The 562,590-nt window shown below is 41.8% G+C and overlaps 13 protein-coding genes across 42 annotated transcripts; 5 read left to right on the forward strand and 8 right to left on the reverse strand.

The window, feature by feature from the left end:
* Positions 1 to 74,821: 74,821 nt before the first annotated feature.
* On the forward strand, positions 74,822 to 81,023 carry LOC132074641 (ferritin light chain-like). Its single transcript, XM_059474575.1, has 3 exons — positions 74,822 to 74,989; positions 77,841 to 77,987; positions 79,231 to 81,023. The coding sequence occupies exons 1-3, from the start codon at positions 74,822 to 74,824 to the stop codon at positions 79,732 to 79,734; spliced, it is 819 nt and encodes a 272-aa protein (XP_059330558.1). The 3' UTR covers positions 79,735 to 81,023.
* A 4,020-nt stretch (positions 81,024 to 85,043) lies between these two features.
* Positions 85,044 to 88,584, forward strand: MYOD1 (myogenic differentiation 1). 2 transcript variants are annotated; one of them, XR_009418726.1, is made up of 3 exons: positions 85,044 to 85,717; positions 86,853 to 87,251; positions 87,813 to 87,975. XR_009418726.1 is itself a non-coding variant. In XM_059475377.1 (3 exons), exons 1-3 carry the CDS (start codon positions 85,163 to 85,165, stop codon positions 88,061 to 88,063), a joined length of 885 nt encoding a protein of 294 aa, XP_059331360.1. In that variant the 5' UTR covers positions 85,044 to 85,162; the 3' UTR covers positions 88,064 to 88,584. The 2 variants fall into 2 exon arrangements, 1 of the variants encoding a protein (XP_059331360.1); XM_059475377.1 differs by having other exon boundaries at positions 87,173 to 87,251; positions 87,813 to 88,584.
* A 16,937-nt stretch (positions 88,585 to 105,521) lies between these two features.
* On the forward strand, positions 105,522 to 226,790 carry KCNC1 (potassium voltage-gated channel subfamily C member 1). 5 transcript variants are annotated; one of them, XM_059475342.1, is made up of 4 exons: positions 105,522 to 106,314; positions 189,694 to 190,627; positions 207,009 to 207,197; positions 226,609 to 226,790. In XM_059475342.1, exons 1-4 carry the CDS (start codon positions 105,745 to 105,747, stop codon positions 226,788 to 226,790), a joined length of 1,875 nt encoding a protein of 624 aa, XP_059331325.1. In that variant the 5' UTR covers positions 105,522 to 105,744. The 5 variants fall into 5 exon arrangements, with proteins under 5 accessions (XP_059331325.1, XP_059331321.1, XP_059331323.1 ...); XM_059475338.1 differs by lacking the exon at positions 226,609 to 226,790 and adding an exon at positions 209,130 to 210,310; XM_059475340.1 differs by lacking the exon at positions 226,609 to 226,790 and adding an exon at positions 209,884 to 210,310.
* On the reverse strand, positions 218,070 to 359,595 carry SERGEF (secretion regulating guanine nucleotide exchange factor). 4 transcript variants are annotated; one of them, XM_059475347.1, is made up of 12 exons: positions 359,428 to 359,595; positions 357,829 to 357,967; positions 356,978 to 357,133; positions 355,157 to 355,251; positions 353,957 to 354,017; positions 352,659 to 352,772; positions 352,296 to 352,358; positions 348,915 to 349,073; positions 329,764 to 329,918; positions 281,269 to 281,305; positions 257,891 to 257,944; positions 241,444 to 241,616 (listed from the first exon to the last, which is right to left on the reverse strand). In XM_059475347.1, exons 1-11 carry the CDS (start codon positions 359,449 to 359,451, stop codon positions 257,910 to 257,912), a joined length of 1,038 nt encoding a protein of 345 aa, XP_059331330.1. In that variant the 5' UTR covers positions 359,452 to 359,595; the 3' UTR covers positions 241,444 to 241,616; positions 257,891 to 257,909. The 4 variants fall into 4 exon arrangements, with proteins under 4 accessions (XP_059331326.1, XP_059331330.1, XP_059331329.1 ...); XM_059475343.1 differs by lacking the exons at positions 241,444 to 241,616; positions 257,891 to 257,944 and adding an exon at positions 218,070 to 220,308; XM_059475346.1 differs by lacking the exons at positions 241,444 to 241,616; positions 257,891 to 257,944 and adding an exon at positions 278,758 to 280,164.
* A 2,475-nt stretch (positions 359,596 to 362,070) lies between these two features.
* TPH1 (tryptophan hydroxylase 1) lies at positions 362,071 to 370,599 on the reverse strand. The gene is made up of 10 exons (XM_059474389.1): positions 370,468 to 370,599; positions 369,338 to 369,521; positions 367,899 to 367,999; positions 367,166 to 367,233; positions 365,708 to 365,904; positions 365,103 to 365,238; positions 364,477 to 364,603; positions 363,295 to 363,390; positions 362,755 to 362,888; positions 362,071 to 362,412 (listed from the first exon to the last, which is right to left on the reverse strand). The coding sequence occupies exons 1-10, from the start codon at positions 370,585 to 370,587 to the stop codon at positions 362,238 to 362,240; spliced, it is 1,338 nt and encodes a 445-aa protein (XP_059330372.1). The 5' UTR covers positions 370,588 to 370,599; the 3' UTR covers positions 362,071 to 362,237.
* A 17,500-nt stretch (positions 370,600 to 388,099) lies between these two features.
* Positions 388,100 to 397,917, reverse strand: SAAL1 (serum amyloid A like 1). The gene is made up of 12 exons (XM_059475225.1): positions 397,801 to 397,917; positions 397,420 to 397,533; positions 396,346 to 396,429; positions 394,711 to 394,790; positions 394,274 to 394,333; positions 393,901 to 394,016; positions 392,638 to 392,821; positions 392,301 to 392,383; positions 391,969 to 392,157; positions 390,949 to 391,145; positions 390,340 to 390,432; positions 388,100 to 389,751 (listed from the first exon to the last, which is right to left on the reverse strand). Exons 1-12 carry the CDS (start codon positions 397,915 to 397,917, stop codon positions 389,659 to 389,661), a joined length of 1,410 nt encoding a protein of 469 aa, XP_059331208.1. The 3' UTR covers positions 388,100 to 389,658.
* Positions 397,918 to 398,238: 321 nt separating this feature from the next.
* Positions 398,239 to 399,932, reverse strand: LOC132074748 (serum amyloid A protein-like). Its single transcript, XM_059474738.1, has 4 exons — positions 399,753 to 399,932; positions 399,304 to 399,442; positions 398,860 to 398,998; positions 398,239 to 398,443 (listed from the first exon to the last, which is right to left on the reverse strand). The coding sequence occupies exons 2-4, from the start codon at positions 399,419 to 399,421 to the stop codon at positions 398,302 to 398,304; spliced, it is 399 nt and encodes a 132-aa protein (XP_059330721.1). The 5' UTR covers positions 399,422 to 399,442; positions 399,753 to 399,932; the 3' UTR covers positions 398,239 to 398,301.
* A 2,039-nt stretch (positions 399,933 to 401,971) lies between these two features.
* HPS5 (HPS5 biogenesis of lysosomal organelles complex 2 subunit 2) lies at positions 401,972 to 425,715 on the reverse strand. 3 transcript variants are annotated; one of them, XM_059473839.1, is made up of 23 exons: positions 425,698 to 425,715; positions 424,328 to 424,491; positions 423,829 to 423,939; positions 422,921 to 422,985; positions 422,112 to 422,304; positions 420,444 to 420,581; positions 419,775 to 419,986; positions 419,391 to 419,462; positions 419,055 to 419,143; positions 417,936 to 418,114; positions 417,555 to 417,713; positions 416,316 to 416,475; positions 414,168 to 414,291; positions 412,418 to 412,564; positions 411,835 to 411,909; positions 410,739 to 411,343; positions 409,473 to 409,596; positions 409,136 to 409,291; positions 408,433 to 408,552; positions 408,024 to 408,137; positions 407,623 to 407,729; positions 406,683 to 406,968; positions 401,972 to 406,213 (listed from the first exon to the last, which is right to left on the reverse strand). In XM_059473839.1, exons 2-23 carry the CDS (start codon positions 424,433 to 424,435, stop codon positions 406,153 to 406,155), a joined length of 3,405 nt encoding a protein of 1,134 aa, XP_059329822.1. In that variant the 5' UTR covers positions 424,436 to 424,491; positions 425,698 to 425,715; the 3' UTR covers positions 401,972 to 406,152. The 3 variants fall into 3 exon arrangements, with proteins under 3 accessions (XP_059329822.1, XP_059329821.1, XP_059329824.1); XM_059473838.1 differs by lacking the exon at positions 425,698 to 425,715 and having other exon boundaries at positions 419,775 to 419,990; positions 420,448 to 420,581; positions 424,328 to 424,498; XM_059473841.1 differs by lacking the exons at positions 420,444 to 420,581; positions 422,112 to 422,304; positions 422,921 to 422,985; positions 423,829 to 423,939; positions 425,698 to 425,715 and having other exon boundaries at positions 419,775 to 419,990; positions 424,328 to 424,454.
* Positions 425,716 to 425,946: 231 nt separating this feature from the next.
* GTF2H1 (general transcription factor IIH subunit 1) lies at positions 425,947 to 449,781 on the forward strand. 15 transcript variants are annotated; one of them, XM_059473971.1, is made up of 16 exons: positions 426,607 to 428,901; positions 430,160 to 430,328; positions 431,649 to 432,035; positions 432,139 to 432,331; positions 434,708 to 434,870; positions 436,525 to 436,618; positions 437,146 to 437,295; positions 438,184 to 438,263; positions 439,570 to 439,700; positions 440,709 to 440,796; positions 442,108 to 442,196; positions 443,037 to 443,154; positions 443,917 to 444,007; positions 445,398 to 445,513; positions 446,455 to 446,547; positions 447,114 to 449,781. In XM_059473971.1, exons 3-16 carry the CDS (start codon positions 432,029 to 432,031, stop codon positions 447,198 to 447,200), a joined length of 1,500 nt encoding a protein of 499 aa, XP_059329954.1. In that variant the 5' UTR covers positions 426,607 to 428,901; positions 430,160 to 430,328; positions 431,649 to 432,028; the 3' UTR covers positions 447,201 to 449,781. The 15 variants fall into 15 exon arrangements, with proteins under 15 accessions (XP_059329945.1, XP_059329947.1, XP_059329955.1 ...); XM_059473962.1 differs by lacking the exons at positions 426,607 to 428,901; positions 431,649 to 432,035 and adding an exon at positions 425,947 to 426,391; XM_059473964.1 differs by lacking the exons at positions 426,607 to 428,901; positions 431,649 to 432,035 and adding an exon at positions 426,398 to 426,582.
* A 19,912-nt stretch (positions 449,782 to 469,693) lies between these two features.
* Positions 469,694 to 476,943, forward strand: LOC132074297 (L-lactate dehydrogenase A chain). Of its 2 annotated transcripts, none has more exons than XM_059474001.1 (8): positions 469,694 to 469,792; positions 471,346 to 471,477; positions 472,559 to 472,676; positions 473,371 to 473,544; positions 474,340 to 474,513; positions 475,303 to 475,420; positions 475,829 to 475,952; positions 476,126 to 476,943. In XM_059474001.1, exons 2-8 carry the CDS (start codon positions 471,355 to 471,357, stop codon positions 476,288 to 476,290), a joined length of 996 nt encoding a protein of 331 aa, XP_059329984.1. In that variant the 5' UTR covers positions 469,694 to 469,792; positions 471,346 to 471,354; the 3' UTR covers positions 476,291 to 476,943. The 2 variants fall into 2 exon arrangements, with proteins under 2 accessions (XP_059329984.1, XP_059329985.1); XM_059474002.1 differs by having other exon boundaries at positions 469,768 to 469,792; positions 471,349 to 471,477.
* A 428-nt stretch (positions 476,944 to 477,371) lies between these two features.
* Positions 477,372 to 497,004, reverse strand: TSG101 (tumor susceptibility 101). 2 transcript variants are annotated; one of them, XM_059474268.1, is made up of 10 exons: positions 496,881 to 497,004; positions 493,484 to 493,568; positions 491,011 to 491,076; positions 490,264 to 490,427; positions 488,815 to 488,941; positions 486,026 to 486,092; positions 484,335 to 484,429; positions 479,474 to 479,676; positions 478,293 to 478,532; positions 477,372 to 477,702 (listed from the first exon to the last, which is right to left on the reverse strand). In XM_059474268.1, exons 1-10 carry the CDS (start codon positions 496,920 to 496,922, stop codon positions 477,613 to 477,615), a joined length of 1,179 nt encoding a protein of 392 aa, XP_059330251.1. In that variant the 5' UTR covers positions 496,923 to 497,004; the 3' UTR covers positions 477,372 to 477,612. The 2 variants fall into 2 exon arrangements, with proteins under 2 accessions (XP_059330251.1, XP_059330252.1); XM_059474269.1 differs by having other exon boundaries at positions 484,335 to 484,426; positions 496,881 to 496,992.
* A 170-nt stretch (positions 497,005 to 497,174) lies between these two features.
* On the reverse strand, positions 497,175 to 509,741 carry UEVLD (UEV and lactate/malate dehyrogenase domains). 3 transcript variants are annotated; one of them, XM_059475202.1, is made up of 12 exons: positions 509,683 to 509,741; positions 508,001 to 508,085; positions 507,311 to 507,373; positions 506,440 to 506,603; positions 505,463 to 505,598; positions 504,922 to 505,043; positions 504,188 to 504,293; positions 502,320 to 502,490; positions 501,382 to 501,555; positions 501,011 to 501,095; positions 500,260 to 500,383; positions 497,175 to 498,967 (listed from the first exon to the last, which is right to left on the reverse strand). In XM_059475202.1, exons 1-12 carry the CDS (start codon positions 509,722 to 509,724, stop codon positions 498,803 to 498,805), a joined length of 1,437 nt encoding a protein of 478 aa, XP_059331185.1. In that variant the 5' UTR covers positions 509,725 to 509,741; the 3' UTR covers positions 497,175 to 498,802. The 3 variants fall into 3 exon arrangements, with proteins under 3 accessions (XP_059331185.1, XP_059331184.1, XP_059331186.1); XM_059475201.1 differs by having other exon boundaries at positions 506,440 to 506,606; positions 509,683 to 509,724; XM_059475203.1 differs by lacking the exons at positions 507,311 to 507,373; positions 508,001 to 508,085; positions 509,683 to 509,741 and having other exon boundaries at positions 506,433 to 506,604.
* Positions 509,742 to 515,815: 6,074 nt separating this feature from the next.
* SPTY2D1 (SPT2 chromatin protein domain containing 1) lies at positions 515,816 to 533,471 on the reverse strand. Of its 2 annotated transcripts, XM_059475444.1 has the most exons (6): positions 533,344 to 533,471; positions 524,334 to 524,448; positions 521,257 to 522,852; positions 520,314 to 520,470; positions 520,109 to 520,186; positions 515,816 to 519,136 (listed from the first exon to the last, which is right to left on the reverse strand). In XM_059475444.1, the coding sequence occupies exons 1-6, from the start codon at positions 533,401 to 533,403 to the stop codon at positions 519,040 to 519,042; spliced, it is 2,103 nt and encodes a 700-aa protein (XP_059331427.1). In that variant the 5' UTR covers positions 533,404 to 533,471; the 3' UTR covers positions 515,816 to 519,039. The 2 variants fall into 2 exon arrangements, with proteins under 2 accessions (XP_059331427.1, XP_059331426.1); XM_059475443.1 differs by lacking the exon at positions 533,344 to 533,471 and having other exon boundaries at positions 524,334 to 524,769.
* Positions 533,472 to 562,590: the final 29,119 nt, after the last annotated feature.

The following is a 562,590-nucleotide window of genomic DNA, read 5'->3' on the forward strand; positions in this document are numbered from 1 at the left end:
AGAGTTCAGGGATGGAAATGATTAGTGAGTGACTGGAGAGTTCAGGGGTGGAAATGATTTGTGAGTGACTGGAGAGTTCAGGGGTGGAAATGATTTGTGAGTGACTGGAGAGTTCCCTGTTCTCAGCACTCTCCTTCATGGGATGTAATTTGGGGTTGTGAAAATGGGGCTGAGGCTCCTGCAGTGACTTTGCCCAGAGTGAGTGATGGCAGCATCCAGGGGAAATCAACAGCAGCATCATGTGGTCTCATTCTTTTATTATTTGTCTGTTCTCCTCAATCTCCCTGGTCCTGCAGCAAGAGAGGAGTAGGTTTCCTTGCAGTGGACTCAAGCCATGGCAGGTGCTGAGGTTCTGAAGGCATAGCTCACTTCTGTACTGCCATAGCTCACACGGGTGGTGAGGGGGGAAAAAGGGGAGCTGAAATAATGTTCTTGAATTGCCTTTCCTGGGAGGGTGCACAGGGCAGCACTGGTTTCAGGGAGAACTTTGGCCCTTCCCCACCTCAGTATCAGCCTGGTGAGGGATCTGCAGCAGACCTTGAGGTGGGCTTGTTGCAGGTCCAGCCAGTGGGGCAGGGAGGAGACACCCATGCTGAACAAGGCATTGAACATTGGCCAGCCTCCCCTCCCTCAGCTGTAAGGCTGGACCAGCCCTTCCCCAGGCCATGGACCATGAAACACGAGCTCTCCTTGCCCTGGGGAAGGTGTCTGGTTACTTTTCCAGAGGATGACATGGACTGATGTTGCACTTTGCCAGATGGATGGGGCCGAGCTGACACCCCCTCACCCCTGCTAATGCTTAATGCCTCTTGACTAAGGGGAGTCACTTCTGAACTGCAGGAGATGTATGGCTGTAGGCTGAAACCAATGGATTTATTTCCAATTTATCCTGTGAGCATGGAGGCACTCCAGATTGTGTTTTCTGGTAGTAGGCAAAAGAAACCTCATTTATTTTCTCTTTCTGTTTTTCAAAACACTTTTGCATGATCCTTTAGGTATTTAAAGCAATCCTTAATTTAAAAAAATATGTTCAATTTCTTTATAAATATTATTGCATTGTTAAGGACATCAGAGAGCAACAGGCCTAAAATCTCAGTAGTGGAAAAATTAATGTACACTTGTGAAAATTAATGGTAATAATATGGTGAAGTGGGATAGCTTCACCTTAAGTTTGTCTTTTAAAGGGCTTCTCAAATTTTCATAAATTATGCTCAAACAACAGACACAGCAGTTTGAATTCAATATGAAAACTGAAACTGGATTTCAAACTGAATCTCGCTCAGATTTCTTTTTAATCTTCTCCCATAACTGACTTTCCACTTGAGGAAGGAAGTGGATGTTTCTTCATCTGTTTTCATTTTGGTTTGGCTTGGGATTTTTTTTTTAATACTAACTAAAATGATGGACCTGTAAAACTGATCTCAACTCAAGACCTGGAAATTATGAGGCTTTGAGTAAATCACTGCTAAGTTTAGGTCACCTTTTTGTTTAGAAGTTTGTTTCTCTGTGTTTTGTGGTGTGTTTTGGTTTGGGGTTGGTTTTTGCTGGCATAGTGAGCAATTGTTGAGGTGAAATGTTAATTGTATTGCATTAGAAGGCAATTTCTTCAGCAGGGAGTTCAGAGCCAAAAGAAAGGGCTCTGAGGAGTTCAGGGCCTGTGGAGGGGGAGCGACTGGAGGCAGTGTGGAGCCTGCCCTGGATGCCCTGTTTGCGTGAGTGTGGTAGGGTAGGTGAGTGTAAGGATGGAGCCGATGCACGTGTCATTCCAGCATGTTTTTCATCCCATTTATAGCTTTTTAGATAGCTAAGTTGCTGTGTTAGAGAGAAAAGTAAATCCTTGCTGACATAAAATTAACTCTTAACAGTGAGGCTGAAAGAGAAACTGTTATCCTTTATTCAGTGAGTGTTGACAACCTCAAGACTTTGAAATGCAAGTTCATCATTGCCCACAGCAGAGAGGAGAGTATAAATTAGACTAATCAAACCTGTTCTGTTGAAAAATGAGCAATTGAAGGCTTTTAATCCAAAAGAGCTCAGGTAAAATCAAAGCCTAACTCAAAATAAATAAATATTTATATAAAATAAAAAGGCTGTTGGAACCATTGCCTTTCAATAGGGAAAAAGGCTTCACTTGCACATCCCTAGTAAATATTCCTAATCAAATACAAGTTGGCTATGGTTTCTCTTCTAATGCCAGCATGACCTTGCATTGTTTTTTGTGGTAGGAAAGCCTGACATTTGGTGACTTCTCCCCTTTTCTCACACTTATCTTCTGCCTTGTGCCATGTGGCTGCAGCGTGAGCAACCTGTGAGTTTCTGTGACTATCCTGGTTATGCAGACTGTGTTCTACACTGCTTGTGAAGACTGCCTGCCTTTAATAACACTGAAATTTCTGTGCGGCTTATGGGAAATTATAACATTTGTTGCCACGGTGGTGTTTTTTGCATGAACTGACACTTTGCATGCTCTTGGCTTGATGTGCTGGGATGAACTGATAAAGTTAAGGTGAAGGACAAGGAGTAATGATTTTAAACTGAAATAGAGGAGACTCAGACTGGATTTAAGGAAGACATTTTTTACAGTGATGAAACACTGGAACAGATTTCCCAGAGAGGTGGTAGATGCCTCACCCCTGGAAACATTCAAGGTCAGGTGGGATGGGGCTCTGAGCAACCTGATCTAGTTGAGAATGTCCCTGCTTATTGCAGTGGGATTGGGCTAGATGACCTTTATAGTCCCTTCCACCCAAAATGACTCCATGGGATAGCAGGTCCAGCACATGGACGAGAAGAATTTCTTTCACATGCTTCATGAAATCTTCAAACACTTCTATTTCTAGGTGTTAATGAGAGAACAAACAATGGTATGAACCCAGAAACAGTTCCTTGCAGCTGCCATATTTGTTAGATCCTTGAAAATCCCCTTGGTACTTGGATATGACATGCTCCATGCAGTGCTACTTCAGGCAGTGCTATGGACCAAGGCATTTCTTACAGTCTGAGCAAAAAAGAAACCTGGCATGAGGAGCTGATGACTGAGAGGTGAAGTCTTTTCTCTGAAGCAAGGCTGCACAGTGAACCCTGGTGTGTAAGAATGGGGCTGGAAACAATTCATGGCAACCTTCACCCCGTGAAGGAAAGATGGGAAACAAGAATGAGAAGTTGCTGGGTTTTTCTTTATTTAATTAAAACTTCAGGTGATTAAACTCTTATTACATTAGCCCTTCTGAAGAGATCTCAGACAAAGATCATTGTATCAGATTAAGCAGTCCAAGGAGCAGTTAACAGACAACATGGTGAAAATGTTTGGGTTTGTGTTTTGTTAAGGTTTTTAACTAAAATGTAGATCTGGGCCTGGTTTATAGTGCTTATAGTGACAAGCCCCTAGAGGCTTTCTTATTATGGAGTTGGCATAGTGAATTATTTCTACCTCTGTTAATTATTTCTACCTATGATCCAGTTACAAGGATATTATGAAAGAAAATACAAGTAGAATGCCAGGGTGTAGCCTGCAGGAAATGGTTAAGGAACCCCTAACTCTAAAAGGAGATTGTGCTTCCCTGTGCATTCTTGAAAAGCAGAAACTGTCATAAATAAAAAATAAAAAGCCCCAGGAAAAGCACAATCTAAAAGTATGACTGTAAGATTTAGTTACCAACAGTTGCTCTTTTAAGAGATGTGTGGAGTTGAAGCATTTGCTTGCCCAGACAAGTAAAGTGCTGGGGATCTGCTTGTGTTAGATGGTTTGACTCCTTGCCTCTAGTACCATTATTTATAGTGTGGCACAAGCAAAGCGACCTATTCCAACAGGCACCAAATAGGTGGGTAATATTTTTACACTCTGATGTTTCAGTAGCAAGTAACCAAAGAGGACTCGCATTAGTCATGGTCATTAAAAAAAAATAAAATAATGATCCTTCAACTCTTTCCTCTACTTCATCACTTATATAAGCAACACATTTTTGTGATTAGAGCTATAGTTTTTTTCCCCTTCTAAAGATGTCACATAACTTTCAAAGACCCCAGTGTTCAGCTTAACAGCTGCTCTTGCTTTTTTAAACCAGGGCTTCTTCATTCATAAATAATGTAAGGGGAGTGTGTCTGTAGAGCATCTGACAAAGTATTCCCCTGACCTCTTACTGCATGGATAGGTGCCACCAGCACTCAGATACACTTTGTTTTATCCTCTTTGAGGAACAGGTTTATATTGTTCCTCCATGAACAATAAACCTCTGGATGGTTTAAATAGCCCACACAGCACCTGGACAGCAGAAGGAGCAGTTCCTGTTGTGCTCCATTTGTCCTTGGGGCTGTGCACTCTGCCTTCCTGCTGGCAGCATTTCTGCATTTCCCTTTGACTCCTGGATATGGTGAGGGGGTAAATGCTGGGCATTAGAGGAATGAGCTGCCTGCAGGTTCAGGCTTTGAGCTCTCACAAGAGAGAAAGGGGAGGAAATGGCAAACAAGACAAAAAGGTTTTAAAAACACAGGGTGCTGTGACACTGCATTAACCTGTCTTTAATTTATGTCAGTCATGATACATGTTGCTGTTTTCATGAGTGGGATAGCAAAAGACCTCAACTCAGGGCACTAATATTTAGAAAAAAATCCTTTTCCATTGGTTATTGCTTTTATTTCTGCCTTTCTGAAATATGTCCAAGAGCGCTACAAGTTTTAAATGGAGATATTTTGGATTTGAGCAGGGCAGGCAGTGTTCTAAGTGTGTGACAACTTTTTTCACATCTTCATTTTAGTATACAAGTGTTTTAGCAACCTGGAGTTACAAAAATGCTTTTGTCCTCTGCCACTGCTTTTGTGAACATGTCTTTTGATGTGTTAGGCATCATTTAAGCTTTTCAGAAGAGGGATAAGCGCCCAGGAAGTGATGTTCCCCACTTCTGAAGTGGCTGTATAATTTTCAGGCCTGCTCTTTCACTAGTTTACAACTCAGGTTCTAAATGGGAGTGATACTCTACTGAGAGATGGGAGTAGCTTTCCCTCTTATGCTGAATTATACCTGAACATATTTGCCAAATTTCTGCCATGGCAATGTCATTGCTTCTTAAAAATGTATCAAAAATTTGCCTAGTCCACTTTTGGGAATTTTTTTTGTTTGTTTCTGGAGTTTTAGTTGGTTTTGTTTGTTTGTGTGTTGTTTGTTTGGTTTTGTTTTGGGGGGGTTTGTTTGGTTTTTTGCTTGCTTGTGTTTGTTCATTTGTATTATTATTTTTAAGATTGGGAATGATGCCATGCAAAGATAAAATCCAGCAAAATGACTTTTGCATCTTATGGCTGCAGCTGCATCTGAAGGAAAATACTCAGCTGGTATCTTGCTGCAGTTTTTCATTTTCCAGTGGATTTCTGGCAACTTACCCCAGTGAAGAGCCTGTCCCTTCCTCCACAGCTCTCCAGTTACATTGACAAAGCATTCTGCATGCAACAGAAAGGTACAGCAAATTATCATTAGTGACATCAGCTGAATACCAGCTCTGAAAGAAAAGGCTTCAGTTATATTTTTATGACTTATTTACAGTGAAAAAGAAATGCAGTTAATCAGGTGTTTTAGTACACCCATTAAGAAAATTAGCCAGCTGGTGTAAAGACTGCTTATGCTGTAATGCAAGGGTTGAGTGTACTAATAACAGTGCTAAAATTTCATATTAAATCAGGAGAAATGATCCAAGAATCTGGAGGAAAGGACTAAAAAAACCCAAAAAACAAATCAAAACCCAACAAACTTACCCAATCTGATTTTGTGCCTGCCTTGGGCTTGAGAAGGTCTCTTGCTAGAGCTTAGGCCATAAGCAGAGTGCAGAGGAGCTTAGGGAAGAGGTGCTCCTCTGGGTTTGCACCAGGGAAAAGGGATCCTTGGGGGTGTCAGGGCCTTGGTCACCTCCTTTTTGGCTGACTGACATCCCACTCTCCAGGCACTGTGGGAATGCTACCGATGAGGGGGTTCAAAATCTCTTGTTTGGGGGCACTTGAGTGGGGATTTGTCACCATTGAGCAAATCACTTTTTCCTTCTTGGTCCTGGTGTGCCTAACCCAGACTTCCCTTGATTGCATTGTCTGTGGCTTTCTTGGGGAAGGGAAAATTGTTAGTGGGGAACTCAGCAGACAAAAGCTGTAAGCATTCCACAGTTCAGGGCTTTTTCACTGTTTATGTGGGGTGATGAATGTAACATGAAGAGCAATTCAGATATTGCTCTTCCATTCCCTGTGTTTTTAGCTGAGTTTGACTTCTCTAGATGGAATCCTGTATGTTTCAGCATTTGGCTAAAGCCAAACCAGTGAGACTCCTTGGCCCTAGTTTTTGTGTTGGAAGGGAAGGGCTGTGTGTTTACAGGCATTTGTGACAGTGCATTTCCTCCTCAGTGTCTTCTCTGCCATGGATAAACCCTCTGTCAGCACTGCCAATTGCACGTTGTTGTTGAGTGGGCTGTTTTTGTGTGCACAACAACAAGTCTGAGGATGCAGGCCTGGAAATTTATGTCTACAGCTCAGCCTTCAAGCAACAGATAAAATTCTGTGGGACTGTTGCAATATATAGCTGTATTTTGTTTCATTTTTGTGATAGCACGTTGTAAGGTAACACAATTTTTACTGGCTTACAACCTGAGAGCAACTTCCACAGTTCAGTTTATGAGCCTCTGGGAGGGTTTTGCAATAGCTTTTTTTTTTTTTAGGTGGGAGGGGGGGGTTTAGGCATTTCAGCTATGATGGGACTGAATTTCATGCTCCTCTGGTATCAGACATGACTACCTAAAATAGTTCCACCCCGCTGTGAGCTGGTTTCCCTTGTGCCACAGTGGACGGCAGCTCGCAGGGAGAAGGGCAGTGCAGGGGCACACCCGAGCTGCTCAGGAAAAACCCACGCTCACAGCCATCTGCAATGAAAGTCAGGGATTGCAGGTGAAATTCAGGGATTTCTCACTAGAAAGATCAGTTGATAATGTTTAATAGCACCTCTGGCAGGGTCTATGACAGAGAAAGCCTCATGCTTTTGGCTAATCTTCTCCAGTCTCAAGCTGCACCAAGGGAGATACAGGCTAGAATTAAGGAGGAAGTATTTTACAGAAAGAGTGGTCAAATACTGGAATCATCCACCCAGGGAGGTGGTGGAGTCACCATCCCTCAATGTGTTTAAAAAAAGACTGGATGTGGCACTTGGTGCCATGATCTAGTTGAGGTATTAGAACATGGGTTGGACTCGATGATCTTAAAGGTCTCTTCCAACCTAGAAATTCTGTGATTCTGATGAGGTATTTCTAGCCAGAGCAGTCTCTGATAAGATTCTGGGTTATCTTTCAGGTTTTTCCTTAAATACTTCACAGTCATCATAGAATGGCTTGTGTTGGAAAGGACTTTGAAGATCACCTTGTTCCAACCCCTAGCCATGGGCAGGGACACCTTTCACCAGGTCAGGTTGCTCAGTGCCCCATCCAAAGTGGCCTTGAACACTGCCAAGTCTTTTGTTACATGAGAGGTGTTTCATCCCTCTGATCACCTTGGTGGCCTCCACTGGACACACTCCAGCAGATCCATGTCCTTCCTGTGCTGGGGACCCCAGAGCTGGATGCAGCACTGCAGGTGGGGTGTCAGGAACAGAGGCACAGAAGGGGTAGAGAGGTAGAATCTCCCCCATGCCCTGCTGGCCATGCTGCTCTGGACACAGCCCAGGACATGTTTGATTTTTGGGCTGTGAGCACACATTGCCAGAGGTTCAAACACGCGTGCTGACAGAACTGTGTACAGCAGGATGTTCCCAGAGCAGGTTGTCAGGTGGAAATAGCTGCCACCCTTTCCTGCACCTCAGCAGAGCCTGGGTAATTTCTGTAGAGGGAAGCTTTGCTTTACTGCTGTGGGTGCTGCTTTAGGGAAAGGTGTCCTGCACATGCTAAGCAGGGGTGGCTGTACCTGCTGTCCTTGCAGGAGAGAGCTGCTCCATTCCTCTGGACAGGCTGTCACCTAGCAAATATGGATCATTGCAGCACTGGGTCCCAGCTGACCATGGTGAAGAGAGCAAGCTGGAGATATGTGGCATTACTTTCCATGAGCAGGGATGGAAGCACAGCATCCTCCAGCTGTGCTAACCTGGATGAACTGAGTTAGAAATGAGGCATGAATGGGGATGTGGGCACAGCCTGGTAGCTTTGACATGCATGTGCAATTCGCAAAATGCATTGACTTTGGAGACATTGAGAGAATGCCACTCTGGCTTTTAGTCTGACTCAAAATTTTACTGCTTTCTTTTCCCCTTCCAGAGTATTCTGTGTGTTGTCAGATACAGATGTGAGAAAGCAGGATGTGGTCTGTGGGGAAGGTGGGGAGCAGAAAAAGGAAACTAAAAGTGAAGTTAGAGACATTTCAGAGCTGAGCAGTACCCAGAATATTGTATTTAAACCCTGAGCAAATAACTGATGAGAAAAAAAAAAGGTATTGGCTTTATTCATCTTAAAGGAGACTAAAATATCTGAGTATTTTTAATGCAGATTTAAAAAAATAATTGCTGAGACTGTGGGACTGCCACTAAATGAACTCCTTAACCCACTGATAATGACACAGCATTTCCAGTAAATTCTGTGGAAGTTGGATAAAGGCAGAGGTTTTGCACCTGGTAGAAGTTACCCAGGCTCAGAGCAGTGTGTGGCCAGCAGCTACAGAGGATCCATCTGTTTCTACTGATTTCAGGATGACCACTCGCCCAGCGTTGCACATGAGCATCATCCCTCTCTGGGCTGGCAGGTCCTCCTCTTCAGTGGGTAATTTTCCTCTAAAACAGACCCAGCCACAGCTTATTGTCAGATGAAGACTGGAAAGGGTGATGAGTGCTGCCCTAATGATGCATTCCAGGTGCACAAGCTGGAGCTGGGATAGCTCCTGACTGAGTGTGCAGGGAGCTCCTGGCAGTGGCAGCCAGTGCTGGGGAGCACCTCGGGATCCCAGAGGTACCAAGGAGTGCCCATGGAAAGATATGGCCATTAAAAGGAAAAGGAATGTAGTTATAAACCTACACTGTGAAAGAAATTATTGTAGAAATATTGTATCTGACTTAATTCTATGTACTTGGATGAAAATGTATTGAAAATATTGTAAATCTCAATAGTAGAGAATCAAGCTGGAAATATGAATGAATATCCTCATTACTGTAGACAGCTACTTTTAATAAATTAAAGTTCCAGGTATGAATTTGCTATAAATTGTTGTTGTACAAATGCACAAAAGGGTTTCATTTGTTTTTAAATGGAACTTACCTAGTTTTCAATCTAATAGGCATGACTTTTGCTTCTCTAGTCTCTCTCAAAGATCAAGGCACCGTTTGCTTGTGGTGGAGAGGTTCCTAAGAAGAGTATTATTGCAGAGGCCTTACAATGCCAGGGTGGTGGCTGCAAATGAAAGACAACTCATTCCTTCCTCTCCCCCATCAAATCCCAGCCAAGACAATGTTCTATGCATAGGTAACTTAAGAGGCATAAACAAATTGCCTGTGCCAGTGCTGATGCCTTAGCTGCTGTGAAATTGAGGGGAAGAACAACTTACTTAAATCCAAATTTGCCCTTGGAGTTGGCCAGAGTCAACTGCTGCATGGTGAAGCGTCAGGGCTTTCACATGGACTTTCCATATGGCACAAGCTGTATTGTGGGTTCCTGCTTTTGCTCAATGAACCTGCCTCTTGCCTCTGGGAGCCTTGCATGAGTCTTTGGTTTAACACAAGGGCTGTGAATGGCTCTTAAAGGAGTTGGGTTTGGGGTATTTAGCTAAACTCCAGTAGAATTGAAATGAGCATTCCAGTGCCAGAGTTGGTCTCTGAAGCACAGTGTGCCTGGCACTGAGAACACCAGCTGGGACACTCCTAACTCTTCACACTGCCCTTTTGACATATCACTTTTTCTGTACCAGTCTTTGAGGATGGAAAAACAAAGCCCTGTTGTGAAGGTGACTGCACAGCCACAGAGAGCAGCGGTTTCAGCATGCTCCTGGCTGCCTCAGCCAAGGGAGAAAACCTTCAAGTAATGTCTGCTGCTGTGGTTGGTGACATTATCAAGTTTCCCAGTGCAAATACCTTTGAGAGGAGCAAGCCTTCAGTTTTTCTTCTTAGAATCATTTAATGAGTCATTATTTACTTTTGTCACATAGCAATACAGGACCTGATTTCTGGGAAAAAAACTGTAGCTCTGCCAAGGTTGTTGCTGAACAGAAGCAGCATATTTACCATAACAAAGTTTAAGCTCATCACATGGGGAAGTTTCCAGATATAACTTTCATTGTGGTTTCATATTTTCCACTACATTCCTGAGGGACAGCAGCTCCTTTCAGATAAGGTCTGCTCAGTGATGAGCTCAAAAGCTGTTTTTACTTGGAAAGGAGAAATCTACCAACAACACAGGAAAAATAGTGTAAAAACTCAGGGTGTGAAGGTGGGAGCAGCTCAGTTTGGGTTATGGCAGCAGGAATTTTAGGATGTATGTGAGGGGAGCCTGTGCATTGTGCCCTCCTGCCACAGGCTGGGACAGGGTGTACCCCCAGTGTGGCCTTGGCTCCAGTTTCACTACAACCCTTCCAGCCAAGTAGTCTCAAAGGTCTGTGCTGCTGTTGTCCTGATGGGGTCTGGAGAGCCCTGAGGGTAAAGAATCACTTTTGCTTCCTTTAATCTTCACTGATCTGTTTCCCCCACAGGGTGGGATTTGTTTGGGGGTTTTTTCTTCTTTTTTTTTCATGCTAAATGACAAAGCACAGGGACTGAGCGAGTTTATAGGGTGTTCTCCAGCTTAACAGGAGTAGGGTGGATCACATTGTGCCCAGTCAAGCCCTGGAGTGATGGGGATCAAATGTTGCTGATGTCTTAGTCACACCATGAAGGAGGAGAGCCTTCAGTCATCCTGAGCAAGAGGAATTTCTAATGCTCACAAGGTGTCCCTGCAAGCCTGCAGTGCCAGAGCTGTAGGAGAAGTAGGCAAAGGAAGAAGTGATTTCTGGTTTTCTCCATGTTAGCCTGGCCAGTTTCCTGCAGTGGTTTAGGGGGAAGAAGGGAGCAGCCTCAGCCACCAGGACAGTACCTGAGGCTTGCTGCTGAGCCCCCTTGGCCAAGCTCTCCTCAGGAGCTGCACATGTACAGACCTGGGGCTCTGCACAGCTCAGTGCCAGCTCCACCTGCTATAAGTACAGGCAGCCCCAGCAAAGCTGCTGGGATTTATGCCAGGCAGGGACTTGGCCCAGGGGCCAGCCTAAAACACGGATACAAGGAAGCCTCTTTGACTTTTATTTTAAAATACTCCAATTTCAGCAGCTCTGCATTCATGTTAGGGTTGCTTCTTTATCTTCCCCTCCTTCCTCTCCTGCTGGTCTTGTACATTTTTGTTTGACCTTTACAATTGTATCAGATGGGATCAAAGCAGAGGTTTTGGGGTTTGGTTTGGTTGATTTTGGTTGGGTTAGGTTTGGCTTGGTTTGGTTTGGTGGGTTTTCTTGGTGTTTGTTCAGGATTTGTTGTTGGTTTTTTTTTTTTTGTCCCTGCCTTTCTTTACCTTTTGAGTGTCTTCTCCAGTGGAAATATAGAAAGTTTTGGCTTGACCATTCAGGTGTGAACTGACAGCAGTCTGTTCTTAGGATGTCTTTGTCTTAATCAAATTACTAATCAATACCTTGCAGCACAAGCCTATGAGAAACTTGCAGCAGCTTTCTTTAAAACAGATCTCTCTGAGCAGTCTGCAATCTTGTCCATGTGCCTCCCCAGTTCTTGGAGTGCTTGGTTGCAAGCTGGGGGTCACCCATGGCATCAGCTCCATCACCTTTGGCCATTAGGGCAGTACAAAACCTTACATTAAAAATACAGAGTAGGAATCACTTTTCACAAAGGGAAACTGCTGATATTTGCAAAGAGAAAAGGGAGGAAGCAACTTTGACTCATGTTATGTCTAAAAGGATGCTTCTCAGCCAAAGACCACAATTCCCAAGTGTCATAATGAAATCTTGACAATTTGCCCAAACCCCATTTTCATTCAGGAAGTTTGTGATTAATAGAATTAAGCTCTAATCGTGCAAAGCATAGGAAGGTATGTAAGAATACCCACCTTTTATGGCATGGCATTTGTTGGCACTCTCAGCTTCATTGTAGCAGACAAGATTAAAGGATCAGTATGCAAGCCAGGTACTGAACTACTGCTGCTGAAGTTGTATTTTGCCAGTATATTGATTACAGAGGGTTTTTAAAGGCTTCAGAGGAATGTCCTGTATCCTTATTTCTATGTTAGCTTGTATATCTTTAATGAAGTGAAGGGTTTATTTTGTAAGGTAAATGTGAGGTGTCCTTTTTGCCAAATCAGTTTGGTCCATTCCTTTGACTGTATCTGTAGGTTTTTTTGTTTGTTTGTTTGTTTGTTTGTTTGTTTCCTTTTTTTCCTATGAAGTTTTCTGTGGAAGAGAAGCAGGTTTTTGACAGTGTTGACACAAGGAGGGAGAGCCATGCTGAGGTCTGGTTTTATACTGAGATGAGCAAACTTCATTCCCCTTTGGAGGATGCTGGCCATACCTGATACTGTCTGCCAGCCAGCCAATTTCTTTTCTGGAAGATGTTCCAGAACAAAGCCCTGAGGTCTGTTCTCCAAATCCCTGCTTAATCACAGAATAGGCTGAGTTGGAAGGGACCCATCAGGACTGAGTCCAAGCCCTGGCCCTGCACAGGACACATCAAGAATTGCACCATGTGCCTGAGGGAATTGTCCAAACACTTTTTAATTCCCCTTGTGTCAGAATATATTGTAATGACTTCAGTTAAACAACAGAGAATTGCATCATTTTTTAAAAATTTGCAATATGAATGTAAGGAATTGAATGTTAAGGTCCCGACTTTCTCTTTTTAGTGTAAGTTTACACTTGGTAGGATGCTTTTCTGCAAGCCTCTCAGTTTGGGTTGGTTCTGTCAGAGCCCCAAGCTGAGGGGAAATGCTTCTGGTGGATTGAGGTAGAGGAAGGTGGGTTGGAGCAGTAAATCCAGGGAAACTGCTCCATCAAGTGTTGAAAGGTAAAACTGGCACTGCAGGATGCTCAAAATACAGGTCAGCCTTGGGCCAGGAGCAAGGTGATCTGCACATATCCAGATCAATACAGATCAAATGTGCAAAATCCCTACTGAGCTTCGTAGGGCCTGATTCCACTCTGAGCTGCACAACTTATTATGGGATGGGCTTCATTTTAATTTGATGTTTACCCCCTTAAAAATACCCACTGCAATAGCCAGTTAATCTGATCTTTTTCTTTTTTTCTTACCCAACAGTCCTAATAAAAGCAAATGTTTTGCATATATGCAAATCAAATGCATGCTTCAAAAGGAAAGCTTTATTTGCTTTCCTTTGAAATGGAGCAAAAATTGTTGAAAGATTGGTAGGGAGAGAAAATGAAGCATTTGTTTTAGCTTGAATTTTTTAGACTGTATTTAATTATTCTGTTGTATATTGAAAGATATGAAGGCTGGTCTGCACATACAAATGTCACCGAAATAATCTTTAGACAGATATTCAGGCTTTCTTGCTTTCACAGTGGAAATTTGAACTCTTCTGACCTGAACCTATAATTTACCTATTCATTTAGGATATCTGCACTGCTCACTGCTTAGAGAAAATTTACCATTTACATGGTAAGTCTGCCATCTACCAATAGACCTTGATTTTTATGCAATTTTTTCCCCAAAATGAGTCCACACTTACACAGCCACTTGAATCAAGTGAGGTAAATTTTACTTAAAGTTCTTGGCTTCTAGGGCTTTCTGTGGAGGGACTGCACTGAAATTTTATTGAAACTTCATAAGAAAAAAAATAAATTAAAATCTTAGTTGAAAAATCCAGCTAGGAAATGAATGAGATTAATGTGGAATAACCTGATTTTCAAGCAAATGCAGTGCTATGAAGAATTGAACTTTATGTGAACAGAGGTAAGAACTTTCAGACGTCAGTTCTTAAAAATTTCATTGATGTTTAGATTTAAAAGCTTTCTGATAAAGATGTTTTTTGTTGAGTTTTTTGGTTTTTTTTGTTTTTTTTTTTGTTTTGGAGGTTTTTTTTGTTTGTTTGTTTGGGGTTTTTTGTTTAGTTTGAGTGACAGAAAATTCTTTCTTCTACTATTTTTGCCTAAACCATTGAGCTTTGGGCTGTTTCTGCCTCTTCCCCAGGGGCTCTCCCAGGATTTGCTTTATCTCATCCTGACTGGTACCTTCAGGAACCCCAGAGCTTTTTAGAGTCATGGACTCATTTAGACTGGAAAAGACCTTAAAGATCATAGAGTCCAACCATAGCTGTTCTGATGTATTTCCTCCATCCCCAAATGCTGAATGAGGCTGGGGGATTGTACAAAAGCTAAAAATTTCCTTGAAAGCCTCCGAAACAGGTGCCTGATAACACAAGCAGGTACAACTCAGGGTGTGCTCCCTCCTCACTCCTGCACCCTGTTAGCCAATATCTATCAATAATATGTTCTATAAAAAATAGAATTTTTATTAAAATATTGTCAAATCCCACCTTTTCTGTAAATGCAAGTTAAAACCATGGTATGAGAGCCACCCAAAATGAGCAGCACTGTGAGTTTCTGTACCTGTGTAAAAAAATTTACATGTTTGCCAGCACCTAAAGGCTTCCCTGAATTTTGAGTTGGTGAGAGAATGATTAGTTTATAGAGAAATAAATAGCAACCAACCCTAACTTGTTTCAGAAAAGGCTTGGAGGGGGAGTTACCAGCTTGGTACCTTTTGCCTTCAGTGGGGTACAAAAAATGTACATTTCATGGCTTCAGGTGCCTCCCTGAATTGTTTGGTTTGTGTTTAGTTTGCCAGCATGGCTGCAAACCAGCCTGAAGGGGAGAGTGGTAATTGCTGGGGGACCTGGCAGCAGAGAGTGGAGAAAAGGATGGTGAGTCAGTGCAGGGTGATACTGTTTTCATCTAAAATCCAAAAAACCCCTCCACTACCATGCAGAGTAACAGGTGTAACCACAAGCTTTCCTAGCTCCCTCCCCCAGCCCAAGCTAATTTAGGTTTCTAAGCCTATGGAATGAGTGCAAAAGTGATGGAGCCAAAATTTATGAAAAAATATCCATGTTAATATAGGCTGTAAAATAAATGCAAGCAAAAGCTGAAGTAAAGCAGCTTTTATTCACATGAAAAAATAAACCTGTTAGCTCTGATAATCAATTAAAATATTATAGAATCAAGCAATCACAGATGTAGAAGCTTATCCTCCTTAAAGTCATTATAAATCACATCCTTTCCTAAATCTCTCTATTCCCTTTTATTGCTTGCATTCTAATCCCTGTCCGGGTATCATTTTCATTGCTAAACACTGTTTGCCAGTCCGTTTATTAAGGTTTGTCCTGATAGTGCCAAAACAAATGCTCCTTTTCAGAGATAAAAGGAAGGCTAATATTAAAACAATAATTTCACCTCTTTGCTGGCAGGGCCTACTTATTGAAGAAATTGGCACATGGAATCTCTGAGGTGACAGGGAATTAGAGTGTCAATAGGAGCCTGCTTTGAAGTTGACCCACACTGTTCTTGGTGGTGCTGGGTAAACCCTGTCTCTTGCAGTAGGATGTGGGGAAAGAACTGTTTGGGCTGGGAAGTAGCTAACAATGAGTGTGTTCTGCACTGGTTTTGGTGAAGAAGCTTTAGTGAAAAAAAAGGATGCAACACACAGGAGACCAAAAAAATACAGGCAGAAAAATTACAGACTTGAGACTGTAGTGACAGGACAAGGGGTAATGACTTCAACTGAAAGAGAGGAGGTTTAGATTAGATATTAGAAAGAAATTCCTTACTGTAGGAGTGGTGAGACACTGGAAGAGGCTGCCCAAGCAGCTGTGGGTGCCCCATCCCTGGAAGTGCCCAAGGTCAGGCTGAATGGGGCTCTGGGCAACCTGCTCCTGTGGAAGGTGTCAGTTCCCACTACAGGGCTTTGGAGCTGCATCACCTTTAAGGTCCCTTCGAAACCAGGCCATGACTGTGAAGAACAGCAGAGAGGCATTAAAGGGCAGCTGAAGGGAATGTGCAACCCTTGGGTTTGTGCAGGAGGGCTTTGGTGACATGAGGGTTACAGCAGTGATGCTGGTAAAGCACTCTGAGCAGTGAGAGGGCAGTAGGGCTGAGAGAGCATTACTTTCCACAGTGAGGAGTGCTCTAAAATATTCCTGTGGAAGCAAACACTTGAGTTACACCCAAAACTGCCACCCAGTTCAATTGAAACCTGGGGGAAGCATGAGCCTTGAGGAGTGCTCTAAAATATTCCTGTGGAAGCAAACACTTGGGTTACACCCAAAACTGCCACCCAGTTCAATTGAAACCTGGGGGAAGCACAAGCCTAACAGCTTAACAACCCTCCTGACTTATGTGCAAAAACTGCTGTGAACAAGAGGCAGAGCTCCTAAAAACATGACTTAAACCCAAGCCTGAGAACAGATGAGATGTAAATGAAATGTGCTCTGTTTTTCTGTGGTTTAGCTGGTGGCAGGCAAACCCAGAGCCAAGGAAAGCTGAAAAGCCACACTAAGGGATAACACTAGGGAGACAGAAGCTGCTGGTAAGGGGGAAGGCATTTAAACCCTGACTACTCAATACCATTTCAGCTTGAAATGCTCAGGTTTCATGAGAGCTTGATGAAACAAAATCTAAAGAACACATCATCCAAATATATACTTTATGTATACAAACATGGATGAAAGGGAACTTGAGGAAATGGCAGCATGTGGTCAGGGGAGGTTCAGGTTGGGTATCAGGAAAGGCTCTTCACTCTGAGGGTGTTTGGGCACTGGAACACTCCCCAGGGCAGTGCTCACAGCACCAGCCTGGCAGAGTTCCAGAAGCATTTGGACAATGCTCTGGGACACATGGGTGTCTTGATCAGGGCCAAAAGTTGGACTTGATGATTCTGGTGGGGCCCTTCCAGCTCAGCAGATTCTGTTTCTATAAATCTGATTGCAACAAGAACAAGATGAGCAATGTTCCCTTTTTTCCTATGGATAAGCCTATTTAAAATAAAAATCAGAAACAGCTCCAGTTCATGGCCAACAGCTGAGAGATCTCTATGGCTGGACATGGATGGGCACCAGAAAAAGTGTCAGTTTCATCTCTAGTTGGCCAAAACATTAGGAATAATAGTACTTCAGATAAAGAAATAGTTCAAGATGAGGTAGCATGGGGGAAAAGTTTAAAGGAAAAGAGAAATATCTTGCAGATAAGAGTAGCCAGGTATCTTCCTATGGAATTGCATTTTGCTTCACATTAAATGGGAAACTGTATGTGCTTTGATGTTCCCAACTTCCTTTAAGGATTAAATGATTGATGGTTCAAGGATTTGCCCCAGTAAAGGTGGCCTCGGTGGTGTTTTGTCAATAGATACAAACTGGTATTGCATTTCCATTACGGGCTGGTATTCTGAACATGGAGAGGTGGGTGTCTGTAGCTCCAAAGAGATTTACAGTAGATCAGAGAAAGAAAGTGTTAAAAGTGGAGTGAAAAGGTTTAGTTTAGTGTTTGCATTAATGTAACTGTATTTATTTTGTTGTCATTTTTTCAGATTTTTCTCTTAAGGATGTCTGTTGGGTTCTATCACTGGGGAATTACCAACTTTGCTGATGGGAAAAAGATCTTTAATTTAGAAGTATATTTTTTTTCTTGTGATAGAAAATGAAATATAAGAAATATATGAAATATATATGGTTTGTATACCTGTTATGTTTGAAATATATGAAATATAAGGTTTGTAAACCTGAGTTCGCAGTATGGAACTTGGAGAAGAATGCAGGATGCTGTCAGTCAGGAGGAATTTCTTCATGGATTGTCTGGCACTGGAATGGGCTCTCCAGGTAGGTGGTGGAATCACCGTCCCTGGAGGTGTTCAGTGCCCCTGGATGGGGCATTAGTGCCATGGTCTAGTTGACAAGGTGGTGATGAGTCAAAGGTTGGACTCAGTGATCTGAGGGGTCTTTTCCAACCTAAGTGGTTCTGTGATCCCTAGGACACCCATCCCAGTGTCCCTAGGCTTTCTTCTGCTTTGTAAAAGTCACCCAGAACTGATGGGACATTCTAAACCCAGTGTAGAGGTAGAGGGATGAGATTTCATGTCTTTTTGAGACATCATCACATTGGTTACACAAAAAATCTAATTTTTAAAGAAATGTGACTGGATGTAAGAATTTTTTTTCAAATTGCTCATCAGATAATTGGTGTGGAGTTACATTTTGTTACTGCTAATGATTAGTGAGGCAAGACCAGAGTTTCCCTGAGATACTGGATGGGTGTTTCTGGCAGTCTTCTTAATGAAACCCTGTTTTTATTAAATCCCTGGTCTCTAAATGTAACAAATTCCTATGTCAAAGTTGATGGGACTCCAACACCTCCTAACTACAGCCTTGCCTCAAGATAGTAAGTGAGCTGTAAATTCTCAGCTTCTTCAGGACTAGGATGAATTGGCTGTAAAGATTCATTTGAAAAGATATTTTAAGTTGCTTCATTTTTAGTTACAATTTTTCCTGCCTATTGAAAGACTCAAGCATCTTGGTGCCCCATTCATTTAATGGATCCATTGGACATTCAGTGATACTGAGAGCTGCTCCCAAGCTGCTTCAAGTGAGTAATTTCAATCTCACAATGCAATGAATCTTTCCTAGAACATATATAGACCACTATAAAGAGGTAAGTGAGCTACCAGTTCTTGTCTTGAAAATATTAACCATGAACTCACTTCACTGAATTTCTGGAGAAAATAGAAATTAAATTTTTAACTTTCTCTTGACCTTAGAATTGTTTTCTGCTTTTAAATGCATCACTCTGCTGAAGAAGGAAGGGTATCTGAGTTGATAACTCAGTTTGAGATCTTCGTGGCAAGGAAGAGTTGGTCTAGTGATGAGCACCACGTGCTCAGCACTGAAAATCTGCTCTGACCTTTTCGTGGCATGCACGCTCTGGACAGAAAGATATTTTGACATTTTTAATGTGATATGAAAGGATATGGATATCCTCTTGTGAAATGCAATGAACTTACGTGTTTTATGTCACTCTGCTTTGAGACAGCTGGAGCTGGAAATGGGCTGTAATTATAAACACCATTAGTCCTTTTTTTTTCCATGTATGAGGAGCACAGCCAGCCTTACTCCTGTGCTTTTGGACCCACAAGGATGAAAATGACAATTCACCTGCTCCACCTGCACTCTGTAGGAGCATTGAAAGGTATGCTCAGGTATACTGAGGCACTGGTGGCTGGGCTTTTGTGGTGTTATGGTTTCTTGGCTGTGCAAAGAAAATGAGTGTTAATTACTGCTTATGCCCTAAGATTTTTGTGAAAGAGATCCTTCAGGTTGTGGGAGGGACGATGGCCAGTGTGGCGGAGCAGCTTCCGGGGCTCCCATCACAGCAGCAGCGCAGGCTGCTGCCTTAACCTGGCCACCATCTGCAAAGCCAGCCCTGGAGAGCACCAAGGAGGGCAGCAGCAGGGTGCTGCAGGCTGGGAGAGCTGCTGGGAGAGCTGGAGAACACCAGGGTGGGCAGCAGGAGGGTGCTGAGCCCTTCCAGCAGGGTTGGAGAGCTGCTGGCAGAACCAGTGGCTGCTGGAGAGTGCTCAGCACAAGTGCACCGTATCCACATGAACCCCCCAGCACAGCAGATACTTAAAGCACTCCCCAAACTCCCCGAAAGAAAGGGAGGGATCACCCAAAGGCAGCTTCTAAAAGCCTTTTGCAGTCATTAGTGCTGTCCCCTGTGCTGCAAGCTGCCTGCAATGAGCATGTCCACATCTCTGCAATGTGCTCACATTTCAAAGGCAGTGCTCCTAACCAGCTGCATCTCAAGAAATCAAGCAATTTTTTAATTTTTGTTCTTTCTTTCTTTTCTTTCTTTCTTTTTTTTTTTTTTTTTTTTGAAGACACCATGCCAAGTCTTTTGAAATGAAAGCTGGGGCAAGCCTAGTGGAGATTAATGTAGGAAAAATGCTGCTGGCTTGATAAGCCCCAGATGTCTGTGAGATTTGTGGAGGTTGCTGACAGCTCGTGATGGTTTGCAGCTTGCAGGGTCCCCCTGCTCCAGGAGCTGAATCCGTGGCTGGAGGTGCAGGGCAGAGTTTGGCCCAGCTTGGGTGAAGGGCTTGAGAGGACCTGCAAGAAAAACTGGTCTGGACCCACTCTGTCAGTACAGAGTTTTCTTAAGTGCTGCACCTATTTATGAAAAAAAAAAAAATAAATTAAATAATGTCAGTATTGGCAACTGTTTCCATAATACTGTAATGGGAAGACATAACTTGGTGAAAATCTGTGGCAGCATAATATGGTGATGGAAACTCAGGTTATTGCACCAGCCTTGGAAACTTGAAAAGGTGACTTATGGTGATGGAATCATTCCTAGTGGGTGGACAGGAGCTGGGCTTCTGTTAACTCTGCATACTTGATAAAAACTATGCAACTTTATTCAGGTAAGACTTTCATTGAGTCCTGTTAGGCGGAACCAGTAACACCAATGAATTGACAGAAAAATTTTTCTTGCTGTTTTTAAAGTCAAGATTGTCCTGTCATCAAACACTGTCACAGAAGGAGTGCAGAGTGTGACAGAAGGTCCCTCTGTTAGGAAATGCTTTGTTTGGTTGCTGGTTGCTTTGTTTTTCAACAGTTACAGCTGATTGCATATATAAAAATACAACACAATTCATAATTTCTTGACACTGAGCACACATATAGACTGCATCATTAATGAGATGCTGCGAGTTAGACTAATTGGGGAACAAAACTCTGTTGTTTTCATGACATCAAGGCCAAATACTTCACTGACTTGTGGGCACTCATGAAGTTATCCCTCACTTGCTGCCAGAGACTCCTCATGCAGAAATCCCCTGGAGTCTCATCCTCTGCCCTGATTCTGGATGCTCAGGTTTATTTCAGACAGATATTAAATTAAATCTGTTGTGAGTTTTAATTTGGAAATGATGCTTTTTTATCACCTTAATATACCTTTATGGGCCCTGATGTTTATATGCAACTTGTTGGTACCAATACTTTCCACATCTGGATAACAGGAAGTGATACAATCCTTGTCCTGAAAGTCTTGGGAAAATGCAGACAATTGCTTTGCCAAAATGTTATGAAAATAATTTGAACCGAAATAGCCTTTGGGGGTTTTTTGAGTTTTTTTATGGTGTTTTTGTTTTGTTGTTTTTTTTTGTTTTGTTCTGGTTTTTCCTCAGAATAACAAGAAAATTTTCTGCAAAATTTTGATAAATGCTAGGCAAGGAAGTAAATCCCTAAATAGCAATATAAATTCAGAATTATCTAGAATAGGAATTTATGCATGTGTTTGTAAAAAAATTAGCAAAGAACCAGGCCTCTGTTGTCATTATTGTAATACTGTATTTTTTTTCCTGCTGACAGCCTCTGTTGCTCACCCAGGCTGGTGCCTTTTGCCTTCTGTCTAATCAACACCTCTTGGTAGAATTTAGAGACATCTGGTATTTAGCATATATATTTTTGTTGGAAAAACTTGTACATTGGTAGCTTACATAAGCTGATTAAGGCAGCTAAGAAATAATTTCCAAAAATGATACGAAAACTTTTATTCCATGTACCCTCAAAAGCAGCAATAATTTTAGGGGAATTTGAAATGAAAATCACAGAACAGTTTGGGTTGGAAGGGAAATTAGAAATCATCTCATGGTGAGGAACACCCTGCACTAGACCCGGCTGCTCAAAGCCCTGTCCAGGCTGGCCTTGAGCACTTCCAGGGATGGAGCATCCACAGCTTCTGGGGCAACTCCTTCCAGTGTCTCACCACCCTCACAGTAAAGAGCTTCTTCGTAAAATCCAGCCTAAATCTGCCCTCTTCCAGTTTAAAACCATCCCCCCTTGTCTTGTCCCTGTTTCCCCATGTAAAAGCTGCTCTCCTTCTTCCACAGGCTCCCTTGAGGCCCTGGAATGCCCAGTGGGGTCTCCCTGGAGCCTTCTCTCCTCCAGGCTGAACAAATCTCAGCCCAGTTTTGTACCAGCAGTGCTCCAACCCTCTGATCATCTCAGTGCTCTCCTCTAGACCCACCTAACAGGCCCAGCTCCTTCTCCAGGTGGGGCTGAATGAGGGCAGAATCCCTTGAGAGGTTGGGAAGCCAGTGAACACTGAGAAAAGAACTCACTGAGCACCTCAGCCCTCTCCATATCTGTTGTCACCAGTTCCCTCTTCTCAAACCCATCCTGCACAGCCTCCTTGGCCTTTCCTCCTGACCTGTGTACTTACAGAATCCATTCCTGTTATTCTTCACATCCCTGGGCAAGTCCTATCCCATCTCTGCCTTAGCTTTTCTGATCTTGTACCTACACATCCAAACTATGGCTTCAGTTACCCAAAATATTTGAGCAGTTGAGGAAGAAAATTGAAAATTCTTTCATTTCAACTACTCTATGAAATAAAAAGTTTCAAGCATTTTCTTTGGAGTAGGTGAACAGGATGGACACTGGCAATTTATATAGAAATATATAAAAATTATATATTCATAAATATATGTCACTTTATATAAATTTATATACATGTGTATATTTTATATACTTATAAAATGTATATAATAGGTTATATCACAATGCATCTATAAATATTATTTATATAATTACATAATAATATAATATAAATATACTAACGTATAATTATACTCATGTTATATAATTATGCCATTTATAGAATAATTTCTATTTTATTATAATTATAAAATTTATACTTTATATGTAATAATTTATATATTTTTGTATAATATTTTTATATATACCTTTATATATATTTATATATAGGAATTTAAAAATTATGTAAATTATATAAATTTGTATAAATGTATAAATAAATATATAAAACACATTTTCTTGAGCCTCTAGATCTTTACAGTATTCTGTGCTCAAAATTTGAGGTGGGAGGGTAGGGGGGATATAAAGTGCCATACATCATGCTCATCTGATATTTTTACTTATGAGCAAAAAAAAGCCTGGTACAACAATAATAAATCCCTGCTGTCACCTAGTGCCACCATCATGTTAACAAAGGGAACTCTGATATCTGCATTTGCAAAGGGTGAACAGAGACAGTGCTCAAGTGAGCCCCAGGAAATTATTGTCAGCTCTTCTGTTTGTGGCTTTTCAGTGCAAAGACATGTCCTGCTCCTGTTCACTTTGTGGCACTTGTGAAAGTGCTCTTGATAAAGCTCACACACCAGGTTACCACTTTAACTCCTGTATCCTTGGGGGGCATTTAGAACAGTATTCAGGACATTATTTTTCTTTACCCAGGGGACTAAACTATTACTTTATCAGCTGTGGGTAGGTGTGTGCCTCTGCAGGGAAATCCATCACTGTAATAATGTAAATTCAGCTCTGGAAATTCTGCAATGCACAGCAGGGTGAAAACATCCCCCCATTTGGAATGGGAATGTGCCTCCCTACCTCCAGGCAAGGTTTCTTTGAGGTAGCTCATCTGTGGTGCCAAGCCAACCTGCAGTGGGGATGATTTCAACATTGTTCGAGGCTTTATTGTGGGAATCTGTGGGATAAGACATAAGCACGCTTCAATGAGGATCTAAAAACCAACATTTCCCACAGACTGCTGTGCTGTAGCTGAACTATGACTTCTGAGTAGTTCTTAGTGCCTTGAATCTTATTTTCATGCTCTTAATGCTTACGCTATTTAAATCCATTCTTTTTGGGGTGGAATGGGTCTGTAATCTGAAAATGTCTTAGCAGAGGAGCTATCTAAATAAAATTGCTTGTGAAGAAAAACTCCTTTGTGGAAATAAGCATATGAAATTCACCATATAAAGGTGGCCATGCTACTTACAATTCCTGCAGGACTGGGTGGGGGAATGTGTATATTTAGGGTTTGTTTTGGTCATTAGAAGAATAAGGAAAAAGTGTAATTTATGCCTGGATAATTAGTGGTGTTTTACCACTGAAATGGACACCACTTGGAGGAATAGTCACAGGTGCCTTTCACACCTGCACAGGGTATGAAATTACAAACAATTAAAACAATTAATGTTTTCTCCTGAAAAAAGCCCATTGTGCTTTAGCAAAAAGTGTGTTGTAGTGCTTGTAACAAATGGGGTAAAATAGAATGTGTGGTAAATGGAAAACGCGCTGTCAAAGACCTTGACACATTTTTTCATTCCCAAAAGCAGATATGGATAACTCTGTGAGCTAGTGTCTCTTGCCAAGATGAATTTATTGCAGTTATTCCATGTGAAAGGCTTTGGCTTTGCAAGAATTGTGACAGGGCACTGTGTGGGATTTTTTGTTCTGCTAGAATCAAAAGTGTGGTGCCATTTGGTCTTTTGGTCAAGAATTGAAAACAAGCAGTATGAGTTAAAAGTCATCTTAAATGTGAACAACTTGACTGTATCTCTACTTATCCTCTGTGTGAAAGGAACTCTAAAAAGTGGGGGTTAACACACAATATTTTATATTAAATATTAGTTCATTGTGTCCTGGCTTTCCTTGTAGGTGTTCACTCTCTATTTCTTCAAAGGGCAGGAAGACTGCAGTGTATCAATCCCTTCATTTTTACACTTTGTGCATTCTATGTATGTCGTCAGACTTGAAGTCATCACATGGAAAAAAATTTTACATGTATCCTGAGAAACAAATACCTAAAAAGAAGACTTGCAGCTGACAGCTCCACAAAGTCATTCCTGAGTGCTTGTGGCAGTATATTAAAATTATTTTTTTAGAAGAGAAATTTAACAGAATTTGTTTAACAGAAATAGGGGGTAAAAGTGCATTTGACGTCCGTTTTTGTGCTCATCTTTGTAGAGAAATGGTGAAAAAGCATTTAAGAAAATGAAAGCTGAAATCCTCTGTATCCCTGGTGCAAAGCAGGAAGAGCCACCAGCACTCCATGGGTGCTTGGTGCCATCCCTCTCCCAGGTCCCTATTTTTGGAAGGCTCTGTAGAAGGTCAGGGGGAAACATAACTCCTGGCTCCTAAGGCAAAAGCAGCCTGGATTATCATCCATGTGAAACCAAAGACGGGCTGCTAGCAGAGAGCAAATAGTTACTCCTGTTAGTATTTCCTAGATGAATGCAAGCAGCTTAAATTTCAGTTGTTCTAAATTAGCTGCTGAATTAAAAAAAAATATTTAGCTCTATTTTGTTTCCCCTTGGTCAATCGTTCATTATTTCCATCTAACACTTGAAACCTAATCACTGTTGCTGAGAAAATATTTCAGGAAACTATCTGGACAGAGAATTTTAATGTAAATATTAAGAGAGAAACTTTTTGCCAGTTTGATAAGAATAAGTCACATATCATACATTCACAATCATATACCTCATTCATTTTTAATGTGCAGTTGCTGCATTTTTATTAGGAAGCCTTAAAGTCTGATACTGATATTTCATGTTTTATTAGTAATAGCAATTGAAGGAAGAAATTGCTGGAAGCTCCAGCTCTCCAACAGGCATGTTTGCATGAGCACAATAGCACCAGGGAAGGGTTTTGGTTGTCATGGCCAAGACTGTAGTTGCCAGCACATCCCTGGTTTGGAACTGTGGCTTTGTCCCTCTTGTGCCAACCAGTGGCTGAGACTTCATTGAGGAAATCTCAGTACACGCTTTCTCAAGAAAAACTGGGCTTGTCTTGTCTCTTAAAAAATCTTTTAAATGCTAACTAAAATAATAATATCTTAAAGTATATTTAGAAGCTGCATTTGAAATTCCAGTCACTCAGAAGGGGAGAAAGCACCAATTTCACCATTCGATGAATGCCATAATCTGATTTATGACTTCTTTTGACACTTGGTCATGTGGCAGGGCAAAGGAGCAGCTGGTAATGCAACCAGTAAAAGTTAAAGAGGAGGAAATGCTATATTACAGAAGCAGAGGGATATTATTAGCTCCTGCACTCTGCTAGAGATGATGTTTGGGATGAGAGAAGCTCTTTACGGGGCCAGACAAATTTTCCTGTGGCTTTCAGGACTCCCAGTGGGAGCTGGTCTGGACCAGACTGTGCCACACAGAAATGAGAGTGCACAGATGCAGAGAGGTGCTGGACATAACTGAGTCCAACGCTGGCACTGTGTTCTTGCTAATAACTGGAATTGAGTGTGCTGGGTAAGAGACAAAAAAGTCAGGAGCTGAGGCATCGTGGGGAATTAAAACTGAAACTTTTTCTGAGTATTGCTTTATCAAACTGGGAAGGACCAAGGTGACCCTTCACTTTGCAGATGTCAAAGGGCAGACACTGACAATAGCACCTGGATTGCCATGTCAGTACCCCATGGAAAATCATGGTTCTTGTCCTTTACAGCTCTCTGTATGGGAAATGTGGGCCAGCCCCTCTCTTACCCTTACCAAGCTCACCCTGACAGCCTCAAGTCTTGCTCAGACATCTCTCCATGAGAAACTGCTCCAGACCTTGATTGCTCTGACACTGCAACCTCCTGCTCCTGTTTTGCCACCCATGTCCTAAGATAAGCCATCAACCCCCTGAGCGGGCTGGCAAAGCATGAGATGCTATAATATGTATGAATTTAAATGTTTATAGGGAGTGAAAAGGCAAGAAAAATTGACATTGGTATAAGGAGTGAAAAGGCAAGAAAAATCGACAATAGTAACATTTGGCTTTAAAAAAAACAGATATAATGAAAACCCCACAGTCTCCCATCCCAATGCTCTTAAACAGAAAGAATGCCTTCACGTAGGAAACTGCAAAAGGAGTATTGAAAAAGGCACAGAAGGAAGAATTCTAACACGGAAAAACGTTCATGTGATAGCAAATTAGGCCAGTTCTTCATCCAGATGGGTTTTTGTGACTCTTCCCTGCATGTATTCCAGATGAAATTCCCCTTTCCTAAATACTGAGTGGAAGCATACTGACCTAAGGATACTGTTGACACTTGTGTAGTGGCTTTTTCTTTTTTATCAGCTAGAAGTACCTGTGAACTGGAAACCTCATAATAAATAATTAATGTAGCTTCTTCTGCCTTTCATCTCTGTGTCTGCCAACCTGGATATATTAAATTTCTTGAGCTTTACTTCCATCTTAGTTTTGATAATCTCATATCTGTTGCCATTATTTATGTTGCCTTGATACATCTCCAAAAATGAGGTCAAGTTCTCATTTAAAGCTGTATCTGGATCATCCTTGGTCTATGTCCTATCTCTATCATATAATATTTCTTTTCCTTTGCCCACTTGCTCTTCTCCTCTTATTTGTACACAACAGTCTTGTTGCTCTTTGTTCTGAATTACAACTCTTCTATTTGTAAAATAGCACCTGTTCAAGTTGTGTTTAAATTATGTTCAAAAATAGAATTTTTTTAGTAGACAGTGGAGTATTTTTCATATACCCTAAACTCTCCTAAATCCGTTTTTACTTTTTAAAATCAAATGTGTATTTCTGCCATCTTAAAAAAAATGAGCTTTTATTTATTTATTTATTTATTTATTTATTTATTTATTTCTATTTTAAAAAATAAGAGAAAAAAAAAATCTAAAAGAAAATAAGAAGAGGAAAGGCAACAGCTTCCAAACTGCAGATTGAAAATTAGCTTGTCCTTAGCAAGTGAGATGGTTTTGGCAGCAATCACACTAAACAGGGATTTTCCAATCTTGGCTGCTAACATGAGATTCCTTGTTTAGGATCACATTGCTTGTAGATTACAGAATTGGCCACAGAACAGACACACTACTCAAATGACAGATTTGTCCAACCTGTGCTGTGTTACAGGAAACGGGGCCATGTTGTGTAAACCAGAGCTAATATTTTCCATCTGTAACCAAGTACAAGACTGATGAAGGACATAAAAAATATTCTGAAATGGAGAGCAACTGGAAGAAGAAATACCTAGTCTTTAAAAATTGCATTTCTGTTTATTCCTTTCTCTTATGATCTTGCAGCCTGAAACTGCAGCATGTGAACACCCATCCCAAGGGCATGGCTCCAAGTTAGAGCCCAGGAGCTGAGCTGCAGGGAGGTGACAGGGCCAGCCCATCAGTGCTCCCAGGCTTTGCCTCATGGGCCCCTCATGCCCTTGGTCCCTGTAAGATGTGCTGCAGTGTCCCTAAGTGCATCAGTGGCAGATGACCTCATGTCTTTGGATAGATGCTGGGTTGTGGGCCATTTAGTGTTCCTTGCTCCTTTTGAATAAAAAGGTAATGGTGCCAATTCGAGATGCTTTTATGATTTGTCCTTAGTAGAGGACAGCTTTCTTGGCAGATGCTCTTGCATTTCCAAAATTGATTTAAAAGGAAGGGGAAGCTCTGAGTTGGGAACAGGGAGCTCTGCTCAACTCATCACGTGTGGACCAAGAGTGTGTGGACAGGAATTCCCATTTTGGGGCATAATTTAGAAGGTGGGGCCAGAGGTGTCAGATGGAGATGCTCACCAGGCTGGGACTGCCAGGGTGCAGAGGTGGTGTACCCAGCAAACCGGGCTTGTGCAGAACAGACAGCCACAAAAGTTTCATGGCTGTGGAGGAGGATTTCTGAAAGGGCAGAATTTGGCTCAAAATGTTTCTCTGAGGTTGTGGTGCCTGCAGCAGTCATTGGTCTGTGTTTTAACCACAGGGTGAAAAGTGCTGCCTGTGTAAAGCAAATACTCCTCTGCCCACTTGTATTCAATAGCCATGACTGTGCAAAGCCCGTGACTGGCTAATTCTGGTGTAGGTTGGTTTGGGGTTTTTAGCATAAAGACTGTCAGTCCTGTAAACCACACTCACTTCCACCCTCATTTCCATCTGCTCAAGGTAGCACACGACTCATCTAGCACTGTGGTGGCATTTCTTTATATTTATTGTACATAGAAAGACAACTTATTTAAGTTCTAAGACTTTTTAAAACAGAAAATACACTTTACTTGAAAGTGTATTTACTATCAAATAGAATGGTTTTCTTATGCTGAGTAACAAACACTTTTAGGAGAAAACAGATTATAGTGATATTACAGCCCCAACCTACAGTGTGTTATATAAGAGAAATATTGGTAACCTCTTAAATGGAAACAGTATTTAGGTCTGTTACTCAAAAAACTCTTTTATCATACTTTTGGTAGTAAATATTTATTAAAATAGTGATAAAAAACATTGGAGAGTACAATTAGAAGGTTTTAAGATGATTGCTGTTCCAAAGTGGGAATCTGTGCTGGTCTTATTGTAAGTTAAGACTTTGAGCAATGCTCTGGGACATATTTTCATGTTTGTAATTATAATTTGAGTGTTGGAATACTAATAACACAAATTAGCTTTAAAGAGAAAGTTTGAGGTCTCTAGTCATAAGTGTGAACACTGGTATTGTTTTAATATAATACCTTCTTTTATGAAGGAATAATCATTGATGTTTGTTATTGCTTTTGTTAAGCCTAGAGTTCAAGTTTTGCTAAGTCTGATTTGAGAAACAGAGAAGCCTCGTTATTAACAGCTCACATTAATTATAGGGAGATGGGACAGCAGAGATGAGCATCATTTCCTATATCTTCAGCCAAGAGTAATTGAAAGAGCAGCACTTTGGTGGTTGCTGTTGGAATTGAAGCACTTGCTTCAGTTAGAAAACAGAGACACAGTAAAACAAATCCTCCCAAAGCAAGAGCTAGTGTTGGAATTGCTAAATGCTGCCTTTAAAAACACTTCTTTAAAAAAGGGTCATGGACAATTGGCTATCTCTGTTCACTGGGTAAGGACCCAGAATGGTGTTTTTCTCTGGCTGCTCCAGATGAAGGCTGGTCCTGAGTCTGCTGCCTTTTGCCAGTCTTGGTCAGTTTCAGGGCAGACACTTGCTGTCCCTTGCACAGGCTGCTCCCCTTGTCTGATGTTCATTTTAAGATTAGCACCAAACCTGGGAAATAGAGGTGTTTCAGAAAAATAGAGGTAGCTGAGCCAGTGTAATGGTACACCTTTAAATACCTGCAGCTACAAGATAAAGACCAGCTTCGGCAGACACATTTCTGTTCATCATTTGCCAGAAAGACCCATGCTGATTGTGACTAGGTTCTGCTGATTGTGGCTTTGTTTATGAGTGGAATTGGGACTAGCTTTAAGGCTGCCAACCAAAGGGTTCAAACATATTTTATTGTGGAGACATTCCCTGCATCTGAGAGCTGACACCAGCAGGACACCTGCTCCTCTTTGGGGCAGGGTTAAATTTCAGTTTTCTTAAACTGAGCTAAACAGTTCTGTAAGGTTTAAATCAGTGGTTAGTGCTGAGATTGATGCCTCAGGTTTTAGATTTTATATTTTTCAGATCTTGTACTGCACTAGTGTGTAGTTGTTCTGAGCTTCACATTAAGGGATAGTAAGCTCTCTTCACAGAGTAGGTAGACAAAAAATTCCTTCTCTATCTGGGGACCAAGGACAAATGATCCAAATTTCAGGCCCCAGAGCATAAACAACATGAACTGAAGAGAGAAAAACAAGGATGGGACTTCATAAGTTAAAGTTATAATTGGACAATTAACTCCAATATGCAAATAGACCAGAATTTACAAAAGTGAGAGACCCCATGACCGGTCATCCATTTTGTGACCATTTTGGTTCATCTTTGGTGTAGCCCTGGCTGGGCTCTTGTGCTGCCCAAGGTGGATCCATTGAGGTCTCCTAATAAATCCCTACTTTATTCTTTAACTCCATCTAGTCTCTGTTGTAGGTCAGCCTTCTCAAGGCATCAAGATGGAGGCTAAAGCTCAGGAAAGCTGAGGCTGCTGCTTTGGTTCTTGGGTCCCTGCACTTCAGACAAAGCTGGATGAGGAAAAGGAGAATGCTTTATCCCATCCAGGGCTGGTCAGGGATGAAGCCATCTTGCTGAACAGAGCCAGCCTTGCAGCTGCCACTGCCAGGACCCCAGCTGGACTCTGTTACTGGTTTGCTAGCTTTGATTGCAGAAGGAGTTACCAGTCTGGATCTAGTGACAGCTAAGGATGAAGGGTAGCCCTGGGACTACAGAATTCCTTCTGTGCTTACAGGTGGGATTAATACCAGATTAAAAATAATGGGATAGGACCAGAGTGAAAAACATATAATTTTTATATATTTTATATATATATATATAAACTGAACAACTAAAAACCTCATTTGTTCAGTTCTTCACATTTTTGGTAAACTGACGTTGCTGCCTGTGTCCAATACATTTAGAAGCTCCTTTTGTGGGTGATGAGTGAATCTCTGTGCATAGTTCTGACCCTTAACATTTCTTTTCAATCATAAATTATTGTTTTTAGAAAAGAGTTTGACAGAAGCTGTGGCTGTATGTTTGAAAAAGCAAGCCAGATGAGGAACAAAAATAATTTGGGTTCAAATTCTTTTAAGTCCATGCTGTGCATTAGCTCTGCTGCTATTCATGGGATCCACTAAAAAACTGCATTATGGTCTTTTGGATTTGTTCAGTTCTTCTTTCATCTTGCAAAAATTTGGAACTTCAGCATAATTAAACCCTGGGGAAATAAGAATTTGGCCTAACTGAAAATATGCTAAGCAGACATGGAAGAAGCTGGTGCATGAACTGTTAATTGCTGCCACATGAGGACACAAACAGGAGGATTATATGGAGTGAAGTGGGACTGTGGTGTTACTGTTTAGGGAAAGCTGTTGTTTTGCAAAACATTTCTCTGGATTAGGGAATAACCTGGGATGCCCTGGAGACATACCTGGGCACCAAGTCAGAGTCATGCACAAGCACATGGCAAAGGACTGACTTGCACTGGGCCCTGGCCATTTGCTTTTCCATTGGCACAGCAAGGAGGGTTGGTCAGCCAGGCAGGCAAAGCAAGGGGCTGCCACCTCCCTGTGGCACTGCCACGGGCTCCCGAGGCAGGGAAAGTCTTTGGGAGGGCCGTAAGGACAGCCAGAGCCAGATGGGATGGCAAGCTGCTGGGAGAACATTAGGGAAGGATGGGGGCAAAGCTGCAGTATTTGTAAATATTATTATCTGCATGGAGTTCAACGTGCCTCGGTGTTGTGAAAAGCTTTGGCAGTGCTTTGCAGTGAGTTACGTCTGCAGTGAAATGTGAGCAGATGAAAACTGGAAGCAATCATGCTAAACACTCCTGAGGCTTTACCCTTCCAAATGTTTATGTTTATGTGGCTCCTGTTTTGATCACCTGCTTGCTGCTGAGTGTTTTCCCTTTCCTCCTTGGATTTTAAGGGAGCAGCAGACTAATAAAGGGCAGGATTTCTCTTCCTCCTCTGTTCTCATATCCTGCTTGGAAGACAAGTGAAATGTCGGGCAAGCAGGTCCCTAAGCTTTTGGGAGATCTAATGAGGGTCTCTGTGTTGTGTGTCCAGTACAAACAACAGCCTGTCAGGCTAGAAACAGGAGTCTTGGTGTTGTTGAAATGTGAGGAAAAAAAAATATTATTTCCTGTCTTCATAAACACCAAACTTGCTCAGCCCTGCACATCATGGTGGCTTATGCTTAGGTCCTTGGTGAGCCTGGGCTTTCCCAGTCCATCCCTCATCCTCCCACACATTTTCTGTGCAGTTAGACAGCCTGGGTCTCTGGGTTAAAACAGAAGATTTTAATGGGATGCCATTCCCCTCCCTGGTACACATCATCCACACTTTCCTCACCACGGGAGACGCTCCTGGAGGCTGATATTTCATGTCACCACTTTGCCATGCCTGTCTATGAAAGGGGAGAATTTTAGTGCTGGCCTCGTTGGGTTGCAAAGCTTTGCAAACACCACAATGAGCAGCCCCGGTAAGTGGAAGATTAATTTCTGTACCACCTGGCAGCAAGCTGTGGATTAGGCTGCTGTCCCTCGTGTGGGTTTCATGTTGGAGGAATGGGGCACTGGAGCACCCAGACAATCAGCCTTTTGTTTAAACAATGAGCTTCTTGGTCTCGTTAGCCAGCGCTATAAAATTTTCATTTTATTCTGGAATGCAGGCTTGTGTGATGTGGAGAATTGCTTCAGCACAGAGAGACTGCAAACCTGTTCAATTAAAGGAAATGCTCAGATCCAGCTGTTGGAGTCCCATGAATGCCAGCACTCCTCACAGAGTAAGAGCAGCGCACTCTGCCCTTGGAACAGATACGACGATCTGTGCCTTAATTCTCCTGGAAAAAAGAGCCTTTGTTGGGAGAGGACGACTGGGGAAAGCAGGAGGAATGCAAAGCGTGTGCAGAAAATGCCCAGTGAGACCAAGATTTCTGCAGATAACAGAGAGGGCTCTATAGCATGAGCCTGGTAACGAGGCACCATCAGAGGCACGTACGGTACAAGCTCCCGTTACAGACATAGAATCATCTTGTAAGCTTTGTAAATGCTTTCCTCTCATGAAAACACATATGTTGTGGGGTAACTTACCCTGTGCTTTCACTTCCAAGGAGCAGGCCAACAAGCACAGCCCTGGTGGGTCACCACACACTGCACTATTTGCTGCCTTAGTTCTGCTGCCAAGTTCCTGCACCCATTTGTAGGTGACAGAGGTGTTGGGGCAGTGTTGGATGGTCACCTAGATATGCCAGATGGTTTTGTACAGGTCTTCTTATAAAAGACCTTTTATATCTTTTATGTATATCTACACATATCAATAGACAAGATTTATACATATTATTATTTATCTAAATATCTAATATTACATATATTTATACATATATATAAAGGGCTGTTGCTGTTTCAGTAGGTGCTGAATACACTTCAGCTACAAATGCACAGCAGCTAACTTAATGCTCATGTCTCAACCAAGAGCTGAGTTCCCAAGACTGAGGCAGGGGAAGGAAGACGTAATGGAATAAACCACAGGAAGAAATTATGGGCTTCACCTGAGTGGCAGAAGCCATCCCCCTACAGGCACCTGGAATCCTCACCCCAGAGCAGGGGCTGGTGACCTCTTGTCTGACTTCAGGAACCATCGTATCTCTGGAAATGCAGTTTTTCCCCCTCCTGCTGTCATTCACCCCTCAATCTCACTTTGTTGACTGTTTAAAAATTGTTACATGGGGGGTTAAAAAGATACTAGGCACAGTTTCAGTTGCAGAGGTGGAAATGGGTTTCTGACTGGCCCTCAATGGCAGGCAGGCTGCTGCTGGCCCCTAGGCTGCACTCGTGCCATTTGTCACACAGGCTAAAACAGAAAAGGTTGCATTTTCATTTACCAGCTGGGCCTGTGAGGTGCACAGGATTGCACTCCGTGCTGAGCTGGATAATAAAGTCTTGATTGTTAATTGGCTGCCACAAATGTCTTCTTTAAGTCAAGTATATGTCCATCTTCCCCCTTATATAGACATATATAAAAATATGTACAGATATGTCAATATATATGTACCTATGTGTGGCTGGGTGTGTGTGTATATAAATACACACACAGATCTATAGATACATCATTTATGTACATGTTAAAAAATATATAAATGCCTGACTTTACTGCCAGGTTGACAAAGGGCTCTGGTGCTTTAAATCAGTGCAGAAGATGAAGCAGCTGTTGGGTCAAATCTTTGCAGCTTTTCTATTGTGTGATTCTTGTTTCAGGCAGCAGCTGAGCCCACAGGCTCTGTGCAAGAGATTTTGCTGAAGAAATCCCCTCTGCACGTGGCCAGCAGCCTGAATCAGCCTTTTCTGGTGGATGGTGAAACAGTGGAAGACCTCTGAAGGGAATTGCTACCATGGGGTTTGTCTGGCTGTGAGGTATGTACAGCACCCCTTGCCCCCGCTTCATCTATTTGTTGTTCAAGTGTATTTTATAGACACATTGCTAGCAACAGATTGAAGGAGCTGCTTTGCAAATCAAAAATAAATAATTCTAACTGTCTGCATGATACAGTTTTCTTTCAATTAAGTTAAAATGCAAGACCAGAGACAGTTGTGGTCCAGCTGATGAGTATATAAATCATGAGTTGGGCTGAAAACAAACACCTGATGCCTCCCTGCACTGTCTCTCTGTGTTTGGGGCAACTGAAAACAGGCTGAACAGTAAAAAACAGCTCAAGAGCCCAAGCTTTACTGATTTTTTGGCTCTACAATGACTAGTGTAGAGGCTTGCAAGATATTTCCTACAGCAGGCTGGGAGACTGACCATCCCTTAGAGTTATAAACCCAGGTTGCTGCAAAGAGAAATGTCTCTATTAATTACCTTGCTTTGGATTTAGGTTTTTTGCAGATGTGCTTCCCTGAGGAGGAGGAGCAGACAGCTTGGCTCCAGGAGCTGCAGTTCTGTCCCAGCCCAGCTGGACATGTTCCTGCACCCTCAGCATCCCTCCTGCTGCTGTGAGGGTGCTTACATGAGAGCAATCTGCCATGGTTGCACCTTCACCTGTGGGGCTGTGGCTCCTGCAGTCACAGAAAGCTGCTCCTAGGTGCAGGGAGATCTTAGGCCACCCTTGAGAGAGCCAGGGCTGTGCTGTGAGGGGGAGTGGGGCACAGAAAACCCTTCCAGCCTTGAGGAACCAGCAGGACTGCAGGCAGAATCCTGCTGCACAGCAGCCAGACTGGCTGGCACCCCAGCAGGGCCCTTCATCCCAGACAGCTGCAGCTGGCCATGACAGCAGCCCTGCTGGGCAGGCTTGGAGCAGGCTGCAGGGCAGCTGTGGGAGAGTGCAGTGGCACCCAGGGGTGCTGCTTTGTGCACGGCACCAACCACACGTGCTGCACGCGTGAGACACAAACCCCTCGTGCATGGCCCAAGTGCACACCTCGCTGGAGACACAAACACACAGCCCTGCACTCCTGAAACACACAGCACCTGCTGCACAGCACTCCACACTGCTCACATGGCAGGCAAAGCAGGGCTGTGCTGCTGACACGGGGTACCAGCCACATCTGCCAGCCTGGGGGGAGGCAGGGTCTGGGTGCTGCTCCTGCTTTGCCTGTTCAGGTCTCCCAGCCTCTTCCTTTCCTGCACTGACAGTCAGCAAAAGCAGAGCTCAGCACATCCCTGCTGGGTAGTACAGCAGGGAAAGCAGCATTCACCATCTCCATTCTTCCCTCTGCCCATCACCTTTATCCAAACACCAACAACATCCATGATATTTGTCCTAGACCATCTCAGCCTTCCCAAAGCACTTGTCCTGTTGACCTTGAGTAATATCAGGATGCATTCAAGTCTTGCTTGAGGCAATGCTGTGCCTGTTGCTACACACTAAGCCATGCACAGTGCTAAAGACACAGCTGGGTAGCTCAGGAGCAGGAGGCTGTTACAAGCTGGAGACTGACACTCATTTCCCCAAATATTTAATAACATTTAATTTCAATGTCCTACCTGAGTCACTTGTTTGAAGCCAAGTAACCAAAACCAACAACAACAAAAAAAGCTTTTGTACCTTAGCATTATGGTATAAAAGCAACCATTCCTCTGCAGTGTGGGCTTCAAGTTGGTTGACTTAATTCACAGCTGTCTGCTCAAAGCTCCATTTTATTTGCCAGGTACATGCACACTTTCCCAAGTAAAACATCCCATCTCAGGAAGGTGGCTAACAACCCACCCTCTGTCCCCTCTCAGAAGAAGCAGATGCCCACTCCAGCACTCTCAGCAAGCATTACCTGCAAGCAGCAAGTCAGAGGTAACCCCCAGACACCTCTCTCTGTGCCTGTGCTGTGGCACAGCAGATGCTCAGCTAGGGAAGGGCCAGCCTGCTCCCCTGTGTAACCCAACTCCCCCTGCCACAGCCTGAGTGCTTCAGCTGTGGGTGAGCCTTAGCAGGAATGCTGCAGGACAGTGCTCCTGCCTGCTGGGCATAGCTTTGGTGGTCACACATCTTCCTTCTCTCTCCTGCATGCCCAGCAGGCACAGACCTGCCTGGCTCACATAACTGCTGTTAATAAACCAAGCCTGGAGCAAGCACTGTATTTTGATTGATCCTGGACACAGTGACTCACCAGGTTAGCTGTGGTGGAAGCCCACACCTTAAAAAACCCCAAAAAACAAAAAAAGAAAAGGATAAAATGCTATTAAGCACAATAAGTTGTTGCATGTTCTAGCTCAGGGTGCAGGCCTGTGCTGGGGCCGAGGAGAGCAGGACCTAATGTTTTTGGAGTTTTTTAAAATTGTTTGTTTATGTATTGAGTCAGAAACAGGTGAGGGCACTCTCCTCCCTCTGGAGTCCCTCCCTGAGTGTCACTCTCTCTCTTCACCAAGAGCCACCCACCAAAATCACTCCCAGGTTGAGGCCACCAGCAGCACATGTCCTTGGAGTTCACTGGGGAAAAAACAACAACTTTGCCTGCAGAGTTTATGAAACTTGGAAGCACTGAACAGCTCAGAATTTGCACAAAAGGAGTGCACATCTTCAGTGAAACCAAAGTATGGAAACTACCTCCACCAATACCCTTCTGAGGTACCAATTTCATGAGTATTAACAACACAGTGGCACTAGGTGGTTTCTCCCAGGCCTTGTCAAAGGGAAAATACACTGGGGATCCTTTGTTATTTCTGAATAAAGATTTTAAATTACACATCCAGCTCCTATTTTAGAAGGGATTTTGGCACCAATGAGAAAGAATGCTGTTGGTGGTAGGGGTGAGGGGGACCTGCTTGCCTTGCTGGTGAAGGGTCACACAATGGGTGACAGGTAACAAAACGTGTGCTGGTGACTCCTCCCGTCCTGAGACTCAGTCAAATCCACTGCAGCCTGCTGGCCATCACAGAAGCCTCACAAGTGTGGACACAAACCTAAATCAGGTATAATCACATCAAACCTAAATCAGGTACAATCACATCAAACAGTAAGTTCTCCCCCCAAAAAATTAAAAACTCAGGTTATTATAGGTACAATCTAGCAGAGCATAACACCAGCTCAGAGTGCCATGAAATCAAAACATCTGCTGAACTGCCATCACAACTTGAGTTTCTATAAAGTACTGAAGTTTGTATCTCTAACCTTGAGTTTAATGCATCTTAAAGGCAAAATTCCATGTTACACCAATATATTCTGACATGTATGAGCTAAGGTATACAATACTTAATATTTAAACCGACTTAGTCACAAGAGCAGAGTTCCAGAAACAGAACAAAAGCGTCTTCCTAGGTTATCTAGGCTATCCCACCATTATTCTGTAGTGAAAAATACATCCACAACTGTGCCCATAGATTTATGTGGCTCCATACCTGATCCATGCTTGACAGCTACATAATGCACTCTGTTGAAGCCCCTTGTGAAGTTTGTAAATAAAGCAATGCTGGACAATCTTACTTCCAGGGACATCTTTTGTATTGTCTAAACTTACTCCTTTTCTTTGGTATTTGTATTTCATTTTTCCTTCTCCTTTGATTGAGGCCAAGCAGATAATTTCCTTCATTGTCCCCTCACCTTGAGTGTCACGTGTTCTAGACCCAGTTGTGGATTTAATCCCACTGATCCAGAGGAAGGAGCAGCCTCCCAGCTCTTATTTTAATGGCCAGAGGAGTCAAGCAGAAAATCCTCCACATGGAGTCAATCACTTTTATGCTGTGACCCAGGAGACATCACTCATGTTGCAACTTGGATGATATTTCTGGAGTGAGCCAAGAATTAATTACTGGAGGCTGGCTCCATGGAAAGCACTGCTGTTTGTCACTGGCTGCCCCCCAGGGCACTGGGGGCTGCATGCAGATGTTGTGGACACAGTCACGTTAGACTGATGGAGTCCAAACTGACAACTGCCTAAAGAACTAAACTGGCCCTTGTGCATCCTGCACGAGAGTGATGGGCATCATCTCAGTGCATGCAGCAGTCAAATAGACCTTTGCACACTTTGAAGGGTAAAAGTTGTGGGGTTTTAGGAAACTAGAAGTTTTTTCTGCTTCTTAACAAGTTTCTGTGATACTTTAACCAGCTGCTTGTCTGTCACAATACAGTCTGGCTGTATTGATCTAATCACCTCAATTAGCACAGGTTTACTCTCATTTCCATGTGGCACACAACCATTTATCCCCAACCTCAAAAGCAGTGGAAGCAAAAAGGAACTGACCCCTTGTAAATCATCCTGAAATGATGAGGCTGTGTGGAAATTATGGCACACATAACCTGCCATTTAATGCACACCTTCATTTTCCAGGGGTTTACAGCAGTTTTGTCAGTCACATTGCAACAGTACCATTTGCTTGGGCCCGCTGTTTGAGACTACCTCTAGTGCAGTCCTCCACACAGGATAGTTACAGCTAATAAAGGTACTTTTTCTAACCTAGCAATAGCTTTGGACCAGCTGCCTTCACCAAAGGAAAGGCCAGAAAGACTTCATTTTCCTTCTTTGTCCCCAGCATGCAGCTACGTAATGTGTTCTGGAAACTTTGAATATTTGAAACAAGAGATAGTCATTTGTCTTTATGGGCTGCATCAAATGGTGGATTTAAAACAGTTGGGAGCATACAGAGCAAGGGTAGGAACGAGGAAACTTGGTTTGCTTCCTTGGTAACAAAATCTACAGCGCAGCAGGAGAACAGAGCATGATAATTAGGGAATTACAGCTGTTAGTCACACAAAATATGCTGCAGTTGCAGATCAGGGACCTGAGGTTGTAGCACAGGAAGGAAAACTGTAATTTAGAGTCTTCAAGGAACTCACTGCATGCATCAGACTTCTTGCTACTTATAGCATCTCTACACCTGTTTTCCAGGGTGGAAATCCCACAGACAAGAGCAGAGATCAGCAACAAGCCACCAAGGAAATGGAGTTTCCCTACAATAGTCAGGACAAGAACTATTTTTAATGAGAAATGGATATTCCATTGACTCTTGTTCATTCTCCCTCCTTCTAAGCAGGACAATCAGATGTGTGAGATGAGGGAGATGACAAACTTGATCCATGGAGTTATTCTGGGAGCTAGCATCTCCCTTAAGATGCACCAGTTGTTACAAGGGATGAAACTGGGCTTGGCTTGGAGACCTCTGTGTATTAACCCAGAGCCTTGTATTAGTTTCCTGCAAGGAAACTAAAAAGCTCCTGAAGGGAACTGAAGAATACAAAAGGAAATATAAGTTTCACTTTGAATGCAGCACCACTTGATTTTTCTAGCCTTCACCCTGAAAATGACAAACTCTAATCAGGTGCTCAAGAACAAGTTCAACAGATACCCACAATGACATCATTAAAGTCACTCTGCCACAAGCTTTTAGAAGGAGAAGACCAGCTGGCATAGTTTAAAGTAAATCTATTTCTTGTGCTTTACTGTAACTTTTGATCCGGTGAAATCCCCCATAAGAAATTCTTCATTGCCACTCCACTCAAGAAGAGAATTTTTATTTGTTTATTTCACCCAATCCCCTCCACCCTTTGTTCCAAACTGTTCTTGTCTGAACTTTTGAGATAATCTTTCTTTCCAAAGCTTTTAGTGTGTGGAAAAGCATCTTTCTTATTTCTCTGTCCTTAAATTAAGTTGCTTCAGAAACAAAGAGCTGACTCTTACAGGTGGGAACTGGAGCATAAGGGAACGAACTGGAGGGAACCTAAACTTGCTGAGGAACAGGAGATACATCCACCACTCCCTGAGGCTGACCAAGAGCTGGCAGCTTCTTTTCTTCAGACCTGCACCTGTGCTGCCCAACCACACAGTTCAGATTCAGAGGCCAATACCAGGAGAGCTGAGGCCATGAGGCTCAAGGCTCTCAGAAGGCACAACAGCTCATTCAATGATAATAGACAAGACTTTCAGCATTTGCTTGCTGTTCCAGCTAGAAGCTTTACATCACATCTAAGCCAAACTCATTCTTTCCATGGAAGAGCAGCTATTAATAACTTCCTACCACCCAGTCCAGCCTGCTGACCAGTGTCCAGGTCTCCCCAGTTCTCCTTGAAGCCTGGCAGCATGCCATGCAGATCAACTAATTCATACTATTTTGGACAGGAAGATATTTCAGTGTCCTAGACCCTCACGCTGTCCTAAGCTAGCCTCTGATTCAGAGGAGTGTTACATGATTCACCCACTGCTCTCCCTCGGGCAAGGGAGGTGTCACAGCCAGAGCTCAGAGGTGAGCACAGCCCCTGGGTCTGGGACAAAACCCTTCCCTTGGTAGGTACTCTAGCAGCTCTCTGGATGTCAAGTTTTCCTGACCTTGTAAGCCCTGAGGAACAGTGGGAAGCACCTAGGGTCAACCAAAGGGATACAACCCTTCTATTCCTGGTGAGCTGCTCACCCTAGAGCTTCTCCTCAGTCAGAGTTAGGTGTCAGATGGTTTATGTATTTGGAGGCTGGGGCAGTCTGCCAAATGCTGGTGGAGCCTTCCTCCATGCCCTGTCTCTGGTCAGCAGCAGACTGGCAAAGGCAAGTTGGCTCCCAATCCCTGCTCAGAAGACAGCCTGTATTCTCCACCTTACTGAGACACAGCACCTCAAAGGAGAGGCATTGCTGCCATTTGGGACAGGATTTCTTTTCATTCAGGAGGAATATTAGCTGAGATGCATCTCAGTCGTGTAGCCTTTTCACCAGAGCCACTTAACCATAATAATGTGACATTTGCCTTTGAAGCCTTCCAGAGGAAGACTGCAATTGGCATTTTAGAGCCCCATGCAGTGACTTGCCCTAGGTGTTCCTCCACCCATTTGCTGGTACTTGTGCAGTCATTCCTCTAGGGGAGACAAGGATTCACCAGGTCTTGGTGCAATGCACCCAGTTCATCCCAGTAAAAGTTTCAAGTCCAGTCCTGATAGTGCCAAGTGCTTGATGCCATTTTTAGAAAGCAGAATAACGAAGTATTTAAGGGCAGATCCTTCCCCAAATAGACAAGAAGAGCCAATCAGCAGCTGTTTCTCTGGAAAGATTTTGCCAGCACTACAAATGCTCCATACAGAAGCAGAAAGGCACCACTTCTGAGCATAAATGCATGTTAGATGACATTGCCACTAAATATACCAGGTGACTGTTAGCACAATTGGTTTGCTTCCAGTCTGGTTCCCCTCTTTGGTGTGGGCAGCAAGGGCATCTTAAATGAAAAAGCCCCAAGATGAAATTAGTTTAGTGACTGAGCGTGAAGGGGGGCAGGGAAGAAGGAAGGAGAACCAATATGAAGTGTAGAAACTAATACAAAAAGCTTCTGGGATATTAATAGTGTGCTGAACTAATAAGATGCAGTCAAAGCTATGAAGTTTCTGCAACACCACAGCAGCTGCTACTGTGAAGTAAGGGACTAGAGTGGATCTGTGTATTTACAGCAGTTATCTGAAAGCCTGGGCATGTAATTCCACTCAGAATCCCCACCAACACAAATACATTAAAAGCAGACTGAAAAAGCTCCTGTAAACCCACTAAGCACAATAGCTAAAGTTTCCACAAGGAATAATTCATAGCATTACAGTTATGCTCACAGAGATGGGCTAAGACCCTCTCTGGACTGAGCAGAGAGCAGGAGCTCTTGCTGAGAACACGATACACTGTGGCAGCTCAAATACCTTCCAACCCTCTTGAGTGCTAAAAACCCCTCTGGGACGGGAATCTGTAACATAAAAAAGTCCCATAGAAGTTAGGCTAGACAGGGACTGCTAAAAAACCTTAGATCCACATTGCTGTTTTGGGTTTTGTTTGATTGCTTGAGGGTTTTTTTGTGGGCTTGGGGTCAGGTTGTTTGGTTGTTGGGTTTGGTCTTTGGGAGTTTTTTACATGCAGCTACAGACAAGGTTGGTTTGTCTATGAAGATATCAGACCAGGCATCCACCTCCTTCAAGTGTTTGAGAACAGGCCTGGTCAAAGATAGATCCTAGGAGTCAGGATTTGGAGCTAGAGCATAGATCCCAGCACACACCACACCAAGTGGGAGCCCCCTACATGATCTGGGAGATGGCAGCAATTTACAGCTCACTGACAGCCCTGTGGTGCCTTCTGTACACACCTCCACAGCCTCTCTGAAGGCTGAAGAAGGCTAAAAGATTGAGAATCCCACAAAGCACAAGAAAGGCAGTGTCTGGTTAATCCTACACAAGAGCTGAGGGAACAACCCAACACCCTGTCCATTCAGCACCTGCCATGCCAGGGGCACACCAGGAAAAACTGCAACCACAGCAGCAGCACAAATGCTGCTCTTGCCCAGAAACACCACAGCTCTGGGTATGGAGCAGAATCCACTATGGAATGAGTGAGTAAGCAGTAACATGAATTTACTATGGATTTGAGAGTAGATTAATGTGGTCCCTACACAACAAGATATTGAGGTCACAAACAGCATCACCACCATCCCCTTGGACTCCTCAAGGTAAGCAGTACCCCAAGAGTATCTAAAGCCCTTGCCTGGTTGACTATTCCAGTGAGAGCTCTCTGAAGGCTGAACAGCAAGCTAATGTTAGATAGCAAGATATTAAGAGAGAAGTAAAAGCCATTTTGTTAAGGAAACTTTAGAGAAGATTGACAGTTTTGAAGACTCATTTTAAGCTTTCATCACTGGCAGGAAAGAGAAGTCAGGTTATTTAACTGCTGTTATGACAATTATCAAATGGAAGAGAGCAGTGACTTGAAGAGAACATTGCAGTTCAACAGCAAAATTCCACTCTGCTTTTCATTAGGTGTGTCCAATTACTTCCAGTAAAAATTAGCTAGACGGTTGAAAGCAGGTTTGCAGAAAATGAGTTTAATGCTCTTATGAAGTGGAAAAAAAGAAAAGAGGGAAAGATTTGTTTCCCATGAAATTGTCATAAAAGTCTAAAGCTATGTTGGAGATCTCTTGGACACTGCAGAACCTTTCAGAATTCCTATCTGCTTCACTGGAAAGATCCAGGATTCCAAGGCAGCACTTGATGTTAACTTTGTGCAACATTTCTAGGAATGAAAAGCAAGAACTTACTAAAGCTCCTAAAGCTGACTTCAAAGTGCACTTTCAGGCTGCTGAGTAACTGCAGATGCATGCAGATGGCTCATAACTATTCTACCAAATTACTCACACAAATTGTTGCTAATAGAGTCACGCAATCAGTATTACAAGCCCTCTCCCCAGTCCCACTGGGCTCAGTGACCATTCATGTTGCAAACTAACATGTCAGCACCTTCAATTAGGCCAGAGGAATAAGTAAGGAACAGAAAATAGGATTGATATCATGCAACTCTACCACTGGTAGTGTGGGTTGCAGTTGTCTCTGAAGGCTTAGGCAATCCTGCTGAGTCAAACAAAATTCTCCAAGGAAAACTCATGGGTTTCTATTCTGCTAACATGCAAAGAGCGCCTCATCCTGTTTGTGATACTCAGCTCCAACAAAAGCAGAGGTACACACATATCCCTATTTGGAATAGGAGACTTCAAAACCAGAACATCCCAAAACCTTGTTGAAAAAATGCTTCAAACATTTCCCATATGTTAAAACTGCTCTAAGGGTTGTTGTCTGTGCTCCCAATTCAACCATTAGCTGCCTGAGCACCATGAGACCAAACACTATGCCCTGGAAGCAGAAGAACTGGGACCTGTTCTTTCATTGTCAGAAAGGGACAGGGAGGGACCTGCATGGAGGGCAAACAAGAGCCCAAAGCACTCCTATCTCCAGTTCCCTTATTGCCTGCATTGTCTCCTTTCTGAGGGGAATTAACTCTGGGGAAGCCTTGGTCCTTTGGAACAGTGCTATGACCCCACACTTTGCCTTTTGAGGGATGGGTGGAACCAGACTGGGCTCCCAGCAGGGCAGGGTGAGCCATGCACACATGACTGAGATAGGAAGAGACACTAATGAAGTGTTCAGGGTTTTCTCAGACCATCCTGTCACTTGGCATAAGAATCACAGAGGAAACAGCTCCTCCTTACCTGAACTGGGCATTGAAAATACTCAAGCTCTGACATTCAATGAGCACACACTTGCTCAAGCTTGCTGGTCATGAATTTAAGCCCTGTATATGATAAACTTCAGTTGTGGAGCCATGAACTAAAGTAAGTGTTGAAAGTACAAGTAAAGTAAAAGATTAAAATGTTCACAAGGAAATGGGCAGAATGACCAGACAGGAGAAATGAGGCAAACAGGTCAGAGAAGTGACATCAGCAGAATTACTTGCAATATTGAGACTTCACATACAAACACTAAAATCAGAAATTTACCCATGCTACAGGAAGATCAGACATCACATTTCTATTTAGTTCCATTTAATCTCACAAATGTCAATTGGAATTGGACTAGATGATCATTATAGGTCCCTCCCAACTTAAACACTCTAATTCTCTTCCACTATGGTGATCTCCAGACAAGGGAATCTGGGCACTGTCATAAGACTGCACAACATCCCAGGATGATTTTCCCCATGTACAGCTCTCTTGTTTTTTGAAATTTTTCATGTCCCACCAACCAGGAGACTTCCAAGCAGGTTACATCAGCCCCATTCTAATAGAAAGTTATTTTATTGCTTTAAGTTCTACACAGTGCAGAACTTGCATGAGCAGAATTGTTAATGGAAAAAAAAAATAACAGATTTTTTTTTATTCTTGGGAATAACAGATTTGAGCATTAAAATTAAAGTTCACACAACAAATGCTGACTAAGAGGCAAAGGTGACAGTGAGATGAAGTTTACTATTCACTCATTTCTGTCCTGTCTCTTGATTCCTGTAGCCTCTTTCATTTGATTGTCTAACAAAGAATCAGAGGAAACAATGAACTTGCAGCCCCTAAAAAGAATTTCCTAGTGAAGAGCAATCTGCTCTTTTGGTGCTCATTTGGTGTTTTTGCTAACTGCTCCCAGGATATGGTGAAATCCTAAACGATACCAACCAAGCTCCACCAGATTTTTGGAAGCCTTAACTCGAGAGACCTTGCAACACCCCCGTGTGGTTAAAAAAAGGATCTTGGCTCATGCCACCCACCAGTGAAACAGACACCCTTAGGCTGGGATGAAGCAGCTGTATGACACCACGCAGCAACACTTCACAGCATTTTAGGGTAGAAAGCAATTAACCTTTGGCTGAATCCCCTTAGCTCCAAGCTACAAAAGGAGTGTTTGTTCTGTTTTCTTCTCTACCCCCCACCTCCCCCAAGGCTGCACGGCTCTGGTGTTCTCATTAGCTCACTGCCCAGGCTGCTCTCTGGACCCTGACATGGAGAACAACAGTTGTCATCAAATTAATAGGCTGTTTATCCAGATATTAATTTTGTTTTTTCTTGCTTCTTCTCCAGAGTAGTGGCCGCTGATTCCAGTAAAATTAGGGTGAGGTTGTAGTTCATTGTTTCTGTTGGGACAGTAAAGATGCTGGAGCTGAGATCTACTTGAGGCCTCAGATGTACTTTGAAGCAAATTAAGGGAATTTGGGCAAGGTTCTCTTTACAGGTATGAAGAGAGTAACTACTTCAGCTGAGAGAAGATATCTTTTAGCTCTCTACTGTTTCTTTCTAGTTTTGATTGAATTTTAATCCTACTTTGAGTATTTACACAGAACCTTTGTCCTCAAGTCCTGCCCCATGACAGAGCTTCCCAGGATGCGAGTCTGACAGTGACATTGTGGAAGCCTGGTAATCCTCCTAAATGTCCCTTAGATTTTTAACTCCTGAATTAGCATCCTATATAGCACAGGCAAAAAATCAATGAATTATAAAATCTGAAGGCAGTTAGGCAAAGGAATATAATCTGTCACCCTGAACACGTATTTCCAACTTCATTTGCTGCTTATCAGCTTCCCTCCATTAGTCTTCCGCACCCTTTTCTAACAAAGCATGTTCCTAAACAGACACAGTTTGCAACTGCACCACTCCAAGCAGTTAGACCATCTGACACCTCCATTTCAGTGCATGCTTCTAAGATCAAGCTTTAGCAGAGATGCTCTGCTCTGAGCCATCAGGAATGGGAAGCTGTGGCTGAGGCTCTGGAGCACTGGGCAAGCACAGCCAGACCAGCAACAGCCTGTGAGCTGCAAGGGGAGGGCACAAAGCCAGCCTGACACAGGGGCAACATAGTTGGAGTTCTGCTAGGCACCCTCAGGAATGGTCTTTCCAAGAAGCAAGCTCCAGGCACGGCCAAGACCTGCCTGGTGACAGGACCTGCAAGTGCACATCCACTCTAAGTGGGCAGGAGGAGCCAGCCCAATGCAGATCCTCAGCCCCAGGCCAAAATCTGTTTTCCTACCTTTTGTTTCCTTCACCTGCATGACATGAAACCTGCATGACATGCAACCAGCCCTTCCCAAACAAATGTTCTCAGCTGAGGTGATGTGAGAGTAGATCAGACTATAACTTGACACCTTCCCACTCCTATCCTGGGTCTGGTGTCATATTCAAACATGAGTGTTACATTCACCTTTTCCAGCCTGAGGTCAACATTTTGCCTTGGTTATCTACAGAAAAGGCTGCTGTAAATGCTCCTTCTGCAGGCAAACAAGAAGTCAGAAAACAAAATGAGTTGAAGCAATGCTTTTCCTAAGGCCTGCCTCACTAGAGCGATGCAGGCAGGCAAGGGGAGCGTGCAATAGCAGATACCCTGCTAGTGGGCTAAAGGGGAAGGAATCCATAAAACCTCCAGGCATTCCAGCAGCCTGGGTACCCAGGATCACTTTCACAGTTTAGGAAACAGTTTCATCTCAACCCCCACAAACTGACCTTGGCAGAACACCGAAAGTTTGTACATAACAGCCATGTTTGTGCCATGAGTAATCCAGTCCTCTAAGCTAATGCTCCATTTTGCTGGTGGAACAAAATATCTTGTTATCATGTGAACTACATCACACTAAAATGATATTTATGAGAATCCCCTAAGTCCACTTAACAAGATCCTTCTACCCATGGATTTTCAACATTTTATGTATCTTCATGTCTTTCCCACATAATTCTTGTTTTAGACATGATCACATTTTTCCAATACACCAGAAGCAAAGCACACATGCTCAGGCTGAAACAACAACCTGTGCTAGACATTAAATGGGGGAGTCTCTTCTTCAGAAATAACCCAACATGAATCTTTTGATTAACCACAGCTCAGTGAAAGAAGAGTTATATACATATTTCAACAACACATATGGTCTTAAAATAATACAGTCATTTTTCTTTTCCATTTGTTGAGTTTATTGCACACATTCAGAGCTAATTCCATCCATTAGCAGTCCAGGTTAGAGACCCACTAACACCTGGACATGAATATGACAGGACACTATTGCCTGCTGCTGGCCAGCAAGGGAAGGAACAGCACACTGGAACAGCAAGGATTGGGAAGTGTTTCTTCCACGCTTGCTCTCTTAACCAGTCAGCTGGGTTAAAACATGAGAATACTGCATTTAGGGGTTTCTAGCTAAATTGCATTTCTGTTTTTCACTGATTTTTTGTTCCAATGTAACTATAGTAGCTAAGGTGGTAGTCACAGCAACTCTTCATAAGAATGAGGCTAAACTTACACAAACTTTAGCAAGTAGAGAGAAAATTCAGGCGTCTCATCCTATAAATGTTCAAAGATGGTACATCAATGCTCTGCACTTCCAACTCTTGAAGAAAAAGCAACTTCAGAAAGTAATGCCAATTACATGAAAATTAGATCAGGTACCTTACCTGTAATCGTCACATTGTGAGCAGTTCAGAAGCCCTCTGAGATACCGCAGGTTCTGGAAATAAGAATTCTTGAACTTGGCCAAAGAAGCTGTAAGTTGAGGGGTGGAAGCAGAGTGAAATATTTCAAAGCTAATGAGGAGTTTGGGCCCAGTGGAAGAGAGATGCCTGCTTTTCTAATGAGTCAAGGTGCCCATTTCTAGTGCAACTAGACCAGGTAACATGAACTGTCCCAATTCACTTACATTCAAAAGTCTGAAGAGAGAGCCTCTAGAGCCAGTGAGAAGCTGGCCTTGCCACAGCTAAATGCTGAAGGAAGCAAAAGCATGAAGGACAGATTTGAATTGCAGCATGTCTTTGAAGTTCTTGGGCCATTTGGCATTAGAGGGATCTGCAGGCAAAAGGAGAAATAATATTTTAAGAAGTGTGTGACAGCCAAGTTCATATAGCTCCTGGCTTTGCAAGTTCTCAGAGAATTAAGCACATTCACATGCATTAAAGGTGGATGTATAAACAGACCATACCTTTGGCTGCATTAATACCATGTTGATTTGTACTGATAACGTTTGCGGGCAACCCTTTTCTCCTGCCTCTTTCATGCAGACACTCCAATATAATGAACTGTCTTAGGCAGCTCATGGGGAGATGTTTCCAACAGTACCTGAGGCTTTCCTTTCCAAAACATCATGAATTCAGAAGAGCAGGACCACCCTGCACAGGCTGAGTGCTCTCCCTCACAAGGTACTTGGGATCCATGGGCACAAAGACAGGAGCTGATGTGGTGATGAGAAAGTTAAAGGGCACTGACATTTTTCCAACATCAGGAACACTGCAGGTAAGGACAGGGTCAGCAGTCTCAGGCAGTGACCCAAAGCCATGGCCAAGTTTCTGTGTGCCCAGTGCAGACAGAGGAGCAGGCTGTGCCCAGAGGGCTGAGCAGCTGCACACACCACTCTGAGCTTCTGCAGCTTTTCAGCTGACATCATGCAACTGCAGCTCTTCAGAATCGAAACAGGACGACTCCCCATGGTTACTCATGTCCAAGTCACTGCAAAGAAAAGAAAATACATGCTCTATTCTAGTTGTCCCTGTGCAAAGAGTGAGCATGGGTGTGGATACAGCACTGAAAACCTGGGGCTGAAGAGCAGCCCATCCACAGGCAGGGCTGTAGTGGGAGTTTACTCCTCTGAAGCAGAAAGGAAAGGCACAGCTCAGAAGTATCCCAAAACAGTGCAGCACGCACTCTGCACTACCTCTGCTCCCTCCACGCACACAGCACACAGGCTTCCCCAGCCCTTCCCCTCCCAGACACAAACCAGCTTTTTGCTGTGTCAAAGAGAAAGAGGGAAGCAAACTAAGAAGAAATGCACTCAGCCCAGTGTTATCTGGCAATGCTGAGTGAGAGAAGGAGTATGAAGCATCCAGTGAAATCCCACTGTGCAATCACTGACTGACAAGCCCCTGGAAGCTCTATAAAGTGTCCTTTCATTCTTGCCTGCCCTTGGATGGGCAGGTGCAGGCAGTAAGGCAGAAGTGTAGAAAGAAACTCTTAGCCCTCCAGACAGTACAGTCTCCAAAGCTGACATTATGGTCAAACAGCACAAGGCATAAGCCAGCCCTTCCCTGTCTGTCATCGTTCCTGCCTTATTGTCCTGGGCTTTGCTTTGTTCCCTGGGAGCAGGCATGCTCCAGTTCTCAGGCACATGCCAGCAAAGGCGCTGGCGTGCTGCCCACCCTAAGTACCGTGTAGGCAGGATGGCGCCTCCGATATTTAAAACAATATTTAATGTTTTACATCACTGCAGGCCTCCAGATTATTTCCTAAATCCATGAAGCAACAGTGGATCAGCATGTGGTGTGTTAATGCTGCACAAGGAAATAATGCATGAGGGGGAGAGATTAGGAGGGAGCACTTGAAATTGCAGTTGGCATTAGCTATAGGGTAACACATAGCATGGGGTGACCTGTTCATCCCAGGCTCCACAGTGCATTTAACAGTGCACTCCAAGAAAGAAATATACATAAGAAAAGACTGGCCTAAAAGCACTTTCACTTTTCTAGTTCTACCCACCGAAACCTTTGAGGAAAAGCTTCTTCAGGAACTGCTTAGGAATTGTTTTCAGAACAGAGGACACAGACCTAAACTGAAAACCTCAAATACAAGCCTGCTTCTCATGTACAAGAAAAAAATCAACATAATGGGCAGGGAATGACACCCTCTGGTTGATGACGTGCTACAGACTTCAGGATTATCCTCACAAAGCATCAGTGGATCATTCTTTCTGCTACTATTGTTAGAAGTCACCTTAAGGACCTGAGCAAACACTGTAGCTTTTAAGTGATTAAGATAGTGGTATAAAATATAAGAGTTAAAAAATGGTATTATAAAGAAAATATGTTACAGTTTTTAATCATGAAGAAGTTGGCTCAAACCAAATGGAGATATCTTGACTCTCTGCCCAGCTCTATTTTCTTGTTCAGTGATCAGCTTTGTTATGAAATTAATTTTGCAGGATTAGGGGTAAGTCCTTTTCCATTGCCTGATATTTGTCACTCATGAGGCGACAGCAAGGATCATAGCTTCATTTCCAAAACAGAAGCCTGACAATATAAGAGGAATTTGTCCAAGATGAATGGTGAGGTTCACTGACCTCAAAGTCAGGTGATACAAGGCTCAAACAAATACTGCAGTTCAAAAAGCCACCATTTGCACACCAACTGCTTAGTAGGCATTGAGAGCTAGACTATCCCACAAAGATGGGGAGCTGACAAAAACAGGGGTTAGCCTCTTTGGCACATGAGCAACCACCTCCAAAATCCAAATGCCTTGGTTCCATTCAGACCTTAATACAAGTTGTTCTTGCCATGGTGACTATCTCCTTTCCACAGAGTCCCTTCAAGAAGACACTGAGGATATAGCAATGGCTATCGGGTTGCAGTCACTGACCAGAAGTGACTGAGCACACCGTGAACATGAGATGCAGCAGGGAGAAACATCCAGTCCTTCCCTGGAGAACAGCAGAGCAGCTTATCTCTGTACCAAAAATCTTGGCTTCTAAGAAAGTCTAAGTGAAAGAAAGCTTAAGATCATTTCATTACTTATCTGCATTTATCCTAAACTCAAGTAATATTGGGACAGGTTTGTCTCAGAGACTCTTCCCAGCTTATTTGGGGGTGTCCATTCTACCCAACACCATTATTCCTTTTCAGTGTAAGAAAACAAGTCACACATGCATGGGAATTCATGTACTGGTCACTATGGTCATTCTTATCAGGTTTTCCACTTCATATCCTTCATTCGGTGGTCAGAGTATTTTTGGATGCAGAAACTTGAATTCAGACCCTCCCTCTGCTCTGCCAGGCTCACAGAAGAGCATCAACAGCTTTGTGACATGAATGCTAACCGTGCTGGACATATGTAAAGAGGTAGGGATGCCCACACTCCCTCCCTCTTGGAGCTCCACATGACTTCTGAATTTTACCTTGTTAATTACAAAGCCAAAAATCCCCAGACAAACAAACAAAAACAAACAAAAAAACAAGACCCCAGATTTCTTGCTGTTAGGAAAAAACCCCAAGAAATTAAAAATACCTGGAATTGAAGCAGTGTATTGGCCTTGTAACACCATGCTTTCTTAAATTCATGCTTTCTTCATTCTCTAAAGATTTCTCTAGTCCCAAATGATTTTTCCTTGACTGCACAACCATCAAGCTGAAGAAAAATAACCAATTATTTGCACACCTCCGGTTTTCAGCAGAAGTCTGCTCAAGGAAATCATCCCCATGTACTTTCCACCACTTTTCCCCTTGGAAGAGGACTGAGTACTGCAGTCACTTTCTCTGCTTAGTTACAGCAAAACATATTTCTGAGATACCTGTGTCCTCCTAAGTGTCATTACCTCACATGCAGAGCAACTGATTTTCTTTTTGCACTAAACTTTCTATTTTACTTAATGGCATTTTCCTGTTATTTCTCTTTGGGACTCCCAACATTTGCTGGCTACAAAAATGCATCTAAAAGCTGTGCTCCAGAGACATACACCTCCCCTGTGACTCCAAGATTATTTCCTCTAAAATTTGATAGGGAGATGTGGACTACTTTGTAGTGTGATCCATTTCAACTGTTCTAGAAGGTAGGTAATCCTATACTGTCTCAGTTTTATAAAAATCCAGGCAATTTGAATTAATAGCATAAAAGTATAGCACTTGCCATAAACACGGAACAGTTGCTTTATTGCACTTGTCAAATGCATTCCTCTCTTTGGTCACAGTTATGGTCGAAGAATTTAACAAAAAATTAACAAGCCCTTCACAATAAAAAGGAACTCAAAAAAAGTCAAAGCTGGAGAAAGCATCACATGCCCTACATATTTGAACTCATGGTTTTTCCAGCCTGGTTCTCACTCTTAGTTCCACAAGTTTCTTGTAAGCACCATCCCTTGTTCAGTACAAATTCAAGTGGAAAGGACAGCAGAGAGGTGTCAGCTCTAGGAAAAGTGAGCGGATGCTGCACACAGGATAAAGATCTGCCCTATTTCTGAAACAGGAACAGAAGCAGACAGCACTGCCCAGGTCATTAACCTAGATGGCTCATCCTGAGCACAGCCATCTGCCCACAGCTTATCCCATATCCCAGGTATCCAGGGGGAGCCACAAGCTGCTGTGCCCACACACAGCAGGGCCAGAGCAGACAAATCCTGCAGCACTGCCGGCCCCACACCCTCACCCTGCTGCCAAGCCTCACCACCAGGAAAACAATTACAAAATGTCTAAAAACTTCTATTTTATAGAAGCAAAGAACAACAGTTAACAGAAAGAAATCTCTAGCACAATATTTAGAAAACAAACCATTTTATTGTTAAAGGGCTACAAGTGAGCTGAGAAATTCATGTCTGCTACAGCAGAACAGCTTGACAGACCCACTATAAAACAAACAATTTACCATTTTGATGTGGCATGGTGGCAGTAGGAAGCATAATTTTATCTGCTTTTTCTGCAGTGCCCTCTGACCCTGTGCATCATAATTTGAGCAGCAGCTGTGTGCTTAGAGCCCCAGCACCCTGCTCGTTCCTGTCTGCGGGCATGGCAATGTCAGCCCCGTGTCACTGCCGGTGATTAGCACAGCCACCGAGGAGGCTGCCACGGGGCAGACCTGGTGCCCCCTGCCCGAGACAGGTGCACAGCCCTGTCACATCCCACACATGTGTGCTTTGGCCTTGTTACCACTGCTGTCATCAAAGCAGACTATTGTCGGCAAGTGCAACATCACACGAGAGACTCCCAGCAGTTAGAATTCAACATCTTAGTGGTACCCCTCAAAGGTGATTTTCTTCCACAAGTGTAGTAGGAACAGTTTAAAGATCAAAAACAGAGCAAAAGGTCCTGAAGGAATCTTTGGCTTTCCTCAAACAGAAAAATAAAGTATCCTCATAAGAAAACCAATTTGAGGTCAGTAATATGTTTTTTTTTTCAAGTCTGTCACAGGCCTAGTAAAGAACTATTCTTGGTATGCAAAGTATAAGATATAATATAGCAACATTGCATGAAGGTTTTGTTGAAAATGAAAAGTTTAAGAACAAAAGTGTCCAATATTCACCAGTCATGGGTGTATTTCAGTAATCCTGCAGGCCCAGGGGTCCACATGAAGTCCTGAACACTGCAGTTACTTGAGAAAGGGAATCTCCATCACATTAGCATTTTGGCCCCAATCCAAGAAAGCACTTAAGCATGTGCTTAACTTTAAGCACATGAGTGCTCCCACCCACATAAAAGGACCACTTATTCACTGAAAATTAAGCATCTGCAGAAATACTTTCCTGTATCAGCTTCTTTGCTGAGTATCTTACAGGATTATACCCTATCAAGTGACTGCCTGGAAAAAGAAAAAAACCACCATCACCACCTAAACAGAAGTCGAGTTGAGGCAGGATTGCCAGGGGCTGCCTGAGCACATGTGGCACTTGGCTTTGGAGCCCCATGTCCTCCCCAGCTCTCACAACAGCTGCACAGCAGCGAGGAGCCTCTCTGGAGGCCAGCACATGTTCAGAGCTGCTGCCTCAGCCTTTGCTTTCTGGTTCTAAAAAAAGTCATGTAAAAGCTGTTGCCCCTGACCAAAAGCTTGCCTGCTTCTCTGAAGGCTGGGATGTAAAAGCACAGACCTGCCACAAGGCACTACAGTGCCTCCATAAGGTGAGAGCTGCTGCCAGTTAACACCAATGAGGGGTTAGAATGAAAAGAGCAATCTACTACAGGCTGGTTGCTTTGTATCAATCCCTAAAGACCTTAAATTATATATAGGAGGTGGTGAGGGGGTAAGGGCAGCTCAGGAATTAATGTATATGGGTAGAGGGTAAAGCAGGAAAACCTAATTCTAAGCAGGCAGTGGAAAATCCCACATGCATTTTTGGAAGGTCATCACCATCACAAATGCTAACTATGGCTCAGGCTCCCACAGCAGAGTAATACTAATCAATCATCCTCATCAGTTAGAAATTATTCACAGGGATAGATTAGATATTAGATATTCCATAAGAAAAGTCCATGCCTAAACACCCTGAAGCCCTTCCAGGATGTGAGCACTTACATCTCCCTCCTGCATGCTGGATCTCCCTCCTTGGGAGAGCAACATGGGTGCTGAAGGCCCAACCCTTTCAGTAGGAGCAATTAGGGAACTGCAGGCTCAGTTTTGTGTTTCACAAAAACCTCTTGCCTTAACGCTACAAATTAACCTTGAGGTTATCATGACCATTAAAGAGTGTGGAATTGAACCCAACCTGAAGTCAGAGCATAAGCAACACTCATCCCAATTTAAGGAAAAGCAAATGTTCCTGATTCTGCACCAAGCTGTGCAACAGGCTGCCCCTGAGCAGAGAATTTGCCATTTGTACAATGTGGCCACCCACCAGGCAGGTTTCCTACCTGCTGCTGCACACCACGGCACACCCTGGCTCAGGATCCAGCCCAGGCACCTGTCAGCCCCGTGATTTGTGACCCATCTGACAGGGGCGGCCGCAGACGCTCTTTACAGCCTGCTGTCACTTCTGCCTGTGTGTGTTCCAGCTGCTGGGGTGGAGAGACTCTCCTTACCAAGTCACATCAAAGGCTGTACCAACACAAACACAGGAGGTTTACAAGTCACTCAGCTGTGTGCTATAACAAAGGTGTGCCTGGGATGCTCCTTAACATTTCTCTTAACATGCCCAAAATTGGCATCAGCTTGTGTGAGGATTGAGATCTGGGAGACAGGAACTACCAGCCACAATGTTGGTGAGTGACTTTAAACAAGGCTTAGGGAGTGGTTTTCAATGCACACACAAGACTGTTCTTACTCAGCTTTCTATAGCAAACCAAATGCAACTGAGGTTTTTTTTGCTACCTAATCTGACACACAGACTACTGGGTATCTGATGCATGAGGTGTGGGATGAAGAGCAGGCTGAAGGGAATACAGCAAAAGCCAAAGTATTGTGCATCACTATTTTCCTGTTGCTCCTAGCTTCCACGTTCCCCAGGGAACATGACAATCATTCCCACATCTGACTATTTCATTTTGAAAGAAATGTAAGCTAGGCTTAACTATTTTCTTTCCATATGTGTCTGGTAGATATATTTATCATCAAGAGATTCTTTTCCTCTTCCCCCCACTTAACAGCTCTTGACTTTGTGTGGCCCCTCCATACCAGCATATTGTTTGTGCTTTTTGCAGGACCCTACTTTAAAGTATGACATGTTTATGTAAGAGGCATTGATGGCTAACACAGGCTTCAGCTCAGTAGGGCATTCGGGATGGTGTCAGCGAGGAATGCTCTCCCCTGATTTATGAGCATGTTATAGTTATTCAGGTGGAGTGGCAGGACCTGGCAGTGAGCACCAGCATATAGATCAAATGTGTTTTAAGTTCATAGATCAGGCTGAGGTGCTGCCAATCGCCACAGGGTTGTGGCAGGGGAAAATAAGCCCTCAGTTTTTAAAAAGAAAGCAGTCTCTGCAGACCAGGAGCTGCCCTCAACCTTAAGCCCTACTAACCAATATCTTAGACTGTTCTTATGAATCCTGTTCTGCAATTTCATGATGGCATATATGCAGATTCAGAGACAGATGCTTATGACAGCCTACAACACTTACTACACCATTCTTTTTGCAAGACAAGTCTGATTCACTTGGCTGTTTCCAGATACTTAAGCACTTGAACAAAGTTCTTCAACTTTCTCCCTTTTAATCTCCTTTATTTATAATAGGTACAGGTTGAAGAGATATTCTTTTGAGGCACATGACTGAAGTGCTCATATTTATAAGCCTATTCAACTCTACACTGTGCCTCCTAAGAAAAACTAGCTTTGGAGCATCACAGGGTTCCCCAGTAGCCAAACCCCATCCTCAGTGTTTGCCAGCATCCTTTCTACTCAAGGTCTTTTAACATCTTCAGCTCTCAATGAAATCAGTTCCCCTCATTTCCTTCACAGTTTGAATAACTTTACTGTTTGCTCACATCTGCAGCTTGCATCTTTAATTAAGACATTCAATTTCATGTTTCCCTTATGTTTTTAAACCTTCCTCTGGTATTATCAATTTGGCAACTCAACTCTGTAAACCTGTTCATACAGAAAAGCCTATGATGAATTAATGTATCTCCCAAGAAGTAAAAGAGGGCAAGTCCTTCCATTTCATAAGGAGGAGGGGAAAAAAGGCAGAAAAACAAGTGCTCTTGAGCATTTTTCAAATACTAAAGAAATTTGGCAGGCTGAGAGAGTTGGGGCTGTTCAGCCTGGAGAAGACAAGGTTCTGAGGACACTTTATAGCATCTTCCAGTACTTAAAGGGGGCTTACAAGACCTCGGAAGGGACTTTTGATCAGGGCATGAGAAGAATGGTATCAAAATGAAAGAAAATAGGTTTTGATTAGATATTAAGAAATTCTTTACTGTGAGAATGATGAGACACTGGTACAGATTGCCCAGAGAAGCATGGATGGCCCATCCATGGAAGTGTTTCAAGGCCAGGTTGGAGATGGGGCTCTGAGCCACCTTGGTCTAGTGGAAGTTGTCCCCCTCTGCTCATGGCAGAGGGGATAGGATGAGATGATCTTTAAGGTCCCTCCAACCCAGGCCTTTCTGTGATTCTAAAACTCTTACTGTTGTTTGAGTGAAACCAGGTAGGATACTACTTCTTCCTAGGAGAAAGGTATTTACTTTACCCATAAGAGTCCATAAAATAATTATGTGAACCTTTGGCTGCTGTTCTCACAATGTCAGTGAAGGTAACTTGGCATACATGATTTTAGGCTCGGGAGTTACTTTTATCAACAGTGAGCATGCAAGTGATATTACACATCACAAGAAAGTATTTCATTGTTTCTGTTGTCTTGACCAATTCAAGAGTCCTATTCTCTTTCCATTAAGGAAGAAAACACACACACATTAGGGTCAATAAACACACTCAGAATTCAGCTCAAATCCCCCAAAACACAGCCAGAAATAGCTCAATGTAATAGCTCCGTACATAGCAGTCATACACACCAATAGCCAGCCCACGGCACATTCAACCATTCCACACAGGCTTCCAGACAAGCACTTCATGTTTACACAAATACAGGATGATTAATTTCCAGACAGGCACCACTCTGGCAACTATAGGGAAATGGCAACATAGTCAAAACCTTAAAGAGGTGAAGTACTTTGAACAGACTCATAATGCAACATCCAGAAGAAGGCCCAAATCTTGGTGCATTGGAACATACCTGATGGTTTTTCTGCAAGATCTTCATCTGCTAGAGATCAGGTTTTGGAAATTATTTTTAACTTCCTTTTCACCAGCTACAAATCCAAAACAATAAATCAAGCTTCCAGAGTCAGTTACATTGTAGGCATGATAAAAAGGCACCAGTTACCATATTTCCTTATATGCAAAGAAACCCAAACCCACCAAAAAAACCCCACCCAAGCCAAACTGCCATTTTGTCCTTCAGAAATGACCTTGTATTGATTGTTTATTACTTCAAGATAACAGCACCTTTTAGAGGCTCATTTCTACTCTGTTAATTATTAATTATAGACTGTGTTAACTGTAAATTATAGACAAATTATCCTCTTTCCTCATCCCTAGAAGAAAAATTTCAAGAGGCAAAGCCTAGAAATACATTAGATTGCAAAGGCTATCCTGCACTGATTGGCATGAGTAGAAGCTTATTCAAGCTTCATTCTGGTTTGTTTGATTTGCTCCAGTTTGAAATGCAAATGAAAAGTCAAGCTTGAGCCCCAGCCATTCAAAATTCTTCTAAATATTATTTACCAACAAAGTGAAATAATAATCAAAGATTAGAAGTTAATGAGTAAGAGTATATTTTCTTGAAAAAATACAGAATTCCAATGTTACTTTCAATTTGAAGCTTTTCAAAACAGCCAGTGTGTTTGGTTACACATTCTTTTTTCCTTGCAAATTTTTTGAAGTAATTATAGAAGTCTGAGCTACTGGAAAGAGTAACATGAACCATTTTAGGTGGCTAAAGAAAATTTTAAAAGAAAAAATAATAAAGAAAGTCCTTAAAACCAGACAAACAATTTACCTGTAATGATGTAATGATGATGCAATGCCATGCAGAGGAGAAAAACTGCTCCCCTTGACCTGCTGCTCCTGCTGCTCACACTTTGCACTGAGGGAAACTGACTGCAAACTATTTATATGGGCAACTCTATTTGTAAAAGCCAGAGAAAATAAAGTCTGTACAAATCATTGTATTTGAATATTAGGCTGCATAACTGGAGAGTACATGTACAATATTGCATGGGTGTTTCCACTTATTTCTTATAATTAATGGGTGTGCAAAATTAATGGGGTTTAAAACTAAATTGTGTGCCCAAACCTGAGGTTCATGGGATCAAACTCACATTTTCCTTTTTAGAAGACATAAGCAGTGATATACAAGTTTTTAATTAATAGCATGAAAGAGAGTACAACAGTCTGTGTGGCACATCAGATAGCAGTCATCATCAAAATGTCTTTGGGCCATCAGGCATTTCTTGGCTAAACATTCCCAGTGCATTAGTCAGGTTACACTGCACCAGCATTTAAAGAGATCTAGAAGCTGAATGATTTGGAGAGACCTGGTGAGCCAGTTACTCCCTCAGGTCTCACAACTCACCTCCAGGTGTTCTGCTCCCATTCACCAGGGTGGGATTGTGTAGTACACAGCCAGGCCATGTAAGACTGGCTGGCAATCCCATTTTGGGTCCAGACTGTGGGAAAGGAAATCAAAGTTTCCTTTTTTGATCTACTGAAATGCTTTTAGCTCATTTCAGGTTTGTCATAACAACAATACACTTATGGAATAATCTAATGCAGGCTTAAACCTCTGTTCAGTACAGACTGCTAAAAATGCCTGTCTCAATTTGATATGCTACACTGACATACTGCACTTTTCTGTATCTGTTTCATTCCCTTATGGTGGATGAAATTCAAAGGTATTACAAAGTAATAGCCAGCCCCAAGTGAGGCAGCTAAACCCACAAATCTAGAAGTACAATGAATATGATGTAGTCAAAGCTAATTAATTGTTCCATATCCATCATCATTCTGACATTACAAAGTTCCTTTCCCTTCCTCTCAAGGGCTTTTCTCCTTCAGTCTACAGCATTTCTGTCTCCTTTCCCCTGACATACAAAGCTCTGAGTTCTCTGACATGAACCTAGGCTTCTTCCCCAGGCTTACTGGCATCATTTCCATGCATGTTTATCTGAATCTGTTGCTGTTTTCTTCCAAAGGATGTGTATCTTGAGTTTATTCCTGGAGACCTGAATTGAACAGAAGTCCTCAGTACCTCCTGGATGTGGCTCCATAGGTGTCTGCTGCTCCTGCTTCACTCTCCAAATCCTGTTCTGAGCAAGACACTGCAAGAGCCTTCTCCCACTGTCTCCTCTCCTCCTGTTTCAGTGGAGGGAGCAGATTTGAGCCTTCCTCAGGGCCCTCTCCTTCCTGAGCAGAGGCCCAGGCACACCCGCAGAGGCACCACACCAGTGGCAGCTGGCACTGTCTGTCTCCCAGCAGCAGGGCATTAATAACCATTAACAAAATGCTGTACAGTTCCAACATGATGTCAGTGGTATTAACCTCTGTCATTCCTGCATCAGCACTTGTGAATGACTGGTTTTCCATTTTTGTTTTAAAACCTACCTCTGAAAAACTCCATAGCAGTAAAACCAACAGTGACTATTTAGAATAGCTGTTATTTTCCAGTTTTGAAAATGAACTCAGTTATCTGTACTGACTATGCTGAACAACAGCTAAATTTCTCATTCATATTTTTTCACCAAGTTTTACAAAAAATAAACCAAAGCAAGGCCTTCACACCCAGCAGACTTGTGAGCATTTTTGAGAGCTATTAAGCATTTGCCACCTATTAGAGAAAGTAGGTGGGAGAGATTTGGGAGTTTTCTGGATCCAGAATGGATTGTTTATGAGCAGATTAATCAGAACTGCTGTATTACAGCAAATCTACTATTTCTTTCAGGAGTACGAGTATCTTTTCTCAGTTCAAACTAGTAACCAAAGCAGAAACAATTCGTCTTAAATTGTATGTTCATAAAGCCTCTACAACCTTACAGTATTTAGGCATGTATTGTTTCTCAGCTCAAAACAAAATAAATGCCAGCACTATAAACAGATGAAATAAAGTCTGTAGGAAGAGAGAGTTGGTATCATTTATTGCAGTAATAAAGACAACTGGAATAAGATACAGTTTTGCATGTATTCAACCACATTTGTATTTTTAGCTCACTAATAAGAACACCCCTGTTGAATTCCCCTGTGATGATTCAGGATCAATATGCCTTAAGATGATTTGAAAGATTGATGGATTTTCAAAACAGTCCTTTTCTTTTTACAGATTAAGAAGGACATATTTCCATTGCTCATATACTTTGCTATTTACTGGCAGACTCCAAGATATGAGACTGCCTAATCCAACCTCAGTTTAAGGGCAGTTACATCCCCCCTTATCTCCCCCAATGCTTTAAAATGTCCATTTTATCACACTGAAATCTTTAGCTCTAGAAAATAGATCCCAGATAAATGTCTGCATGACAAACTACTCTTGTCCATCTCCATCTCTATGCCCATGCCTAAAAGTTATTAATAGGTACAGGGAGTGGATGTGCAAGATCAGGCTGGAATGCTTTGTACTCCCATGGACTGTATCAGTCACACAATGCAGTTGTTTCTCCAACTTGGGTTCAGTGTGTGGGTTTTGATTTTTTTTTTTCTGTTAGCTTTGGGTTTGTTGGGCTGTGGTGTTTGGGGGGTTTTTTGTGTTGTTTCTAAAAGAAAAAAAAAAAGAAAAAAATTGTCTTTACCTCTCAAAAAAACCCCAAGAAGTTCACGTGATGTAGAGTTTCAATTGAAAATTAAAAAAGGTTATGGCAGATTTGTCACTTTTGGTGCCTGTGGGTAGAGCAGCTGGTCCCAGTGGAATAAAGGCAAGGATAAAGTCATCTTCTTCATGAACGACATGGCAACAAGGGATACTGCTACCAAAAGCAAAGCCTGCTCCAAGGCAGCTCCTTACAAACCACCAGGGTGAACATTTCAGGGGGAGGGAGCTGAGAGCACAGCACAGGCACTGCAGTCATGTGGCAGCAGCTGACAGGAGGGAAGGGATGCAGTGTTTGCAGTCCTCCAGCCCTGCTGCAGACCTCCTGAGGAAGTGCATGCTTCAGGTTAAGTCAGGTATTAGAGACACCCTCCAGCAGGCAGTGGCCCAGCCAGCAGCACCTCGGGGAGAGGCAAATCCGCATCCTGTGGAAATGGCAGAAGACTGATTAATTTAATCCCATGCTCTTCCTTAGAAAAGATAGTAAGAGATGGTGAGGAGCAAAATTTGTACCAATATACCAGTTTCTTCTTCCTTCTTTGGCAGAGGAAAGGAGGAGCAGATTCCACCACATGCCCACCCCTCCCCTGATCACAGATTTAGAGAAGGGAGGAGAAGGGCTGTGCTGCAGAGCCTGTGCCTTTGAGGCAGCAGCAGGGCAAGAGTTCAGTTTTACGACTCTTGGCCCCAACACAATTTACCATTTACAAACTAATCCTCCTCTGCTGGAGAGCACAAGGCCTGCTAAAGCTCTCATGTCCACTTCTGTGATTCTCCATTGTCCACAGTGACAGGGAGAAGGCGAAGACCTAATCGGTGTGTAATTCAATCGCTGTCCAGGCTGTGTCACAGCACAATGCTCTGCTTGTAGTGCCACGGGCTGAGGCAGCCAGCTACTGTTATGCCCCACAGCAGGTGTGAAGAATGGCTCTGACTGTGTGCTGCCCCTCTCTCCAGGTCCATTGCTGACACCCTGTTCACTCACCACTTAGAGGCTGTTTTTCCTACTGGCAGCAAGCTCATTGTCGGCTCTCTGGTGAAAGGGCACTCTCAGTATTTTTGACCCTGAACTGGGAATTCCTGCACAGCATAACATGGGCCTCATATAAAGTAAACCTCTTTGCTCTCCAGATCCCCTAAATATGAAGGCCTGCTAACAAGCTCTTTACTTCCTTAGTCTTAATTCAGCAGTTAGTAAATTATGATCTACCACACCCAAATTGTTTCACTCCAATTTTCCTCATCACACAGGACACTGGGCATTACCACACATCCTTTAAGATGGTTTAAATCCTTGGTACCTAATTACATCTTAACCAGCAAAAGACAGATGCTTCAAAAAATTCCTACCTACATGTAGGTTGTTAAAAACCTCTGGAATACCAAATTAAATGTGCTGCCACACTTAAATATAGGGCCACTCTGAAAATGGCATTTGGTTTGGTTTTTAGCAAGAATTCACTTCACCAAGATTTGAAAAGCTGCACTTTCATTCATCTTAAGCTCAAGGAAGCTGAGGAAGAGAAGTGCAGAGGAAGGAGGCAGGGGAGCAGCTGCCAGGTGATCAGGAGTGTGGGTATCAGCCAGCCATGCTATCAGGCAGGTAAGGAGACAGCACAGAACTATTGCTGGTACATCCACAGGAGCATCAGAGGATGTACCAGCAATAGTAGCTCCCCTGGCACAGAGCTACACCACACACTGCTAACAGTTTTGTTTCTTTCCACATGTAACAGTGACTTGTCAAAGGGATGTAAGAACAGAATGAACACAGAAACACCCTACTCCTAACACATCTCTTTCCTTAACAGCTTTGAGAATTTAATTGATGTAGAGTTTCTGGTACTATTTGTCCAGTTTCTTAATTTTCACATAGAAGCAAACCAAATAGCAGGAATACCTGATGGAAGAGGTACGTTGGGACAGAAATTGTACAGGCCTGTACAGCTGCAGATTTTCATCCAAAAGAATAAACAACGAAAGTCAGCTGCATAACCTTACCAACTCACGAAACAAATAAACCAAAATGGAAACAACTTCCCTGCCACCACATAGGTAACTTTAAGTCAATATATTTGACTATCTAAGTCAATATATTTGACTATTTCTGTGCAACTGTACCCATGAATTAATAGTTACCAATCTTACCTAATCCTGTAAAGGGATGAAATACTTTGTCACACTTGCAAATTCTGTGAAGGCAGTGAGCAGATGAAGAAAGATGATCCAGCTTCTTACCACTTGCTACAGAAAAGTTCATAATATTCATTATTCAAAATATGAATTGGACATCTGTATTTACGATGTTTAACAAGTCTTGCTTAGTGTGGAAGCCAAGCTGCTCATTTCACCCATACTCATCTACTGTCATCATCGACGGCTGATTTCCAAACATGGCCAGACACCAGTTTTCATGGCAGGGGTCATGAGACATTCTTGCATCCTGAATCAGGATTCAGCAATGCCATGTGCCAAGCCTTAGAAGCATGCAAAGCATTTACAACCGAGCACCTGCGGAAATCCCATTTCCTGACAAAGAGAGGCCTCTGATATTCATGTTTTCTCCTACTCTTTAGGCTATGCTTTAATGAAATCTGGCCTGCATAATCCTTTTACAGCTGTACAAGGAAGTATCCTTGCTTAGCATTTACCCCTCCTTATGGAGGTTCAGTGGAAACCTGGTTGAGCAATCAATGAAAATGTCTGAATGAAAATGTGGCTGATGGGATATGACAAAAATCACCCACAGGACAGGACACAAAGTGAGCCTATCAGAGGAAGTGGAAGGACTCTGGTAACTTCAATGAATACAGGTAAGAGGATGGGACTTGAGGAGTTACGTTAAACTTGCTGTTAATGCCAACAGTGACATATGCAGACACAACCAGAGAGTGCATGCTCCTGGAAAGGGAGGCCAGGAGCACTGTTGCTAACAGCATGGGAATAATCTGAGAGTGCAGGACTGCATGGGAAACCACTGCTATGTCAGTGACAAGAGTTGAAGGGGAATAAATTGAAGGAATGCTGTAAGGGACTTGAAAAGGGCTGTTTGTGATGCCAGTGAAGGAAATTACTTTGAACAGCTTATCCTGTGAGACTCCCTGCTCTGCAAGGTACTCCCCACTACCTCTTCTGTAGGTCTGGGTTAACCTTACTCAAAGCTGCCCTGATCTCTTCGAAGGTTGTGATTCCTTTACTCCAAAAAACCTGCATCCTTGTCCTGTCCCTGTTACTCTAATCATGCTGCTGCTTTATCTCTGACACAAACTATCTGTGCCCCGTGCTCAAACTCTGACCTCAAACTCCTGGCCATCACATCTCTATATACCCCCAGGTCATCCTCTCTGCCTCTATTTTCTGGCACTGTTCCCTGTAGCTGCTTCACACCCTAGATTATCTCTGCTTTTGTTTCCCTTCCTCTAGCAGTGTGAGTGTGAAGCCCAGGCTCTCACAGGTAGCAGGCCATTAGCCTGTGTGCTGTTCTATGCCCAATCTCACTTTTGCTGGGCCACTACTGGAGCTTTAAACCAGTGACTACAACCAGCCCTGCTGGTCTTTAGTGGTCCCTCAGTCTCTTTTGGGGAACCATAATCCATCATGGTACTGGGCAAGCTCTGTGGATGCAGAGTGACAGCCACTGTTCCCTATTCCCACACAGAAATGCTAGAACAACTTTTGCCTGCTGGGTATAAAACCCAGGTCTCCATGGCACACTCCCCTGTTACTTGCTTGCTGCTGATCAGTCGTTCCTCTGGGTCCTCCAGGGACCTCCCCCTCTTCTTGGCCATGACAGTGTGCATTCAAACAGCTGCTCAGGCTGGATGAAGCACCTGCTCTGGGCAGCAGCAGCTGGAGTTCATTTTGGGTCCAAAGGACCAAGGCCAAGCAGGCTGACTGCATGTGCACTAATCCAGTATCATCACCAACTCCACCAACAACAGGTGCCCTTTGAAGAGGAAGGGAAAAACTATTTGGGGAGGAACCAGAGCTTTATAAAGGACATTATGGGCCAAGTCCTCAGCTGGTACATGCTCAGTTAAAGCATGTACCCTCTTGAAGTTATATGAGTAATGCTCACATACACAACCAGAAGCTTTGGCTCACTCTCAGTGCTGCTTCTCTTCTGTTGTTAGTTTTCCTAAGGATTTTTTACCTCCTCTCCTTGCTCTCCATTGCTCTTCCATCAATACAGAAATTTCCTGTCCCTTGCTTCAGACCAGACAGGTGAAATTCACAAACTACATATCCCGGATTTCACCATCCTCCTGAGCACAGGTAACACAATCTTACCATGTGTCCTTCAGTCCTGCTTGAGTCGTGGGGCTGGGTCCAGATCATGAGCTTGCAGCAACAGCAACAAAGGCAATCCATTCTGGAGCAAATGAAACCAAACCCCATCACGGTCCACTAAGAGAAGACTTTCAGCACAGGCATCCTAAGAATTGTCATGCACTTGCTCAAGCCAGGGGTCCCTGTAGGACAGAGCATAATTTCAATGTAGGATCTCTACAAATTATGCAGGAAGAGAAAACAAACAAACAAACAAACAAACCTGTCAGAAACTATTGGCCAAACTGTCTCCAAGGCAAGTTTTATTCTTACTTCATTTTCATTTTGCTGGAAATTTGTTTACCACCCAATACATATAAATCTCTTTTTAAAGTCCCTCTCAGTGTTCTTATAAACACCTGAACTAATGAAAGTCTCTATGTTTCCTTCTTTTCTGAGTCCTGCTCTTCTGAGCTCCAGAGGCCAGTTCGGTAAATCTGGTCTCAATCATTGCAGTTACTCTTGTGCTTCTTTGGAGAACCTGGAAGCTCTCTGGAGCCTGAGAATGGAGCTGAATTCACAGATATGGCACTGCAGAGCATGGTTAAAAGCACTCTGCTCACACCACACGAGTAAAAGCAGGATTTCCAAATTCTTGTTGATGCACTATCAGAGGAAAACATGACCTTGCTGCAAGTTGCAGTCACAGCCATCATAACTTTGTATTCCAAAATTTATTTTCCTGAGCTATGCATCTTTTAATTCTTGACTTTTCAAGATTCAGATTTAAGCCACTTTTCTCTTGGACCAGGTCTCAGCTGGGTTATATTACAAAGAGAAGCAAAGTGATGAGACACAGTTGGTAGTGAGAACAGCACAGGCAGAAAAAACACTCTCCAATCCATAACAGTCCCTGACATCTCACCCACAAGTACAGACAAGTGTAACCTGCACTGCATTGGCTTGAACATTTAAACAAGTCTCCAAGAATTTCCCCCGATGAACACAACAGTACAGGTCAGACAATTCCTCACCAAGGATGGGACAGACAGAAAACACATGGGAACCTCCAGTGCTGGCAATGTATTCTCAGCTGCTGCAGACTCACACATTCTCTTTAAGGCTTTACCACAGTTCCAAAGTTGGAAAACACCAGAACATGTACAAGCATACACATAAGGCAACCTTGCACACTTGTGCAGCAGTCTGGTCCACGTACATGCCTGAGGGAACCACTCTGCACCCTTATACTGAGCAGTAGAGATACCTACACATTCCTGCCATTCCCAGGCAAAGCAATAAAACACTGTAACATCTGACAGCACAGAGCTCTCCCTATCCCTCTGAATCCTCGCTGCCGCTTGCTGTCACTGCCCACATTTCACGCAGGCCAGCTGCACAGGATTTATTCAACCAGTTTTAGAGTATCAAAGCTAACTTTTTTTTGTCTTTGCCCCAGGCAGGCACTTGGTATGCAGGATTTAAATCAGAGAACAAAATGTTCTGTGAAATTTGTAAATACTCAGCCCAGTAAATTCTAAATTCTTAAAAAAAAAAAAAAAAAGAAACTGGAGTGGTTTAAAAATCAAAAAGTGAAGCATTTCACTGCATCACTGTGGATAATGCCACTGTGTGCTAAAGATCAGAATAATGAACTTACCAAAATTACCAGTTAACGGTGCTGATTGCTTTAAGTGACAGGAGCTGAACATACTCTCAGTTCTACCTTTTAATTCCAGTGAAATCAGGAGAATGTTCAATTCAAAATTCAACAAATGCTCTGCAAAAAGACACTGAAATTGAAAAAAAACCAAATTGTTGATCCTTGCAGATTGGCAGAGAAGACTTTGTCTGGGACATACTGCCCCAAACTTACTACAATCTACGATACTACCTATCATAGTAAGGTTTAAAAATGCATTTAAAGCCATTAAAATGGAATTAGGCAGAAGATGATAGGCAAAGACATACCCCAGGAAAATCACAACACTAAGATAATGAAGATGGTCTAAAAGAGATGCTTTGACCAAAAAGCAGCAATAAAGGGCCATTTGTGACTGAACTAGAAGAGAAATTACTTCATTGGAGTTTAGCATTGCCTTTAAGGTCCATGATGTTTGACTGAAATTATCCACTTCTGCTTTGCCTGATTCACCATCACAGGTTCCATCTTATTTCAAAATTTAAAACAAATATATTGCAATGAATGTTCACATTAAAATTTCAAATCTCTTTTTTCTCAAGTAGTTTCACCAAGACTTTGAAAGGATTCTTTTACAAAAATTATGATTTGTTATTTTTTGGTGATTACAAAAGCCAAAAACATTTAGAATCATTTCCTCTTCACCTACAAACATTTGACACTCCTCTTACCACAACTGTGGCTTTAATTTCTTCTCTCTAAGGCCAAGTAGCAAATGGCATCAGTCAAACCAGTTAACTCCCAGGAGTCCCTATACTTCAGAATAAGGTGCTCCTGGTACTAGCAGGGACCCTATGAACATTGATTATCAGTAGCATACAGCAGCAAGATAATAAATGTTTTCTGGACCTTCATCCCTTGCCCACAGTTTACTTCTTCTTACCCAGATATTCTGAGTATGTACAAAGTGCACCTGCTCATGCCGACCTCAAAGAGGCCTGATGTCCCGTCAAGGGCCACCTGGAGCACTGGGTGCACCTCCTGAAGTTCACACTGCCTGGAAGGCAAAAAAGGCTCTGCCTTTTTCAATGTGTCAAGTCTTATTTTCTCATTTACCCAAGAGTAAGTACAAATTGTAACCCACAGCTGTGGAAAGGAAGTTAGACTAGAAAGGCAAGTACACAAAGTAGACAAATTATGACAGACTTTAGGCAGCTTGCCATTGCACAACTCCCTTATGCAACACATTGCCTGGGGGAAGTCTCATGTTTTCAGAAATTCCTCAGAATCCCCTTAAATATGCTCCAGTGCTGAGGCCCTGTGCCTTCCACCTGCAATTACTGACTGAATTTATGATATGCTATAGACAGATTACATGGATGAGCCTTATGTTTGCTGGCCTATGTTTTTTTATAAATGTGACCTGAAATAACAATTGCAAAATCTCAGAGGCAGAAGAACCCTGCCAATTTATAGAAACTTATTCCTAAGCACAGCTTCTTTAGAAAAACCAAAGGGGTAGTATCAGCCAGTAGCACTTGAGTCCAGTTAAAACTCAAGTGTATTTATGAGAGCAGAAATGGAGATGGAAGAGCCAATGCTGCTGGCCAGGCTGGAGCTTCCTTAGCCAGGCTGCCAGTCCTCTTCAGCCACCAGACTGGGAGCACTGACTGCTCCTGGGCTCCAGCTCTTCCTGCTGCCTCTGCCCAGCCCCAGCCATGGCCTTTCTCAGTGCTGCCAGAGCCTGGGCTCCTACAGACATGGTGAGCTGGTAAGCTGAGTCAGGACATGAAATGATGCTGTGAATACAAGGAGAAAAGGCAATGGTAAACAACTCAGTGTAGGTGACTTATCAACGCACAAAATTGCAGAGAGAGTGGTAAGTGCTTAAGAGAAAATAGGGACACACAGCTTCTAGACAGGAGTTAGCCAGTGGGCACAGCCCAGTTTGACCTGCAGCCCCACACATGTAGGCAGTCACACAAACACAGCCACGTGCAGCTGGGCTTGAGATGCTATGGGAAAGATGAAAGTGGCAAATGCTAACTGGGCTGGGGCACAACAACAGTCACAGCAAGAGTCTGTCAGTGCACTTGAGATGCACTTACGTCTTCTAGGCTTGACTGCAGAGCTACACACAGACCTCAAATCTCCTCTTAGCACAGAATTTTCCCCAGGTCCAGGGAAGGGAGAATGGAGCAAAGGGAGAGGATGAGGCTGTCTGAGCACTGTGGCTGTGCAGCAGTGGGAGAGAGCTCCCAGGCAGAAAGAGAAGAAAGGAGAGGCACCTGGAGACCAGCAGGAGGGTGAGGGCTGGTGGTACTCATGCAGGATGTGCCCTGTACACCAAAGCCCCAGAGCAGCTCCCAAATGAGAAGCAACAGAGGCTGTCCATCTCCAAATTCTGCTCCTGGAAGGGTCCCATGGTAGAAGCAAGCACTAACTACAGATAATATAACTTAAATACTGCAGAGAAAAAAATAGCATGGATTAGAAAACACTCCTATATGTATTCTGTGACACAAGGTTTAAGATAAGCTTTGCTTGCATTTCAGAAACTCTTACAAGCTTGTCTCCTATGTTAGCTTTAGACACAGCAGAGATCTGCCTGTCAGCTGTGGGCACATTCTGTTTGAAGGACAGATTTCAATCACTGAAGTTTCCAAGAATTCTATACATATCACAGTGTTTTATGTTATCCAGCATTTGGAAAGTTCCTCGAGGAAGAACTTAATTGCCGAGGAAGAGAGGCAATGAGCCAACATCTCAATATCTGAGCCATGCAGACTTGTGCCTGGGAAGCCTATGGAAACAAAGTGTCTGAGATAAAAGTGACAACAGAATGAAAAATGTTGCAACTTTATCGAGCTACTGAAGCAAGGTTTGAAAAAACTCAAGGCAAAGACATGGCTGGTTCCAGTGATGAGAACATCCTCAAACACCTCATCTGACTTCAAACACTGCAATAATGGATGTTTGGCAAACACAAAAATCTCAATGACAGGAAGGAATTTTTGGGACTCTAGAAAAGGAAAGCAAATGAAAACTAAGGTTTGGGGTACTTGAGGTGAGTGCCAAAAAAAGGCATTTAAAAATTATTTCCAAAATTTAAAAAGTTAATCCAAGTATTTTTCAAACAGAATTTCATTATGGTACCTCATTTTATTAAACTGAATATATGCAAAATACATGCAGATCTGGCACAGCATAGTAATTTTCAGTACTTATAAACCCAAAATACAGGCTTCTGTCTGTTTTGTTTGACAGCAACAAAAGATTGGCTTCAAAGAGACTAGGCTTTATTTTTGAGCAATCCCTCTCTTGTATCACTAAAACATGCTGATTTCAGAGCACCATAGCAAACTGGTGCTTTCCACTTGGTCAGTGACAAAGAGACAAAAAATATTTTCCAGAATGTCCATGCTGCAGTCTGGTCACAGCACTGTTGCCTCTCCAGGGCCATCTCATGTTTTGCTGATGACCACTTTCAGTAAAAGTCAGTTAAAAGAGGTTATTTTGCTATGCTTACTTAAGTAGTACCAACCCAAATTTCAGGCTTCTTTTTTAGCTTTATGAGTCATACAGTGCAAAAAGGCAACAAAACAACTCAGAAATCTTGCTGGCTCTTCCTCTGTGGATAAATGAAGTAAAAAAGAGAAAAAAGTAGTGAGATGAAGCACCTGTTGAGACTAAAAAAGTGTAAGAAAAATGGTTAAGGGATTTCAAGTCCAATAAAAGCAATTATGAATTCATGGGTGTTCATATGAATCATTCCTAATTTCCTGCCATTAGGTTTCACCTAATTACAAAACAAAATTATGAATGAAGAAGGCCAATTCACAAGCATACATATTGTACATTTATTTGTTTTTTACTTTTTCCTCACACAGCCCTCTGTTTTCATCATGGCTATTGATAGGCACTGAATGAGAGAAAACTCTGGCAGCATTAGACAGATTATTTGCAAAGCACATGAAAAACCCATCACAGCTAGAAAGAAGCAAACAGATGGTAGCTGGAGAGAAGCAACAGCCACAACTCTTACTACCTGTGGTGAAAGAATAAACAGTACCAACTCCAGATCACAAAGTGCAGCCAAAAGAATCTAGCTTTAAATGAGAGATTTAGAGTAGAAAATGGCCAGATACAACTAAATATTTGCAAAGCCCACTGACACAAACAATCATTTCTACTGCACTCTGCCAAAGAATAAATAGGAAAAAGAGTGGGGAGGAGCAGAGAAGGTATAGATTTATGTGTAAGAGAGCTTATATTGATGGAATTTTAATTGTAGTTCTGTATGCCACACTGGGGTGTTTTGGCTTCCCCCTCTGCCATATACTTTCAACACACTTTAAAATATGTTGCACCATATTCATGCCAAATCCTAAAAATGAAAAGATACCTTTCATCAAGGCACGTGCCTGTAATCAACCCTTTGATGATCCTTGTAGGTCCCTTCCAGCTCAGACTATTCTGCGATTGTGAGCTGAAAAGTCATAACTAAGAAACTGAACAAAGTGCCAGCTCCCAGGAATGCTGCATTTCCTGAGGTCACAAGCTTTTGGAGCAGATGATACCTTCCCTAGCCCAGATACAAATAGCATACCTCATGCTATGTAGCAAGAATGCCAATATTACTTTGTCATGGAATTTTTCCATAATACAATTGATAACCATGCAAATGGTGTGTGTTTCCTTTAGTTCTATGAAGCACAAAGCAAAATAAACTGAATGGTGTTCTTATAAAATGAACACATGGAGTATAAAGAATTTTACAGTCAGTTTTCAGATCAGTTCCATGCATCACAGATGGCCTTTAGAACTGCCCTTGTCTCTTAGCTGTCCATCACTGAAATGGGATAACTTAATGTTTTCCAAGGCTCCAAAGCCCATTAACACAGAGACAAACCTCTATGAGATGATATGCTCAGAAATTATCATAATAAATGCCCAATTAACTAAATACAACTACGAACTTTTCCATGGGGACACTGGCTAACTTGCTTGTTATTGTTATTTCACACTTCAAGTTATTTCAAGAAAGGAGGCCATAAAGTAATGATTTAGGTTGAGATGTCAATGCATACACACATAGAGGCACCACACTTGCTCCTCTTCCTCCTCCTCTGAGGGAATCAAGGGATTATTCTGGAATAATAAAACAATACCAACTACTTTACAGGCCAACTAGTTTACAGGCCAAAACAAGGACAGCTGGAATGGAAGGAGCTAAAAGGTAGCTGATAGAGGTATATCCTTCCAGCAAAAGTCCCTAGTGCTACAGTGAAGAAGAGGATGCCTACTAAGAACTTCAGAATAAGGTCATACATTGCTCATTTAATGACTTTGGGTACTTATTTTAGGCTTGCAAACATTACAGTTATTACTCACATGAAATTTTACCCAAATGCTTAAATGCTGTTTGATTTTTAAAGTGAAACTCCTAATTTAACTACAACATGAAGGATCAGAACTAAAAAAAATGGATAATTAGGATAATTACAGCAAACAAAGAGGACTGAATAGCATATGAGATGGAGGCAGTGAACAAGGATTATCTAAGTTTCTCATGAGCAATGTTCTCATATCTCTACATGACTACTGTCAGATGATGCATGCTGGGCTCTAGGCAGTCAGATCCCATAACAATTAAAACAGGCAATGGAAAACGATTCTGCCCTTAGCATCCTGGGCTGGTGGGGGAGTGGTTTGCTACAAAAATATTCCACAAAACAGCACATAACATTGAGCTTACTAAACAAAGTCACTGAAGAGAAAAATATTGATTTTGAAGGGTGTTGAGATTACTCATATTTCCTCTCCACTGGTCAGAATCTATTAAAGGTAAAGAAATGTTCAAGAAATGCCGAGCTCCATCCACGTGGTAAAACAGTTGAAAAAATCAGTAACGTGTATTTGAAGTTACTGTACAAGCTGAGGGTTACTGGTTACTAAAATACTGGAGATAGTTTAACAAGCATAGGTAGGACCAGTTCAGCATCAATATTTTTAGCACTAAACCAAAAAACCTAAAGAATTTACCCTGTAGCCAAGATATACACACACATTGCTAAATGTCCAGGACTTCTCAGAGCTCACTCCCTCCCATAAGGGAGGTGAGAACATGCCTCTGCCTGCATGTTCTCACCAGCCACTCTAGCCTCAGCCCAGCCTGGCCACAATCTCAGATGCTGCTGCTGGAACCAGAGGTACTGGAAAAGGGCTCAGCTCTTACATTAGAAGAGTTTTATCCATGGTTTTTCTACCCCATATAGACAATGGATTAGAGACAGGAAGCAAAGGAGAGCCAGCAGGTTACACTGTCTCTGCACAGCTCTGATGTCAAAGAAAATGAGAGGCAGCAGCTGGGACTTTGCCAAGAACCAAACTGAGGGAGCTACAGCATCCTGATCTGCTGGTGCCCTGACTATGTGTGTGCAACACAGCTCAGCTTCTGTCCCTTGGATATGGGTGTGCAGCACAGCACAGCTTCTGTCCCTCGGACATGCTCTGCACCACAGTACACATAACTGCACATCCAGCTGTTGGCTTGTAGCCTGCCTAGGAGAGGCAAGCAACAAGTATGTGCATTTCCTAAGTTCTGCTTCTGATTGTCTTCCCTGCTTTCTTCTATTATCCTACTTATATAGGAAATACTTTCACTTCAGTTGTGTTGCTCTGTTTGGAAAGAAAATGAAGACATGTCAAACACACAAGTTTATGTTTTCCTTTTATGTTTGTAGGACCATCTTGGGATATCCCAAACCTGTGACACATGTACATATGTAATCATAAACCACTGAAGAGAAAGTACATACTGGAATGTTTTATTAAGAACATTATTAATAAAGAAGACTTTTCCTCAAGTCAATCATAGTCAGATTCAATGCTTTAAAACCACTTCTTCAGCACAATTGTGCGGTACGACTTCAAGCAGAGGCCAAGTTAACACATCTACTTAACTGTTAAGGTAAATCTTTTATGTCAGTGATTCATTATTCACGCTGTTTGCGGGCACCCGCGGGCTCTCCGTGCTGTTCGGAGCTGTCTGCGCTCCCGGCGCGCCTGCCCAGGGCCCTGCACACACGGCAGTCCCCGCCGGCCCCCCCGCATCCGCACACCCACATCCTCTCCTCCTCCTCCTCCTCCTCCCTGGGCGGGCGGGCGGCGGCGCGCAAGGTGTGTCCCAGGTGCCCGGCTATATCAGGCGGCACGGCGGCGGCACAGCGGCGGCCCCATGGCGGCGCCGGCCATGGCCGAGCCGCGCTCCAAGCGGCCGCGGGTGACGCTGCCCGCCTGCCCCGCGCACCGCCCGCTGCCCGGCAGCCGCGTCCGCCACGGCTTCCCGCCCGCCGTGGAGGAGGCGCTCTGCGGCCTCACCGGCGCCCAGCTGGAGCTGCACTACTGCCTGCAGGCGCTGGTAAGGCGGCGGGCCGCGCACGGCCGCGGGAGGGCACGGCGGGCTGCGTGTGCCCCTCTCCCACCGGCCGAGGGGAGAGCAGGTGCCGGAGCCCGGCTGAGGAGGGTTTAGAGGCGGGCAGGGACAGCACAGCGGTGCCTGTGTCCTGACCCAGGGGTTTGGAGGCTCTCCGGGCTGCCCGGCCCGCCGGCGGCAGCGCTCCTGCCGAAGCCGCGCCGCGGCCGCTGCGTCCGCACGGCCACGGAACAACGAGGAGGGTCCGTAACGCGCGGGCTGTGAAACAAACGAGCGCGCTTGTGTTTTGGGTAATTCACAGAGGGCCTTTTGCCCGGGGAAAAGGGACAGAAACCGGGGATGCTAACAGCTTTGGAGTATATTTGAGTGGGTTTTTCCCCAAACTTTTGTGAATAGTTGTGTGTGGTTAACAATAGTCTGTGAACATCGTGGATGGCTTAGGGTTTCTTGCTCCACAGGAATGAACTTTGGACATGAAATCATAAAAGGTATCACTGATACCATGTCAAATTCATGCAAGAATTCTATCTGGCTACATATCAAGTGTTAATGCAAACATATAACTTAACAGAGACATTAAAATTAAAAAGTCAAAATTATCAATGCTGTAACTTCTGATGGCAAGCATCCACGGAGAAGCAACACAAACTATATTCAGTATATCCCCAAGATCTTTCAATTGAGTTTGGTATCAAGTTAAAGTTCAATGAAAATTTAAGTATACAGTAAAACCTGTTAAACCTATGTAAGAAAAAAGTTGTAGTGATTGGCAGCTGGATGGGATGGAGAAAGCTCAGAAATTGACTGTGGACAAATCAAACCTAGAAATGTGAACATCCTAAATAGTGAATTACTGACACAAAAGATTTACCTTAACAGTTAAGCAGATGTGTTAACTTGAGCTTCACTTCAGGTTGTGCTTCACACTTTCACTCAGGAAGTGCTTATAAAACATTCAATCTTGGCTGTGCTGTCAACAGAAACAGGAATGAGTGACTTGAGGAAAAGGTTTCTGCAAATAAAGCAATGAATGTTCTTAATAAAACATTCCAGTATGTGCTTTCTCCTCAATGGTTTATGGTTGCATGCGTCTATATGTGTCACAGGTTTAGGTTATCCCAAGAAGGCCCTGAAAATATAAGAGAAAAACATAAACTTGTGTGTCTAACATGTCTTCATTTTCTTTCTGAACAGAGGTGAAATGCAAGTATTTCCTATTTCAGCAGGGTAGTAGAGGAAAGCAGAGAAGACAATCAGAAGCAGAACTTAGGAAATGCACATACTTGTTGCTTGCCCCTCCGAGGCAGGCTGTAAGCCAACAGCTGAATGTGCAGTTATGTGTGCTGTGGTGCAGAGCATGTCCAAGGGACAGAAGCTGAGCTGTGTTGCACACCCATATCTAAGGGACAGAAGCTATGCTGTGCTGCACACACATGCCCAAGGGACAGAAGCTGTGCTGTGCTGCACACACATGCCCAAGGGACAGAAGCTGTGCTGTGCTGCACACACATAGTCAGGGCACCAGCAGATCAGGATGCTGTAGCTCCCTCAGTTTGGTTCTTGGCATAGTCCCATCTGCTGCCTCTCATTCTCCTCACCAGAGCTGTGCAGAACCAGTGTTCCAACCAGTGTAACCTGCTGGCTCTCCTTTGCTACCTTCCTGCAATACTTCTCTTTACGAGACACCCATACCATGGATAAAATATTCTAAATATAAGAGCTATTAGATCTGTTAGCATGGCTAAATATGGCGGTGGTTTAAGTTGTTACTTTCTCATACAGAACAAGGCCAGCAGATGATTTAGGGTTGTAATATATCTGAAATTAAAGAATGGCCTGGGTTAGAAAGAACCTTAAAGATCATCAGGTTGCAAACCCCCTGCCATGTGCAGGGACACCTTTCCCAAGACCAGCCTGCTCAGGGCCAGCTTCTCTGGGCAACCTGTTCTGGTGTCTCACCATCCTCACAGTAAAGAGTTTTTTCCAAATACCTAATGCAAACCTGCTCTTTCAGTTTTAAGCCATTCCCCCTTGTCCTGTCACTGCATGTTCTTATAAAAATTCCCTCTCCATCTTTCTTGTAGTCTCCCTTCAGGTACCAGAAGGACACAATTAGGTCACCAGAGCTTTCTCTTTTCCAGGCTGAACAAACCCAATTCTCTCAGCCTTTCCTCACAAGAGAGGTGCTCCATCCCTCTGATAACTTTGTTTCCCTCCTCTGGACTCACTCCAACAGATTTATGTTCTTCCTGAGATGCCTTCCCAGGCATGAGTTATATATTGTATTGAAGGTGTATAGTTCAGTAGCAGTATCCATTAGTTTGGAATACCATTGTCCATAATAAAACTGAGAAACAGATCTAAAGTTGTGTTTGTATTTGCCTCATCTTTCTCATACCTTTGAAAGCTAACTTTTGACTGGAATGCAGGCCTGCAGGGATAAATTTTATGTTCCCCATTCTGGCAGTATGTTTAAAAAACAAAATAAAACCCTTCCCCAGAACACAATTACAAAACAGACACATGCTAACCACTCATAAATAAAATATTCTGAAGATCTCTTAACTGCTACTGCAAGAGCAACATCATTACTACAGTTGCCTGACCAATATTAAAGGATAGAAGGAGTTCTAGTAGAAGTATAGATTTTTCATTTCATACTCTAACTACTCACTTCACTTATTTTAGAAGTCAGATCAAGGTCTCCAAAGTGATTGTGCTTTGTAAACAAAATACCTTCCATTGGAAGGATCTCCCAAGTTCTGTTAAAGCCACATTCTGCTGCAGGTGAGTCCCATATCTGGCAGATCTTAACACTCTTGTTTTGTGTCCTTAGGGTGAATATTTTGATCAGTCACATGTGGCTCTACCAAATATTTCAAAGTTCTTCCTGCATCAAGCTCTGGAAGAGAGAGAAGCTGCAGAGGCACTGATGAAGTATCAGCAGGAAAGAGGAGGCCATTACTGCTCTAAAACCATCCAGGTGGGTAGTAGTCAACAAATTTTCAAGCAGTTTTGATCCATTTAACTTAGTGAATTATATTGTTGGTAATTCAGATCTCTGCATTCACCCACTATTAGATTTCCAGTTATAATTTATTTGGCATACTTGTGTACATGGTTTTGTTCTTGATTGTGATGCCTAGAAACTGTCACACATACTGTCCTAACTCTATGGGGTTGCTTTCCAGCCCAAAAGAATATGAACAGTTTTCCCCTTTCCTTTTACTCAGCTGGACACTGCTGTTTCCAGTATGCTGTAATGGATTATGACCCCTTAAATTGTGCTGAAACAGCCCACTTGTCTCCTTCACACTGAACCTAAGTGGAAGCTTAGACATGACTAACACTTAAAAAGAGTGCTAAGGAAGGAGAAACATCCAGCTTGAGGCAGTAATTAATTTCCTAAATTAGAGCTCACAACAGAATTTGAACTGTCGAAGATCTAACTTGGGCTTGCAAGGTTCAAAGGAATAACTCAAATGTTTTCAGGAAAAAAATAACCCACCTCATTTGTTTAAGACCAAGAAGCTGCTTCTCCTCTACCAAATTAGTTAATGCAGAATGCTCCTCTTTTGTCCATCATAGCAGTTAAGCTGTAGAAAGTAAAAGGACTATTGTTAAAATCTTTTTTAACATTCAGTTTGCATCAAGAATGATCTTAGGACTTCCAGTACCTAAAGGGGGGCTACACGAAAGAGGGAGAAGGACTCTCTCAGTGTTAAGAGGAGGGATAACAATTTTTAACTGAAAGAGGGCAGATATTTAGGCTAGATATTAGGAAGTCCCTCTTCACTGTGAGGGTGGTAACACACCAGAAAAATTTGCCCAAAGTAGTAGAGAATGCCCCATTCCTGGGAGTGTTCAAGGCCAGGTTGGATGGGCCTTTGAGCAGCCTGGTCTAGTGGAATATAACAAAGGGTTGGGACAAGATGATTTTAAGGTCCCTTCCAACCCCAAGCATTCTGTGATTGGATTTCCTGGTGTAAGAACCCTCTTCAGGCACAGCTGCTGCTATGTAATTCTGTTCCTTGAAGAAGTGCTTGGATTCTGCCACTTGTGTTTAAAGCCTGCAAAAAACAATAGATGTACCAAAGTGGAAGCAATTGTTGCAAAATCCTAGTACAACTTTTATAGAGCACCAGGTTAAGTTGCAGGAATCCATTGATGAATACAGATACATGAGCTGTTCTTTTGAGTAAATACAATTCTGTCTTTGTTTTCAGAAACCAAACTGTGATTATGCAGTCGGTCTGATGAAAGCCCTGGAACTAGCAATGGTACAATGGAAAACTATGCTACGATATTTTGAAGAGCTTTATGCCCTGAGTGTTGAAAATGCAGACCCTCATAGTGCAAGCACTATCAAGAAACAATTTATTGGGCCCAAAATCCAGAAGATCAAGCTGATGGGAGATCTGCTGACCAATGCTCGCAGGCTTGACTGTTCCCAGGATGGCAGAAATAGTCTTGGGGACTATTTTATGGACCGGCTGCAGAAAGAGTTCAGGACCAGCATAGAGCCAGAGTCCAGTGATCACTGCAGCCCCTGCCCACCTCTCCAGCAGTGCACAGGAGCTGCAGAAGGTCTGAAGCGACCCCAGAGAGAATGTTCCCAGCACAGAAATGGCATAGGGCCAATATATGCAACCATACACTGCACCACCATGCTGCCACAGTGTAATGATGGCACAGCAGCAAAGGTGAAGCAGGGCAGGGAGGGCCTTTAATGCCCAGGCTGCTGCAGCTACAGGGCAGCTCCTCAGACAAACCTGTGCTGAGGGTGGAGATGGGACCAAAACTCTGGAGACACAATGCTCTGTCCCTCCTCCTGCTTTCCACCCCATCCCCTCATCCTGTGCAGAGTCACAGCTCAAAATCTAGCCCGTACCACTATTTGCTTTAAATGATAGCAAGGTCGCCAGCTAGATTGTCACATTTATCTATGCAATTCTTCCTAGAAGCCAAAAGTTCTTAAGATTTTTCTTTCCCTAAATGATTAATAGGATCAGTCAGTGCAAATTATTTTAAGAAGATATATATAAATTTTATTAAAACAAGTAAAAGAGAAATCACTGCACCTTTAGTGCAAGGAAACTTTTACATGGCAGAAAATCCAAATATTTAGTTTTATATTACTGAATATATAAATAGTTACTTTTATATTACTGAATATTTTACTATTCAGTATTTTAAATTACTAACAGGTATGGTAAAATAATGAACTTTTTAAAAAGACTCATTCAAAAACAATGTGTTTTTTGTCTTATTTCTATCATAGTAGCCATTTAAATAAGTAGACTAATGCATTTACTGATCAGCTATTTCTAGTGGTATACTTCAGGATGAAGGATGCAAACATTTCCTCAACAGTGGGAATAAGAAAGTGTGCTGATTTCTTTATAGTTATTGCCTAGTTGGCTTTTCTCATCCTCAGAAAGCAGATGAGAGAGAAATTAGGAGTTCTCATTAGATGGGAACTTTAGAGGTTCTAAGGCATATTTTGCAAGTGTCACCAAAGAGAGTAGCTCCTTGTCCAGACTTAACATAGGATGATTGCTTTAATTATAATACAGAGCCCTATCTTAGGTAGCTCACTAAAGGCATTACTGTGGCACTCCTGCTACTTCTTATATTCCCTATTTGGTCCCAAGTAGGGGCATGAGATCCTAGTGAAAAAACAGCACACTTAACTAGAATTGCATCAGAGAGAATGGCCACTCATTAGTTTTGCCTTTCAATTAGGGCAGTGTTAGCCAGCTTGGTTCAAGTGCAGAGGTGTCCAAATTCCTCTCATTAGTCCCCTACCAGAGTGCCTCATTCTGTCCCCTGGCTCCCAAGGTCACCCAGGAAGAGCAACTGGCTACATCAGCTGCCTGCAGTTAGGGATTTTTTATCATTGTATACATCTTTTATGCAGTTGGGATTTGATTCATTGGAAGATTGCCTCACACTTTTGTATAATACTTTGGCTGATATTCCTGTTTTGCTTGAAAATAAATGCAGTTCCATGTCTGTATCTCCAGTGTTCCTCAATTCACCACCCAGGCATGCTGGTATTCTTCTCCAAGAGATTTTGCATATGTATACAAAACTGGGCCAGTATTTTTCTGCATCTGAGGAAGTTGTGCATGATGGGAGCACAGAATGAAAATAAATGCCAGAAAACTGCATTATTCTAAAGCACTTCATAATGAAACATTTTTAGTAAACTCTGATACAGCTACAGTTAACTAGCAATTTCTGCAAAGCTCACCTTCTGTTGGTGTTGTAACATGGGACAGAAAATTTCAATGCAGATGTTTTCCCAGTCTTTTCTGTGAATGTGGTTCAACTTTGGGGTGGGGATGGGGAACATAAGCACTTTTAAAACAACCTCTGTATTCATTTATAAAAATACTGCCATTTGCCACAGCAATAGCTCAAAGCACTTTTAGAATCATGCTAGATTTGCCTGTGTTGAGATTGCTGCTCTCTAATACAGCAGGAGTCTAAAATATATTTCCATCTGGGCTAGATTCCATCACCCATCCTCATGCTGAGCATACCTTATTCAACAATTAGTTCCAGTGACTGCAACACAACATGAATAAGAGCAATGGAATCCTTCCCCCTCAGTATTAAAATACAGCCCACTAAAGTGTGACCAGAGCAAAGCTACTAACTGAATTCTAAACTAGTGCTGTATAAAACTACTCCATGTACTACTAGTAATGTTTCACCTACTTGTACAACAACCTTCACCTTTTAAAAGGTGATGACCTGAAACATAGTTACAGCTTCCTCGAAGGTTTAGAGCATTTAACAAAGTCCAACATAACAAAGCACCCGACTTTTACATTTTTCAGAGTCAGACTTACTTGCCTCTAATTTTTCCATGAAGTAGTGCCATGTCTGTTTCTCAGACTTCTCATGCTCATCTTCTAACCAAATGTATCCACACACTCTAAGAATTTAAGTCTTTTTCTCTCCCTTTTCCTTTGCCAGAACATGTTCTGAGCCCTCTGCCTCTAAAGACAGTTCTGTTAATTCCAGATAAACTCACAATCAGCTGTTTCCCCAGCCTCTATCCTCTGAAAAAGAAAAGAGAAATCAATCCGTTACTGTAGATAATAAGCTCTTCTTGTCCCCATGATGCTTCTGCTGAGAGGGCACACACACTTGTGAGTATGGTCTCAGATTTAACAATACCTGTCAGGTGTGCATAGGATGAGTCTATCCATGTTTCTCAGTGTAGGAAGTACAATCTGCTTCTGCCTTCCCAGCTTACTTTACAATCACATCCTGAAAAACAATATATCAAAGATGAATGTAGAATATGTTAAGGGCAACAGCTGTTATAGAAACTTTGCAAATTATCTTTTTCTGCTGAATGCTTGTTGAGCCACACTCCCTGCATCTGTACTTCCAAAGCAGTGCCCAAACAATCCAATCACACAACCTGGGACAGCTCTGAATAGCTAGTGTAGCACCAGTACCCTAAATATAGTATCCAAACCGGAAGCTCAGAAGAGACCTATCTTAACTGAAATATGAGTTACAGCCCCAGAGGTTTTCAAAGAGGTTTAACAATAGAATCCTTGTAAAAGCTTGCCATAAGCACCACCTATGGTTGCCTGCTCTCAATGTCCTTAAAAGTTTCCAAGTGGAGATTATTCTGTCCCTCATCGTCTCCACTATGGCCACACAAAACCCAGAAGAGCATTCTCAGGGTTTGTTCTTTGCAAGGACATTTTTTCAGGCCTCATTGTAGATGGCAACATCTTTCTGGACAAACCTGTCTTTGGGAATGAGACTGGAAAGTGTATGTTAGTGGTGGCACCAGCAGGGAATCACAGAATCAGAATTGTTAGGATTGGATGGGACATCTGGAGATCAGCATGTCCAAACCCAAAGAAGTGTCCTCAAGGGCACCACTGGAAGACTGCTGTGTGGAATTTACTCTGTGGTCATAGCCTTCTCCTGACCTTTTCACTTGGAGGAATTAATGCACTTGAGCCCACATTCATGGGCAATTATTGGCAAACTCCCTGTAGTACTTGTCCAAGCCCCACTGTTTGTTACTACTTTGCCCAAGCTAACCCCTACTCACTCATGGCCATGAGTGTCTTTTCCTGGGGTCACATATAAGCTACAAACACACAGAGGCAGAAAAGGCTACAATACTGACTAAATATTAGGTAAAATTACCTTTTTCCAAAAATTAAGCCAATGGTCTGAAGATAGTTTAAGTGTCTTGAGTGGGTTACACTGCCAGCACAAAGCCTTGATATCCCATTTTACATGTTCAGTTGTTACAGCACAAAACTCTTTCTCATTTAAATTTATTTTACGTTATTGTGTACCTTGCACTATTTTGCATACAAATTATTTTACTTTGTTAGCTGTTCAATAAAGATTTAAAATCAACTATCTTTATTCCTTCTGGATCAAAGAACATCTGTAATAACATTGAAGTGTCTCCACAAATTTGCCAGACACAGCTGGGAGATACATTTCTAAATGTGTAGGGATGGTCAGTAGCTGATCTCCTTCCTTGGGACATATTGCTTTTCAGCATTGGGTACACTGAAAGAATGAATTTCTACATATAGTTTTATCTTTAAATAAAACTTATCTTTTAGAGATAGTGACAGAATGCAACTCACAGTTCTCATCTTGGTCTGTACTCAAAGATATTTAGGTAAGTAGAAAATGGGGAGTGCAGATTAGGAATTTTTTGCCAAAAAATTTTACCAAAAAACAAATCGTGTAACAACAAAAGAAGCCATCATCATGGCAGCCCATCTGAGAAGTCACAGGGACTGGGAATTGATCATTGATGGATGTTTTTACCTTTTGCGATTCTGTCAGTCAGCCCCTTGTCCCACTGAAGACAGAGCTTTGCTGCTCATTTTGAACAAGCTGAAATTTCGCCAACATTTATAACTGCAGAACAGAAATTATTTTTAGCTTGTGGGACATTAAATATATGCACTACTCTTTTAATCATAAAGTCAGTGAAATCACACAGCTGAATTGCTGAATTCCACTGAGAAGAACCTAATTTCCCATCTCAAATGATACTCAAAAAAAACCAGAGTAAAAACTCTGGCACCCTTGAGAGATGTGACCAAAACCCATTCTATTTCCCCAAGCTCCAAACTCTCCCACTGCTAGAAATAAATCCTTATCGAGCGAGCCGTCCAACTGCAGCGCAACCGCAGCAAAACGCCGCGGCACGGAGTGCGATCCATCTCTCCCAATGTTTCCGAGTGCAGGTGAACAGAGCTGGAGGAGGAACCCGGAATGGCAGAGTTCGCAGGGATGGATTCCCGAGCGAGGAAGGCTGGCTCCCCGAGGGCACGGGGCGCTTCCCGCTGGGACAGGCCCGCAGCGCCACCGGGTGGCCGCCACCTGCCCGTCCCGCGCTCCGCGGGGTCCCCGCTTCCCCCTGCCCCCACCTCCCGGCTCTCCGCGGTGTCCCCGTGTCCCTCCTCTGCCCCGCACCTCCTGGCTCTCCCTGGTGTCCCCGCTTCTCCGCCGTGCCGCACGGTCCCGGCTGCCCGCGGTGTCCCCTGGAGCCCCCGCAGTAATTACCCTTGTGGCCGCGGAGCCGCGGACAGATCTGTCCAGGGGCTGGGAGCTGTTTCCCTGTGAGGAAGAAACTCACACCGGTGTGTGCGGGGACAGCGGGGCGCGCCGCTGTCCCCCCGGGCGAGAGGCCAGCGGCACCCAGCACCTTCGGGCATCGGGGCGGCCGCTCTCCCTGGCGCGGCGGCAGGGCGGGCTGCTGAGAAAGGAAAAAAAACAAGCGGGGGAAATGTAGCCCTGTGCGCATCCGAGCGCCCGGGCTGCCGCTGCCCCAGCGGGACACCGCGCCCCCCCCCGCCGCCCCGGCCCCCGACCCGCCCGGCCGCGCCCCCCGACCCGCCCCGTCCCGACCCGCCGCGCCGGGGGGCTCGGCCATAAATACGGCCCCGAGTGGCGCTCCCGGACCGGGGCGGCTGCGGAGGGGGTCGGGGCAGCAGCCAGCGCTGGTGGCCTCGCCTGGGACAGGCTGCGAGAGTCTCGGCTCTGCGCACCCGCCCGGCCGCAGAGCAGCCCCGTCGAAGGCCCCTCCGTTCCGAGCCCCTCGCTGTCCCCTCTGGTCTAGCCGCTGTCCCCTCTGCCGCCCCCATGGACTTACTTGGCCCCATGGAGATGACGGAGGGCTCCCTCTGCTCCTTCACAGCCGCCGATGACTTCTATGATGACCCGTGCTTCAACACGTCGGACATGCACTTCTTCGAGGACCTGGACCCGCGGCTGGTGCACGTCGGGGGTCTGCTGAAGCCCGAGGAGCACCCGCACCACCACGGGCACCACCACGGGCACGAGGAGGAGCACGTCCGGGCGCCCAGCGGGCACCACCAGGCCGGCCGCTGCCTGCTGTGGGCCTGCAAGGCGTGCAAGAGGAAGACCACCAACGCCGACCGCCGTAAGGCCGCCACCATGAGGGAGCGCCGGCGGCTCAGCAAGGTCAACGAGGCCTTCGAGACCCTCAAGCGCTGCACCTCCACCAACCCCAACCAGCGCCTGCCCAAGGTGGAGATCCTGCGCAACGCCATCCGCTACATCGAGAGCCTGCAGGCCCTGCTGCGCGAGCAGGAGGACGTTTATTACCCAGTGCTGGAGCACTACAGCGGGGAATCGGACGCCTCCAGCCCCCGCTCCAACTGCTCCGATGGCATGGTGAGTGCCCCAGGGAGGACTCCCTGCCACCAAAGGTGCCCTAGACACTGCTGGTCCAAACCTGAGCAGGGCGAGTCACATTTTCCTGTCCTCTCTATAGCAGCTGCCTTCTGTACCTCCCCAGGCAGAAGACAAAGTCCTTTGTCATGCCTTGAGCACCCGCAGTGAAGGGAGGTGGGGTCCCCACATGGCAGGATCTTTGGGAAAGAAGAAGAATCTCTTATACGCTTTGTTCCCTGGGATAGGAAGTTAGGCAGGTTCCCCGTGTCCTGGAGGAGCCAGGGCAAAGCTGCTGGGGGAGAACTTTGGGAAGCTGCCTGGAATGGAGGCATTGCCTGTGATCCCATAGCTCCTGAGGCATCTCTGTTTCTATCTTCTGCTGTATCATTACCTTTGAATTACCTAAGGACAGCAGAGAGCAAGGGCCCCCTAGGACATGGTAGTTACACGGGAATTGGTAAGAGTCTGGGTTTTGTTTTCTGCCATTCATCATGACAACAGGAGGAGTGTCTAAGCAACAAGAACTGGGTTTTTTGACCCTTCAGAAAAAGATTATCCATCTTTCTTCTCACTCCATCCCCTCCATAGATATTTACAAGCAATAGGAAGGAGAATCCAGGCTTTCAGTCCAGGTTGTACATTAGGGGCATGGGAGAAGAAGGGTGGGTGCCAGAGAGGGTGTCTCATCCCCATGTCTTTTGGCTGGGGCTGTAGGTTCAGCCTCTGGTCTGACTCTGGGCTGGTGGGATGTGGTGACCAGAGTCCAGGACAGCTCTCTGGATAGGCCATGAACTGCCCTTTCAGACCAGAGACTGCTTGTTGTGCTCTGGAGGGATAGTCGTTACTGAGTTCAGTATCTGTGACTGAGATACTTAACAGATTGGAGAGATTTACACAAATGATTCCTCTTCAAGATACAGCCTCTTCTAATACAGGAATTTGATTGTGGGTTAAACTATCGGAAACAAATATATTAGTCAATGTTCTAGAGCATTTTCTATACGAAATGGAAATGGGAAGAGAAATGGAAGGAAATACAAAGGGACAAGGTAGACAGAGGCTTTTAAAGAGGAATTAATGTTTAGAAAAATCTTCAAAAACTAAATTAAAAAGACATAATTCCCCTTTCACACAGGTCTCAGGACACTCAGGTCTCCCTGTTGTAAACTAAAGATACATAAAGGGCTGGTCAGAATGCTGGAAAGCCTCATCTCATCTGTAAAGTTGCAGCATTCTATGCAAGAGTGGTAACTCTCCTGTGGAACAGCTGTGCCACATAAACTATTCTGGGGTGGACTTCCTTCTAGCCACGTTTTTCCTTACTCAAAGAATCTACTACTTGATGGCATTTCAGACAGGACTGGAATGATGGCAACAGACCAGAGCCTGAAATATGAAATTAGATGGTTCCTGGGATTTGGGTAAGAGTCTGACTTGGATTTCTCTCCTTCCCAGATGGAGTACAGCGGGCCTCCCTGCAGCTCTCGCAGAAGGAACAGCTATGACAGCAGCTACTACACAGAGTCCCCAAATGGTGAGTACATGCCCTAACAGCAGTGTGAAACACAGAGGCAGGCAGTGCAGCAGCTTCCCTGTGCCTGCTCTGTGTCCAGCTGGGCTGAGAGAGGAACCTGCCTTTCCAGCCAGCAAGCCACTGCTGCTGGTAGGGGCACTGGATTTCCTCTAGGTGTATTTGCAAATATGGGGATGTGTTATAGCTGTATTTCCCATTTTGCAAATCTAACAGTTGGATAGAAGTATGTTATTGTCTGCAACTAATTTCAGCATTTAACCATATTCTACATGAAGACTTCTTACTCTATCATTAATCCAAAATGGAGTAATTTATGACTGATTTCAAATCCACTCTTCCCTTTCTATGAACTCAGTGAAGCCTTAGATCCTCCCTGTCCCCAGAGCAGCAGACTGTGATTGCACATCTCTTCCATTGTGAAATGACAATCTATTTTCTGGTTATTGGTGTCCTTCACCAATATTAATTTCCTCTGAGTCTTCACATGCCCACAAATGTGCAGTGCCCATTGGTGTTAATTACCCACTGGATAATCTGAGCACCTTTTTGTCTGTTTTTTAGATCCAAAGCATGGGAAGAGTTCTGTTGTTTCCAGTCTCGATTGCCTCTCAAGCATTGTAGAGAGGATTTCCACAGATAATTCCACATGCCCTATACTGCCTCCGGTGGAAACTGTTGCTGAAGGGAGTCCCTGTTCCCCTCCAGAAGGAGTGAGTCTGAATGATGGTGGAGCCCAAATTCCTTCTCCCACCAACTGCACCCCACTCCCCCAGGATAGCAGCAGCAGCAACCCCATCTACCAAGTGCTATAAGGACCCTTCCAGCTGGACTGCACCAAAACCTATTTGCTCCATTTGGCCTCGCTCAAGACCTGCCTTCTAAGGTTGAAAAGACTTCTTAAGACTTGTTCCAATTTTAAAATATCACTGAAAATTCCTTCAACTATCTAACTTTGCAAACCTGTATCACTTCAAAGTACACATAGTTATTTATTGATTGTTAAAGTTATTTAATACGTCTAGAGATAAAGTTGTGTACCATGAAATGGCCAATGTTTAATCTGGGCTGTGGGGAATAGGAAGCTGGCTCTTGAATGTGGAGGAAAATAGAAATCTACAGCAGTAGTGGCATGATAGATCCTTCCTATTACTCCTGTTCTGGCCAAAATAAGGTTGTGGACCATTTTTTATAAAACTTTTGTATAATTGTAAATAAGAGTTGCTTTCCAAAAAAAAAAAAAAAAGAAGAAAAAAAAAAAGAAAAAAAGAGCAAAATAAATAAATTTAAAAAAAATAAAAAAAACAAAAACTTAAAAAGGGGAAAATTTTAAAAATATTTAATATTGCTTGGTTTGTTGTGTCAAACTTTAACTTTATATATTTATACGATGTGGTTGCCAAGAATGTTTTCACCAGTATTCTAAATAAAGACCCTTATTTATAAAATCTGTGGTGTTATCTTAACTTTCGCTAGGGCTTCTAGAATTACTAGGGCATTTAGGAGTGGTATTAGATCTCTGCCTTGGCAGGAAGAAGATACAGGCTCTGATTCAGCAAAGAAATCAAGAACATGTTTCAGTTGCACCACTTTGCATAAATATGCTGCTGTCAAAGGGTCTCCTTTCTTCATATTCTGTTGTGGTCACTGCTAAAGCTAGACCTGAGCATCACAGGTCATTATTAGAGGGATCAATAAATAAGCATGTTTCTCCTCCTCCCCCCAAATTTACAATTACATTGTAGGACTTGATCTTACAAAGATGTGTTGAAATGAAGAATCACAAAAAATGAGACTCTCCAAATCCCAGTGTAGCTACTGAAACTTCATACAAAACTCACAAGAACAGGTATTACATTTTGGGACAAGTGTTTACATTTTTCATTCACGTTCTATTTTTCAAGTGCTTGTACCAAGTTCATGTATTCTCAGGTATTAGAAACTAATTGCAAATGAGTTTTTGTCATGAAGTTCAAGTCACAGATCACAGTTTTCCTCAAGTTCAAGTTGGAATGTAGGCCAAAGATAGGCAGTTTTAATTTGGATTTGAACTTTATGCATCTCTGGCAGCACTGCTTCAGGGATTTGCTTCTTGTTTAGAGCCTCTCTAAAAATAACCAGTGGGCTCTGTTTCATTCAGTATCTATGTGTAACCTTGAAAGCTGGCTGTGCAACTGAAAAATGTTTAGCCCTGAGCTGGTTGTCATTGGAAAGTAACAATCAGGGTGTTTCTGTGCATCTGGACAAGAATAACCAGCAACTACAACCTGTTTCTTATCACATCCCTATGATTTATGGATTTTGTAGAAACATCACAGTAAAATAAAAACAAAAAGCACACCGAAAACCAATCTAGGTATCGTCATCGTCCCTAAATACTTTGATGACAGATTAGTCATTGTGTTCTCTGTTAGGTGACTATTATAGAGGGAGTTTGTGCAGCTCTTACCTTAAGCAGGAAAAAGAAAGAGGGAGCAGCTAATTCCAGGGAATGTGTCCCACTCCTCTAATCATGTATGGCCTTGAAGGTCAGTGTTCTCTGGAGAGGAGAGGAGCAAGCTGCCATGTGTTGAGCAGAGCAATGTAGTTGCTTCTCCTTCTTCCTGGGGCAGTCGTGCTCCAAGCTTGGTGATTTTTCTGAAGCCAGAGGGGCAGGGATGGTAGCAGCCATGGGTATTCCTTCCTCATCCATGAGCTTGGGGTCATGGTGGATGATAAATCAGTGTCAAGGCATGGGACCATTCTGTGGAGCAGCCCAGGCTCCCACAGATCAGAAGAGACTCTGAGGCAGGACTGGCCACTCATCATCTTCATCAAAGTCCAACTTTGACTCCCTGTGGGCAGAAAACACTCCAGCCCATAAAGATTGAGCTTACCCCTTTCATTTTTCCATTAAAGATAAAAATCAAACTAACTTGAGAATGTGCTAATTCATACTATCATTAGTCAGGAGGGTCTCTACTAAGGCTGGAAAAATAGCTCAGGTTAGTTGGAAGCCTGTATGCCTTATAAAAGCTAAGGAGAGACAGTTGCCTCACAAATCAGGACCTCACACATCAACAACATAATTTTCATTGCCTTCAGCAAACTATCAGGCCCACAGTGCAAAAGTTTCAAATAAATGCTTTTGTGAAATACTAAAGATCTTTTAATCCTCATAATTTGAGGCTGGTAAAAGCATCCATTTTACTGCCAATAAATGGCAACCAAAGGTATTTTGGCAGCTCAGGAATGACAGAGGCTCCGGACATGCTGGCAGCACAGAGTTCATGCCTACCATGCATGCACCCCCACTTCTGAGGGACACAATGGGGGGTACCTGGCTGTAGGGCTGACATGGCAGAGCAGACACAGGGCACTTGTGTTCAACAATGTACATGCAGTTCCATGTGAAGTCATGTATATTGCATTTCACTGATTTATTTTAGCACCCGAGTTTCCACATACTGATGTTAATGTTACAACAGAGAACAGGCATTTAGCACATCCCAAAATAGATGGATGGATGATGAGGAAAAAATATTCATAGGTTTCCTATGTAGAGCCCATCTTTCTCCCATTGATGTCAGTGAGAAAAGTTCACTGGAGTAAGGCCAAAGGGCATCAGCACTGATAAATACATGTTTAGGTTACAAATATATCTATTTTTTACTTAGATAAGGAAAATTGTTCTCTTGTGCCAGCTCTTCCTGTTTATTTCTAAGGTAATAAATATATTTAAAACAAAGCCTTGTGCATGAAGAGGACAGCATGTAACTGATAGAAATATATCCCAGTCTATGAGCAAATATTTTGAGGCTAGTAATATTTGCACTCAGAGTTTTAGTTTACTCCTGACACAGCCAAGGAGCATATGCAAGGCCGATCCAACATATACAAACTTTGGGTCTTAAATTGGACTCCTGAAGATGAATTTAGGCATTTTGGGTTGATCCTACAAGACAAAGTGAAGTCTACCTTGGTCTACAGAAACACTCCAGCATGGGCTCCAAACACACACTGATAGTTTGAAAGTTTTTGCCACATAAACTTTCCAGTTCAAAATGATGTTTCCTAAGGAACACTGCCTCCACAAGGAAAGTCATATAGATACAAACTAATAAAGGAAAGTAGCTGTCTTCAAATATAATGATATGTGCACATTTTAGGAATGTTTGATTTGATTTGGTAGCTTAAGAAAGCACTGCATGACAAACTCAGTACCACTGGTTTATCTTACTCAAACCACTGCTATGGAAAAAGTGAAGAGGAATAAATTTATATCTCACTTACATGTAATAAATGCTCCAATTTTAGATTTCATCAGATCATTTGCCAGTATGAGAGTGAAGAGGATCTTTTTCCTACTTTCAATATTCCACAACAAACTGCAACAAAATTGCAAATAACAATGTTAAACACCATGTCCTGCATTATCATAGCAATACTGCTACAGAAGTATTTCACATACCAAACATTCAATTTTAGGTAAAAGATATATGAACTATTCTTGGTATCTGTTTTCCCTTTAAAAAGATTTTATTATCTGAATCCAAATATATTAAAGAAATATTAAATTGGCAGTTACTTCACCCCACATACTGCTCTTCTAAAATGACTTGTCACTTTCAACTCAAGATAAAGATCTTAAAAAACCCCTTGAAAGTGGACAGAAAAGCAGTTTTCATTTTACATCTTACATTTTGCAGAGATATTTAAAAGGTTCAAAATGTGCAAAGAACCAAAACTGCCATCTTCAGAAGAAGTACATCCAAAAGAGACAAGGAAACCTTTGTACCTTATACCTTATGAATTGTAATGAATGAATGAATTAATATTTCATTTTTGTTTAAAAATTTCCTTGAAATCAGTAGGAATATTTCCAGCTTCAGTAGGAATATTTTCAGGCTACTGCACATAATACTGTCTGGGAGAGTGTTTAGGTAGCAGTGCAAAGCCAGGACAAACTCCCTGCTGTGACCCTTTGCTCGTGCTCTGGTCACTGACCCATTTCTTTCACAACGCTCTCAGATGTGCCGATCCCCCTGAGCACAAGCCTCTGAACAAGCTGCCAGGCTTTAGTGCTCACCTGATCTTGAAAGTACCATCCAGAAACTGCCCCCATAATAGTGCTGAAAGCCTGCAACAGTTCCTAAATGAGTGGCTGACACGGAGCCCGTGATAGCAGGAGATGGTATGAAGGTCATTTCACACAACTTGCATGTGGCAATCTTGGCTTCACAGGCAGGAGGTAAAAAGGCCGTGTAGAGTCAGAGTGCAAATCTCTGACAGCATGACCTGGAGATCATCTTGGGAGGCACATCCAAGTACCTCATTAAGCACTATTTACTATCAGCTCACCCTCCCTCAGCCTCTCAAATCACTGGTTTTCTAGTAAAACTGTTGAACAGCCATGACCTCCTCTCCTTGATGGATGCAGCATGCTCCCTTCTCAACAGGCTTGTTGTGCAACTGGGAATGTCATTAGAGTGGAGACCTTTCCATCTTGACATTTCAGGGCTAACAAGGGAGGGGATGGTCCCTAGCATAATACAGAAGAGCTGTCAGATAGGCCTTTCCCTCCCAGGAACCAGCAGCAATTAGGAACACATCTGACAGAGCCACTTGGGTCAGTGTAAGGAATCCAGAAATTTCCCTGTGGACCCAGAAACCTACATTTTACATACACAGCCACTTGTGAATAAAGATTTAACATGGTAAGCTAATGGTGAAAGCTGATCTATCCTGTAACCATGGGGTGATAGAAAACCTCAGGGGTTTCCCAATAATGCAGTCAACACGACACTGAATTCACATTTTCTTACTACAACAGCAATAACTTTTATCATCTACAGGCATCTTAGCAACATCAACAACTGTGCTATTTATGCAATAATGCATAACCTCACATTTATCAATAGCAAGGCAAATGCTGTAACTATTTATTAAAAATTTACTAAAAACTCTAACAGACAATAAGCCACTTAATCACATGACTGAGGGAGGTTGCAATTTTAATTGGGATTTTGGGAGTCAGATTCACTCAGAAGCCTGTGTCTCAGCACAGTTGCCTCCTAGTGGGGCATATCCATTGCAGTCAAAGGGGTCCCCCAATCTCCACAGTTCTCCCTAAACCACCTCAACTGACCTTGAGCCTTTTCTGGTCCAACAGCCACATCTGCTGGGAAAAATATTAATTACATTTCTTCCTGAAATCATTGCTTGGTGAACTCCATGCTCTGTTTTATCATCTTTCCATCATGTCAGGTTTGTTGGTGCAGGAACAGCAAAGATATTCACAGTCTTCAGACAGCATCTAGAGGCACATACATTAAGAGCATCAAGAAAAATATATTGGAAAACCCAATTTCCACCCCACTAAGAACCTTCTACAAAAATAGAGACAAAAAAATGGTAAGATTAGTATGGTTGGTTGCGTTTTGGCTTTTTTATTGCTAGGCAAATTCTGGGGCACCACTCTATTTTTCTTTAGGTGAAAAATAAAGACAAAAGGAGGGAGAAATGGAAGGTCTTTGAATGCATTGTATGGCCTGTGCTGAGAGCAGTGGTCCTGAGGGAGACAGGCTGCTTGCCAAGAAGGCAGGTGGGGAGATGCAGAGGAACTGCAGATGACAGCAGGATCACAATGACATTCTCTGGTGACAAAGTCCCTCAGTAGGGCACAAAGGTGATTTCCCCCACTACTCTGCTCTGGTGAGATCCCACCTGGAGCTGTGCCTCCAGCTCTGGGTCCTCAGCACAGAAGGGATATTGACCTGTTGGGGGGAGTCCAGAGGAGGCCACCAAGATGATCAGAGGGATGGAGCACCTCTCCTATGAGGAAAGGCTGAGAGTTGGGATGGTTTAGCCTGGAAAAGAGAAGGTTTCAGGGTGGCTTTCCAGTACCTGAAGGGAAAATACAAGAAAGATGAAGAGAGCCTATTCAAAAGACCATGTAGTGACAGGACAAAAGGGAATGGCTTCAAACTGAAAGAGAGTAGATTTATATTAGGTATTAGGAAGAAATTCTTTACTGTGAGAGTGGTGAAGCATTGGAACAGGTTGCCCAGAGAAATTGTGGGTGCCCTATTTCTGAAAGTGCTCAAGGCCAGGTTGGGTGGGGCTCTGAGCAGCCTGGTCTAGTGAGAGGTCTTGTTCCAACCCCCTTTCCATAGCAGAGGGGTTAGAACAAGGTGATCTTTATGGCCCTTTCCAACCCCCACCATTCTATGATTCCTTTTATATTTTGGCCACACAACATTCCTTTCTTTCACATCAATGCTCTACTTCTGAATCCTAAACTAAATGAAGCAATACCTTTTTGTTCTGATTTTTTAACTTGTTTTTATGGCACCTGCGAGTTTCCTGAGGCAGGAGCCTAGACAATCCACATTTGAGAGCTGCTGCTTGCTGCAGTGTGAAAGTACATTATTGAACGGACAAGCAGTGTGTAAGCTTTTCTCCGGGCCACCGGAGGGCAGCATTTCCATGAAAAACAGGACTTCGACATCTGTTTTTTTCACTATATACATTACTTTTTCCCCCCGTAAACTCTCACATCTAACTCTTTCTCAGCTCAGGTAGAGAGCATCATTTCACACCACAACAACTGAAATCAATGAACTGAATTCCTGGCCAATGTAAATTCATCAGTCTTGCTGGCAGTTGACACAGTATACTGGGATTATTACAGCAGTACAAGCTCATGGTTTGAGTTTGGATGCTCAAAGATGCATTTTGATGGAAAAAAACCCTTTTGTTTATATGGCAAGGCATCCCTATGTATGGACTAAAGTTCAGGATGAAGAGCATCACAGAGCAAAGCATTTATACAACAGCTTGTAAAAGGAGACCATTCTCCATCCAGGGCACGTAATGCTCTCATTACAGATCTAATGGCATGGAAATACAAATGCATGCAAGGGGGTTCATGTGTCACACGTGTTCCTTTGTATGGGACAGGTCACACTCACATCCCTTTGTTCCCTTTGGAAAGGAAGCGGGTATGTGCTAGGCACTCGTGCTCTAGGCTCTCAAAGGCTGTCCTCTGCAGAACTACACACTTGAAACAGCTTGCAGTTGAAAGCCAGCTGCACAAAATGTAGTCCCAAACATGCCTTTCAAAAGCTTCACAAATGCCAATTACATTAAGCGATAAGAAGAAAAGCAACGAAGTAATGTGCCTAATTAACAAAGCTAGAGATGGAGCCAGCCACTTGGTTTGAAGTACTTCCAAGAGAGATGTTAAATGCAATGGTCAGGGCAACTCTGGAAGAAATAAATTAACATGCTGGGTTAATATTTCAAGCTCTGTGGGAGTAAAAACTGTGTGTGGTAAGAGGAAACAAAGGTAAAAATATCACAGGGTGCTATTCTGTTTGTTTGTTTGCCAAGGACACTTTAGCTTTTGCCATTTATTATTCTTCATGGTACGCTCAAAATTATACAAGAAGACATAAAAGTGTCAGCATTGCGTCACTGGCCTTCCTAAAATTTATCTTTTACCCACCTGTTAAATCTCAGCTCAAGGTCAAGAGAAAAACTATTTTAAGTGAATGCACTATGAGATAGACACATTCATGAAAAATATCTTAGGAGAATTCTTTATCTTTAGTACTATCTGCAATCACAGTTGAAAAGATTCCCCACACTACAGGACAACAGTGGAGTTTTTCTGGTCCTCATAAATAAGAACTGACTGACAGCTGCCCGGTTCCAAATCTTAGATACCTGTGGTTGGGAAAGCTCAGGCCATCACAAACTTTCAAGTTCCAGCAAGTAGTGTGGCTTGAATCCATTCCAGTACTCATCTGTTGGCAGTTGTTTCCATCTGCTCCTTCTTGAACCCTTGCGCTGACTCCCTAGGGAAGAGCAGGAAGATTGTCACGCAATGAACTCGCTTGTTGTGAGCTGGCTGCTCATGTTTTACCCCAATCTGTCATCTCACCTCATCTGCTCTCTGGCCTTTTTTTGCCATGAGAATTCTGAGTTCTGCTCTGCACCTAATAGGGAAAAGAAACCCCAAACCAACCATTCCTCAAATTATTCCTTCTTTTAAGAACAAATAATTATTATGAACAAGAGATACAGAAAAGATTGATCAGATCACTTAGTCCTCACAGCTGAATCACACAGTGATTCCTGCATGTATGTTTTGCAGCTAGAAGTGTCTGACATACCTTCACTTTGTGATGAGGGAAGGCAGATGCCCTTCAAGCACTCCATGACCATTACCTGCAGCCTTTTTTTTTGTTTGGTTCTGTTGTAAAACACAAAACAGAGAAAGAGAAAAAAAATAAAAAAATAACATTTTCTATTTTAGACGTCAGTGTTTCCAGACTTGCAGCTGCGCCTTTAGGAACTTTGGTTGACTGAGCAAATGTCTATGTACATTAAGGCTCCTCTCTTAATTTGTCCCATTACTATTTTATGTACTTGGTAACTTGATATCTACACATTAACATTAATTGGCCAGACTAAGAAAAAGATTTTATTGTTTCTTAACCAAGAGAATTAGTTTCATATTTTCATCTTTGAAAGGTTTAATTTATACTTTGATATATTATCTCTAGCCTGATTTCCAATTGGACCAAATCCCCTCAAATTATCTCTAGCCTGATTTCCAATTGGACCAAATTCCCTCAAATCTCTTGGACATTCAAAACTTTCAGGTGTACCTGAAAATGCAAACTTTTGTTCAGAGACATCTTTTTTTTTTTTTTCAATCCCAAAGTACCTGAAAGTATATCTCTAAATATAAGCAGCATTCTGCAGATGCTATTCAGCCTAGGGTTCAGAGGGGAGAAATACTCAATAAGAGAAGCAATACAACAGAATATGGAAACAAAGTTGAAGAAGATTCCATTAGTAACACAAATGCAATAATCTGAATTTTGCCCTAGCCAGAATTATACATGTTTTTGGGTATATTGGTCAAAATAACTCCTAAGGGCTTTACAAGCATAAACTCAGGAAAATAGAGTAATTTCTCTGACTTGCCGTGTCACCTTTTCTGTGGAGCCCTGTCCTTTGCAGCATGCATCTGTCTGCTTGGATTATGCAGTGATCAAACTGGGCCACACAAGGACAGCATCACTTCAGCACTTCTGCATGGAGACCTTTCTATATAATGAAGGCTTCTGAAGGGGCTTGGCATGATAAAGCAATTAAGAAACACCTTTGCCCACATCCTAAATTACTACCACACAATCAACCATTTCCTCCACTTTTTAACAGGCAGAATAAGCTGAAGAACAGTTTCAGAAGAAACAGTAGAAACCTTTTGTATTTTTTATTACAGTTGGAAAATTTTCAAAGAAAAAAAGGACTTTATTATAGATTTGAGAACTGGACCCTCCTTTTTTCTCACTGCTCCATAGGAAAGCAAATAAATATGCTATTGTAGGCCATCTTAGGATGAGAATCCATCCTAGAAGAACAGAAAGGTCCAAGTTTGCATGAGAATGGAGCATTTCTTAAGGAAGACCCAACTCTGATTTCTTGCAGGCCAACTCTGAATATCTTGTCCCACTGTGATCCTTCTCTGCTTCCTCATTATTTCCCAATTCCTTCTACTTCTGGGCTACCTAGAGGCAAAGACTACAACTGCAAAACCTGGCAGAACCCACAGATGAATCAGACTGAATCAGTAAACAATGACTAAAAGTGCAGCGTCACAGGAACAAGCATATCACTGTGCCTCAAGTTAAATCATTTAAATACAAACCTGCTGCAAATCTTAACAGGAATTCCAGCCACAGTCTGGAGGGCTGGTATAATCCTATTGCACTGGGATTCCTACAGAAGTCTTCCCCAGGTCCTGGAAACCTGGTAGAGCATGTTCCTGCTTCCTGGAGTGCAGACACCATTCATTACAGCGTGTCCCAGAAGGGAAAGGCAGAGGACAAGCTAATAGAGGTGCCATCCCTTCACTATTGCCTTTCTTCTAGCTCTCAACACTTCATTTAACTGGAACAAAAGGCTGCTGTCAATGTTAAGGCATAGGCCCAGGTATGAGACAGGATAAAGAAACCTTCATTTCCAGCAGCTGGTCCAAGATTTGGGACAGAAAGTAGATTTTACTTTCCATTTATTCACATTTGTATTGTATAAATCCTGACTTTTGACCAAAAAAATGCAGCAGATTTCATCCTTAGTGCCAATTATTTAACTAGCATCACTGGAACTATTATACTTTATATCTCTTCATATGCAGCATTCAAATAATTACTTCAATAGGATTAAATGTCATATTTCATGGGACTGGCTGTGTAAATATTTACAAAGCTAGAGAACAGAAAAGACATCTCAGAGTTATTGATTCATGTCAAATATTGAGAAGCTGGGTTAATCAAGGGATTTAAGCAATGCTTTAAACCTTTGAGTCAGCATTGTTGAGATTTATTTAAACCACTCTTACCTTTCAACATCTAAAGTTTTACAAATCGTTTATAACAATAAAGACTTACAGGCCATTTTCTCATCTGTTTGTCTGAGGAAATTTCAGTTACTATTGTAAACTCAATAGGCTGAAGAAGTAATAACAGCTGTGAAAAGTGAAACATTCAACAAAAATAAAGTTCTCATTTCACTAAAAAAAAAAGGTAAGAAATTTTCTAATTATTTTGTGGTGTTAGCCAGCTGATGGGCAAGCACATACATTTTATAAAATGCAGCATATTCCATAGTCCTTGGTCAGAATCAGACCCTAATTTTTTCTAGTTTTTTGGTGGTTAAATGAAAAATATACACTTGCAGTGCTGAGAGCTGCATGCCTTTTTCAAGAAAAGACTAGCACCTCCTGTTCTGTATTCTGTATATAGTAGTTGTGAAATACATATGTCTGTATCTATGTGTTTGTGTCTGTTGCTATGTTCATGCACCTGCAATTTGGCTGAGATCTTAAAAACATGACAGCATTAGTAGAGTTTTGTTTTCAGAAAAGGCTGACTAGGCCAGTCTGACAAAGTCAAGGACCTAGGACCACCAAAACAAATCAGCTGATAAAATAAAGCCAAGTCCCTGGCTTTTGCTGAAACTCTAGCTGTAGTACATGATAGGAATTAAACGGCTCCAACCTATGTGCCCTCTTTTGGCAATGCAGATTCAGAGCCCTCAGGATGACTGAGCTCAGCTCATAGTAATGAGTTTAGATAAGGGTTTTTTTGTTATGTGCTGACAGGAAACTTCCAATTGTAAGCTCAATTTTCCTCATCACCAGCTGTATTTTTGCTGGATCACACCTAGATCAGCATGAAGGAGAGGGACAAATCCATATCCTTCCATAACACAGCATTGTGACAAAGTAGCACATTAGCTGTATGCCTAATTTTGGATGCTTAAAGTAGATTTTGATGTGATTTAGCTCCATGATTTCTTGAGGAATAATTATTTCTGTTTTGGGGAAGATCTCATCAAAGAAAAATTCTGACACTTTTACCACAACTTTGACTCAAGGATGCGCTCCAAAAGAAGCACAGTGCCTCACCCAGGCCAGATTTAAGGAGCTGGGGGTGAGACAGACAACTCAGCAATTTTTTGCAGTGCTTATTGCCCTTTTGCAAGGAAGGTGCAGTATTCTCTTTCCCTACAGGTAAAACAGTTTGGAAATCTCCCTAGTCCTTCAGCAAGCAGCAGAACACCACTTCCACCACCTTGCCTTACTTGTGGGCACCATCTCCATAATTGCATCTGCTCAGTTCCATCTCCCATCAATTTTCAGCAAAACCAAATGGATTCAGGTGGGAGTTTCTCTTAGCTAACAGAGTGGGTAAAGACCAAAGATGATCTCTAATATGTCACAATATTACTTCCATTTTTTCCCAGAGCAGCTTCCATTTATCTCACAGTTTGAGGCATACTTTCTGAAGGGTCCCAAAGGAATTTGCAAATCAAAAAGAACCTTAACTCAGAAATGTCAGCCCAGTAGAAATGGATGAACAAGTCCAACTCATCAGGCAGAGCACAGCAAATGCTTCTCAGCTCAAAGCAAAGCCATGCAACACTTGGAAAACATAGATGGGAATGAAGTACATATTCAAGCAAAACTGAAGTAATTAAGAGAAAAAAAATTCCAGCTATGGAAGTGCAGGAACAAGCATTTAGCTATAATTTTGGCTGCTCTGGTTACTCTCATTAAAAGCATCATGACCTTGTATCAGGCTTTGGGCTACACATCTCTTCAGACATGCAGCCTCTCTATGACTCTCTCAGTCAACACCAAGCACAAACCCACAATTTTTTTCTCCATTCTCATTCTTTCTATGAAAGGCTTTCATCCAATTAATGATAATTCAGAGGGGTAAATCTAGCCTTTCAGAAAAGCAATAACATCTATGCAATTGCAGCTGCTTTATTTTTAAATGATTTTCAAGGACAAAATGAGTACATCGCATGCTGAAGTCCATCACAGCTTTCCATTCGAAGACCTCAAACCAAATGACTTACAAGGGTCAGTGCTAACAGATAGAGCTGTTCACAGCATGATGTAATCTAAAACTGATAAAAAACTGTACTGAAATACTGTTGAGTTGTCATGAATTTAATACAAGAGAACACAGGCTGAATTATAGCATTCAAGCATTGCAAAACTGGTCTTCCAACCCTGGCTGCCTTTTCTTTTGTGGTTATAGCTCTTACAAATAATTCTCTCAGCCTCTTCCAGCTTTAAAACATTTTGAAGGTACTCTCCAGTTATATTCATAGTTGTGCACAAAGTCACAGGTTCTCTCAACATCTCCTTTTCCTCTTCATATTGTTACAATGGGTCATTCTTTTTCTTTGAAAAGAAACTGAGTGATGAAGTCAGAGCTAGGCTTACATTTCAGGAGTGGGAGCTTCTTCAGCAGTCACCATTGTTTGTGTCCTCCCTAGAAACCCCAGTGAAGGAAGAGGCTACAGAGGAGTGCAGAATCAAGTACTCTTGACACACTAGTAAAGCACCAAAGCATTCAGCAAAGCTCCTGATGTGCATTTCTGTGCCTATACAGCCCTGGGATTCGGATCTGTCAATCCAACATCTTCAGTAAGAGGCAAAATATCTTCATACAATAATGAATATAATTAAATAAAATTTTAGAAAAAGGTTAAAATTTCACTTCAAATTAATGAGTTACTAAGTTTAGGAGTGTTAGGGAATATATGCTCAGTCATCTCCCACATTGAGAAGAAAGTTTCTTTGGAGTTAGAAATCACTGCAGTTCTCAGCTAAAGTAGAGAGCAGGGGGATTAACAAAAGAATAGCATGTGAACCTACTAGCTTTTTTTTTTTAGTTTGTAGACAAAATTTCGACTTCTCTCTGAAAGACAATCTACCTTTTCTTGCATATGACTGCCCTGAGGATGCTGAAGTATAGGGCAACAAAGGTGATCCCAGTACACCAGACACAGAGGGGAAAGAAGGACTAATTCTTCCCATGTCATCAGAACAGTGAGGCGACCTAACACCAGTGACAGAATTAGCAAATGGACTCACTCTCTAACTCAGCTGCACAGTAGTTTGAAAACTAAAATATATCTATGGCTAAAAGATATTCTTCCACTATCACCACTAAAACTTTTAGACGGTTAGAAGAACAGCTAGAATTATAGACAGACCAACAGGAGTGCTCAAAGTGCACATATACTCTCCTGACAGTAGGTGTGCCACAAGGGAGACCTTCAGAGTGACTTTTCAAAACTCTACAGCTCATTTTCCTCACTTATGCCAGATTTTGGTCAGCTCCAACTCAGCGTAGATGATCCTCAAAATCTCTCACCAGTTATTAGAATCGGTTAAGGGAAAAAATGTATTTTCTAGATGAATGGATTTTAATGCATTTAAAAATTTTCTGGTAACACCACCTCTGCAGATGCTGTTGCTATACCATAACCCTTATCCAAACAGACTGTGAACTCTTTTGATAACTACCAATTCTGTGCTTCCTACAGAGGTCACCCAGCATTATTAAAGCTGGTTTAGTTCTTTTTAACATGTAAAACTTAGTAAAATTAATTAATAAGTTAACTTGAAATGACAAGTTGTATCACAGAAAAGCTAGATGACTTGGGGACTCTCACATCCACCTTCATATTAAGTCCTCCTTAAAGATATCAAATATAAACCAGATATTTAAGGATTTAAAGATGTCAAACATAAACTAGAATAAAATCCAGTTATAATATTATTTTTTATGGGACTAGGAGGACAGAAGTGCTACTGTCAAGTTTGGGATTAATCATAATTCCATAGGAAGTTTTGTCTGCAAATTAGAACTTGAAAAATTAGATGATTTCATTTGTCTATCATAATCCAAACATTTCTAATTATGAATTTTTTTTTTAAATTAAACTAGAATTTTATATTGCTACATGGCAAGCTTTAAGCAAAACTTTGCTCAGATACAATAGCTACTCGGCTGTCTTAAACCCTCTGTTCCATGCAAACCAACAGCCATCCATGCAGTATTATCAACTGTGTCTAGTTAAACAAATGCAAATCATGCTGCAATCTACCATGCAAAGCAAACTCTTTGTGCCTTAATATGCAGTTATTTTGTGCCATGATCCTTGTTAAATAAGGATCCTTGTTAAAGATATTATTTTTGAATACTTTCCCTCTCAAGCTTCAATATCAACTTCAAACATGATGTTATCTGTCATTTTCCACATGAAAATTGTGTCTAAACTTACATTCCAATTTATATTTCTAAAAGACCTTCTATTTCAGCAGCTATCTTTGTCCAGATCTCACAAGCTCCTGCTTGCCCATCAGCTTCTGATTTGGGGCCCTCTTTCATGTCTTTTGAAACATCCAACTCTTCTGATTCCACCAATGCTGCTTTATCAATTGCAGCTTTAGTAACTTCAAAGAAACCTTGCAGGTCACTTAAGCATGGCCTCCCCACCTGAGTCCATGAAAACTCTCTTTAAACAAGCTTTCTACTTTTAACATGTACTCCCAGATGACTTCTGAGGTCCTGCACCACCCTCCTTCAGCTCCCCAGACAAGAGGGGAAACCCAAGCAAGGGAAGCTGCACCATATCTCTTTCATTCCCACATTTGCCTTAGATTCCAACACTGAAATTCCTAAAGAGGAATCACTCATTGCAGGCAAGGTAACATGGATGGCAGGAGCTAATGAGCTGGGAACGAATCTTTAAAGTTGCGGATGTTACCAGAAGGACCCACAAGCCTAGGATTCACAGGCCCCGAACATCTTTTCTGGGTCACCTGCCCTCCACAGCCTTCATTAACTCTCAGAACCGACCCTACAGCTCTTTCCCATTGGTCCTCAGATGCATTATTATCAAAAATAGGCATTTACTACGATTTAAAAGAATTTTCGCATGCATTATTTTTGTCAGAGTCAACATCCTCTTTTCCTTTCTTAATGCCAGGCTTGGGTTCGCAGCCCTCTTTTCCCTCTGTGTCCTCTGGCTGGCAATTCTCAAGGATTTTAGATAGTGTTTCTGTACTTGTGATTCTCAGATTCTCCCTCTGTCATCAACCTTTCTGCCTCTGTTCAGTCCCAGTGCTGAAGCTGCTGTCTGGCATCTCTTTCTGGAGATTTTTTCATCAGTTTATGCTAGCTGAAGTGCAGAGTTGCCTTGATTTAGCCTCACTTTCCCATTTCTCATTCATAGCTGATACGAGTAACATACTCCCATTCCTGCTGTCTTCCCTCCCTTTTCCCCAGAGTCGCACACAAATAGCACCAGGTCCCAGGCCTTCCTTCTACCCCACCAGCTTAACAAGCAGTCTGTTATCATTTTCACAGACAAATCTGCTGGTTAGACCTCTTTGGAATGTCTCACCATGCTACTGCGGTTTTCTTCTCTGCATCCCAGCCAAGCAATGCTCTTTGCAAGGAAGCTGCAGGTGACCAAACACCTCGTCTCACAAACCTGAGCACACCGACTGCTCCTTGACAGCCTTCCACTTGTTCTTCACCTGCTGCTCCCGCACATCTGAATTTCTCTCATACTTGCAAGTTCAACCTAACTGCGTTCCTCTGGTCTTCCCTCTTCTGTTGAGCATGGTGTTGTCCCTACCACTTGTACACTCCATCAGCATTCCCTAACCATGTACCTTTCCATTGTATGTTTCACCAGCCTCTCCCATTCATCACGACATGACCTCCCATGGTCAATCCACAAAGTCTCAGCTCTCCAAGCTTTCCCATAAGCCCATTCCTCCTGAGACGTTGGCAGCAAATAAAACAAAATACAGAACACATCTACATACCTCTCTTACTTCCTTTCCACACAACCATCTTCTTGCTGTTCTTCAAGCTCCTTGCAAGACAGGAGCTGAGGGATTTCCAAAACTACCCTTGTCATTACTTGTGAAATAATGAGAATAAAAAAAGAAAACACAAACCCAAATTGCAACTTACTACCAACATAGGCGGCCAGAAAAAAACCCCAAGTGAACAATAGGAAAAGATGGAGAAGTGGTGTAGGTGCGTGGAACCGATTAAAAGCACAATCTGATAGGAAGGGTATCCCTACTCGCGAGGCCAGAAATCTACGCCTGGGGAGATGTTGAATTGTGCCCTTCAGCCAGTCGGGTCCAGGCAGGACGAGCACAGCCGTGACTCATGTCACTGGTGCCCCAGAGTGTCACTAGGAGCCGAGCGAGGGGCAGCCCCGGGACCCCCGCCGCTCCCGAAGGGGACCCTCGGTGTGAGCGCCGCGCGGTGCGGGTGGGTGCGCGGGGCGGGAGGGCGCTCTGCCCGCAGCCCGGGTCCCGGAGCGGGCACCCCCGTCCCGGCGGCGGGCGCGGCCCGCGCTAGGACCCGGGCGGGAGCGGCGCCTGCGCGCCGGTGCGGGGCGGCGGGCGGGCTGCACCGAGCGGCTCGGCAGCGGCGGCGGCGGGAGGAGCGGCGGGAGGAGCAGCGGCAGCGCCGCGGGTCCCGCCGCCCGCACGGGCAAGCGCTCGACCCGGGCCGGCCGGGCGCAGGGGCGGAGGCGGCGGGAGCGCGGCGCTGTCCCTTCAGCACCGGCGGCGCCCCCCGCCCGCAGCGCCGGGAGGGGCGCGGGCACAGCCCCGCGTTTCCCGCGGGGGCTGCAGCCAGCACGGGAGCCCCGCAGCCCCGCGCACCTGTGGGCAGCGCCGGTGCCGGGATTTTTCTTCCCACCCCCCCCCCCCCCTTTTCTTTTTTCCTTTTTTTTTTTTTTTTCCCTTGTGCTTTTGGCCACGTCCAACCAGGGAAAGGCCCTCCCCCTCCGGCACCGCAGCGCCCGCTCTCCCGGAGCATGGCCCCCCCTGCCCCTGCCCCTCCGCCGCGGCTGCAGCTGCCGCGGACCCCGAGCGTCTGACTCCAGACGGAGGCGGCGCAGCGCCGGGAGCCACCGCCACCGGCATCGCCTCGGAGCGGCCCCGGGGGAGCGGGGCTGGCCGGGGCCCCTCGCCCCCGCGGGCCCGGAGCGGGGCTCGGCTTAGGCACCGACTGCCGCCGAGCAGCCGTCCCCTGACGGGCTTGCTGCCTGCCGTGCTTGCTTGGATGAGTCTGCGACATGCCTAATAAGAGACGAGATGGGCCAGGGCGACGAGAGCGACCGCATTGTGATCAACGTGGGAGGGACTAGGCACCAGACTTACCGCAGCACCCTGCGCACCCTGCCCGGCACGCGGCTGGCCTGGATCGCTGAGCCCGATGCCCACAGCCACTTTGACTATGACCCCCGCACGGATGAGTTTTTCTTCGACCGGCACCCGGGCGTCTTCGCCCACATCCTGAATTACTACCGCACTGGCAAGCTGCACTGCCCCGCGGACGTGTGCGGGCCCCTGTATGAGGAGGAGCTGGCCTTCTGGGGCATCGATGAGACCGATGTGGAGCCCTGCTGTTGGATGACCTACCGGCAGCACCGCGACGCCGAAGAGGCTCTGGACAGCTTTGGTGGGGCTCCCCTGGATAGCAGTGCTGAGGACGGAGACATAGATGGCACCGGAGACTCTGGTGATGGTGAAGATGAGCTGGAGATGACAAAACGCCTAGCACTTAGTGACTCCCCAGATGGCAGGTCTGGGGGCTTCTGGAGACGGTGGCAGCCCCGCATCTGGGCACTCTTTGAGGATCCCTACTCCTCCAGATATGCAAGGGTAAGCAATGCAATCAGCACCCCCATCAAAACACTCAAACCTCCCTGTGGTCCCACTTCCCCCCAGCATCACCAGGGTTCTGTCAGAGCAGAGCAGCCATCCATGTGTGTGGCCATACAAAAATCACCACGTGGGGTCCATGGGGATGTAACCCACAGTCTCAAGCAGGCCCCAGGCATGGGGAACTAGTAGATACCAAGGCCTGAGCCTATGTACTCAGATGTGGGCCTCCAGAGACCCTATTTTCTAATAGGCTCCTAAAACTCCCGGCCTGGGGCAGGGTCCCGGTCATAGGCCAGAGAGGTCTCCATTACACCAGGAAATTTCCCTCTATGCATAGATTCTTACCGTCAGACATCCCCCAGTAAAGAGAGACACCTTGTCCAGCCCTCTTGCAAGCTAATGGCTCTCTCCCCTTTATGAGATGGGGAAAGGATTATGGGAGCAAGCATTCCCAGTGGTACCAGGGGATTTGGAGAGTTTCAGCCTGGACTGGAAAGGGAGTCAGTGCCTTTCTCTTTTCTCATACAAGTTAAATATTTATGAACATGCTTCTCTGAAAATGGGTAATTCAGCTGCTCACTCTGTCTCTTTTTCCCTTGTGGGAAATGCAAAGTATTAATCAGAGGAAAGGGTTTCATTCATGTAGAAGGGACAGAGTGTTTGACAGGTTTCTTGCCTGCTACTGAAGGACAACTCCTCCCCTCCTGGTGCCTGCGGTTGTTTTGGAAAGGGAATGCACACTGGTGCAGCTCACACATAGGTATGGATAAAAATGGTCTGTAATAGTCATCCAACTGCTTTAAGTAGGCACCTCCTCATGCTATGAGAATAATTACATTAATTAGGGGCTGATTCTGCTCCTGAAATGAAAAGTACTGAAAACATTTGCTTCAGGAACAGCAGCAGGATTAACTCCCAAGATAGTCAATTTGATAACTAGGGAAAGAGATGGAGGATAGTGCCTTCATAAAGAAATTGGTTGGCATAGGCTCTACTCTTAAATGTACCTTTGTTAGAGCTTGATTTTTGCCAGACCTCAGTAAGGATGACTGGTGCTTTGGTGGGGGAGGGTGATCAGTGTTCCTGAGAAGGATCAAAGAAGTGAGATCAGATTAGGGAGAAAATTGGATGGATGGGGGAAAGAGAAGTGGAAATGCAAGGAGCAGGGAGCTGGCTGTGTATGAATGGGTGGCGGAATAGCAGCTGCCGGAGACTTGGTCTGAGCAGAGATCTCCAGCAGGGAGACACCAGGTCTGCAAACTGAATGAATGGGGAAAGCTGGAGCAGAGCCTGGAGTTATATCTTGGTGCATTTCTAAAGATTCTTGTTTGTACACCATTTGGAGACTTCCTCCCTGAACAAAGGAGTTCATATTTTAAATTAATTCCTTTAAACAGCATGGAGGATAAAGGAATAATAGAATATTTACCACAAGATGGAAAGATGATGCTGTTGTATTGCAGCTTTCAAATCTCTGATTTCTGCCAAGGGAACAAGGCTGGAGGGTATCCTTGAAAATGCTTGGTTTCCATTAATCAAGCCCAGTGTTAGCAGGCAATCTGAATGGCAGATCTCTCTGGTACCCAGGAATCTGTTGGTAAAACATATTTCAAGTGAAAGTAATTTGCTTGTTCAAGGTTTTGGGAAATGGTTCAAAAGCCAAATGGATAATGTTGTCCCAAGGAAAAGGATACAGAGCTTAAAACACCCTTTTTCTTGGAGGCATTATGATATTTTAGGAGAAGGACAAGAATTTATAATCAATATTAGGAGTCTTTATGATGCACGGGCTGGAATTCTAGAAGGATATAAATTCTCTGAGGGTATTTTCATTTAGCAATAGGTGTTTTATAAAATGTTTTGGCTTTGTTGGGGGTTTTTTTTGAGTGGATGATGTACCATTTATTCACATTCACTTGTGCATACCTGTTAGAATCCAACTCCTGATTTACCTCTGACTTGTTGGGTTGTAGAGGGTTGTTAAGACTAGATAAATATGAGTGCTCTGAATATTTCATGGGTTAAATATGATTCTTTAACTTGTATCTATGGAGACGTAGGCCACATGCATTAATATTTTGCATGAAGGAAGATGGCTTTCCTCATCAACACATGCACACACTGTCCATTAAGAAGACATTATAGGACACTTAACATTTCCTAATAAAAGCCATAAGTTATGGTTATGGATGTAAAAAGAGATGGGAGTTTGATTTATGTTCCTGTAACCTATCACAGACATTGCAAAAAGACCTGAAGCTCACAATAGCTGATTTATAGTAAAATAATTGATAACATCATTAACAAGTGAATGGTATATTAAGGCAATTATTGGTAGAGTCAGGCAACAAATCCACTGTTACCCCACTTCTAATTGAGTCCACTACTTTTAGTTACAAACTGCAATTTGATTGTGCAAAAATCTAAATTCACAATGCCATTTTGTCAAAAAAAAAAAAACCACCACAAAATTATCTCTTCCTAAAGGGAACTGAGACCTGTACTAAGGGTGGTTATTACAGACCTCTGATGTTTACATATGGCACCAAAATGCATGTCAAAATAACATCTCAATGTAAGCATCAGTTTACATAACCATTATAGTGTTACACTTGGGCAAGTAAAAGGAATACAGTCTCTGAATATTAAGATTAAATGAAAATCTGCGTATCTGTATAAAGCAAGATTCTCTGGGCTGTATCTGGTATCCTAGAGCAGTGAATGTTTAGGAACTGTCTATGAAAAGCTCAGCATTTACTCAAATCCAGCCATTCTTGGAGGATTTTGATGGACACTGCTTGCAAATACAGGTACATTTGACTGTTTTGCTTCACCCCCACCTGACTCATACTAAATTACTTCTGAGCTCCTTGTAGACAGCCAGGGAAGACTGGAAGTGCATTTGTGTACATCAGGCAAAATCAGCTAACTCTGCAAATTTTGTTTATTTCTTACTTTGATTAGGCAAAGCTCCTAGTCACTAATCATTTGTCTTTAGGTGCAACATAGTCAACAGTTGCTTGTTAAAACAATAGTGGCTGATTTTAATTAAAGTTTTTTCTGTGCTAATTTCTTAATAATGTAGTTCTTTCTAAAAAGAGGAAACACTTCAAAATTGCATAATCTTCTATATCTATAATAAGAAAAGACAGTTTGTTTCAAATGATAGACTGCCTTAGACATCTATCTTAGTAAGATAAACAGGTATTACACTTCTCCTTAACCTAAAGAACCCATGTTTGGATATCAGAGGCAAAATCTTGTGCCTTGAGATCTGAACAGAGTAACGAAAGATGATGGGAAAGATCCAGGGATCCAAAATCATCTGTCCAGACAGCTAAATATCACTGAACATATCTAAACTGATGTTTCTTTGAAGCTCATTAGAACTGTCCTTTTTGCATCATCAGACAACTTTGTAAATTAATTTATTCTAAGTAGGCAAAAAGGGGGAAATACAGTCAGCCAGAAAGCTATGCTAAAGCAGCAGAGTGTTACATTGTGGTGGAGTTCCTGCCCTCTGTACTTACTAGACTTCATAGATCACTCAGTACACAAATGTGTGAAAAATATTTTCTTGGCATCCTCTCCCCTTTATATTTATGTCTGGTCATGCTGTTCTTCCACTAGTAAAGCTCCCACTGACTTCCTGGCAAGTTTGGCCTGCAGGTATCTAACATATTTTTTCCCCTTCCTCCTCCTCCTCCTCAGCAGGATAAGGTTGTGTTTGTGTTAATTCACATTCCTTGGGTTAGTGAATTGGTGTTAATTCACATTCCTTGGTCAGTGTTTGAGAACAAGGAGCTTTCAGCTGAGATTGTGCCTACTGCTTACATTCAAATTGGACAGTTAAGCTTTTTTAATGAACTCTCAGGAAAGCTTTTGTAGTCCTTCCAAATAAACCTTTACTGTTTTTTAAATAAAAGCTGGTTGGGGTCCTATGGAAAGTCCTCAACAGCTTGACTTACAATCCTGGCATATGCTGTACCACTTTGATCTGTAAGAGGAAAAGCAAAACTCTCACTCACCCTTCCCTCATGTTTTCCCCTTCACATCCTGCAGAAGAATCTGCTTTCCTCAGTGGGTGACTTTTGAAGGACAAGTTTCTGACACTGAGAAGGAGACAGGAAAAAGGACAGTGGTAAAGAGATGAGAGAAAGGTATTCCCCAGGGATTTCTTCCAGCTTTCTTTTGTACATTCAGGAGCATTTCAGCCTTGCTGTGTTCATTTAAACTGATTTTTCTCTATATAAAGTACAACCCATAGGTATGAAAAGGCTTATGGGATCCTAGTTCCTGAATAACCACACTGTCTTGAGGATTAGAGGCCGGGGTGATTCTGCTTTTCCTTGTCCCTGGCCAGCAAGGCTTAGCTCAGGAATTGAGGCAGATCTCAGGGAGTGGGAACAGATACTCCTCACCCTTCACAAGGGGAGCTTATTGCATAGATGTGTGATGCAGGACATGCTTGGCACAGGAGCACTCCACAGACAGTGGTCTGCAGCCTCCCACCAAGCAGCAGCAGAGGGGATGAGAGCTGCCCTGCTCGCTTCCCTCTACCCTCCTCAGGGACAGCTTCCAAGGGGCCCTGCTGGAGCTGCTCTCCCACCTTGAGCCTTTCTGGAAGGTGTCTCCTGCAGAGCCATATCTAATCCTGCACTGAAGCTGGCTGCAGGAATTCTCACCATATACTGTGACAATTAACGAGACAGCCTAATTTTAACTGCACGCTGCATTACAGCTCTGGAAAAATGGGAATCTTTCCACATCAAATGAGGTTTCCCTTGCACTTGTAGTATAATAGAATTACAGACATCTATTAACTACCGTTCTATCATTCATTATTAATATAGTTCCTAAAATTCCATTTTATTCCTATTTTCTCCCATCAAGGAACATGTTACTGCAAATCCTTATATAACCCACTAGTAAGCATGGTAGTCTTCTCTGCATCCTGACCAAAGAAACCTTGCAATGCCAGCTAGAAAGTGTTCACTGCTCCAAGTCCCATATCCAATCCTCATCAAATTGGTCACGGTGGGAGCAGTAACTCCTGGGAACTGTCCATCCAAATTCAGAAGTAATATGTTTTTAAACTACCACACACACGAAAAAAATTAAAAGTATCAGAACAGCCATGCAGAATCACAGCCTCACCAGTTTGAGCTGCTCAGAAGCACACAGGAAGATATGATATCTGCCCAAAAAATCTTACAATCTCTTTGAAGTCACGATCTCACAGGGAGATGAGAGAGATGATGTTACCCACCTGACAATTCCATGGCTGCCTAGTACAGACTTAGCAGTTTGGATTCAAGGACATTTTTTTAAAATCTATCTTCCTATTTCCAATTTTATTTCTATTATTCCAAAACCTTAAAAAAGAACAGCATCTGTTGCCATTTTAATTCAATTTTTTTAATCTCACTTAATTTTAATGTTTCTAGGTTACAAAATTTACTTCATTTAGCCCAGGCTGTGATTGTATGGATCATACCATCATATGCATACACATATATATGCCTTCCTATTGCTGCCACCTCCTACGATGCTGAGTGGGATTTCCATATGAGGAAGGACTTCAAAATTAAACCACCCCAAAATATTTCTGCAGAAGTAACCGTGGTGCCACTGAAATCAATCTGAATTTAGTGGCTGGTTTCAGAAAGATATTTGGTCCCTTCTCTCTTTAATCCATCCCTACGTACCTTCAGTTATTTTCTTTGCCCTTCTCCTGACATTTGCTATTTTGGTTTTGGTTAGGGCAAAAAAAGCAACAAAATACTGGTAATTCTCTGTTGGTCTATCATGAGACAAAGGAGAAAAAGATCTGTGGATCAATTATAATATTTCTATTTTAGAACTATTCACAGAACTGTGGTGTATTAGACTATACCTAGGAAACCTATTTTTCCATTTTGTTCTTCCCTTCTGCTGTGTGATCTAGCATGTGACAGTCTTATTTGTACAAATGCATAGTGTATATTTACAGTAGTACTTTAGTAAAGTCTATACATACTGCCTTTCTCTTAACATAAGGAGAGATGTTAGCAACAGAGGGCCCAGCCTTACTGTTATTGAAACTCAGCCAAAATTACCACCAACTTCAAGGATAGAAATGAATTTTCCTGCAGTATGGTTCAGGGTAACAAATTAATTGCTGTGTGCTGCTTTTTTTAATAGACACGGTGCCTATTTCCATTCCAAAGCACTGAAGTGCAATAGATCTTAGCAATTTATTAGGAGCATACATATTCAAATACATGTGCTCATAATCTTTTAAAGACATGAGAATCTTTAGCACACTGCATCAAAACAGAGCTCTAATACTGACAAAGCTCATCATGATCTTACTGGCTTTTTCTACTGCAAAGGACTGTAGAATACATCTCCCTTTAAAGCACATGACTTCAATTAATGTTCAACTAAATCATATCTGAGCGCTGTGTTTCGTAATAGAAAGGGCAAGCAGGGGTATTCTGATTGAAAAATTGGGCCCTAACTGATAATCAAGTGCGTAATTCTTTCTCATGCAAATATAGATGGCAAAACTGAGTTTCCATTTTGTATAAGCTTGATTTTATGAGATTTGTGTGCATTCTTGGGGTATAAGACTGATAGAAAAGCCATTTTGAGATCTTTGCAATTGTCTTACAATTAGCCTCTCAGTTACTATATGCTCAATTTGATCTGAGGAAAGAACAGTTTAGAAGGCTGACTTGGCTTTCCCTGCTGAATATTGAATTACATAAATATGTGATTCACTCCAAATGGTACACAGAAGCGGTAGGATCAGATGAAATCAGAGAAATCTATGAATCCATGGAGAACCACCTCCTCCCCCTGGAATATAAACCAAATGCTGTCATTTCTAGAATAATTTTTACATCTCTCTCCTGTGCTCACTAAGTAACCAGATTTTGCTATCTTCACTCCTACTCCTGTAGTGATAGCTTACTCCAGGAATATCCCCATTTCCGTCAGGCTGAGAACAAGGTACCACCCAACACGGGTAAAGGTAAAAGAATCAGGCCCTAATTGATTTTAATTTCTTTCTGATAAGATTTATAAAATGTTACAGAGGCGCTAATAAATCATGCAATAAAAATTATGAATAAATCGTGGGCCAAGGCTTTTTGCAGTGATTGCTTATGATGTAAGACCCTTTAATGACAGTAAGTTAAAATTGCATTGTAATGGCCTTTTGTAAATGCAATAAATCTCAGGTTTCAGTGCGCTGCAGACAGCCAGCAATGTGTGTGCTGCACATGAGCTACCAATACAAGCACACACTGCTGGCACACACTTATGTAATTATGTTGATACTTCAGGAGAAGCAGTAAATCTCAGCACTGCTAGATTGACTTTGAAAAATCTCGGGTCAGGACCACTGAGGTGTTATGACTACAAGAAATAGCTTAAAATGTGAAATAGCTTAAAATGTGAATAGCTTAAAATGTGACTACAAGAAATGGCTTAAAAAGCCATACAATGGCTTTTTTCCTTGGAAACCTGGGAGAGAATGTCCCTTTTAAGAGGCAATAAAATGGATTATTTGCTTTTAAATAGCAAAGGCAAAACCTATTGCTACTGAGTCTTATAATTTTCAGACGCAAATACAAGTTAAGACATGCATTTTCACCTGCACAGCCAAACCAAATTGATCTTCTCTTCCAAATGTTCTTGATCATCTACCCATTCACAAAAATATTAAAGGTACACAGAGATACATCAACAGCTACTTAATAACTACTTGTTTCTGCAGCAGAGTTTCTCTCGCTGCCCACATTTGCCCTCAAAAATCACATTCTTAAATACAAAAAGATCTGGTCAGCTTGGGTTGCTTATCATTTAACGTGCCTAAGAAAATTAGCTGCAGATTTCCCTTGAAAGTTCATTCCAATATCCCTGTTCTATATATCAGCTCAGGCTTCTTGCAGTTTTCAATTGCACCAGATCAATTGACAGGTATAGATGGTGCAGGCCAGTTCTGTGATTTATCCAATTATAAATTAAATCAAAACCTTCAGTCAGAATGCTTCAGACTTGATAACAGACTTCAAAACAAAATGAAGAGGAAGAAATCTCTAAAATGCTGAGCACCTACTTCCTCCAGCAGAAGGGAGGTCATGTCCTAGAGCAGAAAAGGACACAGGCAGGAAGTGAACAGACCATCACTAAAATCCCACCCCACTTTGTAGGACCACAGTCCCAACTACCACTGATTTTAGCGGGATCCAAACAGAGACCCATGCAGATCTATTTCAGGTAAAATTTTTCAGGACAAGGACAATTGTGTAATTGCCACAACACGCAATGCAAAAGGGCTTGCCTTCTCAGCAGCCTTTGATCTCTACTCTAAAAACACCACAACATGATCTCAGCCACATTGTGCTATTCCTGTTTCCTTTTTTAGCATGGATCTCCCCTTCTCATCTAGTGTGGAGTTCTGCAAGAAATCTAGTGACAGTACATCTTAGCACTTCTCGGGAATGTGTCCCGCATAACGCAGAACTGATTTTAACTCAGGGTTTCTCAGTAAAGCACTTGTAAGGACAAACCAAGAGCAACCTGACTGTGGTCTGATAGCTCAACCAATACCCAGACAGAGGCAACTGCTGTGGGGTGATGGCTGGCTTTCAGGTTTTGGGGCAGTAGCAGATCAGCTTAGGTCAGAATTTTGCTAAAGTGATATTGAAATTTAGTGTTCTGTTGTTTAGTGTTCAGCTGATAGGAGTTCACTGTCTATCCTACCAAGAAGTCCCTCAGGTGCTAGGGATTTTATTAAAAGACCTAATGTAAATTTCAAAACTGTGTAGATTACTTAAAATGTTAGTTATGTCTAAGCAGCAGGAAATCAATAGTGCAAAAGTGCATTCACTGGTCTAAAGAAAGCATCTTTTGGAGAACCTGCTCTACTAAGCAAAGAAGCTCAGTTATCACTGTGTCAGTGCCTTGGATTACAGGCAAATAAAAGTTTGAAATTGAAGTAAAAATTTTATAGCATCTTCAACTCCAAAACACAAATTTATCTTCATGTCCATATTACCATCAGCTGTAGGAATGCCTAAAACTGTGCATTTACTGTTCCCAAAGGATATCTTGGTTGGGACAGCAGGGTAAGCCTGGGCTCTTACTGGGTGATTTTTAACATTCATTCAGAATTTTCCCACATGTCCTGAGACAAGTACACAGACCTACACAGTGGAAATGTATAAGACAACAAAAAACAAAACCCTAAAAAAGCCCCCAAACCTGAGCTTTGTACAAATCATTGCAAGCAACTGAATTAATGCAGTTTATAAAGTGAGAATTTGTTAGAAGATCTGACCAAAGCCCCGCTTGCTTGCCTATGTTAGCACTGAAGGATCCTCTCAAGAGGAGCATCTGCAGCATGCCAATAGTGCAAAGGCAGGTCACACACATTTAGCTCAGCAAGTGAACATTTGCAATGGGCACAAGCACACAAACACCACATTTTATTAGCTCAGTATGGCACATCATTTGGGTATGCTTCAGCCCCTCTCATTTTCTTTGAATTTTACTGTGTGTGAAATCATACAAGATGTTTAATCTTACTATGCTGATTTCAAAATAGAAAAACAAGATTTCTAAGGTTATTTGCTTTGCACTTTTTCCTCTCTCCCTTACTGTATGTTTATTTCAGGAGCTAGCACAATAGAGTTATAATTTCTGCGACACCTCTAAATGCTTGTACTATAAAAACAGCAAGTTGACAGCATCTAAGGGAAGGCTTTACACTGTACTCAGATGTAGTGTTTTCCAAACCAACCTGGACTGCAGCAGAAGATTCCCCAAGGCTGTGATCCTTCCAAAGGTGGAGTGTATGCCTGAGCTGTGGTGGCCAGTGCACGGACAGCAGGGCTTCTCCATCACCACCTTCTCCATCCCTCCTGCACCCAGGAAATCTAGCAGTCACTTCCTACATCTTCACTTCTGAGGGCAGACTCATGGAAGGGTACCACCATGTGAGTTCAAGCTTAGAATTCCCAAAACACTAACCATGAATTTGTAATTTTTTTTAATGCATATTAAAATTTCCCAGTGCCTACAGTGTTGTTTCTGCATGTGCCCAAAACTGTCTTAGCACTGTTGGCAACTACCTTATATCAAAGCCTGGTTGATGCCCATAATTTTCCTTCACTAATAGGAAAATCCTTTAAATGAACTTGCCAAATACATAGTGAATATACACTGTTTTAAAAAACATACTTAAACAAAAACATGAGATATTTGTGGTATGAAACAGTTCCCTCGACGCAATAATCTAGTGGCTACTGTATTTTGCTTAGAATATGAAATTTCAAATTTAATATTTTCCTCTCACTGCACAATTTCCAATTTTCATCCATCTCTGCTTGGGAGTCCTCCCCACTTCACAAAGCTGCATAATCCAGGCAGTTAGTGAAGTTAATTCAATTTGCACAGCATGAGGATTTCACAAACCATTATACTGGGAAGATGGCAAAGTAGCATTTCCCAGTGATGTGGAAGAGGCCGTTCCTCTGTGGTAATTCTGGGCTACTGAATTCAGCAAGATCAATAGCACAAAACAGATATACATAGTGGCATTATCAGAGAGTTTAATGTTGGCATATGACAAGACTGGTCCTTTTATTTTCACTCACTTGTTGGAAGCCAGGTCCTGGTATGAAATAACCATATGTTGTCCTCATGCATTGGACTTCAGGATGAGCCATGCATTATGATTTTGGGATCTCTGTGCAGCCCCTATGGAGAAAGAATGTGCAAAATGCACAGAAAAGTAGGAGGTGATATGAGAGTAGATGGTATGCAGAATTGGAGAGGACTTTTTCACCCCAGAGCCTGAGCAATTCTGCCATGCTGCAAAATGAGCTCCAAAGTCAGTGTGAGGACACATCACATGATTTGTTTTGAAAAGACCTACGTTTCCCAGGGCTATCAATCTGTCACCTTTCACTCGTGCCATGGAAATAAAAGCATTCTTAAAATCTCTGAAGGCTGCCTTTTCATCAATATTTTAACATAAGCATTCTTTTAATTTAAATGGAGATTGATCACTTATATTTTATTACTTCTTAATAAAAAACCATGATCATCATTAAAAGAAAGTGACCTCAATGAAATTATTGCCAGGAAAAATCTGACTTGGAAAAGCACTCAAACAAGTCTTTGCTAGATCAGAGCCTTTTACAGCATGTATGTTTAGTTCTGGTTTTAACAATCAACACACAAGTGATCAATGGGCATTCTAGCTATTACATTCACTGCTTTCATGATACACTTAAAACTAGTCCAAAATCTTACTGGAAACTGTAAAGGGTATACTGTTAAATATCCCTCTCTGCTGTAACTCACCCTATATAGGAAGACTTGCCAGGGACGCTAATGAAGCGAAGATGGTTTTGCAGTTTTACCATCTGTTATCAAATATACTCCTGCTATAGCAGAAACACAATTGTATTAGAATTTAGAAGTAACAAAAATTGAAATAAAAATTTTCTTTCATTGTTTAAATAGCTTTGCTGCATAGTACAAAGAACAAAATGTTTGGATGATTAATAAAACATCTCAGGGCTGCTTAAATTAAGAAACAAGATGCAGCAAAAGAATAGTGATGAAGTTGAACATAACCACAACACAACAGAGATATAAATAAGAAACCATGTTATTCCACAGCCTTCAGGTTTAGACTTTAATTCAGGACAACATACCCTATTTTTATATTCTACAGGGAAAAAAAAAAAGTCAACAAAAAAACCCATTTGAAATGTGAATGTCATTGAAAATTTTTTAAATGCTCCATCTACACTAGCTTTGTGATGATTGTAAAGTGCTTAAAAACAGCATCCCCCTAACCCTCTTTCCATCCTAAGTAAGGACCTCCAGGGTAAAAACTCTAAAGAACACTACAGTTTAGCTTCACTTATGTGCGCTGGACTAAAAATGAACACTTAATATTTATGTGAATCATTGTCAGTGTCAAGTGAGATGAAGCTTATAAAAATAGATCCAAATGAGGGAATGAGTTTTAAGACTCAGTGGGTAAATGCCTTTTTACGTACGATATTATTTATAGATATTTTTTAATCTGTTCTGTCATCTTGTCTCTTAAAGTATTAGAAAGTAAGAAAGAAGGAACTATAGCAAATGTACATGAAAGAGAAATATTACTGGGAGCTGTGGCAGAATATGAGCAAAAGCCAGGAAGTTTAAAGCTGTGCTCCTAAGCCCCTTGCTTTCTGTATGAAAACAGTTCCAGCCTATTTTGCAATTAAATATGCACTTTTTAAAACTAACTATGCTGTTGAAATAGGAGGAATGGTATTTTCCAGACTCTCAGGCATCCCTAAGACTTGCTACCACATCTAAAAACAAGTTAATCTCAAGCCTGTTTTGGGCATTGGGCTGAGTCCTGTCTCCATGGTCTCATGAAGCCCTTGACATTCTACATTAATCAAAGTCCTCTCTAGATATAAATGTTGAGCTCACCACAGCCACAACAGAAATTCCAGCATTGGACCTCAGTTTTTGTAGCTCTCTTAGAAGTCAGTGATGAGTGCAGATGGTCCCCAAGTTGATCTCCAAAAATTCTAAGCACCAAAAAACTTAAAATGTTGTTGTGGTAGCTTTTTACATCTATTTATCACATCTGATAAGGAGACTGCTGGTACTAATGCTACTCTGCATCAACAAGGTTCTGTGAGTCTCAACAATTAATAAAAAAACTTTTAAAAACTGTAACAAAAAGGACAATAATAATGAAATTATTATTAGAATTTGAAGCAAGTATTCAATATTGAAGGGCAAAATACTCAAGACAATTAGAATGCAGGTCACCTTGTAAGAAAATTCAGAATGGGAAACATTCCACAAGGCTTCTGCTGGGTTCTTGCAAACAGGGGAATGTTACACTTCACACGTAGGAATCTGGGGAGGTCATACTTACTTTCCTTCTGCTAGCAGGTGGAAAACTCTCCTTTGAAGCAATTGGAGCCATTTCTTCCTTTATACAGACACATTACACAACCTCTATCCAACAGGAAATAAAACTGGGTAAAGCAGGCAGCTGCTCTCTTCCCTGGGTCTACGTGGTTATAGAATCCTGCAGAGGGGGAGTGTGTATCCATAGGCTTTTGCTTTTACCATTCAGGTATCATTTTTGTAAGCACCAAGGTGAAGTGGTTTTTGTATTCTCTTCATCCAGGTAGGATTTCAACTCAGCTGCATGTCTGCTGAGAACAACACACAGAGCTGCTCATTGATTTGAAGGCATTTCTTGCAAATATAAGCTTTTCCTGCTCTTGACTTCAATAGCAAGATCTAATTTAGACCAGTGAGAAATTGCATCTAATATTTTTGTTCTAAATCTATTTTAGAAGTGAGATGTATGTGTTTACAATTAAATTTAAATTGCTGTAAATTTAAGCAGAGGTTTCAGATGTGAATATTAGGAATAATTGAGGGGTTTTTTTATTTCCACAAGGATATCTGAGGATATAGTTCATCCCAGTAGTCAACCAGGTTTTATTTAACAGTATCAGTCTAACAGATGCAATTTCCAATTATGATAACTGTGGGTACATAATTAATTTTAGTAACTGCAAAACTTACAGTAGAAATACTTTTATGTGACATCCCTTGCTCCTCACTTTGACAATTGCAGAAAATAAAAAGTAAAAAGAGAGATTTCTGCTATGAGCTTGTACAACTGTCCAACTGCTTGTACGGCCTGCACAGCAGTTTATTCTAGAGATCTGTAATGTACACAGATGGCAAAAGGCTCACAAATACATCCAGAAATTATGTGTGAAAACTACATTCACAAGTCTTGCTCTGTGTTTGAGAGACCAGAAACTGTATTTTGACAGGAATATCAATAAGGACTTGGATTCAAATGAAAAAAAAATGTTTTCCATTTAGTACTTACACTGCATAGGGTATTAGCTGTAATCAAGAAAAATTTCAGGATGGCATGAAACTCTCAAGCTGCATAATTCCCAATAACACTCAGTGGAGTCCTGCTATTAAAATGCCCACAGGCCACAAAAATGCTTTTAAGCCAACTCAGTTGCCTAAATTACAAATACTAGTTAACAAAATTCACCACAGGCTCACAACTTAGGGTAGAATATATTCTTTTTTAAATACATCTGCCTTCATTAAAATCCTTAGTGGTCACTCATGGTTTTCAATCTCTCATTATGCTGAAGCAGAGACTTTTTTTTTCTTTTTGAACACACAGAAAGACATGAGGCTTAAGTAAAGTCACCATGCTTGCCACCAGCCCCTCTAACATTTATTGCACACAGTTATTTGTCTTTCCAATTCAGCTGCTCGTGAGAGTTGCAAGGAAGGGAAACCATTCATGACTTGATCTTTTTGGTGGTTTACATTTTTGGAAATTTTGTAGATGATATTTAGGAAGCCTTCTCACAATACACAGACATTTTGGCTAAGAAAGAATATTGTATGTACCCCAGTTTCAGATCTAGGGCTAGACAAATAAATGTAGATACATTTTGGCAACAAAATTTTTTTTTCTCCAATTTCTCCCTCTCCTCTCAAATAACACTTTTTCAAAGCTTTATCCTTTTCCCCATAAGAAAAATCCCAATTTCTCTTCTCTCCCCAATATTAATTTCTTTTGCTCCCTCACACTGACTTAATAAAAACATGAAAACAAAAATGGTAGTCAGAAAAAAAAAAAAAAAAAAAAAAAACCAGCAAAATTTAAGAGGGAATACCAGGAGATAAAAAGGAAATAACTTTCTGCACAATATTTTACTAGAAACTGTAGGTAAGAAAAAAACCTTGCTTGTTTGAAATCTGAAGGACAAATATGACAAATCTTGTTGAATGTTTTCAAGGAAAAAAGGATGTCCTTTTTTTTCCAGATTGCTTTTCATCATTTCCATTGAGTTACTTACAAATACACATCCATCTTATTGCAGTCTTTATCTTGATTGAGGCAAGGGTTTTTTGTTTGGTTTGTTCAAAATTAGTTGGGAATATAAACAGCTTTCCATGTAGGTCAGAAAAAAAATCTTCAAATTATTCTCAACCTGGCACTGTGGTTTTTAGCTTTTTCTGGACATGAAAATACTCTCTCTTTTAGAAGCATCAACATGTTCTTGTCCTTCTGATAGTTCCTCTTACACCCAGAGTCTGTAGCACCAATTCTAGGTTTTAAACAGCATTTTAATCACTGTTGAATAGCTGCTCTCCTGCTCACAGAGCATGGGACGCTATGCAGTGGAGGAACTGCAATCACCATCAGACGTGAGAAGGACATTCCTGAAGTGAAACTGCAGAAAATAGTGGTTGCAATGTAAGCAGTGAGAAGGAGAATGCCTGGAGGAGGATACATCTCCCAGAAATAGGAAATGGAAGGATTCTTCAGAGCTAGAAAAAAAAAATCAGTGTAGCGAGAGGGAGGTCTCATCCCTCAAGGTTCACTGGATATTGAGGGACAAATAGAGTTAGGACCCTGGAAAAGGAACACAGGATGACAAATCAGCAGCTTGCTAGGAGAGAGAGAGGCAGTCAAGAGTTTGAAATCTCAGACTGTGGCCACTTAGAGGAATTCCTTTTTCAGCAAGGTGTCAACCTATTCAGAATAGTTCAAGTGAATTAGCAATATGCACACCTTCTGCATGTGCTGCAAGCAAAGAAACAGCCCTCACGAGAGCCCAGGAAAAAGGGGGTTTGCAGTAAGAGATTTTGAGGTCAAAAGAGAAGATTTTGCTGTTGCATGTTTGCCAAATAATAAAAAAAGGATTAGGTTCCACGTGAAAAGCTTTGTGTATTGTGACCAGTGCTAATTCTGGAGAAGCCTTTGCTGTAAGGACACGTGAGGACTTTGGACAGCATGTTCTGATGCACTCATTTTCTTCTGTGAAGGTGAGACACCTTGATGGCTGGCACAAGAACTGGAGAACTGGGCAGGACAAAAAAAAAAGAGAGAAAGAGGCCAACTTCATTTCCTTAAGAGCTCTAGAGTGGATATTTCAGCATTCCAACCTAGCCAAACTACCTTCTCCACTCAGGAGTCCTGAACAAGCATTATGTCCTTCACCACACAGAGACTCTTTTCAGCTGTGATCCAAGACTAAATGGGATTTCAGGAGAAAACAACTGGCTTGAATACATAGGGCACTTGTGGAAGTGAGAGCACACCACAGGCACTTGCTCTGTCAGACTAAAAGATGCTGTGCTGATTCCAGCAGTGGTCCTCATACAGGAATTATTCTGGAGGTGATCCTCATGCACCCCTTTGCCCTTGTTTGATCACATTTTTTTTTTAAAGGGGTCTAGAATATATGAGCAATCTTTAATTGAGAATATTTGCTGTCTAATGAAAAGCTGTGGCTTCTTAATGTATTCTGTTCATTGAGAACTCCAATATGAAAATATGTGTAAGATTCAGGGGCAGATACAGTGATGGGGCTGAAGCAACAAGGAGATACGGTAGCAAAGAAAAGTGTTACAATTTTATTTGGGAAGCCCAGAAATGCACCAGCTCTTGCCACGAGTTCAAATGAGATTTCTGGCAAGCCACAACTTCTTGGTAATGATTTACATCTATAATCAGGATAATAGAACATTATTTATCTAACTCTTCTGGGTATTGTGGAGACTAACAGTTGCACAGTAATTTGGAGATAAATTGGAGACACTAGATGAATTTCCACTCTCATGTTTTCTCTAAGCAGGTGAAGTGAGGACATGACACAGAAGCAACCAAAGTTTTCTCAAAATAAATCAGAGAGATCAGAAGGCAATTTTATCTTTGCTTCATTCTGATTATTCAGCACTCCTCAGTAAGATTGACAGGAAATGAGAAAACAAAGCTTTCATGGATGAGGAAGGTAAAATCTAGTAACACTTAACAAAAACAGTTTAAAATCCACAAAATTATTTCTGCCATTTCAGATGAAAAATTAATGCAAGATGCACCCAGCACATTGTGCCGAACAGACTATCGACAGATCTAATAAATAACTTTTAATCACATAATGAGAAAAGTTAAACATATATCTCCTCATATAAGCCTTTTAAAACAAAACCATGTAAAATTAAACACTAACATGCCATTACCAGACCCCACATTTTAACTGGCCCTGACTTATGGCAATTCCATAAAGTCAGAAAACAGTTTAAGTGAATTAACCCTCTCTCTCCATAATCTGTGTATTCTGATTAAAGGCTCTGAATGGAAGGAGCAAGTTATTCATCATCCCCGAAGTGCAAAAGAATGGACCTTTGATTTTTGTCTTGGCTGTTGTGAGAAAACACATCCTGCCTTCCCAGAGCAGGCAGACTGTATGAGCTGAGAGCTGTCTCTAGCAAGGTGGGTCTCTCCCAAGAGACCAACACTCTATGGAATGAGATGCCAGAGCAGATGCTGTATGTGCTGAAGCCTGACACACACTGGGACACCCTGAGCAATCCCAGGAAGGCACAAAGCAGAGTAGGAGCACTCACCTTTTCCTCAGCTGGGCTGGCTCTGTCTGCAGGATCATCCTTATATTACAAGACCTCTGACACAAAGGCATCAGGCAGATATTGAAGGTGAGCTAATCACTTCCCAGGGAAACATTCAGCCAGAAGGGACAGAGGTATTGCTACAGATCAGAGAGGAGGCAGAGAAGTCAGACAGACATGGCAGAATGACACTGGGACCACATCTGGCAGTGTGTTGAGACAAGGAGTAGCCCAGTTTTTGCCCTGGAGACTCAGGGAGCAAGGCAGATGATAAAACAGTTGCCCAGATGCCAATGTCTCTGAAAATGCCCTGTGACTGGGATGCAGACCAGAGGGTGTATTGCAGACATGTGAGCAGCACAAGACACTCCACTGAAATAATCTGGTAATTCTTGCTATAGGTGAGCAGAAAATGGCTGGATGCCTTGGGCATTGCTTAGGGGCCACTGTGTTCCTCAAAAATACGTACTGCTTTGAAGGATTAATTCTACCTCGTATTTACCATGGATTTATTCCTTACAGCACACAGGGATAGCCCAAATTCACTTATATCATTACCTAAATCAAGGAATCAAGAGCGTCAAATTTGACTTCTTTGTTCATTTTTTTTCCTTGAGTAATTCCTAAAAGGACCAGGAATTACTGCTTTTCCAAATAGAATAACAACAGAAAGCTGCTGGAATTTCAACCAAAAAAACAACCAAAACCAAAAACTCAAACCAACAAAACCATTCCTTTTTTCCTCGGTGTTCACTAGCTATAATTAATGTGAAGTTAATCAAAACTCAAAGCAAGATGATAAAAAAAGGTCAAAAAGCAATTATATTAGAAATATGTCCCCTAGTCAATTGCTTGCTTTTCAGGCTTTAGCTCTGTGGCAATTTCAGTACTTATGCAACCACCATAGAATTTTCTAGGTCTGACTTTTACTTGAGAAGCAGAAACTTCTCACCAACCAACCCCTTCAGGTCCAAGCCCAGGAACTTTTTTGTCATGGGGGTGGGGTGGGGGGGGGAAGGAATGAGCTTCCTTCACACCCTCAGCCCCCTCAGATGCCACCACTGCATCAGAGAAGAAAGTATCACGCACCTTCCTGCTCGCTGCAGATCCAGTCAAGGACCCTGGGAATCAGCCGGGAGCCACCTCCTCGTAGCACACAGCCCTTGCAGGGAGAAACCCTCTGGGGAAATCAGTTCATGGCAGGTTTCATACTGTGCCTGGTTAACAGCATATGTATCCCTGTCCTTTTAGCACAGGTTGGAAGGAACAGTGTTTGCTAAGGCTACATAGCCAAAAAGCACACTTTAAAAATACACGCTGTAGTCAGATGTCTGCTTGTAACATTTATGACTTGGCAGATTGACTCGCACATCAGGCACACATTTGATGGTTAATTCTGAGCCCTAATGCAGCAGAGCAGTCTTCTACCTGGCTGGTGTCTATCCTTTTCAAAAGGCAAAGGAGTGCATAAATTATGTTTAAAAAGAGGTAGGCATTTTCTGCCCACAGAGTGGAGTCACTGTAGGTGGATTATTATCCAGGAATACCAAAGAGGCAAGAAGTCTGTGATTTAACCCATTCTTTGTAATCTCCTTGCCTGCTACTGTTGGTACTGCTGACAGTCTGAAATTATCCATATGATACAATTTTTCAGGAGGTTCTGCAGCACAGCAGCTGCATTTCAGACAGTCAGCAGGAGTTAAAGCCCTAAAGAAAGGATTTTATTCTGAAATAATACCAGCTAAACTCTGCAGCAGCATCCACTTGTCTCTGCTGATGTTGGCAGCTATGAGGTTGCTCCAGTTTACTCCCTCACCAGGCCCTGCACTATGAATGTCATGTCTTAGCAGAAAAGGATGAACTCTATACCACCTTACAGATGACCAGCAGGATTTTGAAACCTATTTCTTCTGCAATATCTTTACTACCGAGAAAACAAAAAGCAATAGTTTTCACAGTGCAAACTGAGACATTTGTACATCAGGATACAGGCATGACCTTTATCTAGCACAAATAAGGCATAGAGATGTTCAGCTGAACACAACCACCTGCATTTACTCCAGCCAAGAACTTGATCTTCAACACTGACCTTAAACCATTGTGAATTGTGATGAAGAAAAATAATCAGCACTGGGGCTGAGCATCCCTAAATTCCAGTGGTATGCCTACAAACTGCTGACAGTAAGCATCTTCAGAAATAGGATCTATAAGAATAGCCAAAAAAGAGGAGGATTTATAAATTTATGAGATGAGTTTTAGATTATCATAGGTATCCCTGCTCTACTTCGACATTTCATATTTGTGCAAAGAGAAAAATATTTTCCTTGTCCATAACAATTTTTAGAAATTAAAAATACTTTACAAAAATTACTTAATCCTTTCAGTATCCTTAGTGAGATATGGAAGCACTCTTTCAATTTTCTCACAAGATGTGTGATCAGAGGCACAAAAAGACACTGCTTATTTGTTAAATTAATCAAAATAAATAATTAATAAAAATGTGAAAGAAGTCCTGGCTCCCCCTGCTTAAAAAAAATTTTCACCAGAGTCACCATTGTCAGTAGATCTAAACAGGTCAAAAGCAATAATACTAAATCCAGGGGTATCTCTGCTGTATTTAGTACCAATGGATGCTGCTCTAAAACCTGTGATTCTCCCTGAGAAGGGTAGCAAAGGCTCAGTATTTTCTGGGCAGATGGGCATCTGTAAAATCATCCTGATCATCTTCCATGCATACCCATCTTTGCTCTCTAGCAGATGTGCAAATATCTTAGACTCACCAAGTGCCACCGGGGTGCAGGCAAGGACATGGACTTGTCCCTGTCCCCTCCTGACCACACACAGGGAGGAGGCCAAGAGCTGCTGGCGAGTGCATCCTACAAGAGAAAGACACCAGGCAAGGTGAGCCAGAGCCACCTCTTGAGAGGAGACATGGGAGAGATTTGCAATGAAAGGAAAAGCTGTGCCGTGTTAGTCAACAGAGCTGTTTGTGCCCAGGGCACAAATGAGAGGAATCCCACAAGAGGAAAGGGGAGTGCAGAAACACTTCTCAACAGCAACATAGCACCTGCCCTTCCCACCTTCCTCCTCACCATCCCCTGCAGATGCTCCCCTCAATGGCTTGACCATACTGGCTTGCAAGGTGCTCAGTTTAAAACTATTGCCAGTAGACTGAAATTCTTATTTCTCCTTTGCACCACAGAGGCACTGGGCACAATTTCCATCATAGTCAGACATCTCCTACCCCATAACAAAGAATGCTAAAACATTCCAGAACTCCTTCACCTTCCTTCAGCAGGCTGTGCATGGGATTGCCCAATGGTCCAATTAAAAGTCCCAAACAGGCAGGATCCCTTTACACTCCCATGTCTGCTTATAGCAATACTTCAGTTCATTAGTTGAGCTCAGCCCCATTACTGGGAGCAGTGAAGTTCAGGCTCCTTGCTAAACAGAAATCTAGACAAGGAGCCTGAACTTTCTGACTACCTTAAACTCCTGAAGCAGCTCTCTTAAATAAAGCATCGCTCAGCTCTTCTCTTGGAGTTCTTGAGTAGTTTTGTATTTTGTTTGATAGTTGACCCTGGTACTTGCTGGTAAAGCGAGATGGAATTCTTCCATGTGATCCTGTCAGGGTTGAAATTTTTAATTTACAACTATATTAACTTTCCACTTAAAAAAAAAAAAGAAAATTAAAAAAATAATTCTATTTAATCAGTCTTTTGTAACACAAATTGCAGGGGATGATTTTAAGATAACACATGAATTAAGGGCATCGTTGGCATAAAACTAAATTCTGTTTCAACACTGCCAAATGGTGCAGTTCCGGAATAGATATAGAGATTTCCAAAAATAACATTTCTACCATGAAAAGTTCCCACAAAATTTCCCAAAATTATTTTGGAGACATACTACTGCCTTTATTACTTTATTTTCCTCAGTGTAGTTTATTATTTTCATGGAGGAGCACTCAGAGGGTGCCATTACAGAACAAAGCCATGCTATGATAGCTCACTTAAGTAGGGAGATTGAGATAGTTTGCAATGATAATTAGTATGCGGAAAATAACCTTAATTTTTATAGATACATACATCCACATACATATTTAAACTCTAAGAAACCATTTTCTTCTTTTCTACAAGTGTGGAATCTAGTTGGAGAGTTGGGAAAAAAATCTTTCTACAGAAAATAGAGGAGATCCTCTCCCAGTATAAATCTCGGGAACCCTAAGTCATTATGTTTTTTAATTTAGAAAAGTCACTGTGATTGTTTAATGAGTTCTTGTACTCTTGTACTCTTCGTTATCACTCAAAATATGAGCCAAAAGCAGTCTGCTTGTTTCTACAGGTGTGACTTATGAATAATTAAATAATTCCTACACATTTGTGAATATTTCCACAGCATTCATGAAACAGTTTCTAACATAATCCAGAGACATCTGCAACAAGGCCTTTGACCTCCTGTATCAGAGTCCACCAATGAACCCAGTTGTCCCTTTGCATATTCCTAAGGTTGTGCCCCTCCCTTAGAAAAGGATAACACAAGTGGAAACAGGAATTTAAATGCTGTCTTTCAATATCTTTAGCTTTTTCTCAGCAGAATATTTTCCTGTCATAAGAAAACAGAAACTGAGGCATTATGTTAACACCCATGCATCCAGTTTTAAATCCCATGCTACTCCAACACATTAAATCAGTTTTCCCAGGGAGAAGGATAGTTTCCCCAAGGATGGCTGTCATCTTGGGCCTCACCAATTTTCAGATCTCTTAGCTCACCTTTTTTTTTTTTTTTTTTACCAATAATGAAATTATTACTTTTTAAAATCATCTTTGTACAAAGTCCAGCCCAAGGAAAAGCTGATTGAGAAGGAACTGATTTAAGAAACTGAACAAGACATAGTCAGAGCTTGCTAAGGCATCTGATGAATTGAGGCACATGCTGCAACATACCAGACATTTGTAGAGGAGAATTAGATGTCACATTGCTCATGTAGTGTCCAAGATGCTGGGACTTTCTCAGGACTTTACAACCCTCATTTTTGCATTCTCTGTTCAGGAAAGCAAGTGAGGGAGCACAGTAAGGTTTTATCTGACTGGAGCAGGACACGTTGGCAACAGCAATACTGGGAGATCCAGCACAGCAGCCTGGATGTTATCCATCTAATTTCAGTATCTAATCTCTCTAGACACTTATAATCTGACACTCAGTGGTGTGCTCCATCTTAGCTGATAGTGAAATCATTTAATACAAGTGGGTAGTGAGGTAGGTGACAAGATGATTGATGGCAATATCTTAATTTAAAGCTATATAGCACCACCAGACAGAGGTCTAGAGCAGCTCAGGAGCTCTGCCTAAATTTGTTGGTATCCATGGAAGTGTATCATGCCAGAGTGTGGCTTATACCATCTACTAAATAATTTTCCTAAAAGGGATGTAAGCTACCTCAAGCCCATTAAGGCAGAGTGTCAGCATCTCACAGGATACTCAGCAGTGAGATTACAGTGAGCTCCATCATTTCTCCCTCCGGGCAGTCTGAATCTTTTCCTCTGCCTTACAGGAAACAGAAGGAATGCTGGCTCCCTGGAGCTACCTGTACTTCCACTGTGACCTCAGGTGCCCCAGCAGCAGAGATGGTGCTGTTTGACAAGCACCAACACTGTCCATGCTTGGGGTTACCACTCTGTCCTGCACATCCTGCAGTGGGAATCTGACCCTTGGAGGCAAATCTGGTGTCCAACATTTGCTGCAAATGGATGAGGGGTCCAGAAGCACCAAGAGCACAGATGAAAATATAGTGATGCTCCTGAACCTAGAAAGTGATTCATATTAAGACACATTATTAAAGCATGGAAAAGCCTTTGCCTCTCTATTTGTTCATAGAACTCCTGCTTGGAGAGCTCAGAGAGCAGACTGGATCCCACAGGGAATCCCTAAAAAGTCCACTCTTGATGAGTCTGCAGTCAAAGCCTAAAGGCAGGCTCATGTAAAGGAAAAATGGGCTGTAGTGAGTTTATGAAGAAGAAATGTCTGATCTTTCCTTTCTTAAGGGCCTTAGGCACATGAGTTTGTCTACTTTTTTCCAGCCCTTAAGCACAGCTGTTTCTAGGGAAAGCAATGGCAGAAGACTCCCTGTCCACCCTTGTATTGCCATGGAGACACAACCTGACTACAATTTCCACAACCACAAATTCCCTCAAATTCAAGGGATTTTTAAGTCTGCAGCCAACCTATTGTTCTGCCTTAAGGAAAAAGATATGGGAAAGGGTGTTGTCACTTCCATCAGCATTCTCATAGAAACTGAGTCCATACAGTCTCAGACTCACTGTTCAGACCTGCACAAGAGCATCTGAATGCATTTTTATCGGGCTCCTGTGGGGCAAAACAATTAAAACACCTTCCCCATAATTCATTAAAGAATACTAGAGGTAGTGGTTAATTCTTACCAAATTCTTCCATGCTTCATTCAAGGTCTACATCGTAGGGCTGTTTCTAACCCAGCAGCAGCACAAAGATGAGCTTTCAGTAAAACCTGCATTGTCCAAGGTGTTCCAATGGCCATAACCAACAGCATTTTCCTGCAAAAAGGCTGAATTTACATTGTTTGCAATGAGACTGTGACATACCAGCATTTTACACCCTTTGAACAGCAGGGATAAGATGAAGAGAATTTTATGGCTAGTGATTGCCTTTCTTAATGAAGGAGCTTTGTCTCTCCCAGTGCCGTGTGTTGTTGCAGTTTCTGTGGTAACGACTGATTGCACAGAGAAAGAAGTCAGTGTAAATTGCTGGCATGTAAACAACAGCTACCTTCGAGTCTGGTTTACATATACACCTTTTCTGACTCAGTTTATGATCCATTTCTACAAGGTAACTGTTAATGCCTACAGTATTTATTATTTCCATTTCGAAGCCATTCAGCAAATGTCCTATGTGACATACCTCACGTGCCATACCTTGCCAATGCTGAAATACAACTTCTAATTTAGAATAAAACCCAGCTGATTTTTGTCTCCATAGAAAAATTAATTCTTTAGAAAAGCAGATGTAAACTCTCTCAATAAAAATGACACAACAGAAAACATAAAAGTACAGAGTATAAAACATATACACATATATACTAGCAAACAGAAGATGACATGATGTGAAAGGTAAGAGCAGGTAAAGCTTTTTTCCATATTGTTTCAATGGAAGAATTTGTTGTGTGTGAATCTCAGAGAATAAAGCATTTCAAGTGACTGCAATGAAGCAACAAAGAAGTCCAGGCTTAATAGTTTTCATTTTAGAAAAACAGTTCATATTCACAGAGTTAAGGTTTCAGTAACCATACGTAAAACCTTTAAAATAACTCAGGAAATGCCTTCAGAAATCAAGACTGCAATGATTGGTGCCATTTCTTTCACTACCCACATCTACTCACACCCTACTTCTCTAGAAACACATTCTCAAAATGGAAGCAGCTTCTTAAGCACCAAGTTGTGTTTCTGGTTTACTGAATTCCCACAGAGTACTGAAGTTTCATTGAGTAGAAACTAAGGCATCCAGACAAATTTGTTTAGTCATGAAAGTAAGAGAAGAATGGAAGACAAACAAGTTGCAAGAATGGAAACTCCTGAACTAGTTTTCCACCAGCTTCTCACCATCCACATATGCTTTATGAAATGTGTGTTGACTAAGACACAGGACTAGCTCCTTAAAAAAAATGGGGCACAGTCATTCATTTCTGTCAATCTAGTTCTGAAGAATGCTCCTTAACACAGACGTTTCAGGCTACCCTAACCACAGCATTCTCAGCTAAATCACTTTCTTACCTGAAGTGCTAAAGTGATGCCAAATATTCCATAGAAATATGTTGACATACACCAATCACCTGGCAGCCCAAATCCTGCTGCAGTCAACAATAGACTTATACTGGCAGAAGCAAGGTGGAGCTATTTCTGGAAGTTGTTTGATGTGATGGTGACATGGCTGAAAATAAACAGCCCCAGCATGATATACTGGGCCGGCAAACCCCAGTTGTTGTAGTGTTAGGTCTGACCATGGCAAAACAGGCTTCACTTGGCTCTGGCACCCAGGAGTCAGGGTAATGGAGGTGTCCAGCTGGTCCTGGAGTGCTCAGACTCAGCAGTGCCACAGCTGGATTTCCAGTGTTGCACTTGTTACAGCACATTCTTTAATATTACATTACTTCAGCTTCTGAGTGGACATTGAGTTGCTTTTCACAGGGGAGTTCTCCTGGGCAGGGCTGCTCTTTGGCTTTTAGCATTTCCTTTCACAACAGGCAAGAGCTATTCCCATCACCTCCTGGCTGTTTGTCGTTGCTCTCCAACATCATATCAAGCTGTCACACCAGGACAGCTACAGAGCTGCAAGCACTTTGAGTCAGCACGGCTTCACAGTGAGGGGGATGGCCCTGGAAAGGCAGGAGCAGCCTCCCCTCCCAGCTCAACAGCTGCTCCAACAGGGACAACCTCAGGTCACCCCCAGCTGCTCTCTCACCAGAGGCTCCAAAGGCTGCCCGGCACAATCGCATGGGCAAGGAGGAAAAAAGCAAAATCCCAAAGGCCACACTAAAGATGTCCCCCATGGATTAGCTCTGTTTTAATCAATCCACATGACACATCTGCCACATGTCAACAGCTTTCATTTCTCCTTGCTGTAGCCTCTCCTTCCTCTCTCAGTAGTTCAGATGGTCAAATCTGGGCCCAATCCACTTTCAGTTTGGGCCGATTCCTCCTCAGGATTTCTGGATAACCCTGTGTTTGAAGGCAACTAGGATCCAATCCATTTCCTTGGAAAAGGACAGTCAGCAAATCCAGAGGCCTGATTCTGAAGGAAGAATTCCATGCTCAATTCAGGCACCCATTTCCATGAAATGTTATCTGGCAGAGGTTGAAAGGCAATGCTTAAGGCACCTGATGGATATTGAGGGATACTTTTTGATTTTCAAATTTAAGTAATAATTATCTCAAGAGGAATTGGTACTATGTTAACAAATCCTATTACAGATTTGTCATTTTGAGAAAGGATCCCCTAGTTAATTTTTAATTGCACAACAACTTTAGTTGACACTTTCTAAACAGAGATCCATTATTTTACAAATGGCCCTCTCCGATTCTACTGAAATTAACAGCTTTTTTAAAAAATAAAATAATTTAATTTGCAGGTTAACTACAGGTTTTCTAAATATTTAGCCAGCATTTCACTACACTAAGAGAAACACTACTACCTGTTTTTATCAAGTTATAAGGAAAATATATCTCATTGCTCGAGTATATAAACCATCACCTACCATTTGCTTTAGGAGAGAAGTATTTTTAAATTAAGATTGGCTAATATTTAACCTAGAATAAAACAGTGATAACATTTATTCTATTTCTCAGACTTAAATAATAAGACCACTAGCCCAAGGCAAGGAAAAGGGAGGAGCAAGGTATGTGCAAAACAATCAGACATTTTATTATACTAATTAATATTTCAAGATGTCATGGGTTTAAACATTTCCCCACATATTTATTACACTGGCCTTGGACATCAGCAAGCATTTCATTATTGACTGCGATGGAAAGAGAACCTCACCTGTATTCTGTCCTCCATACTTAGCCAAACAATTCATCTGGTATTGACAGATGTCTGAGACAGCAGGACTTTTATGCTGCACTGATGCTAAATACAGCAATTGGCAGCCTTGTCTCTGGCCAAGAGAATTTGGGCCATCAGAGACAGTGTTTCTGTAACTACTCCTGACAAGAAGAATTAATTGTTTTATCAATTTTCTTTGGATTTAAAAACCTGTATTAATAATTTGCTTGCTTGCAAACTGAAAGTTAGATTGGTACCAATATTTAATTATGGTCTGGTCAGAATCCCATAGCAGTCTAACTTTTCCTTAAAACATAGACGTTCTTTACAGGTTTTTGGGATTTCTTTCTGAGAACAAAGGATTCAGTGGGGCAGGGCATTACCAGCCAAGGTTTCATGTTTCTGTTTATCTGGGAGGGTTCTGGCTAGAAACAAGCCTTGGATGCCAAGAGATCTATATAAAGAACATGGCCTTAGTGATTAGGTCCTAGGATGTGGCACACAAAACACAAACAAACAAACAAGAGCAAGAAACAAAGATGCAGATTTATGATCCAAACCAAGAAGCCAAGAGTACTTGTGGAGATTCCCGTAGCAAAGGAAGAGGAATGAGTGAGAACACAAAGTACTACAAAAACTGTCAGTTATTTAAGGCAGAACTGGTAAAAATGAATTGGAAAGTTTCCAAAGTGCCTTTTTGCTTTATTATTTATAATGGCAACTGCTTTGTATAAACTACCTTACACAATTGTTTTTTGCCTTCACCCTGATTTATCTTACTTTCCTTGACAGATTCTGCCAGAACTGTTTAATAATAATTTGATGTGCTACATGCAGATTTTCCTGTCTACCCTCAACCCTCACACACAACCCAGCAGTCTCACTGCAAATCACATAGGGATCCACCATGCAGTTTCTCTACATAAAAGATGTTGCTTTGCTTTCAGAGAGAAAAGGTTTGGCTTTTTTGAAAAGTCTTCTTTCAGAGGCACAAGAAATTAGGGGGAAAAAGAAATACATTACCACTATGATGCTTAAAGACTCCTTAGGGATACTCTGCACTCCCCATTCACGTTCTCTGCTTCATCTGCATGCAGAGCTCTGAGACACTAGAAAAAGAGCCAGACAAGGGGAACAGAACTGAGAAGCAGAAAACTGTTAACAAAGAGTTTCTTTCCTTTTGAGCATATTGCCCAATTAATAAAAATCTTTAAAAACATATTTTGCGTGCACTCAATGTTTTCTAAAATGCTCTTCAGTGTTTGAAAAATAATATTAAAAACCAAGGAGCTTGGGAAGAAACATGAAGAGATATAAATTCAATTGAAATATTAGTTCAAATTTGATCTGAAATAAAAAATCAGAAAAGTACATAGAGGAAGATACAAGTGACAGGAGCTGCAGGAGCTGATAGCAATGAATGGTGTGGAACAGCTGAGACTTAAGTCCATTTTAGGGCACCTAGAGCAGGCATGGACATAAACTTTGCTGGACAGGTTGGAGTAAGACGAGACAATCTGCAATCTGCCTGATATAAGAAACAAAACATAACTGAATCTGGTTGAAATTTTGCTGCAGTTGACAGTAAAAGGAAACCAGAAGTTTGTTCTTTTAAATAGGGTGGGAACAGGAGGAGACCTGTCTAAATGTTACATGCAGTGTTTTTGGTTATGTATTCAAGTTCCTCAAGTGTGCTCCTCCAATTAACTGAACTAAATCAGTTGGTCAGGGTCTTAATTTGCCCACAGAATAACATCCTGACATGGCATGTGATTTTTGCACAATTTTTGGGGGTTGGGTTTGTTTCTTTTCAACTACACTGAATTAAGATTTTTTAGAAAGGAAATAAAAGATCTGCCAGATCTCAATGTGGGACTAACTCAAGTAGGACAACAATGGTGCTTTTGTATACACCACCTGTTAACTAAAGTCATTCCCACTTATGGGTAAGAGTTAACAACTCAACTGTGGTGCTTTACCACAAAAATCTTTCTTCCCTGCGTCCCCTCTGTGAAGCCATGGCTTGCAGATACCTGCAAAGTCCCTTGACTAAGAGCTTTAAGTATACTTGAGACTGCAGCACATTTGAAAGGTCATTATTTATCACCATTCATCAAATAGGAAGCAATTAATTTTAATGGAAAAATCAAGCCAATACATCAAGAGGGGCTTTTTTTGACATGCCACAGTTTTATGAACTGCTGGGAGAAAATGAGGTAGCCTGTAGGGAAGCAGGAAACCTTTTATTTACTAGTGAGGAGAATCCTAACGGGCTCTCCTGTTTTGTGGTATGTAAGGTAAAACACAGCCAGATAGTACAGCAACATTTCAAAATCACATAGCTCAAATATTCCCTCACACACACAGTCCGGTCTCCTTCTTTCCAAATATTTGCAGTGAGAGTTCATTTTCCTTCCTGCTTGCCCTCTCACTGAACAAAAATAATGCCAGCAAAAGCCCACTGCACGCAACTGAAATGGAAAAACAGCTAACAAATATAAAGTAGTCGGAATGAACCAGGCTGGTTTAATCTCATTCTGATTTAACAAGGTTATTTTGTTTAACAATTATTCTACATCCTTCAGAAAAAACAAAACAAAACAAAACAAAACAAAACAAAAACAAAAAAAAAAAAAAAAAAAAACCAGAGAGAGAGAGAGAGTGCAACCAAGAAGCGATTAGTTTACACAAATCTCCTTTGAACAACATAAGGAGAAGAGTCTTGTAGTCTTTCCCCTCTCAGGATATTCCTTCCTGGATGAAGTGCTTTCAGAGGGATGCTAACTTGGAACATAGCCACAAAGTCCTCCTGCCTCAGGCCGGGCCCTCAGGCCTCCAAAGTCATCAATGCCTCCAGAGGCAAAGACTCTCCAGGAAGATCGCGTTTGTACCAGCTTCACTTCACACAGCCCCAACAGCTTGCTGTGGGGACAGAGAGGAGGAGAGAGGGAAATCCTTCTGTGTGTAGGGATATCACAGCTGCTGTTGCAGATGTAAAGAGATCCTGGCAGCTCAGGGACTGCCTGATGTGGATGGAGGCACTGAGCATTCAGCACATGCCAAACAAAGGGGATGGACACACACAAGTTCCACAAATGCTGTATCAGAGAGAACTGGAGATACTCCAAACTCTGCTGATACTCCCCCAAGACATAGGGTGAAAAGCTCATTGCTGCAAAATGGAAATCACACTCCTGATTCCTCCTGGCTGAGGAAGGAGGGAAATACTGCACAAAAGGTTTAAAAGCCACAACCATGGCTCAGCAATGGACTACCATGCTCCAGAAGCAGGCACAAGGTGGCCTCCGCAAGGAGGCACAACTATTATTAGCTGTAACAAAAGAAACTCTTCCCTTCTGCATCCTCCAAATTCAGCTTTCTTACCATCTTTGACACTTTAACATGTCTGTCTCCCCAGAACAACAATATTGTTGGGACAGGATGGAAATAACATGATGCTGTATTTTCTAGCCACAAAGATAACAAGGATGCAGAGCTCAGATTAATTCTCGTCAAGATCATCTAACAAAATATAGCAGCAACAAAACATTTTGTAGTCCCTCTGCATGTGTTGCAGAGAACATTTAAATTGAGGGCTGTGCTAACTTGGCTCAGGGTTGACCATTTTGCCACAGAGATCACAGAACAATTTTTTTTTCCTGAACTTGCTTTGTGAAGGTACAAGATCCTGAAAATACTTTAGGGATAATTTTTTGATGCAAAAGAAGAAATCAATTAGGAGTGAGATTTCTCTCAATTTGAATCTGACAGGAAGTGATGTTTTGGGAATGCAAATCTCTCCAGTATTGCATGGATCCTCTGAATTCTTAGAGCAGCTAGGCAGCTTAGACAGGTAGGCAGACACTACTGATGATGGCTGAACCAGCTGGGTATGAACCACAACTGAAAATGCATTTCATAGTGCTTAGAGCAAGCACTATGGTCCCAGCCCTTCTGTAGCAACTGGAATGAGGAGTTAATGGATCCAAGTGTGTTCTCACATCATTATTGCCATGGTCACTGCATTAATTTTAGATTATTGCCTTACTGATTTACAGTGAGTCCCAAGAGATCAAAACCAAACCACTGATCTCCCTTATCCTTCCCTTCTTACATCTTACTGCCAGAGAATCCATAAGTGCTAGTCAGATTTAGCCCTGCCATAATTCTACTTAGTTCTATCTGAAAGCTCTAGTGCAACGTGAAATTTGGTCTTGTTTACGGTATTTAAAGTTCTAAAGAGATTATTCTAAGCTTAGTATATATCACGATGGAAAGAAGCCTGCACGCAAGAGTAGGGATTTCCAGGCCACTTAATGACTTATCTGTAGTCTCTATTTCATTCTAATGAAATAAAGGAAGTACTCTGACCCTGTGAAATGTCTTCAGTACCAGAGAATCCTTATTAAAGACACATAACTGTGATGTTATGAAAAACCCAACCTCAGCCCTGTGTCCCTTATTTTGCATTTCTAAAACTAACTTCAGTTCAATGTAGGCCATAAACTTCACAAAGCATTGAAAGTCCACCAATGTCCATAGGAAGATTAGTGCTAATTGGTAGTGATCTTCAAAATGAAATCAGTTCAGAAATGTTAAAAGAAAATTATAAATCGGTGACTTACCACTAAGTCCTGGGAAATATCATTGCTAAGCAGTTGCACTAATTAGAGAGAGGGGAACAAAAAAATATGACCCCAATCTAGCTAAGGGCTCAAATAACTTAAGCCCATTTGAACTGGGCATCAAAGTTATTCACTCTTCAGAATTAAACATGTAGTTCTTGCTTAGCTGGACTAAGGCTCAGAAATAGGCAACAACATATCTCTCCTTTTCATCTTGAAAACTGCTTTAATTATATGTTGGTGATCCAAGCAAGGCTTAATCCTCAGCTCTTTGAAAACAGCCTGCATTTCTGCAGTTCTCAGTTTTCCCACTTTTAGCCCCAGAGCACAAGACATCATGCCTGGTACTTGCTGGCACATCTGGCTCAGATGCTGAGCATGGCATTGCAGACTCGTGGCATCTGCCCCCTCCCTCCCAAGAGCTGAGACTGATGTATGCTGTCTGTCCCTCACAGACAGTCAAACAAAATTTTCAAGTCTTCCAAGCCACCTCTGGCAGGTAAGTACACATCACCTAGCAAGGGACACCTGCATCCCCCAGCTGGGTCTGCCCAGCTGTGCCCATCCTCAGAGGAATTCAACCCCTTTCCTGTAATTCTTACAACTCACATTTTCTAGAGCTTCTGAAATATATGCCTGAAAGGGCAAGGGTCTAGGATGGGTCCCTTCATCCCATTAAAGAGACAGTGATAGCATTAAAAAAGATTTTTGGATCCCAGTAACAAGGGAAGTTATTAAGCAGTTTTGAAAAGCTGGTCCAGTTTTGGCCAGATACCAGCTTGCATTCCTAAGAGCCCTAAAATTCAAATAAAGGAAACATTCCCTGAAGTGGCATCCTATTCTGCACTCTTGACTTTAAAGGAAGGTATTCAGGATCCTGTAGTTCACTGTATCCCTTTCTCATTTGGCAATTAAGGCAGGATTTCTCCCACTATGTTCATTTTATCAACTATTTTTCCCCTTTCAGAGGGCCTGCAGTGAAAAGCAGGTTTCACTGCAATCAATGCCAGCACTCAATGATTTGAGGCTGGGTCAGCATTTCAAACACCTCTTCTTGGGGCTAATTTCCAAATTAGTGTAAGGAATGTGTAAGGACTGCATGATGTAGCTCCTCTACAGGAATGTGAAAATTCAAGGTCAGTGATAGGCCTGAAACTGTGGGTATACTCTGGTAACTGCTTCATACAGAGTGCACACTTTGTTCCCATCTCTAGCATGGAAATATGGCCAACACCATTTAGCTGCTTATTCTTAAGCACAGGAATATTGGTGTTCGTAGGAGAAGATTTCAATATATTAAAAGACTGTAAAAATCACTGAAATGCAATAACATTGTTGCACATTTATTGCTTCTAACCAACTCTATAAAATGTAAGCTTCGCTTCCCTCCAAGGCTTTTGGGAGAAAGCCGATCCTGACTCCACAAAGTGTTATTTGCAAAATGCTCAAACCTTGCCAAACCATTAGATGTAAACCTTTTTAAAAATAGTGTACAGGATATCATAAACCCTATATAGGCTTTGAATGACTCCACATCTCCATTCGTTCCCTTTGGAGTCATACAAGTGCTATTTAAACATGATACATGTTTTAATACACTATCATTACTTCGTATCTTTAGTCAATTACTTCCCAAGCACAACCAAAGTAATACTTTTTGCTTAGCATTAAAGACTTGGAGACAAGGCTGTTACAAAGGAAGAGGATCTGCCTTAAGAATGGCCCAAGATTTTCTAGATAGCCCCAGAGGAAGGATGAGGTGAGCAGTGGGGTCTGCAAGTCAATTAAACCACTTGAAATCCACAGCATTACATTAATTCTAATGTTAAATTACTGTGCATTAACTGGATTGGCCCACACAATCATTTTGTTCTTATGAGGTATTTTTACTACATCACTTTAATGACAAAAAGAAAGAAAAGTGGGAGAACCTCAAGTCCAAATCATTTAACTTTTAAAGCTTGACATTTAGCTTAAAATACAATTTTGCTTCCAGATTCCACATTTAAAGCTGCAAGGAAGCACACCTACTTTTATCAAGGAATCCAAGAGATTTATGCTTATTTATGCAGAGCCTGAACACATAAAACACAGCTGGCAGGATTTTAATTTCTATCAAATTCAAATCACAAAGAGTCCTTCCAGCCTGATTTAGCATCAGTACCAAGACCTACTTTGAACCCAATCAGGACTACAAAAATCAACAACAGTATCTGGTAGGAAACTTGAAAACCCTGCCATTCAAAAGGTAAGAAAAAACTCAGTCAATTTCAAAAAGATTAGGAGGAATATCTTATCAGTAATGTTTTCTTGACTTTCAGAAGGAACACTCTTCCTGTCTGAAATTCATTCACTTGGCAGACCAGAATTGCCTAGATGCAGTTCTCTACTGCATAAACTTTACATTTTTAGTCTCTTTTAATTACTTTGATTTAGACAAAATGAAGCCACTTAAGACCTGGCAGAAAATTACCCAATTAATATTTCCCTTCTCATCAAGTCAGAAGATTAATTATGCATTCTAATAAAGGCTCAAGGACTTGTTTCCAACAGCTGCTGACCATTTTCATCTTAAACCAAAAATGCCTTTAAACACATGCTTAACTTAATTGCTTAAAACATCCTTCCAGACTAAATGATTCTATTGATTGTCCTAAGAATTCAGGCAGAAGAGATGGCCACAACCTGAGTGCTTAGAACCCAGAAGAAGAAAAAAAAAAAGGTAATAAAACAAAAAAACTTTAAAATATCCAACTGGAAAACTTAATAAATAGGCAATAATTCATATTTTTTGTGTCTTGATACATTATAGTATATAACATGACATCAGCAAATTACCATAATTTGTGTTGCTAGCATGAGTAAAATAAGTTAGCTGCTGGAAAATAGGATAACAACAGACCAGGCAACACCAATAAGTATTGCTAAAGACATGAGATTTGTAAAAGCCTTGAACAAATTAAAATGTAAAGTAATTTTATAGCCATCAGTTGAATGAAACTGAAGCTTCCTTTAATCTTACTGGCAGCTACTTGTCAAACAAAGAGTATATACAGTCTTCCTTCTAATTTGAACAGAATGAGCAGGACAAGCATATGATGTCCTGCTCAGCCAAGAATTCCGGGATTGCATTCCAAGTCCAAAGCTTAAGTACTCTTATATGCTTTTACAAAAGAATGGCTGGCTAAAAATAAATTAATAAACAAACAAACCACAATAGAAACCCCACAACTTCTAGCCAATGTAGTTTTGCATGAACTGTTGGCAGGTAGGCAGCAGCTGTAACCCTGACTGTGACTGCCTTCTGTTCCCATCAAGAGATTGCTTAGAAGTGATCCAAGTCAGAAATATGGGACATTTGCATTTTTGTCCTTTGATTTCCACACTGCAAAACAAGGAAAACTAATTGCTGTAACTTCCCCATTAATAGGGAAGGTAAGGCTTTTAAGCACTTTAAATATTAGACCATTTCTACACATTTAAGCACTGGCAAGATCCATTGAAATAGGGCTGAAACTAACCTGAACCTTGGGATTTTACCACTGCAGTTCCGAGGCATCCCTAGCCAAGTATGGAACACTGCCATGTTATGTACTCTGCCTCCCTCTCCCCTGCCCCCCAAAAGACAGTGAAAACCCTGTGTGATTTTAAGAAAAAAAAATCAAAGCAGAAGCAAGATTACCAAGTGTGTGATTTCACAGAGTAGTTGGTCTCCCTTCAGGAATTGACATGAAGCTTAATAAAACCAAGGACAGTCCTTAAACCAAGCATTGTGACAGCACTGCCAGGCACACGCATTCATGACTGGTATTTTCTGGAAGAACTTTGCACCTTAGTCTGCTGAAGGTATCTGAAAGCAGTCTCTAGGAAGAAAACATACACAGCTAATGCTCAAAAAACCCCGAAGACCAGCAAACAACCAAAAAACCCAACAAAAAATTCCCAGCTAAAGACACGGTCCCCAAAGAAAAACAGGCCAACAACCCCCTTCTCCCCAGCCAGAATCTTCAACCTCTGTTTTTCATGTTTCAAGGTGAGAAATAGTTGGTCATCAGTCAGGGAGAAGGGTCTCAGCAGGAGCCCAGGATTATATAAAATCTGCTTGCTACAAACTCCAGTACAGACAAGAATACCTTGAAAAAGCCAGAGAAAAGCAAAGTGACTAAAATTTGTTTCAGAATCCTGACAATGTAATCAAACAAAAACATTACTCAAGAATTATTTTGTAGTGTCTTGATCTAGCCTTATGCTTTCAGTGTTTGCAATACATTTGTTTTTAATTTGGAAAAATTGGCTTTCCCTCTTCACTCTCCTCCACTGGATTAACTCACTGATGTTCAACATGGCACAGGCTACTCCAAGGCTCTTGGTTTATGCCCCGGTATTTCTATTTGCTGTCAGGTCATTACTTGGTTTTGTTGTGTGTTCTAATACTGCTCATGGGATGCAACCTAAAAGGAAAACAGCAGGAGCCTGAGATATAAGGTGGAAGTTTGCATCAACACTTAAAGGGGAAAAAGCATTATGCACCACTTGTTCTTTAAGGATCATAAAACTTGTGGAAACCATTTTGGTTTATGCTAAGACAATATGCTATACATTGCTCTTAGCAGTAGCTGAAGAGCTGTTCTAATTCTTCAGGAGAGTGTTGCCAAAAAAGAGCTGCAGTTTCTAACTGCTGAAATTCAGTAATGTTCAGCTACAAAGGTTTAACTTAGGACCCATATGAAAAGCAGGCGCGGATCACAATATCAAAATCTCCTTTCTTATGAACCTAAATGAAAAGAATGATAAATCAGACTTGGCACCTCCACATCCATCTTTAACTGGAAAAGTTTTCATGTGAATAAAATTATTCTGTCACATGACTGGATGCAATCTAAACTACTTTCTTGAATTAGAGAAAATAGAATATGTGCAGGAAAGGAAAATCATCTGAATTCACTGCAATGACTAAGTCTGGGCTGAGTTCCAGTCTCATTAAAATCAGAAAACCATGGACCAATCCAATATCTTGGCAGAGACATACGAGCGATAAAAAAGTTCCTCCCTGCTTTCCTCATCTTGACATTCATATGCGAGGGCAAGGACGAGTGCCGGTGTCACCCACATACAAACATTGTGAGTGGCACAGCACAAACAGGTTGGCATAAAGGTTTGAAACTGATGCTCAAAGAAAGCAGCAGGTGGCTCTTTTGCAGGTATGTATAGTTAAAAGAGAGTTTAGCTGGATAGTTTGCAATTTCAGAGGCACACCATCTTACCTCAGTATACAGCTTCAGCCTTTTGGGTATCTGGGAGTTTTGGGGTTGGGTTTTGGGGGTTTTTTGTTTTGTTTTCATTTAGGCAATTAAGCCTCAGTGGGGGAACATGGGCAGAGTGTGACTCAAGGAAAACATGAGTCTATAAGAATGCTTTCTTTGTTTCTCAGCTCTGCTCAGGAAAACACAGCTGCCCACCCTCTGGGCTATTTGCAAAGAGTACTCTCGCAAAGAGGACACTTCCCCTCCACTTGTGTGGTAATAAATGAACTTCAAATTAATGTGATCAGTAGCTACTTTTCCTCCACAAATGCATTGATCTTAAAAGACAATTGCTTCCTCAGTGCCCAGCACTGAGAAAATATATCAGCATAAGAAAGTTGGATGTGCTTTGTGCTGCTCCTCTCTGAGTGGAGATCCCTGTTGAATTAGAGAGAGCAATTTCTGAGAGATCAATGCTACTGCAACTTGTCTGGTTGTGAAGTTGCTATGGAATATCATCGCTTCAAAGAATCTAATACAATTACTCTTACTATCATAATTCACTTTCTTATGACATGGATTTGTAATGCAGAAGAGCTTTGGATAATTGACCTTTAACTAATGTGAAGAAAAAGCTGGTTTGCTTAGTCGTTCTCCTTTCATCTAACATTCAGAGCCATCCTCCAAGTAGAAACAATACTTTTTAAAAAAATAAGATGTCAAAGACAGTTTCTTATACAAGTGAAAAGATCCTTTGAAAGACAATCCTTACAGATGTACCTTGCACAGAGCACTTGCCATTATTATCATCATAAACTTGCAGCTGAAATTAGAAACAATTTTAATATGCAAAAGGAATCCATAGATCAAACACTACAAAGGAGAAGAACATAATGTAGCTTTCAAACAGATGTAGATGGATTTGACAGAGGAGAGGTTAGCTTGGGTTAGAAACACAAACTGAGGGGAAGATCAGGCCACACAACTCATGGGGTTTCTATATTAATTTTTTTACCCGGGCCACCTTTAAGTGATTATTTTCATGCTATTGCTATAAAAAGAGAAGGAATGGGAAGTATTGCTTATATGAACACAATCTTTGCTCAAACTCAAGTATATGCAAAATTATTCAGCTGAAAATCCAAAATTGTTTTCAAACACTTAAATAAGTGATTTGAGCCTGTGAGACTAATAAGAGATATAGCACTAATTTTATTAAAGGGAATATACAATTTGGTTGAAATTCAATGATAGAGTTGAGATTAGAGGAACAACCTCTTTTTGAAACTGGGGAGCTGGTAAAAATCACTGCTTTGTCAACAACATTTGGCTTTACTCTTCCTTAGGGATAGGAGAAATTTCCAAGAGATATGCTCATTCTGCTCTCCAGATCAGATAATTTCTAAGTCATGCTGCAAATTTTACCTTTAAGGTCTGGGGAAAAATATCCCCAATTCTCATTTTCTCCAGTAATGAGAGATCTCTCATAGGAATTGCAAATAGTTGGCCTAAAAGTTCAAAAGCACTAATTTCATTCTGGAATGGAACTTTTACCATGCTTGCAACATCTTGATACCACCACCCCCCAAACAGTCTACATGCTGCCAAGACTTGCCTTTGAGTAATCCTGTGGTTACAATCAGCAGAAGCAGCTTTAGCAGTCAGCAGGTGGGGGCCCATCTTGATTCACATCAATTGCAAAATTTCTCTGTGCAGAAAAGCAAGGACAGGGTCAAAAGCATCAAGGTGAAAAAGAACAGTAAGGTGAGAAGTAGTTACAAAGTTATCCAAGGAAAAAAAACCAGGCCTTTATAGGGGAGATAGATACATTCTCTATTCCTGTAAAATGGCTTAAGTCCTGAATTTACTGCGACACTTTCACAGCTCAACTCCTGTGTTGTTAGCTCCATAAGAATGCTGAAACTGCTAGACTTGGGTGACATTAATGGAACTTCTAACCCAATAAAACACAGCTGTTTCTGAGGATTTTAGAAGGCACCTTTACTGGGAAGCTCTGGAATATATTGCATGCTGTTAAGTTTAACACTGGGTTTTAACTGAATTTCCTTGATGCCAGCTGAGTGAGTCAAATTGATTCTCAATGCCTTGTGCAATCCTCACTTTGAGGTTCAAGCTGGGAACATAAACAGCCAAACACAGCAAAGAGAAAAGCAGGAAAACAGTGTAAAAATAATGGATAACTGCAAATAGAAAGCAACATTAAAATGTTATAGAAATAACTGTACAGGTCTTTTTAATAAAACTTGCTCACTAGTTACCCATCTCTCTGAAGTTTTCAATGGTATCTTTTCTTCAGAGCAGCTGTTCAGACTCTTCCCCTGCACCTCTTTGAGGCTGGTTGTTGGCTGTGGCACCAGGCATGGCAGCAAAGCCGCTCCCCACGTGCCAGCAGCTGTGGGCTGTGTGCTGCCATGGCCGGTCCATCTGCCATCACCGCCCGTGCCAGCACAAAGAGCATCATTATCCTGCACTGAAAGCAGGAGGAAGGAAATACCTCTGGCAGCAAAGCATTCCTGCTTTCAGTGCTCATCTTTGCTTCCTCCTTTTCGTCAGTGCTCAGTTCTCCATCTGCTCTGCAGGGGTGCTATGGCAAATGTTGGGGAAAATGAACACAATGCAACAAAAGAGAAACCAAAGCCAAAAAGGCATTCTTGGGTTGTTTCTGCTCTTGCCCTGAGAGAGGAAGGTGAGTAGATGGATGCATCAGTCTGATGCTTCAGGTCTAAATGAAGATACACTCCAAGAAATGTGGGGAGGGCTTGAGGCATGTCCTACTCTCTCAGAGTCCAAAGAAGAGCAGCTTTACCCAAGCTGGAACAGCAATTTTTCTCTGCCCCAAATTGAGAGAGAGGGCATTAATATGGATTACATGAACTCATGGAACAGCTTAATTAAAGAGAGGCTGCTGTATAACATGGCAAAAAACCCAAGCAGACAGCACAAGCAAGAGTCAAAGAAGCACCAGTAGAATTCCCACCAAGAACTACCATATAAAGCCTAATTAATTTTGAACAGAAGTCCTACACTTCAATTGTTGTTTTTTTGAGAGAAGATTAAAGTATTTCAACTGAATTGAAATTTTCAGGTGTAATACAAGGGGGAATAAAAATCAGATTTTCCAGAATATGCAGATTTCATTAACTGAAATCTATTTCAATGGAAAAATCCTGAGTGTTGCCACCTAGCCTGGAAAGATAGACAGAAACCCTCCGCTGCTGCCATTATCAAGCTCCTGCCAAATACATTTTGTGCACAGGGGTGCAGGAAGAAGGGGTTCCTGTCTAATTCTGCCTTCCACTTCCCAGAGCTGCCTCCTGGGCTCTATAGACAGCCAAACCTTTCTTCCCCTTCCCTGTATCACACCTCAGGACAGGACTGTGGAGCAGGAAGTGAAAAGAATCCGCTAACTCTCAGCTGACAGTCCTAAGCAACAGCATATACCTACTCCTAAAACTGTGAATTCATGTTCTCCCTACCAAAAATACTATTTTTACTCCTCCATTAGTGGAACTAGCATGACTCAACAGACAAATGCATTTGCTTTTTTAAAAAAGGCATGACAAATGTAATTTCACCTTTATGTTGCAGATTGCCCCATTTCATCAAAAACAGCTTTGTTTATAAGTTAAGTAAGATGAAACACCAACATTACCCTTGGAAACCAAGCCTTCTTTACCACTGATGGAGTGAAGCAAATAGGGATTGAGATACAAGCTTGAAAATTCACAAATCACTTCAGCACCAGACAGTTAAGGTATCTAGAGCTGAGGTCAACAGAGCACAGCCAGCTGAATATTGAAAAACTAGAAAGCTATTGCAATTTATAATGATTAAGGATCTGACTCATTGATTCCGGTTCTTCTTTTCTTCTTACTAATGAAAAGGCAGAAGCTGTCTTATGAAAACAAGGATAGGCATGCAAGCCTAATCAAAGAAATGGACCCCTCATTTCTGGTAAATAACAATCCCTCCTTCTCTACGTTGGCTGAAGTGCTGCAAGTTGGCAGTCAGGAAATGAATTCTTTTTGCAGTTACAGCTGGATAAATTCAATGCTTGGGATAAATTGGCCTCAAGCAAACTTATAAAAAAAAAAAAGTACTTCCTTGCTAAGTGATCCCAAGAGACATATGTCTCTATAAAACAGTTAAGGGGAAGCTGCTGACTTGCACTCAGTGGGTTCAACATTTTGAAAATGATTTTGTTTTAAATCTTACAGAACCCCTTACATAACAGACAGCAAGGAGAGATTTTTATTTTTTTTTCAGACACTTGCTATTTGGAAGATTAAGAGATGGAATCAGTGGTACATCACAATGAAACTTTAATTATCGGAAGTTTGGCACCATGATAAATTTCACTGCGTTGCTTTGACAGCGCACTCTGTCTCACAGAGACTGAACTTCACACACAGCCTTTAGCTCATGCCGTTTAGAGTTTGCCTCTCTACATGGTGCTCTGTTTTGGAACTGATGGGAGAGGGAGCAGTCATTTCCTATCCACAGAGCCCTCCTGGTAGCTTTCCCAGGGCAGCTCAGCCCTCCTGCAGCCGCTGGGGAGAGTGACTCTGACTCTGAGGGCTGGTGGCTCTGGGGAGAAGCTCCTGCAGGATGAGGTGAGATGTGCAGCAGGCTATCCTGACAGAGGGATAGCATTCCCTGCACCCTCACTCTCCACTACATGGAAAAGCAGTGGGACAGCAAGTGCAGGAAGCAGCTCCAATAGCTCTGTGCCAGCCCATGGCTCCTTTTTGCCAACTGAATTCCCAGATGGCCATTAGCACCCAGCTATTTGACTTGCATGCTTTCAAAGGCCTCTGGGAGCAGAGTCTGCACGCCTGCCAGATCCCTGTGGGGTAACTGCAGCCATACCATGTTCACTTCAGCTCCTCCAGCAGGTTTGTTCACAAGTGAAGCAAACTTAATTTTCAGTCCTTAATTACAGTGGCTAACCATATGCCACATTTTATTCCAGAGGTGAGAAAATTGACTCCTGCATGTATTTTATACTTGTAGATGTTGTATGTGGGCTTTTATATTTATTAGGGTAGGATTTTCAGCTGAAATCAACCAGAGTGAGTTTAGAGGTGCTCTGATTTAAGGCAAATGAATGCTGGGAGATAGAGGCTCCAGGCTAAAACATGGGATAGAAGAGACAGGCATTCTATTGCCCTCACATGCAGAAGAAAGTGATGTGAAAGCAATTCAGGAGAAAACACTGCTTTAATAGTAGGGGCTAGAGATTAAGTATATTATTAAGTACAAACTCTCTGCATGTTCTTTCAGCACCTACTGTGCTATTCACAGCCACTTTGTTCATTTAGGACAAAGCTCTCCCTGAGGACTTTACCCAAGAGTAACCAGAGTTACTTAGGGCATCCCACAAAGAATAAACCTGAAGAAAGGACATGGATAGGGTTTGATCTGGAAGGAAGGTACAACTCTCTGTACATAAGCAGAGCTGAAGAAATTCATGTACTCTTGGATAGATGGGAGTGAAAAGAAATAACCTGTTATATTAATAAGGAAAGGCAGGTAATCAGAGACTTAGAAAATCACACCCACTCACCTGCAAGGAAGGAAAATTTCATGCTAAAGCAGGAAATACAATTGTTGTTGACCTCCATAAGAGCTGCAAATAGCATAAGTCAAGTGAATTTGATTGTAGCTTCACAATCTATATAAAGAGAAGCCAATTTTTCTTTGACTAACATGCTTATATTTAGGATTCTAAATCTGTATTTGGAAACCTAAGGAACTGACCTGATTTTCTGGAGTGTTCAGCACCCAGTGAATGAGTGGAAACATTTTTAAGTGGCTTCTGCAGGAATTGTTGGATTCAAGAGCTTTGGGTGGGAGAAAGAAATCAAAGTTTCATTCTATTTCTTAACTTTGTGCTTACAAAACTAAGACGTGCATTTTCAGAATTCATCACTCTGCAGCAGTGTCTGGTTTTGCTTTAACTAGTGTACTGCTAGAACTACTAAGTGTGTGGATTTTAAAAAGCTTTCAGACTCTTTCACTATGACTTAAATAAGGATATTTAACACAGAGTAAACATAGACCCACTTTGCTGCCATGCTAGTTTGAAATCTGAATAAAACAATCCCTAGAGCAAAAGCAAAGCTATATAAACAAAATCATGGTAAAGCCATATGGAAGTCAGGAGGAAACTACATTTGGGAATGCTCATATTATGTAAAAGGAAAATTCTTGGTATCTCAGTTGAGGAAAAAGAGGAGTTCTAACAATTTAGTAAACTGTGAGGACCTGCATTTCCCTGAAAATGGCCTTTCCCCAGCAGATACTAAAGTTTGAGGTCACATTGCTGGTGTCTTAAAAGGACACTAATATCAGTCCTCCCTCTCATTCAGAAACTTTTAATATCTTCTGAAGACCACAAGATGGTATAAACCTACTTAGAAAATAGATTGTAAAACCTATGGCCTAGCCAATCCTTACCAAAACACAAGGACAATTCATTAATTACTGCTGCATTATTTCCTCTAATGGCACCATAGCATGAAAATCCCAGCGTTCATGCTACACATTTGCAAGTGCAAACATTTTTAGTGGTACTGCATTTGGAAGTTCTGGAAATTGGGAAAAGAAAAACATATATTTCATTGAGTTCTTGTTTTTATTTCACCATGATCATTTCAAAGTTCTAGTGTAATTCATAGTTTAATATTTTGATTGAATCCCACTAAAAATATTTAAATACAGTAGCATTGAGGTCTACAAATCTCACAGATCTGCCTGATGAGTTGTACATTAAAGCCACTTAAAAGCACACAATAAATTAGGCACCTTTCTGCAGAGATAAGCTTTACAGATTAGTGCACCTTTCCTATTATAAAACACTCATACACACAGGATACCATTACCAGCAGTCAAGAAGCAAAGCTCATTAAATAAAAAGAAAATTGAAGTCTTACTTTTCTCAATGCAGAAATGTAACTATCCAGAAAAAGAAGCATATCAAGACCATTATCTCCAGCACAGAAATGTCTACAGGCCCCAAAAGCAGCATTGAGAGCCCTTTATGGCAGGCTCTGCACAAATACCAGCTAGAGGTGGTCATTACCAGCAGTTATTACATTTGTCAATGGACAGACAAAAGGCAAAAGGTAGAGCAGAACAGAGACACATCAGATGAGACGAGTGAGGAATTAAATAGACCTCGAGGTCACCACTCCTGCAACTTCTAACAGGTCAAATTTAGCCCCCAAATATGCTTGTGTCTTTTCTGTGTTTTTTGAGACTCTCTGTGTATGAAGTGATTTCAACAACTGTAACACAAGTGAGCGAACACAACTGATTTTCCTGCAACAACCCCCATTTTTGAAATCTTATCACCTGTTTCCAAATTTGCTATTAACCATGGATTGCCACTGTGCAAACAACTTTGCAGACTGTTCTATAGTTCACGCTCTCTTCTGTCTGAAAGCTTTCTGTCTCTGGAGCTAAACTTCCAGCTAGATTTTCAAAGCACCACAAGGAATATAATCACTTTGAATTTTTTTCCATGGAAAGCATGTGACTCAAGCTTGCCACCCCTCAAAGAGCTCAGGCCGGGCGTTTCTTCTAATCCTGGCCAATGCTTACTTGTGCAGAGTCTTTGAATAAACTTGTCAAGCCCAAATTTGTACTAGATATATTGTTCATAAAAATGTGCAAAAAAACCCAGACAACCTGTAAAAAATTAGGTGTTTTTTTTCCTTAGAGTTTTAGAAAAAATATATGATTATTATCTCTACAAATCAGTTTATTCATCAAACCATTCATTCAGTTATCCTGGAGAGCTGGGACAAAACCACACATTCTAGGGCAGGTGATGCACCAAAACACATGCACTGGCTAGACAGCACAATTGCCTTGCAATTACAAAGCTGCTCAGGAGTGTGATACTTCCAGTACTAGAGCCTTCAGGCAGTGTAAAGCAGTGACTTAATACAAAAGCTGGCTATTAAAAAACTTAATAGTCTTAAGATGAATGCCAAGTTTCACCATTAGAGTTAAGGTCCCAAATGGGACAGAAGTTTCTTCCCTGGGAACCATTCCACTCATAATTCAGCAGTGGCTGCTGTTTCTGCAGGCAGTAAATATCTCCCCACTGTTGCCTCCTGTCCCTCAGAGCAGAGGAGAGCTCCCCTGCAGCCTCACAGAGAGGCGATTGCCTTGCCCCCCCTAAAACTGGTGCAGAAGTGAGCACCCCTTAGCAGACCAGAGCAGGGGCTGATGCATCTCCAGGTGTCTGAGATGGCTGGTGGAGAGGCTTGGACAGGAAAGGAATAAGAAGGAAGCTTTAACTCCTTCATTTAAAGGCATTTCCTAATGCCAGCCCAAACCACTTCTGTCCCCAGGACTAGCAGGAGATGCTGCAGAAGAAAAGGGGTCTTGTGGATGCCAAGTCACATGCACAAAGCCCCAAGGAAATGCATTATAAGTAGACTGGTGTTTACAGAGATTATGCAGCACTGATTTGTCCTCTAAAATGAGGCAAAACTTTCCATTAAATTATTGACTCATCTAGAAAGCAACCTACTTGAAAGGAAGTAGATTTTGGTGTTCAGAGGTGCAAAAGTTGAATGACAATGCTGCCTAATGGGAGAAACTAATGGATTAGAGTCCATGCAGCAATGCCCAGACTGACCCTCTTTCATTCCATCTCCCACATAAAATATCTACTGAAAGGTACAGAAATAATCACCTTATTCCCAGAAACCCAGTGAAACAATAATGATCTACACTTCAAGTGTCAACTGCCTGCAATTGTCCTTCATATTGTATGTCAGCTATTTCCAAATGGACTTTTGAACTGAAGCCCACAAATCCCAGCACAGAAAGGGGACCAGTCTCTGTGATCTTCAGAGACAAAGCTGCCCATGCCTGGTAAAAAGCCATAGACCTTAACTTCCTCTACACTGCAAAGGGGCACTTTGTGGTACTTAAATTGGCTCAGTAAGTCACAGTGTTTCAGACTGAATCTTTGAGTCAAAGGGAGCTTCTCTCAGGCAAAATTGCTGCAGGACTGCGACCTGCCTGACTGAAGCAACAGCCTCCTTCCCTCTTGATGGCACAGAACTCCAGTGTGAAAACAAAGAGGAAACAGAAAATTATTTCCTCCTAAAGACACTTCAACACCGGGAAAGAGAAGTTGCAAAATAGGCAGCCAGGTTTTGTTTTCTCCTGGGGTGTGCCTGCTCAGCCAGTTCTTTAGGACACAAACAGGGTTGGCAAAGTCTATGGAGGAACAGCTGACAGCAAGGCATTACTCAGGGGAATGCACAGATGTTACAAACACCTACGCTGCATTCCAAAATTAACTTTTTTATTAGCAAACATTTGACAGTCTCAGGTCTGTCTGCCTTAGAACAACAGTCTGCTCTGGAATGCTCATCAGGAAAATGTTACCTATTTGTTCAGGCAATTTGATCTTGGAAGATGCACGCACAATATTTACTGGAACCAATGGGTAGAGGGGAAAAAAAAGTGCTCTATACCATGTACCCAACACCACTAGTTATTTCTTCCCTTGCTTAGAACTGGGTTATTTATTACACACAGTGCTGTGTCCTGGATGGTTCAGGTATAGGGTTGTGGTGGTAAAGCCATTCCTGATGAAATTCTGAAGGCAGCCTTCCTACCACTTTCAGTACTTAAGGCAAGGTTTAGGTTTTCCTAGGCTGATCTTACATATGCCTTGCACTGTCTTCCAGGATATTTGGTCAGACCCTCGTATGATGTAAGTGAACCTGGCAGCACTGCAGGGAAGAGAATGATTTCCTCTTCCACCAGCTGAGAGTCTGGCACATACTTTCCCCTAATTAGTATTCATCCTTAGACCTGTTGAAATTGTGGGAGAGAGTTAGCTGCCCATGGAAATCCTAATTGCTTAGAAGCTCAATATCCCTTGTAGCCTGCAACTCTCACCGAGAGCATCTTAATTATAAAAAAAAAAAGCCTATTATATTAATTTGTCCTCAGTAAGCTGACACTACAGGAGCTAATATTTTACTAACTAAAGAGTTCTGTAAAGATTTAGAATGTTTACTAAAAGCACTGAAACCACATAAAGCAAAACAAAAAAGTCCAATTATTAGAAAGTGACACACCCAGTTCCACAGACATTCTCTCCACAGAGAAATATAGCCTAGTCTTCAAATTGCCTTTCAACTTCTGAGTCACTTGGGCACTTTTAACATTTTAAAACAAGATAAACACACCCACAAAATACTGTAGACTTTCAAAATCACAGGGCAAAACCATTCACAAATGAAGAGGACTTAAACACTCAGGAATTCTTTCTGCTCTCTCCCACCTCCTGCCAACTTTGTTACATAGTATCTGATCTACAAAAATATTCTATATTTTCATTCTTTAGTCCTTAAGTCCTTTACTTTTTGTCCCAACTTCCATTACTTTTAGATCATCGTTTTCCCTGCCTCTCCCTTCTCACTTTCCTTTATTTTCCTTTTTGTTTTTCTTTTGTTTTTGCTCCACCCATGAAAAAAAAAATATTTCGAAGGCCAAGGACAAAGTCAGGCCATGTATAACTTGGGTGACAGCTGGAATTGTTACCAGCTTCATGAAGCCTGCCACTTGATTTTAGACGCTCAGTTATCATTTTTCTCTTTCCTCTCCCTGTCCCAACATTGAGAAAATTGAGTGAGATCGTGATTTCCAACTAGCCTTCCAAAGGAAACCACTGAGGCAATATACAGGATGAAAATTTTAGAAGTGCCACGAAATGAAATGCCAACACAACTCCAGCACAAAGGCACACCTACATATAGTGCAAGAATCTTTATTTTTCAGAAGTGGAGTTGGGAAGGCAACCAGCCTTTCAAAAAGACAGGTGTGCAGCTCAGTTTGAATGAATGTATTGGATACCATTGCAAAATAGCACTGGTTTTCAAACTCCCTGAAAAAAAGTCATTTGCTTTCAGTCAAAGAACACAAGATAATATGCAACACAAATCCCAGTCCCATGCCAAACCTCATGTGTTTCTTTAATCTCAGATACAATCACATAAAGCCATTAAAAAAAAAAGAGAGTGAGAAGCTGTTAAAAAAAATGCACATGCACTGTTAGAAAACACTATGTCTGTGAAAAAAAAAAAGTCAGAAGATAGTAGCTTCCACCAACAATCACCTTCATAAAAATCAAGTTCTTGATTCACACAGGCAAGTTGGAGTGATTTGTGTGAGATTTTCTTCTGTGCATGACAACTAAGCTCTAATGTATATATTTTCTGGGAGAAATAGTTGCTGTACCCTAATTAGAATTTATTTAAGGAATTTTTTCTGGCTATCTCCAAATGCAATGCAATATGTTTTTGCATCGAAAAAATATGTAAGTCCAGTGTTTTTATACTGGTACAGGATGTTGATCTGGTCTAACACCCCTGATCAAGCAGGGTCACCTGGAGCCAGATCCATGGGGACTTTTGAGTATCTCCAAAGTAGAACACTCCACAGCCTCTACCAGTAACCTGATCCTTTGCTCAGGCAAAGTGTTTCCTGTTTGAAAGGAAGCCCTCCTGTGGTTTAGCGTGTGCCCTTTGCCTCTTGTCCTGTCACTGTGCCCCACTGACAAGAGCCTGGCTCCATCTTCTTTGTATGCTCCCTTCAGGTATCCATATTCTTTAACAGCATCCCCCCCTCAGTCCCCTCCTCCCCAGACTAAACAGTCCCAGTTCTCTCTGCCTTTACATGAGAGATTAGCTATTTCCCTAATCACTTTTCAAACTCAGACTTTCCACAATACATTTCTTTTTTCATTTTTTTTTCTGATAAAACAACCAAAAATGCTCACCTGAGCTACCTAAGGATAGCCTTTAATTCAAAATCCCAGCAGTTTATTTCCTCTGAATGATACATAGCCTGCACCACTTCAGGGGTGAGCAAGGAAGAACACAAGTTCTCCAGGAAAGAGTACTTCAAAACAAATAATCATATTTTGCATGTTTGATTTTCCCCCTCACCTCTCCATATTTAAAAGAGAACTTTTAAGCAGAGGGCATATACAATTCATTAAATCTATGTTTTGGATACTTGCAATTAAGCTGCAAGGATACATTTTTTCATCAGAGCAAAATTATTTTAATAGCCATAATCAACACAATCAAATATAATCAGTCTGACAAGATAATAACATTTTAGAATCATTGACAATAATTTTCTGCCTTGCCAGCTCACATCTATATGAAGATGATTACCCCCGGAAAAGATGTGCAACTTCAAAGGTTTCTCCCTCTGTTTCAATACAGTGTTATGTATTTTCATTTTTATTCTTCTGTATCCTCATCTTCCCCTCTCTGACTCTTTTTTTAACTTTTTGAGAGATGTACTTTTGGTCTTTTCCTTTATTCTCTACATTCTCCTCCTCTTTATGTGTGTCTATACCTTTATGCAATGTGATTAGGATAATATGTGAACATTCTTCAACAATCTTAAGCATCATAAACCTCATGAAAAGCAAGGGACACAGATTTGCTTCCTAATGTATTATTTTGGATTTTCTCCCAAATCTGCACACCAGCTTTCCCCATTTATCTTCAACCATGCCCAACATGTGTTGGCCAACTTCTCTGTTTCCATTCTATTCCAAACACCCCTCCCGTGCTATTACTGGGAATCTGTCACAATATGAGAATCATCTCCTACCACCCTTCACCTGTTCAATCTCCCATGAACTCTGCTCCTCTGTCTTGCTGTCATTTTTATGGCACTCTTTCATTCCCTTACTCCTACCCTGTTCTTTAAGGGCCCTTTGTTTTCCACTGGGAAGCAGCAACACTGAATTCAAGCTTACTTTTCTTTCTCAAGTCCCTTATTTTGAGCCTGCTCACACTCTGCAGATTATTGCCTTCTCTGCCTGTGGCTCAGACTTTTTTGCCTGTCCTCAGTTTCTCCTAAGCTTCTTGTCTTTGCTTCTGACATCTAATAAGTCTTTTCTTCTACCTCTGCCTTACTCCTCTCTTCTTTAACTGGAACAGCTTGTCTTTCCCTGGTCAAGAAGCACTCCCCTTTTTCTTCTTCAAATCTTTAAAATTCTCTCAGCTTTTCAGCATAAAGCTGGAGTGTGTTGAATTTAGCAATGCCACAGTCTCTTCAAAAGGAGCTACTTCCCAATGAAATCTGAGCCCAGACATCTCCAAAAGATGTCTCACACTCCAGCAGGGAGAATCCTCTGCATCTAAATACTGGACAGACCTTATGTCCATCCTTAGGTCCTCTTAACATCAGATGCAAAATACATTATTACTACTATAATAAAACATTAATACTACAATTACAGCTTTGATGTTGAGTGCTTTCAGAGGCCAAATATTCCAAGAAGGCACAATTTCTTACTTCCTCCCATTCACAGGGCATTTCCCAAGCTAAGTTTCCATGAGCAGACAGTTTTTCTAAGCAAAAGAACTGAACTCTAAACTTTGTTTCACAGTGTGCTGGGGCCCAAATGTGTGTCCCAAAAATGTGTCTTTACATACTTTCTTTAATGAAATTGATGATTTATGATATCAACAGTTTCCTAAAATAGCTTATAAAATCTTGATTTAATTAGGAGCAAAAAATCATCTTTTTCAGTCATGGCTGAAAAAAAGAAAGACCAAGACTTTACCATACACAAGATGCAAACCTATCCTGAAGGCAAGGATCTATATTTGGTTCTTGAAGTAAATCTAAAGGTTCCAAGGAGGGGAAAATGTATCTGGGTACTCAGTACCCTTCATAACAGAAATTTAAGGAGAAAAAGCCGCTTGCTCTTGTTTAAATAATCATGACTGCTGAAGGAAGTGGAACTAGGTTGATTTGCAAGCTGCAGGAAGCTGGTCTTCTGTATTTTCTGCAGTCTGCAAATAGTTAACAAAACATGTTTGCCTCACCTTTTGAAGAAAACAATTCTATTCAAAACCATGGGATACAGAGCTATGGCAGGGCATGGTTTCGTTCTCAGATAACATCACTGTAGAAAAGGGAAAGGACAGGAAGGAGGCAGGAGTGTTCAAAGCCTGTGCTGAAGACCGGTATAGCTGTTCTTCAAGGAAACACCACCATGTTCATGATTTATCTGGTTGATTTACTTCTCATGGACACATAATTTCATTGAACTGTTAGACTTCTGAAAAAGTGACAGGTCACTATCAGATTCATATTGTCATATCTTTTTTTTTGGTTGTTTTTGAAACACAGAGCTACTAGAAGCAGTGCAAGAAACATAGGCAGTTTTATGAGGTTGTTCATTATTCTTTGTTATAATAACCTTCTTTTCTAATCATTCAATATGCAAAAAAAAAAAAAAAAAAACCAACCTGAAAATGTTTGCAAACACTAACATTAATTGATTATTATTGATTCTCCCCTATCATGAATGGGAATAAAGAGTATGATAGAAACTGTCTGGACATAAAAACTGATGACAGCAGTTATAATTCTTGGTTATAGTTCCCTTTTTGCTAGAAAGATTTTTTTTTTTATGAAATCCTGTTGCCAAGAACAGACCTAAGCTTTCCTGTCAGCTGGTTTTAATTTGCAAGAGTATCTGTACTAAAAGCTCAAAACACTACAAGCTAGAAAGGTCTGGACTGTGATTTTGAGGGGTGTTGATAATGCATCATGAAAGTGCAATAAAAAGCTTCAGAGGTAAAACACTTCTCAGTATGCAAATCCCTTCCATCTGCAGGTCCTTTCCCAAGCTCCTTGCCTGCTTCTTCCTCCTTTGCCATCAGCCCTGATTATGACATGAACCTTTGCCTGTGCCAACATGAATGAGACATTTTATTGCAATTAGCTGCTGCATTTATTACTGACAGCGTCTTCCCCAGACAGATGATCAATGCAGTTATAAGCATAGCAAGACATAGTGAGATATGAACTATATCTAGAGTTTAAAGTCTGCATAGGCCTGTCAAAAGGTAAGAAAAACAGAAGTAGTATGAATCACATTTTACCAGTAAGAATTGAAAATAGACCAAGACTGCCAGAAGGAAGTTTGTTGCAGAGCTATGAAAAAGCCTTTCCATCATCTGAGTCTTGGCCCAGCACTTTGAGTGACTGTGTACTTACTTCATTAGAGGCTTTTGTGGGTGGGAGGATCTTGAAGTGAGGAGGAGGATAGCATGGAAGAGGACATTATGCATTGCTTCTTGGGCTGTGAGCTAAGGTAATTTATAGCTGCATTACCTAATCAGAGTTTTTCGGGATTTTTTTTAAATTTGTTTGGGGTTTATTTTAAGTGACACAAAAAGTAACAAGAAGATAATATAGTACTCAAGGAGACTCAAAGGTACATAGCAGGCAGTCACAGCCCTAAGAGTTCCTTTGAACAGGACAGCATATTAACAGACCAGGTTGTATTCTTTGCAAAATACATATTTCATGTGTAGGAAGCAATGGAGATATAGATTTTTTTAAAGTCACAGGAATGTGGGTCTGTCAGACATTTTGCAGACTGAGGTTAATGTCAATGCAGTAGCACAGACACATTCTAGATATAGTTGCATTTGAAAACTACCTTTCTTTCCAAGGTGTATAGAAGCAGATGTACATCTCTACCTACTATAAGGAAGAAAGATCTTGTGGTTAAACTAGGAGGCCAAGAAAAAAAAAAAAACAACCTGTCTTTAGTTCCTTAATTCATTTCAGTTTATTTACTTACAGCTGTCTTTAGACAGCTGCTGGAAATGGCACTTTCCTTGTGCCTTGGTTTCTTCCTTGAGCCAAGTCATTCGTGGAAAGAAGTCAAGGCATGACTTCAAGTTTGTTTCCTTGTTTAAAGAACTAATTTCTATCATTCTAGGGAGGTTCATGACCAAGGTCATTGCAGCCATTCTGGAGACAAAAACAAGTAATTAACTTATGTCCTCAGCCTGGCCAAATGGCTTGACATAAATAACTTGTTAAAACACAATCTTCCTGTATGAATATCAGCAGTGACATTCATGCAATGACTTAAAAATACTTTCTGAACCAAAAGAATTAAACCTTCCAGCTGAGATGAAGATTATAATCCGAGCTTGAATTCTTAATATTCCTCTAGAACACAAGACATCACCTAAAATTAGAAATCTACATGGTTACCTTCAAACTCATTCTCTGTTGTCACCTTGACTGCCTGGTGTGGCGCCTGGCCCCTAATTAGAAAGGCATTTCAGCAGGGCCAGCACCAGTCCTTGCATTACATGTTCTGAAATGTTTAGCTGAGTGTTAACTAGGTGCTGAAAGCCAGGTGAATTCACAGTACCACTGAAGCTCTTATTAAGCAGCAGTGGCACTTTCTCAAAGCAGGCAGGGAAGTCTGACTGGGAGTAGAGGAAAGGCAATGCTGTGACCGGCACAAAACACCTGAGGGAACCCAAAAAAGCACGGGCATGGAAAGAGGATGACAAATACAGGGCAAGATAGGCTGACCACTGTATCTTTATCAAAAGCCTAAAATTCTGGAATAAAAAGAGGCAGCAGGGAGGAACAATCATTTCTACCCTACTCACTGGAGACCACAAAAATAAGAGAGCTCAACCAAGGTTGAGATTTTACCAGAAGTTTCCATTGAACCAAGTCAGATAGTCAGCCAGTGTAAGTCAACACAATGGGGCTTCACTCACACATGCAAAACTCCCAAATCACCACAAATAATTAACTCCCTTCACACCCTGACCCCAGCTTAGATTATGAACCCCTGAAATCCATTCCAAAATCTTTGCTTTTCCTATTAGTTTCATGACGGTGCACTGGTGTCACTTTAGAGATGCCCCATGTGCTCTGTCAATATTAAAATTGCTTTTCAATAAAGCTTAAAAATTAGGAAAATATAGTATTAAGAATGGTTTTGAACTGAAAAAGAAAACCTACATGAGTAAATGCTGACTTCCATGTATTTGGTTTCATAACAAAAATTTAATTTTCTCTGTAAGTAACACACCTCTCAGTAAAACCTTTAATGTATATTTCAATTTTTGAAAAGCATAAAAAAAAGTTTTCTGAAGTTAAAAAAGAGCATGACAATACAAAGTAAGGTGAACCTGAAATTCTTGCAAGTGCTGTATGCATTCATCCTGTCAGTTAGGTGCCTCATCTTGCTGCATGTAAAATCCAGTCCACAAGTCTTGGTCTTGTAGCACAGCAGTTTTATAAATGGGTTTCTACTTAATGATAATTTTGTTGGAATTGGAAAATTGGAATTGGAAAGGGCTGTGCCCAACACCATTGCTCAATTTCCAGTGAAGCCTCTATGGTTGGCAACAATGTCTTTTATAGGGAAAAAATTAGGTTTGGGTCCTTACTCTTAGTGTGTGTTTATTGTTTTAATACACCAGACTCATTTTTCCATGTAAAAATAGTATCTGTTCTTGCTTGGGATCTGAGAATGGAAAACGATAGCTGAACATTTAAGTGCCTGCACTGCCTGAGCTGACATCACTTTTGGGAAAGCAGCTGAGTGTTCATGTTACCCTGCAAGAGTTTTAGGCAACTGAATATGAAAATCTGCTTCTAAACTGAAACAGATCTGCTAATTTTGTGAGAGGAGTTACTATAAATATTGGAAAGAAGAAGAGTGGAAGTCCAAAATGTGTCCAGTAGAAAAGCAATTGCTCAGTTCTTCTGTCCTTTATCAATCTAAGCAAGCATTTAATACTGAGATGGAATATCAGAGGAGATTAGGCTGAACAGAGATAAACTTGGAGCTAATTAGAAATCATGCTTCACGTTATTCTTCTAGTAACAGCTGTTTTGAAATATTGCTATAGGGATGATCCCACTGCAATGCTGGCTTTTGAAAGGCTTCCAAATCCTGTAAAATGTATTAATCTGTGACATTCATATGAATAGCACAGACAAACAAAAGCAATTACTTTCTTCTCTTTGTTCTGATTTGTTATCTTGGTTTGATGTGGAGAGCCTATGCCAAATATCTATCCCTGATGCTTCTATGATTTGATTTCAGATTTATTTCCTTTAAATTATGTGGTCTATTTTGGGGCTTCAGCTAATGGGAAAACAAAGACAGCTAAACAACTTCACTATGTAGCAAAAAAATATAACTTTCATCCTTCAGTTATCCCTCAGGAACCCTGGATTTAAGGGTCTCTGTCAAACTAGTTGAAATAATAATAAAAAAAAAAGAACAGGGATGGGAATGAAGGAAAAGGGAGGAAAGATGGTTTCTGAAGTACTGCAGAACTGCTACCATAGGCAGTCTGTACAAAAGTCAGAGGGGAAAGGGAAAATGCTGCATATCATAATTGAGATAGATTTGTAGAAATAGGCAGGAGAACGGCAGCAGGGAGCCTGCCTGCAGAATTCCTGAGCCAATCCAGCAGATACCCTGCCTACTTTGTTTTTTCTTTCATTGATTAAATGTAATTAAGAAGAAAGAGGCTCTTCTTTCTGTCCTGAAGGTGCAACACAAACAGGGCTTGGGTGAGGGAGCACGAGGGGGAATGGCACCACAGACAGCTCCTGCTCCTTTGCAGCAGGAGGTTGCTCTCAGACATTTTGAAATCACAGCCAACCTCAGGCTGACCCACAGCACACTGCTACAGCTCTGCTAAAGCATAGAGGGGATGCTTGAAATCCCCAGGAGCCCTGCTAATGTAAATCCTATTCCCTAAGGATATTGGTGAGCTCTGCCTGGCACCCCAGCAGGGCTGGGGAGGAGAGAGAAATGAGGTGTGCCCAGTCCCACTTCACGGGGACAAGGACACGCAGGCTGTCCCAGGTGCTGCTAACCTGGAACTGGATTTGGCTTCCCATACCACAGCAACAAGACCTTTCATCTTTGGGAAGCACCTAGAAAAGCCTGACAAAACCTTCACCAGCCATATTTTGAAATAATAGAAACAAGAACCATTTTCTAGCAAGTAAAAGTGTAAGGAGTTGAGAGGAGAGGACTGTGATAAGGAATGACCTAGAAGTAGTCACAGACAAAGCAAGGTTAGAGTTGGGTCTTGAAAGTCTCAGAGCCCAAAGCTCCTTGCTCTTGCTCCTTATTTTCTTCATCTCTTTAAAGCAACCACATTGACTTGGCTGTAATTTGGATGCTAATTTTTTTCTCTCAACATCCAATTTGTTAAGAAGAAAAGGGAGAGAATGTTTTCTTTAAAAAGCCTTCTGCCTGCATTCTCCTTGAGAAAGCCAACAGGCCTGAGAGATTAGTGCCATCACAGCTACATGGACCAGTACTTCATAAATACAAATAAATCAGTGACCTGAAGCCACACTCACTCAGCACAGTCCCAAGCCTTGCTGCCAGCTTTTTAAAACAGAAAAAGATTTGATCCAAAAGGCCAAATGGCTTTGGATTATACCCTAAGCCTGCAGCATATCTTCTGTCCCTGGCACTTTGAAACAACATGTGAGGGGCAAGGCTTCCAACTGCCCTGGATCAAAACTCAACCAAATGGCAGAAAGGGAAGGGGCAGTCCAGGACCGAAGAATTTGACAGATGCAAGCCTGTTGGGAGTGCTGTTCTCCATGGACACAGCCAAGAAGACAGGAAAAGAGGAGGCAAGAGCAGAGAGGAAGTGGGGTGAGCACACAGGCATTAAAAATAAATGGTTGTGTCACATATTGTGTACAAGGCTTAAAGACTAATGTTTGCAGCTGACAGGGGTTTCAGGGAGGTTTTTTGTTGTGGCTATTTTTTCCCCCTTTTAATGCATACATCACATTACCCCAAAGTGACAACTGCAGTCATCCGTGCTGCCAGAGCGGCAGCCCTGCAGATCCCCCTCTGTGGATTCTGCTTGCCTGGGCACCCTGACGCCTCCTTCGTGACAGCTCTGGAGACCTCGGGACAGGAGCTTCCCCTAATGCATGCACCAGCTCCCAGGAGTGCTGATCCTCAGCTACCAGGCAAATCAAGCCTCCCCCACACCCTCCTTTTTTTTTTTTTTTTTTCCCCAGTATCCACAGCAGGTATCCTTTCATGAGAAATTGGAATCCCATGTTGCTAAGTCACTCAGTCTTTCACTACATGCTGGAGGGGATGTCTGATGTTTCTGTCTGCTGGTGCTATTCCTGGCCCAGTTTTCTCACAGAACCTTTAGAAAATAACATCCAAGAAGTAGCTGTTCATAGTCTGCCACAGAACACACGAGTGGATATACAGGAATAAAATTCATGATTGGATTCTCACATTAGATTCATGTTTTCCATTATTTCACAACACCTGAATGCATCTCTTTGCATTTTGCATAATTAGGCAGGGTCGGATTTTACAAGGAATCTTTAGAAATCACATGCCCCATCCCACTTACCTGTGAAGAGTGCTGGGTTCCTAATCCACTTAGGTTCACTTACAAAAATCCCAGCTAACACCCCCAAGTCTTTTAATCTATTTCTAGGGATTGCCATCACCTGCAAATTTGAACAAACCCAGAATTTTCTGAATGACTCATCCCTATCCTAACAGGGAACAACAGAAACTGAGCTCCCATTGCAGGAGAAAAGCTAAGAGTACCCCCTAGTGTTCTGGGTGCAACCTGAGAGTCTGGCCAGAGTGAAACCAGAGACAAGCTCATTTTAGAATATGCCCTTCAGTCACTTGGCATCCATTGTCTCCCTCTGGAAAAGAACACTTGTTGCAGTGTGATTACCTGAATGAGCCTCCCAACTATCATGTGCCCACAGCTTGGTGTGTCACCACTTCCAAGTAGAGGAATCAATAACCACCCTTATGATTTAAATATGCTCATGTGGATTTACACCAATGAAGCCTTCTTTGCATGGGCAATGGCTTAAGGGTGCTCCCAGTCACCTAAAGCTGCTCAGATGACATGCAAAAGTCATTAGGGTTTGGCTAACTCAACAGCTTTTGATGCTTTATGGATCTCCTATGAGAGTCATGCATCTTAATTAATCTGTCAAGTGCTTCAATATCCACAGAGAGAAGGTGCAGCACAATGCAAGGCAAGGTTATTTATAACACTCCTTCCTTCCTGCACACAAAGCCACATTAACTCACATTAAACCCTTTCTTCATGACAGCAAAGTTAAAAAAATAGTGCAACTTCTGCTAACTGAATCTATTCCAGACACCTTGCTCTGCCAGGTCAGGAGACCAGCAGGTTCTGCCATTAACCTCCTGCTGTGAGAGCTCAGCAAATCCTTTCACTTTTCTGGGCTTCTTTTGCAAGTCATCTCTCTAGAGATGTTTTTCCTGTCAGGGTGTATTACCATGTGCTTTTACTAAGCAGTAGTAATTATTTTGTCAATAACAAAGGAAATCTATTGTTAATCATAACATCAGTCAATATATTTTGTCTTCCTGGCTTTTCCTGGAATAACAACAACTGGAAGGCAAGTTTAATTTAAATCCAGGGAGATGCATGTGGAGTGCAGCACCCAGCAATATGTATGCAGATGATAACATGCTTGAGCAGCCTGGCCAATACAGTACTTGCAGTAGCCCATCCATCAAGGCTTAAGTTATAGCAGATGATGCAAATTTAATGATTAAATATAAAAGCTTAAAATTCCAGCTAGTAGCAGCAGCTTATGGGGGGATAGGGGAGGGCAGTCATGAAAGCCTGTCACCTAAACTTCATCTTACACTGGCAAAGTATCTTCCTGGAGCAAGGCAAGCACATTAATAATGCAGCAGTGCCAGCTGAGGGAAACGGCTGGTTTGTAAAAGCAATTCTGACTGTAAGGGTCCAGGAAATGGAATCTCAACAGGATAAGCCACATTTACAAGCTCCTGCTAAGATGGCTCCTTTAGCAGGCCAGAAAATAAGTTACAAACAGATCACAGTTTGCACTTTGGCAGCACACTTGATACATGCTCAAAGTGCCCAGTCTGGAGGGAAATACACTGTAATTATAGAGACAGTGCAACTTGTCCAGGCCAGGCCACCAAACGCCCCTTGTGGGTCCTCCAGAGCTTTTGGTTCTGGAGGGCATGACTTTTAACACAAAGCTCACACTGGCTTTTATTGCAGACCCTGTAAGATGCAAATTCAGCATGTCCTGTGATTTTTTCTGATTACTGATTTCTGGGATGTTTACTTTTTCGAAGAGATCATTTTGCAATTTTGCTGTGATTTCAGCCGGTGCAAGTAGCTTTGCTATTAAGTTACCTCATTGCTTGTACTTAGACTCTAAGTGCAGCTCTGTGATGTTTAAAACCAGGAACTGAAATGAAACACTGTCTGAAGCAACAGAAGATGAGCTGGAATCTTCTGGTTTTCCCTTTATCCAGGGTTCAGTGTTGCTTCTCACCTGCTTCCTTTTCCTGGTCTGTCACATGAGCTAACAGCAGTTATCCAGCAATCTCAGAAGTAAATTGTAAGGATCAGCTTGTCAACACTCACATAAATCCACAGAAATTGCTTTGAGCATAGGAAGCAATAAAATGCTGAACAGCATCGCTGCTGTGGTACCCAAATGGATCCTTATGCTCTCTTGCCAACCTAAAAAAATGCAGACAAGATCAAAGCTCTGTTGTTTTGTTTGGGGTTTTTTTTATGGGCTGCATAAGGATTGTTGTCACCTAACAATGAAATCTCTTAGAAAAATAAAATATTCCTAAACATCTTGAAATATAACTAACCACTCTACAATGAATAAATGGTCTGCTGTGGGTGCTCCCCATTATAATCAAACACGGGAAACTGAGGAAAGGGAAAATCAGTACATGCTGAGATGTCCTCTCTCCAGAGCTAACCAGGTGGCAATGTTTTCATATTGTATATTTCTCTGGAAAGCTGGATTATTTTTAATTATCCCACATTTTGGTGAGCTTACTCTCCTTTTTAATGGCCTGTTCCCTGCTCTATTACATGTGGTGAGGGTCAGTGGTTTTGTATAGCTGCACACACTGAGCAGCTTTCCAAGGAGTAATGGGAGTGTGCTCCATGTGCCATCAGGTGTACATAGCACACAGCCTGAACGTGTGTCACCACTGAGGGCTACACAACCCTGAGCAAAACACAACCCAGCCATGGCTTGTTCTCCTGTCAGGAAGCTCAACCCACAACAAACATGAGGCTCACATAAAAAGATAATGCACCTTTTCTAGCCACACTGAACACAAACAAGCAAATGGAATGTGTCCCACCCCTTACTTACACTCCAATTCCCTCAAGTATGCCCGCTGCTCCAGAGTACATTCACAGACAGCCCACCCTTCTCTGCTGCTCCTCCACCACACAATGCACAGAAATGCCACTTCAATTCCACACTGAGCCCCTCTGGCTCTTAGTGACCCTCATGCCAAAACTCCACACTGCTGGAAATTCTGCTGTGGCTTAAGGAACATTAAGGAAAGAACATTTTTGTTAAATGGAGTCACACAACAATTTATCAAATGCAGAACTTCTCACATCATTGCATGACATCAATTTTCTGTGACAATATCTGCAAATATGCAGGATGCTGCGGGTTGGTGGATGGTGTCAGGCAGAAGGCATTTGAAATCAGAACTTGTGGATCAGGGATAGATAGCTGAACCTCTCTGTTGAGAGAGGGGGTTCAGGAAGTCTGAAAGCTTCTGAGGGGTTGCTGCATCTGCTGTCAAATATTAATTTTTGTGTATATAATTTCATCAGTTTTGGCCCTGTTTCAGTGACCCCTCCTCTCCACACCATCGCCAATTCCAATTTAACAGGGATTACCAAGGGTACAGCGCACTGGGAAAACACAGGACTTTTCCAGGTAACAACTAGGAGGGATGCCTTAGCTCACACTCGGTGAAAGATCAGTGCAGATGGTTCTGGGGCTTCATTAAAGAAAAGGGATACGTGAGATCATGAAGAGCTATTAAGCTTACATATTTCTCCCATTTTATCAAGATGAGCAGTACACAGGCAAAGCATTAGCTGTGAGGTTTCTGCCTTCTGGTACCTGCTGTCAAATGCCCTAGTTTGGCTGGTATAAAACTAATGCCAGCTGTACCCTAATAAAGAAAAAGGCCTTGGACTTTACATGCATAACCAAAACCCAAATTACACTATAAACCTGCTGTTGTGGCATTTGTTCTCCCGAGGGTATTACAGTTCAGCATAAACTGGAGGACAACAGAGGAAGATACAGATATCTTTGTTGCACAGACCTAAAAAACACATGAAGGCCAGTATTTTGAATATTAAGTCCATAATGCCAACTTGCTACATGAATTGTGAGGTGGGAATTGGCTAGCAAGAACTGTACATGTATCTTTCTTTTAACTGTGCCTCTCTTTCCCCTTGCAAAAAAATGAACAACTGCCAACTCCCCACCTCTCTCCCACCAGGAACTGGCTGCTTTTCTCCATCACTGGCATTATCCAGTCCTGACTGTGCCCAGGAATTTCACTGCCTGTCTCACTGATGGTATTTCTCAGCAGTCCCTCGTACATATGGGACATCATGTTCTGCCCTCAAGAAACCCACAGCATGACAGTCAGGAATCTATTTTAAAAGATTAGGTATTCCCCAACCATGAAGGAACAGTATTTCTGGCTATATGTATTTGAGTGCATATTCCCTGGCAAAATAGGACAGTGGAAAGGGGATGAAACCAGGATTTACTTGATATTCTTGTCCTCAGGCTGGTAAAACAAACTATTTACCAATTACTCTTTAGAAGCAAGTGAATTAACCAAGCTGCTAAGTCTGGGTAGTGGTTTAGACAGATACCTCTGTAATCTTTTGCTGTCCTACCCAAAATTGTGACAAATGGCTTTTACTAGTTCTGTTCTCATAGGATATGAGATTTCCACATCAACAGAAAGATGTGGGGTCTCCAGAGGTCCCTGCTGTATTTACAGATGAAAGAGCTTTGTCTTTATATTGAGTACAGGTTGATGCCAGATGAGCTGCCTGGTGTTTTCACCCATCACCAACATGCCTCCATGACACAAAGATATCTCTCCATCTCTGCAGCAACTCACATTTTTGGGATCACTTCAACAACTGCTTCAAAATGTAGCCAGTTGTTTACAGGTAGAAAGGATAAATTTTCCATGCACTGTAAACTCCACGTCAAACGCATAACAAGAAACTGAGAAAGAAAAAAGCTATGGAATGAGTTTTTATGAGTGAGTCTGGCTCAATAATGAAAGGTTCACAACTGTTCTAATGATTGAAAACAGCTTTGGACAGAACACACAATTCACTGCTCCATGGACACCAGAAAATAAATTTTCTAACCACTGAAACAAGCCACAAATTATCCACCAATTTCAAAAACAGCATGACTGTGGCCTACACTGATATTTTCGCTGAAAGGAGGAAAAATATGACAAGAATAATAGTCTTGCAGCTAAAGCACTGAACTCCAAGGCCTTCTTTGTAGCTCCTGACACTTCAAGGAGCTCCTCATTTTACTCCGGCAAATCACTTCAGAGTAAATTCATCTCCCCTGGAACATGGCTAAAAATACATATATAAATTGCAAAAGTCATTATATACATGGGTTACTTATTATTGCATGTGAATAGGAATAAATTGACCACAAGAAAGCAGTCCTTCAATTGTGTTTGAATGCTTCTAAACACATACTCCTGTGCAATAAGCAGACAAACTCCACACTAGCTTTTTGTTGAGCCACTTTGAAAGGAGCACCTTACTTTTGCCTCAGGTTAAAATACAAAAAAAAAGTGTGCACACTGCTTTGTAAATATAACCCTCTATGACAAAAATCGATTATGAGTATCTTGATGCCCAAGTTAAAAGGACAGCCTGACAAGAAAATTGTATCATCCAGTTTGCTAAATCTCTACCTATTTCCAAAAGTTCTATTCTGCACACCAGAAAAACTTGATATTTTTTTTCTGGAATAGAGCCAATGAGCAGATTTGTAAACACAGCACATAGAGTTTGTCCTTGCTCTCCCACCAGTCTTGCTACTCATTATTAGCTGCTTGGGAATTGGTTTCTTAGGGGGCCGCATTATCTTCTGTTGTGATATTCCTGTTATCTTGCCAATGTCCTTTTTCCCCTTAGTTTGGTCTGAGGTGAACATACTGATTTTAAGCCCCAGCTGAGCTGCGCCCTGAATGCAGCCTTAAACATTAAGTTCTTTCCTGAAATCTGCTAGTATTAGAATCATAATGACAATAAAAACCAAAGCTGTCTTGACCCACTTCATTGGTCCTTATAAATAAGCCACAAGTTGACACATGAAATTGTGAAGCCTGTATCTTTTACCAATCTCACCAGTTCTTTAAATAATGAGTCAGGGAAAAATAAGGCAGCAGGCCCTATTCTTTTTCAGAGTCACGACATCCTTGGAGGTGCAGAAGAGCGCTCTTGTTCCAATTTTAAACCAGCAGGAAATGGACGACAGAACTTGGTTTTCTGAATGACCCTAGACTCAATACATGTCTATCAGGCTAAAGCTACTAAAGACTGACATTTGCCTTTTCTTTACAGTTCCATTAAGCTGTACCATTAATGCAGCAAATGAATAGAGGCATCATAAGCCACAGTGCTCTGATATTTGGAAGTTGCCTGGCTACTGCCCCATTTCTGGTTCTATCTGAACAGAATTTTCAAAGAAACAGACTTAATGAATCATGTTTAGTCATGCCTGAATGCTCACTGACATTGTAGCTTAAAAGCAATACCTGCTCTCAAGGGACGTTTTTGCCATATCTACATTCCACACTACATTCTGGGTTGTGTTTATTTCTTTCCTAGAAGCACATATTCTTCACTAGTGAGCAAATACAATTTCATCTTTGCAGTTCGGTCCTCCCCAACCACAAATGGGGAATTCATGCTAGCCCATCTCTTTTGTAAATCAGTTTGAGATATGCTCATGAGGAAAGCTGTTTAACACAACACTACTAATCTTTACCACTGATTTCTAGGAAAAATGAGCAGAACACCATCTCTTCTTCTCCCCTCCCCAACTACCTGCCATTCCCCTATTTCAATTAGGTCAAAACCCTACAAGGAATTAAGTGCAAAAAGTTATTAGCTGAAACTGAAAGTTCAGTTCTGCAGTTTGACTCAATGCTGTAGAGGTAGGTTCCACTGGACTGGGGTTTGTGTGAGCAGATCAGAACCTCCCTAACAGTGTGTGAGATGAGAGACAAAGTAATAGGACTCTATTTATAGGATTTACTGGTCAGCACTGTGGAACTTTCAAATACAGTGTCTGAAGTTGGGCTTCCATTCAGGAATTCCACTGCCTCACTGCACCCTGCCCCAGGCACAGAACCCAACAGCCAGAGTGGGACCTTCAGTCCATCAGGATAAGGGTTTGGAAGGATCAAACCCAGCAGAGCTGCTCCTGCTGCATATCTGCTGCCAATGTCACTTCACAACTGAAACACTGATTTCTAGGGAAGAGCACCGAACACCAAAACCTAACACTGGTCTACGAATTTTCCAGGAATGCCTTGCTTTCCTCACTAATGTATTGTTTTCCAACCCCTAAGAGTTTGTCTATAATTTCATTGTAGGTTGGTTACATTTGATGTTCTTCTCACACAAATGTACCCTTGACCTGGCCACATTTTTTCTTTAAAACAACAAAGCCCATCATAATGGATGAAAAAAGCCACTCATTCCTGATATCTGGTAGGCAGCCTCACACATCTGACATCCTACAAAGCATTAATATCAAAGTCTGCCAGAAGTATGCCTTGTGCAGCAGGGATTAGACTGAAAATTAATGTGCCACTTACAAATGGTAAAGGCATAAAACTGACCAATGTAATTCCATGGTGCAGGGAACAGCTGGGTCAGCTGAGAGCAGGTGTGTGAAAGGAGAGCCAGACACCCCTCACTGAGGCATCATAGGGGAGGTGGGCTGAGAATCAGCTCCAGGCATTCCAGGGAGCCTGGCAGATGCCATCAGGCACAAACCTGGCTGCAGGGAGTCCCTGTAATCCTCTCTAGGTCTCAGCAGCATGTTCTAGATGATTACATAAAATGGCAATGAAGATTTTATTTTAATGTGCTTTCTCCTTTGACAGTCTCTCATTTCAAGCAAGTTCTATCTAAAATAACTATATTCTTTTCCAAGTGTCACAGAGTACCTGGCCATTTCTGGCCTAACCTTGCTGGTTTCAGGGAGAAAAAACATGACAGATCCTCTTTTAGACTTATCTGAAAGCTCTACAAAGAGCTCTCTCTGAGCAAGGTATATAAAAATATAGATTTCCCCAATTTGTTTTACTGGAAAAATGAAAATAAACCAAGCAAACAAATAAGCTATCCAAAACCAGGCAAAATTATCATGCTAATGAAGTAATACGTATCTAGAAATCTCCATCAGCTGGGGAAGGGAAAACCATGTCTCATGACACCATCACTTTGTGTTCAATGCACAAGACTTGGTATACTATGAGCATACATCATTTGGCAGTTATATGTTCCCAAAGAAAACATGCAAGGACAGGGAAAAATCTCCCTCAGATCCTTATTCTTCCATTTATGATTTGAAGAGACAACAAGGAGCTGAGGACTTAAAAAAACAAAAATTTCAAATCCTAAGTTCAGCTCCCTGCTTTTCCTTTCAGTCTTCCTTCTGCTGCTCCCAGGTAGTATTTAGTTGTTGCCAAGCAGCAGAAAGCTAATTAGCACAATGTCATGTTTCCTTGTTTTCATCTCTTGCTCCTTCCCACTTACATGCACACTGCTCCTCAACATTCCCAAAATAAAGGTAAATTGGCTGCAGGAAACAAGAGAATTGAAAGCATAGTTTTGCACTCAGCCCATGGAAATACTCCCTCCTTTAGAGCAGTTGCCCTTATTAATGCAAATCGCCATAAGCTTTGGTCACAGAGCACATTAACATCTCCAGCCAAGCATCTGGTGGGGCTGTGCTGCTCACCTAACCCCAGACCAGCCAGCTGAAATACAGCAGGTATTCCCACAGGAGATACCCTCACTGCAGTGCTGGTGAAGCTCCTTTTGAGGGAAGTTTAGAGAATTTAGCTTTTGTGCTGCAGTGCACATAGCAAAAAAAGGCTGCCAGAAAAACACAACAGCTTCTGTCAATTCATTTGCTAGGGTGAGAGATGCCTTATTCTAAAGCTATCCACTGTAATCCATTTAGGCACATCACCTTCTGCCCATTTTGTATTTCTTTGCTTCCAAACAATAGTAATCTTTTTCAGAGTGTGGAGAGCAAAAAGATTTTTTCTGCCAAGCTACAGACTCACTTGGCATCAGCACTCTTTTTTTAACCCAGCGATACATGTCCCGAGTAGCATGAGAAGAATTTATTCCCTTTTCAGAAGACTCAAATCTATTTCTGTATTTGAAATAGCAGAAGGTCCTAAAAACAACTCCTGCAACCCTTACACACATGGGCACAGATGAGAAAGGGATCCCAGAACGCGGAAACTGACTGCAAATACAAATCTAATAAAGGTAAGGGGGTAAGACAGTCAAAATAAGGCAGACAAGGAAATGCTAAGCAGAGTCTGATGGCACTGAGACTGAGATCATCTACATACAGCACAAGGAGGGGAGTTTTTCAGCTCTCACAGCCACCATTCATTCATCACCATTAGCTAAAATGCTTGAATTCTCCACCTTTTTTTCCACTCAGCACTTTTGCTAAGCACTAGATGCTTGTAATAAACCAGAGGCTCTACTAGAATTTCTGGTTGCAAGACCAAGGCCTAAAGTCAGCCCAACAGCCATTTGGAACTTAGAAAAATCAACAGTAATGAATTTCACTGTCTCTGGCATGAAAGCAAATTCCAGTGTTGCCTTTCTGAAGGAGATTAGGAGTTGGTCTCCCTTTTTTGAAACTGCTGACATATCACCTTCCCCTACATGGGTTTTTTTGAAAAACACAAAGGCATGTGTTACAAAATAACATCTCTGTGCTTCCCCATTTTGACCCAATTACGTTGTATTTTGGCTCTAGCATTAATGGCCGTGGCATATCCAGGGTTCCTGGCCCATGAGATTAATGAAACCAGGTCATTTTCCAAACATCTCCCAAGGAAAATTCAGCCATGTGGCTACCATGACACCTAAGTGAGAGCTGGGAAGGGAAACACTCCAGTCATGTTGAAAATTTCCATGTTGAAAATATTTAATCCCAGAGAGCCAGACAGAGATCCAAGTCCACTTAGGAGAGCACGACACTCTAATAAACACATTGCATTGTGCTTCTTGCATCCACAAGCCACAGAGTTGCTCTCCATGTTCAGGCAGCTTGACTATCTCAATACAGTTCCCTGTCTGGCAGGGAGAGGAGGGCTGGGTGTGTGCAGTGAATCTGTCACTTGCAGCAGACAAGAACATCTTGTACTTGAGCTCTTGTTGAGTAGGTTAGAAAGGCAGACAAAGCAGCAGACTTATTAGATTTTTTTTTTTAACTGAGGTATTGAGAAATAAAACCCTTATAACATTCTATTAATTGCCTGTGCAAGATATCTCATTGTCTCCATCAATAAGAACAATAACATTTAAGGGTTAATATTGAAAATAAAAACATTACAGTCTAAACTGAACTTTGAAGAGATCCCAGCATTCCCAATCCTTATTTTTTAGGCAATCATCACTAAAACCAAAAGACACATCTGGAAGCTGGAATAGTTGAAACTAAGCAGACAGATTGAACCAATTCAATATTCCCATCTCTGCTAAGCAACAGACTAGAGAGGCAAAAAACTAGTTTGCAACAATCTGAAGGGCACTTTGACCAAGGAGGAAAAGGTCAAGCAAAACTAAGCAGCATGTAAATAGGAATATAATGGAATGAAAGCTTGATGAGGCTAAAAAAAATTGAATTAAATTCTTTCACTCTGAAATTCTCCCTTAAAGGAAGTGAAACAAACCCCTTATAATACCCTGGAAGATTCTTACAGTTGCAGCAGGATGTACAAACACACCTTTTGGAATTTCTCACTTCCAAGATTTTTAAGAATGATGTATCTGATATGCATCTGTAAGAATTCAGCATCTGATATGCTAAAATCCTAGGGGTAAAGCACCACCTAATAACTCTGATTTGCTCATCTTTAATACTAGTATGAGCTCATCTTTAATACTAGTGTGAGTTGTGCATGCATGTGAAGAATTAATAGGATTTTCTGAGCAAGGAGAACGACTGCTAATGGTCATTACACTAGATCAGAGGACGGTAACATCATGCTCTTGAGCAAGCATGTGTTGTTCAGGGAAAATAAGCACCTTTAAAACCCAATGGCTGTCTTAAATCCCATAACATCTGCCTAAGTATCTACGGGGTTTTAAACACAGCTTCTTAACCTTATCAGTCTTACAGCATTGCTGACACCACTACTTAAAATTAACAGACCCGAGAGAACTTTCTATAACTCAGCTTTTCAGACTTTTTACTTGGTTTCAGACTGTAAGCTTTGCGTAACTATGGAAAAATCATGGCTGGAGACACAAGAAATGAATGCAGCAGGCACTGCATATTTCTGAATCTCTACATCTCGCCCCCCTGGCAGTGATGTGCCTGCCGCATGTCTCTGCATGAGTCATCGGTGCAGGGGAAATACCTCCAAATTAGCAGATTAGGAACGCAGATCCTGCAGACTTGGGCACACTGTAACAGCTTTGATCCTTCCAGCTCCAAGCCCTCGATGCCCATGCAGCTCTGATGACCTCAGACTTCGTGGCTCTGGACATGCTCCTGCCAACATCAAGCAGTGTAGGCTCAGCACAATGCCCCAGCTGGACAAAAGGCATTCTCCTTCAAGACTCTACTCTTCTTTGGGCACAAAACCAGTGACAAAGTGGGGAATTCAGATGGGATGAGGGAAACAAAGGCACACGGTGCTGCTGAGCCCACCCAACCCAGCAATGCCTTCAGAACCAGGTCCTGGCCCTCATGCACATCCACACCACGACACAAACCTATTTGAGTGCAAACCTATTACATAACTTACACTGAATTATGCAATGCTTTAGTGCTCATTAACAAGCAGAGGCTACCACAAGTTACTAGCAAAAGCAATCTGAGGAAATGAATAAACATGACCTGTTTTGCCCATGCTTTTAGGCCAAGAAATCATGCATATTACCCTAGGAGCAAAAGTTACTGAGCTCTAAAAGGTAACAGGTTCACTACTAATATTAAAAAAGACAAAACCAGGAATCCTCTTGTTTGCATAAGTTGCAGTTTATCTTATTTGGTAAGACTGTAAGTGTCCTAATTTGGTTTTAAAAGTAAAATCAATTGTAAATTTATTTAGACCAATTTACCTGCCTGCCTGTTGTACATCACTGGGCCTGTATTGATTGTTTGAGATGGAACTCATTCCAAATTGTATTGATTTAATTCATTAGCAAATTTTTAGCAAAGCATATTTTGTTGTTTCAGGGCAGAAGTACATAAAGCTCCATTTAGTGTCTGCAGGACCGAGCAGGGGAGGTATGGGAGGGGGCTAGAATTCCTCAAATAAATGAGATTTACAAGCAGCAATATGAATCATCTGTTTCTGATGAAAGATCCTTTTCTAAACAATAAATAAGAAAAACTGGGAGTGGAAAAAGCCTATATACATTGATAGGGGGGAAAAAATCCAGTTGGTGAAATAAGAATGGGGTGAATAATTCATAAATAGTACAGTGTATTGGTCGTTTTAACAGACATTTTGATTTATGCATTTAAGTGCCTAAAATAGCTCAACAAATTATAAATCATCTTAAAATCAACAGATCATGAGTAGATTTGTCTGGCTTTACAGCAAGGCAGTCGAGCTGCATTTGTTACCGTGGCAACTGAAGGTACCTCAGTTACCATGGCTACAGCTCCTTTAAAATACGGTTGGCAATTCCTCCCTCCCCAACTTTAATGACTATTTTGAAAAGAAATTTAAAAAACAAAAAAGAGAAGTCCTAGTACTCTGTCAGCACTTGCACTGAGACAAAAGGTTTGCAAAATGCAAATTTTGTCAACCCACAACGCCAGGTTAAAGATAAGCTAATTTTGCTGCTGCAAATCTTCACCTCAGTGACACACTGTGTTATGAACAGCTTAGATCTGGAATCCACAATCTTGGATTATGAAGAGCTTGATGATCACATACTCAGCTCAACATTTCACATTAAAACTCAGTTCTGGTGCTCACTGGAAGAAGAGGTGCAGAAATGGACTCCTACCGCATTGCAAATTCTCTGTATATCAAAGTTCCTCACAAACAGGCAGCTGCCTGTATTGCTCAATGAAAGATGGGGAAAAGGGTCAGAAATCCTGGATTCTTGTTTCTGAGGCAGATGAAGTGGCAACATTCACCTCCCCTGACTCCAGTCAGCACCCGAGATGTGCTTCCTATTCTGGAAAGGATGGCTTTATGGAGGAAACCATTTACTGCACTCAAATCAGTGTCCTCTGAATTATCCTGAGGTTAGAGTGGCATTTATGTTGCTAAACTGCAAGTAATCTGTTTAGGGAGCTTGCTTGCACCTAACGCATCAAGACAGGAAAAGGCTTTTCCATCTTTCCAGAAAATTGTGCACCTCAATCTGAAACACAGAAGGAAGGAAGAGGAAGAGGTCACACTGCCTCTTTCACTCCACTGAGGTTTTACTGCAAGTTAAATATAAAAATGCTTCAAGCTCTGATTGATAAATATATTTTTTAAAAATAATCACAAACCTTGATTTGGACATCTTCTGATTCCCAGCTAGCTCTATGTTTTAAAATCACCTTTAACTTTCCCTCCCTAGGAAACAGTTTTTTGTGCTCTCCCAAAACATTCAATTGCACACAGCTGATGTTAGGATCAGGCTTATGGCAGCACACAATTGCCACAAATCACTTAAGAATTAGAAATGGAGCAAGTGAAAATAAGCCCTCAGGGGTGAATGTTATTTTTCATCCTTATTTGCTAACAGAATACCTGCCCTGAACACAAGTCCTGCCTTTCTCTTCTCTTTTCCAACTTCACTCCCAATCTCCTCTCATTTTCCCTTAAATTTTTATGCAGTTTGGTGCCTATTAAATGGATACTTGCTAGGGAAGATTTCCAGAAGTGATTAGTGATTTCTGGCAATTCACTGTTATTGAGTCTCCAAACCAAAATCTCCTGAAGGGCTAAATTTTAATAAGCCATCAGTCCAATCATAGAAAAATATCTGATAAGATTTCCTAATGCTGAGGACCTCAAAGTCTCATGACAAAGTATTGAGGACACTTGAAAGGGCAGTGGAAATGTTTCACCCTTTTCTTAACCCAGAGATGCCATTTCCACGGTCATTGATGTCACAAAGAACAAAACTCTAAGAGCCTACACAGATCTGAGCTCTGTCCCCCCATTCTTTACACCCCCTACACACATTTGCTGAGTGCTGGACTCACTGAGCTGCAAGGTTAAAGGGAAGAATATGGCTCAAGGTGTGAGCTGAAATTTCACAACCAGCCTGCTTTGAACTCTGCAAAGACAAGTTCTGGGGGACCATCTCTTGGCCAACAGACACAGTATCCTAACAACAGCCCAGCACTCCAAATTTCACAGATTATCCACCCCTGGGAAAGTTTAGATATTAAGATACAGATTTTTAATCCTGTCCCCAATTCAAGCTCTCAATACTGGTAGTTGTGTACTCAAAGTTAAAACACTATACTTGAGAAACACAAGCTCTAAACACAATCACTTTGTCTGTGGCACAGAAGTAGTAGCTACTTGTTTTGCCTTACAAAACAGTTGCAGAGATTGATACCTACATTAACATTTCAACAGCAGGTGTAGAGTTCCACACTGTTAGATGCTATAGAGTGCTTTGGATTCTTTGTACTCCAGGTAGATACATAATATTCAAACACAGCTGTTTCAAATGAAAGATATTTCCTTTATGTCTGAGGTTAGAATTCAGAAACTGAGTTGGTTCTCCAACCACACTTAGCATGTGCACTTGAATAAACCTAAGAAATGAAAATACAGCACAGATGATAGAGCCAGAAGACAGTAAACAACAATATATGAGAGGATCTTATCATCCAACAAGACGTTGAATATACTGCAGAACACGAGCTAAAAACTGTTGCATAATATTGCTAGCAAACCTTTTAGAATATTGAACATTCTTTCCATCTTTTGCAGAAAGCAAATTTTCTCTAGGTTTAGGCTATGACTTACCTTGTGATCCTTCTGAATATTTCCATCTTTCTTTTAACCTTGACTGCACAAGAGGTTGGATTTAGAAGTACTTGCTTGTTGCTTATGCGATACACCTCCCAGGAGGATGCAAAGGGCTCCTCCTGGGCCTTTTGCACCCCAGCTGAAAGGGGTTAACAGAGAGATGTACTTGGTGCAGCACCAGATGAGAGAATGGCTCTCACCTGCAAGAGGCTGTAGGGAGCCCCTTTGACAATGCCAAGCAATCAGCTCTGCAGCAACCCCCTGGAAATCTTTCCTCTGCAAGGCCTCCACAGCTGCCAACCCTGAACTGGCTTATGGGAGGGGTGATCACCACCTGTAGCTCAAAGCAGGGTTGGTGTCACAGGTGCTAGATGTGACTCACCAATTTAGCCTTAAAAACATTAAAAAAAGTACAAGGCTTTTTCATTGCTCCATGTCAGGACAGAGTTTTTGCAAGTCTCTAAGCCACTACTGTGGCAAGATTGGGTACAGTAGGAGAAAATATTGTACCATGGAAAGAAAAGATGCTACAACTTTCTCTTTGAAATCAGGATGGTGCTGTCAGCAAGGGGGGTGGCAACGTGTTCTGACTGCCCTGTGTCACCATGGTGGCAGCTCATGCCATGGCAGATGCCCTCATGAGTCTGGGTTGTATGTTATGCTTCCTGTAAATATCACATCTCTACTTGCCCACAAAACAATGGAATCTCACCAATACCAAACTGGGCTATTTTCCATGAGGTGTTAGATAAAGAATAAAAAAAATACTGGGGAAGCAAAGTGTGTGACTGTCTGAACAGGAGACTGGCACCTAGTGGCCACATTATGATTCCAATTGCTTACTGCTGACACACTGGAGAGTGGAGCCACAGAAATACAGGAATAAATATTTTCTTTTTCAGAGAGACAGGAGAACTGATGTTAAAAAAAATACCCTCAATCTTGTTGGTCTGAGTCAAGACAGGCTACACAGAATCCTTTAGGCTGGAAGTGACTTTTAAAGGTGACGTGGTCCAACACCCTGCAGTGTGCAGGGACATCTTCAACTACATCAATAGGTTGCTCAGAGCCCTAACCTTGAATATTTCCAGGGATGGGACATCTACAACCTCTTTGGGCAACCTGCTCTTGTGTTTCACCAGTCTCATAATGAAAAAACTTCCTTATATCTAAGCTTGATTCCCTCATTAAGTTAAAAACCATTAAGTCTCATGTAATTGCAACAGGCCCTGCTCAAACATTCATCCTCATCTTTCTTATATGACAAAGACTATTTTGGAAGTTGCATAAAAGAGCTACCAACACAGTTTTATAAGTTATGCTGTCACTAATTCGGATATCTAAAATGGCTCACAGCCAGTCAAAACCCAGTACTGACAAAGATTGCTGTCAATGGAAATTTTGTATGTTCCCATCCTGTGCATTATCCTTGCACAAATTAAGCTGTGCAGCAGCTTCTGCCTCACTAGGGAATGAAAACATCCTCTGCTTCCAAAATACTGCCTATTTTTAAAATAATTTTGGGGTTTTCTTTTTGATTTGTAACAGTTGCAATTATAAATAAGGTGGGTATACTTTTATATAATTATATAATAATGTTGATATTTGATATTTAGGTTTTGTAGAGCAAAGGCACAAAAAGGTCTCAATATTTACTACCATATTTAGGCCATCTAGGAGCTTAACAGGACTTTTGTGCTACACACTGCCCAAAGGTAGGCAAGAATTATGGCCATAATGCTTTAAAAGCACAAACTGCTAGCTATGGATTAAGCCAAGCAAACAACATGGAAGGGAAAGTGCCCACAACACATTGCTAGTCATATGAAAAAATATGAAGAAATGATGAAATTATCCAAAAGGAAGCAGTCACTGAAATGCCTGAGGTTTAACATCCTTATTTTTAGACATCTTGTTAAGAACTCTGGCTTTTCAGGGAATACATCATCTGTGACATCCATCCACATAACCTGCAGTGAAAACAGGAAATCCTGAGCTCAACATTTACAGGCACTATAGTGATCCCAGGGCTTCCAGTTTTCCAGGGTGAGGAGTTATTTTGAGTGCCTCTGTTCTGAGGTGCTAAACTCAACTATCAGAGGGTAAACACTCAGCTGCTCCCAGAATTTAAATCTCTTTGGAACATATCCCACAGAGTCAGAAACCAAGATTTCAAAATCCATGGTCAAATATGAAGTAAGTTGGTCTGTAGATGAATTCTGTTATAATTATTTTTGCTATAGTATTGCTTTGGGAGAGAAATTGAGTTAAGGCTGCAGACATAAACTGCTCACCTTTGGGGCTTGATGCATTCTGGACCTTCCACTTCATCCTAAGTGGGAGCTGCCAGCATCATCCTACAGCCTGCCACACCCCAGCAGCTCTGTGTGAATGAGTGTGGAAGGTGTGCAGACAGACTTCACACCCTGTCCAAGGTTGGTTTTGTAGCCAGCCCACCCACATGGGAAACTACAAAAGGTTGGACAGGTACTCATTTTAATTTGTCTTGAAGCAGAAGCATTATTGCCTGCACACAAACATGATCTGGAACACACACCAAATACCTTGGCTTAAAAGCCCCAGGGAGGAAAGTTGGCTTTGCATGTTAAGTTAAAGAGTTTTATGTTCAGGGCAAAGCCTCCCTGTGTTTCAGGTGTTTCCTTATGGACTTTTCTACTCAATACTCCCACACACTGGAGGGTTTCCTCTTGCAAAAACAAAGGTAAGTAAGCAGGGTATGCTCTTTCTAAAGGAGCTGGAGACCACCAAGCACCCTCTGCCTCCTTCATACCTCTGACAATTTCATTCCTGGGGGCTGCTGTGAAGCTGAAGTTGGTGAATCAAACCTCACTGAGGGTGGGCTTCAAAAGGCTGCAGAAGTAATGTCTTCAAAAGTAAGTTTGAGAAAGGCTGCAGACATATAAGCATATGAATTAAGCCACCTTTGGGCAAGTCACAGTGTAGAAGCTGTAACAAAAAGGGAAAAAAATAGACCAGCAGCAAGTTAGAGAGGAAGGAAGTGTGATTTTCTCAGGAGATAAATCCAGAACAAAGGTGGTGAGGTGAGATCCTGAAAATCCTAAGCATGACACCACCACCATTCATTGCTACAAAACCCTCCCATTCAGTTTAGAACAGAAACTGTGCAAAGTCCAAAAAATGTTACCAACTGCCTAACAGAAAAAAATTGAAACTCCTTTTATTAATGGGCAATTAAAGTTCTCTGGTTTCTTTTGCCATGTGTTAGTTTATGTTTCATGTATTAAATATTACATTACTTTCTCAGTTTCTTTAATCCTAAAGCTTTTGACAGAACTGATAGCATAAAAGTGTATGCCATCATCTGAAAATGAGATTAATAATTATATTGAATTTATGCAGCAAAAGCATGAGCATATGAAAACAGAAGCCTAGGACTCATGGGGTGTTTGAATGTTTAGTGGTTGTTAGCTTACAAAAGAAGGAAAATGCCTGAAAATTTCTAAATGCTTATTTGTCTGTGATGGATAGGACAAAAATGGAAAAGCTTAAGATGAAGATGATTTAGTTTAGGCATTAGGAAGAAAAAATATAGATAAAAAAAGGTGAAGTACTGGGATAAATTTCCTGCAGAATTTCCATGATATTCACCAGTAGAGATCCTTAACAACTTTCAGGAATATCAAAGACTGTGCTTTGGGACAGGGAAATGACAATATTGAAGGTCCCTATCAAGCACGCATTTCTGCAGTCCCTCAGAGATGCAAGGCTAACTTTCACACTTACAGCTCCTTCTGCTGTGTCTCATATACTAAGCCGCAGGAGTCTTGGGGCCCTTTTGGATCAGGAATCTATACATGTTAAGAATTTCCCACTGTGCCATTGCTGAGCAATATGAAGCATTCCTTGGTCCCACCATACTGTTTCCATTTAGTTCTCACTACCAGACTAGGGAGCAGCAAGGAAGCTTTGCAAAATAAATTCACTTCTCTACTGTGTCAATGTTCCTGTTAATTCACAAGACCTAATCTGTCCTAGATAAACTGGAAGGCTTGCCTGTGACCTAAAAAGAACCATTCCAGCCCTTGCCTGGTGACCACCTGGCAGGCCATGTGGCCCAGAGGAGCGCTGTCCATACCCCACTTCCAGTTCTGATGCAGCCTTGCTTATCCCAGTAACTACCTTGTCAAAGCACATGGCTGCCTGCTAGGACTAACATTTGAGAGATCAGCTTCTAATTTATTTATTGCAATGTCAACACCGAATAACTTAAGCATATTTTCCACAGATGACTGCACATTTTTTTTAACACGCTGTTTCATGTCTGTGTGCCACAAAGCATTCCAAGATTTTTTTGCAAGCTGTCATATATTTTTTGGCACTACATAATCATTTGATCCATGAGCTGCTAGTGGACTTTTTATCCAATTCTAGAGCAAGCTCTGTCTATCCACAAGGCTCCTTCTTCCATTTGTCTCAGCTACAAACCATGAATTTGAGTAATCTTGTGAGTGAACCAGCATGTTTGCTGATGTGAGCTTCTCTATCAATTGTATTATCATCTCACTGAAAGGCAGACTGCTGAGAGGGTCATCTCTGCCTTCAATGAGAACAGCTTGCTGCTAACATCTGATTGTGCCCTCATATACCTACACCACACCCATAAAAAAAAGAACTGGACTTTTTTTCCCATGCAAATCTTTTCCTTTTCATGATCATTGCTCACAGGATCTTGAAACATCTTCCATTAGGATTCTTAGTGAAATATAGCAGAGGTTGCTTTTTGACAGAGTCCTAGCTTTTGCTCACTTCCCCAGCATTATCTGGTTGTTGGCATCATGTGCCCACATTTAATCATCTGATCAATCATACAGATTCAGTAGTACTTTCAAAAATTCAGCAGAATTACCGGCACATTAAAAATGAGTCATTTGTTTGAATCAGGGTCCATATCTCTAAGAAAGCCTGGAAAATTGGTCTTGACATAATAAAATGTTTATAAAGCTAAGTATTGAAGGCAGCTTTCACTTAACCCATACTTTGGCTGAGCTGCAGCAAAAAGATTTGTCTTGTTAAATAACCCAGGGACACATAGGCTGAACTAAATTATTTTTAAATTAAAAGTGGTTAAAGTACTGTTTACAGATTAAAACAAAAACTAGGCAAAGCTTTGAGATTCGAGTCACAGATGGGCAAATGCTGGCATTTTCATGGAAGTGCAGTAGTTTGGAGAGACAAACCTCAATCAGATAAACTACTGTAAAAGAAAGTTGGTAAAGTACTTGAAGAGATACCTTGTAAATAGAAACCCCAGTGCTTTATACAGGTCTAGTACAGGTCTCTGGCTATATTTGAATTACTGATGTTTTGTAGAAAACCAACTCCTCTGTTGCCAGCGCATGTTATTGAAACTCTTCAGAGACTAACTTTTTCCTGCAAGTGTGTAGCAGTGATAGACAATGTGAAAAATTACTAGACTTGTGATTTTTATATTATTCTGCCCATCCACACCCCTCAGCCCTCACCCATTCCCCCAAAACAAACAACGAAACTCCAAAACAAACTAACCCAAACATAGTAGAACTCACTAGAGTCACAATACACTTTTCTGGAAGCTCCATAACAGTAAGACTACCATTGTTTCTCCCTCAGAGACAAAGTTCTGTGGTGAGTTCTGTGTTCTCATCTCCCATTGCTTGGCAAGCCCCAGGTCCTCCTAAGAGAGAAGCAGGAAACCTCCTGCTGCTCAGTGCCCTGCTCATGCAGACTGAGATGACAACTGCTTAGTTCCTCTTCTTTGCTGGTTCAACAGCAAAGAGATGGTGCCACTTATACAGAGAATTTCCTGATGCTTTAACAGATGTAGTTCAATCAAAATGCCACCTTCCTCTGCTTTTCACCCAGAGGGTAGAATTTCCTGAATTTCCCTATAAAAAGATAAGGATTAAGAATCACTTTCAAAAATATTTCTGATAGCAGATGGAAAGGAAAAGGCTGGCAAATCTTCTCTGAGTGTGCTGTGTTTCTTTTCTCCCATTTAGCTTGAGTAGGATTGTTAAATGATTCTGAGCAGTATCAAAGAAGAGCACGTGTCTGCGGCGTGCAGCTGCTACTAACTCGCTCTGAACGTGTGATCCGGAATGAATTATGAATAGCGTGTCGTGTACACCGCTATTTCCTAGAAAACAAACTCTGCAGTCACTGAAACCTGCCTTACAAAGCCCTGCTGCTTGCACTGCCACCACACACTTTCCTTGTTGTCTCTAAGAGTGCTGCCAAGATTCAGCCAAGGCCTCCCTTCCCAAGTCCCCATTCCAGACCTACATCAGTCTGGACAGGGAGCAGATGTAACTTGGCAGAGAGTTCCAAGCCTTAGAGTTCATTATCTCAATTAAATTAAAAATAAAGATAAAAAAGGATGGTGCAAAAGATGCAGACCCACGTGCTTGAATGTGTCAATGGTGGAGGTTGGAAAAGAGCCTCACTCACCTGATTTCTGGTCTGGTACTTTCGTCAGCAGCCTTCACTGCCCATCTGCACTGAAGTCTGGGAATTCCAGGCACCATATCAATGAATTCGAGCATATTACTCAGCATATTTGTGTGGACCCAAGCATAAAAAAGGTTTCTTATCTCCAAGACCAGAACTATGCAAGGTAAAGTGCTGTTTTCGAAAGCTACTCTCAGAAGTAAAGAGCAAAACCTCTGTATTTAATACTGTCTAGTCCAATACTCAGACCTTTTATGTAAGCCTAGCCTCTAAATCCTCAAGTATTAGAAGGTTTATTTGTGTTTTTAAGGCTGTTGAACTTTTGTTTTCTTTCCATGCTGAGTGGAAAGATGCTGGATAATTATTCATGAGTGGCTACGTCTGATTCCATTACCTTGCTCCTTTTACAGCCATGCAAAGTTGATGTGAAACACTACTGTTAAGAATTAATTGGTACTTCACACTCCCACTGCCCTGGCAAAAATGGCTGGGTTAGGCATAAGGCAGGGAGAAGAGGTAGGTAGGTAGGCAGGCAGGCAGATAAGATAGATAGATAGATTTAATCAGAGGCAAGATAAATTGGGTTACAAAATTCTCCACTTAGGGGCATAACACCTTTTAGACTCTTTCAAAATAAACCTATTAAAATACAGCCAGTATTAAGAGAAATTATGCAGGAGTGTAATTTCTTCTGTCTCTAGAATGAAAATATTTTAAACATTTTAATCCAAATCTCCCCTGTTAAATCTCCTCTCTGTCTTTACTTATGGCTTTTGTGGTTTTGGACAATCTGAGATTTTTCTTTGTTGGTATTAGAGCCAGAAAAAAAAAAAAAAAGTGATAGGAGCAGCATTTCTAGTGAAATAGAAATCATTCACATGTCAAATCAAATAAAAGAATTTTGATCACTTCAAACACTTTACCTAAGTATATTCTTTAATTATAGAAATTTTAGATGCCATTATGTAACTCAACAGCATGTGACATCACTTCTTAAAATCCTCACTCTTTTCCCTCAGCCCATCCAGATCCTAGGAGGAAGAGAAACTGCTGTAAAATATAAGATTAAGTACCACTAAATTATGCAAGAGCAATCCATTGGTTTGATTAGTTTTCATACCACTATTAGTGAAATAAAAAGAGATGGACTTATTTTCAAAGACAATAGAACACGTGTGAGTCCCATAGTTTTCACCAGATTTTATCAGCACTGCCCATCTCTGGATTTGACAAGTTATCATATTAGACTCAATGGACCTCTGATCGTAGACCAGGGAGTACTCTTTTTTTTTTTTTCACATCTTTGGAAAAAATTAATGCTGGTCTTCCTAGAAAAGTCCACTCACCGATTTTTGTGCTATTAGATCATGCTTACAGTTTCCTAAATCTCAGATGATTAACAAAGAAAAATATTCCGGAGAAAGAAGGGAAGAGAGCAATACAAACTGGGGATCACAAACATAAATCTGTGCCAGTGATACTTGAAGTAAGCTGATAAATTCCTGTGTTTCAAGAGGCTGCAGGTGATAAATCTATCAGAGATGGATGCCAGTGAACAAATTGTCAGGCCTGACTTTTAGGCATTTCTGAACTTAAACTGGAGAAAAGTTAAATTGGAGAAAAATACTGGGATTCTTCCTGTCAGTACAATTACTCATACATAGTTTAATGAAATCTTGAAAGCAGACTCATGCTTTCAAAGCCACAAAGCCTACAAAAACATGCCCATCCCTGGGAAAAAAGCTGTTAAAACCAGATAGGAGGAAGCAGACACTTCACACTCATTTAGGAGGTGCTTCCTGCTCTGCTGAAGTGGGGACTAAAAGCTCTCAATTACTCTCTGAAGCCAAGGTGTGAGTACACACGGGCTAACAATGAGAGATGATGGGTGTGATGTTCTCTACGATAGCACTGCCAACCTGCACCACTGCAGAAAACTTAATGCCTGGTCAGAATTGGTTATTTGTTCTCTTTAATACAGCAAAACATCAGTTTCAAGATACTTGCTCTGCGAGGTCAGCCTGAAGGTTGTCCTAAGCAGGAAAAACTCACTCAGGAGATATATTTTTATACACCAAGAAGAGGATTGCATTTGGAGTCAGGATAAAGAAAGGGGCCATCTTCATAAGCCCTTAAAATGCAAAATGGTTTTATTGCCCTCTCTCCTCATCCTACCTGCCTTAAGGAAGTGTCAGCACTTCCTTCTGTAGCCTGAATTCTCAGGGCTCTATGATTCCATGAGACAATCTGCCCCAGGCTGGAACACAGCAGACATGCTCAGGCTGCTAGGAACATCTTCCTGACTGCTTGGTGCAAGATGCTTTTCGTTTGTCATTTTACTCACATGTAGACAAGTAATCTCCAAGTGTTATTGATATCGTACACAAAAAGGATTTTTCAGGAAGACTGTTGATATACTAAAGCCACTAATGTTTAGATAAAAGCATATAGAACCTGCACACATTTATATAGGATCACAAAGTACATGGTCAACACCACCAATTGTACAGATGGAGAAACGGTGCATAAAGAAATTTCCCTCTTTAACAGGAGATTCTGACGAAAAATATACCCAAAAATCCTGCTTCTCAAGTTCCCTAATCTTCATATTGTTTATCTGCCAGATATATTAGGCATTGATTTCAGCACATATCAGCACATATAGCAGATCTTCACATAACAGTGCTGTGAGAACCTGAAGATTTTACGGGAAAATATCACTTTATTGTTTAAATCTGCAACAATTGTTCTGATCTCTTTGGCAACAAAGCTGAATTTGAAAAGTAGAAGAGTCTGTTTGCTTCTATATCCTTCCAAGCTTATTTGCTCTTACTGGCCTAACACTGGCATAGGCTGCCCAGAGAGGCTGTGGGATCTCCAGCCTTGGAGAACCTGAAGATTTTACAGGAAAATATCACTTTATTGTTTAAATCTGCAACAATTGTTCTGATCTCTTTGGCAACAAAGCTGAATTTGAAAAGTAGAAGAGTCTGTTTGCTTCTATATCCTTCCAAGCTTATTTGCTCTTACTGGCCTAACACTGGCATAGGCTGCCCAGAGAGGCTGTGGGATCTCCAGCCTTGGAGTAGGTAAGAGCAACCTGGTCCATCTTTGAAATTGTACCAAACAACCTCCAGAGGGCCCTTCCAACCTAAATGACTTGGTGATTTTATTCTCTTCCATTTTCTTTGTATTCTATTAAACGGTTCGCCTCAAAATGTGGCAAATCCATGCTTTTGACTTTGTTTGCTAATATAGAAGGTCAAGTGTAATTCTGCACTAGGTCTACCCAGGAAGGCAGACAGGAGGAACTTCTTGATTGCAGGAGAGCTTTGATAGTTTGAAGCATAGGTTATTTTTAATGGGTCTGTTCTTTTGGCAGCAGTTTTGTTCAGACTATTGCACTGCATTACTGGCAACACCCAGATAGAAGAAACTAGTTCTTTTTAACCTCTGTGTTGACTACATTGTTGAAAAAGGGACACTGTGAGTAACAGGCAACTAAAAGGAACAGGAAACTAATATTTTATTATCACAGTTGCTCATGCTCATAAAGACAGGGAAATACCTTATATGAAATCTCTTGTCAAGGTGCCACACATGACAAACAAGAAGGTTAACAGATGTAGGGAGTGGAGTGGCAAGAGGTATTACCATGACTGTACCACTCCCACACACAAAGAGACTTAGATATGTGCAAATTACTTAATTGATTAAAGGAGGACTGAGCAGGGCAGCTGTGGTTACAAGACGTGTGAATTTTGGCCTGACTGCACTGACTGTACCCCTCAATTATCCTGGAATACAACCAAGAGATCTCCTTTAGGCTGAGGAAATGCTGAGAAAAGCTAAAAAAACTGGCTTTGATCAGCTTGGAGAATAGAATTCTCCAGGGAGATCTTATTGCTGCCAACAAGGTCTCCCCGTCAATATTTAAAGGAAGCTCATAAGAAAGATGCAGATTGACTTTTTTGTAAGTCCTGTTGTAATGTTTTTAACCTAAACAAGGGAAGATTCATACTAGAAGAGATTTTTTTACAATGAAGGTGGTGGAACACAAGGGCAGATTTCCCAGAGAGGTAGTGGATGCTCCATCCCTGGAAACATTCAAGGCCAGATTGTAATAGTAATCCAACATACTTTTAAAAAGTTAACCTAATTCTAGTATAAGTCTTACACCGTAATGAGAATCTCTTCAAGAAAATTGTGTCCGGTGAAAGCCAACAGATGTGTGTGTTCTTTGGGTTCAGCTGACAGGTTTATCTGAAACTTCTTCCTTATTCCCCCTATCCCCCACTCCCAAAAGATCTAGAGAAGGGAACTGAGAACAGAGGCATTTGAGAGCTCTGCTTCATAATGTAACTCTTCTCAACTTGTGTCTGGAGTTTGCCAAGAAAGTATGATGATGCCAAGGACTCTGCTCCTTGCTGTAGAGCCCACCTGAGACTGCCACCAGTATTTACTAGCACCTGAGATCTGAAATATCACAGCTCTCACTAAGCTGAGAGCAGCCACGATACTGCTGAGAGAATTCTGAGAGAAGTACTGCCTGGCAGCTATCCTGGAAGGTGTGCTCTCTCTTTAAGGCAAGGAAGTAACAAAAGACTAAGTTCAGGAAGGTACAATTTCAATATGTCTTTAACCTTAAATCCCACAGACAGTCCTGAGATTTAAGTGCTTGCTTAAATTTACACTCTCCCTAAGGTGCTATCTGTATAAGACTGGATTTTAACATGTACTTATATACTGCTTTCCCTCCCAGGCTGAATGTTAGGCTGTCTTTGCAGGTGAGACTTGGCATCTTAAGCCCACAGGAAGAAAGCTTGGCATAATATTCACATTTAATACAGCTCTTGCCTCTCCCTGATGCTTCAGAATCAAAGCCCCTGTACTTAACCTATGGTTTAACATTTCTCTCATATCTTTCTTTCCACAGTATGTGGCATTTGCCTCCCTGTTCTTCATTCTGGTCTCCATTACCACCTTCTGCCTCGAGACCCACGAGAGATTTAACCCCATTGTGAACAAGACAGAAACTGAATTCATCGGGAATGACACCCAGGTGCGGCACTACAGAGAAGCAGAGACGGAAGCCTTTCTCACCTACATCGAAGGTGTCTGTGTGGTCTGGTTTACATTTGAGTTCTTGATGAGAGTCACTTTCTGCCCAAACAAGGTGGAATTTATCAAAAACTCTTTGAACATCATTGACTTTGTGGCCATACTGCCTTTCTATCTAGAGGTTGGACTCAGTGGCCTGTCTTCCAAAGCTGCTAAGGATGTCCTGGGCTTCCTCCGCGTAGTCCGTTTTGTGCGAATCCTGCGAATTTTCAAGCTGACCCGCCACTTCGTCGGGTTGCGGGTCTTGGGACACACCCTCCGTGCCAGCACAAATGAATTCTTGCTGCTCATCATATTTTTGGCATTGGGCGTCTTAATCTTTGCCACGATGATCTATTATGCCGAGAGAATAGGTGCTAAACCAAATGACCCTAGTGCCAGTGAACACACACACTTTAAAAATATCCCCATCGGCTTTTGGTGGGCTGTTGTCACCATGACGACCCTGGGCTACGGAGACATGTATCCTCAGACTTGGTCAGGCATGCTGGTGGGGGCCCTCTGCGCTCTCGCTGGTGTGCTGACCATTGCCATGCCTGTCCCTGTCATTGTGAACAATTTCGGAATGTATTACTCCTTAGCTATGGCTAAGCAGAAGCTACCAAAGAAAAAAAAGAAGCATATCCCGAGGCCACCCCAGCTGGGATCCCCCAATTATTGTAAATCTGTCGTAAACTCTCCACACCACAGTACTCAGAGCGACACTTGCCCACTGGCCCAAGAAGAAATTTTAGAAATTAACAGAGCAGGTAGGAAACCTCTTAGAGGAATGTCCATCTGACCGTTAACCTCCATCCCGCGTAGTGATTTAAGATTCAGCCAGACTGCTTTCTTAGAGCAATGGGTAGCACATTTATCCATTCTAGTCCCACCATCACACAGTGAATAATATGTGTGAAGTCTAGGTTGCAGGGACAAATGGTACAGTGGAGGCTGATCAGCAAAACTAAGGATGAGAGCACGCTCTAGGAGCCCAAACTTTGGTCCTGGTTAAGGGCATACAAGTCTCAAGATATTTTGGAAAGCTGTTACATCTAGTGGAAGAATTTTGAGAGTTCTACAGCTGTGTTGCTGGACTGTGTAATGCATCTCAGAGGCTCCTGAGAGCTGAATGCTTCATAGAGCAGAGTAGGAGCCAAGTACTCAGCAATTACAGAGCTTTCTGACAAAACAGGGCTGGAATTCGAAACAGCCAGATGCTTTCTCATTTGTTCCCATTTGGGATCTTTCAGCTGTTTTAAATGGCAGATATTGTACATCTCATTACAGAAACTAGGTGCCTAGTAAGTTGAAGGGACAACTATACCATCATGCATATTCATGAGACAATCCAGTCTCTTTCTGATGATTAACTGCAAAGTAGAACAACAGCTCAAATTCTTGACACTAATGCAAAATGACTCACTCTGAGACAAGACTAGATGTAAGGATGTTTATTCCATGGCATGCAAATCAATCTATCCTATAATATTCCACTAGAATTTAGCATTTAGAACTATGACGAGTTTTGAACCACATTTTCTAAAACATACTCCTTTTGCAAGTATGGGTTGGTGAGCTACAGCTCTTTCAACCTTCTAGCAGCAAAGGCCAACTGGAAAAGGTCTGACTGGTCATTACCGACTGGTTTGGCCTAAACAGTGATTGCCTCATTCTTATTTTTAATTGTACTGATTCATGTTAGCAATAGGTGAAACCAGAGCTAAATTAACCATTCTAATTCTACTGGGAGTGGGGAGGGAAATGGAAAGAATACTAGTCACCATGGAATATATTATAATATCCCATGGCTAGTGGTTAATTATGGGAATATCTCAGTTCTATGAGACTCCTATAGCACACAAAATTACGGGGCTCCAATTTGATTTTTTAAACCCCATAATCTACCTCTACCCATGGAATATCACTATCTATTCTATGGAGTAATTTGAAAGTAGATAACCATGTTGAAAACAATGCCAACTTCATTTTTTGGCAGATATTCCAGCCAAGTTGCATAGTAGACATTCTTCAGCCTTTTCAAAATGTCCCCCTGCATTATATTAGAAAGGACAGATCGCCAGCCAAGTGATCTCAACAGATATAGAGTTCAAAACAGGTGTTTTGGAAAAGCTAGCATATACCTATGATGGTCTTGTGTTATCATTTTTTGCTTTGAAGAAAATTCTGATTTGTTACTCATTGTGAGTGAGATATTTTCTCATCATCTCATAGCCATGCATGTTGATGTCATTGTGAGAAGCACAAAGAAAGTGAGACTTTCCTTTGTGTGTGACTTCACCAATGCCAATGCTAATTTTGGAGGGGAAGAGCTGGTGGGAATGTTTCTCTTCTTTCCTATTCTCTTTTCTCTTCCTTTCCTATTTCTTTTCCCTTCTGTGCAAGTATGTAAAATCCATTCAAAAGGTAAATAGCTTTCATTTTGTTTTTGTTAAAGGCTATTTCCATTGCAACAGGCCAATCACAATTCACGTGACTGATAGACTGTACCAATTGTACCCTTGGCGCACACAAGCGATGGTTCTGTCATCCATTCCCCTCAGGTTGCAAATGCTTATCACTGCTCATGTTCAAGCAGCAAACTTCCTCATAAAGCAGATGCTTTTGTGGTATCATGGATCAAGAGGGAAAGAGGGCACAGCAGTATTGTGTGTCTCCTACCATGAGCAATGTGCCAACTGCTCCATGATAGGGTGCAAGAAATGCCAGATTCTGAGGTACTTTAGCAGTCAGCTACAGAGTGAAATCAGCTCAGAAATTCCTGGCATTATAAAGTTCCTTCCATTACCTACCCTGGTCCTCTCTGGGAACTGGAGGACCAGGAACTCTACAAGTTCAGTACAATTCCACCCTGGTATCCTGAGAATATATGTAATTTTGGTTCAATGTGGAACTGTTTCACCACCATCAGTGCTCTAAACTCAGCTGTTACCACAATGTCCATGAAGTATTGATAGTAGCAGCAACTTATCTATTTCTGCAATAATTAAGAGAGACTATTTTTATATACATATACAAGCATATATATATTTTAAGAAGCAACAAAGCACACTTACACTTCAGCTAACAAAATTGTAACACTGTAGCTGGAGTTCTGTTTCTGATAATTATTATGCACCACTAGCAGCAAAAAAATATTGCCTGCATCTTTAAGTTTCCAAATAGGGAAAGATCTATATGTGTGCAGGAGAAAAGCAAAAAATACTAACATCAGGACCAAACTGTTAAGATCTGCATTGCCTCAGATGTTAAGTTTCATTTCTGTAACATGAAGCATTCACAGGAACTGACTTGTTTTTGAAACCATAACCAGCACTATATGAAAACAGGGATTTGCAAGCAGTGAAAATCTTTAGATTGGTTAACATAATCTAGTTGTTTACAACTAGTTATAGTTAATATTATAGCTAATATTGCATTAGGAACACAGAATGGGTGCCTAACTTTTCTAAAATAGTGTCCAAGTTGTCCAGCATATTTCTTGTAATTTTTAACTGTAAAGGTTCAGTGTGACAGTGTCTAGGTCACATAAGATCATGTGATTTTTATCCAATATGTTATTAAAAAACAAAAAGCCTGCTTAGTTGCTCAGGTGTAAAGGACATCACATGAAGTTATTAATTCTATACATTATTGGTAGTGGAGTGATTAGACACATCACCAAACAGGGCTGAGCATGAAGCAGTTCTACACATGAACTCTCTCCCTCATTCTTCGAGTCTGCACTTCACATCTGTTCCTGGTCCATGCCCTCAGGGCCAAGGGGGCTCTGCAGAGAGCTCAGCACAGCTCTGCCCGGTGCTTCCTCCCAGGATAAGGAGCACTTTCTTGGCACAGGCATGCAAACAGCAGAGTTTTGCCCACAGGCTGCACAGCTGCTGCCAAAGCTGCTGTGGTCATTTGCAGCCAAAGCAAAGATGCTTTGAATTTAAAGACTGGCAGGTTTGAATTAAATCTTTTTATTGCCCCCAACACTCTCAGCAGCTCAGTCCTGGGCTAATCTACACCTGGCAGGAGGGTATCTTTAATTAACAGCACTTGATTTTAATCAGTCAGAGTTCAAGAATGTTAGTTTCATTCTACCTTACCTCCCCTTTCTGCAGCAGCTCTTCCTGTTTTCCATCCTGTCTGATCCCACCAGTGGGTGGCTGGGAAAGCAGCAAAAGGGAGGAAAGGCATTTCAGAGTAGAGGATGGCAGAGCTAGAGCTGCAGTCAGACCTTTGCCAGCAGCATTAAGAAAGGAGAAATTTCCTCTATACAAATCATTGTCTGCTTAAAGAGTGCCTGGTGAAACTGGGCCTGATACAGAGCAGCAGATTTCACCTGACCAATTTGACCAAAACTCTTTTACCTGGGAATATCTCAAACTATAGAGAACAGTATCCCTCCTCACTTAACATACACCCACCAAATTCTAACATCTCCATGTCAAAGGATTAATGTTGTCATAATGCAGAGCTGTTTACAGGCCCTGTTCAAGATCAGGGCTTCATTTTGGCATCATTTTATACAGGACAACCACTATACTGCAATCAAATACCCAACAGGCTAAGTGGACAGCAAAGATAAAATTGAAATAATCTCCAATATTTTCAGTTGACACAGGGCTTAATTTAATTGAGGAAGATTACTTGAAAGGTCTGTGGCAAAGTCACTAGTTGAATACAACTAAAAAAGCATCAGTCAACCATAGTCTATGGTTGACAACACTATGCTGGACTGTCTTTTATCTCAAGGCTTGAGTATTCTAAACAGTCAGTATCATAACAGAAGTAAAAAAAAAAAAAAACCAAAACAAAACAAAACAAAACAAAAAAAAAAAAAAAAAAAGAAAAAATAAGAAAAAAAAAAAAAAAAACAACAAAAAAAACCCTCAAAAACCAGAGAAATACGGTTCCAACCACTTAAACATGACTTTTGTCCCAAACCTCACACTGTCCTACAGGTATAATAATTTAATTCAGTACATAGTGAAACATTTTAAGACCTCAAAAATTGCAAAGCAAATATTAAAAGCTCTCAGTTTTGTTTTTAAAGTGTTGCCCAGCTCCTCAGCCCTTCTCTTACATGAGCTGTGTGCTCACCTGCTGGACCAGTTGACTGCATGGTGACATCTCAGAGTTGTCACTGGATGAAGCAGTGAATGTAACTTTCCAATATGTAAAAGAAATTTCGAACAAGAATTCAAGAATTCATAACTTCATTTGATGCCTACAGTACTGTCTGGTGCCAAATAGCAATGGTCTAAAGAATGCATTCATAATACATAAGCCAAGGAGATAGGTTATTTGGGATTTGTTCAGAGATCTACCCCACCCTTTTATTCTTTTCATATATATATTTACAAAACCAGCACAAAAAAGGTTTATATTGACTTAACCATGGCCAAATTAAGAATTTCTCACCTCTCTTATCCACTCTGCATACATCTTCACTTAAGCTATACTCCAAGGATATCCTTGTGCAGGCTCTTTCACAGTGTACTTGTGGCAAAATTCTCTATTCAGTGGACAGCTGTAAAATACACAAAAAATTACTATAACTGAGGCAGCTAAGAGGAGAGGGGTAATATCTGTCATTACTAACACAGACTTCAGCTTCAGAAAAACATTCTGTGGTTCTTTTACTTCTCTGCCCCAAAGTCAATTTTCAATAACCCACTCCTGGACTATCCTGATGTCTGAATAGTTAAAGTAATCCAAGTCTAACACTGACAGAAGGGAGCTACAAAGTTGCACTGACTCCAGTGTACTCCATGGTCAGATGAACTGGAACAAACTGTGATGTTAGGAACCCATTATTTCAATGCAATTTCCTGAGAGAGAGCTGATATCCTTTTAAAGAAATCGTGTGGAATTACCCATTCCAGCTTTATCACTCATGCTTTCTGAAGGAGCTGCTCTTTTCTCAGGGCTTCATTTTTCATCTCTTCTGTCATCATAACCTAAATAACCCTTATTCCTTGTGCAACACACTGCCTCTAACGTCAGAAGTGTGCTGAGCACTGTAATTCTAGTGCCAGTGCTCAGTGGGAGCTGGGAACTCTAGGCAGCTCTTGTCAGAGGCCCATTCTGCTGCCTAACATTTCACTGCAGCTTGTGAACCTCGGTGGCTTTTATGGAGAACAAAGCATTGTTAAAGCTATAGGTATGTAGTTACTGTGGTGGTCCTTCAAACCTCCAGGAAGCAAATTCTCTGATCAAGTGTCTCTGAACACTATAAAAAAAGTCTCATCTAATTTTAGTGTCATAAAACCTTTGCCCCTCTCTGTAAGATGGACAGTAGATGGCAAAGTAATTGCTAAAAGCTTAGGTCTGTTTCAGCTTAAAAAGTTCAGGTGTTTAAAGGTGTTGGACATAAAAAGTACTAAAAAGGCAGTGGAAAAGGTAATAGGGAGGTGTTTTTTCTTTCCTCACTATACTTAGCCTTCCTAGTCTTTAAAATCCAAACCTCCTCACTCCAAAATAGCAAATGAGGTAATGATCACATCTTGATATCACTGATGATGGAGTGTTTGGCATCTAATGGAGAAATTGCTAGCAGCTCAAAACAAAAGGAATAACACTCAGTTCTTCTCATCTAACTTAATTTTAATTTGTCTGTGGCCCCCCTTATATTAGAAGAAGAACCAGGCAGCCTCCAAGAGTAATCCACTCATTTATGACCTGAGCTGTCCTCTGAGGGTGCCTTTCTCCATAAGGGATCACAGGTGACTGCAGCTCTAATTCAATATTGTCAGTTAAGTGCCTACAGTTCTGTGGAAGCACTTTGGATCTATTCCTTGCCCCCTGCCTCGTGTGGCATTCCTGCAACCTCACAGCTGAGGGTCACATGTAAAGCAGAATCTATAACTAATATAATGTAATACCTTGTTGTACAATTATTCATCTGTCACTTCCTGAAGAGATAAAACCAGTGGGTGTCACTTGTACTACTGTTGACTTTAGAATGTGAGTAAAAAATAACATCCTCTATGTCAAGTAATTTAAAAACAAAGAGGAGGAGCTATGTATCCAAGCACAGTGCTTAATGTTTCATGCTTTTTTCTGGCACTAGGTGAGATGTGAAAAAAAACTTATAAAATTAGAAAATCTCACCATACAAACCCTGTAGACCTCAGCCAGGGCTGAGGGTGTTTAGGGAAAGGACTGCACTAAGCTAAAAAACAAATGCAGAACTAAATAATAAATTTTAGGAGTTTTCATGCCTTAATAACCTAATGAGCACAAGGCACTTGGAGTCATGGGAAAACACAGATACAAGCACTTCAGCCAAATAAGGCCAACCTGTGCCAATCCTCCAGCACAAAGCAGATATAAATATGGTAAATCCTATTTCTCAAGCACATGGTTCCCATGCCAGCCAGTGCAGAATGCATTCCTGGAATATGAAAAAGATAATCTTGGCATCTCTTCCTTCTGCTGTACTGAGTATGGTTGGTATTTGCAGGACAGATACAAGAAAAGGCACCTCTGTGCAACAAGTACATTTCTGCTGCAGTACAATTAAACACACCAGATCACTCACCTGTTACTACAAAAGGCCAGGGGCAAGGAGGTATAGGGTATGAGGTCCAAGTTCTGTGCCCAGTCCACTTGCTTGTATCCCTCTTGGACTATACTTGCTGAATATTTTCTCTGAGCCTGTTGTTGACTTGCTTGTCTGTTTATAAGCACAAAGCTGGAATAACAAGCACTCTACCATTCCTGCTGTCATAGTTCTTTGTATCCATTCATCCACATTCCATGTCTCAGAAACCATACTGTATAGATCATCATACTGTATTCCTCAGTCAGAGCAGCAATATAAGGTGGTAACATTACTCACCTGACTGCATTTTCCTGTAACCTGTCAATGATCCCCTGGGTGTTAGTGAGACTCTCAGGTGTTCGGGGTAGGTATAAGTAAACCCACGAGAGGATCAGGATGAAACTAGGAAGGATCTTCCAGAGCTCTTTGCAATGCAGGATTTCCAGAAGCAACTGTTCTCAGCACTGCATTAAGCACATATCCAATAATGCCTGTAAATAGCAAGATGCACTGGATCGACTTTCCTAGAGCTCCTGTACTTCTCTAGCAGTACCAGTAGGTAGGCAGCCAACATACTGTCACCTCACTTCAAGAAGTAGTACCTGTCAAGGGTGATATTCTCTGGGAGTGACGTTACTATGTTGGCCGAGTTAGTACTGGGAGAGACGGTCACCACCGTCACTGGAGTGCCTTTCCTGGGGACACGGCTTCCTGGAGGGACCCTGGTGGTGAGTAAATGTTGAAGAGGTAGGTTGGGTTGGAAGGATTCTGCATAACTCATGTAGCATACTAAATTCTGCTCTCGTGCAGTGTAAAGTCCTTCAGTACTCAGAATTTTCAAAATATGCAGTAATATAAAAACCAGGAAACTATAATAAACATACGTAGATATTGATTTTAATGGCCTTAGAATATTGGGGTAACTAAAATGAAGTTGTTATATAGGAATCTTAATTCTTTTACATGTTCACATTTCTCTCTTTTTTCTCTTTCTCTCTTTCGCTCTGTTTGTTAACATTTACTTGTTATTGCTCTACGTTGCTTGCGACTTGTGTATGTTACAGACTGTCACATTTTATTCTGTGAAGTTTTTCTCCAATTCCCATCAACCTGAGCTCCATGTTGGGCAGCCGAGGAGATTACAAAACAGTTCTTTATTGCAAAAGAACCAGGAATGTCACAGACTATAGGTAACTTCACTGAGGTTGTGACACAAAACCTGATGCGAGGTATTAATGCAAAGAGTAAGTACTTGGTATGAAAATAGAGCTATTTAGTCAAATTACTTTCTTTTTTTCAGATAGTCTGCATGGGAAAAATTAATTTTCATTACTCTCCAGAAGAAAACACTCCCAAACCTACCAATCTAGGATTCTTGTCACTCTCATGTGAAAACCAATGGTGCCTATGTCAACATATCATTGCTCATTTCCAAAGGCTTAAACCCATATTTTCTATGCTGTTCTTCTCTCTGCTAAACTTCCTTTCACACTCTCCAAGTCATCATTTCATCATTTTGTCATCCTTTGTCTGTGGTTTAACATATCTTCTACATAATTATTTTTCTAATGTAATATAGTTATATCCCTTTCACTTTGAGGACCTGATTAAACAACAAGAAAAATGAGTCCCCACCCATGGGATTCACATTTCTTAATCCTGTATGAGGCTCTGTAGCCTGTAAAATTGATTTCTGTAGCCAAAGATTGTCTGGCACAGAAGTATAATTGTTACTTTGCTGAATGATGTCCTGAGCAAAGCATTTTGTTTTACAATCTTCCCCAATTACTCCCATAAACTAGTTTTAAAGAATGGTAAAAAGTAGCTGATAGACATTATGATCGCTTTCCAGAGGGACAGCATGAAGCTTATTGCTTATTCTTAATTGTCAGGAACTCAGAAATCACTATAGTCATGTACCAACTCAAGAAAAGCTTATTTGTCTCAGTGTGAAGTTCCTTTACTACCTGATTTGCTGTTATGCTCTGACTCTCTCTTAATAAGTGAAGAAGCACAGCAGAGTTTCCATGCAGTCCAGCATAAAAGAATACAGTAATTTATACTGATGCAATTGATGAGTGGACAATGAATATTAATGCAGAGTAAACACTATCCAGGCAACTAAAACAGAAACAACTTGCTAACACAAGTGGAATTTGACTTCAAGAGACTCAAGAGAGTTGGGAATTTAACTGTAAGTACTTCCTTTCCATGCAACATCTCAAAGAGAAATCATTGAATAACAATTCTTTAGGTTGAAAATGGTCTTTAAGGTCATCAAGTCCAACCTCCAACCCAGCACTGCAAGTCCACCACTAAACCATGTTCCAAAGTGACACACCCACACAACTTTTAAATAACCCTGGGGATGGCAACCTGACCATTTCCCTGGACAGCCTGTTCTAATGCTGGACAACCCTTTTGGTGAAGAAATGTTTCCTGATATTCAATCTAAACATCTCCAGCTGCAACTTGAGGCTATTTCCTTCTGTCCTATTACTTCTTACTGGGAGAAGATCAACACCCACCTGGCTCCAGCCTCCTTCGAGGCAGTTGCAGAGAGCGGTGAGGTCTCCCCTGAGCCTCCTCTTCTCCAGGCTGAACATCCCCAGCTCCCTCAGCCTCTCCTCACAGGACCTGTGCCCCAGACCCTCCACCAGCCCCATTTCCCTTCTCTGGACTCTCTCCAGCCCCTCAATGTCTTTCCTGCAGTGAGGGGCCCAGAACTGGACACAGGATTCAAGGTGTGGCCTCACCAGCACAGGGGGACAATCCCTGCCTGGTCCTGCTGGCCGCACTATGGCTGATCCAGGCCAGGGTGCCCTTGGCCTTCTTGGCCCCCTGGGCACTGCTGGCTCATGTTCAGCTGCTGTCAGCAGCACCCCCAGGTCGTTTCTGCCCAGCAGGGTCCCAGCCCCTGTGGCCCAGCCTGTGGCCCTGTCTGGGGCTGTTGTGCCCAAGGCCCGGCCCCGGCCCTTGGCCTGGCTGACCCTCACACAGCCGGGCCTCAGCCATCGCTCCGGCCTGCCCAGATCCCTCTGCAGAGCCTTCCTGCCCTGCAGCAGATCAGCACTGCCAGCCAGCCTGGTGTGTCTGCAGCTGGCTGAGGCTGCTCCATCCCCTCATCCACAAAATTGATCAAGATTTTGAACAGGACTGAGCCCAGCGCTGAGCCCTGGGGAGCACCACTGTCACCGGCTGCCAGCTGGATAGAATCCACTCACCTCCAGTCTCTGGGCTCAGCCATCCAGACAGTGTTTTACCCAATGAACAGTGCACTTTTCCAGGCTATGAGCACACAATTTCTGTAGAAGAATGCTGTGGAAAACCTTTCTCTCATCCATTAAGTGGGTCACCTTGTTATAGAAGGAGATCAGGTTGGCCAAGCAGGACCTGGGTTTCCTAAATCTGTGCTGGCTAGGCCTGATCCCCTGGTTGTCCTTCATGAGCCACATGATGGCACTCAGGACAATCTGCTCAGTGACCTTCCCAGGTACCAAGGTCAGGCTGACAGGCCTGAAGTTCCCCAGATCCTCCTTCTGGCCACTCTTGTAACTCAGTGTCACATTTGCCAACCTCCCCAGTGCACCAGTTCTGCTGATAAAGGATGGAAAGTGCCTTGGTAAGCCATTCCATGAGCTCCCTCAGTACCCTTGGGCAGACCCCTCTGGCCTGAAAACTTCTGTCTTCATGCTCACAGACCATTTCCCTTTGGATTTTGGGAGATTAATTCTGCTCCCCATCTCTGTCTTTCAACTCAGGGGACTGAGTACCAGAATAAAACTGGACTGACTATTAAAGACTATGACAAGAAAGTTGTTACATAGTTCAGCCTTTTTGTCACCCTCTGTCATATATCCCTCCTACATCCAATAAAGGATGGAGATTCTACTTAGCTCTCCTTTTGTTGCTAATGTATTTATAGAAAGATTTTTATTATCTTTTATGGCAATAGCCAGATTGAGTTCTAGTTGGCCTTTGGCCCTTTAAATTTTCACCCTGCCTGATCTCATGACATCCCTGTAGTCATCCTGATCTGCCTACCCCCTCTTCCAAAGGTGAAAGTCACCCTGTTTTTTCCTGAGTTTCAGCCAAAGTTCCCTGTTCAGCCAGGCTGGTCTCCTTTCACCAGATCATTCTTTGGCACACAGGGACAGCCTTTTCCTGTGCCTTTAGGATTTCCTTATTGAAAAATGTCCAGCCTTCCTGACTTCTTTACCCTTCAGGATTGCCTCCCAAGGGACTCTGTCAACCAGGCTCCTAATGTCTGCCTCAAGAAGTTCAAGGTAGCAGTTCTCCTGACCCCCCTTTCTTACTCTCTAGGAATCAAAAACTGTATAATTTCATGATTGCTGTGCCCAAGATGCCTCCAACCATAATGCCACCCACAAGCCCTTCTCTGTTCACAAACAACAGGTCCATGAGGTATATTCTCTAGCTGGCTGACTAGGGAAGTAAAATCTGGGGATATAAAGTCAATGGATATTTTCAGATAGCAAGCAGCTCTTAACTCCTCCACAAATGAAAGTAAATATCTTTGAATACTTGAATTCCTACTCCTAATTTAATCATAATCATTGCTTAACACAAGAATTATCAGGCAAAAGTGCTGCTGCAAAACCAGGATGCAAAAAGGAATGTAAAACCCTTGCCTTTTTTTTTTTTTTTAAGAAAAAGACAGCTGGGGAAAATCTGTCCTCCAGCAGCCTCACGGCTGCTCTACTTCCCACTTCCAGATAAGAGCCTTGTAGCTAAGAAAAGCTAGAGCACAGCAATTCTCCACCCTCACCTCAGCTGTGCCACCCCTGCTCCTGTAGCTTTCTGTCACGATCCCAAAAGCCAGGGAAACCCATCTTCTCAAGAAGAATTCCCCATTGCCAGCAGAGTATGACACAGATAATGTTTGCCACAGTAACAACCCTTTTACATCACCAGGAGAGTATGACAGGACTGAAATACAGAAGAGTAATTAATTTGTGGAACACATAACCAATACTTTCTTCAGGGAGCCAGCTGGATTAAAGGTCTCTGCTCTTAGGGAATCTCATGGAGAACCTTCTTCATAAAACTCCTCAGGCAGCTACTGTAAACATTAATGGCACAATTTAGATGAAAATGACCCTTATGTTCTGAGAAAGAACCAAAGGACACTCAGTTGATCAGGAGTGGGACTATCCACAAACAGTAATAAAGGCAAAATCTTCACCTTTCAAGAAACTTACTTTCCTGGCCTTGTTCTCAGCTGCTCCTGCCTGCTTCCTGCCGGTCAAACCCTTCCCTCAAAACAAGCTCTGAAGTCACCCAATGTCTGCTTAGGAAAGCTGTAGGTACTCAAGTTCTGTCCTTATCTCTTTCAATCTTTAAACAAGGCTAGGAGCAACACTTTCTCTGTTCTTCTGGAGGAAATTGTCAGTCACCTCATTTGACAAAAAAACCCCAAAACTATGTCTCCTATTTGCTCTGTTTCTGATCTAGAGCTGAGAAAACCCCATTTTTTTTAGCAGAATGTGGACAAATCTGTCACCGTGCGTGTGTTCAGACATTGACTTGTGGGCGACTATGCTCAGATACCTTGCTATGGATTGTGGGGTTTCTCTCCGCCCTGTTTCAGTCAGAGTGATCCTGTAAACACTGAAAATGTTCCCCTCTGAGAGTACCTTTCAACTCATCCATTCTTTGGAATAAGTGACCACTGCACAGGTCTGTAAACACATGGGAGAGGAGGACATGGGGGTTTGGGGGCACAGCTACAATCCTGAGATGAAGCAGGGAGAATTGCCACCACCCCTGACCCCAACATAACTTCTGACAATACCTACAGGGTAGGCCATGAACTTGTTTCTTGGCAGCTGTTGGAGAATGGCAGTATTTGCTCCAGGGAAGAGGACTGGGGTGACTTTCCCCATGCAGGAACCATTTCAGCACAAGCGCCACATTTCTAAGCATAGATTGAGGTCAATAAACGTATCATACAATTATGTCCACTGATACTCTGAACATAAGGTGCAATTCAAATAGTTGGAGAGTCAGTGTCAGACTCTTGATTATAATCAAAACCAGCAGCACTGGTAAAACCACTGTAACAATTTACAACAATTTGCTGTGGCAAAAGAGATGAGTAATGGAACAGCAGGTACATGGGCAGCTCTCTTGTGCTTCTCCACAATAAGCAGAGTACACTAATACAAAATCCAGCAGTTCTCCTAAGTAGGGATATTTTTCATAATTCTTTCCCCCATTTTGAAATCCAGCATTTGCTTGGAAACACACAATGTACTTTTTTAATGTACTTTTCTTCAAATGCAGAGGGATGAGATAGGAAAAAAAAAAAAAAAAAGTGGAAACCACACAAATGATGTAGTTGTGACACAAATTATTCACCTGGGAAATATGCTGAATATTTTCTTCACCCTCTCAGCCAAATCTCTGCAGGAGAATGTTTTGAGCTGGTGCAGTTTGCTAGGTATTCACAGATAGGACAATTAGGGAGATAAAGTGCCAAGCTGAGAGTCAGAAGATTTTGTTGTAAATAACCTCTTACATAGCAGTAGGCAAGTCACCTCACTGCATGGTAGTTTTACCCATCTGTAAAACAGAGATGATAATATTGACTTCTCTTCATAGAACAGAACCTAAAGAACAAAAATGCTGTATGAGCCTAATTCAGATTCTGCTAGCAGGGATGGAAGGACTCACAAGTTTGTCAGGCCAAAATCAACCCTTAGAAGTTTTAAGCACCTGGAAATAGTTGTCATTAGCATAACTGGACTCAGAGTCACCAGACAGCAATGCTTGCATAGTTTTTCTTTATCTGCAGTTCTCAAACACAGGGTCAGTCTTGGAAAAAGCAAACATGCAAATAGAAATTGAAGAAATCAACCTGAATAATGTAATTTCATTCCATCTTTAGACCTTATTCCTAAAATTGTTCAGCACATCAATCTGCTAGTTAAAACAACGGGAACTTCTAACTGTGGACTGATGGCATCAGTGATGTAACAGACTAATCACACACCTCCAGAAAATTAGGTACTGTAGCCAGTGGTTTGGAACACAACTACTCTACTTAGCACTTACTTACATACACCAGCATAGATGCAGTGTTCTGTGCTGGCAATTTCTCTGCTTCCTAAATATTCACCCAAGTTGTCACTGTGGATTAGCATGGCTATCCAGAATGTGATCCCTAAGGCATGGCCCATGACTGTAATGTTCAAGGGACATTAATAGGATAGTTCAGTAATTTGCCCACATCTCCAGCTACTCTGTTCTCTTCCTCTTGAATGGAAATAAAATAACAAGGTTGTGGAATTTTAACAAGCATAGAGGAAAAATCATCAGAGCTAAGGGACCCTGAAGAGGCTGTAAGAGCAAGTTCCAGCTCAAGCTACTAGAGATTTATAATGCAATTCAAGAAATTAATTTGAAGAAGGTCAATTTTGTTGCCATTCAAGCACAACAGAGCCTGCAAGCTGCTCCCAAAAGAATCAATGGCTGTTACCAGTGAGCAGCCTGACCCACAACCACTCTGCTCAGACTTGTTTTGAGCTCCTGAATGGATCAATTTGCCCTCGATCACCAAGAATTTCATTTGCAAACCTGGGCTCAGGAGCAGCAGTGGGTGTCTCAGAGATTTCAGCGCAGAGCTCTGCTGACTCAGCTGCCTCATTTCAGGATTAGAGCTACCAGCTTGTAGCAGTAGAGGCTTATGAAGCAGCCCAGTTCTTGCTCCTCCCCAGGAGGACTGCAGCTCTCCCCAAACACAGTTAAGTGATTTTTAAATACATGGCTCAGTACCTGCAGTGTCACGGTTTCTATGGCAGCCATGCCAGGTTTTTGTTCAGAGTGGTATTAAATAGCAGTGATTATTATGAACAGAAAGAAATTGCAACACAGTGAAACCTTAAAACTCTAGAATCCTATTGAAATTAGTGTCTACAAGTATTAAAATGCCCCTACAGCTTTTGCCACATTTTTAAATGTGTTGAGAGACCTAATTATTTCATTGCTCACACAACAAAACAAAACATTACTACATCCCTCTCAGGGGAAATAATTGGCTGATTCTACACAAAGAAAAATGGAGGCAGAGGTGAGATGTGCAGCAAAGACAGATTATGTTGTGACAAGCCAGTGACATCTAAATAGAAGAAAAATAAAGAATACAATTACTGGTGCATGATAGGTGCACAGTGCGTGTCATGTACACCTGTGTGTGTGTGTGCGTGTGTGTGTATGTAAAGTAAGAAACATAACTTGAAAATGCTTCTGCCTTCTACCTATCTGTTATCCATCAGATGATCAAAATCATACCTCCAAACCCTACCTAACTGTATTTTTTTTTCTTTGAGGCTTGTTTTATTAGCTGGCTTCAAAACAATTGCAAATTAAATGATGATATTATATAGCATTTAGAACAAGCTAGTACATGAATGTAGAATGGGAACTAAAATTAAGTCTATCCATTGAATTTCTTTCCTTAAAGACTTGCAGGATCACCCATTGCCTTACAGTGTCTAGGTAATAAGCATTGTGCAACCGAGGTGTAGGATGCTGCCAGTACTGCTCAGTTAACATATCTCGGCATTTGTGGAGCTTCAGAAAGCGCATTTTGACTGTTTTTCCTTCCCTTCAACCAAAATACTCATATTGAGCTGTGCCATATTTCGAGTATATTCTCAATACACTAATTTGCACTTTAAAACCCTAAAAAAATCCTACACTAAATAGCACTTTAAATTGTTATATAAATGTAAAACCCAGTCACACAGAGAAAACATATGATTCTCAGTCTATCCTCATGGGAATGTGTGGAGCAAAATGGGCAAATCTGACAACCTATTGCCGCTATTTACAGCCAAGAGTAAATTTTACTCTATCTAGTTTCCAAATTCATGGCCTGCTGTAGTGTTTTGTGTATGTAGTGTCCTCTGCTGGCATTGCAAATACTGTATGTGTTTCAGAGGAGAACATCAGAAAATGGATTGGGTTTTCTTTAAATCCACGTTCTGCTGTCGTATTTCCATAGTAACGTACTCTGTGTGTCTAAAACGTGTACAGCCATTCTGCATGACTGATACTGGAGATGCTATAAAACCATCTGGGTAAATTTTGGGGAGGGGAAGAGCAGGAATTTCCCCCTCAGTAATACTGCACATGGGCGTAAACCAGCACAAACAGAATATACTCAAACAACTCTCAGTCCACTGCCTCTCCAGAGCTCTGAGCGACAGTAGGCTCCATGACAAACAGGTCATCCATGCACCATCCAATGTCATGCAAAAACATACTCTGATTTCTAACACGGTCTTCTGCTCGCAGGACTAGGAACCACTGCACGCCCCCTTCTGAAAGGGCCCCTCAGTGTGGACGTACAGGTGGCTGCTGTCACACCTAATGGGATCATCTTTTGTTTCTCCTCCCACTTAACAGACTTTATTTTATTTTGGTGCAGTGCACATGAACGCAGTGTCTAGGACAGATGTGCTACCTTTTAGAGTGTTGCTATAGAAGTCTTTAGCTGTGAACCCTTAATTTGCACCTGAACTCTAATAAACAGTGCATAGTGTTTCAATAGCCTTCTGCTTATATGTTTGAAGATTCGAAACTGAATGGTGAGGTGGCCAAGGCGGCGCTGGCAAACGAAGACTGTCCCCACATAGACCAGGCTATTACGCCTGATGAGGGCCTGCCCTTTACCCGCTCTGGCACTCGGGAGAGATATGGACCCTGCTTCCTCTTATCAACCGGGGAATATCCCTGCCCGCCTGATGGAGGAATAAGAAAGGGTATGTAGCTGGGGCCCTGTACCACGTAGCTAGCAACCGGTTTAAATAACTAAGAGAAAGTCAGCTTAGCTGTAGCACGCGATAGTGCGCTTGCTGTAGAGATGCACGTTTGGGCTGGAAACCACCACCTGATGTCTGCATTTGGAGTTTCTAACCTATTTCTTTCAGAAAGAAAAGCCTGAGGAGCTGTAACTACCCCATGCAGATATGCTAGGCAGTTGAGTCTTCCACCCCAGCTGGTGCAGGAAGCTTTAGTGGAGGATGCTCTACTATGTCCTTAAATTAGCCCATCCCATAAGGAGAGACCAATTAATGTATCATAGCAATGAAGGTTTGCCACTTGGAAAGCTCACAGAGCTTACCAGACTCTGAGGAGCACAGACTTGGAGGTGGCAGACAGAAGTGATAAAACACAAAAGCAAAACATACTCAAGAAAATAAGAAATTATTATTTAGTGACCTCAACAGAGCACTAAAAGAAATATTTGGATATTCACAGCTGGTTAGTTCACGAAAGAAAGAAAAGCATGGACATCTGTTGGCACAGGTTTCTTAAAATCCTTTCATAAATAAATCATTATTAGTTAGTTTCTCAGACTTCTGACAGGTATGAATCTCTCAGAAGTAGTTTGCTAATGGCCAGAATAATCTATTTAGCAACAGAAGTAAAATCCCATTAAAAAAGCATTCCCTTCTTAAAAGAGACTGTTTTGCTTAAATAATTTAATGTGAGGCAACCATACAAACCCAAAATTAGATCTACATCTATATGCATCAAAGGAATGGGAAAATTGGAAAAGAACTCACTCTCTTCAAATCAGTGTTTACCACTGGTGTACTGTATATAGTATAAGATAGAGTCAATATTTTAAAACTGCAAAGATTGTATGACATAACCATACACTGAGTATGGAATTCCCATGTGCCATGATGGGCAATAGTTATAGTAAATGCCAGTTATAGATAGTGTATGCATTTATAAGTCTAAAGCTTATCATCAACAAAGATATAGTAGGACCACAAGACTTTCATATGAAAGTATATCCTCTAAAATTTACCTTTGTAGCAAAGCGTTTTACTTGATTCTGTATTGGATAAGCATTGGCCGTGTTCATTCAGCCTGGGCGAGTTCAGGTGGTTCCAGTGGATCAGGGGAACACTCCAAATGGCACATCCTTTGGGATGGGGAATGTATGGTTTTCACGATGCACTGCAACCTCCTCTCGTTCCTGAATGAAACAGAGGCTGGTTGGCTAAAGAGTAATATACGTCAGCATATTGTTGGCCTGTTTGAAACATGTTGAGAGCATCTTAATTGTTGTTCCAACAGAATTTCATCCATAGTTTGTGCAACTCTCTGTACACTTGCTGAGCTGTTTACGTGCATGCTTGAAAAATAAGGGGGGAGGGAGGGAGGGAAATTGAATGCATGCAATTTTGTTTTCTTTCTTTTTCTTTTCTTTTTTTTTTAATGCTGAGAACAAAGGAGTAGTATCTCTACAGCAACACATTCAATTCTATGGATTTTGCTGCCTTGTCCCTCTCCTGCCCCACAAAGATACCACAAACCTTAATTTTGCCTGAGGTCACAATGCATGAAGTGGAAGGGAGAGGTATGTGTGAGTGTATGACGGAGACATAGAAAATCCCTCCCACTGACTCTTCTTTTTTTTAGGGTACAACCATGTTGCTGCCTGTAGGATCAATTACATAGCCTGACCATCTTGAGAAATGATGATTTTTTTTTAAAAATGTATATATTTTAAATTTTTTCTGTATTCCAATGGCCTTCTGAGTCATGTTGCAAGCGATACTACTCTCGGCATGTCCGTGCATGCAGATGCTATTGAACTGGCTACGATGTTGACCTCATTCTTAGTCCATTCTGTCATTGATCCAATGCTGTACTTTGCATTTTTCTTTTAAATGAAGGTTACGAAATGTCACGGAGCCTTAACAGCATAGCTGGCATAAGTGGAAAAGCGATAGGATTATCCTCAGTGTCTGCGCCCTACAGCTCTCCTAGCCCAGTGAGACGTTCTTGGTCTCCCATCCCATCTATTTTGTAGCATGGATCAGTAGCAGAGAATGGTCTAAAAAGCTTTACTTTCAATTAGCCTATGCGATGTTGCATATAGTCCAGGTGACTAAGTCTGAAGATGCAATGTCTCACAGTAGCACCCGCTGCAAACGGTGTTACTTCTGATGCTTAGGTGACAACACTCCTAAATAGCACTCAGATGACAATAGGCAGGCATTGGCGTAGCACTGGTGGGCCATACGTGCTGCATGGTATCACTACATAGGATGAAGGGTAGATGCACCAGATGGCTTCCTTCCTGGTGCATCCTGCTAGTATATGCTTATTGTGGCTAATGGTGGATCTACTGGCTCTGTATGGAATGGGTTAGGCGTTTAGTCGATGCTGAAACATGCCAACGATGGAAGATTTTGCTTTTCTCAGGATATTTTTGAGCCATAGGAACCCTGCAGGAGTTTGAGCAAACAAGCACAGTAGGATGAAACTTTGCATGGGCACCTATTTTAAGCTGAAAGCAATACTCAGACACACTGTAGAGAGGTCTCAGTCTGGCTGACTGCATGGAAAAAAAAATCCTGTTGAAGAAGAATATGGCTGCCTCTGCATGTAGCTATCTCACCTTTTCTTCCTTCCTTTAACACTAAGATGCCGAGCTTGATGTGAAAAGCGCAGGGAAGAAGCTCAAGTACTGATTGTATTCTTTACATGCAGATCTTTGCAAAGAAAGTCCAGTCATTGCTAAATATATGCCAACAGAGGCAGTCAGAGTGACCTGACAAGGCAAGATGGAGATGAACATTGATGGCTAATAAACATCTCTGTGGAACTGTGCAGGCATAGAAGACCTTCTCATTTGGACAAAGTTAACTCGCTCCATGCAGGTTTTATGGATGATTCTTCGTGGTTCTGGAGTTGTACTAGAGATGCAGGCTTTTTCTACGGCCAAAATGTAACAAAACTGTAGAAGATCTTTCTTTTTTTTTAATCTATTTTTTTGTTCCAAAGCATGAGTTGCATGAAGACAAAAATGAAAATGAAAAAAAAAAACAAAACAAAAAAAAACCCAACAAAACAACACACACACAAGAAATACTGCAAATGTATGATTAAGGAGAAAAAAGAAAAAAAAAAGCAAAGTTATATATTTTCTTTCAAAGCTCTTTACTTTTACATACATTGTTGTAGCGAAAATGTAAAACATTATAAAACTGTACATTTCTTTGCTATGGATCGCTTCTTTTTGTATACAAGATAAAGAGTAATGGTTTTAAAAAGTGCAATCAGGCAGTCATCGGTCATATTGACCACGCCTTCACAGTTCATCACACCAACATGGAAATCCAGAACTTTTAATCCAACTAGAAGTGTATAAAAATAAGAAAAACTTTTTCCTGTCTGTTTTTGTTGGCATGCTTGTGACACATGGGACCTTCCTTCGGACCTGACAGTAACAGCTGGTTAATTTTCCAGCTCTGGTTATGTTGTATTTTATTGATGTATAGATCCAACGTAAAAACCCTTCATAAATTGTTCATATTAAGTAATCAGTATGAATTTTAAACAAAAGAGGTGTTATTTTAAAACTGGGACTTATAGTACAAAATCAGGAAAATACTCAAGTATAAATGGTCTCAAAGTTTAAGAAACAAGACAACAGCATTGTATGCAATTTAGTACCGAGTAAAATGCATGCACAATGTTATGCAAAACAATTCTAGCATGAAAATAAATTTTGTATCATGGTTTCAGTGCCTGCTGTATAGTGTAAAGGGGAATCCTTTTCTGAAGCAATCAGGGGTTTCCAGAGACTTGCTTCTAAAATCTTGAATAAATACAGTGTTCTCAACAGAAATGTAGGAGAAAAGCTTGGTATTGCTTTGGTTCTACAATGCTAATTTTGGTTAGTAGATAATAAATGAAGCCTGCAAACACTTGATACAACTGATGTCTAAAGAATTCACACCATTAGTAATTTTACAAGGGAAGATTAAAAACCCCTATAATGATCTAGGTATCTTCCTTCCCTCCCCAACAATAATAAATGTTTGTCTTTTTAGCTGATTAAATGAATTCAGTTTTTCTTACTTCTTCGGGCCCCATCCTTCACTTGTTCATCACTGAGCCACACCACTTCACCTGATCCGAAACAGAAAGAAATCCACATGTCCGAGTCACACTTGATTTGCCACACAAAACATGCACCAGTAAGATCTGAGAAACACAATGGGATTACGTTTCATTTTAGATGCTACAAATGACAACTATGGACTGTGTGCCAAGAGCATTGTAGTTGCCTGAGCATTTTTGGTAAAGTACTTCTATAAAGGAAGGATACACAGCTTTATCCTCATGTGAGGAACTTCAAAAAAACTGGCAATCTTCTAGGCAACCTACAGCATCTGCAATTACTGATGGGAATGGAAATGTAAAGGAATAATGTCCCTATAGTCTGGAGGAAGTAGAGATTAAACCCAAAAAAAAAACCCAGAAGAAACACTCATGGCTCTGGTAAGTGCTAAATTATACACAAAAAGCCCCCAACTGCAGCTGGACCTTGTCATCACAAAACTCTACTCCAAAAGAAACACAAGGAAGACCTCAAGCTGTGTTTTAGGGATAGAGGAAAGGCTGTATATAATTAGAGAACTCCTTTGTAGTCCTTGATACAGCATTAAGTACTTGATTTCTGCTTTAGTTTCCCCCAAGAACTATTTTTCTCACACTGTTTCTATGCCATCATTCTCAGAAGATGAAATTTCTTACCTCCAGACGTAAGATCCAGATTCGTCCAGGATTTGCTTAATGAACAACTTTTCCTCTTATAACGTATTAAGAATCCAGAAATAGATTTATCTACTCCATTTTTTATTTAACACTGACTGAAGGGCCCAGTGCTAATTCTCCATCACCATAAGGAATACCAACAATTCAGCCCTGTAAATCCCATGTAGGTCTTCACCTTCCACTGCACTTTGCATCTATCTGAGCCTTAGAGGACAGGTTGGCTACATTTTACATTCCTCACTCTTGTTTTCATTTAGGTTCTCCTCTCAGTCTGATTTGAGGTAACCATGTCTTCTGGATGACTTCTAAAACCCTTCAGAAACAGAACCATCCACTGCCCTTCAAAAGATGCTCTAAAGCTTAAGATCTGTTTGACCCCAGAGTTCCCCTTGCACAACAGCGGCAGCTCTGACAACACAGGGTGAGAGGGAAACAAGAGAAGTGGAAAATCTCACAAGTTAATGCATTGAATCCTAAGGGAAATTTACCACATTGTCCCAGCTGCCTTGCAGTTAAGGAGCTTTTGCTTAGGTACTATGATTAAAACATTAATTCCTTCATGCCTGCCCCCTCTCCCTACAGGAGGTGCATGTCTTTATTAAAGCATTAAATCTATCCATGTGGGTAGATTCTGACTTCAGGCTTCAGTAATGCCACCAGCTACTCCTCAGTTCACACCATTGCAAGTAAGAGCAGAAGTTGGTTTTGCAGCTCAGTTATATTCTGCCTGTTTCCAGCTGTAAAGGAACATCTGTGCTTCCTCCTCTGTAAACTCAGCTTTCAGCAGTGAGTTCCCACCTCTAAGACCCAGTGCTGGCCCTTCATCTGTACCCACTGTCAAGTAATTAGTGGCTTATTAATTGCTAACATTTAAAGCTCAACCACAACTTCTACATATATAGCTTTTCCTCTGACTGCATGAAGGTACTCATTTTTTCTGGACCAACCTCATGTGTCTCCACAATTGAAATTTCAGACGGAAGAAATTTCTGAGAAGAGGTTTCTGCTTTTTCACTCTACCAAAAAAAAAAAAAAAACCCTAGCTAAAACCACTGTGATAACAGTCAAGTGCAGCAGTCATTAATCTGGATAAAGTGATTTTTCATGTAAATTGCCTCCTCTCTCCTTAAACTTTCAGGGCCAAAAAGAAAATACATCACTGAAACAAATGTCTGCTAGGACAAATGAGCCGAGTGAAATACAGAAGAGAGCAAGCAGGGCTAAGGCAAGAGCATTCAAAAAAGAACTGAGCACAAAGCTGCTTACAAAAAAGATATCCTGAAGATATTATCCCGCCAGTTTGCATATCCCTTTCATAATTTCAAAAAAAGGCAGCCTACTTTTCTGCTTTCCATATAAATCCTGGAAGGAACTTTGCCTCTGAGCTCACCACAAACTACCTTCACTTCAGGAAAATATGCTTAAATGATGAAGGTTATTTTTAAGTCACTCACTTACTTGAGTCTGGGCATAAAAGTCCTGTCTGTTCAGGACTCCCAAAGCCTCTGCATTCATCTAGGACTATAAGGGCCCAGTTTTTCTCCTAGGGAAATATAAATGTTCATTTGCAATCAAGAACAATATTTGAATTCAAATTTAACCAAATGTTAAAAAACAGGTCCAGAACTGCATCCCTTGACTTTCGTTATCTGACAAAGCAAACGCTATAACAAGATATCTTCCCTGTCTCAGCCTGGCACAGCCAGGTTTTTCAACTCTCAGCATTCACCTGAACACTTAAAAAACTTCATGCAAGTGCATGGGTCCAAACATCTCCAGACACCAAATATTAAAAGTGTGTGCTCCAAGGCTTCCACCATTTTTCCTGCTGCCCAAGCTAGAGATTCCTTGGGCAGCAAAAGGCAAAATGTTACATTTGTGTTAGCTCAGCTGTCACTCTGAGGTACCTGCAGTGCCTCTGGACTCAGGGCTTAGCAGGGATGACACAGCCTGTGCAGAGGCTGCTGACTGTGAGTCACAGCAGCACAAGAGCACGCAAGGCTTAAGCCCAGGGAAAGCAGCTCAGCAGGGGCCACGCTTTGCTGGGGTGGTGTCAGTGCAAGTGGGTGACTGCAGGAAAGGCAGCAGCTCAGGCGGTGGGAAATGAGAAGGACTCAGGAGGAGTTTGGAAAATGGGTTATGCAAGCAGGAGCAGTGGAAACAGCAATCAGCAGAGAGTGGGAAAGAATGGCCGTGAGATTAACTCAAAATGATCCTCAAGAGCCACTAGCCTACAAGGTAGAGCCTTGGCCTGGGACTCAGGAAATGGGAATTTTATTCTTGACTCCCCTGTGGATATGCTGGGTTACCTTGGTTGGGCCAATTTCATTTTTTGTGCCTCAGCTTCTGTTTCTGTGACATTATGCTCTTTTTAAAGTGTTCTGATGTCAAAGGAGGAAAAGCCATATTTAAGAAGGAATAGTTATTATAATCTACTCAGAATTAAGGCACCAGAGGAGAGAAGTATCTCTTCATTATTTAAAAGATGCCATATTTCCCTGTCTGCAGAAGAACACAATGGCCCTGTAGGAATCCCTTTTCTTTTGTACTTTAAAGCAGAGGATTATTATGGAAAATGATTAAGCACCCACACAGTTAAAATGACAGAGCATTTTCATTACTGATTGGCAACTCCTCTGCTGCCCTAATTTAGGTACCACATGTCTTCATGCATTCAAATCAGTAAAAACAAAACAAAAGCTAAACTCACTTGACATTTGCAGCCAAAAACTAAAGTCATGTCAGAACATAAAAAATCTCCCAATTCCTGGCCTCACTTCTAAATAAAAAAAAAAAAAAAGTAAAAACTCAGTCTGCTAGCAAAGTGTTCACATATACTTAAAAGAACTCTGGTGACCAGGGAGTACTGGAACAATATTGAATTGACATTCTGAAACTCCACTTACAACTCTCAACCCCAAAACCTGAAGACAGAACTGCTCCCAAAGACTGCATAGTATCTGGATAATCAGGTGGTCCACAGGCAAAGCAGCCTGGAAACAGATGAGGAAGTTGGAAATGAACTGAGAGAGAGGCTGACCAACACAGGAATTGGACACTCCACCCATACCAACCTGCAAAGGTACATCTGGAAATGAGACAAAATCCAACACGTCACCAAACAAAAATGCCAGAGAAAATTTTGCAAAATAAATGTCACCCCTGAATTTTCTCCTCTTTCAGCCAGCTTTTATTCAGGCATAACTACTTTGTTGTTCTGGTTTCCAATCAAGCTGAGGAATGTGTTCTCCCAATACTCTAAATTTATGCTTCCTCACTCTCCCACAAGGAAACACGTGGTTCATCCAGTCCATGATTCAAATACAGAGACTATTTTCACTGCTGAATATTTTCAGTCACATACTCTATTTTGATGTTTTACAGAGGCACTGATGAGTAAAAACTGCTGCTGCATTAAAAACAGGTGAATGCTGAGACAACTGACTGATGAACCTGAATGAAATGCACAAATAGCTCAAGACTGTGCCTGACTTCAGTCCTTTAACATCTAAATGGGTTACAAAACAACAAGGGCTCTACACATGCAGTTCCTCCAAATTAGCTTCAAAGGCAGATATGATACAGACCTACATCTTCAGTTATATTCACCCAGTAGAAGACCATTTCCAGAAAAGCAAAGCACTTAAATTCAAGGCTATTATTCTTGCTAACATAGAGCAAAATATGTAAGATCAGCATTTACTGGGAAATAAGAACAGCACAAAAGCTAAAGCAAAAGAACAAAGCACATACTGCCTCTTTTTTGCACATGTATCAAGATATTAATATGTAAAAAGTTAAAAGTGGCCAATTAGTTTTGTGTCAGCTGGAGTTGTCAGCAAATTCCATATAGGTGCCACTTTTCTACTGTGCACATTTTGAACCACAATCAAAACCACACAAAATTATTCTCAACCCCAGGCTGTATCCATTCCAAGCCTTTGGAATTTTCAGCTAGTAGCAAATAGCATAAGCAGGACTCAAATACTGATAAAAAAATTCTGGAGTCCTTTTCTAGAAAATACCTAGCTACAAGAAAAAGCCCAAGACTTACCATGCACCATAAAAATATCAAAATTGCTCAGAGTGACCAAGGTCTGTCATTGTCTTGATCTCTAACATGGAAAAAGGAACTGGAAGTCCCAAAATTACTTAAGTCTTGTTGAAATCAGATCCAGAGTTCATGGAATCAAATGGAAAAAATAGTATTTGGTTAAATGCTGGACTAGATCAGAGGCCTGATCAAAATATTTCTGAGTCTGCAAGGTGAAGATAGATGTTGCTGTTTTTGCTGAGGAGAACTGGAAATTTCAAGATATGCTACGGATGAGAAAACACCCAAACACTGCAGGTCAACAACTCACATTATTATAAGTAAACAGTGGGAGAACAATAACATCAATGAAACAGGATAGCTTGTCTCTCATCTCACTCCCACCACAGCAGCAGGCTGGAATGCTGTTGTATCGTGAGATTATTCAGTGCTCAGGAGCTGTATCTTGGCTCTGTCCTCCCCCTCCTTTCCCCTGTGTTTTAGATGACTGCATCAGGCTCTCTATTGCCATTCATTTAAATATTTTTCCATGGTCACCTTTCTCTTCTACATTCAAACTGATCTCCTTGATCAGTTGTCCATCCTTATTTCTAAGTCTCACGACTCAACACATGCCATAAAAAGCACAATCAAATCACTTTCTCCCACCCTCCCCACAATCTCTCTGTGCTCAAAACATGCAGCTAAGAAAAAGCTCCTGTCACTCATTCAGAAGTGACCTTTGTGGTGATTGCAAGCCTAGTCAGACACCAAAAGGACTGCCCACCTGCAGACAGAGAAGTCAGTGTTGTATAAGGAGCAGTGACTGGGCAAACCATCTTCCATCTTTCAAATGAACACACTTCAAATACAGAGCCTGGCACGCTGAGCACAAATGCATCAAATAACTCAGAATGCCACACCAAGTCAAATAACATCAGTGACCACCAAGTGGCCCAAAAAAATCCGCTGAGAGACAGAAACTTCTGACACAACACACATATCGTCCCACCAACATTCTTTGAACTGGAACAGGAGCATCTTGTGCAGGTGCACATGGAGGTTTCATGAGTACATCTGCAGATCTCCTAGGACTTCAAATAACAGAAAGGCACACAACAGCTTTCTTCTCTTTCTCCCCCTCCACCAAAAGGCCTGAAAATTCTCTGGACTGAAGGTCAGCAGTTCACAACTTGTTCTCTCTCATGAATGTCAGCTCACTGTGGCAGGTTTACTTATCTTCAGAAAACAGGAGGGGAGAGCAGCTGCACAGACACATGGTTAACTTGCTCCAGCGTCTTTCTGTAAATATATATATATATATTATAAACTTTGTCAGTTCATTTCCAATTGAACCTGAATGCAGAATGCTTATGTAACAGGCTTCTTGCTTCATTGACCACAGAAGACCTGTTAAAGAACTCTGAACCAGAGCACACTGGGTCTGCATTTTGCCTTGCAGAGACTGACCTTATCCACGAGGATTATCAACAGGCAACAGTCACAAACTCTTAACATCAGCATGGAAAGTTGTCGTCTTCCACTTGATTAGGAACTTTTCACTGTGTGTTCCCTTCCTCACAGAGAAAGTCATAGCTGATTTTGTACAGTGCTTTATTCTGCAAACAAAGCCACTGACATACAAAACAGGGCATTCACTTCTGAAAGAACGAGCAGCAACTTGGTTTTGACATTCAGCCATGCACCTTCTACAATGAATTCAATTCACTGTCTGTACTACAGCAGGACCTAGAAGCCCTGACTGATGACAAAGCCCTCACTACGTCAAGAAAAGTCATTACTTCCCAAAGTCTTCAAGCTATATAGGCACAACAAAGGAGAGAAAAACGCAGTTCCTGCCTTTCAAAGAGGAAGATCAGACGCAGATATGAAACACCAGATCAGGACCAGGAACAAACTCACATACTCCTTTGCTTCTTCACCACATCACCCCAAATCATTCCTTGCATTCCAAAAGTGGGTTCATGTTACAGGAATGAAAAATTGAAAACAATTTCAAATACCCAATTTACATTTATTTGTTACATAATTTGTTGGACTCCTCTGTAATGAACTGCAGCTACAGCACACACAGTCACATGTCCAGTCCAGTAAACCTCATGTAAGGCACATATTGGCATGATTAATCAAGGAACAGACTTGTTTAGAGGAGATGATTACTGAAGCAAGAGAACACGTTTATTTGGTAGACAGATTTTGCAGAAATCATAAATAGAAACCTCAGACAAGACTGTGAAAGAAAGCATGAGAAACTGTTCAGTGCATATAATAGAGAAGCTTTGGTATCCAGAAAGTGGCATTGAGAACAGTCAATAAATATCAACTTAGATAATTATAAGTGCAAGAGGTCACAGCCTGGAGCAGTATATTGCCATGAAGAGCCACAACTAACACATGGATTTTAAAAAAATCCATTTTACAACAGAAATCTTAATTCTACATATTTTTCAGAGGATCCATTTGATTATTCTTTTGGTATCTGTAATAGTATATTATAAAATAATAAAATCAACTTCATAGTCTGCTCAAGTTTCTTATGTGCTGAATAGAAAAATAAAATACTCTTGAAAGTGAAGCCAAGAACTATAACTGCTGTAAAATCAAGGGTGAAAAAACCCATGCAGCCCATATTATCACCTTAATTCCTTCCCCTTCATATGTAAGCTGATATATCATTAGGTCTTCCTGTCCTATTTCCTAAGAGCCTTTCTCTGAGCACTCTGCAATTCTGTAAGGCTTCTTCCTTGGCAAGCCTGCTTTAAAAATTAAACCACTGTTTAGCAACAGTAGGTCTCATTAAAAGGTGCATTTACTACACAGTAGAATTCTCTATATTTAGAACTTGAAATACGTTAAATACCACAGCAAATGTAAGTGTTGTGGGTGGTAAACATCCAGTTTAATGGCATCCACTGTATTTGTATGGGAAAAAAACAGTTTTATAAATAGCTTCCAAAATTTTGCTACTAACAGGCAAACACATCTCATTTTACACTTGTTCCTTTCTCCTACAAGTGCTAGGCCTATGTTCTCTGTCAAACTCCCACCTGGAACAAGTGCTGTGGGCATGCTGTGAAACAGCAAATCAGTTGGGCTGCAAAACAGAAGTGAGAACCAACCTGAAATTATCAGGAGCATACTGGTCTGCCTTTTAGGCTGGAGAACTTGTAAAATCTTTCTGGTTAGATTTTGATGTCTTCCTACTCCAAGGCAGATGGAAACACAGGAGCTAAACTGGATCAAGCTGTCCTCAGCAGCCACAACTGACTTATGCCCTTTGATAGGAACCTTTTGAATGTTTCTAAGAGCTCTTAGTTTTTCTTCCCTAAGCAGTAGCTTCAGAAACTTCAGATTTGGTTTGCAAGTTAATAACTTACGCAGGTCTGCATCCCTGTAAATCTATAATAAACTGATGTCTGGCAGAGAAAATAATCGATGAAAAATATTGCTCCTTTCAGTTTAATCAAGACAAAGCTAGTTCAAAAGGGCCTCATTTTCCCCTTTTGCCAGCCTTCTAAATTATATTGCTTCTTTTCTTTTAATCCTAATCTTCTGCTTAAAAACTGTGCATGCATCTAGCCACTTTCACTGGCATTTCTCTGTGACACAATTTTCTGAGTTGCTGGGAGGTCACAACCGCAGTAGAAGTTGGCAGGTGAAACATTTCATGATGTAAAGATACAATAACAAAAACCACCTTTGTCAGACTATTTCTTCAGATTGAATTTATACATCAGTAAGCCATTAAGCAGTTAGTTTCTTCCTCAAAGACTTCTCAGAAGAACAAGAAAATGTAAATCTGTCTTCAGTTGTATTGCACCAAGGCAGAATGTCCGTAATTCTGTCTGTGGGCAAGAAAGTCAATTCCTGTGGCAAGAGCCCAGAAAACACTTTTTAAAATATTACAGCTTTTTATGCATAGTCGTTCCTTTGGGATTTAGGAAAAATATCTGCAGTTTCCAACTACTGTTAATCATGGGCAGCTCCCCTGCAGTGCCTCTGAGCTGCACAATCCAAAGGTGTCCATCCACATCCATGATGTTATGATTCCAGGTGCGCTGGGTCTAGGGAGGAGTTTTGACAGAGGGCCATGGAGTGTCCTGCCCCACATCCAATTAAGATCTGTTTTGAACAGCCAAGAGCTTTGACTGGCTTTGGGACATGAACATTTGCTTCTGTGCCATCACCACACATCCCATGTTCATTCCATCCCCAAGAGAAGCACTGGCCACCTGTAAGAGAGGACAGAAAATACAGAATAATCACCACAGTAACACAACAGCTTTGGTTAGCTTTGAGGAGCAGATTTGTCAAGTCATTTTCTGTTTAGGTTTTAAGAAATTCTGCTAAGGTGGGAAAAATATTCTGGTTTTCTTCAAAATGTAAATAAACCCAAATGACTGATTCTGCATCCTGTTCCATATTGTTAGCAACAGAAGAGAGATCAAAATAACAAAGACACTTGAAAATAACTTAGTAAATACATAGTTCAGTATTTATGCAGAGCCCACAGAAATCTCTCTGCATTTTAAGAGCCCTCCCTGAAATGATGTAGAATCTCTTTCAAGTTTCCCCCAGTAAGCAGAATTACGATAAATCAAGAGCAGTGACTTTATTCATTCACAGCACGATCTGCAGGATTGGGGAACACAGAGCCAGAGTTCAGCCACATTGCATTTCATTCCTAGCTTCAAGTTCACATATCACCTCTTTCCTTTAAATACAAGCCTTCAACAGCCTGCCCTGCTCTTAATCATCCCACCTCTTGGGCTTGCTTTGATATAATTTCACTGCTTTTATTATTCTTACTTTTCCTCATTATTATTTATTTTTGTAATATCTATTCTTTCATATCCCAAATAACAATTCATGTATTATTACTACCCCATAGTACTCTTTATTGAAGCACAACATGCAAATTTTGCTCTATAAAAGGCTGGCATAATAAAAAATCCACCAAAACCTCCTTGTTCTGAACTACAAGTGCTATTTCTTCCCTATTTTCTATTCCTTATTTAGCTGCCAGAGACTGTGTCTGTGACTTTCTGTACTAAAAAAAAAAAGCCATCCTGCCATATAATCATGTTTGTGATGCCATTGTTATTTTTGAAAAGCAGCAGGTAATAACAGCAGTAAGTAGCATTCTGGATTCCAAATGATGAGAAGAAAAGTGCCAAAATTCACAAACTCTAATCTCAGGCATGATTTTACTTTTCAAAATTCAGAAACAGATTATTGCAAAGCTAGCAGGGCCATCTTCCCTGCAAATCCTGTAACATTTCACTGTCCTCTGCTCGCTTTATATCATCAGTATATTGATGTTCCCCTCTTCTGCAATGAACTGTAAACATTACTGAGGCCAGATGTAACTAGGCAATGACATTTCATTTTCCTGACAATCTTTAAGGCAATGGAACACAACAAAGCACCACCAGAAAATCACAGCAGGCAAGGCACATCTCACCTGACAAATAAGTTCTGCCTCTCTTATCTCAGAAGGCACCAGATGTTTTCATGGTTGTGCATGTGCAACATTGACAGCACAACCTACACCCCAAATGCACTCACATGTGCTGCCAAAAAGTGGGCAATATATCCCATTTAAAAATCAACAGTGTGTCCTACAGGTTAAGGGAATTTTGCTTTTTGGTAAGGTTCCAAGTTAAAATGTTTCTGTAAATATTAAAACACAGAAAAAAAAGACACCTCAAGCCCATGCTGGAGACACATCTCAGACTAACCATTCAAGGAAGCTGCACCTAAGAAAAGACATCTTTTGGCACAGTTAATATGTGAACCCTGCAGAATGAGCCAAGCTTACAAATGTAATGAAAAGAGAATGCAACAAGCCCTAACTTTAATAAGATCACAGTGATAACTTTTTGTAACTAGACACCAGCAATTACTACAACAATTTACATGCTTCTATGAACACTCACTACATGTGCTTAAAGGGTTTCTTGTTTCTTTTCTCATCCTGTCCCATCAGGACAAGAGACAGGAAACCAGAAATGTTCTGGTCACTTTGTATTACAAACTGCTCAGTGGAACATTGTTATAATAAATAGTTAGAGAAACAGTGCATTAGGACATTAACTTCTCAAATTAATAAACATATCCAGTGAAACATCTTTTGAAAAAACATCATAGAAAAATTTACAAGCTAGGGACCCCCTAGACAAGAACATCTTTCCTAAAACAATGATTGTGGAATCTTTTCTATACAAGCATGTCAAAAGGCCACCAAAATAGATTTTTCTACATGATTCCAATGATTGCTGAGGTCAGGGAAATGGGACAAGAGTGAAAACTGGCAAAAGAAAAATAGAAAGTAAGTAGGATTTATGAATGGTCTTACACAAAAATGCCTTGTACATCCATGGAGAGCTGGCAGAAATCTGAAGAGATGAAAGGGCAGCTGACAGATATGGAATGACAGGCCACAAAAATGTTTCTCATCACCATCAAGTCAGAAACAGGAAAGCCAAAAGGCAAAGAATTTTTGCTGTGCAAATGGAAGGCGTAACTGTACCACATCTGCCTGTAGAATATTCAGTGAAAGGTTTGTACATAGAAATAGCCAGATGCTTGACTTGTGTCAGAGAAAGCAGAACGTGCAGAAAACACACCAAGTCCATCTTTTGGACAGCAGCATATTAACAAAACTTGGAGGTGGGCTGGACAAAATGAGCATGGTCAAAGTGGCCAGGAGGGAACAAGTGAGTGAATCACTGGCACAGATGTGAAAGTCAGTAAAGACTGAAGGTAATGAAGCATCTATTTCAAAAATTACATAAAAGGAGTATCTGCAGAGTTAAAGGCAGACCCTAAGAAGAGCTAATAGCTAGCCTCTGGACAAAGGGCACCATTTAATGGTTTTTTCCTTTTCCCATGTTCTCCTCCCTTTCTTTTTTCCTTTTCTTCCTTTATTTCTGATTGCTTTTATCCCCCAGTTTATTGCTGATAAAAACACAGAACCAGCAGCCCTATATGCCTTCAAAAGAAAATTCTGTTTCGATGTCTGTGCCAGACCTTCCCAGCATGGAAGAGCATTAGAAGGATGTGTATTAGAACATCTACAAATTGCTTCTAACAAAATTTAGACCAAGCACTGTAGCATGTTCTCAAACCAAAGGATTTGTGTTTGGTGAAGTGAGGGAAGATTACTCCATGTTAGTGGTTAAGTGAAACCACATATAATGTTGCATTTACTCTTCTCTTAAAACATGAGTACTCAAAGTACAAACCAAACCCACAGAATTCATATGGCAACACAGCAGAATCCCAAGGGAATTTCAGTTGCATTCACAGTGACTCTAATCAAAGTTCAGAGCCAGGTTAAGCAGGATTTTTCCAAAAACATTAAATATACAAGACAGAGGGACAACAAAATTCTGAGCAAATCTGTTTTGGTCAAACAACACAAGAAGGGGCTACTGCTCTCCTTCTGTCTGCAATAATTATCCAGGCTTTTTCTCAAGATAAGTGAAGTGACAACAACAATCTAGAGCTTCATTAAACTGGAGAAGAGTAAAATAAGTATTTCTAGGTAAAATAAAGCTGCAGAGATATAGTAAGAGAAAATTAGATAAGATAAAATAAGACTGGAGAGAATTCTGGAGAAAGAAGAGAATTAGAGTTGCTCCTTATTGCTGAGTGGAATCCTCAGATGGAAGAATCAATGTTAGCAAATAAGGCACTCTGGGTGAGATTCACTGCACTTAACTTCAGCCACCCAAAAAATCAAGCAACTTAGCTACAGATCAGTATGCTCTGTATTTCTCAAAAGCCAACAGAGATATCTGCATCTCTCCAGCAGAGTGAGAGATCCATCTCATGCAAACACTGGTGTGAAAATCAAATCTGTCTCACTACGGTGATAATAAAGGGAGACCAGGGAAGTCCCAGCCTTGGCATATCTATTTTATGCAGCTGAAGACAGGTCATATTAAATCACATCTTCACAACTGGTCTGAAGGCAAAGCAAGGAAAACTGGAAACAAGGAAGCTGCAAATATCACTGTAGCCTAGCTTCAGGCTACAAACAGTCTGCTTCTAAGCCAGCCTGTGGCATGGAGGCTTATCACTAAAATCTTTAAAAGCTCCTCTTTTCTTATTCTTCTTTCCCATTCCTTCTATCAGCAAATAAACAGAAGGTAGCCTTACAGACAAGCAAAGTATCTTGAAGTCAAGTTATTCAAGAGAGAGCTTCACATTTTAGGGAAATGTTAAAATGTTTTAGTACAGCTCTATTATATTGGCTATGTGCTCTTAGCAAAATTCCACAATACTTCAAATAATTACTTCTTTTTTTACCTTAAATTAGTGCTACTCTACTCTTTTGTTATAGACAAAGTTACAGTAGGTAGGAGACCAAAGCAGATCAAGTCACAACTCTTTAAACAGCATCAGGGCTGGACCACAAACAAAATTCAGGCATCTCAGCCACCTTCCCTTGATAATTTGAAAGCTGTAAAAACCTCTCAAAGAACAATGTAATACTACACAGAAGGAGATTTAGACTTTACTTCTCCCAGAGAGCTGCAAAACACAAATTACTATGTTTTTCTGGTTTTTTCAGGCCATCTGGTTGTTCAGGGTGTCACATAAAATAAAAGGCAATAAGCATCCCTCTAAACTTTTGTATTTTTAATAGCAACAACTCTGCCATTAGTGCAAAAGATCTGCAATTTTAAATTGTAAGAAACAGGCTTGATATAAAATTGCTTTCTGCAGAAAAACATGGAACTGTATTAGTAGTTAAAAGGGAAGTCTAGGCATTGTGCAAAATATCAACAAAGACAAAGCTTGGTAAGTGGAATGTATGATGGCATAATCTCAATACACAGCTGTACCTCCAAAACTAGGAAAGAACCATAAGAATCACATTCATTTTTTATTATGGAGACACATTTTCAAGGAGCAAGCTGTCATGTGCTCCAGGCAGCCCATCCAATTGCTGTTCAACCCACAGAAATGTGTGTCTGGCTTTCAAGGGAGTAATCAGACACATTGCAGTGCTAACACAATATACAGGTAAGAAACACCATACGTGTTTGATATTAAGTACACAGCCGTGGTGCTAAAGGCATGTTGATTTCAAAGTTAGCCTCCAGTCAACAACCTGCCCTCACTTCACCTTTACATCATTAGCAGCTCCCCTCAGGCAGTGGACCTAAACCACTCGAGTCCCCTCAGCAGAGGTTTTACACAAGTGAAAAGGGAGCTGACTTCAGGTCACATGTCTGTGGTTCATCCTGCCACCTGGAAAGAGCCACTTTCAATGTCCTCAAACAATTCATCACAGCAAATGCACAAAGCCTGCACTGTGTGGACATCTCTAAACTAATATGTTATGTGAACTATTATTTTTTCCCAGCAGAAGCCCTGGTTTGTTATAGGACCTTCTCTCCGGCTACATTTCTATCTTGTGCAATACAGCAGGGACTTCAAACTGGGTCACGGCCTCAAGGCCAGCTGTCAGAATATCCAATTACAATCCATAACCACCTACTGAAGAGAGTCAGAAAATCAAATTGAGAATACAATATGCCTAGTGGGAGCTTAGGCATGTGCAGTACTGCAAAATGCAGCAATGAGGCTACACATCTCCTTTGCACTTAAATTTCACTTGGGAAAGTCTAACTTCTAGTTTGTACTTCGATGTCAGTGTCTACCCCACAAACAGCAAACAAAAGAGCAGTACAGAGCACATCTAATCTTTTCTGTTTCATTTCCACAGCATATAAGTAGCCAGGAGTTACAAAATGGGAAGGGAAAGGAATCACGTCTATGATAATTTCCAAGGGAAATGTAGCCCATCTGCCACAGCCTGCGAACTGTCTGTGGAGAAGGAGCCCCACATCCAACAATGCAGAGAAGTGGGGAAAAACACAGTAAGATGTCACTTAGCAAAAAAAGCTGTAGCAGATCCATGCAAGCCTGCTGTGCATTTTCCTGTGCACTGTTTTTAGCATCAGGCAAATAACTGAGCCCACCCCTAGAGGAAGTGCTATCTTGCCAAATTACAATGACAATAGAAATTTTGTTCTGTTCTCGCAGGGCACTTCAAAGCAGGAGCTGAATGGCTCACTGTACAAATTAATATGTATCTATTTGAAAGAATCACTCCACATTACATCAAATAAACAGTTTAGGTTACCACTCAGTCTAGTTTATGATAGAATTTATTTTTTTCTTCTCAGCTATGCACAGTCATTTTGAACCAAAAAAAGAGGAAGAAATTTGCAAAATTATATCCTAGGATTTAAAAAACAACAGACTTGCAACTACAGATTTCTTGGGCAGATGCACCCGTGCAGTTTTGTGGTGAAACTGAAGCCCTGTAGGATGGAGATGGTTGCTTTGCTCTGTGTAGGTAGCAAGGACGGAAATCTACTGCAAGGATTATCTGCTCACATTTCTGTTTCCATGGGGAAACATGAATGGTATTAACTATGCCTAAAGCTCACAGGTGCTGCACGAGGTTTTTGTTTTGGTTTTACTCAAACTTGTCAATTCCTTCCCAACAGGAAAGCATCTCCAACTCAACACAGAACAAAACCTGGGCTCACGACTTTGTGCAAGACTGAACGTTACTGGTCCACTGACAATACATGAGGATTATATCATACACGAAGCAGCTGCAGTGCAGAGAGGATTAAGCATTAAAGATGCTTTTTTCTACACCTGTAGAAGACAAGAAAATCTTTGAATTTTGGTCACTTAAGTACAGGACAAACACCTGACAGAAATTAATTAATGGAGAGATTTGTCCTGAAGCTCTGACCGTGGCACTAGTGTCTGTTCCATCAGGATATCAGACATGGCAGAGAGTGATATTCATTCAGAACTTACATCCCTGCCTCTCACAGTGACAGGCATTCAATGTGTCACAATGCTTAAACTTTGTATGACCAGAACTAGACAATCACAGTCTCACCACAGAGCCAGAGACTGCAGTTTCATGACCCTCTGTACTATGTGAAACAGAACATGCAGAAAATAACTTACACCCAGTGCTTAGTAAGAGGTCCCCCACGCAAGGCAGAATGTCAGAGCTCATGTAGAAGAGCGTGAGTTATCCAAGTGTCCCATGGGACCATGTGGTGCCAGGGCCATTTGTGCCCATGCATTCTGGGCAGTAAAGCATTACCACCTCAAATTTGCACACACTTCAAACTGACCTAAGTGATGACATAAAGAAAAGGAGGGGACAGCTGTGATTCATCTGACCTACAACGTTACCACCAAGACCTAGAACGGAAGGGCATCTTCAGCGCAGGCCTAGGAAAAGTCATAGATGAACACAGAAGCAAGAATCTGAGAATCCCCTCAAATTGCATTCCAGACCTACATGTAGCTTTCACAGCACTAAGCAAATCAAAGAGCAGGAGAAAGGACAGTCAGCAGGATGAGCAGGCACATGCAGGTGAAATGGTGCTTCTTCCTACTTTGCTGGCCGAAGTCTAAAACAAGAGACCCCACTGGGCTCTCAGGAATTCTCTCATCAAGGAAGAACAGCTAGGGTGGAAAAGGATATTTTGGAAATGCTTTGGTGCTTAACATATTTCATACAGCGACCCTTTGTAGAACACTGGTCTATTTATAAGCATGAACTTTAAGGCAACCACACAGACCAGGCTATAGATGACTGTCAGTCCTTGGCAACTTATAGAAAATACTTATGATATAACAAAAACTGAAGAGATGGTCCATATGGTTACATTTACCTACAATTTCCTCTCTTCTGACTGCTATTCTCTTCCCTCTGAAGGGCTGTTTGCACTGAACAAAAGTGAGTGTTCTGGGATTTATCTCTGAAGGTATCTTTTTCTGCAGAACACAATTCTCCAACTCAGAACCAAGAATTTAAATGTGTAAACCTTCCACATGGACATCTTATGTAAAATAGCTTTGTGTTTAAATGGGCTTTAGTTTGAACTTCTCCCTTTCATTGTCCCTTAGCAATTTGCAAGGCTGCATTTTGGTCAAATTTCAAGACACACGATATGAATGTGCATTACTGTTGAGTGAAGTCTAAAAAAACTGCTTGTTGATATTAAACAAGTGAGGGCTTTTTCCCCCCACCATGCTTAACAAGTAATCTGAGATCAATTCCAGCAATCATAAGCTAGTGTTAGAAATGCAAAGAGAGAAATCAAGGAAACAAGTGGTGTTTGAGTTGCTGAGTTTCTGATTGAATTGGTAGATTTTCTCACTGCTACGCAAACATCGGCACAGAACAAAAATAGCTGCAGCTCAGTAGTGCTGATATTAGGATGCCTTATTTTGCAAAGTTTCAAGTTGTGATCTTGGTGTGTCACAATGGCTCAGATGGTGGCACCCCTGCAAGTGTCACAGTGCAGTTGTAACAGTGACAGCACTGTAATACTGCACTGTGAGAGCTTTAAAATACATAGCTCAATAAAAGCTGTAGCATAGCTGTAGTCAGAGAGAGTTCAGGGTGAACTAACCCTCCTTTCTGGGCAGGATTTGTGGATTGCAAGTTTCCTCTGTGCTGCAACTATTGTACTTGAGTTAACCCACTTGTACCTGGTTCAACTGTGCCTACTTGCACTGTACTGTAGTGCAAGCGCAGGTCTAATAAAACTCCTGTGGGTCATGTGCCTTGTCTTGTCTGTCTGTCTGTCTCAGTCTGTGCCTATTGTTACAGGGACTCTTATACTCGCCACTGTGTGGGAGTTTGAATGGGGTAACTCTAGACCTGCTCAGACACAACAAGGGTTGGGTCATTTGAGCACCTAGAAAAGGAGTCAAAAGTGGTAACATTCTCACATTCACACTGATGCCATTTGCAGCCACTGTTGCCCTCTGCCTCATACAATATTGTTCTGTGAACTAACAGGACCCATTTCAAAGAAGAAAACAGACAGCTGACAGAGCTATGACAAATGATGAAACCAAGCAATAAAAAAAACAGAAAAAAAATTCCCATGATTCAGACATCAAACACAAACCATAGAGAGGTTTACATCAAGTGTGTGCACCAAAGGCAAGCCATGCTTTCTCAGAAGAGCTGATGAAACACAATGCTCTTACCCAAGGTTGGCTGTGCATGGCTGAGCTGGTGCTCATTTCCAATGGCAATACTGAAGAAAAACAATTCAAAAAATCACCACAACTAAACCTCATACAAACTGAAAAGTATTAACACCACAAACTGCACCCTCAGTCTCATCCACACGGCTAAGCCATTAGTCTGATTTCTGCCAAGCAGCACCAAGTGGTCCGGCTCTTCCTATTTCTTAAGGGCTAGGAAAAGATCAGGAACTTCAGTCATATCACCGTGTTGAGAAACTTACACAAAGTAATGAGCCAAATAATGTGTACCAGATGGGATGCATGAATTTTCTCCACAGGTAAGCAATAGCTAGGGAGACCAGGACCATAGGAATAACAACTCTATTCTTTTAAATGTATTTTTAAAGCAAGATTTCACTTAGTGTCACATTTCACTAAGAATTCTGGGAAAAGTAAGCAAATGGTCAAAACTGGCTATGAAAGAAAAAGTGGGAGAACTCTATAGCCAGCTATAATTAAAAACAAGTACTATACCATTAAGAATTAAAAATGGTCAGGAAGAGAATCAAAGCAGACAGCCTCAAAAGGAAAGTGCCTATAAGGCAGGATTGGATCTGCTTCTCCAATCATCATTTCAAAATCATACACGACTATTGAGTGAGGTCTGGGGAATTGCTTGTTGATATTAAGCAAAGAAGAGTTCTGCCATCAATACGTGTTAAAACCAAAGGCGAGTTTGCTTAGATGGAAACAGCTTTTGACATCACTTCTGGTGCAGAACAGAGATTCTGGGCAACATGTAAAGCATAGCTTGCAAACTTTTATCTTTTTTTATCTGCATGGACCAATTTTACCCTATTCTCTATTACTTTTATTCACTGAACTATTTCATTACAAACCCATAATTCTTGATGGAGAAAACAAAGCTTAAATTTCAAAACCAAGCTGGCAAAATACGACCACTTCAAGCAACACCCAGGGCTAAACAGATCCCAACCCTGAGTGGCCCAGAGCAGATTATGGGTGTGCATTTTTTACATATTCAGGCCAGGTAGTCAGAAAATAACCTTGCTGTAGCCCAGCTTCTTCATATTTCTACTTTCACCCTCCTCTGTGGGTCAGATATCCACACATTCACCCTTCACATCCTTCTTACCTAATCTTCCCTAGAAGTGCACAAGGCAAGGAGAAAAACATTGGCACAATTTGGGATGCCACTGGGTGGGAAGTGACACCATTTCAGTTGTTCTGATTAGGAAAGGCAAAAAATATCCCTTACACATAATGTTCAAGGTACATTTTGGGGACACCTCACCACTGTGCCTCCATCAGTAGAAGACTCACCTAAATTCTGAAGTGGGGGTAGTTCCTTAAGCAGAGAGAATATATCAAGTCAGTCCTTGGAAGAAAGACGAGCACAAAACAGTGTCCTGAGATGAAAAATTCCTGCAACCAACGCTGTGAGATGTTTGCTGAAAGTTTCTGCTCTGCTACATTTTTTGGGTGCTGGCAAATTAGCTGTACAGAAAACAGCATTCACGCATCAGGTGCAAGGATCCAAGGCTGGAAAGTAAAATCTGTCTTTGGCACCACAACAGGGAGAACAGCTGATGGGCAGAGGGATTCAGAGGCACCATGCCAGCTCCAGAAGGTTGGAGACCAGAATGGACAAGGCAAGCTGGGTCCCTGAGACGCCGCTCAGCACTTTCCCATCTGATCCTCTGCATAACCTCAGGGAGAAGAAGAAACTAGCTGGACTGAAGACAGAAATATCTGACACCACTTTGGAAGGATTATATCTACCAGAGACATGGAATAACAAAGTATTCTTCAAAAGAAAAAAGATAAACAAAACAAATACTTCAATCTCTGAAATAATATTTGACCAAATTAAAAATTCAGGAGCTTTGCTCTCCTCACTTGGAGGAAACAGCAGCACTGGAAATGTGAGGTCTCCATACATTAGCCTAACTGCTCTTTCCTGTGTCCATGCAGAAAGCCAGTTTCTTCCATTTTATATTTGGCACTAGACTAATTACACAGCAGGAGCAGACATAGAAGGCAGCCTAGAAAGAAAGGGAGGCAGAAAAGGATTAGGTAGATTTTAAAGCCACATTTGGCCCTATAACAAATATTTATCATTACTCACAGAGAAAAAGCAATAGCATGATAACCTTTAAAGCAATAGATAATAATACTGAGAAAATAGTGTAAAAGACAAAAATCCAATCAAGCTCAAACTTCTAGTAAAACAGTAAGCTTCAGTACGCAGCAAGAAAAGCAACAGATGACATGCTTGCATGTCCACAGGACTGTGTATATAACATCCAAACAAATGAACATTTTACAAAGTAGTTCTCACTAACCTGCAACAGGAATATGAGAGAAGCTGAATTTATTCTTTACACTGCTGGAAAACAGAACAACCAAATATGAAAACAACAAAGCCAGACAATATTGAGATGTTTTCTTAAATCATTTTGAAATGTTTGTTTCTCTTCTCGTAATAACTTAAGGCCTGCTGAACACCAATCATGAAAATATTCCTTGTACAGTACAGCTAAGAGATCCTTACTTTACAGGCTCACTTACTAATAGAACTGTAGTTCTGTTCATGGGTGAACCAAAATGCAATTCTCATGATTCTGGAAAATGAACTCCATCTCAGTGAGACCCAATAGATGGAAGTTTCTTAAATCTATTCAAGAACAGATGAAGCAAGAATAAGAATTTTAAGCGTTCAATCAACCTAGCAGAAGTGATTCATGTTCCAAATTAATCTAAAGATTTAAAAATGCTTGAATTCTCTGATTTAGACCCTTTTCATTTCTTTTAAATTTTTTTTTCTTGGGGGGAGAGGGAGGAGGCACTAGCAGCATTTTAAAGCTCTCTGTAATAATTACTGACACAAAAAGGTCAAAAATAAAAAAATACTTTAAAATACTACAAAGGATACAAGAACCATCCAGGTCAAATAATTTCAAGATGACCATAGCTAACCATGTGTCTTTTTTTTGGTCCAAAACCAAATATTAAAAAGGATTAGAACATGAGTGGCAATACTACTTAATATTTGTGTTTGCAAAATATTTCTATGTACACATACAGACATGTAGTCTACGTATAACTAGGGATGTTTGCTAAACAGATTTCATGCTTTCAGACCCTGCATAGACAGCAACAACGTGATTTCTGTCATTTGTAGCACAACATGATCTCTGTCTCTGCACACATCCCTCTGCAGATGTTCACTGGTGTTTTGGAGTACCTGAGTTTCTACAAGTGGGATTAATCTTGCCCAAGCCCAAAACATCCATGGTGTATGTACCTGTGCATGCACACAGACATCCTCCACAGAGGAATCGAAATCATCTCACACTCCAGTGACAAACAGGCTGTTTTAGAGTGGAGTTCATCTCACCCAAAGCAAATATTTGAAGTGAAAACCAGCATGCTTTTACCCATCTCTTCCTCTTCACTGCCTACAGATAGCTGACTGGCTCAGGCAGAGTTTCAAGTCAAAGCAAGCAGACCTTGCCCCAGACGCCCAGCCCAACCTGCTCTACAAACTTGCTGCCAGGAGACACTAAACTTTCTGAAAAATTAGATGCTTCCCAGGCAAAATCAGAAACCCACTGACATTTCAAATCTTTAAACAATTTTGAACATACTTATGTAACCTGTCCAAAATGTCATCTATGCACAGAAAACTCTAAATGTTGTCAACCTAACAAAACCTTCTATAGCAAGACGGTGAGCTCTGCATTAGGAGCCCCTTCAGCACCAAGCTGTGCCCTCCTATTTTTACTGCATCTTTGGTATCTTTAGCTCATTCAAATATATACCAAAGGGACTTCCCAAGCTTTTTCAGCTACCTGATGGATTGTTACACATTTCTGCATGAGAATGCCTATTATTATGGAGGAAACACATTACATTGGAGTAATTTCTTAAGAAATGGGAATTATTCTTATTTAAGTAGTAGCTATTGCTTCAAACACTTTAAATTACTGTGTTGAAATATGGTTTGAATACTCTTGGTTGCTCTGATTTTCAACACCTTCTCTCCTAGCCAGCATGTCTTGCTGAAAGGTTGCTCATGGAATTGTTTACTTTGCAGCATGAAAGGTTATCTTTTTCAGAAATTTCTTAGGAAGTCTTTCTAATTAATTAGTCTACAGTTCCCACAGCGCTTTATTGAATTCAATTCTTTTTTTTTAACTAGGTGTTGTGGGTTTTTTGGCTTGGTTGGGGTTTTTTTATTTGTTTTAAAAAGCTCCCAAAGCTCTCTCAGGCTGAAATATTTCTTGCTTTCTCTGCAAGAGATGCTTTTTGGATGCTTTTGCTACTGAGAAATTTTCTTGGCTCTCCAGGGGACAATTAAACAATGACAACATTGTATTCAGCCCAAAGCATAATTCTATTTTTGAAAGTTTCATTTGACTAACATGATACTGACCACAACTTTCCATCCACAAGGCAATGTAATTTAAGTTCAGCCTCATGTCAGTGTGCACTGGCTCAACCCAAGTCCCGGAGGTGCAAAAACTGCTTAGCTGGCAATGTGATTAGGTAACCAGTTCTCCTTCAGCCTGGCTACATGGATGGGTTCAAAGCTGCTTCTCCAACTGGTAATCAGCAAAGGTCTTAACAGGATTTAAGAAGCAAAGGCAAGCCTTGATGGGAAAGGCAAAGGGGACCAATTTCTTATCCTTGAAATGAAAAAAGAAGCCATGAGGAAAAAAGTTTGAGTGCAACTGAAAGCAAAACCCTGAGTCATGACTAATTCCTTCATTTCCAGCTGTTTCCATTACTGACGCTTTGCTCCTTTTAGCCGTGTGACTCCAAACTTTCTCATTACAGAGGAAGAATTGCCCTGCACAAAGCACAACTACAATCCTCCCTCCTGAGCTCTGAAGGGATCTGGTCAGACCTTCCCTCTGACAAATGGCAGAAACCATCACAAGAAGCAGCAGACAGCAGGGGACTTAACCTCTGAGTGCAGCATTACTGGCTAAAGGCTACTCACTGACTCTGCTCTTTCTACATTTCCCCACCTCATTGCAGCTACTTTAGGTTGTTATCTCTTCAGGCCAAGGGTCTACTGCATGGTCTCCTCTCACCTTGAGCCCACAGATGTTCTGTAATGAAAATAAATAATGAAAAAGCTCTAAAAATCTCTATTGTATTTAATCATCCATGGATGATTTAGATTTTAGATTCACAGTGCTCTGTAAATCTGGAACTTGAGAAAAGAAATGAAAATAAAACCCCAAAGTGAAGGTGTTGTTTGGTTCACCTGTGTTTAAAATACACTTGAAAAAATGAACAGTCAAATTTAACATAAGACATTATGCACTTAATTATCCTTTCTCACATGGTGACTGACATGAAATAAACCCATATTACTTTATTCAGTTGTGAAAAGAACTTAAGGAAGGAATCATTAAGGCAAGGGTGACTTATATAGGCCTGCTTTTAAGGAATGATTTCCTTGCAAAATGCTCCTCAGTGCTTTTTTTCCCCATCTATAGTCCAGGGATATCTGACTATCCCAGGGAACATTTTAGAAGTTCACTATTTACAGGAGTAATTCATACAACATCCTTAAATTAATGGCCATTCAGGACAGAGGAAAGAAAATAATACAAAGTGAAAGCAGAACTAGTTAAGCACAGAGAAGCCATGCTAAAAGCCATTTGAGGGCTCCTGAATGCATATGGGATCTGTTGAGACAAAAAGCTATTGCTAGGAGTCAGCGTTGATTTCCACACTTGTGCTGCACACACCCTGAGGATTAAGTGAAGCACGGAATTCCAGAGTGAGGAGAAGAGCAGCATCCTGAGAGCGTGACACTTCTGCCTCTGTGGAGGGTACAGCTCACAGGGCTGTAAAAGGCATCTTCCTCCTTTTTTTATGGAGACATCATCTATGAACTGAGATGCTGTTTAATTCATTTTGGCACTTATTTCTTACCTTCCTCTTTCTGTGTCCAGCACCTCTTTCCCCCTGAAAATATGTCTTTTGTTTGCTCTCCCTGCTGTCCTCATCCATGCAACATTTCTGCAGACCTCTGCATGAAGACAGCATTAGCTGAAAATGCATCAGTGCAACAGAGAATCTGCTTGGTACCTGCTCACCAGGAGCATCTCTTTTAATCTTTCTCTGCCAATAAAGGATTTTAGGGGATTGCAGGTGGTTTACTTTCTGTGCAGGAGGCTAAGAGCCGCACTGTGTAACTATAGCGACAACTACCGTGAAAGCTCTCGATTTTAATTGACACGCCTTGCAACACCCCATGGAAAAATTTATACAATTAGAGAAACAGAAAATTAAACATCCTAAAGGCCAAAGGAAAATATTGTGGTGATCTGCATCTCCATGCATTGCTTAAATACTTCCTCGTGGCAATTTGCTTCTTTTACTGTATAGCGGTAACATTAAAATAGCATTTTAAAATTCGCAGTTTCAACAGTGATTTAAGCCTTCACAATGCCAAAACAGAAGATACACTTGCAATCAGCTCAGGAAACACTATAGCACATTGCTGTATTTGACAAAGATTCATCACTGGGAAACTGACACTACATAAATGAAGAGAAGAATAAGGTGCACACATTTTTACACAGAGTAACAAACATTTGCATAGGGATATACTGAATTATTCATCTCCGACAGACAAGACAAAAGACACATCTTTCTAAAAGGCATTTCTCTATCCAAAGGATATGCATTTTAAAGGATTTTCCTCTGCTCACAGCAGTTGAGAACTGTGTGAAAATGATACTGAGATCCTTTGTCCCAGTCTTAAGAGTTCTGTGACTTGATAGACAAGTTTGACATTCCAAATCCAACAGAACAATTTTAAGCTCACAGCAAAATATGAATATGCTGCAGTCTGAAATTGCCTCAAATATCCTGGAAAGTTACCAAATCACTTATGTCAAGCTTGAAAATGCCACCTCTAAATGTGCTTCCAAGGCCATGATCCACCGTGCTGGAAAATTGATCCTTGCCAATGGCCAACATTTATATCCTTAACCTTTACTACATTGCTTCAGTTTTCTCCAACAGCTTCAACAATATGAATCCAAAACACTTCCAAAGATTTTAACAATTACCACCAGACTGAGAGCTAGACCTGCAAAAACCTTGACGTTATTGACAAAGTGGATTTGCATGGTCACAGGAATTGCCAGTTTTGCAGTCAAGGAATGGGACCAAAACACTTTACCCCAGCTGCCAGGTCTCATTTCCTGCTCTGCTGCCACGATTTATTTCTCTCAAAAAAGCACAATAATCACAACTACTTTTTTATTTTAATCATCATCCAAAATGAAAATATTTAATAGCAAGGTTTAGGGAAAATACTGAGCTGTTAATATAGCTCTACTGAATCTAATACTCTTGCAGTACACAATGCAATCCTGGCAGCCTGGAAAGGATGAAAATGATGTGTTGCTATGGAAACAAGAAGGCACATGTTTAGGTTGCTCATCCCTGAAGAGTTGCCCCACCAGTATCTTAAAGTCTGCTAATAAAATTTTAATCAATTATTAGAATAAAGTGAATTTTACCTCCTGTTGGACACCAGAATCTTGGTTTACATACTGTCATGCTCTTTTAATGTTCCCTGCATCCAGCTATGCTCTACAACATTAAGAATTAATTTATTCACAAACAATGTTAGCATGCACTTTTCTAGTTCAGCTACTTAAAATGGTTATTCCACACAGCAATAGATACCAGCTTCCCAAATTAAAATCCTGTGCATGTAGGAAGTTGCTTTTTAATTTATTAATCAATATGCCCTACCTCCTCCTCCTCCTCCTTCAAAAAAAGCAACCACATCAACTCAATAAATCAGGTCTTTGATTATTACTGGCTTAAGACCATTGACCAGGGATATGCCCATTAAGAATGTGACAATTAGCCCAGTGCCAGTGTTGTCACTCACCAGACACACTAAACATCTGCTGCTTCCTAGAAATTATAGCTTCCATCTAACCATGACATACCTGCAGACAGATCTTTCAAAACATTGGAGCTTACAAAGTAAAAATGCATTTCCAGACAGCCAAACAGAAAACAGGCCAAGTTATTTGCTGGCAAATCTCCACTTATTTCACTATAATCATAGCAGAGCATCTGGCTCCAAACATGCAGCCACTAATTATCTGTACAGTTAACTATGTCAGTACACTTATTTGTTATTATACTGGGAAATCAATAAGCAAGACTTGGTTAATGCTACTATTACTCTATTAAATCATTCTTTACAAATAACTGAGGACAATGTTAAGACTACCAGTATGGTAATAAACAGTTAACAAGCTCTCTATTCTGGATCACAAAACAGCAAAGCAAAGCTGAAAAGACAAGAAATCCATACTGTGAACAAACAGGTGCATTTTTTTCTCTAATGTAGTTGTGGTTTAACTTGGCAGGCATTCCCTCACTGCCCCCCAGTGGGATGGGAAAGAGCACTGAAAACCTGTGTCACGAGATAAAGACAGCTTGATAGGACAAAAAAGGAGGAAAGAATAATAATAATAAAAGAAGAATACACAAAAACAAGTGATGCACAATACAAGTGCTCACCACCCCCCAGCTGATGCCCAGCCAGTCCCCTAAGCAGCAGCAGCTCCCCTCCCAAATTTTTGCTGAGAATGATGCCATATGGTATGAAATATCCTTGTGAGCAGTTTGGGCTGGCTGTCCCTGGCCATGGCCCCTCCCAGCTCCTTATGCCCCCTCTCCCAGCCTACTCAAAAGAACTAAATCCTCAGTGTGTTATCAACATTTTTCTCATCTGAAATCCAAAACACAGCACTTCACCAGCTACTGGAAGAAAATTCACTATCCCAGCTGAAACCATGACAAGAGTCATACATTATAAATTATTATCTTAAAATTTTAATTAATTTCCATTCATGTATACAATATTCCTCTGTTTCAGCATTCCTGGTAGGACTCCAGTGGTTCATTCAGACAAGTCATTCAGGAAGAAAACCAACTCTCAGACCTACCAACCATAAATCTTTACTGCACTGAGATCTTGAATCAGAATATTGGAAGTACCAATGTCAGAAGAGATATGAGTGACAGCAGGAACAATATGTCCTTTAAAGAAGCCAGACTTATCTGGTTTCAGCTTCAGAGATATCAAGTAGGGGTGATTTTCCATACTCTGCTCCCAGAACACACCAGCACTGTCAAGAATATGGCTGTCTGTATCCACTGTTATACTCAGGATTCAAGTGTTCTAAAAAACCCCTGAAACTAATCTCCTGATCAACTGTACAAGATTTTTAAGGTGTTAGTTATTTTTAAACTAAACTTGAAATACACTGATTTCCTCCAATAACACTCCCATTTCCTTTTCCTGGCTTTGTAATTAACATGAAAACATAATAACTGCAGGCACAGCCCTCCCCCAAACCAGGATCCCACTGTGTAAGCATTACGCAGTAGCTATATTTCTTCTTCCCCTAAGGTATCCACTGTGATATTTTAAAAGATTTATTTGCTTACAGCTAAACAGATGATATTTACTCACATTACAAAACTCCTGTCATACAACTCCAGCATTATTTAACCACCTTCTCTTAGGAGACAACCAAGGACAGCAGGTCAGGACAGTGACACGCTGTCTTGGAAAGGCTCACACAAAGTACACGCACATTGTCCCTTCTCCAACCATGCAAAAATAACCTGAACAAAACCATTATCCAGTTTCATCAGCAGTGCAATATACAACCAAATTTCTGAGTATTTTGCTAAATAAGTACGTTCATTTACCCCTTCAGCAATAAAAAGCAGGATCTCAGCAGTACAGCAGTTCCCCTTGGCTCAGAAGGTCAATATGACAGTACTCCATTCCTGTTACTTTTTAAGGGTTTAGCTGCTGCCTGGGCATCTCCACTGGCTACCAAACTATTTCCAAATGTCCTTCCACCCAGGCATCTGTCTCTCCAAAATTTTGGAGACAAACAGCCTATGGGAAAGTGAGAATGACATAGTGACATTTGGAGTACAGTGCCCCCAGCATCCCTTCCTCATGAAAGTTCCTTTTAGTCGTGACACTTGAGCTAATTTATGTCATTTTATTGCCTGAAAGCCAGTGTGGCCTAACCACTTTCCTCTTTTCCATGTCTGTATTTTAAACCCAACTTACTGTTCAGAACTTTGATGGATCCCAGGCAAGAACAGCTTCAGGACATGGAACAATTTAGTCTGAACCTCTGGAGATTGTCTGCTTAACCTCTCTGCTTGAGTGCCTACTACTACAACTACTCCCATGCCTTGAAATTTCTGCACTGCTATCTTAGACTTTGCACCAGGCACAGTACCCAGAGAGACAGCTGGATGCAATTGGGTACTCTGAGGCAGCTTAAGGTTTGCTCATCTCAACCAAATTTCCCATTTTTCCAAACTTGTGGGATCTTGCTTTTCCTCCACTCACACTTCTCTCCAGACAAAAATCCTCATTCTTGCTGAGAAACTCAGTGTTACTCTGCAAAAAATCCTATGCACTAGCCAGCTCCAAAATAGTGTAATTTTCAAAAAGGATTAGATTTTCAGCTCTTTTTTCTTTACTTTAAAAAGCACACATACAGCTACTTTCTGCAGATGGAGTAAAACATACCATGTGAATATGACAGATTGGCTTTCTCATTGGACACTGAAGGGTTGCTATGATTCAGACATTATGCTTTAATATTTAAACTTCCACAAGCTGCAGATATGCTGATATAAGAACAAACGTCAGAAGGCTGACGTTTCTGAGATCCATCTCAGAAAAAGGTCAACTACACACTCTGAAATCAGGTTCTGTTTCTGTCCATTGGAATTTGACAGATTTCAGCCACTTGGGTAAGAAAAGATTGCCAAAGAGGAATCCAGCACCACAGTGCAGCTTTCAAACACTCATGAGGAAAGACTATACTGTCATTTCCTTTGTCCTTACTGGGAGATGTAAGAAATAGCAAATTGCTTTATTTATATACATTGGGCCCCTGGGTTCCTTTGCTTCCAAAGTCCTCTTTTTACACAGATCCACATTTATTTACTGCTTAAATTTTGCAATAATACCATACTTCTTGACTCCTCACCGGAAATTTACTCTGCAGTGTTATTTTTGCCTTCTCTAAAATTTGGCAGACCTGTCAGACTAGGAGATTTCACAAGCTCCCCATAGCTCAGGGCATCAGAACCATGAGGCCTCAATGTGTTTGGGTTTGATTTGGGTTGGGAGTGGTTATTCTTCCTTTTTTTCTTGATGAGAGGACCCTTTATGCTGATTCTAGGCCTAAATACTGCATCCTGAGCAGCACGACAACCGGGGAAAACAAGATCTACAGTGTCAGCCACTTACACGTGTTCTCACGTAGTCACCATCTGTCTGGTAGTCCCAGAAGTCAGCAGCTCCTATCACAAAAAGCACTGTCATATTAAACACCCTGCTGACACAGAGACCACAGAGTGAGGGACTGAGCCTTGCTGGCTGCTGAGCCATCAGGTTATGGCCTCAAAATGTACCAGCACAGAAGCTCTAAATGATAGTCCTTCAAGGTCTTTTCCTCCTCTTCCTTCTCCCAGCTACAGGCTTCGCAATGATGATGAAACTGCTGCAGCTCACATTGTATAAGTTTCCTAAATAACTGCAATTTTACAAACTTGCAAGTCTGCAAACATCTCTTATTGCAAGACATGTTGAGAGGATAAAAAAAACCCACTGAAACAAAGGTTACAGTGCTTGTCAAAATAAGCCATTTGTCCTTCATTCAGTGAAGTGCCTAATGGTTAGGTGAGTTAGAGGACCAGGGAAGCATTTTGAAATGCTGGAAGGATTGTCTCCTGGGCTCCTACAGAGGAGCAATGCAAACTCTGCCATGTGGTAGGATGCAGTTTGCTTTCCATGGCTTAACTGTCCTAAGCACAAGTGAGTGGGGAAGCTCTGACCTTGATATCTCATCCATTTCCAAGGTCTTAAACAATAGACTGAGCCCTTCAAGAACATATTGCTTAAGCCCTGGTACTGAGAGAAAAAAAGTCTTCTTGTCCAACCTATCACTACAGGACCATAATGTGTAGTCCCAGTGAAGGACTTGGGACTGTAAACGGCAGAACACAGTCAGAAAAATTTCTGTCATCTCCAACAGGAAAAGGCACAAGCTCAAAAGAGATAACCTGTTCACTCCTACATATATACACACATACCCAAAACATCTAAGTATAGGTTTAAATCAAAATATGGACATATCAAACCATTACTCCTTGGTACAACATCTTATTTGCCTTAAAAGAAACCAGAAATTCTTCACATCTGTGTTATTTGTGAGATTTTAGGCTTCATCTTATTGTGTCAATTTGTATCCCAGGAACAAGAGATCTTGACAACCTCCAGCTTCATGCTTGGGTTGATCTTGCCAGCAGAGATGATGATGATGTAGCATTTGCATTCTGTAATTCCCTTCAGCAGATAAGTAGATTTCTGTTTTTACAGAAATACACCAATTATTTTAATGCTATGTATACATACACATTTTTTCTAAGTCTGGTTCTGAAACACTTAAATCTACTCATAAACATAGAATGAATTTTTCTCTAGGCATACAGTTCCTTTTCTAGCAACTACTATTTGAAAACTGAATTGTGAAGTGCCCTTCTTCCCTTCTCCCTTTCCAGCCTCACCAAGGGAGCGTGGTAGAGCACTTTGCTCATGGAGGTATCACTGAATATAATTGTTTCAGTAACAAGAAGCTCGTTTCCCAAAAAAAATAGCCCAGCAACAGAAGTGTCGGCATGGAGACACAAGCAGAGAATCCTGGAAAAGCCTCCGAGATTGTTCTGCCAAGTTTCACACTTGGATCACTGAGCTCTCAGCTCCCAAGATGACCATGATAGCAAACACTTCAAGCAGTGCCAACCTGCTGTGACCTAAAGGTCACCTCAGAGCAGTACAAACAGTACTGAAATACTAACAGTATTTCTCTTTTGGTAGTACCAAAAGGGCCCCTGATGGGAATACCAGACACTGTAATGCCCTATGTTCTCAACAACCTTTTGTTCAGTACATTGAACAATGACTGCTGATAATTAGTGATTGAGAACCCACTTCCTTGTTAATACAGCAAGAAAGCCACTGCACTTCACACTGACACAAGGGCTGGGTTGCCAAGGGGCTCAGGGCAGGTGGAGCCCACCAGAGGAATTGTGTCATGTTTCTCCAGAGGCAGCCTTTTGACACGAGATCTGTCACTGCCTGGAGCACTGCCCTGCCCTCCACACATGGCTGCACTCCCCTGAGGTAAATCCAGCCTTGTTCCTGGAACTGCTTTCTGGGCTGCACAAAGCAGCACCATCAGACTGCCAGACCCAAAGGAGATGAGGCCACCGCAGGATAGGCAGACAACCATGGACACTGCAGGATAAGGGGCAGAACAGCAACACACTCAGACCTCCCTGGCTGGAGAGACACACACAGGACTGGCTGTGAGCAAGAAGCAATTCAACACTGTAATATCAGCTCAGAGAAGCAGCAGGAGATGAGCAGCCTTCCTTCACACCGCAGGGGATCAGAGATAATTCTGAAAATGGAGACAGATTCAATTTAATATAGCAAATTAAAGGGAAAAAATTGGGTCAATCTGGTATGCACATGGCATTCTCATTGATGAAACAAGTAGACAACAAGATTTTTACAGAGGTCTCCAGAAATGAGCAGCACCCAGAAGCTCAGCAGATGGCCTTGAAAAAGCGGCCTGTTCATTTCAGAGTCCCACTGGGAGCTGAGCCCTTTCAAAATAACTGGAACAGTCCCTAGATATCAAGCAACCACCAGCAAAGGAGGTGAATTTGCTTTCACAGCATTTCCTCTGGCTCATTCCAAGTTTTCCCTACTCATTTGTGTATTTCCAATTAAAATACCATTCTTATTTTCCTAACTGGTTCCCCAGTTAGCAGCAGGGGAGGAGAAGCATAAAAACAAAAGCTCTCAGTGATACAGCCTCAGAAATGCACCCAAATGTGCAGCTCCAGGGCTCTGACACAGCAGGGCTGAACAAGCTGCTCCTTCCCCTGACATCCCAAGGACAGGGGGGGTACATGGGGCTGTGCATTTGTATTCCCTGCCACCACCTGGGCCTGGCCTTCCTCCTCGCTCCCCCCAGCACAGACATCATCTCATCAATGGGGAGATGACCTGTGAGCAAACTGCATTGCAGCCTGCACTGCCTGGGCACCCAGCCCAAGGTGAGCGAAACAACACGGAGCAGAGCAACACCAACACCAGACATGTCCAGCTCCTGACATGCCTGCCTGTTGAGACACACTCTGCTGCTCTAAGGAATCAGCAGCAGATGCATAATGCTGCTGCAACCTCCATAAACACCCTTTGTCTCTGCTGTGTGTGTAGAGCCAGAGTGCCGGCTCATTTTCACTTCCAAAAAAAATAATAAAGGAAGAGAAACAGATGTATCAGTAGCAAAGTATTTTCCTGCGCCCAGCACAAATCTGGTATCTCCCACTGACCACAAATACAGAAAAGAAAGTGTCTGGGAGAGAGAGGATAAGTCTTTGCAAACTGTCTAATTTTCATTTGGAACTGAAGGGAGCACTCGTTGAGAAAAAAAGGCAGAGGAGATAAAAATCAAGAGATGGTGAAAGCGCATTCATAAAGGGCACAAGGAAAAGGGGGGAGGAAATCAATCACAAGAACAGACAAGATCAAACAGTAGCACACCAGTAACAGCAGTATTTCCTCGGGAAAAAAAGCTGCAGGATGAAGAGGCAGCACAGCACCACGCCGTGAGGAGTGCTGCTCTCCTCACCCACTGCATAGAGAGAGTTGTTCTTTCTCCATAGCAACAAGATACTTAAAAGCCAATCTGGAGACTGAAGACCAGCTCAAAAACAAAACACAACATGTATCAATTTATTATCTCTATTTTAAGCCTCAGCTGGGAAGTACACAGGATAGCATTTGTTTAGCCCGAGGAAGCATCTTCATGGAAAGCTCTCTCCTCCCTTTATACCTCCCTGCCTCAGAAGCAGCCCTCGGTGTGCAGCAAACTGTGGCACTTTGCACGGCCCCTGCTCCCTGCTAATGCCAAAGCCATCAGGCACAAACACAGCCCGAGGTGCTCCCAGCTGGAGCTATCCACTGCTGCCTTTTGCAGGGACTGCAGGCAGGCATCCATACCTCCAAACTCTTCTCACAGGACTCCGGGAGCGGAGGGAAAGGAGGAGGAGTTGCAGCCTTTTGCTGCAAAAAAACAAACAAAAAAAACCCAAAACCCCCACAACAACAACAAACCCAACAAACATACTAATAAACAACCAAAAGTCCCTAACTTGCTGTTTAGTAGTTACCAGCTCAAGTGACTGATTGCAAGGGCTCAGCATATGCTCTTATCTTGTCCTTGAAGTCTGCCTATACCTGCTTGGAAGCAGCTCAGGCACCTGAATGACTCCAATAAAGCCATTATGCTGACTGCACTGGCAGGGCTCTGCTAACATTACAGACCTCACCTCCTGCTCAAAGGCACCGATGGAGCCTGCACGGCACATTCTAGAATGCATCAGGATTACCTAAGAAGCCCATCAAGTTTTAGGTGAATGGACCATGCCAAAAAAGCTGCAGAGCAGCTGGGTTTTCACTCCTGGCCTGGCTTTAGCTGAGCTGCTGGGATGAGCTTCCCCTAGTCCCTTCCTGCAGAGAAGGAGCCCACAGCAGCATCAGAGATACCCACAAGGAGCACAGCTGAGCACCAGAGCAGCATTGCCCGTGCTCAGCCAGGAGAGCTCCAGGGGCAGCTGGGCACAGGGCTGGGCAAACAGGGCCACTCTGGTGCAGCCACTGTCCCCAGGGCACTGCAGGAGCAGCTGGGCACACAGGGCTGGGGCAATCAGGGCCACTCTGGTGCAGCCACTGTCCCCAGAGCACGATGGCACTGCAGGGGACAGGGCAGTGCAGAGAGGTGAAGTGTTTGCACAGCACCTGAGCAGGGAGGCTTTTGCCCAGTGGAAAAACAAGAACATGCTGAGGGTTTGGAAATGCAAGCTTAACAGTCTTAACTGGCACTGAACACTGGAGAACTGGTGGGAATTGGGCATGAGGTGCCTTGATTGTGTACAAGCATGCTGAAAATATGGTCCAGGGCATCAATTTTGTTTCTTTTAAAGTTTTCTTCACTGCAAAATTTTACAATGGGTTTGAAGACCACATTCAGGAGGAAAGAAGACCCTGGTTTAAGATTATCCAAAGATGTACTTCCAGTGTCTGCCATGAAAGCCATCATTTGAATTTCATATTAGTATTAAACATAGTTCTAGTTTAGATTCACCCATGAGTCATAAGTTTAAAAAAAAAAAAAAAAAGCACTGTACTCAGCAACTTTGCTTTGGCTCAGCACTATTATCTTACAGACTTCATCTGTACATCTGCTAAATCAAGAACTCCAGAAAAAATCCCATACACTAAACATCCATCTGTCTTACCATTTCTCCGACAGCTAATGTATATTTTGGATCTAAAATACAGAAACTTCCAGTTGGCCAATCTTTAACCGCTATATTTATTATGGGTCTTGATTTTTCATTTCCTCAAGCAACATCTTATTCAAGAATAAAATATTAATTTTCAATCCACTGAGTCAATTTACTGTTACTTTTGAAAAAAAATTACTTTGTTTTACTATAAAATATTTCTGAAAGAGCTGCATGGGAAGGATAAGAGTAATAGTCATCAGCATAGATTATGAAGTAGAAGGAAAAGCATGAATCAGCTTGTCCTCATAAAAACACATTTGCTAACCAAAGTCTGTTTCCTACACAATTAGTTACAAATGCAGAAATATTTATTTTAATAAGTTGTTTCAAAGGATGCCAGGAGCAAATCTCTGTGGAATGCATACAAAGTTGTTCTGGTTTTTCCTGTGTAGGTTACCTCACTGAACTCAAAATGGAGGTACAGAAAGAGCTTTTTAGGAGCTTAGGGAGCAACACAGCTAAAATATGTGGTACTTTTTCTTTTCTTTCCCACAACCAATTTATGAGTCCATAACTCAGAGCTTAGAGCAGCTCCAGAAAAGCACTGCTTCCCATGCAGTCAAGTTTTCCCCCAGCTATGGCTTCAGCCTCAGCCAGCCCCATTTCTCTCCCACCAGCGAGCCAGGCTGGGGGTGGCACTGTGACCAGACGTGGCATCTCAAAGCTGATGTCACTCCTGCATGAATTTCCAGTGCAGAACAAAAAAATCACAAGGCACAGGCTGTAAATCACAAGGGCTTAGTTGTTCCATCTTAGGAAATTAATTATCCTGATGATGTTATCTTAATTAAATGGTAGCTAATCTAAATTTATATTTAAGCCTGAAATGTGAATATATTTTAAAAACTCTTGATGATAGCAAATCTGAAGAGACAGAGGAAGGAAAGGAAAAATACCAGAGAAAGTAGGGCTTGTTGAATTGGGCAAGCAATCATATTTCTAAATACTGGCAATTACAGCTCAGATGTTTCCTCCTTTAGGGTTGTCTAGGTTAATCACATTTCTAAGGGGAAAATGTGAGGGTCCCCAAGCATAAGCTGAAAGCAGATAGACAAAATATAAAATTGGCAGTCCAGGAAAAAATCCCCAATACCTGTAGTCAGAAGTTAGCAGAGAATCTTTCAAGAGTCCTGCTGTGTGAATAGTTACTTACACTTTTCTAGCTCACTGAAAACAGTGGTGGTCTTCTAAAAAAATTACAGCCATCTAGCAAGGTGCCATGCATAAAAGCCAGCAGCTGCTTGAGAGAGATTATGGGCAATGATAACCTTTACAAAGAAGGAAGGAAAAAAAAAGGCTAGACATGTAAGAAATTGTTCCTTTTTCTTCAAGGACAAGGGAAATTAAACATGGCCAGCAGAGAAAAGGTGAAAACCAGGAATTATAGCTGTAACTGAACAGAGAGGAGACTCCTAAAGGCTGATACCAACATCTCAGCATCTGAACAGTGAGAGACACTAGATGTCCTAATCCTTCAATCCATACCCCTCCATCACCATTCCCATTTGTTTCCTACCCAAATCCCCTCACACTGAGAGATCTTTTGTCTTTTATAGCTAAAGGATTTAGCTAAAGCAATTCTCCTCAAATATTACCACAAGGAAAGGTAAAACACAACCATCTTTCCCTTTTTCAAGCTCATTTCTTCCTGAACACATTTTGCAACCAACAGGCTCAACTTTCAGATGGGCTGTTCACAGTCTCCTTTCCTTCTGAGCAGAGCTGGAAGACCCCACACCCTCACACACCTATCAGTAATCTGCACTGAGTTTTACAAGGTCACATCCTGCATCACTTTAAATTGAATTCCAGCCTTCCAATCAGAGAAGCAAATGCACCTATAACCTTTGCAAGCAATTAAATGTACTGCCCTTGCTAACTCTGGTGATTTCTCCAATACTTGAATCTCAAGAATTTAGTAATTACATCTGCTGGCCTTTGTTCTGCCATGAGGTTGAGACAGCGAGTTTCACTTTGAATGTGTGTCAGAATCAGTTATCAAAAAAGAAGTAACTTTTAAAGAGAGATTCAATAAAAACAATTGTGCTCCTGCTTCTCTTTGGGCAGAACAGAAAAACCTTTACAAAACTAAGATCTGGCTTCTGTGACCTCCACACTCGATCCTTTTGCTACTCTTGTTTGCAAGCTTACTTATTCCCATTTTAGACAGGCCTGAGTTTGCCTTTGGATATGAAGGAATTTAAGGAAAGTATTTACTTACACACAAGGATGATATCCAAGTGGAAAATTTGATCCTTGAATCTAGACAAAAAATAGTTTTACAATACTCTGGAACATCTTACCACCACACATCAGCATAACAAAGCACACAGACAGGACAAGATAACAAGGGACATATTTTTGCCTTGGTACAAACTATTTTAAATCTGAGCTAGGAAAAGTTAGATTTTACACTGAAGTACCCAAAGTGCACTTAACTTTTATACAAGTACTGAAACAGAAGTTGGCAACTAAGGGTTTGCAAAACCAAGCATCATTCCAAAATGAAAACCAGAAAAGGAGGATTCAAAATCATGTTATCTCTTTATGGGCCATGTAAGATATTACCTTAGTGTTAAATTACATTGGTCCATGAAGGTAACTGGAACAGGAAAGAATAAAGCTGTTGTCCTCCAGGTGTATCATACGAGTAAGCAACTTTGCACTGGGAGTGCAAGACACACAATTTATAAAACAGAAGAAACAAATCCCTTTACCTTCACTAGTCTCTTTGAAAACAAAAAAATACCATAAACAAAACAAACAAAAAAAAAAAAACCACCAAACAAAAAAACCCCATCATAAGTAAACACAGGAAAAGGAGTTAAAAATACAGGATGCTACAAATGCTTAATAAATAAGTCCATCTCTCTGAGGAAGTGCGATGGAGAGACCTTGTGTTCACCTGTTCACCCACACGTGTGCATGAAAGGCAGTACACACACAAATGCCTGATTTGAGTTCAGGATTAGACGCAGCCAGAGTTAAATGAGCATTTAAAAGAGTAATAAGTTATTCCTGGTGAGATTCAATAAAGAATTACAGCTTTAGAACTGGCCTCTCCTGACCTCTGAAATCAGCTATCTTCACTGTGTGTGACTAACTCTTATAACCAAAACCTGAGGGATTCACAGACCTGTTAGTCACTTCTGGGAAAAATGACCTGATGAAAGAATAAAGAAAGCCAAATGCAGCTTGTAAACAAGGAGGTCCTTGCAATGTTAGTGTTATTACATTTTGTTTTCTTGTTATTCTCATCCAGTCAAAGACATTATCTCCAGTTAAGGAGACCTATTTGATTTTGGGGATATAGCAACATGCAGTCATCTAATTACTCGAGATCTGTAAAAATCTTGGAGCCTCCTCTAGAAGCTTGCACTGGTTCTTGGACAATTAACTTGCTGGATAAACACAGCTGAAGCTGTACCATAAAGTGCAGCACAAGAGAGAAAGGGCAAGTCCCAATCAAATGGTGATGATCAATATGCTGTGGCTACTAATCTCCCAAGAGGGAGGTGTGTGGAAGAGTAGGAAATGCTGCTAAGTCTCAGACACAGCTAAAATATTTAGGTTCACATAAAGAAAATCAGTGGCAAGAATGAGTGCAATTACAGAGCAGACACTCATTGCTGATGCCCTGCAAGCAATAACTTGGGATATTTCATTATTACCATTGTGTGCTGTCTCTCAGATTTGAGCTTTTGTCAATTCAAGGCCATGCTGCTTATTCCAGCTGACTTGGAGGCAATTCTCATCTCCCCCCATACACTTGCAGGACAGAGTGAAAGGCAACACTGAGTTCAATCTTCATCATTTTTGTTAACAGGGTTCTTCATGAAAATTGCATGGAACCCAAAGCACAGGCATTTGAAGGTGTGCTGGAGCTCCAGTTTAAAAATTAAAAGCATGGGAGGGGACAAAGCTGTAATTGCTACACGTTGAAACACAATAATAAATATCTAAAGTCCAAAATGAGCATAGAGTGAATGGGCTTCCACCCCAGGGACACACCATTCTTTGGCCTACCTAAAGCTCACAAATAAATTTCTTACAGATTTCAAGCCTGTCTGTAGAGATGCAGAGAAGCCCACAAGTGGTCACCACAAGGAAACAGTTTAATAGTGTAATCTCATTTTTCATAGTGTATTTTGTTCCTGTGACAATTTAAACAACTATCTAAGGTCATTTTTTAACCAAAAATTAAGGTAAGTTTGGGTAACAATCTGGGCTTTTCCTTGTTCTTCCTCTTTTTGGTCCTCTTATCACTGCTTAAATTTCCATGATGAAGCAAGCTCTGCCTTGAGCTTTGGGAACACAAGATCAGAGCTGTCATCCTTGTGGACTCACCACTGAGTACCACTGGCTGCAATCCAGCCCTGCTGGAGCAGGCAGCATGTGGCTTGCTGTGCTCCTACCTGCCCATGAAGAGTGAGATTCCTGTGTCTGCAGCTTTCCTGGAGAGAAATCCACTAACAGCAGCACTAAACTATCAAAACACTCAGCTTTGCCCAGGAACTTCAACAAAGGAAAAGAAAAGGGAGCAGAAATAGGAGTCCTTTCAAAAACATGTCATTTACAGCATGGAGCAGGGATTTTGGAGATCTTTTCTTTCATTTTAAAATAAAGGTTAGCAACTTATTTTGGAGTGTAAGAAGACAGTTCGTAACAGAAATGCCAATTAACAAAAAACAACAAACAAAACATGATAAATCTGACTTACCTCCCACAACACAAAGCAAACTGTCATTAAGTTACCCCTCTATGCACAGGAATTGAAGTCAAGCCCAGTCTCTCTCATTTTTTCACACAGGATTAGGTGGTAAGTTATCTAGAAACAACCCAAAAGAGCTCCAAAAGTACTCCTAATATGGCAGATATTTTTGTAGGCTCCATTCTGTCACTGATTTTGGCAGTTGTGAAGATAATCAGTCCCATTTTTCCATATCATTTTTCCTTACTGTACTCTGACTTTGAGGGGGTGCAACTCTCCTAACATCATAACAAACCTTGGAAGTAAAGGCATTATGCCAAGGCCTAAATCTTTACCATTTCTACAGATTTCCCAGTATGATGATATTAAGAAAAGAAGCCTCATAAGCAGTCCAAAATTACAGACAGTTTCCAACTGAATAAATATTAAAAAAAGAACTGACATCAGAAGTTACTCAACAGGAGGGAACTGTAAGTAGTGACATCCTGCAGTTGCAGTGAAGAGGAGGAAGTGACTGAACTTCTGCTATCCTTGGTGCTGACTCACCACATTCTGGCTGCAGGATGTGACATCCCTAAAGATGCTCAAGTTTCTTGAGATGTCCCTAAAGCAGTCAAGTGTCTCACTGCACAAATACATTGCCGAGAACTGAGAGAAAAATCTGAGTTCTCAAGTCCTTAAGACTGTGGCTGACATCCTGCAGAGTGTCAAGACTGCTATTTGGAGAAGAGTGGAAAATAACAGACATTAAACAGGGCTTTTTGTTGTTAAGGGCCAATTCTGGTTGTATCAAGACTGAGCTACAGAATATGATGAATTTGTCCGACTTGCTCATCTTCTGCATTCCCAGAACTCCCATTCTACAAATGCAGTCACAAGGGTGTATGAATGCTGACATCTGATATGAGTTGTTTTGCTAATGTCCTTCTTCACCCCCAAACCAGCAATCAAACACTTCTCAGCAAACCAACAGCCAGAGAGGCCTGGGTGACAGGAGGGGACAGGAGGGACATGTGCCCCGTGCTGCCATGTTCCAGCTTTGCTCCAGGCCAGAGGCATCACGGAGTGACAGGGACCTTGTGTTGCAAGGAAGAGGTTAGGTTATACAGAGACAACATAGTCAGCAACAGCAGAGTATTCATTTACAATGAAGTCAAATGAATGCTAAGGAAAAAAACCCCAAATCCATATCCTGGACCTCACAAATTTGAGCTTTCTTTACATGTGTGTGCACATCTGTGTTTGTAAGTTATATGCACACACAGAGATACATTCACAAACAGGCTAAATATGTTCTCCAAAACAAGATTTGACATTTCCAGCCTTAATCCTGTCACCCAGAGCAGACCAATTTGGATGATCTTCAAGGCCAGCTGCTGGGTTCATCTGCTGAAACTAACTTCACACAATACATTTATTCGCTGGGAGGACAATACTGTTTTGACTCTTACTTACCCTGATTAGCCCTAAGCCAGTGAGAATCATTGCTGTGTTTGTGTTCAGATGAGTATGCATCCTAAATTGTGGAGAGAAGGTCACTTTACAGACCCTGGAGCAGGAGGAAGCTCTGAACAAAAATAGGATGGCACTGTCACAGTTTTTATCAGCCAGCTTCAGATCAGTTTCATCCTTAATGTCTCTGCTATATTTTGTTATCTAAGTACATGACTACCAAGGTAAAGCTCACTTAATCCACCTGGAAAAAAAGTATAAATTCTATTAATTCTAATGACTTTAGAAACAAAGTAATACAAATCTCACCTTTTGCACTACAGAATTTATTCCTGTTAAAAATAAACTACCCACAGACATCATGCATATATCAATAATCATATTTCTGTAGGGTCTATTTCTCTACATTCAGTCTCCACTGAGTGACTGGCAGAGAAGCATGAGCTATTATTCCCATTTTGGACAGCAGGTGTAAATTAGAGTTTGACATTACAGATATGTATCAGTATTGTAAAGGCAGAGAAAAAATAAACTATGGAAGAGATCAATAATTACAGCTTACTGGTATTGAATGGGACCAAGCCAGCTAGCAGGAAAAATGCTCCCTACCCAGGCTCCTGCTCATCACATCCATATGTTTACAGGAGGGTAAGTGTTCCCTCATTCACCTCCTTTCCTCACAAGACCTTTTATTTGTATTACATAGTCAGAGGTAATTCTCACAGAAAACACATGAGGTAACATTGGGAGTGCCAGAGCCCACAGGCAAGAACAGATTTGTCAAAATATCACAGTAGCCTTTTCTGCCACAAAGCCAACTTGGGGATTCACCCACCCCATCTGCTACACAATTACAGGAAGAGGGGTCAGCATTGAGCCAAAACTGAGGGGGAGAGACAGGATGACAAAGTCCTCACTCTGTAGTCTTTAACAGCTCTGCAGCTTCTACTTGCAAACACAAAACCTGAAAGTGAGGGCTAAGAAAGAAAAGGAAGAACATGAGTATTTCCCTACACTCCCTTTTTCCCCCTCACTTTAAGGAGAATACTTGAGAATAAAATTAATTCCTAATAGCTATATCCAACTCCCTGCCCTTATGGACCCAGGGCCCATCCAGAGATTGCTGCCCTCTGGCTGGAAGGGCCAGCAAGGCCACTGAGGTTCTGCTGAGCTTCCTTCCAGGAGATGCACCATTCCCTGGAACAGCATCCTTGGCTGCACACAGTGGTGGCATTATCTGCTTCCTGAAATGCTGCTTCTCCATGCAGCTGAAAGCCTTAAGATCCTTGAAGAGAGGAGTGTTTGCAGACCATACTGTTTGCAAGCTGTCCAGGAAATGAGTCCTTCCTAAAAAAACTGTGTTGAAACTACAAGCCAAGATGTTCAGCATCTCTCCCTAAGTCCTCTGATTCCTTACAAATGTTACCTATCCTTACCTCCCACTGAGCTGCATTCCCAGAACTCCCATTCCACAAATGGAATCACAAGGATGTTTGCATGCTGACATCTGAAACACCTGAAATGTTTCAGAAACAAGTGTCTGTCTCATTCCTCACCATCTAATTAACAAAGAGGGTTTCTAGTTCCATACCACAGTTTTGAAAATAGTAACACAGAACATGGCCTGTATTGCGGTAAGAGGAAATCTTTTGGTGTTCAAGTAATGAGCACAAAACTTAAGGTATTGCAGCCTAAGTAAATTTTTCTGCAGTTGTTAAAACCATGGTATGAAAAAGACCAATATGAAAAGGGAGGCCTGAGCCTCCCTAACATTTTCATGTATTTAATTTTGGATGATAAGAACATCCCTAGGAAAAGCTCATTCAGTAATGAAATCTGAAATGAAAAATGACCACCCAGAAGTAAAAGTAGTCATACACAATTAATGAATTCATTCAGCCAGCCAATAGATCAAACAGCAAACCAGACTCTCTTAATCATGCAGAGGAACATTTTTCAGTGCTTCCTATACTGTACTTTGCTCAAGGCCTACATCACCAATTGGTTGTTTCCTTAATTCTTAACCATTTACAATATAATGTTATTTTAAATTTAAGTGTCATCCAAGAACACTGTGTCAGAACATATTATTCTTTCCAGGTTTCTAATCCTCAAAGAAATTAATATCAGAAAATTTATTTTATAGGTTGAAAAAACCTGTGAGTATTCAGCAAATTATTAGTGCACAGATAGCTATAACTTTCCAAAAAGGGCCCTAGCTCTTCCCTTTTTGGGTAAAACTTCATACAAACAGATTTCAGGCATGCAGAAAGTTATCTCTGCCTGAAGCTTCTACACTCTTTCCATCAGGGACTCAAGGGGTTTACCCTTGGGATACAGACAAAAATAACTTCTTAAAGTTTTGTCAAAAACATTTTGAAAATTTTCACTTACTATTCAATTTTCTGTGCAACAATGGACGAAATTAAACAGTATCTCTGGAAAAGCTCAAAGCAAGTGACTAGTGAAAAAAGAAAGAGCAGCTTCACTGAAACCTGAAAAACTGGGCCAAACTTATTTGCCTTTGAGTTGCACACGTCTTTTTCCCCAAAGCTCATCTACTAAATCCCTGTAGTTTTCTCATCTCCCTCCAGTTTTCCCCAAAAATTTAGGAACAACCAGATCATGCTTCTATTGAACTTTGCAAATGCATGCTTCAGTGCAGGAGCTACATGCGCTGTTCACAGAATCCCATCACCAAATTTACACAAAAGAGGCAAAAGCCAAGACTGTTCTCCTACTGACACTGGATTCTCTGCAAGCTCCAAATGATCACACTCAAAACTTTTGAAATCTAAGGGGCCACTGAAGGACAAAGCTGCCTGGCAGTCCCTGGTGTTCTCACTTCTACCACACTCCTTCATGCTGAAATCATCCTTATTGGTGTGCTTTTCTCCCTTTGGATACAACTTGGACACACCTGTGACCTAAACTGGCACCAACTGAGTACAAAGGGCTGTGCTGATTCTCCAGGCTTTTTCCAACAGCAGGGTCTAGCTTGTGCCAATTTCTACTGCCAGCTTGGTAATGACAGGTCACACGAATTCCTCTCTTCCAGATTTCCACTTGCTCAAGGAGGGCAGTCAAGACAGCCCCAACAAGGTGACTCATCAGCAAAAGCCTGCCTCCAATTACAATTATTGCAGCTATGATTCCTCACTGAACTTATTAATCGAAGTCTCTGCACAGTAGAGACCTTTAATTTTACAGAAATCCTTTCAGGTCACCTCCAAACCTGGCAATGAAACCAATTTTCCTCCTCCCAAATAGCTCTAACCATAGCCAAGACCTGCCCTGTGTGCAACAAACTGCACCTGTACTCTCAGTTGTAACTGATACACCATTTCTTAACCTAATTTTCACAAGGTGGTTTCCACCTGCACACACAGACTGCTGTGACCAGGTCTTTAGCCCAAACTCACCCAACACTGATCAGAACTGCATGACAGCACCTACAAATCCAAGCAGAAACACAGCCCCTAATTCAATTTCCTCCTGGGAGGATGGTGAACAGCAGCTTGGAGAACTGTGCCTGGCTGCTGCTAGCTCTGCTTGGCCCTGCAGATCAGCAGAGCAATAACAGGCAGGAGAGTAGGAAGAGTCCACTAAAGGACACAACACTACTTTTGCACATTAAAAAAAAACAGCCCTAACATCCTCAATTCATCTGGCCCTGTACCAGAACAGTAGGAATTAAAGTGATGAAATACAATGAAATAGAACTGAGGGAGCAGGCAAGGACAGAAACCTCCAACAATAATTTTATTAAACACTATGTCAAGCAAGTCAGAAAGCTTGCTGCACCATTAGAGCCTGCCCTACATGTTCTGAATTTCTTAGCTTAGACACAGCAAAAAACAAGTTCTAAGGGTCCTCTCAGGACACTAGACTTTGCTGGGAGGACACAGTCTGCTGCCCTTTTCAGCTCACCTGCTCCTTACACAGGCTGCCTCCTCCAGGCAATACACCCAGGAGCGACAGCAACACCAGAAACACTTCTTTGCAGGCATTGCTGTGCCCTGAGAAGAGTCAGAGCCTAAAGGAAGAACAGAGCTACATTTTGTACCTTCCAGCTAGCATATTAATTTTGCAGGTCCTGTCACGCTACTAACAATGCTCAGAATCCATTGCTTTCGCCACCCTGTGGGGCTGTGCTTCCTCTCTCTTCTGACAATCCATCCCTGTGGCCATGCCACAGTGGGAAGGGACAGGTCATGGGCATCCCAGTACACACAGACAGCCCCTACACAAAAGAGCTGAAAAAGCAGCAAATATGGGAGAGGATTTGGGGACAAATTTATCTGTGACTTGACATAAAACTCATTCCTGGCATTCCTGCTGAAATACTACTGGGAAACACAGGCAGATTGCTGTGCCTCAGTTTTCTTCATTGCTCAAATGTGTGTGCATGCATATAAAGCAAGAGGGGAAAAAAGGCTGTTCAAAGCATGAACTGGCTTTGGACATACCTAGTGTGAAAATGCTGTGTTTTCCACCTCTGGATTACAATCACATTCTTCAAGTAAACTTTGGAGCTACTTGTTCTGGAAAGTCTTTTGAGCTGGAAGAGACCTAGGATGTTCAGAGTGATGACAAATGTCTTGTTTCACTCCTAGGTTTTTGGTTGGAAATATATCCAGAATAGAGAAAGCAAGGATTTTCCTTCTGAGCAGCACATAGTCAGATCAAATCACATGACTCCTCTAGCAGCTCTCTAGGCCAAGACCAGTCCAGAAATTACCCACAAAATCTTTACTTTGGAAAGATTAGATTAAAAGCTTAGAGATGATGAATATATATTCTTTCCCCTGATGGAGATCATGTATCATCACCTTCATTTTTCAAATGAAAAGGGGGAGGGACACATGATGGAGGGCTTTTACCTCATGTCAGCTAAAGCACCAGTGACAGCAGGAGCAGGATGCACTTCCCCCATACCTGAGCCTACTGGTTATCCAAGTGCTGACTGGATAATCTGAATAGACACAGCATTGTCACAGAGTCACTGGGGACTTTCCCACCAGACCTTCCACTGTCAGATACTGCAGCTCATGCCTCCCCACCAGGCTCGTGACCCCACAACAAGCACAAAATAAATGCTGGAGCATTTATTCCATTTATCAAGGCACTGTAAAACACTGCACACAAACAGACCTGTGATACCCACACCAAACATGATTTCACAGGAGAGAGATAAACAGCCATCTTCCCAGCTCAGTGTTTTGGCACAAAGTGCTTTTTCAATCAGTCATGCTGAGAAAACACGAGGAAATACAGAAAAGCAGAAGTTTTTAAAAATCAATTAAAATTAATTAGTTTGTAATGGAGAGAAAAGTCACCCTCCCAAATGTGAAACCATCATTAAATGCTAGGAGCAAAAGGATGATCCCAGTTACTTTCTGAGTGCAAGTTTTCCACTTCTGGTATTTCAGGAACAGAGCATAGCACACCAGATATGGGACAGGCCAGTAATCTACAGGGTGGGTGAATATGGGGAGGGTGGAGTGCAGTGTTCCAAACTCCTTAGAAGAAAACCTGTATTTGTGGATTTCTCTCCTTGCATGCCTAATAAATGAGCTCCTGGCTCGGTGTGCTCTGCTCACCTGAGCTGACCCACAAGTGTGCAGTGAACAGGCTGTGAACTGCCATAGAATTCCAGCTCCCATGATGAGCAGGGTAGACAGGAACACCAAATGATTCAGTTTATATTCTATGATATTGTCAAGATATCTTTTGCAAAAACAGATTAACAAATAAAACAAAAATACTGGCCTTTTCTTTAGAAAGGAAAGTGCAGGGCAGTGTATTCATAGTAAAAGATGTCCCTTAGAAGCACATTATACCACACTGATGACGGAATATGAACAAAAGCCCCCTCAACTTTCTTAGAGTGTTGCTGAAAATAACTCCACTGTATTGATCCCACTGGAAACCTTTCTGTATTTTTCCCATGGCTCTTTCTTGGTTATCTGAGGTGTGCAGTGCTTATTTGCAATATAGAAACAGACCTTTGACGCAGAAAAATACAGAAGTTAGAAATTCAAATTACTTACCATTTTATTAAAGTTTTTTTTATATTAGAGGACGATTCATAACTAACTTGCAACCTTAAAAAAAAGAAGAGGGTCAAGGACAGTTTGAGTTTACAATTTTTAAGCCAGTGATCAATGTTGAGCTTACTTTCCTTATAAATATGATATCAAAGTGATATTATTCAAGGACTTTTAAGCACTTTAAAAACTCTGCTAGATGATATTTCATCATGGTCTTAACTAGACCGTGAAAATTAAGCACATTTTGCTGGAAGGGATATAAAATAAGGGAAAGTTTAAGGACATCTCTCCCCCATGCCATACAGACATATCTGTACTTCACAGTGCACTGCAGGGCTGGAATGAGCACCAGCACAGGCACATAATTCACACAACATTAAGCAGCCCCAGGGGAAGAAATCTTCTTAGTTCCAAAGCAGGAGACCTGGGCATCCCAGTGCATCTCACCAGGGCTCATTAGGGCTCATTACCTCCTGGAGGTAACTCCAGCAAGAGCCTGAGCATCCTGCACTGTACTTCTCAGGCAGGGTGACACACTGATACTGATGCAGCTACAGCCAGGACTGGAGATCACTTGCTTCCTGCTAAGCACTCTTTTTTCCAGGGTAAAAATAAAAAGGCTTTAGGGCTAAAGTTGCTGTTTTTCTGCTGTTTATATGGCATGAAGACGCACTACTCCATGACTAGACCTTCTGGGGACTTTGCCACAGTGGTAATTGATAGCAGGATTATAAAGGCACAAACTGGCAACAGGCACTTTCCAAGATTGCTCTGAAATAGAATTTCAAGGAGGCCACAGAAGTGTGGAAATGCAAAAGTCAAGTAGAATAATACAAAAAGAGACTTGGACTGCTCTGTGTCATAAGAATGGGCTGAACAGATCCTTTGCAAGCTTCCTGCAAGAGCCCAGAGACTCAAAGGAACAGGATAAAGCAGTGTTTCATCTTTGCCATCCTGAGAGGAAGAAGCTAACAGTCATCTGCATAAATTACTGAGAAAGCAAACTGGAAACAGAAGCAAGCTAAAAAAACACATAAGAACAGCCAGTAGAGTGAAAGGGAAAAAGACTGCAAGAACAACTTGTCACATGGACAACACTGCAAAATGAGATCTCCAACAGTGCTGAGACCAGCTTTGAGCAATGGCTTCAAAACACCCAGCTCCCAAGTTGGCTTTACCTTCCATGAACCCCTATGTAGTTACTTATATTATTTCTTCACCAAAATAAAACTTAGCACTTTCCTATGATTGCTTCACAATAATAAAAAACTCCTAACACTAATCACGTGACAGCACAGACTCCATCCCAGAGCTTCACCAACGGTGAACAAAAACATGCTCCACAAGTGGAAGGGAAGACTGTTCATTTATCGGTCTGCACTACCACATCCCCTGACCTATTTTATTACTAAAAATAGTCCCTCTTAGGTCACTGCTGCAAATTGAATTCTGCTGCTTCATTGCCCACTGCAATCTCACAGAACTGCATGCTGCCTACACACAAAACACTAAGTAGGTTAACTTATTCACTGCCAGGGATGCAGCCAGTCTTCTCATGTGGATAAAAAGACACAGACAAATTTGCTTATATCAGTGAAATGTTTCTTGCATTGCAGCTAAATGTCCAAACCCAGTTATTTATATTGCATCATGAATATAAATGCCTGGCTTCCAATTTGCCTGCATTCACAATATGTTTTACAGTATTGCTCTTGCAAGATATGGTTTCAAAGGATTTCATGTTACAAGCGATACAACAGCAGCCCTAATGACCTCTCTATTGACAGAACAGCCAAGTTTTTCTTTTTTAGCCCCCTCACTAGGATAAGTCTGGGAAAACAAAGGACAAGAGGGAATCAGTCAAAATGTTCCAAATTAAAAAGACCTTCTTTCAAAAGATCTGTGTTTGCAACTCCCAATCCAAAGCATCTCGTGATTATCATACCATGAAGAGAGCAGGCAAATTTAGACCTAACAGCCACAGACTACTTAAAAGAGAGAGGAAGAGGACGGCATGAACTTTACAGAGCAAGAACTTATTAGAGGATCCTAAACAGGAGATTGAAATAGGTATTATCGACCATTTCATGCTTGATAGTGAACAAACATAAAGAATATGCTATATCCTTGCTGTTTTATTTGAGCTAGACAGACTAAGACCAGCATATTTCCCTGAGTTAATACTGCATCTTCATTTCATTACTTCAATAGCTTCCCAATCTTAAACAAACACACCCCAAAACCAAGCAAAGATCAAAGACAACTGACTTTATGTCAGTTTTGTGTTTCACTGCAAATTATGCTGGGAATTTTTTAGCATGCAGCAGATGCACACAGGGCTGAACCATTCAAATGATTCACAGGCTCATTAACCTAACTTTATTGTTATGTAGTTATGAAACCAAGTTTCTCCCTTCCTGCTATTCTAAGAACAAAATCTGCCAAATCTGGGGTTTTTTGACAGAGGGAAAATCCCACGTCTGCAGGGGACAAAACAGCCTCAGCTCTGCCTGAGTTTCAGCTGGTGTCATTTACAGGGATGCTGGAGGCACTGTAGGTCATAAGTTGTGTGAGAAGTCCATGGTCTAACCAGCTGAGAGAGATGAGCTCAAATACATCACCACAAGGGGAACCACAGAGTCCCTTATCAAGGATATGTGAAACATGCTCACAGAACGGGGAGGGAACTGACCCTGCCAGCCAAGCTGCAGTTAGTTTCCCATTAATTGAAAAAGCATGAAGTACACACTGCAAACAGCCTGGCTCTGCATTTCTGACTATCCTGAGCTCAAGACTTGCCACATCTTGCTAGGGATTGACTATGGATTTAAAACAAAACAACAAACAACCAAGTAGATATTCTTATTTTTAGCCAGTGGGTCATGGTAAAGCTGGTCTGTTGAGATGTATTTTTCATGTATATGTTTGAAAGGTTTATCATCCATACATTTCAAAGGTATACTATCCACTTCAGTGGTAGCAAGCTACAGGGCACAAGTGACATACTGGAGATGCTTGGCATATCTGGACAATTGTTTTTAAATGAACATGATATTTTCTGAAAGGCCTGTTAGTCACCTGAAAGCAAGAGAGATGGGTATTAAGCTCCTTACAAAATGAAGACATGGAGCCCTTTTTACTTTTTACAAGATTAAGCATGTTCCACAGTTTTAGACTGCATAACTAATAAGTCCTCTCAACAGGATGTCCTTTTAGACCTTAGCTTCTCCAAGATGCTACAGCATGAACTGCCTTTTTATTTCTTAGGAGATCAAAAGAGTGTTACATTGGAGCACTTTAATGCAGTGACTGCACTTCAAAGACACATTACTTCATTCTCTTTTTTAACTCTCCCAGCAATGCTTCTGCTTAATAAAACCTGCCTCTAATTAGAAACCCTATGTGCATGTCTATATCTATTCTCAGAGAGATATGATCAAAAAGTCCAAGGTCATACAGCAGACTATTCAATAGGTCAGGTAAACAACAGGAACGGCAGCTAAGTTCAGATCAGCAAGATAATTAACAACAGTACTCAAGCAAAGACAATCAACACAAGCATTATTATTATTATTATTATTATATAAATTACTTGCATTACTTTTCCATGATTCTCACACATGAAACCAAAAGATCATAAGTATTTAACCACCTAATTAACATCATGGCCAAATGTGGAAGTATCTGAACCCTCTTTATTATTCTTTAATAGTTAATATCACATTTTAGAAGTCAAAATTTAGTCCAGGTTTGCAAACCAACTAAAGAAAAACAACTATATTTATGAAGCTTTAAAGTTGTCCAAGACCTAGACAAACTTTTCTTTATGGACCACTAGAAAATCAATGCAGCTTTCAAATTGCCTGGATCCACTAACATAGATTTCAAAGTTCAGGGAAAACACACGTGGCACCACTGCTACTGAATTTTTGGCAAAAAGAGTAGGCAACAAGTAATGCATTTTGGCCAAATGCCAAAGACAAAACAAACAAACTGTTTCAAAATATATTTCAGTTCCAAAACAGAGAATTTACCATTTAAACCTTCAACCAGTTCATCATTTAGGCTCAGTTCTTCACATCACTGTCTTCTGACTGTGGGGAGCTACAAAATAAAGTCTTTGGTGTTTCAGCCTCTAAGAAAATTGAAGATTGTTACCAACAATCCTTATCATCCGCATCACTCAGAGGTACTAACTAAATGCACTGCCACATCTTAACTTCTATCACTGTAAATAAATTACAGAAATATTGGCACAAAGACAAAGGAAGCACTTTGAGGCCTGAACAAGGTTAGATGAAGTGACAAGTCAATAAATAATGTTTACACTCCCACAACTGTGCTTCCATGCCTGGCCACTTTTGCGAGTGGTGGGCACCAAAGTTCACGTGGCTGAATGCCCACGTCAAGGCAGGCACAGGTCACTGCAGCACCTGTGAGTTCTGCAGCTTCATCTTCAACTCAGAGTCATGGCACCAGTCTGGAAACAGGGCTCTGTTGGAGCTCTGGATGATGAGAACATTAGACTTTCTGTGCTGACAGACCCTGACCGCCAGGAGAGCACTGCATTTGACCTGAGCCCATGGAGAAGGCTTCCAAAATTGATTGGCAGCACTGGGATTATGGGTGTGTAGTTGATTAGAAGTGTGCAATATCACAGCGTGGAAAACTCAGAGTTTAAGGTTTCAGAATACAGTAATACATATAGAGCTAAGATGGAGGTTTTAGGGCAGTGGCTCATCCTTTTTTTTCACCTTCTTCATGGGTTTGGGTGGTATTTTGTAATTGGACACAAAAGTCCAATTACACAAAAGTGCAATTGTGGACTTTGAGTGATTAGTCATTGGGTTAAAAGTGAAAATAATTTAGGTGTCATTTCTTGATTGCATAGTTTAGCCTTAAAAGACCTTATAGGGAGAGATAGTTAGCCATTTTGTACCTTGTTAGTAGAACACCACAGAACTCACTGCCTGTCAGACTGTAACACAGGTAAGAAAAAATAAACATTTGAGTCTGAACATGAAATACTGTCCTGAGTGCTTTCAATCCTGACCTCAACAGAGACGAAAAGAAGCCAAGAACCAGCAGGGGTCAAGGCTGGGAAGAGCACAAGTTGCTCCTCATGGCCAAAAAGTCACATTACCTCCTTTTCCAGGAAAGAAAAATCCTGGAGGCTGAGGACCCACTGGAACTCGCACTGCTCAGAGTACATGGGAGAGTGTGTGAGGTTTTTCAGCTCATATTCACACTTGGTGCAAAAAAAGGATCAGCTGCCACCTCACACTCCATTTTGAACATCTGCAAGCAAATGCTAAATCAGCAGGGTACCTCCCTTCTGCTGCCAGTGCTTTGCCTCATGCTCCCTCCTGTCTCTTTTTCCATAAGTGCTACTTCAGCGAAGAGACCCCTTGGAAAGCCCCACGTTTCCTGACACCTCTGAGAGCATTTGGAAAGTGGACGTGTGATACAGGGGCCAAGTCTTCAGCTGCAAATCTGCCTCATCCTCCAGCAGCTGCAAATTAAAAATAGCTGCCACAGGCAAACCATAACTGAAGATCAGAATGTTTGTTCCTTTATTTCAGGCTGATAATGGTGTCACTGTTGACATGTTTGGGCTCTGAAAGGAGCACTAATAAGGAAATGGACAGAATTATAAAGGCAGAATAAGGAACATTCTAAAATAGAAATGGGAAAATTACCCTCCTTTTAAATGTACATTGAAATTTTGACTAGCCACGACAAAATTATATGCTTATTTGGCTCTTTAGGATGAATTTTTTGCTAACTACAAGCAGAGCAATCATTTAAAGCAGTATTCTCAGCTCTTAAAATTTATTCTCACCCTGACCAAATGAGACAATTTTATCAGGTATCAGAATTATATGTGCTGTCATTGCCTCTTCACGACTTGAGAAAAACAAATAATAAGGTTATTATTATTATTATTATTATTATTAATGATAATAATATTATTGTTATTATTGCAGAATTTACTCCCCAGCTTTTGGCCACTTCCTGACAAACTCCAACATTTACAAGATACTTTAGGTTCACAGAAAAGGAGCTTTCTGCAAGAATGAGAAATTACATTTCATCTAGTGTAGCTACAGTATTACTTGTATTGTATATTACCTATACCATGTGTATTTTTGCTTATATTCTCTACAATTAATTTTGTGAGCCAAATAGGGGGTGGGGGGTGTGCACAAAGACTGCCGGGGAATCCACTTGCTTCATTCAGAAAACAGCAATTGTTGCTACACAACTAAATGTTGCAAGGGAGCTATTTGGGAAAGAGGTGTTATTTTCATTAGGTGAATCCCTGTGCATTAGTCACATATTTGTCAGATTTCTTCTATCACTAATTAGCCATGCAGTCAAACCTTGGGTAACCCAAGGTGAGTCCTGCCTCTTGGGGCTGCAAGACAGGTTTTTTAAAAATTCTGCATGGTAAAGAGCCATCAGCACCACTGAAATCTCCAAATCATTTCTGAGCTACAGCTCCCACCACTGTGCCACAGGGAACAGCTACCTCTGAAAGGGCCAAGTTCACTGAAAGGCTACCTGACATCCAGGAGCAGGAAAACTGCCAACTTACAATTATCTGCAGCCAACCATGAAAGGCATCTCTGGAGGCCTTCGGATAAACATCTAAAATATGCAAAATCAGATGCTGCTAAGCAGAAAAGCATCAGGCACAGCTTAAGTTGATCTACACACTCACCAATACATTTCATGACGTAATGAGGCATGCACCATGGCAGTGGCCATTGACAATGTGCCCTTTCAAATGGGATCCCTGTCTGTCTTTGGGTGAAGAGCCCAACCACAGATACAGCTGTGGATTGTGGAGGGGAAATTTCCCCAATAGGCAGTGATGGCAGCCTCAGGGCAGAGCAAAACCAGTGCAAGGTCTGCACTCAGGCTCAAATGTAAACTGAAACCATAAATACAAACGTTAAATATGAAACTACCTTCTTTTCCTGGACATTGCTACATCCCAGGATAACCCCACAACTGGCACTTGGACTACAGCATACCACATATGATTAAATAAAAATGTTTTTTTCTGTCACTTTTTTCTGTCACTTCTGAGAGGATGTTCCTTGTAGTTTCATCACTGTACACTTAAATTGCATTGGAAGAGAAAGATATATGTCTAAAAAAGGTCAGAAATAAGCTGATCATCACGGAGACATAGTAACTCTGTATTCAGAGTTCAAAGAGAGTCTTGGTTTGAGATGAGAAGTCCTTTATGATACTAAACTTTTGGTCTAGTCTCTGTCACTCCTTTGTTAATTCTGTTTGGGCACAACTGCCCCAGGAGCAAGAAGCTATGTAAGAATGAATTCTACAAGCTTTGGAGAACAATCAATGTTCTCTATGGAGAATAACCAAGATTTGCATACACTGCCCACCTAAGTCCTCACATGAACGCTCTTTGTTTTCAGGATTAAATGCACACTGCCAACCCAGCTATTTGTACACACAGTACTGACTCTTGGAAATTACATATCCTCCTTCTCCTCTCTCCAGAATAAAGTCTTTTCAGTTATCACATTTACACCAAGTTTGTACATGTTTAGACACAAATCCAGTATATTTCCCCCTTCTTGGTTATTCTTTAGGATGCCTGTTCCAACCTGCTGTGATAAAGACAGAAGGCATAGCAAATCTGTCAGGAGCATTCTCAGAGGAGAACTGTCTTACTTGTTTATGAGGAATCCGAAGCACTTCCTGTGCTTTTCACAAACTTTTTTCCCCCCTTCTCCTTTGTTGCAGCTGTTGTGAACCAACCCACTGAGGAAGGCAGAGGCTCTGCACATGCTGGAGCCTTTCACTTATTTACAGACCACTGCTCCTTTTGTGCAATGCAGCTTGCAGTGCTCTGAGGGAACATCCACTGCCCTGAATTATTACAGACTCCACCCCCTCTCTGTTGAGCACTGACTTGCACAAGGCAGAGCTGTTCCAGTTTGACTACCATGAAGAACAGCAGCACCAATGCATGACAGGAAAGCTGAAGGTCCCCTTAAGATGACTTTGTTTTACCAAAATCACAACATGGCAAAGTGCCAGTCTGAGATGGAAGAGAAAGCACAAATCCTGAAGAGCAAGAGATGCTGAACTTGAAGAAGGCATCCAGTCAATATTAATACAAAACTAAAGTAGGTTTGGGAGAACACAAGTAAAGATACTGAGAAGAAGACACCAAATTTACAAGGGTCAGACTAGATGAGTTATAAAGGAGTGCCTGATTACCACTGCCCTCACAAAAATATTAGAGATTCTAACTGCTTAACATTCAGATCAAAGGCTAAGCTGTACATTTACCGAAATTATTAATTGGGCCATCTTATACCCTCTGAAAAGGCATTCATCAGAATCTCAGATTGTTCCTTGTGCCCTGCAGAGAAATCTGTTCCCCCTCTATTCCAGAGTGATCCATCTTACTGCAACTCATCTGTCACTCAATGGCTGCATGTGAACAGCTGTATCAACTTCCCTGTCACTTCTCTGCCTGTCCAAAATACACAGAATAATGCACCTGAACTTTTAAACTGGGAATCACACTCACAAAACTTGGAAGATCATCAAATTCAGCTACACTCAATACTTTTCAGTGAGCAGGATGGATGAGTAGGGCAGATAGCAGAAAACAGGAAGGCTGAAGTTACTTAGCAGATCCCTTGAACACTACATTAAAAATGGCCTGAGAATCTCTCTTACTTTGAGCATCCCTCAGATTCTTCAAAAAAAAAAAAGTAAAAGGGAATGAGACAACTAAAAACTATTTTATCCCCTTTTAAAAATAGCTACAAATTGGGGGGAACCTCAGAACCAGACCCAGAAATCCTTAAAAATACTTTCTATTATATTCTAGACTAGCAGCCTAGCCTTCTAGGGAAAGGGGATTTCGTATTATTTTAATTTAACTATTAATATTTAAAATTATTGTAATATGAAGAGAAAATAAGTTAAACTTATTGCACTGTGGTCCTGGAACATGAATGAAAAAGAGACAAATTTGAGATGTCATTCCTGTGCATGTGTTTTCACATCTTTCAAACATATCAATCTGAATGTAAATAGTTCACAAACCCAGGGCAATACATCATATGTATGTTCAAACTTACCCAGTTGTTTCTTCTAAGGGTTGAAGTATTAAATGCCTGCATCTGCCTGGCTCTGACATGAGAATTTACAATTCTAGAATGATGGGGCTGCAATCTGGATGGAAAGTAGGAAGCAATTGAGGAGTACTACCATATAACCATCCTGCACCACCAGAATATGAAAACAGTAAAACTTTGAAAAGGAATACTCAAAGACAACAATCAATCTGATACATCACAATGAGCCTGTTTATCACCCACTATAATGAAATTCAGCCTGCCCTTAACACTCAAGAAGCTAAGTGTCCAAAAGACACATACATACAAAAAATTGCTAATCTTAAAATAATTCTAAAAAAACTTGGCTGAAATCAGTCCAATTCCACACAAGTGTCATGTGTCCCATTTACTGGGGAAGTGTGCACCAGAAACATTCCAGAGCAGGAGGATGACACAGGTTCACTAGCTCTGAAACAGATCAGTATTAAACTAACATGTACATTTATAAATTGATGGCAGCTAACTAGACTAGAAGTGAGTGAAGTTCATTTCCAGGGAAGCCTACTCATCACAATTCTATGGGGGCTTTTTGGATATTGTGCTTGCTAGGAATAGCCTAACAGCTGAACTCCAGCTCTTCCAAGCCACAGAACAGCTTTTTAAAAACATAAATAATTTTTTTAAATGCCAAGTCAGATGGATCATTGCACCACACACTACAAACTTAACTTTCCCACTGCATACTAAAGTATGACATGGTTTTCCATTTCTTTCAGCATGGTTTCTCTATACTTAGGGATAGAGAATGTGCCCATGAGATTGGCTTCAAGTTGAGCAGGAAAAATGTAATTAGATGGAAGTAACTTCTGCTTAACATTTTTTTGCCTAAATTAAGGGAATAAAACTAATTTTTTTAACTTCTATGACTCAAAATGCCTTTCACTGTCATGTAGGGAATACCAAAGAGAGGAGTGTTATTTTATAGAAAGTATTTATTCACCAAATTACAGCTTTGCAGTACTGCAGCATCATCAACATTTTACTATCTTGGCCAGGGGTTTAGCAACTTAAAATATGATTCAAGCCCAACTCCAAGTTTAATTCTTCTAGGCAACACAAATGCAGCCAGTAGACTATTTTACAGTGCTGTATAACAGACTGGAAATCAGCTCTTCACAGGAAAAAATACTTGCTTTGTGCCTTTATAGAGGCAGTGCAGTCCTTCCCCCCGATAAAGCAGAGGAGCTGGACTTCAGACAAGTTTTACCTACACAGTTCTCACCTATATAATCTTTCTTACCTGTCCTACCTTTTTGCAAGGAGATCACAAAATTCTGACTTAGAATTTTTGCTCAGGTTTTAGGGCTGAGGAGAGAAGCACATATCCTAAGACTACATTGAACAGTAAAGCATGCTTGCAGACAGCCGATGAATGAGGATTTAGAAAACCCTGTTAAGAGAGGAAATGAAAACCATCGAATTCATGGCCACATGAGCCCAAACAAATGTGTGATGAGGGTAATCTGGAGTGCCCAAAGCAGCAGAGAGTGAGGCACAGTGACTCAAGCAGAACCCCAGGGGTTTAGTTCCCCTGGATATTCAGCACTCTTGAGCTCTGGAGCCTGAAGGCTCAGCACCTCCAGCAGACAAAGTCCTGTTGATTTCTGCTGCCCTTGCCTCAAATAGCCAACCAAATTCCAGCTATAAAGAAAGCATAAGCACATTTACTACCATTACTTTGTAGGTGACTGCACATCAAGCCAAACTATCAAGAACAGCTCTGGAGTTCTCTAATCCTTCACTCTGCCAGGCAGAGATCACCAGCTGCAGGCATAAGGGTGAAACTTGGCACATTCATTTAATCCAAGACAATTACCAAGTCTGAGCTCCAGTCCTGGGGACTTCAATGAATGCACGAAGTCCCTGTAATAATAGGAGTTTATCATTCTTAAGGCTTTAACTGCTCACACTGAATCTGCAAGTCAGCATCTGGCAGAAGAAACCACAAAACATTTGCAGAGGGAAACAATCCTCAAAGTTAATGCACAGTCTCTGAAGCAGGATATTTCAAAATGAGGGACATTTCGTACTTCAGAAGACTCAGAGAGCATCCATTACAATTATGCTTTGTTGGTAGGTGCCCTAATTACCCTGAAAGGAAAAAAAACCACCAACCCCACTCTTGTTCGATTTCTGGCATTTAATTCACTTGCTGGGGAATCTCTCTGCCTAATAGGTATTTATGCTATTTTCCTTGCAAAACACATGTTGCCATGGAGCACTGATCACAGGCAGAAGTAAATGATTCTGCCTTTTTGAACTGCACAGCCTTCACTTGAGGTGCTCTATCTTACTACCTTGTCAGCTTTAACCTTTTGCTAAGTACAGGGCAAAACTAGAGTGAGCTGTGGTTATATTTGTTTTGATTTTAGTGAATGGTCTCATCCAAAAGCTACTCTTAAAAGTCTTCCCCATTTTTCACTGGCACTTTGCTTTGACAGAATGGAGTTTCCTTTCCCCAGAGTGAGAAGGTGGCAGATGGGAGAAGGAGGAGGATCCAAGCAGACAGAGAAGTATTGCACAAGACACATGCTGAACTTGTCAACAGAACAAGATTTCTTTACTACAGTGCTTAAAAAAATTTAACTGCCAACTTCTTTACTCAAAAAATCCACAGAGCTACACAATAGCATTCAGGCTTTTTTATTTAAGGGTACCCAGAATCTACCTAGGAGGAATCTTGCCTTGCAGTTAACTTGATCAACAGCATAGTAGCAAGACTGAAGGAATCTGAGTGACAGCAAATCATCACACTACTCCTGCTATAAATGGCAGGCAACACAAGGTTTAGATAGAAGCAGAATACGTTTGGATTCCTGCCTCCTTTCATTGGTAGGTGGCAAAACGAGTCTTGGGCCAGAAAAAACTCTTAAAAATAGGGTGCATGATCTCAGAACAGCAAGGACACTAATTCCTGATACCTTTAACATTTTTTTCTCTTTTGAGCCTACAGCAATAAGTTCACGTGAGCTTTAAGGCTATGGCTGGCCAGATGCACTGAAAAAAGCAGCACAGACTAACCTGGTCCTGTCTGCAGGCTCCAATCTGGCACAGGGAGACTCACAGCTGGCTGCTTCCTGCCTGGCATTTCTCCACGGGAGAAGAACAGAACTGCTACTGGGACTAAAGGAAGACTTCAGCTTAAATAAACACATCTAAAAGCTGCCTCCAGTATGAAACCTTTCAATAGTCACCAAGAAGCCCCACAATTAAGGAGACTAAAGTCATGTTCAGTGACCACAAACCAGATGGTGAGTCCATTGTAGAACACAGACACAGGTGACAATTTTCCCCTCCTCTGTACAGAAGTAACACAAATAAAGTAAATACTTTTCTTGCCTAAGCAAACATCTGCTTCTCAAAAGGGCCAGAATTACCCATGCACTGGGTCTACATCATAGAAAACCAGTGAGTGCTTCAAATTTATCATACATCACACATTATCCTGCATGCTCAATGTGAAGCACACATTAACATGATGAACTCATATGCAACTGGTATTTCTGAAATAATCCCTTTTGGAGGCCTCAGTTATAGAGCTCCCCTTGAAATAAAGGTCTCAGATTTGATCTATCAGCAGGGAACAGTAACAAATTATGATTTATTCCTATTAAAACTAGGGAACAATTTATTTTTACAGGAGTTGCAAGCAAGCATTTATTAAATCAATATTACAAAAAAAATCCCACACCTCGAAAAATGTAACAGCTACCAAGATTCTGTTAATAGAACAAAATCCAGCAGGCTGCACTGGAAAGAAGTTCTTACCCCTTGAGCATACATACATCTTTCACCACTACCACATCACACACCAAGTGTCCCATGTGCTCATTTAGAAGTACAACATGTTGCAGGTCTTTAAGAGATACACCTTTCATCTCATTCAATTTTAAAAAACTGTGAAATGTTCATAAATCAAAAAAAAAAAAAAGTGCAGTGCATAAGAGGAAACAGTTCAGGAGGAAAAAATAGGAAGTTTGAAAGCCAAAGCAAACTATCTTTCAAGGCAAGTGAGCTTCCTACTCAGAATTATATGATTAGTGTTGCTTGTCATCCTGCCCATTTTCAGAGATGTCTCAACTCAGCAAGATAGCAGCTGGTGTCACTGAAAACCAAAGGCATAGGGAAGCCAACCTCCAGCTTAATATCAGACATTCAGCAAAGCAGCTGCTTACTTGTTCAATCTCTTGGCAACTCAAATTTGTCACCAAGGTCATGGCAAACTACTTTTTTTTTAATTAATATTAAAATGCCTAAAGGAGGGGAAGGGGAGATGATTAGTGATGTATCCTGATAAAATAATTTTCCCATGTTTGACTGAATTGCTGTTCTGAGCATTATCCACAAGGAAAACAAAAAGAAAACTCATCAAGTTCTAAATCCGTCCTACTCTAAAGTCTTAGCTGACAGAAATTCTTTCCTACTGAGAAAAATGGCACCTGAAATCTTCTAGCCATGTACATCCTTCACTTACCAGAAAAGCATCATGTCTGGCATTACAGCACATATCATGGGCAGTGGCACTCTGGGGGATTCTCTTTTACAAGGTGAATAACAGGAGATCTGTGAACAGCTTGTAGGGTTTTGAGTCACCAGCACTGCAGGTCACATAACATCCAAACTGAGAGTGTGCTACATCTTTGCTAAACTCCCCAGAGGAACCGGGGGCTGGAAAGGTCAAATGGGGGCCATAAAGGACATGGAGATCATTCTCACAGCTGGGATAAGCACTGGAAGTGTCATTGTGGTACAGCATCCCTGAGTTGCCTGAAGGTATTCCAAAAAAAGGTGCACAAAAGAACAGATATGGTGGCCAGGCTCCCTGGGTGTAACCTCCTGCTCACTGAACAACTCACATTTAAAAAATCAAAGTGGATATGACCCATGAATAGGAGCAGAGCTAAAACTGGATTTCATGTTCATTATGGGCTCGTTTGGAAGCTTCACTGTCCCACCCTGGGCTGGTGATCCCCACCATAACCACTTCCCAATAATCCAGTCATTTGTTCCAATGCAAGGCTACAGGGCAGGGATAGCATAAGATGCTAAATCTGAACAGAGGAAGATAAAGCCTATAGCATGAATTCCTGGCATCATACAAAGGTCCTCCTAGACAACATTTAATTTAGCAAATCAGGGCTAGAATAAATACAAACAAAGTTTATACCGGGATCAATACATCCTATATTATCTTCTCAAAGTAATTATTCCTTTAGATTTGGAGAAGGGTGGAGGATGTAAGCCAGACCTAAGCTAGGGAAAATGTCACTATCTCATCTGAAAAATCTGCCAGGAAGGCCTCAGCAGACTGGTTTTTAAAATCATTACAGTTCATGTGTGTTACTGCAGGTGGTGGTGGCTGGATTTTTTGGTTTTGAGAACACTGACAGATGTGCTGCTATCTTAGCAGGTTCAGAGCTATCCAATGCTCAGGTAAAAGAGGCATTTTGCTCCTCAAAGACTAATGGGCACCAAGCCCTGTATATGTGGCAGTAGTCTCTCACTTCAGCTTCCTGCTAACCAGTTATGTTTGAAGCCTCACCATAAACAAATGTAACATGCCTGACATGAGTCCTGTGTGATTTACTTGTTCACCAGGAATATATCAACCCTTCTCACTGCTCCATGAGGAATGGTAAATGCTGTATGCTAAATACCTCTTAAAATCCTATTCATATAGCTTTCAGTCCTTCACACTTTCTCACAGTTCAAATAAGACCAACAATCTGAAAATAAAATTATGTGAAGACATTTCTCAGAAATAATAAAAGTTCCAGTTTAGCCTAGTTGCTCCTCAGAGACACTGAAAAAAAAAGCACAGGAAAAAGCACAATAGTGAAATGGGTCTCAAAAGCATTTTTAATTTTAATTACTTTGTTACCTACTTCTATAAAGAAGCACTTGAGTGAAACAAGCTCAAAAAGCAAGGACAAGTAAAGGGTAATTTTTATAAATATCCCAACTTTTAATTTCTTTTAATCTCTTTTCATTTTACTTTTTTCCCCTAATATTTTTCTTAAATACTTATCCCTCTAAAACCAATGATTTTTTATAAAATTCTTCATTTTTACCCAGAAAGTTTGCTCTAGGCTTGCAAGCCTGAACAGCTTCTTCTTTGTTATTAGCAGTAAAATAATCTTACCTGCCAGCTAATACCTCAAGATTGTCTCCACTGCAATTTTAACTACCTTCAAATTCCAAGTCCCAAATCCTAAAGCGGGAAAAGAGGATCTGCTCTTATGGAAAGGTACAGAATCAATTCTCCACCCCACCTTGGTTTACAAAAGCTTCAGGAAGCCTGCTTTGATGTGTGCATTTAGCCCTGTGCGTTTGATGTGTGCATTTAGCCACACAGAGCAGTGCTGGCCCAGAAGTGTCCCAGTTTCACCTGCAGCCTGGCAATACTTCCCATATAACCTTACAACACCATCTCTCAGACCCATGTCACTGTCAGCATCCCTGCCTTCAGCTTTGGCTCTTGACAGATTTTTCTGACCTTCACAATTGAAAGAGAACAGTATGACCAAAACACACTGCAAAATCCAAAAAGTGGGCAGCAAACATGACTTTTAAAGTGCATTTATGAAAAAACCAACTCAGTCAAGCCAATCTCTGAAAATCCCTTCCATCTTTTTATTATGCAGAAAGCTACTCAGAGTATTTAAGATCGTGTTAGTAAAACACACACACAAAAAATATCAAAAGGAAAAAGCTTCAGAGATTATTCACACAGAGCATGTTAAAAAGCTGGTCACAAATATCTACCCATGTGCTGAGAGAAAAATTTCTTAGTGCTCCGTAAAGGATCTGGATAGTGACTACACACTGACACAGGGGTGTCAACCCAAGGTTCTGTAGCAAGATATTCCCTCCTAGAGAGCCAGAAATCGCCCAGCAGGGTCAGGGCACTCCTCATGCCAGCTTTCTAAATATAAGCCACCTTGCCCTCCTGCCAGCCAGCCATTTAGCTGCAAAATTTCTACTCAGTGATACACTTAGAAGGTGAAGTGAGGCTGCATGTACAGAACCCAGAATTACCAGCACAGCTCACTGCAGAGCTGCTCAGCAGAAGGGCACCAAAGGCTTCATTTGTTGCCCTCCAAGTGCTTTGAGAGCTGCTTTGCTAGGCTTGTGCTTTCACTTGGGTGAACACCTCTCCCACATGCTCCAGATGACTCCCTGAAGGCAGAGATTTGTCCTCCCTTTTATTTCATTTCATAGCCACCAAACACTTAACCTCTCTTTAGTGACCAAGGGTGCCTGGTTTTGGGACTCCTGTTTGCTTCCTTGAAAATTCAGGTAAATATGCCTTAGATATGCCTTGGAAGTATTGTTCTCCTTCAAAGTAATTGCTCTGCTTAGAGCCTGTGAGTAAACAAATATGATAAAACCTGATTTGTTCTCTAAATTCTCAGTATCCATCCAGTGAACCCTCTGACAAAGGACTGCAAGCACCGATACTGCAGCTCCCACTCTTAAGAGTGCTCTCATCCTCTGTGATTTTCCAAAACCAGGTGGAAGGACTTTTCCTTTCCACAAATATCTGCAAGGAAGGGCTCCCTACTCGCTCAGCTTCAAGCAAAAATTCTTGCTTGGTAGCACTGGCTGGTTGTTTGCTGTCTTCCCATGACAATTATCTCCTCTGGCTGCCACTCCCAGCTCCAGCTGGATGGGCTCAGCTGTCACCAGAGGTTAACACTGCTCCCTTGCCTCTCCCCCATCTCCAGGAGGGCTCTTGACACAGCAGATTCATCCCTGTGGATGTGATGCAGTGTCTCAGGAAGCAGACTGACAGCACACAGCAGCTCAGCTCTAGACAAATTCTAAGCTGACCCCACGGTGATATCCTAAGTTCAGGCAAAAATTCTACAAGAACCGTGAGGTTTTTGTACAGCAAAAAAAAATTACAGCTTTTATCTTCAGAGCCTGCCTAAGCAGCTCTGCATCTGGTAGCAGCAGGAAACTACACTGTAAACAATATGACAAGCACTGCATTATTACCTGTTTATATGCTAAATGATATAAATTAAGATAGAGACACACACACCACGACTAATTATATTTTAAAACTGCTTCTCTGAGGGGAAGGGAAGTGATTGCAACTATTATTAGTTGCAATGCAATACTAAAACAAAAATAAAAATCAGGTCCCTTTACTCTAGACAGTTCTAAAATACACCAAGAGGCAGTTTATATTCCAAAGATTTCACAAGGTAAATTGACAAGCCACACAGAGAAAAGAAGCTGAATACAGCATTCCAGAGAGTTAAGTCACCCAAAATATGCCTCAATACAGTGACAAAGCCTGCAAGAAAAGGTAGCTGTAAAACCTAGACTTCATTTCAGTAACAGAAGACGCAGTTCAGTCAGATCTTATCCTAAACTCTGGAGTTTCTTTTTAGGGGGTCAATGCAATTCTGTTTTCTCTTGTGAACCTAATTAGCTTTTCACAGCAAAATATCCATCCTTTCCTATAGCCAGCAGCCACTGACTTCAGACAATTCAGTTGGTACAAAGCCATTTTTAGCCCCGTCAGAAGGCTTTTCCAAATGCTCAAATTAGCATTTCCTCATTTCTCTCCTCATCACCTTACACCCACAAATTCTTGAGATAGTTGGCAACTTGGCTTTCCATTAGCCCTTGGAAAAGAAACACTAAGAGATCACAGGATCAGATTTTTTGAGTATAACCTGATGAAAATAACTAGACTAACTCAGACTTCTGAAATTTGAAATTCAATTTCAGCTTCCATCTTACCAGAAGAACAATTAGTTTGCCTGGAGCACCAACAGTATACAAAAAAGAAATACAAAGTGAGAAGATATTTTAACAACTCACTGTATCTAACTATGACAGGAAAACTGTGATGTCAAATCTATATCCAGCTATGTCCAAAGCACTCAGGTGATCAGGTAATGATAGGTATGAGGCTGCTTTTTCTCAACAAATATAACCAAAGGAGTTTATATTTTGAAGAGCTATTTTAACAGTCAAAGCCACATTAAGAGCTAGATGACATACGAAACGGCTCTGCCAGAGAATAAATTTAGAAGGTCAACATATAACCCGCATGAAAATGACAACAGTGATGGTTACTCGAAGTCCTGCCAGGTGCCCTTTAATAAGCAGAGAATGTGATTAGCGCTGCAATGCAAAGAGACAGCGTGCTGCAACATGACTCCATGCTGGTCTGCCAGGAAACCTTTACAATACAGTCCCTGGCTGCACTGGGATTTTTCATGCATAATAAATAAAGCAACAGACTAGCAGACTCAGGATCCTTGCTGAACACCAGTGCCCTCCTCTGTGTATGCTGAAGATTCCTCCAACCACCACAGCAACAGAGAGAATTTACGATTTTCCTCCTCGTGACAGACTGCTGAGTCCCCCGGGCCCAATGTCAGACACTGGACTGTGTCTGCTGCTCGGCAGGGCAGCTGTGAACAGCTAATTAACACTGTCAGCACAGGGCAGGGATCCGTCCCTCACCCTGCACGGCCTCCCCTCCTCACTGCTACTCACTCTGCCACAGAAACAGATCTTCCATCATCTCTTACAGCCCTTCCCCAGCTAATGCTTTGTACAATAATTCACTCGGAATCGTGGAACCGAACCATGGAACTCCACTAAAGTACAGAACCCTGCTAATTAAGAGGGACTGGCTTGCACATAGGAACCCTTCAGCTTCCTCATCAAAAAATATAGAACCAAAGTGTTTGGAATGGCATTAACACCACCACCATTTTAGGATGTGTATCACCATCTCCCTAAGCTTTGATTGCTTTGACCACATTTGTTTTCCAGATCATAATTGCTATTTTCTTCCAGGATAGGAATATAAAAAGAAAATCTCAGCAGAGCATGGAGTAACAGCTCTTTTACTGCCCCTCTAACTCTACTGCATACTTTAATTCAGACCACTTGAGGCATGAGCTACAATTTGAGTGGAAGATGTCTAATCCTAATTTTCTCTACAAAGACTATTCTTCCATTAAATTTAGTATTGGGTTTTACTCTCCAACTGCAGCTTCAGAAGGATGTGAATGCCCATGTTGTGATATTTACAGCTGTGATTGCACACTAACCACAGAAGACAAAATCCTGAAGCTTGTTCTAATCCACAGAAAACAAAAAAGGCAATGGGAGACAAAATTAACCCTCTTCCAAGGGGCCTGTGGTTTAGCAGAAAGTTGAGAGGTGATTTTAAAAATGTAATGCTGCTGCACTGAACACACTGAAACTCAGTGTGATCAGGCAGGGCCTCGTCACCTCATATGTCACCTGCACTTCCATGTGCAAAACACTCTTATGGTTGGGTGGCCAGCTTGGGCTTTGGGGCTCATTTTTATTGTTTTAACATTAATTACATGGTGCCCTCTCCACTATCACTAATCATGGGGGTTAAGCAGAGCTGAGTAAGTAACCTGAGCAGGGAAAAAGCCAAAGGAGACAGAGAGAAGTATCAAATGAGTAACAATGACATTAATCACAAAGCCCAGTTTCTCCTTGTGAGCACCACTGCACCCCCACCACCTGCACTGGCAGTGCCTCTGTGGTGTGGGTCACCACACAGCAGTGTCCAAGCCAGGCTCTGGGGACTATCTCGCTGAAGGATGCTTTAAATCTTCCAGGCAAGAAAATGAGCAAAGTCAGAATTCACTGTGCTGACTATGAAAGTGCAAGAAAAAGCTTTTTGCACTATCTGAAGTAGCCACATGTCCCAACACTTATCCCCTTCAAAACACCACACCAGAAAATGTTAACTTGAAAGATCCACATCTTTCTCCTCCAAACAAACAAATTCCCCTTTGAAGGCTCCTTTAAAGTTGGACTTCAACAGAAACTAATTAGCTTTTAAAACAAGCACTCCTCCCTACATCTCCTCCAGTATCTTTTGTTTAAAAGATTTTCATTAGTTTATACAGGTTGAGAAAATGACTAAAAGCAAGACCAAAAAGGGATGTAATGCATCACCAAGGTTTTGGGGAGACAGACTACAGAACTGTCATCCTTGTAATGATTTCGGGGGGGGGGGGGGGGGGGGGGGGGGGGGGGATTTAACTTCCTTCAGGAGGCCTAAGTAAAATTCCATGGTGTAATTTTTACTAAAATAAGACATTTGCATTTGGAGGTTCTTCACGGCATTCTGTCCTGTGCTCTGTGGTTGCAGCACAGTGAAGGCATTGCTGCATTTAGCAGCATCTCTACTTCTGCACAGTTAATATTGCTTGACTATTTAAGTTGCAGCATTGCATGAGTTACGTGTTCTCTTAAAGATAACTATTCTCTTTTTCAAAAAAGGAGCATCAAATTCTTACTGGGGAGTTGGTAGAAAACTGATAAGAGCCTTCTCCATAAATACTCTTTTTAAACACAGGCTTTTTAGGATAATAATCAAACCTCCTTACCTTTTCAGTGTTGAAAACACTATAGCTCCTAAACCTGGAAAAAGCTCAGATTTGTCACAGTGATTTAGTTCCATCGTGTATTTCAGTCATTCAAAGATACTGTCTCAGTATCACAAAGTTCAGCACTAACATTGCAGCTATCACATTCAGGTAAAAAAGCCACCTTTGTGGTGCTCAGTAAGTACATACACAGCTTTCAGTGTAGCAAGGTGTTTTTCAGATATGTTATACAACATTTATTAAATAACTACCCGTTTCTTTCAGTACAAAAATAGGCTGGCTCCTAAGATGATTACTCCTTGATTGAGGTGAAAAGTGCAAGGTCTTCTCTTAACAGGCAAGGATTTTTGTTCTCAAGCAAAAAGTCATTCAAACGTAAAAAAATATTACAACACTTACAAATTTTAGAATTAATTTCACAGTACAACCCCAAATGAAGATAAAAATGTGTTTTCAGCAAGGGCTAGAAGTGATGTTTACACTTTTTTACGAACTAATAGCAACTTTTAACTCATTAAGTTTAGAAAACCAGGTACGTTTCAAGACAACCTACATATCATTCTCCTTTATATCAAACATTTACCTCATGATGAAAACCAAATGAAAACCAAAATACTACCAATACAGCCACAAAAAAAGGAGCAACAGCCATCACAGTGAAGAGAGCAGAAAAATTCTGATTCCAGTAGAAGAAAGCAAGAGAAGAGAATTCAAATAACTGACTGTGCAAATGGATGCAGACTATATAAAGTCACATGAAAATACCTAACTGCTTGCTAGCCTTACAAATCAAACAGCTTGTATCACCAGCAAGATGATTAGAACACTACTTCAGCCTTTGCGGAATGAATCATAAATCCAGGCTCTCTGTCCTAAAAATCTTTCTATTTAAAAGATGATGCAACAAAAAAAGCACAAGCACATTGGTATATACAACCAGAAATAATGACTTGAATATTATACTGTTAAAGGCCTTTCAGTTTACCTGTCATACTGAATTTGAATTATTTCAGTTTAAAAGTCAATCACTCAAGCATTTACTAATTAAGAAAGACATGGCTGATATAGTTGTTATAAATGAACTCTGCTTGAATAAGTTATTAGAAATTTGTACAATCAAGTAGACATTCATGGAAATCTGTGTGATATCTTTTAAGAACTATAACAGCTGACAGCTTTGAACCAAGAATGGCCAGTGATCAGAGAAATCTTACCACAGAATGTTCTAAAAGTCAACCTTTTAAAAACATATGTAAAATTCAATTCAGGGAAAATTGCATCATAGTTCTTTAGTTCAAAAAAATTGCAACATCACATTTCTGTTGTCCTTAAAATAAAATTGACTAGCTTCCAGCACTGATAATTCCCCCATTGAATTCAATGAGCATAGCATGCAGCTTAGATAGGCATATGGTGTTCTTTACATATGCAAAGTTCTTTGTTTATTGTAACTTTCTTCTAGAATTTCTTTCCCCAACCCATTTTTTCCAGAGATTTCTGCCTAGAAGGCAGAAAGCTTAAAAGGACATAGGCAGAGAGAAGGTTGTTCAAACTCAATGCTTTGCTTTCATGCACACTGGAGGAATCTGCCAGCAGCACATTTTTACTTCATCAATTCAGCAAGAAACAAGATTGCTCTTCAGTCGACATTCAGAAGCACCAGCCTGACAATTAACACCGGCATGTGACACTGAACAAGTAGGGAGAAGACAAAAGAAAAAATCTTTTCTTAAATCCAGTCATAAACTTAATAGCACTTTAACAAGTTCACTACAAGGTTTAACTGGAGAAAGATAATTAGAAAATATACTACAGCAGATATGGAAATACAGAAAATGCCACCTTTGTGGCCACTTAACAGAACCTGAAAAAATAGTGCATGGAAAGCAGGTTGAATACCAAATAGCTGCTTTTCTGTACCTCTGTCAAACTACACTTTAGAAAATTAAGGAAATTCTTTACTTGACACCTCAATGCATCAGTCACAGTAATCAAAAACATCTAAGTGGATGGAGTGCTGCTTCATTTCCAGCTCTCATTAGCACCGAATTCCTTTCTTCATCTGTCTTGTCCTGTCTATTAATGGGGATAATTATGCTGACCTCCTTTATAAAGCACTCGAAAATCTACAGTTAAAAATGTTCCTAAACAAGTAATTACATATAATAGCAATCATGTATCAAACTTCAGTTATCAACTCATCACATGAAAGCAAGAATCTGATTGTTCCTGGAATTAGTACACAAAATTCAATTTCTGCACCGACATTAGCTTCCTAGTACTTCCATCATTATTACTACAGCTGCATTATGCTAAAATGCACTAAAGAACCTGTCTACCACTGACTGACATTTTGAAGATTTTCCAAGCTTTGAACAACAAAAGACCCAGGACTCTTTTCAACAATAATTTCCATGTTAATAATTTCCATCTTGTTAAACAGAGATACTTTTGACCAGCACCAAGCTTGGGTGCTATTCTGAATCTGCAGTCTGGATTGTTGCAATGGCTCCAGGCTAAAACAGGCTGTAACACTTGGCAAATGTATTTTCTTGTTACATCCATCAACCCCTCTCTCCTTACAGGAGCTGGTCTACAAGGCCACAATTTCATCACCAGCACTTACTGTCACCAGTTTCTCTTTCCTCTACATCTATATGTTACTTTCCTCCTCTCAGATGCACACAATGCCCATAATCATTCAGTATGTTTGATGTACACATTTTTCTTTCACCTTGTGCTACTAAAAATGAAAAAAAGGTGAGAGGATTTGTTATAAAATTAAGCTACTTACCAACTATTGCCAGATTATGCTCTGAGCCACATGCGATCTGAAAAAGAAATATGAATGACTAAATCAGAACCTGCCTACCAGAAGGAAGACAGTCACAATTATGACAGGAAATTAAAAATTAACCTGAAACAAACAACTACAGTTTGTAGGACGCAAAATCAAGGTTGAAGTGTTCTCATGGTTAAATGGAATTTCATTTGTAGCCTCACTTAGGGGCTTAGTGGCAGGAGTGCATGATTGTTTGTTTAATAAAGAGGTATTTTCTTCTCAAAATGCAGACATTTCAACCCTTTCAAGCAAGACTGGCCACGATTCTGCAAAAACATCACACCTTTGACAATACCCACTGGATCCAACAAGAGGCACAGAGCAAACACAGATTAATCCATACAGAGGCGGCTGGGAATCAAAAGGGTGATGAAGATTTCCGTCTCTGTTACCTATATTGTTTTTCCAGCTGACCCCTGAGGAACTGCTCAAAGTATACAAGCTCAGTGTGATAAACCTGATGTGATATGATCCCTACAAGTCACTTGCCTAGAATGGAGAAAAACTACCCGGGGACTCAACCCTTCTGTTAGCTTATTAATGATGGAAATCATTAAATGATTAATGAATTTCTTTATTTTTCATCCTTCTTTGTAGCTGCAGTGAACATGCCTGATGCTTAAGTTGCTTTAGTGTACTGAGTTTTTGTAAGTTGTCCATCAATGATGGTAACACAGGCACCCAGAGCAGCCCCCTGTCCTTACTGCAAGGGCTTGTCTTTCCCACAGAATTTCTTTTGCAAGGTCACTGCTGGCATAATTGTCTGATGTAAGAAACTTCACACAAGGTTACTCTGCTGAGTGTCCTCAAGTTTTTAATTTAAATAAAAGCAACCCCCTCAAAATTCTGTATCCAGTTCACTGTCTTGAAAGTATTTGTCCATTATGCCTAATACTGAGCTGGAGAAAACTAATAAGCACATTCTTCCTAAAGAACATTTGCAATGGCAAAATATAATACAAGAGTATCTGCTCAATTATATTAAAAACTAAAAGTCCATACCATCAAAAGTTTATATGGTTCTGTGCATGCATAACTTTATAGCTTTCACAGCCAGAGAAACAGCTATAATCACCTCCATGTCTGCAGAACATAAAACCATAGAAGTTAATAAAACAGGCCTTGTGCTCAGCTCACTGTGCTTGAGAATTTACTGGTGAAGAGACACTCAAGACTGACACACTGAGTAACCTGAGCTCCTGTGTTACAAATGAGCACCACAATCATTACCACGCACATTTTACTTGTGCCACAACTGCTACATGAAAACATTTGGGCAAAGCCATCCCAACACAACAATGGCAAGGAAGAAGAAAAAGACTCTTTAGAATAAAGGTCCTTAGACAAAACATTAAAGCGTTTGGGAAAACAGTGCAAGAAAAATAATTCAAGTGACAGCACATTCCAGCATGGCCTCATCTTCAGAAAAATCAAGAGAAAGCAGCAGGAAAAGCAATGCCTTTGCAAGAGCACTAGCACGACTGCATCGAGTCCTTTATTCCACAATGCTGCAGACAGGAAAAGCTCCAAGTCCCAGCCATGAAAATACATAAATCACTGCCATATCCCACATCTCTATCCTCACAACAAGACCGAGCCCTACACAGCAGCAGGGCTGGCTCCTAATGCCTATTTACTGGCTAATGCTCCCACCTGGGCTTCTCAGGCTTATAAGCTGATGCCATGGCAACAAGATCCACACATGGAAGCACATGCAAAGGCTTTCTAGCAAAAAAAGCAAAATTCTCCTCTTCACCAAGTGCTGAAAATTGGATATATTGAAGTCGCTGCTAATAGAATAAATAAATTTTATCTGACGTGTGAATAATCTTGCCTAATTCCCTAGGAAATACACTGACACAAGCAGAGATTCAAAAGCATTGGCACAAAAAAACTGCTCAGGCTGGTGGCTGACACTGCCAGGACCTGCTCCAGAAACACTACACTTAAAAAAAAAAAAGAGAGAAAAAAAAAAGCCCCACACGAACAAAGTGTTATTTAGATTGTAAAAACCACCCCTGACAAAGAAGCTTGTTTTTTTTTTGCTACATCCAATAGCAACAGGTACAGAGCCTGCAAAGCCAATAAAAGAATGCTGGTGATGTCAAACAGCTTTGCTCAGGTAGCTGTTACTCTGGCCACCATTCAGAGCTCCCACCAGCCAGCTATCAGGCTGTGAGGGACTCAGTCAAATTGCTGTTTTATACAGACTGGCCAGCCCTGGGGAGCTGCCCCCAAGGCAGCCACTCATGGCCAGCATGCTGCAGCTCGGGGGCTGATGGGGTACCAGCCGCTGCAAAGCACAAAAACACCTCTTCTGGGGGGGTAAAAGCCGCCTCAGTGAAGTGCCAGCTTCAATTGGAACCAAGTAAAATGGTTCTGCTGAAGGCAGTGCCCTGGATTCACCCCCGACAGCCCAGAGCAAGGACAGTACACACCCTGTACCAGCAGCAGTTCTGTGCTCCAAAGCAGAATTTGCTCAATTTAGAGCACAAGGTTCACCACACCTCTGCCTTATCACAGGGTGTCACCACCTGACAACACAGACTGACTTTGTAGGAACCCCCAGATTAAAAAAAAACTTAAGAGAGGTCTAAATTTAGCTTTCTGGAACACCTTGTCCATCATCCACGCTCCTTGCTACAGGCTATACCATCCACCCACAGGATTCCTGCTGGCCTGCACACCTGTGCCTCTGGAGCTCAGGAGGGACCACACCACAGAGGTGAAGCAAGGTTGCCACTGCTTAATGAACACTGAAGCCTTGCAGGTACTCCACAACATCTTTCATACAATAAAGTTTAAGATGTGGCACCTCCTTTTCTCTCCGACTCCCCACAACAGGCAGCAATCAGCCAAGAGTGATTGATTTGCTGGTACAAATACAGACCAGCCAGAGAACAGCACTGCTGAACAGATGTTTTATGCTTCCATTAGATGTAATAAACTCTTCAGTCAGTGCAGGTCACTGGGAGAAGCCTGGTATTTACTGCAGCAACTATAATTTTCTGGCTACTTCTCTTCTGTCCCCACCCCCAATGTGCTGCAGAGAAATTAAATTCCAACAGACATCTGCATGCTTCCAGTGGGTTAGTACATTCAGGGATGCTTATAAACACACAATAATGCTTTCTAATTGTGCAATAATTTTACATTATGTTTTAATTGAAAAAAAAAATCACTAAATCACTAAACTTAATGACAAATCAGAGACTGCTACTGAGCAAAGCTCTGTGAGCTCAAGAAACACAACTCCCTACACAGTAAAGAATTCACACTAAAGTTCTCAGTTTGGAGGGAAATTGGAGAAGTTGTGAAGGATATTGTGTTCTCTACATAAATGATCTCAAGGCACGTGACAAATGTCTATAAGGCAGGCAAAGAATGCTTAGGGACCATTTCACCCAGAACTTATTTACGTTATTATCTGTGCTCTTTCAACCATACATAAATTGTTTGTTTCTTCCCTTAAATTGTGTGCTAGCAAGCTGTTTTGTACCTAGCAATGGCTGTGGTTCAGATCCATCCATCCATCCAGAATTAACACGTCTGGTGTAAGCAGCCAAGGGACCAGCATTTTATTAATCATAAATAGTATGATAAATAGCATAATCACAGACATAAGCTGCAAGGATGGTGAGGAAAGACCTTAGCACAGCAACCACAAACTCTGGGCAAAACACCAACACCTTTCTGCAGCCTGCATATATGCTTATGGCCCAGTCCTCACAAAAATTAATTGACTGTATGTAAAATCAATGAGTTATGCAAAAAAGAGAAAAATATTTTATTCTTAAGTGAAATATTTTCTATCTTAAAAGCACTACATGAAGAAGCAAAATAATGTTTAGCACATGTTATATAAACATTCCCATATATACCTGGGTGTGTGTATAGATACAAAAAAGAATATATATATGCATATTGGGAAAAGAAGGTTATCTACTAAACAAGATATTTACCAGGGAAGAAAGTTCAGACAAAACATTTTCTGTCTGGGATAGAGATCTCACCTTTGCAGACAGCAAGCCAACACATACAGTACAAGACTCCTGTGGATATTTAGACATGCAGTCTCCCTTGGATTTCAAAAGGTAATTAAGAGACAAAAACACCTTTTGCCAACCATCCCCTAAGGGACTTCTGAGTACTGTAACAAAACAACTCTGACAAAGTGTATAAAAATCCAAGTTTCAGGCTACTACCATGACCACAAGGCTGTTCTTTCTTTTCTTTCTGTAACCCCAGTGCTTGGACTGAGTGCAACCCACCAGGAAAAAAATGGAATCAGACCTGCAGGCAAAGTCAACCTCCCACTGCAGCAGAGGGGAAGGGACACCACAGGAGAGGGTGCAAAGAAGAAGCACAGGGAGTTGGACTCGCAAGAGGGATTACAGGATGAAAAGTCACAAGCATCCAAACATCAAGGTGTTAAGCTAGAGCAACAAAAATACCTCAATGCAATTTATTTTTGTTTCACCACCCTATAAACACACATTAATTCCCTTCAGTGCAATTATTTCTCAAAACATGAAAGGCTGTGGAGGCTTCTATCACTTCTTAGAGATGAGAGCATGATGTACAAAGAAGATTTTTAAGGATGAATGAACTGATGTTTAAGAGGCATGCAGATTCTAGTCTCTGTCTTCCTAATTGCACTCAGCTCTTTTTCAGGGAGAGAGGGGGCAGGAGGCAAGGGAAGGAAACTCTGAAAGGGTGGGCACATAAATACTTTGACCCAGGACTTTAGCCATGGTATCTCATGTCTTTTGACAAATTTCACTGTAAGGAAATTGCCGGGGCCAGCTGATGGCAAATTTTATTCCCTCTGAGATCAGAAGTCCTAATGGAAGGAGAGGAGGTGACCGAGAGACTGCAGATCAAAGCTTACATAAGGCAGGGGAATCTTCTCTCCCGAAGCTGCTCTTCCATGCCCTTGATTAATGCGTGTAACAACAATTTGTACTGTTTGACACCCTCGGTGCAACTGCATTTGTATGCAGAATTCTATTGATGTGTAAAAATAAAGTAAAAGGAATCTAATTAGCAAAGCTGTCCTGCTTCCAATGATCCTTTACTAGGAACTCTGTGTTCCTCTTCTGGATCATTTGACTCCTGATTGATAAGAAAGCAGCTTGCTAACCTAGTCACATTCCTTGGCCAGCATAAGACTAAGTCCACTTTAATGCAGAACATGTTCCTAGCTGTTGGCTGCAGCGGGGTGAAAAGTAAGAGGGCGAGTGTCCTGTAGATCACAGGATATTTCCCATTTTTCATCAAGTTTTCTACCTAAAGCAGATTATTTTTAATAGTTGTGTGATTGGCTTTTTAGTCTTTATGTAGTTTTACTTTCCCCTACAACAAGAAAATCCACAATAAAATTTAAACTGAATGCACATAATAAGGTCTGGAAGAAAACATTTCTTCTCAAAACACACCTGACCTAAAGCTAACGTGCCGTGTAAGCAGACCTTTGCAAGCATGGAGGAGAAGAGGAAGCATTAAGGCATTGCCAGGATGCAGTAAGCTTTCAAAGGAAGATTTTACAGCTCCCAGTAGCTTCCAGAGTTATGATCTATGCCCTCCCTGCCTGAAAGTAATTCCAAGCCTGCAGCAGTTTCAGCACAAGACACAAAATGTTTTTCCCCCATGCAGCATTTCCCTTGCTTCTCTACCCACTGTTTTCAGAGTCCCATCTTCCATCACTCAACACCCTGCCCTGCCAATTGCCTTACAGTCACCAAAAAGCCCGGTGGCCAACACCCAGAGCTCGCCTTCACACCCCCTGTGCCATGTGACACATTCGTGTGTCCCTGCACACCTTCCCACTCTGTGACACTAACCACAGTGAGAAATTGCTCTGCTCTCCCCTGACTGAGCACCACACTTCCAGGAAAGCCATCTTGTGGTTAACAGGGTGCAGTTGCACTTCTGTAATTCAACTGGTGCACCTTGGGTCTCAAGTGCTTGCACAAGATGGAAACATTTGTTAAGTACAAAGCAAAAAACCAAAAAAACCAAACCACAAACAGCAACAACAAAAATAACCCAACCACCAATAAGAGAAAAAACACAACTACCCACAAATGCACACAACCCCTCCAAACAGCCAAAATAAAACCACACACCAAAAACCAACTAATCTTTTAGTATCAGAGAGGAAACACCACAACCCCAAAACCCTGTCATTAGTGATAAGGCACAGGAGATGAAAATAAAAGAAGGAAAGAACAGCTATTTGTTAAAGCAGCCAAGATTTTCACTGAAGGTTTACATCACAGTAACCCATGTGCACCGCCAAAGTCTACTTGAAGGGAGATAACATTGAAAAACTGGTTACATTGAAAAAAGTAAATATGGACCATTTGCCTAAGGCTGAGAATGAAAAGACCGAGGAGGTCAACACAGAGTAAGATCTGTGTCCACCTATGAAAAACACCTCATCTTCAGATGACTGCAGAACAACAAAAAGTGCTGAGATCTCAGTAAGAACACTCAGTGGTATTAGGTTTTAGTCGAATGACAAGAATGCAGCCAAAACAAGTGTGATAAAAATCTTTACAAGTCAGCAAGGTCAGCTGGCTCTTCTCTCTTGCCTCAAGATTTTCCAATTAGTTCTTGTACCCTTCCTCAGGCAGTTCTCTCCCTCCCTTGGGGTCCAGAAAACATTAGTACCTTTCATTCCAGGAAAATCAAGCTCTGCCACTTTTATATATCCCTCAGCCTTACTGGTCCATCAAAATTTTCCATTTTTGTAATCAAGACCTCAGCCACAAAGATACTTTTGCCTGTCCTTTTATAATTTTTAAAATGAACAAAGTAATGGTCATTCAATTTCAGTTTGTTTGTAACGAGCTCTCCATTCAGTCTTCATTATTTTGTGAAAATTAAGACTGAAGTATTCCTACTGATTGAAAAAGAAATCATTCATCACAGCAGCCCTGGTAACATATACATACTCCTAAACCTATGACTGTGCACTGCAAATCCCACAAGACCAAAATCCTTACTAACATTACAGACATCCAGATATGACCTAGAGGAATGGGGTCTTCAGCAAATGCATAGTTTCACCCAAGGGAACAACTTCACCATTTGTCTCAAGATTACTTTGATTTGGTTTGTTTCATGCACAATTCCCAGCTTCTTGCATTCTCAGTGTCACTCTCTCATAAGTGGAATGACAGGCACTAAGATGAATACCTTACAATCTATTCAGGTTTGCTTTGGGGACTGCAACTAGTTTGTTCTTTGAGGCCACAAACACCCTTTTGACATAAGAAATTAAAGAAGCCAAGGCCACAGAAACACAAAGTTTCAAAACCTCCTTATACACAGATTTGTCTCTACCATCAACACACACATCCTTATGATCAGATTATTCTGATGTTTTCAGGTCAAGAATTGTGGCTTGCAGCATGCAAAAAACCCACTCAGTATCTGTCTTTTCTTTCTATTGTACATGAAAGCAGCAAAAAGACAAAGTTCACTATAGCATATAAATGTCATTATTATCTATCTGAATGTGCTAATTTCTAGTACTCTGAAATTAATGCAATGGTTCTGTTAAACAATGATTACAGACAAACATTCTGTCAAAGTATATATCATTATTAATCATTTTAAAGGCTTAGAATAAAAGTCATGACAGCATGTTATTATTTGGCAACAAAACATTGAATTCCACTTAAACAACCACATTCATTTGTGGATGTATAACTGCATTTTAAGCTTTGCAACAGAATCTGGGTTTCACATGTTTTTCCTTGTGGCAAAACAGTCCACTGTTTTTAATGCATTTGGAATACTTTCTGGAATATTCAGTGCAGCTGGGGAGAATCAGAGAGCAATCAAACACACATATCAGGGGCACTGAGCTCTCTCAGGAACTCAGCTCTCCCCTCACTGTGCTGTTACTGCAAGACGTGTCGCTACAATTCCTCTCCACAACAAACACACTGCAGTGAACTCGGGACATTCAGCCTGCAGGATTACACAATAGCACAAAGCCCTGCATTTTTTTTTTTAGGGCTCAAAAGAAAAAGAGCACTTCTTATGAAGTTCATACCCTCAAACAACTGACTGTCAGGGTAGTCTCAGTGGATGCTGTGAAGAGGCAGACAGTGTCCCTAAAATACCCCTTTAGAGGAAGCAAGTGCTGTCGTGTGGCTGTGGCCACCTCATTAGGGCCAGAGGGAACTGGCCCCATCATTGTCAGGTCTGACTTTACTCACCTTCCATAACCCTTCTTTTCTAGCATGTGGGGTTTTTTCAACATCCTCACAGTATTTTATTCTTTAACATGCTTTTACCCATGCAATCCTTCATAAAAAACTGCGTCCAAAACTCCAGGCAATATTATCAAAATAATAGCAGTAATGATGTCATTATGGAATATTACCCCTATTTCATAGTGCAGGGGCTTTTTTACTTCTTCCACCAGTAAACCCAAATTTATGATAGCATTTTAAACATCTCAGTTCAACCTCCCGACCTTGGATGTGGGAAGACTAATTTTCAGGGAAATTACTAAATGTTCAAGGAAGCTCTCACACAAAATTGGATTGAGCTTTCATTTCCATGCTAGCCCTGGTGACCTTAGCGTGTACTGCTGCTTGTGTAAACTGGCAGTACACAAGTACAGTGCAACTGAAGGAAATAAAAAACTTACCTAATTTCCAAAATATTTCATGTTATTTGAAAGAAATGAGCAGGTTATTTAAAGTACTGGAATACTATGTAATATCATTAGAAGCATCCTTTATGGGACCCAATGCCTTTGGGAAATATTATTCAAGATAACTAGCAGCTGTTCAAGAATGCAAATCTTTGCCTGATTTCCAGCATGACACTCACTGACCTCCCCCTCCTCCACAAACATGCATGTAAAAATTGAAATGTTGTGAACATAACTCAAAGCCAAAGAAACACCAGCACATTAAAAACTTCTCCTAAAATATGACACAGTAAATAACAGAGGAAGACAAAACCACTTTTTCATACACCAACTACCTCAACTTGAGGACAGAATTTTCTTGGTTCATTTACTTCCCAGAAGAGCTGCAGGCATGCAGCTTCTATATCCTCGTACAAGAATACCAAGCCATGAATTGTGCGGACTGTCCACTCCCTTACCTCTCCAAATAAATGGTGCTTATGTCTTTAGGGTATCATGTAACTCTGCTCTTCAATGTTGGATTTTGTTTCTGTAGCACTTACTAACAGCACAGCTCCCTAAAGCAAGCTTGTTGGAAATAAATAAAATGTAAACTTGCTTAGAGTCCAATGCAAAAATCAGCAAGACAGCTCTTCTGAATAAATAAGTTTACCATTTGAAAAGGACTCAAGTAGTGAGACTAAGCCCTGATACTAGACACAATGAAAGAATTAGGGAAAAGAACATGTCTGAAGAGGCTCTACACAGGTAATATAAAGGTATTTTTACTAAAAAGCTGAACTAGAGAATCATAGAATCATTCAGATTCAAAAATATGTTTGAGAACATTGATAAAGATGCTGAACAGGACTGGGCCTGACACTGAGCCCTGGGGAACACCACTGGTGACCAGACACCAGCCAGACTCACCTCCCTTTTCCCACCACTCCCTGGGCCTGAGCATCCAGCCAGTTTTTTACCCACCAAAGAGTGCCTCTGTCCAAGCCATGGCCTGCCAATTTCTCCAGGAGAACACTGTGGGAAATCGTGTTAAAAGCTTTACTGAAGTCCTGGTAGAAAACATCCACAGCCCCTTCCTCAACCACCCAGCAGGTCACTTTGTCAGAGGAGATCAAGTACGTCAAGTAGGACCAGCCTTTTCATGAGCCCCCGTCTGATGTCCTGGTTGTCCTTCATGTGCCACAGGATGGCACTCAGGACAATCTGCTCTGTGACCTCCCCAGGTACCAAGGTCAGGCTGACAGGCCTGTAGCTTCCCAGATCCTCCTTCTGGCCACTCTTGTGTCACATTTGCCAACCTCCCCAGTGTACCAGTACTGCTGATAAAGGATGGAAAGTGGCTCAGTGAGCCTTTCCATGAGCTCCCTCAGGTGGACTCCTCCAGCCTGAAGACCTGTGGGTGTCTAAGTGGTCACTGACCATTTCCCTTGGATTATGGGGGCCTCATTCTGCTCCCTGTCTTCCAAGTCAGGGGACTGGTACCTGGAGAACAACTTGTCTGATTATTAAAGACTGGCAAAGAAGGCATTACACAGCTCAACCTTTTCCTCATTCTCTGTCACCCTATATTCCCCACACATCCAATAAAGGATGGAGGAGATTCTCCTTAGCTCTTAATGTATTTATAAAAAGATTTTTATTGTCTTGCATAGTAGCAGCCAGATTGAATTCCAGTTGGCTTTTGGCCCTGCATGACCAAATGACATCCCTGTAGTCCTCCTGAGCTGCCTGCCCAATTCTTCCAAAGGTGATAAACCCACTTTTTTTTTTCCTCTGAGTTCCAGCCAAAGCTCCCTGCTCAGCCAAGCTGGTCTTCTTGCACCAGCTCTTCTTTCAGCACATGAGGACATCCTGCTCCTGTGCCTTTAGAATTTCCTTATTGGAAAATGTCCAGCCTTCCTGACTTCCCTGCCCTTCAGGACTGCCTCCCAAGGGACTCTGTCAACCAGGCTCCTAAAGAGTTTGGGAGTCCACAGTAACAGTTCTGCTGACCCCTTTCCTTACTGCTCCTCCTACAAAGGGAGCAGGATGGATAGTGAAGGTTCTGCAATGGGAATTCATTTAGAGTTCTTGAATCAAACCTCCATAAGAAGTTCATAAAGCTTGATAAATGGGCAAGACTGAGACAGACAAAATTTACCATGGTCAGGTAAAGCATAATAAATCTTCCTGGATACCAAAAAGAATCATTTAGACTGTTCAAATATACAGTAAGATTCTAAACTAGTTGGAACCTCTCAGGGGAACTATATAGCATCACTGTAGACAATTCACCAGAAATATCCATTCAATATGTAACTGCAACACAAAAAGCAAGAAATTAGATTAGTTTAGTCCTAAGCACACAAGCAGTCCTGGTAATTTATTAATACCAGTTATTCCACAAGAAACACATATTTGATAAAGACTTAGATTTGAAGTCATATTTCTAGGACCTCTCAGAGCAAATTTGTCTTTTTTTTAATGTTTTTTTCATTTTTTTTGTTATTGCAGTTGCATATCTCTCTAATTTCCTGATCAGAATGCCATACACTGTCCAGGCAACTGTCTGACAGAAATCCAAGTATATTAGGCCTGTGTTTGACACTGAGGCATTTATCAAGCTTTTATCTCACAAAAAGTAGGTATCACATTAGACTGACAAGATATATTTTCCATAGTCACATACTCACTTGCAAGCAACTACATCATCATCCTTTAAACTTTTATTGATCCAAATTCATGTCAAGGCACACCATTACTTAGCCAAGGCAAATACCAGGCTGACAGACCTAAAATTATTTGAGTCATTTTGTTCAGTCCTTCAAAATACTGGCAAGGCATTGTCTTCCAACCAATCTTCTGAAACTTACCTGACATTCTGGGGAAAAATTATTCACACCAACTACCTATACAGCACTTGAGCCATCTCTTTTTAAACTACCAAAAACATAAGGTTGCAGCTTTGATTTCTAAAATTCTACCTCCAGAAAAAAATGCTGGTATGGAGAAAAGAATCTCATTCCTTTATGATACTTCTGCTTTTTCCCCTAAATGCAAAATAGAAAATTCTACTAACACAGAATTTGCCTTCCCAGGGTTTTGCCAATAGACATATTTAAGATGTTTTAGGATTGACAGTGCATAGTCTCTTTTATTTGTATGAGAGCAAACTCACCCTCAGTATCTTTTCCTATCCCTCTTGAGTGAAGCTGGTCATTTTGTGCTGTGGTAGCTCACAGGCCAGGCTGCAGCCAGTGCCTAATATTTTAATTCAGGGGACTGGAAGGATTTCCCACCTGTTGGATATCCCTTAAAACCTCTTATTTCCAACTTGTTAATGACTTAGAAACAGGTAATGCAGTTTTTAATATAAAATGCCCACTCCCATATTTTTAATATAAAATGCCCTCCTCCTGAATAAATTGTGACCACAGTCACTGATATTGCAATCACAACCTTTTCCATAAGGTTCCACACTGAAATATTTTGTTGCATCATGACTTAAAGGAGAGCGAGGAGGGCAGAGATACTGTCAGTGGCTTCCTGCATGAAGTCATCTGTCTTCCTGTGGCTCAGAAAGATTACAACATTCCCACGTGCACAGAAGTCAGGCCCCTATCCTCCTACTGTTAAATCACATTTTTCCTGTTGCTCTCACAGGGTGGCTCTGTAACAGCATACAGGAATCATCAAGACAGACAGGACAATTTTTCAAATAACATTTCATGAGCAGTGCTATATTCTCATTATAAAAATGAATGGATGCTTTAAAATAAATCCTGAAGACAGGAATACATCCCTCAGTACAGCTAGAGAGTCATTGTGACTCTGCATATTTACATTATATATATATCTGTATACATATATTATTAGCTATAACATAGACATTACTAGATATATATATTAAATATTACATATATATCTGTAATATATCTGTATATTTACTGATCAGAAATCCCTTCACAATACCTGCTTTCCTTTCAATTTATAAAATACTATTTAAATAATATGTGGTTTTAAATCCTAGCTTCATCTGATGCAACAGTCCACGCCACTTGACAGAAGACAAAACATAGAAACTTTCAAGAATAGAGTTTTAATATCTTTTATTAAAGTAGCAGCAGATTTTTGCAACAGATGAAAAGTACTGAGGTTATATTAAAGTCAACAGCCCACCAGACTTCACCACTAATTACAAAACACGCCCACCTCTTGTGCATTTGTAATTCCAAGCAGCATCACTGTTTAACTGGAAATCAAGAGGCTGCAATTCTCCCTATTTCAGAACCTTCCAGACATTTGGTGAACTCATTTAACCTAAAGCATAATATGAAGTCCAGCTAAGAATAACAACAACAGGAAAGCCTTCCCTGGATATTCTTGAACCTGATTAAACTGAAATAACGGCAAAACACAAAAACCCACCCTCATCTGCCTTGAGTTCTCAGTCAACCAGCTTTAGAAGTGATTTACCTTCACAAGGAAGATCATCATGTGTGAGAGGTTAAGAACTACTGCTCCAGTGTGCTGTGCAGGACCTGAGCTGTGTGTTCTCCTGCCCACACATGATGTTTACAGACCGGCAAATATCAGGAGTGTTGGAGGCTGGCAGTAACCAAAGATTTTGCCATTCTGACTTGAGGATTTTTCACTCTCTGGCCAGCACACCATTCCTGGACACACAACACATGAGAGCTGCAGCTCACATTCCCAGGCTACTGATGCACAAGGGGTTGAACACTTACTTCTTTGCCCAGACTATCCAATATCCACACTAAACAAAAGCTACATCCTCTTAATGGAGGTGGTCTCTGCACAGAACTGCTGCCCTGCTATTACCATTTCAAATAACAACAGCAACTCAAGTCCATCACTTCCAATCACTCAAAACACATTTAACCACTGCAGACAGGAAAAAAAAAAGACCAGTATCTGATTTTCCAACTATTTCAATGTATTGGGTTATCATCTTCTGTAGCAGATTTCATCTCAAAAATATCTGAGCTGTTGCAAAGTACAAAGCAGCACTCCATCCCCAACTACTTGGCCAAAAAAAATGGGAATGGCAGCTTTAGGCAATTTGTCTTTCCAACCTGTTGTCATCTTATTTGCTGGGCTTCCATACTGTTGTCTCCTTATCACAAAAGTTCCATACCTTCCTGGTGCTTCTCTGGGCAGCTCCTCAGAGCACTGACTCTTTCTCCTTGACAAAGCAGCCACTGACCCCAGTTCCCCTCTCACCCAGCCACCCCACTCTTCTAGTGCATCTTCTTCTCACTGCTTACAGCTGTGGCCTGTGAAAGTCAGGCCTGTTCCTAATCTTGGATAATTGGCCCAGCTGCAACTCCTTAAGGGTAAGATTACTTTCTACAGTATCTTTGATTTCTTATATTCTATCCCACTACACCAACCTAGTGCTGAAACACTATGGTACTTACTGGGTAGGGGAGAGTTTGGTTAGCCATAATACCTTTAGAATCACACAACCTGAAAAATATTTTGATTAATTGGCTTACTTTAAATTCAAATGTTATATTATCCAAGAAAATACTTTTTACCTGTGTGAGAATTTCTGCTACATTTCATGTCTTTTTGAATCTTTACACCTTTTTCATATTTGCAAACATTTTTCTTACTAAATGCCTGAAAACCTTTTTTTTTTTTTTAAAGGGCTTCCACCTATCCAGTTGCCCAAAGAGTGTTTCATAGGACTACTGCTGGAGATGTAAGAAATCTATTCCTGAGCTCAGAGGATTGAAGCATTCCATAATTCAACTGCTGAGCACCATTTGTCAGACATGTCAGACAATTCTGGCCATTGATTCATTGCTGAATTCTTCACATCACTTGTGTGAGGTAAAGCAAACCATCTGCAAGTGTCACACACACTTCTCCTGGACTACTTTTCCTTTTCCTATTCATCTTCTCTTTTCACTTCTCAGTCTCCTACCTTCTTTTCTTTCTGTGAGCACATGAAGGACATCCTACATTCACCCAACAAGTAAAAGAACAACTGAGTGAAGTTATTGTGGAAAAGAGCTAATAGATGAGCAGAGGGTCTGTGAAGGTGTTTCAGATCACTTGTAAGGGAAAACAAGGCAGTAAAATATTCTGTAGATTTTACTGGTGGACTTTACTCTATAGTCTGCCATGATCTAAAACAGAAAGGGAAAAGGGACTGAAAGTAAAGGGGAGTGCAAAGTTTCTCTTTTACCCTCCTCCCTTGGAAAATTATCAGGCTTTTGAACATTTCCCATACACTGTTTCCTCATTTTTCCCACCCTCAATTCCTCACCGAAGAGCAACCAACCTTGTATACAAGAGAGAACAGACTACTACTACCGCTAATTTACTCATACAGAGGAACATATTTAGCATAACCCTAAATTTATCACTATTAGGAACATATATAAGCCCATACTTAGAAAATAAGTTTCTATTTTGGATCTTCCTGAGAACAGAAGGCACTGCTAATTTTAAAACAAACAGAAATAAGAAAAAGCTTAAAATTAGGCTGCACCTTTAAAAAGAATAATTTCAGTATAAGACTATGATCTACAGAGTGCAAAAATTTTGCTTCTTAAAATAATTTTTAAAAGAAGGATTTTTCACATGTTTTTTTAAGCAGGCTCCATCTTGACTAAAACATGAAAAGCTATATTGTCCACAAGACTGCCTGAAGAAAGAGGTTCTTTCAGGTCAGGATGAAGGGCAGTAACATTCACCTCAGCCTCAGCAATTAAGAAAATTGTTTCCACCTCTACAGGCATCAGTCCCTTGAAAACTGAAGGAACAATCTATTCAACGCAAACATGAATGAAATGTTGACCAGACAGAAAAAAAGACTAAAAATATACTTTGACAACAAAAGACTCTTTTGGAGGGGGAAAAAATGAGTAGCTAGGCTATCCATTAAAATTATTTCCCTGGCTTCCATTCAGATGCTGTCCAAGCACAGCTTCATTGTTTGGCATGTCGCTTGCATCTCCTCACGTCACCTTCATTCTCTCACTCAGATAACCTCGGATAAAAATACACAGAGCCCTATTCTAGGATTCAGCAATATTAAATCAGGAGCTAGCAGCAAAAACTGGGGCTCTCTTGATTCATAAAAAATTTTTAAAGCCCTTTTGAACTACAGAGCACAGGGAGGAGGGTGAAAGCTTTCATCAGACTGAGGCATAGGACTCGGTCAAGTTCACTTCCAAAGCAGGAGGTGTTTGTTATCCATGGTGAGAGGGACATCCAGTTACTGCATCTGCACATTCCCACAGGAAGGTCGTGCAGCTGAGGGAAGGGAATGCTGAATCTGACATCCACTTCATCAGCCTAATAAATTTTAGATTAATTACAGAAAATTATTTCCCATTGCACTTCCACATCAACGCAGTTTTTTTTGCTTCTCAAGCCTCTTCAAGGTACAATATTGGTACCCTTCAATCATCTGCCACTAAAACACTGCCAGCACAGAACAGGACTGTACACACACCTAAATGTTCTACAGAATATATATGAGTACATATATGTATTTATATATGGAAAGAAAAAATATTTATCCAGGTGAAACTGCAGAAGGTGATTTTGGTTGATGGACACCCCCCAGCACCCTCTCAAAGTAGCAGAAAACTGCACCATCAAGCAGACCGGGATATCATCATTATTATTGTTATTTTGGTTTAAGAAAATGCTGACATTTTATGGTTATGAATCAGGAATAGCCAGCTCACTGCCCAGTGAGTACAAATTAGGACTCCTGCTGATGAATGGTCTTTTCAGTCCACCTTTCTGGCATCCCTTGTGTGCTCCTCTCCACTCCTCCACTGTGCAGCACACATCTTTTCCAGTCCTCTTCCACTGCTCACGACTGCCACCTCACTGTCACAGACAAAACGCTCCTCTCCCTCTGCAGGGCAAGAAAGGGGACATCCCCTGCCCTGTTGCTGTGCTGCTGCCTTGCCTCTGCAAATCATCCTGGATTATCACCACAGAGCAACAGAGAGCCTGAGCTGCAGCCAGACATCAGCAGCCCTTCCATTTTCAGCATGCTTCTGTCTTATTAGGCAGCATGCCTTAACTAGCAGCAAAACTAAAAGCAAAACAGAAAGGGTGAGCCTGATAAGGGAGGCCTTATCTGCCTTTGCTGCTGACAAAGCCCCCAGAAATGGGGGAGGGGAGGCCCTTTTCGAGGCAGTGCTTTTGCACACTGCAGTATGCAGGAGCCAGACGCTGCTGAGCACACACAATAGACACAGTTGCCGTAGCAACAGCATCACAGGGAAATTTTTCAGCAAAGCTTCTCACTTGCCACCAAGGTTACCTACAGATTACCATTTAGCACAGGGATCTGTGTGGATCAGACAACACCTTGCACCTGTCTGGAGCATTCCTGCATGAAAAGATGCAACAATGGCCACAGCACAGGGAAGAGAAAGGCACTGCAGGAGCAGAGCAGGGGCTGGGCTCTCAAAGTGCCATCTGACAGCAACAGCTTGCAAGCCAATAAACTGTCACCTCACCACACACTATAAGTGCGATCTGCTGGAATCAAGTATGCTTTCATCTTTTGTTTTGTTTTCTGAAAAATTACTAGATTACAATAAAGATCTACTGCACATTTCTGCAGCAAGATACTTCAGTTTCTAATAATGATCAGAAAAAAAATCCCCAAAGCAAAAAAAAAAAAAAAAAACCAAAACATATAGCTGCTTGTTTTTGTTTTTACACATACTTTTATCATTCCACTAATGCTGTTTAAAGGCAGAGAAAATATATGGTGCAGCACGTGTCTTGAGAAAAACTAGTCATAAACAGAGCACTTGAATAATTTACAACCTTAAACTACACCAGTGAGTTATTTACCTTGTTTCATTTGCTCCTCCTATTTTTTCAGATAAACAAAAACACATCAATCTTTTCCCCTTGAAATGAAAGATTTTTTTAACTCAAACATTTAAGTGATCAATTGTCACTCCCAAAGAATAAAAAATAAGGGCTTGTTAAAAACATAAGTATCACTTGAGAAAGCACTTCTTCATCAGTTGTTTCTGCTTAAAGGAGTTTTAAACTTTGACATTTTCAAGTTTTTGGCATGCAATCTCTAGACTGTGAAGCTGCAAAAGTAACCCCCCACATAATCAAATGGCACAGCAGAACTGCTTTGCAACTTGCTCACGGGATACAAACATCCAAAAAGACTGGAAGCTGGCAAAGGATCAAAACTAATCAAATTAAACAGGACTGTTCCTGCATTTATGTCTTGCTATCTATAAAGATAACAGCGTGTTCCTGAAATACATCTTTATGACAAACCATAGGTAATTTCAGCATCAATTGTGTATATATAGTTGCAAGCAAATGGCTGTCACACCACACCAGAGAGCTTCATTAGAGAAGAGTGCTTCAGGCTCCTCTAGAAGACAGGCAGTTCAGAAACTGTCTGCTACAAGAGCAGCAGAGACACAATTATGCACCCAAGCCTTGACAGTTGGGGGAAAAGAATCACATTAGCTCTGATAAGTTTTACAAAAACCTTCAAATTTCTTGGCCCTCTGTTAATAAAGGACATTGCAGCACAACAGATATCAACTTTACCTCTGGAAGAACAGGCAAGCTCAAGATAAAAGAAGCTACTGCAGCAACTTCAACAGGAAAAAGCTGAGTTTTCCACCATATAAAGTCATGACTGGGTAGCCTAAGAAAGATGCCACCACACAAAAAAAACTTATTCCTGTTGTAGGAACATTTTGAGTAAAGTCTCCAGCTTGAGTTAAGAAAATACAACTATGTAATCTCAATAGTCCTTGTCCTCTTAAAAACTTCACACTTACAGCAGCATGTTAGAGCCAGGTGTCAGGAGCAATGCTAGAAAAGGACACACAAAATCACAGGCACCAAATTCTGAATTACTGTGGAAAAGAAAACCTACCCCTTACAATGGAAGGCATCTTTAATGAATAAAACTGGAAGGAAAAAAGGCAAAAACTATGTAGGCAGAAGCTAACTCTTCACAAGGTGGGAGAAGGGAAAGAAGGCACCCTTTTGCTATGTACATGTGGGAGCCTGAGGAAAATGTAAGTGAAATTTGTGAGAGAAGAAAAAAAAAACCTCATCATCCTCTATCACTAACACATCTGCAGAAGAAGCTCCATTTGAAAGGAGAACTTCCAATTAGAAGAACAAGAATAGCCTTACCTTATTTCAAATACAGTAGAAATGCAAAATCCTGAAAGCAGGGATTTGCGTATTAAGTTATCTACTGCATTTAAATCTGGGCATATTAGCAATTCCCTTCTTCTGAAAGAAGAGAACAAGCAGCTTGATTCCCTTTCTACTCACTGAACTTCTGACCAAGGTGTAAGACTGTCTGGAAGTCCTTTGCCTCTACCCTAAATAAGATAATAATGCTCCTCATCACTCAAACACACATCCTAAAAGCAAAATACAAGGAAGAGAAATGTTAGCTTGTAACAGAAGTCTGCCACTCCTACTCACATATTTATAGCACCAGGGTTGAGCATAAGGGTTGTAGAATTTAAAATAACAGTAAGGATATTAAGGACTCTGAAGACAAGGAATCATATGGGGTAGCACAGGAGGCACAAGGAAAAATGCAGTCTGAGAGTGCAACTATCCCACTGGGAAAGCCATTGACAGGTTAATAAAGCATTCAAGGGAAATGATGATCAAGTACTGATGATACAGCTTAAAACAGCAGTTTTGAAGAGCTCCCATCCAAAACCAGAGGAGAAAGGGTTGCACATTAGTTATATGGGAGAAATTCCAAGTCCATGGGGCCTGAAATTAAGAATTACATTAAAAATTGTAATTGGCCATACAACTTCCCAAAGAAACGGTTTTAGTTGCAAGGTCAGAAACACCAAGGACAGAACACCTAAAGCACTGGGAACATCATCATCTCCATTAGTAACTAAAGTTAAATTACTTTAAGATATTCTTGGCCAACATGGTGTTGTGATAAGCATTCCTAGGACAAATTTCTCTGAGCTCAAACTTTGAAAAACTTCTTTAGGAAATTATTGCTTTTAATGTGAATTTTTCAAGTTTTTGGTTGGTGGTCTTTAAGAAAACAGCTAGAAATTTTTTTTTAAAGATGTGAAAATAAGTACATTTTCTGAAACCCAGCATATTTTACTACAGTAAGAAAAGCAAGGCAGAAGTTTGCTTAATCTACTTGCAGGAACAATTGTAAACTAAAAGCCAATTGCAAACTCAGAAAAGCCAGAGAAATAGGCCAGCCGCTCTCCTGACAGGTGACATGGAGCTGACAGGACTGAACAGGATGAACACACTGTTCCCCTCCATGAAGAGGTTAATTAAAAAAAAAGTCACAAAAATCCCTACATCTCCTCCAAAGACTCGGAGTTCTGAAGAACCTCTCTACAGGCCTGTCTGCAGTACTGTCAAAGGATTTAGTCATTCCACAGGGAGAGCCAAAGATTTTATAATTTTTTAAAATGAGATCTGATTAAAATTTAACACAGTTAAATAACATATCTAGGAGTTTAAATACCCTACTTCTAAAAATGATGGCAAGTGGAAATTGCAAGACAAGCAGGATCTTGGAAAATCAGCTGCTTTATGTGACTAACACAGCAGAGTATGACTTAAACCAGAGCTTCCAAAACTCTGGGCTATTACCTCCTCATTGCTATCCAGACTGTCACAACACACTGCACAAGTGTGAGAGGTTTGGGTGCCTTTCATTATAAGTCCTATTTTAAAACAAAATTTCTGTCCAAAAGAGTTTGACCTAAAAGTTACAGCCCAGAGTGCCATGCAGCCCTTCAGAAGGATCTTGACAGGCTTGACAGGAGAGATGGCAACAGCAGAACTGCCTGAAATTCAACACAGACAAGTGCAGGGTCCTGCACCTGAGGAGGAATAACCCCATGGAATAACCAGTACAGGCTGGGGCTGATCACCTGGGAAGCAGCTCTGCAGAGGAGTACCTGGGAGTCCTGCTTGGTCAGCAAGCTGTGCATGAGCCATCACTGTGCCCCTGTGGCCAAGAAGGTCAATGCTATCCTGGGGGGCATTAGGAGAAGCATTGCCAGCAGGTCAGGAAGGTGATCCTGTCCCTCTGCTCAGCCCTGGTGAGGCCTCACCTGGAGTGCTGTGTGTAGTTCTGGGCTCCTCAGGACAAGAGATTTGGAGTTCCTGGAGTGGGTCCAGCAGCTGGAGGGCTGTGAAGATGATTAAGGGACTGGAGCATTTCTCTCAAGGAAAGGCAGAGAGAGCTGGGCTGCTCAGTCTCAAGAAGAGAAGATTGAGAGGGTGCCCCACCAATGTCTGTCAGTGTCTGAAAGGAGGCTGTCAGGAGAATGGAACCAGGTTCTGCTTGGGGCTGCCAAGCAATAAAGAGGCAATGGGCACAAACTGATGCACAGAAGATTTATCCTGAATATCAGGAAGAACTTCTTTACTGTGTAGGTGATTGAGTGCTGAACAGATTGCCCAGAGAGGTTGTAAAGTCTCCTTCCCTGGAGATATTCAAAAGCCATCTGGACAATCCTGACTAATGTGCCTGAACAAGGAGGTTGGACTAGATGACCTCTAGTGGTCCTTTCCAACCTGAATCAAGTCTGTGGCCAAGCTAGTATTCATATAACACTGCTCAGGAGATAATACTGCCATAATACTGCTGATAATAGTGCTCAGGAGAAAATCTACTGCACAGCTGACACAACTGCAGGCCTAGAACAAGGCAGCACAAGAACTCAAAGTCCAGAAAGTGAGCAAAGACCATATACAGTTTCACCTTCTCTTTTTGTTATCACATTAACTCTATATCCATGATTAAAAGCAAAATAAAAGAACAACTAAGAAGAAAAGCCTTGATAGCTTAGCAAGATCTTTACTTGGTATTTAAACATAAATAGCACATAAGGCACTCCATGATCTTGTCCACAGATCATGTGGTACATGCTGCAAATTGTCTTTTTAGGAACTGAAGTCATCTCCCTTCAAAGTGAAAGCCAGGGAATGCTGACACTACTACTGTTGGCACATGTTTGCTTACCCCTATATGTTTATGCTCCCTGTGTCAAGGCTTGTGAGCTGGAACAGTTTGAGATGGTCAATGGAACCCCAGAGCAGCTGATTCTGAAAAGCAGCAGTGACCCAAAGCACTGTCCATTTCAGTAACCTGCACCAGGAAATTCACAGGTTTTATCTGCAATACCCATAGTAGGGAAGAAAATTCAGCAGAGTAATCAAAACAAAAAAGAACTATCACAGTAAAGCTGTTCTCAGGCTTAAACATAAAACTAATGCTGCTAGCATCCATGAATTTTAATACATTCAGTTCCTTAAACTGTCTGTGCTACTACAGCAACTGAAGGTGTCTCAGTCTGAGGCATTTATTCTTCTGTCTTTGAAATGCTATTAATGTTATCATTCATTTATTACACAGTCTGGAAATTATGACACTGAGGATGTCTCTTCTTTTGAGTATCCAAGTTGCTTACAAACCAAAGCCTTGTTTTCAAAAGCATTTTCTCAGTATCATTCTATGTGCATCACAAAATGAAACAGAGGACTTCTCAGTGGTCTGAGTGCTCCACACAACTGATTTCCCTACAATCATGATGAGCATGAGTTTCTGGCAGAATCTGATCTGCTCTGTCCGTGCTGTTCCAGTGTGGATGTTCTGTTCTGCACAACAATTCAAGCCAAGATTAATGGAAGCTGGTTGAAGGCACACGATCATGCCTTCTGCACCACCCTGCTTTTCTTAGCACCAAATGTCTGTGTCCCATCTCCTGTTCTCACCATGTCTCTGACAACCAAACCTTGAGACAAACAGGGCAGCAAGTATCAAGCTCCCTTATTTCTCCTTCAATTTTTATTTTAACCTAATCAATGGCAATCCCTCTGCTTAAGCCAACAAGTGTTTGGGTTTACACCATTTATCAGTGCTGTGGAAGCTGAGAATGTAAGAACCTTGCAGGCTTTGCCACCTAAGGTTTGAAGGCCTCTGAACCCAATCCTCTTCCTTTTCCTGGATTAATAATAGATTCATACTCCAAAAGATTCCTGGAAAACACTCCCTTTTAGTATGGACCTTGCCCCACTGAAAAACAGACAACTACCTTTCCGTCTTTCCTTCCTACTCTTAGGTCTCAAATCTCGTGAGTGAAATATATTCCTTCTCAAATAAATGAAGTATAATGAAACCAGCTATGTCTAAGGCTAAAGATTATTGTGCTTTTTTTTAGTCTGTTATTGTCCCCTGCTTTAGATGTCCTCTTTAAGGTCAGGACATGGACGAGCACACAGTATACCAAAAGACTTACAAAAAGGGACTATTTTGAGCCACAACAATTAAGCTCCACAGTGACAAAGGCAGTCAGCAAAGGAAACTTTTTTGGTTCCTTTCACCATTTCCTCTTACATGCGAGCAAAAATTCTTATGATGGCTCTTCTGGGAATTTTTTTCTCCCTTTCTTTTGTAGTTTCCACTTCTCAGCTAATTTTGGCCTGTCCAACTGGTTGCTTAGAGATGCTTCAGTTTTTATTGCTCTTTTTCAGTTTGTACTGTAATTTTATTCTGAATGTCACCTCTAGCAAGACTAGTTTTGCAAGTGAAGCAAGAAAAGCTCAGAAAAGCCTTTTTAAACAACACCACTGAGGTCTACAGAGTAGCATCTTACACACCTTTGCCTCTCCTATATCCAAAAAGTGCAGGAAAGAGTCCTTAGCAACATCTAGCTCTGTGTCAGCAGCAAGCAAGTCTCTAGAAGTCTGTCTGACAGGACAAGATGGTTTTGTCCTCGGGCAGTGAGAGAGAGAGAGAAAGAGGGAGAGAGAAAGAGGGAGAGAGAAAGAGGGAGAGAGAAAGAGGGAGAGAGAAAGAGGGAGAAAAAGAGAGAGAGAGAGAAAGAGGGAGAGAGAAAAATAAAATGGGCCCTGCTAAAATCACCCAGGAAAACAAGTGTGTATAGTAGGGGAGACAAGGAAGGATAAAAGCAGCATCTCCAGCTCCCAGCCACTGCACTTATCCTCTCCAGAGCACTTGCTGAGGCGCTGTGCTCGCGATGGCTGGTAGGACAGTGCCATGCTGTGGACACTGGGCTCGCTGCTCTCTGCAGTCTCTGCAGGTACAGTAGGCCTGCTTCCTGACCCACTTTGCTCACCAATCTCTATTTAGCTCTACGCTAGTGATGCTCCTGGCATGACAATCAGATACTGCAGCCTGCAGTGCAGCTCGTTCCAGCAGCCCGGCGAGCTGCGAGTCAATCCAGTGGAAAAGTACTGTATCAGCGGAGCCTAATTACACTGAAGTCATCTTCGGCAGCTGACGTCAAACGCAGCCACACAAAAGCGCTCCAGAGATTTAAAAGATGCCTTTTCATTTTGAATCTACTAAATCTGCTAGGCATAAAGTAAATCCAAAAGGATCTTTTCTACTCAAGGGCTGCAAATGGCAAAAGCTAATAGAGCTAGTACCTTTTCTTTGGGTTACCTAATCAAGCTTAGAACTTGTGCCACTTAAAATCTGCCATAATTCCTTTCACTGTCATTTATTCTTAACTAGAGAGAGGCTCTACACCTTAATGTCCAGTGAAGTTGTAAACTTAATCTCACTACAGCTATTAAAATTATCTTCTTACATGCAAGAATCAAATTTCTCCTTCAGACACAGCCACTTAAGAATTAATTTCAAATTCTACTTGCAGTTAACTTCAGATTTTACTTGCACATACATGTGTAAGGGACAAATTGGTTTTGGAAAATTAATGATTGTTCCAGACAGCTAGGACTGTTCTGGCTCCAAAGTTAAGGTGTAATAGGTAAATACCTCTGCGATCAAGAAACTGGAGTTTGGTCATATCTCATTTATCTGCAAAAAAAAATTGCAGGCATCTCCCTTCTCTTATAGGGAAATATTGTAAAAAAATGGCCATAACATGGGCCTCAGTTAAGAAATCCAACTGCCAAGCCTCTAAGTTATATGGCAGTAATTGACTATACTACAAACCACTACTTCCTTCCTGGGCATTGAAGTTAACTGGAGAGTTCTGCAATGGATACCATAGATTGCTAATATTTTGCACATAGAAGGCACTGAAATATGAAACATTTGTGGGTCTTACCAAATGCTTGGCAAGACACTTCTTCTATTCAGTGAAATATTTTTGTACTTTAAAAACTCAGATCCTTATCAAGAAAAGTTTTGAGAGTTACTCAGAATTGTTACACCAAAACATTTTAAGTGTCTTAAGATTAGATACACTGAATTTAAAACACTCAAACTAGTACAAACTTATAGACTGGTGATAAATAAAAGCAGCAACAGAAGGTACTGAACATACCCGGTGGGGCCATGAGTGCCTTACAGGTGTGGATCATTTATAGAAGGTACTGTGTACAGGAGGGAGTATGAGGAGCAATTGTTCACAAAGCAGTCCCACTGTGCACAAGCACAAGTTCAATCCTTTGCAGTAGTCTATTCATGTGCAATATGACCAGTTTTGCTGGTTAGGAAGAACTAATACTAAAAAAACTAATTCTTGTGGCTTGGCAAACTGATGGCACTGTGGTGGGTTTTTGGGTTTTGGCCTTTTTTTTTTTTTTTTTGCATTTGCATTTGCATTTGCACTACCATAATCACACTAATTTACTAAATAAACCAATGATTCCCAAAAATGGACCCCAAAATACTTATGTAAAATCTCTCCCACAAGAAGTCTGATTATCCATTAAGTGGGATAATACCAGCCAACAGCAAGAGAAAACAAAATTAAACATCCATCAGAATGTGCAATTCATCCAAATTTCATACCACAGGCACCTATAAATATATGAGTCATTATTATAATGTACAAGGTAATTATATTTCATCACTCATTACCTTGACCCAAGGAGGACCTCTCATCCTCAGATGAAGATGCAATCCAGACTTGCATTTTTGTTATTAAGGAACCCTGCGAGAAGCACAGCTTACATAAAGCAGCACCCTTAGACTAGCAGCTGTGCAGATGCAGAAGAAACTCAACCTCAAAAAGCTGCTGTAGACTGCTTCTTTTACCCACCAGTGCCCTCACACCAAGTATTTCACATTTAAACCCAAGACAAGCAGAAGGACTCCAACAGGGCTGTGCAGGAAGGACACAGCTGGGACACTTGTTAGTGACAGATCTACCATAATTCACATGCACCTGGCAAGCAAAGAGGGTATTTAAAAGTACAGAGCTTCTTTGTTCCTACCTACAATGGGATCAACAACACCACTAAGAGATTATTTTGCTGCCTAGTTATTTATTGAAGATAAGCTCACCCTCAGGGCTGTCCCAGGGCCAAGAGCCTGGCAAAGCAGAGATCCTCTCGACAGTTTTTCCACAGGACTAAATTTTACAGCTCATTTGATTTTAGCTTCCTGAGCGATGCACCACAAAACTAAACCTATACCTTAAGAAGTTGCTTCTCTAACCTCACATCTACTCTATTCAAGTAGAGAATACATAGTGAGGCCTTGGAGTTTAGGAAGAGCAAATTAATTACTATACTGGATCAGCCCACTCCAGTGACAAGTGTTTCACAAGCACATAACAGAAACCCTCGCCAGACAGTTACAGAATAACCTACAAAGTCTATTTTTAGGGTCCATAAAAGTTTATATCCTTTCAAGAGACTACACAGATCTTTGTTTGCTTTTTTTATGTGAATTTGGAAATGCTCAATATTGGCATCCAAACATCCACTGAGCCCTGCTATATTTCCTTCTCCAAAGCATTTGTTATTGTTTTTAATCAAACAAAAGCTGTCTAAGAATCCAAGGCTCTAATCTGAATTGTTACTGCTTGAACATCTGTTAAAAAATTCTGGCTGCACAAGTAGAACAGATTCTGGTTTACATTGAAAACTACGTAAGTAATAAATATCTGGCAAATCAAGAAAGCACTCTATGGGATATAATCTAAGATGCAATCATTAAATTGCTTCTTAGTCCTGGACTCAGAGTGAGAGAAAAACCACAAAAATAAACCTTGGTTTTGATGGTTACTTTCAATGTTACTGTGCTCAGTAGGCTGACTCCTGGTTGATTCGCAAATCCACACATGCCCCTGGGAGTGGGATCTCAGATCATTCAGCATCATGGCAGATTTCCAGCTCTTGGCAGAAGGGTTGTTTTTCTCCATGAATCAGCAACTGTCCATCACACTACAATCTGTGAAGTGAAAAACCCACCTCATCAGCATAAACTAAATGCATGTATGTGTGTATACATCACAGAGGAGTTTCTGGTCTCTCTACAGCCCACATGCGAGGACTGGCATTTGCACAAGCACATGCATGCCTCTGAAAGCCAACCACAAGAAGCAGTGATTTATCTCACCTTCTGCAGGCCTGTAATGCTTTGATAACACATCATCTGCATGGAAAGCCTTTAAATGTTATGGTAAAGAGCACAAACAACAACCCATCCTATTTACTGCTTTCTCCTATCAACGGCCTCTGCTCTAGAGTTGCCCACTGTGGTCAGCTGCAGAACAGCTGCCTGTCCCTGCTGCTGGACAGTAAAGAACATTTTCACTGTCACATAATGCTTACCAGCAAATGCATTCTAAACACCCATCAGCAAGGAAAACAAGAGCAAATAAGCTACATTTGAAACATCTTCCTGAAACGTGCTCCAGAATTTTAACAGCTCTCTGTAATACAGATGATGCTTCTAAAAAATGATAGCAAACGAGATGAATGCTGCCCCAGTAAAGTGAACTTATTCTCAGAAATACTCTGACAAGCAAATCATGAATTTTGGAGATGTATTACAGAAAAGGATGTACTAATAAGTCCTCATTTTATTCTCCCTGTGTCTGTCTCTTCCTGATACACAAGAGATTGCAGTATTCCTATTGTATGGCATCTCTGTGCTAATATTAAATAACAACAGATTTGCTGGCTGCTCAAAAATGCCATTTTTTGAAGGAGGCAGGGGAAAAAACTACTATAATCAGAAAATCACTCTTAAAATTCAGGAATAAGACACTCCCACCTCCCCAATTCACTGTGTAAACTCCTAGAAAAACTATAACCTGATCCAGTGGATGAAGCAGTTCAGCAGAATGTCTGGGTCTTCACTGTTCCCTCTGCTTGAATTATATGTCCAGGGCATTGCAAAATTTACCCAAATTACTCTTTTTTTTTTCCAGAGTCTAAATATAAAACCTACACTTCAGGGATATAAATTCAAAATTTGAGGCTAAGCATAAATTCACTCAGTAAACTGGGTTTGTTTCTTGCAGCATTAATTCGCACATGCACTGAAGATCATCGAATACAGCACAGCCAAGTTGTCAAACTGCAGCAATGCTGTCAAAAGGAAGGCTTTTTTTTTTCTTTCCTTAAATGCAAACAAATCTTTTATTATTAGCTGCATAAGGGTGATCTATGTTTACACAGCTCAGAACTGGATTTAAAACCAATTTTAACAGCCAACTGTTTCAACTTGCATGTAAACAAACATACTGCATTTCTTCATTAGCTGGAATTTGCTGCAGTCTGTCAGCCATCTGTACTGTCTTGCATTCTGTTCTCTATTCAGAGCACCACTATCAAATGTTGGTGATATAGTATTGCTCTCTTTGGAGACATCATGACTACACTATAAATAGTTTAGAGACATAAACCACTATTTCTAACAGTTGCCTTAATATCTGCTTTCTTAGAATGCATTAGGTTGTTCTATTTCTCATCCAGTTTTGGTTCTCTGTATTTTTTTTGTTTTGTGAATACGAGGAAAAAAGATTTTATTTTGTCTCTCTCAGAGGTACAGACCAAAAACTGCAACCTGAGCAAGGCTTTATCCAACTTCTGCACCCCTCAAATCCCAGATGCAGAAGCCAAACCCCAGAACATAACCCTGCAAATATCTGCAGTGCAGTACAAGGGTGACTGCACAGTGCACAAGAGCCAGGCTGTCCTGAAACCAGCTAGTTTAGGCTGTCCTTAAACCAGCCCTGGAGCACCTGCACAGAGAGGTGCAGGCTGACCCGGCACTCACTGAAGCCACACCAACCAAGCCCAGCCTGGAATCTCACACTGTGCTGGTGCAGCTCTGTGCTGGAGCTCAGGAGCTCCCAGAGCCCAGGCTCACTCCAGCCAGCTCAAACATCAGCACACCCCTGGCTCCAGCAGTAGGGACCACAGCACAACCCCTCTGGTGCCGCCTGTCCCCAGGCTCTCCCTGGGGTCACAGTGCCTGCAGATGCAGCCTTGAGCAGCCCTACAGCCCTGAGCTCTGCATGCAGAGGCTTTCCTGAGGGCAGCCCTGCATCCCAGACCCTGCCAGGAGCCTCCCAGAAGCTGTGGGGACACCACGAGTCCCCTCCAGCCTGCAGTCACAGCCTGGGCTATTGGGGTGCTCTAAACTGCTCCAGCTCTCCCAAGCAATTCCAAGGGGATTGCAGCACAGCTGAGGACACCACCCAGACAGTTCAGCTACTGATCTGAGCAGTGTGCACTACTTTCAAACTTCAGAGAACAGCTGATAGTATCTTTAGAAGAACATAGCTCACAAAAATAAGGGGCTTTGGTCGGTTGCCGAGTTATTCTCTCTTTTAGGTAGTAAGGAGGACTGGTAGTGAGACTAGAAACCTGAAACACACCTTAAACCCCAATTTTCCCTCTTCTGGGCACAGCAGAGCACTCAAACATCACTTGCATAACCAGTGCCACTTGACAAGTGATGCAACCACAAACCTACTTAATATCCATGTTAGTTTTCCCAAGCGAAAGCTGCCTCGTCAAATACAGCTTTTTACCTCACTCATATACTGAGTTTAAAAGTTCTCAGGAAGAACTTGATGCTCTGCCTTCAAGTTGACTCCCAGACTTAGATCATACCTCTGATTTCAGACCTGCAGTGCTATAAACCCACCTTCTTCCAAGAGAACAAATTTGCTGCCCTCCAAGAACAGACTCGTGGCACATTTGTGCAACACCAACAGAGCTGTCCCTGATCAGAGGTGTCAGAACTCTGAAAGCTGATTTTGGTGGTAAAATGACCAAGAAGTCAACATGCCTCATTCTGAGAGATCCATTTCAGCTTCAATTCTGAGTTTCTGACTGAGGAAAGTGTGGTGAAACACCACCTAATTTTATTATCCTGTCAGTCGTATACAAAGGAGAGCAGGGCTCACTGATAATCAAACCAGGAGAGTGAAGTCTGCTATCCACTACTCCCTGACTAAAACAGACTAAAACTTAACCTGTAACTCAGCAAAAAAGTTCTTCAGGTGTCTAACTAACCCTCTGGATAAGTTTGGGGACTTTTTTTTACAGCCTAATAAATCTACCACTGGAAATCTCTTCCTTTTCCCAGCTTATGCCTCCTTTTCTGCAACAGCAGCAACAAAAATGCCTACACCCTTGTGTCCAGATCATTTTCAGCAGAATTTCTTGTGTAGAACTAAACAAGCCAAGTTGCAGGCGTGAAATCAAGCTGCCAGAGAGGCTCACAGCCACAGAATGCTCCTACAGAGCTGCAGTACCACTCTTACATCATGAGCAAAATAAACTCAGACATGCAACCATTTAGGGGGACAGAATACAAAATAATTCCTTCTTCCCCTTCAATGCCTACACTTATCAGGCAGTAGTTTCAAAGCAGGGCTAGGGGGGGTAAGAAAATACAGGTCTCTTTCCTTCAGGTCTGTTTGTTCCCTTCTGTGACTGAAAGAATGGAAAAAATGCAGTACCACTGTCAAAATTTTCCAGCTCTATTTTGGCACATCATCTCTCAAAACCAGCTTGATCTAAAAATTTCAAGTTTAACTCAAGAGCCCTTGACAACATCTAATGCACAGGCTATTTATCATAAATTGAGGTGCTTATTTTTGGATTTCACCTTGAAACAGCAAAGAATGTCTGTTTTGTCAGTACCAGAAAAGCTTATAAATCCTGCCAAATGTATCAATATTATGTATTTCAATGGTATTCTACATACACTGCAGAGATAGCCACAACTCTCTGAAAAATTCATTTGGCATTACAGATGTACATATTTTGAACTCCATGTGAAATCAGATCCTGTTGGGAACCACTATGACTTGCCCTCTCTACCTGAACAATTACTGGATTTAGCACTTTTAAGTAACTAGTGTCATTTCCAATGTACTTTAACATGTGAAAAAAAAAAAAAAGTAACTTATTTTTTATGTTTCTCCTTTGCCCATTCCACAATTCTGACACACACAGAATGATACCACTAACTGCAATAACCCTTTGGAGCTTCACAACTACAGAGAATTTTGAAAAATCTGCAAACCTGCAAGAAACACCCTTTGTAGTGCTAAGTTTTATGTATGAAAAGACAAAAATTTCACACTTCATCACTTGCCCCAAATGTTGCTGTTACATAGAAATTCAAATTAATAGGTATCACAGGAGATTATAGGTTCAATGGCAAGCTGCATTCAGAACAGCCTTTCTACAGTCTTTGCCTTTGAACCATTTCAAATTTTTTCAAGCACTTGAAACAATCTCAGTCTCCTGTGGTATCCTTTCAAGGCCTTCAAGTAAACTGATGAGGCACCTTTCCAGCATCACGTATGGGATGCATCACTCAGTGCTGTTCTGATTTCTGACTTCAGAGCATGCAAGGCCAGCAGCCACCATCTCTGCCAACAGCACTGAAGGAACCAACAACCTGGACTGTCCACATGCGGAAGTGGTGCTGACCCTGCTGTGACATTCCAGGAAAGCCTCCAATAAAGCAGTTTCCCAGTCAGACCCATGGGGTGGCATCTTCACTAGCAGTGAGCCACCCACCACAACACTTTCCCACTTGCTCTGCACACAGAGCAGACCCTTGTTCATCCCAGCCATGTTAAATCCAAAACAGATTTGTAGAAGGTACCCAAGCAACCCCAGAGAAGTGCTTTACCTGCCATGAAAAACTATCAGTGCTCTCCCATTCCTTATTCTCCTCTGCATAGGGCATCTACTAGGAAGTAAATATCAGGGATTAATGCATATTCACCATGCATTAATCCCTGAAAAGCAAGGCTGGTGCTTTAGGTGATTTGCAAATATACAGCTCCTCAAACCACAGTGATTCCATCAGATCTGATTCCATCAGACCCACAAGCATCATGGTCTGTAAGAACAGCTGCTGTGCTGCTCTTGCAAAGAACTGAAAAGGTTCCTTGTAGCTGTCTTGCAGATCTCAAAGAAAAATAAACCTTAGACTATGTGCTGCTTTTCCACAAAATTGATTGTGAGGCCTTGAGTTCAAACCCAAAGTAGAAAGTCCAGGTAGATGTAGAAAATAAACAAATTAAATACAAAAGCCTTGTTTCTAGCACAGTTATTTGTGGATAAAGCTGACTTAACATGTCAAGAGTAACTGAGGTAAAAAAGTTAGCTTTGTGTTTAAAGGTTCACAAACCACTGTGAGAAAGAAGAAAAATAAAGGGAACTTCTTCAGACAAGCAAAGATCCTTAAAAAGAACTGCAGACAGCATACATGATTCTAGATGACTAATACTGCAACTCTGAAGAAAAACTCAAATAAAAAAGATTCTCATGAATCAGGACAGTCTTTTTCAAGAAACATTTTAATGATGACAAAGTCACATCTGTGTCACCTCTAAGCTCCTCTGTCTCATTTTCTGTTTACCCTTGCAGAAGAACACAACATTGCAGACATCAGGTTTTTTAATTTTCCAAAGAGCAGAGCCTGTTTTTAGTGAACTAATTTCAGTAGCCTATCTGTCACACAGCCTGTGCATCTATTGCTACTCAAAAGAAAACAGAGGACAGGGAGAAGGGCACAGAATTAGACTTAGTCTTATAAACTGTCAGCATAAACCAATTCAACTTAATTTTATATGACCAAAGAGGAATTTATGCTAGAAGACGGCACATACCTAGAGAAACTGCAGAACAAGCCCTGAAAACCAAAATGATCATTTTAAGCCTCCAGATCAAGGGCTCTGGTTTTCAGTGCATGGATAGTTAAACTGCAGAGCGGCTTCTCCACTGATTTTCTACTTTGCAAACTCTGGAGTACAAGTAAAATAAGAACAAAGAGGAGAGGACAGCTAATTTTAGTGTTTCTGGGCTGAAACAAAATAACAACAAAGACCTACTGAACCATGAAGCAGTTTTTCCAAGCTGCTATTTCAGTTACAGGCTTTCTTTTCCCTAGTCAGTGCTGGAAAGAAGATGCCAGTTTCTACCCTATCAGAGTAATACAAGCACCTTATTTTATGCAGAGGGGCACATTGAGAGCTCTGAACTGCTTGCATAATGCTTCAATACATTTTGCTGCAGCCAAAATGTGTATTATAGCTGACAGGAAAAAAGGAGCATGATTTCTTCAATTTCCTTCTCTCTCACTGGTTGCCCCTAGTAAGAAGCATCGCTCCTGCAAACTGAACTTGAGTCTTGCCTATTACATTTTAACAACTACCCTGAAAACTCATCCCTCTGACAGCTTATTATTACAGCACTGGGCTGAAGCTTCATAATTCTGAGCCTCGAGCATGTGTGGAAACAGTTTTGAGGACAAAACCAAGACCTTAGGATCACAGGATTATCCAGAATAATTATTATTATTCTGACCTCCAGAAGTGACCTCCAGAGGTTCAGTCCAACCTCCTGTTCCCAAGCAAATCAGCCATGAGATCTTTTCCATTCCATAAGGCTCACATGGTACACCCTCCCCAGGCAGCCTGTTCCCCTGCTTGATTGTCCTCGTGGTGGATAAGGTTTTCCTTACATTAAGTCTGAATCTCGTGTTTCTATTTGTGTCTTTTGTTTCTCCAAGTTCATCTTCTCGATGAACCTCCTTGTAGGCACTGCTAGGCTGCTACTCTGTACCCTTGAAACTTTCTCTTCTCCCTGCTGAACAAACCTGGTAAGGTTTTCATCATGAGATTTTCATCCATCAGCTTCAGTTAAGAGTAAACAAGGTACTGAGACAGTAACCTCCTCAAAACAACCCCCCAAGACTTTCAGGTCTTAAAATAAATGCATGTTCTTCAAAGAAACTGTAATCATCTCACAGGAGTGGGCTTTTGAACTCTGATTTTTCTAAAGAAAGTTCCCTTTTCTGAGCAAGTCTTTACTCAGAACAACACATCTTATGTTTTCAGCATCATCAATACTACTCTAGGGCTGAACAAAGTCTCCTAAAATTTAAGGATGAATGGATTGGTTTTAGTCACTGTTTCAAAATAAAGCAAACTCAGAACAGAGGGTGAACACTGAAATTTCTCTCCTGAGTAGCAAATTACTGCAATAAATTTGGGCAACCAAACAGAAAGCTAGAACAGAAAATGCTACGCTGCCTTCACACATAGCAGTATTAAAATATACTGGGTTAGGCTCATAATATTGCTGTTAAAGTTCTCTCTTCTCTAAGGATCTATGTGCTATTACTCTGCAAACCTTCGCAGGAATAAATTATGCTTTCCAAGCATTAAAAATACATTAACATGACATAGGGCATGGACATTCAAACTTCAAATACTTACTGAATCCAATAGATCATAAACCAAATCAGTACTAGAAAAAAGAAGATGGTTACATTAACTAAAATAAAGCTCTCTGAAATAATTAAGTGATTTTTCAGCCACTGTGATAACACATATTCCAATGGCTTAGATATCAGTGAAAGAGTCATTTAGACACAATTTCACTTTTAGTTATTTACTGGAACTCATAACCCTCTGGCCCAATTCCAGAAGATTTCTCAAATCCAATATAAAAAACTTCAAGTCAGCCTGAGTAGCCTGTACCATGCCACATGAACAGTAAGCTGCTACAAGACACACACAGCAATACAGCAGCACATTTTAAAACTGCCTTCATTTTTCAGTGCCCTTCAATTACTTTAAAGAAAAAAAAGAGACTTGACAACAAACATTAACTTCTCCCACCATTTCACCCACTGTGTTATCAGCCAATTCATTCACTTGTCCCCCATCAAAGTTGGTATGCTTATTCTTGCTCATAAGTAAGTGTTTCATTTCTTAAAAACATTTGCATGGCACTAAAATCTGTTACACTTAACGTCTCCAGCTTTACCTTACTTCTCAAATCAATAGGCCTAATTAAGCATTTTTTGCATAGCTGAATCTAAAACTGAATGTTTATCAAATGACAACTAGAATATTTTATCCAAAAACATTTTAGAAACTCAGTTAAAGTGCAACAGTCCAGTACAGCTAAATTAAAAAGGCAACATGAGGCTGCAATCTTGACCTTTCACTTTGGCATTAGAACCTGAAATTTCATGTTTTGAGGAATTTTGGAAAACAAGCTCTCCATACAGCTTTTTTTAAACCCATCACAATTACCACAAGCCATTCAAAGAAAAGTTGCCTTAACACCATACACAGCTTCTCACAGACAATCACTGTCATCACTACCCTACATGAATCTCAGGTACACACTTTTATATCATCAGTTTTTGTGACAACCACCAGAAATCGAGCAATGTTATGGCTTTACAACCTGCTGGGCAACTCCTCTGGATACTGCAGAGCTGCACTAACCTGAGTGCACCTCTCTATATCAGCACTGGACTTGACCCAGGAACTCCTGCTGCATTTTGGGTCTCCTGTCAAGGGTACTACAGAGCTGAGTGTTGTCTGCAAGAGAGTGTCAATGGGTTCTATACATGAGATTTACTATGGAGAGTTACACTGCACATAGGAATGCATGCTAGCTTTTACCTCATGCCTTTCATTCTCCTGCATCCATCAGAAACCCAAGTGCTCTATTTAACCATGAGGGCTTCACCCCTCTCCCTTTTGCAGCTGTTTTCCTAAGATAAGCTCTGAACTGTGTTGCTGTTCTGAGCCAGCTCACCTGCAAAGACTGTTTGAGAACCCTGCCCACTGGGACATGACTCAGAGCAGAAGACAGGTACACAATGCTTTCTGATTTTAGCATGGCAGTGAGACAAGAGCAGCAGTACAAACAGTACTTTGAACCTTCTAGATGGGAAGATGCAGCTGGGCTTACGCACACTCAGCTGACAAAATAATTTTGCAGTCATGTAAATGACTGGTGCATTCCTCCTGCTCCCTCAGGATCAGGAAGTTTGCCTTGTTGTGACTGGCAAGGTGCTGGTCTTCAAGTCTTCACATATCTCCACCCAGCAATGGTAGGTTTGAAGTGTCTTACAAAGACAAACAGATAGGAGGGGAACATCTGGGGGTTTTTCTACATGTAGCAGTGCTTATGCTTTGAGAAAGAGGTGGAGAATGTAACTATTGACCACCACGTCTTATTAATTTCAGCAGCTCTGGTAGCACAATCTGCCAGGGAAGGATGGGGCAAATGTGGTGCTACATAGCCAGAGCATGAAAATGAGTATTTTAAGGATCAGGCAGGTCAGCGCTAAAACTTCAGCTGAAAAGTTTGACACTGATCCAGGGGAAATAAAAGTGCTACCACATCTCACCCCAAGGTACTGCTGTTAGCTAAAAAAAAGGATAAGTAAGAAGCCGTATCTTCAGGCTTCTACAGTACAGATGTGTCTTCTTTGCAAAAGTAGATGTATAGCATACAGTGTCCTGGAGACAGTGACTGGCAGGCCTGAATGGTATCCCCTGAAGGTCCAAACTCACTGCAGACCTTGAAGAGCTTTCAAATGCTAAGAACACCTGCTTACAGCCACATGAACCTTGGAGAAAGTCTTTTCTCTAACAAACAATGCACTGAAGTATCCAAAAGTCTGTGGCCAAAGAGACATTTTCAAAAGAGGTAACAAAGCTGTCTGTGCAGACCATCCCTCCCAGGTGCAGGTCCAGCCCTGTGACAAATGTGAACAGTGTGACAGGCTTGTTTAGGTGTGCAGCTCTGGCTTCCCAGCAGGCACACCAGATGGCTCTCAGTAGGTCTACGCAACAACTACTCTCCTGGGCAAGAGAGCAAGGGAAAAAAAACAGAGGAAAAAGCACAGCAGCAAAACACCTCACAAGGAAGCTCCAGCTAAGGTCTGTGCAATGATTATGGTCCTGCATGAGAGATCTTTGTCAAACAAATTATGAGTGAAAGCAAATTACCTAAGTGTTGGGAGATGCAGCTTGGACAAATGTAAAAACCACAGTTTTTCTAATACTAGTTCTCCAAAATGGAAGTAATCCCCTTCAATTATACTTAGGTGTATGTAAATTTACATGTAACAACACAAACACTTCTTACACTGTCTTACCATGAATTGAATTAAAAATCACTAAGTGAATGACATTAAAATGGCTTCATTGAGGGAGGAACTAAGCTAGAATTCAGAGATTCACTTTTGCTAGCTCAAATATAAAACTAATTTAGTCTCAAAGTTCCAAGTGTTTTAATGGTTTTGACTCCTCTTCCCACTGAGTATCAGTCAACATACAGCACTGAACAAGAGAGTTAGATGGAATTCAAATAGGAGTATTATGTGGTATATTAAAAATTTCTCTTAATAAATGCATAAGCATATGACACAAGTGCATCACAATCATATTGATCTAACATGAATAAAATTTTTTAGACTTTACTCCTGACTTTTTGAATTATCAAAATAGAGTGCTTAGCTCCATAATTACCAAAGAAGAGAATGTTCTCTTGCAAACACGGGACTGCAAGTGCAGTCTCACTGAATGGAAGAGATGGTTTTGAAGCATGTTACCTCTTGCCAAAACATAATAAACAGGAGTATAATTTGAAATCCCTGTAGGAGCACAAGTTATCTAATAGAAGTTGTCAGTAAGCAAAGCAAAAGAGGAAGAGTACAAGGGGAAAAAGGCTGAAAGAGAAATCTGGAAGGTATGTTTAATTTCAGCACAGGTACATCAGTAATCCCTCACATACTTAGCATTACTAAATTTGAAGTCCTCTGATAAAATGACTTTATTTGAATTCTCTCTGGCATGGCATGCTGAGCATTAATGCAACATAAGTGAATAAATAGTCCTTTCTCACTGGCTTTCTGCCAATCTGACTGCAAAACTGAGACCTCACACACAAAACCAGCCATCCTTGAAGACCCTGAACACCAGCAGTGCACCCCTGACTCATTTGGCCACAAGACATTGCAGATGTCTCCATGTACCATGCAGAAAAGCAACACAGGACACTACTCTGTCCTCATTTGTTAAAGAGATGGGGGTTATTATCTCTCAAACATGACAGACATTACCATCACATCAAATCCCATTTTCTATTTCTGAGCAGCTTGTCAGCTAAGTTAAAACATTTGTGTCTCAAGACCATCACTGTAATTCACAAATACTATCTTAATCTAAGTAAAAAGACACAAGTGTTTTCCTTTTCATGCTCCTCCAAGCAGTCTGCATTTCAGACTTGCTGTGGCAAGGAAAACAGAGACAGCAAGTTAATCCTGTAAGACTTAATACAAACAGATGAACCAAGAGAGAGCCCTTCTATTACTGTGTTCCAAGTACTTTCTCATTTTCAGAAGTTGCAAATCTCAACATTATGTTTTGTTTAGGAGATTTATGTCTAACATGTAAACTGAACAAAAAAAATCCTGAGAAAGTTATACAACTGACCATGTAAATGCATTTCTACAAGTCCCTACATTTTTCTTGACAGAGGTCCCAGATAAAAATACTGAGTCGAATCAGCAGTATCAGAGAGGAGGAAGTTGTAGGAATGTGCAGTAAAATTTTAGAAGTGACTGTCATCACAGATTTCCATTACCTCATTTGTTTAAGGTTACTTGGTAGAGTAACCATGAAATAATATTTTGTATTCTTTTAAAACAGAATTAGGAATCCAAGCACAACAGGTGCCATGAAACAGCAAAAAGAAGATTGTGAATTTTTGGTTTCTGAAGACTGACAACATCCCCTCCCACCACAACCTGTGACTTGCCTTCCCAGTGAAAACATTAGATTCACTGTGAAGTGAAAAAAAAATCAATCTGTGTGTTCTAAAGAACTTGGCATGCACTTTCAAAGTAATCCTTTCAGACATGGAAAATTCAAATGCTCAAAAGACAAGCTGACACCTACTAGCTGAAGATAAGATCACTGGTAATAAAACTTAGGCTCCATAATACTCATATTTCCAGCACTGATAAGAATTGTTTTAATAAATGCTCTCCTTGCCCAACAATCCACTCAAGAAGATAAAACAAAGGGTAGGATCAAATAGAGGCTTCAGTCTTGAATTTGTTCTTCATACATGTACTCAAGGCAGACCAGTAAAGGTGAAAAGATTGCCTTTTGCCAGCTGCTCTAATGTAAGATGTTGAGACAGATTTGCCTCTGTAATGCTTGTAATTACATTGTAATGCTTTCTATCTCACTTCCTGTCCTTATTTTCTGGCAACATTTTGAAAAAATTCTTGTAACTGTGCTCCCAAAAGTCACAAAGTTGTATTCTTTTTATAATCATAAACCAATTATTGTCTAAATGTTATGGATACAGAGCGGCTTACCCTAGAAGTGGACGCTTCTTTTTAATTTCAACTTCATTACCACAGTGAGTAATACATCTTTTAAAAAATCAAGATGCCTTTATCTTTTCTTTGTAGTGGTTAAATCCTAAAAAGAAGCAGTAACAGATGAAGAAGTCAAAGAAAAAAAATCCATTCACTATTTTCTACTTCTGGAATTGACTTTTGTGTGTTTAAGTCATAAACCCTTTCCCAAAAGTACCAAAGAAAAAGGATTTTCCTTCATCCACACATTAAAAAGAAAAAACCACACCACAAAACCATGAGAAATCAAAACAGAGAGCCAAACAGAGGAGATACAAGCAGGGAATAAATCCAAGAAGCAAAAATCATATCCTGTACTTGCATCAGAACACAAAACAACACAAAGTACAACACCTTGGCATACAGAAAAGCAATAAAGGAATTGCATAGCTATAAACACAGCAATGTATCTTGTCATAACACTTAATCAAATGTCAGACACAGTATTATCATTGTCTGATCTGTTAGCCATTGTTAAATGGCTTTCATCCCTTCCCCTCAGCATTCTCTTGTGAGGTCCAGCAGCACCCTGCTTTTTATTATTTAACTTTGATTTTTCTTTCTGTAGGAATGGAGCATGGTCTGAGACTTCCAAGGCTTTAAATGGGTTCATACTTTTGAAATCAGCCAACAGTGGAGGCTGCAGGAAAACCCTGACAACTTAAAAAAAATAAAAAAGCTCAACAAAAGGGATTTCTACTGAAGCAATCACCAGTAAGAAATCTGGCTATTTAATATTTGTTAATTTAACACTTAAGAGAACAACATAATGCCAAACAATGCTCTGGCAAAAAAAACCACATCCTAAAAACCCCTTACTGCATCCTGATGCACTTGTTACCAAGGAAGGAATTGATCACATTAGTTTTACACCTGGGAGGGGAAGGAGGAATTGTAAAAATGGGAGTTGAAACGGCAATCTGTAGGAGGAGGCATTTTCAAAATCATACTTCTAAGGTAAAAACTATCAATTTTTTTCTCTCTGAGAATGAATTTTTTTAAAAAAATATTTTTAAAGGTTTTTATTTACTTTTGCTATGACAAAAAAAAGTACTGCCAGGAATAGTTTTTTTCGAGTCTTTGCTGGCATCTGATTACAAGCAAAATCCACTGAATTTATGGAGACCTCAGCAATCAAGTGCCAGGAGACCAAGAAAAAACCCTTAGGCAGGTTTTAAAACAGGAGACAGTTTAGCATTTTTGTCCTCACAGGACTAGATGAATCACATTTACTTTTTCTTCCCCTTCCCCCTTCACAAAAAAAGTTCTGTTGGTTCAGTGCTGGGGCAAAGGCCATGGATGGCATTAGACCATCTGAAAAACAGAGTCCAGGAGTAGCTGGTGCCTTTGACAACTTCAGTTTAAATCAGAGAAAGGCAGCCAATAGGTGAGGGAGAAGAGCCACCAGATGGGAGGACAAACAGGTCCCTGAGCAGGCTTCCCAGTACAGCAGTCCTGGAAAGCTGCTGTGTGCTATGGCCTCACAGCAGAAACACAAATCTCCCTTGGCTGAATCTTTCATTAACCAGTAGCTTTACAGTAACTTAGAACCTAAACACAAAGGCCAGAGGGATTGGCAGGGCCCAGAGCTTGAGTGACTCATTGGTAAGTAAAAGCTGGAAACATGAGGAAAACACAAACAAACATCATCACAGGCATAAAAGTACAGGCACAGCCCAGGTTCGAATGTAAAACCCCTAAATTAAAAGCAGGGAGAAGCAGTCTGTTTGCTGGCACTGCCTTGGTGTATTTATGGCCCCACAGTGACAAATGGGTTTGAAAGGACCAATGTTACAACACAATAAACAGGTAGTGTTGGCACCACTAAGCTCTCTCCCATCTCATTCACCTGCAGTAACATACCCAGTAATGCATACTTGCATTTCTCTACCTACAGAATGCATACTACCTATTAAAGAATAACTTTGCAGCAGTAACATTCTTCTTTAGGAGACAGAAAAACAATGAACAACTAACAAAGTCACTTCCACTAATACAAAAAAGTAAGCCATTAAAAAGACTGATCAAATTCCTGTGAGGGTAACTTAAATTATGTATTTCTCCTTGACTATTTTTCAATAAGATTCCAATCTTACAGAACCTGCCAATAAAATTCATCAACACAATTGAAATAGGGAAGATAAGCAGCATTTTACACCAGAAGTTTCTCGACCTAAAGTTCTGAGGTCAGCCAGGTAAAAAACAATTACTCTAACCTCAAATCATCATCATTTTGGCATTATTTTCCCATCCATAAAAGGAGCTATGGATGAGATTTCTTTGCAGAGAACACTGCAAATTGATAGCTTTGTTCCAGTTCACTACAGTTTCTTATTGATTTTCTCTCGTTTTAGCCTGCATTGATTTGTTAATCCCTTCTCTGTAACAGTCCTAATGACAAATTGAGAATGAAAAACTGCATGCTTTAGGGCCTTTTCCACCAGCCTCTAGCTTCAAACCATATTTTCACTTGAACTTGGAACATGTCCATGCACTTACCCTAGGTTAGTTCTGATTCACCTTAAACTAGCTTGGGTGCATTTTACACTGAAACTTTTCTGTTCAGGCTTCTCATGGATGAAACGAGGCAGCCAAAACCACACCAAGTGAGGCAGAACTGGAGTTCTGTCACTTCCAAGGTTGCTGCTCACAGAGACTGTCTCAAAACCAAGTACATTCTTAAGTAATTCTGCAGCACTGCCCATGGTTGATTAGCACTAACTGCAGCATGCATCTGAAGGGCATTACCAAGCATTTATGGCACTGGTTGGAGCAAAGAAATCCTTCCAAGGAGCAGGATCACAAGCTGTCTCTATGCTCAGAGCTGCAGTCATGGCGCACTGTTACTAGAACAATCCATGCAGAAGGATGGGACCCAGCCCGTATTTTTAAGTTAAGGAATGCAGTAAACATGAAGAGATCAGAGAGTTGCAAGGCAACTTAGATTAGTAATTCTGCTACTAATAAGCTCATTAAATAGATCTGCCAATTTGGTGTCATTGTTGCGGCCTCATTACCCACAGCTGATGCCTGTCTGCACAAGCCATGGCTACTGCTGCAAGTAGCTTTTCATCTCCTGAGACTTTCAGAGATCTCCAAGTGAGATACTCATTTGAAATTCTAACTGCAACACACCACCAAATTGAAAATTAATTTATGACTTATGAAGACTAAGTCTTGCCCAGAGTCACATTTGTAACACCTCAGTCATCACATGCTGGGTGGGTCTCCACCTCCTGACTTTATCCGATGTCATTCCTCTCCTACACCACCCCATCTGTCAGGAAATCGACCTTTCCTGGTCTCCCATACAGACTGCAGAGCAGCCTGGCCCTGGCTGCCACCTCACTGCTGCAGTGCAGCCCCAGCAGAGCAATTTTGGTCATTTTAAACCAATCCTTATGTGCAGAAGTGCTACTTGGAAAGCCTGTAATGTGTACCCACACAGCATGTGCTCCCTGGCACGCAGAGGCAGCGCGGGAGTTCTCCTTTGCCATTCCCTGCGTGTGACTTTGCTTTCCCAGCTCCCTCCATGCAATGCCAGCTGCAGGGAAATTGGTAGGGGTGGCAGGAAGGACAGTGCTGGGAACCAGTATCACCTCCTCTTTGCTTTCCAAAAATTACAGACCCAGAGCTGGTGAGCCAAGCTCTGCTCCTAACACACTGCTATTCTTAACTTGCAGAGATGACTTTGCTGTGCATGTTAAATGTCTCTCTTCCCAGGCCATGAGATACTCCTCACAAACCATGATCATGTCTTAATGGGATAAGAAAAGCACAGAATAAGTGGGATGGCTACCTAGGCAAAAAGTAGCATTTGGGTTGCAGCAGTTTGGTACTGCTCTCAATTTTCTGCTTAGGAGAGCAGCAGAGAGAACTGACTAAGCTAAGAAATAAATCCTGTTCCCTCAATGCCTGTGACATGACTGTGAACTCCCAATGTTCTTGCAGTGCTGCCAAGATTGGTGTTACTCTCCTACACAGGGCATGCAGAGCACACAAACACAACCTAATCAAACACAGACTTGCTGCATTTTGTATGCAGACTGTAGTTTCCATCTTCTGTTACATCCTGTTTGGGTTTTTCCCCCTCCAACCATTTGGTCTGTTAGTTTCAGCCTTAATTGCAATTTGTCACTCACACAGTGAGCTGTACTCGGAACCCACTTCTCTGTGGCCTTTATTTTCCTTTATTGTCTCTTAAAATTAATTGATAAGCCAAGAACTCATTGCAAGAATATTAACGGAACCATCTCTATATTAAAATTTTCATCATTGCATCTCTAAAACAGCATAACAAAATCAATCAAGGAAAATTCAACAATGCCATTTCTCAAAAGACATGGATCAAAACCAACTCATAAAAGACACCAGATCATAACTGGAAAAAAAACACCAAATCAAAAAACTCACAACATACACCAAAGTATTACTTGCTTAGCAAGTGAGAAACTAGATATCACTTCAACTTTTTCTTTGCATTTACCTCCTTCCCTAACACCCAAAGTGGGGGTTTTTTTAAGCAGCTTATTGGATCAGTTACTTCACACATATTCTCAAACTTTTAGCAGTAAAATCTGGTTTAGGAAAGTTCAACTTGTTTCTCTACCACAAAAATACAAATTTCTCATTCAGAACATTCAAAATAAAAGCACTTACAGTAGCCAGGCAAACAAATAAGTATTTGAAGCCACACACAGAGCATAGAGATGACATATAATAATATGAGGTTATTTCTTTTGATACCCCTTAAAGCCTCAACTATAGGTTTACTTACAAAGAGGCCTTGAACAAATTTCCCTGATAAGTCACAAACAGTTGTCATTTTTTTAAAAATCAAAAGGCTTCATTTTCAATATTATTGTGACTATGTGTTAAGGTAATAATTTGTATACATTAAACTACCAGTTATATGAGCAATTAATTGTCATCATACAGATACCTTAGATTTGTTTTGTAGGCAGTTGCTTAATAGTTTGCAACACGAATGGGGAAAAGGAAGGAAAACAAGAATATGCTAATACCAAAGCTATCTTTCAAACACTTTAACAAAAATATCTTACTGCAACTGCACTGAAAAGAACAGCAATAAACTTGGACTGCAAAGCACCATAAGAATGTGGGTATTTATGGTGTCATTCCCCGAAAGAAAGGAACCTACAGAGGATCCAAAGCAAACTGAACCTGCACATTGGAACCATGGACCACAGCAGGATCAGGATAAACACAGTAGGCACACGTTATCACCAGTCTATCAGTTATGTTCCTTCCCTGACACAACTGGTCCCTACATCCATCATCAAGATTCAAGTTGAGTGATGATTATTTTTTAATCTCCCAACTGAATTTTCAGAGATCCCTCCCCAGAAAACTGTGATCTAGCACAGTTTGCTTTGAGTAGAAAAGGACATGGTGAAAACATGGCTCCATGGGAAGCCATGCACATCCAAAATAACTGCAACTCTTCCTTCCATCCAGCTCAGCAAGAAATGTTCAGCACTGCACAGGCACTTCTCACTTGTCTGTTGCTGCAGCAAATGTTTGCTGCAATGTGAATGACATGATGAACATACCACAAACAGTAGAATGATAGCTATTAAAGCCAAAAATATCAAACAAACTGGAAAAGCATTTTGACAAGGAGGAAACATTAAACCAGATCTTTGTAGCATTTGCTAAATAGAGAGACTCATCATATTTTGGGCCATTTGTATTTAATTGTCCTTTCATCTGAAGAGCGGTGGATGAATGCACATCAGATGAGTCAGATGTTCTGAAGAGGTCCCATCAAGGACACCCAACAACACAAGAGCACTGCCTGAAAAATGCCTCACACAACAACTTCTCAGTGCCTTGGCCCATTCCATGTTGGTTAGGCATTGAAGCACTGAGAAGAAAACAGCAAACAGACCCGCAATGGCAAAATGCAAGAACTTTAAACACATTCAACAGCTGGAACTATTGATGCAGGGTGACTCCAACATAGGGAATAATGTGATCTGACTCCATGATTTCAGAAGGCTGGAGAATTGCTTTATTAAGCTATGTTATATTATACTAATACTATACTAAAACTATACTAAAGAGATACTATATATACTAAAAGGATACTAAAGAAAAACCTGTGACAGACACAACACAGCTTTGACCCAATTCGTCAATCAATCCAGCAGAGTCCAATTAACAAATCTCTCTAGCTAAACAATCTCCATAACTCATTTCACATGTGCCAAACAACAGGAGCAGCAAGTGAAGATAAGAATTGTTTTCTCTTCTGTAAGCTTCTCACTGCCTTCCCCAGAAAAAATCCTAGGAGAGAGAATTATGTCTCTCTCTGTTGAGAGAATGTGGATACCACAAGGAACCTCCATGCCTTTCAACCTCCCAGGAAGACACACTCAGATTAGTGGATAATTATCTAAAACTCAGGGTTTTGTCCCTCCTTTGCTTCAGTTTAAAGGAAAAAAGTCCTCTTCTTTCTCAAGGTCAATGTTTTCAGTTGAAGTCAAACTCACAATGGAAGAGGTCACTCACAACACTTCAAGAATCAGGTTTTGAAGTGGCAGACACACATTATAACAGTGTCAGTTCAAAGAAATGAGAATCCCTGGTCTTTGGTGGAGAATGTAGGCAAGCCATGGGCATGGAGACACAGAGCAACACAGGAGGTCAAATCTACTCCTCTGTCCTTGAGCTAAACCTGTGTGTCTTTTATACTGTCCTCTAATCCTTAGATTAGTTTCTCCACTTTGACTTTAACAATATTAACTGAAGTGCAGAGGCAATCAGCAGACCACAGCTTTGCCAAAAATTCAGTTGAATCATTAAAAGTGATTTATAAAAATAGACCATGAATAAAAATCATCAGTCATAATCCTCAACTGTTAAACTGTCTCTCCGCATTAAACACAAAAATTGGAATTGTTAATTCAAGGTAAACATGGAAAAGAACTCATCTCTATATTTCTTTCAATTCGGCTCTCAAATCAAATCCTATCTCCACATGACAACAAATGGAAAAGGGGTAGCTTGTGTCTTAACAAAGAACAGCTCACTCTACATAGCCTACATACTGCAATTTAAAGCATTTTCAAGTATAAATTCTAGCTTTAGCATTATTTTGTAATCTTGAAGTGAAACAATTTAGGTCCTTGTTATCTGTTTTTCCTTTTTTCGTCAACACAGCTCCTCCTAGGATGCAGATGATCCTCTTAAGTCATCTTTGTGCTGTTATCTCTGCAAAGAATGATATCTGCTCCAGAACACTGCCATTGCTAATCACTCAAATCAGGTCTCTCACAGGTCTATACGGAGGAACAGCGCTGAGGGCAGCAGAATAAAGATGAGATTGTTGTTTTTCTTTCTTTTCAAGGAATCTATCTGAATACATCCCTTCACTTTCATGGATCACTTGTCCTGCCAAGGGTAAGTTCCACTGTGCAAAAGCTGCAGCTGCCTTGGCTTTGTATTGTCTGAGAAACAACAGAACAACGTACTTGAGACACTGCACACAGCACAAATGAAAAACAGAGTGAAGCAGCTTCACAAATGGAGCTGTATATACATAACTAATGACAAAAAGTAGGGACACCTGTATCAAAACAGGTAAGAAAGCTGAGGCTCAGGGGAGTTAAAAGTGACTAAACATTAGTGCAGCATCATGGGCTCTGGGGCCCCAGACAGGGTCCCTCAGGATGGCATCCCTTCCCTCCAGCATGTCATCCACATGGTACAGCTTGCTTGTGTCACAAACTTGCTGAGGGCGCCCTCAATCCCACTGTTCTTGTCACTGACAAACAGCACTGGTCCCAGTACCAGTGCCTCAGGAAGACCACTCCCCACTGACCTCAAGCCTATGACTGCAGAGATGCCGGCAGTATTTATCCTGAGTCAGCCACAGATCAAACCCTTGTGTCTCCATTTAAAGACAGGATGTCATGTGGGAAAGTGTCAAATGCTTTGCACAGGTCCAGGTAGATGATGTCAGTTGCCCTTCCCTCATCCACCATTTCTGTAACCCTATCATAGAAGGCCACCAGATTTGTCAGGCTGGTGGCCAGATTTGCTGTGGTGAAGCCATGTTGGCTGTCCTTATTTCCCACATACCTTAGCATCGTTTCCAGGAGGATCTGTTCCATGATCTTGCCAGGCACACAGGTGAGACTGAGCAATCTGTAGTGCCCCAGGTCTTCCTTATCTCCGTTTTTTTAACATTGGGGTTATGTTTTCCTTTTTCCAGTGGGAACTTCATTAAACTGCCACAGCTTCTCAAGTATGATGGATGGTGGCCTAGCCAGTTGCTCTGTCAGTTCCCTCGGGACCCATGGATTTTTCACATCAGGTCCCATGGACTTGTGCACCTTCAGGTTCCTTAAATGGTCTCAAAACTGGTCTTCTCCAAAAGTAAGCACTGTTTCTCTCTCTTTGTCCCTGCCTTTGCCCTCTACAACTTGGGCCATGTGGCTGGAGAAATTTTGGGTTGGTTGATTGAAAATCTTCAGCCTTTTTTAGAACAAGGCAACTCTTCAGAAGTTTCACAGGTTCTCTTTAATATCTCACTAAAGTTTAATGCCCTGGATGACTACATTCTGAGTGGCACCTGGACAGATCATTAATCTGATTTTAAGCCAACAAGGCTGCACCTCAAACAAAGCCCATCTTCTGTCTGTTCTCCCATCTCTGCTTTCCTGAACACATCCCCTCCTTCACTCACCCTACAACTCAAACTGGAGACTTCTCAAGGAGCACAAGGGATCAAGAGTAAGCTTAGTGGGCAGAAGTTCTGGATCAGCCATCAACCACATGTCTCAAACACATCACAAGTTTTTGTTCCTGCCCCCACAGTACTGGGAATTTCCACTCTTCTCAGCTGCAGTACAATCCAGGAGAACTGTATGGCTGTGCAAGCCTTCCCCATGGATCAGAGGGACCACCAGTTGTGATTTGTGGGGTGCTGGTCTGGAGTTTCAGACAAAAGTAGTGCTACACCTGGGCAAAGTCCCACCTCCTCTGCTCAGCTGCACTGCCTGCACAGCTTACACCTGCACACATGGATATCTGAGAGAACTTGGAATCTTTTACTAAGGTTGATTCCACCAAGGAAAAAGCATCAGTTCCTGAATGCAAAAGCCTTCTGAAAGAAATAATTGAATCTTACTAATTTCTAAATTTACAGGAAGAGAAAGCAAAGGCTTGTGCTGCAGCATTTGGAAGGGCTCTGTTAGGAAACTGTTCTGATTATTTTAATGCACAAAAAAAGAAAAAAAAAAAGAAAATAAAAAAAAGGAGAGGGGGTAGAAATGACAATTTTCTTCTTTACCTGAGATGCTCCATTTAGGCAAGGAACTGAAACTGGGGTGTTCCCCAGCTCCAAGCAGTGTTCAGGTGCTGTGCTCTGCTGCCCACTGGGAACCTCCGCGTGCCTTCCAAGCTGCCCGTAGTCCACTCTGCCCCAGGTGAACACCTTGCCAGCTTCTAAACACAAAACACATTTCAAGATTACTTATTAACAAAGTTCCTGAAACTTGTGGATGCCAATTCAAAAACAGAACTTGTAAATGCATCTTATCTACAGCTTCAAAAGCCTGGTGAGAAGTTATTTCTTGGAACAGAACAAAAGAAAAACATTAAAAACTAGCTCAAGATATTATGTTATACTTCTATGAAGTGTACTTCTATGAACTCATTCTTCATTTATTTGTTTTCTAGCAGAATAACATCTGAGTGGTGGCCTGGGCTGTAAATAAACCATGTCAGTAAAGCTGCATAACCTGGATATTCTGCATACAATAAATACACTTTGGTTAAACAAAGGACATATTTTAGGTTAATGGAAGCACAAACAAAACAGCTTATTCTTGTACATAAAAAATTACAGAAAAGATAATTATTTTCTATTTCCATTCTTTGCCATAAAAAATTCATTGCATGACCTGCATTTAACAGAGTTTTACGTTTTCCTGATAGAAGTTACATTCTGTCACTAGTGTTAGCAGAGCTATAGTCCTCAGGAGACAGCTGGTTAGCCAGGAGCACCAGCACAACTGCCATTAAGCATTGGAAATGCATTGGAAATGGTTTGTTTTCACAGGAATCACACACTGGCCAAGGAAAGGTAACTTTAAATGAAATCAGCACTATATGGCTCATCCTTCTCTCCAAGGGTTATTATTCCCAGTGCACTCCTGCAGGACTGACAACCAAAACATCATTCTCCTGTATGGATAACATCCATAAAGATCCTTCTTACCTTTGCTTTCCTTGAATTAAAAAAAAAAAAAAAAATCAAAGTGACAGCTTTATTTTCTTAATGAAGTGATTAGCTCCCTGCAGACAAGCCTGTCCCTTCTGGGCTTCCAACTTAAAAAGTTAAAAAATTATATACACACAACAGAAGGAAAAGTCCTCAACTTGGTTTTAATTGGAAGCATCAGCCCACATTCCAGCCCAGAAAGAAACCTGCAATGACCTTGAGTAATGTTCAGCCAAGCCTCAAACTGCTCTCCAGAGCTGAACTCAAATCATCACATTTATAGGCCAAAAGATGTGGATTTGGGGAAAATACCGTCCAGCCAGCAAGTCAGCTGCACACACACCCACCTCTCCCTGCCCCACAGAGGGGTCAGGTGCAGGGGGTACGGTCACACCACCCAAAGGCGACAACTGAGATGTTTCTCAACACATGTCAAAACACAAACCCTTGGAAATCTGAACACCTCCCTTTTCCTTAGGGTGCTGTTAAACTGTCTTTAGAGGGACACAGGTGGGCACTGCTGGTTTGTGGAGTTTAAGGTGATTATGCATTTTGTAAATGAACTGGAAACCTCAGTTCATATACAGAAGTATAGGCATTTTCCTTGGAAATCTGCTGGCAGTGGTATCTTTCACTCCAATCACTGCAAGTTTTTCAGATGCATTCCCTCAGTTCACTGATAATGCTTCCCCTAAAATAATTAAGTGATAAAATTAGTTGTCCTTCTCTCTCAAGGGCACAAAGCTTTTTTCCTTTGCAGCTTCCTCTCAGTTCAGGGAAAAGCTGAAAACAGTCACATACTACATTTAATACAAGTGAGGCCTTTTAACATAGTAGCTACATTTTGTTAGGTTAAAGGATAAAAATAAATTTCATTAAGAGAATTACCAGTGTATTTTGGATTAGGAAGATAGTTTCAGGTTTAAAAAACATGCTTGTTCTGAAGTTAGTATATTTACTTTGTAATTTATATAGATCTCTGCTAAAAATATCTGCAGCTGCAAAAATGTACATAAAAAATTTGAACATACACTAAGCTTCAGGCTTTTACATCAGACCAGGTCACTTTGTACAGAACCCTATTAGTGGACTGAGAAAGGATAAGCAGGCTGCTCTATTTTATATTAACTACAGGAACTGAAACCGAGTTTTATGAAATCTAAAGCCAGAAAGAACTTTTGTAACATCTAGTTAGATCATTAATTTACCACAGGCTCTCAAGCCCTACTCAGACATTGCTGTATTGATCCCAAGAACTGTAGTTGAATTAAAGCTTTTCAACTCTCAGAAGCCAAAAGTATCAAGTGCCACAGGCAAAAACATCAGCAAGCTGCAAGGCCTCTGAGAAGGCAAACTTTGAATTGGTAATGCAGACCCAGATCCTCACACAGTCTGCAGCACTAAACATACACAGAGGCAACAAAGGTTTCTCTCAACTCAACCTTTTGGGGAAACAACTCCTTCCTCAAATGAATCTGGTGCTCTGTCTGGACCCAGACAGGAACAAGAAACACCAGGACTCACAAAACAAAAATGAACCTTTGCACCATCCCACCAGGGTACTGCTCCAGTGCAACTCAAGACTGCAAGTATATATGAAAGATTACAACAGCAACGATGCTTAGCTGCAACAAAACACCTGCCACCCACAGATTCTATTTTCTTTCACTGAACAAGCCAGCAAAGAATCACTTACACATGCAACACCAAACAGAAGCCTTAGCAGAATGTAAACTATTTCTGTAAAACATAAATGTAAAATGTTTCAGATTACAAACACAGACCACTGCAATTAACTTTTTCTTTTCTGCCACAATAAGGGAAACAGGTTTCAGGTGGTTATTAGTACTCAAGCATGGAGAACATTAATTTAAAAACATTAAAGCCAGATACATTAATTTTTGCTTTTAGGATGAATTTCTTGAATGCCCAAAGATAAGTTAAGCAACCAGTTCCTTCTCACTGCTCATCAATGCAGTTATCAGCTCTTTTAAGACATATTCCTTCCCCAGACTTGTTCCTGTTTGCTGAATATTCCCTATCCCATGCTCAGATTCCTGCTAATGGTCAATAATTTCTATTTTCCAGCCCAAAAACAGTTGCCCAGGGATCCTTTAAAAAAAAAAAAAACAAAAAAAAAAACCTCAAAGTACATAAATCTTTTCTGTGAGAGAAACTGACAGAAACTGATTTAGATGTGCCTTTTCTATGAAATCCTGATTATACTTTCAGCAAACAAACAAAAAAACCGAGTCTCAAGTAGAAATTTCAGGCTGAGGCAAACACCAATGCATGGAAAATTCCGCCAAAGGTTAAAGTCTCGTCAAAATCCTGAGGAAAAGAAAGCACCGAGCTATGACAGAAAGCATTGAGCAATTGTAATGGGAGGTATTGCTACTGTGCTGCTTATAAAATAGATGGTATTTTAAAATGTTCTAAGAATATTTGAGAAAAAGACATTAGTCATACAGAGTAAGGAGGTTGCAGGATGAATTACTTAAGAATGAAGGGTGATATAACAAGGAGGGTTGGTCTAATATTAGACTAAGACAGATTTTAATTAGGAGTCAGGAAAACATACACAGTGATGAGTCAACTGGACAGAGTACATCAGCCATGGAAGTGGCTGAGGCATCAGAAAATGTGGTATTTCATACCAGACTCAGTGCAGGAAGAGGGCACACAAAAGGCAGGAGTTATTTCTACAGCTTTTGTAGAAAGAAGGGTATAATTCTGGAAAGCTTTTCCAGTTTTTCTAAGATACTAACACTGCTTCCTAAGACCTGGATCTTGCCATGCTCTGAGCATGGTGCCTCCAAAAGGCATTTCAATTGTTCTACTGTGAACATCCACATTGTCCCAGATGACTTCATAGCAACTGTTCATTTTTTCAGCAGGCAATGCTACATCAAATAAGGTCCAGAGGGTTCAATACCATTTGGAATTAAGGAGTAAGAGATATAAGATCATGCATCCTGTGCTATTCTGGGTTACAACCTGAATGAACCACACAGTACAGGAGCTCAGAAAGCTGGAAAAAAGACACAGGAGAGAAGATTTTTAAGAAAAAACTTTCTGACAGCTCCTTAAGTAACAAGACAAACAACAGTACACTACATTGTTTGGGATTCTACACGATCATGCAGATCTGGTTTGCTCGTGCTCTTTGAACTGTAGACACAGCAGTCTGCATCAGTGTACACACAGCAGCAAATCACCCAAAACACATGCCCAGGTCCCTCACAGAATACAGACGAAGGTACATACATATTCAAAGGCTTGAATACAAACCACTCTCTGAAAGGTTCCTCTGCATTTTCTTCACATCATCCTTCTGACCTCATGTATAACAAAGCACAGACAGTTGAGAATGTCCTCAAAATTACAAGTTCATAGCCTTCAGAGTACTGCAAATCCAGCAACATTGCATAAAGCACTTCTAGTCGCTTCCTGTCTGACAGTGTAGCTTTTCCTGTGCTGTTTTATACTGCTACTGAGACTGCAGAGCATGCCATTTTTCCCTTTTAGCACTTTTTTAATCAATCTGCTCAGCCACATAAGTGGAAGGAATTAGCAATAAAAAAAATAAGTACATTAGTTTTAAAAACAGGTTGGTTGTTTCCCAGTAAAACACAACAGACAAATAGGTACATTAAAATTTACTTATTTTCACTAGACTCAGACTTATATTTATATCAATTTTCCTGTTTTAATATAATAACATGCACCAGTGTTATCTCCTTGAAGTCTCTATTTGGTACCCAGGCAAGCTTTGAACTCTCCTTCATAAATACTAGATGAAAGAGTTCATCCAGGCTATCTCAGTTCATGGCTGCATTAATGATTACTTTTCAAATGAACTCTGGATATTCACACTGAATGCTTAATCTCAGGCTTGAAATATGAAGTTCTATATAAAAAATTCTTAATGCCTCCTTCTGCATGAAAATTCACAGGAGCAGGCATTAAAAATTGACATTTAGAGGCTGCCTCTTGCCTCCTCCCTGCCCTACACAGTGTAACACTTCTCCCAAATCTACAGATCTCTGCTGTCCTTCAGAAAACCTCTGATGTCCTTGACCCATTCTGAGAAACTTCCTCATCTGCCTAGAAATAGTCCTTGTGCAGGGAAACCTAACAGAAAAACATCCATCCATACATCCTAAATTCTACATTGGCTGAAGACAGCTTTGATTCAGCAGCTGGAAACCAGGCATCCCCACACCTGCAGCCTAGCACCTGCACCAGTGCATGGTTTCAGTACAACACAGGATAATCTGCCCTGACAAAGGTTTAAATGGCCCCCTGATCCTTTTAACACAGGAGCTCAGCATACCAGAGCTGTCCACATCTCTCCACACATTTTCCTCCCATGCCCTCCTTACAAACTGTTGCAGCTTCATATAATAGGGCACTCCTGAATTTTTTTCCATATTCATTCATAACAGCTATTAAGAATGTATCAGTAAAACACAAATCTATGCACAGTACTGAGGTCATGCCTCATCAGGGAAGTTCAAACAAAGCAGTAAAGGCATTTCAAGGCTGACAGCAACAGAAAACTAGAGACATTTCCATTGCCACTTTCAGCCTTCTGCAGTCGCAGGCTGCAATACACAGCTGGTTCAGAATAGTCCATAGAGCACCCACACAACAAGCTGCAGCTCACAAGGGTTTTCAAGCACTCTCTGAAGAGATTTAAAGCTGCAACAAAAGGCCACAAGAGCCACAGGAAGACAACCATAAGGGCATCACCAGGCCTCCTGTAACAGCTATGGACTTGCCAGTTATAACTCCTACACTCATCAAGTGGGCCAAAGATTCCTGCCAGCCCGAACTACATCTGATGTCCCTAAACGTGGTGACCAGATTTAACCACAGGGATGTGGGCAAGACAAACTGACAAGATTTCACATCACTACAATCAGAAGCTTATCTGTGATCCAGCAAACAAATGGCTTCTCACTGTGACCCATTCCCACTGCTGTGGAAATTAAAATTAAAAAAAAAAAAAAAAAAAGGAGAAAATCATCCTGTTTGCTTTCAGAGCCTCCTGGTGATATCAAAATACGGAACACTCAAGGACTTGTATGAACCTAGGATGTCATGGAAAATACTCAGCTAAGCAGGTGAAGCTTTGAGGATGTGTGAGACTCACCAAGAGAAGACACCAGGACTGTGAGAGTAACACAGACTGAAATGCTCAAAGTCCAGAATGGGAGCTCCTTTGGCAACACTTTACACCAAGGAATTTTGGACCCAAACAGTTTTCTCCTCAGTAGGCCACCTGCATTCATTGTGCTTGAACTAATTGTGAAAGGGAAGGTAAACCAAGCTAAGGACTTGATCTGGCTGAAAAGCAACCTTGGGAAATGGGAGCTTGGCTACAGCAAACACTGCTGAAGGCAGTGCTGTGTTCAGTCATTTTAATATTCCATATGATAGGCTAGGCATAACTTGCCATTTCCATGACATGCTATATTTGTCATGCACGTTTCCAACAGATCCATCTTTACCAGCACTTTGGACATCTTTAAACATCTAAACAGCTTTGACTTTCATTCACTAAAAATCAGGCATACTCCTCCTTTTTTGCTTCTATAGTTACACCAAGTTATGTGTCAAGATGGGCAATGCTCTGTTAATGGGATTATTCACATACTTAACAGCATGCTTCACTGCTTTGAAAGATTGAACAATAACTTTGAATGCGGCCAATTCCAGGACTTTCCAGATGCCTTGGAAGTCTTGTCTCTGTTTGAGGTTTTCCATGGGACACTGGCCATTTTTCTCTCTATATATTTACACTTTGTATCTCCATTCTCCTTTTAGAGGAGAGATTGGAAATATAAAGTACCACACAAAGCTCTGAATAAACCAGAGGAAAAACAAAAATGTAACAACTTAAATGCATGTGCAGTTGTGCTCATACTTCTGATATCTTACAGATATATCATCCTGGATGAAAAAAGGAAGTGGGGGAATGTCATGAAATCCATGCAATCATGAAACCAAGCTGGAGAAGGGGGCTGGGGGCAAAGGTGGGATTTTACAGCACCTATCAGACTTTGCATTCATCCTGCAAGGTGAGAAAATTCCCTCCTTATTTCCCTCCACTCATGATTAGAGTCATGACTACTTCACCAGCTGTGCCTCTGGCTTATTTTAAATTCAAACTATGATACATATCTCACTTTTAGACTTTTAATAGCAATGCCTTAAAATGCAGATTGCTGGCTAAATTTAGTTACATGATTAAAAACAAATCTAACTCATCTCTACCCAGCAAACAGAACTGCTGCATTCAAGGTTCAATAGAGGACTTAACTCTTCAACTAAAAACAAAGTCCTAACAAAAAGCAGGGGAAAGAAAGGAAATTGAAGCACAATTTGGTGATGTCTCCAAAAAAGCAGGATGCATAAAACAGTAAGCAGCTATGGAAAACTATCTGCAAAAGCATCATAGTATACCATAGGGTTTTTGTTCAGTACTTCTGCAAATAAATTCTGCACTATGCTACTACAGCAGTATGAGTCATACACTTTTACTGACATTCTATATTTGTATCTCCATGCCCTTCTGCACTGTTATATGCTTTATTTTCCATACAGGCCTCTCTAACCTGGAATTTCCTTCCTTCTGCAGCTGAGCATCTCTTCCTCTAACATTCCCCAGAAAACTGGAAAGACATCCAGTTCTTTCTGGACACCATTTTGGGAAAACAACACCCTTGAACTATCATAATACGCTGCATGTGCTTTTATTTGTTTCCAATTATTTTCTTGTGTCCAATTTCCTAATTTTTTGTCCGTAAAAGGACTGCTTAGATGTTTTTCCCCTTTGAGGCAAGGCCCAGGTCCTGTTTCATTAGACTTAACACAGTACAGTGCTACAGAAAATCTTATTCAGAGATGACCAATTACAGCATAGGCATGTTTTCTAGACCATTTTATGAAAAGCATTCCTTCTAGCTGCAATGTTGCACACATTTGTGACTCTGCCTAATTTGGAGAACTCAAGATCCTGCTACTCTCAATATCCCATCACCATCTGAGCCTCAGAAGGAACAGCCATGTGCATACAAGAGATAAACAAAGGGAAGGTAATTAAGTTCCCAGTGCTAATATTTACCTTGTCAAAAGGCTCAAGGGCATGCTGTGGAAAGGCAGACACAGAAAAAGCAAAAGAAATGCTCTGGAATGGCAGCCTGAAGCAGAGCTGGGCTTTTTCACTGTGGGCCACAAGATGCATTCCCAATAATCAGAGACCAGTTGCACAAGAGATTTCACTAGATAACAAGCCTCAGACAGAAATACAGAAATAAAGTGTTAGAAGAGCAGTCCTTGGATTTGCTAAGTGGCTTGAACTTCCTCAGTCACTCCAGAAGCAGCCGAGTTCTACATCCCATGCAGTTCAACCCCAACTATGTGCTATTCTTAAGAAAGAAAGTACAAAGACGAGAACAGTGCCACAAACCCAACAATGGCACCCCCAGAGCCTCCCAGGAGATCACCCGCCTTGTTCAGAGTCAGAACCATTACAAGAGCAGCTACAATTGACTAAGACAGAGTGGGCTGTGCACCTCAAATAATGAGCAGCGCGCCCGCTGACAGCAGGAACAAAACAGTCTAAAAGGAGATGGGAAGGAAAATTCATACCCTTTGAAGTCAAGAGATGAATAATGAGCAATAAGGTGATGTATTCTCTCTGGAATATCATCCCAATTTCTCCCTCCACCCACAAGAAAGTTTAAGAGTTGGGTAAGGGCGTGGAGGAAGAAATAAAAGCACAACACAAGATTCCACCTCGGTATGGCAAGATCCTTAACATCAAGGAGACTGTAGGGAGAGAGTGGACAAAGGTGTAAATGCTTGCAGAATGGTCAAAGCATCCAAATGCCACTTATGGCCTGAAAAAAGTTCCATCTTTCACAAGGGGACACTATGCAGCTAGCAGAGCTCCTTTTGACTCCTGACTTCTTGTGTCTATGTCCCTTACCATTGTGGAGTGTTTTCAGCATTTCAGAGCCACAGGCACAGAGCAAGTCTAAAAATTTAGAAACATTATAGACATGTTACTAATGAATGCAATGTAAGTCTGTCCTGTAAAGGATCTGAAATTCCCAGCCAAGAGGGAATGATGCCAGTGAGATTTACTTCTGATGCTTACCCAGTGAAGCAAAGCTGTCCACAAGTACATCCACAGAGCTACAACATCTGCATCTGCTTGTGTGTGCCAGCACATCTATGTTTAAGGTTTACCTAAGTGTGCATATGAGCAGGGTTGTAATGTGCTATGTGTAATGTGCTATTGATGTGCTATGCAGCCTGTTACTAAGAGGGGCTTAGGTTTTAAATTGAGAAGGGAGAAATAAAAGAACTTCTCATTAGGAGTAAGGAGGGGACACCAATGAAGAACAAAAAGCTCCTGTTTTTTCAATACCTTCTTTTCTCTGATGTTACAATGGATATTGATCAAAAGAAGCTGCACCCTTCTATTCATGCTTCACACAATTCAGTGAGATAGGGTAGTTTCTAAAGAAACCATGAGTTTTCTCCTGTGCTAAAACAGCTTTTCATGGACTTTGTTTGAGCACTGCTCTGGTGAACTAGAGGAATTTTAAATAATTACCCAGACTTTTAAATCACACACAGCAGAAGTTTGTTTCATTGCAACTATCAGCTTCTACCTGTGTGCATGGCCACAGCATTTTGGGGGTTTTTTTGGCATTGTGTGCTCTGTTTCTTTATCTCTGGCAAACTGAACAAGCAAGAGGAGACAAAACAGGATTTAACACCCTCCTTTGTGCTGCGTGACTTGTCAGGATGATTCTTCAACCCACATGAATATCTAGTAATCCACACTGCCACCCTTTTATTGTGCCCACAGCCTGACCTTCACTTCTGGACGTTTTAGTGTCCATTTGTCCTCAATGAACAGCTTCAGCTCCAGGCAGATGTGTCATTAGCAAGCACAAGCCTGAAATGTGTGTACAGGCAAATTCCTACAAAATATCCATCAGCTACAAGATCCAAAATTCAAGATGAGAAATGCCAAACTGATTTTCAGTTTGCTTTCTATCTTGGGGTGGAAAGGACAAGCAGGAAAACATTCTCCTTAAGGACTTTCTGTATGATTATTTTGGGCAGATCTGTAAAGGTAAATTTTTGAAAATTCTAGAAAAGTAAGATTTCCTATATTCACTATAAAAAGATCTTAGCAAAAGTGACATGAAGCACTGTCCCTGAATAGATCGTTGACTACACAGTGGTTTTTAGATTTTTTTCTTTTAGTTAGATACAGAGTAAAACAGAGAATGAGTCACCTAAGGAAATCCCACCCCTCCTAGGGTTTTTCTCCTGCATGAATCAGATGCTAATACCTTCTATTCCTCCAGGTCTTTGTCCCCCAAAAATAAACCATTGTGATTATATTATTATTACCTACTGTGGGCCCCATAATACTAGATAGAGAAGAAAGCAAACCTGAACAACACAGGCTATTCAATCCAGCAGAATGTCCCAAAAACCTAAAGTGTATCCTAAGCAACATAGAAAATGTAACTCCCCTTCATCTGCAGAGTTCAATCTCAGCTGTTTGGGATCCATGCAGAATATATGTAGCTACCCTGAGAGACAATGAAGTCCAAATAGGAGCTACAAAAAAAGAGGCTGTTCATCCTCAGTTTCAACCACCACACCACAAGCTGTGATTCCTCACAACTGGAATACTTTAAAGAATAAAATCCACACACTCTTGGCAGATCTCATCATACTACCCAAGTATCAGAGCCATTCTACAAGACTTGAAAATTTACAGCTGTTGATATATCTCCTGTATCCTACAGCACCTTACATAAAATTGTTTATTTCAAAATTACTTCAAGGTAATCATGAAAGGAACAATCTATGTAGGCTTTATGAATATTTTTCCTGTTTGTGTCTAGGTTTTTAAGAAAAAAAAAGTTCCTGAAAAGTACTAGTTTGCAGAAATACTCAACTGCCACTCAGCTCTTAAAAAGCCCACTACCTGTGTTTGAATAGTAAGACTCATTAAACCTGAATAATTAATTACTAAACAGGAAATGTCATTTAAAGATTATGAAAACAAGTATTTAATGGCCTTAAAATACTACTTAGGCTAAATAAGATCAATGCACTTACATGCATAGATGGTGCTCACATAGCTGCTTTCAGAAGCTGAGCTTAAAAATGCTTAGCTTAGTAACTGCACAGCTTTAAATGAAGTTATTTGAAAATGCAGTAGCCACTTGTCTTCTCAAAAACCAATAAAACTAAGAGGGCAAAGTACATATACCTTGTTCTTGGCAATCAGTTACCATGCACATTACTTCCACTATCAGGTAATGATTGGCTCCAGCTTCTTATTCCATACCAAGTGAGTGCAAAGCACTTCTACCTTTCTTACCTTTTTGACAATGTTACATCCACTTTGCATAACTGCAGGAATTCTGATGTGCAAATTCTCACTGTTTGTTTTGTGCTTCACATCAATTCTCTACACTAAGAGCTTTGAGTTGCCAAAATTTCAATCAATTTCATCACCCTTTTACTACGTGCAAACTATGTCATATGCTATGAATGAAATTGTAACCTCTTTTGTCCCCCACTCAGATCTCCCAGAAGAGGGTGCAGGGAAGAATTCCCCGACCCAGTCTTCTAGTCCATGCTCTTTTTGCTGGATAACAGGATACAGAAGCATCATTGTGGACAGCTGCTGGGACCCACGGCATATGGGAGACTTGAAGCTGAATTAAAGACTGAGAAGCAAAAAAGGAGGTGAGTTATAGAGTGTCCAGCCCAGTATGTCATAGCAGCACACAACAATGGTCTTGTGAGTTCTGCATTTGGATCTCACTCTATTAATACCTATGAATATGGAACTTGGAGGCAGCTTATGACAGAAGTTAAGAAATGGGGAATTTTCTCTTGCCTTTACCTTTGCTTCTTTCCAGATTCAAATAGGTGAACTGACAGAGACCCAAGTACAATGTGAAAGATTTCAGTATGGTTCAGGAGAAAAGGTTTGACATATAACAAAGCAGAAACAGCCAATCAGAAGAGCAAGTGGCTTAGACAGTGCCAGCAGTTCCAGCTGCAAGTAGTCAGAAGAACTAAAAAGACAGGGACACTTATGGCCAAACTATTCTTAATTTAAGGGAATTTGTATCAGCTTTGTGCCCTGGTTTCACAATAGTTGTGTAAATGCAATTATCATCATTACCTTTGCAAGAATTTAATTTGCTTTAAGAGAAAAAGAGTAAGAAAAACCCCCAAGGAATAGCTCAGAGCCAACAAGGTACCCTTCTCAGCCCACAAAACTACAGCTCCTCTTGCACAGCTGCTCTGGTGCTGGAGGATACTGAAAACAGAACAAACACCACATTTACAGATTTCCTGCACACAAGCACATACTTATTAATATATCTGACCTTGTTTATTACATTTGCTAAATAGATGGCTAGCCATAAACTGCAGCAGTCCAACCACAGAAACCAAAGGGAAAAAAAAAAGTAATTAATTCCTTATCTCACCCACTAATGACTTGAGCAAAATCTATACCAAATCCACATTTTAAAGCTGTAATTTTTTTCTGAATGCTTTTTAAAGATGAAAATTCTGTCAAATTTGGACAGTTACATTATTTAAGTCCACAACAATCACTGTTCCCACTAGTAAAAGAGAAGATATGACACACACACACAAAAAAAAAAGGGGGAGGGAGAAATTCCATGTAATATTCCCTCTTTCCACACATGTGGCCTAAAGCCCCATAACATAATGCTGAATGATGACTGAGTCATTTTCCAAACTCCTGTAATCATGGAGTGCTTAGTAAAACACATCTGGACAGGACTAAGCAAGTGTGAATCACAGAACCATAGAATCATTAAAGCTGGAAAAGAACTCTAAGATCATCAGGTCCAACTGTCAACCCAGCACCAAAGCCATGTCCACTGAAACATGTCCTCATGTGCCATATCCACAGGTTTTTTAATACTTCCAGGGATGCTGACTCCACCACTTCCAACAGGGCAGCCTGTTCCAAGGAAGGAAAGGCCTTTCCATGAGAGGAAGCCATAGCCAGAAGACCCAAGGCAGATCCAGCAAAAGATGCAAGACAAACCAGCCTTACCTACCTTATCTTCCCCTTCTGCTCTGGGAAGGGCACTCTGTGGGCTGCTCCACACGTAAGAGGAGCAGAACAGATTGGAAAATTTTGATAGTTGTTTTCCTTCTGTTGAGCTCATTTCTACTCATAAGCTAAATTTAACAAAATCCATTTAAATCCTTCTCTTCCCAGGCCATCTGAATCTCCATGTGCCAATGCAATGTCACAGCTCACAAAGGGAATTTCAAATACTGAGGTAAGTTTCTGTGTCCTTAATGCCTATCACTGATGTTTCCATTTTACAATGAGTACCTTCAATCACACTTAGTGACAGTTTAGCATCTTCCTGACAACCTCTCTTTTCACACTGAAATAAGATGGCATGCACAGCTATTTACCATACAACTGGAAGTTCCTAGTAACAAGGAGAGGTAAAAGAGGGATGGTGACTGAAGAAACAACTCAATTACTCAAAGATGATGCTAGGAAGATTCTGTGAAAAATCTTTGCATATAATCAACTCTCAACACTTGATAATAACCTTTCAGAACATACCTTCAGCTCCCATTTTACCCAACTTCCTCATCAGTGACCAAACCACTGAATTAATTTCTTCAAGACTTTATCAAAACCATGTAGAAGTAACTCCCAGCAGAGAAAGCAAGAATAGGAGTGTAGAATCACAAAGCAAACACACAGACACACACACTGTTAACTTTTTAAGTTTAAAAATAAAGCCAAGTAATGATGCCAGCCCATGAAGCCAAAGAAAAATGCCAAAATCTTCTAGGTATTTACAGCTACCTAGAACAAAATTTTAAAATAATCACTGTGGAATTGAACACCAATGAGATGAATGCATGACAGAACGAGAAGACAGCTCTGAAGACAACACAGAACACAAGGAAATTTCCACATGCATCTAGAATCTTTCATCCTGTTATTGCACACTAAATTTCCCACAGTTCCCAGCGTTCATGTCTGAATTTTGGTCCCCAAGTTTGTGCATTTCTTTCTCTCCTCTTTCCATGGTCTACACTTTATAATGAAATGCAGGAACTTCAAGATAGGCCCTGGAGCTTCAAAATTGACCCCCAAGCAGATGGACAAAGGCTTTTCTTCTTTGAACACTAATTTCTTGAACTCCAGTTATGCTTCAAAGAAGCTCAGGAGTACCTATCAATCAGGAGGTTTTGATGAAGCTATTTTTTAGTATTTATCACCTGTATTCCCAAAACCCAGCATCCTTCCAATGAAATACAGCTCCCTCATGTAGGGCTCCAATTTCAAACTCCTGGCTGCTGTGTCTAAAGAGAGACAAGCATTAAAACTAAAATATATATATGAAATATACATACACACAAATTAGTATTTGCTGTCCTAGGGAGCTGCTGAAAACCTCAAGGCAGAGAAAGTTTGATTTCTAGAGGAAGGCTGCAGAGCCTGGATTCAAGAACAAACTGGAAAGGACCTCTAGTGGGCTGAGGCTGTGCTGCTCGGGTGCCAGACACGTCCTTCCCCTGCACCTCCCTGCAGCTGCACAACTTGCCAGCAAAGCCCAGCAGCTTTACCTTGTGACTGCCATCAGAAAAGGCACCTGGAGGTGCAGCTACAGCCTCTGTGAAAGACTCAAATGCTAAAGGTTAATGACTTAAACAAGATCATTAGAAATGTCCTCTCACTCTGCTCTCGGTGCTTGGAGGGACGTGCTGTCATTTGCTTCAGAAAAAAGCAGGAGATGGTTTCTATTTTACTGTGTAGGTCACTAACATGTCAGACCCCTTCAGAGTGGTTTTGTGTGGCCTAAATGACAGGACATCAAGGGACATTCAAAGATGCACAAATTCAGATGCACATTTGGAATGAGGACTTAGAATATTATACAGACTATGTCACAGCATTTTGTTCTTCCAAGATTTTTTAGCTGTAGGCAGTTTTGCACAGGCAGCAGAAACTTCAAAAATGCAGTTTAAATAGTATAACTTTCTGAGTGAAAGAGCTTGGAATTCTTTATCTGAGCTCAAACAAAGCATAACTTCATGTGACACTATGTGCCAAATAGATTAGGGAATGTATTCAGGAGAATATATAGATAATAAAGCAGGCCAGATTAAGGAAGGTTATTTATTAGGCTTCCCAGTTAAAAATAAAATATCTTGTTTTGAATGGAAGTTGATGATTCACCTCAAAGTCTTTGAAATACCTCTTTTGCTATATTTAGGTTTGCCTTCAAGTCAGATTGGTTCTATCATTCCCCAAAGTAGACTAATTTACATCTTCCACATTACAGGCCACAGTTTAGCTCTCTTTTAAATGACCTAAGCAATAACCTCTCCTTCAGCAGTTACCCTCAAAGTATTTGCATTAACTCGAGAGGGACCACAAATTAAAGCTGACATTGTTAAGGAGAGCAATGCAAGACAGCTGCTCATTATTCCAAACCAGTATCACCGACACTGCAGTGGTGCTCCTTGTGCCATTAAGCAGAGTGCTGGACAGGAAGCCAGCCTTGTACAGAGAACGGCACTGGTACCTGGAGTCCAAGGCCACAAGAATGCACCTCGCTCTGTCTTTCACATGGAGCAGCAACAGCACTGCCCTGCCATCAATGAAAAGCATTCCTGAGAGTCACTTGAGCCAAGCATTCACACAGAAAATAGAAAATAAACCAAAGGCACCAGCAAGTTAATCATCATCATCAGAGACCTGATCAAAGAGCAGTCAGGGATTCTCAACTTTTATATTTTTGGACCAACCATCATCAACTAGGACCACCTCTACTATCAGAATAATATAACTTATTTTGAAAGAGTGCTGGTGGTGCCATGAAGTCTAACTGTGCTTCCCTCCTCTGTAGAAAACAGTAATCAAGGCAGAAAAAGAAAGCACTCATCTGTCTTGAAGGGTTCTGTGAGTTATTTTACAGTAGGAGTGCATGCAATGGAAATAGCCCCAAAAGATACCTCTACAATAAAAAGAATAAGGAATTGAAGCTGATGAGGATCAATTAAAGGTAAGTATTAAAAACACAACATCTTGTGAAAATACTCCTTAACACCTTTAAGTCAAGGAATCAATTTCTCAGGAATTAATGTCTTGAATCCAAACTGCTTTATGACATAAACAACAGCAAATGAAAAAAGAGTTGATCAAACTCTAAAAAGAAATTACAGGAAACCTCTGCTGAATGAGGTAGAACATAGTATATGAAAGAGATGCAGGTATTAAAGTGATTTCAGGTGCAATTAAAATCCCTTGTAAAGAGAGAATGGGGAAGAAATTAAAATGAGTTCTGCATTTTGCTTTATGTTACAGTACAAAATTTTGCCAGCAGCATGAAGGAAAAACAAAGCAAGTCTTAAAACAGGCCAGCTTACATAAGAGGGAAAGACAGAAGACAAAAATATTTATGCTGTGTTTCTTTCTTCTGATAACAAACTTGATAACTTGCTTGGACTCACTTTAAAATTGTCAAACCACTGCAGCCATGGAACTGGCAACTATTCCCCCAGATGGTTGCTTTTAACAACATCACTCTCATTTACTTTTCACTCTTCCATTAGTTCTGCAGCCAAGGACTGCTCACCTGGCAGATAAAGATTAAAATGTCATTTTGAAATGGCAGAATTTGTGAATTTATGAATTGTGTGTCCAGTGTTTATCCACCCAGTTCCTTCCTGTGTCTTTCCAATGAGAAGAGTTCTTAGTTACTGCCAAGACAGCTGCAATAACAAGTTTTTCATTATTACTGCTCTGACCAGGATTAATGTTCTGGGGAAAAAAAAATTCAAACAGAACTCTGAGTATTTGTAAGAGCCTCTTAAAATTCAACTACCTTCTGTGGCAAACATTAGATGACAATTCAGATACAGTAACAAACTTTAAACTACCAAAATTTGCATTGTGGTGGGATTATTAACTAGAAAAATCTTACTCATTCTTTCATGCAGCAAAATCCTTGTACACTGCAATGTCTTTCCAAAGTATGAGTCTTTCCACAATAAGCAGACAAGCATCATACTACAATATCCCTTTCTTTCCATTTTCCTGTGTCCAAAAATCACTCTATTTTGCCTCCTTTCCACTAACTGGGGAACTCCCCCAGAGTAAAGCAAGCAGGAAATGTTTGTATCAGTGTCTCTAAAGTGAAGCGCATGCAGCCCTAGGTATTTACAAAACAATCCACTGGAGGGCAGGATGAAAATGACATATAAATATTTTAACTTATTAATCAATTATTAACGGTTTTCATTATTTAAGTCAATAAAATAATACTTTAAGTAGTGTTTATCTCGTCTTTTGTAAAATTTCTATTGTACCTATGTTATAGTTTGCATATTACAGCATTATGTAATTTATAAATAAATAAGTGTAAATATATTGGAGGCTGCATGCTCAAAAAATACTTTACTGGTCCATAATGTTTGGGGATCATTGGTTTATGACTGCAGCACCAGGAAACTGAAGCAACATTTCCTCCTTTGCTAGAAGGAGGTAAAAATACTGGTGGGAACAACTGCATGCAGGGGACAGCTCTCAAGTGGGCTGCATTTCTCCGTTATTCAGCTGCAAGTTTAATGCAGCAAATTATTTTCCAGAAAGAGCTAAGTGCTCTAGCTCACACTATATCTAGTAGCTGAACAACTCTTGAAATTCCCATGGGATCCTGATTGGTGTCTGGAGGCTGCCAAAGCCCATTCAAAATTTTATTCCAAATGATTTAGGTTCAGGTCCATTGCTCTTCAAAGAGATTTAAAATTCTAAATACATAAAATACAGTTTCAGCAATAATTGTGCCACTGCATCACTTGGCCAGTTTTTTAATGCAGATGTAGAAAGTCAGCCTATTTTTATATAAATTCTTTTTAAACATTCACCAGCAAAACAGCCCTGCGTAGTCCCTTGACACACTTCTTCTTGTTGTATAAAAACACTTACTGAATATATTCCATGTCTGTAATACCCACAGATAAATATCAAGTAACTGAAACATTGAAGTTACTGAAACTCTGGGGAAATTTTATTTAGTGGGCATGCTCTATTAAGAAATAGAGAAGAAAAGCAAATCAAGTTGTCAAGACTCACTCTAAAAATCGGGTTATCCTGACAAATGTCTTCTTTCTACCATTTCTGTTGCAATGAGAATGACATCAAACACTTAATTCAAGAACTACAGATTTTGAGATACATTCTTTCACTCCACCTGAAAAGTTTCCAAGCAGCTCATAGTACTGATTGCAGCTTTCAAATTTTCAGTATAACGCCCTCTAAAAATCAGAGTTCAGACATTTCTTATAAATAGCTAAAAGAACAGCTGATGTAGATTTTTACATGCTTCTCTCACATACTTTGATATCAAACAATGAAACTATGAAACAGAAAACAACCAATTTGTTTTTCCAGTCACACATCACAGCTCTGGCTGTTCCTTTTCCTCTGTGAAGGCTTCCACGCTCTTGTTCGCCTTAGCTATGGCACCACACACTGTGCAACAGGAGAAGCAAAGAACACAAACACAAAATAGCTTCAGATGCTTGTCCTGCCTTTCCATCTCATCTACCTTTCCCTCCTGCCTTTGTGTTTCACAGTTGGATGAGCTTCATCAGCTCAACCATCCCTTTACACATGAATGTCACTATTACATAACCCTCCTCTCCTCCTAGGTAAGAATCTAACCCCACAGCCCTCCATATGTGGCAGCTTTCACACTGTCCTCATCACAAAGACTTCCAGGAAAGTGCAGCTTCAACATGAAATCTGCCTTCGTTTCCATCTTCAGGGAATGCTCTTCAAGTGTAATGGGGCCTCTTTTAACCTGTCTTTTCCAAATATTTTCTGCCAGCTTATTTTAATTTACTGATTTTCTTATGAATATATTCTTCTCTTTGCCCTTAATGCCCTACTAAAAGAGCAGCCAAAGGATTTCTGCCCTCATCATTTTTCAAAAGACAACTGAACTCGGGTGACACTGCTACACCGTGTGTCCAGCCACTACCAGTGACAAAGAACACTGCTTGCCTGAAACAAAGACAGCTTACAATCTGCTGTTTGGGTGCCATATGTTACTGCTTTTTAAATATCCTACCTGTCTGTGCCACCAGGTGGGTCCAGCCACTCCAGACTGCTCCAATCCTTTCATGTGAGAAGCACTGAGTGTCAATCTTCTTAGGCTCAGCAAGAAAGATGTCCCTGCTCACCAGCTGCCCGTGTTTGTTGCTGCCCCAGACATACAGATGTCCTTCATCTGCAACAGACAGAGAAGCAAAATCTGTTTAAAGGGATACAGATTTAATACCATCAGATACAGTCTCAGTTCAGTGATGCTGAGGAAAGAACATTTAATTCAATTTATGTTCTCACTGTAAGCATTTTCCTACCACTCTTTACCATTGTAACTGGGTTATGAGAAATATTTGCAAGGGCCTTAACAGCACAGCCTATTTTCTGAGGGCTACACAGACTCCCTGAAGCAGTGAGAGCCCTTTCAGGTCAAACAGCCTAGATGTTTATAACAAAGACTAATTTTTATTAAAAAACTAACCACAGTAGTCAACTTCTCTGAATAAAAAAAATCAAAGCATCTTCGAGACATTCAGTGAGCAGTCTCTCTCTGTCCAGCCTGTCCTTGCAGACCAGCTATTATTTCCACTCCAAAGCTTTGATTACATCCAGTAAATAACTTTCTGGACTGCAGCAAATAATTCAAAGCCTGGCTGGCTGCTCTTGCTCTGCTTTACAGTCTCCCAGCCTCTCTACAAGAGCCAGACTCATAGCTCTGCTCATACCAATTCTGCCTCCTTCAGCTTCAGCAAATTCAGTAAATCCCCCAAAGCCAGGACAGTCCAGTGCTCCATGGCTCACCTTGAACAGTCACTTCCTAAAGGAATTGGACATGCAGCTCTGAACACACAACTGAACCAGGCACCACCCATCACAAGGCAAAATTAAAATATTATTGTGCCTCAAAATCACACCAGACAACACCTGAGAGACTTCTGTAAGTGGTCACTTGCCTTCCACATCTCTTTTCTAAAACAAGTATGTGTTCAAATGCACACTCCAGGATTCCAAACAGGAATAAATCTTTTCACAGAAATACCCACAGTCCTTTACATCAATGCAAGCTGGAGTTGCTCACAGCCTAACAACCAATGGACACTGACACAGTGACTGCCCAGAGGAGTCCTTCTGCAGACATGACATATCATTAGTTCCATCTTTTCAGGACAAAACCATTCCTCCCAGCTCCTAGGCCTCCACAGTAGAAAAAAAACCCACAAAAACCACTTGACAACATGAACTGTCAGGCCTCCCTGAAGCCTTTGCCAGCTGCACAAGCTGAAAGTGTAAGAAATATATTTTGCACACCTGATCTTGCACATTATTATGGGCCCAGAAAGACTGGAAGCCATGTAAGTTCCAACATGGAATTGTTTGGAGCACACCTCCACAACATTCAAGGCATCAGGATGTCTCAGGCCAGCACTGAATTACAAGCACCATGACAGAAGTAAATTTTTCAGAGGGAAAAGAAGAAGAAAAAAAAAAAGTAAAACTTAGGCTACAGTATATTTAATAACAGCAATAGAGTAGGCCAGGAGAATTCCACTTTACTACTATACTACTGCTGGTGAAAAATTGGCAAGGAGTGGGAGGAGAAGCCAGTACTGACAGTCATCTGCAGGACTCCTCATGTTCCTCTTTAAAACAACAACTGAAATAAAAAGGAAAAACAAGTCAAGCAATTGTTTCATTCAAATATTAGAACTCTCCACTAAAACTGATAAACTCCTTCCCAGCATGAAGTACACACACCTGGAGAGGAAAAGAGTGACAGAAACACAAAGAAAAACACTGTGGCCATTCATATTCCACATTAACATGCATTGCCTCTGTCACCTCCTTTTACAGGAGGTGTATTTGCTTTATCCTGGGAAAAGTCACACACTCAACCCTTATCTTATATCTTGAGCAGGTCTGAGCAAAAACTGAGACACCAGACTTAGACTTAGCACCATATTCTCACCCCTGGAGGGTTCAGACCAGTTTGGATACCAGCAGACTCTACCATCCTTTTTTCCAAGGAACCCTCACCCATGTCTGTGAGAACCCACATCAACAGTTGTGTCCCAAACCTGCCTGGCTGCAGGCATTTGATGTCCCACCAGCAGGTGACTGATGGAACAGAAGCAAAGAAAACTGCACCACAGTGCAAGGCATTCCTAGAAAAAAGGGCCCATTTATATAAAACACCCTGCAGCAGTATTTTTATTATATCAAACATATTTAAAATACAAAATATTTAAATAATAACTAGCCTGCAGGGCAGCAATAGTATCACATTATAAAAGTATTTGGCATTATTTTTTCAGTCTTGGTCCCACTGCTGCCAAATAGACCACTCTCTTGAATAAAAAGCAAAAGCATGAAGGAATAATCTGCTCACTGTCTAAATAGAGACTGCCAATTATCTAAAGTGGATTTTATTTGTTCTTACAGTTTGTCTTCACTAATCTTGCATACACTTTGCATCTCTGAATTCAATACAATTTACACCTTGGAACATCTCCCCATACAACTAAATCTCTATAGATCTGCAGAAGCAAATACTCCAGTGCTCCTTTAATCATGACAGAGGTACCAGATGGCTGCAGATTTGCTAAGAACTTGTTCCTGTGAAGTTTGGCAAAGACTTGTCTTCATAAGGTTCAATATATTTTACACACTTCAAAACTGTAAGATTACAGCATGAAAGTTATTCTGTTTCCCCTTCTCCCAATCTGTCAAAATAAAAAGAAATCTTTATTAGACTTTCATTACTGGATACTCAGTACTCCAGCATGGGAGCACAGCCCAAGGATCAAAGAACAAATGGCAGACATTATGGAAGTGCCTAAGCAATTAAAGCAGCTTCCTACTCTTCAAATAAGCTTTGTGCTCTTACACCAGAGATGTGCACACTGTCACAGTGGAGCCCAAGACACCTCAGAGAGCCCCAGGTCTGCTCACAGCCCTGCACTGCCCCATGCACAGGCATCAGCTCACACTGCTGGGGCTGCCCTGCTGCCGCCTTTCCTGCCACAGCCACCCAGCACAGCTCTTCTCCCTGGGCAAAGGCTGCACTGGCTCCAGCAGTAACCATACCCAGGAGGGCATCCTGCTGCAGCTCCAGAGAATTACAAATCCTTTCAGAGTGTCCAGCCATTAAGAGCCCAGACCCTGAATGACCTAAGAGCTAAAGACTGACCCCAAGAAAAACCCACAAAACTCAGAGAACCCAAAACACAAATCCCGCTCTTAAAACAAAAGGAAAGTTCTCAGAATGCAAAACTATTACAGAACAACTATCAGCACTAACCAGGCCAGATGAATTTTCAGCAGTTTTACCAAAACTGACAACATTTCAAAAGCAGAGAAACCTTAGAAGGGTGAGATGAGGGCTTTCACCTGTGCATCTGAGGCCTACCTGTGAGGGACACGGAATGACAGGAGCCTGCAGCAACTGCCTTCACCTTTACATCTGCCAGGCCTGGAAAAAACACAGTAGCATAAAATTCCTACAGTAGGCATCAATTCACACACAAACATGCATACAAGTGTAACAGGATGGAGATAACTTCGGTAACAAAAGGCTCTGCCTTTGGGCCACACACATGGCAGGACTCTCATGTTCCCCACAGATCACAATTTTCTGTGACCATTCTATCCCTCAGGTACTCCACTCCACGTTTACAGTACCACGTGGCTTTGTAGAAAGGAAGATATGTACCACTCCAAATTAAATTTCTGCTCTATCCATCCACACAAAGGAAGCAGATTCCTGGGTTACCTGCCACTTCACAGGGCTCCTTGGCTGTCAGGAACACAGGGAGGGCTTTTCCTCGGCTTGCACGCCTTGCCTGAGATGCCATCCCAGTCCCCCACTGCAGCACCAAACCACTGTCTTTTCAGAGTAAACACAAATAAAAGAGATTAAAACCCATCAGCCACCAACAAAAATCACCTCACACAATAATGAACATGTGAAAGTTCAAAATTATTTCATTCAAGTCATTTTCACCAATTCAAATGACACTTCAGAAGACCTTTATGCCAAAAAACATCCAGATAATCCTGGTGAAGCCATCAAACAACAAACAGCTGTAGTCTCAGTATACAGGTAAGAAAACTGAAAAGGTGGGAAGCTACTGGAGACTCAGTAAGAGAAATCCTGTGTTTGCAGTACCTCAGGAATGGACACAAAGTTCTTGTACTTTTTCTTCCCTTTCCCCCTCTTGATACCAATTTGTTTGTGCAGCACAGGGAATCTCAATTCCCATATTATACAAGCACCAAAGATCCCACTGTTCTTCCAAGCATTTCCTGTGCACCATCAGCTCCACTACCTGGAATCCATACTGAAGTTCCCCAAAAGCTAAACCAAATACAAGAGCAGGTACAGTTTGTTTTTCCTCAGTTTCAACACAACCATGCTAAAAGGGAGAGTTTGATTTCTACTGTTAACACCATGAACAAACTGAGAGTATCTAATAACAGCAGGAGAAATATTTAGTTTCATTCCTGTGATTTTTAAGGTGTCAATTTCAATCACATCATTTAAAAAGCCACAATTCATGTGCAGTTCCATTTTGAAGCATCTTATACAAGCTGAAGTTACTTTTCATACTATAATGAGTTCAAATCCTAAGACACTTTGATTGAGCAGAATCCTCTTTCCTGAAAAACCTCCTTTTATGTATTGTTTCAGAATAAGCAAAAAGAAATCAGTATCTTTTCCATCCATCAGAAAATTAACTTGTTAATAAACCATCACTCTGAACTCTTGGTAAAAGTTTTTCCCCATGGTTTTCCAGGAAGATATTTCTAGAATGTTTATTATTCACGTTAATTTGTCCCAAAATCTTACAGTCCATGACTTTGAGGTCTATTTTTCCCTGTGATAGTTAAAATAAATAGATTCATTTTCATCCTCTTTTATTTAAAATAATGTATTAAATTCCATTCTCTTTTCCTCCTCTCCTCCTCCAAGCCTTTAAAATCCCATTACATTTGTTACTGCAAAGATTATGTATCTTTTCAGATAAATTTTGAGATTATTTTAAAAGATTAAAATTATGACATACTCACCTGTAGCGGCAAGGGCATGTCTCAGTCCTGCAGCAACACTCACCGCCTTCTCTTTGAGAGACTAGGCAAATGAAAGAAAATGATAATTTAGTTGCTTTTTGCATTTAATGCCTCTAAAAACAAAATAGGCCAAACAGAAATGGAACACTAAGAAAATAGTGCTCTCAATTCCAGCCTGCATGTCCCAATACATATCAACATTTTATATCGAAAAGTAAGTACATTTTGACCAGTAAAAGTTAGTGGGAACATTTTCAAGAGATAAAAAAATAAATCTGCAAAGCAACTAGATGCACAGCATTGTGGCAATAAATTAAAAAACACAGTCAAAATATTCACATGAAAGAAGAAACATTGGCAATATAAAAATGCTTATTTCTTCATTTTAACTCAGTGTTCCTCAAGAATTACACCAAAACCTCCACATAAATACTGGTGATAGGCAGTGTTATGGTGCATTAACCTGCTCAGTCTTGACAACTTACTTATGGAACTTTTGTTTTCAACTGGAGAAAAACCTGAAAGTTTCCCTCCACTGTAACAGATCTCAGGAATCACATAGAAGTCTCCCTCTTCTGTTACCTCCCATCCCATCCTGTCTTGCTCTTACAAGATTTTGCAAACCCTTTGGATATCTATCCTTGGTGGAAAAGCAGCAGGTGTATTTAAAACAGGTGGCATCAAGTCCAAGAATTTAAGGGATACCAACCAAAAGAGCAAATACTCAGCATGAATAGTTTGTATGGTGAGGGATGAGAGATTCACATCAGCCCTGTCAATACCATCCAGTTTTAAGGCACCATTCTGCAATGGATGCTCTCAGGAAACATCAAGAGCACAGGAACATCAAGTGAACTAACTCCTACTCACTAGAAGTCACCTAAGAGATCAGCCATTCTCTTTCTCCTACATTAAAAAAGCAACACAGGAATATCTGACATGAGCCATGATGATAAATAATTTCTTGTCTGAGAAGTGAAAGAATCAACATTCTGTTAGAAGTGGAAAACCTTTTCATACAGCAAGAAAAGCAGCCTCAGCACTTGAATTCACCTTGGACCTTTACTTTGTAAGCTCATCTGTAGCAGATAGGCACTATAAAAAATTAGTTGAAGAGTCTGGCTTAAAGCCCATTGAGGTTAGATGACCTCTGTAAGCTGCTGGAAGCAATATAAAGCACAACACCTTCTAAATCTTTACCTCAATCTTTTGTGGAATCAAGCATGGGCCTGAAATTTGAGGAAGTCCCAGCTGTCCAAAAGAATTTGACCCACAGGACAGCACAAGGCCAGATCCTGCAAAAAATGAAGTGTTAGAGGAGAATCAATAAAGCCAGGAGCAATAGCACTGTAACATTAGAACAAGCACAATAACACAGCCAAGTAGCTCAAGAAATGACTTAACACGTCCCCTTACAAAGCCCCTGAGGCCAAAGGCTTCTGGTCTTACACACCATGTCCAGAAAAGGTCTCAAGTTCACTGGGACACAAGAAACAGTGGGTGATTTAGCTTGCAAAGCTTAAAACCTGTGAGTGCCAGCACATAGAATCATAGAACAGTTTGGGTTGGGAGGGACCTAAAGGTCTCAAGCTCACTGGGACACAAGGAACAGTGGGCGATTTAGCTTGCAAAGCTTAAAACCTGTGAGTGCCAGCACGCAGAGTCACAGAACAGTTTGGGTTGGGAGGGACCTAAAGATCATCCAGCTCCAACCCCCTAACATGGGCAGGAACATCTTCTACTATCCCAGGTTGCTCAGACCCCCATCCAACCTGGCCTTGAACACTGCCAGGGATGGGACATCCACTCTTCCACAGCTTCTCAGGCAGCCTGTGCCAGTGCCTCACCACCCTCCCAGGAAAGAGATTCTGCCTAATAACTAATCTAAACCTGTCTTTTTTCAGTTTAAAGCCTTCACCCTTTGTCCTATCACTACCAACCCCTGTAAAAAGTTCCTCTGCAGCTTTCCTGTGGCTCCTTTAAGGCTCTGAAAGGTCACTCCTATCACAGATGGCCCAGGACAGACACAGCCTTTAGTTTATGATGGGGCTGTGCTGCTTTCTGACCACAATGTACCATCCAATACAAGGCAGTATAATTAGAGGGGTGGTAGCTCCTTGGCTAAATCTATGTCTGATGTGCAAAATACAGAACACCATGGCCTCAGTTATGCCATTTTAATCAAAGTAGGTAGCACCTTACTATTCAATCTGCTCCAGTGATGTCAGAGAGATTTATCATGTGGATGGGACTAGTCAAGGTATACTAAGATTGATTATGGATGTCATGACTGGGTACTTGATAATGAGCTGCAAACAAGCTCTGAATCCATTACTCTTAAGAGAATTTTTGAATGTGATCATCAGTAATATTTGCTATAAAGTGAAAGCCATCTTTCAAATATGTCAGGTTTCAGAGAATGGCTAAATCCTGAATTATTGCTAAATCAAATTCCATATAAAGTTAAGAGAATTTGTCCAGAGTTAGGACCTTCTCCAGGCTGAGCAGCCCCAACTCTCTCAGCTTTTTCTCACAGGAGAGGTGCTCCACCCCTCTGATCATCTTTGTGGCCTCCTCTGGGCTCACCCCAGCAGGTCCCTGTCCTTGCTGTGCTGGGAGCCAGAGCTGATGCAGCTGCAGGTGGGCTCTGAGCAGAGCAGAGGGGCAGGATCCCCTCCCTGCCCTGCTGCCCAGGGGCTCTGGGTGCAGCCCAGGACACCTTTGGCTCTCTGGGCTGGGAGTGCCATGGCTGGGGCATGCCCAGCTCTCACCCACAGCAGCCCAAGTCCTTCTGGGCAGGGCTGCTCTGGATCTGCTCATCCCCAGCCTGTGCTGGTACCAGGGGCTGTCCTGACCCAGGTGCAGCCCCAGCACTTGGCTTTGTTGAATTTCCTGAGGTTCCCATGGGCCCCTTCTCAAACTCATCCAGGTCCCTCACATCACACAAGCAATAGTGTTGTGGAATTTTCATCATGTTTCTCTACATCAAGGTATTTCCTCAGCTCTTAGAGAGAGATTTACCTACTAATATGATTGTAAAATCCCAGCCACATGCAAGTTGTTTTACACAAAAGCCAGACAGGGCAGTGCACAAAGTAAAACGCAGCACATCCTCTGTGTGATTCAGTCCCAGCTGCCCATCTTTGTTGTGGCCACAGACAAAGAGTTGCCCTGCACCTGGAAGAAAAAAAAAACCAAACAAGTTGTGTTCCACTTCACAGACTAAAAAGTAACCTACTTCTGTGAGATCCTGTGACAAACAAGGACAGTGATTATGTGTCACTTCAGGCACTGCAATCAAGTAAAACTTAAGAGAAACAGCTGTTTCTGATGCATCAGAAATATCTCTGAATAACTACAGCTGTGGAGAGCTGGGTCTGTCAAGGGACACAATCCATATGGTGAGACAGACACCTCTCACACCAAGATGCTTTTTTTATCATGTTCACATCTGTCTGTATTTCTTCTTTACATAATTAGCTGTGGCATACAGCACAACCTTTCAAGGGCCAGATGTTATGTCCTGGTCCTTTCCTTAACACTTGTTAATATTGAATAACCTCTGACTCCTCCTTCCCACCCCCCATCCTCAATAAAAAGAAAATCTGGCATCTTTGTATGAAACAAACAGCTGAAGAAACAGTCCTCACACAGCCACGAAGTAACCACTCAATATATGAGCAACAATTCCCCCATTTCCCCAAATATTGAGTTAGCTGGGAGGACAGGAAGCTGTTTTACAACTAAGGATTGTACTTGTTCAGAAACAGCAGCCACAGAGAGGTGGCAGCACTGAACCAAGAGGGAAACACACACAAAAAAAAAAAAAAGTGATTAAAAGCCAAACACCCGTGCAAGAGCAGTGTTTTTACCAGTGATAACTGCAGAATGTCCCCCTCCTCCAGCAATGCTTGTAATGTCTTGACACTTGCAGGAAACATCTTCCAGGGCCTGAGGAACCAGCACATCCTCTTTATGACCAAGACCAAGTTGTCCATAGCTGTTTGCACCCTTCAAATGCACACAGAAAAATAACACATTTTTTTAAAAGTTAACAAAAGAAGCACACATATGCTCCCAGAGACAAACAAGCATATTTGGGATATGCCACGGGTTAGCCTGCTCCTAAAAATCCCCTGATATGACATAGGATTCTCAGGATTACAGATCAGGACGGTCCTAACTTTGCTGTCATTAAGGGTGTCTGTGCAGCCCCAGTATTTCAAAAAGCATACTGGAATACAGCCTGTTAAAACTTCAACTGCAGACTCACAGTTTATAAGGAGGAACACCTTTCTATCAGGATGATTACCACACCTTTATTTTAATACCAATGATTCCCAGTCATCACTAAGGTCTTATTCATGCCACTGCTTTCTGGCAGGCTACCTCCAAAATGAGAACAGAAAGACCTTTTTTTGGAACCTAAACGAGTAAATCAGAAACACTAACTAAACTAAACATTAACTAAACTCATTAACTAAACATTTTAAATTAAAGAAGTCCAAATGAAAATATACCAATTACAGGGAGTATAAATATATAGGTACAAAACCCACCGTGGAAAGCAGCAATTGTCAACATGGTAGCAAGTCAGGGAATTTCTTAGTCAATTTCAGCTCCATATCCAACAATTCAACCTTCATTCACAAAAAAAGGGAATATCATCACCTTCCCCACCCCACACATTGCAGCAACAGCAACGCTCCAAACCCACAATGCTCACAGCTGGTAATCTCCAGCAAATCCTATCCCTACCTCACCTGTGCACCCACCTGCTCTCAATTTATCCTCCCCCGAAAGATGCAGCACCTGGTGAATGTTAAACGGCCGCATTCAGCAATAACCACTTTGTACCTACAGAAACACCGACACTTCACACAGAACCACCGGGCTGCTGTTATTCAGCAATAACCACTTTGTACCTACAGAAACTATACAATAACTATTTTGTACCTACAGAAACACCAGCAGTTCACACAGAAGCACCAGGCTGCCCGGCCAGCCCAGAGCCGGCAGGTGGGGAGATATCAGGAGCGGAGCTGCACCGGCATACCAAGCGTTCCCTCACAGCCACTGCCGGTGATACGCGCTTTAGAGCGTGATACTACTTAACAGGAACAATTCTTCTTAAAGGATGTCTCACAATCTCCCGTTTCAGCCTGTAACTGGCCATGAATTTACAAGCCTTCAAAGCCAGGCGAGCCGCAGAAGGAGCAGAGGGGCTGGGAGCCACAGGACAGGCATCCCAACGCCAGCCTCACTCCAGCCGGCCCCGGCCCCGCGGGGCAAATGGGGCTGGGCAGCGTGAGGGAAGCCCCGGCACGGCCCCACACGGCTGTGCCCGCCAGGTGACACCGCGGCGTTGCGTCCCTGCGGAGCGGGCACACCGCGGCCCCGCAGCATCCCGGCAGGGCGAGCAGCGCCCCGCCACCCTCCCGCCCCCCAGGCCGTGCCGAGGGCCCACTCACCCAGGCGAGCAGCCGGGGCTCCATGGGACGGGGCCGGTGGCTGCCGGCGCTTCCCGCCGCCCACGGGCCGGGCAGGAAGGGGCGGGCGCGGGGCGGGATCACGGGCGGGCAGTGCCCGAACCGCGCCGGGAAACGCCAGGCCTGAGCGAGCGATTCGTGTTTGCCGGGAAAATCCACAAATGCCAGAGGTTTGTGTCCAAAACAGGAGACAGAGGAGTCCCGCAACGTTATGCGAATAGAGGGAGAGAGTCCACTGGGGAATACACCTGTGGAATTTTCCTCTCTCGGTTTCAGAGCACGCACCCTCATTTTATCCCAATTCCCGGCCACATGTTGCCCTGTTCCTTGCCCCATTGGCCGCGGAGCTATGAAGGCACAGCCTTCCCGAACCGCCTACCACATATCCCACCCTGAACCTGCTGTTTTACCCCAAAATTCAGAAGTTGAGGCTTGTGCAGACCCATGTCTGTGTTAGGAGCCGAGCTGCCTGGCCTCCAAAAAAAACCTGCTGCCCAAAGTCGCTAGAAACATTGGTGCCCATTTCATTGCCGTTAACACCCACACCTTCACCCAGCAAATTGTTAGTAAAGACATGAGCTTTCCTGCTGTGTTTATTGCTACGGTGCCGAAGTAAAGGACCTTGGTGGTTCTGATAATTATCACAACTCCTTTATTTTGTTGACATTTAATCCTCCATAATGGTTTAAAGTACTTAAATTATCATGGTTTCAGCGAAGGTTTGGGGGGGGCGAAGCCAAACATACACGTTGTTAGTGCCGTGGAAGTGCATCGTCTCGGTATTATGTCTAGCAGTTTACTTTTTCTTTTGCTACACAAAGGCAAATAAAGATACAACTGCTGTTTTTACAAAGTACTTGAAAGTAGGTGCTACTTTAACAAGTTTAAGAACTCCTACTTGAAACGTACACATAGCTCAGACAAGGCTGGAAGTAACACAGACCTATGTATATTTCAACAACATCATAAATGCAGTGTGGTTAAAACTGTAGCTGAATATTAACTGTTATCACAGAAGCAGACAAAACAGATCCTCCCTTACTACTCAATTAGAGGAAGGTTTCTTCTTTAGAAAGACAAAGTTCCTAAGCCTATTTTTAAATTAAGTGCAATGTAAGCCATAAATGTTGTAGACCATAATTCTACATCTTAAATGCTCTTTAAAACAAAGTTATAGTGGGTTAATAGCCACAGAAAAATCTATCTAGTCTTGATTTAAACAGTGAGTATTCTTGGAAAGGTTGGCCTGGCAATTGCTTATGGAGCAGAGGTGTCCAACTAGAAAGCATATGACACTCAAGGTAATTTTCAAGCGCAGAGGTTTCATGAAAGTCCTTTCAAGTTCTCAAAATCCTGGACTAGCGTCTCCAGTGTATTCAAGATTTCAGATCATTCTTCCAGCACACTTTCTGGATTTCCTGATAAGATCTATGTATGACAAAAAACAGTGCCTAGGGTGCTGTTAAATACACCCTGCGCATCACAGATCCCCCCCTCGAATGTCTCACATCCTACACACGTCCATGCCAGAACAGGGGTGGCAGAAGCGTTGCCCAGCTCTGCAAGGTGCTTGGAACTGTGGGACCCTCGACACAGGCAATTTGCTACTGTGCAATGCAGACAATTCATCAGGACACTACTTCCCTACACTTCTAAAATGCTCTTTGGGATCAGGTATGCTGTACACTACAAGGTGGTTTCTTGCCTTAAAAACCACAGAATTCCTATGAAATGCTTGGGCCTTTCAGTTATAATTTGATAGATAGGGAATGAAGGTGTTCAGGTCAGATAAAGAAGAAACTAAATGTGTATTTGTGTAGCTTGTGCAGGTCAAAAAAGTGACTGAGCAATCAACAAGATATTTATTTTTACATAAAGTACACTGGTCTATGAGCTTTGGGTGTTTTTTTAAACTTTGATGTTATTTTAGAGCAAATTAAGCTATTTTGAATATGAAGCTGCAGTTTGGAAATGGTTTTGGGCTTTATGCTAAATCAATGCATGATGGCTTGCTGTATTTTTTTGCTAAAGTAATTCAATCAGGAAAAAGGCAAATGGTATCTCTGTAAGGAAAGGTCTTCCCTCAGGTGCAATATCAAGGACAGCAAAAAAAAATCCTGACTCTAAGCCAATATCAAATCACTTAAAATAAATGTAATTAGGACTTCATGCAACAGCTGTATCTCTCTTTATACTAGAAGCATGCCAAACATTGCATTTGCAACTCTTTGTGGCAAGAATAATCCCTTTGAAAGCAAGATTTGACCCCTGCCTTTTATCGTGTAGAACCTCCAGCTATTTGTGTCCTGATGCCTGCATTGTAATCATTCAAGTCTCAAACTTAGTAGCACAGTCTTTGAAACACTGAATTACCACAGCTTCTACATTGTCAAGTGTTCAGCACCACACAGTCAGTATCATAGACTGCTGGAGTCAGGAATTGAATTCTCTCTGGGGTGAATTACTCCATTTTTGCCTCATAAGCCACCTCCTGCAGCATCTGATCCCAGCCCTGATCCACAGACCACACTTTTTCTCCAGTCTAACAATTTCTCCATTCCCCTACAAGCTTCTAAAAGGCAACTCTGGACCTTTTTTGCCTAAGGGGGTTGGAGGAATGCATTTATGTGAGGAAATTTACAGACAGCAACAAGATAAAACTGTTATATTCTTATGGGCCATTCACTCTTCATGTGCAAAGGAGCGAGTTCTGCATGCAACACGTTATATGCCTAGAAAGAAATCAGTGGGGGAAGGGAAGGATTGGCTTGCAGCCCAGGGCTGGCAGGGTGTTAAACTTCCAGCTGCTTGCCCATCTTGCTGAGGGCATCGCTGACAATGTCCAGCTCGTGGCGCAGCTCGTTCACCACGCTGGCGATGCTCTTCGTGTCCTTCAGGACCTGCACGCTCTGAGTGTAGGGGTTGTACTTCACCCCAAAGGGACGCTTGATGGTTTTTGCAAACTCTCTATTCAGGTAAAAAAAAAAAACATAAAAAAGATAAAAACAGTGTGTTATATCCAAAAGAGGGTGTTATAAACAAGACATAAACCACAAATGCATTCTCTGTATGCAGCCAGTATCAATTCCCACTTTTCTAAAGTATTTTAAAATAGTCCTAATTGTTATATACCTCCCACCCAGTACCTGAAAGACCAAGAAAATACTAACCAAAACTCCTTTTCTGTGAAAAATAGTTACAAAACTGTGATAAGACTAAAAGGGTTTCGTGCTGCTACAGAGAGAGATATAAAACCAAATCTGCTGTTATAAAAAGAAGGGGGGTGGTGAGGGGGGGCAGAATCTGTACCTCATCTTTTCCTTTGCTTCTTCAAAACTTTCAGAAACAAAGTAAACCTCCTGGAAAGTTGTAATGATACATTCTTGCTTGCAGGTGACCTTTGGATCAAAAGGTTTGACTTTGGCGCTGTCAGAGAGTGAGTGCTGGTGAGGGGTTACCATGGGTCAGAGGAGCATCACCATCCAAAGAATCCAGGAGGAAGATGACATGTGATAAAGTGAATAAAAAGGATTATGTGAGATGATTTTAATGCATCTCATCTTGAAATTTTTATCTGCAGATGAACAGTGATTAAAGCCTAACAAACTGAATTATTCTAAACAGTCATATTCTGCCAGTTTGGATGAGAAAAGGGACTCCACAGACACGAGGCGTGTGTATAAATGAGCAATATTTTCAGAATCTGGTTAAACCAACAAAGCTTTGATCTGAAAATAGTTACCTGGGCTGTAACATCAAGAAATTGTACTTCATAAAAAGCAGAGGGAAACAGTGGCAATGGTAATGAGGCACTAAGAAAAGAGGCAAGCAAGCAGTAGCCATTCTTACCTTGAGCTCACTAATGGAAGAGAGCAAGCCAGCCCCGTAAACTCGTAGCTGCCCCTCTTGCTTGCACAAGCCAAACTCTACCGTGAAGAAGTAGCACTGAAACACAGAAGGAAGTAAAACAACTCAGTCTTAACCAAAGATGGTGTGGTGAACTAGATGGGAGCATTTCTATTTGTAGGTAGGATCAAATATTTGCAAATATCAGAGAGTTATCACTCAGTTATCCTGAGACATTTAAAGAGAGGATGGAAGGATGAAGAACCACAGGATGGCATGCTTCTCATAAGAAAGGTGGATGTTACAGATCACCCAGCTGGGCCGGAAGATGCTAATGCCAGTGCAAACATTGAGGTGTAAATCTGTTTTGAGAAATACTGACATGAAATCACAGCCTCAGCTTAAAACAATCACTGGGTAGAGCGGATCTCTGGTGAGTGAGAACAGCCCGCTGCAGTTTGTTTCTCATTTGCTTAGTGTGCTGTAAAATTAAAGACATTCTGTTTGCTGAATTTCAGGATTTCTGCTGCTATACAAGAAGGAACACTGTTTTCATAGATGGTTTATTTCTGCTCCCACTGAAGGTAGTACAAGTTTTACACATGACATGGAAAAAGAAATTTTTAAAATCAGCAAGCTAGTTCTTGCATAACTGGCACAGATTATTTTTCATCAAAATCTACTTTTAATCTTAAAATACTCCTGCCAAGGCATCCAGAGACTGATATCCAGAAAATTAGTTTATATTATTTTAATTTCTTGACTGAAAAGTATCTAATGCTAGCACTCAACACATTCAATACCATATAATTTCAGTTCATTCTACACATTAAAGAAATAGAACTTTCAAATCATTGAATCATGTTCCCAGAAGAAAGAAGACTTTGTCTGAAAGAAATAGACCATAAAATTTCAGTCTGCAAAAAGTAATTTACCACTAGAAGCTGAACCATTACTTGACAGTGGAGTGAAGAAAAATACCAATCATATCAACTTTAAAGTGGTTTTTTTTCCTAGCATGGAAAATTTTTTCATGCTTTACAATCCAGAGACCAGTGAAAAGCAAAGATCTAGCAGCTGGTGTGACTAACGTTGACATGAACCTCCAAATTTATTCAATGGCATGGGATCAGCTTAGTGAAGCACAAAGGTTTTGATGGAATCCCCAGGCACTCAAACACTCACTGTTGCCAGTTTTTGGACAGCCTCATCTGATGCCCCAAGTGATGCAAGACCAATTTCCTGGGAGAACTGAGCAAAACTGGGTTCAGCCAAAAGAGGGACATGGCCTAGGAGCTCATGGCAGGTATCACTGGAAAAAGAAACAAAACAAGAAATCTCCTGATTTGTCTTTGTGGCAAAGTGAAAAAGCAGCACCACTGAACAGATACAATGTCTTGCATTAAACTTTAAACTTAAACACTAAAAGCATTGCCCATTTCTCTGAAAGCAACTGAGCAGATCATACCAACCCTACATAAAGTGCATAAAATCTGATTTTCAAATTAAGGTGCCTAAAATTAAGGTCTGAGCTCCCCATTTGTAGGGCAGCCAGATATTAAACTAACTGCACACAGTGATATCACTAAGAGATCTCCAATAGCAAGCTGCACTTTTGAAAATACTGCACTTAGGAAGGTGGCAATTCAGCATGCTGCAAATTCATTACATTCAGCATGAAGGCTGAGTCTTCAGCACCTTAAAAATAAGTTTTATGCTGGTGTTCTTGAACAGCTTTTAAGTAACTTGGCTCTGGGCAGGCCAGATTCAAAACTCTCTCACAAATTCTAGCGCAAGATTAAATGACTCACGGCTCTGGTGTGTAGAGAGGGTCCGAGCTGTGTCTGACATATTGAGTGCAGTGGAAAACTCGGAATGCCAGTCCTGCCAAGAAGTCTCTGGGTGACAGATATCCAGCCACGGGGCGAATGGTGAAGCCTGTGCGCTCTGAAAGTGACCAGAGAAGCTGTATGTTAGTTTAGCTCAGGATGCACAGCATTGTCAGCCTTCCTGCTGGGGCTGAGGTGACAACCACAGCTCTACCTTGGCTCAAAAGCACGTGGGAAAATGAGGCACAATTAGAAAAATTAGGCGTAGGCTTGAGTCTGAGAAACATTTTTTAAATGGCCCTATCTCTGTGCGAATGGATTTTCTAGGATGCCATGCCTAGATTCAACAATACAGCCAGGTATCTCCTTAGCCAATCCTAACAATCTTTTCAGACACTGCCCCTCAAGTGTCACTGCCTGCATTGAAGACAAATACATTAAAACACAGATGGCCAAAAGGCCTCTTAGAGGACCAGAATGAATACAAGCCACCAAGAATGTTTCCTTGTGCCCACAAAATGGTGGGATTTGCAATGGACCTCAGTTTATTTTGAAACCCAGAAAATTGTAGGAAACCAGCAGATTACCTTTCAGGAAGCGAGACACATCTTCCAGCTGGGGAATATTGTCTTCCCTGTACCCACAGTGTTTGGTGAGCAGGGGCAGGTTTTTCAGGTACTCTCTGCAGGCATAAGTTGGGTAAAGATTGTTCAGCTCTCGGTACACAGTCCCCCAAGTCTTGATCTCCTCCTCAGTGAATTCAATCTTGGGAATTGGGTCACCACTGCAAGGAGAAGAGGAAGAAAGGACACTCCTTAGAAAATGGCTAATAAGAGGTGACTAATTTACCTACTACTAGTATTTAATACCTGTATGACTGTGACACCTGCCATTAGACTCTATCAAATACAGTGAGATCTGGTCTATGTCCTGGAAAGCTTTTAGTCTGAGGACTTGCCTTTTTTTCACTTTAACCAGTTGTCAGGAATCTTGGCATTGATCTCACTTAAAGCATTGGTTCTGTAAACAGTTTATTAATTGTTTAATGCCAAGAGTAAGGTTTAAAATACCTACACTATCTCTTCACAGCTTCAGGAGCTGATAACACATCCTTTTCCATGTTGGATTTCTAAGTCTGCAATTATTTTCCATTACCCTTTTAATTTGTTTTAAGAAAGGAGAATTTCCTAAAATAACAACACATAGTGTGACAGAAGCTAAATATACACATCAGGTAAAAATTATGTTTCTGTGCAGAGGAGACCAGTGCCTGTCTGAGCATATTAATTTTAGTCCTTCTTTCCTATTTAGTCCTCAGGATCTTGGATAAAGTGGATTATGGCAAGGCCAGTATTACACTGCATTTCCAGTGTCAGCCAGGGAACTAGCATGGAAAATGCTTTCCCAAGGGAATCTCTGTCAACAACAGGTTAACAGTAATCAGCTTGGGACTGTGGTAACCAGTTGCACTAAACACACAGTGCAATAGAACTCTAAATACAGACCTTTTCTAGGTCACTTTCAGCTGAGGAACTTGACACCTAAATTCAATCAGGTCACATGAAAATCACGTTTAGAAAGAATTTACAGCTCTGGGTTATGAATCTCTTACTGCTTTAAGAGCTCCACCCCCTGCCAAGAAGCATCTCTAAAGACAGAAGCTCTTAGAATTCCTTTCATGGAAAATTTCTTATCTACACATCACACATGCTAGTTTGAACCAGGAAAGAAAATTCAAGTATTAACATTTGCTCAGAAAGTTTACTCTCAGTGGTCACTGGGCAGTACATTGGGATTTGCCTCCCCTCCCTCTCCTTTGCAGAGCATCTGGCCAAGCCGCACAGCCTCAGACTGACCAGGCTGCCTCGATCTACCTTCTCATCTTGCCACACATCTCCCTTCCCTTCGCCTCCTTGGCTCTGATCCCTGAGCTGAGCCTGCATGTCTCAGCCTGGTCTGAGCCCAGGAAGGTGAGCTCCTCCCAGCCCACTCTGCTGTTATTTCAAAGCACCCAGAAGGCTTCTTCTGGAAGAATTCGAGCTTACTGTTTGTAGTTCATAGCCAGGTCTGCAAAATACTTTCGCCTCTTGCGATAAACATTGTCTTTGAAACCCTGGTGGGGAGAAAGGAAAACACAGTTCAATGAGTTTCCAAGCCATAATAAATAAATCAATAAATTTAAAACAGAACACTTGACATTTCTGCAGTTGGGGAATAGAAAAGTATGATGTGTAAGAGTGAAAGGAGAGAGCAGGAAACTCATAGCTGAAGTCTGATATGTTTAATAGATGTGAACTGAGCAAATAGGAATCAGCTGATTTATGCTACTATATATTTTGTAGAGAAGGATTCATTTTAGTTGTATCAGTATTTAAACAAAGTTTGTTACATGCACGATTATTCAAAATTACAGAACAAATTGCCCATTTTCACTGCCCAAATACCAGTTTGGTTTCTCCAGTAAGGAAGAAAGAAAGAAGAGGAAGAAAGCCTGCCTCAAAATAACTTTCTTTTAGCTTCTTTAATGTGTATGTGACCACTCAAGGCCCAGACCTGGAGTCCTTGCTGAGTAAGCCCTGCAGAAAAGCACAGGAACTGAATTCAGTCAGTCTTCCCTGAGCAAAGAAAGAGACACAAAATCCCCAAGAGAAGGTGCTCAGACCTCCAGAGACACCATTGAGAGAGAGGAAAGGGAGGAGGAAAAGCTGCAATTTTTTAGGTCAGCTCCATGAATTGTTTCCAGCTATGGACTGGGTGTAGGAAGGGAAAAGTACTTACGGGATGGTCGGCATCCAAGTCAGAGCCGTACATCAGCACCCGGTTTGCACACTTATCCAAGTCTGAGATCTTCTTCGGAAACCAGGGAACGTTCTCCATGCCTGGGGAAGGCATGGGATCCACAGGGTTATTAATAACACCCAGCACACCGAGGGAGGAAGCGCTGCTTCCAAGGATGGCCACGGCGGTTACAGCTCACCCCGTAAATTAAAGGGGATGAATAAGACAAGGGAGGCCTCTGCCTATCTGGCACCAGCCTCCAGCTCACACTTCCTCCTCGGTCACTGCCACAGGCTGCCTGCAGAGCACAGCCAGCCCCAGAGCCTCTGGGAAGGACAGCCAGCCTGGGTTTCTCTGCTGCAGTTAGAGTGGCATCCAGAGGATCCCATGGAGACAAGGTCTCCCTGTGTACAGCTGCTGGCAATCTTGTAGGGCACAAAGGGTGCAAAGGAGAACAGAAGGGATTTGTCTGTGGTCCCTGGGCAGAGTGGGAGCAGGTTAGAGCCCTCTCATCATGTTTTACTGACCATGGGAAATGGATGTTTCCCCATGGTTATGTACATGGGAAGCACCTAGCTTTGCCTTGAGGGTATGAGGGAGAGGAGGAACAGGAGGCCCTGCTGCCTGAGACAGGAGCATCATTACAGTTTTGCTACCAACTACTTTGGGGTTATTTTTGCCCTAAGAGAGTTTTTTGCCAAGCCCTTCGCAGACCAGTTAATACACTGTTTTTCTGCCTCAATGCTCTTCAGTTTACTTAAAAAGGTCAGGAGACTGTTTAGATTGAATTTCCCCTTACTTAGGGCTAAAGTAAGCCATTTTATCCAAGAACTCCAGATCTCTCCTTCCCAAGCACAATGACTGAAAAATACATGGGACCAGTTTCCTGCTGCCCTGAACTTTGGGCATCTCTTTAATTGAAAGTAAAGGTGTAAACACAACAGGTATTATCTAAAAGTGAAGGGCACCTCTGTTGTACTAATATAAGGAGGCCAGTTATGATTAAAAGTGGGTAAAAAAGACAGCAAAATCAAGAACTAAATGAGGAAATTGCAGAATCCATCCTGCGCTCTCCCCAGTGTCTGAACTGAACTGGGACCTGTCAGTATCACACCTCTGCCATCGTGGTGTACTGGAGCCTGCACTCAGACTTTGCCCACAGGCCAGCCTGCTTTGGCCTGCACGGCTCCCACTGGTGCCAGCTGGGCTGTGCTGGGAAGGGACAGGAGCACAGAGAGCAGACACACAATTTGTAACAGCCTGACACAGCCTGAACTCCCAGGTTCAGGCCAGACTACACTCACACATAGCACAGAAACAGGTACCTGGCAGCAGGGGCCTGAAGACACAACACAAGTGCAGGTGTGGACAACCATAAAAAGATTTCAAACCAGCACATTTGGAAGTGCATTTTCATCTGCACTGCCTTTTGTACCTACCATCTTCCTGGACACTGAAATGCTCTGTGGGGCTCACAGAGACGATGTTGACGTGGGATTTCAGGAGCTGGAAAATCTCGTTCAGCTGTTCCCTGTTACTGTCACAGTCCACGAAGATCTCAAACTCCGAATTTCGTCTCTTGGACTTCCGTGACTCAATGTGTACCAGATTTACATGCTTCTCCTGTTTAGTAAGAAGCAATGTTCTCAAAGAGATAGGCTAAAAACAATTGACTAAAAAGTTAAAATAGTTTTTCAAATTAATATGCTACTGCCATGAACTATTCACCACCTCTGTGAAGCTATTTTAGTTAATTGGATCTCTTGATAGCAATTTGCTTATTGGAGGGGAACAAAGGTTTGATTTTCTATTCAGAAGAAAATGAAAGCAAACCTGTGTTCTTTCAGTTTTATTTACATTCAGGAAGCACATAAAGACACAGTCAGGAAGTTTGAATTCATGGACCTTTTTCTTTTATGCTTCCCGTAGGAAGCTGATTAGCCAAATTCACCAAAATGCCAATCAAGTCACCATATAATTATCTCACAAGCAAGCAAGGGATTTAAAAGCAGTAGTTTTCAGGGCATTAGTTTAACTTTTCTTTAATCTGAAGAATTATTTAATCATGTGTTTTATATTAGGAACATTGAGAAAACCCCAGGCTAAAGCACGCAGAGCCACACTCCAGAGCACAGTGGCACTGCACATATTCCTCACTCGGCACCTGCCCAGCAGCTGTGCAAGTGCAGCTCCTCTGCCACCTCCAGTCTGCCTGGGCAGTGTGGCAAGGGCAAGATCAACACCCCAAGTGTCTACCTGCCATCAGCAGGAGCTTCAGACCACCTCTTATTCCCAGCAAAACCACTGAGTGCCAATCCTCTTGTCACGAGGGGAAAAGACAAACTTCTCTCAGTGTATAGTCTGTGCAGGTAAGAGTTTTAGCCAGCCATCATCTAATTTCTGAGGCACACATTTGCCTTTGTGGGTAATTTTGGGTGCCAGATGGGAGCAGGTTAAGAATCACATCCTTAATAAACGGATGTAATCAATTCTTGTGTGCTCTAAAACTACCCTTACAATTTAAAAATGGAGAGCTGCTGTGATGATCATAAGATTATAGAATACATACCTGAAAGAGTTTTAATGCTTTCACAAGTCCTCCAACTTCATTCTTCAAGGAAAAAATGATGGCTGTCCTTCCTCTTTCAGATGCATGGTCTTCATTCTCTTTGTTATCTTCAATCATCATGTAAGCTGACTTATTTAACTAGATGCAAACAAAAAAAAAGTTTGTTTGAATGAGTAGAAGTGCAAAAAGTGTAAGTTTTTGCATTTCAGGGTGTCTTGGGTAATGCTGTGCTTGGATCAACGACAAAAGGAAAATTATGAATTCAAATATTAGGAAATAACAGGAATAAAGTTAGCCACAGACAGAATTTGTGAGAGACTGAAATACCAAGATATCTTTTTTTTAGTTGAATGATTTTATGGACATCTTTATTCATTCCCTAGGATGCAGAAAATGTTTTCAGTGTATAGTTTATAATTAGCATTGCCACTGGGAGGAAGAGGAACAATAAGATGTCAGCAGAGATAGTACATTGAACAAAAACACTTGTTAGCAAGTTCAGTGAACACTGGCAAAGAGAATAATCCAAATCCTGCAGGACACAGGTAGGAAAAGATGAATCAGGATTCAGTAGATCTGAACTGAAAATCACTCTCTTGTTACATAACTGTAATACACTGTTTTCAGAGGGCAAGGAGACAAACCTAAGGAGGTAAAATGTTTTGCTGACCAGAATCTGTTGGCTATAGAGACATTCCCTCTCTGATCAACCACAGCCCAGCTGCTTCATCTGCCATGTCCCTTAATTCATGTGTCAGACCCTTGGCACAGTCACCCAAATCACACACTGAAAATTCAGACACCCCACACTGTCAGACCGTGTGGTTTTGTGCCTCACTAGTGAACACACTCCCGGCTGTGTGGAAATCAGCAGCTATCACAGATCATATTCTTAGCTACCTGTAGCCAGGCCATAAAAAGAGATAATACTGAAACAGTAAAGAATAAGGAAAATACAAAGTAAAGAAAAAACACAAGGCTTATGAGCAGAGGCTATCCCTCATATGTCTTCAAACCTTGCAAAAACGAAAGAATAAAAGGAGAGGTTTCTGAATGAGTCAGCAAGAAAGAGGAGAGGAACAATGAAGGCACAATATTGTTATTTGGAATTATTTTTTGATCTGACACAACTTTAAAGATATCACTATCTTGAGACATTTTCAGAAATGAAAAGAGCAAAATAAAAATGCAAACAAAATGCACCAGTTCCTTTGATTCCCTAATACAGTCTCTCCAACTTTAACAATGTAATGAAAATATTTGGATTTCTGACTGGGTTCCCACTTCGAATGAGTTGCCACAATATGATGAGCCTGGACAACAGAGTCAGACCATCACACTGTTTCTGATCCACCAAAGTCAATGAACTCCATCAGCTTGAGTCCTGACACCAAATTTTCTGCTGGAAATATTGGCAAGCCCAGTCAGGGTTCAGCTGAGCAGCCTGCAGGTTTCCCAGCTCACTCCAGTGTTAGATCACTGTTACAAGAGCCAGGAACAGGCACTGAGCACAGGCACTTCAAACAGAAAATAAAAAGCTGCAAACACCACGATTACATACAGGTCACAGGCTGTTTTCTCAAGTGCAGAGAGCCATTTGTGTGAGCCAAATCCTGTTCAGATGGGGCTGCTGTAGGAGAAGCAAAGAAGTCTCCACTACAAGTAGAGTTAGGTGGTGGTCTTTGAAGGCAATAAATGCAGTGCTGGTTTATAGAAGAAGCTAATATGCAGCATGTTGGCTTGACTCCACATCTAGGATCATTGGCTTGAGCCTGGATCAGCCTTTTTGAGATTTGGCACAGTTGCATGCAGTGTTATGAGGTGCACAGCTGGGACAGACTACCTGCACCAAAAACGAATGCTCGTCTTTTGTGCTTTGCTGCTGCAACTTACACTGTGTCAAGGATCAGGTGACAGCATCTATGAAGTAATATGTTTAAGAGATCAATGAAGAAAATCAACAAAACATAAAATGTTCTTATATCAAGCTCTAGAAATGACCTCTAACTTAGGAATTACAAGGTGGAAAAGAGAAATTGTGATGCTTACAATGCCAAATGCACACCATATACATATTTAACCCTACACCAAAGCTCACCTTTTGCTTTAATTAAAAAATGAAGACAATCACCCAATGCAGCAACCATTTGGGTGCAAGGCAACAGGAGAAAAGGTAACACAGAAACAATTCCTCTCCTCCTGTGGCTGCAGTTCACTTATATTTTAACCTCTATCAGTAACTCAGCAACACAGCTCCAGTAAAATCTGAAACTTTTCCTTTGCATGGTAACACATTTGAACTTTTTGGAGGGTGAAGGGGGAGTTAATATTGCAGTGATGTTTTTTATTAGTGATGCAAATCTTTAACTGATTTTCCACCAGCCTGACTCAGTCTTGATGAAAATTGACAAACATGGGGATATTCTAAGCCCTTTTTTTATGTAGACAATTAGGTACTGTCCAGTTAAAGATTTCACTTTTTAGGACCCATAGCAATTATCTTTCCTTTCTCCCTCTCCCCAAAGGATGTTCACAGAGAGAAAGATATATGAGGGAGCATATTTTGTGCTTTAATTCTTCATATTAATGGATAATCAGGATTTTAAATTATCCAAACATATTTGCCTTAAAAAAATCTCATTTCAATTCATAAATTGAAGATGAAAAATTATTTTCAAAATGTTTTATACTGATTTGCATTAATCACAATTAATAAAAAGTGACAGTGGGCATTTTATATTCTCTTCCCTTTAAGTAGCTGCTTACTTTGTTGCTGTCCTTTTGACACACTTCTAGGGAAGGGTGAATACACAATATTAGGAGTGACCACAACTAGATATCACATCACATTTTCCAGCTACACCAAAGTTCTTCCTAAGATTTAGCTCTCAGACACCAAAGCAAAAGCTGTGCTGAGCAGCTTATTTGGCTTCCAGGTATCTGAGGGATACAGCAAAGCAATGTTTTTGTAAAACTTTACTGTCAACATTCTTGTCTTCACAAGGAATTTTACAGACTTTGTCAACTGCACAGTATCAGTAACTGCAGCCAGTGCTGCTACTATCTAATCTCTGATGCACTAAGGAAATTCCCACTATAATGGAGAATATTATAAATAAAAGGAGTGAGTTCTTCTGAGCTATGTCACACCCTCTGTCTCTTAAGCAATGGTACACCAAAAGTCGCTTTTGTTCTACCTTAATTTCATATGCTCACATTTACACTTTGAGATTTTTTTTCCCCTCTTTTATCCCAAAACAGCAGCTCCATCCCAATCCCAGCGGCACCGAACGCTGCCACCGACGCCAGAGGAGCCGCACCCCAGGTCTCCAATTTCTGCTCTCCAAGTAACCGGGGCCAGAAAGCTCCCGAGTTTCCGAGAACTGCAACAGCGAAGCGCCCGAGCTGCGACTCCACAGAAACGGCGTTTACCCAGCAAGCCGGGACTGACCCCGGGGCCGGGCAGCGAGGATCCCACCCCGCACTCCCCGTGCCCGTTCTGCTCCCCTCACCTGTGTGCATCCTGCACTCCCCTACCCATCCTGCTACCCTCACCTGTGCCCATCCTGTTCACCTCATCCATGTTCATCCCACACTCCCCGTACCCATCCTGCTCTCCTCACCTGTGCCCATCCGGCTCCTCCTGTGCCCATCCTGCTCCCCCCGAGCCCATCCTGTTCGCCTCATCTATGTTCATCCCGCACTCCCCGTGCCCATCCCGCTCCTCACCTGTGCCCATCCCGCACGCCCGAGCCCGCCCCGTTCCTCACCTGTGCCCATCCCGCACTCCCCGTGCCTATCCCGCTCCTCACCTGTGCCCATCCCGCACTCCCCGTGCCCATCCCGCTCCTCACCTGTGCCCATCCCGCACGCCCGAGCCCGCCCCGCTCCTCACCTGTGCCCATCCCGCACTCCCCGTGCCCATCCCGCTCCTCACCTGTGCCCATCCCGCACTCCCCGTGCCCATCCCGCACTCCCGAGCCCGCCCCGCTCCTCACCTGCCTGCCGGGGTCCCGCGGGCTCGGCGCCGCCTCCAGGGATCCGGCGCGGCGCGGCGCGGGGTGCATGGCCGGGCAGGCTCAGGGCAGGGCCCGGCCCCGCCGGCTTTATGCAGGACCGAGAGCCGCCCCCCAGCGAGGGGAGGGATGCGGGGAGGCGGGGGAGGCGCTGCCCGGCCCGGCTGGGAAAGGGGCGCCTTGGGCCCCTCCACGATGTTGACCCGGTTTGCAGAGCAGCGATGCTCGGGCGCAGCCAGCACCCGCTCCCCGTCACTGCAGCCGGAAAAACCCGCACAAGGAGAAGCTCTTTGCCTCCTGAGTTACCTGGACAGGGTCACCCAAGAGGGGTCACAGGACACTGACTTTGTGCGGGTGACTCTAGGGGCTCTGCAGGTAACATAAATTCACACACCACGGGGCTGAGGGCAGCGAGCATTTGGGTGAGGGAGCCCTCCTCCACCGTGTCCACACAGACGCTTCCCAACACTTGTGCACTCCCTGTAAAATGCTCTGTACACTGCCTGTGGGGAAGGGAAGGCAAACTGCATCAGAAATGAGAGGTGGTGAGGGCTGAGCCTGTAGCAGAGCGGCTCTGAGCAAAGGGGCCTCTGAGGCTACAGGAGACTCAGCAACATCCTAAATTCTCAACAGCACATAGTGCAGGCTGTAGTCCCAAAGTCCCAAACACGGTGGGCAGATGTATTGAGATCTTCACTAAAAACAGCAGTGCATTTCTGCTGTGAAAATAAATTGCAGCGTATTCCGTCTTTTCTCAAAACCTCCTGTGCATACAGGAAGAGTAACTACTTTTTTATTAGCAGAAAACTACATCTTTTGATATCATTTATGTTGTCATTTATTTTCTGCATATATCTAGGTGTGTTTATAGTATAAAAACTCATGTTTTTTTGACTCCAGTCCTCACTGTCTCATCTCAACTTGGCAACATTAAGATAAAGGGACTTTGGTCCACAGCAGGAGAAGCCAAACATTCCCCGGGAATAATCTCTTGGAGGTGTTAGGAGTCTCTTGGGGAGGAGAGATTGATAATTTTCTATTTGAGCTGTCCAAAACCAAAGACTCTGATCCTTTTTATATGGTTTTTTTAAACAAACCTTTCAAAGAAATGCTCAAAATCAGCAGCAGCTAGTTTCACTTGAATATAATCAAGTGTCTGGAAAAATCCCCGTGCCCATTCCCCGTATCTCTGTCTTCAGTGCCTATAAAGGTTTTGAGGATTTTTTCAGCTAGATCCCTTAGACACTGGTGTAACACACCTGGTAAATCATATTGATAAAGCAAATATAGAGGGTGACACCTAACCCAGGCAGGCACAGTCACACTCGCACCAACATCTGCGATGATGATATCAGAGTCTTCCTTCTACCTGGAAGGATTGAACTTCATACAATCCTGTTTCTAGCTGGAAACAGTAACCAGCTCAGCCCTTCAGAAACAGCACAGCTGAACAGGATGACATAGCTGGAAAAACCCTTTTTTTCCCAGTTTGCTCATGGCACATATTTCGTCACCAGATGCTTCAATTTTCCCTGCATAAAGAAAATGCAGTATTTATCAATATATGTATTATCTCTATAACAGGCATTTCACTTCCTTCCTGAAGAATAAATCTCCCCATCAAACGAGCTGACTCAGAGAGCAAACAGTTTGTAGGATCTTTACCCAGACCCCTAAGTGTGTGAGAGCCTGGTGTTAATGACAAATGTGTAAACATGGGCACAGTAAGACACTTATGATAGAATATGACTAATCTGTCAATTTTCCCTAGCTCAAATGAAGCAATAAGAATGGAGGACCCATGGGTAGCCTGACCTATAACTGCTGAAACAATGGGAATGAGGTCAGGAATGGCCAAGGAAATTTAACCTAATATGAAATGTATTGGTTGCATAACAAGATAACTGGAGTGCCCAGGGTTTTGGGGAGCAGATTAAAGCTGATTCACTGGTTTGGTAAGAAGTGCTTGTTCACCACAGCCAATGCCCCCCGGTCTGAAAGGGCAGAAGCACAAAGCATGAACAGACTCAATTACAGCCTGTTTCCACTGGGTGCTCACTGGAGCTTGCTCTGCTCCTCTCCACACTGCGTCTCCAGCTCCTAGGAATCTGTGGATGGCTAAATAGGAGAACTACTTAAAAGGTTTCAGCCAAAAGCCAAATCTTCACAGTTCTGTAGATGTCGGGCTTTGGAAGACCCTCACTCTGTCACTAGCACAGCTGCTGCTTTGTGTTTTCACACAGAGAGAAAAATTTCTACCTTTTCTCAAAAACTGGTAGCATATTCTACCACTTGAGAATGGTGGCTTGGGCCCCTATCCACAGAAAAGAGCAGTATGGCACAGCAGTCAGGTATGGAGACAACACAAACAAGGCAGCAAAATGCACAGGAACCACCCTGCTCATCTTGGCAGGAGTGGCACAAGCAAACACTGACCCAGAAAAGGTCTGAAATGGGACCTTGTTGGTCTGCAGGAGCACCAAGGCAAAGAGAGGCCAAAAGTTTTCAGTGGGATGTCAGAAATCTACACAGACCCTGAGGTGGGAAGGAACTCTGAAGGACAACTGGGGCATCAAAACCATGGGGAGAGAATGGTTATGGCACAGGAGATAAGGCAATACAGTGACTGATTTTTCTCTAAAGCCTGCAGGAGATTTCTCACATAGAGCCTCTCATGCACACAAAGCCCTCCAGACAGATAATCAGCACCTGAGGATGGAGCACAGGTCTGACCCTGCTCAAAAGGGGCTCGAGCTGATCATGTTTTGCAGGACAGGGCTTTGCCATGTGCAGCTGCCACAAAACCTCTCTCACTGGCACAGAGCAACCAGGGCACATGAAGGCTGCCAGAGTGGCTTTGCTTACCTTTCCCGCCCTAATTCCTCATTAAATGAACTTTCCTCACTCAGATCCAAGTGACAGGATGGTGTCAGACTGAAGTCATTGCACTTTTCTCAGTCCTTTGCTGGAGTAGCTCCAGGAACATCAAGCATCTCCAGAAGATACCACGAATGTATTCCTCCTTCCCATCTGCTAGCTCAGAGGTGACTCTGCTCTAGTTTTCAGAGAGTTTCTGTTTTGCTCTTCTAAGCAGAAACTTGACAGCAGAGTTTGCAATCAAGCAGTGTTCTGACACTTGGGAATATACATTTGTAGATTTGCTCTGGAGATTTTTAGGCTGAGAAGTATTAAACCAAGCTGTCACATCTCCAGATCTCCCCCTCCCTAGGAAGCCACACAGTAAAGGGACCCTTTTTGCCCTCTGAAACACAACAACCTAAACCTTCTGCCCTGCCTCTCCTCTTCCTCCCACTCTGTGAAAGTTTGCTCTCTGTGGGTCAAATATGTAGGGACTCAACTTACCTGGCACATCTTTGCAGACATGACACAAATCTTGTGTTTACCAACACTCTGAGGAAGCTGGTCTGGGAGGGGAAAATAAAGGTGGAAAAAAAGAAAAATCAATGTAGTACAGGGGTTCCAATCTGGAGCAGAGTCAGAGGATGATTTTGTTGAACTGGTCAGGCAAGAACATGGAAAAGCAGGTTGAGAACATTCTGTAAGGATATTAATCTTCTGCTGAAATATAAGATTATCTACCTGAATGCTGCAAGGGTGATGAAGCATCTGGTGACGAAACCCCCCTGGACTTTATTGGGCCCAGGCATCTGCCTTTCCAAGCAGGACCATTTGTCTGAGGCAAAGGGGCCACTTGAAACTTTTCCAGAAAAAGGTATGGAGTGGTAACTCCCTGAACAAAACAGGCTTAATACGATTTAGTACCAAGTCTGCTCTAATCATAATTACTTTCTCCAGAGCACACAACTGAAAATTCTAATCACAGCCCTCTGCCTTTCTGTTAATTAAGTGCTGCAGACAAGTTATGCCTTAAGAATCTCATGGCACTTAGACAAGCACTGTGGAAGTACACAGGGAAAAGTGAAGGTGAGCATCATGCAGGCCTCTGCACAGTTTGCTTTGCAGTATAAGTTTTACAGATCTTCCTCATATTCCGATTTAATTTTTTCAATGTCCTTTTATACTGATGCCCAAAAAACTGCTGGTCTGAAAGTCTGGCTTGTTTTTTTCTACTGATTTTTAATAATTATAAAGCATTTATTGTCACAACACCCAAGCAACAGCATTCACTTCCAATCACTTTCTAACCTACATTCTCTCAACTTTTGACTTCTCTCACCTAAATGAGGTAACCTGTCATTGTGGCATTTACCTAAATGCAGGGAGTCCCTAAAAGCTCCAAATCCAAAGCTTTTCAAATTTTCAAAGAAATGTATGGATCTGAAATCTTGAAGTCTTTCTACAGAAAATTCTTCCATTTTCTCCCTTCTTCTACAAACCACAGTTCTGCCAGCAAACACTTTCCAGAGCAATTCCCCCAGCCTTTCACCAGCATGAGGCTGTGACAGTGCCCCGTGCCTGAGCTCAGAGCAGCCTCAGAGAAATGCCTGGATGGCTCAGTCCCTGAGAAGGGCACCACATCCCCATGAGGGTGGCTCAGCAAGCAGTTAACAATTCATGCCACTGAATAGTTGTTGATCAATAAAGCATTTCATTCATAACCAGTTAATATGCGACAAAAGGAAAAGGGAGATTTCAATTATGCAAGAGTTTAAAACATATTTATAAATATCTTTTTCCAATGAAAGTGCAAGAACCAATGAGGTAAATTACCCTCTCATCGTGTCTCAGCCAGCTGTAGTATCAACAGCCTTCAAGCACACTTATTTTGAAAAGCCAGAGCTGCTGTGTAAACCTGCTGAAGCCAACAGACCATGCACTGTTTGTATATTTGCTTTGGACTGTTTAAAGAAGCAATATTAGCCTTTTCATGTGAGGCAGGAAATATTTTTCATTTCATAAAAGCTAAATGAAATCACAAGTGACATGAGCTATTTGCTGCTCTGAGCAAATAAGGTGTAGTTTTTCCTGACAGCACCTTTGTAAACTCCTTACAAAAGGTTAGTTTAGATGCTGCTGGGACAATGGACAAACCAGGCTCTGATTTGTTTTCTCTAGGGAAAATAATATCACAAAATTATATCAATCAGCTACATTTCAAACCAAAGTTTGATTATTTGGGAATATCTGGCTGGGAACCAAAGCCCTGAAAGAGCTCTTTGCTCCAATTACTCTGGAGTTACTGGGTACAGAAGCGCCAATTACAACTTCCTTTTATTTCCTTATCTGTTCGGGGTTGGTGAAGTCACCTCAAGTTAAACATGGTCCCAAACCAGCCAGCAGAGATTCCCTGTGTTACTAGAGCAAACAGCATTCAGTCCAGCCAGAATCATCAAACAGAGATGGGGAAAACCAAGTGGAAAAGCTCAACAAACAGATCTACCTGCTGCCTGGAAATGCAGTGCAGCCTGGAGAGGACAAGGGAATATTCCATGGAGCCTTGCAGATACTGCTCTGCTCTGCAGGGCTGAAGGGGAGGCTCCCAGCTGCTTTCTCACAGGCTGAGCCAGGTCACAGCTCTGCCCTGCACCACCCTGGCCCCAGCTCCAGAGCCTGGCAAGGGTGGGGAGGCTGAGAAGCTGCTCAGTGCTGATGGCTCTGGCACCAGGTACAGGTGCAAGATGCCCAACCTGAAAATGAAAGACAAAACCAAAAAGAGGAGAGTGTGCCAGAGCTTAAGGCAACCTCAGCCACCATCACTGAAAACAGCCCCTTATGGCATTCAGGGATTACTTCTGACCAGGTCCTGATACTTCTCCATCCCTTAGGCACAAGTTATGGTATAGTGGACTCCATTCATTGAGGAACTACCCTGGTACCATTATTTCTGCCACATTATCACTACAAAACCTCAGGAATTATCCAGTGCTTTCACATCACAGACGAACACAAAGCAAAATAGTCAAATGCATAAATAAGGCTGCTGATAAGAGCAGTCACAGAGTGTTTGTTAACCTCAGCCTGTTGGCCTAATTAGCAGAACAGCAGCATATTGTGTATTCAGAGTGAGGTGGAGCAGTGAACAAAGGGGAAAGCTTTGTACTCACTAATGATATGAGTAAGCAGAGCTCAGAAAGCGATTCAGCAGACTTTGATCCACTCAGGAAAGAGAACGAAAGCTCTCCAGGTACTTCTGACAGCCTCACCACAGGCTTGGGCCAGAAACCAGCCTCTGCCATATTCACATTTGTTTAGGAAGTGTATCCAATGTTAGATTTGCTGAATGTATGCCATGAGTTTCACACACCCTAAACAAGCCAAGGCAAGAGAAATCAAGAGATGACTCCAAGGCCCAAACAATGCCAGAAGACACTGGGTTTGCCTGTTCCAGTAGGTTTTTGGTGTGTTTCACCCCGTGCTGAAGATGATCAGCCATTCTGAAACAGAGGCCATGGTCAGGCTGCTCATTCCCAGCCAGTCTGTTAAATTCCAGCCCTCAGGGTTTCACACCGTGAGCTCGGAGGATGGACCATTCTCTGTTCACAGATTTCAGACACCCCCATTCACTGAAGTCCTGAAACCACACAGGAAACAGATGACAGAGGGCAGCCTCTGGTCTAGACACTGGCCATTGACCAGCATGAACAACATAAATTAAATCACAGTCACTTTTTGCTCCAGGGATGGAAACCAGCAATGTAAACCCATCAATTCACAGCAGCAACTTTAAATACACTGGCAATTGTAAAATGTCCAGCCTCAGAGCTGTGAAACACATGATCATTTTCAAGACTGGCAAAAGCTGTTCATCTTGCTGTGTTCTCATGACAGATATTTTTTCCCCTCTGAATTTCTTTTATCTTATTAGATTTTAGTTCCCATTATAGTTAGGACAATTTTGTATTGGGGCAAAATTAATTAATTTGGATCAAAGTAAGGCTCCTTGAAATGTAACACTAATGAGTCTCATCTCCTGATTAGAGAGCTTTGCTTCTAGGGACACGAGGTACAAAATTTTATTTCAGAGAAATAAACATTATAAGCTTATTTAAGGTTGAAAGCATTAGCTAAATAGTAACCAGGATCATGGATAAAAGATTAGGGTGGTAAACTGTGAGCAGACTTACAGCTGACAGGAGGGTGCAACTGTAAACCAAAACAGGCTAATGAGGATTTGTCAAAGAGGTGCAAGCAGAGCTCAGTGCAATTTACAATATATTTAGTGAACTGTCACTGTGCCTCCCATCTAGTCACAATTCTTTTCACCTATTCACATGCTAGTAGGGACTAAATGGAAAAGAGTTATGGATTGGAAAAGTCAGTACCAATTTTTAGAAAGAAAAGATGGGAAAAAAATTCATTCTGGATGAGTCAAACTAATCTTTAATATCTGGCAAACTATGTGGACAAAATATTTGCTTATTTTAAAATCTGATTTTAGTCAAGAACACTTTGTATTAATCAATGTTGACCTTGATTTTTTTTGAAAATTACTCGAGAGAGCAAAGGGGGTTAAATAGATTGGGTATTTGTCATTTTTATTAGGCTTCTTCACCCCATTCACTTTCTCTTACCCCATTAGTACAAACAATTTAGAAAAATACAGTCTAGAATTAACTTCCCAAAAGACAGGGGCAAATTCACCTGAAAAACCATATGGTAAATGGAGTTATCAGGGATTTTCTGGTAAATTTAGCATAGCACACCATAAATGGCATCTGCACAGCCACATGCTGGGTCACTTGTGAATGACAAACACATGACATGAGTACATGCAGTAGAATAGAAGGGAGCTGCCTTCCCCAAGCCACATCTCCCTCCACAAAGCTCTCCAGCACAGACACAAGACCAGGAACGAAGATGTGGTGCTTGGAGAGGGCCAGTCCCTGCTGCTGGCAGAAACAGCTCCGTGCGAGGGGAGGCAGGAAGCCCACAACTGGACATGTTTTACACAATGTCTGTGGCCAAAGAAGCCACTGTAAAGTTGTGAGTGTGCTCTCAAAGTCACTCAGAACAACTGCACAGGAACCACCTCTGGCTGGTGGAAAACCATCCAGACCTGCTGTGGAATCACACTGAGGTATCCAGGGCTTGCACAGCTTTAGGCAGTTACACACAAAAAGCCTTTGGATAAACCAAGAGCTGAATTCTAACCTCTTCTACCTCTTTCCTCTGTTTTGATAAGGTTTCAATCAAACATTACCACTTTTTGTCAAAATTACCTTGACCTGCAACAGGCAACACTGAAACCTTGATGTTTCTATCCTTTTGCAACCTAACACTGGAAATCAAATTTTAAAAAACTCATTACAAGCACCCATGTGTCATCTTCTTCTGATGTCATGCATACTGCACCTGTGCATAATATTCCTCCTGCCAGCCTTCTGCATTAAGTCAACAACAACAACAAAGACCTCTGTGCCTGTTATTCATAAGCTTTTTGTAATCTCACAGAAGACGCAAAAGGGCCCAGAGCATGTGCGGGAAGGAAAGACCTTTGTTTAATCTAATTATATTTACTTCTTTCAAGTCTAAGTAAACTCAGGGATCGGCAGATCAGAACTGATTAATTAAATCATGACAGCATTTCCTTTACCCTGTGTGAGCAATCACATCATGTAGCGTCACATTCAGCAGGTTCTTCCAACAAAGCACCCTCAGCCTTCACACTGTGGACAAGAAATGTCTGCCTCCTAGGTGACACTGCAGCATCAAGAGCTCTTCTAATGCAAAAGCTGATAGCTATGGAGTAGCACTGTGGCTATTTTCAATACTTCCATTGTGGGGGTTGACTCCAGATCTATTGGTTAAAGTTACTGATAAAGCTGCAATAAAAGATCTGGTTCTGACCTTTACGTTTCTCACTGAGTGCTGGACAAGAGGGAAGCGAGCAGGGTGGGCTCAAAAGCACTTGTGCACAGACACACTGCTGGATGCTGTCCTCACCCCCCTGCTCTGCTGTCCAGAAAGGCTGGAGAAGCAAGGAAGCTGCAAGAAGTTTGTCTCTCACGTTATCCCTGACTGCTCTTGCTTGTGTCCATAAGCACATGGATTGTGCAGGAATTGGCCTGGACCAAACCCTCTCTAGAGCAGCTCAATGCCAGTATATTTTGCATCTATCTCCCATCTTCTTTTAAAAGTTCTGAGAACCTTTCCAATAAGGGAAGAAGGAAATGGACAAATCTTCCCTTCATTTGGGCTTGGGACTCTCCCCCAAGAGCAGCTCACACTACACACTCATCTCTCTCAAAGACTTTCCTTGGACCTACACCATTTGTCAGCTCATAGGCAGCTTCCTGTGTTTCTTTTTGTCTACTCAGAAATGTCTTCTATCTACTAACCTCACAAAACCAGACTGCTCCCTTGCTCTTCCAGGTTTTCTCCATTCATTTTTCTCTTCCCTATTATTTCAGTCTTTTCTGTCCACTACTGCTCTTCCTTCCTTTCAGCCATTGTTATGACTTCATCCTAAATGACAAAATGGAGTCATTTTGCAGGGTTTTTCATTCCCACCTAATCTGAAGTGTTTGCCCCTCTTTTCTACTTTCTTAACTTATTAAATCAAAATCTTTACTAATCAGGCTGGCATAAACTCAAAATAACTACCCATGGTTTCTGTGTCCAGCCTTCCCACCTGACTAATGAGGAAACTCTCTGATGTTGAATGAAAGAGTTTGTGCACTACAAAGAAGTCTTCATGGAAAATGAAACCTTCTGACATCACTGGCTAATTATAATGCAACACTGTGGCTGTATTGCAGGGCAGGATAAAAGTGTGCATGTATTTCCTGCATGTTTCAATATCCTCCTATTGACAGAAGATAGGGAGACTGGTCTGCTACTGGAGGCCAGGAAATTATTTTTCTGATTTCATTGGAATAATTGACAAAAGCATTTCCTTTCTATGTAAGGTTAACAGATGGCTTGTTAAAGTTACATCTTCTTTAAACAGAGCTGTCACCAAAAATTATATACATGACAAGAGAAATAATATTGATACAAACTCACTGCAAAATTAAAATGAAGTTTGCATAACCTGAAGCACAGAATAAATAACTGCCACTATTGCAACACAGAATATCAAGGTGCATTTGCTTTTCTAAGATTTCCTTGGAAACTGGATGAAGGGACATAAATTGGGGAAGTGTCAACATGGCACTTAAGTTACCATGGGCACAAAGATGCAGGCAGTCACTGTGCCTGTGCCAGGAGCAGGCTGCAGGCTGCAAGCGCCAACCCTGCAGGACCCTGCTTTCACAAATTGCCTCTGTCATGTCAAGATCCATGCCAAACAAGGGCTTGCAACACCTGACTGCCTCACCTCCATCATGATTTGGCTCCCCGATGCCTCACCTGGCCAGCAAAAAACATGGGGGGAGAGTTAGTGAATTAAAAAAAGAAATTTAAAAAATCCAGCAATACTCAATAGCCCACCTGCTGTGGTTTTTAAGACCTCATGTTCACCTTAAGCTTGTCTCATTTCCATAAGATCAGGAGAAACTGCAAAGGAAATTCAGGTTTGAAAACAGAAAATGTAATCAGTGCTAAGACTTCCGATAGGTGACTGCACACCAGCTATTCCACCTGGACAGATCTAGAATGCTAACATAATTACTGATACCTTTCTCCTTCAACACCACACTTATTATTTATCCTCTTTGTCAGGACTCTTCCAGGCTTTTCCCTATTTGCCTTCTTTCTCCAGTATCTCTTAAGCTTTTTTCTTCCTCTACTACTACTGTCTTCTCTTCACAGCCTCCTACCACTGTTACCTTTTCTTTGTGAGCTCTTTCACAGTAGCCTTTGTATGAAATTCAGCTCTCAGACTTTACTGAGCCATCACTAAGACCTGCAGCTCACATGCAATGACCTGGGAGAAAGACGAATTGAGCCCCACTGGGTTTTCCCTGTGTTCATTCATTTTCTCCACAGTAACAACTCAGAAGCAAACCTGTTTTCTTACCCATCTTAGATGTCACCTCCTTGCATTATAAAACCTGCTTTCTTTTTGCAGAAATGAATCGGGGAGGGGAACAAAAGGAGGTGCAGGAGCAGCATTCCCCATTGCAAACCTCAGTGGACAGCTGTTGGCAATAACCTGGTTTGTTTTGCCGTGCTGGTGATGTCAGGTTCCCTCAGCTCACGCCCCGTTGGCTCTGACTGAGGGGCTTCACTCACTGCAGGGCTGAGGCACGAGGCTGCCCGGGCTTGCCTTCACATGAAGGGCTTTTGGGAGGTTGTGTAACAGCACAGCAGACTGGTCCTTGCCCCAGGTGCAGCAGGTTCTTCCTTCCTCACTGACTTTGGCAGAGCACGTGAATTTCATCATCATCGCCAGCAAAGCGAGCACTGAAAAAGGACAATTAATTTTGAGGGGGAAATAAAAGATACATTAGGGAGCTGCTAAAATATTCTGCTCTAGGAAAAAACTTTGCCAATTTTTTGGTGAAAAATAAAAGAAAGGCTGCTGGTTTTGTAACTCCCTGTAGCAGCCAAAATAAGTGAGAAAGAACACAGATTTTCCAGGCAAACAAAACTGCAGTAACACCTCTGTACCTTTTAATGCCAATATAATAAACTATGAAGATACTTCACTTAGAAATAAAGATTTTATCTTATTATCTCTTTTGGATGCAGCTTAGTTTCAGTGACAGATGTTTTTAACAGAGCAGTTTCAGCTTACAAAGGACTCACCACAGCATTTAGAAAAAATATGAACTAAAATAGTAGTGACAGAAAATTAAGCAAGCAGAGTGACATGGATATGGAGAAGCATGGAAAAGAGCTTTTATGTTTCATGGAGAAAGAACAAATCTGCATCATGAATATTGGGCAAGCATTAGGATATCAGTAACCACCTCCTTGCACTACCAAAGGAGCAGATAAAGCATTCCAATGCCACTGGTTTTTTTCCCACATCCCAAATTTCTTTGGTTTTGTGGTGCTTTGTCCCACCAGTATTACAGCGTCCTGTGTGGGCGCAGCTGGTGAGAGAGAGACGGTGAATCTTGTTTCTTGATCAGAAGGCTTGATTTATTAATATATGATATAATACATTATAGTTATACTAAAAAGAATATAGAGAGAGGTTTGCAGAGCAGCTAGGCTAGCTAAGAATAGATAGAAAAGAATCCACAACAAAGCTATGGCCAAGGACTCAGTCCCCTGGCTTGCACTGGTGATTGGCTCTTAATTATAAACATAGAAAATGAGCCAATCAAGGTGTTCCTGTTGCATTCCCCAGCAGCTGATAATAATTGTTTACTTTCTCTTCGGGGGCCTCTGGCCTCCCGAAGATGCAGAAATCTGAAAGAAAGGATTTCTGTGGAGAAATGTCTGCGACACACCAGAAAAAAGTTACAACGTGGGATAAGATACCACATGTGCATAAAAGTTGAGTCAACAGAATGTTAGAATCCTATCTTTGAATAAAATTATTATATGGATCTATTAAGACTAATTTAAAATAAGGCCTTCCAGTCTGCCTTCTGCCTCAATTTTCTATGACTGCTCTTATGCCACAAGTCACATCCAGCTCTGTCCAAGCAGGATTGGACTCCTGCTGTATTAGTTCAATGCTTCAGGTACCCACTTTTGTTCAGAGCTCTGCACAGAGCATCAACAAGTACTTCTCATTTCTGCCCAAAGGAGGATGTTCTGGAGTTAATCAGATCTTTGGTCTGGAAGAAAGCTGCTCACCTGCTTGTAGATAGACAGATAGCCATTCTGAATCAACTGGCCTAGAGAGCTCAGCCTTGTCAGTGGGTGTCAAAAGAGGTCTAGGAGAAGGAATTTAAAAAAAATACCAAATTCAAAACCCAAACACCTCCCTGCCCCTCCCCAGGAAAAGCCCAACCCCACCAAAACCCCAAACACATGCTGCTGATGAAGCACAGGCCAAGGGAGGTCCCTGCTGGCAGGATGATGAAACACATGTGCACCAGCTCCAAACACATCCTCCACCTACCCCCACAAATAATTTCTTCCCTCTCTGAGCCCCGCAAACACGGCACAGTTCCCTTCATCCACCCTGGCACCAGCCTCACTGCCAAGGCAGCGCCGCACCCACCGCACAGGGGTGGGCAAAGGGGGAATCCCAGTCTCCAATCCACCCTGGCCATCAAGGATAAAATAAAAATAAAAAAAATAAAAATTCCCAGCATACCTGAGTTACCATTCTGCTGAAGCAAGGCTGGCTGACCATGCCTGCAGCTCCTTCTGTTGCAGGTGAGCAGGAGGATGGGACCCATCTGGGTTCCCACATGACATCCGTAATTTTTTCTGTCTCATGACAGGCACCAGATATCAATATCACTTAAAGCTCATCAGCCAACACTGGATATTGGTGTATTGAAAAGGAGAAGGAACAAAATAAAACAACAGATCTTTTCTAAGCTTTTTTTTCTACATTACATTACATGGCTGCTGCAGAATTTCAACTACCACAAATTCCAGGAGACACCAGAAATAATTCTTCACTATGGTGGAAGACACTTATGATACAGCTGGGGACAAACTAAGCTCAAAAAATGTTTATGGGATGAGACACACATTAACTTCCAGACCATAAAAATGACTATGCAAAAAAGCAAGAGTTAAAATAAATATTCAATGAAGGAAAACTTTTTACAGCACACAGACATTATGAAGAGGTTGGATTTTCTTTTAACAACTGACACACTTAAGAGTAACAGACATTTCCAGTGGCTCAGAAAACAAATTTAATTGACACTAGAATGAAGGAAAGCATACAGGTTTGGTTTTTTTTATAAAAAAAGAAGCTTTATTACAAATCTGTAGGTTTAAGAAAATATCCCAAAACTGTCAAAGTAGTATGAAAAATGGTGTCATCTGATTCACAGTCACCAGATTTCTCCAACAAACATAGCATACAAAAATTGATATAAACCATGGCAATTCTTTTTGGCAACACAAGTCAGGTATTTGCAATTCTAAATTCCCTGTTGACAACAAAGATGCTGCTGGCAGGGGGATGACTGAATTACACTGGTTTTGAAAACTGGAGGCTGGGATGGAAAGGTTATATATACATATACACATACTGTATTTTACCACATGTCCAGGTAACTCTGGTAACACAACATGGCCCAGCACAGCACTAAAGTCTGTAAAACCTGGAGAGCCAGGGAATGTGTGTATGTGACACTCAGTTATTCTCTATGCTCTGGTTCCCATCTGCTTTTACATCTCAAACCTAATAAAGGCCAGTTGTTTTCCACTCTCATTTACAGAAACAGTGAGGTTGATGTGCTGCTGTGCCATCTCTTCAGACTCAGGACATGTCAGGTCCATTGCCTGCAGACACAGGATCTAAAAATGCAATGCACTCAAAACATCATATAATTAAAATGGGAGTTTTAGGAGATTGTACACTGAATTTCCTGCAAGTGACCTAACACCCTAACCTCCCCCATGGAAAACATGGCATTTCTCATGCCATTCTGAGATAATTCATACAACAGATCAAGAAGGAAAGAACTGATACGTTACACTCCTACACTGAAGCACAGACTGCTGAAAAAACCCCACAGGTCTGCAGGTACACCAGGGATTGAATCCAAAGCTGCCCTGCAACTCTGAACTGTGGGCAGTTACCTGCAATGGCTGGAAGCTGCAGCACAGACCATTGGTAACAATATTCTCAAATCCTTTAACTGCACAGCACTGAGACACCACAGCTCAGAGCTGCAGTAGAAGTGTGAAGATTTCAAAGGAGCAGAATGAAACCTTTCTGTTACAGTACCTGCTCAAGGTATTGATATGATCTAAAAAAATTCCCAAATAATTTAACTGTTTTTATCAGATGCTTGAGGGGGATTTCTATTGAGCAAACCTCCTTTTGCCAACAGCAACTTGAAAGTAACCAGCACCATGTTAAAGAACTACTCAGTGCATTTCATTCATTTTGCTGTTTCAACTTCAGTTGAAAAGCACAGAATTGAGAGTAATTCAAATAAAACTACTCTGCAGGAGAGCAAGTAGAAATCAACAGTCTCCCATTACCAGAGCAAACAGGATGGAAGATGCAGAAGTGATTCACAGTCATTTCTTTCCCCTTGCAGACCAGGTTAACCCTAGGTTAATCAGGGCTACCCAGAACATTTCTTAAAAGCCACCTGCTGGTAAAGAGGTTGACTCCTTCTCCTGCATTTACTGAAAACTTGATTCCTGAAATGCTGTAATGAAACAGTCAAAAATCCTCATTCCAAAGAAGGAAAATATTTCATGTACATTCTTAGGTGTGAACCTTCAGGCTTGGGAAACGTTTTTCTAGATTGTCAGCAAGGGTCTGATCAGCCTCACGCAGGACTTCAAGGAAACTCTCCACCTGGAAATAAAGAACACACACAAGGAGAAAAAATGAAAACCAAAACCAACTTGCATGGAACACAGAATTCTTATACTGGCACAGGGGCTCTTTCTAGTTCTTTACTTTCCCAATAAGAGCAGCCAGCAGCAGCCACTGAATGATGGAAAATGCCCCACAGTAGCTACCTCCCTCCTAAACCTCACAATTCCAGTTGGTCTATATTTTGAAATGGTACCACTTTCCTCAAACCCTTATTTTCTTGTTTAAAAGAAACACAAAAACTTTTATCACCCAGAGAAAAGCTCCCTATGGAAAATACTTAGAATAATTCCTTTATAAAAACATACAGGACAACTTTTCAGCTAGGATAAATTTTCAGACATCCATTCACATCAGCACAGTTTGGCCCTGGCATCAGCTGAAGATCTCAGCAAAGCTCTGGCTGAAGTGAGGCAGAACAGACAGAGGGGGTAAGACTGTCTGGCACTGGATGGTGTTTTACCTGTGCCTGAGCAATTCTGTCCTGTTTGTGTATCAGATTTGGAGACGCCCTGCCACCCAAGGAGCACTTCTTCAGCTGTGTCACAGACCTTGCCCCATACTCACCGAAGCAAAATACAGAGGTAAGAGGTTCTGAAAAGCACAGGAACATGTCTGTTCATTCAGGTGTCCCTGGTGCAGTCCTTCCAAGGTATTCTCCTGGAAAATCAGAAATGCAACCAGCATGTCATGAACAGTTGTTGGAAGAACAAACTCAAAACTGTGCACAGCATCTACAGAATGTGCTTTGTTCTTACAAATGGGTAAAACAACCAGAATTTACAGTTCTCAGAGAAAGCCAGAGACAGCTGATGCCAAAAGGTGTGAAACTCACACATCACAAGTCTCTTAACCTGAATGCTTCCACAATTAAAAGGGTCCAGCTGAGAAGGTGAGATTATATATTGACAGTATTTCCTTTTCTTAAATAAACTGACTTTCATTCAAAAGAAAGGGCAGCATATATCTACAGAATTTATCATACAGAATCTTGGCACACACCTCAGAAAACCTGTGTTTCTCCCATCTCCGATACATGTTGCTACTTCTGGTTGATTCTCAAATGAATTCCCAGTAAGCAACTGCACTTGCACAGAAAAATGCCCACATTAATATTAAATACTTTTTTCTTAACTACCCTGCAGAAATCCCTACTACAATTTTGTTTATTCCTACCTTGTTTAGTTCTTGAAGCATATTGGAAAGCAATTCGCAGCAAATATCCTTCAAAATTTTTAAATGGAAATCTTCCTCATTTACATCAGTCCTTCCAGTCTCCTCTTGCTCAGATTCCTTGGAGTTCTCAACAGCTCTCTTCCCACAGCCCTCCATGTATTGTAAAATACGAATCAAGCTCCCAATCAGTGGCATATCTTAAAACAAAGTAACAAGAACAGTGAACTTTAACACTGAAAATTCTTGTCCATCCTTTCAAGGCATTAGAGTTTTGAAACATACCATCAGATTTTTACACAAAAGCTATAGGGATGTATAATCTGACAGTGTTATGTTTTGTTACTCAAAGACAGTTTTAAAGAAGCAAGTGGAAATGTAGTAGAAAACCCAAATTATTTTTCCTGCAAGCTGACCTGTATCTATAAAAACTATATGCCAGTGTAAGGAACATGAGAAGGAAACTGTCTTTAGTAGTACTCAGTGAGGGCAGTATGCAAATTTGCATCCAGATAATCCTACCTGACAAACCAAACTGCACAGCATCTTTCTGCTGCAGGTGACCCTGACTCACATTCTCAAGACAGGCTTTTAATTCTAAAGATTTTTCCATGGATTGAAAAGTAAGAAATTATAGAGGGATTTAAGTAAGTGCAGAATCTCCCCCTATTTAAAAAAAAATTACTACATAAAAATATATGTTGTACATATGATGTATAAAATAACAATGTAATAATGTATTACTATATTTTAGCAAAAATAAATTCTGAAATTTTCACTAGTTTGCAGTGAGACTGAGCAGAATCTGTAGATTCTGGTACTGTAACTCCTTAGAATTTATAGCCCACCTGGTAACTGAACTTTGGGCTAGCTGTGATTCTGAGTAACGAGGGAAGAATCTTACTGTATGCAATGTCACTGAATTGAACCACCTTCCACACCCACATAAAGCCAACTGTGAGTATTAAATTAAAAAAAAAAAAAAAAAAAAAAAAAAAAAACCCAGAAAAAAGTATGACTTGCTTTTCGTCATCCTGGTGTACTCCTGCTCTGTCTGCGAAGCAAACATAGCAGACAGCACAGACAAAATAGAGGCCAGCACAGTCTTCTGCTCCTGCACAATGATGGGTGGGTCATCTGGCTGGCAAAGCTCCTGGCAAACAAGCTCATAAAGCAAACTCCAAGTCTCTTTTCCTCTGTCAGGAGCCTGCACTTGAGAAAGAAAGAAAGAGAACCCACCAACACAACAAATTTATTCCAGGTACTGAATTCCTGTTCTCCCCAATAAATACATGGTGATCCAGGAGTTATGGCCCCTCTTGGTCCCCTCACACACAGCAATTCCAGGTTCTTACCAATAGCCTGGATTCCTTCATCCACTGTGGTCAGGAGCTGCAGGATATGCATATAAACATCCAATCCTTCTGGGTTATCTGATCTACACAGAACAAACATCAAAAAGACAAATTAAAGTGCTGCTTGCTGAGATTATGTTCTGTGTTTTGGTCACAGAGAAGCCCATCAGCAGCCACTGCCATTCTCTTTGCAAACAAATATCAAATCATAAGTCCAGGAAAACAAATCCCAGTGATTTGTCAAACTGTGCCACTAAAAGCAAGATGTTTGGGCACAGGCCTTACAAGGTTATAAGGAATCTCCCCAGCCATGAAACCAAAAAGAAATCTCCCATACCTGACTTGCTTGGCTGCTTCAAGAATACAAGGCACAATCTTAAAGTCTGGAAGTTCTTCAGGAGAATCATCTACAGAGGGCCCCACAGAGCGACAGGTGCCACTCTTGATCCAGTTTAACATCAGCTCTTCATCCAGATCAAAGAGCTTGTCCACCACTTCACCCACTTTCACCAGCAATTCAACTGCACAAGAGAGAATGTTATTTTTTATTTCAACAAGACTAAAAATGAAGAGCAGAACTTAGCTCACAAAATGCTAGTATATGCAAGTATTTGGAGTAAATTCAGGACTGAAATAAATTCACTTCCTTTGGGACCTACTACTGGTTGCTGTGTTTAATTCCTTTATGCGGCATAGACCAGGTAAAGAGTTGGCTACATAGAGAAAGCCCACTGACAGCTTCTACCTCGTCATGCCACATGTGAAGCAGTAACTTTATTCTGCAAAGAGATGCTATGCTCCTGAAAAGTCCTAACTTCTGCTTCTGAAGTAAAACTTCTCAAGATTTGGTCCTCGATATGCAGTTTTATGCTAATCATCCACCTGCCAATCTGCATTTTACTTACACAGGTCTGTTATTTCAATTGGATGGAGCAGGATTTCTGAGAATTGGCATTAAAAAATGTATTAAAAAATTGAAAAAGCTGTATTATTAGGATTCTTGACAAATGACAACTACTGTTACAGCTGAGCTGGATGTTAAACATAAATGCTATTGAAAATATTTCCATTTTTAGATGGCTGGTGTGGTTTTTGCCAAATTAGTGCTAAGAGAGATTTGTGTAGCACTCTCTGCATACCCAAAGCCTGCACAGTATTCAGCTGCCAGGGTAACTGAACTGTTCCTCCAGTTCACATTCCACAGATTCAGTAGCTTTAAAAACAGAAAATCCATATCTGACTTGAAAAAAACAAATTAAATGAGGTCTTGTTTCAAGGTTCAAAAATGACACATGTATATCCCTGAATGAGGACTATTTATTTTCTTTTATTGTGGAAAATAACAATTTCTTCAATTTAAACACATTTTTATTCCCCCCCCCCAGAGCTTTCTTCTTCCTCTATGAGTGCTTTTCTGCTTGGTTTTTTCTATATGTATAAACCTGCAAATGAAGGGTGAGTTTGTTTTGGTGTCCTTTAAGCTCACAAGGTTTCCTTTATTTCAAAGAAATTAACCCAACTGAAAATACTTCTATTTGAAATTTGTATTTGAAATCTTCTGCAAACACCCACTAAATCCCAGCTTGTTCTGGCACCTTACCATTTGTAGAGCTGGACATGATGAAGCAAACACAGTCGTACACAGAGGGGTTTTCTCGGATCCTCTCCACCCAGACATTGGCCACCTCAGGCTGGGAGAGGCAAGTTAACAACAACCTAGGCAAGAATTCCATATTTAATACATTAGAAACCAGTTCACTCCTTTTAGCTGTACCAGTGTAAATCCAAAATAATGACAGTGGAAACAGAAACAGGAATCTAACTCAGCAAAGTGATTCCACAAAAATGCAGAAACAATAAAAGGAAAGGATGAGAGGATAATAAAATAGTGAGCCCACTTGTCAGTTTTCTCCCCAGGCCTCAGAGCACAGCAGAACTACAGTAATGATGCATTAATTCCTGAGATGTCCTACCTGCTTGTTTCCAGAAGGGTTGGGGAGTCTGAATCACACAAACGCTGCAGTAACACTTGGCTTTAAGGAGAAAATACAGAGGGAAAAAAGTTAATAAAACGCATCTTTATTTTTAAAAAGGTATAAAAATATTAATTTCATAACTGCAGCCATGTTCTGAGATTTATGCCTATGAGCTTTTCCTAACTGCGCATGCACTTCCAGTGCCTCAAGACCACTGAACTTGAAAACTAACTGGTGATTAAAAATCCCCCAAAATAGTGGTCTGTGTCCTTTCTTCCTTTCCTGAGCACTTCCCACACAAACATGGCCAGCCAAAAGTTATGAATGAAGATGAGGCTGGGCAGGCAAGCTTAGATCTTTCTCCAACATGAATTTCCTGATTGTGAGTCCAGACAAGCAGCACCTGTTCATGTACAAAGCACACAGACACTTACCCAAGATTCTCATCTTTGCTAATGGACATGCAGATGTCCTGGAAACAGGCCATATTCCCTAATATTCCCACACAGATTTCCTGGAAAGTCAAAACACAGTGTAATGAGACAACTGCAAGCCCACAATGTCACTTCCAGAGCCATAAGACAAAAGCAAGAGAGAAAATACAAATTTTTCCACAGATTCCATACAAATTTTTCTGTTTTATCAGACTAGCCTAAAATACACTCAGGTTCTATGCAGATATTTAGGTGCTCCATAAAAGCAAATGTATCTTGAAATCAGCTCTGCTTGCATATTCTTTGTATACTGTTTTGAAGCTGATTTGACAGCCCTGTTATTAAAGCAAAAAGGAATCCTAAAACAAAAATATCACCAAAACCTGACCCTCATGATATTCACTTGCTCACAAAAGAAAGGGACCTTAATACAAGCTTCCAGCAAAGCCCATTTTCTGATTAAAGCGATCTAAAATAAAATAAAAGAAACAACAAGCCCCAAAGTAGTGCATCCCATTAGGATATTCATGCCAAGGTAATCACTAAGAGGATTCACACTTGTGTAAGGAGGACCATAAGAGCTGGGAAACACCTGCAGGTGACTGGTGCTAAAACAGAGTGAGTCAGTTTGCAGTAATTTAAAGTCACGAATCAACTCTCTCCACTAAGGTTGTCTTCTTAATTATGAACGTGCTATAACCTCCACTAAATTTCAGCAGGCACTCCAGCAAACTCTGTTTCATGACAGTAGCAGTGACAGCCAACTTGCACTCACTTGCAGATTGGGGTTCTACTTTCCAAAGACAAAGTACTAAACTTTCAAAGCTCCATTTGTCTCTACTGATCTCCTCGAGTAAAGCATCTGGTAACTTCTGAGAAACAGGATTTACATCAACACTGAATACCTTTGAAAATCTATTTTGAGGCTTGCAGTGCACTGTATAGCACAAGTTGGAAATCAGTGACATCAAAACAAGTGGAAAATTCAAAAAAATTAAAGTATTGGCGTCTTAATAATTCCAAAGATTACCTTCTGTAATTTTTTTTTCTCATTATCTTGTTCTGATTTGATCAGTAATAAATTATTTTCCCCAAGTGGAGTCTGTCTTGCCCATGACAAATCACAGCAACTGGTGAGTGATGTCTCCCTGCCCTGATCTTGATCCATGAGCCTTTTGTTGTATTTTCTCTCCCCTGTCCAGCTGAGGAGGGGAGTGACAGAGCAGCTTTGGTGGGCACCTGGCCTCCAGCCACACTTCTGCAGGTCTGACTAAACAAATTCATGGCCATCTCTGTTCAGTAATCATGAAACAAGTCAAAAGGCAAAAAAAGGCCAGACTGCAGGTTTTATAAAAGGTCTTATAACTGTTTGATAAACTCAGTCCTTCATCAGTGTATCTAGATGAGGATGTGTGAGCAGACAGGTACCAGCTCCAGCACCACCAAAATTCTTACTGATTAGAGCATGTTAAAAACAGAGTGAAAAAGCATTTTACAATTTGATTTTACGTTTTCTCCTGGTTCTCCTCATACATTACACGTGCAATGGGAGAAGGCAGATAAATGCAAATGCATGTACAGAGCTATCTACTATTGCTATTGACACAGGAGAGCTATTTGGCAGTCCATACTTACAGTTAGCCGAGGGCATTTGGACTTGGCAAACACTCCCATGAATATATCAGGGGCATTGAACTCCTGAAGGAATAAAGCAACATCCTGTGGAGAAAGTGAATGGAGAAGTAAACGGACCTCTGCAATTTCCAAATGCAAAATCAAACATGCTCCCACAGCACAAGGACTGGATCAAAGAGATGACAAACTCACTACAAGGAATTTGTTATTTGCCAACAGTTAATACCAATAATCCTTGTTTTTCAATGAGAGAAAGCCAGCAAGCCCCTCTGGTGGTTCAGTATGCCAGTGATTTGCTGTGGAATGAGCCAAAAAGTCACATTTGCAAGAAAATGCAAATTGCTCCCTATCTCAACAGAAACAGACACTCAACCAGAATTCAGTAAATATCATGTTTTAAGGCATGACATCACCATGACATACAAAAAAGAAGCAAGTGAAGGGACTGCCATTAGCACTTGACTGGAACACACAAGAAGAAATCTCTTCCTCATTTTACCACATTAAAACACAAAATTATTTTTATGTTTGGGAGTACAAGACCCATGTTCCATGTTTACTTTAAAAAATCTGAGTAACAAGATAGGGAATAAAATAATACTTAAACTAACATATATATATATCTCAAGAATCTGTTCCAGCATTTGAGAGTGTTGGGAAATAGTATATACTAAGTGTTACACTGCCACTGCAAGTCTGCAGCTAAACTTTGAAAGGCTGTTTATCTATCAGAGAAAGCTATGCTTACCATCAGGACGTATGACAATTACTAGAGGAAAATATGCCTGCTCAGAGATGGCACCAGTACTATCCCCATAATCCAAGTGCTGAAGGCACAGGCTGTGCACCCCAGTTAATTCCAGCTGCTGTCCTACCCCGCTCCTCTCCCCAGGGCAGCTCCGAGGTGAGGCTGCTCGGTGCCGCCCCAGCCCAGCTGTCCTGCCCCACACCCGGGCGTGGGCAGCAGCTCCATTACGAGCGAGCTGGCTGATCCCCTGCCTTCTCCCGCTGCCAGCACCATTCTGACGGGACACTCGGGGCAGACGGGCCCGAGGTGCCGCACAAGGCTCCTACCTCGTCCATCGACATGTCCCACACCTTGCAGATGTCATTCTCCATCTCCTCGTCCAGCTCCGTCCGGGCTCCCTCGGGGCTGGCGCCGGGGTCCGGCTCCGCGGGGGCGATGACCTGGGACAGCGGGGCGGGAGGGAACGACCCGGCTGAACCCACGGCGCCACCCGGGAGCCGCTGGGTCCCCGCTGTGTCCCCGCCCGGTGTTTTCCCACTATGTTCCCACCCCGGCCCCCGGATTTGTGCCCGTGAATCCCAGCTGTCCCCGGGTTTGTCCCGGCTGGTCCCCGGCGTCCCCTCCGGCCCTAGCAGCGATCGCGTCGCGCCCGCCCGGCGCTGACCGACGCGGGGTCCGCCGCCCGCTCCCTCCCGGCGGCCGCGCACCTCGATGAGGCGGGTGAGGACGCTGAAGAGCCAGTGCTTGCTGTACACCGTGTTGCCCACCGCGTCCCCCTCCTCCTCCTCCGCATCGCTGCACGGCGGCGACGGATTGCGGTCCATGGCGGCCCCACAGCCGTGCGGGGCAGCGAGGCGGCGGCGCGGCCGGAGCGGCGCCCGCGGCCCCACAGCGCCCCCTGCCCACCGGCGGCCGCTGCCGCCTCCCGCGCCCGGGCCTGTACCGGGATCGCACCGGGACCGTGCCGGAATCGTGCTGGGATCGTACCGGGACCCACCCGCCCAGGACCTTCCCTCGGCGGGGAGCGGCACCCCGAGGGTCCCAAGGGGGTCCCTTTGGCAGCCCCCGTGATGCCCCGACACCAACACGGCCGCCCCCGCAGTCCCGCGCCCCGGGAGGACGGACGGTCGCAGAGAAGGGAACAGTTTTCAGGAGGATTCCTTTATTGTGCAGTACAAAGCGAGGTGTAGCAGGAGCGGAGTACAGCGCTAGTACTTGCTGGGCAGCCCCTTGGGCCGGTAGCGGTTCGGGTCCCCGCCCCTCCGGCCCCATCTGTTCGCCTCCTGGTCCTGCCGGGTGTCCTCGGCGCCTCTGCCGCTCACGCGGCTCTGCCAGCCCTCCCGGGCGTCGCTGTGGGGAGGAGAAAAGGCACCTGAACACTCTGCATCTAACTCAGCCTTGTGTGGGTTCCCTCACTCGTGGTTTCCGTAAGGTTTCTCAGGGTGAGATGCAAGCACATGCTCGGCCTTTGTCTGAGAGCCCACGGTGGAATCTATATCTGTTATGTCGGTAAATGAACCAGCAATGAAGGAAAGTTCCTTATCAGAAATGCAGAGAGAGCAATCTGCCTTCTTGGGCCGACAAGAAGAAAGGCTCATGCTCATGTGGCACCATTCCTATAGAGACCCCAGATGGGAAATTCTTCCCCTCCCCTCTACTGTTCTTCTAGGTACTAAGCTGAATACAAGTCTGAAGGGACCTCACTGCAGCTGGAATGCCTGGATCCCTAATAACTCACTGTTAACAAGCCAAGCACACTCCATTACCTGATCACTTTCGCTGCCCAAGCACCACCAGGTCCTCTCCGGGCAGCATCATAATTCCCACGGGCATGGAAATACTTGTCAGCACCTTTGTAATTCGCCTCACGCATGTCCCTGTATGCTCTGTACATATCCCGTGCCCCTGAAGAAGGCAGAGAAACAGAAACCATGTTAACTTGAAAAAGTCACACCAGAAATAGTTTGGTACCACCTCAGCCAGGAGCTGAACCCCAAGGAGCAGTAACAGAGTAAGGCACTGCCTCACATCACCTTTGCACAGAAAGCACCTGTGGGGCTGATCGAGGCCCTCGTCCAGCAGCAGAAACTGGGGGGTCTCTAACGTGGAGCTGAGGATTTCCCAGCTCTGAGGGCTGCAGCACTGACTGCTGGTAGCCTGTGCTTGGGGAGGGGTTCCCGAGGGAAGGGCCCCTGGTTACAGCAGCTTACCTCCCACCGCATCCCGGGCAAATTTTCCAGCCTGGACTATTCCTCGGACTATCCTTGGTCTCTCAGCACTCACACACAGGACAACGGAGAGCAACGCGATGCAGACCCAGAGCCTCATGGTTCCTGGCCAAGCAGGGAGCTGGGAGACAGTGAGAGAGATGAGCAGTTCTGGAGCACCACTGAGAACCCACCACACCCCCAGCTCTGTCTGAGCTGCTGCCTCAGTGCTGGGGGCTCACCCAGGACCCCCTTCTCCCCCTGCAAGGAGTGGTGCCCTCTGTGCAACCACAAGCTCCACAACAAAAGCAGGTGCACAAGAGAAACCAGCATTTTAGCACTTCCTGCTGCTCCTGTCATGAGTACAAAGAAGCCCCACATGCTAAAGCATTGGTTCTACTCCCAAAACTCATAACACTGCACACAGCTCACAAATTCAGAATGTCACTCACCACTGCAGAACAGCAAAGTCAAAGGAGCTGGAGATGGTCTCATGTGCTCTCAGACTCAAAGAGGGTATTTATAAGCAAATTCAAACCTTTCAAAAGAGGGAACTGGAAAGGATACCCATGGCTGGGAAATCCCCACCAGAACTTTCAACACAGAAATCATTACTGGAAACTTGTCCTTACTGAAAATCCACAGCTCCTGTTACGCAATCTTTTAGAGGTACTTCTTTTATGGCACTTCTTCAGCTGTCCTTGGGACTATTTGCTTCTCATAACAACCAGACTGATAAACTGCCTTAAAGGCTGAAGAGTTCCATGTGCTTCAAGTGTTACTGGTATCTTAAGGGTGATGCTTTTGTTTGGATCTTGGACTGAACAGAGCAGGGAGGAGAAGGTGCCTGACTGTCTGCACATTGCAGCATGAGGCCAGGTCTGTGTCTGTGCACAAGGAATGTTACCAGAAGGGCTGCATAAACTGCTAAGTGAAATTCCCATGTGTGCTGCGATTGCCAGATGAATTCCAGAGTGAATGAAATGGAAAATGTGAACTGTTGCTCTTAACTCCATTGCAAAGCAAAGCATATACACCTACATCCCTGCTGATCTAAGACAGCACAGACACACAGACCATCGAGGGGCTCTGAATGGTTCCTTTTGCCTCGGCTTGCTCTTACAGGCCCCTCTTGAGGGTCTCCAGCTACCTTGCTGCAACAGCAGCTCCATGGGGCTCAGGTGGAAAATTGTGGACACAGCAGTAAACATTTTACTTAATTCAGATCCATACAGCCACAATTCTGCTAGACTTTAAATCAACTGTCTGGCCCTATTGGCATGGTTCACTGTTTAAGTACCCACTGTGCTCTCCCTGCTTAAAGCCTGCTCACTCCCCTTGGTTAACAGCTTGACACAACCCTTTCCTCTGCAGAAAACTCCAGGGCCGAGTGCAGTTGCACTCAAGTGAGTGTGCAGGAGGTGTCCCCATTGTGTGGCCTTGTACATGATTTGGTGAGTCCAGGAGAGCCCTTCAGGTGCCCCTCTGAAGAGTGAAGGGCAGCTGCCCCACACACAACTCTGCTACTGGGAACAATTTGCTCCTGGAGCTGCAGGGCACAGGCATGAGTTGAAAGAGGTGCAATAAAGTTAATAAAGTGTCAACAGTAACTGTTCTTTGGCATCACTGGACTTCAGTCAAAAAAAATTAACTTAAGGGGAGCGGAGACATTTTCCATAACCTGGAGCAGGACAGATACTCTGTAGCATAATGTATCTCAGAATGGAACAATTTGCAACAAGAATCTAAACCCTAAGCACAAGGACAAAGATTTTTGTCCTCCTGAAGCTGATACTTAACAGTGTAACAGCTTAGCCACTGCAGGGACTGGAGTGCTGTGTCTTGCTACAACCCAGCTCACAGCCTGATGACCCGCACCCTTGCAGTACACAGCAGCTCAAGTCCTTCTCTGCTGGCTGCAGATAGCCCCAGCCATCACCTTTTTGGTTTTTACAAAACAAGGAAAATGACTCCTGTAAGTTGGGGTACAGGCAGGTGGCACTTTGCCCAAGGACTTGGAACAAAGCATTGTCTTCAAAACTGACCCAAGGAACCCCTTCCCTACAAGAGCTCACACACTCTGGACTGTAGAGGATATTTTGAGTCTTACACTGTTTCACGTTCTCTCCAAACCAACATTTCTGCACAACACGAAGGACGATGAGGACAAAAAATGCATTTCTGCAAAACATGAGGACAATTGCAAGAAGGCAGGTGCTAGAGGGATAATTTAGGACATCTCAGAGTGCATCCCCTGGTGTCCAGCAAGGAGGACAGCAGTAGTGACAACAATGCTGGAGCTGAGATAAAGCTGCAGCTTGGGGCTCCAGCAGGGAACAGCCTGAACCCTGCTTTCCCAAATTATTGTATTTGCATGGTGCCCCATGGCAGGAAGGAACGGTGAATCTGACTCCATGTTCTCAGAAGGCTAATTTATTATTTTATGATACTATATTATATTAAAGAATACTAAACTATACTAAAGAATAAAGAAAGGATACTTACAGAAGGCTGAAAAGATAATAATGAAAACTCATGACTCTTTCAAGAGCCTTGACACAGCTTGACCATAATTGACCAGTAAGTCAAAACAATCCACATGAAACCAATGAAGCCATCACCAGTTGAATAAACAATCTCCAAACACATTCCACATGCGACCACAACACGGGAGAAACAAATGAGGTAAGAATTTATTTTCCTTTTTCTCTGACGCTTCTCATCTTCCCAGGAGAAACTCCTGGGCAAAGGGATTTTTCAGAAAATATGAATGTGACACCATATCTCCTTGGCCTGCACTCCAGGTCATGACCCTTGGCTGACAGAAATGAGCTGCAGCCAACACTGCTGCTTTCACAACACAGAGAGGTGAAGCATGGGGGAGGGTTGAACAGAGCATTTCCTCCTGCCTAGCAAGAAACACTGGCAGCACGTGCACACTGGGAAACAACACACTGAGGGGGCCTGGAGACCATGTCTTGGTCTGTACATTCTGATGCAGTTAAGATAAAAAGCAACCCCATGCTGGTTGCCCTGTAACTGTAAATATTTATGAATGCAAACTATGTTCCTCATACATTCCACAATTTTGCAATCTGAGAAAGGGGATGAGGTGAATTCCCAGCTCAGGCACAATATTATCTGCAGATATTTCTTAATCTGGGAAAGAACAGTACCTTTTTTGTGCTTACACATGCAATAATTCATTTCAAGAGTTTTGCCAAGTATTGAATATACACTACCAGTGACTTTGGGCTTATAGACATGGAGAATGATTGGAAACTTGTCTCCTTTCAAGAAGCAGATTGAAAATGCAGGTATTTATCTGAAGTAAAATTGATTTACCCATAGGTTTCTAATAGTGAAATAATGATGATACTTTTTTCTTTGATAAAAAGAAAATACCAGCAGCAGTTTCTATTTAAAGCTACTCCAGGCTAAGCCCCCTTTATTCATCTCTGCTTCTCAAGGGTCTCTCCCACCACCAGTCACCCACAAAAGCCAAAGCTGAGCTGCAGCTCATCTTCCCCAAGAGGCTGGCTGAGCTGTCAGTGATGTGCTCAGCTGGCTGACAGGAGCCTTGCTCTGTGCAACTGAGGCAGCTTCTGTTTCAGTCATTTCTGAACAGAAGACCCTCTCATTTCAGTCCCTTCCCCTACCCATGAGATGAAAACAAACTCATCCAGAATAGGAAACATTAATTTTCCAATTCTTCTTCAGAGAGCACATTCTCACTCTTTATTGACAGCCAAGTTAGTTGAAATGATAGACACAAGCTCACTTTAGACACAAAATCTGAACACACACTTCCCATTATGTTATCTGTATGACCCTTCTGACATGATTTTTTTTTTAAAGGCTCTAACAGGAATTATGATTTACTGAAAAAGAAAAAATAGGCCCCAACCCTCAGTCAAAGTTAACCACATGTACAAAACCCTCACAGAAGTAAGAAAGAGACTAATGTGTGCACAAAATACACCAAGCAAATAGAGTGGAACCATAGAGAGGTTATCCAGGCACATTCTCAGAATTCCAGGAAATCCTGAGGAAGGCAAGGGGAGCACTCAGCTGCACCACCCACTGCGTGAGCCCGGGGTAGGCAACTGTGGCAGCCCCTGAGGCAGCGGCAGCTCATGTGGCAGGGAACAGAACAGGCACCAACACCATCTGGTAGGTGCCTGCCTCCCATTCCAAGCCTTACTGTGAGAGCATGGGGTGTTCCTGATGGCACAGAGCCTTCTATTTCCAATGGCAGTATGCAAAGCCCATAAGATTTAAAGGTTTGTTTTTTAGAAATAGTGCTGTATTGGCATTTCCACAAGCAACAGTCTGGCTGGAAGCCTGACATGCATTGCAACCCTGGAATTTCCCTTCCCCATGTTAAGTAACCAACCCACCACACTCAAATTTTTCTTGCTGACAAAATGAAATATTCTGCAGACTGCATCTCTCAAAAGGCCAAACATCGTACTCAGCCCTATTTTGATTAAAAGCATTATTTTGCACCAATACAAGTGGTGCAAGTCTACATAAAAAGATTCCTTATAAAGCAGTATTTTCACATCATTTTACAACAATATTATCAAATTTTAATTAAATTTAGTTCCAATTAATACATTACTTTTTAATTTAAATGATATTTGTGAAAATTGAGTATTGACCAGATGCTGTGAATTTCTGCTTAAAATGAGTCATACAGTGAAGAGGATCAAAACTAGAACTCAAAAAAAGAAACTCGTTCAAAGATGTATTAAATGCAGAAAGAGTGCTAGTACAAAGCATAGTTATGTAAATGAGATATAAAATCCAAGTGATTTTGTGAATCTTCATATTCAACCAGATACATAAAAAAACTTCTTTCTTGACAGCATTCATCTAAAAATACTTATGTGAATAAAAATAATTATGTGAACCTTCAGCTTTTAAAAATATTGTTAAAATAAGGCCTCTCACTTTCCAAAATGTCAGAATTAATTGTGGAATTAGCAAAGTTGACCTGGACTTCAAGAAAGCCTTTTGACACTGTTTCCCACAACGTTCTCCTGGAGAAACTCATGTCCAAGCTCATGGCTTGGACACATGGACTGTTCACCAACCAAAAAACTGGCAGGATGGCCAGGTCCAGAGAGTGGTGGGAAATAGGAGTTCTATCTAGCTGGGGTATGGTCACCAGTGGTGCTCCCCAGGGCTCAGTGCTGGGCCCAGCTCTGTTTGATCTCTTTCTCAGTGATCTGGATGAGGGGATGGAGCAGCCTCAGCCAGCTGCAGACACACCAGGCTGGCTGGCAGTGCTGATCTGCTGCAGGGCAGGAAGGCTCTGCAGAGGGATCTGGGCAGGCCGGAGCGATGGCTGAGGCCCGGCTGTGTGAGGGTCAGCCAGGCCAAGGGCCGGGGCCTGGCCTTGGGCACAACAGCCCCAGACAGGGCCACAGGCTGGGCCACAGGCTGGGACCCTGCTGGGCAGAAACGACCTGGGGGTGCTGCTGACAGCAGCTGAACATGAGCCAGCAGTGCCCAGGGGGCCAAGAAGGCCAAGGGCACCCTGGCCTGGATCAGCCATAGTGAGGCCAGCAGGACCAGGCAGGGATTGTCCCCCTGTACTGGTGAGGCCACACCTTCAATTCCTGTGTCCAGTTCTGGGCCCCTCACTGCAGGAAAGACATTGAGGGGCTGGAGAGAGTCCAGAGAAGGGAAATGGGGCTGGTGGAGGGCCTGGGGCACAGGTCCTGTGAGGAGAGGCTGAGGGAGCTGGGGATGTTCAGCCTGGAGAAAAGGAGGCTCAGGGGAGACCTCACCGCTCTCTGCAACTGCCTGGAAGGAGGCTGGAGCCAGGTGGGACTGGGTTTCTTTTTCCCAAGTAACAAGGGATAGGACAAGAAGAAATGGCCTCAAGTTGCTCCAGGAGAACTTTTGATTGGATATCGGAAAACATTTTTTCACCAAAAGTATTGTCCAGTACTGGAACAGGCTGTTCAGGGAAGTGGTGGAGTCACCATCCCTGGAGACATTTAGAAGCCATGTAGATGTGGCACTTTGGGACATGGCTCAGTGGTGGATTTGGCAGTGGTTGGAGGGTTGGATCTTCAGGGTCTTTTGCAACTTAAACGACTCTGACTCTAATGCACTGTCCCGAGGTTTGTTGGAGTATCACAATGGATGTCTACGGTCACAGTGCACAAACAGGCATGGGCAATTTAGAAATACTGTGTTTGTAGCTTAACAGTGAGTTCATTTAACAAGTTTGTCTGTTAATCAGCATTTTTTAACCATAAATCCACTACTTAAAAATATTACTCTCCCATTTTAAGACTTGGCTGGATTAATGTATTTCAAATATGCAAGGCCTGTCCATATAATTTAAGAAGGGGGAAAAAAACAATGGGTACCATAACAGACATTTCTATAACAACAGTAAAGGTAAATGCCATTTACAGGAAAGTTAAACAAGTATAGGCTTAGATACCTCCAAGGAATTTCTCATGTTTACAAACAAAAAAGCAAAAAAAATTTTATACACCATAATTTAATACTTAGGGGCTCATATCCCTGAACACTTAAGTTATAGACTCAGAAAATAAATTCAGCAATTTTCATCTTGGAAATCTGTAAGCTTAATTTCAAGATAAATACTGGCTTGTTTTAATCTATAGTTCAAAAGTCTTCTCCAAAGGAGTAAGGAAGAACTGTCACCACTTCAAGGTCAAATACCAGCCAGATGGAGACTGGCTCAGTATAACTGAACTTTTAGACAGGAGTTTGTTATTTTTAAGGGCCTGTGAAATTTAAGAGGCACTTGAATATACAGTCATGACAGTATAAAATGTTCCCAGAGTTCTCCCAAGTTGTTTTCTATGCTTGCTGAGACCACAAAAACCGGTCACACCTTTCCAACATGGACTGAATCAGCGCTCTGCAAACAAAACAAAGGGAACAAAAAAAGTCAAACAGTAAAACAGCTAACAACAGAAAAAAGGAATAGAGCTTTGGTTTGCTTCTTAAAGAGAAATTTGTAAAAAACATGATTGCATTTCAGAAGTAACATCCTGACATCACCATTCACCTTTGAAAGGAGAAGGAGAGATCAGAGTCTGTACAGGTCCCAGCAGGACAGATCTCTTTCAGACAATCTCCTTCACATACACCTTTAATATATGATTTTCTGTTTCCTCATTTTCAAATTGAAAATGCCTACATTGCAAAACACTTAAATAATAGGAGAGCTTTTAGATGAGTCTAAAATAGGAAGAAAGCTTTCAGATGAGTCTAAAACAGGAGGTAAAAACGTGAAGCACTGTATCTTCTTGTAAACCAAAAAAGAAGTTTAAAGCATGGAGGAGATCCAAAAGGAATAGTGTGGATTTTCTGCTGACATCTCTTACCTCTGCCTTTTCTCAGCAATTCTCAGTATCTCACAGACACCAGTAAACCTCTCAGACAACTCTAGTGTCAAGCCACACTCCTGCAAGAGAGGCAAGGCTCGATTTGGGCCGATGGCCTTGGCCAGCAGCAGAGCGACGTTTTCCACCGTGATGCAGTCAGGGCAGCTCAGGCCCCCGTTGCTGACAGCGATCCCATTCTGTGGGCTGTGCTGGTGGGAAGCTGTGCTGTGATTCTGTGCAAGATGCAGAACAAACTTCCATTCTTCTATGGTCTCTGGTATGGAACCTAGATGTAAAATGAGGTTGTTACACTATTTGTAAAGCAAGGATTATTCTAAGACCACTATGTACACTGCATCTGTACTTAAAAGGGAAGCTACCTATTCTGTTTCACTCTGAAATTTTAGGAAACCAAGCAAATTGTACACAGAGATGTACTGCCCTAACTCAGTGTAAAGATTTAGTGGTGAACACACATGGCTTCACAATAGTTCAGTATTCAAGGCTTTGGATTAGTCAAGAGACAACGTTTTGTCCATCTTAGGGCCAGAGTGAATTTTCTTACAAGTTCTGCCTTGTGGTACAATGCTTCACTCACCCTTACTTTAGGTGTCTGCACATGTAGTGGGAGAGTTTTGTGCTGTGCAGGAAGGCTTCCTACTCCTCTGTCTACAACACCAAGGTTAGCTTTTGTTCCCAACTGATAAATAAATCAAGATTCTTTAACTTTTACGCATTTTCTAGCACAACTGATTTCACAAAGTACAGCATGAAGTTACAAGAGCATAATGCCATTTATGTGTTTCAAATATGCTGTACTACACACAGGGCTACAAAAACACTTCAAAAGATAAAAGTTGAATTAAACTTTGGGCAAACTGCTATATAAGGGCATTCCTACATTACAGAAGTATGTTTAAAAAGTTTAAGAATTACTAACCATCTTCTCCATTCAACAGGCTCAAATCATCCAAATGAACAATATTAGTAAAGGCTTCTTTTCTTCTATCCAGCTCCAGACAGAGAAAAAGATATCCAGGCCAAAATCTTGAATAAGAGAATAAAGATTTCTAGGAATCAAATACTCAGTTCAAACCAAAGCCAAGAACAATCACATCAGTAGAGACAAAAGCAATTAAATTTAATGAATGTCATAAACAGAGAGGAATACCTCCCATTGGATACATTAAATTGGACATTGAATATTCACCCTCAAAAAATGAAAGGTTTTTAAAAAAACCCTGTCCAAACAAGAAGCAGATAGGTCATTCACATTTGTATCTTCTCAGGGTCAGAATACCTACTAACCAAGTATCTAGAATTACCAAGTTTTCTCCTTACCCATGTGATTTACAGATGTCAGCCATCTTCTCTTTCATCACAAAATCAGCTGGAAGTTTAATCAAGAGCAGAATGAGCTGGCTGTAGCCCCAAGTAAACAAATGTGATCTTGGCCTAGAAGATGAGAAATTCAGTTTTAAAGCATTATTGATTTTTTTTCAGAACATTATGCCAAATTTGTGAAAAGAGAGGAGGAAAAATGAATGAAACACCATGTGCAGTCTCAGCAGAGCAGCCACTCTGGAAGGCATTGCAAATAAAAGTTATGTAATCCTTTGGTTGTTCCTGCTGAACACTGCAAAATGCTCCAAAGGGTCAGTGATCCAAACTTTCACACAAAATCTAACCCAAACCCAGACTTGTTAAGCCTTTCTGCTGCACTCAGGAACTTGAATGAAACCCACTTTACCTGGGATTTCCTTCCTCATCCACAGTGTTTGCCCTTTGTGGAGCATCGTGAGAAACTGCCAAGCACAACCAATCCAACCGTACAGATTCTGGCTGCAGAAGAGACCTAAGGAGAAATGGCCTGGAAAACAAAGCAGACACTAAAAACACATCCTTCCAGTTTCAATCCTAACAGATATGGAGAAGCAGAGACTGTGTGTGGCCAAAAAAAAAAAAAAAAAAAGGTGGAGGGTTGGGGAGTGTAAAATTAAGTGTGGAAAAGCCTAAAATCATTTATGGTCTCTATAAACTGAGGCAACCACAGAAAAATCAAGTTTGCAGGTTGACTTCCCACACGTTTGGTTTGGGGGTTTTTTGGGTTTGTGGGGTTCTTTTGTTTGGTTTGCTTGGAGCTTTTTAAATGTGACCTAATCCTGGTACACTGAACTACAGACATAGGAACAAAAAAAAATCAATTCAATTTAAAGTATTATTTAGTAAATCCCTTTTAAAACTAGATACTAACCTAACAAGAACCCCAGTCTAAGGCCAGCTACAACTGCCAGAATTACTTGGAACTTAATGCTTAAGAACACCAAGCAGACAGATATAGAAACACAAAAAAAAAAAAAAGTCCCCAAAAGCTAAAAAAAAAACCCAAAAACCCACCACAGCTACATGATGGAGAGAGCAGACAGATAAAAAGGATTCTACATTCCACTCACCTTTTGTCCTCTGGCTTTGATTTCACCAGACTATCTAAATATGCTAAAAAGTGAGCTGGATCATTCCTGCAAAGCTGTTTAATATCAGAAGGCAAAAGAGAGGGGTGGAACTTGATCAAGGGCCGAAGAGCTGTTTCCCCGAATTTTTCATAAAGCCTGGAGAAAGAAAAAGAATAAAACCTACTTTCAGTACCAAACAGCAAAATGAATTTTTCAAGATCTCCTGCAAATTCAAGACAGCACTGAAAGGTGATCTCTCTAAGAGAGTCCAGGAATCTCCATGACATGGTAAGTGAAGCAATTCCTGCCATGAAGTTCAGAAGATTTGGATACAAACCTTTGAGCATGTGCCAGCAACAGTGGGCTGTTATCCCATGGCCCCAGGTCATGCAGCAGCTTCAGTATTTTCAACATATCTTCACTTTCCATTGCTAAAGCAACCGGACTGTGACAAGTTATTTCTGAAATAAATCAGCACACAAGTTACAAGATTTAGGCATTTATTTTTCTTTAACCTGTCCTGGCCCTCCTTTCTGTCCTTCTGCTGAATAACAGCTATTACTGCTTTCATGGGAAGTTCAACACCCACCTCAATCCCAATGAAATGCAGGTATTAATGTCCAGGCCCAAGTGCAGTCCAACTAAGGACAAACTGGGAATGCATACACTACTTTCTAGGGCTCTCAGAATCCAAACAGTGAAGAGATTCCCAGAAACACAAACACCAACCCTCAAAGCAAGATTGTGTGGTTTAACTGCTCTCAGCTGGAGCAGAATCAATACTAAGACTTTAATTGACTCTTAAAAGAATTACATAAGGCAGAAGCTGAGTGCAGAGAACAGAAAATATTCTGTTTTCCAATATCATCATGAAGCTTTGGTTCAATAAAACTAAAGGGAGATCACAAAGATCAGAAAGTATTTCTGTGGAACAGGGAAGCATGAAGTGATCACAAGCCACTCATCTACATGGAACCATCTACTCCATTCAGTTTTGTTTCATATTAATTACATTCCTTTCCAGGCCAAATCTTCTAGTGCAAATGCTGAAGCTCCTCCTCTCCCTTCTGCCTTGTTTCTACAGACTTGTGATTCTAATTAGATGCTTTTGTTCTTAGAAGCTCATATGTTTGTAAACAGGCTGGGATCACTACAGTGTTCCATTAACAGGGTCCATGCAACAGGTTCAAAGTTGCAAACTGGGAGGAGAACAATCTCTCTCCAAGGAGCCAACAATTCTTATTTTTAAGAAATCACAGGTTATTCTGAGTTGAAAGAGACCCACAATAATCATCAAGTCCAGGTCTTAAGTGAATGGTCCATACAGGGCTTGAACCCACAATGCTGGGATAATTAGCACTATGTTATAACCAGCTGAGCTAAGTTCTTCCTAAGTGAAGAACCCAGGGGAAAAACAATTAACCAAACAACCCAAAACCAGAACAAAAACTCCCACACACCAAGCATCCTCCCCCTGGCACACTACACTGGCAGAAGGAAAATCTACAGACACAATTATAAGAGTCTTCAAAGTTTGGGGTTTTTTTTCCTCCTAAACAGTCTTATTTTCAGTTTAAGAAGCAATACAACATTCATCATTTACCTTTCAATCCTGCAATGTATGTTTCCCATACATCAGGGCTGGTGGCACACATGGTTATAATACACTGCTTTACTCTCTTTAAATCCAAAAGGAAGAAGTAGCTTTGCATAAACCTACAAGCCAAGGTCCCTGAAGCAGCTGGTGGCAGGCTTCCCTCAGAGCTCTCCTCAGCCTCAGCACTCCCAGCAGAAAAGACACACAGCTCAAAGCACAGAGTTGTCAGCTCCACGAGATCTTTCAGAACATCAGGCTCAATGGCACATGGAGGAGACACCTGGAAGCCACAGCCCAGAGGCACAGTCACATCAGTACCACTTTCACACATGGATTTGCTCACACAGGTTTCAGCAGTATTTTCCTTTTCAATGCAGTCTTCCAAAATATCATTCTGTTCCTTGTCTACTGGGTCTCTGTCAGCTGGAGCCACTTGCAGGTTCTCCTCCAGGACTGCCCTCTGCTCTTCAGCACACACAGTCTTGTTTTTCTTAACAGACAAAGCAGAATGCTCCTGGCTGAATTTTTCTTCCAGATGGACAAGCCATTCCTGTAAGACCCTTCTCATACACTGAGGTTCTAACAAAACCAGGGGATCCTGGAGCTTGGCTCTGCAGCATAAAAAACAAGTTTGCTAAGTTTAACAATTATAAGAAGCCACAAGTGAAGTTTCAAATATGTTTTGTGTAACTATACTCCTACACTTGACTTGGACTCAGTTGTTAGTTTTTTTGTGATTTTGAGTGCATCAAACAGAATTTAGGCGACTTCACACAGTCTACATTTGATCTCAGCACATTTTGAGCTCCCTAGGATTTCCTTCAGAATGAATTTTTATTTGTGATTTTGATTTTTTTAAACTATGCCTGTATTTAAGACAAAGGAATAATGCTAGAAGAACTTTTAGTGAGTTTTGCTTGGTTTTAAGAAGAGGAATCAAATTATTCACCTTGAGATCCCTTCAGGTTATGTTAACAGACATTTAGAGCATCACTCTTACATGCATGTAAAACAAATAAAAAAAGAAAAATTTTAAAAACCCAATCATTTTTTTTCTGCCAAAGGCCTACATATCTATACAGTAAAAAGTTCCTCTGCTTACATAGTTTCTGCTGTTGCAGCCTTGAGATTTCTCAGATGGTCCTCCTCAGGAAGCTGGCTGTTCTGGGGCTCTGACCTAGAAAAGCACATTCATTTCAGTCTTAGCTGAAATATTAACTTAAATTATTGAAGTGAGGATTTCCTGAAAAATTTCTTCAACACTAATTCCTTTACTAAATACAAAGCTATCACTTGTAAGAAGGAACAGCTCAACAGAAATTATGGATAAACTGGGCATGAAGAGCAACAGATGATAGTATTTTAGTGGCTTTCTATTACTGCTTCTACTCCAGCTACAGTAGATTTCTGCAGGTAATGAACAAAAACCAGTACCATGCCACTGTATGAAAGTTAGTCCAAAGTGGTAAATAAGTACTGGAATATGAAATTACTCAGCTCTGTGCTCATTGCCTCATCAGCTCTAAAAAAGAAGTTGGGAGAACCACTGAAAGCCACCACAGGAATGAAGGCAGCTGGAAAAACCTAATGCCAAGTTCCTCTTTCTGCTTGAAAGAATTTTTTCTATCCCCAGGACATCCAGCAAATGCTGGACAACTGCTAAGAAAATGTGATTTTGCACTCACTCTTTTTCTTCCTGGGAAGATGCTACCGGATTAAGAGTTAGTTCTGGCAGCTGCTCATCATCCTTTGCTTCATGCTTCCCTCTAGATTCAGGACTTATATGAAGTGTGCCAATCTTTTCCGTAGTTTTGCGTACAAAGCTGGAAACACTGGGAATCACAAGTTCAAACATTTAACATCAGGAGTTCAGAAGCAAACAAACCAAGCACTCTTCATTCAAACCATCATTTCACAGACTTTATCATCTGAAGAACTCTTGAGAAAAGGATGAGAGCAGCGATGACTAACAGGAACAAAGCTTACTAAGAACCTGCTCAAAATTTGTACTCCAGTCATGATTGTGTTTCATCACAGAATAGAAACCTGAAATGTTTAACACTCCTGCTGGAGAAGCAGGACCACATACCAACATCAGCCATAGATTTTTGACATGTATTTGTGATTTGTACGCAAATAAATGCAGGTTGGCTACACTGCATTTTAAAGCTTTTAAACATAAAGCATCTTTAGGAAATTATGTCACTCTTGGTGGTAGGAAAGAACTTGACAATGCTTCAAAATAATTCTGCAGATTACAAAGCTCACCAACAATATCCTTTTCACTCAGCAGTCCCTATTCCTTCAGGTATTTTATTGAAGAGAAAGCTCAATGAACATACCAGAACTCAATTATTTCTACCACTGCCATGAAGAGAACTATGCCAACAAGATTTGGACAGAAAAATAAGCTTCCTGCTTTCTGCTCTAGAACTAAAAAAAAAAAAGAAGAAAAAAATCCCAACTCAGCATAATTAACTGTAAATATGATAGTATTTTATTTAGTGATCAATTGCATGCAGTGAATACTTGAAAATGTAGCTTTCATTGTTACCAAAAACACTTATCAAGGCTGCTTATGGTTTATAAAGAACTCAAAGCATTGCATGTACTTCTGATGTTCATTCTGAGCCCCTCACACTGCTGATAGCAGCCACAATTCTTTGTTTCAGGACACAAATTACATACTGAAGTGATCAAGGGAAGGCTGTGCCATTTTTCAGACCATTGCCAGGCCAGAGACACTTTAGCTAAGTGATTAACATACAGCACCTTCATAGAAATTTTAAGTTATATATAAACACCATCACCTTTGTATTTGTACACCCACCCCCTTATCCTCCATTTTTCTTAAAAAGAGTTTTAAAATACCAATGTGATTTATAAAAAAAATGGATACAGATCTAATTGCAGCAGGTATGAGCTACCATTATTCCCTAAGTGTTTGGGAAACCAATTAGATTCACTGAAAAGTTCACATGGGGATAGGACAGACCACTTTGCAAGTGTGTTTTAGCAATATCTATCTGATTTGAATATTTTCATGTTTGTCCCTATGCAAGATAAGAAGCCTTCCCCCTAAGATACAGGAGAGCAAAATCCCAAAACAATATCCAGTAAGTTTTCCTTTGAATACAAACCACAACTAGACTTCACAGGGTAACAGTAAACAATCCTAGACATGTAACAATTATTAACTGTTTAAAACTGAGGCTGAAGTCTTGGCTCCACTGAAGTTACCAGCAGCTCTTTGTACCTTCCCTAGAGCCAAGATGAAGATTTAAACTGCCTGGCAAACCTGACTGCATCTCTGGTGTTCCAGTTCAGGTGGAATGTTTGTAGAACAGAGTATGAACTAAATCACACAATACTACAAATCCAGGGGGCAGAAGAGGGCAAGATGTAATGGATGAGTGACCCTGCTGCACGTTTTACCTTTCTTTGACAGCTTGGAGAGAGACGAGAGGAGATGGGGAACGGAATGACAAAGGAATACTGAATGGGAGAAATGTCTCATTCCGGTCAGCCTCAACCACCACAGATGCATGAGATACGTTCTCTGACAAATGCAATTGAAATAAAGAGTCATGAAACAGTGATCTGGCAAAAAAAATGGAACAGTGAAACGACCTACAAGTCACCAATTCATTAATGGATAACCTGCCCACTGTACTTTCTTTTTTAATACTCAAGAACACATGGAGCCAGGTTTCAAGGGCCATTTCACTACTGACTTTGAACCTAGTTAAGTCTGCTTCATTAATAGTGTTTTGGCTTTACAGCAAGAAAAACAATCATCAACAACAGTATGAAAGCTATCTCCTAAAATTAGACTTACAGATCATTTAGACGACAAAACCTTAATTTAATCCACTGAGTTATTTATACATCTAGGAAAATTAAGTATTGTGGCATCTATCAATTCACAACTGATTGTAAAGTCAGTTGTGACCATGATTTCCAGAATCTAAATCACATGTGAGCAGAGAGACATATAAGCCATGGTTAGGATATAAATCACCCTCTTATTTGAAGGGACTTAAAAATCTAAGTGAGCCCACAGCTCTCTGGCTTTTGGCAACAATCAGAAGAAATACAGAATCACTGACTACTTCCTTTTCTCTCCCATATCCCTAACAGTATTTACAATGTGTTTTGCTCAGTAATTTCCTGTTACAAGCACACACTATCTTTAAGTGATGTCAATAAGAAAAAAGGATCATTTAGAGCCAGGCTAACACTGCATTCTGCAACAGTCAGCAGTAACCACAGTGTTGAGAGGAAAAGATGCTGCCCTGTTACAGAAAATCTACCATCAGAATCCCTCAAGAGCGCCTAAAGGTCACAACTCACTTTACAATTAGCTGTAAATAAGGCTGCCTTTGTTCATCATGCAGACTAGAAACCTAAAAACTCATTTCATCTTATGTCACTGTGAGCAGAGGAACACTAAGTCCATTTCTTCCAAATACCAAATCAAGTACTCGTGCTTCAAGAAGCATCTAGAACCTCTCTACTTGGAAATAATCAGCAAATTTGCTGTCTCTTGTGGAACACACAGAACCTTTCTATCTTCTGACATTCAAAAACTAAGTCACCTGAATTTTGACTATTAATGTTGGGAATTATGTACTTTAGAGTTTCCTCACTTGTTTTTGCAGTGATGTAGGTAAAGAAGCACATGTACACCTAAGTGTATTGTACTCAGCAGGACAACACTACTGACAAGGGACTAAATACCAATTTCTGCACTCTCCCTCCCAGTGTGGCTTCCTCCAAAGCATCCAAATTCTCTCCATCCTTAAGTGGCACCTACTCCTTGCAAAAGTTAAAAAAATAGCCTTTTTATAGGAAAGCCTCTCTATCATACTTAGTTCCAAGGCAGCTCCTCATCATTCCAAGTTTCTGCATCCCCTCCCAATCCCAAACAGAGCAGAGAACAAGACCCATTACAGTCTCACTCCAGCTTAAGCCCGGTGACAGGCATTTGTCAGAAAATAAAAAAGCTCCTTGCATGGGCTAAATGTTAGTTATTAACTATTCTAGCACCCCTTCAGTAATGTTTACATGTGTAAGAGATGATCCCCTGTACAAAGCAGACCCTGTGAAAAGTTAAGGACACTTATCAGAATCCTTCTACTTTCCCAGAAGAAATGTAGGCCAGAATCCAGACTAAGAAATTATTTTTTGAACAAATATTACAAAAGGATACTGGCAGCAAATAAATCTTATTTGAAGCACAATTGCTACTGGCATAGACAGCTGAAAGAATCTTATCACTAATGTTCAATTACACATGGAGAGGGGGAAGTTGGAGTGAAGCCCAAGCTTGGTGAAGCCCTCTGGACCTTTTGTTTCACTGGGTTTTGTTTGCTTTTAAGCCTGGATTCTGTGGAGGCAGTTTTTCAAGCCAATGTTTCAGGAAGGATTTTGGCTGGAAGGTGAGGTGACTCTTTCAATTGATCAAATTACATGTATTAATAATGAATAACTTGAAAGTGGAAAGTAAGAGCACAGAGCCAACACAAATTCTTGTAAAATGAACAAACACATTCAACAAACATTTTCATTAAGAAACATTACCAAGTTCTAGTTGTTCATCTTCATGGTGTGCAGGAAATTCTTTAAGTCTCTCATCTTCTGAGAATGTTTGACTGTGGAGGGAACAGGAGTCTTCATCTGACTGACTGCCCCTCCGACTGATAACACGGTAGATGCCAGAGTCTAAGACACTGAAGCTTTCCTGACAGACCAAGGAGGGGAGTTACACATCATGTGAGTTGCACTTCCTTGTTCAACTTTCTGCCATGAACTCAACCCACTGTACCCACACAAACAACCTCAGAGCATTTCATAATGCCCTGCCTGGAAAACTTCTGTTTAACAGAGTACTTCTACCATATCCAGAATGGAAAAGGGCACAGATGCCAGCAAGCGTGCAGGCCAGTGCCTTTAAAGAGATGTGTGTGCTGCAATTGCTTTTGGGAAAGCAGCCTATGGAACAACTGGTGTACCCAGTGCAAGGCAAAACCCACCTCAGCTTTAGTCCTGCAGTCAAGAGTGTCACTGCCCCCCTTGGTATCTGCATACCCAATTATCTGTCCTCCTGCTGGTCAGCCATACCCAGCTAGCACGATCACAGACCCCACAAAACAATTCAGTTTCAGGACCAACACACTCTTTTTTGCTCATGGTCAGTCTACATGGTTTACTTTCACAGTGGCTAATGAAGAAAAACTTGTAAATACCATCAAGATGGTATTTACATTACTTGGCTTTTTAAATTTTCCTTTTAAATACTGTTAAAGTGAAAGCAGGAGCTGATATTGTATGAAATACAAAATATTTCCCCTTTCTTGAAAAGCAGCAGTATATTTATTAGAAATATGCTTTGATTTTTTTTAGAGCTTTCTCCTTAAGCTTCTTAGAGTGCAACAACTTTTTACATAGGGCTAAGATAGCTCTGGGCACTCATTCATTTTCACCATATAAAACTAGAGTTATAACCAAGACTATCCTTACTGAAGCCCATTAAAACATTAAACAGAGCTGTGGAAAAAGCCATCTTCCTACTAATCTCTGTCCACATCTCAGCCATTAGCCCTAAAATGAAGTGGGAAAGAGGCAGAGGTCTGAGTTTACAGAATGCAAGTAGTGGTGTTTCATACCTCTTCACCACACCTAGTTTTAGAATGCAGCATTATGGGCTGTTGTAGACAGAGTAGAAATGAAAGCCTCATCTTCCAAGGGAGCAATGGGGTGACTTCAAGCCATACAGATAAAACCTGCAGATCACATTTTTTGCACTACCAATACACATACATGAGATGAAATACTGCTCCTTCTACTGCTGCATGCAGAATCCAGAGGTTCCAACTTTGCAATCAGTTCTTCCAGTTGTGCAGTGAGGTCTTGCTGGGTTGAAGCATCCAGCTGAGACTTCAAGTGCTCCAGCTTGTCTAGAGGCAAATTTTTTCTTGCCTAAAAGCACCCAGTGAAACAGAAGCATTATTATTTCTAATGGACATGTGAAAACAAAAGATAACATATGTGCAGGATGATTTTCATCCTTAAAAGTATAATGTTTAAATAACTTGAAAAACTCCAACAAAGTGAATCTCAATGACCATGAAACTTTGTGGAGGGGGGGACAGGAAAGACAGTGAAGTTGTATTGCACATTTACAAAGAGGTATTTACTTACTCTGCAAGAAACAATTGAATTTTGGAAGAGACAAGAGACCCTGGCAGCGAGGGTCCAGAACCCTCTTCTCATCAGACGCTCTATGCAGCGATCGACCAGCAGCAGGGAGAGGTGCACAACTTTCCCATTTGTATGCAGACAGAACAACTCACTCTTGTGAACTGCAATATCCTGAATATCTGCAAAACCACACACAGAGAAATACCTGAAGGACTGAAGTCACTAATCAACACTCTTTACTGCCTCTGAAAGGTGAAAGCATATTCCCACCTGACTGCAAATGAGCGCAAAACATGAGATGCATGGGGAAAACAAACACTGCGGACTGCTGACCTAGCACCTAACCACTATAGAACACACTGTCAAAACTTTCCAGAGCTGCATTTCTAGAAAACATTCAAAAAATACACTAAATTACCAGAAAGTTTCCTTTTGCTCTGAGATGAAAAATTAAAGCCTGATAAAGATGATAAACACATAACTGTTAGCTTTAAAACAGAAGGAAAATATTCCCTGGTAAAAAAACAACTTTGGCCTTCCAGAAGTTTCCAAATACAATACTTATGCTGTGTGCAAACACTCCACAACAAAGGTACTGCAAACTTAACACCAAAATGGGGAGAAGGGGAAAGACTGACTGATAATAACTACTGGAGGACTCTGCTTATAACCAAACACACCACTGTCTACGAGGCTTCACTCATTTGCCAAATAAATATATTCCCTCTATGCAATTTAGGCAGGTTTTAGGAAAAAAAAAACAGGTTTTAAACTTTCAGCAGCCAGATTATCCCTCACAGTAGACTGACAATGAGCCTGAGTAAAGATACTGCAGGTTAATCACCTGTATTTTAACTACTGTATTTTATGAGTCACTCTACACCATGTTTCGTTTCTCCAGAAGCATGTTTTCAGATCTATGGAAGGAGGGGGTGACTGGAGGAGGCACAGAGGTGGTTAATATTCAAGGATATACCAGACAGATGACAAGTTTTTTACAAATATTCTGCCATCCAGCTGCAGAAATTGAGCTTGAATAGCTTCCATGTTAGGCAAGGACTTCTGGAATGACCAATGTAACAGTGTTACAAAGCAACATTTAAGTAACTTCTAGTTTACCTTTAACTTCACTCCAGAGTAAGACTTGAAGGCTTTGGGGAAGAAAAATATAAATGCCTCTTTCTGTCCAGGTCACCACACAGTGCTCACTGCAATTAAAGTATATATTAATGAAGTGACAGTCAATTGTGCTAAAATAGGTAAAATTTTAAAGAATTGTAAAATATGCAGGCATTGCATTGGCGGCGTAAGCACAGCAAGCAGGATGTGGGACAGGTTTAGCAGGATACTTGGGAAATTCTTATGCAAAACCCTGAAGTTGGTAATATAAATTAGGAGAATATATAATGTTTTAAGCCTACTTTATCAACAGGAAGCTATGCTGTCAATACTCACGTCAAATATAGCAGCTTGGAGAAAGATAAAGATTGTGGAGAGCAGCTGGAACCAGTATAATGAGGATCCTGCCTGCAAAATAAAATTATCATCAACTACAAGCATAACTACAATACCATTACTTTCTAAAATTCTTAATCCTGTGAATACATGGCTGGCTTAAATAAATATAGTCTCATAACAGCAGCATTCATTGTGCTCACAGACATAGCTGCAGAACCAAGGTTTTGGCATTTTTGATGATTACTGGCTACACCTCTTAGAGGAGCCTGTATTAAGATGACAACTAGGATTAATGTTTGACTGAAGCAGGAGTTGATTTAGTCTTTTCAGTCTTAAGGACATCCCAAACAACCTTAACACTGATAAAACTCATGTTTCTACCTGAGAGTAACAACAGGAAGAGGTGGAGACGAGAGCAGCTGCTTGAACTGATGTGTGCTTTGCACTTCCCCATCAAAGTTCACCTCCCACATCCTCGAGCCAGGTCGAGCACAGTATATTAATGGCTGCTGATTCCCACTGTTTTTTCCAACAGGGAAGAAACATGCTCCAAATTCTCCATCTCTCTCTTTGTTACCAATCTTCCAGAACTTCTCTCTAGAGGGGAAAAAATATACTTGTTAAGTAAGGCAGCATTAATAAAAGCTCTAATTAATTTTATGTTTTTCTTAATCCCAGCTGCTGAATTGGTTTTGGTGCTTAAAAAAATCTGTAATGAATATTACAAAGCCTACCCAAAGTTTATAGAAGACAGGGGTGCATTCATTAGCTGAAATGAATACTTAGATCAAAGGAGTTTTTTTCAGCAGAACCAGTTGTTCAACCTAGTGATGGGAAGGTGGGAACATTCCCAGAAATCATTTCCAACATGAAATGTTGGGGAGAACAGCAGATGTTGTTTATCTTGATTTCAGTAAAACTTTTGACACTACCCCTCCCAACATCTTCAGAAACAGACTGAAGGAGCATGAGCTAGGTAAAGAGACATGGATGTCATTTCAGAAACTGTGTGTGACTCTGAAGTCCAGTATTTCAGAAATAAAATAGAACTTGCCTCTCAGTATCACATAAATAAGTGCGGGTAAGTGAGGATATGAGCAGCCTTCCATCCAAATAATCGAGCTGAACTACCCGAGAATCTACAGTGGTTATAATCTGGACAGGAAACATCACAAAAGTAGCTGCAGCCTACAGTTAAAAAAAGAAAAAAATGAGAAAACATGCTGGTGGTCTTCAGTTCAAATTGTTTCATTATGTTAAAACAGCAAAACTCAGAAAAGACTCATGTGTGCTATGAATACACAGCATGAGACAGAGCAGTGCCTTTCTCCTCTGGCTTTGCAAAGCAAGGCTACAATGCTCAGAAGCACAGAAATCTAAATCCTCCTTTTCCCAGAACCAATATTGAAGATTAAAGAAAAAAAGAGTCATATCCCTGTAGCATCCTGATATTTCTTTAGAAAGGGTTTTTTCCTGTAACATTAAGAGAGGGTTTTATTCCTGCTATTGTAAGCTTTGTGATTTTTTTCCAATTCTCCCCACAGGAACATTGAGCTACCAGTTTTATGGAAACAGACCAGAGGGATTAATTGATACAAAAAACAACTTCTACTGGAATTATATTGTTCACAAACTCACCTTCTCTCTTACCCTGCCGCAAATTTTCTACATTCCATTTATCCTACCAGTGTCTCAGTTCACATGGGTGGATGAACAGTCTCAGATAAGACTCATGGATGAGGAAACTACTGGGAACTGCATTTGAATTTGCTGTCAGTCACCATTTTTGTGTTTTCCCTTCTTAGGAATACGACTAAGTGCATCATCTGAGAAATCCAACAATCCTGTTCCTTTAACAGGTGTGAACAGACACAGATTCCATGGGCCTTGCCCTTTTCTCCTCCCACAGCTGACTTTTCCCCCCTCTTTACTTAAATGTAACAATGGTCTTGCTACTTATAAGTCAATTTTCCATCAAAATCTTCTATGAGGGCTAGAAAGCACCTGGATGAACACAACTACTTCCAGGTTCTGCTCCTTTGTACTGATTAAAAAGAAAGGACCCAGTAGAAGTAAAAGCTAAAGAACACTCAAGGGCTAGAAATCAGGCTGCTCTCACTAACAGGTGAGTCTTTTGCACAAAACATAAAGCATGTAGGTTCAATGAACACCTACCATTAATTTTATCCAATCCAGACATTTAATGAGAGCATCCAGTCAAAGCCAAACAAAATCCGAGTCTGGGACTGCTCTTTCTCGGACCAACAGCTGAATTGAGGACTAAACCAAATCAAAGCCAAACAAAATCCGAGTCTGGGACTGCTCTTTCTCTGACCAACAGCTGAATTGAGGACTAAACCAAACAGCTGAACCTGCAACTGGAGTCTAAAGAATCCAATATGCTCAGAAACACCAAGACCCTTAACTCTGATACTCGTAAATTCCAAGAAGCAGGAGATTGACCAGTTTTTAATTCTGAACATTTGAAAGCATTTTCAAGTTGCATTACTAAAATAGACAGAATAAGGTTGGGGTGAGTTCATGCGTCAGGATCTCTATGGTTGTCTCAAGAGACTGGTTCTTCATCCCAATAGTTAAAGCTACCAGAACTTCATTAGCTGGCAAGTCCTGCTCTGTTCCACTTTGGCAAAATAAACAAAGAGGTTCCAGACATCACCCCCTGTGAATTAAGCTGAATCAAAGTATGCAACATTTTACCTTCCCTTGTTTCGATGTGTTAATCTTGATGGCTGATACTTTCCCCACATGATCTCCTACAAAAACTCGAAGGGCAGCTGTATCCCAGCACAGAGCTGTGACTTTCCTGCCCTTATGCTCAGAGGAAACATAAATCCGTTCTGGCTTCCCACGACGCTCCTGATTCAGCTCCCACACTACTACAAGGCCTTGGCTACAACAAGTTAAAAGGAGAATACAGGTTGAAAATAAGTCTTGTAAAGTTTTATCAGTTAACAAAGATGCTTTTTCCCAAAGAAAGAGGAGACCCAAGCAAAGCAGCATGCCTCAGAGCTGGTTCTGTTTGAGGCTGCATGATTTCAACAAGTCTCACACTTCATTTTGGAGAAGAATAAGTGTCCTTCTTTGCACTGCAATGCATAAGCAGCTTTGTAAGGCTATTCTTACAGTTATTACACTTGCAAGTGAGGATGTGGAAAAACATTTAAATGGATTTTAATAAATATAAGTGGAATTAACTATAAATCTCACTCTACCATGTTAATGAAAATGCTTCTTTTTATGCTGAAAGGTCTCAGAAAGACATTTATCATCATAATTTCACATGCATGAGCTCTGCCATAGATGTTCAGTTACAGAAATAATACTTAACCTAGAATTACTACTCCAGAAAAAAAAGGCAAACTGTCTGTGCAGAGAATATCCTGTAGTGGCCTCTACCAGTTAACCTGGTAAATTAACTCTGAATTCTCAGCAGCTGTCTACATCTGAGACTTGAAGCTTCTTAAAAATATTAATCCAGTGCTCAGGTCTGTGAGTAGACCACTCACCTGGTGGCAACAGCAACATAGTCTTCATCATGCAAACAACAGGCCACCTGGGAAATGGCACCTTCCTGAAAGCAAGGACAGGAGTCAGAGCAGGTGAAACTTGTTCTGTACTGCCACTACCACCGTGCAGCTTTCACCTTTAAGAGATAAACCAGATTCATGCCAACAGATGCTACCACTCTGCTGTGATGTGGTTGGTTCTTACTGTTTGCTTGGGTTTTGCCTGCAAACATCGAGTTTACTCCAAGATGGAGCTGACAACAGCACAACAACATCAAGAGCAAGGACTGCAGTGCATTCTCTGATTTGGGAAGCACAGAAATCACTCCTCTGTCCTCACACCTTTGGAAGCTGTTTTGACAGAATTACATTTGGTGCTCCCAGCCTTAAAAAACTGGCTGCATTCATGCCATACTGGAAGCAGCAGTGGCTCCTAGGAAATAGCTCCTGGTTGTACAAATAACAATCCCTGTTTCACAATCTCTTCCAGCAACAGTAAGTCAGCCTATCTTTTCTTTACTTATCCAGGTATGCCACAGTTCTAACACTCAAACACTGGGAGTTATCTACTTGTGAGTTGCTCTGGTTTCATATTCAAAATTTTCTTCTAATCCTTAAATATTCAGGTGACTTTGCTGCTGCTGTTAAAAAGTAAGACTTTGAAAAACAAAGATCTGAAACGCTGAAGTAATATTTTTCACAGCTCATAAAATCTAACATACCACATACTCAAGGGATACTCTCCAGAACCACAACCTATTTTAAACACAGCAGTCCAAAACTTCCCCTTCCTTGGAAAACCCAGTAAGCTGAAAGCACCTATAGACTCTTAAAATAAATTAACTTGAAATAATGTTTCTTTTCTAGCCTCATTTTTGGAAATTTTCATTTAAAATTTTTATCCTTACCTTATGAGTGAGAAAGAGTCTTTGCTTCCAACCATCCTTCTGGATAAGGTTCAGTCCTCCTCCTGAGCTGCCTAGAGCCAGCCATCTCTTTGACACATCTATACATGTGCACTGAGGGAATAAAAATCAAAATGCATAACCTGGTAAGTTCTGATTACAGCATCTTGCATTATTATGGTTGGGTTTTTAAAGGTTTCATTGTTTGCCAGCTGTGTGTGCCACTCCTGAACCACTGGCAGTGAAGATCATTAAACAAGCAGTGTAAGCTGTGCCAGGCTGTGTTACCCACAGCTGCATGAAGGAAACACACACAGAGCAACAGGGTTCATTATCTTCACTCTTTCTTCCCAAAGTACTCCCCCCCTACTAAGATATTCACACATCCCAAAAAGAATTAGATTAATCCTATGGCTTAATCAAATAATTAGCCAAATGGGGTCATTACTTTAAATTTAAAAAAAATTTAAAACTAAAAAAAACCCACACACCACAAACTCACCTTAAGACGACTGGAATCCAACCTGAGTGCAGAAAGCAATGGATCCAAACACTCCAACTCGGCCAAGACATGGTTGTAAGAGTCTGGAATTACTGGCACAGAGGCCATGGATGCACACAGCTAGTGCTGCTCACTCATGGGTGCGTTATGGCTTCAGCTTTTAGCTGCACCTGCCAAAAATAAAGTTCTTCATTAGCTCACTTTTTTTTTCATTTGAGCTGGTGTTCTGTGCTTAAAGAAACACCAAGTGTTTTTCTACTCAACAACCATCAGGTTTCAGTTCACCAAAAAGAGGCCCAAGGGCTGGAAAATAAGACTCCTGCTCCATTTATGAGAAGTTTTTATTCTTTTCTGAAAACTTAACCTATTGGATAACCCACCTGGAAATATTTAAACTGTAGTTATATTTACATCTGCCTGTGAAAAAAAGTTAACATACACCTTGTTTTCTGGAAAAATTCACTTTTCCCCACAGCATGCAATCTTGATTTGAAACTAATTTTCTCAAGGAAAACATTTAACATTGGCATTTTATAACTATACCATATTCTCCCCCAAAAGTAAATTTAAGGACTATTATACTCAAGTTATACTAAATTTAAGGACCATTATTCTCAAGCTATACTAAATTAGCTGCATTTGTGCATTTTGATACAATTATAAGCTATTCTCTCCACTGAATGCCTTTTCCCGCATTCAACAGATAACACAGAGTGAAATCCAAGAATTAAATAACTACTGAAATCGCAACCTCGCATTTTTCCTAAGCAGCACATACTTCAAAATAACTCCTTGTTGAGTTTAAAGTTTAAACCTGTACGTTGCTTAACAAAACGCTAAACCTGTTACACTGCACAGGCAAGTCCGTGAATTTCTAAGTACCCTTTAGGATGCAGTCCCATAAATTAAGGAACTCCCTCCCAGAAAAGCCGTCATGGGGGAAATTTACATTTCCTCTAAAGGAAAGCGAGCGCTCACTCTCACCAGGCACTAGGAAAAGGGAAGAGGCACATTTAGCCAGTGAAATTGAAAGTTATTGCTTGTAAATCCTCAAAGTGTCTTAAAAACCTTAATGGCCACTTCTGCGGTGCCCGCTCCGTGCCACATCCCGCCGGTGTGGCTTGTGCTGAGCCGCGACCCCGCGGGACCCTGCCTGCCGCACCCGGAGCAAGGCGCAGCATCGCAAAGGACAGAGGAACCCCCCCGACCCCTTCGGAAACCGCGGGGAGGGGACGGGAGCCGAGCCCGGGCGAGGCACTGGAACCACGACTCGCTCCTGCTGCTTCTCCCTGCCCCTGCCCCTACCGCTCCCTCACCGCGCCCCGCGCTCTCCCGCCGCCGCCGCTCTCCCGCGGCCGCCGCTCCCTCACCGCTCTCCCGGTGCCGCCTCCAAACAGCGCGCCCACGTGACCCGCGGGAGGGCGGGGCGGGAGCGCGCGCCCGCTCCGCGCCGCATCACGCGCCGCCCGCGCGGGAGCAGCAGGAGGAGGAGGGGGAGGAGGAGGAAGCGGCGTCACGCGCGCGCGCGCACCCGCCCGCCGGCCACGTGACGCCGTGACGCGCGCGGCGCCCCCTCCCTCCCGGCGCGCGGGCCGGGGCCGAGGGGAGGCCCCTCCCCCGCAGCGAGGCGGCGCCGCCGACCCGGGAGCGGAGCAGGACGGGCCGCCGGGGCCGATGGCGGGCGACGAGCGGGGCCCGCGCGGACGGGTGACGGCGGGAAACGGGCCGGGCCGGGCGCGGCGGGGATGGGGGCGGGGAGGCGGTGGCGGTACCGATTTACTGCCGCGTAACTGCCCCCTCCGCCCGCCGCCGTCATGGCGACGGGGGAGCGGCCGTCACGTGACCGGGGCGGGGGCCGGGAGGGGCGCCGGCGCCACGTGACCGCCGGGGACGCGCGGCTTCGGAGCCGCTCCCCTGTCACGTGGTGCGGGCCCCACCCCCGGCGCCCCGCGGCCCGTTCCGGTCACGTGCCCGCCCCGCCCGCCCCATGGCCCCGGCGGCGGCCGCGGCCCGACCCCCGTAGCGCCGCTCGCACTCGGAGCAGCTCCCAGCGCAGCCCGCACGGTAAGAGCCGCCGGCGCGGGGCGCGGGGGAACGGCGGCGCCGGGCAGACCGCGGGGCCCGATCCGCCTCACGGCCGCGTTGCTCCGGCGATCCGTCCCCGGGGGCGGCGGGACCGTGCCGCGGCGGCCTTTGGCCTCCCGCGCTTCCTTCCTGCCCAGCGGACGTGTGACGGTGGCCGGGCCGGAGCTGCGGTGAGGGAAGGGACGAAAGGGGCGGCGGCACCGCCGATCTGCGCTCCCCGGGGCCGCGGGCGGTGGCGGGGAGGCGGCAGCGCTGCGCCGGCGGCACCGCTGCCGGGGCACCGGGCTTGGCCCCGCGCTCGGCCCGGTGCTGCGGGCGGCAGACAAAGAGGTGCCGTGGCAGCGCCTTCCCCGCCGGCACCGTGCGGTGTCCTCGGGCCGGTCTCGTGGCAGGGTGACATCCCTCCCGTAGCGTGGGTGATGCGGATCGGGGGAGGCCGGGCTGGCCCCTCAGCACCGTGCATCCCCCCGGTGTGCCGGGACAAGCGGCACTGCTGCCACCTCTCCATCCCGCTGACAGATCCCCGCCACCCGCGCGGAGCTGGCAGCGTCCCCGTGCCGCTGCGGGTCAGGCTGGGCCATTGGCACAGATATTCCGTGATTCTGCTCTTGCCTGCGGGGAGCGGAAGCCCAGCAGCAGAAAGGCCTGCATTGATCTGTCAGAGCTTGCCTGCCAGCCCCTCCCCACCCTGGCCAAGTCAGGATTATTAAAACGTGCAAACGTTTCCTTTATTTCTGCTCAGAACTCGACATAACCATATGGAAAGAGACTGGAGTAAAGTGCTGGTAACGGAGAGCGTTCAGAACAGGTGTTGTAAAAAACAGAGATGAGAGGTACTGTATCTTAAAATAAGAGTGGTCAGGAAGATTCCCTTCAATGGAGGAAAGATAGCTGTTGGAATTTGATGGTATTTCCAGAAGCTCTTTGCTCCCACAGAGCTGCGAGGGGAGGGCTTGTAGGTGGATAAGCACACAGAACATTTCTTTTGGTCTATGCCAACACTGAAGCTTCCTGATGGACCTTGCCTATTGTACACTGCAGCTGAAATTAACAGCCCCAAGACAGGCCTGATGACAAGTTGTACTTCATTGTTAGGGCTTCTGGTTGATCCGAGTGCTTTTAGAAATGTTGACCAAGCTCTGTTGCTGGGGAATTTAAAATAAATTGTCTGACCTTCCTACTCATACTTGAACCAGCCGCTGAAGAACACTAATGCTGTAGCAGGTTAAAATTATCACTTAAAGCCACAAAATAACAGCGTTTGTCTGTGTGCGTGTGGCCGTTCTTGCCCTGCACAGCAGCAGTGTCATCATCCATAGTACTGATTCCTGGAAGCTTCAGATGTTAAATGTAGAGGTTATGAGATTTGGACAGGAACAAGTACATCATTGATGGCTCTCTGCTGCATAGTAAGCCTTACATACCCAAAAAAAAAAAAAAAAAGCTGAGTGTGTGTGCTTTGCTTAGCAGGGACGTAGCCTTCCCTGTAGGAGACAGGGAATGAAATCTTGAAGCAAGGTTCCTATTTTAGAATTTTTCCTGTACTTCTTGTAACACGAAGCCATTTTGTTTCCATTAGTGACAGACGGTAACCTTCCTAAACCCCTATTATTAACATTTTTTTGTATTCTTTCTGATGTACTGTTCAAAAGACAGCTCTGGGTTTTCTCCATTTTGGGTAATGCTTACTGTGCTTGTGAGTTGTATCATCCCACTGCCACTGTAAATTACTGCAGGAAAAAGGAAGTACAGCAGTGACAGAAAGAAGAACAGCATGAGCCATGTGCTCGCCCTCCCAGAAGGTGGAATGAGCCACTTGTGGGATAATTGTGCTCTCACGGATTGCACATTGCAGGGTACTAGAAGGGCTCTGAAGGAGAACTTGGTAGCTGCTGATTCTTTGCTTCTGTAGTTGAAAGACTGGGTGTAGGTAGGTGAAATGGCATGATAGAAAAGCAGAGCAGCTGGCATCAAAATGAGCCTGACTGTGGGAATGCTTTCCTTTTTCTTGCTGTTCTGTACAGGTTGAATTCCTTTGTGTTCCGTGGCTTTGCCTCCATCGCGTTGGTTAATAATGACCTTAAAAGGACTATAAAGTAACAAAGGGAGAAAACCACCAAATCCCTGGTCTTGCACATGGTGAGGTTCCCAGTCTCTGAGAGTCTGTGGCCAGCTGCCTTTTTCCAGTAAGGATAAGGTGCTGATGAGACTGCAGACCCACAACAGGAAACTACATAAAATGGTTGTGTGAATAGCACTGAAAGGGAATAGTGCTGCTGGGAGACTGTAATGGATTATGCTAGGGAACAGTCCTGAAATCATGCCATGCAGTTTTCTTTGAGAAAGAAGTACTACCAAGGATGCTCTGAATGTGGCACAGTGTGTTCTAGTGACTGCTGCAGTGGTGCTGATGTGAAATCCCACATTCAGCTCAGCATGACTGAACTCTAGCAAAGCCTTGGATGGCTGGAATGGTGAAGGAGTGAAGTGTAAGTGCAAAGCCCTTTTGCCATTATGTCTTTCCATCTAGTGTGTTACTTAACTCATCGCACAGGAGCTTAAAAGACTTCTGTAGAAGAGAATGCTGTGCTATTGTCCAAACTGTCAGAATAAAATGTCTTGTCTTGCTGCTGGTTGGTGTTTTGTTGTTTTTTTAAGAAAAAAGTATGTGAATTTAAATGGTTAGAACTACCATTTTGTGATACCTACTAGTAGTGTGATAGCTGATGCAGGTTATAATCTGAACTTCAGTGTGCATCCCATCAATATTATAGGTATTCTGAAGCACATGCAACATCCACGTTAGCATTGGAAAAATATTATTTTGCATGTCAGTAGTAAAGTTTATGATACACAAAATTTATGATACACAAAATACAGCAACTGGGCATATTAAACATTTTCAGCAAAGATGTACATTTTTGATAAGTGTACCAACACTTATCAAAAAAAGATGTACACTTTTGATAAGTGTGCCAAGCTTTGTTTGCCAGAGTATAGTAATACTCATCATATCTTTTATCTCTTGAATTTAAGGCTGTAGGGTGAACCTGGGGAGAGGAATGACAGTGACTGCTGGGGAGAAAAATGCAGCAAGAATCCAAAGTCTTGTTGGTTTGAGACTGCTGACAGAATTATGATTGTGCTGTAGTACATGTAACATTAGTTCCACAGACTTTGGAGGAGAGGGACTGGCCAGCTGCAGTCAAGTGTACAAAACATTGTTCAAGCCACGGGCAAAAGCCACCACAATAAGAACACCTGAGTCTTACTGGGCTACCTTATCTTTAGCACAGTGAACTGAAAAATCCATGGTTTTTCACATACCTTGTATCCTTCCCTTTTCTGAAATGACTTAGCATCTGCCATTCCCGCTGAAGAAGGGAATTGCTGCCAGTACTAGAGAAGATTTGGCATTCGTCATTGCTTAGCTTCAGAGTATTCTTCTGAACTAGAAAAACCAATGAAAGGACAGTAAAACAGGAAAATTTAGTTATCAGTTTAAATGTAAAATTTGTGGGTCTTTTAGTGCATCAAAAGCAGTATCAGCAATATAATTAGATGAATTCTTTAGGTAGGTGGGAGTATTTTGTTTAAATAAATTTGCTGATTGTACTGAAAGAGGGGAGCACATTTATCTGAAACACTCCCAAAATGATATAGGCATGAGCAAATAATACTTTAATATAGACAGGAGTAGTGAAAGTTACAGCACAGCTAATCAGCTCAACTGTATGTTGTTAACAGCTCATTGTAGCCACAATGGCAACATCGTCGGAAGAAGTGCTGCTGATAGTGAAGAAGGTGCGTCAGAAGAAGCAGGATGGGGCCCTGTACCTGATGGCTGAACGCATTGCCTGGGCTCCCGAGGGCAAGGACCGCTTCACCGTCAGCCACATGTATGCAGACATCAAATGTGAGTGAGCACTGCCTGCTGCACTCAGCACGAGTGCCACAGACACCTCAATACCACACAGAGCTCACCTGCCATGCATGCTGGGTGCTGCTGCCTCAGGAGGGTTGCAGGGCTCTGGAGCTCTGGCCAGGCTACTCCGTAGCAGCAGAGATCAGGACTGGTAAAGTATCACCAGCTTAAGGATGCTACCACAGAACTTCTGCAGTCTTCAGATGTTTAACTTAGATCTGCTGCATTTACTATTAACTTTGATAAACTTCTGCAATAAATTGAACAGAAAAATAATCCATGCCATATGCTTGTAGAGGGAAGGGTGGGAGGAGGATCAAGGAAGCATATAGGATTTTCAGTCTAACACAGAAACTATCTGGCGTGTCATCTGTTTAACTCAGTATCTAAAGCTGTTTCGATTTTCATATAAAATGAACTCAGTTTTATTTTCATCCAACAGACCGTAGCTTCAGAAGTGTCAGCTTCTGTAGTTTGGCCTAGCTGCTAACATTCTGAATAAGCATTTGCTGTTGCAACAGCAGAGTACTTGCAAGTCAAAACTAAACAGTAGATGTTTATAGCATGCTGCCTTTCTGGCTCCAATTAGTGTTTATATATCACGTGCTTTAATGCCAAAGTAGGAATAAAAAGTGAGTTGTATGTGTCACTTTGTAATGGTTTAGTGATTATTGCTGTTTAAAGTCTCATACAGGTACTGCAGCATGATTGAAAGTGTGTGATGAATCAGAACTAAGATGATATTTTCTTAAATATGAAAGTGATGAGAAGTTTAAAAGCCCTATTCATCGGTAATAATCAACTTTGTGAAGGTTTTATTTAGCTATTAACTCACACTTAAGCACCTTATATTTTAAATATGCACATGTATAGGCATTGAAGTATTTTTAACTTAGACGAAAGATGTGCTTTTTGTCATCTGAAATAAAAAAAGGATGAGATGTTTTTGTAAATTTGTAATAGAGAAGGTGATTTAGTGTTGATATCTGGTTCCTGTCTCCCACTTGCTTTAGAGAAAAGGCTGCTATTAAAAGTTAGGTTAGTGCCATTTGCAGTGCTTCACTAAAGTCACTATAGCACAACAGTCCATAAGCATAGGTGTCCCAGCCTCTGCTCCCTCTGGTTATGAGGATAGAAGCAGGAATTAGATTCTTCTTATGACTCATGAGGATGTAGTAGTACCTTGGAGGCATTGGTGATTAATTTGGGGAGCATTAGTGGCTAACTGCACTTAGCTCACCACTGGAAACTGGGATCCAGATGTGCTCCTACCCACCCTACCTCTGCTTTCCTACCACTGTCCTTCTGCAGGAGCTGGGCCAGCTGCAAAAACAAGAGGGGGTGCTTTTCAGTGGATCAGTTCCTTGCTTCAGCTTGCTGCACAAACACTAGCCATCACACAAGAAATGCAGCAGGAAGAAGTGGAAAGGGGGAATGAGGTCACCTTTCAGCAGCAGCCTGGATTGCTTCCAGGTTAAAGTGTCCAGGTGATGACAGCCTCATTTGCAGCAGTTTTCTAATGGATCCTGTGGGGAATACAAAGATGAATCAGGACTCCTGTTCAAGAGCTGAAGGGTATTAAGCAACAGGCTGTTACTGTCTGTGTCTTGTATTTTAGAGTGAACAAGGTGCAGGATTCAATCTATTTCAAGGGGAAGACTGACTGTTCCATTTTCACAGCTGCAATTCACATGCAGGGTAATGGTATTTAATTGGATGATGAGAATAACTGCTTATAAGCAAATACTCTAGGGAAGACAGTTTCTTGTATAAGCTTACTGTCTGTCTCTCTGCAATCTAGGCCAGAAAATCAGTCCAGAAGGTAAAGCTAAAATTCAGCTGCAGCTGGTATTGCATGCAGGGGACACAACCAACTTCCACTTCTCCAATGAAAGCACAGCAGTGAAGGAGCGAGATGCGGTCAAGGATCTTCTACAACAGCTCTTGCCCAAGTTCAAAAGGAAAGCTAATAAAGAACTTGAGGAGAAGAACAGGTAAAGGGATAACATCCTAAAAGTCTGCTGGGTTTTTTTCTTCTATCTGTTAGCTAACTGTTGTGTATTTCTGTTAACATGTGCTGTTATTTCAACATCATGAATGATACAGCATTTGTTTCCCTAGTAAAAATCTCCCTGCTTTCAATTTCAAGGCAGTTCCTTGAGACTTGCATAACCGTCACATGTTGAGACTACACTTGTGTGCTTAGTGACACGTTCTTGAGGTGTCAAGGCAGCCAGTCTGGCTGCCACCCGGTCTTTCTTATCCATAGCTATGAGAGGAGAGCACCCAACTGGCAGCCTGTCTCTTTAGTCTTCTTAAATATATATGTATCAGTTAGAAAAGCTGCTTGAAAGATTCTTTTTTCCTTTTCCAGAAATTTTGTGGAGCCTGGTGATTTTTTTTTCCTCCCCATAAAACCCCATTTGCCCCATCTTTCCTGATGTTTTATAGACTACTAAATTTTTAGGTACTCTCATGCATCTCACTTGAGAGGCTGCAGTTTGTTATTTGGCATACAGGATGTTTACTCTAAGAAATGGAGAAGATATTGAGGACCTAAGTCCTTTTCCCACATTTCCGTTCCTTTAACATGTTTGTTAATCCAATTCCTGTGGCCACAGAGCTCTCTTCTCTGCATCTCCCCTGACAAATTTCACTTCATTTTAGTGTCTGCTGTGAATCTTGTGTCTATGGCTTCCATTTCCAAAGACTCTTGTAGCTCTGAACGTAGATTTTTCAAAACATGAGAGCGTTGCCTCACGGAACAGACTGGACCTTTACAAGATTTCCCAGCAGAAGAGCAAGAGCCCTTGTGCTGGAGCTGTGACACAACCAGGATTAACTGGTTCCAGTACTGCAGCAACCACTAGGGTCTGCAGCAGTGCAGCCTGCGTTGGCACTGTTCCCATACTTGTTTCTTTATGCTATGTGCCTTTTTTCTGACAGTATTGGTGCTGAGAACACAGGCAGTCTTAGCTCTGAATCTTTGCCTCCTTAAGTGGAGATTTACAGCATCACACCATGAAGTATCAGCAGCTTTTCTAGTTACAGAAAAGCCAGAATCCCTGCACCTACTCAGCCATAGTTTCTTCTCTTGATTAGAAGCCCAAGTCTGCTGATGGGGCTTCATTAGCTTAATTGCAACAGATCAGGCAGAAAAGATCCAGCCTGTTGTGGGAGGGTACAACATCCAGAGTCCTTCCTCCTCCATAGCACTTCCTTCATTTGTTGATATGTGGGAGTTGAGTATGTACCAAAATTCCAAGCTTTAATGAAATAACAAGAATAACAGACTGCTTTCAGCTGCACTAATTTGTAAGAATTGCCACTAATCCATACTTGCGATAATAAGAAAAACTGGAGAAACCCTGCTGGTTAAAACATAATAATCCTGTCACAAAGCTTTCACTTTCACCTCATCCTACTTCGTCCTTAGAGCAGCTAAAGGCTTTCATTCTGTTCAGATTGCAGTTTACCCATGTTCATCCCTAGACCATGTATCCATAAGACTCCTGGTTTTTTTCATTGTTTGCAATTGATCAGGACCCTGAGGTACAAGCTAAAGACTGGTGGGTTATTGGCAGATTGTGAACACACATGCGTGCTTCCCTGAAAATAGCCCAGTGGGTTTCTGATAAGGTACACAGCTGTAAAAACAGCTGCTTAAGCATGAGTGAAGATTCAGATGCACAGTCTTTGCATTTTGGGTGGTGATACCTGATATGTGGATGATAAATTTTGTAAACAATGCTCCCTGGTGGAAGTAGTGACACGGAATGTGTCTCATACTTGTGCTGTGTCTGATTATCTGATTAAAGGATGAAGATCCTACTGCTACCACAGAAACATAAATGAACAACCATTGGAGTAGTGTGTTTTAAGAGATCTTATCCCATACATATTTTGTGATCTGTACTCTTGCACTAGAATAGAGCTCTGTAGCTACTGAATTTTAAGATCTTAAAACAAGAATTGGACAGCACTCAGATCTCATTTTTTCCTCCCTCATCATATTTCTGTTATGGAACAGCAAGAATATTCATTGTGCTTTTACAGTTCAGAAGATTCCAGGCCTGGTGTGCAAAGACACAAAAGCATCACAGAACATTTTAGGACAAGACACGAATCCCACAATGAGTTTTTCTTAGGCATTACTGTTTTCTAACTTTCAGTGTTAACATCCATTTCTTAAGTCTTTTCAGACAAGCAGTGCTATTGACATTGGTTGTTCACACAGTCTTGTTAAGAAATGCACAGCATTTTGAAAGAAAAGTTGGTTTCTGTTCCTTTTGTGAACTTGTGTTAGTTGTGGAAATACTAGTGATTTATTCTGCAGTGTTTCAATTCTATTCAATACATTCTTTTACCAGAATGCTGCAAGAAGATCCTGTTTTGTTTCAGCTCTATAAAGACCTTGTTGTGAGCCAAGTAATCAGTGCTGAAGAATTCTGGGCCAACCGTTTAAGCCTGAATGCAGGGGATAATTCTGCAGCACCTAATAAACAAGATGTGGGCATCTCTGCAGCATTCCTGGTATGTTGAACCTTTAACTTACAGGATTTTAGAGCAAACAAATTGGGGTTCTGCTCATGCACTTTATTCCCATATACATGAACTTTCCTGGTTCCTCAACATCTCTCTGCTTTTCCAAGTGTAAAGGAGGGGGGAAAAAAGGTTTCCTTCTAATCTGCAATCTCAACATTTTGTCAGTTTAAGATGCGCTATTTGAACTTCAAATTGCCAATAGGGAGATGATGTTTGTACTGCTGCTCTGTCTTCTGTAAAACAGGAGTGATGTGAATATATGGTCACTAGATTAAAATGTATGAGCTCAAATTAAAGAGCATATCTGTGGCAGCATTGACATGCATAAATGAACCTTTCCACATAGGGGTTTTATTCCCTCCCCAATTTTTTAAACCAGTACGTGCTTTCAGCGACTTGAAGAACAACTTGTGTGTCTGGAAGCTCATTTTCTTTCTTTCTCTAACTTTCAGTTATTTTACCCCTTTGTCGAAATTGTGCTTGAGTAAATTCAGTGCAGTCAAAAAGTAATCTAGGTACAACATCAGATTGCTCACACAGAGATATGTTTCTGCTTCTGCAACAAAACTCACAGGACTCTTTAGATGGAATCCCACTTCCACCTTTGTAATGACTGTGCTCACAGTGGATTTGGGAGGGAAAGAGGAGGTAGGAATTGGTTTAATTTAGCTGCTGTACAACCATTTGATTTTTTTTTCCCCGTGGAAATACCAAAATCAGTTGCCAGACAAATTTGATTGCTCTGATTTCCTGTTTCCCATTGTTATTACACTTTAATGTTGAAAAAAGAAAAACCACAATGAAAGGTAAACTCACCAAACCTTGAAAACTAAAACGTTCTTAAACCACCTGGTTATGTTTGTGTTCTCTGCATTTGTGAAGAAGATATCTTAGATATTTGTGTGTCCCAATTCAAGTTGAATCTGACTGACTCTGCTCAGAATATGTTAGCCTATGAAGATGATGGTACAAAAGCTAGGCTTGAGGTACACAGGAAAAGGAGGAAAAGGCAGCAGGCTGTGCAATCATGTACTTTTCCTGTTTCTGAGAATTGGACAGAGCACTCCTCCTCCAGAGCTTCCTAAAGAGATCACCGAGATCAAAGTTCTGACTAAGGCTAATCCTCAGGCTTTAAATTCAGTGTTACTTATCAGTTACACTAAGATGTTTTTAGTACACAACTGTGTATACTTATATTATAAGGGAATAAGGTGTAAGAGCCATAAATCCTTTTTTGTCACTTCATTATAGCCACTGATCATTCACTAGCTGAATTGTTGAGTGAACAATAAAACATGAGGCATATACAGTATGCTTACTTATTTTAACTTTGACACAAGGATAAGCATGAATTAATTAAGCATACCTTGTTTTGACCAATGGAGTGCTCTTTGCTTTCTAAAGCCTGCAGTCTGCTTGTTAAATCATCCCTTAAATGGCAAGTATAAGAAAGTAATTCATGTTTGCTTGTTTATTGCTCATTCTAAAATACCTACGTACGATGAAATATGCTATGGATTACTGGTGGAAGAAGATTTTTTTACCTGCAGCAGACTTTGCTTGCAAGATTGCAGTTCTTTTCCTTCTCCAGTTAGGGAAAGCTGCAGACATGACTGTTTTTTCCCTGTGTGCTTTTTCTCAGGCTGACGTACGGCCTCAGACAGACGGCTGCAACGGGCTGAGGTACAACCTGACTTCGGATATTATCGAATCCATATTTCGGACATACCCTGCAGGTAAGAGCAGAGTTTTACATTCCAAACACATCCATTTAAGATTGGTCTTTTTACTGCCTTACTGTAGAAAGACTAAAATGTTCATCTGAGATTTTATTAAATGAAAACATTCCAACTTGTGTTGAGTTTTTGTTTTTTAAATTGTGAGTAAATGTTTGATTTCCATGACAGTCTCCTACTCAGTGTTCCAATTAATTGTTATTTTTCATGAAATCACCTTCAGGAAGAAAATAACCTGTTTTCCATCATTTCCCATCCACTGTAATGAATACTGACACTGATTCATTTTGGCCCCTAGTGTGAGGGCAATTCAGGAGTGTTCAGGCCACTGTTACCTGTACTTTTCAAAGCTTTAAAGGCATAAGTGAGTACCTGTTCACTCATGCTTAACTACTGCAGTCCCTTGCATTTAATGGGAGTGAATGGAAGCAGCCAGAAAGCAAGGAAGCCATCAAGGAAATGGTGATCTAAAATACCATGTTAAGATTTGTGGAACAGTTTGTAATTGTTCTGGGTTTTGTTCACAGTAAAAATGAAATATGCAGAGAATGTTCCACATAACATGACTGAGAGGGAATTCTGGACACGATTTTTTCAGTCTCATTATTTTCATCGGGACAGGCTCAATACAGGCTCAAAAGACCTCTTTGCAGAATGTGCCAAACTGGATGAGAAAGGTAAGCTGGTTGTCTCTGAAAACTACAGATGGTCATGGCAAGTTAGCTACAACTTTGCCATTCTGAGCATGTTTCATAGTGAGAGCATTTCTTGGAACAAATTACCTTTGGAAAGTGGCAGCACTAGATGTAAGCTTTACTGCAAATTCCATAGCATGCCATCCTGGTAGATTGATTATGTGCCATCAGTTACTATGGGATAATTCTGTGTACATAATAGGTTTTGTTTTGTAGTATGTGCATAATTTACAACAGGTACAGCTTTTGTTATAGATGGTGTTTTAGTAAATGAGATTCCTATTTGCCCAGATTTTTCAGAGGAGTTGTCATCCTTCTTTGTCAGTCTTTTTAATCTGAAATAATAACACATTATCTAACTCAAGTTTTTTATGAACTTTTGAGATAGGTTTGTGATGATACCAAAATGTGGAGAGTTAGAATCACTTACCACCATTCCATAATATGTATTGAAAGCTTGCTATTATGAATGCAAAACCCTTCACAAGTCAAAGCTATCACCAGATATAAACTGTCATACTGCCCAGGCAGGGCAGCAGAACAGTGCCAAAGTTAGAAGAAATGCAATTTTGGCTTCCCAGATCCCACTACTATAACTGCATCTCAATTCATTTTTTTAATCAGTGTTCACTGATGTGTAGAAGTTGGTGAAAACTGGGCTAATTAGTAGGAAGATGTTTTGGAGTAACTTCCCACATTTATTGCTTATTTTAAATGGAACTTTAAAAAGGGTTTAAAGTTTTAGTCCCAGTGTTATTTGGGCCTGTGCAGAACATCTGTCTTCTTTTAAAGATTAAATATAACCTAATGATCCCATAGTTATGCTATTTGTTTAGATACAGTTTTTTCATGGTTTTTTGTTTCACACAGGGTTAAAAGCAATGGTGTCTCAAGGAGTGAAAAACCCTCTGATAGATTTAACAGCTTTGGAAGATAAAACATTAGATGAAGTAAGTACTTGGGGAAACAAAACAGAAAACAAACAAAAAATCCAAAAGAAAACCATAGCCCTTCCTTAGTTACATTTAAGTGGCTATTTCTTTTAAAACCACTACAGATGCTAATTCTAAAAGCAATTCCTTACTAGGCAGTTGCGGTGGTTGGGTACTCAACATTGCTGCTGTTGTGTGTGTGAAGGGAAATGGAGACTGTGCCCATGGACCTGTGTGGTCACATCTGCCTTGGTGTGCAGGGTGTAAATACAGGACTTCCCTTCTTTAAAGAATTGCTCTTTCATTTGGCTTTTTAGTCTAAAGAGAACTCTGTTTTTTTCCTACTTTTAAGAGTCTGTGACAATGTACAAAAGAGTAGCACAAATCAGGAAAAAGTCTTTGAGTTTTTCTTACTTTGAACACTGCTACTTGATTCAGCCTAACTGAAGGACACTTTATGCAGTGTTCTTTATTTAGCTTCAAATACCTTCTTTTGCTAAAATTAAAACTAACTTGAATTATTACCTGCCTCCAAGAACAAGTTAAAACAATTCATATCAATGGTGTACCATAATGTGAAGTAACAGAGATGTGCTTTTCTGCATTTGATGTAACTGAAACCCTTGAGTTGTAGTTAATAATGAAGCTGCATTTTTAAGTTTTTTTGTGGTATTTTTTTGTATTTTCTTTTTTCATTTTCTTTTTGTGGGAGTTGTTCAAAGCTAGCAGCCTGAAAGTGGACCATGAGTTTAGGATAGATGTGTTATAAGTGCTCTGCAAACTGCCCTGATTTGCTTTTGAGGCTGATTAACAGCAAGCATGAAACTGCCCATGGGGTAAAGTGCCACCTGGCAAGTGGGGAACTCTGCCAGCATTTTAAGGCTTGAAGTTTTTTTGAATTTTCCAGTGGTATCACATCCTCCTGACAGGTATATTTTAGCCTGTAGGCTGCTGGTGTGCCACTAGATGTTAAAAATCAGTCAGTAAAACAATTGCTGTCTTTTCCTTACCATCAATGCCTGTTTTGCACAGGTTATCCTTAATTTTTTTAAGCTAGTTCAGTTTTTACTTATATCATGGTCTCATAAAATTACCAATATAAGACCTGTTACCTTCTCTCTGACACCTCTAAATTGCCAAGTGTTAGCAGAATACAATAGTCCCTGGAGATTTTTCAAAGTACATAAGGAGATGGTGGGGCAAAACTAGGAAAACAATTCTGGATGGTGATGATGCAGAGGAGGTGGCTTCCTGACTCCAGGGAAAACAGAATTGTTCTGCTGCTCTGGGAGCCAAGAGGGAATGAATGTTGTTTTCTTTGCAGGGCTATGGTGTTGCTTCTGTGGCCTCTACATCAAATGCCTCAAAGTCTGCTAGAGAAAGCAGCAATGCTGCCATCATAAAACGCTTTAATCATCATAGTGCCATGGTCCTTGCAGCTGGCCTCAGGAAACAGTGAGTTTCAGTGTTGTCTAATAGATTTCTGGAGTAAATTTTAAGGAATTTCCAAAACAAAAGCACATCTTCAGTTATTCATACAACCTTTTCTTTTAATTTTTTATGAATTAATTATTTTCCTCTAAAAACGGAAATACCTTTAGGCTTCATTTTTCTTTATAGAAGTTTTTCAGAGCTGTTTGAAATGATGACTGCTATTTTTAACTGAGTTACGATATAAAGCAGATTAAAAAGAAAATAATGGGTCTGCCTTAGATGTCTAGCCCTAGTCAAGGCAGCAGAAGTAGTGGAGATGAGGTCTGGTGCAGGGATTTCCTATTTCCTGCCTTCCAGGAGCAGGTCTGCTGGGGTTTCCTGCAGTGTGGCATAGACGGATCAGATGAAAAACTCCTAAGGCGCAGTACTCTGCCCCTGACCAAAAACACCTGGCAGGTCACCTGCTCTACAACTGCTTTATGGACAACCAGCAAGGATTACTACTCTATCCAAACCCTACAGACCTTAACTGTGAGAGATCTTAGTTAACACTTCCTTCTGTTTGGCTGGGCTCCCTCACATTGTTCCTCTGTTTTGCACAAATTGTACTCTGCACCTTAAGCAATCTCTTTTGGGCAAAGTGTGTTTGTTTCTCAGTTCAGAAAGGCACAACAGAATAGGGCTCCCAGAGCTCTGCTAATACCTGGTTGCATAACTGTGTGTACAAAGTGTTTCTAATTTAGCCATGATTTTGCTGTGTCCCACATGCACTGTTGGCATGCTGCTATTTCTGAAGAGAGGGACCAGCACCTTCCCCTGCTGTGGAATTTCCCCTGTGACAAACAGGGTTAATGTGAGGAGTTGGTTTCTTCTGTCTACACCAACTGCTAGAAATTAAGACACAAGGGGGAAAAAGTATGTGAACATGCATATGAAGTTTTTGAAACAGATGTATTTACTTTGTCTCTAGCTTGTATCTTAAGTTTCCTGTGAGGTGAATTCTTCTTAATGCTGTTTCTCTATTTTAAGAGAAGCACAAAATGACCATTACAGTGAGACCAGCAGTACGGATGGAAACTCCAGGGATTCAGATTTCTTTCAGCCACCACTGAAAAAGGTATAAAGTTAGCTGATGTGATTCTAACTGAATGGAACTGGAAGCTCTGTCTCTCAAAAAATTGCTGAAAGTTCCTTACTTGGTTTATGACACATCTGAAGTAAAACTTTTTTAGTTTTGTTTAGAAGTATATAGAATAACAACCTGACAGCCTGTAAGAAGCCTTGTTACCTGTGTTAATAAACACGATAAGTTACACATTGAAGTATTATGCTGTTTTTCTCCTCAGTAGTGCCCAATAAAAGTAAAAAATTCTAAGATACTTCAGATTGGACTCAGAAATCTGGTTATTTCCATTTGCTGCAGTTCTATTTTCAGCCTCCTTCCTTTTGTTTTTCTTTCAAATGCCTGAAAACTTCTAAAGAACATCCATCAGAAAAGGATATTGGTGTTCAAGCACCAATATTAACCTGTCAAATGTGTTGTTTGTAGAGGGGATGATGAAACTGGCACATGACAGCCTTCATCTTAGTCAGAAGCTGAAGTGAGGTTGAACTGAGTGTAGTGACACCTGGTGCAGTGAAATACAGGGCAACAGCCTGGTCTAGATTAACCAGAGCAGCTCACAAAGTGGAAGAGAGTACTGTAATTGCTATAAAACTGAATTGAATACTCTTCCTGGAGCTGGCAGCCTAAACAGAAAACATCAGAGACTCCAAACTTGGTTACATTGTGAGAAAACCTTGTAGAATACATGTGTTGGCAAGTGTTGGGGTAGTCTTTGACTTTCCTCAAAAGCTGTAAGTTTTACTGAGCGGAAAATTATATAGCAAGACTGGAAGAAATGTGATGAAAAGGAGAATGAAAGTAGTGGAAGAACAGGAGACTTCAGAAATAGTTTTGTAGATGTACAAAGTCTGATGTCACTGTGCTGTTACCTCTCACTAGTACTCCACAGCTCTGCTGTCACCAGAGAGCTTGGGGTAATTACTGTGCTTTTAGTCTCAGACTCCTATGCACTAGCTATGAAATCATGAGTATTTCTGCTAATCTGGAGTTAGATGGACATAAATAGAGAGCACAAATTGTTATCTATTATACCTTTTGGAACATGTTGTGGAAGTGGCAGGAACTGCCTAATTTTTGCAGAATCTGGAGAAAAAGCAATGGTGCCAAGACTTCCAAATGGCCCATCCTGAACAACACTGGGCATCACTCCCTCTGGAGGGTAGGCATGAGTCATTCCATACCTGGGTTTTCTTTTAGGTTTTAGTAACCCTTCAGCTCAAACTTGATGCAGCAGAAGAAAGCACTGGATGTATGGACTTGTGCCTTCATTAGTAACTTGTGTCATTATTTGGCTAATTTTAGGTAAAACTGCAGGAGGCCATTGAATACGAAGATTTATCAAAGAATAATAGCGTTAAAACTATTGCACTAAACTTAAAGAAGTCTGATAGGTAAGTTAAAATAATGCACAGCTATTTCAGCAGAGCCAGTTTAGCAGGGGTTTCATCACAGCCCACACAGGACCAGCTGATTTAGTCCCTACTGTGCCAATCAGGTGTGTTACAACTGAGTTTAGGAACCTAATATGAGCATTTGCATAAACCAGTTTCCCCTTAAATTTATAGTTTCATTTCTCAGAGTGGTTGGGGTAAGAAGGGACATCTGGAGATCATCTAGTCCAACACCCCTGCCATATTCCATCTTACTTTTCAGAGGGTTAAGTCTCTAAGCCAACCTGAATGACCTTAACACGTAATTTCTGTGAAAGCCTATATGAAAATATATAGAATTCCAAGAAAAATTCTCTCCCAGGCATAAATGTGCAGTTGGGATAGTTTGGACTGCTCAGTGGTCTAAGATTTTTCGAGTGGTGGTCCTCCTGTTTTCTAGACTTTTGAGTTTGAGAACCATAGATGTAACATCAGAAAAGGAGCAGTACTACCTGAAAGAGAACAGTTCCAATGTGCACCTAACTTCATTTACATTAACTTCAGTTGAAAGTTATGTGAATTGCTCCATTCTAATGATATTTCCAGAATCTGGTGGCAGAGGTGGCTTTTCATTGGCAAAATGATCACAGATTCAACAACTGAAGCTGTTATAGGCTGCTATACTATGCCTAACCCAGCCTCTTCCCATGTGGCAATATATTGTACTTTGTCAATATATAAAGTACTGGTAACAGTTGCAAAGCATCTAAAATTAGAAACAGTAGAAGAACTGTCCAGGAGTTTTTTTATTGCTTTACTCTTACTGGTAACACTTTTCACTTCCCTTTTCTCGCCTCACAGGTATTACCATGGTCCAACTCCAATTCAATCACAGCAATATGCAACTAGTCAGGATATAATTAATTCATTTCAGAGTATTAGACAAGAAATGGAAGCATATGTACCCAAACTAACTCAGGTATGGAAATATATTTAAAAATGCCCCTCTTGATCTTAGCATCTTACTTTCTATACAGTTTTATGTCTCGTGCCAATTGAAGTTTACCATGAAAAATTTAAACTTCAGTAATCTCCAATTTCTGTTAACTGATTTATTTTAAAGGTTTTGAGCTGTTTAAAAGTTTAAAATCTACACTAGAGGAAACTTTCATTGCTGATGCTCAGTTATATTCTTCTGTTCCTACTTTCTTTTGAGGAAACAGTAAAGGTATAAGATACTAAAGGAGGACAGTCATGCCCATGCCAGTGTATTCATCCACCCTGAGAAATCTAGGAGATTACAGTGAACAGGTTTTCAATTGAACTGGCCTTTTGCTCCTAAATGACAGCACTTAGGCTGTCAGTGTGCTGTGGGCTGCACAGAAGCTCTGTGCTGGCACCTGGAGGGCAGCAGAGCCCTGTGGCCAGTATCCCCAGCCAGCATCTGAATTTATCTGTTTGTAAACTAAGTTTGGCCCTGAGTAAAGCAGCCAGCATTCTGCTACACTTCTGCATAGTAACAGTACACTTCTGTCATTTCAGAGTAAGTGCACAGCCTGTTCAAGGTCTAGGCAGAGAAAAGGCTACAATTAATTAGAGAGTTTTCACTGCAAACAAGCTATAGCACATAATTCTGGAAAAGAGCAGAACCTGAACTTCCATGTAGGTGTTCAACTGATCTTATTTTTAAAAGAATTTATTAGAAAAAATGACCTGGAATATTTGTACTCTTTCTCTCCAGGTTCTTTCAAGTGGTGATGCTGCCAGCACTATTGCAGTCCTGTCACCTGGAGGAGCACTTATGCAGGGTGGAACACAGCAAGCCATAAACCGTAAGGATTTGGGGTGTCTAATGCTTTAATTGTATTCTGGTGCATTGCACAGCACTAGCTGGCTTGCTGGTGCATCTCTCCCTTAAAAAATGTTCCAGTGATAAAGGAAAGTATGGAAATGTGTAGCTGGAGTAGTCCTGGGTTGCAGCAACAAAAGAAAAGCACCATGCCACCACCAGCCTCACCATGGGGGTGGTAAGGGCTACACCAGCACTGAGACAAGTGAACAGGAGAACATTTTACACAGCAAGTAATGAAGGAAACACCTGATAGATACCAAATTATCTTACAGATGTGAGGTTTTACTTGTTCAGCTTTTTTTTCCTCTGGATTGTAGAATATAACATACTCTGAAAACTCTTAAGGAAGCAAAGCCTAGATAATAATCTGAAACTAAGTTTTTTGCAGCCTGCATTTAAGATTCACAGCTTGCTTTAAAAAAAGGCAACTTCCTTGTAGACTGCAAGAGCCAATCAGACAGCCTCTCCTCTTCACGCCTCCATTCAACCACTCCTTTCCCTATTGTCACATTGAGTGCCAGTTTGAGTTCCTGTTTCTTCAGACTCACAGCAGATGAATCCCTATTCTCAGGATTTATTACAGTTTCCCAGTTTATCTTGTGTTACCTGGTCTGAAAAGCAGCAGAAAGTAATTCAGACAGCTGAAAACCAACTACGAGTTCTTTATGGTACTGAAATAAAAGGAATCAGCAAGCAGTGGTGAGGCTTTCTTACCCATCCTGATTGACATATAGGGTGCTACACTTCACTTCTTTGAGCTTGACCACCACTTCTTTCTTTTAATAGCCTCATCCTAAAATTTGATATTCACTGTTCAGTTCACTGTGCTCATCCTCAGTGACTACTTGTACTTTTTGTTTGAGTTTTTACAACTGTGGCTCTTTTCTTGTTCTTGAACCCTGTCACCCTTTTTTCTGTAACACAGTTCTTTTTTCCTGTCTGGATTTTTCATTTTTCACATGCTGTAACCATATTACCAACATAAGATAGAGGGAAAAAGTTGAAGTACCACTGAGTTCTTAGCACTGTGCTGTTGGGACAAGCCAGCAGCAGCACTGCCACACTGTTGGAACAATACAAATATACTGCTTCTAATCCTGGATTAGGTTTGGTGTCCATTCTTTGCCTGGCATGGATCTTCCTAAATAGTACACAAGCTTCCAAGTATAGAGCCATAAATACCAGCTGACCTGATCTAACAGCTGCTGATAGTCTTGATCTAATTGCTGTGAGGCACCTCAGTGTCCCCTCCCAGCCAGTCATTCTGTGACTGTAGTGGAAGTGTGCATCGCTGAGCTTCTTTGTTAGCCTTAGTTCTCATTTTTCATAGGATTCTTGAGTGATGTGAAAAACCCTTTTTGCTGTTGCAGAGATGGTGCCAAATGACATTCAGTCTGAATTAAAACACTTGTATGTGGCAGTAGGGGAACTGCTACGACACTTCTGGTCCTGCTTCCCTGTTAACACGCCATTCCTAGAAGAAAAGGTAAGGCAGAGCTCCCTCTTATGGCCCTGGTTATGATGTGGTTTACAGTGGCTGGCATTACTGAAGTATGGAACTAATACACATGCATCAAATCAGTGCAGCACTTACTCATCCCTAGAACTGAAAGTCACAAAATAACATGAAACCTTATTTTTCTCAGCAGTTCTGCTGGTGCTATTAATTGAAATCATCCTTGTCCCTGCCTGCCTGTTAGCTCCCTTTAGGAACAGTAGCTGTTAGCCAGTTTCAAACAGAATGGGCAGCTCAGTTGCAGCTGCAGGGTTCACATTTAAAACACAAAAGCTAAAGCCTCCCTTCCCCAACTCCAAGAAATAACCTCCACAGTGAGGTTACACAGTAGAAGCAAGTATCCCTCATTCTTCTATCCATTGCAAAATCACTGTCATACCTTCAGAACACACACTGCTCTTGAGAACTAAGTTGCCTTCAAGGACAGATGTTTGCCTACAGCCAGGTCTATGACTGTAACTATTTTTTTGTTACTTTTCGTGTCACATGGATAACAAAGATTAAAATTTGCATTCAGGTACATATGCATATCTGCTGCAAAATCTGGCCTGAAAATCTAGTCTTTGCTTGCAAAAGAAAAACATTTTGTGAATATCTTGTCTCTGTTTATAAGGATATCACATTTTATATAACAAAATATATCACATTTTGTGAATATCTTATATCTATTATTAAGGAGGTAATAATCACAGTGGCACACTGCACTTTCAGTCATACTGCACCTATCTCAAAAATAAATACAGAGAAGTGTTAGAGATATTTGAATAACTTTCCTTCCTCAAACTACACAACTCGAATAGCCCCCAGAATTAGTTATAAGGTTTTGTTGGAGAATAGTTTGTTAAAGGAAATGAAACTTCTGTCTTACTGTAATTCTTCAGTATTGTAATACTGGTTTCTGTCTCTCTCAGGTTGTGAAAATGAGGAGCAACTTGGAAAGATTTCAGGTTACAAAGCTCTGCCCATTCCAAGAAAAGATTCGGAGACAATATTTAAGCACAAATGTAAGGGAAAAGTACTGTTTAATTATGTGGGTGCATATTAATAATTTCATTCTTAACTATGAGAGGATGATAGGTTTGTTACTTCTTATCCTAGGACATTTTTTTCTTTTATTGACTAGGAAATGGGGAGAGGGAAATTGGGTACACAGTTATGCTGTTGTCTCTCTCTGTTCAGTTTGCTGAGTGATGCAAGCAACTGACAAGAACTGTAACCTGAAATTACAGGAGTGATAGAAAGAAAGAGGAAGTCATGTTTCATTTTTCACTTCCACTGCGAAATAGAACTTGAGCAACTTCAAATCTGACATGGGAGGAGAGCTCTGAAGTGGTCACAGACTAAATGCCAGAACAGAGAGCACAATGGAGGGGTCACTTTCCCCTTCCCTTTTGGCTCAGCAGCTCTGCACTGCTCCCTCTATGGATATTTTACAACAGAGCCTCAAGGTCCTTTCTCTGATTTTAGCAAGATTACTCCTAGTGAATAAAAGCAAGAATGCACCTGACAGGAAGGGGAGGGATGTGTTTCCAGCAGCTGGGACAATGCTTTCTCCCTTTTGCTGTTTCAGCTGGTAAGTCATATAGAAGAGATGCTGCAGACAGCCTACAACAAGTTCCACACGTGGCAGTCACGGCGCATGCTGAAGAAGACGTGAGGGCACATCCTGTACAGGTCTGAGATCAAAGCCTGCAATAGGGTAGGACTACAGCCTAGGTATGTGCAGATCTTAGAGTTCTTGCAGGAAGACCTGCAAGCTGTGGACTTCTGGAAACGATGCTAACTGAACTTGCACATTTTTTGAAAAAGAACTGAGATTAAACTTGAAAACGGGGGAGAAAAACAAGGAAGAACCAAAACGGAAGAGCTGAGGCGCAAATATATTTAAAAGACACTGTTTACTGCAGTTACTCAGGAACTGCTTTTGATTTGCATAAAAAGCTGCTTTCAGAAATAAAAAATTTAAAGAGGGTGTATTAATAAAATTTGTTTTTCTGTCTAATTTTTTTTAAGAAGTGTATGGCACAGGGTAGATCTCAAAAGTTTTTCTTCACTGGATTCTGACATTTTCTTGAATTTTGTTTGTACTTCCTGCAACAGTTTAACAATGATGTTTTAAAACATAGCTGAGACTGTTTTTGCTTCAAACATCTGGGAGAGTGTAGCTGTCAGAAGACAAGCACCTGCCATATGTTTCCCCACCAATTGGAAGCAAGAGACATTGCACTGAAAGCTGTTCATGGTCTGGGGTCCCTAAAGGTACACAGGGGCAAGCTTTTGCCTGAAGTCTTCGATTTTTATGCAAAAATTTTTCAGCCATCAGTTTTGCATGTTTCCTTTTGAGTGCAAGTGTGTGCTACTGCAATCTTTTTTTTTTTTTATGGTGGCATTTGTTCTGAGGAGAGAATGCATTTTTAAAAATGAAGTTAAATAAAGTTTCTTACAAAAGAAGTCATTTATTTTCAATTCTTAGGCATTTTTTATTTCTTCTCCTAAATCTGTTTTCCTTCACCCTTCCCTTTTGACTATTATACTGTTTTTGGCGAATTGATAATCATTGCAAAGAGAAAAATGCGTTATTTACACAGTGTCCATAGGTCTTGGGAATCTGTGCCATACTTTGTTCTAAATAGAATCAGTTCACAGTTTCAGACCAACTTGTATTAAATGTGACTTAAATGCAAAGTAACCCCCTTTTCTAGAATATATGCAGTTTAATGAGAACCTTGTATTTTTTTGTCACTTTGACTGGACAAGAGCTCAATATGGGCTACTGAACTTTTTTTTACTTCAGAATAAATGTGACTGTTAAAGGTGCATCTACTACAAAGACAAATCAGACTGACAATATGTATTCAAAGCAAGCACAGCAGTGTTTAGTACAGCAGAAGAAATTCCCCAAACCTGCATGATGGCTTAATACTACATTTTGGTATGATGCTAAAACGTGGTAGTATGATGTTGGATGGATAATTTTTGAAAATTCCTACAGCAGAAAAGATGTATTGGTGTAGCCAAGTGGGTGCCTGTTCTGTGCAGCTGCTCAGTTTATGCAAGAGGGGTTTTTTCTTTAACTGGTGCATGGAAGTCAGCAGCTTCTTTTGACCCTTTTCTTTCAGATTTCTGTGTTATGCTATAATCTTTTGGTAAAAGCTGAGTTTCAGTTAAGCATCACTGTGTGCACCTAAGTCCTGTTCAGAGCTGTGTGCATATTGTTCAGCCTCATTCCCTGTGTGCTGCTGCAGATCCATGCACGATCCCTGCTCTGCACCATCCGCGTGGTTCTGCTACAAGAAATGACTGGGCTCAGCCACAGATGCCCACTGGGCCTGACAGGGTGAAAATGTCACTGGGAATAAACAGATGTACCACAGCATTTGGGGGATGAGGTGCACATCTTGTCAAGAGTTACCTCTTGTGAGAGCTAAACTTTCTCTAAAATTTAGGCTTAGGGTGTGGCTTTATGAAGCCAAATCCCCTTCTAAGTGCAGGCAGCTCCCAGAAAAAAAAGGGTAGTTTTGTTCTCCCCCAGTCCAAAGTATTTGGTCTAGCAATTCTGGGGCCAAATTCCAGCTGTTCCTTGAAAGCTAGCACACCTTCCATCACATCAGAGGGCTAGGGTCAAGAAAACAGGTCTGATTTACATTCTAATTGTGCCTGAAGCTATGAACAACACATTTAAATATTAGACTGCACTGAGACTCCTTTTAAATCCTAGGAGAGTTTTGAATATGGAACTAATTCACCTTTAATTGGAATGTATTTAGTGTTCCTGGAAAGACTGGGCAAAATGGTTAACATGGTGAAAAAGTGTCAGTGCATCACAAGAACATTTTACAGCTCCAAGAAGTGATGTTTATAACCATTTTGGGGATGGTATTGCAATAGCTTTAAGTTATTATAATGATATCAGGCTATCAAAATGTACCTTAATGAGCAGAACTAGGGGGAGGAGGACTATGATGCTAAATTAACCAGTTTTGCCTGGAGACTATACAGGCAAGGCTGCTATGCACTTCATATTGCTTTTTCAGGTATTGTGGCAATAAGGCACAGGCCCCTCCTCAAGGAAAGGGAGGTAACTAAATATTCTTTCTACATTGTGTTCCCCTTTTCTGTAGCATGGTCCAAAACACAGATTCATTCCTTAAATTTTGAAACTGAATCATCATGCATTATATTACTATTGGAATCTTTATACTGACTTGTATTTTTACTGAGAATTCATAAAACTTGTATCATTGGCATTGATCTAAGATTTGTAGAATAAACCCTACTGAATTCTGAAGTGAAGTCTTTTCTAATGCTTAGGCTGTGTTTTCTGGTTGAATTAAATCCCTAACAGACTGTTAGGGATCCCAGTGTTGAAGTCTAAATTGAGAGAACTGTGTGTAACTCACTTAGCTGTCCCTTGGTGCTGATAGGCCAGCAGGAAAAGGGTTACAATATAATTATTGTCAAATTGTTTCATTTTCAGAACTCTACACCATTACTAATGCTACTGTCCCTCTGTTCCCTATCATACAAAAGCCACTTTGTCTCCAGGGATTAATACTCTGCTTGTTCCATATATTGGTGCAGCAGCTGTTGGTTCAGGAGAGCTGCACAGGAGCTTTGTCAGTCACTCTAATCCAAGGTTTGCCGGTGATGGAGAAAGGATAATGCAGATACCAGCCCATGCATTTCAGCAGGTGAAGATATTTAGATGTACCACAAAAAAGGGCTAATCAAGCTGATTCTCTCCCAAAAGCTCTCCCCAGTCAGGGACAGGAGGTGACAGCCTTCCACTGCAGCCTCCCTACAAGTAGCTTCTTACATGCTCACAGGGTAGCTCTCAAGAATATCATCTGCAGCTTCCTAACGTGGCAAAGGTGTCACCAAGGCCCTGTTGTGCCTTCCCAGATGGATGAGTTTCTCCACCACTCTCTGCTTAAGATGCTTTTTTTAAAAGCTACAACTGTTTTACCTTACTTTTGTTTGTAAGTACATCCTTACAACTTCTAGGAGGTGGTATCAGCTAGAAAGCTTTCCTTATCCTTGGCCAAACTCCTGTGGAACAGCTGCTTTATTCAGAAAGTCACTTTAATAAACAGAGAAGGTAACAATGAGAAAGCTTAAGACCCAGTTTTCCATTATCCATCCTGTTTCCCTTTCTTAAGGGAAGAGCCTGCCCAAGTACCCCTGTGGCTTAGGAGCCTTTGTACTGGAAGAGTTTCAGTGTGAGCCATGATATTCTCAACTTGTTTCTGTGCTCTCCCCTGCCCTGCAGCAAGCACTGCAGCTCAATCCAAATGGGATGCAGCAAGTTCTTGAATAGCAATCAGACATCACTGATGTGTCTAACGCTGATCCTCAATAAACCCAGTGACACTTGTTCCTACAGCAGAGCTCAAAATCCTGGGGAGCCACAAAATTACCTAACCCAATCTCCCACATGTTTTTCAGGCTACAGCATTTCCTCTCAGCTCTCTGAGCACATCACCTCCCCAAAAGATAGCCAATCCCCTGTCTGTCTGCTGACAGCAAGGGAGTTTGTTAACTCCTCCTAGATGGAAGGTGCTCTCTGGGGGCTCTTTTGGGGTGGAAGGGACCAGACCCAGAGGTGCAAGATGCAGCCAGCACAGCTGACCTGGCTAAAGGAACCAAAGGTCACAGACCAGAGCCAGCCACCCCCTGGGCACTGCTGCGCCCAGCCCTGGGCAGTGAGCACCCCACAGACCTCTGGTACCCTCAGTGAGGCAGCTCTGTACCCTTGCACTCTGCTCCCCCAGCCCACACCATGCCAGTTCTCCTTTGTGCTGCTCTCCAGGCAGCTTTGGGCTCACAGCCGGGTGGCAGAGTGCCACCACAGTGATGGGAAAAGTGCCTTCAGGAATGCACCCGAGGCTGGGGCTCCTTGCTGGCACTTACACATGCTCTCAGCTGCTGTGTGTCCCTCCACAAACATTTCCATCCCCTCAAAAACCTGACAGCCCTCTGGTCTTCCTCTCCATTGCGAAAAAGCCAAACTACTGCACTGGTTCGGGTGTCAGCATTTCCCCAAGGAAAAAGCGTCTGGGACTTAGTAAAGCAACAGGATCTTAGCATGCATGGAGGGCACAGTCTATCTCACTTACAGCCCTCACAAACCAAAAGTTAAATCTGAATCTGCTGAAGGCAGCTTCCCCCCAAATACCCATAAACCTGGACATAGTTTTGTTCTCAGAGCATCACCTTCCACACAGCCCCACTCCATCCCCTTCCACTCTAAGTCCACACACAGGCACATGCTGACAAACCATCACTTTGTTAGAGTTCCTGCACCCAGCAGAAGCAGCCTCAAGCACTGCTGACATGCCCACTTCCCTGCACCACCCTCCTAAAGCGAGCTCCTGCCCTGTGTGCTCACCCACAGCCCATCACCTCTTTGGTTCAATGCTGTCCCCACCACACTTGGACACCATGGCCAAGCACCTCATAGCCTGGGAATCCCAGATCCCTTCTGTGTAACCTCCTCAGGACCTGGCTGCCAAAACACCTATGTGCACCCACAGCTCTGCACTTCAACCCCCAAACCCTAAGCCTTGTCTGCTGCATCTCAACAGGACCCTGACTGCAAGTTCCAGAGAAAAGCATTGGAGCATACCCCAGCTAAAGCTTCTGCTAAAAAGACAAGACTCAAAAACTTTGGGAATTGGCCAGAGGTGACCAGACTTTCTGGGGCAGAGGCTGCCTCTCTCCAGGTGCTGCACAGGGAGTGCTGGCCTCAGGTGGGTGTTCCAGCCTGTTACATGAACCACAGCAGCATGGTGGCATCCTCCCTGACCTCACCTACAGCCTCTCCACCTGCAGCTGATGGGCTGACCCAGATAAAACAGCACTGACAGGAACTCTGACATACAGCATGTCCCATGATCGCAATTGACAACTCCAACTGAACAGCCCCACAACAGCCACTTCCCTGTAAGCACTCCTCCCATTTCTACCTTTGCCCAGCTGCAGATAGCATGTTAAGGAAATAAATGCAGAGCTGTAAAGCCACATGGTCCCTAAGTGACAATCCCTGAGCCTGGGCACATCTCCCTCCGCTCCGGTCACGAGCTGATCACGAAGGGAACCAGCAGCAGCAGCCAGGGACAGGGACGTGGAGCAAGGCTGGCATCAATGCCCTGCCCTGCCAGGTGTGACTCAGCAGGACAAAGACTGCTGGGCCAGGAGCAGGCAGCAGGCATCTCTGCTGGTAAGCACCAGCCACCCTGCTCTGCAAAACCAGACCAGGTGAAGCACATCACTGAGCAAAATGCTTCAGCGTGGCATGGGACGGGGGAAGATGTCTCTCTGTACAGAGATGTTATGTCACCAAAACCAGAATGTTTCCTTTTGCCCTGCAGCCCTACAGAGCTCAGGAAATTGCACCCTCACGGTCCTTCTGCCTCCCTCACCCCTCAGGCAGAGCTCCCAAACTGGTTTGTGCTGTTTTACAACAGGCAGTGGAATGTTTCTTTAGGAACCTCAGTCTTGGATGAGGATCCTGGGTGCTGCAGCAATGGAGCTGCCTTTCTCCATGGCTTGCCACTCCCCTGGGCACAGCTCCTCACCTTGCTTTAACAAAAGCAAACACACACAACAGCCCTAAGACAAACACAGGGGTTACCATTCGGGTTTGTGATTACCATTCTCAGGTGATAACCACCACTTTACACTGAGCAAGCACCACCACTCCACCGTGGTAAACCAGAACCAGTGTCAGAGCTGTGATCCAGTCCTTAAGCAAGGTCCTATTCAGCTAAACTATTCAGGATATCCAACAGGGATTTAAGATTAATTTTTCCCCAGGGAGGCAGGAAATCCCTCCTCATCATACTTCTTCCCAGGAGTATGCCACAATTTCTAGACTTCACACCACAAGACTGGCAACCCTTTTAGCTCTAGAAAAGGGGATGATCCCAGATCTCAGCCAGGCCCAGGCATTCCCATCTGGAAAGCAGAGACTGCCAGCAGTTTTATTGGTGCTGATCACTCATGAGAGGAGATTGATGAGAGCAGCTTTCAACCTCATTCCCCAGCCATACCACTGACAAGCTGACTCTGTGCCACACACCTTCATGTCAAAGCACATGAGGGGGCAGAAAAAAAACCAACTCCCAAAACAGCAGTGTTCATTCCTTTACCAGCCCCCAAATTCAGTGGTGCTAGCCATTGCCAGCCCATGCTCAGATAAGTATCATGACAGACAGCTAGGTAGGGACATCTCATTCTCAGGGAAATTTCCACATTGTATCCCCTCTGCTCCCCTCCTCACCCAGGGCAGCATGGCTGGCAGAGCCCTGCCTTGATCCCTAACCCTCCAGCCCTGCTTAGTGTGGACAGCCTGGTTTCTGAGGCCACAGACATGCTCTGAACCCCTCCCTGAGAGCTCCCTGTCATGCCCAAGCTGGATGAGAGCTGGGACAAAGTACTGCCAATCCCAGGCTCCATATCTGGAGACACGGAAGAAAGAGCAAGTTTTCCTGCCACCTGAGGTGGGAGCAGAGGTTCCCTAAAGGCACAGCCCTAAAGGCACTGACCCCTCCATGGGGTCATTGACTCTTTCAGTACCCTTGGAGACCAGCCAGAAGAAATCTCTGTGTGGAGAGCTGCTTCTGGGGAAATTACACCACACCCCAGCCTGATTCCTAGTGTGAAGCAGGCCCCTGTGCCCTGCACCCACACAGAGAATGCCACAGGCCTGTGGAGCTCTGTCCTACATTCAGAAATAGTGGATTCCTAGGGAGACAGCAGGGAAGGGTGAGCAATGCTGACCGGGCACACAGACCCTGCCTGGGGTCAGCTGGAGCTGTCACAGACACTCACAAACACAGCCCCCACTCCTGGGGCATGTGTGCACTGGGACACAGAAAAGCACCTTCTGCAGCCTCTTATCACTTTGGACTTGGCTCAGTGCTCTCCTCCAGACACAGCTGGCTCCAGGCAGCCAGAACTGGCATCAGGCATGACGGCTTTACCCCGTCCTTTTGCTTCAAGATGTCTTTGTCCACAGAAGGGTTCAATGTGTCAGTGTCAACAGCCATAAACCCGACTGTGCCCAGAAGACCCTGCGCTGGAAGTATCAGATGGAGAAGCTGCACTTTTCAATCCAGTAGCTGATTTTCTGCCAGCTTGGTTCAGTCCATGGCTAATCTGCATCTCCTGGGAAAGGAGGACTATCACAATTCACGTCTAGAACTACCCAATGCTTTTTCCACCACAGGAAAACCCACAGACATGAGTGAGAAAAAGCTCAGAAAGACGAGTAGAAAGCAGTTTTTCTTCTGCCCTAGTCAGATTCCTATTTAATCCTACAGGGCACAGCACAGCCCTGCCCAGAACCCCTCCATTCGAACTCTGACATTTCCTTCCCTGCAAGAACGCCTCCCCCGTGCAGCCCTGACTCACAGCCGCGGCTTCCCTTTATGCAACACAGCTCCGCTTCCTGCGCAGCCGGCGATGCCCGGTGCCAGCCGGAGCCACGGCTGCCAGGCTGCACACAGCCTGCCAGGGAGGGAGGGAGGGAGGCGCGCACCCCTCCTGCTCCGGCACCTGCGCTGCTGCCTCGGCTCATTGCACTATTCCACTGTTACTGCCCCCCAAACATCACCCACACCCCCTTTTGAGTGATAAATATCGAGCTCTCCACCATCACAATCTGATGCTATAATTAGACAGCCCTATAGCACACATTGCTGTGTTACACAACACAGCTCGGAGCTCCTGGGCACCGGCTGCATTTGCATTTTAATCACATCACAGACAAACTCTTAAAGCAAAATCTCCCGAGTGGCCGTGGCCACTGAGCTTTGGTTCAGATGACGAGGCAGTCTGCAAGCACTGCAGGTCTAAAACTAAACCAGAGGTGAACTCCAGTCAGCAGCGGGTGTCAGTCCACAGGACAACACCGGAGTTTGCCAGAAGTAAAACCTCCAGCACAGATACAAAGAGGATGCCAGGTCCTTACTATCAACTGTTTGCTCAATATCCAGCCCCCTTTAAGGCACACAGGTTGTTAATGCAGACACAGCTGCTCGCAGCTCCATGCAAATCTCACTGACAAGGCACTACTGTTAGACCAAGAAATGGCTTTGATTCATGTAAAGGTTAATCTCAAAAGCCAGGCTCCAAACTCCAAGGCTTCACAGCTCTATCACATTTCTGTTTTGTGTTCCCTGCAGCAGCAGGGCAAGTTCCTGCCCAGACTTCTTCCTAGAGCTGCACCAGGAAGCACTGGTCTAGCTGCACTAACTCACACTAATAAATCAGATAAGTAGCTCATGTTACTCACTTTCAGCTGACTGACACGGTGATAGCTCTGTCACTTTTAAGGGGCTGGGTGAACTGCCCTGCAGGAACACCACAGATCCTGGTGCAGCATGAGCCATATGGCATCTCCAGAGAGCAGTGCTGTGAGCCAGAGCCCCAGGCTCTGTCTGCAGCCTCCCCAACTACCTGGTACAATTTATAAGCAAGTATTTGCGCATATAACTCCCACTAGATGCAGCAGGATTAAAATTCTTAATGGAACTTTAAAAATCCAACCCTGGGCCATGCCTGCTGACACTGCCTGGCAGGAGGGCAGCTAGGCAGCACAGGGCCCAAACCTTGGCAGCTGCACACACAGCCTGTACAGCTGCATTGGAATCTGCCAAACAACCGCATGAGGGAAAAAACTGATCAGGGACAACATTTAGGATCTGTCATTTCCCAAGGTTACCATCAGTTGTTAAGAATGTTTATGTAATCAAAAAGTCAGTAGCAGGTGAAAGCCCTTCAGCTGTCCCTAGTCGCATCAAATGTTCTAAAGAAAAGACCATTACCTAATTCAACCTAAAAGACCATTCTCCCAAACCCAAGTTTCCTGCATGATCTGCAAGACGTGATCTAAATAATTCAAAACTTCACTGGATCTAGGCCACAGACAGAGGTTTGTCTTTCAGCAAGATGTCCCAGAAGAATTGGTTGTTTTGTTTGAATTTTTCCTAACTGACCATTTATAAGGACACCTAGAAGCAGACTGAGTGGAAGAGAAGTAGAAAGGATACTGGCAAGGGCTAACTTCAGCCCACAGCTGGGCTCCTCACACTCTAAGGAAAGATAAAACCATGGATTGCATCAGAGTCATGTCTGAGGCTGCTGAGGGTCCACAGGTTAATCGCAAGAGATGTGTAAACACTCTCAGGTCAAACAAGCTTGTCTTCTGTGTGCAAGGATACACACACATCTCCAAGGGTCTCCAAATGACAGTGGCTGAAAACCCATCTAAGGGGGAGAGAAACCAATTTCAGCTCTTCCCAAGGAAGAATCCATGGAATGAATTCTCTTAGTTGACTGTGGAAGGAGCCCTGGTGGAAGTGCCACAGCTACATGAACAAAATCATCACCCAGGCCAGCCCTCAGGCTCTTTTTAGGTGCCGACAGTTTACAGAATGATTGCAAAGGCAAATCTTTAACCCTGAAGTATTTTTTCCATCTGTGGAAATGAAGCAGTCCATGAAGCAGTCCAGAGTCCACTGGTTGACCTTACTTTTGGGTATGTTGGTTTTTTCCTCCCCATTACTTGCACGTAATAATGGCAAGTTACATAAAGTGAGGAAATGGGACCAGCACAAAGGTCAAACTAATTTTCATATTAAATGCCTTGCACAATTATTTTTACAGCAGGCCTTTAATGACATCTTTAGTCCAGTTACAAGGTGGAGATTACAGGCATTTTCAGGTAACTTGGGCAGGCTATCAACACTTGCTGGGAAACATGTTTTGTTTTTTGTATTTCTTTGCCAGAAGGAGATGGCAGTGATTATACTCATTTCAGAGAAGCTAGATGTTCAAAAGGACAGAAATTACAGGAAAAGAAACTTGTTTCACTTGACACAGAGTTTCTCAAATCTGCTTTATCACAGGCAAGCTTTATAAGTACAATTATAAGTACTAGAAATGCAACAAACTATTTAATACATTGGCCAATATTAAGCATCTACCAACTTGATCACACACCCACATTCATATTTTATACGAAATAAAGAGCTTATCACTCTACTTGAGGTTTCCAGACAGATTAGGTCAATCTGGGGACAATAAACTTCAGAGAAACTGTGCTACAGCTTAAAAAGGCTGTATTTAAAGAGAGTACTGTCCAGACATAAAGTATCCAATTTCCAAGAACCTGATCTCTCCAGGATACATGAAACTGCATGTAAGAACTGACATATATATTAATATAAGTTACATTTTAAAATCCTAACATTTTATTTCACACTCTCCAAATTCCATGTCATGTGTTCAGCAGAACAGCATGGCAATGATGAGACATTTTAGATTAAAATAATTATATTTTTATTAGCTAAGGACCTCCAGCTCTATGGATCTTGTGAAGAACTCTGTGGATCCAATTCATCCCCTGCTATTGTATCAATGGTCCTAAAGATTTGTATTTTTTTTAGTGCCCTGACTTTAATAGATATTTTGCACCAGTATTTTCTGCAGAATCAGACCCTCAATGCATTAGATACCTAGAGTTTTAAGTGGTTATAAACTTACTGTTCAGAAACAGAAATGAGTATAGCCACAGCCTCTATCAAAATTATCTTGCTGATAGTGAATTATTTCTTCATCTCTAAACTTCCTATTTCTTTCTCTCCTAAAACCAGATCATATGAGCAGAGCTTTGAACTTTAGAGAGTCGATATTTCTTTTTGTTTAACCTATTTCACAACCCCCACTACTTGCACAGCTCTATTAAGCAATTACCTTGTGATGTGATTGGTGTGCACACCACAAACTATGTATTTGTAACACACTGCTCCCTGGGACATGCAGCCACATCCATGGGCTCCAGCAGAAGTCAAACAATGGGGCCACTGTTCCAGCCCTGCCTCCTGGCTCACCCTCTCAGGGCAGGTTTTTTCCTCTCAGTGCTACCAGGGCTGAGCCATTGCTGAAGCTTTCCTTACAGCTCCGCTTTCTGGAGTCCTGGGACTTGGTGAACAAACAGTTCCTCACTTATAAAAAAGATTATTGGAAACAGAAATTCGGGTTTAAGCAGCCAGAAAGGCAATTAGAAGCACACCAGATGGTAAATTCTGATTTTTTAAGGAAGTCATGTAATTCTGGGAGCCTAGTGGGGGAGGTAGGGGAGAAAAGGAGATTTAGGTATATATTTGTCCAACTGACAGCCTTTTACCTGTCAGTATCAAAGAGGAGTAGACAAAGCCTAGAAAATTGATGAGATGTGCTCTTTGGATCATGCTGTAATTCAGCCAGTTGCAGCACAGCCTCCTGTGAGTTTGGGCGAGCCTGCAGGCTGCCACGCTGTGCCCATCCTCCTCCCGCCTGCACACAGCCAGCATCTCCCCGGAGCCGGCAGCCCCGCACTCCGGGAATGCCAGCCATCTGCTCCAGCAGCCCTCCCACGCCCAGCCTGCCGGGGCAGGCTGCTGCCCAATCCCATCCATCCAAAGCCGCTCAGGGTGGATCAGCACTTTCCCCTCGCTCCGTGCGGCTCCGCGGGCGGGGATGCTCGCTGTGCTGAAACCAGCCTGCAGCACCGCGCCCCAGCTTCTCCACAGAGCTGGAAAAGGGATGCACAGAGGATGCCCGAGCACAGCAATGCCACCACAGCCGGTGGCTGGTCCTGCAGCAGTGTGCAAGCAGCCCATGGCCATTGAGGCATCAACGAGAGCCCAGCACACGCTTCCAGCGGCACTGCGCCACGGCTGCGGTGATCCCTGCACGGCTTGGAGGCTCCTGTGTCCCTGCCACAGCCCAGGGCTGCTGTGCCTTCCTTTCAGCACAGCCCTCTGCTGCCAAGGAATGGTGTCTGGAGGTTCATTTCCTGCCTGCCTTCATTCTTGCAGGGTCTGTGGCCACCCACTTGGTGCTGCTCTGTGCTGGGGAGCATGTGGAATCATGAGAACATGGTACAGCTCCAGCATTTACTGGCTCAGGTTTGCGCTTTGTTTGTGCGCCAATGTTTGTGCTTTGGGCTGAACGCCTTAGAGCACTCACCTGGTTTAGAGCTACAGAAATGTTACATTATACATGCTGTGAACAAGGAGAGGTGCTAAAAACCTCCTGTAATAGTCCATGTCTCTCAAAGAAACAGTGCACCATAATCTGAGCAAAGAAGCCAGCACACAAAACTGCAGAAACATCACACTATGAAAAGTCAGTGTCCATAAAGGAGACAGAGGAGTTCTGTGACTTCATCCCAATGAAGGCATAGAGTGTCCACTGGGGCATATTCCCATGGGGTTTCCCCTCACATGTTTTGGAGGACACAGCCTCCTTTCACCCTAAACTCCTGGCTGCATGTTGCCCTCTTCCTTTCCCCACTGGCTGAGGCACTAGGGAGGGCTGGCCTTCCTGAGCTGCCTATCACATACTCCCTCTTGAACCTGTCATTTTCCCTCAAAAATCAGAAACTCAGGCTTGTACAAACCCATTTGTCTATTTCAGGAGTCTGTCTGTAACAAAGGCTTCAGGTTGTTAGAGACATTAAAACTCATTTCAAAGACATAACACCCATACCCTCACCCATCAAACTGTTTGTAAAGACATTAGTACACATGTTTTCTAATCAAAATTGAATTAGGCAATGTTTGTGTGGCTTGGCACTTCCTGGCACAAGTGGTCTGCAAGTGGTGGCAAGCATGTTCTGACATTCAGTTGATCCTGAGCAGGACCAGAGGATTACATACAAACTCCCTAAAGCTTTGTCATTTGAGACTTGGCTTTGAGCTTTTAGATAAGTTCACCTCAAGACACAGAAGGCACATACAGACCGGCAGCTCTACATCCTTCTGAATTGTCTGCCACAGTCCCAAAACCACTCAAGTCACTGAATGTAATTCTTCCATCACAATTTACCTGGTTCCCTTAAGACTAATCAGACCCAGGCTTCAGAATAAGCAATTTTGCACATTGGAACAGTTTCAGCTCTAAGCTTTGGGTTTTGACACTGGGCACAGAAGAGCTTTGGACCAGTGTCTCCCAGTCAGGAGAGCAGATGAGAGGATTTCTGAGGCACAGACCCATATAAAGAATGACCCCCATCAAAGCACACTCACAGCTAAACTCCAGGACTTCCAGACTAAGGGGAAACTTATATTCACTGGGAGAGGGGTCAGCAGTGCCCTCTGTGTCTGTGCTGGCTCCCTGCTTATCCCAGCTGCATTTTACTTTGGTGGGTCCATCTGTGCTATTTTCTTGTGGCCTGCAGCCACATGCCCGAGGGGATGAGTGCAGCCATAATGAAAGGCCGTGTGACAGCCCAGAAGCATGCAGCACACTCTGCCTCCCCAGGATTAACCACCTGCACTTCAGGCTAATGGCAGGCAGCCTGAGCTCTGCAGGAACATCAGCTACTCCCCCTCAGGGACATCAGCTTCCCCCTCCCAGGGCTCTCAGCTGAAACGGGCTGTGGGTGGGTGCTGGGGGAGGGAGCTGCTGGCCAGAGACCACCAGGGCCTCCAGGACGAGCACAGGCAGACAGGTTCTCCTTCATTGTCCTTTGGCACACGGCCTGAGATGTGAGACCATGCATGTCAGCAAGCGTGACAGGGCACAGAGACGTGCCACACCTGAGGGCATCCTGCTGAGAGCCTGGGACCCCTGTCAGAGTGAGGCTTCCATTTCTGAAGCGTTCTCTACCCCCGCTTGCTTCCTGCATGCCCTTCTCCTCTTTCCCTTCCTCCATTTGTAGCAACACTGCATTCTGCATGCTCCCCAAGAGAAATAGGGCAAACATAACCTGATTAACAGGAGGATTTGGGCAGGAAGGGGCGGGGGAGGAGATTAATACCAGAGCACGACAGAGCCTTTCCCTCTCCCATTAGCCCTGCCTATTCAATAATTAACGTGCTCTGCGGTGACTCCGACTTTGGGATTTGCTATAAAAGCTTCTCGTAAACTCTGTCTCAGCATGCAGACATCACACCAAAGAGAACACTCAGTCTGACAAGCTGAAATTTCTTCCAGGCTCCAGGGTCAGTCAGAAGCTTAAAACCACATGGATGTGAGCCTATGGTTCCATTTTAAAACGTAAGGATCCCTCTTGCTGCTGTTCACCCATGGAAGAGACTGAATTCAGCCTTTATTTGGCCACTCTGCCTCTGAAACATGGTTTAGAACTTAATGCAGGCTTTCTCCAATTCATGTCCAAGGCTGGCAGTACCCCATGAACATAGGAACATATTACACAGGCTCTGGCTGCCCTCCAAGCCTATTCTGATGTTCTACTTTCTTTCCATCCCTTCTTTCTTGCTCTCCTTAAGGCATATAGATGCTCAGGATGGAAAAGTAAAGCTACCCACACGCGGGAAAGATGCCTTCCCTGACCTTCCAAGGAGCTATTTTTGGCTGCTCTTATATGCCTAAGAACTCTTAGAGGCTTCATGTACCGAACTAACTGCCCCTCAGAAACTTCTGCCTAGGAGAGATGAAACATTGCAGAGATTATTTTTTAAAACATTTTAATTCTCTCCATAACCTAACACACTACTGACTCCATATCTCCAGATGTTGTTTACAAAGGAGCACATTTTAAAAGGAGCTGCAAGCCTAAGGTTATTACCCAAAGAATGCATGCTCAACACCTAAACATACAAACAGAGCACTAAAGACATATCCTTAATCCAGAATTTTCCAAAAGTTATTGAGTACCAGAGCCTTTAAATGACTTCACTTGTCAAGTCCAAACCTGGAGAAGAAGAAGCTCCCAAAGCTTCTTGAAGCTTTCAGATTGAAACAGATTTCTTTTCAAAATATGCACCCCCAAAGAGCTTATGAGATTCAAAAATGAGGAACGCTGGGTTAGCAGCCAAACACATGCACAGAATAAAGAAAGCACCAGTCCTAGCTCCATCTGTCAGAGCACATGAATACACCACACCACATCCCAGCAGCCAGAAACCTGGCCTCTGCTCTGTCCTGTGTCTCTCAAACTCTAATGCTGACATTTTTGCAAACTGGCACTGCCCAGACTGCAAACATTCAGTCCAGAGGCCGAGAGGGAAGGCTGGGCGAGCCCCACTGCCCAGCAGCTCCCAAAGGCTCCTCATGAGGCAGGGAATGAATGCTGACCCAGGGGACTGCACAGCCCTGTTGCCACTCCAGACACTGTTTGCCCTCACACAGTGAGCAAAAGACAAAGCATGCAGCTATCTTTTCCCTTCTGACACCACAGCATTAAATGTCACACAAACACACAGCCTACAGGACGCATAAAGCAGAAATGCTGTACAACTAGCAGAAAAGATGTGGACAATATATGAGGAGTGAACTGTTCAGAAGGCCCAGCCTCCAGAAATCCAGCTCTGTGCACACACACACACACGAGAACGTGTGATACTGTCGTCCAGCATCTCACATTTTCATCACAGGGCATCTTTTAAAGGGCTCCTGAACTGAGATACTGCCTCTTAAGGCCAGAGCTGCATAAGGTTTAGGGATAAAACTGATTTTGCATAGAGCCCTGAGAAAAACAACACAGGATGATAGTCAGTGAGAAATGCTTGTACCTTGCACTTAGGACACAGGAATGCTGCTCCTCTCACTACAGGGCCCAACAGGACCACGAGGCTCTGTAAGCACCAGGATTTCTCCACAGGAGCTAAAAGTCATGCTTCCTCTCTTCCTACCTTGGGTAATATTCTCCCCCTTAAACAAGACTCACCACAGTTTGCAAAACAATGAGGTCATGCCCTGCAAATGTTTGCTAAACATTTGTGCAATTTCATCCAAATACAGGCACAGAGGGAACACAACTCAGAAATGCCACAATTAGCACTGTGAAAACGATTCATTGGCAGTCCACAGGCAAGCAGCAACCTTTCATTTTCTATTTAAAACTCGAGTATAAATAAAACCCCTGAATTAATCAATGGAGATAAGGGTTGGTATTTGTGTAATATTCTTGGAAGACACAGCATGCCAAGTCAAGAACCATATTTGGCAATTGTTCTGCTTTACCACTTTCACCCCTCTGGTTCATTCTGCCTCTTTAGCCCTTTCTGCTGTGTGCCTTTATAGCGTCTGTGCTGCAAAGCTGTGCTCCCAACAGAGATGTGCAGCTTGGCGCCTGCCTGAAGCATATTCATGATCTCACTTCAGCTAGATAATAAAGCTGAGTCATAAGACCATTGCCCTGTAGCAATTGAGGCTGCACCTCTCTCTCCCCATCTTAATTTTTCCTTGGAATCACTGCCATAGTTCAGACCTTTGGTACTGAATCACGGTACAACATACCATGCTTCAATTAAGAAACACAGGCACTTAAAATTGAAAGGGTGTGGAAGGAACTGTGGACTAAAAAGCAACTCTTTCCTGCAAAGGAGAAGAAATCACTCTTCCCTTCCTGACAAACCACTCTTTGAACATACATAGGACAACAGGGCTCTGCTGTTAGCACACAGGATATAAATTGCATTTAAAACTCTGCCTGATAACCTCCCAGGACAGTACCTGCATGCCACAGTCACGTCTTCTGCCAAGGGCTCTGAATCCACCTACAGAGCTACCAACAACCACCACCACAAACCCAAATATTTAAAAGAATACCTTGTGCAGAAACAGTGAAGTTATTTTTCCCCCTCTGAGAAGAGCTGAGGTCTGCAATGCAAGCCAACATCACCCCTCAGGACTGCTACCCTTAGGCTCAGCCAGCCCAGCTGCAGCCCTTTAAGGGGTGGCCCAAGTGTGGGAACCAAAATGAAAGCACCTGGTTGCCTGTCTCCATTCCATTGCTGCATCTGTTGAACTGCAACTTAAACTTCATCTTCCTCCTCCAAGGAAGGAATAATTATTTATTACACAGCTTCCTCTACCAAGTCTGTGTGTCTGTAATGCTGAGAAGATGCCTTCCCTGACAGCACGTCTCAGCTTCCTGCAGTGGTTGGTATGGCCTAGCAGTTTCTTCCCCATAGGAGGCTGACTTTCCAGCAATGTAACTTGGAGTTCTGATTCACAGAAAGGAAAGTTTGGACACAAACTTTTTGATTTTTGGTTGGGAGAGAATGCATAATCTGCTGTCACACAGAGCATCAACCAGATATATAAAGTCTGAAATGCTGGAAAAGTGTCTCTGTCCAAAAGGGAGGCAATATTGTGTAGTTAAGTGCATGTCAGTTATCAGGGCATCCCATTTCCTGCAGTTCCTAAGCAAATGAGTAAGATTCCAGAGCTGCATCAAGGGAATGTGTTTGGCTTGGAATCTTACTTAGTGACTCATGCTTTCATGAATAAATTCATTTCCTTAGAGAAACAAGACAAAATCAGGTGTTCTACTCAGTCCAGCTAACATACAGTGTTGATTTAGAAAGCCATTGCAAAAAAATAGTTTGATCTAGCTTTATATTGAATTAATAACCCAGTGCAGCTGTACTTGCAAACACAACCAACCTCTTAAGGGGAAAAGAAAACCTGGTGTAACTGGGAAGTTCTGGGTATTGAAAGATGTCAGCTAGAAAGCAGTTTGCAATCAAACCAGAGAACTGACCAAAAAACCATTGTGGAAGTCTGGGTGTTCCAGAAATTGACTCTTACTTACACAGCTCTCCATATTTATTTCCCTCCTGCACATTTAAAAATAGGTTGCAGAGACACGGAGCGGTAAACATCCGGAAATGAGAGTTGCATCAGCTAGCCCCTCCCCTTCCCCACAATGACAGTGCAGAGAAACCGGGCGTGAAGCAGCAGAAGCCCTGGGTGTCTGTAACACCAGCATCCTCACATGTGCATGGGAGCAGCCAAGGAGAGGGACCCAGAGCTGTAGGGATCCTGGCTAATCAGTTCTGTGCAGAGATACTTGTTAGTGCAAGCCAGGATGAAACTCATCTTTCAGCTTTTAGTTTTTCTTAGGAGATCGGTTCAAACGGTTTGATGTGGCTATACTGACCAAACTGGAGCCACACAAAATATGGATTTTTATGGAGTATGAACTAACTCCTGTATCTTACCCTGGTAAATATTTCAAAAGAATAATGCAAGAAATCTGGCTCTATGAACTTTTGGTGTCAAGTTCCACTCTGGAGTCTGGGCCTGTCTAGTTCAGGAAAATGCCATCCATCAATTTCATGCTGCTTTATAAAGCTGAAATGTTTCATAATTAACAAATTTCTGCAGTACCACCATCAAGTTGGTAGGCAAAAACACCTTCACATTTTACAAAGCAGAAATTAAGCCATTAAAGCTGGGGGAAATTGTTCAGGTCTCAGAATAAGTCAAAGGGAAAGACAGGACAGGAACATGATGTAGCTATGTGCAGTGCCAGGTTCCCTCACACACTGACAGCATGTGAAAGCAGAGCCCTTGATGGTGTCAGAGCAAAGGCAGGACTGATCATAAATGGAATAGCCCCTAGGATTTTTAAGGGTAAATTAAAACTCAGGTCTCAGGTAGAAATGCCACTGCCCTTTCCAGGGCTGGTCAGCATCCCCAGTAGCTTTGGGTTACTGATAACCTCCCAGCTGAGCTGTAGGTCACTCAGCAAACCTGCAGGTCCTGGTTTGGTGTCCCTGTTCACCCCTGCACCACCATCAGATTTTACTCAGTCTGTCATGAGCCAGGACCTGAGCAAATGGAGAGAGCAGAAATTAAATGTCACCGTGTAAAACCTCTTGTATACTAGCAAAATGGAGAGAAATTTACTAACATTTCGTGTTTTACTGAAAATAGCACATTGTACACATTGAACTCACCTTGTTTAACTGTCTCTGGTCTTTATTTTTGTGACAATGGTCTAATGGTATCTCATAGTTTGAAGGCAAACACTTTGTTTAATAAGAATGTGGCATTTGTTTCCATCTATTATCACTCAGATCCTGACCAAATGCCACCTGAGGCCAGTGGAAAGGCTCTGTTTCTAACTCCTAGAATAAAAATATAAATGTTTCTACATTCAGCAACTTCTGTTGCTTTATTATTCATGTTTAATCTGTGAAAACTATTATGAAAAGGAGGGCAAGCAGGCTGAGGAAGGGTCAAGCTTCCCTGGAGAGACACTGTCACATTTCTGGCATTCCCATCACTCTATCAACAGCACCTCCTGCCACCACGATAAAAGGCAGCAGTGGAGAAAGAACAGGAAGAATAAAATTTCTTATGTACACATGTGAGATAAGTCAGCCCATCCCTACAATCAGCCCCTTACAGGAAATCAAAACAGACCTGGCCTCCATGTTCCAAGTGCAAGAAAAATGCCTGTAATTTGCTCCTCCGTTCTGTTTGTGCAGTTCTGAGCCTTCTCTCATTGAGGCCCTCTGAGGCAGAAAATCAATGTCAATCATGCCAGATGACTGCTCTCCTCCTGAGCATCTACTGCTGATAATAAGATCACAAAGGCCACATAAAAGGAAAAATGTGGCCATCACAGCTGCCTTCTCAGTTCTGTAACTGAGAGAAGTTAAAAGGTGAATGAGCACTGGCATATTAAAAGCTGACTCTATTTTTTAATTAAAAAAAAGGGTTCTAATCTGCTTATCATCATCACTGAGGACACACTGGGACCAGGACGGTCTCGAAACATCCCAGCTGGTTTTCTGTGGCCTGCTCTACTGAAAGTAGGACCCCTGGCACCTGAATAAGTACCAGAGAGATAAGGACGACCTGATGCCTTATAGATAACAGCAATTCATTCTTGGTTCTGTTCTCAGTAACAAGCAACACCAACACAAGTGAAGGCAAGTGAAGATGTTATTGGAACTTACACCCTGAAAACCATGTCCAAGTTCATTTTGTCTGAGCCACAGCCTAAGAAGATTCTTACAATACCAATAGTGTTCTCTTGGGAGCTTTGGTCTCACTGTGAGTAGTAAAATACCACTTGCTTTACATTAATTACCCATTTAAAAATGCTTATTATTCTATTCAGCCAGTATTGTCACAGAAGCTTCCTATCTTGCATTTAAACTCTTTAGAAGTAAAAGTTTTTACAGGCAAAAATATTTCTTATTGGTCTTAATTCCTGTCAAAAGTTCATTTTCTGTCCTGTCAGAGGTCTGTGACTCCAACCTGGATGAGCTGTTCAGTCCCATTCATATAGAGGCACTGTAAATACAGATTCCTGGGATGCAGAACTAAGCCTCCTAATCCATCCTTGAGGCTTCTGACAGAACAAGATGCTCAGTGAACCCAGAATAATGCAGAATGACAGAACTGTGTTTCCTTTTTTCCTTTTCACCCTGCATTCATGTGGCTTTGGGCAAGCTCAGCATCTACCCACACCTCCCTTCCTTAGTGACCAGTCTTCTCTGGCATGGCACATCCCACAGGCATTGCTCCTTCCTCCAGCAGCAGCAAGGAACAGAGCACATCTAGTGCAACCAAAATATATATATTTATGTATAAATACGTATATTTAACAACCAATATGTATATTTAACCTCCCTTGCTGGAAGTGCTGGTCTTTACAATCAGCAGAATTTTGTATTTTTCTGTCTTGTTTCATGCAAATCTACGTAAATTGTATGTTTCAAGATGTCTTCTCCCCAGTAGTTTTTGTTTCTGTTATTTTGCCAATGAGCTCTCAAATAAATGGTGAGGTTTTGGGTTACCATTGCTGTCAGGTCACCTCAGCAGAAGGGAATTGTCACTGGGATGGTGTGTGACAAGGCATGCCACAGCAAGATAAGCACCTCAAAAGGAGCTCAAGCACATCCTAGGAGCTGAGGACAGATATGGCCAAAAATCAGTTAAATCCCAAAAGGAAAATAAAGTCAAAGATTGTAAAGGTACCACAATTACAATAAATGGGGAAAAAAAAAAGGAAGCAAAAAGATTACTGTAAAAACAAGAATGAGAAAATAAAGGTAACACAGCTACTCACACAAGATTAAATTAATACTTACCTGATTTTCAGTAAGGATGAACATGATAATCCATGGGGTAAGGACAGGATGTCTAAGAGAATAAAAAAAAGGCAGAAGTAGGTAAAAGACAATAAATGAACACAACTCACAGATGGTGAGCAAAACTCAGCCAGTTTGCTGTTTTCCAGCTGGAAGAGCCAGGCATTCTCAATTCCAGAACCATGATGTGCACAAATCCAAAAGATTTTAAGTAAATTTGCCTACCTGAAGGCATTATCACAGGACCAGAAAACAGCAAGTTCTAAGAAGTAAGCCATGGTGGGAGCAGTTTAGGCCTGTGATTTTGATGTCTGTGCAGCTCTTCAAAAAAAATTGCAAAGGGAATCTAACTAAAAACATCTTATTCAACGAATAACAAAGGGATAAAAGGCAGCGTGGATTTACTAAAATCCAGTTTTGTACGATGACCCACAAAATAGTATAATATAAAATTGAAACTTCAGGCATTCAGGAAATAAACTTTAAAAAATTAGTTTTGCTTTTTGTTGGGAGTCCGAGCAAGAAATAAGTGAATGGGAGAAGGATTTGTCTTTACTAACCAACAGCAGGGTGACAGGAAACTGACAGCATGGTGTGACTGAGCCTGACCAGTGCGAGCTCAGTCATGGAATTTCCACCAGCTTCAGGAAAACATTAGTGTTGGGTTTGAGGCATCGCCGTCGGGCACTCCATGCAGCAGCCCCTCTCAGGAGAAAAAGCATTTAAAAAGCATTTAAATTGAGAAAGTGCCGCAGAACATATATCCCAGTGACCAGGGAACCGCTTGTGTGACCGTGCAGGGCTCAGAAGGTTTGGCTTATATAACCTAACACAACAAATGTGAGGGAATTGGATACGTAACTACAAGGAAAGGGAAAGTGAACAAAAAAACCACAAACATCTATTGATTTAGATGGAAATGAGAAGCTGGTTTTCAGCCACCCGAGAAGAGGCCCCATCCGGAACTATGGCCATAAACCCCTGAGGAGGAGCGCAGGGCTGGGACTGCCCGGGCTGGAAACAAAGGCAGGAATGCCTTGAATTCCCACAAACTCCGCAGAGCCGCAGCGTTTGCTTTCACTTATCCCGACTAACAGCAGAGCGAGCGAAATCTCCCCGGACGACGGCCCTCAGACGAGTCCTGAGGGCACGCATAGCTCAGCGCCTCAGCCCCGCCCCACCCCCTGCGCTCGCCTCCCTCCACCCTCCGCTCCATCTCCTTCCCGCTGCTCCTTCCCCCTCCTCCCTCTCCGTCTCTCCACCCCGACGTGTCGGCGGGCACGTCCCCACCGCCGCAGCCCGCCCGCCGCGCGTCAGCCGCCCGGGCCGTATTTAAGGCGGCGGCCGCCACCACCCCCGCCCCGCCGTCACAGCCGCGCTTGGGTGAGGACGCTCGGTAGGTGCCATCGCCGTGGCGGGCGGGGATGGGTGCGGGAGCCGGGGGTGCAGGGCAGGGGGAGAGCGAGAAGGGGTCCCGCAGGCGGTGCTGATCCCACAGGGGATGCTGGTCCCGCAAACCTCCGGGGGACGCGGTGGAGCAGGCGGCGACAAATGGACAGAGTCAGCTCCACGCCGCCTGCTCCGCTGAGACCCCCCGGGCCGGGGTGGAATCTGCACGGGCCTGGGATGGAGATTCCAGCCCTGGGATGGAGTCCAGCCGCCGTGATTTCCTCTCACAGCCCCCCGTCGTCCCTCCCTCCATGCCCTTGAGCCTCCGTGGATTAACTTGCTTCCCGTAATCGGTGCGTGCGGCCCCAGGGAGTGATCCTGCAAAGAGACTTGAGGATGGGCTTAGGGCCGCGTTTCAAATACAGATTAGTGGACCACCTACCATTCTCTTGTTTCTTTGAGGGGTATGGCACTCTTAAAAGGAAAAAAAATAAGTGTAAGAGACGTGCTTGAGTGGGTGGCTCTGATCAGCCTTGAAGTGCTTATAGTGCTTAGGCAGGACTTGGCACATGGGGAGTGCACTGCAGGGCCACGCTTCAGGAGGCTCCTGCACAGGAAGACTGACGTAGCTTGCTTGATTTTTCCTAAATATGGGCCCTGCCGGCTTCCTGGCCCTCCCCTCAGCCCCAAAATTTGCAGTCTTTACCTGCTGCTCGGCTCGGCTTCCCATGCTCTGAACGAGTCGCTGCCTGTTCAGCACAGACAGTCGTGTGGTGTCTGTACTTGCATGCGTCTGTGCAGCTGCCCCTGCCCTGGGCTCCTCAGGCTGCTCCCAGCGCAGCTCCCAGTGCAGAACCGTTTCCTGCGAAAGCGTGGTGGTGGTGGCTTCCACGCAGAGACGGGGATGAATGCACAATCCTTTGTCATCGTTGTGCAATTTCTGCACCCCCTTGGCTCTCAGAACCCAACTAACCAGGATGCTGGGCAGCTGCAGCTAAAATGTGAGGGTGGGAGAGATGGTAACACCAGACTCCAGCCATCTTAATGCAAAACTCTGCAGTTCCACTTCAAAACAAATTAATGAAGTTGATGTGGAGGCTCATGCTGTCCTAAAAAAGGGCTTGCCTAAGTGTTGCACAACTTGAGCTCTGGAAAGGCTTCCGGGCACAGAATACCAGTTTTTCAGGGTGAGAGAGCAGAGAGTGCCAGACTGTGCTATGCTTAGAAGTACTAAAATGGCTTCCTGAACCGAAATGTAATATGGATGGCCATTTAGAACATTCTGCTGCTGCTGGAGTGCCACCAGCCATGTAATATAATCAATGGCTGTCAGGCTCTACTTGAGGCAAAGCTAGGGTGAGCTTGAACAGAGGATTGTCACCAGTAATTCAGTTTTGCAATCATTTTGTGGCATACAGTCAGCATTGCCAGACATTTTGTTCATGTGTTTTGTATCCATTTTCTTATCATCCTGGAATAAAGTCTATCTTGCTGGATATAACTATTTTGGTATCAGTAAAAGCTCCAAAGCTTACAGAAATGATGTTTCTTTCCTTTCAGCAGTGCACCATGTCTCTCAAGGATCAGCTCATCCACACTGTCGCCAAACAGGAGAGCCATGCTGAAAATAAGATCAGCGTGGTTGGCGTGGGTGCAGTGGGAATGGCCTGTGCCATCAGCATCCTCATGAAGGTAAGTGTCAGGCTTGGGAGGAAGCAGCAGAAGAGCCTGAGGCCTAAAAGAGGGGCAAAAAAAGTAGTCACCTGTTGCAGTCAAGGTGGTCACGACATAAAGCAGAGACCACAAGCAGTCTCAGTTGGTAACACTTGGCAACAGTTGATTAATGAAAATGGTTGATCTTTTATAAACAACTTTCCAGTTGTTTACCCTTCTTCTACCTTAGCTATTGGCCACAATAATTCAATACCATGCCATTGGTGAAAAGTTATTCTGACTCCACCTAACTTTCTAAAAATGCTTCATCCAGCTGCAGAATGCTCTTATCTTCCTTCTCTCGATCTCCTTGGTTACGGCCTTGGAGAAAGCTCCTTATCATCTTCTTCTTACTTCTCACTCCTTTAGCTAACAGGCCCGCTGCTAGCCCCTTCCACAGTCACCCTTATTAGATGAACTTCTGGTTATATAATCCTTTTTTAGGCCTGCAATGAAGCAAGTCTTCAAGCTATTGACAGAGAACAAATAGCTGCAGTTCTTGTAGATTAAGTTTGCCTCAGGATCAGGCAGAATGTCCTTTATGTATCATTTTAAGAGTTGCATTTACCTTTGTGGGACTTGAAGACTTCCTTCTAAGTAGGAATTCTCTTAACACTCTAAATATACAAAAAGATTGAGAACTGAGGATTATTTTGTCTTGAGCAGAGCAATGGAATGATTCTTTGCAGTGTAGTGTGGAAAAATTGGTCCTTGACACTCTGAATGACTTGTGTTCTGCCTTCAGTTATCATACTGAAAATGCTGTGGTTAACATCAGGCTTGCTTTTCTTGACAGTCAAATAAGTTGCATATGAGTCACTATTAAATTATTCTTTGTTATTGTCCTGCTTAATTGTACTCCTATTTCATGCAGAATGTGGTTATGAAAAGTATAGTGAACTCAAGGAAGTGGATATCCCAGGGGACTAATTGAAGGACTCTGGGAAGAACTGAAGTGTTAGAGATGACCAAAATTGTTTAAGTAGCTTTTAAAATAATTGTAACTTCATGGTTTGCTGAAAGAGGCAGCAAACTCACCACTGCTCTTGGTCTCTTGTAGGACTTGGCTGATGAGCTTGCCCTTGTTGATGTGGTGGAGGACAAGCTCAGAGGAGAGATGCTGGATCTCCAGCATGGCAGCCTCTTCCTTAAAACTCCAAAGATCGTCTCTGGCAAAGGCAAGTAGTTGGCTCACATGTGCCCATTGTTTCTAAATGGAGGTAGCCACTTCAGGTCTCACAAGGACAGCCTGTCATCCTAATTCTTGGTGGGAAAGCTCATGGATATAGTATTCAGCTGACATTTTAAAATATACCTTCTTATGGCCAGTCCAGCTAAGAATTTTCTTCCAGTGTTCACTACTCAGTACAGAAAGATGGATTTCTTAAGTACTTGTGCACCTTAGAGAACTTTATTTCATGACAAATTAACCCCTGAACTCATTACTGCTTAATTCTGATAACTTTTAGTGGCAGCCTTGAGTAGGGCAAAGGCTTAACCAGCTCATACCTTAATTACATTTCCTACAGGTAGTAGGTTATGAGGGCAGAGCCTTCTTCCTCTTCTACACAGCACTTACCCTGCATGCCATCCCAACAGCCATCCCCAGTCCCGTTTGTGGCTGAGAAGCGAGGAGCAAGGCTGCCTGCAGCTGTGTGTTAAAATAGCAACGTGCCTCAATGTTGTGGCAAGAACCACTGTCTTAAAATTAAATTTCATTTTCTGTAGAGGCAAAGTCTAGGCAAAATTACTAGGCAATTGCTGCACACTCAGACTTGAGAATTTGAGATCCCAGTGCAGAAAGGAAGTGAGAACTCCTGTTCTGAACCATGTGTAGCAGAGGTCATGTTTGACACAGCCTTTTGTCTGCAGATTACAGTGTGACTGCACACTCCAAGCTGGTCATTGTCACTGCTGGTGCCCGGCAGCAAGAAGGAGAGAGCCGCCTTAACCTGGTCCAGCGCAACGTGAATATCTTCAAATTCATCATTCCCAACGTTGTTAAATACAGTCCTGACTGCAAGCTGCTTATTGTCTCAAACCCAGGTTTGTCTTGTGCTGCCATAATAGGATTTGGCTTAGAGAATAGTCTTTCTTCAGTAAGGTGGCATTAGTGCACAGGCTTTTAGAAAATACTTGTGCTGGGGAAGAGAAGGCTCTGGGGTGACCCTGGAGAACCTCCCAGTACCTAAAGGGGCCTAAAAGAGAGGTGGACTTTGCACAAGGGCATGTAGTGATAGGACATGGGGCAACTGCTTTAACTGGAAGAGGTAGCTCTAGGTTAGCTATAAGGAAGAAATTCTTTTATTATGAAGGTGGTGAAACACTGGAGCAGGTGGCCCAGGGAAGTTCTGGATGCCCCATTCCTGGAAATGGTCATGGCCATGTTGGATGGAGCTTTGAGCAACCTGGTCTTGTGGAAGGTGTCCCTGCCCATGGCAGCGGGTTGGAATGAAATGACCTTTAAGGTTCCTTTCAACCAAAGCCTTTCTATGGTATCTGTATAGCAAAAAATGTCATCTTCCCTCTCCAGGCTCAGCAGTTTGGTCTTCTGAGAAATAAACTTGGGTTTTCAGACCGAGTGATCTTGAGCACACTAGGGTCACTGATGATTGCATGCATAGCATAAAGGCAGAGCTGAGAGACTGTTCAAAATAGTCATTATGTGATATTAAACAGTCATTATGTTAGCCCACTGCAGTGCCTGGCCATGGGCATGGCTTTGTGCTCTGTTCCTGAAACTAGCATGCAGGTAAAATGCTTACAGATGAATGCAAGGTACCATCCTCATTATCAGTCTGCTCATGAGTGGTGTTTGTTGTGCCCCTGTTCTGCTCACAGTGGATATTCTGACCTATGTGGCCTGGAAGATCAGTGGCTTCCCCAAAAACCGTGTCATTGGGAGCGGCTGCAATCTGGACTCTGCCCGTTTCCGCCACCTCATGGGAGAAAGGCTGGGCATCCACCCCCTGAGCTGCCACGGATGGATCGTTGGAGAGCACGGAGATTCCAGTGGTAAGGGTGAAATCAGGGTGGCTGTTACACAGAAATCCCTGATGCTGTCTGCCAGGGCCACCTTGAAAGGCTACAGCAAAACATTGCTGCAAAACCTCTGCACTGCAGCACCTTAAAAATGCAAGTTCTGATTTAGGTCATTTGCTGCACAGAGTAACCCTAGATGATCTATATTTGACCTGAATGACTGTGCTTGGAAAAGGTCGTTACTGTAACCTGAGCTGGCTAAACATTTCCAGGCTAGATTGTTCACGTAACTCCCAAAAAAACCCCAACTGAAGCAGCAGGAGGATAAAGTTCTCTGCAAGGGCCTCTCAAAGATCTGCACCAGACTTACTGGCAGTCACTCAGCTGCCATTCCTGGCATCTCTCAATCACTGTATATAGGAATTGCCGAGGCAAGTCTGGAGGACAGGAGAAAGCACTTTTTCCTTATTTAACCTGTACTTTTCCAAGCAGCACCAGAGCTGTGCTGTCTGCTTCCTGACACCCACCAGAATGCACTTGGAATCAATTCTTACTTTGGGATAACTTTGCAAAATGCAGTGACTGTCATTTCAGTTTATACTGCCCAGGTATTTCACATGAACAAACTTTGCGACACTGTGTATAAATGCTGATGTGCTCCTAGGTTCTCAGGCTGCTGTTTAGGCTGTCCTTGTAGGTCATGCTATATTTAAGATTATAGGTAAATCATAATGATGTGTTGCAGATTAATCCAGCTAGATCTCACGTTAGCTGGAAAAGAACTGAGTATTGTGAGGTAATTAATCCATGTCCAACTCTCAGTGCCTGTCTGGAGTGGAGTGAACGTTGCTGGCGTCTCTCTGAAGGCTCTTCATCCAGACTTGGGAACTGATGGAGACAAGGAAAACTGGAAGGACGTCCATAAGCAGGTTGTGGACAGGTAAATACTGGCTTGGCTTTTTTTATAAATTTCAACACAAGAACAATCTCTTGAAAAATCTCTGTTCTGCAGTAACCAGATCTAGAATAGCTCAGTAGCCCCAAATGCCAGGATGCAAACATAATGGAACATGAAATATTTTAAGGAGTAATATAGTTAAGTTTTCATTATTAATAAACTTTAAATTAGAGAAGAGCTTAAACTCTGAGGCTTCCAGTGTAATTATGGGGACTAGTGTAAAATGCAAATGGAATTATTCACTGCTGAGTTCATTTTGGTCCTGTCAGAAAATCAGTCAAGCTTCTGATGCTTTCAAATTGATCTGGAGACCTCCAAAAGCCTTTCTGACAAACTCAAAGCAGTGCAGTTGATGGTACTTGTTCTTTAATGAGTGTTGTGTCTCTGCAGTGCCTATGAGGTGATCAAACTGAAGGGGTACACGTCCTGGGCTATTGGCCTTTCTGTAGGAGACCTAGCTGAAAGTATTATGAAGAATTTGAGAAGAGTCCACCCCATCTCTACCATTGTTAAGGTGAGCAGCCCCTTGTTCCTAATTTTTGTCTTACTGAGAATTAAGTATGTTTGGATTCTGAAAAACAGCAATTGCTTTCTAGTTAAATTTCAATTAAATTTGGTTTCCTGATAAGATATGAAATATACAGAGATACATAAATTCTAGCCTAACAATCCTTATGTACCTTTCAGGGCTTGCATGGAATAAAAGAAGACGTCTTCCTAAGTGTTCCTTGTGTACTGGGCAGTAATGGCATCACTGATGTAGTAAAGATGATCCTAAAACCTGAGGAAGAGGACAAATTAAGGAAGAGTGCAGACACACTGTGGGCAATCCAGAAGGAACTACAGTTTTAAACCTGCCCAAGCAGTTTTTGGGTCTTAGCAGTTTAATGGGTTTAGTGGTTTGTCTTACGTTGCACTTTCCAAGTAAGTCAAATCTTTCAATGTATTATCTCAACTAGAACACACAAAAAGCTCAAATCTGAACAATGGAGTTTCCTGAAGATAGCATTAGGAAACTAATCTAGGGTTTTCCCTGTTCACAGACACCCATGTTCTTAGCCAGAGCTAGATCACCTAGTCAGTCTTGTTCAGTGAAGTGGTATGACAAATCCAGCATTCAAAGCAGCATTGCCTAAAAAACCCTTTGCCTTTTCCTCTTGTTTCATGTTGGTTCAAAGGAATAAGGATAATTGCTACACAATGTGAAACCAAAGACATTTCTTGAAGTTAAAGGATTGTCAAGCCAATTGACCAACCTTTTCTGCCAGCTGAATTGCTTAAATATTTCACTGTTGATAGGTCCAAGTGTATTTTCCTAATACTGCTTTGGAATTTTTGTGGGTATTTTTTTCTTAGAGAACCTTATTTTTGTGTACTATATCAGTCAAGCTGTAAGTTCTGTCTCCAGAGCATGTTTAAAAAATGTTATGGTTTCTATGTGCAACAAGACAGTGACTGTCCAACTGTAGTACCAACTACAACACCAAATAAACCACAAACTGTTATTTCTGTCTCCTTGTTTTTCTTAATAGGGCTTTGTCTCCACATGCAATTCTACTTCCACCCACCTAAATCAATTCTATTTTTCAAGTCACACTAACTCAAACATCATCTGTGTAATCATGTAATGTGTTCAGCTGTGCTGGAGGCTTCAGGCAGTTATATATTTATGGAAGTCTCATCCAGGTTTTTAAAATAAACTCCAACCTCTTCAGAGCCAGCAGGAACATGAAAAGCCTTAAGGCAAAGGCTCAGTCTTAAGCCACGCTGGTTATGGTGCTGAGACCAAGAACCTTTTGAGTTTTCAGTTTTCACTGGTCATAATAAATGTGTTTTCTCCAGTTTGGCAGAACATCTTCTAAATCTCACAAGTGAAAGCACAGTTAAGCTGACACTGCATATTTGAAAAGAAAGCACGTCATACACAGCTCTGTAGAGGAAGAAAATATGCAACAAGTTTTATTCAGCGTTAAGTCCACCAGCACAAAGATTACAGGAGATAGAAAGTGCATTAATAAAAGCTAGTCTTTACCAAAAAGAAAATATATTATTGATTCAAAATATCTTACACTTGGATGATGTAATAACTTACTCTGGGCACCTACTGATTAAGAGAAAGATCAAGAGAACGGCTGCTTCACAAGGAAACCCAACTTCCCAGCTAGTCTGGGGATTCAGTAGAGATCACTGAGTCCAGCAGTCTTCCTTGCTTTCTGCATCAGTGCCCTCAGCTGGAACTGCTTGCGGGACAGGAGACGTACATGCTGCAGACAGAAAAACAACAGCTGGCTACCGTAAAGTTCTCACAAAAACTCAACACGGCCATACCAATGTACTCTGTGACCCAAATGGGATGTCAGCTTTTTGGAAACACTAAATTCATTATGCTACTAAATAGCATTTTCTGGCTTAAAATGACTGGCAGATGGCTACCAAATGCAATTGCTATAGTCTATTTGTTATGATTTTTAATTATTAACTAATTCATTAAATTATAACAATAATTATTAACTCCACGCATATTCTTATCAAAGTAATAATACACACTCCATAAGGTGCAATCACACTAATGCACTTCCCATGGGGCAGAGAATGGTTCTTCTAACAGCAGATAAACAGAACTAGCAAGGTCTACACAGAAAGGAAACAACATGACTTTGTACCTATAATGCTTTCAAAATTGGTCTTTAAATTCTGAAATCACTTTCTAAAACTTATGCTTGAATGTATAAATAGTCCTGTTCCTACAAGATCCTCTACTGTGAAGAGATCATGAACATTAGTAAGCCAAATCAAAGAGTCCAAAGTAAACACATTTAAAATGCACATTTTAAAAATATCCTGAGAAACCTACCTTTAAAAAGACATCTAAATCTATCACTCCACGTCTCAGTGCTTCCCCAAGGTAGAAAATGGTGTCTTCAATTGCATTTTCCTCTGCATATAAGTTCAGGATCTGCTTGTAAAGTGGTGCTGTAGGAATTATAACTTCATCTATGTCATTATTTTCTGACTGACTTTCCATTTTCTCTAAGGCAGAACTGAGCTCCTCATCCTTCTTTTTGAGAAGTTCAATGTTCTTGTCAACTTCAGCCTAAAAACAATTAAGATGTTTATTTCTCTTCTTGTGATACAGTTGTCTAGATGAAAGATTTTTAGACATACCAGTTCATTGTGTACTTCTTTGCTTATCTTTACTATGATTTTTACAGAAGAAAGAGCTATCAACCTGTAGTTTTCAGATTCTTTTAAAGAAGTAGCATCTGTTTCAGATAATGTCAATCCATTACCCATTTATAACTGTAGAGAAGGCATGCCAACACTCCAAGTATTTCAGCTGCCACATTAGGAAAAATAACCATTTAAACTAGCTAAAGGTAGTAATAGCAAAGCCAATGTAATTATTTTCTTTAGAATGCAGGATCTCCCAGTTCTCTAGTCCAATTCATAACTTCTAATAAGTTTTAAACCACATCTGAACACTGAGCTGGTTTCACAAACTGTTCATCAATCCCAAAATCTTTCTCCTGAGCAGCAGTGCAAGAAGCAGATGGACTAAGCAGAAGATGTCTTAGTGAAAAAATGCAAGAATTTCTGAGCACACTGTGAGTAGGAGAGACTACAAGGAAAGGAGAAATTATACAAGGAGGCTGTGACCAAAATCAATGTTCTCTACACTGACACTGAATTGTTCTCCAGTACTGCTGTTACACATTATTATCAAGAAACTGAGATGCAAATATGAAATAATTTCGCACCACTAACATCTCGCACAGGAAGAATGGGGGAAAATAACACTGTTCCTCTGCTTCTGAGCAATGACATTTGTAAGACACATGCAGGACACTACATCTCATGGTCACTGCTATTTCTGACTTGTTTCAGTCTGAGCACAAACCCCCAGCTGCAAAAGAGAGAAAGCACAATGTGCTAGAAGCTTTGTTTTATCTATAATGATTTATGATTAATTAATTCCAAGCTTCTGTTCACTCCTAGGAATACTCAGGTGGGGAGCAGAGGCTCCTCTCAGCTTACCACTTCCTGATCCAGGCGAGTCACCATCTCCTCCAGTTTCTGGTGTCCCTTTTTGAGGTCCTCCTCTGTGCGTTTGAGGGCGTTGAGCTCGGCCTGCGCGCGGTCCATCTCCTCCTTCATGCGCCACCGCAGCTTGTCGCTGACGGCCGAGATGAGGGAGGCGCGGATGGTGTCCTCGCTGATGGTGCCATCTCTGCTGGGGCCTGCACGAGCACGTTGCACAAGCTCAGCCACCATGCTGGGCTGCACTACAAAGCCAGCTGCTATAGCACGTGGCCAAGCTGCTCTATGTACTTGTCACTTCACTTTTTAGTGTCAGTGAGACATTCAAATAAGCTGCTCTCCATATTAATTTCCAGAAGCAGCAAAGAGATCACAGTGAGATAATACACACTAGGATAGACACAAGTAAATTTAAGAGTATGCATCCATTCATTCACTTCACTATTCCCACATCCACACTCTTTTTTTAATTTTAAAAATGAGGTGGCCATTTCCTATGAAGTCCATAAATGTTACTAGTCCAAGAGCTTTTAAAGAAGAACAAGAGTTAAGGGCAGGATATATTCAATCACAATTAATGTAACAGCTAGCTCGACACAATGTATTTACCTACTAGAGGTATTGGTTTGGGGTTTGTTGGTTTTTTTTAGTTTGTTTTTTTTTTTTTTTTTTTTTTTAATTGCCTAGCCTGGTAAGGAAAATTTTAATCTAGGAAAGACAAAGGGAGAATTATAGACACCACCCATTCAGCTCAAGTGGGGATACTCCCAGGAAGGGCATGCAGCCCAGGTTCTCATGGGGAACCACCCTGACACCTGCTGGAGGGACAACACAGGCAGGAACACAATCCTGGAGATTCCTGGAAAGCACTGACAATGAATTTTTGATACAGATGCAGCCAATGAGGAAGGATGTGCTGCTGGACCTTGCAGAACAAACAAGGAACGTCTCGTTGGAGATGTGAGGGTTGGGGCAGCCTTGGCTGCAGTGACCATGAGATCATGGAGTTCTGCATCCCACAAGTAGAAAGCAGGGAAGGAATAAGATTTCAACCCTGGACTTCATAAGAGCTAACTTTGGCCTCTTCACAGACCTTCTTGGAAGAATTCCATGGGAATTTACCATAGAGGGAAGAGGGATCCAAGAGAGCAGGTGAATATCCAAGGATCACTTCCTCCAGGCTCAAGAACAGGGGCATCACATCCCTAAGGGCAAGTGAGCAGAAGGGGCAGGAGACCTGAACAAGCTTTTGAAAATCAGCCTTTCAAGGATAATTTCAAGAGTCTGTCACTAACACACTTTTAAATAGAGAGGCAAGTACTTTGTGTCTGTCACAACAAGTGCAATATGTCTCCAGACCAGGAAACTCAGAGTGCTCTAGCAAATGTGAAGTGGCTACTGGTGATATTTATCACAAACCACTTCAATTATTCTGTGGGAAGAACTGTAGGGTCAGTTTCCCCAGGTTTGTGCCTCACACCTTCTAGATCAGTGAAATTTCAACTGCATTGTAACAACACAGCAAGAGTTACAGCAGCTTTTGTGCCCAAACTTCACAACTGCTATGAATGAAACACAGAGAGATTTGAAACACTATAACTGCAAAGAAAATAAACAAGAAGAATTTTTACCAGAGTATCTTTTTATCCAGAGACACAGCTATCAAAACCCTGAAGTTGTTACATTATGCACATCACATTTTCCAGTGCCCTAGATTTCAAAAAACAACAAAATAAAAAAACACTCATCACTGCTCACGTGATTCTTGTATAATTGAATACTTTTTTTAAACTTCTGCCATCAGAATAATACTGCATAAACTGTATCTCTTCCCTATGTTTTTTACTCAGTTCCTGTCCACAAAACCTACACCAAGCCACATAGATGGGAAAATAAAGTTGTGCAAATGAATGACAGGAACTACAGGAAGAAGCAGATCATGCTTACTAATCCACCAAAGCCTTCTAAAATACAGAACACATAAATTTTGACCATTACTAATGTGAGCACTTTGTATACATGTAAGTTGCACCAGAATATGTGTACTTTTAAAAAAAAGATAAGCTAATTACCACTGAAAAAATAAAGAGATTGAATATTACACAACTGGTGCAAAGAAAGCCTTAAGAAAATATAAATGTCCCATCACTTCATCTGATCTACAGTTGTGGCCTAAAAAAAATCACCCTGTTGTCAGTCAACAAGACAATTTGCAAAACTTGGTTAACTTTTAGAGTCAGCAACAGAAGTTGCCAAATAGCACCCTATACACAAACCCAGGAATCCATCATTGCTGCTTCTTATGAAAAAGAGAAAAGAACAAGAGCACTGTCTACACTGAGAAGTAAAACTTAAACCAAGTCAGTCAAACAATTTAGGAAAGACTTTATTCACTGTATAGGACTTCCTGATTAAGGCAAGGCCTGATTTCCCTTCAAAAACAGCATTAGCATGATTTTAGTTACTGTTTACATAATGAATTATACTCTAACACAAAGTCAGAATCAGCCAGAACCAGTATCAGTAAAACTTCTGCTTACTTTCTTTCCCCTTGACATCCCTCACTCTGGGAGTTTTTATGCAAGGCTCACTTTAACAGTAAAGTGAGGACAGAGGAAAAAAAAATAAAATCACAATACACGTAACACAATGAAAGTTCCCACACAAATGCCACAGTTCCCAGGTATGGTAGAGGTCTTTGAACATAAAAAGCATCATTTTAATACAGCTCAATCAATGTATCTTCTTACAGAGCATGAACCCATAGCATGTTCTGTCACTTCCATAATTAGCCGAGCTTGGAGAAGATTTCATGGCACATGGTCTTTAAATCAACAGAACTCTGAAACCTTTAACCTTTACTAGGCAGAGTCTGGTTTCAGAAGTGACCTTACAGAATCATCAAACCAGTAACTGCAGCAGAAAAGTAATTAATGGCAGATGACTGAACAGAGAGAAAAAGCCTAAAGGACTATTTAAAAACCAGTGATGGTGAAAAACTTGAGCTACTTTGCATGAACATTTTCATTCAATTCAAACTAGGTTTGAACTAGGTTCACTATAGGAAACACCACCACCCACACAAAACTTTGAAGCTGTAACAACTGATATGCTCCTAAATAAACCATCACAATAAACCACAGCCAAACAAACAAACTGTACAGAAAAGAAACTTTTTCAGTTCAAAAGAAAAAACCAATACTGGACTGTAAAAAAACACCCAACAAAATAAACACAACAAAACCACCTCACAACATTTTAAGTGTAGTGGATGATCAAAGAGATGTGTTTGCACTTCATCTGGCACAAGAGATAAGCCATGTAAACCAGGTGCAGGGCTTTTACCTAGCTGCAGCAAATGAGTCAGGGTAATGTTAAATTGTCTCTATGAAACCTGGCATTACAACTTGGTATCACACAGGATCTAACTCAGGACTGGAAGAGTCTTCCATCTTTGCCAGATACTGCATACTATTCATCTCCAGTGGGGTTGAAAAGGAAGGGAAGAAATTAAATAGAGTATTTCTATTTTAAATTGACACTCTGCTACATAAAGGCAAAACTGGATTTGTTTGAGAACAACGCTGCAGAAAGCCAAGTTTGCCTAGAAAGGCTATCGGCTCCCTACAGGAGAGCCAGTGGAGACCATGAATTCTCCAGGACACAGGTGCAGCCCCACAACACCAAGCACAGTCTGAGAGACTTGAGGGGGACAGCAGCTTCCTGGCACTGTGCATGGCAGACTCACATCACCTCAGAGGGGACCACTGAAGCAGCCAAGAACTTTCAGAAGATACCTTCTTAATTGAAAAGGCTGAAAGAACTTGGACACAAAGGACAGGATCAGGCACAAGAAAAATACAACATACAACTTACTGCTGCTTTCAAACTCTGTAGTAACAGAACTCCTCAGATATTTTAGTAAGAGTAAAGTAGAAGCATCTCTCTTCCCTTGCCTTGTCCCCATGTGTGTGAAGAAAAACCACAAAATACACACAGTTCTGGAAAGAAAAGACATTCTATGACTCTAACCCAGGCCACTCCATAAATAACTGAGTTCACACATTAGATGAAGAATTATGGATGCATTTCTAAATTACAGGGCTCAAGAGTCTACAATGGATTGCTAATGAACAGCATCACAAAAGAATCTACACCCTCACCATGTAACTATGCCAAAGGGAGTATCAGCCAGCTGGAAAGTTACTGCACCAGCTTCCCACTAAACTGGGTGACATCTATCACTGGTTCCCAGCCTTCTACACATACACTGACAGTGACAGGGTGGAAAGCAAGGGCCACAGAGCAGCAGACTGGGAAAAGACACAGGTCAACAGCCTAAATGCTGATGCTGAAGGGAACAAAGGAGCAAGTGACAAGTAGAGATCAGCAAGAAGCAACAGGGAAGAGGCCGGAGAAGAAACTCACTAAAAACAAAGCTCATTCCAAACTGCTACTTTAGGAAGTTACTATTTAGGGAGGAAAGAAAGTATAAATAGAGTCCCTTAGATGCTTAAATGATGATAAAGGTATTTTTCTAAACCATGAACAGAGCAAGGCAGACAATCAAAAGTCACCTACAGTTAAAGGGTGAGGAAAATCCCACGTAGTTACATGCAGTGCTCTTCAAAATATTCAGAAAGCACACACAATGCATTGCAAAAGCCCAGAAATTTATCAAATTCCTGACTGAAGGTGAATAAAATGTATTTTTTTCTTCATTTGAGTAAATTTTAATTAAAGATCAATGCTTTGGAACTTCAGAGTAAGAACAACACTTTTTTTTGCATTTTATTTCTTTACATATGAGTTGTAGAGAGAAGCTTTACTTCACAGAAACCCTTTCCAAGGTACTCACCAACAGTGGTGACAGGAGGCTGAGAAGGGTAGTACTGCACACTAGTGGTTGCTGGGAAGGGAACACCACCTGGGTAAGGATAGTTTGGGAAGCTGCTTTGACAAAGAAAGATATGCTAATGTTATGCAACTGTTAGTAAAATATCATCCACCTAGATTATCTTTATTGCCACCATGTTAAACAGTCATTTGCATAATAAAAATGTTAAAATTGCAGGCCTTTTTCCTGTTCACATTAACATCTTACACAACTGGTATTTCTGGTATTAAGGTACCATTTTATCTGAAATCCTATCTAGTTATTGCCTGGTCAACATTTGGATAACAAATTCTCCTGAATCTCCTTGTTTTGCTATATGAAATGCCACAAGCATCCAAAACAAATTATTCTAGCTACAAACTCCCACAAAACAATTAAAAATTAATAGTTTTTAATATAAAAACAGTTAAGAAGATGACTGATGAACTGCTTTATGTAAACCTAAAAATGCTGTACAAAATATGGTTGCAAGGTGAAACCTACTCCTCCAGAAATCCTCAGTCCTGCTCTGATGGATAAAGAAAGCGAAAGTATTCATTTGCTCACTGAAATAATAATGAGATGACATGTGACAGTCTACAACACCTTTCTAAAATACATTTGCTGTCAACTAAAACAAGGACAAATTAGTCAGTACTAGACTGACAAACACCTGGATTCAGCAGAGTATTAACTACAGTAATAATTAAACAAAGTGGCCCCAAACCCCCTGCAAAATATAAAATAATGCTCTGTTTCTCTTCAGGCAACTGCAAATTTAACAGTTCTTGAAACATTCCCATTAATTAATAGATTATATATTTTGAAAACAGTTCTTCTATTACTTTTGTACAACCATTAAGAGTGCTTTAAACAAACATATTCAGGAAGAAAAACCATGCTGTAAGAACTTAAAAAAATCCTAACTTTTCTCCTCTTAAAACATAACACTTCCCACCTCCCAATCCTCAGAGGTTTTTACATTTTAAATATCTTTTTAAAATAAAAATGTTCCATATTACACCAAAATCTCATATGCTCCTACCACAAAATCAGGACATAAGGATATTACCAATAAAAACAATCAATTATGATGTAAAAAATATAAGTACACACTAGGAGGCAGTAGTCAACATCTCACTATTTACTAACACAGATCTGCAAGTCTTCTGGAAATGTTTTATTCCTAACTATTATATAGAAAGAAATCCTGGTTAATTTTAATAAAAAGCTTTTGATGTAACTTTGTGTTCTTCAAATTCCCTTAGATTATTCAAAGTCCACAATAATGCTGGAGTCAAGGTTTGTATTAACTCAGCAAAGTTTTGTTCAATTTTTGGGATGCTAATAAAATCCTGACTTTTAGGGGTACATTTCTTTCTATGTCATGTAAAATATAAATATATAAAAATATATGAGTGAAAAAAATAAATACTGGGAGTTAGGTAATTTCAAGATCTATTTATAACACTCATTATTTTTTTATTTGAAGCAATTAAGAAAGCTAGACCTTCCCCCAATTTTGGCTACTGACAAGAATTCAGCTTTCACTTTTAACAAACCCTGCTAACATGAATACATAAGATACACCATAAGAAAATACAATTATGATTAGACTCTATTCAGTGAAATTCTCTATCAGGAAAATGATGACAGTTTAAAGGGGCTCTTACCTTGGGTTTGGAGTGCTTGATGTTGGATAGGGAGAAATTCCACCTGGAATTCCTGGCACATAGGAAGCTAAATAAAACAAGAATTTTGTGCATTTTTACATTTCAGAAGTTAAAACCCTCAATGTAAAGAAGTTCTTCCTCATATATAAAAATAATCCTATTGTTATATGGATTTTTTTCTTAATCATTACTTTAAACTAACTACTGCATGGACAAAAGTAGGTATTGATTTAAAAATGCATGACAAATGGGTGTACCAAGAAAAAAAAAAGAAACTGCAGCTAGGGTACTGTCGTGGGTTGACAGCCTTTATCCCAGTATCGTGTGTTGTGTCTGGCAGCTGTGCCTTTTCTCTCTTCCCCCCCCCCCCGGCCGTCTTGCTGCGGCGGGGCGGGGAAGAGAGGGGGGAGTGTGTGACCAGGCCTTTTTGCTTTTGGGCTTTTTGGCTGCTTGGCTTGGCTAGCCGCTTTGCTTGCTTGCTTTCTGCTTTTTGCGCTGTTTTTTTTCCTTTTCTTTTGCTCCCTCTTTCTTACCCTTCCCTGAAGATACTGGACCGGCTCCGGACCAGACCTGAGACGTCCAGGACACCTGGAGCTTGCAACAGAAGCTTGACACCCTCACAACACAGTCTGTTTTCTTTTCTTTTCTTGTGTTGGGGAGTGTTCTTTTGTTACTTGTAAATAAATAGGTTTTGTTTTCCACTTTGCTCCTCCGAGAAATTCCTTCCCGAACCCGGTATTGGGGGAGGGGTGGTTGGAGGTTTGTTTTGTTTTGGGGGGCTCCCTTTTGGAGATTTCCCCTAATTTGTCCTAAACCAGGACAGGTACTCAGAAAAAACCCCTAAAACATGGTATTTAAGATGACCCACCTGAAGAGATGTCTCCACTTTTTATGTAATAGCTGAAAAAATAATTTAACCTTTCTAGCCAATGATGCCTTCCTACTAAATAACAAGTGCATAATTTAAGTACCTTCAGAGTAGTTGATTAGCTGTTTCATGATCCAACCATGTCCTTATTTAGTAATTTCTGCTATTTAGAAGTTGTATTTAAAAATTTGTTATCAGCACATATAAATGTCTAAATAGTCTTAGCTTTAAATGTCTAAATAGTCTTAGCTTAAGATTTTTCTTGAGAAGCTGACAAAATTATGTTTTGGACATACTTATCCCACATTTCTAGCAATTTTAGGAATATTTCATCAAATAACTTTTTTTTTTAAAGAGCAATTAAGAGTGGAGCTATTTCCACTCTTCAATGCTTTCAAATAATTAAAATTTCTGTCAAAGGACTTTATTTCTTCTTAAACAATGTATCTGTAATGACAAGAAACCCAAACCCTATATATGTCTGTAAAATAAAGTCTGACTACACTAGTAAAACTAAGTAGCTATTAATAATTTCAAAACCCCGAAGCATTTTCACTAGAACTACTTCAGCTATGAACTAATTCATAGTAATTCAGCTCAATTCAGTTGAAAATAGGAATTCAAAGCACTTCAGCTCTGAGTGACTACAACAGCAATCAAGTGTGGTTCACTGCAGGTTTGTCCTTCAGGCAAAGTCCCTGCTCAAACTACACTTATACTGACCCCCAGTGTTCCTGGAAAATCAGGACAATCCAGTCCTCTGGTGCTCTCACAAACAGCCACAGACAAGCTGAGAAGTCCCAAACACCTGCCTTTAGTCAATTATTCCTAATGGCCCCATTTATGTTTGCCACCCATTTTCTCACAGGTCCAGAGCCTAAAACCTTGCTGAAAATGGGTTCTGCTGGAAATGGCAATGAGTAGCACTTCAGCTTTTCAAATGTAACACTGTGCTCAAGTAAATGCCATATTTCAATAGAAAATGGACACAGCCTTAAAAATCTGGCAAAAATACATAACCCCAAATACAGCTACTGGACCATTAAATTCATGTAGAACTGCTATAACCTTATTAAACAAACAATCTCCAGCTAAACTGCTCCCCCTTCCCTACTGTCCCAGTCTTTGACTTTAGGTCTATGCTAATATTTTTTTGGCTTTTTCCCACCTAATACAGAGTCTCCTCCTGGAAGAATTTCTAAGATTTTCTGTTTCCCACTACTTCTTTTTCCTCCACCTGCCTATCCCCAGTCTTTAAAATAAGATGCCTCCAGAGGATTAAATAAATAAATTATTTAAAAAGTCTTGAGGATTTTTGCAAGAAAATAAGAATGGGTACCAAGTCAGAACACAAACTTAATAGAGAACAAAGAACAATAAAATCACAAGGCAGGTTTTTTTTTTTTATATTCAGCCAGCAATTTGGAAAAAAAAGAGAAAAACGAACCACTAAACAGGAGTGTGGGTATATGAAACAAGCTGTGGGCATGCTTGTGCTTATGAAATCAATGGTTGCAGGATACTTAAAAGATGGGCTTGTATTATTAGAATGAAAATAATTGAGATACAAAGCTATCTGAATAATCACTTTGTAAGTCTATCTTGGAATGTTGACAGGACACTGGTTGTTTTGAGGGTGCTCTGGTTTTGCCTGGGTTTTGCCGTTTTGTTATACAAACTTGATTTCTCCTCTCCAAAACCCAAAGGCTCACATGAATTCTTAGACTCACAGAACCTTTTTAGTTGAAAAAGACCTTTAAGATGATTGAGTCCAACAAGGTAAAGTGAAGTAAATTCACAGCCGATGAATTCATTAGTCAGCAATATAAAAAGTAAAATGCATTATTTGTGGGCTAACTGCAGGGCAACAATCCCTTTGAAATATGATTATTTGCAGAAATCAGCAGTGATGAGCACTTACTGGTTGGTGGGCCTGTTGCCTGGTAAGGGGGGTAGCTGGAGGAAGCAGTAGGACGAGAAAACACTGGAGGTTCCTCTCCAAACACAACAATCATGACCTGGATCAGCTCCAACAAGTCTGACTGGGGCTGGGAGGGAAAGCAAATCACAAGTTGTTCTTTTTGCTAACAGAGTTTAACTGACTGTAGCAATAATAGGATGCCATTCCATCAGCTCTTCAAAGCATTCCTTTTATTTGTGGGTTTAAATGTTCTTAAAATGTGTCTCTCTCATGTGTATACATATGTGCATAATTAACTTCCTTTCTGGATTCTATTAGACATACCAAACCCAGTCAGCTTGACTCAAAACCATACAGCAAAACACACCCAGAAAAAATGGGTAATACATGGCTCCATATCAACTGCAGGTCAATAAATGACTGGGTATAAATATAATAATATTTTAAAAAATTAAATCCACCACCCAACATGAAAAATATACAGATCCCTAAGTTTTTTAGACATTTCAATTTCACAGATCACAGCTTTTGCTCTGATTCAGAAAGTGTCAACAGAAAAAGTATCCTAACCCATTAAGGAGTGGCACAACCGTCCTTGAAATACAGTTTAACCAGGCCTCTCTGTTTATAACTACTTAAAATAAGCATGATTTCATTTTGCCAAAATGAGAACAAGCATCATGAATGCAGCACCAGATTAAATACCCCAATTCAGAGTTTACTTAGCTCTATAACCCACTTACTTATTTTTACCAACCTCTCAAACTGAAAGAATTCTGTATCAGCTGTACCTTAGATGATTCCCTTGCTCTGTGCAACACCTGATCTGGGCAGTCTTTTTCCACTAATACTGTGCAAGCACTGAACTACCACACACCCAGCCTGAGTAAATGCATTCCTGTTAATCACTTTTTACAGAACCATGCATCTTGTATCATTTTTCTAATCTTGTCAACACAGTTTAGCTTCTTTACAAGTCCATGTTTTGGCCAAAACTTCTGTGAGGCCTGCACTGCTCAATGCCTCTATTTACTGGTAAAGCAAATACATCCATATACATGAGGCTCCAGGAATGTCAGCATAAAGAAGCCCAAGAACTTGTAAAAGTCCATTTTAGTCACAGATTTAAGTAAATTTATAATTTCCCTACTGTAAATATTCTTATCTCACAAATCTTCACATCACTCTCTTGCCAGGGGAGAGGACACCTTGTGCTGCACTGTTTAATCAGACAAGTAGTAACAGAAAATACAATTAATTTCATTAAATAACCAGAACACAGAATGCAACATCCTGAACTTTAAGACATTCCAAAAAACATACAGTTGATTTTATTTTAAAAATGGTTTAACATCTCTAACAAAGACTATGGTTTTTATTAAAAATGATACAACTTTCTTGAGGAATGCAGAATGAGCAGTTTGAGAACTCCAAGTTCCCTATACTTACATATTTCCACTCATGCAGGTAGGGAAGGTATATCTTTCCATTTGCATCAACATGCTTCCCAGTTTTTATTGTCATAGAGCTAGTGGGTTTAACAAAACAAATTGGGGGGTTGAAAGGGTAGGTGTCCAGCAGCCACAAGCAAATTGGGATATTATATGTGTTACCTAGAAAAGACATTTTGAAAGATTTTAGAAGTTGTCTCAATTCTTCAACTGTCCTCCTGTATTCAGATTCATAAAAAACTCCTAAACCCAGTAAATTCAACTTTTAACAAAGCTAGAAGCCAGAGCCAAAATTTACTAATAACATTCAGTGAATAGGTAACACTATGGCCACAAACTCAACATCTTTCAGAACAATTTAACCTTGATTTACAATCACCACTAATGCACAATCTCATTTATTCTATAATGCTACATTATAAGGCTCTAATTTGAATTATCATTAGCTGCAGCAATAAATGGTTCGCAACCCTCAATTCAACTGACAAGCCTGAAAAACTGTGCAATCCTGAAAGAAAAAAGATGCTACAAAGCTGTATATGACTGAAGAAGCAATGCTCAGCATTCAAATGTTATCCTGCAGCAAAACCAGAGAACAATTTCTTTAAAATATTTTACTTTGGACAAGCAAAGGATTTCAAGAAAAGAGTGATCACTAAAGTAGTGAAGTTGAAAGGATAAATCCAAGTTTTTCATGCAATTTGGGAAAACAATGGGGATGATGACCATTATAATACATGCATACCTCTGTAAGGCACAGGAATGGTTCCACTGAGGCTCATCAACTCCCTGGATGAACCATCATTAAAAACTGAAAGAGAACAAACAATATTTTTAAACAAACATATTGGTTATGTTAATCTCAGTTCAGGTTATTCCCCATCTATTACTGGCATAAATTTTCACAAGTTACACATATAAACTCAGCCTGAAAGGTTCAGCTCTTGCACATTTATGGATTAGCAGATGACTGTCCACAGTCCGGTAACTCCTTATGAATGACACACTTCTGAGAAATGAATGATTAACCATTCATTTCTCTGCTCTACAAATAAAACTGTTTCCTCATTCAGTGACCAAATAAAATGATGGAACCTTGCAAACTGCAAGTAATGCAAATTGCTGCAAAAATAACCTGAACTCAAACTTGATTTAAAAAAACAACTGTCATCTGAGGTTTATAAAAGAATTTCCTATGCCTTCTTCAAAAAAATAGGTCAGCAAGAATACTGAAAATTCCTGGGCCACAGGCATTTGTTACCAAATCAGTAAAGGTAATTTAACCAAACAGTAACACACTGAAGAGGAAGAAAAAGTGCTTGACTCTGACAAATATTAGTCACAAACTGCACAAGAACTCTGACCTAAATTTACTGAGTTGCTGTATTTAGTTTCCTCATACTTTTAATCCAATACATTATTCTTGGCTGAATGAATCAGCTTCTGTTGAGGAAGCTTTTATCTTCTTAATTCCAACTGAAAGTTTCTAGCCATAATTCAAATGTTGGTTACTGTGCATAGTTATTGTGGTGCTGATGTTCTGCAAAGGCAGGTAGAACATGTTGGGATGTCAATGGGGATATGTACTTCATTAATAATATGAACTTGAAAACTGTCTCCTCAGCAATGTAATTGTCAGATTATGCTCTTCTCTAACTTGGAGATGGGGCAACTGAGAGGCATTTTAAAATATTTCATTCCATTTTTAGTCTCATGAGAAGGGTGAGACAATACAGATTGTCTCTGTAATCTACAGATTGTAACAGATGTTATAATTTACACCATCACAACTAGAAGTGAACTATTTCCTAATTACAATACACTATAAGTGTTTCTCGGCCTATCAGCTTTTGCTACACCATGCTGTAAATGTCTTAAAGCCAATCATCTAAAATTACCCCTCCTGGGTCCTACTATAATGTATCTTTCATAGTTCTGTTTCTCTGAAGTCTTATTTGCAAGGCCATCCTTTGAAATTTGTTTCTAGTTCCATGCATTTCTAAGCCAGCAGTTTTTATCTCAAGGTTTGCATAAAGGTGCATCCTATGTGAGCCTTCTGTCAGGCTTTGAGAATTCTCTACAAATCCATTTCCCACATTTCCCCCTCTCTCTTGAATGGAAAAACGTTTTTGATGGCTTTGTTCATTGTTTGTCATGTACAGTAAAGTACACAGGAATTCTCTACAAATCCTTTTCCCACATGTAATCACTTTCTTGCAGCTGATGTCACTGCTACAAATAATATTGATTATCTGTAAGTGATTCTGTGCTTAGCCTCTTCCAGGCAGCTTAAAGAGCATTAGAGAACACAAATGGCTACAGCTCAAGGGTATCTGGAACTGTGATCACCATCTTATGCAAACTTGTGCAGCTATTCCAGCCACAGTCCTTTCACTCCTGCTTTGTTTCTTCAGTCACTGCATGAATTTTTATTTCTGTGACAGCTGCTGGCTTGCAGCTACTCAAGTTAATCCACCTTTTACCTGTCCATGTCCCTTCTTAATATTTCTCAATCCAGATACACAACTTAAAAAGCAGAAGACTTGAAAATTTCTGATGATGTATTAGTAATATAAATTAGATCACAGAGGAATCCCACAAGTAGCAGTTAAAAAAAGGTGACCATAAGAAGGCTGACCTCAGCACCTACACTGGCTCACTGTATGCTGTGAAACCCTAGTATCATCTTCCTTTAACACACTTCAACTTTAATGAACCTAGATACTTTAAAACAGCTAACAGTGATTATCATTGATAATTTACATTCTAAAATTCTCATGCCAATTTTCTGTGTACTTGACTCTGTTTTCCTCATACTCTTAAGGACTACCACAATGATTTTAAATGAAGCATTTCTTCATTGATTTACAGTTCTTCCTACACAGAATTTTAAGAATGTCTTTATATGGCAGCAAAGCTGAATTTGTAAGATATCAGCAATCTCAGGACACCAACTGATGACATCAGTGAGTGATTAACTAAAAGTTAAGCTGTGAAAAACGTGACACTTCTTGGCACATTAGACTGTTATTTTCTAAAGTAACTTTATTATATTACTGAGTCTGTGTTTCTAAAGAAGTGTTGATGTCAGAGACAAAAAAGAGAAACTCAAGTTATGTTTTCTGGTGTTAATTTTCTTTCCTCCCCTACAAAAACTACCAAAGACATCTAACACATCAACAATTCACCAACAGAAATTTTCTCATGCACAGACTAACCATATGAATCCATGACAGGTTTGAGGTCCTTGTACTGAATAATAACACTGGTTGTCTCCTGTATGGTTAGGTCTCTATACTTGTACTGGAAAACAAAAGAGAAAGAAATTACTTCAGAAGTTAATTTTTAGTATAATTTAATTAAATTTTTTATTTTACCCAACAGACAGCATTTATGAGAGCTTACACCTATACCTGGACATTCTTCTCCACTCTTAGTTTGGAATAATAATTTATTTGTCCATATTACTTAAATGACCATTGCCTATATAACTCATTGAACTTTAACAAGATGTTAAGTCTTAACAAGGATGTAAGCATCAACTGATTTGGGAAAGAGCTATTGCATTTTTTTTCATGTTCTACCACAACCAAGTGTATCTGAGAAATATGAATGAATCTTAAAAAAAAAAAGTCATCTCCAAACAAATATGGTGATGTTTTGAACAGCTGTCTAGGATATGAACCACACAGATCTATTTCATAGCACTTTTCAAAGCAACACCATATTTATCAATCACTGATTAGCATTTACATGTATTTTGTCAGCTAGAAAGCAGACATATCAAGGCACAATATTACCAGCAATCATACTGGTTTTACCCCTGTCCTTTTATCAGGAGCAGGGAGTAACAGCACAGATACCCTACAGAATATACAGATACCCCACTACAGAATTCACCAGCCTCAGAGCCATAATCCACAGACAGCAAAGAGGCTCCTGGGCAACACAGAGTTGGTTCACCACACAGTGCAGCCCTTTAGCCTTGTTGTCATTTCTCTTAATAATTATGATTAAAAAGCCAGCAATGTGATCCCTTGACATTTTTTCATTCTAATACAATTTAAAAAAACTGCAATCTTCAGATGTTATAAGGAACACAGCCAGCCTGTGGTAGGAAGACAAAGGGCCCAGCACAATGAAATGTCCGACATCCAAAGCACGCAAATGTTAACATCTGAACAAATTCATTCAGACATCATCTAACAGCAAACTGTGGTGCCACAGCTAAAGGTCACCTTGGCCCTGACAAACACTCATGAGTTGTGAAGCTTAGACAGTAACTCTTCTTCCTGTCACCTCCAGAGACGGAGAAGGACGCTCCTCTGGGGCATGACAACTTGGATTTACTGAGCAGAGATGAACCCACCGTGCCACTTCCATGATGCCACCTCAGCCCAGAGGAAGCACCAGCACCTCGGGTGATGCTGTGACTGCTCTCCCTCAAAGGACCAAGGACAAAACAGCCACATGGTCTGTCTGCAAAGTGCTGCTGTGTGGGACAGAAAGCAACCCCTCCAGCAGGGATTCCTGTGGAGGTCAATCAGCCCCTGGATGCTGTTTTGGTGGGAGGGCTGCAGCAAAGCATCTCAGCCTCCTTTGTAAAACTGGTGCAGGACTGGGGTGTGCAGCAGGACTTGTTGACAGAGCAACAACTTGGTTAATATTTGAATACATTCCTCCCTCCCTGCCCAGCACCTGGCAGAAGCAGGAACAGGCATTGCCTGGACATGGAGGAATTTTCATGTACACCAGCCAGAGACTGGCAGCACATACCCACACCACTGCAGGTGTCACTACAGGACAAATGACAGCTGGTTACCAGCTACTTTCAAAAGGCAGGGTCTTCTCAGAGGAACAAACCTTATGGTCCAGGATAGAGCCTCAACAAGACTGGCATAATCACTATTAAAAAGAGAGCAGGATTCTGCTAACAGAAGCTCCAAAAAAAGCACAAAGATCATAGAATGGTTTGGGTTGGAAGCAATCTCGTAGATGATCTTGTTCCCAGCCCCAGGCAGGGAACCTTCCACTACCCCAGGCTGCTCAGAGCCCCTTCCAGCCTGGCCTTGGACAGTGCCAGGGATGGGGCATCCACAGCTTCTTCAGGCAGCCTGTGCCTCTGCCTTGCCACCCTGACAGTACAGAAGTAAGCAGAGTCAGGCTCTACTTCCACAAGAATCTCAGTCAGTTGAGTCAAGAACTGATAAAACAATGCCTGCCTGCTCAGCAGGCACTTTGTGAATCTGGTACACAATGGGGATGATGAACCACAAGTTTGGTTATTGGGGGTGCTTTCAAAAATTAGGCACAACACTCGAACATTAAGCAAGCATTTTCATATCGCTATTAAAACAAAAGAAAGATAATACTCTTACAAATTGTTTTTACACTGAGTGATGATTACTTAGTAGAGGGACAGTTGTATGATTCCAGCTACTGCCGCAAGTAGCAGTAACATTAAATGTTCATTTCAGCTGCTAATTTCTGTACTTAGATTGATTTCCAATAAATGTCAAAATCTCTTTGGAAAATATAAGATCCTAGTGATTCCTACAAAGGTAACTAAAACTGATTAATTTGAATTCCTAATTTCTAGACTCCTTTTTCCTCCTCCATTCTCAGATTGCAAATGCATTCCCCTCATTTTACATACCACAAAACAGATCACAGAAAGATGAAGCTTCATAAGATCTGACAGCAGGTAAATACCTCAAGTTAAATTAAGTGCTTAGGTTCCCCCAAACTAAGATCAAGCTTTTGTCATCTCATACACTGAACTAACCAATATGTGAAATATTACTAAACTTCCCTCTCTAGAACAGAAAGTGCAACTATTTTTAACGAACAAATATAATGAAATAGCATCTTCATTTTTCATCACTTAGAGGAAGTCAGACAGGAGTATAAACTTAACAAATGTGGGGGAACAAGGACAATGGACCACCTTAAATTCTATTTCTTCTATGGCATCGCAGTAATTAACTTAGCAAAGACAGGTGCATACAAATACACACATGATCTCATTTGCTGACACTGACTGGGTAATCAACACTCATTTTCAAGCTGATAAAAAAAAATCTGCTTATGACTCCATGCAGGTGAATGTGCCTTTGGTTTTGATCGGATTCTCAACTATTGCACTTCATTTCAAAACGCTACACGTATGATTAAATAGTGCCAAAACAAAAATTTCAAAATCCCCCCAACAAAGCCGTAACTGCCGCTAAGTGCCATCCTTAGTGGTTTTCATTCCCAGCTGCTGGACAAAGGGCAGCTTTCAGTGAGGAGTGGCACGCGTGGCTCTGCATGATTCAGTGGTTAATGATCTGCCTTCCATGAGATTTTCCCGTTTCCTTACACAGGGGCGATAACCAAACGCACCCCACCGGGTCAGTGACGCAGAGCTCGCCTTGCCCGTCCTGTGGCCGGGGAGCTCAAGCACGGTCCCAGCCCACGGGTGCCCGGCACGGTCCCAGCCCAGCCCCGCGGCCGGGCACGACCATTTTAGGCTCTCTGCGCCGTTCCTCCCTTCCCGACCCAACTCCCCGGAGCCTGCGGGCGCTGGGCCCCGCTGCCGCCCGCGGGCCGAGCCCGGCCGGGCCGCGGCCGTACCTTGGTGAGCATCTTCTTGAGCTGGCTCTCGGACACGGCCATGGCGGCCGCCCCTCGCTGCCGCTGTCGGTGCCGCCGCTCCCGGTGCCGCCGCTCCCGGTGCCGCCGGCCCGGCCCTACATAAACACAGGAAGCGGCCGCGCGCCCGCTTCCGGCGGCGGCGCCGCTGCCGCGCGTCACGGGGCGGGCACCGAGCGGGGCCGGGGCGGCGCCGAGCGCGCCTTTGGCATTATCAAAGAATGCGACACGAACGCGACATCGGATGAATGACAAAACACGCCTCTAAGAGCTGGCAGCATTTTAAGATTAAAATTATTACATAAACACCAAAGCAAATAAACAACAGCTTGAGTATTCGCATGAAAAGAAATGCTCAACAGATGAGAAACACCACCATGAAAAAGAACGTAAAACCTTAAATTCATAGGGGTTTTTTTTAAAGTAAGTGAAAAAGCCAAACCCCAAAGTACAGCTTTTAAAAAATATAGCAGCAAAGTTGGTTACCTGCAGCCATCACTAATTTTGCCCCGTCATTAACCACTACAGTGAAAGACATTTGGCTATTCAAAAAAATAACCTTCAGTAATTCAGATCTTTTTTTCTTTCTATGTTTAATCCACTTCTGAGATCAGTATACAGTCAGAACTCCCTGCATGCATGGCTCTTTGTGAGATGGAACTGGAAGGCACAAAGGATCAGATCTTTTGCTCTGACACAGACCCTACTTTTGCTCAGAACAAATTTCCAACAATATCTGGAAAATTTCCAACAATATCTGCAAAATTTCCAACCAGCCACCCCTCCAAGTGTAAATGTGGAATGACATTCCTAAGCCACACACAGCAGGAGTGGAGCCCCAGTCCCCTGTGCCTGCCATGTGATGCTGAGGTACAATCAGGAGTAACACAGTCTTTTACCAGCAGTAAATCAAGAGGTTAGAACCCAAAAAACCCCTTGATCTCAAAACCATCTGGTTTTTATCTACAAATCCACATCCTGCTTTTTCATCACACCTTTGGTCTCCAGGGAAGAGGGTTACAGGTTCTGTTGCCTTCTCCTGAGGCTGATGTAAAGCTCCCAGCCAGCTTTGGTTTGACATCTGAATGTGCAGATACTCCTGTGCAGTTTAACTGCTGGATTTTATCTTTTATTTTTATTTGAAGCCCAGCTCCTGCTCCTCTCCCATTCAGGAAGAGCCCCTGTTCCAGTGCTGCATGTGTGCAGTGAGAACTGCAGGTGCTTTAGTGCTCTGAATGTCCTCACAAAATGAAAGCAAGCAAGTCACGATTGGAGTATTTCAGACATGATAAAGTGTGACCAGAAATCCATAGCCAGTAGTTCAGGTTTGAAGGATACTGTGAACACCACGTTCCCCTTAGTAAATAGTAAAATCCCAGGAGTCCTTTGACATGAGAACATGTACAGCCACAGAGGATGGAGCTATGGAATTGCATCCCCAGTGCTGTGGAGCTGGAGTGTGCCTGTACCCTACACAAGCCTCACACACAGCATTTAAAAGCCATGAGGGAAGGTTCAAGTGGGCTGTGCACGCTGGAGTTTCTGCAGAGCTGGGTAAGCCCCTCTCTTTTGCCTCATAAAGAGGTGCAAAAAGCTGAGAATAACCCAAGAATCAGGCTATAACTGGCAGCCAAAACCCACAGGCAAGTGCCACCTGAATTTAGGTAAAATATTCTTGTGTGTTACCTGCCTCATTTTGGCTACCAAAAGTGCACTTTACAAAGAAAAAATTGCCATACAGTGTGGTATTAAATTATTTAAACCTAAACTGAGAAAGCACTTTTGGAAAGTAAAATAACAAAGCTTCCTGTTTTCTATATAAATCCTTATATATGGAGCAACCTCTTCTGCCTTGCAGATCTCCAACTTGAGTGAACAGACACAGAGGCTTCCCTTGTGCTTCCTTACAGCTTCAGCTGCTGCTGAAGGTCATGAATTGAGCCTGCACTGCTTTGCAGTTTCTCCTGCACCAGTGGGTCATCCTCCAGTCTGACCATTTCAATCACTCCACTGGTTCCAAGAATACATGGGAGACTTAGGAACACTTCACTGTTTATATTGCAACATCCCTGAAACAACACACAAAGAACACTGTTACACACACAATTACTTATTTTTGCTGCAACTACACAAAAGAGTACAATTACACAAAATGACCTGATTATTTTAATTAAGCAAGAATATTCCAACATATGGCATGTTTGGCTAGATCAAATTCTATTTATTTTAGATACTGTGCAGTGTGTATAAAAACAGTAAAATATTACCATGCAGATAAAAATTTGTGAACCATGCCACAATTGGGGAATTTTCCCAAGATAGATAGATGTCTATAATGCAGACAAAGTTTATACCACTTAACACCATTTCTTAGCTAGAACAAGCAGGGACACTTCATAGTACAGTATCAGTTCCTTTAGGACTGAACAAAATAAATTAAATAATGCAGCCTAAGAACTGGGGAAAATTTCTCAAATATTGATCCCATACAGATTCTGCAAAAGAATTTATCAAACTTATATGCCTATAATTCAAGTTAACACTGTGGATTGTGTTTATTTTTGTAATCTGGGACATTTTACATTCTATAGATACTTCAAGAGACTTGTGACTCCTCTGTATCTATATTTAGTTCAGGAATGATTAAAAACTTCACTTGAAACAATTATTTGATTAGGTATGTGCTTGTACTCTATTAAATAAGAATCCAGCTCAACTTCCCTGCATAGGAACATGCAAATTGTCCTTCTGAAGGCTCTAAATTGAAGTGACAAATAAATGTTTCTACATGGGTTTTCTCATCATATAGAATGTCCTAATGCTTCAATGAAGCCTCTTAGGAGAAACTTCAAACAAAATTCAGTCTACAATTTTAAGTTAACTATTGCTTCATAATCTTCTCCTCTTAAGGAAAGTACTAAGGAGTAAAAAAGCAGCTGTTTCAAACTTAATCAAATAAAATGTTGGCAGAAAATGCATTTTATACTTTCAGAAAAGATAAAAAATTCTTTTGGCTCCTAAAAAAGCCTACATTTAACAGTAAGCGCTCTGGAACCACAACTCGCTTTTCATTTGCCAAATCCAGGTATTCCAGGGTGCTGGGCAGCAGCTTTAAATGTATGTTCTCTTTGGACTTGTACTTTTAGGGGAATAATCCACTTTTACTATTGGTTTCAGGTTAAAACAGCAAGTGATTTTTGCTCATTTTCAGACTAGGGTTGAGAGCTGTTGTTGGAAGAAAGTAATGGCAGTAGCACTACCTCAGAACAATGAGATGTCTGTGCTGCTAAAATTAATGGTCAGATCTGGTATAAATAATATAATTACAGTGCCAACCAAAAGGTATTAATAACACATTTACCTTTGCCAGAATGGATACAGAATGAACCTTCTTTTTATCTTTCAGAATGCTGTCAACCAAATCAGCAACTGAGAGCCCAACAGACCATGATCTCTGACCTTTTCCCTTTAGGACTTCCATAGCTCTACACATAAACCAGGAAAAGGAGAAAAAAGTGATGTTGAGATTGTAATTATTTCTATTTTGGTTTTTATGTAATACCCAAAATACAGATTTAAGTGTACCATGTCAAGTAAAGTGTACTATAAAAATATAATTCTCTGTTTTGGAAAAAAAAAATGGAATACAGAATTGCTGAAAAGAATTTCTTTACAATATTTTTTCTCTACACTCATAACAATTCTCTTTTCTGTCAAGAGGTGTAACTGACAATTAAAACAGTTAAATTCATCCAAACTGGTGCTTGACTTTGAAGCAAATGCTTCCAACACAAGCTCTGAGGAAAGTGGGCCAGAAGTCTCATCTAGTATTTGTTTCAAATACACAGTCAAACAGCTCTGATATTCTGCTGTATATTGTGGTGACTCCTTACATTGCCACAGGCACAATATTAGTAAGCATTTCAGAAAAACAGTGGCTGTATACAGACCCATAGAAGTGAATGACAACTTGATCTACAATTTCCTATAAACTCAGTGTATGAACATTTTAGAGCAAGCTTTCCCCACTTCATGAAGAGCTGAAGAACATGTAAACAAGTGCCAAATCAAGTGCCTAAACATGAAGGAAAAAAAAGTTATAGTGGTGCTACCTGTTAGCCACCTTTTCCCTTGAGTTACGAGCAGCCATTGCTTCTGTTTGATTTGCAGCTACATTACAGCTGCTCCATGATGGTACTAAAGAGAAACAACAACAAAAAAAGTATGTGAGGTTGTAGTTTGTTTCAAGTAGTATTTTTTTTTTTCTGTGACAAACGGCAAATAGTTATGCCACTACTCTAGGTCTACAGATTTGGTACCCAACAACTGCATTACTTAAAGCCATTATTATGAGAATTTACCACTCTTCTTAATACCTTTCTCATTATCTTCATTACTTTTCTCAATTATTCTTTCATTATTCAGTTACTTAGGCCCTGCCAGGATGTTACATGCTCATGGTCATAAAAAAGCATCACTTTACCTTTGTCTTCCCCTTGTTCACCAATAACCCAGGCATCTTTTGCCAGCACCTCTGCTTTCAAAAGGTTGGTCAGAATGTACCGAAATCTCTCTGAATCGAGGTTGGCACCAACTCCAATGACTCTGCTTTTGGGAAATGAGCTCAGCTTCCAGGACACAAATGTCATTACTTCAACTAAATGTTAAAGAAAAAATCATGTTGTCAATGAAGGACCATTCAAAATTCAACTCAACTGCAACTTTTGAATCATCATTATGAAAAACTCTGGACTTCTTTCCTTTAGAAAAGGCATAAACATGGGGGAACATATTGGTGGTTTATTTCAACCTAAAACACAAAGTCAGGTGGGGAAGAAGTGAAAAAATAAGAACAGTGGTAAGAGAGTAAGAAGAGCTGTCTTCAATGCATTACAGTAGAGAGGCTCACATTTCTTTCCCTTTCCTAAGTAGTGATTTTGCTTTATCTTTGTTCACAGTACCACTAACCTGGAAATTTAAACCTTCCACCAAAATCTAGCTGCAATATTCACTATTAATGCTATACTTTGTATCTGAGTAGCCTGTAAGTGTGATCATATGGCACATAATCCACATGGATCTATCCTTCCTGCAAGGAGAAATGTGCACATAAAACTCACAAGTGACAAGACAACAGCCAGTGCATGCTAATGATGTAGACACAGGTTGAAACTATGCACAGAAACACACAGAAATACATACCTGTTACACAAAACAAAGTACATTATTTTCTTTTATCTTGGTAACAGTAAAGAAAAAACTCTCAAAGACAGTGTCCTGCTCAAAGCTGAAAAGGAAAACATCTTTCAGAGTAGCAAGAATTTGTGACTAACCAGGTGTATTCAGCAGTAACATATTTTTAACAGAGGCCAGAGGAAAAGCCAGGTGAGGGACAGAACCTTTTGCAGAGGACCAGCATACCTGGATGAGAAGCAACAAGGAGAACAGCACTCTGACTGTAGTGGGACACTGCTGGAATAATTCCTCTGAACAAATCCACATTGCTTTGTATGACATCGAGGTAAGTCTGAGCATTACCCAGAGAATTCACTGTAAGCACCACAACTTTGGAATCAGCTGAAGCAGAAAAATCTGGAAATATAAAGAAAATTTTGACATTTATGTCATCTTACTGAGTTTTGGATGCAAACCCAAGAGCTGTTCTAAAGGCTGAACTATAGCATCCAGCTTAATTAGGGATTCTTTGCCTCCTGTCCCCCTCACATCCCCCAGTGTGGAATTTAGGGCACTTCCACAGCACCTATAAAACACAGCTCTCCCACAGAGCTGCTTTCCTGTTTTATAGGTGTCAAACACAAAAGGTAGACTACAATTTGTCCAAGGTTACAGAGCAGAGACCAGAAAACATCTAGACAGCTTTGACAGATAAACTTTTCCAAGTTTTCTTGGCAAGAAAGAAAAAAAAATCCATGAAAAGTCTCCTTAATTTTTATTCCATCTGTTAAAGAAGGGGAAAAACTTTTTCTCCTTTATCTGAGGCTTCTTCTATAATTTTTGATCTTATACCTTAATCAAAGGCATGTAGACACATGAAAAGCACTCCAAAAGTCCATTTATTAACTCAAAAAAAAAGACAAATTATACTTTTTAGCCCAAAGAAACACACAACCACACTTGCTGCAGGAATTTATAAGTCAAAGCTGCCTTGAGCAGGTATCTCTGAATATCTGAGTGCCACACAGGTGATCAGCCTGGACACAGAAATAAGGTGATTTGTCTGTTGCACCACTTTTGTAACCAGCTGAAGCCAAAGCAGAGGTCCAATGCACTGACAAATTAAAACCATATTAAGCAAGATATAATTAATACCAGCTTGCCCCAAAACTAGATATAAACATACTAAAATAGCAGGTGACAGTATACAAGCATTTTGTAGTATTGTAACAATACCAAGCTTCTTATACCACAGCTAAAGGCAAACATACAACAGGCAAGCACAAAGGCACAAACAGATTTGTGGAAGAGTTGCACAACCAGGGTTCAGCACACCTTTTTGTGCTAGCAGCAAAACCTGCAAGACAAGATCAAAGAATGTACAGCAGGCAATGCCAGGTTTCTGCAGAATAAGCCACAAAGATGCCTGGTGGAACCAGAACTAGTCCTTGTCTCCAAAATAAGATAAATTAAAAGAGAAGCACAAGGAAACCCCTCATTTCATCTTGCAAAGGGTACAAGGAAAATGGAAATATGACACATAAGCAAGGAAGAATGTTACTCAATCCAGCTCCAGCTTTCCCTGTGGGAAAACTTCTGAGCTGCATGGCCTCAACCTCTGCAACCATCAAAGGCTATAACTAATCACTAATTAGAGAGACATGGCACTGACTCTGCTGATTTGTATGCTCACAGCTGACTGAGGACAAGGTTATTAAGAACTCATTGTTTGAGTGTGCAGTGATAGAGATCAAGAACTCACTATTGGCCATGTGCATGTTTAATGAACACCAAGCTAGGAAAGCAGCACTTTGAAACACACCTTTATTTATCAGCCTTCTGAACACTGCTTTCACAGCCTTCACTAATTCCCAGGCAAATATTTTTTTCCCCTCTTCCCTCTCTCCCTCTGCCCATGACAGAAATTCTAGCTTGGCTTCTCTGTATTTCTGCATGAGTTCAATGTCAGCATTAGCCTCTCACCTGCAAGTACAGGCTTAAATAAAGACAGCCCATGTGCCACTGTATCTCCCCAGGTGTCCTGCTCTTGTTACAATGAGCACAAGCACACACAGTACAGCACCCACTCCTGCTCCAGACACAACATCTCATACCTTTGCTGATCTCCACATTTGGCACAGCAAAAATCTCCAAATCCATGGTCCCTCCTTTTGCTGCACCTTCAGAAAGATCCAAAAGAACCACCTTGTCTGCAACATCCTGTATGAATAAAAATAATACAGATCAGAATACAGACAAACCAAAACAAAACTCATTTCTGTGGGAGGGAGGAACAAAAGCCAAAACTCCTCCCATTTCATTGTTTGCTGTACTGTGCACAAATCAAACAAAATTACTGGTCAAAATTACTGCCAAAACACAAGGAAAAGGACTTAGTTTTGTGAGGTTTTTATATGTTTTGTAATGTGCTTTTTCCAGCTAGACTTCCTAAACTATCTTTGGGAAGTCAAAAATTACTGATGCTAAAAAAGACTGTTAAAATATACTGTTACTGTTGTACCTAACATACAGCTGTGATGAAGCACAGCCAATCTACAGATTATCCTTTTGCAGGGAACTAGGAGATGCCAGTTGTAAGAGGCTACTGCTGAGACAAGAATCCTTTAGGGATTTTCAAAGTAAGTGAATTCAATACTCAAGCCTTTGAATTAAAAAAGCTGACTGAGAAACCAGGGCAGAAAATGAACACCTCTGTGTGTCTTAAGTTAACTGAAGAGACAAATGACCTATGCAGTGACAGCTGTTAAAAGTGATGAGGTATTCCTTAGAGTTAGATTGGAATCCTCTCTCTTAATCAGGTCTCTTGCTATTTTTAATAATTATGTACCTTTGCTGCAACAGCTAGTACACATGCAATGCCAAGATCTCCAGCTCCAACAACAGTAATTTTGTTAAAACATCCTTCATTTCTGCTTCCAATTTTACTCCTTGATTTCATGTCAGTCTCCCCTGCAATTAAAAGAAAACCACAAACTTGGCTGCTGGTCCACACTGTATCAATACAAGTATTGCTGCTTCATAAAGGATCACAGTTGTGCCAGAGTTTAATCAAGTTACTTTTTCAAAATAGCAGTCAAGACTGAGCACACAGAAAATCCATCACAACTTGCAAAGTGTAAAACAAATATTCCTCTCTAGACAGGAATGTTTTTTTCACTAAGTAGAAATACATAAGCATGACAATAGCAAGAAGCTGAACACTGATACCACAAAACCAGCACTCCCTTTGCTACAGGTGTGCATACAGACCATGGCCATAAAATTTGTAACATATAAACCATGTAGGTTTCTTTGTGACATCAGGTAATGACAGTAAGTGAATACATATTATAAGAACATTAGAAATGAGTCCATGAAAACATCCCCACCTTCAGTAATCTTTGCAATATAGGAGAGAAGTTCTGATTGCCTGGCTGCATCAGAAGATGACAGTGAGTACAAAGGGAGCTCTTCCTCAAACTTTGCAATCATTTCCTTGATTAATCCAGTGAGAGTTGATTTAGGCTGAAATACAGCAGAAAAACAGAAAACAAAACAGATGAACAGCTACTTCATGTAGTGGTATCAGCTATGAACTGCCAGAGCCACACAAAATTTAATCAAATTATAAATACTGACACACTTAGCATTTAAACAAACACCTAAGGGACAGAAAAGCATCACTTTGAGAAGATACTTTCCAAACAGGAGTATGAGGACTTTAAAAAAATGAATTCTAAAATTGAAATTACCAGTGCTAGTGGTTTTTGAAGGCATCCATTGAATATATGGAAGCCTTTGATATAGCCACATCCAGTATTATAAAAGAGATAAATCCTAGCTAAAGAGAAGTTAGTTCAGTCTTCTTAGATGAGCTCAACTGTTCAGAGTTCTGGCGTCTCAGTTCTCCTCCAGGCTAAACACACTGTGAATTTAGCAGAAGTTCCCTTAGGAATTTCTGTATCAATAATGTAAAATACATTTTACATGCCCATTCATTTCAAAAAGTTGGCATTCATTAAATAATTTTCATTGGCCTGGCAGTCATATTTAAATGAGTAATTTAATACAGTGCATAAAATCATTTACCAACAGCACTGACTTTTGAATCTCTGTGCTGTTTCAGAATTCTGCCAAAAGAGACATACCCAAAGGCAGAAACTTCCACTGAACTTTCCTGAGGGATACTGAACTGGGACAGCAACAAAGTATCATGAGGCTTACATTGCTTCGTAAAGAATCAGTTCCTTTTTCACTAGAATTACTCCCAACTGCTTTTAGCAGCCTCAGACTGCCTGAAAGCTCCAGATGACACCCTGCAGTATTCCCAAATGCTTCCCTCCCTGTCAGCCACCCCACCTCTTACATGGCTCCAGTTCTGCAGGTAGGGCAAATAGATCCTGCCCCGTGCATCCACGTGTTTCCCCACCGCAATGCCCATGCTTGCCGTCGGCTTCAGGAAGCAAAGGGGGGGAGCAAAGGGATGGGAATCCAGGATCCACAGCCGGACAGGGATGTTATAGGAACTGCCTGCTGAAATAAAAGCCATTACTGACTTCTGCACTGACAAGAGGCACTTAAGACCAGTTTGTGAGTGATGTAATTCACGCTTTGTAGTAACAAAGGAAAAAAGCCTGACAGAGCACTTCCAGATTCGCACTGGAAAATATTTATATTACTTAGGGTAATTAATAAAACCAGATCAACTTGAAATGCTACTTATTGTGCCTTTCTTAATATTTTGCTTCCCAGGGTCCTCTCTCAGCCAACCTGTCCCCTTTTCCCAGCAAAGAAAGGTTTCATATATGCATTTCATACTTATTTTATGACCTAACACCAACTGCAAAAAAGCATCTATAAAGAGCTTTGCATCAGACTCCAAAGGCTTTAAGTTGAAAATGAAAAATTGCCTACAAGTTATTTTTGGTCACTGTCTATACAAGTGTAGATCTCAGAGAGTTCACACAAGCTCCATTAGCATCAAAGATTTTGCCAACACGGTCTCAAACAACACTATTTTTAAAATAGATAATTTACTTATTTAATTCGTAACACCTTATTTCAGCATTCTTTCTGTGCACTTCTTTCTGCAGTAGAAGTGACTTCTGCCAATTCAAACAAAATATTTTCTAGTCCCCTTTGAAGACACTGCACAGTGAACTGTTAAAAGCCAGTACCCAACACATTCTACATTTAGATTCATAACTACCAAGAAAATTACATTTGATTTATCTTACCATATTTCACTGGAACAGTGCCACTAAAATTGAGGAGGTCCTTCTGGGATCCATCCTTGAAGGCTGAAATTAAAAATGTAGTTTAAAAAAAATAACTCCTTTCAATTCTGGCATAGCAATCCCACCACAACTACAAATATACAATAGTGATTTTTCTTTAGAAACCAAATGCACTGCTCCTGAAAGAACTAAGATTAGAATATTACTAAGGTCCCCCCAACCTTTTAAAATACTTTCTTAATGAAATTTTAACAGAAATCCCATTGGTACAACTAAGCACATCATTAGTCTGAAAACCTTTTGTCCTGTGTAATGCTGATGTTGTGGGAATTTCCAGTCAGGCTGATGGATTCTGGAAGGCACACTCTGTAAGCTAAAGCCATCAAAATACTTTCAATACAATAATGAAATATGGGGAAAAGCTGTTACATATAAAGAATTTAAAGTATCAATCTTCTATAACTACTGACAAGTTGAGGTAAGATGAAGTAAATGAGTTGCCAAGGTTTTTCTATTTATGCATCCTTGGAAGAGCATTCAGGAACAGTAACGTGGCATGAGGAATTTTACTGCAAGTCAATATAGACAGGAACACAACAGAAATATGTTCACATTCTATTACACACAGCCTGCATTTATGGCAAGTAAGAATCCCCACAAATAGTTCAGAGTCAGTGTATCACTTCTTACTGTATGTGTTCATGGAGAAGGTGAAGTTGGGGTAGGTCTTGCTAACATCCTTCAGCTCTTCTATGGTCAGGTCTCTGAACTTGTACTGCAAAGGGGGAGGAAAAAATAAGGAAAAAAGTTTCACTTCAAAGGCTTCTGTCTGAGAGTTAGGGAAAAGGACACTACAGAAGGCAGAAACACAAGGGGAAGGTAATAATTACTTTTAGTACTATAGTTTTGATGTGAAATAAATTATCAAAAAGACTTGATTCCAAAAGCTTTGAAGCTATTGCAGGTCTGCTGTTGAAATTCTGAACATCACTCCTTTATACACCATTTCTTCCCCTTTACAGCTGTATGAGCAGAAGTTTAGTAAACCTTAGTCTCCTCTGTACATATTAAAAAGAATATAAGAATATGAACCTCTTAGGAAAACGAGGTTATTTTCTTACAGACAGAGTTAAACTCATGTCCACCTGCGCACATTTTAGAAGAGTTTACTAATATGTCACTTTCCACAAATGTGTCAAATGTGTAAGTAATTAGCCTCTAGGATTTTTTTTCCTTTTTCAGCTGTCCTTGAGAGCTGAGAAAATTAATTACTTCTGCCTGAGAAGGTCCCCAGCCAGTCCAATACCAAGAGATTTGCATCCTCCCACATCCCAAAGTTACAAAGAGTATTTTCCATTTCCTAGATTAGTGCCTTTGCTTCTTCTTTAGGAAACCTGGTGCTGTTTTTTTGGAACCCTTGCTTAAGTGAACAAAACTGCTGTCTGACAGTGGCTAAAGAGCTGCTCACTGCCCTGGAATAATTGTCACAAAACAGTAGCTAAAATCGAATTTCTCTTCGGTCTGCTGCCCCAGCAGGAATGTGACAGCTGTGGGCATGGCACAGTTATTTTCTACTGCCTACAGGAAAACAGAGCTACTGACAGAAACACCTTTCAGTCAGCTTCTCCCCATCACTGGATTCTGAAAGTCATGCAGAAAAAACAATAAAAAGAATCCAACGTTCCCTAATTGTGAATGTCTACACAACCTACACTTAGGGCATTTTTGGAGGCGTTGGTATATCTGGTTGTGAAGCCAAAGTCAGCTTTCCCTAGCTGGCCTCCTTCTACTCATAATACAAAACATCCCTATCAAGCAGTTTGTCCTCCTCTAAAGACCACAGCATTTACGGGGTGACTCACATACAGACCTTCCTCGTTTCGCACCCAAAATTATTCCGTATGCCCGAAGCCTAAATACACCCCCCTCAGTTTAATTTGAGGAATTAAAATGCTCAAAGCGATGCTACAACAACGCGCCTGTGCTCCTAAGGCGTGGAGGCGCTAACGCGGGGAATACCACAAAAATATAAAAAAAAAAAAAAAAAGACCAAAAAACCCACACAAAAACCCCCAAAAAAACAAAGTTATGGATTTCCGATGAGTGAAGAGTAAGGTTTGAGTCGTGAGGCGCGGCGTGAACCAGGGGGGTAAACTGATGCGTGGCGCAACTTAAAGCTCGGCTGTATCAGGACAGCGCAGACACCGGGATGGGAAGGTGCAAAGGGACAGGACGGGAACCCCTCGGCAGCCGCCCCCAGGACACCGCCGGGCTCCCAGCCCCGCGCTCCCCCTGCCGCCGGCTCCCTCCGCCCTCCGCTCCCTCAGCGCCGCCCGCGCCCCCTCCCCTCAGCTCCCCGCGGGCGCGCGCACCTTGCCCAGCTGCCGCCGCAGCGCCTCCTCCGCCAGCGCCATGGCGGCGCGCGCCGCTTCCCGGCGGGCCCCGCGCGGGGCAGCACCGCCCTCAGGGAGGCGGGCAGCGCTCGGCCGGGAGAACGGGCCAGGATCGGGGATTTCAGTGCCTTTCTAAGGCATCGGGGAGCCGGGGGACTCATCAAGGCTTGGTGAGCATCTGGGCTAGGTACTGTTTCTACCTGCCGTGGTGTTGCAAAATGTGGAATGTGTCGAGATTATCTTAAGCCAGGATCTTCTCTGATGTAAGATCATTGTATACTTTCAAGCCTAATTAGATGAAGGGGCAGCAGCCAGCGTCCAGTCAATGACACCCGTGGACGAACAAGCTTTAAGGATGCAGTAGATCAAGGTGTTGTTCACAGAACCACAAACCATGGTGAGCTGGAAGAGAGCCACCAGGATGATGGAGTCCAGCTCCTGGCCCTGCACAGACACCCCGGGAGTCACACCCTGTGCCTGAGAGCATTGTCCGAATGCTTCTGGAACTCTGCCAGGCTGGTGCTGTGAGCACTGCCCTGGGGAGTGTTCCAGTGCCCAAACACCCTCAGAGTGAAGAGCCTTTCCTGATACCCAACCTGAACCTCCCCTGACCACTCGCTGCCATTTCCTCCTGTTGCCACAGAAAGACATCAGTGACTGCCCCCCTGCTTGCCCTCATGAGGAGGTTGTAGGCCGCAATGACCCCTTCTCTCAGTCCCCTTCTGAAATAGAGATTTTTAGAGTTCACTTGAATTAGCAATATGAATTAAGCATTTAAAGTCTAGCCTGTATAACTATGTGTTGAATTTTAACCTTTTTACTTAAGAAACCTCTGCCATGGTACAATGGGCATAGGAAAATGCAAATTTTTGAAGCTTCTTGCATAAAGAACAATATCAGAGAAGACCAAGGGATGCAAAGAGCCCAGATAAAGGGACGACTCCATCTCCAAGCTAATCAAGGCCAACAGACGCACTCAGATAAGTATCAAGGGACCAAAAGTGCATGTGCAAAGGAGAAAAGTTCCAAAGTTCAGTCATGGGGAAGACCACAAGACCACAATCTTCAGCCTCAGAGACCACCAGAGACCCCTGTGCGACCACCACAGCAAACAAGGCATGCCCAGAAGGGCGTGGGTCTGATTACCATGCGAGGCGAGAACAGGCGGGGCCCGGGGTTGAATATGCATGGCAAAGCTGTACAATGTATTGCATATGGAATACCTTTGTAATAAAGATGTGGGTCAGACTGAGGCTCGGAGCACAAGTTTTCACAGGAGCTATCTATCTCACTTGTGCCGGGTGCTGACTTCATACCTATATCTGGTTGTAAAGTTTATTTATTCCACATATCACTTCACTTCAGGCTGAACAATCCAAGTGACCTCACCCACTTCTACAGCTTCCCCTCCAGACCCCTCCCCATCCTTGTGACCATACACATATTTATGGATGCAGGGATTTCTTCCCTCTGCGTTGACAGTATCAAAACTGACTTGCAACTTCATGGAATTAAAAGTCTGTAAATACAAACCTGACATGAATTTATTTCCCTACATTAGTCTCTTATTTTTTAAGCCTCCCTACAACACAGCAGAAAGACTGGAAAACTGCCTTTTGGAAAGTTGGCCATGCAAGTCTGATGGCCAATGCAATGGAAAACACAGTAGGTTCAGCAAGGTTAATGATGACAAATGCCAGTTCTATCCCCCTAACTGACCAGAAAACTGACAAAATGGAACAGACCAAGCATGATAGTAGCATGTTTTTACAAGGAGCAAGATCTTGAGCAAGCTCATACAATTTTTTTCTCCCTCACTTTAGGCCTCTGATACGAGGCCAGAAGCGGAGAGTAACTAAGAGCACAGTTGTTGATACAGCCATAGCAGACAATAATTAGGTTTAGAACAACCTTCATTAAGCTTCTCCATCATACATAATGCTTAACGATGCTGATTCTGCTTCTCTACTGAACCTGTGTGTGATGTAATGAAGAATGTTACAGCTTCAGTGTTCAGTTTGGAAAATAGCACAAGATCAGTCCTTCAGTCCTCAGGCATTGCAGATTCCAGCAAGTGCTACACATCTTTTCCCCAGCAAGCATAGTACATCTTCAGTTAAACTTTTACAGAATGATCAGCATGAACATTTATCTAAACTTTTAAAGTCATAATTTGAAAATAACTTTGTTTCATAAAGGCCTTAGCGTAGACTAATGTTTGAGAATAAAAGATTCCTTTTAAATTTTTAATGTCAGACATCTAAATTTTTCTTATTTCACAGGGAAAATCTGATAGATATTTACAGTTATTAGTAAGTTTGATGTTTAGAAACATTTTCAAAATATCTATGTTCATACATAACCAAAACAACCATAGCAACCAGGACAGTGACCACATCCCCATGGCAGTGACACTGCTGCTGGTAGCAGTGTTTCTGTTTGAGGCTTAGAAGTCACCCTTGACTAAGCTTGTACCCAAACTACAGATGCAAATTTCTTAGTACTTACTATGACTCAAAATCTTCTCTAAACATAATTTGCAATGAATAACTCTGTATTACATCAACAGAGTATTGCCAGCTAATCTCTAGGTAATGACACATCTTGCTAGCAGGCTGACACACAGCCTTGCTACTCCATGTATCCTCTAGTAGTTCCTCTGCCCCCATCACTGGGAACACTCTTTCAAATGAAGCCATAGAATTTTGCATATATTCTTACCAAACAAGCTGTAGAAACTCTCCCAAACTGGGTTTTATCAAGAAATACATCCAGCTGTTATATTATTACAACTCCTCACTGCATAAAAGGTTACCCTGTGTATTAAAAACCAGCATTTTGCCAGCAGTACAGACATTTGTTCTGACTGAGATGTTTTCTTTGAGACTTGGTAGAAAAGTTAATATGGTGAATGAAACAGAAAATAGACTGCAATTTCTCAAGTGCTGAGGGAGAGGGCAAAGCAAAATGACAGTCTTGGGGTGACATGAATCTTCTCTTGCAGCATATGACTCTGCAATTTTATTCAGCTCTACCCAAAAGGAAAATGACATTTCTACAGCCTCAGACTTTCATACTCTAAATACAAGTCTTATTATTCTGCTTGCCTGTGAACATCCTGCATCTATACAGTTGCTATCTTAGAGATAAGCCAGGGGAAATTATTCTCAACAACAGGAAACTACTATCCAGGAAGCATTTTAAAGGATTTTCTCCAGTGGAGAAAATCATGTGGAGAAAATCATGCAATGCTATGAGTTGTCTAAATTAACTTCAGAGTAATTGAATGGAAATTACAAGTTCAACTTGTAAATATTACATGCTAAGGGGAAAAATTGCACTTCTAAAATACACTGAAGTGATCATCCCAGGTACCAAAGACTGGGTAATAAATGCAGGCCAACCACAACACAAGTGGCAGAAATGAGCTTCCTAACAAAACCCAAACCACCTCAGGCTCTGGGAATATCATGACTAAGAGCATTATTTATCTCAATGCTCCCCTTTGTTCTGAACAACCAGCAAGTCACCCATGTGTGTGATCTACACTGGGACCATTTTGTGTGTCATAACAATCACTTTCAAAGCACCAACCAAGCAAGGCTGGATTTAAGCCAGCAGCTAGGAGGTACATCAGCCCTCATTGCCAACTGTAAAAACAGTGAAGCGACTTCCCACAAAAGTGTTATATTTTCCTGCCAGCTTCAGCACCTCACACTGCTTGTAAACAGGGCTCCCCATAGCCTGGGCCATGTCATGCACCATGCCCTGCCACTGCCACATTCCCTATGTACACAGCTGGCAAACAGAAGCCAGGCTAATAAAGGGGTTGCTAGCTCCCTCCTTTTGGCTGGGGAAGAGGGTGGTAACAGCAGCACATCCCTCTGCCTGAACTCTCTACATTCACCAGGACCAGGTGGGATCAGGTGCCTGTCTACATATCATTTACAGTCCCATTTGACACTACTGTGGAGGTCTCAGAAACCCTTCCTGCACATTCTGCACAGATCAAGAACTAGATAAAGTGCCCCTCCTGTCCAAAATTACTGTAATCAGTGTTATTCATCAGCTACAGAGCAGCAGGTCAATCCACAGGGGCTCTGCTCTACCATACACATTTGTTTGGCCAAATCTTGACATACTGAACATATGTAAGGAGCACAAGGCATCCATACAACACAAGAGCTGGAAGAAGGTGGCAGGGAGAATTATTGCCTCGTTGTGATAGGGAGCTGAGGACAGACCCACAACAAACATCATGTACCCTTAGTTGCATCACTCAAGGAAGCTACTTACCTCTCCTGAAGAAATCCACAAGAGAGGTTTTATATGTGGAGAAGTGCAGGGAAAGACACTCACACAGCCTTTTGTACTCAATATGTTCACTGGTACATGTTCAGTTATTCTCATGCACTGCAAAACCTGCAACTCTACACTCAAGTGTTTTTCAAATCAGAATCAAGTAAACTCCTTCAACCAAAAAAAAAAAACTTACTGAAGCTCTTGATTCTTTAAATTGTTGATTGCCATCAACTTTGAGACAGAGTATGAGATGGCATCAGTTCAGAATATTTGCCTGTTCTCAAGCAAGGAATGTTGAGAAAGTTACATCCAGGACACAAAAAAACCGCATGGATTTGCCAGTGGAGGGAGAAGGATGTAGGCAAAACCCAAGACTTCCGTGCAGAACCAAAGGCAGGAACCCTCAAAGCAAATTAAGCACCAGGTGGTGTGGAAAACCAGAACTGTTAGTTGTGGACAGAGAAATCAGAACTAAACTCATGACATATATGAGTACTTCAGGAATGACCTCTGTTCTTAATTTCATTCCACAGAGCCTGGTAAGCATAGTACACCCAGGCTTTTTAGATTCCCAGACTCATGGAAAAACAAATGTTTCCATATGCAGTTCCAAGGGTAAGAAGAGGCTGTGGGATAAATAAATTGCAGTTCTGTCTTGTGGAACTGAAATCTTATTCCAAATAAGCTACAACTAAAAGTGGTCCTCAAATAAGGGAAACCTGTAATTACTTGTTTTTCCCCAGTCTGAATAAAATAATTTTGCTTCCAGAAGTGGCTTTACTGGCTGGGTTAAGATAATGACTCAATGTAGAGCCACCCTCCTCCTGAACAGTACACCTCTGACTTGAAATAATAGCTGAGATTGACTGATCACAGCTGTTAAGATATGTTAAAAATATCAAGGGAAGTCTATACAAGGTAGTTCCAAGGAAGATATGATTACATGCCTTCAAAACAAAGTAATCATAGAACACATTAAATGAAGATTTGCAATATTTTAGAAGACTGGTTTTTTAAGCACAAGAATATGAGGAACAGCAATGCTTGCACAAAGGCAGGTGTGCTCACTGATATGTATCCATTCATCCATTTGGAAGTGGGTCACAGCACCAGCTGATCAGAACAGTCATTTACTTCCACCATCAAATCAGAAAACCCTTCCAGAGGAGACAGCCATCAAGGGAGTTCAGACTCCTTACATGGGAACATGGAAGGATGCTGCTTGTGAGCACTTCAAATGTAAAAGATTGAAGGCAATGGGCACACTTGGGCATATAATAATTCTAAATACATGTTCCTCCAAGTACATACCATGTCACAGCCTAAACTGCAGGAGACACCAGCAACTTGCAGATCTTTTCTGAAGGGTTAAGTGACTCCATTACATTTTTCATACCTTCTTGCTGGCTGCATGAGAACCATTCTCAGAGAACATTCAGACTGACACTGCTGTATGTGGAGTTCAGAGGAAACAGCAGGAAGTAATTCTGATAAATCTTCCATAAAAGTAAACCAATGAGAAATAGCAGTAAAATGTTTAATGCCTGTAATTTATTGTACACATACTCGGCAAAACTTTTATGCATTTGGTGTGTGCTAAAGTATACACTTCCTTGACAGCACCAGAGAGCAGGTAAGCTATGGACGAGTTTTTAACCTGATTTGTCACATTGTGTAAAAAGACACTGCGCACACGATATCCCCAAAGGAAAAAAATCATTGGCTAAAACTAGAAGCACCCTTATTTACACACTAACACTTTAATATTGCATCACACCCACTCACCAAAATAAATAGAAATACATTCGTCACAATTTAAACACCAGTCTCTCCATATATTTATTTTCTGACATGTTTTGGTCTCCAGAAATATGCTATATCTAGAAATATGTATCAGCTACTAGATTATGTTACAAAAGGCAAAAAAAAAAAATAGAAAATTAGTTTTCCTGGACAATATTTTGGGCTTTACACAAAAATAAATCCAGATTTCCATAGAGATCTCATATACTTCTTGAAAGATTTTTATTTTAAAGCACAGCACAGAGTTGCACACTAAGGCTTCCTGTGATATGCAAAACCCTGGCCTCCAAAAGACATCGCTGTAAAGTGAAATACAGCTCACGTGTAAATACAAGACATTTTCAAAAAGTAGTCATCAATAGAAAGTGCCCTTCATTTGATTTAGCATTAGCAGTAAAGAAGTAGCTACCTTAATTGTGCAATCAAAGCCAGACCTGGAAGGGTTTTATGAAAAGTACATAATTTCACACTCTCAAGTTTAAGGATATAGAATCTGAGATACCAGAAACCAACCTTTTTATCCTCCTACATTCATTATTTTTTGACACAATTTAGTAAAAAGGCACATTGTCAAACGGTGAATTAAAAATCTAAAACCAAACCACAATTTCCTTAAATACAATTAAATCACTAGCTGAACATCCAATCCTGATAAACCAATGTAAGCATTCTTCCAGTTTTTTCTTCATCTCAAATTCAGATGCACTTTGGAAGTACTGAAATACTGTCATTAGATAAATACTATTAATCTGGCAAACAGTAAACATGTTTTTGGATACAAGGTCAGGAATTAAAAAACTAGTTTAGTTCCTTCCTAGCTGACATACAAATATGCAACAAATATGCAAGCACATTAAGAGCCAAACATTTGTACAAAATAGGAAACCCATCAGCATCCCATGCCAATTATGAGAAAGTACTTCTTGACTGTAAAATTACAAATGTGTCCTTGAATAATTTTTCAAACGGAATAGACAAAACTGAAGCAATGATCACTGCGTGAAGAAAGTTATGCAGTGTCTTAGGGAGGCTAGCAGAGTACATTCCAGTCACCATCTACATGACAAAGTGCTTTACAGATTAACAAGTTTAACTGATCTTGCATGGTTAAATAATCAGAAAGTGGTGAAATAATCAGGTTTTGCTTAACCTTATTTGTCTGAAATGCAGATTTCTTTCCCAAATGAACCAGTTTCAACTTAATATATTTCTTTTGCTTCATAAGAGACTTTTTTCTCCCCAGCCAGGTAGGAAGTTGCTCACAGATGATCTAGCTGTCTGGGTTGATGGACCTCGAGTCTTTCTCCAGCTAAAAAGAATAAAAAAGTACAAACCCAGAACTTGATCATGGTCCCAAAGCCCATTGTCCTGAATGGGTAATTCTAGAAGCCAGGAAATCTCCAACAGGAAATTTAAGATGGTCCCAATGCAGCAGAGAATACAACACACTTCTAGACAGTGAGGCTACACTATCTTGCATGATCTCAAGTGCATACACTGAGAAACAGTTTTTGTTAGTTAATAGCAAAAGTTAGAGCAACAATGGTATCCTCACCTGGGCTCCATATTAGCCAATACTGAGATAGTCTAGAGAGCCTATACCAGTAACTTACACCAGTATTTTGCGGAGGCAGTGAAATGGTACACCATTGACAGAAAACATCTTAAAAAGGCAAAGCTGTTTTTTCTTACATTAAGAATCAGATGTTTAAACTTCAGCAGCTTCCAAGACTGTTCCTTAAAGGTTGTTATCTGAACTGCTTCCTAGAAGCCGCACTGTTAAGAATAGCCCCAAGAGGAAAGATTGCTTTGTCATTTCTCCACAAGGTAATTTTTCTATTTTCCCCACCCCCAACCAATGCCCAAAGCCCTTTTTCTACTTCTTAACCTATTTCCAGCATTAAAACATAATGGCCTGAAGCAGCTGAATGCAGATGCTACCAATGGAGTTCTGGAGCTTGAGGCAAAGCTGAGTAGTGACACTGGTGAGCTTTGAAGGGCAACTTGGGGAAACCCAAGTAGATGCAACACCAGATTTGACCTTCAGGTCTCAGTGCAACTTCTGTTGACTTAATGAACCCTGTGCTGATTGTAAACAAATTCAGTTACTGAAACAAACAGTCTTTAAATGCATAGTTAAAAATAATGTGCAAATATGGGCATTAAGGTAAGTAACTGAACTAAGGCTCCTGCTATACATATTATTTTAGGTTTTTGGCTTGCTGAAATCAATCACAAGTATTAACTAGTAAACATGATGTTAATACTGAAAAGCTGCAAATGCATTCTAACAGAACTTAATTCTGATGTTCTTTCTGAACAGTAAAGCTAATCAGATAAATGACTGCTTCACATTTTAAATAATTTAACCATCGGATGTTTAATGCAAGAAAAAACACAGTTTGTAAAGCAGCAGTAGCTGTTAAACAAATCTAAAAATTTACAGGGCAGGAGAAGAATTCCCAAGCATGTGCTTGAGCTCAAAAGCACAGGTTACATACAAACACTAGAAATTTCTGTTTTCAGGGTGTGTGTTTCTCATACTGAATTAGACTGGCACTGGAATTCCAGACAGAGTAAAAGCCAACATAATCTTTTGGCTATATCCATCACTGCATGGTTTGCAAATGACATGCACTTTTCTGTTTAGAAATAAAGAAGTTCAAATTATTTTTATGGGTCCTCAAATTTAAAGATCTGCAGCACTTTATTGCCTTAAACACCTGTGGGCTGTGGTTGAATTTACACCCAAGCTACTGCTGTGCAGAAGATGACATTTTAACACTTTGAGGCTCAGGTTGGGAGATGGGGCAGGATACAGAGCAATCTCTCCAAGTGCCAAGAAATATCAGAGAACAAGAATGCTATTCCTTTCTTTCAAGTGAATGCAAAATTGGTTTACTGGTACGTGGCCCACACAGTTCCAAGTCAGTGCATAGCTAGTCAATATTTCTGCTGGCATCTTGAACTGGTTTAATCAATGGAAACATCTACTAATTTTATTCCATTTAATATGCATTAGTGCATTAATTTCTTCATTAAAAAACAACCCTGGCAAGTATTAAAAATAAATATCTTATTTAAGTCAAGCTAAAGCCTTGCTTTTCAGTACTTTAATCCCTTTAAATATTCTTTTGCCCGCTAACAAGCAAATGGGAACTGAAGTAGAGTAAGAGATGTATGGAGGCAGAGGGGAGCAGAAACATGAACAAAGCCAACACCGTGAGTCACTTAACGCGTCCTCAGCTTCTTCGACTGTCGCTTGCGTTTCAGCTCTTCTTCTTCCCGTCTCAGCTCTTCCAAGTCTTCCTGAACACCGAGCCTCAAGCTGCCAAACAAGATTAAATCCTTTACACTGCTACTCAGGACACTTGAGGTTTTACTTCCACATGCCCAAAAAGCAATGCTAAAAATACTACAGGTGATTTGAAGAATAATTTCATATCAGGTCTTCTATAATTATAGAATGAATGCAGCTTTTTTCAACCCTCCAAACCTCACTCCAGGATGTCAACAGTTTGGTTAACAGCAATCTCACTTAAAAATTGCCTTCATTTCTCCTAACTCTACTTAACAGACTATAGTGTTCCATGGGCTGCAGATATTCCTCAGGAGCCAGGAGGAATAAGGATATTGACTATAGCTTCAAAGATGCAAGTTTCTAATGTTCAAGGCACCTTCTGAATAATCATATAGAACCAAAGAATTTGGTGACTCCATGCATTCCAATATTTGCATTTTCGATAGAAAACCCTTATAGCTCTCACAAGGCTTGTCCTATCACTCATTTAAAAACAAAGAATCAGCTTATCTCATAAGAATTCTGCAGGCCCAAAGGTCAAAACCAATGTGAAAATATCACCTTCATAATTTATATCAGTGACTATACAAGCTTGTCAGCATACTTTCTCTACTTCTATAGAAATAGACATACACATATGTATAGATAAAAACAAAAAAATGTCCAGACCTCAAACTAGCAGAATATTGTAATGCTTGGGACCAATTAAAGAATTTGGAATTTCAAATGAAATGTATAATTTAAAATTTTTTTTGAAATTAATTAGTTTTGTTTTTTATTAGTTCTTAACAAGCAAGATTTGTGAAAGATAAGGACATACACAACTTATTTAGTGTATCCACTACTGGCTGTATGAATTCCATCTTTTACTTAAGCTTTCTTATAAAAAAACTGTAAGGCTTGCTGTTAAAAGCAGAGTGGATATTTGCTAGCTTAACCCTATGACTTGAGCAATAAACAAACTTTACAATTTGTATCCAAGTTCAAATCCATGCATACCTCCTAGCTTCTTCTTTCTGTTGCTCTCTCCAGCTGCTCTCCATATAACGTAAGGCATAATCACTTTCATCTTTGTACCTGAAAATTAAATATCAGTTTGTAGCATATTAAAAAATAGGAAATGAATTAATATCCCTTCTTAGGAAGAATCATTACTTGTTCTATTGCTTGTTCTGCAATATCTTAAAATTGTTACTTCTCTTACCTTTTCCGGTCATAGCCAAATATTTCCCGAATATGTTTTGATATTTCTTCTTGAGATTCCCCTTCATCTTCAATGAAGTCGTCCATTTCAGAGTCATATTCATCATCATCATCATCATCTATTTGTCTCTTGTAACTAATAGGTGGTCTTCCAAGACCTAAATGACAGGAGACAATAAAATCATTAACTAATAACATGAACATAATTTTAATTTACCAGTACTTCTCCTTGCTATGCCTTGGGCATAGCCATTTTCTGGACTTCACGGTGGAAAACTTCTGCCTCAAGTTAACCAGCATTTCTTAGAAATTCAGCAAGAGAAGATACTTCCTGAGTTGTGCTAGAGGAGATTACCTATCAGGATCAGCAATGGCATCCTGAGGAAAGCAGATATCTATTCTTTGCTCTGGACTTTCCAGACACTTATTCACTACACTCCACACTGCTTGCTCCTGATCAGAAATAAATTTTTAGAACAGCTTGTCACTGATAAGATAAATCTGCCAAAACACTGAAATGTAAAACCTGTGAGTAATTTTTTATCTAGCCCTTCAAGCATCTGTTATTTAAGACACAACAAAGTTTTATAGATCAGCTATTAAGCAATGCTGGAAGCAAATACTTCAATTCTTTTCTTTCTAACAGCTAACAGTTCATATACCAGTATCCATCACAGGCTGCTTAGCTTTCTTTCATGTGATACTTCACACCACCTGTATTTCAAAAATTACAAGCATAGGTAAAAATAAGTAAAATAAATTAAAAGCTGCTATATTTAATTTTATTTCAATTATTAAACTGTTCTTATCTGAGTTTCACTTATTTTTTTTCCATTTCTTCTCCCTACCAGGGGACAGGGCATGCAAGCAGCTGCACACTACTTAGTTGCCCGTTGGAGTTAAACTACAACAGTGAAAAAATGCTTTGTTCTATAAATGCATACCTTGTGGATGAAGCACAGGTCTATGCCCTGGAAAAGGTCTCATTCCATTCATCTGTCCATTGCTAGGTCTCGTGACAAGGTTTTTAGAAGAAATGGTTTCTGACACGACAGTACACTTGGGTTTCCCAGCTGTGCCCGGGCCGCCGCCTGGTCGCGCAGCTGCTGCGCTTGTGCTGCTGCCCGGCCTCCCTGGGCCAGTACCCAAGCTGCTGCCTGGCTGCCTGGCTCCTGTGCTTGGACTGATTCCTGGCCTTCCTGGTCCTGTTCCCAGGCTGCTGCCCGGTCGCCCCGGTCCTACATTTGTGCTGCTGCCCGGCCTTCCCGGCCCAGTGGCCAAGCTGCCGCCCGGGCGCTTCAGTCCCACGCCTGAGCTGCTGCCCGGGCGCACAGGTCCCGTGCTCGAGCCGCCCGTCGGCCTTCCCGGTCCCACACCTGAGCCACCTCCTGGTCGCCCAGGTCCTGTGCTTGAGCTGCTGCCAGGCCTCCCAGGTCCTGTGGCTGAGCTGCTGCCCAGTCGCCCAGGTCCTGAGCTTAAAGCACTTCCTGGCCTTCCCAGTCCCACACCAGAATTGCTGTTTGATCGTCCCGGTCCTGCACCTGAACCGCCACCGGGATGCCCAGGTCCTCCTTTTCCTAAGCTGCTGCCCGATCGCTTTGCATTGGAGTTGATTCCAGGTTGAAGAGCTGCAGGTTTTCCTGGTTTTTCATGGGCAGGCTTTTTCAGGCTGGATTCTTTCACAGAGGGCATTCTCTGAGCCCCATTGGCCGTGGGTTTTGAGGGTGGCACCTGAGAGCTTGAGCCGGACTTTCTAATACCATTGACAGGTAATTTATTATGACTGCTACCAGAAGAGCTTTTTAAGGAACCATTTTGTGAGTTTTTTTCCATTTGATCAAGTCTGGAAGAAGATGATGACCGTGGATGTTTTTCAGTCAATGCTGGTGCTTTGGATTTCTTATCAATACTACCCATAGAAAGAGACAGACTGCTATTAGATGTGGAATGTTTATCTATGGAGCTTTTATTAAGTTTTGTGTTTACAGATGCTTTTTGAGAAGACAGTTTTTTTGAAGAATTAGATATCCCTGTAGGCTTAATCTCTTTCTCACTTTTCTTATGCATTTCTACTTTTTTGTTTTTGCGTCCCAAAAACTCCCTCTCTCTCAATTCTTCTGCTGTTCTGGGCCTCTCTTCAACCTTTTTCACTGGTTTTATTTCCACTGGCTCATATTGTTTCTTTTCAGCAAGCCTCAAGAGCTCTGCAAAGTTCAGAGGTGCAGGTGCACTTTTGGGAGGTGCCTTTGGTTTCACTGCAGCTTTGGATGGTTTCTCTTCATATTCTTCTTGCTCATGCTCAGATTCCGTCTGACTGTATTCAAGTTGCTCAGTTTCATCTTCTGTTGCATACTCAGCCTCTGGAGCCTGAGCAACATTCTCACAAGCCCTCCTCTTTTTAGGCTTCTCTTCAACAGGAACACCATTATAACCATAAAAATTATCCTTGGTTCGTGAGGCCATAGCTCTTGCCTTTCTGTCATGTTTCAGTTCAATACGCCTCGCCAAGAGCTGCTCTTTCTTCCTTCTTTCTTCCAGTGCTGCAAGAAAACCAGGTCAAAGTTACACAAAAAGCACTACTTTTTATGTCAATATTTTCCAAACTAACAAACCACTTAGGACAGCAACTTAAGGATATCTGGTTAATAGCTATCCAAAATAGATGAGAAAGTGACCCCAGGTCTGCCAACAGGACAAGCTGACCCTCCTGTGTCAGCTGCTCCAACAATGGCAAACAATTGAGTGAAATGCTGCTCTAACAAAACCCACTAAGGCTTTCTGAGGGAAGCAGCTTTCCAGGATGCTATAAAAATCGTGGAGAGCCTTTGTATAAGGAGGTACAGAAGTTATGGGATCTCTGTGTAGCAAGAGGGAGTTCTGAGACTGAGCAAGAAAATCTTGAGACTATACAGAACTTATAATCAAATGTTTAAAGGAAGTTGAGGAAGGGGAGAGACTAAGAGTATTGGGGGGATAATAACTGGAAAACAGCCTAAGTGTGTGTGTGTGTGTGTGTGTGTGTGCGTAGAGGGATAAAAGGGAGACACAGATGCAGCTGAACGCAGATAAATAAGCAGCTGGTCATTACACAAGTCTGATAGAGCCCTGTGCCCTATCTCCACAGCCTGTCCTATATCCTTGCTGCTCTGGCTTAGCTGCTGTCTGCATGAGTGTGCTCTCTATCTTGTGTCTGACTTGCTGACAAGAGTCTCGATGAATTAGCTGGTCAATGAGACATCCAAATACCACATACTGGACAGACCAAGAAGTAGGGGCTAACTACAAGAAGATTCAGAAAATGTAAAAATTCCTAGAAAATGGATCAGGCTACTCTTATTTTGGGTGCCTATAAAGATATCATTCCTTGTCTGTGTTATTCTATTGTCAAGGGCTGTGACAGCACAGAGTGTACCAGCATGCCCCATGTGGAATTTGTGCTTAGTCTTGCTTCTGGACCTGGCAACAGGATTAAGGAACAGACTCATGACTGGTCCAGGAGAGGAAGAATAACCTGGGCCAGCCAGTCTACCAGATTTGGCTACCTTTAACAAAACATTAATAGCAAAAGCAATGCAGTACTAGTTTATTCCATAGACTATTTAAAGGAAGTATAAAAGTGGAGAAATCATGTCTCAGAGACTCTTTAATCTGGTGTATCAATACAGACTGATACAGAACAATACAGATTAAAACAGAACAATAGCAACTCTTTCCATTTTTTCACACAGACGAAATTTTCAAAGTTAAGCTAACGAAAGTTGAGATAGTTTTTTGCTCTTCACCTTAACTGCTATCTCAACCTCCAGCCATAAATTCTAATGTAGCTGAGTAATGTTTTAACCCCTTAGGAAAGCAAGCAAATGTCCCCAGCCCTTACTTAGTGCTAGCTTTCTCTCAGCATCAGCTCTATGCATAAATTCCAGAAACAGATGTGGAGCTGTATTTGCAAGAAATTTGAATAAGGTGACAAATAGCAAAGAATAAATTAAAGTCTCCCATAGGAGATATTTTGTACTTTTACCTTTTTTTCTCTTTTCTTCTTCTTGCCGTCTGAGAAATGCCTGCACTGCTGCAGACTCTACACCTTTGACTTTGGGAACTTTTTTGGGAGGACCAACAGCCAAACTGTACCTTTTCTGCAAAGAACAAAAAAATATGTCAGAAGAGTTAAGAAATGAAAAAAATCCATCTTTAATAACTGAGGTGTTGCATAACAGTCCTGTACTTGGCTTAAGCACAGAGCTGGTACAGAGTAAACAATGAATTCCCACTGGAACTGAGGGTTGTGCTGGATACATTTGACTCACAGCTGTACTTTAAGGCTGAGCAACCAGCCCCAAATCCTCGGGAGAAACTTGCAAGCTAGAAAGTGCCTGGTCCAAGGGAGTAGATGTGTCTTGAAATTTTTTTTTTCTTCAGAACCATCAGAAGAGCAAGATAACCAAAGTCCAGAACAAGATATCAGCACTAAGATAAGGACAATTGTCTAGTCTATACATTGGCCAGCAGCCCACCACTTCACCCTATAAATATTGCAATCAGGATGAGCCTGATTTGAGCTCTGCCTGAAGTGCAGCTTACCTGGATGCCAGGAGAGCCCTTGATCAGGGACACCTCTCAGGGTAAGAAATTCCTTACCTGAAACTAAGAGATCCTTCCTTACCCAAGGTGGAGAGATTCCTTAGGCATGACAGATCCTCAGCAGGTGACAGAGGATGTTGCATTGGTATTAGGAAACATTACTAATCCATCCAGCCCATATTATTACAAACACTGTATGGACAATTCCATTAGATATATACCATTGACCAAGCCTGAGACTAAGAATGGATCCAGCCACTCCAAACTGAGTTTAGAAAGCAAGGAGTCCACACAGAACCTTGTGTCTCAACAGGACTGTGCTTCTTGCTCTCTGCATTGCCAGTCCCTGAGAATTATCCTAAATGAGCTCGTAAACGAATGAATTTGAACTCAACCTTCTTTTTTGTATGTTTCTTCCATTAATAAAATAATAAAATGAACTTTGCATTAAACCTTGTCAAACCCCTGTTGAACTTTGTTAAATTCCAGTGAATTGTCTAATCATTCTTTTATCTCAGAACACCAACAATACTGATTTGAGTTCCTGCTGGCAGTGACCTTAAACACAATACTGCTGTACATCAAGGAGTTAGTGACCCACACACCAGCTGACCTGAAACTCTACTTATCACCTGAGACCAGTGTGACCTCAGCACTAACTATGAGAGAATACACAGCCCCCACCTGGCAATTACAGCACTTGCACATGGCGTAACTTGCCAGGAGAGGAGAAGGCTCCAGGGAGATCTTGTTGCAGCCCTTCAGAACTGAAAGGGAGCTTATAAGAAAGATGGGGACAGTTTTTAGCAGAGACAGTAGCAATAGGACAGGGGGTATTGGTTTTAAACTAAAAGAGGGCAGATTCTGACCAGAAGTTGTTTGAGGGGAACAGTAAACACTGGCTCACATTGCCAGGAGAGGCTGCAGAACCCCCATCCCTGGAAACATTCAAGGTCAGGTTGGACAGAGCTCTGGGTGACCTGATCTGTTTAAAGATGTCCCTGCCTATTGCAGGGGAGTTGGACTAGATCACCACTAATGGATCCTAGTCTGTGATTCTATATCTCATTATATCCTGAGGTGAAGCTGCATGTTTTCATATAACATCCTTTTACTTGGCAGAGGAAATGATAAATTGCACTATGAACTTCCCAGGACCTCCTGCAAAAGCTCTAAAGACTGTAGCACTGATTACATGCACCACAGACAGGATTTGCACAGCTTGCCATGCTTAAAAGTCTGTCCAGTGCTGTTCAACCTGGGGTTCCAGCAAGTGAATAGATGCAAAGTTATCTATGCTACCCCCTTTTTTGCTTCTCTTATATCCAATAAAGGTTACTTAAATCAATGTTAAGTGCCCAGGTGCCTCTTACTGGGTTCTATAACAACCATTTGCACTAATGTGCTGCACCTGTCCAGACACTGCCTTTCACAAATGTACCAGGTTGTGCCTGAAACTGGAAAAATAGAGACTTTTTTTAAACTTCTTCCCACAAACAAAATACAGAAGAAAAAACAAAGCAATGAGAGAGACAGTTGTAAATATAAATGCAATAGAAGGCAGTTAAACCCAGAAAGCAGAAGGAAAGCAGAATACATTTAGGAATAACAGAAACCCCAATCCAAAACTGAGGTTTGAGAGGGTGGGGTTTTTTGTTTCAAAAGTAAGCCAACAGTTCTCCCACATGAGACATTAAGATTCTCACCAAATGAAAGAGATGTGAAAAAAGACCCAAAAAAAAAAAAGTATCACTAAAGAGCAACACAAGTCAGCATTTCTATAAATATCTTTCTGTCCTCATAAAGCCTTATGAAACTTAACTAAAATAATCAAAACAAAATATCTGGTAAGTAAACCTACATCCAAATGTTTTAGAAGCAATAATCAGGCAAGCTGGCAGCCTAGCTCCCTATAAACATCAATATCACACAATGCAAGCCTTCATTCTCATTCCTGATTCACTGATCAGCAGCACATGAATGGATCTCGGTTCACTTTAATTACTAACATGCAAAGCCATAAATTAGCTTGAATATACATGCACTAAGGAGCAAGGTTTGGAGGCTCCTTTGTAAGCTGCATCCAAAACTGGCTCCAAGAAGGGCACCTACAATACCAGCCATTGTAGTCTTCTCAAGCAGTTTCTGAAATGAGCAGAGCACAATTACTAAGGTGCACCATCCACACACATTGCATATTCAAACCTGCCCTGTCACCTCAGCACATTAAAGACCCACTGCAGCCAAGCTCATTTACTGAGTTTCACCTCTACACTAGGAAGTTTACCAAACCTGAGAACTGATTTTCCTGTTTGCACCAAAAGAGTTCCAGGACTTGACTGCTCAGTTCCTGAACTGCCATGCAGCACTGCCTCTCAGCTTTTGCTCAAATGTAGCCCATGGCTTTGTGTCCCAAAGAAACCTGGTTTGCTCCATTTGAACTGGAACGGACAGGGAGGCAAAGCAATCCACACATTATCAGTCAAAATCCTGTCAGAAACAGGTTGAAGCAAATTAGTACTTTAGAAATTATTTGCAGTACTTTGCAGTATACTCATCTTAGTATAATGATGTCCCTGTAAATTATCTTACAAAGTTAAACACATCATGTTTTGCCATTGGTAACCTAATTTGGCAAAGTTTCATTAATTATTCCATTTCAACTGTGCCTTCAGTTTTGAAAACTCTGTTTTAAAAACTGTGCAGCACTCAAGCATCTTTTCCAGCCTAAATGATTTTGTGCCTAAGGAGCACCTTTGGAAACTGCTAAACAGCAGAGACAAATGTAGATTGATCTATTCTGTTGGGAAACCTTATAAAGAATTAAAGTGATGGGGAAGCAGTTTTCAGGCTTTGTTTTGCTGCACTGTGACTAACAGCCCTATCCAGGAGCGGGTTTGTAAAGTAGCTGGACAGACAAGCTCATTTCTGACTGCCGTTAACAAGACAAATCATGCAAAATTTCAATTAAAATTTCCAATCAGTAGCATTTCTTAATATTGACTAACAACTGAAAATACAGCAAAAAAAATCATAAATGAATATTCATTTTCTGTAATACTGTTGATACAAGTCTTGCTCACTTCCATTCAGTAACAGCATAAAATAACCTGCTGAACTGTAGCCTTTCTAAAAGCACTGAACCATACACTCATTCTGCAAACACCAAAAAAGTGTTTTATATGCAGTGCAAACGAATAGGCATCAGACTGCAGGTAAAGCAGGCCAAATAAGCCAGCACACGTCACTATACCATCCAAACAGCAGCTGCACTAGTCTGGCTTTTAATGACTATTGCTAAGTTGGTTAAATCAACAGAGGAATAGCAATGTTTAGCCTTTAGGAAAGAGCAGGTCATGCTGTTCCCAGAACACTGCACTCTTCAAGCTGTAAACAGCGATTATTTGCTTTGAAGTCACTGACTTCCTGCAAAACGTGGCACATGATCCTGATAGAGTTGTAGCTACTTTGATGTCAGCACTCAAGTACCAAATCTTGGACTATAAAACAAAATTTATAAAATAATTGCAGACTTTTTGGCACCCAAATGAAATCCCAAGGGCCCTAGACCAAACACAGATAGCCAGAAGTAGCAGTAGTAGCATTGCCTTTAACAATGGTCAGTATTTAGACAGGTGGCAATGCAGGATCAATGCAAGTGATCAATTCTGCCAAACCCAGTTCTCAAGCAGAGCACCTGAGCAGCTCAGTCTCTGCAATGGGCTTGCACATGCAGTGCAAAGACAATTCCACTTGTGTTATCCACTGCAGGCAACTTGCAGGGGCTCTCACAGGCTGGGGAGATTCTTTTATTTGCCTGTTTTTCACTAGCATGTTACAACACTCTGTCTTTCCTTCACAGATAATTTCTTCCTTATCATTTGCCAAGACATGTAACCTTCTCCAATGGGAAGTGCCCGTTTCCCCCCAAATATTCCTCAGGGTTGTCTTAAGTTGCAATGCAAGATGTAACCAGAACTATGTACTCCATCACCGTCTGTGGGGCAGTGTTCTTTATCTCTTCCAGACCCATCCTCCATCCAGGGAGATATCTACTGTAAATGGGCCACTGAGTCTCACTGCAGGACGGATAAAATTACATCATCTCATGGCGAGATGTTCTGCCCAGGGGGAGGAACCATTCCTACCTAGATAAAAATTTGAGAATTGGAACACCAGAGGAGCCTTTTCCACCTAATTCCCAAAGGAAGACCAGGCCCATCTACACCACCACTGGCCCTTCAAAGAAAAATCGACACCCTTCTGTAGGATCACTGCTTCAACAGACCCACATCTGTCACTGCAGGACTGCAGCCACCATTTTATCAGATTGCTACCAACACCCTGACCCACCCACAGGGTGTCAGCTCGTATTCTGACTCTGTGTCTTTTGTATTATTGCATTTTTATTTTAATTCTCCTGGTAAATAATTGTTATTCCTATTCCCATATCTTTGCTTAAGAGCCCCTTAATTTCAAAATTATAATGATTCAGAGGGAGGGGGTTTACATTTTCCATTTCAAGAAAGGCTCCTGCCTTCCTTGGCGGACACCTGTCTTTTAAAGGCAAGGGTATAATTTTCTGAGAACATCAGGAATGGTTCATCCTTGTTAGTGTCACTCTGGCAATGCCAGTCCCTCAAAAGGCAGCTTCCCACATTGTAAGTGGCCATTTGTGTCCACTGCCCAGGGGCCTCTCTGCCCTTCATCCTGAACTGGTATTTCCAAAGCTTCTGCTACAGATTCACCACGGGGCTCCCAGCAGCTGACTCTGCAGTGAGACTGTCTTAGAATATACACACGGTGATTTCGCAACTGCTTCTTTCAATTTCTGCTTGTGACAAAGTAAATACTAGCTAACAAGCATGTTTAAATTTGCTTCATTTCAGGTTCTAACAACTCCTACCAAGAGAAAGATAAAACGCTCAGCTTATCAGCTCACTGCTCTCCTTCTCCCAAAACCAATTCAACAAGTTCATGCATTTTATTCCTAAGAAAGCAAAAATTATTTTCTTCCAATTTTGCAACTGCTGCCACAACACCCAAGCAGAATCCTTAGCTGGAAAAAAAATTGCAGATTTCTATGAAAAGTTGCTTTACACAGGAGGAAGAAAAAAAAAAAAAAAGATCAGGAATAAGAAAAGTTGGAAATTTTCCTAGTCAGCATTTAAACCTCGACAGTCTGGAACTTTACTATCAGGTCAGTCAAGTTGAGAGCAAAAGCCCTCCTCACCCCCGCCAGCATTTCACATTGTGTATCTTGCAGTTCCCTCCTGCGGAGGCTGATGCAATCCACATAATTTTAGCCTGGTTTTGAGGCCAGTTTTAAGCACACAATGAATGCACACACATCAATCGATGGCAGTCTGGTCCTACAGCAGCAATCGGCACTTCACAGCCATTCCCATTATTTCTCGTGCTGGGCTTCTCTCGCCCGCGGGCAAACGCTCGATAATTTGCAGATTGAATTCGATGGGCAGGCTCTGTACCGCAAGGTCCTCTGAACAAACTCAGGGATTCTGTTAGTGTTTCGCTTCACAAACACCGAATTCCTCCTGGCTACTTGTATCTGTCAGCTTCACTGGAGGCTGCTTTGTATCAGTCCAACTTCCAGGGAAACCTCACAAGTGCTGACGCGGATGAAGAGCTCCTTCAGTTCTGCGCCACCACTTTGTGGTTAAATTGTATCGGGTTTCTGTAAATTCTGTACACCAAAGTTCCACCCTCAGTTAAAAGGAATCCGGAGCAATATGAGATGCTACACTGTCATTAACAGTTTATTAGAAACAAAGGTGAAAGAAAAGAAGGACTTGGTTCCAGCTATCCTTAGGGTTTTCTTTTTTTTTTTTTTTTAACTGCAATAAAATTTCATATTTTAAAGAATAGCTACAATAAACATATCTGAAAGTGCTTTGTCACATCATGTGAAACACGTGGCATAACCCAGTATACCAATTTCACCAAAAAGAGTGACACAATCTATTTAAACCTCTCTAAAGTCAACATTAAATCTCATAGCTTATCATGTCTAGCCAAAGCAAGACCACACTGAAAAGCAGATCAAGTGCTAATATGAACACAGGTAACAAAATACAGCAATGAAACCCCTATGGAATATTAGATGATAAAACCTGGGGCTCTACTCACAACTGCTGTGAAGATGATTAGCAGCACATCATTAATAGCTCAGGCAGTAGTTCATATATGAACTGTTTTATTTAGAAACAAAACCTGATGCAACTAACAGGGCACCAAAAGGCTGATATCAGCAATGTTCCTTTTGAATCTGGATTTCCATAGGGAGATGAACAAGCAGATTCGTTTTTACAGGGACATGATGTAATATCTGCTTTATCCAGGCCCCTCTTTTACAATACAAGGCCACATTATTTCTTAGAGTTTTTATGTAGTTTCCACTTTGAACTAAACATGACCTGTTCTAGTGTGTATATATATTTATATATACTTTGAATATACACTACTGAATCATGTCACTGTTTTTCATTACAAAGGGCATGGAACATTTAGTTAGGTGCACTGTAAAGTTTAAAACAAACTTCTCAGAGAGAAATTCAGAGGATATGCTTGTTAATGCAGGAACTCACATTTCTGGAAACCTGGTAATTTTATACACCAGTAAATGTGCAATTAGTCTATATGGCATTTTTAACAAAGGTATTTAAAAATAATTATATTCTTCTTATATAAACACATTTAATATACTAGCTTTAACACAGAGGAGTTGTTTAGATGTCCAGTGATTGTAAAATCTCCACGGGCTCTCTTTTAAAGCCCAGCAGCTGCAAAGAGCTTCAAGCAGTGCCAAGTGCAGCTCTGCTTTTGCTCAGAGACTGGGGCCAACTGCAGAGTTAAAAGCTGCACCACTAATGTGCTAAACCAAACTGTTTCAACTATGGATTCAATAGCACTCTCACTCCATGAGTTAATCAGGAATTAGCAAATCATAATGCTGACTTTACTAAAAAGAGTAGCTAAACCCTCATTCATTGCACAAGAAGCAGGATCCCCTCCCTCCATCATCACATCCACAATGGAGATTGTGGCAGATATTTCATCAATTCATCATCATGGATTAAAACTTGTGACAAAAAAAGTAGTGGCTCACACAGCAAAGCTGGTTGGGGAAACTGAGAATGTAAAGAGAAGCTTTAAACATCTAAAACAATAATTATAATAACCCAGTGACAACTTAGTGAAACAGCTTAAGACCAATCAAACGGGCATTTAAATTTAAATATCCTAAAGTATTTCTGTATTTGTTACTTTATCATTTATGTTATGAACCCGATTCCTGTGTAGGGTCAGAGACAAATTAAACATGCCTAAATATAAAAAAAAGTTGATTTTATAAGATTTTAAACCCACAATGGAAACTGATTAATTTCACAAGTACCATATGGTCGGTACATATTATCAACTGGTCAGGCTATTAGTGAACATTACCAAAGTTTTACTAATGATAGAGACACTGAGATATTCACTAGTTCTGACACCACCTAAGTGAAGACACTGTACAATTGAGAGTATGGAGGTTTTTTCCTGGTTTTCCCACAGTTTTTGCTAAAAACACCTACCCCTCATTTACACTGGGTTTAAGCAAACTAATCACAGAAACAACTCTGGCACTCTGTTGAAAAGCAAACATAAAGTGTCTCCCTAGCTGGTGGCTACCAAGGAGAAAACATTACTTATCCAAATAAGCACTCAAGACTTGTAATTTGGGTCCTCCCAGAGGAATGAAACCCAGGATGTGAATGTATGAAAAGGCCACGTGCCCTTCCTCCTGCCGGATTTCATCCAGGCGAGTCAGTGGCTTACTGCACACGGAATCCACACGCTACTGATAGCTTGAACTAAATCACAAACTGCTGAAGTACAGACCTCAGAACAATGTTAACAATACACCCAAAGCCTTCGGCCGGCCCTCCCCACAGCGCTGTTACACCTTATTCCTTCGCGGGGCACACAGAGCCTTCAGACAACGCAGCCCATTCACCCGAAACTTGTCACTTTGTCTCCGGCTCGCACTGGGGACGTGGCAGACTCGCGTTCTCAGCTCGAACAAAAGGAGCGAGCCGGCTTTCGGGCACTGCCTTCCCCCGCAGCACGGCTCCGCTCCCGGAGGGATGCCGGCGCTGCCAAAGCAGCAGGGCGAGCCGCGGCTGCCCGCTCCCAGCCCGGGGTGCCGGCACCTGTTGACAGAAGGGGCCCCGCTCGCCCCCTCCCTCACACAGACGCTTTCCCAGCCCCAGGAGCGAGCAGCCCCGGCCGGCGAGGCGAAAGGCCCGGCAGGGACAGCGGTGGGCGCTGCCCGGCAGGGGCCGAGGCGGGAGGAGCTCCCGTGGCCGCGGGGCCCTCCCCGGGCCCGACCGCCGCCGCCGCGCCCCGGCCCCGCGCCCCCCGGCAGCCCCAGCCGCCCCCGAGCTCACCGGCACCGCGTTCAGCCCCTGCTGCTCCGAGGCCATCACGAGAATGTTGTGGAAATCCATGGCCAGGCCGGAACACGGGGGGGCTGCGGCAGCCGCCCCGCTCGCACTGCCCGCCGTCCCCCGCCCGCTCGGCCCCGCTCGCTTCCGCCCGCTGCCGCCTACCCTTTATATAAGCTCGCCCGTCGCTGGCGTCACTTCCCCTGTGGCGGAGCCTCGCCACGGGAAACGGGGCTGGACCAGGGGAGGGAACGGCGAGAGGCGTCTCGGGAGCCCCGCGGGACGGCAGGGCCCGGAGCGGCGGCGGGGGCGGCCTTATGAGACCACCGGGGCGGCCCCGCCCGGCGCCTCTCGCCGCCCCCCGCTCACAGCTGGGGCCGGTGCCGGGATTGTCCCTCCGCCCGCCTCGGCTGCGGCCCTGAAACACCTCAGGGAGAGGGGACACGGAGTGATGGCTCCAAACTGAGAGGGAGCAGCCTTAGATTAGGTGTCGCGAAGAAATTCTTTACTGTGAGGGTGGTGAGGCACCGGGACCTCTTGCCCAGAGAAGTTGTGGGTTCCCCATCCCGGGAAGTGGTCAAGGAATGGTTGGATGGGGCTTGACACAACCTGATGGAGTGAAAGGTGTCCCTGCCCACAACAGCGGGGTCAGAACTAGATGATCTCTAAGGTCCCTTCCAACCCCATCCATTCTATGGTTCTGTGATTACCACCCCCAACCTTGGCGTGGGGATGTGTCAATAAAACATAAAAAACTTGTACTTTCTTCTTTTTTCCCATAGCAACTCTTCATTTTTCAGTGACAGTGAGAATTGTGGCGGTTTGAAAGGAAAAAGCCTTGGGGGCAATGGCCAGTAGCACCAAGCACACCCTGACACCTGCCCCTGTCCCTCCTGCATTCCCAGCTGCCAGCTCATCCCTGAGTGGACATCAGCTAGGCAGAAACTCTGTAACAAAGGAGGAATATGGATTAAGTTTCCTCAGCAATGTTTCTTGGCTGATCGAGGCTTCAGAATTGGTGCTTGGCTTGTAGGGGTGTCACAATTGCTTCAGCAGTGCCCTCCCAGCTGCAGGAATACTGCTGGATAAACAGGGCTGCCAGGAGCAATGCTGACCAGCAGAACAACATGCTGGTGTGTGTGTGGCCAAACAAAATGCTCTGTGTGTGTGTATGTTTAAATATTTTTCTAAGTCTGACGACCCAGAAAATTGTGCAAGAACACCAGCTGACTGAAGACTTCCCTTGCATTGGTTACCAGGTCATTTCCTGGATCTGTTATCTGAGATCCATCTGACAAAAATTCCTCTACTCCACACTGCTTCTCCTAGAAATGTGGGCATTGAAAGAAAGCTTTTTTCCATCATTTAAACCTTTAGTATAAATTCTTTAACGCTGCTAGTACTTGACAACTCTTCAGTCTCAGTTCCTCCAGTTCCTTCCTGCCTTTTCCAGTTTCCCTTTACCTCTCCAGTGCCCTCACTTTTTTGTTGTATCTGATATTATCTTCTGAGCGTGTCTATAAGTCACATTGCAACCTGGTGTAAAGACGCCCAGTGAGGCCTTGGCTGATGGGAGGGACAGGACAATTTGTCTGAGCCAGGCACTGCACCAGTTAATTTGCAGGGCCTTTGTAGTTCTTGAGCACAGGAGATCCAAGTTGTTCCTTTAATGCATGCTCTGGTGTCTCTGCATGGCATCAGTCAATGCAGGGTGGACAGTCCTCCTGACCTACCACTGCTTTTTCTTGGGAGAGTTCTGATTTAACTCCTTATCCTGTAAGAACTTAATCCCTCTCTCTTTTCCCCTTTTTATTCTCATCTCCATTTACTGACTTTTTACTTCTGACTCAGACCTTGTCACCTCTTCTTGTTCCCACCCTCTTTGTATTATGATTTTCTTATTTTAAGGCTTCCTAGTGTGGCTCTCTTCACAGGCAGTTAGTGGTTCATCAATTTTCATCCCATTTTTGGCATTGTGTTTCCCTCTGTGCTACTGTCTGTAAGGTTGTGATGTTATTTTCTGGCAGTCTTATCTGCTACCTCATCACTGCTGTGGTGCTTTCATCAGAATTTCCCTGCTCCAGCTTGAATTTCTGGTATCTCCACTGTGCCCTTCCTTGAGAGGCTTTTAGTATGACTCAGGTTCCTGTATGACAGCAGTACTGACAGAGCAATGATTGCTCTTTGACTTTTGTGCGTGCTCTCTTTGGTCCACGTTAGAGTTGGCAGGAACACTTGGCTAAATGCAGACTTCATTCTGCTGACTGTGATCCTCGAGATGAGTGGAGGAAAATCTCTCCCTGCATCTACAAGAGGAGTTACAGGCAGGCCAGGGAATGGCACTGCAGCTGCAGTGTGTGGCATGTCACTCTTTGGAAACCCCTAACCACAGCCGCTGCCTTTTCCTGGAAATGACAATCCTGTGACATCACATCCCTCAGCAGAGGGGATTTACCTCCGTGTTTCTCCAGTGGGAGAAACAACAGCACTGTGTAAAAGTGTGCTGTGGGCATTTTACGGGGCAGTAGCAAGCCATGCTGAGCTGTGCTGGGGTTCCCAGACTGCCCCCATGGCATTTAAACCCAGCTCTAGCACAAGTTACACGTCAGCACAGTGCCTTGATGTGGCCCAGCCTCTTCTGGCAGACATCCTGCAAAAAATGGGAACCTCCATGCTGTGTGTCCTCCCTGTTCCTTCACTCGCTTCCCAAATTATCTTCACTCTTCTCAACCTCTGCACACATTTACAATGTGATGAACTGGTCCAGACTGGGCTTGCCAGGACTCCCAAGCCCAGCTAGTTTGTTAGCAGCAAGGGAAGAAACAACTTTGTGCCTTTAAGGCAAATGGATGTTTCTATAAAATACAAATCAGGATAGAGAATGCTTCTTCCCCTTTTTGTAACTCTCTGATCTGTCTGATTCTGTGCATGTTTGACATCACTCTAGCTTTGAAAGAATTGCAAAAGTCTGGGAATTTAAACCTACATCTTCCAGAAAACCAATACAACATGTTTCAGATCTCCCATCTCTCCTCTCAAACCTCTGATTTGTGCTGGAAAAAGTTCAGACAGATTTTTTTTTGTGTGTGTGTGTGTGCACATTTTTAAAGCAAGAACTTGGATAAGTTTTATTTTTCTTAAATACCTTCATTTTTGGATATTTTTGTGACTAGAACTGTTTAGAAAAGACTTAGACAATATAAGACAATATTCCACCAGAAAGTGTCTGCAAGTTTTTAATCAGCTGTGCTCAACAATAGCTCAGCTCCAGCCATGCACACTTCAAGCATGTGACTAATCCTATTAACTTGAAGTGTATTAAAGTGTTTAAAGGATTAGAATCTTAATTACAGACCATCTGCAGAGGTCAAATATCAAAGGCTGTTCAGAGCCTGAGTTTTAGCATTTTCTGAATGAGTGAATGAGTAATATTTGTGTGAGGTCTCCTTTTCCCTTTTCACTCAGCATCCTTTCTGCTGTAGAGTTAAATGGGTATTCCAATATGGCATTTATTAACTAGGCTGAATCATCCTGATGTCCAACAGTCAGGTCTCCAGGTTATCAGTTTGTTAGAGGTTGCAGGGCTGCCATATATGATCTAAAGAAGTTTAGGACTTGGAAAACATGGATTTGAACAAATCAAGTTTGCATAGGATAGTGCCAGCCTACTTTATGGCTGCTTCCAATTGGAATTATTAATCACTAAGACTTTTTTACTTATGATATATTAAACAGAAATGGAAAGGAAGAGCCTTGGGATGATAATTAGCTGGTCTTGACAATGTATAACTTAGACATCTAACTTAGATGCATAAATTATGGTATTTGGCTCCAAAGAGAAAAACAGGGACAGAAATTACCTTCTTCCTCCCACCCAAAGAGCAGGATCAATTGCATTAGGTAATTTCTGACACTTGTTCAATTTGCATTTGAAACCCAGAAACCAAGGCTGGCATTCCCTATATTATTCTCTCATTCTTTTTTTCATCTACACCTTGAGGAAGCTGTTTCTTACATCTAACCCAGGTCTCTGTTGTCCACTGAGCCTTTTCAGCTGATGAGAAGACTTTATTATCCTCTCCCTTAGACATAAGCACACACATTTAGGGCCCTCCTACTGTGTCTCCCCTTTCTCTGGGATAAACCACTCCAACTTCTCCAATGCTTCACCATAAAACATCTAACTCTCTCTCCCAAGCAGAATACAATACCTGACTGAAGGTTTTCTAGCCCCAAGCATGGCAGTAGAATGGCTTCATTTGCCTGGCAAACAATATTCCTTTTTATGTAGCTTCCAGTGCTATTTGCCCTTTTTGTGGGGGCATGGCTGGTTCCTGTTGGGTTGTGATCCATGCTAACCACCACGACAGGTTATACAGGGGTGCTATCAGAGCAGTAAGTGCACAACCTGCATTTCTGATGTTGGTAGTTCTGCAGAGAGTGAAAGCACATCTTTGAATTACTTCCTTTCCCCCTGCTGTAATTTGCCAAGTGTGTTGAGATCCTAGCCCTGTCCTCCAACACTTCCTGCCCCTCCCAGCCAGTGGGGCTGCCAAGAACGTTGTTTGCTCTGCCATCTAAATTATTTAATAAAAACATCAATTTGTGGTACTCCTGCAGAAGTCTGCTTGCTGTGTCCAGCCAAGATAGCAACATGGTCTTTTTAAATATTTCAGTCCAGTTTACAGCCAGTTCTGTACTCATCCATTTGTGCTTTTCTGGACTTGCTTGTGAGATGGATGGCCATGTGAGAGAGTGTTAGAAGTCCTTCTAAAACCAAGAGCTGGAAATGAGCCTGCTTGACATGATTTATTCTAGGCAAAGTAAGCCCAGAAATTTCTTTTCTAGGTACTTAAATGTGTCAGTGGAGGCAGAGGTTTAACTCCCGCAAATTTAATGACTCAGCTGGTCACAAAACAGGTACTGCTTCTCAACACAGAAATGCAAGCAAGAGAGAACTTGAATTCCTCTGCATGTAATTGAAAATTGTTTTAATCTAAAATATATGTATTCCAAATCCAGAACAATCACAAAATATCACTTTTACATTGCTGTGCACTGGGAACTGAAACAGTCAGCAAACTTCTCTAGTCATTAAAAGTTATTTCAAGTAGCTGTCTTGGGTTCTTCTAGGACAATTTTCAGATTCATGCTTTAATCAAGGCAATGAAAATTTTTAGTCCAGGGCTAAGTGTGAACAAACACGGTTGCACCCCACCAAGCAGTTACCTGTGTCACACTGTGACTGCCTGTGAGCACTCAGCATACCCCAAGGATAAACTCTGTCATGAGAGTGAAGAAACAGGCCCTGTGGACCACCCATCAAATAGGACTCCACTGATGAAAATATTGACTTATTCATGAAAAAATCCCCACATGAACAAAAAAAAGTAGATCTGGCAGAAAGTGAGGATTATGATACTGAATAACACCAGCTGGTGAAATAGCTGTATTTGCAAAGTATTCTCCCAGTCAGAGAAGAAAGAAGATTAAGAATGGGTAAAAAACCAAACCAAAACTAACAACAACAAAAAAACCCAAAACAACAGAACAGAACAAAACTAACCAAAAAAAAAAAAAAAAAAAAAAAAACCAAAAAAACCCAACCCAAACCAACAAAAAAAAAAACCCAAAAAACCCCACAATAACAAAAAAGCCAAACCCCCAAACCAATTAGTTATTTTACTTATTCAATATTTAAGTTAACAAAAGTATCTTTAAAGTGCCTGTTGTCAAAAATCCCAAAAGATAAGTGCATGGGAAATAGACAAAAATTACCCCTCTGTAATAGGTGTTCATATTGTTTTATGAGAATTAACTCCTTTCCAAAGATGCTAAAAAGAAGGCAATGGGGAAAAAAAATATCACCATTGCAGTAAATGTGGAAAACACGGTATTTAAACACTGAACAGCAGGCATGTGTCCGGATATTATAGAGTTAATAAGAACGCAAACAACTCCTGTAGGAGACTGCAGAGCAGCAAGGGCTTTCCTCCGTGACAGGATTAGGCTGATTTTAGATCACGGGAGAAACATGAGACGTCGGGAAGAGCATCCCAGGCGCAAACAGGAACTGAGAGACAGCGGCTTCAGTTCCGCAGCCGTTTCCAACAGGTCCATCCTTCAGTGTGGACAAGCGCTGTGCCCTGGAACTGCACTGAACCCATCCCCTGACTGCATTTCACCCGAGCTCCCAGCTCAGACCAGCTGGAACGGAATCTCCGAGAAATGGCTGTGGCAGGAGCACGGAGAGCCACGGTCAGCGCTGCCGAGCAGCTGAGTGCCTCCGTCCAGACAGAGCCATGCGTACGGGCCGGCTGTGCAGCTGCTCGGGCAAGGTGTCCCCCTCTGTGCCCATCTCACAGGGCAGCCAGCACTGCCATAAGGATGCCGTGCAGCGTCACTGCCGGCTCACAGAACCGGCAGAGGGAGAAATCAGAGATTAGAACGAAGGCAAGCCTGGAAGTGCCGCAGTCGCAGCGGGCAGACGGAGGCTCCGTCCCGCGGGAGCCGCCGGTGGGCCGGGGCCGCTGCCCGTGCCTGGCGCTCCCGGCCGGGCTGGGGACAGCAGGTGGCGGCCGCGTCCTTGGTACGGCGGCAGCGGGAGCCCGAACTCCGCGGGGATGCTGCACAAAGGCGCGCTCAGAGCAGCATCTGTGACCTCTGCCGCTGCCAGCCGCGGCTGCTCACGCTGGCTGCTTCTCAGCCGCTTCCGAACGGCGCTCAAAGGCTCCGCAGAGCCCGCCCCCGCAGCCTTCCAGGGGCAGAGCTTCCCGCAGAACGCTGCTGAGAGATAAGTCAACAACAAAAAGAGCATCTCAAAGGTTTATCTATTTTATTCCAAGCTCTTCATAATCATACATGCCTGCAAAGCTGAGAAATGTGTTTGCCACATGCAGTTGCAGATGGTTGTGGCATCTGAAGCAGATCAAATGGATGGTACATTTTTTCATATTGCTCGGAAGCCAAAATATCTTCTTTTCAAATGCACAGAGAATTATTTGGATTTATTTCCCAAATGAGAGCCTGATTTAAGGATCTACTTCATTTTTGGGGAAGGGCTATGTAATTTCTAAAAGTTCTGCTCCTAGATGTTTTTTACAGATCTCTACTATATTACACATGTAAATAAAAATATAGAAAGCTGCCAAATGAAAGCAACCTAAAATGAGGTGTTTCTTGAAATTGTGTTCCACTACTTATTGCACCTCTTCATCTCATCCTCTCGCTGCCTTGAAGAAACTCATGCCCTCATCGCCAAATACCCCCACCCTCCAAGACTGACAAATGTTATCTCTTTCATGTATTGTAATGGAATGTGCTCCAGAATCAAAGGCACAAAACCTCCCTTGGAAATCAGTGTTAACCTGAGTGTTTTCTTTGCTCATGTTCATCAACACCAGATAGAAGGGGAAGTTTATTTTATTTTAATGTGATTTCACACCTAACTTTCTCTCATAAACTGTTTTCGCTCCTTCTTTTGCATGTATGAGACTGGAGATGGTTGTGGCCATGCAGCCTTCATGGTGCAACTCAGAAAAAATAGACTTACAAACGCTCTGGAAAGGAGATATGATCAAATAAAATGCAACTGGAAAAAAAAATTTGGATATTTAGTGACTACAAGAAAATGGACCAGGATTACATGAGGTGCAGTGCAAAGGACCAAAACTAACCTCACAGATGCTGCAAAAGCAGGGGAAAAAATAAAGGAGGAAGACACAACTTTGAGGGGAAGATATGAGAGACATGGCATGGATACTGAAAGGAAAAAAAAAAAATCTTGGCCATAGTGAAAGCCATCCAAAGGCATGGGATGCCATGAAGTGCAGGGACATGGACCAAAGCTTGCCAAAATTGATCCCTATTGAAATCGTAAGATTTTGTTTTCCTTCCCAAAAGGAACAGAAATTTCCTTTTCATTTCCTCAATTTGCCAAGGGAGTCCCAGCACAGGCAGTGCCCTCAGTGACTGTGTCCAGCTCCTGAACATGGCACACAGACTGGACACTGATAACAGGGTCCACCAACTGTCCCAAACGAGGCCAAGTTAATGAAACGGAGGCATCCAGGAGGCATCCAGGAGCAGCAGGAGAACATCGGCACCAGTGGCAAGGCTTGGCACGAAGCTCCATGGTCCACTCAGGAGATGGGGCCGAGGGCAAAGCTGTGGCACAAGTCAGGGGCTCACCTGGGAGCCATGGCTAGACACGTGCTAGCTCCAGTGTGGATGTAGGAGTCAGGACTGGGCAAAAACTGCCTCCAGCATCAGTCTGCAATCTACCCAGGAGGCAGCTCTTGGTTTTCCACCCCTGGTGCCTTCAGAAGCTCCACATGCCGTTCCTTTGCCCCTTCATGTCGTTCCTTAACGATTTCACACTTTTACACCGCCGTTCACACCCCATTCATACCGAGCTAATGTCTGCATGTCAGATCCCCGCGGCTGTAGTGCCACGCCAGAGGAGGACTCTTTACCTGGCCAGGCTGTAAACAGTTCAGTGCAAACTGCTTCAGTGTCTTCAGGAAGGTCACCAAGAGCTGGTGCAGACGGAAAGCAGCAGTGTAAGATGCTACCTGTGGGAAGCAGATTTTAGCAAACAGGCTGCTGCCTCCTACGTGAGCTCTGTGTTTTGAGCGAAGCCCCCATATTGAGCACTTCACAGCAGCATAATCTCACACACAATTTTCTCAGCAAGGTTCTCTGCAGGCATGAGCTGTATTTACCATGCAGCTGGCATAGTCAAACATTGAGAGCTTTATATTTGAACCAATAAAAGAGATTCCTGATTATCATTTCCTGGTAAGTCTGGCTTTGTGCAGTGTGCTTAGTCTCAGTGCAGGGATTGTGAACTTGGAAATAAAGAGCATAAGGTCATATGGAGCAAAATAGGTTCAGTTAAGCAAATACAAGGGTATTTTCATTCCAATACACTCTCAGCAAATAATTTGGTTTCATATATTTAAGTTTTATGCATTTTCTTGTTAGCTAAACTTATTTAACCTCTATTCTGCAGGTGCATCTCAGATTTCCTAGAAAGATGTTGTAATTTGTGGAGCATATTGTATAATTTGGTATAACTTTGAGAAATAAAAACATGTGGCATTGTAATGAATGATATTATAATTTCTGACCTTCCTTCAGAAAACCTATCTTATTAACAGTGCTACATTGAAATAGACCACCATTTTATCCCTGGCACAAAAATATAAGGGAAAAGCAATCCATTTTGTCAGAGCATACCTTGGTAAATCCAATTCCATTCCACTAAATGAACAGTGCAAAGAGGATTGGAACTTACCAGGAAGCACTGAAGGTCAGATTTGTAGCAAGCATAAATCAACATTCTTGCATGGCTTAAGCGGATTTGTGCCCATATATACCAGTCAAGAATCTGGCTCATTAACGACTGGATGAATTACAAATAGAGCATCAAGCAGGAGTTTGAGTCTTAACACCTATTTCCTTGACTTGTTAGCTTAAATCAGATTCTAAATATTCTGAAGACTTTTTGTTCACCGTAGCTGAGGAGCAAGCTAGTGTGGAATTTGGTTAAATTCCCTCTCTTGAAAGCCATCTTTTCAAGCAAGGTCTGTGCAGTGCTTCTTAACAGCTTGAGCACAATGAATTATTGCCAGCCTGTTCAATCCATACATTTCAGATTTTGAAATGTAGCCTTTAGGACAACTTAAATAACACAAAACCAGTTGATTGACTGCCTAAGGTTGTGATGATTTGGTGATGCCCAGCAGGAGATGATTTGGTGTTGCAGACTCACTCCCTTTTGAAGCACTCTGCTCCAGGTAGTGCTCTGTGAATGCTTAAAGAGCTGCAGCACACAGGAATTGAGCAGAGGAGTACAAGGAGGAGCAAGCCCATGCCAGGATTTGTGCAGAATTGCAGGAGACTGAAAAATAATCTCAGAGGGTTTTACATTCGACACGGCTGTGCCAAGCTTTTCTTGGAGCGGGCATCCCACAAGCCTTTCTGGATGGCCTAAGCCAGCACAGCTGCTGGGAGAAGAAACCTCTGCTCAGCCTGTATCTCTGGCTTATTTTTACTGGCATCAGGATTTGTAGAATTGCACAATAAAGCTGACCAGGAACCGTCCAGCTGGAAACAAACCTAACAACAAGTCCGTTCCCCCGAGGCCACAGCTTTCAGCAGTGCAGCCAGACTTGTTCATTGAACTCTGCTCTCCCAGGGGGCTGCAGAAGGAGGTTAAGGTCACTGCTTTGCAGAAGGACACCTACCTGCCATTTTCACTGTCAGACAGGCTCAAGTGCAGCTGGGACAGTGCATTCCAGGCCTGGCACACTTCCTTGGCCCGCAGTAGGGTGTGAGGGAGGAGGGAGAGGGACAAGCAAGAGAGAAACCTGGACCATAGGGAATGTCTCTGCTGATCAAAGATAGAGGAGATCATTGAGCATTTCACCTTTGGGATCTTTGCCAGGCCACAGCAAAGTCAGACTTGGTTTGCGAAACCCAAAATGTGCTCACAGATTTTTTCCCTGGGGTATCAACTGATGAATAATGAATGCTTTTATGCTGTGCCATTCTCTCAGTTTCTGTCGTTGTTACTAAAGTTGTCTGACTTAGACAAGTTTTGTTCTGTCACCTTGGTGTCTGTAGCCAGATCCTCTAGGAAAGTCAAACTCCTGGATATCATTCACTGCCACAGGAAGTGAAAAATCAGAGTGTTTACTGAATGTTGCTAAAAGTGAAGAAAACCTCTGAAAAGAAACACCATTATTGATCAAAAAGGTAATTTTAACTCAGAAAAGTGCTTCAAAAGTGCATTTGAAAGAACACGCATATTTAGGAGTAGAATAGCCTGGTTGCGAGATTGTGCTATTTTATCTCAGAAACTTCAAGGCAGGTCTGTGGCTTGAAGGGAAACTGTGTGGAGAAGCAGCAGCCACTGCAACCAGCTGTGTTGATAAGCAAGTAGGAACTCCCTCATGGCACCCCTTGCCCACCTGATCTTTTAGATGAATCAAAGAGCAGAGGCCACTTCCACTTCCAGATGTAAAATCTCTCTTTCCCACAACCATAGGAGTTTTAGTCTTCACGTGTGTCTTGGCTAAATGCTCTTACTAATTCTGTTCCACTTGTATAAATTCCCTGGTGTTTTCAGTTCAGATAGTTAAATAAACCATAGTTTCCTGCCTGAAATGTCAACTATTGTGGCCCAGGGTTCCCTAAGGGTCTTGCTGCCTTTAGATTAGCTGCTTCACAATCTGAGCACATTCACCTCCTTCTTTAAAGCATTTTCACTGCTTGCTATTAACATGAGGACTTCCCCCACGCAGGAAATCCAAGTTTTAAAAGTAAAGATAATAGAGAAGTTGTTCTCTTCAGCATCAAAGGGATTACAGGAAGCAGTGTAACTATGGCACTGAATTGTAGATCCAGCAAGATCCAGTTCATGTCACTCAGAGGAGACATCCATTGGGATGAAGGAGGCATTTCAAATGGCTGAGGGACATTGCAAAGTTATGAGTCAAGATTTGTACTCTGTCTCGGAAGTTGGAAGCCTCCACCATGTTACGTCATTGATTTTGGCCTGTGTTCCCAGGCTGCCTCCCTATATGGGTTTTTGGACTTTTGCTTTTTGGTAAACAACTCCAAAATCTTCTGAAGATCCTTGGACTTTCCTCTAGAGGTGAAGAGGTCAGACTCCTTTATCAGGCAAACTGCTGACCCAACAACAAGGTGCAAAGAGTGCAGATTTTGAAGCTGTAGTTACATTTTTAACTCTTTCCTGAGAACTAGCACACTAAAGGTGGGGATGCATACCCTCCTTCCTGGTAAGGAACAGCCAAGGTAACTGTCTCTCCTATTCATTGCAAATACTGCTCAGCACTCAAATAAATAAATGCAGCTTTCTACCAAAGTGCTCCTGAAGCTGCTGAGCAGTGGAGCAAAGGAACTGATACGTTTTTGGTCGAGTGCTAGAGAAATGCAGTGTCTGACACAGACTTTTCACTCTCAATGCAGCTCCCAATGTGGTTGTTCAGTAGCTCAGAGCTCAGCCAGGCTGCAGGTGTCCTCTCTCCCCACCTCTGTTTGGGTCCACACAGCCTGAGCCTGGGAGTAAAGGCCACAGAGCTGCTGGCATTTGCCAAGAGAGATGCTGTTTTGAAATATGACACAGGCAGCAGCATTAATGCAAACACTGATGGTGGTTCTTACGTAATGCAATAGTTATGCTGCATGCCAGAAGAAACAGTACCTCCTTCTTACTCAGGAGAATGAGTGACTCTTGGGCATTTTTCCAAATGCTCACATATGTGAAGGTTCCAGGCAATGGCTGTCCTGTGGAGGGGTCTGCAAAGTGCTTGGGGCCCTGGCTACAAAGCTGGGCAGCTCCCCATCCAGCTGTGTGGTAGGATAAGAAGGTCTCACCTTCAGAGAAATCACCAGGCCTGGATGTTGCCAGAATGGCCCCTGCCTGCTCCTCAAACCCAGGTCCTTTCTTGAACGGGTTCACAAGATGTTCAGAATTAAAAGTCATATCCCAAGGTCCTTAGTGAGACAAAGCTCCTGGCCAGGTGTGTGTTTCATGACCTAGACCACACTGGGTAACCACTTTGTAATGGGAGACCTCCCCAATTTCTGCAGAGTTACCTGAACAATACCTGACTGAAATACTGCCAGGTGCAAAAAGATGACCTTCCTGATGCCTGCTCAGTATAAACTCTTGTCACAAAGTTTTCCCAAAGCCCACACAAAAGAGCAAGCCACTGGATCTTCTAACATTTGCTTTTTGAATCTAAACCAGTGAGAAGCTCCTGGTGTGCAGAGCAGAAGATCCTCACAGGGCTGGGGAGCTCTGGGGCCCGGCCATGCCTTCTCCTGCACTGCTCAGAAGGGAACTGCTTCTCTTTCTTTGCTGGTTTTCTTTGCAGTTTTCTTTACCTCACCCTAGTTGTCTTCAATTTTATGTCACCTTCTGGCAGTTGTGAGCTGCTGTGATATTAAAGAAAACACATTTCAGTAACAGCATCAACTTTCTTTCCAAGCCTGAGTGTTAAAGATTTCCTGCTTCTTGAATCTTCCATGTCAAAAAACTCCCACCAAAATATGCTTAGAAGCCTTATCACTTTTGTTCGTAGAGAAAAAGATTTGAGGTCTTACACAGCTGTATAAATTAACATTATAGAATACAAACTTGGTCTTAGTTCTACTGGCATTGAAATTCAAGTCTGTATCACCTGGGAAACATGACTTGAGAAGTACCTGTAAGTACTCAGGGAAAATATTTATTTTTATTTGGATAAAAGGAAAATTTTACCACCTGGCTATGTGACAAAGAAATTGTTTCTAGAACTAAACTTGTGGTATGGACTTGCTATTGTCATCTCTTCTCATTTGATGCCTTGAGAGGCTGATCTGGAACAGAGACTAGACAGCTAAATGGACAAAATAGGTATTTATTGAAAGGCCTTAAAAGGATACACCTTGGGCAGCATTAGAGCCTGGCCAGGGATACACCCAGGTTGAATCCAAGATGCATCCTGGTGATGAGTTTTTACACTCTTGTAAGTTTTGGTTCATCTGCATATGGGGTTCAATGGTCCAATTACAGCTCCAGGTCACGAAGTCTCACTCCCCTGGCTTGCCCCCTTCTTTTCACGGTAGTTTGTGCTTTTTGGGTGATAGTTGTCCTTGATTGTCTAGCTGGGAATGGATTGTTTTGTTTAACTACCCTGTGAAGAGAACCTACTAACACCTAATATGAAGTTTAAGAGTTGCATAGCAGGCAGCAAAGAATCTGAAAAATATAAAAGCTAAAACCCAAGGCATCACATTCATCTTTTTACCTGAAATTTGGGGAAGAAAATCACTTACAATTCAGCTGGGCTATGTTCAAGCATTTGCTGAAAATGCCTGGGGAAAATTCACAACTCTGACATTTAATGAGCACAGCTGATGGCTCTAAGAAGTTTGACTGGCTGCCAAATTGATATGTCTGTGTATCCCAATAGTGGCTGTTGTATCTCATTTGGGTTTGTTTTTTTTTTTTTCCCTCTGATCTCTGTTAATTGATTTTTAGCCAGTTTGTTTGGCAATCGTGCTGAAGCACTGCAAAGTGGACGCAAGATAGGAACAATGCTAAGCAACCAGATGTAAAAAGACTGGAGCAACAAGAAAGCATATTTGTTTTTCACTGTTTAAACATGATTTACCAGCTGGGAAACTGTCTTGCAGGATATACTGCAGTTCCATTAAACTAATCCAGAGCACAAACACATTGCCCAATGTGGTCTTGCAAACACAGCTCCTAAAAATACCCCTGCATGCAGGAAGTGATACAGCAGGGATGGATTGGGTGACACTCACTGGAGACACAGATGGGAACGAAGGAGGACTGGGATATTATGGGACATGGATCATTTCTAGGTGTAGCTACATTTCCCCACATGTAAGGGATCTCCACCTGCCTGTCAGCAGCTGCTCAGAGATCCTGTGGTATCACTGGGGCACTGGCAGACCCAGGTCAGAGCTGGATGAAAAGAGAGAAGGGAAAAATGCCAGAAAAGAGATGCCGAAGACCGGACTTTGGCTGATCACCTGGAGTATTGCATAAATGCCAAATTTGTCCCATAAGCACAAAATTTGAGGCCCTAAATGCAAAATTAGGTACAGGCAGCTAAAAAACCTAAAGCCCTGATGTGGTGGATCATGACAGATTCTTGCTCACAATGGAGTTGCAGAGCCTAGCTCTTTTCTGCTCTACTGTCGAGCTGTCAGAGAGTTCTGCCTGGTTGGCCTCCCCTCAGTGATGAGGAAGATGAGGGCTGTCAGAGAGCAAGGAAACACAGGCTACCCTCTGCACTGCTCTTGGTTTTACTGATGAAGCTACTTGGACAAGTAACTCTAGCCCAACATCACTTGAAAATACTCAGAGAAGATAATTAATGGCAGAGGTCTCTGCTGCATCCCCTTCCTACTGCATGGCATCCTTCCAGCCTGTAAATGTTGTCTTTCCTTGCCAAATCCAAACCCTTTATGCTTTTTGTATGAAAACTTCTCCTTTTCCTAGACTGAGAAAAAGAATGCACCAAGCACAACAGTATAAATTGCATCACTATGTGGGATAATGTCTCCCAGACCTGCCAGTCAGGAAACTGCTCCTAGGTACAGAATTGGAAAGCAGCTCCTGGAGCAGCAGGTCATTAACTGACCTTGCTTTGGCCTCTCCTGTGTCTACTTTGACACATGCCCAAGATTAAACACCTCTACTGCCACTCTGTTAGCCCTTCCCTTACTTCTCCAGCCTTATCCCCACCTCCTGAAGCTGTCCTGTCCCTCTTGGCCCAACACTCTTCCTCACTGTCTGCTCTCCTGCCGCTTCCAGGCCTCCCCTTCAGCTCAGTTATCCAGAGGAGAGCAAGGAGAGAGTCAGGAAAACATTGTTCCTGCCCCTGCCAGCCCAACTGGAAAGGTCCCTGGCTGCTCCCAGGGCAGTGCCCTCTGCTCAGGGTGCCCATTGCAGACCCCACCTGGAGCTGCCCTGACCCAGCAAGGTGGGACAAACCCTGTGCCACAGAGCCCTGGGTACAAGGGCTTAGGTGACCTTACTTCCACCATCACTGAGTTAATAGATTTTCTCCAGTGCTGTTTTATACTTGATCATCAGAAAATTTTCAGGATAAAAATGGCTATTTCCTCATTCTTGGAAAGGAGAGAAAATCTTTACTTTGCTTTGTAGGATTTATTTCTAGGCTTGTGACTTTGCAAGAAAAAAAATCGATCAAAATCACGTAGTTCTGATTCCTGTCACATCCTTTTTGTTCTCTTCCTTCTTGACTTTCCAGGCTGCTATTTTAATAACTGTTTGCAGTTGAAATCAATGCCATGCCACACTGAAAAGGCTGAAATCTTAGCTTTCCTAAGGGAAAATATTTCCTCACCCATCCCTATGGGAAAGATCAGAGATCAGCCATGTGTCCAGGAGCTCAGGATGATCCTTTGAGATGCTTCATCTTGTCTCTTTCCCCATGTTGCTCTGGACATGGTAATTCACAACCACAGCAGGCTTCCATGCCTCCAAACACAGGAATGTGATGAAGTACAGGGGCTTCAAAGAGCTGACGTACAGGGGAATGTGGTGGTTAAAGGCTGCTCTGTGTTTTACATTTCTGTGGTCTATTTTTATCAGCTATGGTTGCTGTGTATCACAACCCTAAGTCACCTCTGAACTCAGAGTCACAAATATGAAACTGAAAAACAAATTAATTGGATCCACAGACTGGCCAGAAGGGAATCGTCTCTCAACATTTATGGACCAAATAAACATAACCAACTGTAAAAATGTCATTCTGTTCTCTGTGGGTAAACACAGGCCTCCTGTGCTGCTGATCCTTTGGCTGTACAGTAAAATGCCCCAGCATCTGTGCTGTGAGTAGTTGATGCTGGGACTTTGAGATTTTTTAGGTCAGCTCCACAAAAAAAGTGCTGTTACAAAGTGCTAGGGCTGACTGCCAGGCTTTGCACCTCTTCTTTTATGCTTGAACTCTTTTTTCACTTAAATCATTGTTATGTCAGTGTACCTGTGCTGAAATTAGTTGCTTGAGCGTAGTTGCTCCTGATTTGCATTAGTGGAAGTCAGAAGAACATCAGTCCACTCATGCTCTGTTTTCTTGACCAGTTTGAAAGAGAGCCAACCCAAACCAACACACTTCTCTAGCTGGTGAAGCAATTCACTATCTCATGTATTTGTTCCTTTTGTTCTTTGCTGTCTGTGCATGCAGAGAGGCTTTTTCCCACGTTTGCTATTTGATTCCATGTTTTCTCGTGCCCAGTCTGTCTGACAGCCTTTGCTTTTCAGTTACTCTTTTCAAAAATGGCTCCAACCTCTCTCTTTTGCCATCTCAGAGAAAAGGCACAACTGCATTATTGTACTGAGTGAATGCATTTTCTCATACATGTAGCTGAATGGGAGATTATTTAAATATCTTAAATACTCTCCTAATTGGAATAATGACGTGCTAGGAATGGGAGTGAGAGGAGGATTTATATTCAGGCTCCGGAATTTTAGTGAATGAGTAATCAACACTCCACGACTTCCTACAAGGTTAAACAATGTTTTTTAAAGCAAATGGTTACTGTAGAACACCCTTTGACTGCACTAAAACAAACAAACAAACGGAAACCCAAATATGGGTACTCCTGGTGAACTTCAGATCACATGAGAGCTTTGTGGATCCCCTGGCAGAGGAGAAACAGACATGAAATGCTGTTGGCTGATGCCTCAGGGCTGCCCACCAACCTCTGCTCTGTTCTTGCCTCATGGATCCTGTCACTCCTCACCTGATGCTGGTGTCAACACCTGCACTCCAAAGCCAATGCTCTGAGCCAGATCTGGGGGCGATTTGGGTTAAAAAGTAACCCAGCAAAGTATGTTTGTTTGCTTGTCTATGTGTGTGACTGTCTGAAAGGCTCCATTTCCCCATGTGATTCATGGAAAGGCTGTACCAAGGTCTGTGCTGGCAGGAGAGCAGGCAGGAGCAAGGGGAAAATGGAACAAGCCAGGAACTGGGGAGGAAAATATCTCTGACTGATATTGCTGCCCAATGTTGTATCTTCTGGAGTCACTGCCTTAGACCAGAGCAGTTGCATTGGTGCCTGCAGCCTGTACTTTAGCAAGGCTGGCCTGTCTTTCCAGCTTAGCTTATTCTAATCAACAGATTGGTAATTTTCTTGGTCAGTTTATTGCTGTAAAGTCAATTATATGCAGTTACTCAGAAATCAGTGTGTAGTGGTCCAATGTAATCTATTTTATATTCAAAATCTAATTTTCCTGTCATCCTGCATATTCACAATAATTCCAAAACACTCATAATCATTTACCTAGAAGAGCCTTTAAGCAGTTCTATGTGATTAAGCATTGTTGCCACTACACTCTTTTGCATCCTCCAGTACTATGATTTTCTTTTCATTGTTTCTTTCCTGCCAATTGTTTCTGTAGTTCATTTCATCTGGCTTGATCTGTAGGTGGTGAGGTGAATGCACAGTCTATCATTAACTTGAACAGGCTGGTGATCAGACCTGCTGCAAATGCTTTAATAGGCACAGGTCAAGGACTTTAAAGGCAGAACACCTGTTTTACTCTGTGTTCCTCTTGCTATTTCAGCTTGCTCCATCAGGCATTTATGCAGAAATGCAAACTCTCCAAGGCACAAAACTGGGAAGGAGAGGCCTACACTACATTTATCACAGCAGTACTTGTAAATGCCAACCACAGCACAGGTTGCCCTGTGCCTCACTCAAGCACCCAGCAAGAGACAGATGGAGAGAGGCAAACAGGCAGTTTGTGGCAGAACTGAGGTTTAAAACCAGGTAACATTAACAGCAAGTTTAGCGTCTGTTGTCCCTGCTCCCAGTTATGCCTCTTGTTTTGCTGAGGAACAACAGCACAGGTATCTGTGCAATATTCTCTAACCCTGTCTGCCTGATAAAGACATAGGAGGCAGAATACTTATCCAAAAGGAAGGGCTGACTCTGGGGTGTTTCTATCAACCCTGGTGCTGTTTGCTTGCACAGCAGTAATGATGGACTCTGCCACAGACAGCATGAATGAGTCTTTCCAGTGTCTCCCTGATAACAGATCATGTGCACATGTCTCACAGAGCTCAAAGTTTCCTAACCCTTTTGCCATTCCACTTTTCAGCATTATCAGGTGCACTGCAGCCAGCCTTGGAGGAGAGGCTTGAGCTGAAGGGATGTTTGCTGCCCAGTCTACCCAATCCTGCTTGAGAGCAGCCATCTGTGACCAAGGGAGTAAAAACATGAAAATTCCAGCTCAACTGGAAGCGAATCCTTGTTCCACTAATTACTCAAAACAAAGCAGGAGCATTAGTGCACTGTCTGCTGGAACACATACCATGCTCTCATGTTATGGGAGTTAACTACAAAGTCAGTTGAACTGCTAAAAGAGCTGTATTTTTTTTTTTTCATGGCAGCATCATGAACACACATGAATTATCATGAAGTGAAAACCAGACACTCAGCAGCAGACCATGAAGTCAGCAGTTCTGGACAGTCATCTGAGCTGATCTCAGCAAAACCACATTGTCATCTTCTGACTGTTTCCACCTCCTGAAAACAAATAAATGTTAACCCCTCAGAAGCTTTAAAAATGAAAAGCTTTTTTTAAAAAATTAAACCATATTTTTAGAAATTAAGATGTCTTAAATCTCTTCTTTAAGCTTCTCAAACATTTGTAATTCACCCTTTGATCTAAATGTAGATTCAGTTATTTATGCCGGATTTATTGTGCATTATGCTCTGGCCACTTGCTGATTCTCAGAGGCTGCAAGAACTCTGGTGACAGAGAGAGCTTCCTCTGTGCCAAACAGGAAAAATTTAAAACTGTTTATCTGATATGAAAGTATTGATAACAGTACAGAGAAGCACTTTGGACTTGTTCTAAAGGGTAGGATGGTCTTCATTATCTTCTGTTTGCATTATCTTTGTTTTTGCTCCATGGAAGAGAGATTAGGAGTCAGCTGGTTTAGCTCCGTGTTTAGCAAGAGTATAGGAGATGATAACTGCAAGGACACATTATTTACTTGATCAATAAGAGTGACTTTGGAATGCAGTTTAACTTGCTTTCTGAGTAATTGTATTAGGCGTCAGTTCCCAAATGCTGCCTAAATCCCAACTGCCAAAATAGGGATTTTTAAATTACTTGCCTCCTACAGCAGGTTAGTAATAGGGACAGAAATTTGTAGGCACCATCCAGATCTTCCTTTGTAAAATATTTTTCCTTCTTTGGCTAAAAATCTTCAATAGTCTCAAAAAAAATCCCAGTGTAACCACCTCTGTCTTGCAGAAGGTGAGGCACAGGATGATGGAGATCACACAGATTGTGCAAGGTACAACTGTTGTATTTTTTCCCAAAATAAAAAGTGCTTGCTAAAGAGCAATCCTCTAGTAAGGCAGTCAGTCACCCCAAGAAGGGAGCCACCAGTAACCAGATTTTTATGTTTCTCAGAGCCTGAAATTGTTTTCCAAAGACTCCAGTTAATGACAGCTTTGCCTATTTCTCATCTTGTTTTTAACATTCCTCCGTATTTCGCCCACAGACAAATGTTTGAAGCTTGGACATTATTAAGGGATAGCTGGAAAAAATCCCAAATGACTTTAAAATATTTCCACACTTGAAAGAACAAAAAATAATGATTTAATTACCTCACAGCCCCAAGTTCCTAGAACAGAGTCTTTACAGGGCAAACGTGACCTTGCTGTCCTTCCTCTCCCTGCTGCTGTGGGAGCATGAGGTGGGTTGGGATGCAGTCCAACAGCCTGCTGCCAGCCTGGTGCTACCACACTGCTGCTCAGCCTAAAACCTCTTCTTGCCTTCTCTCTCTGCTCTTGGCACCTGTGCTAAAGCCCTGGTGCAGGTGGAAAGGACAAGTGCCAGAACCAGCATCTCCTCTCGCCACTCATGCCCTCTGTTTGCCGCACTCGTCCTTCCTGTGCAGATGTGGGAGCCACAAACCAGAAAGTGCTTTGAAGTCTAATGGCTTGGGAGCACAGTGAAATGTTAAAAAGATCACTAAGTCTGCCAGGGGAAAATCCTTGTCTTTGAGGCTGCTATCACAGGTATTAATGTAAAGAAATGCTGGCCCAAATTCAAGGCTATGCCTTCCAAATTGGCAGCTTAAAACAGGCAAAGCACAGGGGCAGAGTGGCTGACCAAGGAGCTCCTCCCAAGCTTGTCTACTGCAGCACCCAGGGCATTCACAGACAGAAAATAATGCTATTCCAGGTAAGGGGGAAATGCTAATAGATATCCTAAACACCTCCTAAGTCTCTCCTTTCCTGGTGTGTTGGCATACTGGTAGTGTCTGAAAGGAATCAAGCATGGATCCTGCCTCACTTCTCTTTTCTGAATGTCCTTCTGATCAGGATGAGCAATGAGTGTCAGCCCAGGTGGTTGGATGGGTGCATGCCTGTCAGCCCTCACCTGCTGAAAACTGCCACCATGCAGTTCTGGCTGGAGGAGATGGCAGTCAGCACGCTGGCAGCAGGAGCTCCCAGGCTGGGCATGGTGTGACCAGCAGTGCTGGCAAAGCACAGGGCCTGACAGCCCAGGAGAACAGCAAACCGCAGGGGAAAGAAAGCAAAACAGACCAAAAATAACTGCAATGGAAGGGGGGTGCAAAGGCTCCCTTACATGGGCTGGCAGCTGCTGGCTCATGCCTTCATCCAAGGTTCCTGGGGCTCACCAGGTCCTTTCCAAAGGTGATTTTGTCCTCTGGCTGTGTCACACATGTTCCTGCCTGCCATGGAGACAGTGTGTTGGTCTTGTACAAGGGACAGCCTCTGACATTTGGGCTGAGGGTCATCCCTGTGCTCCAGAGCAGGGTCTGCACCATAATTCTGCACATGAGCAGACACCTTCTCATTGCAATGGCACCTTCCCACGTGGACTCACTCCCGGTTCTCCCTGGGCTTCTTGTAGGCTCCCAGCAGAGCTGGGGGATCCATGGCAAGATGCTGACACAGCAGGTGGGAAGGGATGGTGGAAAGGCTTGAGAGGTGCAAGGAACCCAGCATGGCCACATGATAACAGACTAGCAGTAAATTTGTTGGAAAAATCAGGTTCAGTTGCTTGCTTCTACTGGTTTTACTGGGTCAGACCTGGATGTGGTTGTAACATTCTGCTCCTCCATTTCCTTATCTTAAACATAAATATTTTGTTTCAGGACATGAAAAGGGAATGGGGTCTGGGTGCTGAAATTTCAGAAAGAAGGAAACTCTGTGCCTTGTCTTTCCAGTTCTTTGTAATTACCTGGCTTTCTGGGTCTTCCCTGGGGGACTCTTCACTTCCTTCTGCCAATTGTATACAGAAATGATTTACTCTGATTCATATCCTCGACCCTGGCACCTGCTAATTAGGTGTCCATAAGGGCTGCAAGTGGGTATGTCCTATGTAGGGCTTCCAGAACTTATCCCAGAAATGTAGTTGAGGATTTCCTTTAGTGCCAAAGTTCACTCAAAAACCTCCCTCCTTCATTTCTCTACCTCAGGCTACTCCTTGCCCTGCTCTTGGACTTCTCCATCCCCCAAGCTTTTCTTTTTAGTACAGCAGAGCTCCACAGAGACTAAATGGGTACAATCATGAAATCAAGGAAAGAAGCAGGGACAGCAAGGAGATGAGTGTCTGCCCTCACTGAGTCTCTGCAAAGGACTTTCAGGTTCCAGTGATGTCTCCTGGGCTCCTGTATCTAAGCTTTGGCAAGACTATAGAGAACAAAGCAATTTAGAGAATGTCTCTTAAGTGTTTAATGCTCTCAGAAGAACCTGTCTGAGCCATACACAATTTTATTGCACACCTGTGGCTGTCCCCAGTGGGCCATGTAATGCAGGCAGGGGGTCAGACCACTCTGTGTTACTTTGACACTGATTTTTGTTCCTCTCAAGTTATTTCCTGCTGACTTAACAGCTCTCATGATTCCTGCCTGTATGTGTGGAAAACCCAGCTGCTGATTCAGCTGTGGCTCTCTCAGGAATGGGAACCTGAGTTTGGGTTTTGAGGAGGCAGGCCAGCATCCAGGAGCCTTCGCCTGTTCCCAGGGGAACCCCAGAGCCAGCAATGAAAATGAAGCACAAGTTTTGGTTTCAATTCACTTTTTAAAACTAGTGCCTTTTCAAAAACCAGTTTCCATAGTGACAGGGAACTGTAGCACCATTGTGAAGGTCCAAAAAGCCCTGGCCGAGTATTAGCCAGAAATTCAGCAGTGTGACCAGCTCCTGAGCAGCCTTCCCCAGCCCCTGCTGTGCTCACAGCAGGGCTCTGCTTCAAACACCTTCCTGCCCACCAGCCACACTTTTAGCTGCCTGTGGGCTGTGCTACTCCTGAGCACTAGGGCTTAATCACAGGTAAAATGATGTTTGTGCAAAAAAGGAATATACTTTGGCTGCATTTAGCCCTTTCATAGAAAGGAAAAAGCTAGACTTAAAGACAGATTTCACCCATTGTTTCCTTTTGCAGAATGGTGCAGAAACCATGAAATGTGCTCACGATCATGCATTGAGTCAGCAGAGGAGCCCGGCTGGAAGCCCAGGTCTTACTTAATTCTTATTTATTAGAATGTGCTGCCTCTCACCTTCCCTTTTGCTATCTGTCTGTGGGGGTACTTCTATCCTTGCTATAATCCAGACCTCCCAAAAGGGCCTAGGAGCTCTGACACAGTCATTGCTGTCCTGGTCCCCACCACAACACCCAAGAAGCATGCCAGAGAGAACATCCTCCCTGCTGGGCTCAGTGGTGGAGGTGATGGACACCATCACTTCCTCACCAAGCTCCTTTGCCCTCATCCTTCATTACCTGCTGGATTATGTTGCAGTCTGTAGTATGCAAGGAAACACAACCACAGCACTCTTACAAGTGAAGTCTCAGGTAAAGTTACAGGCACCTGTCCAGTGCTTGCGTTACCTGTGGCTTTTGGGTGATGTGTGTTATGTGTATGTAGGAGGCAGAGAAAAGTGTGGTTCTGCTATTTGTACAAACCTCAGGAAGACTTTCAGCAGGTCCTGACTTAACACCTTTCCCAGGACTAGCTGAGACTGTGGGCTTCAGGGAGGGTGTCTGTGGCCTGTGTCCACCCAGAGTGCAGAGCCAGCCTGGCAGGCAGGGTGAAGATTCCTGCCCAAGGGCCACAGGGATGTAACAGCCCCGGCAGGAACCTCTGAGCATGCAGCAATTCCAAAACAGAACCTGGGCACTGAAGGCAGGGCACCAGCCTGACTCAAAGCATGCACCAGACACCTCCTCCCTTTATCCCCTATTATCCCTTTCAGTTTTTTTTTTTTTATGATAAATTATAATTTTTCTCAAACATTTAACAATCATTATTCCCTTCCTACTCCTCCTATTTTTGCCCGTGTATCCATGCGACACTTTTGGAGCTGAGATCACACGCAAGAAAACAGAGTGAAAATGGCAACTAACGTAGCTTTTGTGAGAGAAGAATGTTTTGCATGTTGCTTCCTGCTAAACCATTGGAAATGGCATATCCAAACAAGAAATTGTCCTTCTGGTGCAAGACCTTAACTCAGATGAAAAAGGCCAAGTTCTGCAGGAGAGAAAAGAGAAAGAGAGGCATATTTGCACCAGTTTTGATGCCAGTATTTTCAATCTGAGGGTAGATGCCCCAAGCTAAGTGTTTTTCTATCCTAAGGCTGCCAGTGGAGCCCCAGAAGAGGCCAAGAGGCCAGACATATTTGCTTTGTATTTCCCCGCTTCCAGCAACCAGCAGCTCAGGTAATTAATCAGACAGAGGTGAAACCATGTCTTTATTGCCAGGACAAGCTGGATAAAATAAGAACTATGTGTGTCTTGAAAATTAACATCAGGATTCACCAAAACTTGATAAGTGTATCACTCTGACTGTCTTGTGATTGCAAGTGAAGGCACTGTTTTAGGGAGGTACTTCCTGCAGGATACAAATTTTTCCCTTGCTTCCTTGAGACCTTCAAGTGACCCCACTAAATTGCCAAAGTTCCATTAGAAAGTGGCTGCCGGGAACATGTGCAATAAATAGCTGCTAAGATCAATGGCAGTCTTACTGATTTAAAATCAATGTATTGCTTGCTGACAGTGCTGGCAATATTTTCCTCTGGGAAATGTAACAGTGATTTGCTTTAAATAAACACAGTGGTAAAAAACTGTATCTGAACTGATTAGTGACTCAGACTCATTTTAGAGTAACCCAGAAAATGCCTGTTGCCCACAGACAAGACTTGGAAGTGATCAGTGACTTTGGATACTGCCATTTACAGTGGGACACTGGAAAGCATCCTGGAACAGAGCAGAACAACTGAAAATGCCCTCTGAAAATTAGATATTTAGGGTATCAAGACCATGGTCTGAAAGCCACTAGTCACTTTTGAAAACATGACATGAACAGCATTAGGTTACTATGTCTGTAATGACCACCCCCCACCCTTTCCAGACCAACTCCTTGTTCCCCTCCCAGCTCCTGGCTGGCCTTCATCCCACATGACACCACATGTTCATGATGGAAATAAGCCCACCAAAACCTAAAGTGCCACCACAAGTTGGTCTCATCCACCAGCAAACAGCTTTGGGCTGAGTTGGGATCCTCTCCCTCTTTTTCTTTAAAGCCTCTTTCCCACCATGAGTAGTTTTTCCTCAGAGGCTCAGCTAGATTGCTTTAATGAAAATAGACATGAAAGCATTTGCCCTACCTACATTCTGTTTTGTAACCATTTAATTGCATCATGCTTTTCCCTACAAATCATCTGATGATGATTCCCACGACAAGTCTTTACCTCTTTTCCTGCATGTTTTAATACTTCAGTTATTACCACATCCTGCCTGTAGATATCAATAAATCACAAGGGGATTGGTCACTAGATAAATCAGAGCTCTTTTTGATGGTTTTCTAACCTGGGAAATAGGACACCTGAGTGAGAAACAGAAACTGTAGCCACATCAGAACTCTGCAGTCCATGCCTGCAGACTGCCCAACAGAGACAGGCAAGGACAGAGGGTGGGGTGTTTGCCCTACACGTGAAAAAATAGATTGAATGCACAGAACTGTCTTTGAAAAACAGTGATCAAGAGGTTGAGGGCTTATAAGTAAAATCCAGGGGCAAGCCAACAAAGGAAAACTCAAGTTTGGTCTTCCTGCAGAGCACCAGAACAAGGGAAGCCGTTGATGAACTCTTCTTACTTTGACTTCAGGAAACATTGTGCTCCCATGCTCTGATCCTGCTGGGGCACTCCTTGATATCTCTTGGAAAAGCAGAACAGTAAGCTGTAAGCAATCCAGGAGACTCTTGGAGGGTGTTGAGGGTGATTTCTTAATCCAGGTGACAAACAGCTTGATCAGAGGAGAAGCATTACCAGTCCTGCTGCTTATCAATAGGGATGAACTACTAGAGATGACAAAACTGGTGATAGCTCAGACTGCAGCCATCCTGCCCTGGTGAAATTCAGTGCTGAACACCTCTCCTGTGAAGAAAGACTGAGAGAATTGGGGTTCTTCAGTCTGGAGAAAAGAAGGCTTCAGGGAGACCTTATTGCTGTCCTTTAGTTTATAAGAAATACGGAGAAAGACTTTTTACTGAGGCCTGGAGTGATAAGAGAAAGGGCAGCAGTTTTAAACCAAAAGAGAGTGAACTTAAATTGAATATACAGAGGATTTTTTTTAATTATTAGAATGGTTATGAACAGGTACAGAGAAGTTGTGGATGCCCCATGATGGAAGTGTTTGAAGTCAAGAAAGATGGGGCTTTGTAGTCAGGAAAGATGGGGCTTTGAGCGACCTCATGTAGCGGAAAGTTCCCTTCCTACAGCAGGGATGATCTTTAAAGGTCCCTCCCAAACCAATTCATTCTATGGTTCTATGATAAACTGTAAACATTTTAGATTTTGTGATTTACTTCCAATGATGAATGGATTTTTTTTAATGGGGACTGTTTTTCTTTCCCTATTAATGTTTTTTTTATAAGATTATAATGTTTGATTATAAGATTATGCTTGTTTTGATGGTGGTTAGGGTATAAACCAATAAAAACAAGCAAAGTCCCATAATGGACCTGTACTCTGGATCCTCCTTAGCTATACACATGCTCATCCCCAGAAATACTAACTTTTCCATAAACATGGACACACACACACATACACACACAGAGCATTTATTAAGCCCAAGCAGCAAAGTGGTTTTATGCCTGAGAAGAAAACTTTCAAATACATAGCCTATAAATAGATGATATGCTGCCTTTCTGGTTCAGTAAATAGCCTGAAAAAGTGCTCTCAGGAGACATGAATTTGCAGTGTCCCCCCTTTATTTCACGGAGAGGTTAATTCTACTGTCTAAATGTAATACTTTATTGTCAGTACGGAAATTGCCATCACGAGTGCCATGCACTTTCTGCATTTCTTCAGGGATCAGGAAATCAATCTGTACAGAAAGAAAACAGCCCCATTTCTCGTCATGTGCAGAAGGAAGCAGCAGGTTACTTGACATGAAAAGCACTGGGAACTTGTGCAATGGCCAGTACACAAACCACCAACAAGCCTAGACAGGTTGGATATGACAAAATAGAAAACCACACTGGAGGTATCCTGCAGACACTGCTGCCCCTGGAACTGGGACACTGCTTGGAGCAGCCAGCAAGAAAATGGCTCAGGAGTATCTCACAGAGATGAATTCAAATAAAACTTTTCCAGCCCTCAATGATACGCTTGTTCCTTGAGTAGTTGAATTCCCAGTCACTTTTGTATTGATAGTAAATCTGAAAGTGCAAAACAAAAAGTGGCTCCATGACCCATGGGCAGAGCCCATTCCATCAGATCCCTCATTCCAGAGGCATCTGCATGTGAGAAACATTTTGCAGCTTCTCTAGCCATTGCTGGAGGCAGGACAACCTCCTCCCTGTGTAATACACAGATTTCTCTTGCTGTCTTTCCCCTACCCTGCACACCACAAACATGGCCCAGCAGAAGTATTTTCAAGCACAAACATGCACGGAAGGACTTAATGGTTTGTGTTGTTATACCCAACCCCCATAAATTGATGCTCATGTAATTACTGCTCTCTGTTTGCCTACTGATAGTGAGTTAAAAATACCACACACACCCCAAATTAGAACTGGTTTCTATTTTTTAAATTCCTGCAGTTGAGATCCCTCTTGCCTGCTCTAGTCAGGACAGGAGACTGCAACAATGCCAACAGAAAAACCAAAAGCATGGCATGCACAGACCTAGACAAATTTGACTGTTATGATGGCATCAGTCCTGTATCCCTTTTCCTTTCTTCATCTGATGCTTGGTGTTTCTACAGTGGGAATGGATTTGAGCTGGGACCTTTTCTATCAGAGCCTGCATTTAAATGCAATGTAAAATCTTTCTGCAATATCCAGATTCCTAGTTTATATTCCAAGGTACTCCTAACAGACTAAACATAAAATATTTCTCTTATTTAAATAAAATATAAAATGATATGCAAGCCATTTTTGTTCTATCCAAATTCCTAATTTATACTCTAAGGTGTCTCTCACTTACATAGAACTACTTACCATTGATGAAACACTTATTTTTGAAGTCTTTGAAAGAACATAAAATTAATCTAATATTAAATAAAAACCAACAGATTTCCAACTTATCTTCAGTTTGTAAAATCTTTGTCATATGACTCATCTCTTTATCACGTACAAGTACCATATTTGCCATTTAAGCTTCTGAGTCTCTATTTTTAAAAGCTTTGTGGAAGGAACTGTCTGGAAATCCCATAGGGTCAACCCCTTCCCAAGCAAAACTAGTGAGAGTGAGTTTTCCAGGGCCTGTTTGAGGTGGGGAAGTCAGGACATGTGCACAGTTTCCCCTTCACTTCTGATAGGCTTCTCTGAGAAAATAACATTGCACAAAAACCCACCCTGAGCTGTTAAAGTATTTTGAATTTTGCATCAATAACACAGAGAAATAGCTTATATGTGAGACCAGGCAAAGCTTCAGCTGGCAGCCACTGGAGACAGAAACTGCATTAGAAAAAAAGAACTCATCTAAAGCTGTATTCTTGTCAATATCCTCTCACACTTCTGCAGCAGCAGAGACAACACCAAAAGCAAACATGTCCCTGCCCACTGCACAGGCCTGGATCATCACAGAGAGCCTGGGATAAGCAGATGAACATTTGGCTAAGGACCAAGGAGCAGATTTTGCCCTCTTTTTAGATATTGAAAAGCCAAGACTCAATCAAGGTCCCAGAAGGATTTCCAAAAGCGATTAGGAGCCCAAGTTCTGTGAGTCCATTGGTGCTTCTGAAAATCCTGTATAGTAACAAAGGAACTGCATCACTGAACATCAAAATACCTCTGTGCTTGTGCTGCTTCAACTAGGGACCTTGATTTCAGAAGGGCAAAGCCTTTATTGTGAAAAGGTTAGAAATTTCTTCCCCTTCTTTAGTTCACCTACCTTCCCCCAAAATGGGAAAGTTTATCCTCTTCTTGCTTAATAAATTTGTTACTGCCCTATGAACTATTTTAACTGAAATGGCAAGACCATTTCCCGGCTGTGGCCACACAGATCTTTGCTTTACAGAGAGCAATTTGCTTTCATTTGATTGAGGTTTACCTAGCACAGATTTCACTGCAATGCCTCTCTGATCTGATAGTGCAGAGCTGCAGGGCCATTTTCTTGGGCAGAAATCCCTCTTGGAATGGTAAGTGATGCAAAGGTTGCAGTGTCCATCCTGGCGTCTTCAG

This window comes from Ammospiza nelsoni, chromosome 6 (genome assembly GCF_027579445.1).
Source record: "Ammospiza nelsoni isolate bAmmNel1 chromosome 6, bAmmNel1.pri, whole genome shotgun sequence".
In the NCBI taxonomy this organism is placed as follows: domain Eukaryota; kingdom Metazoa; phylum Chordata; class Aves; order Passeriformes; family Passerellidae; genus Ammospiza; species Ammospiza nelsoni.

What these genes read in the sequence shown, in the direction of transcription:
- LOC132074641 (XM_059474575.1), top strand. Translation starts at nt 74,822, where the DNA reads ATGGCCGAGCCGCGCTCCAAGCGGCCGCGGGTGACGCTGCCCGCCTGC. An exon ending in ACTACTGCCTGCAGGCGCTG is followed by an intron (nt 74,990 to 77,840) that starts GTAAGGCGGCGG and finishes TTGTGTCCTTAG; the next exon opens with GGTGAATATTTTGATCAGTC. An exon ending in ACTGCTCTAAAACCATCCAG is followed by an intron (nt 77,988 to 79,230) that starts GTGGGTAGTAGT and finishes CTTTGTTTTCAG; the next exon opens with AAACCAAACTGTGATTATGC.
- MYOD1 (XM_059475377.1), top strand. Translation starts at nt 85,163, where the DNA reads ATGGACTTACTTGGCCCCATGGAGATGACGGAGGGCTCCCTCTGCTCC. An exon ending in CCAACTGCTCCGATGGCATG is followed by an intron (nt 85,718 to 87,172) that starts GTGAGTGCCCCA and finishes TCTCCTTCCCAG; the next exon opens with ATGGAGTACAGCGGGCCTCC. An exon ending in CTACACAGAGTCCCCAAATG is followed by an intron (nt 87,252 to 87,812) that starts GTGAGTACATGC and finishes TCTGTTTTTTAG; the next exon opens with ATCCAAAGCATGGGAAGAGT.
- KCNC1 (XM_059475342.1), top strand. Translation starts at nt 105,745, where the DNA reads ATGGGCCAGGGCGACGAGAGCGACCGCATTGTGATCAACGTGGGAGGG. An exon ending in ACTCCTCCAGATATGCAAGG is followed by an intron (nt 106,315 to 189,693) that starts GTAAGCAATGCA and finishes TTCTTTCCACAG; the next exon opens with TATGTGGCATTTGCCTCCCT. An exon ending in TGATGGAGGAATAAGAAAGG is followed by an intron (nt 207,198 to 226,608) that starts GTATGTAGCTGG and finishes CCTTCCCAACAG; the next exon opens with GAAAGCATCTCCAACTCAAC.
- SERGEF (XM_059475343.1), bottom strand. Translation starts at nt 359,451, where the DNA reads ATGGAGCCCCGGCTGCTCGCCTGG. An exon ending in ACATTCTGCAGTTATCACTG is followed by an intron (nt 357,134 to 357,828) that starts GTAAAAACACTG and finishes TTTTTCTTCCAG; the next exon opens with GTGCAGGGCAACTCTTTGTC. An exon ending in TGATTCCACAAAAGATTGAG is followed by an intron (nt 354,018 to 355,156) that starts GTAAAGATTTAG and finishes TCATTTGCCTAG; the next exon opens with TCTCTCAAAGAGAAGGCGGT.
- TPH1 (XM_059474389.1), bottom strand. Translation starts at nt 370,587, where the DNA reads ATGATGATTGAAGATAACAAAGAGAATGAAGACCATGCATCTGAAAGA. An exon ending in TTTCAGTGTCCAGGAAGATG is followed by an intron (nt 368,000 to 369,337) that starts GTAGGTACAAAA and finishes TGCCTTCCCCAG; the next exon opens with GCATGGAGAACGTTCCCTGG. An exon ending in CTGTCCAAAAACTGGCAACA is followed by an intron (nt 363,391 to 364,476) that starts GTGAGTGTTTGA and finishes TCTGTGTTTCAG; the next exon opens with TGCTACTTCTTCACGGTAGA.
- SAAL1 (XM_059475225.1), bottom strand. Translation starts at nt 397,917, where the DNA reads ATGGACCGCAATCCGTCGCCGCCGTGCAGCGATGCGGAGGAGGAGGAG. An exon ending in AGCAAAGATGAGAATCTTGG is followed by an intron (nt 394,334 to 394,710) that starts GTAAGTGTCTGT and finishes TTCTCCTTAAAG; the next exon opens with CCAAGTGTTACTGCAGCGTT. An exon ending in CATGTCCAGCTCTACAAATG is followed by an intron (nt 392,822 to 393,900) that starts GTAAGGTGCCAG and finishes TCTCTTGTGCAG; the next exon opens with TTGAATTGCTGGTGAAAGTG.
- LOC132074748 (XM_059474738.1), bottom strand. Translation starts at nt 399,421, where the DNA reads ATGAGGCTCTGGGTCTGCATCGCGTTGCTCTCCGTTGTCCTGTGTGTG. An exon ending in TGCCCGGGATGCGGTGGGAG is followed by an intron (nt 398,999 to 399,303) that starts GTAAGCTGCTGT and finishes TGCCTTCTTCAG; the next exon opens with GGGCACGGGATATGTACAGA. An exon ending in TGGGCAGCGAAAGTGATCAG is followed by an intron (nt 398,444 to 398,859) that starts GTAATGGAGTGT and finishes TCCTCCCCACAG; the next exon opens with CGACGCCCGGGAGGGCTGGC.
- HPS5 (XM_059473839.1), bottom strand. Translation starts at nt 424,435, where the DNA reads ATGGCCTCTGTGCCAGTAATTCCAGACTCTTACAACCATGTCTTGGCC. An exon ending in TCTTCCCAGGAAGAAAAAGA is followed by an intron (nt 411,910 to 412,417) that starts GTGAGTGCAAAA and finishes GTGCTTTTCTAG; the next exon opens with GTCAGAGCCCCAGAACAGCC. An exon ending in GCTGCAACAGCAGAAACTAT is followed by an intron (nt 411,344 to 411,834) that starts GTAAGCAGAGGA and finishes TTTATGCTGCAG; the next exon opens with AGCCAAGCTCCAGGATCCCC.
- GTF2H1 (XM_059473962.1), top strand. Translation starts at nt 430,175, where the DNA reads ATGGCAACATCGTCGGAAGAAGTGCTGCTGATAGTGAAGAAGGTGCGT. An exon ending in AACACAGCAAGCCATAAACC is followed by an intron (nt 444,008 to 445,397) that starts GTAAGGATTTGG and finishes TTGCTGTTGCAG; the next exon opens with AGATGGTGCCAAATGACATT. An exon ending in GACAATATTTAAGCACAAAT is followed by an intron (nt 446,548 to 447,113) that starts GTAAGGGAAAAG and finishes TTGCTGTTTCAG; the next exon opens with CTGGTAAGTCATATAGAAGA.
- LOC132074297 (XM_059474001.1), top strand. Translation starts at nt 471,355, where the DNA reads ATGTCTCTCAAGGATCAGCTCATCCACACTGTCGCCAAACAGGAGAGC. An exon ending in GCTTATTGTCTCAAACCCAG is followed by an intron (nt 473,545 to 474,339) that starts GTTTGTCTTGTG and finishes TTCTGCTCACAG; the next exon opens with TGGATATTCTGACCTATGTG. An exon ending in AGAGCACGGAGATTCCAGTG is followed by an intron (nt 474,514 to 475,302) that starts GTAAGGGTGAAA and finishes TCCAACTCTCAG; the next exon opens with TGCCTGTCTGGAGTGGAGTG.
- TSG101 (XM_059474268.1), bottom strand. Translation starts at nt 496,922, where the DNA reads ATGGCCGTGTCCGAGAGCCAGCTCAAGAAGATGCTCACCAAG. An exon ending in ACCTGTCATGGATTCATATG is followed by an intron (nt 491,077 to 493,483) that starts GTTAGTCTGTGC and finishes GTTCTCTTTCAG; the next exon opens with TTTTTAATGATGGTTCATCC. An exon ending in CTCGCCTGGATCAGGAAGTG is followed by an intron (nt 478,533 to 479,473) that starts GTAAGCTGAGAG and finishes AATTGTTTTTAG; the next exon opens with GCTGAAGTTGACAAGAACAT.
- UEVLD (XM_059475201.1), bottom strand. Translation starts at nt 509,724, where the DNA reads ATGGCGCTGGCGGAGGAGGCGCTGCGGCGGCAGCTGGGCAAG. An exon ending in CTTCTCCATGAACACATACA is followed by an intron (nt 507,374 to 508,000) that starts GTAAGAAGTGAT and finishes TTTTAATTTCAG; the next exon opens with CCTTCAAGGATGGATCCCAG. An exon ending in TGAACAAGGGGAAGACAAAG is followed by an intron (nt 501,096 to 501,381) that starts GTAAAGTGATGC and finishes GTTTCTCTTTAG; the next exon opens with TACCATCATGGAGCAGCTGT.
- SPTY2D1 (XM_059475443.1), bottom strand. Translation starts at nt 524,610, where the DNA reads ATGTATCCAGCACAACCCTCAGTTCCAGTGGGAATTCATTGTTTACTC. An exon ending in ACCTGTGCTTCATCCACAAG is followed by an intron (nt 520,471 to 521,256) that starts GTATGCATTTAT and finishes CCTGTCATTTAG; the next exon opens with GTCTTGGAAGACCACCTATT. An exon ending in TTTGGCTATGACCGGAAAAG is followed by an intron (nt 520,187 to 520,313) that starts GTAAGAGAAGTA and finishes TTTAATTTTCAG; the next exon opens with GTACAAAGATGAAAGTGATT.